Below are 559,987 nucleotides of genomic sequence, written 5' to 3'. Positions count from 1 at the left end.
AGACTCTACATATTCCAAAGTCAGAAAATCCAAAGCTAAAGTTCCACTATCACTTTTAACTTGATCTTCTCTAGCCTATGCAGTAATTTCTGTCAGTCTGTTTGGTGATACATTTACTGCCTTAGTATATGCATTAACTGTGGCCAAATTATGCTTATAGTAGTATGAAATATTAGCAACAGTGTCATACAAACTTCTCCTACTTTCATGTTTTATTATAAATTTAAAACTTATTAAAAAAATCACTGAAATTCACGAACCTTCTAAGCAAACCTAAGTCCAGTTATGGGTGAATGTGGCTGACATGTGGTTTTGTGTGCAAACTAAGTGAAATGAGAAATTTCATATGGTTTTGATGTGATCGAAAGTTAAACTTTCTTGTCTTGATTAATTTTTGCTTTGAGATTTTGTGTGTGTTCAATTCTGACTTTCAAAGCAACAGTCGGGGGTGCAAGCTGAGATGCATCAAAACCAAAACAAATCTTGTCACAAACTCCTGTGAAGTGAAACCAATGAGTTTTACAAGCTCCAGGGCTTTTATGTATGTAAAATCTCAGCCATAATGTGGCATTGATGTCTTTTTTCTTTTTTGCATTTACTTTTTTTGGTTTCTTAAAAGAGAGTGATTGTACTTTGAAATAAATGTTCTATATGCACAAAAGTGTACAGATAATGGTAACACTGAAGATAAAATGCCATAATGTTACCTATAATTCCCACGCACCCAAACAGTGACCCAGCGCATCCCCTCACATGGTAAATTCCACAACAGGGGTACTGAGAGAAGAAAGCACTGCAAGGTACTTACCCAGTTGTGTTGATCCCTCACCATGAGAGGGCTTTTCTCCCTTATGGAGAAGTCTGTGCATCCTCCCCATAAACTGGGTACATCCTTAGTAATCTGTGGGCGGTAGGGCCACCCACTAGGAGCCCTGTATCCCTTTACCTCTGCATTGACTGTACTCCCCTCAACATAGCTCCATTGGAACATGGTATTAGGCTGCCCTCAGGAAGGAAGGCTCCCCAGAAAATGATACACACCTTAGAACTTTATCATCTTTTCTTCATCATTTTCACAGGTCTAAAGGGAGTGGTGGGCGATGTGCATCTCCCAAAGGCTCTCCTTGGACCTGTCCGTAGCTTGCCCAACCTCTACCCTTTCCCCCAGTGCAGATCTCTGGACTTTGGGAGGCTCGCCTTCAGGCGGTCCAAAGCAGTGGCTTTCAACCTACGGTCCGCGGATCCCTGGGTGTTTGCAGACTATGTCTAAGGGCTCCACAAAAGATTGTTGTTACCATAGAACAGCAGTTTTCAACCTGTGGTCCGTGGACCCCTGAGGGTCTGCAGACTATATCTAAGATTTCCAAAAGGGTCCACACTGCCATTTGAAATTTTTTAGGGGTCCTCAAATGAAAAAAGGTTGACAACAACTGGTCTAAAGGGTAAGCTAAGGGGTCAGAATTTGGTCAAACTTTCCCACTTTTAAAATAAAATTCTTTGGAGGGATATCAAATAACGTTAATCTCAGGTCTTTGATAAATTTTCTGGTAAATTCACAATTCCTGAGCATAGGAGCTTAGAATGAAGGATTCTCCTCACCACTAACTTCCATGTCACAAATGCAAAGCTATAAACCTTCCTCTGCTTTTAAGAGACAAACTATGGATCCTGCCACTTTATACAGTGGCCAGTTTAAAGGGTCATGCCCCTAGCTCGTGTAAGTCAGCTTTCAGTATTTGCCAACAATTATTGCACTTTGGTATTTAACATGCAGTGGACATCCTTCAAAAACTGACTTCTAATATTTTACCATTAAGTATGGTGAAATGCCTGAAAATAACAGTACTACCTTACTCACAAGGAAAATATAAAAGGACATTTTTTTAAAGAGTGCTCAATCCTTCCACAGTATTTCCCTGTATTTAAAACAAGAAATGATTGTGTCATTTCATATGCCTTTGTGTGGTAGTCATTGGTAACTGTTCGCTTTTTAATAGCAACTAGTGGATCTAAGTATGTGAAGCAAGATGTTAAAAATAAAAATGTATGGCTGACATGTTGAAATCCTATTCTCTCTCCCAACAGCTTTTATGGTTTTGTGCAGTCTGACAATCTCTTTATTATCTACCATATACATTTTAGCTGTGGTTGATGAAAAGGCAGCTGAAGGGGTAGTTTAATTGAAAAGTTCTTGATTAACCACTGCAGTGGTAATGAAGGAAAATTTCAGTGCTGTCTGAAAATTACATCCGACGGGTGGACTGTGTGTTTCTGTACTATGCAATCAACAGGAAGTGAAGTGCTGATTTGTTAAAAGTTATCATTTCATTGTTAATTTAATCTAACGTCAATCCCCTACTTTCCAAAAGATCGTTTTTACAAATGTAAAATGTTTGTTACATATAAGACCCTGTGCTTTTCTTATACTGAACTGAAAAGAAGATAGATTGAGCTACAATTAACAAATGGCACATCAGTACAATGTTTAACACTTGCAAGAGAAACAAAAGGACAGAATAAGAAATACAAGAATACAAAGCTTGATTCTGCAATCCTTACTCTCACTGAGTAGCACTTATTCATGTGAGTAGTCCCAATATCTTTGCTGAAAGTCATGTAAGTGCTATGGGTTTCAGAATGATCACCCTTGCAAATCTCCCCTCCCTGCCCCAGAATTAGAAAGAGATTGCAAAGTCTGGTTATATATGAACTCAATATAAATGTAATTTGTTGACAAACCTTGGGTAGTTTTAAGTGACACATGTCATCTGACTGGAGTGTTTATGTGACTGCCAGTGTGAATGCAAAGGGTTTAGTGAGACTGGGGAGCAGTAAAAGCTAGACCTGAGTAAATGATGCCAAAATTGCTTGTGGGTATTTGTTCAAATGTGTAAATAATTTAACTCTGGCTATACTTGCATTCCTTTTGTTTTTGCTTCCAATGATCCAGTGGTCAAGTCTTGCTTTGAAAATATTCACAGAAAGCATATTTCAAAGTTGCATGCCTAGGTAGTCACAGAAACTGGATTTTAAATTTTCATGCCTGAGAATTTATTCTGGAAGTATATATAAGCCTATGCAGTAAGTGGTCAGAAACAATACCATGTGACTTTTCTACCTAACCACAAGTAAGCTGCATAGCTTGAATTTCAAAGAGTGATGATCAGTCTAATGAGTAAACTATTAAGAGGAAATTTGATCAATACTTTCATAGATTCACAAATTATAAGGCCAGAGGGATCATTATGATTATCTAGTCTGGCCTCCTGCATAACACAAGCCAGAGAACATCACCCAGAAATTCCTGCGTAGGCCCTGGTCTAGCAACCTAACCCAGACAGGCAGATTCTTGGAGGCCCTCATGGTCTTCAGTAGGGCAAAACGATCCACCCACAGGATCAAGTTGCAGAATCCATGACATAGTGAATAACTGGAGCAAACTGCAATCTCCTCACAGACATTCTGAGCAGCAAAGGGGGCTAATTTCTCTGAATAAATAATTATGAATTATTCAGACAGCTGTAGTAAAAACACAGAGCAAGACTCTGGATGCAGAGTCTTGGGAGAAGCAGCTGTCTCAGGAACAAAATGTGTCTGGGATCCTGAGCACAAACTTTCTGCCAGAGTTATGAAAGTGGTGCTTTGTGTGAGTTATAACCATAATGCAATTCACTTTTGCCATCAGATGTACCTGCCTCAGGTGAACATGGTTGTCAATAAATTCTCGGAATGAATTCCAAATTCTAAAAATACAGGATACAGTGTCTCTTCCATGTTATTAATCTCCATCAAGGAAATAAATCACACACTCCTGGAGTCTAGTTTAGAATTGTGACTGTTCAGATGCTAAGCTAATAGACACATATTTCACACATATTAATAGTCAAAACTATTACAAAATAGGGGATTGTAAACGGATTCTAATTACAACATTCTCCCTCCATGAATATTTGGGAAATAATACACTACTGGAGACATCTTTTTTTATAAACATATGCAAAAATTAGGGGAAAGGGAAAACTGAATTCTCAATAAGTTAAGATATGAGAATCCTCATTTTCATGATATGAATTAGGGAAACAAGGATGCCAATGTTTTTGCCCTATTTGGGAGTAAGTACAAAACCTCAAGAGATACTAGAAACAGCAGTGAGCTGCTGCTTGCAGATTCAGTCTCTTTTGGCCTTTTTTCTTCATTCACATTCACATTTTGTTTTGTGACCTGACTTCCTTGCAAGAGAGACTACCACTCCCAGCATCCTTTTAAGTAGTGGCTCTCAACCTTTCAAAACTACTGTACCCTTTTCAGGTGTCTGCTTTGTCTTTCATACCCCCCAAGTTTCACCTCATGTAAAAACTACTAGATTACAAAAATCAGACATAAAAATACAAAAAAGTGTCACGGCACACTGTTACTGAAAAATTGCTTACTTTCTCATTTTTACCATATAATTATAAAATAAACCAATTGGAATGTAAATATTGTACTTACATTTCAGTGTATAGTATATAGAGCAGTATAAACAAGTCATTGTCTGAATGAAATTTTAGTTTGTACTGACTTTGCTAGGGCTTTTTAGATAGCCTGTTGTAAAACTTGGCAAACCTCTAGATGAGTTGATGTACTTACTCCCTGGGAGACCTCTGTGTACCCCCAGGAGTACACATATCCCTGGTTGAGAACCACTGCTTTAAAGTTTTGCCTTTCTTAGTCCCACAAGAACAAGCAATATATTGCATAATATCTGGCAAATCAAACTACCTCAAATCAGCCTAACTGATTTTGTAGCTTGTTTCTGTCCAGGTCAATTTGCACCTTCAAAAGATAAAAGGAAAAGAAAAAAACAAATAAACCCTGACTGGCTGGAGACATGTTTAGAAGCCAGAGTTTTGATAGATCAGAATTAAGATAACATTTTTCAAAAGCTCCTAAGTGACTTGGGAGCCTAAGCACCATTTTAAAAAAAACCTGAGGAAATTCAGAGCTAATGTCTCAGTGGAAGCCAATAGGACTTAATTCTTCATGTGTGAAAATGAGACTTAGGTGTTTTTGAAAATGTTACACTTTGTGAATAGATGGAAAGTATTATAGCACAGATAAGAACAATTTTCTATCCAGACTGTTTTTGTATATTAATGGTATTTTTTCACACTTACAAAGGAATCTAATATACAACATGTACCCAATACTGTCGTGTTTCTAGCTCAGGCATGTCTGGATACAGACACACAAAAACACAGAGATGCTTGTTTCCAGCGTGACTAATTGGGTTTCCAGAGCTGAGGTCAGACTAACACTGCACCTGCTCCATACTCAAACTGAAAACAATTAGAGTTAAACACTCAGAGCAGTTGCAGGATCAAATCTAATACACTGGACCCTGCCATACAGTAAATCAATGTCAATTTATTGCACAAATAAGCCCAGATAACTGCATATATAAGGATGCTGGATATATATAAATAGATTTATACATTTTTTCATATTCATAACTCTAACATTTTCTCTGTGAACACATTGAGATTATACTAAAGTTTCATTTTTCTCCTTTACTATTTTGAAACAGATTCAATATTTATGACACCTTTTTCTGCATTTCTAATTACTTTAATGGCAATCTAAAGCACTGGGTTTTGCACACACTTTCTTGCATTTTGTAATGCGGATGCATATGCAATTCACTGAATACATGAAAATCCCCATGTAGCCATGCAATTATGAGCCTGTGCAAATAGCTGTCTAATTCTGTCTTTTGCAAAGCTGCTATAAAGTGTCAAACCAGGGGCTTGACACTTGGTAGAGGGAGAAAAGGCAGACAGCTGGGAGAGGCTTTTGAAAAAAGGCACTTGCCCTCTGGAGACTTGCAGAACAGACTCCTTTCTCTAGCAGAGTTTAGGAGGCCTGAAGGACAGATTTCTTCTCCAGCTGCAGAGCTGCTGAGGTTTGCAGGAAAGCGGCTTTCTCCTGAGCCCAATAGGAACGCCACTGGGGTGGAGCCAGGGCAGGCTGGACGGGCACAGGATTCCAGTGCACCTCAGGAGCTCCAACTGAATTAAGGACCTATATGTCTGCCCTATGAAGATCCTAAATTCCACTAGAATTAAGGACCTCCTCTTGAAAACTGCCTCCTCTCCCTATACTTTAAATGTAACAGTTCCTTGACAGCAGCTCCATGCTCTGGCTTCTAGGCCTGCTATAATCTCAGAGGATTCTCCCTATTTACTCCACCTTCAGATATTACCACCAGAGAAGAAGGCATTTTAGAGCCCAAGTATGTCCGCAGCTTGAGGGAAGAGAAGTCCCAAGCTGTTCTGAAACGAAAGGGAGGCTTGTGGTAGAAGCATGCTGTCAAGGATTCTCTGCTGTGCTGTGCTTGACTGCATTAACCCATAGGTCTTGCTGCCTAATTCAGGTATGTTACACCACAAGCTTGAAGGGCCTTTGAATAGAGTCTATGTGAATGTATTGAATTTCACAACACTTTGACTGCCCTATCCAGATACACAAATTTATACTTTTCCCACCTGCATCAAGGATTAAATTTTAAGGATGTTTTCTGGTTTGCTCTTTATAATGGGTGTAATGGGCACATTGAAACTTGTAAGCCTACCAGGCAAATAACAGAAAACTCTCTAGCTTTGGAAGGCATGTTTGCTGGAATTTGACATTGGAGCAAACAGTGTTCTGAAATTCTAGTATTCAGATGCATTTATTGAAACTGAAAATAATCTGCTTACCTGGGAATACTCTGAGTCTGACCTGGAGTTTCAAGGTTTTACATTAAACTGCAATTTCTTCAGGACATCTCAGACCCTTTAGGATGCTGAAGAGTGTAACTATAATTCTCCATGCAAGGAGGTTTCTACATACACGCATACGCGTACAGACACACACACACAGAGGCATTTATTTTAATTCAGAAGCCAAGCTTTTGGAAAGGAGGTTTCCTTGTCCTGTGTCTTTCATGCTCCCATTTAACTGAAGGGACTAATGCTAATTTGCTTCATTCTCACTCTTTTTTTTTTTAAGAGTAGTGCATTTGAACTCCTGGGTTTCAGTTAATAGAGGGATAAGAGTTAATACAGGGATAAGATCATATGATCTCTAAAATTCCCACCCAGCTGGCTGACTACCTGTCAGGCAGGGAAGTAGCCAAGCATCATTAAGATATTCAGGTTAATCTTCAAATATCATTCACTGGAGTCTTTTCCTTACCAGAGTCTCTCCCCCTTCTCTTTAGGAATGGGGAAATCTTGGACAGCCGCATTTGGCTGAAACTCCCAGGGAGAAGTATTCTTCAGAAAATGGCACAGCTTTCACAGCTCTATAGCTCATGGAACCCCAGGAGACTCAGGGAGAATCTGTAAGATAGCAGCTGTGGGCCAACTTAGGTCTGGTAAAGCTGACAGAGATTATTTTATTCTCCATCTACTCTTTTCCACAGATAAAAAGCAACCCCTCAATACTTTAAATTTACTTATACAATGAAACACAAATCCCAGACCTTGTATTAACTAATTCTCCAGTTACCACATGATGCCATATGTAAGTGCAATGACTTCCCCTGTAGGCCATCACTGGGGATAAAATCTAGGACCACCAGCATGAAGAACAGAAGTTATCACTTGAGTTAAAGCAGTGGCAACTCTAGTAGACTCATCCTCTGAGGACCAACCACCACAGGGAGATCTATAACACACAATGAATGCTAGATAACATACAGTGAGTTCTCAGCACCAGCAGTATGGTTTTGCTACTTTGTTCACAGATTACTTGCAAAGCATGGCAAGGTTCCAGCCAAACTCTGCAGCACGATGGACAGTAGTAGGTCTAAAAAAAGTTTTATACTGCAGTACCCTGAAAATAACTCATAAATATGTACATCTGATTATAAATCACTTCTAATGGTCATAATTCGTAAACATGAAATTGTATATACTTTTATTAAGGATGAAGGGAACTGAGTCAAATAGGGATAAAAGACTGGGGGCAGATCGTGGAAATAAATGCTGAATCATCCACTGATAAGACTTAAGGAAGCTAATGTAAAAATATTGAACACACAAAGGAGTAAAACACTAACACAGTAAGTGAAACTATGTTGTACAGGATTTTCCATGTGTCTATGCATTTCATTCCAAATCCTTTAATGAATACGCTGTGATAGTTCATATCCACTATAAAGCACAAATAATTAATGAAACCTATAAAATATCCTCAAGATGTTTATTTTAGCTAATGAATAAATCATGAAAGAAAGTTTTGCATCACTTAGCTCTTAGGCATTTCATCTCCTAAAAATTTATTTCCCACAGCTCATTGTCCACTATGTAGTAGTGCATTTATTTTATGAAGACTATATATTGTCCCAAAATTCAAAAAGAGGAAAGTAGCCACACACAGAATTAAGCACTAAGCTATCTTGTCTTCAAAAGGTTACATCAAGTAATGATTTTTTTTTTTAAGAACGCCTCTTCTCTTTGCAAGCGGTGGTGGATTTCTTTTTCCCTTTTTTTTTTTTTTTAAAGAAAGCATTAACCTCACCAGAGGAACTCACAACTGATTTTTCTTTATTGAAATATGAAGAATTACTGCTAGCAAGAAGGAGAAAGAATATGTCTCTTCCATCAAATTAAAGGAGACTGGATTTAACTCTTTAAATTGATTGTATGCTTTAGTGATTTTTATTCCAGTAAAAGTATTGATCAGTAGATTTGAGCACTCTTTCTTCATTTTACAGGGCATTTCTGCTGCCAACTGTTATTTTAATGTAGATTAAGTTACATGAGGGGAAAAGGTTAAAGTGGACATTTCAGCCTTGATATTTTTTTTTCAAGCTATTGAAAAAAATGGAATAAACTTTAACTGGAGTATTAATTAGGGATGTTTAAGCTCTGCTTTATTTTTTCTGTAGCCAAAAGGTCTTTTGGCTTTGATTTAATATCGTCCTGTTATCTGTTTGTAGTTTGCCTTCATATTGAAAAGTAGGAAAATAGTGAGGTAGCTTCAGTCTGATTTTCAGATTTTTCTTAATATATCTTATAGGAATCAGAATAAAAATGCTACTTTATTACCAGAGCAGCATTTTATGGGCCTCCTAAATCACAGTCCACTTTTTTGGGGAGGTTTATTATGTGACAGTGAAAAATTGCTCCAGAGTCAATATTTATAAATTTCAGATGCTTTTTATTTTTTCATGCTAGTAGTATAAAACTTACCTCATCTTGGAAATGATTTATTCCAGGTTTTTAGTATATAAAATTTGCTTCGCCCCTTTAAAAAAACTAAACAAGCAGAATCATGTATGGAAATTCTAATTGTATGTACACAGTACCTTGAAAGATGCATATTTCAGTGGGGCACCACTTATGGTCAGTGCAGAAAACATGTGGGCTGAATGACACAATGCAGAATGGGCCAGGTTCATCCATGCAAATCCACAATGGGGAGATTTGGCCCACTGTTCCACATAGTTTTTATCTTTGTCTTATTCTGGCACATAAAAATATAAAATATTTTACACTGATTCTATAATGGAACTTAAAACAAGCCAGACTTAGCCTCACATGATGCTTCCTATATTTGGAAGATTAACCACATATGTGTCTATCATGTAACCGGATATACCCAAGTGTAGGGAGCCTAATCCTGCTAACCTTCACTCACAAGAGTATTCCTTACACAAACTAATAGTCTCCTTGATACCTCACAGTGGAACTGCCTCAGTAGTTGCCTGTAAATGGAAAGATAGACAAACATGCAAACTGGGAGCTGGAAAATAAGATGACACCATGTAAATGTTAATGGGACTACTGACATGAATAAGGGACAGCAGGACTGGGGATTATGGTTAAGCATAAATTCTAGATGATGATGATAATGCATTAGTCATAAGGAAAATTTCTGATTGCATGCCATCCCCTTTTATGTATTGTAATAACTGAGAATAGGGCAGATACCTGGTCCGTTAAATATCAACATTGCTTAAAGCAGAGGTGCGCTTTATGTGTGTTTCAGCCTTGTCTAGTCTGGATGGAAATGTTTGCACAACATTGTGAGGACCTGACCTAGGAAGCCTCACAGAACTTCAGGCCCCAACTACATTGTGTCAGAAACAAAACAGTATTGGGTTAGGGAAGAACTACTAGAGCCAAAAGTATCAGTGCAAGATAAAAACAGTTAATTGGTAGAAATGCAGCACAGAGACAGATAAAAGGGCACTGTTTGAAATGACTTCTTTTTATGTTTTCCTAACAGGGTTGTGAGGTGGGGAGGAAAGAGAAACACTGTCTGAATAGGTTTCAGAGTAGCAGCCGTGTTAGTCTGTATTCGCAAAAAGAAAAGAAGTACTTGTGGCACCTTAGAGACTAACCAATTTATTTGAGCATAAGCTTTCGTGAGCTACAGCTCACTTCATCGGATGCATCACGAAAGCTTATGCTCAAATAAATTTGTTAGTCTCTAAGGTGCCACAAGTACTCCTTTTCTTTTCACTGTCTGAATAGAAAGCAAAGAAGCCATCAAAATCCCTCCCGGTGCACCTGGCTATTTATTACTTATGTACAAATGGCAAAGGTTTATGTAGATGGCACCTGTTGAACTCCGTGAGTATGTAAAAACAAAAAATGAGAAAAGAGCCTTGTGTGACTACTGTACTTAAAGATATGTCAAGAATTCCCTTAGTGGAGCCACATCTCTTTATGTGTATTCAAGTGTTCTCATTATTTGAGACTAGGTTTGTCCTACATGGAGAGAGAAAATAGATTTCCTCGGTCAGGATTCTGTTTAAGAAAAATTCAGCACTCTGGCTCCTAGCCTGTGGCAGCTGTACAGGTTTCCTTTTCATTCACAGCTGGGGGACCTTCCCCACCTGTTGAGCCACATAAAAGAGCCCCAGGACACAAGGGGACACATGCAGGTGTGGGTATCAAAGATCAGAATAGAGCCAAATATATCTAAATCAAGAATTCCCTTGCTAATATCAACATCAATTCACAGGCATTCTCCTGGCTTATTATTTGCATACACTTTTGTTCCTCATGCAAAACAAAAATTGATTCAGTTCTCTGCTGCAGGCTCACAAAACCACTGCATGCTTCTCTTGCTCAGTGATTGCACACCCTACTCCGGACTTGAGATGCCAAAAGATAAAATTTAGGCATCCACATAGTAGGATGCCAAGTGAGGCTTTCCACTCCCTCTCTGACAATAAAGTAACCGAGGATTCTGCCAAACATCCCCTTTCCAGAGATCAGCCAGGACAAGCATATTCACTGCTGGTGCAGAAATGAAATCCAAATAGACACTTATTCAGTGCGAACATCAAGGTAAGTAACTAGGAACTAGAATTTCTTTTTCGGGCAAGATCCATGATCAACAACTGTCTGTTTCAAATCAGACATCTGCCGCCTGGATCAGACATACAGAGGGAGAGTATTTATCCCTTTCTCCCAAAGTTGAAGTATCTCCATGTGGCAAGTACTATTCTGGGTATCTGTTCTGGGATGCTGCCCATCATCTGATTGCTTCCCATACTAAAATGGCAGGCAATGAATGGAGTTACGGTGCAGGCCGAGCTGCTCTAATAAGGAAATAAGTGTGACTTCCTCTAAAGGAGCTCAGGTGGGAAGCAGTCAGCCTGCCAGTGTAACTGGCATGAAAGGACCAAAACCAAGCAAATCCCCTCATGGCTAGAGGTCAAGTAGAAGGAGGTTCAACAATTTGCTTCTGAAGCACATATAAAATGTTTGTAGTCATAGTGCTTTTTTAGTAAAACTTGACATGGTAGATGGGATGGATACCTTTAATTCTGGAACTGGGGCACAGAGTCAAATCTTTAACACATGGGCTTCTGATGTTAACAGTCCTACAGAATTTAATAGGGATGAAACTAATGAGATTTCATAGGAACTTAATAGTCGTTTATAGAAATCAGTCTAAAAATCTCTGTTGTTTAATAGAGAGTGATCTTGCTTCTATATTTTCATTTCAATTAGCCCACAGAATTCTACATCAGGGATAATTCTCTATTGAACTCTATAGGATGGATCAAAACATACTGAAAGAGTATCCTTCTTTAGTATTAAATTCCAGAGGATTTTTCAGTAAAGGATTCCGAAGTGACGGGTACTGTGCTTTGCAGTGTCTTAGGCCAGTTTGCTTTTCCTTCCAAAACTACCCAGTCACTCTAGTTTGTGGTTCAGATACTGCAGTTGCCTTGGAATATGTTTTAAAGAAGATCCCGTTATAGCAAAATGCCTGTTATACTCCACAGACTTATCTGGCTTGAAAGGAAAGTCCAGTGCCTTAAATAACATCCTTGCTACATAGGCACCTATTTGGGAGGTGGTTGTGGCCTAGTGGATAGAACACTGGATTGGAAGTCAAAAGATTTGGGTTCTCTACTGCTGGTTGTTGTAGAGCCCTGCGCGGGACTAGTGTAGAGTCCTGCACAGGACTGGGATCCTGTGGATCCCGCAGGACCTGCTGCCATAATAGTAGTAGCAGGTGGCATTAAAAAATTGTCCCGTGCAGGGCTCTATTCCATTGTTGTGCTTCAGTTTCCGCCCCTGTAAAAGGCAGCTAATGTTTACCCACATTTGTAAAGAGCTTGTTGTGATTTACACATAAGTGCAAGGTATTATGTGGCTGCAATTTACTGGTTTAAAAGTAATTTCAAAAGTAGAATAACTGAAATCATTTTATTTAAGAGGATCTTTATAATTAAATGATGTGAGATGTAGTTATGTAGCTGTTTTTTTATAGTAAGGGTCCAAACTAATTTTCAAGGGCTAAACCAACTTCTTGATGAATAATATAGATCCTAAAAATAATGAGCCTGTGAAAATGGGCCAGATTCTCTCTTGCTAGGTGCAGCAGAGGATGGGGAGGCATCAGAAAGTTGTTTATGACTTCCTGGTGACAGCTTCCCAGCCCAGGCACAGTGTAGTGCAGCCTAGGGGCTGCTCTAATGTGTGACAGCTGGCTATGTTCCCCAAGAGAACCTCTGCCAGCTGAAAAATGCCAAAGACCCAGGGCTGCAAGGAGGCAAGTGTAGGAGCTGTCGGGAATCCCCAACTAGGGGTTTGCAGGCAGAGAAAAGTGAGTAGAGTAGAACAGAAAATCCGATCCAATAGTTTTAGGAGTCACAATTTCATGTGAACAAATGCTGATTAAATAAATAGTCTCTCAGCTCTCTCCACTGCCATTCCCCTCCCGCCCCCCAAATCATTACCTTAAACATAACAACATTCTAGTAGTGCTCTTAGCAATTTTGTAATGTTGTTATCAATCTCTCTGTGTCAGGGACAAGATGTGGTCTGCTTACGAGTCAGAAACACAGCAGAGTTTCCTCAGATTCACAGTCAGAAACACATCACAATTAACATGGCTTCAGGCGAAACTAGTTCTGGAGAGATCATGTGGTGTCTGCAGTGGCTGCTGAACCAATGGAAAGATTTTATAGGACTCTTCCTATGATAAAAATTCCTCAACTTTCAATTTAGATATTTAGTTCAAATTATCCATTGAGGCACACAGATAGTGCACTGGTGGAAACACTAGTTCTGGCCAGATTAGCTGTGTAAACAGAGCTTGTTCTGTATACAGATCTAACTGGTTATCCAGGCAGGTGACAAATATCCCTAAAGGACAAAGACAAACCGAAGTACTATCCTTGCTGTCAGAGAGAGAGGCGGGGGGGGCGGGGGGACAGCTGTTACAGCTTTATGTGTTGGTAAACTGGTAACAAGTAAAAACGCAGCTAAAGCTACAGGGCTACATTGGACTGCCTCTCAATAGGTTTCATAGCAAGTATTAAATATCTGTTTATTTCCAGTTTTCTCAAAGGTAACCTCCACAGAAGGTATCACTTTTGTTTAACATTAACGGAACTGGTTATTCTTGTTATGTACAGGGGAGAATATTGATAGGCTTGAAGAACATACGTCTGTATCTTTTGAGAGGCATTAGCAAAGTTGCACGTGGTAGGCATGCAGAGGGAGATGGGCTTTCCACTGGAGAAGTCCCAAAGAACGTTATATGGGTATGCCATTGGACCATAAAGGAGCACAATGATCTGAAGGTACAAAGCATTGTCATACAAATAATAAATATCAATGATCATCATCAACAATAGTGCTGTGCATTTCGACAGACCACTTCATCCAAGGACCTCAAGCCCTTTACACACTCTAAATGAACCCACAAAATGACCTGCAAGGAAAATCAGAGATATACGTATATCTATTCAAATACTTATGTCACTTCCTCTGCCACTCTGGCAAGCACATAATCATGTACAGCAATGAGCATTCCACAGCCCCTTGCTCAGTATTAATAGTATTCCATACCTTGATGGGGCAGTGTTGTAGACAAATATTACCCTGATTAATACATTCCCTCACTCTCTCAAAGGGAAATCTGTAGACTCTCTTGAGTACTGATCTGCCCCTCAGAGAAGACATGAGACAGGTTCCTAGACTCTGAGAGCCAGATCTAAAGCCCATCAACTTAAGACTCCCACTAACTCGATTGGGCTTGGATCCAGAACTAAGGTTAAGTGTGGGACTGGCCCCATCAAGGGAAGGCCACAAAGAGTTCCTCCCCTTATGACAGCATATACAAAGGCTAGTCATAGTCTCAGCCTCTACGCATCCCAAGTGCAGGGACTGCTCAGATCTCCTTATAATGCTAGCCCCCACAAGGGGAGTTGGGAGGAACCAAGGGCCATGGTCTAAGCCCTTGCACTAAACAATGGAAGTGGCCAGCCACAGAGATGGGAATGTACTGCATCTCTCCCAGATCTCCAACAGTGGTGCCATAAAGAACAGAAACAATATCATGTGGCTCAGGTGACTAGTTTCACTCTCCATTATTTGTGGTGTGTGAGATCTCATCAAAACGAGTAATCTGCAAACCCAGAGGCTGAAACTGGTCCACAGAAAGGGCTCAAACAGGTGTGGATAGCAGATTGATTTATAAAATCCAAAATCCCAATGCAGAAGATTTACAAACAGAAAAGGAGTAAATCTGTGAAATAATCAATTATTTGCTTTGAATAGTTTGCCCAGCTCTGTGAATGTTAATTTACTTTATTGTTTACTTTTCAGGGCACTCTTGGCTCCTGCAGTAAGGAAATGTTTGAATTTCCTAATCAATTTGATGATGCGATTGTTGTTGACTTTCTTTAGGTTAACTTGCGTATTCAGAACGCACAATGAAGATCAAACTTGTTAGTTGATTTGAGAGCTTTTAGGGGATTATTAACATTGGTGAACCGTTCACTGCATTTCTTAGGCAAAGTTACAATAGAATATACAGGCCCAAATACATGGCATTCCCCCCCTCCCACCCCCAGTTCATCTGCAATAGCTTTCACAAAGGTAACAATAACCTAGTGTCACTTTTGTCAGTTCATTTTAAGTAATAGATTATTCCAACAACTGAATACAAACAATCCATTTTCTTAAACCTTGTGCATTTTAAGAATGCCATTTACTTTTGTAAACATGTATCCCCTGCTGTCTGTGAGCACAATTACAGACATATTTCTTAACTGTCACAGCATGCAGAATATAAAACTCCATCTTAATTTTTAGAAAGCCTTATCATAATTATTCTTGTATAGTTTTGTTTTAATTAGAAATTGTCCTATGGACAGATTTAAAAGATAGGCCATTTCACATATATTTTATTATGACCTATTTATCATAAATTGGGAGTTGTATTAAGCATATTATGATTTTTTTATCATGTAACTATGGTTGGACAAAACCTATTGTGTAGCAAAGCTACAGCAAACTAACAAAACACCCATAACAGTTTTTGGTGTGAAAAACTACATTAATGCAATGCTATAGCTGCCTTTCTTGGACCATTTCCACACCATTGGTTCCAGCCTTGGTCAGAACTTGGAAATATAAAGAAAGATGAGCATATAGAAAATAAAATATAAAAACATCCCAACATTTCAGTGCCTTTGAAGAGGTTGGGTAGGAGATCAGTTCTAGAACTAGGCAAAGATTATTTTTTCCAAACCAGTTCACTCACCCATAAATATTCATATTTATGCAACGAGTCACTAAAACCCAGATGCCATTCTAGTGTTGCTTTCCCATTTCACGGAGCTTAGCTCTTTACAGGAACTCAAATCTCAGATGAGTGTTGTTCTGTCAAAAAAACTTAACATTTTCATGAACATATTCTCCTGCACGTATCAACTATGGCCATGGATGGCTCATTTTCTGTGCAGCTTTTGGAAGTTTATACTGCCCTGTGGTCCCAAATTGTAGCTATCCTTTGTGGTTATAAAAAATTCCTATTTGTTTCCAGAATGGAGATATCCTGAATGGCTACATCATCTATGAAAAGACCCAGAGTACCATGTTACCCTTTTTTTCTATTTCTGTAGGGAACATATGTGTCTAGAATATTCCAGTAAAATGCCCTTCCAGTTACTGAATATGATTGCAATTCATTTTTTATTTATTCTTAGATGCATCAAGTGTAATGAGATTCGTACAGCAAGCCCTCTTACTTTACTGAATGTGTCTGGTATGGTCAAGGACATATTACAACATTCTTGGAATTCTTCTGTCTTGTAATTCAAACACATCAAGGATCTCTCACAGAACAAGTGAGTTCTCATTCATTCAGACAACCCAGTGGTTGAAGAGAGACAATAAATATGCAATCAGCAAAATCAAAAGCAATAAGGAAGCTGCTTCAAGGTTTTATAATGTATTGCTTGATACACATAATATCTATTTTGTGGGTAAATATGCAGTGTGCCTGGAAGCTGAATGACTTTGCTGATATTGCATTTCATTTTTTGTTGCAGACATTCTGTTTCTTGGCTCTCTCTGCAGGGAGGGCTCCAACATCTGTTTGAAGACTCTGTGGACCTTTGGTACTTGGAACTACTGACATTGTTGCACTATCCTGTTTACCCAGATGCTTGAGGGCATGTAAAAATAGCCTCCTATATGTATACATTCAAACAGCAGTTTAGCCAGTGCATAAAGTTGAGTTAACTCAACTGGAAACTAACTGGAAAATAGTTTTTTCAACTCACTATATATCAGACAAGTTTTCAAATGTATTAGACAGTTTTCTATCTAAATAAATTTCTAATTAAGAAATGACAAAAACTTTCACTTGGTACTTTAAGACTTTAACATGATTTAAATTTGCTGATTGATTATAATTGATCTATACATGGGTTACATAACTTGAGATATGAAGAGCCTTACTTCTGGGCTGCCTTCATTTAACTATTTTGGTGGCAATGCGGAAAACAACTGGTGCAAAAAAATTATTACAGATCCTGACGTAAAAAGATGCTGTCATCTTGAGGCTACTGAGGCAAATTATAAATTTGTGTTTGTCTCCACTGCTTTGAGGCAATTGAACAGCTGTGGTCTGAGGACAAACTAGGAGGTTAACCCAGTCTGGATGGTCCAGATTTAGCTGAGGTTTCACACACTGGCAAGTAATTTATTTCTAGCCACATCAATGGGAGATCCGCGGCAATACTGCTTTGTGATAATGTCTGCAATGCCTGGCACCTGCATTTACTATGTCCTTCTTAGGACTTGTCCCCAGCACATCAGCTCTACTGCCAGTTCTGCAACAATGGCATGAGATGCAAAGTGGGATCTGATGAGTCTAATGTGATAACAATATGGGAGAGGTGAGGATAGCTGGCATCGGTTTAGAAGGACACGCCAAACAGTGGTAAGCTGTTTCTTTAAGGATTTAGACACCTGCAAACTCAGAGAAAGGGAAAAACTTACAATTTCAGAATAACTTCTAGAGAGTATCAAAAGGGATTTGTTTGCATAGCGCTTTATGATAGTCAGAATAAAGGAAATAAAAAGGCTAGTAATTGGCCACTTGGGATGTATGGTAATGGTAAATACTCTAATAAAAACAGATTGTACAAGGAGCAAATCACTTGTCTTACTGTTTCTGCGGTAAAAGGGCATACATCTTCAAACATTTCTCCACTTTCATGCTTAATTTATATAATTACAACATCTGAATAAATCAGATCTCCAAGAGGAGACCTTTAATTGGACTGAGTTCGAAAATGAATCTACCTGGGAAGATAATTGTGAACTATGGCACTCAGTATGTGTCATTCTTTTGCCACAGCTAATGGGAACCAGGGGGCCTACAAGCAGAGAAGTTTGAAATCCTGGGTTTTCTATGCTCTCAAAACCTATTTCTTATCCTGTGCATGTAGTGCTGATCCCACATAAATAGCAGACCTGCACAAAATTCACCACAGACCTGCACAAAATTGCATGAACTCTTCAGAGAAATAACAGAAAATAAGATACAGATTTTTATAATAGTAACTAACCAAGGGAACAGATCACTGTAACCGTGTCTCAGTGAGTCACAACTGAGGATGCCAACTTCAGGACAAACTGCTGAGAAACAGGGCAAACACAACCCAAAACTGGTGGTTATCCTTCCATTAGATATACCAAACCAGCAACAAAACTAAACTTCTGTTTCATCACACTGGCTAACAAGAAGTCATACAAACAGTTTCTTTGGGCATTCCAGTTCTTATGTCACCACCAAAACCACTGAATTTAAAGGAGAGTGGTTCTTTACAACCAGTCTCATTAAATAAAAGGTTCTTCTGATCCCAAAGGACCAGCTACACACCCAGGTCAATATATAGCTTAGATCTTACCCCAAAATCACACTGATACCAATCCTTTAGTATTTAAAATCTAAAGGTTTATTCATAAAAAGAAAGAAAGAAAGGTGAGAGTTAAATTTGGTTAAAGGAATCAAATACATACAGTAATTTCAGAGTTCTGGATGCAGGCTTGTAGTAATCGTGGAATAAACTGCTGCCTTAAGTCAGGTCTCTGGCTGCTTCCAAATCATTGGAAGGTCCTCGTCCATTGGTTAGAATACTCCCATTAGTATAGTCCAGAGGCTTGGGCAGGAAAGAGTCTGGAGCAGGATAGAGGCTAAATGGAGGGGTTTCCAGGGCCATTTATATCCTCTGCCATGTGGAGGGAAACCCATTGTTTTGAACAAAAACCTCAGCACAGCTAGTGGAGAATCACAGGTGACCAGCTACTGTTAGGATTCACATGGGCAAGTCACATGTTCATGCCCAATTTCTCTCCGGCATTGCAGGAAGCCATTACCTGTATTCCAGACAGCGCATTTACAGGACAGTCCACTCAGTGTAGATGGGCATCTCCCATGGTCCATTGTGAGTTAAATGTCCTTTTGATGGGCCACTCAATTTGAATAGTCCCTCCAAGGTGTGCTGGCTAACTACTTCATGGGCATTACCCCAGAGCAAGCATTTGAAGTCCAGGTATAGAGCCAATATTTATAACTTCAAATACAAAAGTGATACATGCACACAGATAGCATAATCACAATCAGTGAATCATAACCTTTTCATAGACATCTTACATGTCACATTTTATACAAGATTTGTTGCAAATATATAAGTGGTTGCAACAAGGATCTACATGGTCATATTTTAATCAGATAATGAATGTGCTAAATTTTCCAACACAAGGAGTCTTTAAATCAAGATTACAAAATATGTGCTGTAATTCAATCAAAGGTTGGGAGGTTTCATGCAGGAATCATTGGGTAAAATCTTACAGGCTGTGTTATGCAGAAGGTCAGACTAGATGGTCATACTCGTCCTGTCTAGCCTTAAAATGTATGAAATCTATTAATTTTCACTTCACTTTTCTTCAAGATAATTTAGTACGTGAAATGGGTGAATAATTCATAGTGAATCATATAGTCAAAGCCTTTCACCCCTTTTTTCAGTTCATATGTTGTCCAGGGACAATTTTCCTGAATGTATGCCTTCATTTCTAAATATTTTCTGCAAAAATTTTGGTCTGTAGCTCATTAGTGAGCAGTTTATCAGGAGTGTTCAAAATTCAAAAACAAAAATCGGGGCTGTTTACATTTGGATACATAGGTGACATGGCATTCTCTTCCCTGATTGGATGAGACTGGCTCTAGAACTAGGCTTCTGGGGCAAATACTTTTGATAATCTTGAAATTTGCTGCTCAAGCAACTCTATTGCTATCATTTTTGTTGACTATTCAGCACTTTTCATCTTAAAGGATCCCACTTTACGTACTTAGTAATACACTAACTCTGGACCCTATATTTTTCTCATCCATGTAAGTCAGGTATAACTCCAATGAAGCCAATAGAGTTTCAACAGGTGTAAATCCAATGTAGTGAGTGCCGTCCGTGTGTGTGTGTGTGTGTGTGTGTGTGTGTGTGTGTGTGTGTGACAAATGTGACAGCAGAGATGGAAAATGATGTCAGTTTATAATCCTGCTTTCATTGAAAATCTCAACACAACCTGACCCAATACCTCCATAATAGTATTCTCAGCCATTATGACACCTTCTGAGTCTCGTGATTGGTGTAGCGGGAATGTCAGGATACTCAACTGCCTGCAGCTATTTGCTGGATAGGTTGAGGAAGCCTTTTCTTTTTCTACCAGTGATCTGAATATTGTATGTGTACTATTTTCATAGACATCATCCTTTACGTGCTATAGAAGATAAAACAACAGTAGATTATCTTGATTATTAGTGAGTAACTATCTACAGTAGAAGCCAGTGAATAGTTTTCTACTTAAACAACCAAGCTCTTTTGCAACTGGTGCTGCCTGCCCGTCATTTTGTTACATAGACGATCGATCAGTGATGCTGCTGCACTTCACTGAAAAAGCTGTCTCACAATACATTTGTCTCTGTACATTATGGTTGGTAGTGTATCAGCAACTCAGAAATTTCCAAAGGTATTCTCTGTATGCTGCAGCGGCTATGTCACAATGTGTCCTAAAAATACACTGTACATTCACTCAATCTTCAAATCATATTTCCACAAGGTTCTGGAACCATGTTCTTTTAAGTCTGATTTCTTCTTGTCAGCATTCTCTGCTAATAGTTATTGACGTTTATTTTCCTATTTTTATCTGAATAAATGAAATGTATTGGGAACAGCTACACTATCAAATCAATAAGACATATGGTGCTAGTCTCAATAACAATGAAGCTGTGGATCTAACACTTCCTTTGGGATTTCAAGGCTTCTGAAGAAAGTGTTAAGAAGGCATAACAAGGACACTGTATCTGAGAAATATTGGTTAAAGTTTTAGAACAGAAAACTATTGCCCTTCCGGGTTAAAAAAGTAACCAACAATTGGGATGTAACACCCAAAACTGACACATTATTGCCCACTAGTTAGTTTTCTTATACCAAACCCAAGGGGTGATGATTTTTTATTAACATCCACTCTGATGTACAGGGTAAAGCCAGCATCACTTCAAAGAAGTCAGTGGGGTAGATCCTCAGTTGGTGCAAATCAGCATAGCTCCAGGGGAGTTACACTTGTTTATGCTAGCTGAGGAACTGGTCCAAATATGTGACACTGACATAATCAGTGTAATGGAATCAAGAAACAAATGTTAATTTAAGGAATATCACCATGTAGCTTAGATCCACATTCTCTTTAATATATAAAAAAAGATTTAACAATGTAATCAACAGAAATGTTTTCATAAACATTTTAATGGAATTTAAAATTCAATGAAAACATTTTGTGTTTGGATTCAAGTTTTCCCTTGCAATGTTGCAGCCCCAAAGTGCAGCTTTTAACTGGGAAATGAGAACCAGAAAGCAAAGAGTGAAAAGCAAGTAAGAAGGACAGACCAGTGATGGAGAAAAGTAAATTAAATATTTAAAATCCTTTCAATTTTAATAGAGCTAGATGATAACTTGAAAGTGTGATTTGTGGGAATTAGGGCAAATCTCAAAGCATTTTTCATTTCATTGTTTTCCCCGCCACGCTGATTTTTCATTCTCTGCAATTTTTAAAAGAAAAATCTCATTTTCATAATGGGAATTCTCAAGTCAGAAATCGCTCCTACTCTAAAACTATGTCTACTCTATCACTTACCGTGGGCTATCTCATGTCGCTCAGGGGTGTGAAAAAGCCAGTTCCTCCCGCTGACATAGCTACCGCTGCTCATGGCAAGAGCTCTCCGGTTGGCTTAGCGGCTACATTAGAGAGATTATAGTGGCACAGCTCCACCGCTGTAAACTCTCTAGTGTAGCCTAAAGCACACTCCATTAAGCCTGGATCGGGTCCAAACTCACCCCTCCACTGCACTTCAGCTCTACCAACAAACAAATCAGAAATATGGGTCTAGCCGTTATCAGACTTTGTTGTTCCTATGATGCTTAGTTCAGGGTTGCTGAGAACACTTCCTAACTTATCCCTGCCTAAGGCCCAAGATATCTGTGTCTGGACAGCCCACAATTTGAACTCAGGTTCCTCACTTATTATTTCCTGCAGTCAGTGGATCCTCTCTATCAGGCTTGATAATTTTGGCAGGTGTTGCTGGGTCAAGTTAAGTTAAGCACCTGTTTCTAGAACAAACCATTAACCCCTTCTTGCCCTGGGATTTGTCCACTTCTTCAAAATCACAATAGTTTGGGTGTAGGAAATCTTGCTTTGCTTCTGCTGTGCCCATTATGTGAATAAACAGAAGACTGCAGGGCTGTCAAGCTTAGATTTTAATTTAGGATCAGGTTGTGACACCTTCATTTGCATGGAGTAGTACCTTATTTCCCCAAGTAGTCTAATTGAAATCAGTGAGGCTACTTGAGGAGTAAATTATTACTCAAGATGTGTAAGGATATTACAGTTGAGCCCTTTGATTGTTAGCCCCTTGGCAGGGACTTGTCAGTTGCATATCCAGAATTTCCAGTCTTCTATACTGTAGAGAATGGTCGGTGGATTTATTTACAGACAGATCCACCAGCCATACTACAGTAACTCCTCACTTAAAGACAGGTTTCAGAGTAGCAGCCGTGTTAGTCTGTAGCCGCAAAAAGAACAGGAGTACTTGTGGCACCTTAGAGACTAACAAATTTATTTGAGCATAAGCTTTCGTGAGCTACAGCTCAATTCATCGGATGCATTCACTTAAAGTCATCCCGGTTAACGTTGTTTCATTGCTGATCAATTAGGGAACATGCTCGTTTAAAGTTGTGCAGCACTCTCTTATAACGTTGTTTGGCAGCTTTGTCCACTGCTTGCAGGAAGAGCAGCCCGTTGCAGCAAGCTGGTGGGGGCTTGAAACCAGGGTGGACCGGCAACCCCCCCATCAGCTCCCCACTCCCCTAAGTTCCCTGTGTGGCAGCCGCCCAGCAGGCTATCAATTGCCAGCAGTTCAGCTGTCCCTCTCCCCACTGACATGTGCTGCTCCTGCCCTCTGCATTGGAGCTGCTCCCGAGAGCCTCCTGCTTGCTGTGCAGGGGGTGGGGAAAGACAGGGGCTAATGTCAGGGTGTTCCCCACCCCCTGCTCCTGCCCGCCGCTTACCCCATCTCCCTAGAGCAAGGGGGGACACGTGACAGGCTCAGGACAGAGGGAGCTTGCTGGTAGCAGCTGCTGTCTCAACTTGCTGATCTACTTAAAAAGGCAATGTACTTAGAGTGGCATCAGCGTACTTAACGGGGCAATGCGCATCTGTCTGTCACACACATGGTTTGTGTCTCTGTCTCTCTCTGCCATGCTGTCTCCCTTCCCTCCATTCGTGCTGCCTTGTAGAGTGTGAGGCTACATTAACAACGTGTTAACCCTTGAGGGCTCAGCTGAGTGCTAATTCATCATTTAGCAGTAAGGCATTCCCTGGGAAATATCCCATCCTCTGACTTCACCACCTCACCCAAGCTTCACAATCATCACTGCTGTGTACAGTATTAAATTGTTTGTTTAAAACTTCTACTGTATATAGTCTATTGTCTGGTGAAAAAAATTTCCCTGGAACCTAACCCCCCTTATTTACATTAATTCTTATGGGGAAACTGGATTCATTTAACATCGTTTCGCTTAAAGTCGCATTTTTCAGGAACATCACTACAACGTTAAGTGAGGACTTACTGTACCATTCTTACTTTGGCCTAATCTCAATCCTCTTGCATTGGAATTCAGGAAGAACAGAGCTCCTCAGCACACAAGGAGTCAGGGCTTTTCTGCTTGAAGTCCCCATATCTTAACATCCTCCAGTATCACAGCTGCATTATACCTGCTGCATCTGGGGCATTCCAGAACGATGAAAAACAGGACAGGATTTGCCCTAGTTTTGTTTAATACAGTGCAAAAATTTTACTTCTTGTGCTTTGACCTGTGGTCTGATTTTCCAGGCAACAATACAGAATTATAACTATTTTATAACTGTTTTAGCCAAACAGAATTGAGGAAAATAGGTAGAAATAACATGCATTTAAGAATTTTAAAAGCAATTAAATCAGCCACTTTCTCTAACTGAGACATAGAAAATTAACATGGTATAAAGAGGACAAGTAATATGGTACAAATATTCATGTATTGCACCCTGAATACAGTGCCATATGTTTTCTGTCATCATAATGAAATTTGTTTATGAATTCCATTTTTAAAAAGTAGGGCTTAATTTGACAAATGGTTGAATAATTGGAGGCAGAGGCAGTATCTTGTGGTCTGACACATAACATGCAGTACATTTCATTAAAGAATGCAATTGTCAACTCAGAGGGAAAAAAGCTTATTCTTGCCAAGTCAAAATAAAACTCACAAATACCACTGAACAAGATCAAAAATAGATGAAGCAGCAACATGGTATAATTTATAAACAATGTATAATTTAATAGGATGTCTTCCACTATGACTTACCCAGGATAAAAACCGGTATAATGTTAGCAATGACCTGCTCAACTTGCCCTGCTAAAAAGACTGAACACTCAAAGTTGGTGGATGTCAGCCGGCAGTGACTATTGTATAATGTTCTTAAATGTTTCTTTGAATTCACAGGCTACAAAATAAGTCTGACCAGAACAATCTGTAGCTCACAGCTTATAAATTCTTAACTGCAGCAGACACAACGCAAGTATTCTGAGACCTTACCAATAATGACTGTTGCTAGATGAGAGAAAGCAAAAGGAAATGGCTGTCATCAGTCTCTTAGAAAGAAATGTCAACATTTTCTTTGTATTTTTAATGTTCTGATAAAGAAGAGAATAATGCTTTTCTAAGACTGCTATGATCTGGAGATGTGGCCATTTTGGTCCTCAGAGATATTGCTAAGTCCAGGAGAAATTCTCTGCAGTCTATATGACCATAATTTCTGACCTCAATCATGTAGATGCTATATAAGTTCCTCTAAATATTTAAAGGATTAATTAGCAAGAGGTGAAGGGCTAAAATTACGTCGTATACATAATTTTGTTAGGGTAACGTGCTATATATGTCATACATGTAGGACACAGTGTTAACATAAAGACACAAGCCAGCTTACAATTTAAGAGTTGGTTCAATTCCAGTTCTACTTATTTATAGTAAAACTGTTTGAAGGAAAATATACATTATTTTAAAATCTATGTAGTGTTCACTTTTCAATAGTAAAAGGCTGTGTGACAAGCATATATCTCAAAGGGGGAAAAACCTTGAGTGTTGTACTAACCTTGAGACAATAAAATCGTTGAGTGAAGTAAAAAGGAAGAGTTTGACCTTTATCTGTGTGCAAAAACAGACAAACAAAAAAGAACCCAAAACAGGCATTTGTGGAGTTGGAAAAATCTTGAATTGTTCAGTTGAAGTCAACTGTGAAGGTTAAAAAGTGTGAGTAAAATCCAGCATTACTCTAAGGTGCTTGAAGGAAATAACCAGCTAAAGCAATGGGATAGTGCCAGCTATGGAAAAGCTTGTCCATCATACAGCATGTGAGCAAACTGTCATGCTTTATAAGACTAATATTAAACACTGGGTAGGCTAGAAAGAGAATATACATGCTGAAGGCATCCATGTGACAAATTGCACTTATCACTGATCTTTAACCATTTCACCTGCACTCCGCCCCATGGTATCTCTAGTAGGCCCACAATATTCCAAACCTCTGAGAAGACTGACCTGCTAAAGAACTGTTTTTTTCCTTTTCCCCCTTGACCCCCAACATGGTCAGAGGCCCAAAACTAAGAACACTGAATTCTGGAACAAATTTAAGATCTGATATCTCATGATCCATCAGGATTAGAAACAAACTCTCTGTATCACCAGTCAGGCAGGAAACCCTCCTTTCCAAAAGTACAAATACTCTTTCTCATTTATTTCTTGCCCTGAAAGATAGGGAGATATTAATATTGTTGCTTTGAAACTGTCTAAGTATGGCAAAGCTATTTCAGGTCATTTGTAGATATTTTCAAAATGAGTTTAAATTCTTTTCTCCTTCCAAGACCCGCACATCACACACTGTTAGTATGAAAGTGGGGAGTGCTACCCCTGTTCTCCATGCCCTTCCATAACTGATCCCAGGAGAGGAGCTGCATTATTTCTACCTGGGGCCCTCCTCTGGCTGCTTTTGGACCCAGACAATGGCAGCATGAATTCTGCTGTGGAAGGAGGATCAGCAGACAACTCTTAATGCCCTGCAGAAGAGCAATACATCCCCTATGGATCACAAAAATCCATGAAGCTACAAGCTGGGCACAACTTCCAAAATAGGTGTTCTTTTCTCATCTCATCCCACCAAAGCCATTTCACCACCTTCCAGGAAACACCTCCCATATCTGGTTTGTTTCGTTAGGTTTTTCCACAGAAAGGAACAGTCTGCTAATCAAGACAACCTGGTGTTTACAGGTAGAAGGAATAAAAATAATTATTTTTAAAAATCTCTAACGTTTCCAGAATAGTTCTTCTATTAAATACATGGCAAATATGTATTCTATGATAGTGTGGTGTGTTGTAAAAGCTTTATGGGTAATCATTAGGGATGACCCACATGTAACTCAATTGTGGCTTTTCTTACCTATCACCACCACATATGTGTTACAGATAAGTATTTCAACCCTGCATAGTAGTCTGACTCCCAAGTTTCTGTATTTCATATCCCTGGGTACACATGCTAAAATTCTTGGGTTTTCTGGTTAATATAGAAAACAATGCATTTTATCCCTTTCTTTCAGTTTAGACTTTCTGGGATTTGCTGTTCCTGTCACAGCCCCAACACCAAACGGTCAGTTTCCCTTGTCTAAAGGGATTCCATAACAAGCATAGATCTGAAGTAATGATTCTTCTACTATTGTTACCTAGCAGTAGGGTGACTAGATGTCCTGATTTTATACGGCAGTCCCAATATTTGGTGCTTTGTCTTACATAGGCGCCTATCACGCCCCCGCCCTCATCCCTGTTCCAATTTTTCACACTTGCTATCAGGTCACCCTGCCTAGCAGATGTAGCAAAGCTACTGAGGTCTCCAACAGACTGCAAGAAAAGGAAATTATAAGGAAATTCAGAACAACAAGTGAAGTCAATCGAATTATTCATGTGAGTAAATGTAGGTATGTGCATAAGTGTTTGCTCATGTTTTAAATTTCTGGAAACCATAATCTGCAAAAAAGCCTAAATTGATTAGGGAAAAAGTTATTGCAAATTATTCAGTGATCTTAACCATCAGACACCATACTTTTCATTTAACTGTCTCAGTTAGTATTTATACACTTAAACCCAGCCTATATGGGAAAATTAGTTCTTTAGCTTCTTAGATAATCCTTGCATAAATACAAAATTATTAAATACATGCATTTGTTAAAGTGAAATAAAAAACAAGCCATTTACAATGGCACTTGCTGGTTTATAATATGATGTGGAAAAAGCACAGGTTTAGAAAAATATCCTGTAAGATGTTAGATTTGAGTCCTAGACCACACATGGCTTGAAAGATCTAAGGTTTATAGAATGTGTCTGTTTAGAAAGCACTGCTTTAAAACAGTTGCATGTTTTTACATGTAATGAATAAATTGTTGAAATAAGGTATTTCTGAAAGTCAGGAAATTAAAAATATAATTAAGTTTTAATGATAAGGTATTGATGGCATGCTTATCTCTCAGCACAAATCTCCTTTGAGCTTGCTTTTATAATACAAAAGAATAAACTTTTCAGAAATGGTGACAGAATACTCTAGTATGCATTTAAGTTTGTGTGAACTTGATAATTTGTGTGCTAGTGAAAATGTATCCTATAAGGAAAAATCCTACATTGGCAGGGGGACTGAACAAATGATCTAAGCGGTCTCTTGTCTCTAATTTCTATGATTCTATGTTCAGTATAATAAAGAAAAAAAGATATGTGATTCTAGAGAAAGAGTGAATCATAAAAATGGTCACCTCTGCAGTTAACTCACCCAGTAAATTTATTAGAGCCGGTTGAAATAATTATTGTAATCAATTTATTCACTGGATTTGGGACTTTCCCTTCACAAGTTCTCCACACAAAGATACTTTTTACAATAATCTATATTATTCATAATTAGATAAGCCGATGTCACAAAAAACAATTAGGACAATTGGCTGTTCATAAACTTTCTGCAGCAAATACTCCTTTGACTATATGGAATTTGCTATCTGAGCTGAGTGATTGGTCACTTAAGTCATATGATATCTAATCTGCTCCAGCCCTGAGAGATCAAATCCAGCTTCTGAGGTTAGTTTAGTTTGGCAGCTTGCTTTAGTTTTAGGAGCACAGTTTAGACTTTTTTTACTAATTGTCTAACAATTAATACTCAGTCTCATTTGTGAAAGGATGCAGTCACTTATCTCTGTTTGTTTTGTATGACTAATTGCCCTGGTTCCAAGGTCTCTGGCCAAGGGATTTTTGGGAGCTGCTGCGTACCCCATCCTATACACAGCAAATGTAATCTATCTGCCAAGTGCATGGAGGGAATCCATTTTTCGCATTTTATGTCATGCTACCACTAACCACCCCCATAGCCATTAATCATGCCTTTGATCCCAGCTGCAGTGGGCACAGTTATTTACCCTCATCCATTTCAGAGTATTACCTTTGTTAGTGCCACTGGTGTGTGTGCCTAGCTGAGGCTCTTTGATGTTGCTTTGAGGCTCAACAGCTTGGATGGTTCTTGGCCTGTGGACTGAGATTGAGATAGTACTCTTTTTTCTCCTTCCAATATGAATTCAGCGGCTGCTAATAGGTGGGTCAGTCCATAGATGTACCAGTTGGACTTTTTAAAAAATACCTAGTATCATCAGCAGTACAGCAAGGCCATGCATAAAGCACTAAGGCCCAGTGCTGGCAGAATTAATGTTCTGCATGCAGGTTTGTAACTGCCACCTCAGAGACATATGTGAAAAAGAGTGTTATATTGTGGCTATTTATAGGAAACAGAGATTTTAAAATGTTATGATTCCTTCTTCTTGCCTGAGTCAACTGAGAGGGAGAAAGAGAGAGAGAGAGGTTTAGTTCATACCACAGACACCTGTCAGGCAGCAACACCAAGATGATAACAGTGATTCTGAAGGAGAAGCATCTTCATAGGACATCCTGGAGGACTTTGGCCTAGTCAGCATGGCCCGTCCACTTCATGAGAATTCACCTAAAGCTAGGGCTTCATCCATGACCAATGGCTATCTGCAGGATATCGTTGTTGTATCTGCTAGTGCCAACCTTTCACCATATTTGTATCTAACATGGGATCTGTGGGCACCCTTTGTTCATATAGGCAGACTGTCCCCCTCCATCATATCAATCGTTTAACTAGAGCAGCTTTTTTGCAGGTCTGGATGTGAAATCAAAACTTATCCAAATAACCAATTAAGAACTCGTCCTCCACATATATTAACCTATTAAGAACTCCCCCTCAAAGTATATGATCCACCAGCACCATTCCCAAATAATATTCCTTCCCCCAAGAAGCTTCCCATAACTCAAGTAGTCTTTGTGGGGGGAAGGCTCAATAACCTGTTCCCCTTCCTCTGGGCAAGCCTTCACAGACCCACTAGCAGGCTAAGCCTCTCTTGGAAAAACAAAGCATTTGAATGATTGTTTCCCCTTTGGCAGGTCCATGGTTTGTGAATGACAATTCCTAAATTGCTTGTCAAATGCTTCCCAATAACTATTACCTGCCATTTATGGTTCACCTGTTGGATTACTTTTTAAACATCTTCTAGTATCTTCTAGCTCTTGACTGATCTGTTTTGAAATTTCCAGAGAAAATGCAATGCCCTATTCAATCTTCAAAATTTCTTGGCCTTAAACTTTTTCCCCATTTATTTCAAACTTCTCCTCTTCCCCTTCAAGAGAAACATCATATTCCTCACTCTTTTTTCCCCTTCTTTTCTCATTTCCAAATTCTGCATTAAGTATGATTTGTTGTGTCTTGTAAGCAACCTAAACCATGCAGTATATATTATACCTCAGGGTAGATCATTCATTTCATAGATCCTTGATTTAGTATCCTCAGTCAAATCCTTTTATCATTATACCTTGACTTTGGTTCTAGCTCCTTAAACACTAGAATGCTATTTCATTCTTTAATGATGAGCTCATTTTTCCCAACTGACAATATTTATCCTCTTTATCAATGCCTATCCCCTCTTCTGTCTTGACATTTGCTACTAAAAGGAACAGTTCATCATTCTAAGGCCTCCTGTCAGTCCTGTACTCAATCCCATCCTCTCCACATCTCAAAATTGTGCCCATTGCCACAGCCGTCAATCTTTGGGTTGAAAATGAATTGTTGATACAAAACATTTTACAGTAGCTATAACCAAAATTAGTAAGAAGATTTACTTCAATTTTTTCCTAAAGTGACATTTTACTAAACCTCTGTGCATCAGTAGAAAAATGCAGAAAATCGAACTTTTAGTTCCCAAAACCGAGCCTTAAGCTCACTTCTTTTCTTTTCTTTTCTTTTCTTTTCATTTCTTTACTTTTTCCCATGCAATTTTTACATCAGATTCTTCTCATTCAGATGATTCCATCAGAGCTCAAGATTTACCATTGTAATACAAGATTTTACACTTTGGTATGTCACAAGCAATATATTAAGCATCACACTTGATGGTTTGTAAGTAGGTCACAAAGAAGCATACTCATTATCAATTCACACCTTTCTCATAGCTGCATTCCTGCACAACTCAGGCTTCCCATGATTTCAATATATGTTAGTGGAATTCAGGTTTTCTTTAGTTAGATGCTTAATTCTTAACTTGTATTTTTTATTCCAGTTTGTCCAAATAAAATTACTTTCCAAAGGCTTCAATCAATTAGATTGTCCTCTTACAACCTGACTTCCCCAAACGTACCTCTTACAGACTTTCCTGCACAGATAACATCCCATGAACTCTGCCTGGTGTTATTTTCAATGGTCCTGCTGCCACATACTCTGGTGTCATCTGTGTGTGGCTGGCAGGCTTGCACTCCCCTCCTAAAATCCTCTGTCCCATACAGACTGACACCTGCCCAACCCATGCCACCCTACCCCCATGTCTCCAGAGCTAGATGGCTAACAGGGCTTCCCAGGAGAAACCACCAGTCTTGTTCTGATTAGTTGAGTGTATGCACCTTCTCCTTTGGAGTCTTGCTACTACTACTCATCTTGGCAGTCCTACTCATTCTGATCCTAATCATCTGGAGGGAAAGGCAGAACATGGGAGAACAGAAGAGGAAGAAAAAGACCAATACATATTAAAGCACCAGCATATTTTGAGATATCCAGTTCAATCTTTAGAGCAAATAAAAGCACCCATATCAAACTATTTTGTTGGGGATGCATATTTAATAAATATATTATATTTCAGTGTTTACACATTGTTTAAAAAGTTAGTTTTAATTGACATAAGAGTATCCTGGGTGTGCATTAATTCTGTCACAGCATGTAAGTCTATTGTCTGATGAATACACTCTCTGTCATGTACTATTACTTCTTACTTACTATTGCCTAACACAGCAAGGCCCTTGAGCACATGTCTAACTGCAAGCATGTGCATAGAAGACATGCCAAACCCGCAAAAAAACCATAGAAATTGGGCTTGTTTTTGGCTTAAGTGGTGTGCGAGTTGCTTGTTGGCTAGTTTTCGGCTTGTAGCTTGTTTGGCTTGTAGCTTGTTGATTGTTGTAGCTTGTTGCTTCTTTTTTTTAAATCAGCTCCCGGCAAGCAGGGCCGGGGGGGGGTGGAGGGGGGGCAAGCAGTAAGCAGGGGCCGGGGGGAGAGAGTCAGGGGTGCATAGCTGGCCCCCCACAGTCCCAGACTGCATGCTGGGGGGGGAGGGAGAGGAGGAATCTAGTCACATAGAGAGTGTTGGGGTTCTTAGGGATTGGCTTGTTTTGGCCTTGTTTTGAAATGGGATTAGTTTGATTTTTGACTTATTGTGAAACTCGGGGTGCTTATTTACCACATGAAAGTTGGCAACTATGGTGCATAGTTTCATTGCAGTATTTTGCTGAATCCGGACCTATATTCTTGTTGCTTGCCTATTACAAATTTGTGGTTAAAATTTACTCAGTAATTTCTTTTTCCCAGAATGTGCTGTCCTGGAAACCCAAACTATTAAATTATGCTGTGTACTTAACTGGAATTTCCTAGAAATAAAAATGAGAAAATAAGAATGGTATTTTCATACTTAATTAGAATAGGTCTAGTTTCAACATGCTGAGATAAATATACTTGAAAAGTACATATACATATAACCTTAAATGGTTGGAATTCTATTTAGATATTAGTTCTACAAATGCACCATAATTGTAGAAGATAAATGAGCTCATCTATGTTCAAATCTTCATTAAAATTAGCTTTGTTATTTTAGCTCTGGTGCTCAATAGCACTGCTATTAAAACTAAAGGTCTGACAGTATTTCCATTTACCAGCTCCATTTTTTAGGGTTTATTATCTTTTCAGTTCTGAATTTCATTAGGCTGCAAATTAGCTGTCAGCATAAATATGAGTTCTGGCTCAAATCACTCCCTCCTTTGGAAAAACCTGCAGAAGGGAGGTCTGGGGGAGGAGAAACACTGAGATGTTTTTCTCATCTGAGTTTTCCCCAACCTCTTTGGTTGTTGGCAGAATTTGTCCCCTTGCAAAGGGCCTGGCCTCCAAGCCCTGTGGATCCCTATTAATCTGTTGGAGGAATAGAACCACCTGTTCAGTGCCCCATGCAACCATGTCAGTGCCAGAGTCCCCTGCTGTGGTTCCGAGTTCCGTTGAGACCACATTGCCGGGAGTTCCAGCGTCTGCCCCTGCAAGCCTTCCTTTTGAAGGAAGAGCTCTGCAAAAGAATTAATACAGTTTTAGGCTGTATAGACTTTGGTGTGGATTCCCTGTAGGTTTAGCGAAAGATTTACATCCCTCTTAGCCTGCCCCACTCACAGATTCCTGAACACCACAAAGGACAATCCACAGAGTCAAGGGAAAAGGGATTGGGCTTTGTGGATACTCTACAGAAGGTAAGCATGCGCCACCCTTTGCAATGTGAGTGAGTTCTATGAACGGAGGGGTGCTCGTGCAGAAATCTACAGGCATAATCCAGTACTCTATTATGCAAATTGATATTCATTGGAGGCCAGATTATGGCCTAGTTTTACACACCACATAGGGGATGAAGTGAGAATAAAATACCTTCATTTCCTTGCGTGGCCTGGATTGCTATGCCAGACATGGAAGGCAGAGCAAATGGATGAGGAGCAGGTGAAGAAATACTGAATATATGCAGAGCCTTGACTAAGCACTGCTGAGTCAGTGTGCAGGCAGTGGGGAGTTAATCTGCTACTGGTAAGCAGCAGCACCAGATTAGTTATGCCCTGGAGTGGAGGGAAGATGGGAAGAAACTGTGACGCTGAAGTCCTGTGAGATGCTGTCCTGGTGGTGCAAACTGGTGCTGTCCCCCCCATCCCATGGAGGCTGAGCCTACAAGCACATTCCATTAGCAAAACTAAAGGTACAGAGCAGGGGCCTCTTTCTCCCCACCCACGTCTTGTGAAGTTTAAAATGTGCCCCCTGCCCCTTGCTAATCGCTTCACCAGAAATTGGGCTTACTTGTTTTCAAAACGAGCTCATACATGGAAATGGCCCCAAACATAGACTAATCATTTGATAGTTAACTTCTTTAAGAAAAGAAAAGAAAAGAAAAGAAAAGAAAAGAAAAGAAAAGAATCAGATAGCTCAGGAGAACATGGACGGTATCCTCATAAAATGCTACCCCCATTAAACTAGTGCTGAAAGCTTTACTGGTAAAGCAAAAAAACAAGGAGTGCTTCCTCTTTGATAGCTGCACGAAAAGGCAAAAGTAAATGACTGTGCTGCTGCCATTTTGTCAAATCATTAGCCAAAGTGAAAGGTATTTTTCTTCACTTTAAGGGAGACAGAAGTAGAATGTGTAGAGGGTAGAGAGAGCAAGAGCAAAGGCAGGTACAGTAGGTGCCATATTCTTTTGCTATTATACTATTATTACCACTAACACTATTTATATTGTGCCATAAATGTGCATAGTTTTCTCACCGCCAACAACCAACCACCTCAAGTTAAATTTAGGATTCAGAATCTCCTATCTTCCATAAGTCAGCACTTTGCACGAAGGGACAAGATCCAGGGCAAAGATGCACCTTCATCTCCGTCACCATTAAATAGAGTCAAGAGCACTCTTTACTCTTGCATCCTCCCAAGGGCTTTGTTTTGGCTTGTCACTTATGTAAAAATTAATAAAAGAAAAGGAGTACTAGTGGCACCTTAGAGACTAACCAATTTATTTGAGCATAAGCTTTCGTGAGCTATAGCTCACTTGCACCTTAGAGACTAACAAATTTGTTAGAGCATAAGCTTTCGTGAGCTACAGCTCACTTCGTCAGATGCATCCGATGAAGTGAGCTGTAGCTCACGAAAGCTTACGCTCAAATAAATTTGTTAGTCTCTAAGGTGCCACAAGTACTCCTTTTCTTTTTATTTCCACGGGTGCAACTTATACCATGCATTGAATTGTATTTGCGCCCCTTCACCTCCCGGCTGTGTAACTGCTCACAGAATCTTACTGTCTTCCCATTAATGCACCAGCAATGTTACTGTGTGCTATATCTTTCTGTACAGTGTATGTCACTTCATGTTCTTTCTATGAAAAAAACTTGCTGAAATCTGCAGTGCTAGTGTACCATTCAATTTCATAGGACTTTGCAAAGAAACAGTGATACATACACAAAATATGAAGTGCAGTGCAGTGACAGATGTTTTGATTGTATACAACATACTAGCAGAGACACCATGCAGTATGATGCTATGCAATATATGGTACTCAAAGAATTTTAACTATACCAAGACCCATCTATACACAGTAATGGAACTTTTTGCAGTCTAAATAATGTATAGCCCAAACTGCTTACGTATAGATGATCCTATAAGGTGAATATGCCAACCATAGTCTCCTTCTAAAATGTGTCTCTTGCAACATTCCTATTATGCAAAGTCCCTTTGACATCAGTGTTGCAAACATCCCATTCATCTCCATTGAGATCATTTCTTATTAAAAATATTTTGAATAAAAACACCCATCCATACAGCATAATTTATGCCTTCACAAGAAAGCTTTAATAGGGTGCTGATAACACAGACTTGGTTTTCAGTAGCAGTTTTAAACAGTCTTTGAAAAAAAGCAGAAAATGGAAAGTAGAGCCAGGCAGATTTGTATTGTGAATTTTAGAAGGGGATATTTTGCGTCCATGAAAAATTGTTGCCAATGTGCCAGGTATTGTTGAAAAACCTGCTGAAAGTCAGGGATTTAAAAAATACCATAACAACCCAGGAATAATGAAATTTAAAAATAAATTCAAAATGTATAGACGTGCTGCTCTTTCATGGTATTTGATTGTGAGAGGCTCCATATCTGTCCCACTTGGCATTAATTTTTACAGGTTTCAGAGTAGCAGCCGTGTTAGTCTGTATTCACAAAAAGAAAAGGAGGACTTGTGGCACCTTAGAGACTAACCAATTTATTTGAGCATAAGCTTTCATGAGCTACAGCTCACTTCATCGGATGCATCTGATGAAGTGAGCTGTAGCTCACGAAAGCTTATGCTCTAACAAATTGGTTAATCTCTAAGGTGCCACAAGTCCTCCTTTTCTTTTTGTGAATACAAACTAACGCGGCTGCTACTCTGAAACCTGTGGAAATAAAGGCACTCACAGTTAGGCCTCCCACTTTGTCCTTATGACACCCTGCTATGCCTACAGATTACAACCAGCTGTTCATATGGTTTGAAAGATTGGACGTCAATGATACAGGACTGTAAGAGTATGCATAACAGAATGAGTGAAAGGGTTGTGTGGTAGCCTGGAATTACCTTGATTTTGTGTGTTTAAATCAGTGTCTTTACATTATTTTAAGGCACTTTTGTATTTAATTATCCAAAAGTACAGCCACATATTACCATTCTGAAAGCTTTTTATTATAAATATTCATATAAGTACTGTCTGTTTTCAAATTACATTGCTCTCCTCTAATCTTGTTTTCATAATGAAATTTATTTAAGTCTAATATAGCCATAATGTAGAGTAATGTATCTTCTGCACCTTAAAATGAATGTTAGGAGTGTAAATTCATTATTTCATCTTCAACAGATCTCCTTTTTATCTCTCTTCTGTAGAGATTAGAGTAATTTTTCCCTTGAATACACAGATGGGGATCTGAAACTAATTTTCATTCAAATGAGAACTCCTTAAAAATACACTCTTATCATATTTTGCAGCCCCTTTCAGCTGTACTAGAGTTCTTTACTTTAATCTTAGCCTTAATTTATAGATGGCATTATCAATGACATAACCTGGATGGTAAATTTCTTTCATCAGAGCAGTCTGTTACTCATGAATTTTGGTCCGATTTTTTTTACTTTAGGTACAACCCAAAGAAAAGGAGTAGTGTAAATTGCACCACCCAGCCCTAGGAGGTCAATGTGACTCAGAGACCCTAGATGAAATTCTGGTCCCAATGGAGTAAGATTTAATTAAGCTAGGATTTATCCCGAATCAAAATGACTTCCCTGCTTCTAACCTTGCACCGGAGTTATGTGAGAGGAGTAATTTCCTGCTGGCCTCTGCTAATAAGAAGTTACAACAAACCCCACACCTACTCAGCTGTGCTGGCCAGTAAGTAGGAAAGGTATTGAGTCACGACTCTGTCCATTCCCTGCTCAGCTGCTCCTTCTAGTATGCCTTTACCTAAGGTATGGGCAGCCTCCATAGAGGTGTAAGGGGAGGTATTAATCCCTTGTGCAGCCATGTTGTGCAAGTCACAATCTAGCCCTATTTGTAAAATAAAAGAAAATGAACAAAGTTACATAAAGTAACATCTCCTAGTTCTTTTATGTTGGCATTAATAGAAATGTACTCCTATGCAGAGGGCCACTATTCGGATTATATTTCACTGAAATTTAATTTAAGATTATGGATTTAAATGGTGCGTGGCCCTCCTACTGGTCCTCTGCATAGGGGTGAATCTCACTTGCTCAGAAAATTTGCTAACTGTTATTCCTAAACTATGGAGTTAGTGATTTAACTTAATATTTCTTTTAAGGGAAGGCTGCTGGAAGAAACCCACTGCAATTTTACATTAGATCAATGTAATTTTATTCCTACACTTTATTCTTATCACACCCAGTTCTTTTTGTATTGCTCTGTAGACAAATAAAAAAATGAAGTCAAATAGAGTAGTTGTCCCGAAAGCTATTATCACAAGATTGATTAACTTTTATACCATTTTATTTTAACAATAGATTTTTGAGAGAGAGAAAAAAATACATTTTCCCTTACTCTTAATCCATGAAAAAAATATTAGACACTTATTACTCATATCGGCATGGTAAAATCAATACATGTTTCTCAAAGATGTATGCAATTTACTTTCAAAAATTTTACTTATGTGAACTTCAAGTACTCAGAGTTGCTTTGATAATTATTAACAAAGGACATGATTGCTAAAGCTAATCAAATGTGTACACTGAAAACTTTCCAAGGTTTCATAGGTTCATAAATCTCACTTCACTGATCTTAAACGATGATAAATTTTCCTGACTTCACTGATGTTATTCCTTATTTACAACAATGGAGGTGAAAAGAGAATATACTTGTGTCCTGACTCCCAGTCCCAACACATGGCACAAACACATATGTCTACTGGCCCAATCTGAAAAATGGGCCTGCATATTAGCAATAGGCAAAGCCTACAGGATTTATGAGGGCCACAGTCGTGGGGAAGTGCATTAGCAATAGCCCATTTTACAGATGTGGGGCAAGTATGCATCTATTTGATCTATTCAGTATGTCAGCTGGGTTTGAGAGTTAATAGGAAAACAAACTCTATCACTGCATGCATAATAATAATTCCATTTCAAATTGATATTTGGCGATGCAGTTGGCCAGCTGGATATACATATTGTGACAGGGTCGGGCCAGATGGCTATAGGAGAGTAATGTTTTTTTTGAAGCAAAAAAGATATTTTTTTATTTGTATAACACACTTACAAAACAAAACTACAGCATATACAATGTGTAACACAGCAACCAGTCACAATTGTTTTCTCATTAGCTTCAGGGGAGGGAAGTGTTCAAGCTTGCCTGGGCCCAGAGCGGGGGGCTTCCTCGACTCTCGTGGTCTTCCACCCTTCCGAGTTACCTGGTGGTCCAGAGCGAGGGGGCTTCATCGACTCTCAAAGTCTGCCACCCCCTCGAGTTACCTGGCGCCACGCCCGAGTGTCACCAACAATTCCCTCCTCTGAAAGCACCTAACAAAAGGGGCAGGCTGTGGGGTGGACAACCCGGGGAGGGGGGGACCTGCACCCATGTATGAAAGGTCCCCTCTAAGGTCGTGGTGTCTGCAGCAGCAATAGCTGGGGCTGGGGTCCCTTACTCTCTCCCCCAATCAAAGGGTCAAAACAAAGGGAGCCAGATGGGGACACCGAGCAGAGAGCTTCGGACAGCGCCCACCGCTCCTCAAAAGCATCAAGGGAGTCGGTGGACACCGCCCAGAGGAACTCCGCCCAGATACGTGAACGGACTGAGGATCGGAAAACGGCCCCACAGTCACAGGAAACTCCATCGGCCAACCTCCTCTCTCTGGTTTTATAGATGGCTGTTTTAGCCAGGGCCAGGAGGAGGTTAACTAGGAGATTCCGCGACTTTGTGAGGCCACGGATGGGGAGTGCATAAATAAAAAGGTGAGGGGAAAAATGCAACCAAAAACGTAATAAAAGATTTGTGAGGAGCCGGAACAGGGGCTGCAGCCTGGCGCACTCCAAATATATGTGCGCCAGGGTTTCCCTCACTCCACAAAAGGGACAAGTATCTGGGATGGGGTTGAACCGCGCCAAGTACGTGCCCGTGCTCACAGCTCCATGAAGGAGCCACCAACTGATGTCCCCGATGGGCCTCGGAACCAAGGTGGAATATCAGCTGGCCCACCGGGGCTGCTCACCCTCCAAAGGTGGCAGAAGGTCTTGCCACTTTGTGTCGGGGCCGGACACTAGGGTGAGGGCGTGAAGGGTGTGGAGCGCGAGCATGTATAGATGTTTCCTTGGCACGGTTTGGAAGCATACCAGCTGCAGTTCATGCAGCCGGCTCGCAGTAAAGGGGTGAGAGGGTCAATTGGGTCTGCGGGGCAGGGGTCCAATTAAAAGGTCCGGCGGGCCTGGGGTAGAGAGTGGGCGGGGCGTGCCCTCAAGCAGGACCTGATTGAGGTAAGTTCTAGCAGCGGGCGGCAAAGCGGCCTTCACCTCCTGAAGTACGCGCCGGGGGGTACGAGGTCTGGAGAGCTCCATGCGCCGAGCGAGTGTCAGGGGATCCAGCCAGTCTCCCCGGTTGTAGTCCAGGAGGTCTCCGACTCTCGTGACTTCAGGATCAAGCTTTGGCGCACCGAGAGGGACTCCGGCACCTGCACACGGAGCTGGGGGTTGTGTAGCAGGGGCTCCGCGAGGAGATCTGCCCCCTCGGTGGCCACCATGGACCTGGTCGTTAAAAACCGTTTCCAAGTCCTGAGGAGGTCCTGGTAGAAGACCAGCAGCCCTGAGAGGTCTCGCGGAAGCCCTCCCAGACAGAGATAAAAGAGCTGCCGGTCATATCGGAGCCCTCGGGTGCAGCGCAGGATGGCGTGCGCCAGTATGCTCCATGCCGAACTGCCTGCACTATAAAGGAGCCTCTGTAGAGACTGGAGGCGGAAGACGCAGACCTGAGTGTACAGACACTTCAGGCCCTGTCCTCCTTCCTTCAGGGGTAGATGAAGAACCCCTACAGGGGCCCAGTGCATTCCTGACCAAAAGAACCCCAGAATTGATGTCCGGAGGTTGGTCAGGAAACCTGGGGACGGGACCAGGGTGTTGAACCGGTACCAGAGCTTGGACAGGACTGGTTGATTAAGCACCAGTGCTTTCCCATGAAGGGAGAGACATCGGAGTAGTTCCATCCATTTCCAGAGCCGCTCTATCACCCCACCCTCTAAATTTTCGCAGTTCTCCGGCGGAGAGGGATGCATGGCAGAAAGGTAAACGCCGAGGTAGAGCAGCGGACCCGCGCTCCACCGGATGGTCTGAAGCGTGGGTGGGAGGGAGCTCGCCTGCCGCCAGTATCCTACCGTCGAGCAACTGACCCAGTTGACCCGGGCAGAGGAGGCTGCCGAATAGATGGCCTGGCAAGCCTCCACCTGTGCCAAGTCGCCTGAGTCCTTGATCATGAGGAGTACGTCATCAGCGTACGCCGACAGGACCAGCCGCAGCTCCGGCTCCCGCAGCACCAACCCTGTCAACCTCCTGCGGAGGAGGCAGAGGAAAGGCTCGATCACCAGAGCATACAGCTGACCCGAGAGGGGGCACCCCTGCCGTACTTCTCGCCCGAAGCTGACCGGTTCGGTCAGGGTCCAGTTGAGCTTAACCAGGCACTCTGCGGAGGCGTACAGCACCTGGAGAAAACCCACAAACTGGGGTCCGAAGCCAAACGCTCTCATAGTGTTCAGGAGGTACCCATGGTCCACCCTATCGAACGCCTTCTCCTGATCTAGGGACAGGAGGGCGAATGACAGACCGTCTCTATGCCCGAGTTCCAAAAGGTCCCGAACCAGAAATAGGTTATCAAAGATACTGCGGTCCGGGACGGTGTAGGTCTGTCTGGGTGGATCACGTCCGCCAGCACAGACCCTAGCCACAGCGAGATTGCTTTCACTACGATTTTGTAGTCCATGCTGAGGAGCGAGACGGGACGCCAATTTCGTAAATCGCGGAGGTCCCCCTTCTTCGGCAGTAAGGCGAGCACAGCTCGCCTGCATGAAAGAGGGAGGACCCTGCTCTGCAGAGACTCAGCCCTGACGGTGACTAGGTCTGGGCTGAGGACGTCCCAAAACACACGGTAGAACTCCACGGTCAGCCTGTCCATGCCTGGAGACTTATTAGTGGGCATACGATGGAGGGCTTCTGAGAACTCGGCCAGAGTGAGAGGCAACTCTAGCCGGTCTCGGTCGCTCACGCTGACCGTAGGGAGCTCCTCCCAGAGCACTCTGCAAGTGCCAGGGTCGGTCAGATCCGGGGAGAAAAGACTTGCGTAGAAGGCTTGGGCCCTCCCGCACATCTCCACCGGTTCTGTGAGGGGGGTGCCGTCTTCTGCCAGGAGGCAGGTGACGTGTTTCCTGGCCCCCCTCGTTTTCTCCAGGGCATAGAAGAAGCGGGAGCCGCGATCCATCTCCCGAAGGAGGCGGATGCGGGATCGAACAAAGGCGCCCCGGGCCCAATGGTCCTCGAGGGCCCGGAGCTCCTCCCACTTCTCCCGGCACGCTCCGCAGAGGAGCGGGTCCTTGGGGCTAGTGGCTAGATGCCTTTCCAGCTCTAAGACCTCCCGTTCCAACTGCTCTATCACCGCATTTCTCCGTCGGCTGGTGCCCCGGCTGTAGTCGCGGCAGAAAAGCCTGGCGCGCACCTTCCCCAGGTCCCACCATTGCCGCGCCGAGGGAAAGGCACGCCGCTGCCCTCGCCAGGCCAGCCAGAATTCCCGGAAGGACGTCACAAAGCCCTCATCCTCCAATAGGCTGTTGTTAAAATGCCAATAGGCCGGCCCCAGCCTCTCCGCACAGAGGGAGGCTGTCATGGTGGCTAGATGATGGTCAGAAAATGGGGCCAGCCGAATGCTGGAGGAGTGGGCTCATGAGAGATGGAAGTGTGATAAATAAATGCAGTCCAACTGGGAGTGGCTTGACCGATGGGCTTCCACGCGGTCAAAGGTGAACGTGGAAGTGTCATCCGGGTGGTGGTCGCGCCAGATGTCCACTAGGGAGTGGTGTTTGACTATCTCCCAGAGGGTGTCCATGGCGGCCGGGCTCTGCTTGGTCCCCGAGTGGTCCTGTTCCTCGAGGGTGGTATTAAAGTCCCCTCCCAGGACCAGGCACTCGTGAGAATCTAAGGTGCCGAGGAAGGCGGACGCCCGCTGGTAGAATTGCAGCCGCTCTGGGCCCTATGCCGGGGCATAGATGTTAACGAGGTTAACCACGAGCCCCTCCATACGGACCCAGAGATGCAGCAGATGACCCGGCACGGCCTCGGCAACCCTTAGCACCTTGGGCTGTAGGTCGGGGGAGAACAGGGTCGCCACTCCAGCCTGTCAAACCATGGCATGGCTAAAGTAGACCCTGTCCCCCCACTCCAGCCGTCAACTGTCTTCGGCAGTCGGGTCTGTATGGGTCTCCTGCAGGAAAACCACAGAGTACCCTCCCTCCCGAAGGAAGGAGAGCACCTGGGACCTGCGGAGAGCCATCCTACAACCCCGGGTGTTCAACGTTGCGATGGTGAGAGGTGTCATGGGGAGGGTCGGGGGGGGTCCTCACTGGCAGGGACGCTCGCATCTCCCAGCGGGCCGCGCAGCAGTCCGTGACCCATCCCGTAGGTGAGTAATTGTTCATGGAAGACACGGACCCGCCAGTAGGCCGCGGCATCCTGCTTCCCCGTCCCTTTACCTTCCCCCATGAGGGCCCTTGTGGCCCAGAGGATTTGAGAAAAGTCCCCGCATCGCTGGAGAGCAAGTTGTACCTTGTTGCGGGAGCCATGGACATCCTCTAAAAACTTCCACAGCTGTCCTCGCAGCTTATGGGGGGGTGGGGTTATGGTTTCCCGGTTGTTCCCCGGCGGGGCCCTGGGTGCAGCCCTGTGGTCCACTAAAACGGACAAGCAGGGTGCGGACCCCCGACGGGGTGCCTGACAGGCTGGAACTTCTAGGCCTGCCTCAAGCTCAAGGGCGATAGGGGGCAGGGGAGGGAAAATAGCAGCTCCTAATGGGTCGGGGCAGGAGAACACAAAGGCCGCTCCCTGGAGGTCATCAGTTGGGAAAGGGAAGGAGACAGCCCTGGGGGCGGCAATGACATTGCAGGAGGTAAATTGGATAGGGGTAGGGACAGGGGTAGGGGCAGAGGCGAGGTTCTGGGTTTCGGGAGGCAAGCAGCTGGATGGTGGCACCTCCCAATCAGGCTCAAGGGTTAAGGAGGTGGGGAGGGAGCTCTCAGTGACACTGGGCGCGCACTCTGTGGTGGATTTAGCGGCCACAGCATCAGGAGATGGATTATCTTCTGTAGGGCCCCTGCCCGGGAAGGAAGTCGATTGCTCCGCACCAACGGGGGGTGCCCCTGGCGACTTGTGCCCCGGCCACGTGGCGCCAGCTGTCACCTGAGCAGGCTCGGTGGTCGTCAGCGGGGTGCCATCAGCGGTTGGGTCGGTGGAGGAGTCCACCGGTGGGGGCTCCTCGGAGGTGGGAGCGGAAGCAGCAGTTAAGGGGAGGGAGCATGGGGAAAAGAAGGTCGCCCAGATCGAGATTTGCTGGCAAAAGGTCATCCTCCCCCTGGGCGACCGGGGTCAGATCTAAGGCCTCGATCTCCTTGAACATGGAGGAGAGGACACTTTCCGCCACCCCGGGGTTCTCCCCGCCAGCACCCGCCACGACGGTTGCCTCGGGGTTCAAGGGGGCTTCGGGACAGAAGGGGCTTCCTCGAGGGTCTCGGAGGGGACGGTCTCCCGTGGAGGGGAGACACTACCCTCCGGTGCTGCCACGTCTTTCCCGGCTGACACCAGTGGATGGGACGCACTCGTGGGCAAAGCGGAAGTTTTGGCATCGGTGCCCCCCTTCCTGGTCTTCCGGGGGGCCTCCACCTCGGGTAGATGAGGCAGAGCTCGAGCCTTCCTCTTGCCTCGCTTCCCCTGGACTAGGGCCCAGCCCTCCATGGCATCATCTGGGGGCTGGTTAGCAGGCGTCGTGTCGGGGGGTAAAGGCGATGGCTCAGGGACTTGCGGGGGGAACGGTGGGGCAGCATAAGGGAGGGTGGATTCTCCCTGGGGCAGGCTCTCTCCCATGCCTGGTGGTATCTCTGCCACACCCTCCTCCATAGGCCTCGCTAGATTGTCAGCAGCGGGGCTCTCCCGCTCATCTGGGCGTTGTAGGGGAGGTGCCCCTTGGGCCTGAGTGGGAGTAGCGGTGGTCCGAAGAGGAGGGGGGGCAGCTTTGGGTACCGGGCAGCCAGGGGCGTCGGCAATGATGGGGCCGATGTCCTGCCGGGTCTCGGGGATCCCAGGTGCCCCTGCTTGCCGGGCTAAGGGGCAGTGCCTCTGGACATGCCCCGACGCCCAGCAGAGGTAGCACCGGGCTTCCCCCGTGGAAAAGTACACCCGGTAACGGGCCCCCTGGTGGGGGACTAGGAAGGACCCTTCGAGTGCCACTCCGTCACACGCCGCCGATGGCAGTAAAAGTTGCACTTGTCAGCGGAAGGAAAAAATCTGACGGAGGGTGGGGTCCTTGCAGTCCAACGGGAGAGGGCTGATAACAGAAACAGGTTTCCCCCGGGGGGAAAGGGCGGGTATCAGGGCAGCATTGGGGAGAAAAGGAGGGACAGAGGTCAGGACCAGGCGGACGCGCAGGTCCTCTAGCGGCTCTAGGGGGACAAACACCCCCCGCCCCCCCCCGCCAGGCCCCTCTCCACCGCTTCCTGGGCAGCAGCCTCCGATACTAAGAAGAAAACGACCTTCCCGTACATTTTGGAGGCCGCCACAATGGCCGAGGGCCCCACCACCCTCGCCAACGCCTGCACGTAGGGTCACCCTGGTGCCCTCCATTGCCGATGCCCCAGCGGGGGCAGTGGCAGGTGATTAACAGGTGTTGGGGTCAGGTAGAAAGGGACAAGCTGTGGGGTGGACAATTCGGGGGGGGGGGCACATGAACCACCATACGCTTGTCCAGAGAGACCTGTTTGGTTGGCTGGTGCTTCTGGCCCACGCGGTGGAATCAGGGTGAGCAACTGAGTCCAGAGGCAGATGTTAGACAGCCAGCAAAGATGGTAGAGTGTGGGGGGGTGAAGATCGTAGTGTGGGGGTTGGAAGGACACAGATGGATCAGGGGGCAGCTCCGTGCCACACCCCCTGTGTCCCTACAAACACAGTTAAGACACAGTCAAGGCCTCCCCCCACACGAGAGCACAGTTCAAAAGTTACTCAGTCTTAGGCCCCCTCCATGGCAATTTGTAGATTCCCCGGGCGGTGTTCCTGCGGTGGACTGCTTTTTCTCTGTCTGTTCCGGGTTTTCTTTTTTGCATTCCAGAAATACTGGAGCAAGTGATAAGAGTCCTCTCGACCGAAGACGGGTCCGCAGACAAACAGCAAGCGGCTGGGTCTGGGGGCTAGGTCCTTCCACTCCCCCCCTCTGGGGAAGCGGGCCGGTAGGCCCCCCCTCTCTCAGGGGGGGCGGTTTCAGCTGGAGCGGCAGCAGCGTCCGAGGGAAGGCGGGGGGGGGGCTAACGGCCAGCCAGCAGCTGGCCAGCACTCTAGCAACAGCAGAGAAAGAAAAAAAAAACAACAAAAAGAAAAGAAACGGGGGAGAGCGTCTGGCCCGGTCAGGAGGGAAGCCGAAAGCAGGGGCGAAAAGCAAGGAAAGCCCAGGCCAGAGGGCAGCAGCAGGAGAGCAGGCTAAGTAGGTCCCTTTTCCCTGGGTAAGGTAACAGGGAAGGTTTGTTTTTTTTTTTGAAACAGAAAAGAATTTTATTGTGACAGTTACAAGAATTACCAAAGAAACAGATCAAAGTATGCAACAAAACAACGCAAACAGAAGGTATAACACAGCAGCTTTCAGGAGGGAGAAGTGTTCACGCTAGCCTGGGCCCAGAGCGGGGGGGCTTCCTCGAGATTCGTGGTCTTCTACCCTCGTGAGTTACCTGGTGGCCTAGAGCGGGGGGGCTTCCTCGACACTCGTGGTCTTCCACCCCCTTGAGTTACCTAGTGCCGCGCCCAGTGTCACCGATTATCCCTCTCCTGAGAGTGCCCGGCAAAATGGGCACGGCTGCGGGGTGGGCGGTTTGGGGGTGGGAGGGTAGACACCCACGTATTATAGGACCCCTCCTAGATGACAGTAACGATGGTATCCACAGTGGCAACGGCTGGGGCTGGTGTCTCTCGCTCTTCCCCTCAATCAAAGGGTCAGACAGAGGGAACCGGACGGGGTCACCAAGCAGAGAACCCCGGACAGCGCCCACCGCTCTTCGAAGGTGTCAAGGGAGTCGGTGGACGCCGCCCAGAGGAACTCCGCCCGGATACGTGAATGTACTGAGGATCGAAAAAAGGCCCTACAATCGCAGGACGTTTCATGGGACAACCTCCTCTCTCTGGTTTTAAAAATGGCTGTTTTAGCCAAGGCTAGGAGGAGGTTAACCAGGAGATCCCGCGATTTTGTGGGGCCACGGATGGGGAGTGTATAGATAAAGAGGTGAGGGGAGAAATGAAGCCAAAAGCACAATAGAATATTTGTGAGGAGCCAGAAAAGGGGCTGCAATCTGGCACACTCTAAATATACATGCGCCAGGGTTTCCCTCACATTACAAAAAGGGCAAGTATCTGGGATGGAGGTAAACCGTGTCAGAAACATGCCCGTGCTCACAGCTCCGTGAAGGAGCCGCCAACTGATGTCCCCGACGGGCTTCGGGACCAAGGTGGAATACAGGCTGGCCCACCGAGGTTGCTCGCCCTCCAAAGGTGGCAGGAGGTCCCGCCACTTTGTATCGGGGCGGGACACCAGGGTGTGGGCGTGAAGGGTGTGAAGCGTGAGTGTGTATAAATATTTCCGTGGTGCAATTTGAAAACTGACCGGCTGCAGTTCATGCAGCCGGCTTGCAGTGAAAGGGTGAGGGGTTTGTTGGGATCAGCAGGGTAGGGGCCCAATGGAAAGGTCCGGTGGGCCTGGGGTAGAGGATGGGCGGGGTGCACCCTCGCGCAAGGCTCAGTTGACATAAGCCCGAGCAGCGGGGGCCAAGGCGGCCTTCACCTCCTGAAGTACGCGCCAGGGGGTACGAGGGCTGGAGAGCCCCATGCGCCGAGCGAGCGTCAGGGGATCCAGCCAGTCTCTCCGGTCGTAGTCCAGGAGGTCTCCGACCCTCGTGACTTCCGCCAGGACCAACCTCTGGTGCACCGAGCGGGACTCCGCCACCTGCACACGGAGTTGGGGATTGTGTAGCAGGGGCTCCGTGAGGAGATCTGCTCCCACGGTGGCCGCCACAGACCTGGTCGTTAGAAACAGTTTCCAGGTCCAGAGGAGGTCCTGGTAGAAGACCGGCAGCCCGGAGAGGTCTCGCGGAAAACCTCTCGGACAAAGATAAAAGAGCTGCCGGTCGTATCGGAGCCCTTGGAAGCGGCGCAGGAAGGCGTGCGCCAATATGCTCCACGTCGAACTACCTGCACATTAAAGGAGCCTCTGCAGGGCCTGGAGGCGGAAAACGCGGACCTGAGTGTACAGACACTTCAGGCCCTGCCCTCCTTCCTTCAGGGGTAAATGAAGAACTCCGACAGGGGCCCAGTGCATTCCTGACCAAAAGAACTCTAGAATCAATCTCCGGAGGTGGGTCAGGAAACCCGGGGCCGGGGCCAGGGTGTTGAGCCGGTACCAGAGCGTGGACAGGACTAGTTGGTTAAGCACCAGTGCTCTCCCTCGGAGGGAGAGACAGCGGAGTAGCCTCGTCCATTTCCGGATCCGCTCTATCACCCCGCCCTCTAAATTTTGCCAGTTCTCCGGTGGGGAAGGGTGCGTGGCGGAAAGGTAAACGCCGAGATAGAGCAGAGGACCCGCGCTCCACCGGATGGTCTGAAGCGCGGGAGGGAGGAGCTTGCCTGCCGCCAGTCCCCCACCGCCAAGCCAGAGCTCTTGACCCAGTTGACTCGGGCGGAGGAGGCTGCCGAATAGAGGGCCTGGCATGCCTCCACTTGCGCCAGGTCGCCCGGGTCCTGGACCACGAGAAGTACGTCATCGGCGTACGCCGACAGGACCAGCCGCAGCTCCGGCTCCCGCAGCACCAACCCCGTCAACCTCCTGCGGAGGAGACAGAGGAAAGGCTCGATCGCAAGAGCATACAGCTGGCCTGAGAGGGGGCACCCCTGTCGCACTCCTCGCCCGAAGCTGACCGGTTCGGTCAGGGTCCAGTTGAGCCTAACCAAACACTCCGCGGAGGCATACAGTACCCGGAGAAAACTCACAAACTGAGGTCCGAATCCAAACGCCTGCAGAGTGCTCAGGAGGTACCCATGGTCTACTCTATCGAATGCCTTCTCCTGATCAAGAGACAGGACGGCGAACGACAGACTGTCTCTCCGCCCGAGTTCCAAAAGGTCTCGGACTAGAAATAGGTTGTCAAAAATGCAGCGACCTGGGACAGTATAGGTCTGGTCTGGGTGGATCATGTCCGCCATCACGGACCCTAGCCGCAGCGAAATTGCTTTCGCTATGATTTTGTAATCCGTGCTAAGGAGTGAGACGGGACGCCAGTTTCGTAAATCGCGGAGGTCCCCCTTCTTCGGCAGCAAGGCGAGCACCCCTCACCTGCACGACAGAGGGAGGACCCCGCCCCGCAAAGACTCAGCCCAGACAGTGACTAGGTCTGGGCCGAGGATGTCCCAGAACGTGCGGTAAAACTCCACAGTCAGCCCGTCCATGCCCGGAGATTTATTGGTGGGCATGCGGCGGAGGGCTTCCGAGAACTCGGCCAGGGTGAGAGGCAGCTCTAGCCGGTCTCGGTCGCCCACGCTGACTGTGGGGAGTTCCTCCCAGAGCACCCCGCAAGCGCCAGGATCGGTCGGATCCGGGGAGAAAAGGCTTGTGTAGAAGTCGCAGGCCCTCCCATACATCTCCTCCGGATCCGTGAGGGGGGTGCCGTCTTCCGCTAGAAGGCAGGTGACGTGTTTCTTGGCCCCCCTCGTTTTCTCCAGGGCATAGAAGAAGCGGGAGCCGCGGTCCATCTCCCGAAGGAGGCGGATGCGGGACCGGACGAAGGCACCTCGGGCCCGGTGGTCCTCGAGGGCCCGAAACTCCTCCCGCTTCTCCCGGCACGCTCCGCAGAGGGACGGGTCCTCGGGGTTGGCGGCCAGGCGCCTCTCCATCTCTAAGACCTCCCGTTCCAACTGCTCTATCGCCGCATTTCTCCGTCGGCTGGTGCCCCGAGTGTAGTCACGGCAGAAGAGCTTGGCGCGTACCTTCCCTAGATCCCACCATCGCCGCATCGAGGGAAAGACATGCCACTGCTCTCGCCAGGCCAGCCAAAACTCCCGAAAGGACGTCACGAAGCTCTCGTCCTCCAACAGGCTATTATTAAAGTGCCAATAGGCCGGCCCCGGTCTCTCTGCATGGAGGGAGACCGTTATGGTGACTAAATGATGGTCGGAGAAAGGGGCCGGCCGAACGGTGGAGGAGTGGGCCTGTGAAAGATGGAAACGGGATAAGTAAATACGGTCCAACCGAGAGTCGTGTGACTGATGGGCCTCCACCCGGACAAAAGTGAACGTGGAAGTGTCATCTGGGTGATGGTGACGCCAGACGTCCACTAGGGAGTGATGTTCGACTATTCCTCGGAGAATGTTCGCGGCGGCTGGGCTAGGCTCGGCCCCTGAGCGGTCCTGTTCCTCGAGGCTGGTGTTAAAGTCCCCTCCCAGGACCAGGCACTCGTGCGAATCTAGGGTGCCGAGAAAGTCGGACACCCGCTGGTAAAATTGTGGCCGCTTTGGGCTCATTTGCGGGGCATAGATATTAACAAGGTTGACCAGGAGCCCCTCCATACGGACTCGAAGGTGCAGCAGGTGGCTCGGCACGACCTCAGTGACCCCTAGCACCTCGGGCCGTAGGGTGGGGGAGAACAGAGTCGCCACTCCAGCTTGCCAAGTCGTGAAGTGGCTTAAGTATACCCCGTCCCCCCACTCCAGCCGCCACCTGTCCTCAAAGGTCGGGTCCGTATGGGTCTCCTGCAGGAAAGCTACAGAGTACCCCCCTTCCCAAAGGTAAGAGAGTACCTGGATCCTGTGGAGAGCCATCCTGCAGCCCCTGGTGTTCAAGGTTGCAATAATAAGAGGCGTCATGCGGAGGGCTGGGGGGGTGGGGGTTTCTCACTGGTGGGCGTGTTCGTGGCCCCCGGCGGGTTGCGCAGCAACCCGTGACCCATCCCGTAGATGAGTAGATCTCTTCGGAAGCCGCGGGCCTGCTCGTAGGCCGCAGCGCCGCGCCTGCCTTGCCCTCTGCCCTCCTTTATAAGGGACCTTGTGGCCTGAAAAATTTGATCAAAGTCCCCCCAGAGCTGAAGAGCTAGCTGTACCCTATTGCGGGCACCACGGGTGTGTTCTAAGAACTTCCGTAGTGCATGCCGCAGCTCATGGGGGGATGGGGTTACGGTTCCCAGGGTACTCCCCGGTGGGATTCTTAATACAGCCTCGAGGTCCGCTAAGGCGGGTAGGCAGGGTGCGGACCACCGACGGGGCGTCTGACAGGCTGGGGTTTTTAAATCCATTTCATGCCTTGGGGTGGAAGGGGATGGCGGGGGAAAAATTGCAACTCCTAATGGGTCGCAACTAAAAAGTGCAGAGACTGCTCCCTGGGGGGAATCTGCAACCCCAGGGGCGGCAGGAGCATTGCAGGAGCGGGTAAACTGGGTGGGGGCAGGGGAGGGGGCAGGGGCAGAGGTAAGGCTCTGAGATTCAGGAGGCAAGCAGCTAAAGGAAGGTGCCTCCTGAGCAGAGTCGAGGGTTAAGGGGTAAGGGAGGGGGCTCCCAGTAATGCTAGGCGTTGACTCCGCGGTGGTCTTGGCGGCCGTGGCATCAGGTGGTGGACCACCTTCTGCATGGTGCTCGCCCGGGAAGGCAAGCAGTGGGAGGGAACATGGGGAAAAAGGGGCTGGGGTGAAATTGCCCATCCCGAGGCCAGCTGGGAGTAGATCATCCTCTCCCTGGGTGACCGGGGTCAAATCTAGGGCCTCAATCTCTGCATACACGGAGGAGAGGCCAACACCTGCCACCCCGGGTGCCTCTCCTCTAGGGCCCGCCTCAGCGGTCGCCTCGGGATTCGCGGGGGGTTCGGATGGTATCCGGGCAGAAGGGGCATCCTCAGGGGCCTCGGAGGGGAGGGTCTCCCGTGGAGGGGGGTCATTTGTGAGCTGAAGAAGAGCTCTGTGTAGCTTGAAACCTTGTTTTTTTCATCAGCAGGAATTGGTCCTTTAAAAGATACTACTTCTCCCAGCTTATATAGCCATTAGAAGAAAGGTTGAGAACACAAATATCTGAGCACATTTTGCAAAAGAAGTCAATCTTAATTTGAGCTGCTTACCAGATGGGGTTTGCCCAGTAAACTGTCTTTTCTTCTTATCTCATGCAATTAAGCAGACTCAGGAGGGACCCTACAGAACTGGCCACCTTCCACTAAACTGCAGAATTATGGCACCACTATTCTCCACTTTGGAGTCAATCTTCTCTCTCTTTTTTTTTTCTTGACAAACAGCTGAACAAAAGGCTGCACCATGTGCTAACTATCTCCCACAGCTTACTTGCAGCTTGCTCTAGCATTAGATTTCTGAAATCTGGAGGCAGATGTCAAGCTGCTTCATTCCCTGGCTGGCCCTCTTTTACCAACGGAAACCACTTTTTCTGTTTTGAGGGTCCCCTTCAGAAAGGAACACTAACTACTTGAGGCACTTGGCTGATTACTTAGCTCTAGTACTGGAAATTTTGATGGGTATGAAATATGTCCATCTTTATCAGCCATCTCATAGCAGGATTTCTGGTAGACAAGGTGTACAAGGTTTTCTGCAAGTGCCTTAGATGTGATGGTCTGAGCCAGTGGAAACGTCTACGGCTTTTATATCATCCATCCATATTTTCTTCATATCACATCCATCATCATGGTATATCAGCACCTAGTACCACTGATGAGGAAAATACTCCTAGGAAGGAAGTGGACAGCTAAAGGAGCTCACAGTTTTGCAGTGTCCTCTGTCCAGGCGCAGTGTAGTCTTTCTGCTTTAGCCTAATGCTGGAAGATAGCATCTGAGGGACATCTGAGTAGAGGCAAGCCCAGTGATCCTGAAGCAGTCTCCGATCCCAACACTTTTCTAACATCTTATACACCTACCTTGTATAGAAAGTCCCCGAAAGCAAGTTCCTCCTGTCTGTCCTGAAAAAGGCCCTCAGATAGGCAGAGTTCCCTGCTTTAACCATAGTGCAGTGGGGAGGAAGGAGACTTCCTTTCAGGCAGATGTTCAGGTGTCAGATCATGTTAAAACTCAAATTCAGGGGAAGAGAAGTCACGTTTCTCTGTCTCGTGCCCAGCATTATCATAAAAGTGTCATTGATTATCCACTTAACAAATAATAGGCATTATTTCCTGATGCCTGAGTCCTGAAACCCCTTATTACTCATGGCAGTACTCTCACTGATTCAAGGGAACTATTAGTGTGAGTAAGGACTACTCTGATGAGAGATGGGTTTATAAGATTGGCCCCATATTTTGCATTCCATTGATTCTGTGTTAGTCCTTTGTTTCCATGGCAACCTTGCTCTTGTTCAGTATTTTGATGCTAAGACAATGCAAGGGGACCCAGTCATACCTTTGTGTATGCATGTATTGTGGGAAGAAGATAAAATCCTTGGCTTCTTTCAGTTTCTTGTAAAGCATTTTAATTTAGTTAGTAACGTGGTCTTTTGAATTGTTTCATATTTTTTTCTGCTAGTGTTCAGCAAACCTCTTAGTAACACCTAACTATGGAGGTGGCTGAATCTTTCTATTAATTCTAAAACCTCCATTTCTTATTAAGCCACAAGAGATAGCTCTCACTTTGTTTCCAACAGAAGGTAATTTAGACTTTTTTTTTTTTATTTAGAATGTCGCCCGCCATCCCAGATAGGCAGGCTTTCTTAATTGCTTTGTTGCAAAAACAATGTATGAGTTTTTTAATGAGTTTAATTTTCTTTTAAGTTTTCTTATAAAATGTGGCAGCATTTTGAAACAAAATAAATTAACTATGTAGTTGAGTAAGTGCTCCGTTCCGCCATCAGTAAACTAAAGACATTGCCTCTGCAAGACTTACTGTATAGAAAATATGTATACAAAAAGGGAGCCTGAGTTGGCGTGAAGAAAAGGAGAAATAAGGAAAGAGATTATTACCTGTATTCTAAAAAACATCCTCCTACCACCATATTGAGAGCTGAACCCCAAGCTAGATATTCCCAGCCAAAATATTAGGGCTTGAGCCACGGGTAAAGAAAGCTGAGATTATGTTGTAATCACAATGTGCTTTTTACCACTCTCTTTAAAGAAACCATAATGTTTGGTATTGGATTTGAATGTTTTTTTTTTAAAGACAAGAATCTTTCAGAAATGTACAGCAGTGTCTGTATTTCCTTTTTCTTTAGTTTTCCTGAACCAGCGCATTGGCAATCAGTAAGAATAATTCAGGTAATGACTGTAAGAAAACAAAGAAATGCTGCACAATATACAGAGCAAGTTTGGACACTTAGATAAAGCACACAAAATCAGTATGTCAGAATCAAAAATAGTTAATGAAGATGATTTGTCATTGGAGGCAATGGACATAAATAGCAGCTTTGCTAGATAAGTAAATATTTCTGGTCTACAGCTTGAAAGATCATGACTCATTCATGTTATTCATTTTCATCTGCACTGTGTTCTTGTCATAATATCTTCAATTAATATGGTGCCATGCACCAAGAGCTCTACTGTGTTTTTATTTCTTTCTATAATCACATCACCAGTCATTAAAATGTGGATATGCCTGATAGGAAAAATGGCCACCTCTGAAGAGAACACAGTAACAGGGCAGGAAGCGAAGAGGCAGATCATATCCAAATGAAACTGTAGGGGAAACTTCAGGAAGACTGAATGACCCAAACTGGAATTTAGCAAGGACACTGGAGTAATAGTCCTGCTCTTGTCAAAAAAATCATGAAAATTTTGATGGCTACAAGTGGTTGGAAACCTTTTTTACATCTCATTAGAAGCTGGCACATCCAACAGCATAGCATTTACCAGTGGGCATTCTGAATCAGAAAGAAGTGTATGCCATCACTTCTAAGGGAATCCACTTCCTGCAACAGCCTATGCTTTCCTTGGAGATCTCTCATTCAGGTACTACCCACTTTGAACCTGCTTAACTCGTGAGATATGAGAAGTTCACAGTTGAAGATGGTACATTATGACTGACATTTAACTCTGACAGGTTTCAGAGTAGCAGCCGTGTTAGTCTGTATCCGCAAAAAGAACAGTAATACTTGTGGCACCTTAGAGACTAACAAATTTAGAAATTAAAGCTGATGCTCTAATAAATTTATTAGTCTCTAAGGTGCCACAAGTACTCCTGTTCTATTTAACTCTGACTTGCTTCACATTTTGCTATATTTTTGGCATAGTGTTCTGTGTACAAGATATTACATAGAGCTGTATTATAAATATTGTTTCAGTTGAAATATAGGGTGCCTGGATCTGAGAAGAAATGTGGGCAAACTGGAAGGATTATTTGAGAAAGGAATCACCACAAGAAAAGTAGAATGAATATTCTGAACTAACTATAAAAGTCAAGATAAAAGGATAATAGGTACTGTCCCATAAACTAAAGCACTTTGAGGAAGAAAAAAATCACGGCGGAGTGTAGTCACTCCATACTGGCACTCTACTTCCAATGCAGTGGAACATTCAAATGGTTCAATAACTGAGACAGACTGGTGTAATGTTCACTTGAGCTGATTCCTCTTGAGCCGGCTTCTGAACAGAGGTGACAATCCACAGTTCCTCAACACACAGGCATTATGACCAGTGAAATTTGATATTGTTCCTAAAAAATGACACCTCTAGGAAGTGACACTTCTAGGAATAATATGACAGTGACAGCTAATTAGTGTTTTATGATACTGTAACAATGTCATTCCTGAAAGTATCACTGTCCAAAATGATGAATTAACATGGTTGCTCTTATGGAGAGAATCCAAACAATGACAGCTCGGTAGTCAAGCAGGTATCAACTGTTACACAGACCTGTGGTTATTGCATTTGGAATTACCTGACATTTTCAAAACAATCTAGTTCATTTTTTTCATTGACAATAAACAAAGTTTGAAAAACTATGGAATTCATCTTCCTGCTCAGGAAGGCTATTGGGTAGTGTCAGTTTTTGCACGAATGAAATGGAGCTTCAGAAATGCTGATCATTTCATTCCCTAAGAGTTATCTTCCAAACGAGATGCTATTATTATTATTACTATTATTTTGAAACCTTGCATGTGTGTGTGCTTGGCACTTTAGAGACATGCCTGATGACAAGATCTCAGCCCAAAAAGCTGACACACTCAGCACACAATCCTGCAAACTCTTCCTATTGGGCATTGTGATGACTACCATGTGTAGTCAATGGGACTTTGATTCCTTTCTCACATGTAGCATTGTAGTTTGCCTGGATTCCTTGTCAGCCCCGATCTCCCTATCACTCCTATTGTAACAATAGTTATATTACTTCTGTGAGCCATCAGTAGGGACTCTGCCCAATACAAAGGGCTTGTCTACACAGAGAAGTTACACTGGCTTAACTAAAGATATGATATTCAGCTGATTTAGCTAAAGTCATAACAACTTTGGGTGTGAAAACGCTTATATCAGTATAAAACCGGTTTCTATAAGTTTAGCTTGCACTAGATAGACTGATACAAACTTGCTTCAAATTGATATAACAGATTTCCCACAAAAAATTGCACTGGTTTAATAAATTAGTTTAACTTCACACCTTTAATGAAACCGGTGCAATATTTTGTATACTAAGTATTTACAAGATAAGACCCTATATAACCAAAGTAGATAAAGACAGGATGGAGGAGGCATACAACATAAAAGCAAAGTGACTGGACTGACATATATCTTGTTGGAGAAAATCCCTCCACTATTGCTCCATCTCCTATACTCCCTTTCTAGGTAAAATAGCAGAGAAAGTGATGATAACCATACGCTATATCTGCTGACGTCTTAGACTGTTCGCCACAAGGCTTTAGTCTTGGACAAATCTCAATGACAGTTCTAGTAACACTAATGGATGGATGACCTCATCATAAGTGCATAGAGTCCAACTCTCCCAGCCTATACCCAACTTCTATTTCAGACAAAAACCAACCTAGTAGAGTTTTCTTAATTTCAAGTTTAAGAAAATGATCAAAATGATGATTCCACACACCCTTGTCTTATACCAAACTTTGACTTGAACCATTGCTTAATTTCCCACCAATTTTTACAGCACTGCAGAGAGTTCTTCAAAAGGTGGCAAGTGTCAAGTGGAATGATTTTAGAACAAAGAAGAAGTTAGGAGGACCAGAAGGATGTGAAATAAGGGTATAGGATTGGTATATAAAGATTATGATAGTGTGTGGGGGGGGAGGGACACTGCAGAAGAAACATCTGACAGGATGTCAAAGAAAATAAGGCAGACACAACCAAGGTCAGCCCGACCTCGCGACCAACCATTGACTTGATGGTGGGAAATTGTACACAGGGACATGACCAGGCTGGCTTCCTGGAGGAACATGTCACGGACAGGAATGAATGGTGACACTGTACTACTCCCCATGTCTGGAAAGATGCTCTGAGTGGAAATAATTAAGTAGAGTTTTCTAGAACGGGGGAAAAGCAAATACTTAATCCTCTTTTGAGTCAAAAGGGTCTGCCAGCACAGAGCCAGTTTCAGGACAGTGCCTTAGATACTACAGTAATTGAGAGTATAGAAAAATCTAAAATAGTCCGCTAGATAAGGATATTAATAGTTCCATTAACATATTTTAAACAAGCTCGCATTCTTTTGCTTTATTAAAATTAATTGTGTGAAACAGCAGCAGTACAATTGGGTGGCCTGTGAATGAAGATTTTGGGTGACCCGTGTGTATCACAAAGTTGGGGAATTGAGATTCCACCTCAGCTCTACAGAAGGAAAAAGCAGCAAAAGTAAAATGCATCCCAAATAAATCAGGGAGTATGATAAATTTAATATTTTTCAATTTGCACAACTTATATTGCCCCAGATCATTTATTTGTTACTTTACAGTGAAAAGGTGAGCCATTACGCTTATCAACGGTCTCTTCTCTCAGCAACAAGACATACTGTGTATAATACTGATGTTTCTTTTGAAGATGATACTGCATCACTGTCTAGAAGAGTAAAACCTCTTTTCATTGCCTCCTTTGTGGGCTAATAATGTTTTTTTAATTGAAACGTGTTTGGTTTCTTTCTTGTTTTCTTGTTTCAAATAAGTCCAGCCTGTCAGAAAAATAAGAGCCTGTGTTGCTTTTTTTCTGAAAGTGCAAAACTTTTTCCTCTTCTTGCAAGATTTCAACTCTTTTGGCTTTGGAAAAGAAATCATTGTGGGAAAAGTACTTTCTTGAAATGATGACAGAAGCAAAATTTTATTTCTTTGTAGAACACAGGGACATTTGGAGACAGATTTAACTACTTTGTTCTTTGTTCAAGGAATTTTGAATTCTCAGGTTCTTAGACCATTAATCCATCCCTATTTTTATTTTTTGAAGATGAGGTATTGTACTTGCAAGTTCTGTTAGAAAATACCTTTTCATCCCATCGTATGTTCCAGCTTTGTGATAATTTGCATGATAACTTGACAGTTTATGGCTTTTCCTCATTAATATTTATTTAATTCCAATATAAATAAACTCCCAAAATTATGGCTCAGAATGGTATTGTGAAGCAAACTCTACTTGGAGTGGATTCATATTCATCACAAATGATATGTAATGGGACAAATTTAACTGCATTAGTATAAATCTGGATTAACTATTTATTTCCACTCCGAGCTTTCCAGTGTCCAGAGAAACAATGCACCCTGTTCCCCCGTGCAGAGAGGTGAGGGCAATGACCCATCCTCCTGCCTGCTCTTCTATGCCAAATGAAGAGCATCATATGCCCCAGGGGACATACCTGTAGGGCTCAGCCCCTGTGCTCAGCATGGGCTATGCAAAGTGAAAGGCTCCTTATGCTTCCCCTGCACCTGATACATGGTGGGTGGGTGTGTGTTTTCTAGCCAAGAAAATCTGAATACATTTGGAGAGTAATGTTTGATGAGAAACTGTAATGCTAGACAAAGCCCAAACCCTTTGGTTTCCTTTCATTATAAATATTAAAAAATTAGAACCGTCAGCCAACATTTGTCCTTTATAAATCATTAAAATGACAGTTACCCTCAAGGGTCAGGTTTGTGCCTCTCTCCCCTGTGTAGTCATGCAGTGAAGGGGGAGGGAGTAAGGAGACTCCCCTTCTTTGTGTGGCTCACATAAAGGGAGTCCAAAATTGCAATCCTTGTGCTCAGGGAAAACTGGAGTTATTATCAAGTTGTTGTCTACCCTGGGAGTAACACTTCATAAACTGCATTGTGCTGTAATGAGCAGAGTCATGGTTATGTCCACCGTGCACAACCATGCTGGGGAGAGTATGCTGCACTCTTTACAGGATTTAGTAACTTGCACAAGACAGCTGGGATCTCTGGAGAGCAGAATGCCTCTTAATGAGCCCCCCTTGAGCACTGCACCTCTACGCTACCCCTTTACCACATGCTGTATCTCAAAGGCACACTCTAACCCTAAACAATTAGTGAATTTTCTCTCCCAATATTTGTCCATTAATTGAGCAGGGATACAAATCAGAGTTATGGGAGATATTTGCTGGGAGCATTCCTCTTTGAATATCTTACTTTTCCTCCAAACCTCTGGTACCAACCCTGATTTCTACAGCTGATAAAAACAATGGTGAATTATTTGTGAATATTTTTGGGAAAAATTTAACTTAATTTTTTCAACCAGCTTTAGTTAATAGGGTTTGCACCTAAAAGACACTTTAGGAGTAAGGAGTGAGGAGCAGGAGCCCTGCCTCTGTCGGGGGCCAGATGCATTATCTCTGCACAAGGAGCAGCTGTTGCTAAATTAGTTCTACCATATAGGTTCTTCCCAAGTTCACCAGGAAATGGGCTGGGAGTAAAGCTTTACATATAACTGCTTTTATTTTATTGTTCTTTGACAATTCTGAAAAACAACAAGCAACATTAATTTCGTGTCAGCTTGAAACTAGAATATTGAGAAATTTTTAGCAAACCAAAAAGTTAAAAAAAAATAGTTTTGTGTTGAATGAAATATTTTGTTTTTATTTCCATTTTTAAGGTCTTTCTAAAAAATAAAATTGAAGGACATTTCTCAATGAAAAGTTGTTTCAAAGTATCAAAACATTTCATTTAAAAAATATTGATATCGAATATTTTGATTTTTTTAAATTGTTTCAGTGTGAACAATTCGGCAAACACAACACCAATTTGCATAACATTTTGGTGTTGCCAAATCTGAATTTTTTCGCTGAGAAAAAGCTTCTGCCAAAATTTTTGGCCCAGCTCTAGTTCAGAGTGATATACTCACTCCTGGCACACCTTGAAGTCAATGTGGCTACTCACATGCTTCAAGTTAAGCATGTACTTAAGTGCTTTGTTGGATCAGGGACTGAATGTTCAGTCAGCACCCTGAGGAATCAAGCCCATATTACCTAGTATAATTACCTCTGAGGTCAAGTGCATTTGGCAAATGATTTGATCAATATATTTGTTTCAGCGGTTCTAAATTTAAGAAAACTATACACATTCAGGAGGGCAGAATGGTAGTGATGGGCATCGGGATTGCAAAGGATTCATCTGTAATATTGAACATATATTACATCCTGGGTACATGAATTAATCTTTTCTGGAGGTAATTTTTTTAATGCAGGAAGCATTGTGGTATCTTACTCACCACAGTATATTTTACTAAATAATTTGAGTTACATTGAAAATATTTCTGAAGCTCCAAAGAAATGTACTGCTGTTGCCATTGTATCTTGCACAGCTCAGTCTGCCTGGAAGGTGACAATCCTCTGCCATCAACTTTGAAGGGCTGGTTTGCAGACATGAGTGAAAATTGCTTCTTTTGTGAAACTTACTCATACACTGAATGGAAGTGTAGGATGATTTCAAACAACTTCAAACGCTTACTAGAATGAAATTATCTTTCTACTTATCTTTTCGCTTTCATTTCCGCTTATGTCTCATGTTCTCTTTCATAGAATCTCTCTCTCTCTCTCTTCTATATTGTATATGTTTTCAGATGGCAGCCATATATTCTTGCAGTGACTATTTGCCACTACACTCCTTATTATCTTTCCTATTTTAATTATTATTAGGATATCATATTTACACATTCAGCATAGGAATTTTGTTTTTCCCCCCAGAACTGGAAACATTTTTATATATATTTCAAGTGGAGGACAAGTTACATGAAATGCTGTGTATATTGCTATCTAATGATATCCATCTATTTTCTATTTTTTTTTTTTTTTTGCATATGTATTCCTTTTTCATGAAAAGGTTTAGGAGATATATTTTACAGTTTGGGGAATTTTAATATATTTTATTGTGCATGATAACATATTCTAATAGTTGCTACTCTTGCCTGCCTGTGTTATAAAAGTGTCAAATATTTGCTATAGTTAAAATGAACATGCAAGTTCCCATATGAAGTTTATCTAAAGTTATCCAAATCAAATTAGGATGGAAATCTGAACCGAAAGAGTCTCTCTTGTAATATGTTCATATTCCAGCTGAGTAAGAAATAGTCTCTTCTCTCATGAGATTTCTTCTTCCTGTCTCAGTTTACCTCAGGAAGTAATTGAAATTTGAAACAAACCATAACATTAAATGTAAACAGGGGTTGGTTCAGTTATCTACTTAAAAAGGTTCTTATCATACAGTGGGCACAGCACTTGATTCAAGAGAACACCAGGTGTTACAACTCAAATTGTCAACTTTCTCCTTTTATAAAATAGTTTATCATCCCTAAGGGAATAAATCCCCTAGAAAAAAAGTAGACACAGCATTGGGGGGGGGGGGGGGGGGGGGGGCGGAAGAAGGGGGAAGAGGGAAGAAACTTCACAGGTTTTCCTGCCCAGCCAATATTCTTACAGTGTTTTGTGTTATGGCCCAAAGTGTATTAACACCGGACCATGACACATGAGGAAGTGTGAATTTGAGGACCATTCAATGTTGTGAATTTTCCCAGTTTATCAGTTACACAAACATCTCCTCGCTAACTTTGTGCTGTGAAAATTCAGGGTTCAATAGCCTTAAAATTTCTCAGCTCTAAAAAAATGTGGAGTAGTCTAACTGATTGCATATTGAGCTTCAGATACACACTGGTTCCGGACTCCTCAGTTTTGTGTGTGTGTGTGTGTGTGTGTGTGTGTGTGTGTGTGTGTAAGAGAGAGAGGTAGTCTTGTGCTTCCTTATATTTTAATTGTTTTTCCATTAATATGAAAGTCGGTTTAATTCAATGATTCTGATACTGTAGGTTCTAAAGATGCCACTTGTACTACTATAGAGCAAACAGAAGCCAAATGTAGAATGAGAGAACAGATTAAAAAAACCTTATATGAGAGCACTAAGATGTAGGGCCAGATCCTCAGATAGTGTAAACTACCCTCACTCCATTGGCCAATATACACCAGTAGAAGATCTGGCTTTCCCCACTTTCAAGTACTCAAAAGCTGCAAACATATACTAACAAATATCGTTGCATGGAATATAGTGACATCTCCATGATCATAATATAATCCTCCCATGGATCACTGATTGTATTTATAAAACATGATAAGCCACATTGCCAGTAGGAGTAAAATGGCATATACCCATTTATGAGGATTTGATTACAAAATATACCTTATGCTGGTAAAGAGATTCAAGCAGGTGAATTGATCTAGGCCACAAGAGGTGGGAAAGGTAATCTAAGGATCCGAGGCATCACAGCAATAGTGATGAGGTACACTCAAATGAAAGTGGTGAAAAGTGAAGGAGATCATGGGCACTGGAAGGCAGGGTTTCAGACATGACACAGTAAGGCACCAGGAGACATTTATTAAAGAGTAGTGGCCAAATTCCTTGCATTGTAACTCCATTCACTTCAGAGTTGCATAAGAATTTAGTCGCAAGTATCAGGGTGAAAATGAGAAGACAGGATTTCCTTTTTGATGTGTAATTCCTGGAAAGAACAAGTTGTGTCTGGTTTAAAGAGAACGGGACTTTGTCCTTACCCATAACTATTTTACATTTGGGGACAATGTATACCTTCAAATCAGCGGCACTGCTATGGGTACCCGCATGGCCCCACAGTATGCCGACATTTTTATGGCTGACTTAGAACAACACTTCCTCAGCTCTCATCCCCTAACGCCCCTACTCTACTTGCGCTATATTGATGACATCTTCATCATCTGGACCAATGGAAAAGAAGCCCTTGAGGAATTCCACCATGATTTCAACAATTTCCATCCCACCATCAACCTCAGCCTGGTCCAGTCCACACAAGAGATCCACTTCCTGGACACTACAGTGCTAATAAACGATGGTCACATAAACACCACCCTATACCGGAAACCTACTGACCGCTATTCCTACCTACATGCCTCCAGCTTTCACCCTGACCACACCACATGATCCATTGTCTACAGCCAAGCTCTGCAGTACAACCGCATTTGCTCCAACCCCTCAGACAGAGACAAACACCTACAAGATCTCTATCAAGCATTCTTACAACTACAATACTCACCCGCTGAAGTGAAGAAACAGATTGATAGAGCCAGAAGAGTTCCCAGAAGTCACCTACTACAGAACAGGCCTAACAAAGAAAATAACAGAACGCCACTAGCCGTCACCTTCAGCCCTCAACTAAAACCCCTCCAACGCATTATCAAGGATCTACAACCTATCCTGAAGGACAACCCAACGCTCTCACAAATCTTGGGAGAAAGGCCAGTCCTTGCCTACAGACAGCCCCCCAACCTGAAGCGAATACTCACCAGCAACCACATACCACACAACAGAACCACTAACCCAGGAACCTATCCTTGCAACAAAGCCCGTTGCCAACTGTGCCCACATATCTATTCAGGGGACAACATCCCAGGGCCTAATAACATCAGCCACACTATCAGAGGCTCATTCACCTACACATCTACCAATGTGATATATGCCATCATGTGCCAGCAATGCCCCTCTGCCATGTTGATTGGGCAAACTGGACAGTCTCTACGTAAAAGAATAAATGGACATAAATCAGACGTCAAGAATTATAACATTCATAAAGCAGTTGGAGAACACTTCAATCTCTCTGGTCACTCGATTTCTGATCTCAAAGTGACTATCCTTCAACAAAATCTTCGAAAACAGACTCCAACGAGAGACTGCTGAATTGGAATTAATTTGCAAATTGGATACAATTAACTTAGGCTTGAATAGAGACTGGGAATGGTTGATTCATTATAAAAAGTAACCTATTTCCCCTTGTTTATTCCTTCCCCCTCCACCCCCCACTGTTCCTCAGACGTTCTTGTTAAACCCTGGATTTGTGCTGCAAATGGCCCACCTTGATTATCATATACATTGTAAGGAGAGTGATCACTTTAGATAAGCTATTACCAACAGGAGAGTGGGGTGGGAGGAGAGAAAACCTTTTGTAGTGATAAATACCCATTTTTTCACAGTCTGTGTGTATAAAAACATCTTCCGTATTTTCCACAGTATGCATCCGATGAAGTGAGCTGTAGCTCACGAAAGCTTATGCTCAAATAAACTGGTTAGTCTCTAAGGTGCCACAAGTACTTCTTTTCTTTTTACTTAAGTAAACGTTACTGTTGACCGTCTTCTTTAGTTTGCTCTTTTCAACAAATACGGTATTTTGCAGGAACACTGGAGCCTATTCAAGGTGATGTCTCTAATTGGAGATTTAAGTAAAATCAGGAAATTTCCACTGGGAGTATATGGGTGAGTGGAGAATAAGGAAAGAAAGGAATATGTAAAGACAGACATGAAAAACTGAGGTATAAATAGGAAAAGAAAAGACAGACAAACACAATGATAGGAAGGAGAAAGAGTCAAGGTACAAGGGAGGAAAAACTGAGCATGAGCAACAGATAATGATATGACAACAACAAGGTAGGAGAGAAATCAAAGTAACAAATAATAGCAGCAGATATGTACTCTTTTCCCCTTACCTCACTGAGACCTCTGAATTGCGAACTCTGCCTACTCCTCCTCCCCATTCACCTCCAGGGAAGGTGAACTTCAAAGCCTACATGAGCCATTTAGGTGGAGTTTTTCAAAAGTGCCTTAGGAAATTACACACCCAAATCTTACTGATATTCAGTGAGAGCCAGGTTCCAACTTAAGCCTCTTTAGAAGCCCAGCCTTAAATGATAACAAGTAAACAAAGTAAGTTCTTTTTCTCTTAAAAAGAAACATCAAGAAAATTAAATGCAAAAAAAGATGTAAACGTTTGACGTAAGTAAGAATTAATGTTACAAAAAGTACTAACAGGAGCAAAGGAGGAAGACACCCGCTCCCCCTCCACTGAAGCCAGCAGCGGTGGCTGCCCCAGCAGGTCCCTGTCCATGGGGGGTGGCCGTCAGCTTCAATGCATAGATAAAGTCAATGAGAGGGGCAGAAAGGGCGGAGCTGTGGGGTGGGGTGGAGACAAGGAGGCATCGCTTCAGTAAGGAAGGTGCAGTCATAGAATCATAGAATATCAGGGTTGGAAGGGACCTCAGGAGGTCATCTAGTCCAACCCCCTGCTCAAAGCAAGACCAATCCCCAGTTTTTGCCCCAGATCCTTAAATGGCCTCCTCAGGGATTGAACTCACAACCCTGGGTTTAGCAGGCCAATGCTCAAACCACTGAGCTATCCCTCCCCCCGCACTGAGCTATCCCTCCCCCCGCTCAGTCCCTGCTTCCAGATGCAGAGCCACTCTGGCTCTGCAATGCTGTGGCTGCTGCTACCTGGAAACCACTCAACACCTTTCCCCTCCCATCACAAGCAAACAGATGAAGACAGTGATTTAGCCTGCAGCAGGCTTCCCCTAGAATAGTACAGCAGGATATGCCCAGCCACCTCACAGCTCCTGCAGTGCCACAGCAAGGGAAGGAGGAGGGAGATGGCAGGGGGTATAGGAGTCAGGTTTCATTTTCTGGTTCATCTGTATAAACTTCCAAGAAAGTCCATCTCCATGGAAGACTTTGGGACATTACTGATAAAGCCTGCCTGAATTATTACAAATATGGTCACACAAACAACGTTTACAAAACCTGTAGTTATAACAGTCTGCTAATTTAGGGCCAGATCATACCGTTGGATCCATGCAGGCACCTGCAGCTCACACACTGTCCTGGAGAGGGGGAAAGAACTGGTCAGCAGGGCTCAGCGTCTTTGGGAGGGAGGGGCTATATCTGCACCTCCCCAGTTAGCATTCCTGGGAGAAGCAGTGAACAGGTGTCTGTAGGACCCTGGGACATGCCTTGCCTCTCATTGCCAGGTCAATAAGTTGTTGCTAAATGAAACACTTCTCAATCTGCTAACACACTGTAACCCACCTAGCACAGAGTCTTTCCTCCTGTCTAGCTCAGTATGCCTCTCCCCTCTAGTGACTGCTCCATGTGAGTAGAGAAGAACCTACTAAAACAACTAGCTGGAAGAATCACCTCATTAGCTCAAGCCATAGCAGCTCATGCTTTTAGTTTTGACAACCCCAGGTTCAAACTGTAATGACCATCCACATAAGAGAGGGTGGTGTTTGTAACATGGCTGTAAATATATGTAAATTGTTATGAAGATATAGGAAGTAATCATAACAAATGCTCTCAAAATAGACTATTTTTTACATTTTATCCTTCCAAAAGTCCAAGAGCTTCCAAGCCCCGCCCCCGAAAGTTGTGCTCCTCTCCCTCTGAAATCTGATATAAAGCCCTTGAAAAAGGCTCAAAGTGTTCAGAGTAATAGTAACTCATCACATTTCACAAACTGTACTGCTTATATTTAAGAATATATTTGACAATGACTAGTAATTAGAACTGGTCAGAACATTTTCAATACAATTTTTTCATCAAAATATGCCATTTTGTTGCATTTGAAACATGTTTTGGAGATGTATTTATATCCACGAAACTTTTATAGGAATGTTTCTGAAATCTAATGTGGACTCTCTGAGTCTCCCTTCCAGACGGAGGGGAGAGGGGGAGACCCATATAAAAATTTGACTTTTTAGATTTGAAAATGGATATTTTGACACAATTCATTATTGCAAAAATATCTGAAAGGTTTTCTTTTTGTACCTACATGAAACAAACACATTTTGAAATTTCAAAATTGGTCACGAAAGGTTGTTCTCTGGCTACCTCTACTACTAATCAAAAATATTACTTATGTGCAATGTAGATGAATAAATGTTAAGAGAACCTGAGTCATAACACTGCATGATTTCTTTTGTTTCAGCTTATTAAATTTAACATTAGAACAATGTAGTTTTTGTACTCATTAGTAGCATGGACATCATTTTTATGTATCTCATAGCTATTACCTGAATAATTGGGAGTCCAAAGATCAGGAGAAGATTCTCCCCTCACATGGCATCACATCCTAGTCTCTGGGTTTACAGAAAGAAGAGACTTCATGCCAGACATGAATTATTTTCTTGTACAATTTCAAATTCAGGAGATTTTAGTCTTACAGACCTTGACCTCCCTTTGAGTCATTGTATCAAATAAGTTTCCGGAAGGAGTTTTTGGTTTCTCCTTTATCTAATGCTCGAATAGTGCAGCTGAACAAAGTCTGCACATTATCTCTAAGAGGACATATGTTCAGGAACATTGAACACATCCTGTTGCATTTGCTTTAAGAAAGGCATTTGGTACCATATCCGGGGGGGTTATTTGTTTAGTTAGGATAGGCCTATTTCAGGATTCTTGTTTCATGACTTGTAATGGTTTTTGTCTGGTAGGCTCTTTCTTCCTCACAAGGCCAATATTCCCACTGGGTTTACGATAGAAGTTAAACCTGAAAAACCCACCAAAAATAATTTTGCTTTTGTGGGCACCAAAAATTCAAACTGTTCAAAGAACAAGAGCCAATGGAGTTGTTGAAATGTCTGGCAATGTTCAAAAGAACATCTCTCCATTGTGAGCTTATTCTGAATGAGAGGGGCCTTATAGTCTGAATGTACAGCAATTTCAGAAAGGAAGAGAGAAACTAAAGCACTAAAAAATCCCTTTGAACTGTTGGTGGTTTTCTTTAAAGCAGAGAGAAACTGAGGGTATTGGCTTTTAGGCCCAAAATTTTTACTGTCTGATTTCCTTCCCTGAAATTATGAACAAGGCAGAAAGGAACAGAGAGGTGGAAGAGAGCGCATAAACAGAGCAATTCCTAAAACAAGTCTCAACGCACAAGGAACTGACTGAGTATGCTATATTGGGATCTACTTATGTGTTTAAACCATATCAGGAAGGTTACATGTGCACTTTAGTCTTTTCCTCTAGCACAATTTTCTATCAACTTTTAAGCTGGAGAAGATGACACAAATATGAGTGACTCCCTGGTCATTTTTATTTTATAAATGTGTGTGAATTCAGCACTTTTGACAGATGCCAGAGTGATGGACCTGGGAAAGGATGTCCCCTTTAACTACAGAATAGGCATAGCAGAGGCCCAAACTCAGTGCCTGTTCTCCCATCCTGCCTCAGTAAATGGTCTCATCTCTGACAGAGAGGAAATGCCACTAGAGTTGAGAAGATAGGTCAGGTCTTGACTTCCCTGTCAGGAGGACAATGCCAACGAGAATGCCAAAAATGCAACGCAGGGTGATAGCTTAAGACATGTGGATACTTTTTACAACAGGAGATGGACTAAGACCACCAAACACATTTCATACAGATCACCAAACAATATCAGCTGGTGACATTTAGTCACTACCAGCCACATCTGGATTTAAAATGGCAACATAAAATTGAAATGCCCCTATGCATTATCAGAAAGCACGTGCTGAGCCATCCAGTACTCATGCTTTTATCTCGTGGGTGAAACCAGGATTTGGATTCAGCTGATATGCAGCAGTGTGGTATACCAGCACCTCTTTCATGGTGCTTTCTTGTCTTCCAAAATCTAAACATGGATTTAAAAATAAATGTAAGTCTTTTGCTGTTAGGGTGGCTGAGATAGCTTTGAAAATGTGAGCTGAATGTAACTGATGTATCTGCCTGCCTTTGCAGAACCTGAATCAATAGCTCTGAGAGGTGTGAACTGCCCTATTAATACAAGTGGGTGGTAACTCAATGCCAATGAGAATACTTTAAATGTCAACATTAATTATTAACTCACTAGTCAAAGCATGTAATGAAGGAGAGGGAGGATTACACTAGGGAGATCTGCACAATATACTATGAGTGACAGCTCATTTTGGCACCGAGTGGGCTTGGGAGAATACCATTTGTTTTTTTCCACCCACAGTAAACAAGGCTTCAAGCCCAGCATGCGTAGCAGGCCCAAAGGAGCATCTGAGCTCACTAAAGGGGGAACCATGTTCAATTACCCCACCAGGCATACAAGCCTCACTGAAGGGAAGCTAAGGCAGAGAAGCACAGCAAAGACTGTAGAATCATAGAAGATTAGGGTTAGGGTTGGAAGAGACCTCAGGAGGTCATCTAGTCCAACCCCCTGCTCAAAGCAGGACCAACCCCAACTAAATCATCCCAGCCAGGGCTTTGTCAAGCCAGGCCTTAAAAACTTCTAAGGATGGAGATTCCACCACCTCCCTAGGTAACCCATTCCAATACTTTATCACCCTCCTAGTGAACTAGTTTTTCTAATATCCAAACTGGACATCCCCCACTGTAACTTGAGACCATTGCTCCTTATTCTGTCATCTGCCACCACTGAGAATAGCCTAGCTGCATCCTCTTTGGAACCCTTCTTCAGATAATTGAAGGCTGCCATCAAATCCCTCCTCACTCTTCTCTTCTGCAGACTAAATAAGCCCAGTTCCCTCAGCCTCTCCTTATAAATCATGTGCCCCAGCCTCTTAATAATTTCCGTTGCCCTCCACTGGACTCTCTCTAATTTGTCCACATCCTTTCTGTAGCGGGGGGCCCAAAACTGGACGCAATACTCCAGATGTGGCCTCACCAGTGTTGAATAGAGGGGAATAATCACTTCCCTCGATCTGCTGGCAGTGCTCCTACTAATGCAGCCCAATATGCTGTTAGCCTTCTTGTCAACAAAGGTACACTGTTGACTCTTATCTTCTTGTCCACTGTAATCCCCAGGTCCTTTTCTGCAGAACTGCTTCTTAGCCAGTCGGTCTCCAACCTGAAGCAGTGCATGGGATTCTTCTCTCCTCAGTGCAGGACTCTGCATTTGTCTTTGTTGAACCTCATCACATTTCTTTTATCCCAATCCTCCAATTTGTCTGCATCACGCTGGACCCTATCCCTACCCTCCAGCATATCTACCTCACCCCCCCATCTTAGTGTCATCCACAAATCTGTGAGGATGCAATCCATCCCATCATCCAGATAATTAATGAAGATGTTGAACAAAACCAGCCCCAGGACAGACCCCTGGGGAACTCCGCTTGATACCAGCTGCCAACTAGACATCAAGGTGTTGATCACTACCTGTTGAGCCTGACGATCTAGCCAGCTTTCTATCCACCTTATCGTCCATTCATCCAATCCATACCTTTCTAACTTGCTGGCAAGAATACTGTGGGAATACTATACAAATATACTATCAAAAGCTTTGCTAAAGTCAAGATCTATCATGTCCATTGCTTTCCCCATATCTCGTCATAGAAATCAATCAGGTTGGTCAGGCATGACTTGTCCTTGGTGAATCCATGTTGACTGTTCCTGATCACCTTCCTCTCCTCCAAGTGCTTCAAAACGGATTCCTTGAGGACCTGCTCCATTATTGGTCCAGGGATTGAGGTGAGGGGTATTAAGACCCCACCAAGGGGGCACCAAGTCCAAGGAGCCCAGAGTCAGATTCCAAAGCCAAACCCTGGTCATTCATCCAAGGATCGGATTAGCTCTTTTGCCCACAGCATCACATTGGGAGCTCATGTTCAGCTGATTATCCACCACATCCACCAAATCTTTCTGAGAGTCACTGCTTCCCAGGATGTACATTTACATTTAGATGTATTAAATCAATAGTGTGTGCTTGCACCCGGTTTACCATGCTACCCAGATCACTCTGAATCACTGACTTGACCTCTTCACTATTTACCACTCCACACTTTTTTGTGCAGACATTATGAGGGATGATTTTATGATGTCTTCCAGGTCATGGATAAAAATGTTAAGTAACGTAGGGCCAAGAGCAGATCCCTGCAGGACTCCACTGGAAACACACCTGTTTGATGACGATTCTCCATTTACAATTACACTGAGACCTGTCAGTTAACCAATTTTTAATCCAGTTGATGTGTGCCATGTTAGTTTTATATCATTCTATAATTATGCATGATTATGTTTTGCACATAGACACAGTGTACAGCAAGCAGGCTTGGAAGAGTACCATCACATTTTTTTTCCCATCTGACCCCTGGGGAAAACATTGCTATATGTTCAGACTCACTTATTTTTGGAACATTTTAGGCTAGATACAGGGGGAGGCATCAATCAGCCTAGTTCCATCGGCTTTAGTGGAGCCACACTAATTTACACCAGCTGAGAATCTTTATTTTTTGCAGCCATTTTAGTTTTGAAAAGCAAAAGCAGGCACCTGAATGTATGTGGCTGCTTCCTCCAGCTGACAGTGTCTCTCAATACACATTTGCAAGTGTCCTCCAAATGCCAGATCAGCAACACAGCAATAGGGAACCCAATGTTCGGAGCAAAATCGACATTTTGGTGTCATCCCAGAAAAGTAATAGTCAGTTTTAATTTCCTTTAAAATGAAGAAACGGGAAAATAAAATCTGGATGCCCTTCACTATCCAATTTGTGTGTGATGAGTGAAAATGAAGCCTGAAGCCTTCTGAAGTGTTAGCCATACAGCAGTACTTATAAGCAGATGTCTCATTTATTTTATCACGCATTACATGAGTAAATAATAAAGGAGAAACACTAAAAGCCCTCTGACAGTAAGAGACCAATTACTGATTGAAACAGCATAGGACAATTTTTTTTAAAAAAGATGCCTCTGAAAGTCCAGCTCCGAAACATATGAGTTTATCTGTTTTCATTGTCAAAGACCCACTTTTCAACCCTCAATTAGCCTGGGTCCCTAGAGACCTGATGCAAAGGCTAATTACATGATTATTTGTTGTGAAGTTTTGCCATTTTTCATCAACTTGCAAATACATTTTCCCACTCTACAGCCAGGTCTATAGATGGTGCAATAATACTAATCAGATAAAGGATTTGCAAGATTTAAAAAACCCTCAATTGGCAAATAATTGATTTATGACTATTCCATTGTACTCTACCTGTGGCAAAGTATCTCTCAGTTACACCTGGGCAAATTCAAATGAAGTCATGCCCACCAGAAATCATCAACTGATGATGATGAGAGAGGGCCAGTGGAGATTGCTGATATATAGATTTTTAAAACATTGGAAATAACTCAGAACCACCACATGATGCAGACAGCTAAGCTACGTAAGTCTTTGTGCTTATTACTGTAACTCTCTGTCACGCTGTCTGGAGTGGCTCATGACCGTGAATGCCAACTTTCAGGGCAGACTCTCAAGAAGCAGGGCAGAGACTCCAAATTCGTTGTGAGTTCTATAATTAGATTTCACCAATCCAGTAACAAGCGTAAACTCCTAAAGCACTATAGCAGTATTACCATGGAGTCACAGGCAGTCTCCTTGGGCATTCCACTCCGGCTTGCCACCCACGCAAGCTGGACTTAGTGATAGCTGGTTGCTATACACCAAAGATCACAAAATATTCAGCTTGCTGCCAGTCCCAAGAAACCAGTCACTTGCCCAATTTGTACTTTATATCTCCCACCAAAGACAATGCTTGTAGCCAGTTCTATAATAAACCATCTAAGGATTTATTAACTCAAAAGAAATAAGAGGGTTATTGTAAGGTTAATACAGTCAAACATATATGCACAAATGAGTTACAGTCTATGGTTTCAAAAGGTGACAGTTGTAGTAATCTGTCAGTTTTGGATGTCTTTTAGCGCTAACCCAGATTGACCCTGGGTTTCTGATCTCTACTTCTGTTTTGTAGCTCCAGCCTGTGTCAGCTATTTTTCTTTCTTGCTTCCAGAATTGAAGCTGATGGGACAAGCCCTTTTGCACATAGCCTCTTCATGGGTGTGAGGGAGCAATTAATGAAGTCTTTGTATTGTGATGTCCCATAATGGCCCATTTAGTTTTGACAGGCCTTCTTGATGGGCAGGAGATGATCCCTCCTGACAGGGGTCACAGTTTCAGAGCAAACATTTTTTTTACAGTTACAAAGCAAAAACTTAAATATTACCTTACAGTATATGATAAAGATATTATAAGTGAGATTAATGCATGCAGGAAAGGAATTTACGGGGTGCGGATGATGGTTGGTCACCTGCGGGCAGGGCAGTAGAGTTCAAACCTATAACCAGAGAGGCAAGAACAGGCATTGTGGGACACCTCCCGGAGGCCAATCGCAGTGCTGTAATCGACCACAGTGTCTACACTGGCACCACGTGCAGAAGGCTGAACGCCTCCCATTGGGGAGGGTTTTTTAAAGTGCTACAACTGCGCCGTTTCTGCACACTAAGTGGCTTGGCAGTGTGTATACCTTGGGAGTTACAGCGCAGAAAGCTGCTTTACTGTGCAGAAACTTACCAGTGTAGACAGGGTCTTAGAAGCATTTCATAAGATCTAAACACATTGTTATGAGTGCAATACCCACCGTTACCACACTAACACACAGGGGAAACAGACTGGTTTCCAGTAATGAATTTGGCAGTGTTTGGCTGAGGCCTAAAGCCTTGGCAAGAGCTGGCACTTGGTCTGCCAGCGTCATACCCTCATTCTCCTTCCTCTCCACTCCTCTTGCTTGTTAACACTCACTTTCTGTATGTTGTCTTATATTAAGGTTATTATATCTGGCAAATGGATGTGCCTGAGCGCACTCTGCACCCACACAACAGGGGTCCAGGTGAGCCCAGTAGGCTGCCCATGTGCTACACATTGAAGAAATAGGGTCCTAGATTGTATGTTCTACAATGCAGGAATGGGTGTGCACCCCACCTGGTACAATGGAACTCCAATCCTGATTGTGATCTTTTAGCTACACAGCAGTACAAATAATAAATAACAATTAACAATGAAGTTACAATAGCATAACTGAGCTAAGAAACTGGCCTCAGAACTTTAACTAAACTAACCATCTTTTACAGCTTGGATAGCATCACAACAGACAGTTATCCAAGTAACTCACTTAAAGCATATTTATCAAAATGGTCATAGTTTCAATGAATGATACTGGCACACCAACCAACCTGTGCATGACCCAAAACAACTTGACAAGAGGCATTCCAATTGTATGAGGACAATTCAATTGTATGTGAATTTCAAAGAGATGAACTAGACCAGCAATCATTAACCCATTCATTTGTAGTAATAGAAATCAAGGGTAGATGCTAAACGTGTTTGTCTGTATCCTGTACCTGTATCCTGTTAGAAGTTTACCAATGTAACCAAATTAGCTTTTAGATGCTAAATCCTTTTCATGTCTTAATTGTCTTACATTATGTATGAGACTGTGTTCAGTTAAGTTAAGATCAAAGATATGAGATACTGCAGGAAACTAATAATATTATCTCCATTGTCTTCAGCTTATCTATCTCTATTATAATGAAGGACTGGCTAATTGCCTTATGCAAATGAGCGTAACTAGATTACCTGTTTCAGTGTAGCAGCCGTGTTAGTCTGTATCCGCAAAAAGAAAAGGAGTACTTGTGGCACCTTAGAGACTCACAAATTTATTTGAGCATAAGCTTTCGTGAGCTACAGCTCATTTCATCGGATGCATTCAGTGGTTCCACTGAATGCATCCGATGAATGCATCCGATGAAGTGAGCTGTAGCTGTAGCTCACAAAAGCTTAGGCTCAAATAAATTTGTGAGTCTCTAAGGTGCCACAAGTCCTCCTTTTCTTTTTGTAGATTACCTGTATGCATAGTGACAGGTTTCAGAGTAGCACAAGTACTCCTTTTCTGTATGCATAGGAAATTGAATGTTAACTTCAAAGTGGTGGGTCAGTGTGTGCTCAACAAAGAAGAATCCTTAGTCACATGCTGTGCTAAAAACACTTAACAGCTTGCTTCAGCTATAAAAGTGAAACCTCGGGTCCCATCCTGCATCTCTAAGCTGCTGAATTTTAAACAGGGAACTTTTAAACCATGGAACTGAGATCTTTCAATTAGTTATTTGGAATACCTGGAATATGCATGGAAAGACTAACAGACTTTACACCTGAGCTGCATTTGGAGTCTAACCTTTTGGGACAATTCCAGAAAGACTACTGCAAGCCAGTGAACTCATCCATCACTGCTACAAACCTGATACAAGGGCCTCGCAAGCATTTGTAATGTATATAATCTTTTAACCATTCAATAACTCTCTTATTTTCTTTTATTAAAAAATCTTTAGTTAGTTTACTAAGGATTGGCTGACAGTGTGATATTTGGGTAAGAGCTGAGACACATATTGACCCTGGGGTAAGTGTTTGATGCTTTGGGATAAGTAGAACTTCACATACGGTGTATGAGATTTTCAGTAACCCCTCACTCTGTCAGATCTGTTTGTCTGGATGAGAGCCAAGGACTGGAATGCCTTAAGGGGACTGTGTTTGGCTTCTTGTTAACCAGTGTGGTACTACAGAAGCTCTTTTGTTACTGGCTTGGTGAATCTAATTATGGACTAAATCACTAATTTGGGGGATTGTCTGCCCTATTTCTTGCAGTCTGTCCTGAATGTGGCATTCTTGGTATGGTCCATCCCAAGCACAGATCATAGATGCAAATTAATAATCAATCCAACCAGTTTGTTGAACTGACCAAACCGATAAAGTTAGTTGAGAGATAACTATAGTACAGGTAAGGGGGGGTTGCAGTGGAGATGGGGAAAAAAAAACATTCTGAACAGGAAGCACTGAGGTTGCAAGTGACAAGTTGGCAAATAAGACAACACATTTGCCTATGATAATCAGCTACACCCAAATGCCACATGATCATGCTGGGAGCAGACATCGGAACAGTAGAGCATGGAGAAGCAAGGGCTTTCTGATGTGGAAGACCTTGGTGGAAAGAACAGTTGGGCATGTGGGTGCTTCAGTTTATTGTAGGAAGTAGTGACAGCAGGGAAGGAAGAGAACTGGACCAAGAAGCACTTAAGAGGATGTGGTGTGTGTGTGTGTGTGTGTTGGGGGGGGGGAGTGAATCTCAACAATGTAAATATTCGCTGTTGCTGTTTTTCCTAAGCTATTCCTATGTACAGATTCTGTGACAAGATTGTAATGAAATATTTTCTGGAGAAGGTTACTCAGGATGTATTAACGGAGAGGTGGAGTGTCAAAGCGAGAGGCCACGTAGGGAATGGAAGTAGCTCTGAAAGTATTAATTAATTAATTAATTAAGGGGAGTTGGCTCCAGACGAGCAAGCAGGAAAACAGAGGAAATGGGTCCAAAAGGATGTAACATGTCTGAGCAGCCCAAGACGACATTTAAAATAAACCATCCCCTGACTGCATGGGTGTTATTGCTAATTTGTTTCATATATATTCCTATTCCTGGTCCTTCAGTAGTTTCATACATATTAAAGATCTACTGTACTTTCATATACCTTAGTACCTTCATATACCTCACCAATACCTTAGTGATGGGTGGAGGCAGGGAGGGGAAGCCCTATCTGCAAATGGAAAAGAGAACCTGCGGAAGCAACACCACCAGAAGAAAGGCACAGATAACTGTTGCTCTCTGAGGTACTAGCCAAGAAGACTCATAAAATCAATCTCCCAGTTGCCCAGTCTATTCATATGGAATACCTCATTTGTGAGCAGATGGTTCTAAGTTTGGCTGATTCCGCTAGACATTTAAAAAGAATCATGACAGAATTTCAGAATTTGTTGCCATATTTCATTTCTTTTTTTTTTTTTTTTTTTTTTTACCCTAAAAGGACACTTGTAACTGTTGATTAGCATTCGGGACATTAAGCAAACAGAAGGGCATCACATTGGCGCTTAAGACGTTATATATCTCCAGATATATTAAAATATACAAATAAATTGAAAAAACATATATGTCTATATATCTGACTATAACCATGGCACTAACATGATGTTCATCGTTCATGATTGTTTATTTATTCAGGGTGAAGACTGTCTTTTTAGGTATTTGTACTTTGCCTGCCACAACAAGGCCCCAGTACCAATTGGGTCCTTCGAAGAGTATATTATAATAAGAACAAATATCAATATAAACTTTGATGTAAATCAGTGAACAAACTGTATGCCTGAAAACTCAGTACGTTTTTCCATCCACATGTGTACTCCATCATAGCATAAACCATAAGCTGCAATGAACTGCTAAGCCTGCACAGAGCCCCGCTGAAGTCAATACTGCCCATGAGCTATCAATTACAGGATTAGGGCCAGAATCAGTAGCAGAAAATATACAGCTTTCTACACGATCTTCTAAATAAAATTTCACAGGCCGCAGGTGTTCTGGGTGGTTGGAGCAATAATTCAAAATACAGTCCCCCTTTTCCAGCTATTTCCCCGCTTTTTCGGATTAAGCAATAGTACAGTAATGAAGAGCAAGCTTTACAAATATGGTTACTACCTAATCAGTAGACTAAATTTTACTAGTTACAACTACCAATTCCTTATTGTGAACGTTATCTGTTTTGTATTAAATAACACAGTTTGTATTGTGTTAAGTAACAGTTTGTATGTGCTCTGTGCTGTACAAAATTCCATCTGTGAAAACAACAACTGAAAATATTAGTCCAAGAACAAGGAAGTTGTTTTTTGTTGCTGTAGTTTGCATTTCAACTGAATTTAGCAGTGCTTTGACAGACTAGGACACCGAGCCCTCTATCTACAGAGCAAGTACCACACAGGGAGCTTCTCCACATTGCCACACTGCTGTTCTGAAAGCCCCAGCTCTCAGGCTGAGAATGATTCAGTCTCCGTATCAACTGAAACCTTGGCCTCTATGCTAAGACTTCCCACAGTGCAGCATATTGCTACAGTATTTTTTGTAATGTGAACCCTCATCCACTCATATTACAGAACAAAAAGCAAATTAAGTTTCTGTAATTTTCTATACCCCCATGCTGCTATTTGTGTTTAAATAACAGCCTACTCTCTCTCTACCCAGCTTCTCTTTATACTTAATCCTGCAGGGAAGTCATCTTACTGTTACGTTAGTGATGCTATAGTTAATTTTGATTTGGCGCTTCCATTCTCAATTCCTGTTTACAACAGCCTATAAAAACTGCTTTGAGGACTGAAAATTTCTTATATTTGGTCTCAGCCAAGATTTGTGTGTGTGTGTATAATTTTGAAAACTTTTTAAAAAAAGTTAATAGATTTTTGATAGACCATTTGGATGGAGGTGGGGCATTTCCATTGCCAGATTCTGCAGATGATTTTTTAAAATTCTTGGATATCTCACCTCAAAAGTAGTTGTCTTTTAAACCTTCAAACTTGGCACAAGGATGACTGGCAAGAGAAAAACTTTTGGAAATTAGAAAGTTTTCCCACAAGCTCCTGTACTAATATATTTTGAGAATTTCAAGGACAGTAAAATCTCAGCTGATACAAATGTACACTTCTGCAAGATGGACACCAAATGGCAGATCCTTCCCAGGCACTATCATACAACTGAACTGTTCTTGAGTAAAATGCTCATACTTGGGTTGGGTAGTGAGTGGTTTCATAGATATCAGGTGAGGTAAAAACAAACCAACTTTTGGAAGCTATATTACAGAAACCATTGTGCAAAGGTCCAGCTAGAATTCAGAAAATGACCATGAAATTACAAGAGTACTTTTTAAAATGTGATCTGTATACCCAGAATAAAGCTTCTTACAGCAGACTCTTTTCAGTGTTATCTATAAACTTAAAGCCAGGAGCTAAACAAAAGTTTGGAGTTTGAAGTTACTACAACTCAAGTATAACCCATTTCTGAAACAAAATGTGACAAGCAAGCTCAAATGAGAAACACAAAAAAACAAACCTTACAACAATTTAAGACAGCAACTATAGATGGATGATAAACAGAAAAACTCAAGACATCTCCACACACAAAAGCTGAGTGGGACTATCAAAATGATTTTTGGCATATTATTAGATTCCATACAAGGGACATTGTGTCATAAGAATCAACATGAGGTCAGAAATACTAAGTATAGTCCACAAGGTCCATTTGAGTATTAATACTTTTAATATCAGAGCCTGTTGTGACCTGTTTAGGTCAAGTGCAAATGCTGCCATTGAAGAAAGGTTCAAGTGTAAAATTTGCAATAAAATAGGAAGGAGAATGTAAAGGAACCACTGAAACCGTGTCTGCTAATTGCCCTTAATCCAACACTGGTGAGATCTATTTGGATTAAATGTTAAAGAAAAGCTTGTATGAATGGACTACCACTAAAATGTCTTGGAAAGTGAGGTGTTGCTCAACACATTGAGTAGCTATTTGATAACACACTGTAAATTGCAGTTAGCTTATGTTATATTAATTCCAGGCAAATGAAGAACAGATTATGGCCCACAGTACAAGAGTAGCTCATTTCACCATTTGCTGGATATTTCAACTCAACCACAGTCCAAGCCTTCAATTCTACACAAAGTCCTCATTGCTGCAGCCTCTACATACCTCGTTCAATGTCAGAGGATCTTAAGTCAGCACCTGCGATCCATTGGTGCGATCCACTGGGGCTGAGCTGACCGTGAAAGATGCTCTGCAGGAGGGCTGCTACCTTCACAATATAGTGGCATCCCGAGTTTTGTCAACAACAAAAATAAGTTTACTCACATGACTGCAAGTTCAGAACTTGCTGCTTTATTTAATTGCATCACAACAGAGTGAGGAAAACTCCCATTACCAAAAGAGGAAGTAAGAGAGAGGTAGAGCGTAGTAGCAACCCATAATACTCTGAGTAACCCAGTTAACCCCTTGAGGAGCACTTTACCTCAGTTTTAGTAGAGCAGGCTGGCTGGGGGGTTGTGCACAGCTAAGGTGAGTGTGTACTGAAAGAGAGCAGATGGTGGCAATATTCCCTCTTTCCTGCAGACTAAGTGAAATCCCTTTAGGGGAGAGGGCCAGGCTGATGCAGGGAGATGTAACTTACACATTCTGGCACTAGCTTGGGTGAATCTCACCATTTAAATCCTGGCTAAAACCTTTCATTTTTAGCCTTTTGTTCTCTTCATCTTATTTTGTGGTGCTCTGACTGAAGGGTGGTGTATAAAAACAGCAAGATTGTATTGCATTTTATAGTTTCAGGGAGGAAATATGAACATCTTGTGGGTAGCAGCAATACAGAGGACGATACTTTCTCTAAAGTTGCTCCGGCTGAATGTACATTTCCTACACAATAACACCATGAAAAAATGACCAGCCACGCAAGAGCCATCTCAGACAGCAGACTCTGTTAGAGCCCATTTGTAAAGTAACATGTTGGACAGATTGCATTCACAGCAATGAAAAGAAAGCAGTGCAGAATGTGCTGGGTGCTAGTGAATAAATAAATGAAACTTTACTGATTAATTAAACTGCTGTATTAAATCTAGATAACACACAGTCAGTGCAGTCCTTCTTACAGAGCAGTCCATGGATCACCTTTTACTCACTCTGACATTTGCAATGGAAGCAACCAACTCTCTGTTTTCTCAGTCATGCATTATTTACTATCTAACAAAGCTGGAAGCTAAATTATGTAGAAGTATTTTTATCATACACTTTTCAGATCATGAGTTATTATCTTCCTAGCATTTCTATTCCTTAACAACTTATGAGGGTCCAGTACCATCAGACACTCTTCTGTCAGAAGTCTTTTGGGCTAGTTTATGTCTATATTAAGTGTCTGTGCATGTGTGCAGAAAAATATACCGTGTATTATAATAGCGTCTGCCGCTATCCTATAGTTAAGAATCTGCTGGCAATTCCATTATAATCCTGTAGTTTGAAAGGTTTATAGCTTGGCTTTTATAATTTGCCAGGATGAGTCTTGACAGAATTCTCAGCCTGGAATTGATTTTTTACCCCCTCCACACAGATAAATGATATAGGATATATGCATAGTAACATGGCACCTGTGCAAAGTATTCTTATTATGCAAAAATGAACAGGTGCATAATACAATATGCTGACACGAAACATCGTAATGGCTTCTTGGAGCTGGTATGATATATTGTGCAAATGCTTAGTATTCTTATTACTCATCAACAAATAGACCTTGGCAAATGAAATTGCATGTCAGTCAGTAGTAAGAGTATGGAGCATTAGTGTTATTGACATAAAGTATGTGTACTACCATGACTGAGGTGGTGTTGACAGCTGGGAGTTTTTCTGTAAAGACAAAACATGTTAATATTTAAAAGGAAGAAAAGCAGGGCTAGGGTGGAATATCTAATCGCTCTATTTTATTTCCAGTTTCTTCATATGTCTATGTTTACTCTATTTTGAATGTCAGTTCTATTGTGAATTCATGGGGATCTAAAGGAGAAACAGTGCATATTTACTCTCAATGGGATGAAAATACTTGAACATCTTTCTCTCGTATCATGGGTCCCAGTTCTGTTATCAGATGTGCAAGCTCATATCATCATATTGCTCATAAAGTCACTTTAGAAATGACTTTAAAACTATATTGTAGTTAATAATACTGGCAGTGTAAAAGAATAAAGTATCTTAAATGCTGTAGATTATTTAAATGCATTACTTTATGAGAGGGGTTTTGAGAAGCTAAACTGCCATATACTTGCTGGAGTTTTTGTAAGATCCCATACTTTTTAGTTTTATTTTGTTTTGTTTTTACAAAATCTGAAAAAGGAATATAATATTTAGAAAGAGAGAGTGCCTTTAAACAAAAACTATTTGCTTTGCCTGTATTTTTTCTTCTTTTTCTATTACTAATTTTTAATTCTTGCTACTTGTGGAATGGTATTTGAAACAAAGCTCCCTTCAACACACAACACAGTTCTGTGGCTTCTTCATCCTGCTGGGTAGACTGTTATTTAGGTACAGCCCTGCAGTTTACAGCATGCCTCCCAGGCCATTTGGGTGTGCCTGGGGAGAGCACACAGTGTTCTTATTAAGTCATGGAGAGCTAGCATTTATCACGTGCATTACATTTATTTAAACAGTACATAACAGTGCAGAGAGCATGCTGGTAGATTTAGCCAGCCACAACATATTCTGCCTCCTGCAGTTGCAGAACTCACTTTCCAAAATGGAGGGTGATGTTTGGTCTCTTCAGTCAGACCCATCCTTATATAACAATGACAGATACTCCATATATACATTGCTACATCCCTTCCTGACATACACCTTACTTCTCCATGGCTCTGCCTATTCTCCACCCCTTTATGTCCCCTTTGGGCTGCCATATTCCTTGCTTTCACTCCCCAGAGACACAGCAAAGTATTGCTTCCCTCACTCCACGCTCCTCTCCGCAACTTCAGATTAGCTGCGTCTCCATCCATTCTCCCTCCTCTTCAGTTAAGGGACAGGGATCTCCCTCCATGAGAGTGGTCTTTCACTGGTCCCCTCTCCTCACCCGTGCATTATCATTAGGAAGAGATAGAGTCATTGTTAATACCTCTCTGAGGCCTTTCCCGCGGGCAGGATATCTGTTTGCTCCACATGATCTGTGGTCTGTGCCCTGAGTTCACAGATGATGTCATAAATATAAAGGGAAGGGTAACCACCTTTCTGTATACAGTGCTATAAAATCCCTCCTGGCCAGAGGCAAAACCCTTTCACCTGTAAAGGGTTAAGAAGCTAAGATAACCTTAATGGCACCTGATCCAAAATGACCAATGAGGGGACAAGATACTTTCAAATCAGGACTGGGGGGAACAAAGGGTTTGTCTGTCTGTGTGATGCTTTTGCCGGGAACAGATCAGGAATGCAACCTTACAACTCCTGTTAAGTTAGTAAGTAATCTAGCTAGAAATGCGTTAGATTTCCTTTTGCTTAACGGCTGGTAAAAGAAGCTGTGCTGGATGGAATGTATATTCCTGTTTTTGTGTCTTTTTGTAACTTAAGGTTTTGCCGGAGGGATTCTCTATGTTCTGAATCTGATTACCCTGTAAGGTATTTACCATCCTGATTTTACAGAGGTGATTCTTTTACCTTTTCTTTCATTAAAATTCTTCTTTTAAGAACCTGATTGATTTTTCATTGTTCTTAAGATCCAAGGGTTTGGGTCTGTGTTCACCTGTACCAATTGGTGAGGATTCTTATCAAGCCTTCCCCAGAAAAGGGGGTGTAGGGCTTGGGGGGATATTTTGGGGGGAAGATGTCTCCAAGTGGGCTCTTTCCCTGTTCTTTATTTAAACGCTTGGTGGTGGCAGCATACAGTTCAAGAACAAGGCAAAGTTTGGACCTTGGGGAAGTTTTTAACCTAAGCTGGTAAGAATAAGCTTAGGGGTCTTTCATGCAGGTCCCCACGTCTGTACCCCAGAGTTCAGAGTGGGGAAGGAACCCTGACAGATGACTACCCAGTACCTACACTCAAGGCAAAAGGAGCAGTGGGCTGAGCAGTTTGTGAGGCCTCTAGACACATTCCCTGAATGAACTGCTGCTGCTGCATCCAGGATTCCACGTTCCTAAAGTCAGAGGCTTGGATAATGGTGCTCCAGGGATCCAGCTTTAATCTGCCAACAAATTGAAAGTTTCTCTATAAAATAAATTGTGATTAACTGTTAGACTAGTTCTTGTCTGTGTAAACTTCCTCTCAGCCAGCTATTGACACCAGCTAGGCATGGATGCAAGTTAAGGACCATGAGAGTCGTGAGATAACTCTCCCCAAGTGAAACACAACAGGAGAAAGATGACTGTACATGGGAGCCAACTATTGAAGAGAAGCACAGAATCAGCTGCTCTCTGGGCTTGGCCAGTACTACACAGCTGCAGGGAACTTAGCAGAGCAGGGGTTACAGGCACATTGCATTGTTGTGACCCATTTCTGGGCAGACTTTCCATCATCACAGAACTTGAGCTAGGTTTCCGTGGGCAGAAACCAACCTTAATGTGGTAGTGAATCAATTTCAATCTTTGTTTTTAGTCCCCAGAGCCTCTTTTCTGTGTCTAGGTTAACAAAGTATTGAATAATTTATCGTCTGTTTATTTTCAAAATACTTGTCTTTGTGTATTTTGTATGATTTGTACCGCTGGTGTTCTTACATATAATTTTCTAAGGTCTTGTTATATGTTTATATGTACATCTACAGTACAACTACTGAGAAACCCACTAAAAATAAAATTGCCCAAAAAACTCTCCTCTGAAGCAGCAGTGACCTGTAAAATTGCAAAATGGGATTATGGAAGGAGCACCAATAATTTTATCAGACCATCTGCCGTGGGACGAGGGAAATCAGCAGAATAAATCTAGAAAACAAAAACAGTGAATCACAGTTGGTGGAGGAAGCACAAATCAGTGTCTTTTTCTCACTGTCTCTTCTATAGTGAACTGTTCAAGATCTATACTGGAAAAATGAGAAATCAATGCAACCATCATAGAAAGAAAACTATCTATGGAAAGATAATGCAGTCAGACTGTGGAAGGTGCTAGGTGCAAGGACTCAATGGACAAAAGTATATGGAGTTATTAAGCATATCTAACTATGACTATCCACCTAGTAAACAAAGTTCTCTAGGCCCTCAAAAGATTGTCACTGCAACTGCTAATCTTATTCAACGATTTCCTCACATTCTTCCTGTTATGCACTAGGGGGTTCAAATGACTTATGGTCATTGGAACACCAGTTGTGTCTAAAATGAGGATTTCCTGAAAATCAACCACAGTTGATTCAGCACCAATGTCACATCTGCCGCATCAAAGATGGGAGTACTAAGGAAAAAACAACTTCAGGTGTTTTTAGCACCATGCCATCTAGAGTTACTCAGAGGAGGTCTGTGTGAGTTGGTGGTAGACATGCTAATGGTCAGTCCGTATAGTGTTGCCGTAGGTCCTGACTAATGGTGGAAGGAGTCCCTCTGATTCTCTGTACAGGCAAGACAAAGCCACCACAATTAACAAGCCATTTTTAAGCTATTCTTCAAACCCCAAGGTATGTTTATACAATGCTGGGTCACACTCAGTAACCAAATCTCGAAACAGGCTGAGTATAAATATAGTCACAAAGCAAGTGACATGTGGACACATACTTGTCTACAAAATGTCACAACGTACTGGGTACCCTTCCAAAAAACATCGGCATTAGCCACTAGCAATGACTTTCAGAATCAAACTATATTTTGCATCTCTGGCACTCACAAAAATCTCAGAGCAGTCAACATGCTATCAGAGCTACTGAAACCAATCAGTGTGTGCCTTACCTCCCAAGGTCCCTCTCTAGTTTTATTATTACTAATAACAGAGCCATGGTTGCAAGAGCATGGCCAATTCACACATGCTCTCTGTTATAGATTGCCTGAACATGCTGTAGCATGATTTTTTTCCGAAGACTCACAACAGAATTAAGAGGTTTTCTGGCAGAAGCTCTGGGAATCTGCACTCATTTGAGTCACTCAATAATTAAAATCTTTGGGAACTGTAGGAGGAAATTTATTTAACTCACGCCAAAATTAAAATAAGGGTCAGCCTGATCAAACTGGACTTCTTACAGGCTGAAAAAGCTGAGCAGCAAAAATCCATCCCTAAATCACCAAAGACCCATGAATTATGCTATTCTGACTCTGGAGAATAAGATATTTTGCATCATGTGGCGAATGCAATGAGCAAAATTATTTGTGTGTAGGTTAGCGCACCATCTCCTACTTACTCTCCATTACACTCAAACTCTACTATGCTTAGACTCAGAGTTACTTAAGGTCTACCCACTCTATCAATGTCTAAATTTGCATAATTTAAGTAGTGAGGGGGCAGAAAGAAGATATAAATTTAAGGCCAGGTCAGTTTACTTTAAATTGCATCTTCTTGGCTCTTCTGAGTTTAAGTTACAATACATTAGACATCAGGAATGAAATATAAGGAATTCTCTTTTAGTTTAAGGGGTGCCAAGTCTAAACACTCTCTGAATTTGACCCTGTGAGCATCTCCTACTTATTTATCTTCCTAAGCATTGCTGAATGAATTATTTCTTAATTTTTATTGCTGTAAAATGATACAAAGCGTCATAAATAAAACAAAGAAAACCATGTCATGGTGTTTTATCTGTCAAACTTTGAGATACAAAGGATCTAACAATGGGCTAAATTCCACCCTGATATACACCACATGCATACCCATTCTCCATACCTCAGGAACTTCATTCTTCTCACAAATGGTTTTGAAAATCACACAGCTTGGTCCTAACCCCATTGAAGTCAATGACTTCTGTGGAAGCAGAGTTCAGCCAATCTGTGCATTTTTGAAAATCCACCCAGAATAAATTATTTTGTGATGCCCTATTTTTATGCCTTTGTTTGAAATTTGACTTTAATTAAGCTTGTGTAAGCTTCCAAGCAGGGAGAGCATGAATGATTTCCAAGCAGGGAGAGCATGAAGCTCTCCTGACTCCAGTTGTCAGCATCAAAAGAGAGAAATCATTGCATTGTGAAGAGAAAAAGCACATCTGGGATCTGTCTCATGGTCATACCATTGAACCATCATAATGGTGAACATTTCTGGACTCTGGTTGTGGGCCAGGCAAATTAGTTACAGCCTGATCCAAAGCCTCATTTGAAGTAACTGGGTGTCTTTCCATTCACTTTAATAGGCTTTGGATCTACCCTTACACATGAGTAGCTAATCCATGACTCATCATATACATTCTGATGACGTAAAATATTTTGGACTATATGCCAATCAATTGGAATGAGTACAATGAAAGACAAATAATCACCCATTCATTATTTATTGCATGAAAGTGTATGACAGACACAGTTACAAGACTTTCACATTCTATGGTAAAATATTTAGTATTGAAATTGGTGTGCAGATACGGTCCATTCTTTATACCACATCTTGTGAATATCCCTAGAAATGTAACATTTTTGGAACTGGTTTACAGTGACAAGGAGCCCTGGAATGTAAAAGTATCAAGCATTCCTCACATTAAAAATTAACCCAGAGACAGTAACTGAACAACTGGATAATGTTCCCACTTGGCAATGGTATCCCATAAAAATGCCTACAGCTTTAGATGAGAAAAATACAGTTGTGGGTGGAATGCCTGGAATGACAATGCTGCCTGTTTAAGTGTTTTTCAGCCTGTCTGACAGATTTACTACATAGTACTATATCAAACTCTCCGCAGTCCAAATCTCCTATGGGAAAAGAAACATCATCAGGTGGTAGTCATTCATAAACAGACCACTGATCAAAGATTTAATTCTCCACAAGGTAGAAACATAGTGAGTGATTTCATTGCAAGTGGGATGAATAATGGGAACCAGGGGAAAAGAGGCTTCATGAAGCAATCCTTCTACCATAATATATTATTTCATTGGAATAGTCTTCTACCTATCTCCATCTCAGAATAAAGGCTGTTCTTACGCTCCCAATGCCATCTGGAAAGGAGGCTTTATGCATGAAGGGAGCCTCTGCTATCTCATTAACAGGGAAATTAGTGACACTGCACTGTCAAGACTGACTGTTATCAATCCAGGATTGAAAACACTGGAGGCTTCATTGAGTCCTTTGACCTCATCTACTATTATCCCCCAAACCCCAACATAATTAAACAAATGAAAGTTTTCTTCTTACACTGGCCTTTTCCTCAAATCCTTTTCTTCTCGTTTTGCCCGATCTTTCTCTTTTGTTGGCCCTTTGATAAGACATCACTAGCAACAGATAAATGCTACCCCAGGGGGAACTGGAGTCAAAGTTTCAGAAGAATCAAGGCTGCAGACAACCATTTATAAATATTGTATTAGAACATTTTATGAAGTGGTTCCACTGATTGCTGAGGAGGTTACTAGTGCCATCTCTCGTAAGCAATGCTGAATCAGCCACTGAACGAGCATCTGTGACTTTGTGGTGGACAGTCCCCATTTTAACTTAGCCTAATGACTAAAAATGGTGATTGTGAAATTCAGTGTGGTCTCCTGTCACCTTAGAGAGCAGTAGCTCATGACTGACAAATTTAACACTTATGCAAAGACTACATTCTACAGAGTTATTATTTTCCTATTTAGAGTGGTTTTTATGTGCTGTCTTCACATGAAAGAACCATTTGTGTTTTTACATGTCCAAATTTTCCAGTGGATATATATATATATATATGTATTGTGAGGGTGTCGGCAGGGGGATTTCCTGATCAGGGTGAATCTTTGCAGCTTCTTCCATTGGTTTGTCTTTTCTAATCCGAAGCTGAGATTCAATTTTGGGCCTATTTGGGCCCAATTTTGTTTCTTTCAACTGCTATTCCCTGTGACGGTGCCCCCATAAGGCTTTATGGAAATATGCTTATGAATATATATATATGACATAACTGGAAAATGTTTTATGCTTCTTATGCCATGTAACATATCTATGTAAAGGTTATGATCTACTGAATCTATTAATACTATTTGTATGCATGTATCATTTTTGTGTTCAAAGTTATGAATATTGGGTGTGTACTGGCTTGATTTTTCAGTAGCCTTTGTAAGCACTTGGTCAGCTTCTTGAGAAAGGAATGTGCAAGTCAAATGCCCAATCAAGACGCACATAACGGACAATGGATCTTGAAGACGCCAATCCACATCTAAGCTTTCCCAAGATTGTGGCTTGGCTGGTAAGAAACTCAGTCATACATGGACATATTACTTGTCCATGACTCCAAAACTCCATTTTATAGCTGGTTTCTACGCAGGGGGAAGGGGGGGGGGGTCCACCCACAGGAGAAAGTTTATTTAAACCCCTGGGAGACCTCTCCATTTTGTCTTCAGCTGGCTAAGGAGCTACCCTCTCCACCCCCAAGGATACCTGAAAGAAACTGGAACAAAGGACAGTAACTACAGGGGGTGTGAGTGCTTGCTGGACCCAGACTAGAAGAAGGCTAATTGTAAAAGAGGCTTATTGGAACATCTCTGAGGGTGAGATTTTATCAGTATTCAGCTTCTTACTGTATTAGCATAGATTTGAGGGTTTTATTTTGTTTTGCTTGGTAATTCACTTTGCTTTGTCTGTTACTGCTTGGAACCACTTAAATCCTACTTTCTGTATTTAATAAAATCACTTTTTACTTATTAATTAACCCAGAGTATGGGGAAGGGGGGCAAACAGCTGCACATATCTCTCTGTCAGTGTTATAGAGGGTGAACAATTCATGAGTTTATCCTGTATAAGCTTTATACAGGGTAAAACGGATTTCTTTAGGGTTTGGACCCCATTGGGAGTTGAGTGTTAAAGACAGGAACACTTCCTAATTTGCTTTCAGTTAAGTTTGCAGCTTTGGGGCATGTGGCTCAGACCCTGGGTCCGTGTTGGAGCAGACTGACATGTCTGGCTCCACAAGACAGGGTGCTGGAGTCCCAAGCTGGCAGGGAAAGCAGGGGCAGAAGTAGTCTTGGCACATCATTTGGCAGTCCCAAGGGGGTTTCTGTGACCCAACCCGTCACATTTCCCACTCTAGAAATCTTCTTTGATGACTGCAACAGTACTCACCAGCCTCTTGTGTAATAAACCTTCTGGCTTGGGCTTGCGAGATCTGGGCCACACACAGCCTGTCTTGGAAACACACAGATTTCCTCTGTTTAAGTGGCATAATGAAACTGCACTCCTCGCATACCAAATGGTGAGCAAGATTCCATTTGAAAAGGCAGTGATTTGCTTGCACACCACAATTATCTATTGGCAAGACCATTAGGGATTTACTGACACAGAGCTCATTTGAAGCTAGCCTTAAAGTAACACATTCACTGATGAGGCATTTCTTAGTGTTTCTAGGCTATATATAATCACAGCAAATGTAAATACATCAGACTCCATCCTGGTGTCCTGATGTACAACTGCTACAACAAATAAGTACTAAACATATAATGGGATGTTATCTTCACTAACTTCACACCGCTGCCCTTCCCATTGATTTCAGTGGAAGCGGGATTGGGTACTTCATTTCTTCCTGCTGAATTCTGAGCAAGACTCACCATTTTCTTTTATCCTGAGTTGAGAAGCTTTTCAGAGAATTGTTAGAAAGTGTATTTAAATCAGGGATCGGCAACCTTTGGCACGTGGCCCATCAGGGAAATTCCCTGGTGGGCTGGGACAGTTTGTTTACCTGCAACATCCGTAGGTTCGGCCGATCACAGCTCCCACTGGCCACGGTTTGCTGTTCCAGGCCAATGGGGGCTGCGGGAAGCGACGCAGGCCGAGGGATGTGCTGGCCGCCACTTCCCGCAGCCCCCATTGGCCTGGAATGGTGAGCCACAGCCAGTGGGAGATACAATCAGCCGCATCTGCAGATGTTGCAGGTAAACAAACCGTCCCAGTCCACCAGTGGATTTCCCTGACGGGTCGAATGCCAAAAGTTGCTCATCCCTGATTAAATTGTTTCTACAGAAAAGCCCTAACTGACAATCAGTGATTGATTCCTTATTGTAGAGCTATCCTGCATTCCTAATTCAGGCAAAACTTCCAGTGATGTATTCAGATTCTGGATCTGTATTCTGAAATTGTGCTGCAGGTCACAATAGTATCAAACATTAAACTCCTGGGGCTAGATTCAGATCTGTTACATCACTAAAAATCTGCAGTAAATCAATTTATTTTAGTGGCGTTACTGATGTAACGGGGATCAGAGAGTGGCCAATAATCTAATTCCATTTATCAGTATGTGTTTATAAATATAGATATCGATATCAATATTTATCTGTTTTTGCTGAAACTTTTTGAAAGTATTCAACCTGAGGCAGATACCAAGCATTGAAAATTTCAGCTCCAGCAGCTAAAGCTTGGCAAAATTATAAGCAATTGAAAAGGGAGGTTATAATGGGAAGTATTAGGCACTCTTCATTATGGGCATTGCTACATGCTCTACCTATGTAATAAATAGGTTTCGGAAGAGAACTAGTGTTTTGAGGTATTTTTGGCCTTGCTCTATGGGAAATGGAGAGCGTCATCAGCAGGTTTGGACAGGTAAAGTTAACAAGGAATGACATTTGGTGTCATCATTAGTACTAATTTGCTGTGGAACTAGCATAGTAAGATCTTAAGGTGGAATTTAATGTATTTCCATTTGCTTGGATGTGAAATCTACATATAGACACATGCAGTCTACTGAAATATTAGTCTAGATCGTTTTATTTTGATTCAGTATCTAAATAATTCATTGTTTAAAAAATTAATGTGGGTGCTTGGTCTATTTTTTTCATATGACTAGATGCTTTTCCTTATAAAAATCAGCAAATATTATTTAGTTTAAGGGAAGTGGGGTGCAGTGAGATCTTCGCCAGTGTTAAAAGAAACATTATCTTGAAGTCATTGCCTCAGGAAACAACACTAACTTAGTTTTCCATGTCTTAGTAGTAGAATAAAAAATTACTCTTATTTGTATGCATTGCCAAGGCATAAACTCTAATACTGAAATCTAGCTACAGATTTGATATGGACCATTAAGACAAAAACATATCTTACATACACACATCAAATACCCACAAATGGATCTGACTTATTTAAATCAATTTTAAAATTATGCTTATTTTTGGAATATGAGTAGAATATTTATCAGAATGAAGAAGAAAAATTGTAAGGGATAGCATATTGTGTGACGTCTTTAGTATTCCAGGGTGAGTAAGCAACAAACAGCTAATATGCTGTGTGCCCTTTAAATCCGAAAGGTCACCTGCCAACTCATTCCCATTTTTCCTTCAATGGGTTATGAGATACAGATCAATTAGAGTATTCCTGGGATAAGCAGAAATAGTCATGACATCTATAATAAATAGTGCATTTTGCAGCTGAGAATGGGTATAGTTATTGTACTTGGTCTTTCAGACTGTAACAAACTTTCACAACTGTACTCTCAAATTATATATATTCTAGACAGTATGAAAAGAATATGTAGTCCTAATTAGTATAATCCTAAAGCAAACAGTACCCACATTGATATAATACACCAGAGTACTAATTCTTTGTATTTCTATTGTGCCATCCACCTGAATTTTGCAAAGTGTTTTGAAGCATTAATGAATTTAGCCTCAAATCATGCCTTTGACATAGGCACAGTAGCTATTTCTATTCCTGTTTTTCAGACAGAGGAAATGAGTCCCAGAAAGTGTACGTGACTTAACTTCACCCAAGATCATGCAAGTCTGTTGTAGAGTCAGGGCTAGAACCCTGACCACCTAATCCTAAATCCTGGGCTTTAGTCACAAGGACAGCCTACCTTCCAAATTTTTGCAGGAACATTTGTAGCAAAACATTTGTTTCCAGTTCCACTGCAGACAGCCAACTGGCAGAAAGCTAATCATTGGCAATACAAATCTAAAATGACAACTGGTTCATATTTGTCTTTCAGAGGCACCATGGGCCTGATCCAAATCCTACTGAAATCAATGACAGCTTTTCCATTGACTTAAATGGGTTTTGGAACAGGCCTATGTCAGGCATAGTGTATGCATTTATCTTTGTCTGTCAGATCATTTTCTTTATCTTTGTACAGAGAGATGAGAGGCTCATCAGTAGTTTGTTTTTTATAGACAGTTTAAAGTTACGGCAGTTGTCTTTCCTGGGAAAATGTTCTAATTGTACCTATAATAATCTTGATTGTCAGTTTGCTTTTTCACCAAGATGAGATTTTAGGAGGCATTTGAGAAAGAGGGAATATATACACACATTTGAACTATGGCTATTGAGATTTTCTTTTACTTCAGTTAAACTTTTTTCCTCTCACTCTTCTTATTTGGCTCATCCTCGTAGGCCTTCATCCTCTCAATAGAAGGAAATCAGATAAATTGCCTTAGACAATGCTGACTTCATAGTAAATCCTATAGAAATGTTGACTGTATTAAACATGTTTTAAATGTTCCTTAGACTCATTTAGAACTGACTAGCAATATCACATGGAGCAAAGAAATAGACAATTTATAAGTGCTGATTTTAGCCATTCAGCACACAAAATGGAAGGAAAATAAGTACTGCAGGAAGCAGAAGAGTCTAAATTATTGGATTTTTTCTCACTGTACAGCAGGCTTATGTGACAACTGAGACATAAAGCTGTGGATAATTATGTAATTACCAGTTAGGAGCTATCAAACACTACTCACTTGAGTCTACAGCTTATTGGGAAGTAAAACAAATCTTATCAACTACTTCTGATCTAAGGCATATTCAGAGCTTGTATAAGTGGATGAAACTCCAGTCAGATAGCAAAAGATACTGTACTACATATGTATTACCTGAGATGATGTGTCTGTACTACCTTATATGCCAATTACTGTAAAATGACTCATCTGCTGTTATTTCCAAGTGTGAAAATTCATCCATCCTTTTAGTGGCTACTTTATCCTTTATTTCTTAGCTTATATCATCTTCTGTAATACTAAGACTACTCTGTCACCATTCACAGAACCCGACTTTGTAAAGTGATGAGCATCTCCTGGTAAGACCTGAATGCCCTCCGTTCATGCTGACTTCATTGGGATTTGAGAGCACTCAAATAATTTTTATTGTCAGTCCCCAGATGAGCATGAAATATCTTAGACGTACTATCCAGACTAAACACAATGGAAAAAATATACAAATAAAGACAAAGTCTCTAGATGCATAAGCTGTGAAAAATCATCTTTCATTCACGAGGTATTAAAATAATAGAAATATGTATTGTTAGTATAATAAAAACATCAGTGTCAGCAACCTCACAAATACTGAATTAAACGTTCACCCACAACATGAATGTGTCCATGTTATTGTTCCACATCCTTATACCTATCAGTGTCCAGTTACAGCACTAATGTATCAGACAGCTGATGTGAAACGACATTCATCAGTCAGAGGCAAATAAATTGTAAGCACCTCCATAAGTATGGCCCACCACATCTTTCTTATGCAACGTGCAGAGGAGCAGATGAAATGCTTAAAATGTGAAGATATGACTTTCATGAAGTATGTGTGTTTCATGATTATATTCACAGAGGGACTGACTCTGTTCTGCAAGATAAGTGCCAGAATTCAAATATAAGGATGGGATCTGTAGGTCTGATTTGTCTCTGCTGCTGTTGGTCAGTGAGAATTTTGCCAGTGACTTCAACAGAAGCAGAGTTAAGCCATTGTTGAGTGCTTTAGAAAAATCCCACCTTAAATGTGTACACAGTTTTCCAAAGAGGAATTCATTCACCCATATATTTCTGATCAGCACATTTTACCCAGGCCTTTGAGTGAAAATCCAGAGGAAATATAGATAATATTGGCGTGCAACACAGTAACCATTAATTAAAGTGAGTAGTAAATATTTTTATTGCAAAACATCTCAAAACACAAGTTTATTTATGGTAAAGTCTATAAGTAACTAGACAAAATAAGTCAGCATTGTTCTTTAACTCTGGGTGCAATTACAATATACCACCTGTAAAAGGAAATGTAACATTCATATAAACGCTAAATGAATTCTGATATCAGTACTATCAGAGTGATTACCAAATACATTTATAATTATGAGATCCTTAAGTATTACCAGATATAAGAGATCAAACATACATCATTATCAGGGAATATGAGATGAAATTACAGACTATATCAACTCACCATGCTGCAATGATAAAGATCATGTTACCACTGAATTTTTCATATCCTCCAAAGGTCAAAATCACTTTACCATAAAATTTTCAATGTCACAAAGTTTATAAATTGTAAATGTGTTTTTGTTCTAGTCTAGTCATGCACACAAATTATTGGAACACTTAAATTACTATAACATCAAATAGCAAAATCAGGATGTGATAGTTGTGATCTTGACATTAGTCTGAATATTTCTGAAAAATCTAATCCATTGGAGATGGTAATAATTACTGTAAAATTGCTTCTGAAACTAATTTGTTCATGCACTGATAAATGAAAGAGAATTACATTTCCCATTTCTTTTTTGTACAAAGGAGAGAAATGACACCAGCCTCTTTTAAATATTTGGGTTTTACTTAGGTTTTGATCCTTCTTTGAAATTTGCTAATCAAGGACCTTGTTAAAGAAACAGACTTCATGCTTGAAATGTTATGGAGCTTTAGTCAAGACATTAATTTTAAACAGAGGCTCAGAGTAGTCCTACTTTTCTTTGCCTATTACAGTGATGTAGTCTATAGATATGTCTGCAAACACACCTAAACATATAAAATCCACAGTGTTGTTACAATGACTTTTTTTAGCTCTCAGATGCTGGATAAGAGGTCATTGGCTTGGAACGATTAGCTGTTGAGACGATTGACTGCACCATACCTGATCAGCCTCTTGTCAATGAACAGTGTTGACGCATGCTGTTTTCTAAGAATAACCACAGGCTTTCTATGTCCTATTAGTGCCTGCTCTGGCTTTGGTGATCTGATGCTTTCATACTCAGCAGCAGACTCTTAAGATAGTTTACCTCTACAGACTCAAGAGGGTCCTTCAAGATACCAGTGAAGGATTCCAGCTTTTCTATTCCCCATTGTCCTCTGCTGCTTGGATAGCTCTGGACTTACAATTTTTTGTTTTTGTTTTGTGAATACACTGTTTTTTGCTTAGTACTGTCAAAATTATCTTTATTCAGGTTCAAACTGACAGATCAAAGACAAACCTCACAATTTATCATACAGCCAACAGAAAATGTGAATAGTTCTTCACTTGTCATCTTTTAGCACCAGCCAACTACAAGGGAGTTTGGACTTTTGGAGCCTGGCTATATTTATTCAATTTTATTTTGGGTGCGAACACTCGTGTACATGTCACCTCAGATGAAGGGTGTTGCTGTAATAAGATACTGACACTGACTTCATGGGCTAACTATATCTCAGATCACTAGGAGAGGTTCACAGAGAGCTGATCTCTGCAAAAAAGGTGAGTTCAGTATTTCCAAATAGATTCTTTGCCTTTGGTTTCATAGTTCCCTACCCATCGCTGTTTCTGCAAGGCTGATATTCAGTGAGGTAGAGATTCAGCTGTAAACACCTCATTCAGTTGAGCACTATTACTCTCCCCTTTCATGGGGTTTTCCAAATAAAATGAAGATCTAGTCCTTATTAATACACCTGGGTGATCATTGTCGCTTGTGGGGAGCATTGCCTAGTGGTCAGGGGATTTAGCCCTTCAACATGTGGGGAGTGGGGAGAGGTTGGTACCGTCAACATGCAGGGGTGTGTGGGGAGGTTGGTAGGGGAGCCTGGGCCCTGTCACTCTGGTCCAGAACCCCGTGAGGGTGACCAAAGAGTCTGACAGACAGGGGCATCTTAAGGCTGCCCTCCCTTGACCACTTCCTACCACCCCGCTAGTGCCCTAAGTTTGCAGTCTGTAACAGAAAAGGGTGAAGGGGGTCAGCCTACCACTTGATGCCTCTTCACAGCCAGATGTGTCATGGTAACTCTCTCCCCCTTGGGGTGGCAGCTGCCTCCTCTTGTGCCTTGGCCCTCTGGCCAGTCAGTTCTAAGTCTCTTCAGTTTCCAGGGTAATCCATAAAAAAAAAAAGGGAAATTAACACAAACAAACAGAGTCAGTATGTGACAGGGGGAAGTACTCCCTCTCCGGGAATAACAGAAACAAGGCCTGCCTTCCCTCAGCGAGGGACCTTCAGGCAGTTGTTGATAGGAGAGATCCTGACTTCCCTCAGCCTTTTCCTGAGGACCTGCAAGGTAAAGGTCCTTTCTCTTCTCTGGTTTGCCCCCAAGTGAGCTGTTCTACTCCCTTTTAACTCCTTTTCCAGTCTTTGTATCTATTACAGGTGTGATGGGGTGGGGCTGGCTGAGCCCAGTGTGGGGTCTGTACATTCTTTTGTAGGCCCCATTGCCTAGAAATTTTAATATAAGACATACTTGCTTTCACATAATTTCTGACTCAGCCGGATGAATTCATCAAAGCCAAATGCATCCCTTGTGCAATTCTGCTGGCTTCAGAAAGGAGGGATAAATCTTGCTCCAATATTTTAATATTATTTGCAAAATGCATTAAAATCTCTCATCACTATACATTAAAGTAGAAGTTTAAGTTGTATCTTTGGCAAGGTATTATTTTAAAATATGCTTCATGACATTAGGCACTCAGGTACCATGGCAATGAGCATGGGATGGATGGGTAGGCAGAGAGGTAGTGAAATAATAAAGGTGTATTTGTGCACAAGCCTGGACCTGACGTTTCTATGTAATGTGTACTGTACTTCTATAGCTCTTCCTCTTTTGTGATGATGGCTTTCAGAGCAATAAAACCCACAGATCCAGTTTCAAGCTACACTCTACAAGTGCTAAGAGCATAATTTTTTTTCATTGCATCCATTAACACATAAGGGTGAAGTTGTTAGGAAATGAGAGAGGGAGTATATTGGGGTTTTTTTAGAGTTAAGGTTTCTTAACTATCATCACCATCAAATGTATCTACTGAAAACAGTATCTGGAAGCAAATCAAGCTGTTTTTGAAATAAATGGATTCATAGCACCCTCTTATTTTTTCTACTGTACGATGATTTCCTACATTCTGTGTAATATAATCTTGTAAGAAAACCCAACCGGTTTTTGTAAGTCATGTTCAGTCTTGACTAAGATAGCATTTGTTTTGGGGGTTGTTTTGTATTTGAAATTTCAGAAAGAAAAGACTTAGCAAAATATGGGAGCAAAAATGTATTTATTCTTCAAGCATGAATAGCACAGTTGCTTAATTTTATTTACTACTGGAAGAATGTGCCTATAACACCATTGCAAATATCGCAAGCATTCAAATGCACATATTTGATAGATCTCTCTAAGAAAACAAGGTATGTATTGGTATCCATGACAACCAAGCCACCAAGATCCAAGGGTATGTGAGCAACACTATTTAGCATTATGTAAATTTTTAAAAACTGACATACTGTTACAAGCCAAGAATTTATGTATGCATAAGTATTAAATTCATTATTTGCCTCTGTGATTAAGTATATTTTTGAATTATGTGACCAAGAGACTGGAAGGTATTCGCCACCAGAATATTTCCACAAGAAGGGCCAAATTATGCCTGTCCAGCGAGAGATTCTGGCTGCCACCTGAATGGGGGTGCTAAAGAGGGAAAAGGAACATACCACACCTTTATCTCACAGCAAACCCATGCAAGAGGCAGCCATCATTTTGTTGCTGGTGCCAGGGAGTTTAAGGAGGAGATCCTGCTCGCTTCCCATGCAGCAGTCATTACCAAGACCCTGCACCCATTGAAGCCAGCTGCAAAGCTCCCCTTGGCTTCAGTGGTGCAGGACTGGACCCTAATGATGCAAATGGGGACCTGTCTGGCCCAGGAATGGGTGAGAGCATTTACACACACGCTCTAGCACACCAACAAAAGGCTGAAGGGAGCATGTGGCTGATATTAGGAATTGCAAAAAGTGATGCACACAGTGTTCATCCATGGTCCCAGTAGTATTATTAAGATTTTATTGGCCTAATGCCTCCTTCCACAAGGCAAAAATTACACCTTTGCCATGAGCAAGGGGCAGAGTCCCTATCTGCCTTACGGTCTTCCCCCAGAGCACGAGTGTAGCTGTGTTAGCTAGTCTACTGGGGAGCAGAACCCAAGCACTGTCTACTCCTGCCCATCTGCAAGGTTGGAGTAAGTAGCAGCCTCATGGAGACTGCTTTCTCCCCCATATTGCTACCTATAATCTGGGTAGCTGGTGCAAGGGGCTAAGAGCTGCCTAATGTCCTTTTGTTCCTTGGCTGTTGCACAAGCTGGGCCCAAACCTGGCTCATATTGTTCTGGAGGAGAGTGGTATCCCCTGTTCTTAATGTTTCACAGCAAATGGATCCAATTTAGTTCTATGTTGTTAGTTCCTAGGAACTTTTCATTCCCCAAATCCTCAGTATCTATCCATATTTTCTTTACAGATCTATGGAATGAATTTAGTCATGTAAGTATTGTGTCTTAATATAGCTCTTAAGCAAAGCAAATCTTAACATTGCAGGGTGAAATCAGAGTCTCACAGAGTTCTCATGTAAATAGCACATCCACTAAACAGCTGAGAATGTTAAAAAGACAACGTCAATATGGAGGGAAAATCCTTCGTCTTAGTTAAAATATTTGTTTGAGCTGGAATCTCCTGTCACATCAGGAAGCAGCAGTGCAGAATTACTTTGAGTAGGTATTAAAGTAAAAATAAATTTGAAAGTTTTGCCCCCTCCATCATCACACAGATTAAATACTTTTGTTATAAACTCCTGGAAACAGGTTCTTAATGGAACTATTGGCACTACCTTAATGATAATGGTGCGAATAGGCCACTGTTGTGTATTTACTAAAATGAATTAAAGAATACAAGATTCTGTTTAATACTGTAGGCAATCAGACATAGGGCAGTTAATACCAGCCAACCCTCAAAGCCACAGATAGCTCTGCTGGGTGTTCTTATCAGTCTAGCAGCCTCAGAGCTCTGAGGTAGTTCAGAGACTTCTCTCAACCTCGTAGCATCAATGACAGATGACAAGCATGGTGGACCTTAACTTTTCTTTTCTGCTTAACATGATACACACTATAGTTTGTCCTCAAATTATTATAAGTTGACAGAATTCAAGTTCACTTTTCTTTATGTTTTACTTCAAAAAAGGTATAGAGTACATGAAAAGAAATGCTTGATTCTCTCTCTCTCTCTCTCTCATATTTACTAAAGGTGAAACTTGCCATGGCGTGAAGGACATGTGAAAGGTCCTCCATCATGTCACTTAAGCCCCACTCTGTTGTATGAAGTAGGGTGAAGGAACAAACACAGAAGCTAAAGAAGAGAGCCTCCTGCATGCTGCTGAGACAGACTCCACACCAGATGGAAATACATTGGCACAGGACAGGCGATTGGAGAAGTTGAGAAGAGGGGTACAGAATCCATGCTGATGTGGAGCTAGTGTCCCATGCCCCCGGCAAAGGATGCAGCAGTCACTGTTCCAGTCCGTAGGCAGCTGTGAAGCTCTGGCAATGCAGCCCTGCAAACTGCATTCAGGCTGGGGGGGGGGTGGTCCATTCCAATCTTCCAACTCCTGTTTTTCTCCGCAAATCCTTAGTGCTCTGGCTTTGTGCAGGGAGAGGGGAATTCTACCCTAAAATCCTATGTCACTGCATAAGGCCATAAGCAGCTGCATCTCCCATTGATGTCAATTGCTGTTGGATGTGTTCAACCACACCCAGGGTTTTACCCATAAATTGATATGCTGTCTTTGTGCCTTCCCAAACAGAAAGCGAGTCAGAACTGGATGGAAAAAGATGAAACAGTGAAATATGCCTGTCAACTCGGAAAACATTTTTCTTAAGGGTTTCTAAAATTGTGTCCCAGATGTGTTCTGAGTTTTCTGCCTTCTGTCAAATTTGGTGAGAAAAGCTATGGCCGTCAACCATTGGTGTTAGACAAAGGAAGAAAGACTGTGTGAAAAAGGTAAGTATTTGCATAGGAAACTGGGGGAATAGCTGGTATTTCAAATGTCTGTCTCTTCCCTGCCATTTTATTTCTGCTATGAGAAGGTAGTAAAGTAGGACCCATTTCATCACATAGCAGAGAGACCTTAAACTCCAACTGTGAAATGGCAGTCCCTACGTGTTTGGCTGGCTAGTTCTTGCCAGCTTACGGTCTAACTGATCACCATACATGGGATCAGGAAAGAATTTTCCCCAGGTCAGATTCGCAGTGGCCTTGGGATTTTTTGCCTTATTTGCAGTGTGAGGTTTGGGTCACATGCCAAGTTCTTCTGGGTATATCTCAATCAATTTCTTGTTGTTGCAGGTACCTCAGGCATTGGTACATCTCTGTTCCACCTGCAGCACATAATTGTTTAGTCACCTGAGGGCTGTCATACCTTGGTCGAATTTCTGGTTTTGAGTTTAAGGTGCTGGGTGGTGTTTGTGGCCTGTGACATGCAGGAATCAGAATAGCTGATCTGGTGTTCCCTTCTGGGCATCAGTTCTACGACTCTATGGTGTCATTTTTGTGCTGATGCATGAATAAATGGCATGGGGAAATTCTGAGCTACATCAATTACTTACTGACTCCTGTATGTTCTGTGGTAAAACACTGAGTATCCATGTAATTCTGTTGTGATTGAAGTGATCTCTACCATAAATCAATAAATTTTGTCTCTTGTCCAATAACACAAAATACTCGAGCTACTATAGCCCTTTATCAGCTGGGTTGATTCACAGCAGCTGACATTCTGAAGAGTTTATAGTTGTATCAATATGGACATCTATCACAACTCTGCGTTATTACATTATTGTACTGTTTCCTAAGATTTAAATATTCATCACTGGAACATATTTACTAACTCTTTTGTACAATGAGTAAGGGACTGGTTCATAGGTTGCTTCACTGGTTGATATAACACACCCATTTCTTTTGTATCAAGTGGAGCTGAACATTTGCAGAAAGGCATAAATTAATTTGATATGTAATCTGCAGTAGCAAAGTGTATTATGGAGATGATTATACAATTCACACTTCCTGTACTAAAGCGTATGTGCCTTAATAAAAACCCAACTAAACTGCATATGGAAAATGCAACACTGAAGAGTTATCTATTTTTCTCTATTCTTTTATAGCCTTGGTTTTGTTCTCTTTTTTTACCCCTTTTTGCTTTTATGTTTGCAAGTGATAAATTCTTCCATGTTTTACATTTTATATTTAGTTTATCTCTTTATTTTGTATTCATTTTGCATTGAAAATGGAACGAGTCTTTAGAATAATACAGCTGATATTGAATTTTTAAATTGCTATTGGGTATATACTGCATAAGAAGGTTATCTGATCTCTAACTTAATCATGTGAGAATATTGCTACAGGGGAAACGGGCTTGGTAACAATGAGACACCTATGCTTTCATAAAATTTATTTAACTATAAACCCATTATAAAGCATTAACATAGAATTCTCTTACTTTCTGTCACAGTTAGGTCAGATTTATTGTATACAGTTACTGAATTCATAAAAAAAATAAAAGAATTTGAAAACAAAAAATGTTTCTATACTTGATGCTATTTAAGTTTCTCTATAAATATCACTGCATTGAGGATTTCCTAGTTACAAAAGTAGGTAAAATAAACAGTGTGCTTTTTTGTAGCTTAAAAAGTTAAGATTTGGGAGCCAGATAGGGCATTGTATCTTTGTTCTACCAGAAATAAAGGAAGTATAAAATGTGATGAAAAACAATAGATTAAACCTTAAATATTCCAGTATCTTGCAAAACATTTGACACAACATTGCAGAATTTACAAATGTTGCAATCACATCATTTGCATTTCTGCCTCAGCTATAAAAATAGGCACATCACTTTCTCATTGTACCCCTTATATTGGCAGTACACTATTTGTATTGTTTTAATGCTTTGTCTAAACATTCATCCTATGTACTTTAATGGAGTTACTGTAACATAAACTTATTATGGTGCTATGCTGTTACTTAGCAAAACAAGTAGCAATACTGTTGATGGAAATCCTCTGTTTCACCAACAGACCAGATAGTACAGATATTCCAGAGGGAAAAAAGAACATGATTCTATTAAACACCAGTCTGCCAATAAACTTCACTGTTACTTTTCTCTACCAAATAATTCCCAGTGCCACACTTGAAATTTAAATGCTGCCCTGTGGCTAAAATGATGAAAATCAAGAGCAACTCCACTGGCATTAATGGATTACTCTGGATTCACATCGGGGTAACTGAGCAGATTTTGACCCAAGATATTGACTCTTAACCATAATGCAAAATGAGGAAGTTTCTACTATTGGTCCAATGCACAGAAAATCAGATAGGTAAATGATAAAACATAAACCCCCTGCAGGTGCCAATGGAGCAAAACACTGGACTGGGAGTCAGGCGACCTGAGTTCCAGCATCATCTCAGCCACAGCCTTTCTCTGTGACCTTTGACAAGTCATTTAGGTCCAGTTTTTCAAAAATGGTATGGTATTGTAATGTGGGTGTCTCGGTTTTTAGGTGCCCAACTTTGAGACTCTGGAGGTCCTAATTTTCAGAGATTCTGGAAGCCCACAGCTCCTGTCAACTTCAATTACAGTTGTGAGTGCTCAGTTCCTCTAATAATCAGGTCTGATCATTGAGAACCCCAACGTAAAATAGTCTTATCTGGCACAACGAGTGAGCTCTCAGGCAGAATCCCTCCTTGAGCTCCCCCTGAGATAGTGCAGGTAGAGAAGGGAGACAAGGAAAGAAGAGGGTCAAGGAAGAAAGTAAAGCTGGTTGGAAAAGTTGTGGCAAAACATTTGCTGGAAATTGCAGATTCATCAAAATCAAAGCATTTTGCAGAGATAGTTCGATCTCAAGTCCAACTGGAATCCTGCCTGCCAGGCAGGTTTTGAAACCTTCCTGGCTTCCTGCCAGTTCACTAGCTTTGCTCTTCAAAAGCCAATGTGGCAGGCTGCTGGGGAGCCCTGGCTCCCAGGCTCATGGCCCCTTGGCAGCTTAGGGCTTCCACGATTCCAGAGTAGCCCAGCAGTTGGACTGCCCAGAGCCAGGCTCCATTCCCTGTCTTGGAGAATTTCAAAATTCTAGGGCTTTGTTCCAAATCAATATGAAACCAAATTTCAAAATATCAATATCCTCTATGAAGCAGAATTCCTTTTCTCCTCACAGCTCTAGAAGAAAGTCATTTGATTGGGTTGGATTGGAGGAGATTGAAGGGAAGAACACCTCAAAAAGTTAGAACCTGCTTCAGCTGAGCACTCAAAATCTGCAAAGTCAAAGGAGCTATGCCAATTTAAACCAGCAGAGGATCTGGTCCTTTGAAATTTACACATCATGACTGTGTCCTTAGTAGCCCCCTCTACAGTATGTGCTGTAAAAACAATAAGCACATTGACATGTGCTCGGAATGTAGTGTCAGCCTATATTTGAACTTTTCTGCTTCTTTTGGTTGCATCAAAACCTTATTACTAAACATAATTTGTGATGTGGTACAGTAGTATAGTATGATATATGTACAGCCTTCTGCATCTTTTATGTATGCAGACAATTTGCCTTTTGAAATGAGATTTCCTATTTGATGCATTTCTGTATTTCAAAGTACTGGACTTTTCTGTGTAATATTTGGCCTTTAGGACACACCAATTTCAATAACAAGATATGACAAAGTATGTCACCATGGCCACATCTGCAGATTTATGAGTTTCATGGAATTCTTGCAGGTTCCTGTTTATTAATGTTCTTGCATAACAAGTATTGCTTTTTTTAAAATGATTGAACTGTTTTTACTGATGGTTTTACATGAGGAAATCATAATTTGTTTCTGAATTTTCACTAAATGTGGTCTTTTCATATAACTAAGAATATTCACAATCTTAATGTTTTAGCCTCCAAAACAACAGTGATTACAAAGAAAACGTTAACTAATCTTTGAATAGCTAATTGTTTTGAAAGGCAAATCTTGACTGGTGCGAAGCACCTCCTACAAAGGCACAAATGTCCCCAACTCCAATTGAATTCAGTGGAAATTGAGGACAGGCAATACCTCAACCATCCCAAAAATCCATTTGGGATTTGTATCCATTTGCATCATGTCAGTTTGTTGAAGCAGAATGGGACAGTTTTGTATTTCTATGTATCATGCCGCATTTATTTTTTACTAAATTGAGCCCATAATATTTTCTGTCTTCATAGGAACATCAGAATTTCCATGGTGGATCAGTCCATTATCCTTTCTGGCCAATGGTCAATACTAATGATTCAGAGGAAGATGCCAAAACCCCTTTATGGATAGTTGTGGACTGACCTGTGCAGAGAAGAAGCGATAGTCAAGAAGTGGTTAATTATGCCCTGAAGCTTGAGGGATTAAATCCTCTCTACATATTTCTATTTAAAATAAATGTGGATATTTTTATTATAATCAATGTCTTATCTTTGTTTAATCCTGTCAAATGCTTGACTCCAGTGACAACTTTCCGCAGGGAGTTCCAAGGATTAATCATGCTTAATGCAAAAGAAACATTTCCTTTTATCAGTTTTAAATTTGTTGCCTCTTATTGCATTGGGTGTCACCTTGTGTTGCTTGACCTCCCTTGTAATGTATGTGCTTGTTACATATGTAACTATGACAGGATCCCCGGGGTACAGCCTGGAACTGTGGACCACTGTGCTTCCTTAACTCTCCAGCCTGGGTCATCTCATACAATGCTATGTCAAGGACAAGCAACAAAACCACTCCAGGCGCTGTGATCACTCAGCCAAGAGCATGTGGAGCCCACACCCAGCTAAATTGCCTGAATGCTACCTGAGCCACTGATGAATCATACAGAGAGAGGCACGGGCCAATCACCCTAGCCCCCCACCCTTGCATCCTAGAAATGTACCATCTTACACTGCTCAAGACTCCCTTGGACAGTGCAAGCTCATTAGTTAGTTTGCCACTTCTTCAAAGCTGAGATTCCCCAAGCATTTCAACCAAAACACATTGTTTTAGGTAAAATATAAAACAGATCTATTAACTACAGAAAGATAGATTCTAAGTGATTATAAGAAGCAGGCACAGAGATCAGAATTGGTTACTTAAGGGCATGTCTTCACTAGCAATGTTAAAGTGCTGCCGCGCTGTGTAGTCATGGCACCAGCACTGAGAGAGAGCTCTCACAGCGCTATAAAAAACCACCTCCATGAGGGGAGTAGCTACCAGCACTGGGAGTGTGGCTTCCAGCGCTGGTGCATTGTCTACACTGCCATTTTACAGCACTGAAACTTGCAGCGCTCAGGGGGTGTTTTTTTCACACTCCGAGCAAGAAATTTGCAGCGCTGAAAAGTGACAGTGTAGACAAGGCCTAAGAAATAAAAATAGAAACAGAATCTAAATTCTAACTTTAACAGACTAAGGAAGATTTGAATCAAACATTCTCTGACCCTAATAGATGTTACGGGCAGCTCACAATTTCTAAAACACAGACTGAACTCCCTTCCAGACTGGGACCAATCTCCCCAGTTAAAATCTTTGTTTTCCAGATGATCTTCCAGCTGTTGAGATGGGGCAGGAGAGAGACCAAGTGATGATGTCAATGTCCCTATTTTATACTTTCTTTCAGCTACTAAAAAAGGCCTTGCTCAGTCTCCACTGGCCAGGCAGTCCCCATTGTGTACATGCCTTCTCTAAGGAGCCTCTGGGAGAATGGATTCTTCTTGATGGGCCATTAACGCCTGTCTGGCCAGTGATAGCTGCTCCTTTGTTGCATCTGATAGGACAGCTGTGGGCATCTCCCAACCTCACAACATATTTCGGTAATACATATAACAGTACTTCATAACTTCACATACAATTATAGTACATACAAGCCAACATGATATTAAGGTTCAGCAAATCAAAACATCTAAAATGATACCTCACAAGGCATACTTTGTACAAAACATATACGAATCACATGACAGTAGTGAATAAAAATGAACTCTTTTAAAATCAGGGCATTACCTTAGCATGAAACCATAGCAGAAAATTAGGCTACCTATGTGTAATATTATTATATTACTATCTATGCTGATGTAGGTTTACAGAAGTTCCAGAAGAGTCTTAAAGAGTTTACAGAAGTTCCAGAGTCTTAAAGCACAGAATATAAGCAACTTCTTACAAAATGAGGACAAAATTATATGCAGAAAATGCAAATACCTTAAATATTAGCAATCTGTGGTGCTTACATGTTCCTGCATTGAAAATATGATTGATATAAAGGACATTGTCATGTTTGTTGTTGCAAAAATCTATCCGGGTGCAGGTAGAGACATAGGATTACTGACCAGCAGTATCATACAAAGCCCTATTCTGCAAATTATTGTTCATTTACATCAAGTCTTATGAGTACGTCTACTTCATGATTGGGTCCATGTGTTTGAATATATAGGGCAAGATCCTCAGCTGATGTAAACTGGTAAAATTCCATGGAAGTCAGTTGAAGTATACAAATTTACACCAGTTGAGGGTCTGCCCAATTCATCTTTGACCTCATAAAGTCTTCAGATGTGATTGATCCTCAGTTGGTGTAAATTGGCATGGCTCCATTGAAGTAAATGAAACTGCACTAATGATTTACAATAGGTCAGTATTTGGCCCATTATATTCTTAGATATAATTTTGTGCTCGTGATGGAGCTTTGACTTTGTCTCATTAAGTTGTTTTGACAGGCATGACCAAACTGGGAAACAAAAGCCCATGATCAAGAATATTTGTCTGAAAATTGAGAGAAATATGTAATACCTCACATATTTGACCTTTAAAATAGTCTGTGTTTTGACTGGCTCTCCAATTTACCTTGTCCTCACAGGTTATTGAGATTTAAATAGTGAGTAGAAGTAACCATCAAATCAAATAGAACCCTCCATACATCAAATTATTGTAGTTTTAATGTTCTTCATCAAGAAATATATCTGATTCCTTAAAATCTAGACACTTCTCTCCAAGATTGCTTTAAAAAAAAAACATGAAAACTATTCTTATGGCAAAGTCTGCAAAAAGAGAAAGGAAACATAAGAAATCCCTCTCATTGTCATTTTGGTGGGTTTCAGATACTATCGCTCAAGCATAGGAGGAATGGAGAAGGTACATTGCCATTCCTGCTATTTAGATAAGGGGTATTAACTACAAGCTGTGTCACTACGGTGTTGACAGACTATAAGCACCAAGTATTATGTACTTCATATCATCTCTACAAGGCCAAATCAATGCCCCAGTGAATGGGCTTTGTGTATGGGCTACCTGTAGGACTCTCAGAACCTGTGTTCAGCCTCTGAGGAAGTTCTGGCCAGTAGATCATGGAGCTACACTGCACAGAACTCTCTGGAACAGAATGTTAAATGACTGAGGTAAATGTGGTCTCCATCCTCTAATTCAAAGGATAATTTGAAAGCGAAAAATGTAATCCAAAAATTCTATTTACCATATGTATACATCATCTAAATTAGGTCAGCCAAGCAGACAATCAGTTGTAAAGCTCAGAACTGATACATATTTCATAGCATTTGCTATTCTTATTGTAACCATCACCCATTAGTCCATTTGTTCCTATTTCCTGCCCCTCTAGGAGTGGCCAGTGCATGATAATTCAGAGCAAGGTACTAAAATAACCAAAATACACCATTTCATAGTGTTAAAGCAATATTTTAGAGCATTACTGTAGTACTGTAGTATATTTTAAATAAGAGAAAGCAGGAGAGGGTTCCTCAGTCCTATAGGCAATCATATTTGGTCCTGAAGCATCAAATTTGATTACTGTCATTATCTTTAATATCATTACTACAACTTCTAGCTGCCCTAATCATCTGATTAGATGAGCTGCTATGACACTGAATCCAGTCAGGTGATATATGTTGCATAATTCAGCTGTGACAGGAAGGTGAACAAGGTGTAAACTTCAGCTCAGCTTTCTCCTCCCCCTTACAGATTCTCAGGGTAAAGGTTCTGAGAGTGAAGAGGTTGTATGGAAGATGGAGGGACGAGAATGCTTTTGGGAAGGTCAGGCTCTACACCTGTAATCTTAAAAGTTTGGGAAGCTTTCTGTTCACTCTCTGCTTGTGTTTGCTTGTAGTTCTTTCCTGTTATAATCACTAACCATTTAAGAAAAGGCTTGCTGATGGTAACTGTATTCTTCTATTTTCAGGACTACTATGACTTGTACTTTGCTTCCCATAGCCCCACATGAGACATGAGAAGCACAGAATAGCAGATTGCAAAGTACTGTAGCCTCTCCCCCTTCCTTCCATTAGCTTGACCTCAACATGCCCCCTGGGAGCAGGACTGTCACAGGGGAGCCCTCCTATTTTAGGGGTAATCTCTGGGGACCATTTATGCTCTGGAGTGGTGTGAAGAGCTGTGTGCAACAGAGAATCATCACCATTACATTTATTTTGCCAAATCCCTCAACATGTTTAAATACATCTGGAATCTCTCACCTATGCTCCATGGATTTTACTAAACAAAACAACTGAGCTTCATCAGAAAACTTCACCCACTCACAATCCGCTCCCTCCCCCAAATCATTAATAAATTTAGCATACAAACCATCTGCGCTCCTAATGCAGAGTTCTTAAATAGCCTCCAGGCTGTTTCTAAAGCCTTTGTGTGTGCGTGTGTGTCTATGTCTCTCAGCCTGCTGTTAACCATTTCCCCGACAGTTTTGATATCTGTCTGTTTAAAGCTCATTGTCACCATGTTACCCTTTGAGAAGACACCTCTGTTATTCCCAGGAAAAAACCTGACATCTTAAGGTTGCTACAGAGAGTGAGACAAAGAAGAAAATAAATAACAAGCAAGTGAGTTTTTAAAATGCATATATACAAAAATGTGCTACATTGGGAGGTTGGGTGCTGCAGTAGATAGGACTAGAGCTGGTTCGAGAAATTTTGACAAAACCATGTTCAGTTGGAACATGCAGTTCTGTTGGTATCAAGATGCTTTGCAAAAATGGGTTGATTTTGGTGGAATTTCATTTTGGGAGAAAAACGTTTTTGATGATGTCATAAACAGAGTTGGATGAATAACTGATTTTTCGGTTCAGTGGCTGTTCCATAAAAATTGGGGGAGGGAGACCCAAATTCAAATCCCTCTTCTAATTAATATTTCATTATTTACACACAGTGTAGCAGCTTCAACAGGAGAGACTGAGAAAGGTCTACTGCCAGAGCAGGCACTAGCCTAGTGATTAGAGCACTCACCATGGAGAAGTCCCTGGGTCTCCAACATTCCAGATGAGTGACCTAGGCTAAAAGTTATAAGGGGACCTGCACTCCCACCATCTCTTCCTCCAGCTGTTTTCTGAATGGCACCTAAATCCCCTTATCATTATCACCCTGTGAATCTAAACCAAGCACTGGTTTTGGCCAAAATTATTAGGCAAATTTGTTAATAGGTTTAGGTTGACCAAAACTGCACACTTCAGTGAATAAACTATTCATCCGCACAATTTCACCAAGCTCTAGTCATAACATTTCAACATCTTCAGAATGAAATGTACTCAGATTTTTTTGTTTTGAAATTACTAATATATTACAAAAGGGTCAAAATCAAAATGAAATGGTTTGCTCAACTGGAAACGATTTTTTCCCCCAGAATTTTCCTTCGAGGAGAATTTGGAAATTTTCAGGCTTTGTTCCAATTCACAACAAAGTCAGTGTTTGAAATCTTGCAGTGCTTCATGAATAGAACTTTCATCCTTTGCACAGCTCTAGGTAGGACACTGCCCTGGTTCTCGGAGACCTAAAGATTCTATTCCTCACTCTGCCACTAACCGGTTACATGAACTTGAGCAATTCACCCCACTTCTTTGTGCCTCTGTTTCCCCTCCTATCCATTCTCTTTGTTGTGTATATAAGAAGTTATTTGGGAGCAGAGACTGTTTATATGACTGGTCCCTGATTTTGGTTGGGGCACCTAGGCATTGCTGTAATCTAAATAATGATGATAAGGTGCGTCGTGGGGCTCAGAGTTATGGGTATTATTTGAAAGTCTAAGGTGAATTCTCACACATGCAGATTTTTGTTAGAGAATATCTGAACTGTAAGGGCCTTTGACTCTGTATTTATGTTACTCTTTAACTCTGAGACAAACAGTGGCATTGTGCTGATGGCCCAAATAAGTGGTGATAGAGAGGTGATGACTTCAGAGCAGTAGGTCAACATTGAGTGCTTTTGAAAATCCCTCCCCTTCTCCATTACTGGAGTTGACTGTAGAACACTTCTGGAAGGTTCCAATTGCATTGCTTGATTTGGTCCTCATGCCCATAAGAGCTTGCTTGCACTAATTGTATTTCTGCAGCATACCATAGGTGCTACTGCTGAGAACACAGAGTGTCCTGTGCTCATTTAGAACAGTTCTACTTAGCGTTGGAGAGACAGCTCCGCCAGAAGCCAAGCGGAGCTAATCAAGCAATTTGTGCTTTTCCTTCTGACTCCATGTTGCTGTGCAGCTCTGGGTTTGAAAGAAAGGCAAACCTGCTTTTTACCCAAGGACAAAAAGAATGGAAGAGATCACCCAGAAGCCCTCCTCCTGACATACAAGTGGAAGGGGAGAAAAAAGGTTCCTTCCTTCCTACACCACACCACTTTTTCCTGTTTTCCCCAAACCTTTAGGAACCGGCTAGTCTGGAAGTGAAACACCTCAGGGAGCAAGTGTCCTAACACTGAAGGTTTTCTGCTTTGGAAATATGAATGCCCTAATCTCAGATGCTGAGAAAAAAAGGTAAGGGCAGATTTTCCAATGTCCCAACCTTCCATTTTGCAGTTTGTGCCTTACAAAAATGAATTATGGGTGCAAACTGGCATATCTGCACCTCCAGTTATCTAATAGTGGGTGCAAATCATGCAGCGAGAAGCATAAGTTGTCTGATTTGCCCTGCAGTTGGATTGTGGGTACAAAAATGTTCCTACAATTAATTTTTGCGGGTGTAAAATGGGAGTGCAAATTGGGCATGTACAAATTGTATCTGCAAAGGGGGAAGTTTGGCCTTTTGAAAATCTTGCCCATTGTGAGAACTGCACATATGTCAAGATTACATGAATTCCAGTGATAAATAGTGTCTGACTCCATGCTTAAGGATTGTGTTTATTTAGGATCTTCCTGACTAGATAGCCTCATGATATGAGATAAACAGTTCCTCTTTATGAGGCTCCAGGGAGGACACTGGTCAGACCAATTCTTCTTCATGAGGGCTCAAGGGAAAGCACCAGTTAGACAATCTAGTATAAGGATAATTAGTACTTTGATTTAGCCAACTCCCTTAAATCATTTGCTACTCATCCACTATTTATGCTGCCTGGTGATTGATTGCCACTGGCCATTTAAACCCCTATGAGATCATTTGACCAGCTCTCTTTGACTCACACCAGCACAGAAAAAAAATGAACAGACAGCCCCAATCAGCAATAGGCAGCAATGTAGTTGCTCATAGCCTTTATTTTGGCCAGAGAATGTTAGACCTCTTATGACACCCGCATTTTTGTTTACAGCAATAATAATAGAAAATAAGGCAATTTTAGTGATCGCTATGTTGAAGATTTTAAAATTAATTTGGACTGTGGCAAACAAGGATGCTGTAGACATTTTGTGCATGAGCTGCTCTCTGATGGCACATACACCATTTTCTCCCTGTTTCAGTTCACCTGACAACTTTGAACTAGACAACATGAGATGTCTGATTCTCCATGCAAGCTGCTAAACTGAAAGAAACACTGAGTTGTGAAGGGATGGGAGGAGAACTGCTCTGAGGGCTTCCACATGATTCCTCGTTCCTAGGGAAACCACTTTTTTTCTTTTCTCTACAGATTCACAGCAGCTTCTGTAACATGAAAATCATTTGTTTAATTTTTTTAATTATTATTTGAACTCCAGGGTTAGAGTCATTAAAACAGCCAGATTTGGTCATTTTTGTTTTCTCTTCTCATTTTAAACCCATGTTATTTTATAATCATGTTTAAAGGAAATCAGGGTGAGGGACTACAATGGGATTGGGGGAGTGAGATACAAGCATGAGTTATTTTAGTTTAGTGATATATTCACCCCCATATAGTTTGGGACCTACAAGCAGTTGCTGTTTAAATCAGCATAAGCAAACAATTAATACATGGTATTATCTGACATACCAGTTTTCCCCCATATATCGGCAAACACTAGGTTTTCACTGTCAGTGACTAGAAGAGATCACCACTCTATGCTTTATCGAGACTATTTCAGTCTACAGAGATACTTGGGTTTGTAGCCTCTGTTTAAATGGGAGTAATTTAGAGGGAAAGCATGGTTGAAATTTTACTTTTTTGATGAAAAATGGCTCCTTTTGTCAAAATTTTTCCTTTTCAGTGGATTTTTCCAGTTTCTCATTAAAAAATTGGACACTACCATTTTTTTCCAAAAATGGTTTTCAAAACTAAACACTTTTGAAAACAGTTTTAAGTTTCATGTTTTCACAAACAAAGAAAGGTTCAGGAAGTTTTGACAAAAACAAACTTATGCTAAAATCATTCAAAATTTCCTGCAAAAGATCACTGACATTTTTCAATCCGTTCTGTGCACCTCCCTTGCAGTGAGAGAGTCAGAGTTCATTGGACTTCGGAGAATGCTGCAAGACCTGGGGAAGAGATTTTTATAAGAGGGGTAGGTATTCTTGTATGTGGAGGTTTAAGAGTCTCCTTTTGATGACTGTATTTTTAATGTAATCATTACATTTGTCTAGCTATTATGAAACATGCCCTATAAATAAAAATAAATTAAATCCTCAAACTGGGGAGGATAAAACAAGAGCATTATTTTTATTTTAACTACAATGTTTGTTTGCACTAGGCTTCTGCTACTCCTGCCACCTATAGCCTCCAACCCAGTGTCTCTTTTTAGAAGGTTGTATGCATCCAATGAAGTGAGCTGTAGTTCACGAAAGCTTATGCTCAAATAAATTTGTTAGTCTCTAAGGTGCCACAAGTCCTCCTGTTCTTTTTAGAAGGGATTTGTCCCACCCTTTCCTACTGTATTCTATTAATTGGATGTTGAAAAGGGAATTTACAAATGTAGCTCTTTTTTATTTTTAACTGGTATTGCCTAATTCTGTGAACTGCTGAGTGCTGTAAATAAGCGGACAGAATTATTTAGACAATAATTTGGAAAAAAACCCTCTCACCTGTCATTCTGACTCCATTGAAGTCAATGTAAATTTTACCACTGACCTCAGTATGGCCAGGAGTTTGCCCCTTATATTTATCTTTGTGTCCAACCAATAGTTTAACAGACTTTCATTGTCTAAATCTAGTCATACTGTACAATTGGGTACAACATTTGGCTACTACAAAGTCTATCTATTCTTAATCTGTTTTTATCTTATCTTTTGGGCTGTGTCAGTGTGTGTACGATGGGCTTCATAATCCTGTCGAAGTCAGACAAGGCTTTGCCTTTGACTTCAGTCAACAAACTTCTGGCAACCTTAACTCACAATGAACAACACCTTACTCTACACATATTCCCATTGAAATAAGTTTGGCTCTTTGTGGAGTAAAAGGTTACCCCTATGGTAGTAAGGATATCATAACCTGCCACACTGTGAGAAGGATCAGGTCTCATATGGCAAAAGATAAAAGTTTCAAACCTGGGTGCCTGAGATCAGGCTTCTAAATCCATATTTAGAGGTCTAATTTTCAGAGGTGCTGAACACAGGCAGCTCCCACTAACTTTGAACATTGTCTTTCTATCTAATTTCTTAAAATCAATAAGAATTTGTTTTGACAATCTATTTGTTAAGCAGTGATCTGGTAGAATTCTTCATTTGGGGGAGGAAGGCTAAGAAAATCATCATATCTGATTTTATTATAAATCAGGTCATTAATTAGGGGATAATGGACCAGATCCCCAGTTCCTGCCGTGACCCTGAGATTACAAGGGAATGGTCATTCTAAAACACCTTTCTTTACCTGTTTCTCAGCCTGACCATGGCCTGGACCCAACCCCAGCCATAATTTAGAACAGCTTTGAGTAGCTAAATTTACGTTGATTAGCACAGGTTTCAGAGTAGCAGCCGTGTTAGTCTGTAGCCGAAAAAAGAACAGGAGTACTTGTGGCACCTTAGAGACTAACAAATTTATTAGAGCATAAGCTTTCGTGGGCTACAGCCCACTTCATTGGATGCATAGAATGGAACATATATATATACATATACATACACATACAGATAAGTTGGAAATTACCATACAAACTGTGAGAGGCTAATTAGTTAAGATGAGCTATTATCAGCAGGAGAAAAAAACTTTTGTAGTGATAATCAAGATGGCCCATTTAGAAAGTTGACAAAAAGGTATGGGGATACTTAACTTAAGGAAATAGATCCAATATGTGTAATGACCCAGCCACTCCCAGTCTCTATTCAAACCCAAGTTAATGGTATCTAGTCTGCATATTAATTCAAGCTCAGCAGTTTCTCGCTGGAGTTTATTTTTGAAGCTATTCTGTTGCAAAATTGCCACCCTTAAATCTTTTATTGAGTGGCCACAGAGGTTGAAGTGTTCTCCTACCGGTTTTTGAATGTTATGATTCCTGATGTCAGATCTGTGTCCTTTTCTTCTTTTGCATAGAGACTGTCCAGTTTGACCAATGTACATGGCAGAGGGGCATTGCTGGCACATGATGGCATAGATCACATTGGTAGATGTGCAGGTGAATGAGCCCCTGATGGTGTGGCTAATGTGATTAGGCCCTATGATGGTGTCACTTGAATAAATATGTGGACAGAGCTGGTATCGGGCTTTGTTGCAAGGATAGGTTCCTGGGTTAGTGTTTTTGTTGTGTGGTGTGTGGTTGCTGGTGAGTATTTGCTTCACTGCTCCATCATCTGTGAAATTCTGATGTGCAGGTCTGTTCCCTCTGACTCTGACCCTGGCCCATTCAGGGAGATCCCTATGCTGGGACTGGAGGCAGAGGAAAGTGGGTGGTAGCTGCAGCAGCACAAAGGGATAGAGTTGGGTTCCAGGATCTGGCCCACAGTGGGACTGTGTAGCTATCAAAAATAGGAGAAACACATTTGTTTCCATGGATTCCAAAATGTTCCAGAGAATATTCATAAAGTTTAATTTTTCTATTTCAGTTGTACCATGTGCAGTTTGTTAGGACCCATTTATACATTAAGTGCTTTCTAAGGAGTCATTTCTGTTTTTAATAGAGACTGGTATATTTTTTCTGAATGTATATATGTAATTCCAACTGGCATTAATGGGGTAGTTGCATGTATGCACTAAAGGGATCCTCTGATCAGATCGCTTCTAAGTCACATAAAGTCCAGCATTTCATATTACATGTGGATGAATCAAGGGGGATGCAAACTGAAACATAAGATTTTTCTCCGTAATGTACACTAAAAATTCAGTGGCTAGCAGCTGATGCAAAATATGTTTTCAAATAAGTAAACCAGATATCAAATCAGGAATCAGTAAGTCATAAAGTAATTTTGCATGATACTGATAAACCTGTTTTTCTGGCACATATGGAATAACTAGCTCATTCTAATTCCTTATAAATAACAGCTAACAGCTTGAGAGGCATCCTTTATGTGATTTATTTTTATTACTCTGTCTCCTCCATCCTTGATGCGCTGATGACATTAGGAGAGAGTGTGTATTTTGCATTCTTTCTCGCTTTCCTCCTCTCCGTTCTCTTAGAGCATGGCTATCATTCAAAAAGTAAAGACATACATTGTGTACATAAAAAGTACTGCATAAGTTAACGTGGCTAGAGATCATCCCATTAGTAACTTTTATGTAATTTATTTCATTCATCCAGCCTCGTACATCTCTGTTGTTACTTTTTAATCATCACTCCCACTAGGCATTGTTTTCCTATGAAGACAGTAACTAAATGAGCTGAGAATTAGCTCTATATTACATCAGCAGTGGGCACTGCAGATATTATGGACACATTAAAAAAGAAATTCAAATGAAACAACCAAGAACATGTTGTCTCCTATTTCAGGAATTGATCCTGATTCTGCAATTTAGTGGCTGAACTCCGGAGGCAGATATGAGATTTGCCACAAACAAGCTATTATATGAGATCAGTAAGTGAAATAAGATTACTGTTACCCCCTAATTTCATTTTTCTTTGTTCTTTGAAGACAGAGTAAGTTGAAAGAGGATTGATCCCCCCTTGTAGTAACAATGTCAGAGTGATTTCAGACTCTCTTTCTGATACCTAGAAGCTCTAGCACTCAATATGACTTACCATAGCTTGGACCTACATCCTTTGTGCCTGGTTAAGGACAGAGGAAAGCTGCTGACTCCATTACTGATGGAAGTAGTTAATGCTTTTAATTAGAGAGCAATGGTATACCTGCCCTTCAACGTGCAGCAGTCAAATTTTCTTACTGTAAACACCATGATAACCAGCAGCCAGTCATTCATCTTCACTCTTTGGGAAAGACTACCGAGCAGTAAACATTAGAGCAGCTGCAGTCCCAGCTGCATCAGTCTGCATTCCTTTTTCCATCTCAGAGGAGCAAGCGAATGACCATGTTTTATTATATGATCATTTCAAAGGAAGCCTAATCAGGGGTACATTATAGTGGTCTAATCTGGATGTGATGAAGGCCTGGATAAGTGTGGCAAAAGCCACATCATGGAGAAGCAGTCAATGTTTTCCCATGGAGGCCTGTGTTGCACAAATAGTCAAGCAGGCCTCCATGAAAATCACAAAAGTGGGAGTGTGCTAATAAAATTTGCATATGACAAAGCTGGGAGGTACTGGCAATACAGAGGAGGACTGGAATATCATACAAGAAGATAGGGAGGCCTTTGAAAACTGGAGTAATAGAAATGGAATGAAATGTAATAGTGTAAAGTGCAAGGTCATGCATTTAGGAACTAACAAGAAAATGTGCTATAAGCTTGGAACATTTCAGTTGGAAGCAGATGAGGAGAAGAAAGACCTGGGTGTATTGGTTGATCACCAGATGACTGGTTTCAGAGTAATAGCCGTGTTAGTCTGTATTCGCAAAAAGAAAAGGAGTACTGGTGGCACCTTAGAGACTAACCAATTTATTTGAGCATGAGCTTTCGTGAGCTACAGCTCACTTCATCGGATGCATACTGTGGAAATTGCAGAAGACATTATTATATACACAGACACCATGAAACAATACCTCCTCCCACCCCACTCTCCTGCTGGTAATAGCCTATCCAAAGTGACCACTCTCCTTACAACGTGCATGAAAATCAAGGTGGGCCATTTCCAGCACAAATACAGGTTTTCTCACCCCCCCCACCCCCATACACACACAAACTCACTCTCCTGCTGGTAATAGCCTCTCCAAAGTGACCACTCTCCTTACAACGTGCATGAAAATCAAGGTGGGCCATTTCCAGCACAAATCCAGGTTTTCTCACCCCCCCCCCAAAACACACACACACAAACTCACTCTCCTGCTGGTAATAGCCTATCCAAAGTGACCACTCTCCTTACAACGTGCATGAAAATCAAGGTGGGCCACTTCCAGCATAAATCCAAGTTTAACCAGAAGGCTGGGGGGCGGGGGGTAGGAAAAAACAAGGGGAAATAGGCTACCTTGCATAATGACTTAGCCACTCCCAGTCTCTATTTAAGCCTAAATTAATAGTATCCAATTTGCAAATGAATTCCAATTCAGCAGTTTCTCGCTGCACTCTGGATTTGAAGTTTTTTTGTTGTAAGATAGCGACCTTCATGTCTCTGATTGCGTGACCAGAGAGATTGAAGTGTTCTCCGACTGGCTTATGAATGTTATAATTCTTGACATCTGATTTGTGTCCATTTATTCTTTTACGCACACAGAGACTGTCCAGTTTGACCAATGTACATGGCAGAGGGGCATTGCTGGCACATGATGGCATATATCACATTGGTGGATGTGCAGGTGAACGATGACTATGAGCCCATTGTGATGGGGAAAGCTCTGAATTACTACAGAAAATTCTCTCTCAGATGTCTGGCTGGTGGATTTTGTCAACATGCTCCAAGTCTATGTTTGTGGCGGGAAAGGAATTTTTCTGCATTAAAATTGGCAAAGACATGGGGGAGAAGGGTTCACCTTCCTCTACAGGAAGTTTAAACTAGTGTAAATAGTAGATTCTTTGTAACTGGAAGTCTTTAAATCATTATTTGAGGAGTTCAGAAACTCAGCCAGAGTTATGGGTCTCTATACAAGTGGGTGGCTGAAGTTCTGTGGCCTGCAATATGCAGGCTACATGATCACGATGGTCCCTTCTGGCCTTAAAGTCTATGCGTCTATGCAGAGATTAGTCAACAGTCACATCTCCGCAAATGATGCACCTATTTCACCAGTGGCAATGAAGCTCCCTGAATAAGATGCACAAACCACCAAGCAGCTCCCAAGGACATATCCCCTTGTCCAGGAGTACCTCCTCATTTTCACCTGGGTATATATTTCATCATGGTTATGACTTGAACAGACAATTGGGTAATTCAGAGAAAACATGGTTTCTCCAATATAGCTGGCTTTCTGTGTGTCTCTTGAGTTATTGCATGAGCCATACTGAAAGTCACTTTATGGAGGATTCCCATGTTCCCCAAGTTCTATCAAGATCCTCTTCAGCTTCCTCACCTAACAGTGCTGCTTTTTAGTGTTTCTCTCTGTAACTTCCTCTTCTATTGTTTCCCTACTCCTTCTGCATACACTCTGCCCCAATTCCCACACTGCAGATGTGAAGGAGATCTTATATTGCAAAAAGCTCTTAGTCCCTTATTATACTTCACCAGATGGGGGCTCTTGCCTTAAAAAACAAGGTCTAACCTTGGCTCTCTATGTGCTCACCCCCACACCATCTATGGAGCAGAAACATGTGGCCACCAGGGAATGAAATAAGTAGCTCATGGAATGAAAGAATAAAACATCAGTAAATGATTTTCAGCCTAATATTTCTGTGTTGAAGGCACAAACAAGAACTAATCTTACCCTTCATAAGAATATGAATATTATGTAAGTAAAAACTTAAAAACTTAAAAAACCCTCGGAGAGAAAAGAAAAAAGCAGAGAAAAGGAAAGGGTTAGACCTGTGATTGACCTGTCTGAATGCTTAAACATCTCAAGAAAGCTCCATTATGCAGTATTAGCTTGGGTTGGCTATTAACTTGTGGATCTTCAAGGACAGATTAGCAAGATACAAACTCACACAGCAATAGGACACGGGAGCATTAGTCAGAAATATTGCAGAAATATGGAAAAACACTTTCACACACTAGAGATTTTCTATTTGCCTAATAAGAGCAGACACCCTCTGAACTGGCTAGCCTACTATAAGAACAAAAGTAGTTTGATATGCCAGCAGAATTGTGGATTTTCACTTTGAAAGGATATATTCTTTTAGCAACCAAAGCTACCAGGGGAAGACATTTTTTCACAAATTTAATTGGACTAAGCTTTATATCCAAAAATAAAAAACTAAATCCTGAGGTAAAATTATATCAAATTATACTGATGGGGGGAGGGGGAGGCATGTCCTACATTTGTCATGTTTCATAGACAGATAAACACACTGTATGGTAAGAAGAGGGCTATGTTATATAAGGAAAATTTATATAAAGAAACTACATAATCTTGGTCTAAAAATTAACAGAAAAAAAGTTATCACAGCATGAACCCTGATTTTAATGTATTCATTGAATCATAGGACTGGAAGGGACTTAGGACTTCATAGGACTTAGTCCTGCCATGAGTGCAGGGGACTGGAAGGGACCACGAGTGGTCATCTAGTCCAGTCCCCTGCACTCATGGCAGGACTAAGTAATATCTAGATCATCCCTGACAGGTGTTTGCCTAACCTGCTCTTAAAAATCTGCAATGATGGAGATTCCACAACCTCCCTAGGCAATTTATTCCAGTGCTTAACCACCCTGACAGTTAGGAAGTTTTTCCTAATGTCCAACCTAAACCGCCCTTGCTGCAATTTATTGGAATTCCTTACTGAAACTGGGATATCAGCTGAAAATATAATCACTGGGTGACTGATCGAATGTCCATCAAGTCAATGGAATGAATGAGGAACTTCAGAAAGCACTGGATTGGGCCTTTGCATCACAACTCACTAAACGTCCTGTTGAAACCAACAAGCCCTAATGGAGCTTCATTTAACAAATAGGCAGGAGAAACAACAAACTAAAAGGAAATTACAACAATATGTACAATAACAAAGGTAATGAAAGTACTAAATAGAGATCTGTGTATAATAAAATCACAAAGAGAGCCACAAAAAATGGTAAATTTGTTCTGCAGCAGATCTGTGTGGCTACAGAATAGATAATTAAATATGAATAAATATGTATTAAACAATTTTGAGTGACAGTGTGTTTTCCTTTTTAAAATGTAGGTTTCTTTTCTTTTTTAAACTTGGCATTGTGAGCTCTCTGATAAAAGCAATGTAATTCAAAGATAAGACTGACACTCCATCCTTATCTTGCAAAGAAAGGCACAAATGGCATGAGCTGAAGAAAGCTTGTGCCTTAATTTCAAGTTTTCTTCTGGCTTCTGCCAGCTTCCATCACAACATTTACATTTATTTAAATTTGATTTTGCATCTGGATTTTCTGTGTACATTAGTGGGATGGCAGTGGAGAACAGGAGTAAGAAGAGAGAAAGGAAACACAGAAATACAGTGTTAGGTGTTCCCAAAATCTTAGGGAATGTTTAACCATGCATGGGTCTTTCTGTTCAATCCACATGATTTTGGTCTACCATGGGGCAAATATTTGAAGGAAAAGGTCCAAGCACTGCACCTGAAGATATGCACATTGTGCATGCAAGGACTATGTCTGCACACATAAATAACTCAACTGCAATCCTCTTAATGCAAGAGGCCGTGTAGCCATTTTTGAGCACAGTTGCCTCATTTGCACACCCCATCACAGTCATTCTAAGAGCTTTGGAGTAGATGCAATTGAAAACACGCATTGGTCAAGTAATTTCCTTCACAACTGTATCTGCTCAAGTTCTACAAACGAAAGAAAGAAAGAAAGAAAGAAAGAAAGAAAGAAAGAAAGAAAGAAAGAAAGAAAGAAAGAAAGAAAGAAAGAAAGAAAGAAAGAAAGAAAAATTGAGGCTATGGAGAAGTTAGGAGAGGTCCCGTATTCCTTAACGCTACATACCAGCCCAACTCAGGCTCTTCCCATATCATGTTTCTCATTAAATTATTAAATGTGGGGTTGCTTAGCTAAAGTACGGACTCGACACTCTTACAAATGTATATGATTTATAATCAAAACAGAATTTAAAGACAAATATGAAGTTACAGAAAATACAATCAAGATGATGGGATTTATAGAGTTTAAATGGAAGATTTGGACATATGTTAAAACTTATAAAAAACTAATAGGCAAAACTGAAGTAAATGAAAGTCTTAAAATACGGTAGTCAATTTATTCTGAGTCTATAATATTCTGGGTAGGTGATTTTGGTACCAATATGGTATTTTTCATCCTTAATACAGACTTATCTGTTTTCCAATCAAACGTTAGATCCATAAAAAGTTAGTTATTACTGTACAACCAATTGTAATTCTAAAATAAGAATTTATAGATGAAAACAACCAGTTAACTATCAAATTGTCAATTCATTCTGAAATTTCATTCCCACATAAAGATAATATATAGCCAAGCCTTTTCATTTCATGCAAATATGACACATTAACCTCTGATATGAACTTAATTCAAAACTACTTCTAATTTCTCTTGAAATTCACCAATAGGTGTAACAGTAGGTAATTTGTAACCCTATTCTTAGTTTATTATAAGCATTTATGTTATTCTGATCAAATGTTAAGGCCACAGTAAACTCTTTAGCTTATCATTTATAACTCATTAATTCAAGCTTCTTTCTCTTTGCTGAAAAGCTGTTAGTTGTGTATGAAATCTCAAATCTTGTATTATCTTGAAAAATCTCTAGGCTACAAATGCTCTCAGCATTCATGCTTTCTTTCATCTATATTTTCAATGCACATAAATAGTTTTTCATTTAAATAGGGCTACATTGAAGTATTGTAATGAATTTTCCAATCTCCACACTCTAAATTACTCTGGATCTGTGTTCAGGGTGCTTTACCGTCAATGCCCATATAGTTTCTCAAACGTAATCAGTCTTTTCCTAGATAGCACTGATTTCTAATAGAAGAATTTGATTAATTCTTCCCTCTTCTTGGCCACAGTAATAACTTGAAATCAACATTCTATCATACTTCAATGTAAACTAGACCACAGAAATGAAAAGGAGAAGTTCCTTCATCATAAACACACCAGGGCCAAGATATTCAGCAGTGACTGATGATTTTGGGTTCCTCAAGTTTTGGGCACCTAACTTGAGACATCTTAGAAAGGCTTGATTTCCAGAGACTAGGTGTTAGGCACTTTCTGAAAATCAGTCTCTTTTACGGTGTATCAAGGTTAGCACTCAGATAACGAGGCATCTTAAAGCTATTACACACTTTTGAAAATCATAGTGCAGGAGTTTGTGGTTAATAGGGAAGTAATTTCTCAATCTGGAAATTCATCTGCTGTGATGCATAGTAAAACAGCTTCCATATGCTGTACCAAGGAATTCAGACCTATTATCCACTATATATAGCATTATTAATTATTCAAAGACCTGGGTGAAATTTTGCAGATGAAAATTTCTTGATGAGAAATGCAGATCTGGGTCAACCAAAACATTTTGTAAATTTGTGTTGAACTCACTGAATTATTTCAGCCAAAAAAAAATAAAAAATCTGAAAGTCAAATTTGTTTTTGTGATTTAAAACAACTTTTCTTTAAAACATGTCCTTCATTTTTATTTTATAAAAAGATAAAACCTCAAAATCAAATCAAAACATTTAGTTTGGGGTTGAAACAAACACTTTTTTTACTTGATTTTTTTTTTTGACTATTTTTTCACTGAAAAATTCTTAAGTTCCTTTTTCTTGCAGGTCGACACAAAATGACTTTTTCTTTGTTAAAAAAATGAAGGGGGTTACTATGGATATTGTCGCAACATATTTTACACATGCACCTAGGACCTCCATCTCTAAAAATGTATTCCTGTGTGACTCATTCACGCTGTGCAAGCCCAAACATGATGTTACTTCGCCAAATTCAATAGGCCAGAATAGACAAGTGTTTTATGAGATTTCAGAGGGACTTAAGCATACACTTAAAGTTAAAAATGCATTTAAGTGCTTCACTGAGTAGGAATGGACTTGGGCGCGTGCCTAAATGATTTGTTGAACTGGGACCAAAGGAAGGACCTCAGGTTTTGGCCCAATATATAAATGAGTACAGTACATTTATAGACATTTTAGGCCACATTTTGCCTTTAGATATGTATGTACAACCCCCTTTTGACTCGCATGGCTCTAACTGAGAGCAGAATTTGACTCAAAGGTTCTTATTCAGGAAAAGGCAGCATCACCAGCTGCTGGAACATAGAAACCCCATGTGCAATGCAGTCATGGTGTTTGCTCCTTGTTTTCTTATTCCAAAGTAGTTGTTCCCCTTTATTAGCAACTGTATAATGTGTGTGTGCGTGTGTGTGTGTGTGTGTGTGTATACAATATCATGCAGCTATCTAATTCTGCTCCCCTACCCTGGCAGTCATACACAAGAGAATGACATCAAGGGGTATACTGTTCCTGAGGTGCTTGTTTCTAATGGTAGCATATGTATAAGTGATGGAGAGAGCTAAAACCTCCCAGTTGGAGCATCTTTGAAAACAGGAGTGTTACACATGTGTATCTGTTTTAATAGACTTTTTGGCAGATGGCACTATCCGAGCTGAGCATCAGTTTTCAGCAGAGGCTTCTGCTGAAATACATAAATACATTCTTCTCAATACATAAAATGATCTACATTTTGGATAATTCATATGCTATCTGAGATCAAAATAAGCCCAATGCTTGTCAATGCTAGAGATGACGGAATAATAAAAAACATTAACTAGCTAATATTTTAGTTAACAATAGTACCATGTCCATTTTGCTCAGATTCATAGATCATATTAATAGTTACTCACAAGTACTCAGTATTCCTGGAAATGTTTGCAAATTCCAAGGATTTCACAAACTGAATGTGAATTTAGAAAATTCATAATGGAATTTTACATTATTATTCACTAAGCACCACTCGCTATTTATTTTTCTTCTGTTTAAAAAGTTTCAGACATCCAATGAGGGAGCAGAAACAATACCATGTGATCAACTGCACAACAGAAATAAGGAATAGTGACTGTCTAAAGAGAAGAATTCATAAACAACATATTGTCTAAAATCTTCTCTCTCAGCTGTTTGGCCAATATTTATTTCTGAACTTTTTAGCTATTTTCAGAGCATAACTTATTGTCTTCTCTTACTCTTCAGTTCATCCCTTTCTTACCATGTGTTCAGTTTTCTCTGATCCGGGATCAAGGACAGCCAGAACCATATACCCAGCCAACTCTTCATGAACTCTTCTATAGAGCAAGTGCTCTATAGACCAGTTTGGGAAACTCTAACCTAGAAGAATCCTTACACTTTTCACCCTGGCCAGGGGGCTGAAGAACAAATATGACAGATGTTAGTCACATTGCTTAATTCACTACTGGAAGGTGCTCAGGTATTATTGTGATAAGTGTAGAATACGAACCTATACAGAACAGAATAGAATAACAGAAATAAAACAATGCTTAGTCTATGACATTTTATTGTAACTTAGCAAAAACATCATGATACTTCATGACACTTAGTTCACAGTGGTGTTGTGAAGAATAATTAATGAATGTTTGCAGAGCACTTTGAAAAATGTAAATTACTATATAAGAGCTAAATATTATTAGCATCTTCCACTACATAAAACAGGTTGCAAAGGAGAGTCTCTATCCCCCTTCAGACTGAGTTTCTCGCCTCATTTATACTTGTCATTAAGGGTCAGAGCATCTTCGCAAAATGGACTAACCCACGAGGTCACTTAATTAGATAGATAACATAGTTTGTGTCACAACTAATCAGACTTTGTTACAAAAGAATCTCTTCTGCAATAGGAAGTTAAATGCATCTGGGTTTTCTCTCTGTGTGTGTGTGAGAGTGAGTGAATATTGTAAAAATGTGCTAATCTACTAAAAGTAAAATTGTCTGAACTCTGTGTTATGCAGAATGAGTCATTTTTTATTATGCGTCTTCAGCCCAAATGGTCATTTTATTTTTCAAAACCCTGATCAACAAAAATGGACAGTTAGAAAACCTCACAGTTGCTTTTTTCCCCCTTCTGTCTTCATTCAGATTCTCCCAAACCAACTTCTTTTTAAAACATCAAAAGAATTATGGTTATCTAGCCTGAATCCTGGATCATAAAGGCAATGGGAGTTCTGCCATTTATTTCAGTGGGAGGAGGCCTGTGGGGTCTGAGTTCTTAATTGAGGACAAGTTCTTTTGGTACACTAAAGGACTCTAGATTGTAAATTTTTTAGCTTTACATTTTATGAGCCAGATTGTGATACCTGTCCTCATGTCAGATAGTACCTTATCCCACTGAAAACAGTATTTGATGTTTAAGTCAATGGGAGTACTGGTGTGCTTAAAGTGAGGTTCATGATTAACTACATTGCTGAATGGAGGATGTCTAATATTGTAATCATAAAACCTCAAAAATAACAGATGTAAAAACATAACTGTTTGATCTGAACATTTTCACTGTGGCAATACCCAATGATAATCAATGGAGTCTGAAAAGAAAATGGAACAGTCTCTCAGTGGTGTGATATTACAATCTATTTATACTTACTGTACAACTGGACAGACTGCACTGTTTCTTACAGTCTTCTGTAAGAGACTGCCTTCTGCCTTGATGTGTTTTAACTTTGATTTTCTTGGATTATGCATGACCGTTATGTTTGAGTCTTATTTTTCTTTAATACCAATGTTATTCTATTTTTAGAAGAGAGAAAGTGTGAGTGCAAATTATATCTTAAAATACACTCACTGCTGTGTATTATAAGTTAGATTTTCTTTAAAAACTTATAAAATTGATGTGTACTATAGTTTGATAAGCTTTAAAAGGCAAATTCCTGACTTTATAATATAACATGTTTGCTTTTAATAGTAGTTGAAGGTAATAGCTGTGTCCTCACTTATACCAACACAGTTTTGTGTTGAGTATATTTTATATTTGTATATTTATATTTTATCTTTTTTTTCCCTCTTTATTCAGTAAATTGTTGCATGTGAAAAAGGTTACACTGGATGGATGGAGATTGGCATCTGAACAAAGCCAGTTAGGTTAGGACTTGATGTGTTAGTGAGCTTTTCCTGAGAATGGATAAGACTGAAAACATATTGAAAAAAGGGTAAAAGGCAAAACTCTCACTTGTGAGACAGAGTTACTGAGGTTGAATAAAAATAAAAAATACAATTAGGAAGACAATGCATTACTAGATAGCTGTTTGTTGTTGGCCTCTGAGCTGATAGAATGTTGGTACTTTATTTAACCCAGAAAAAAAGCAAGCAGGAATATAGAGTGGCAGCATAAAAAAAGTAATATTCCCTTTGACTGCAAACAGCTGTCGTGTTCAATTTATATATAATAGTTTCCAGAAAGTAGCATTCTTCTTTAACTGCGTCATGAGATCAGGGAAATCTGCCTTCTAGAGATTTGTCAACCACAGACAATAGAACCATGGTTAGAGCACTGAACAAAAAGATTATACACAAAAGGCCAAAAATAATCCTGAACACAAAATGGGGCAACAAAATAATAAATTACAGAACCTGTGAATGTGCTATGTTGACCTAGGTCAAGTTCCGTGCTAAGAAGGTGAGGTGAAGGAAAGCCAAAGGTGTAAGGAAAGTCTTTGGAAGCTAGAAGGTACCATAGATAAACTGTTTAGGAAAGGAAAGGCGTACTTGTGACACCTTAGAGACTAACCAATTTATCTGAGCATAAGCTTTCGTGATGCATCCAATGAAGTGAGCTGTAGCTCACGAAAGCTTATGCTCAAATAAATTGGTTAGTCTCTAAGGTGCCACAAGTACTCCTTTTCTTTTTGCGAATACAGACTAACACGGCTGCTACTCTGAAACATGTTTAGGAAAGGATTTTTGACACTTGTATATAACTAATCATGGGAGAGCACCACATTTTCAAAAGTGGATTCAGCCTCCCCTCCCCCCCAAAAAAATAATTCCACAGAAAAATGGGTATTACAGTTAATCACGCATTATTTGATTTGTGTGTGTCAATGCCCATTTGTAAGAGCAAATGCAGGTTATGTGTATAAATTGGTATGAGTGAAAAATGTTGTGGGGAAAATTTATTTTTGGCCTCTAGAACAGAAACATGAGCACTACCCATCAAGTGGAAGTTAAAAGTTGTAAAATGAAGACTGGAAACAGAAAAATAAGCAAATGTGTAAAAGAACAAAGCAAGAATCAGAATGGAACCAACAGTTAGCATATGTGCTAGAGACCACTAGCAATTCAGAGAAGGAGATGAATTGGTAGTGAATCTACATATTTCACATTTGGCCCATAGATGCTTGGTGGCACCATGTAGGGGATTTCATTGTGCAGTATCCTGAAAGAGGCTTTGATTATGGTAAGGATTATCTTTGCTTTGCTGGTTATTCTTAATCATTCAAAGTCATGTACGGATGTATCTCTACCCTATATCATGATATGTACTTAAAGATTTTAATTTCCCCCCCCCTGCTAATAGTTCAGGATAAATAGCTGGATCTAGTTAAAACAACAGTATTAAATAGATAGTAACTGCAGGCAGCAGCAAGAACTATCAACTTCAGAATAATTACATTTTTAAAATCATATACATGTATTAGTTGGTACTCTGGGGTTGTAAAGCCACTTAGAGTTCCAGCATTCCCGCATATAGTTTTTATACCTGAAAGAGAAATTTGTCAGGATGAACTTAAATCAGACCTTCCTGCTTCCTGATACTGGCAAAATGGGAAAAAACTTATTTGACTATCATGCTCCATTTTGAAATAAATAATGCATTTGTTTTTCTTTAAAGAAGAAAAATTCCTTCAAGCTGGAAAGTCAGTTGGTTCCCTGAAGATCTCTAAAGACCCCAATAAGAAAGCAACAGAATCACAGAGAGCATTTCAATGAGTGTAAAATAATTCGGTTCCAATTTTTTAGTAAAGTTGGGGCAGCATAACCAACCAGGAACTGGGCCAACACCAAGAGAGCTCCAGGATCAGGGAATTGTAAATAAGGACCCTTCTCCTGAGCTAGACTGAGCACTCTTCTGCCACTCCACCCAGGATCTGGGTCCTAGAGAGCCCCACACGTCAAGCATCAGCCAGATCAGGCCCACAGTTTGTACTTTGCTTCTTTAAATAAACCACCTCCATTACTATTTAACAGTAACTGCAGTTTAACAAAAAAGTCATAATAGCAATGTAGTTTATCCAGATTATTACATTTTACAGATTGGCACATGCTCCACTTCATATTCCCTATTTTCCTTACAAAATGTGTCTGTCATTTTACTGCAGGTGCATGTTGCCCAATCAAGGTGGAAGTGCAATGAAGTAGCACACTGGATTTTGGAACATAATACCCTAATTGTAGAACAGAGGAACATAGCAAACCAGTGCATAAGTAAAGCTGAAAGATGTTCAGTGTCGCTTTGATTCATATTTTTCCAGTAAAGCTTATGAAGCCCACATACTAGAGTTTGCTGCAAATATTCTCTGGGAAGTTAACCATCGTGTTTTGTGGGAGAAGTCCCATTTATGCGGTAGCTTATGCTCTGATCTTGCAATGAGATGCGTGCAGGCTGACTTCTGTTCCCATATGGAATCCCACTGCATGAGTGAATAATACTGAGATCCTCTAACAAAGGCATCACTTTTGTTCAGGAGAGTTGCACTTTAGGCACCTAAAGGGCAGATTGTAAAAGGACAATTCAATATACTGAATTCTTTTGAAAACCTAGCTACTTTATCTTGGTGGCTAAATGGGAGCTGAGCTCATCTGAAAATCCTAAATGAGGCTCTGTGAGGATGCAGGGGTCTGCCTGTGTGGTACACCCTACAGAATCACGGACTTTATAAGTAACATGCATTTTTAAGTGCCATTACTTTCTAAATGATGGGCACTGCTCATAACCTTTCTGATTAAATAAACAGTAGCCAGACAAAAACTGTCATATTTCACAATCTACGTACCTTTATGCCAGAGGTGCTGGAGGGTTCCAAGAGCTCTCTGTGTATTAAAATATCCTCTTCTACACATGGCTAGTAACTACAGTCATGGAGCTTTAAAACTGTGACAGTTCTGCCCAAGGGGGAGTGTCTTTGTTACAGGTTCTACAGGTGTCTTCAGTGCAGAGTCCATAGGGTGATCAGTACCTGAATTAGCCTAGCCTGGGTGTGAGCAGCCACACTGCTAAGACAGACCCAAGGGACTCTTACGCTTTGTGTCAGTTACTATGAAATTGTAGCTTTAAAATTCTGAAAACAATGGGAGTTTTCCATATAGCTGTTAATGTCATAGGGGTATGAGGAATCTTCCATTGATCTCCATTTCATGGGTGCATTAGACATGTAGGGTGGGATTTTCAAAACAATTATGTTGGACTACTTCTGCTTCCATTGAAGTCAAGAGTTAAGCTCTCATTAACTTCAATTGCTTTTGAGAATGCTCCCCTTCTTCTGAATGCATATGTATATGCGTTTGTAGGGGGATCAGATTCCAAAATTTGGAGAGTGGCTGCTTTCTGTAGGGTATTTGAACAGCACCACCAGCTCCAAACAGCTTCTCACCATGGGAGGTCTGAAATCTGGATTTGAATGTTGTGACTTGAACTCGTCTCTAACATAATTCCAGCTTGTGTAAAGTTATTCAGATAGGTTGAACATTTATTTTAATTGCTCATCCAATAATGCAGGGCCCTATCCAGTGGGAAGAATAATCCATGTCTATTCTGCAATGGAACTGATCAAGTCAAATGACTTCCTTACTTTTATGCATATGATCAAATGAGGTTTAGTACAATTGACCATGAATATGCTACCCCCAACTCATTATTTATTATTGTTAATTTTAAAAAATATCCAGAGCATCAGCATACGGGTAATTCTGGTGCATTTGTTTTCCTTTAAAAGATGACATCATGGTAATAATTGATGGCTCTGTTATTATGACAGATGGCAGAGCTTCTTTTAATTATTATTATTTTTAATTTAAAGCGTCTCTTATTGACATTTTTAACACATCCGTGGGTGTTTTGTAAAATATTACTATGTGATCCTGACAATGTTTCTTGCTATAACTACATAGTCACATTATCTTCTCACAACTACTTTTGGTCTCACCAAGCTGCTCATCCAGCAACAATCAAATATGAACAGGGACACTGTCCAGCACTTGTACAGCCTACAAGTCCATTTACAAGCCAATGACAAGAGCAAGATTTTTTTTCTACAAGATTAAATTTGAGACAAAGACAAACTGTGATGAAACATTAGAAATAATTTATGATGGCAGATGATGATGAAGTTGTACAATATTATCTGACAGGAATATGGAATTGATCCTGGCTTTTACAGGACTGAGAAATCAAGCAGTTTGTCTTTGAGCTGCTTCAGTGAGATACTTCCCATCTGCTTTTCAAGATATGAACAAAACTGGGTAAGCTTGTCATACAAATGCTGATACAGTAAAGTCACTGTGAAAGATTTTAGTTGACAGTTATTAAAATCAGTAACCAAATTCTGGTCTCATATATGTGAATGTATATTATACACTCAATTTTTTTAATGTGTATGCAGTTAGGTACTTGCAAAATATGTATGCATGGATGTATCAAAAGCAGGTCTCCTGCCCAGGTTTATAAAAGCATGGAAACTCCCAATACAGAAGAGATCTCCATAGCTGACTTTGTGGACTGTGGAAAGGGCATGGACATGTTGGGGGATGCCATATATCCCTGCACATATATGCACATAGCAACAAATCCATGAAAGGAGAGCAACAGACACATTCTCTGCCCCTTCTCATATCCACAGTGTCTGCAGCCCAGCTACACAAGTAGAATCTGCTGGCCACTTTGCTCACCTTGTTAATTTCCTCCACAGTCTAAACCCTTTTACTGACAAGCTCAGGATCTGACTCCAATGGCCCACAAAGCTGAAATCATAAATGGACCCTACATTATACAGTAATTCAATGACAGATGACTAAGACAAGTCTAAATTGTTCCATATTTTCATTTACCACCCCCAGGGCACTGCCCTGATATTGGCCAGTGCAAGTTTGCCTTTGACTTCTATGGGTGCAGGAATAGGCAGTTGTGCATATCCATTGTCTCTTGTGGGTGAGAGAAGAGGTGGGGTTTGTATTATGCAGTAAAATATATCACACACTGAACTGAGGTTTGGGTGATTTTATGCAGCAGCACAGAAATTCCTGTTTATTGGAGAATGTATACTAGGAGCCCAGTGTAAATTTTAGTGTGAGCTGTGAACCTCCCCTCGCAATCAGTAACAATGTGGTAGCCTCTTTAAGCAGGCGCTATGATTCAAAGAAGCTGGTCAATATTTATATACGAAAAGTAACTGTTCACTTCAGCTAATACTTTTGCTGCAGCCATTTCTGATGTGGTAAATCTGCCCTGCACATTCTCAAACATCTAACATGCCAGGAAGATCAAAATAATTTGAAATGATCCAAAGAAGAAACCACTGTTACTAAACGTAATCAAACCCTAATATTTTTCTCAGTGGGTCCATAATTTTAAAGATACATTTTAAAGGGGAAAAACAGGGGTGGGTTGAATCTGGAAGGCATGAATCTGAAACAAGATCCTTACACACAGCATCACTGTGAATACTAGATATTTATGTCCTGAGTTATAGTAATTTACATTACACTGGTATTCAGTGGAGTATCCTATTAGTTTCCACCATTCCTTCATCTAAATGACATTACATTTGGATCTAACAGGTGTAGGTCCAATCAGAATAGGACCCTAGGACAATAACTAAAGGCAAAATCCATGACCAAATTAAGGATAAATGTTCAAAAATAACACACTGGAGATGTGAGTTTAAAATACCCATTGACAAACGTACCTGTTAGTGTCTGCATCTGCCTTTGCCATTTTTGGAAATGTATTACTTAGCATTGGACTGAGCTGGAATCTATTATGTGAACTGAAGTGAGAAGAATGAAGCATGGTCTCCATGCTATTCACACACTGGTCATTTCAAATTTCTCACCTCACTACCCAAATTGCTTTCTAAAGACCTGATCCAAAGTTCACTGAAGTCAATGGAAGTCTGTCAGTTAACTCAGTAGGCTTTGGATCAAGCACTAACTTTCTGGAAGGCCTGTAGATGGACGTGATCATAGTATTTGAATTAAGTAATAACTTTTTTTTATTAACTGCTTCAATAATATTCTCAAACTGAGACCTCAAAGCATTAGATCTAAAACAGTTTTTTTTTCATAACTTTAATCATAAACCCTAGTATGTATAAACAGAAAAATATATTCTCCTTCCCTTACATCTGAAAGGTCAGCTATCCATCACAGATCCCTCACTGCCTCGAAGGCAGCATGAGATCATATCAGTCTTACTTTCATCAACATGCTCTTGATTTATCAATTCTCTAGCTATCAGTGGTACAATGTTTACAGTATGCTGTTCACATAAGCTATGATATATATGCAGAAGGATAAATATTAAGGATCTCTTATAGCTGCTACAGTAAGTAGGAGTTCTAAAGCCTTAACTAATAGAATTAGGGTTGTCAAGCAATTAATCGTGCTGTTAAACAATAATAGAATACAATTTATTTAAATATTTTAGATGTTTTCTACATTTTCAAATATATTGATTTCTATTACAACACAGAATACAAAGTATACAGTGCTCACTTTATATTTATTTTGATTACAAATATTTGCACTGTAAAAAACAAAAGAAACAGTATTTTTCAATTCACCTAATACAAGTACTGTAGTGCAATCTCTTTATCATGAAAGTTGAACTTATACATGTAGAATTATGTACAACAAAATAACTGCATTCAAAAGTAAAACAATGTAAAACTTTAGAGCCTACAAGTCCACTCAGTCCTACTTCAGCCAGTCACTCAGAGAAACAAGTTTGGTTACAATTTGCAGGAGATAATGTTGTCTGTCTCTTGTTTACAGTGTCACCTGAAAGTGAGAACCGGCATTTGCATGGCACTGTTGTAGCCAGTGTTGCAAGATATTTACATGCCAGATGCACTAGAGATTCATTTGTCCTTTCATGCTTCAACCCTAATCCAGAGGATATGCGTCCATGCTGATGATGGGTTCTGCTCGATAACTATCCAAAGCAGAGCGGACCGACGCATGTTCATCATCATCTGAGTCAGATGCCACAGCAGAAGGTTGATTTTCTTTTTTGGTGGTTTGGGTTCTGTAGTTTCTGCATTAGAGTGTTGTTCTTTTAAGACTTCTGAAAGCATGCTCAACACTTTGTCCCTCTCAAATTTTGGATGGCACTTCAGATTCTTAAACCTTGGGTGGAGTGCTGTAGCTATTTTTAGAAATCTCACATTGGTACCTTCTTTGCATTCGTCAAATCTGCTGTGAAAGTGTTCTTAAAATGAACATGTGCTGGGTCATCATCCAAGACTGCTATAACATGAAATATATGGCAGAATGCAGGTAAAACAAAAGAAGAGACATACAATTCTCCCCCAAGGAGTTCAGTCACAAATTTAATTAACACATTATTTTTTTTACAAGCATCATTAGCATAGAAGCCTGTCCTCTGGAATGGTGGCTGAAGCATGAAGGGGCATATGAATGTTTAGCATATCTGGCACCTAAATACCTTGCAATGCCGGCTACAAAAGTGCCATGCAAATGCTTGTTCTCACTTTCAGATAACATTGTAAATAAGAAGCAGGCAGCATTATTTCCTGTAAATGTAAACAAACTTGTTTGTCTTAGTGATTGGCTGAATAAGAAGTAGGACTGAGTGGACTTGTAGGGTCTAAAGTTTTACATTGTTTTGGTTTTGAGTGCAATTATGTAACCAAAAAAAATCTACATTTGTAAGTTACACTTTCACGATAAAGAGATTGCACTAGAGTACTTTTATGAGGTTAATTGAATATTAATTTGAATAATATTTAATACATTTCAATTGGTATTCTATTGTTTAACTGTGTGTTTAAAGGAGATTACTTTTTTTAACCATGATTACATTTTTTGAGTTAATTGCATGAGTTAACTGTGATTAATCGACAGCCCTAAATAGAATCATAGAAATGTAAGGCTGAAAGGGACCTCAAGAAGTCATCATGTCCTGCCCTCTGCACTGCGTTAGGACCAAGTAAACCTAGACCATCTCTGATAAGTATTTGACCAACCTGAGGGTAAAAACCTCCAATGATGGGGATTCTACAACCTCCCTTAGAAGCGTATTCAAGAGCTTAACTACCATTATAGTTAGAAAGTGTTTCCTAATATCTAACCTAAATCTCCCTTGCTGCAGAGTTAGCCCATGACTTCTTGTCCTACCTTCAGTGGACATAGAGAACAATTGATCACTGTCCTTTTTATAACAGCCCTTAGCATATTGGAAGACTTACCAGGTCTCCCCTCAATCTTCTTTTCTCAAGGTCATGCCCAGTTTTTTTAACCTTTCCTCATAGGTCAGGTTTCCTAAATCTTACCATTTTTGTTGCTCTTCTCTGGGATCTTTCCCATTTGTTCACATCTTTCCGAGAGCATGGCACCTAGGATTGGACTCAGTATTCCAGCTGAGGCCTCATCAGTGTGGAGTCAGGTGGGACAATTACCTCCCGTGTCTTACATACAACACTTCTGTTAATACACTCCAGAATGATATTACCTTTTTTTTGCTGTTGCATCACATTGTTGACTCATATTCAATTTGTAATCCACTATAACCCCCAGATCCTCTTCAACAGTACTACCACCCAGCCAGTTATTCCCCATTTTCTAGTTGTGCATTTGCTTTTTCCTTCCTAAGTGAAGAACTTTGTCTTTATTGAATTTAATCTTGTTGAATTCAGATCATTTCTCCAGTTTGTTAAGATTGGAGGACAGGATTTGAATTCAAAACAAAGTGCTTACTACCCCTCCCAGCTTGGTATCATCTGCAAATTTTATAAGCGTACTCTCCACTCAATTATCCAATATTTAATAAAAATATTGAATACAACTGGACCCAGGACTGATCACTATAGGACCTGACTAGATACGCCCTCCCACTTCGACAGTGAACCATTAATAACCACTCTTTGAGTAGAATCTTTCAACCAACTGGGCACCAAACTTACAGTAATTTCATCCAAACCACATTTACCTAGTTTGCTTATGAGAATGTCATGTGGAAATGTGACAAAAATCAAGATGTATCACATTTTACTGCCTTCCCTCCACCGTCCATCCACCAGGCCACTAACCCAGTCAAAGAAATGTTTTCATCATTTCAGAATGTTCCGTTCTTCTGAATCACGTTAGTCCATTGTATAGCACAAAGACACAAAAGCACAGCACATTGTAGCAACGCGCTCCATCAGGGAAGACACAGCATACACAGCCATTCTCTTGTTGTCTGCAGAAAATGGATGATTTATCCAGTTTCTACACCAGAATTTTCTTTAACCTGATTTTCAAAGCACAATCCTGCTTCTAGTCCACAAGCAGCTGCCACACATCAAAAAGAGTCAAACCATTTTCAAGTACAGCTCAGTAATTAAATAAGAGAGTGTAAAAAGAGAACCAAAGTGAATCTGGGCCTAGATTCAGTATCAGAAGCACAAGGCCAAAAACTGTACCCTGCAAGGTCTTACAACTAGCAAGATGTTTCTCAGAATTCATGCAGAGGGGATCAACTTTCGACTTAAACTTTATCACATCCTCATGGCAGGGGATTCTTTTTAACCTGGAGATATCTCTGACTTCTAGTGTAAATTACTGTAACTGTATAGTGCAGGAATGGTAATTTTAACTGTCAGATTGCTACAGTTTAAGAGAACTACATAAACTGTGTAACAAATAGTTGGCCATTTTTTCAGTATAAATGACTGCTAATTAATTAATTACTCAAAATATATGGTACAAAGAGAGAGAAAGGCAGTAAAAAAATGTTACCGCCCAGGAATATACTCAGTTTGTACATGAATTTATATGGCTGTTACTCCAAGAAGTTATAGTGGTGAGTTTTCATGTAGAAGCAGCTCTGGAAAAAGACCCGGTTTTCTAAACAGTGGAGAAAATATGGCAGTGCTCTGATTAGTATTATTGATGATAATAAGGCTGAGCAATTGTTTGCACTTATATAGCACCTCTCCTCCGAGGAATTCAGAGTACTTCACAGGCTGGACAAAAGGCCTGTTGAAGTTAATGTGAGTCCTTCCATTATCTTCAGTGGGATTTGGATCAGGCCCCGTACAAAGTATTATTTTACTTATTTTGCAGCTGAATAAAATAATGCACCAAGAAGCTATACGATATGCTCAGGGTAATACTGTTATACAGCCAATGCGGGAGCTGAGAATAGAACCAAGGCATCAACAGAACCCACTGTTGCTTTCTAGTAATCTATGAGAAACATTTATATTTAGATGGTACAATTAGGTCTTACACCCTGTGAGCATTGCAGCCACTGGAGGATGGCATGAACATACACGCTTGACATTCATAGATTTCGTAGCTTTTAGGCCAGAAGGGATCCATTCTGATGATCTGCCTAACACAGGCCACAGAATTTCACCCAGTAATTCCTGTAACAAGTGCATAATTTCTGACTGAGCTGAGCTTTTCTTTTAGAAGAAGAAATCCAATCTTGATTTTAAAAGACATTATGTGATGGAAAATTGACCACATTCGTAGGTAAATTGCTCCAATGGCTGATTACACTCACTGTTGAAAAATTGGGGCCTACTCTGAATTTGTCCACCTTCAGCTTTCAACCATTGGTGCTTGTCATGCTGTTAAAGAGCTGTCTGCTTTCATCTCACTGTTCCTTCTCATCGAGGGAAGTGTACGAACATCCGTGATAGAGTGAGAGGAGGACAGTGTACTAATATCACTGTTGTTGGGGCAAATGTCATTGCAGCTGGTGTGTGTACCTGCCACCCTTCATTTGTAAGAAACAGCTAAGCTCCTTTTTGAAGCAATACCACCTTCCACCCCAAACATGGCACATAGCACTGCCGCAAACAAAGGTTCGTTGTGTATTGTTTCTGTGGGGCCGGGGAGTGAGAGTGAGAAGTAACACCATAGAAACAGAACAGACATAGAGAAGAAGCAGAAAGCCAAACACAGCCTGGTGAGCACTAGGAGTGTGGCCCTGAGAAAAGCCTAGATAGAGAACTTTTTGGGCTGGCTGAAAGGAGCTTGGAGCGGTGGGCAAAAAAACCTGTCTCCTGTTGTTTGATTCCTATGTGGGTTAGGAAAACTGGATTTTGTACATTCTTTGTAAATAAACAGGATGTTAAAGATACCTGGCTGCATCATTAATCTCTCCTCCTAATGGAAACAACACGTAGGGTCCTTTGCCAAACTGCACAGGTCAAAAGGAGTAGCAATACAAATAGGTTTTCTATGCATGAGCAGGTAATTCCTTTTATTATGTGATGCTACCAGTAGACAGAGTCATAAACTAGCAAGGTGATTGTCCAGTTATATAGAAAAGAAGGTCAACATTTCCTGCCTGAATGCATACTTTACCTGAAGAAATATACTCTTAGCACTTTCAAGTGCTTTAACCTGAACCCCTCTATAAAATAAAGTAAGCACGGTTAAATGTATTAGCTTCTCAGGGATGATATTAAAAAGGATTGATTTGAGTACGCAAAGTTGGACAGTGTAAAATAAAATTATTTTACACTGTAAATATTTATTATGTTCATTAAAGAGCATAAAGTTACCCTGGACAATGGTCTCCACAGTTCCAACTAGTACAAATTAATGGTAAAATGCTTTCTGCAAGTTAAATCTCCCAGCTTGTGTGGTGCAGACTTGATAGGTGAATATAATGCGCTTGTAAAATTTATTTGTCAGAAAATTGGTTCCTGAGAAGGAAACATCCATATTTACTACTTCCATTTGTTGTTGTTGTTGGGTTTCTTTAGCTTCTGCCTATAGTGAAGACAGGTGAAAAGTGTAGATTCACAGCAGGACCACCAAGGAGGGAGAATCAAACCTTGAAGAATTCCACAGGGAATCAATGAAATCCACATTGCAATTAGAGATAGGCTTGAATTTAGTCCTTCAGACCCAACCCACCACTCCATTGTTAGGAAGATTTGTATCTGGATCTGAACTTTGCAGCACATGTAAATATCTAATCACAATACATTGTCTTCCCTAGGGATGCTTTGGATCTTCAGATAATTTGTAAACTATGTGCTTCACGAAGTGGCTGATAGTGCCTGCTTTTCAACAGGAGACATTTTCAGAGCTATTCATCCCAGTATTTCTGCCCTTGTAGTATTATTTTGTCTGTCAGTCCTTTCCTCCTGCTTTTATTTTGCTCATCCGAGTCTATCCTGACTCTAAAAAGATTTGGGGATCATGATGGATAATCAGCTGAATGTGACCTTCCAGTGCAATGCTGTGACCAAAAGGGCTAGTGTGATCACTGGATGTATAAAACGGGGGATCTTGAGTAGGAGTACAGAGATTATTTGACCTCTGTATTTAACACTGGTGTGACCTCTGCTAGAATACTGCATCCAGTTTTGGTGTCCACAATTCAAGAAGGATGTTGAAAAATTGGGAAAGGTTTATAAAAGAGCTATGAAAATGATTAAAGGATTACAAAACCGATTTTATACTGATAGACTCAAGGAACAAAATCTATTTAGCTTAACAAAGAGAAGGTTAAGAATGTCTTGACTAGAGTCTATAAGTACCTACATGGGGAACATATATTTAATAATGGGCTCTTCAATCTAGCAGAGAAAGGCATAATATGATCCAACGGCAGGAAGTGGAAGCTAGACAAATTCAGACTGAAAATAAGGTGTAAATTTTTTAACAGAGAGAGTAATTAACCATTGGAACAATTTACCAAAGGTTGTCATAGATCCTCCATCATTGACCATTTTAACATGAAAATTGGATTTTTTTTCCTAAAAGACATTTTGGGGACTTTCTATCGCCTGAGTTATATAGGAGGGTCCGATCTGATGATCCTGGCCTTGGAACCTATGAATCATTCCCCTCTTTCCTCAGAATGAAGCATGTTTCTTGAACTAATACTGCAATTGCCTTCACCAGTAACTAATTCCATTTGTTTAATAAACTTTGAATAAAATACATCACATTAAATTCCCTGTTTCCTAACTTTTAGATTTCCCCTTTACCCAATAAGGTCAAATTCTAGACTGTAAACTCTTGGGTAAAAGGATTTCTGTTTACTGTGTGTATGTTCCATGCCTACCACAATAGGAGATTTTCCTGGTCTTCCTAGGTGTTGGAAAGATAATATATTTGCACACGAGTGCCATTATCTTCAGTGGGAGTTATAAGAAAATGTCTCAGAACAGAATTTGCCTCATACTTGCCAAACCCCTTACAAGTGTGTAATATGCATCACTATCAGCTTTTCTAATCCTTTACCTAATTTTAATTTCTTATTTTCAAGTGATAAATACAGTTTCTTTAAACTTTCCTCATATCTTCTTCAGACCTGGTTTCCTTTTTGTTGCCCATCAAAGAGGCCCCAGCAGAAGCACTAACTGTCTGTGGCATGGTGTTTGTAATACATGTATTTTGTTAATAACTGTTTTGTTTCATGCAGCACAAGCTGTCTTGTTCCAAGTCATTCAGAAAACCACCCCAGGCACTTGGACAGTGACAGTGTCACAAAATCTCCCCTACTATTGCTACTTCTTCTGGTAGAGAGTGCAGTCAAAACCCATTGCACAAATTCTTGCTGGGTCTGCTTCGAAGCGCTTGGCTTCCTGCTCTCCCATGGAAATATTTTTACACTTTGAAACCTCGCTCCTTTCCCAACAAGAATGTTCCACTTCTGTGGAAATGGCAAACTCACGTGAAAAAAATCAGACTTAAAAACATATCATCTTACAATGAATGAGGGCTTTGAAAAAGGATCCATCAAATCCATTCCATCAAAAGAAAAAACATCTCAATCCTGCACTTTATAGCCTTTTTGAGATTATAAATCAGCTTGTTTAAAGAAAACAATAATCTCATTGGTGTCTGTTCCTTATAAAACAGTTAAGAAAGCCAGGCAAGTTTTCAAGAGAAACCAGAAAGACTATTTCTTAACTTGTCTTTTTAGGCATCATGTTTTCAAGACCATCATTTGGTCAACTGGCTGAATACAAAATTTGCAGGCTATCATGTCAAGTGTGTACAGGTAATATCAAATGACATCTATAGACCATTTTAACATTAGTGGTGCATTAATAACATACATTGACTAATGGCAATGAAATGTTAGTGTTTCCTAACTATTTATCCAAGTTGCCTTAATGGTGCTGATTTGATGAATCACGTGTATCAACAGATAGGCTATAGCAAGCACTATCAAGGAGCACTACAAAGTAACTCCATAGAAAAGTATATACATGCAAAAGGGCATGGGCAAAATGTAATGGTGGTGGGTGTAATTATGATTGTAATCTGTATCAATGAGGCATATTCTTGCATTTCTGTTGCTAACTTGGGTATGTGGTGTTTCCCACGGTTTGCTTATCTTCCTCTTAAAAAGCAAAAGTTGAGAGAAGATCGCAAATAAGACTGTGTAAAGTGATAAGATAGACATAAGGGTGGGGAGGCTTATGAAAGCAGTATGTGCTTTAGAAGTATATTAAAGTAGACATGGGCCAGAGCTGCATAATTTGATTACAGAGATGGATCTTGAACTTCCTAAATTTTTCAGGTCTCAAGGATTTGATTTGGCCCATTAGGCAGGGGCCACCAGTAGAGTTGAAGTCTGGATCTGAATCCAGAGCTGAACTTCAAGAAAGTTTGTAGATGTTTGGAACTGGCTTTGGGTTCAGAACTACCCCTATATAAACAGTGGGAGTCTTATTAAATTGAGTTAATATTGATAATAGCAAATCTTCTAGGATATTATTCTGAATTATGGACATCAATTGGAACATTGCCATTGACTTCAGTGAACACAGTTTTTGGTACTCAGCATCCATAGACCCCAAAGCACGTTTTAAAGGATCAGTATTATCCCCCCCATTTTATAGATAGGAAAAGTGAGTCACAGAGCAATGGAGCAACTCACACAAGTTTATATCATGTCTCTCTTTCTCACACATTCACCCTCCCCCAAAATGCTGACTTAGCGATGGGATGTTGATTTCAATTGAAATTCTGTGTGGAAGATTTAAAGGATCAGATTCCATTTGCATAGTAATAAATAGAAGGATGAATTACATGTTTCAAAAATGAAAACTTTCCTTGTATTATAATAACATGTCTATGTCTAACAATTTGATAGAGAGAATTTGTCTCATTCAGTATTCTGTAGGTTATTTGAAACCTATTATCACACACACACATACATGAACCACAACATCCACTTTATAAGACATTGTCTTTAAACTTTACATCATGGTTTGCTGAACATCACATGCATAAAATATATAGGTTCAAAATGTTACTTTTATATTAAGTAGTATCTATCACATCCAAGATACAATCTATTAACCAGATTTCAGGTAAAGTCCAATATGGTAATAAAGGACAGGAATTACAGACGTTGAAAAAAATGACTTTAAGAAACATTTATAGCTTTTCCAGAGAAAATGGGTGTCTTTTAACAACAGTGCATCCTTTATTCTTTCCCAGATTAGCTGCATAATACAAGAGTGAATTTCCATGCCTAGTTAGAGCTCATTATTCAGTGAAGTCACAGGGTATCAGGATTTCTTTTGTGATTTTTTTTTAATTTGCCCTTTAACTGTATGTTGGGTAAAATATTTTCAATGAACTGTGTGTTGTTCTCACATATCTATACTTGTCTGGAAAAATGTAGCCAATCTCGTATGGATGCTCAGAGTATTTTTTATCATAAAACCGACTTTCTAGTATGTTTTCAGTTTTAATAATACTGATTTAGTGTCATAAAACCATACATAGGTGTAATATTCCATTTACAAACTTTAATAAATAAAAGAAATAGACAAAGATTGTAACCATGAAAGGTTAAAAACTATATTGAGAAAATTACAAGATAGGGAAAGATATAAGCTCATCTAAAATCAATTATAAAATCTCTTTCTTAAAGATTTTCTTTTTCTGCTTTGATCACTATTAAGCCTTTTTCTTTAAATGTTTGCCAGCATTGTTTGTTGCTTCAGTTTGGGCCCAGCTTGTGACCTCAATCTGAGTAGAAGTCAAATCATAATATGGTACTTCTGAATGCATAAATAAAAGCCTTTTTCTGTTTCTCATTCATATGGCCAGGATTTGCAAATGCTGTCTTGGTATAAAGAAAGTCTGATGGGAGATGTCTGTTTAATCTGAATCCTGGTAACTGCAGATGACCTGATATTTCCTTTTTGCTTTCAAGCTGATGTGAAATCAAACAGCTGATGTTACAAGAATGTTCAACCAAAAACGAAGGACCAGGTCCTCAACTGGTGTAAATCAGTGTCACTTCATAGAGGTACATTGGTTTGCACTAGCTAGGAACCTGGCCCTAATTCTTTTAACTGAGCCCAGTGTAACCTGGACCTTTCTTGTAACTATAGGTAAACTAGGAAGGACTTCGAAACCCACAGGAAATGAGAAACTGAATTTCAGCATTTACAGTTTTATAGGATCTTAGGTAAACTGTGGTATCCCAGAGAGCTTAGTACCAAAGCCACACCATCTCTTTTCAATAGCGCTGTCAATTAATCAGTTAATGCATGTGAGTAATGCAAAACAAACTAACTAGATTAAAAATGATTGTGATTAACTGCAGTTTTAATTGCATTATTAAACAATAACAGAATACCAATTTAAATATATTATAAATATTTTGGATTTTTTTTACATTTTCAAATATATTGATTTCAATTACAATACAGTATACAAAGTGTACAGTCCTCACTCTGTATTATTATTTTTCATTACAAATATTTGCACTGTAAAATAAGAAAAACTAAAGAAATAGTACTTTTTCAATTCACCTCATACAAGTCCATTCAGTCCTTCTTCTTGTTCAGCCAATCATTAAGACAAACAAGTTTGTTTACATTTATAGGCGATAATGCTTCCTGCTTCTTAGTTACAATGTTGCCTGAAAGTGAGAGCAGGCGTTCGCATGATAGCCAGTGTTGCAAAGTATTTACAAGCCAGATGCGCTAAACATTCATATGCCCCTTCATGCTTCAACGTGTAGGCTCTAAAGTTTTACATTGTTTTGTTTTTGAGTGCAGTTATATAAAAAATAATAATTTGTAGGTTGCACTTTCACAATAAAAAGATTGCACTACAGTACTTGTATGAGGTGAATTTAAAAATATTATTTCTTTTGTTTATCTTTTTTACAGTGCAAATATTTGTAATCAATAATATAAAGTGAGCACTGTACACTTTGTGTTCTATGTTGTAATTGAAATCAATATTTGAAAATGTAAAAAACATCCAAAATATTTATAATAAATTTAAATTGGTATACTCTAATATTCTTTAACAGTGTGATTAAAACTGAGATTAATTGCGACTAATTTTTATCATCTCGCGATTAATTGTGATTTTTTAAAAATCATTTGACTGCCATCGTTTTCAAGAAATAATGTGCATACAGTGCCTGGCACAATGGGGTCCTAGTCCCTGACTGGAGCTACAAATAAAATAAAATAATAATAATAATAATAATAATAAAATAATAATAAAATAATAATATCCTCAGGGAAAAAAGAGCAGTCAGAAAATGGATCTATTTCAAAGTCATATCTGAGATGAGATCCTTAAGGCGGATTTCTCAGATTACAAATCTTGGTCACATTTTGCAACAGATAAAAGATCTGAAGATGTGTTGCTCAGAAGATAGCACCAACTGCCCAAAGACTGATTTATTCATAATTATTTGTATTATGATAGCCCTTAGAGCAGAGGTGGGCAAACTATGGCCTGTGGGACAGTCCTGCCCTGCCCCTGAGCTCCTGGCCAGGGCGGCTAGCCCCCGGCCCCTCCCCCGCTGTGCCTGCTCCCCCGCAGCCTCAGCGCACTGTGCCACCAGCTCTCTGGCCCGCCGCTCCTGCCGGGCAGCACGGGTGGCGTGGCTGGCTCTGGCCAGGTGGCGTGGCTGTGAGCTCCTGCTGCTCTGAGCAGCATGATAAGGGGACAGGGAATAGGAGGTGGTTGGATGGAGAGGAGGTTCGGGGAGGGGTCAGGGGATGAGGGATAGGCGTGGGAGTCCCGGGGGGCCTGCCTGGGGCGGGGTGTGGATAGGGGTTGGGGCAGTCAGGGGACAGGGAGAAGGGTGGGGTTGGATAGGGGGTGGGGTCCTGGGGCGGCGGTTAGGGGTGAGGGTCCTGGGAGGGGCGGTCAGGGGACAAGGAGCAGAGTGGGTTGGAGGGGTTGGGGGTTCTGAGGGGGGCAGTCGGGGGTGGGAAGTGGGAGAGGGCAGATAGCGGGCGGGGGCCAGGCCATTTGGGGAGGCACAGCCTTCCCTATCCTGCTCTCCATAGAGTTTTGCAACACCGATGTGGCCCTCGGGCCAAAAAGTTTGCCCACCCCTGCCTTAGAGGCCCAAAGAAGTCAGGGTCCTAGGCAAGCCAGGGCATCATCCCGTAATCAAGCAAGATCATGGTTCCCTTGTGCTAGGTGCTATACAAACACCTGGTCGGACAAACTCCCTGTTCTTAAAAGATTACAATCTAAATAGACAAAACGGAAAAGGAGTGGGCGAAAGAAAGTGTTGTTATCATTGTTTTACACATGGGAAAAAATGAGGACCAAAGAGACTAAGTGACTTGCCCAAAGTCTGTGGCAGAGCAAAAAACTGAACCCAGATTTCTTGAGTCCTAGGCCAGTGCCTGAACAAGAAGACCTCCTTTCCTTTCAAAAGCCCAGTTCACTCATCAGTATATAAATAATTGTTATTGTCACACCCATTTCAAGAACATCCATCACCATAGCAACTAGGCACTCTGATATATGTAGACTGACACATTTGGGCTAAATTCTGTGGGATGCAAAGTGTTTAAGTAAATGTAAAATTAGGCCCATTCAGTATTAACCAACGTAATCCAGAGTTTGAAAATGTCTGTTTGAAGAGTTTTCCATCAGAGATAAGCTAGAAGATTTGTTTCCATTAAGGAAATTGTAATATTTTGTGTTCACAAATAATCAAAGAGGAAAAGAAAAAGAAAAATACCTTAGCCTGAAGACATGTCTGTGGTCTAATCCTTTCCCATGAGACCTTCTTGCTGTTCCAATTCAGACACAGCATAAGTGCCGATTTCAAAAAAGCACAGCATTGTGTTGTGCATAGTCCTTAGCTTTCACCAGCGCTTCTATAATTGTTTGTTTCTCATCGATTCATAAATTGTTCATGACTCTGAATATCAAAAACGCTCTGATGACTTCTGTAGATGAAAGATTTATCACCATGTTCAGTCCATAGGGAGATAACCATTTTAGACCAAGAGAACAGAATGACCTCTTGCTGGTCAACTGGGATGTTTCTGCCAGATACAGTCTATGAAGAATATAACTATTTGCCATTAGCAGATTCAATAGCATTACAAAGCACATCAGCTGGAAAACTTCTGTCTTTTTTAAGTAAGGAAATCTATGGCTGCTAAGATCAGGAGCTCTTGGTCTAAAAATATTGTATTAGACAGACAGATAAAAAGACAGACAGACTTTATAGCCTAACCTTTGAAGTAGGTCAGAAGGCTAGTTACGAGTATGGCTACCCTTATAGAGACACTACAATATTCTACTGTAAAATCTCAAAATACTGTAGTTATTGTTTTACTATAGTGTTTTGAAGAATTATAATATTATATTGTAGTATGTATTTCTAAGGGTAGGCATTTATCTTCATTCTTTCTCCACCACTACACCCTGGAAGGCTAAGCTTATGTACTTTTTTCACTAGTACAAGGTCCCCATTAAAAAGCCCACTTAAAAAACCACGTGGTGGGATCTGAAAATGTTCCACAGTATTTTGAATAAGAAATAACTATGGTAACTCGGATACTGTGATGTGATAACAGGACAAATACTCATGATGAAATGCAAATCTTGAGTAAACTGATACTTTTTAAAATACAGCACAATCCTTTTAAAATACAGCACAATCCTATAAGGGGGTGAGCATTTCCTGAGTAGTGCTGAGTGCCTTCAATGCTCTTTAAAGTGAATGAGTTTGAGGATGCCCTGAGCCACATTAGAGGTGCTCGGCACTTCACAGAATCAGCCCACCGAGAAAGGAACTCCCAGTGTGAAACATTATGCAAATATACAATAGCGGTATAGTATAGGGCACTGTGCCAAATATATTGTAGCAATATGATTTATTTTAAACTCCCATTTTCATAAATCATTCAAGTTTGGGATTTCCTGATCTGTATCCTATACCCAGAAACTATAGGAATTGGGGCCTTTCAGGTACCTACAATTCAGGTTTTTGATCAATTTGACATAATTGCATCAGTCATCACTTGTTTCAAAATTGCAAGGGAAAGTCAGTAGTGTTAAAATGCTCATACTGTAGAGTAAAGAATAAGAGGTGCCCCTCTACTGCTGAATGGAAATGGGCAACAGGTTTTCAGTATTCTTTACATGTGCAGTGTCTCTAATTCTGCAGTGCCCTGGCAGAGATATTAAAATGACTAAAATTCATTACAAACCCTTAATTGCCAGTTTCTCCAGAAAATAGATGTTTGTATGCATGCATCATAATAGCTGCCATTCATTATGATGGAGCCCTTGTGCTGCATAACTTTAAATAAGCAGCTATGTTTTTATAAAGTTTGCAAAAGCATAATTAGTCCTGCAGGCACAATATTTTCAGACTTCAAATGCTTGTTCTCCAGCTGTACTGTTTGGGTTTGTAATTTCAGGAGGCAACTGATTGCAGTCTCCATTGAAGTCCAGGGCTTTGTTTTTTCACTGGGTGTGTGGGGGCGGGGTTGTGTAATGGTTCACTCTCACTCACAATATATGCACACTCAGAGGTGTAGTACAACACATTCCTCAGTTTTCTTTGTTACATGCATCTATCACTGTCGCAAAAAAGAAAAGAAAAGAAAGCCATGTGAATCAGTTCTTTCCAATTAATTCTATTGGGGTTTGATATATGATTTTTCCATGTAATTTTTATATTTCTTTGAAAGATTGAGGAGCATTAAAAAGAGACAGTCACATACATTAAAAAACCGAAAAAGAAATATTATATTAAAAAACGAAAGATAAGAAAAGAAAACCATGACAGATGTGACCTATTAATAAGTCCCTGGCTAACAAAAAGGAAGGAATAAGATTTTATTCACTATTTGCCTAGAGTACCCTTGGCAACAAAAAGTTCACTTTGGGTTGAATCATCCAAAGAGATCGATCTCTTTGAACACACTGATAGTGTTAGCACAGTAGTAAGCACATTGTTAGGGTGATAATGGAATCGAGCCTGGATAGTCCATTCTTGCCCTGGTGGAGTGGGGAGATTTAGACATGTAGTGTCAGCCTTAGGAGCGCAGCTTAATTTAATCTATGATCAGTTCCACCCTTTCTCAGAGAAGCTGGGTTTTCTGAACATCCTTCTCCCCCATCCCTGAGAGTATCTGAGCCCAGTCACCATACTGATCAGTTGTCATTGTAACAGGGCTAAGGTATGAAGTCTTCCTTCTGCCTGGTACTAGTTTTTCCCATGCCATCTAGACAGCACAGCCTCAATATAATCTCCAGATGCTAATATATGCACCAGAAAAGAACACATTTAATGCTTAAAGAATTGTTGCCTGCATCTAAACTGTGGCCGGTACTGCTAAACTACTTCAGGATAAATCCAAGTCCATTCTAGCCTCACCTGAGAATTACTTTCTATTGTGTCATTCTAGTAACTGAGGGGAGAAATTGGGCAACAGGATTTTTGCATGCCCAGATGATTAAAAAAAAAATGAATTCCCATCCCATTTCATCTACAAATAGTCATTAAACACAGCTACAGTCAGTGCTCTTGGGATTCTATAATGATCTCTCACCAGCTAATCACCCGGCCCCTTGAAGAACAAGATCCTGCATTCCAGGCCAGGAACACCCTGGTATACATTTAACAGAGGAATAACGCTGGGGAACTCAACCATTAGTTCAACTTTCCTTGCATCTGTTCATGCTCTGTGTGACCTCTGAATACACAGGAAGGATTCAGATTCTCCAAAATGTATGAAGTCACATTTGTGACCAAAATTTTTCAGAGCCTGGTGTGTTTATAAATTAATATTCTTTTTCCATTTGTTTAGATCCCTTTCTTTTTGCTCAGCCCTGTTTAAACTTCCATGCTGTCTCCATGGCACTGCAGATATTCTTGTTGATTTATCATATCAAATCACACGGTGTTTTGAAAACGGTATAATTTTTGTGTGAGTTACAAAATACTAGCCTAATGAGGATTATAAACTGTTTGAAAACTTTTATATCCAAAGTGCAGTGTCTAAGATTCCAGTATATCAGGTTATAATTAGCCTATGTTTACAGATGTAGGATGATACACTATGCTTATTTTCAAACAAATGAATTATTTTCCCATTGGCATTGATTTGTAATTTATTTCTTTATTGACCAACTTGTAAGAGATCTCTTTTTAATATGGGTTACTGTCACACTTAGACTTTAAGAGAGGTGCATGTACTGCTTAGACTATAGTAAAAGAGTGACTTTTAAAAAATTTATTTTACCCTTTAAAGTGTCATAATTTAATACTGCTTCAACCTTAGTTCAATTGTTTCAGTGGAGGAACTTCATAGCTGGTTACTGAAGTCATAGAGTATTTTGACAGCTAATGCGTAAATTCAGAGCCGCCAAGACATTGTCTTTTCGAAGCTATGGAAGCCATGGAAAATTCCTATAGCATTGATAAGCTTATTTGTCTTCAGAGATTCTGAATAAACACAATATTTTAAACTGAAAAAAGTGTGATTTTTTTAACTTTGTGACACTGCAGACCCTTTTAACAGGTGTAATTATGATTTATTGTCACTTAGTTGAATTCATTTTTAGAATAATGCAAAAACTTTACATTCTAAATGATAAAACAGCATTGTAAACAAACAATCTGAGAGTTAATATGAAAAAACATTATCTCCAAATTTAAATGGCCTGAATTTTTGAAAGCAGCCCCCATTATTTCAGTTGCAGTTTTTCCTTCCATTTGTCAGATTGCACCTGGAAATCAGGTGAGTAGGTGTTTGAATGTGTGCATTTAACTGTGCCCATGATTTTGTACCTACAGTATTGCAGAGCAGGTTGAGTTGATGTGCAACAGAAACACAAGGCTGTTGTGTAAGCAATGCAAGTTTTGTGCTACAACATGGATACTCCATAAAATGTTGTGGCTGAATTCATGGAAATCCTCTGATGTTTTGGTCCTTAATGTGTTAAAAGTCAGTGACATCTTTTGCAAAGGCAGTTTTCCTGCTGACCATTAGTGTTCAGATATTGATGATGGGAGCTAGACAGACAGATTAAAGAAGTTGTTATATGATTATTATATCACAAGGAATCCCAAGCATTCTTAGTCTATAAACTCTCTGGGGCAGAGACCATCGTTTTGTTCTGAATTTGTACAGTGCCTAGTACAATGGGATCCTGGTCCATGATTAGACCTACTAGAAGCTGTGGGATAATACAATTAATAAAGTAATAATGATATTAGGAACCGTGTTGATTAGAAATTTGTTGTCTGGAATAGTGTCTTGCGTCAGAGACTAGAATCTAAAAGGGTTTCACAAAAGACATAGTGCATGACTCGACAGAAATTAAAATGGCAAGCAAATGGAAAAATCAAAACAAAAATCGGAATTAGTGTTTTCCTGCCTGAGAGAGCTTTCTTGAAAGGGTAGTATGTCCGGTATACAGTGTAGTCAGGCAGTTGGTTAAGCATAAAACAGTCACAGATTTAGTATTTAATTGTTTACATTTCATAATTAAAGATGCTGCCAAAAATCTGAATGTGCATCTGAATGACACTATGGATAAAATTAAATGCTGGCATTACAAAGGAATTATTCCAGGAATTAATCAAGCCCTCTTTTCCAGGAGCAGCCTTCTCTAATATGGTAATAATTTGTGGGCTGCACAAGTCTCTTCTTTCATGGAGACTGTCCACTCTGTCTTCTAAGAAACATTAATGACCATGATTACAGCCTCTGTTTTTGTGCTTGCAATGCTGTTCTAAGCTCTAAGAATACACAGCATCTGTTCATTAAGTGACAGAACATAGTGACTTAGATGAACCTGCATAGAAGTCTACTTAGAACCTACGATTGGCTGTGGATGCAAAACTAGAAAAATGGTTTGTTGCCTTTTTGAATAACTAGGCTTAAATTAATTGTGGGTTGTATGATTAGCCCAATTAACACTCTCTCTCTCTCTCTCTCTCTGCTTCTTTACCTTGAGGGCTAATGAAGAGAATTAACAATGATTTTCTCACAACCCTATTCGTATATTTTACTCATTTTTTTCCCCTAAGCCAGTGCAGTAAAACCATATACTTATAGAGTATGACCATTACACCGGTGATATGGTCCATTACACCGGTTTTGACCTCCTGAGGTCCCTTCTAACCCTGATATTCTATGATTCTATGATTCTATGACATAGTGGCAATATATGTAATTTTATTATCTGCCAAGAACATTCTATTACAGGTATACAGGAAAATTCGCCATCTCTACTGGAGGTATATACAGCTGTAATCACATTCACTTGAGCTTGAAGCCTGTACTTAATTCAGAGCATTATAGTGACCTCTGCTTTTTAATTAATTAATTCCTGTATTTTCCATATATTTAAATAGTTGCATCTTACATGATCTCTGATAAACTGGCTGGCACCATATACTCGGTTGGATAGGCTAGGTAGAAAATGAATTGGATTTTACTTGCTAAAATTCAGTGGTGTCAAATCCCTTAATTTTAATTTCATATGCTTTTTCTGTTTCATTATCTTTTAGCTGCCTTATCTGCAGTAGCTTCCCACTTGTTTCCACTACATGTGATCCATCTTTAGCCTCAAAATAATTTAATCAGTCTCCTTAACAAATACACAGCTGATTCTAGTGTATTAGCAAATACCATACAGGTGATTGGCTATTTTAATATTATTAAATTTATTTTTAATTTCACAGAATGTTCAAGACTGCCCATTTCTAAAGTAAATTCTAATCTTTTGCAAGCATTTCGCAATCTGTAGGAGAAATGAATGCATCAGAACAAAAGAGTCTTAACAAGCTGCAACAGATTTTCAAAAGCAGGCTGTGTTAGAGGTTAGTTATGCTCCTTCATTTGCTATAGCAACGGATACTTTAGCTGAAATGTGTACCAAGTCACACCATTTTTCAGATCAGTTTTTTCTTTAACCTCTCAGAGAGCCTGGCAGTCTGTAAGCATCTCTTAATAGTGTCTTTTTATGAAAATTCCTTTCTGGGCAGCATCCAGAGATAAAAATCTTTCACTCAGTAAAAAGTAAATGGGCTTTCACTGATGCATTTGTAAAGCAATTTAGTATGTAATTAGTCAGGCAGAAAGAAAGAACATTTTTAGTTCTTGTTTGCTTTATAAACTAACAAAAGGGAATTTGGTACATGAATTTTGAAATGTAGGCATTTCAAAATGCAGCTGGGAAAGACAAGCAGATATCTTAGCAGAGAGAGCATCATGAATGAGGGTTACAAAATGGATATTTTTTCCCCATAACATAAGAGATTGTCCTTAGAAAGTCTGGCGTTTTTTGAGTATTGCAATGTGGAGAGGTCATTTATTGGGCAGGTATCAATCTGTGCCTGCAGTCAAGCAGGATGGCTTTGCAGCCAAGCTTTGTGCAGGGAGTTCTTCTAGAGTCTAGACTCAGTTCTTGACTTGCTGTGTCTCTTCAGGCAAGCCCCTTAGTACCTCTGTGCCTGAGTTCCTTATCTCTAAAACGAGGATAACTTCCTTTCTCTCACCCTTTTTCCTTGTTGTTTATTTAGATTGTAAGAACTTCCGGGCAGGGACTATCCTTTAGTATGAGTTTACACAATGCCTAGCAAAATGGGGTACACCAGGCACTACTGAAATAATAATTAAGTATATCTGTGACATGATCTGCATCCATATGCAATCTGTGATTACAACTCCCTACAAGAAAAGACAGAAGCCAGCTTTATAAACCTGGCGCCGCATGATTTGCTGTGGGAGTTCTGACTATGAGTGGCCATTGTTAAATCAGGCCCCCTCCAGAGTAAAGTCAGGAAAAAGAAACAGCTTAGAGCCATCCAGATATTAATAGCAGTGGAGCTGTAGGGTCAGCTTGCTTCAGTCAAGCCCAAACTGGGTCTATTTACTGTCTGAGAACATCTCCCTGGAAAGGTAGAAGATGCTACAAAGAGCCTGCTAACTACTCTGATCAGACTCTCCCCCCCCCCCCCCCCCCATCTTTCAACCAGCCCTCTGCTTTCTGAGAAGGCAGCCTTTATGGGAGCTGTAATCAGGTCCAGCTGGGATGCTGCCCATTTCCTGATGTTGGCATTAACCCTTTCCTTACTACCTGGAAGCCTGTGTGTATAAACCCTCATCAGAGTTAACCAAGGGAAGAGCCCTGTGGCCTAGGCATAGGCCTAGAAGTCAATAGACCTGTGTTCTGAGTTTGACCCTGCTTCTTCTGACAGTGATGTGCTGTTTGATTATTACCCCCATCTCCCTGCTAGAAAAAAAAAGATGGTATTTCTAGTCTTCCCTTATCCACATCTTACCTCTTTGGCAGATCTTCTGAAAAAGCAGAGTTTAGGTGTGTGTGTGTGGTTGGTTGCACAAAACTGTCCAGCCCCGAATTGTGTATAAAAACAATCCCCAGAGTCACTCCTGCCTTTTCCCTCTGTTATTTACTTGAAGACCCATATTAGCTTGCCCAGTTTCAATAAAGACCCAAAGCGGGAAAAGGAAACTGTATAGATAACTTGTGTCAATGATGTGCCACTAATTTTGTGGATATTTTCTCTGCCACAGGGAGGCTAAAACACACACTTCTGGCCTGGGGGAATTTTTCACATGTCAAATGTTTTGGATACATTTATTCTTTACAGTAACAACTCTCCTAATGTTGATCTATGATGTTGCCCATAGTATTTATGTAAAAGCTTTGTCACTGGCCTATACTCCTGAGATACATCCACATCTGAAAAAGCAGCAAACATGGGAAAACAAGGGCTAATGAATCCTTGGATTCATAAACTGGGGAATCAAAAGTAGGAATAGAGAGGTTATTTTACCTCTACATTCGGCACTGTATTCCACAATGCAAGAAGGAGGGGTCGTTTTCCTGATTCATGTCCCAACCAAGCCATGTCCTATCCCTGGAGACCTTCTGTATCATAGTGATATTCTGGACTACTTTATAACCTAGATCTTTGTTACTTTATGTGGCCCCTACTGTCTTGGGACTTGGAGAAGAGCCATGAGAAATGCTATAGTTCAAAAAGGAATTATTTGGAGGAAGTTCTATGACCTTTATTATACAGAAGGTCAGACTGTGAGTCTCTGACTTGTTCATTCTGCCCAGACCTACCTGACCAAGAAGCAGCGGCACACCTTTGCTGTCAGAAGAGCACTAAAGACTTATATTAAGAATATAGAATCCACAAGGAGATTGGGATCCCTCTTCATTTCCTTTCATCCTCAGGTGCCAATGGCTTAGAGTATTCCAAGCTATCCCTTACTAGATGGATCGGTCTCTGCATTGTTGAGGCCTACAAGCCATCCGGCACACCTGTTCCTGAAGGAATCAAGACACATTCTGCAAGATCTACGGCAATCTCATGGGCCAAAAGATTGTGCATTTCCACCACAGAGATCTGCAGAGCAGCGATATGGCTATTGGCTAACACCTGTATCAGACACCCTAAAATGGACTTTCTGTCTCCACAGAGGCCTCCTTTGGCAGGAAGGTGCTCTAGGCAGTGGTCCAGACATAATCTGAGCAGTTCAAAAAGGGAGGAAGTTTCCTATTTCTTATACTCACTTTTCTATCCCTCCGTACACCTTTTCACGGCTCGCTACATCCCATATGTATTAGAATTATGGGAGATGCTTGGCTACAGAAAGGAAAATTTCTTACCCGATAATTTATTTTCTGCTAGTAGCATCTCCCACAATTCTACCCACCCTGGATGGCTTCATGGCCATGGGTTGGCATTTTAGTTGGATCATTACCATGTAGGCAGTGGCCTACTGTACATAATTAATTAGTTGGCACTGAAGATATTGTTCCTAATCATTTTCTAAGAGTTTTTTCACAGTTTTTGAATGAATCATCTGGCAACAGGCAGGAGAAGGGGGCATGGCTAGCACCGGCTGTGCTGCAGCTTTGAACCACCTCTGGAAACTACAGGCAGGAGGGAAATAGCACATTCGTATCAGAACTGTGGGGGATGCTGCTAGCAGAAAGGAAATCGTCAGGTAAGAAATTTTCCAGCAGAGGGTTCTTTAATCTATCCGACAAAGGCATAACACCACCAGTGACTGAAAGCTGAACCTAGACAAATTCAAACTAGAGATAAAATGCAAATTTTTAACAGTGAAACCACTGGAACCATTTGCCATGTGGTAGATTGTCGTATCAGTTAATGTCTTTAAATCAAGACTGGATGTCTCTTTCTAAAAACCATCCAGTAGCTCAAGCAGAATTTATGGGTTTGATGCAGGAATTACTGGGTACATTGCTATGGCTATGCTGGAGGTCAGATTAGGGGCTCATAATAGGCCCATCTACCCTTTAAAAAATCTATGAATTTATCAATATAGAGAAATTTAGTTTAATACCTGCCCTTTAGATAAAAAAGCATTATTTATTATTAAAATCAGTATTGTAACTGGACAACATTTATGGTACTATTACTTTTGAAGCTGGCAATACACACCAAAACTGCTATATTTAATAATTCAATCCCAAAAAGGGTGACATTTATCTGCCATTACTGGGTATGGATGAACAATCAGCCACCTCGGTTATTACCAGTAAAGAAGAATCAATTTGAACAATGTTTGTAATTGTTTTCCAATGCTAAATGTCATACTACTTCAGTTCTTTGGTGTATAGTGCCAGTTACTACACACAAAAAAGAGGCAAATATGTCATGAAGCTGTTGGGCATGACTCTGATTTCATTTACACTGGTATAAATCCAAATTGATTTCATTTAAATCAATCCATATTTTTCCAGCACAGTTGAGAACAGAATCTGGCCCCCTTTATGTCATTTCACAGTTTGATGCTTGTGCAACTATGCTATATACTGCAATAGGCACATCAGCTATAATTTATTGAGATACAACATTTTCCTGAACTGGATATTCATAGCTAGGGTTGCACAGTCTGTACATTGTGCCCCTATGTTGTTACAGCAATCAGTGTTTGTGTGTTTTGGGATACTGATATCTTTTCACTGTAGTAGGAACTGCCATATATGTGACACCATTCATGAAAACAACTAGAACACTGATTGGCATAGCTATGTCTTTTCGCAGGGAACACATCCAGAGATGGTACAACTGACAATTACATCACTGATGAAATTTCTCTGTGTCAAGTCCATCTAAGTGGGCTCAAGATGCTGACTTTGTGTCATATTCTTGGCATTGAACATCTTTGTTTTTGGCAATAATTGGAAGACAATGGTGTTGAAGGTACCCTTGCTCCTGCTTGTTGTAGAGATAGGTAATGAGGGACTGCACAAAGACTTGGTCTTCCTCCAGCAGGTCTGGTCATGGAAATCAGACATCATCCTCTGCTAGTGCTCCCTCTGTCAATGGGAGGGGTAAGGAACTGGTTTTGTTCCCAACTCCATTGATACTTTGGCCTCTACTAAAAGGATCCTTTCCCCATTTAACCTGCTCTAAACTTCAGCACATGTGCCTTCATAGGAGAAGCTAGGCTTTGTCACCCAGGTACACTGAAGCTGGTCTCACTGCCATTAGGGATGAACACAACTAGGTCTTTTTATTCCCCTAATGCTGGCAGTTCAGATTTCAGGAGGGGTTGTTTTCCTAATCCATGTCCCAACCAAGCCATGTCCTATCCCTGGAGTCCTTCTGTATCATAGTGATATTCTGGACTACTTTATGTACCTAGATCTATAGGTCTCTGACTTTGTTACCTTATGTGGCCCCTACAGTCTTGGGACTCAGTCTTGCAATCAGTCTCCAAAAAGGAGAACATGTCTTCTTCATGCAGATCTCCATTCAGTAAGATGAGATCTAACTATCCTCCTCTGCTACCAACTTGGATTTCCCACAGTTGTCAACAATAGTAGAGAAAAAATTTGATGTGCTTCAGCCAGAAACCTGATGACATGAAGACCTTTCAGGAACTGCTAGACCATTTTGCTGAGACCTAAGATCTGGAACCTACGTGTTTCAGGAGAAAGCTCACAGAATCTTGAATATTCTGTAGCCCAGGCAGCTGGAACTTGTTTCCAACTTACCAAACGAGAATACCCTGGATCTGGCAAAGGGCCTCTCGCTAGCCCATGCTTCAGTTCCTCCTAACCTGAAGCAGGCTGGCCATTTGTATCAGAACTCAGAACTGCTGTGAACATTTTTTGTTCTCAACTGACTCCATGCTTTTGTGGTGGTAACTATCAATAGAGCCCCTATATCTATGGTAAAAAATCAAGAATACTAAGTAGCTGAACCTCTGGAACAAAGAAATCCAATGGCCCATATTGTGCAGGAATTCAGACTAGATGATCATACAGGTCCCTTCTGGCCTTAAAATCTATAGATTTATATATTCATAAAGCATATAGTTTTCTGCACACTGCAGATGACAATCTCCAATTTAGTCTTGCTCTGCAGCACATTCACAATATAAACAGTGTTAGTTAGTAATGAAGTCAGGAGCCATTATGTTATTCCTGATTGGATGACTTATGTAACTAACCAACACAATAAAAAAGAAAACTATTTGTGAATTTTACCATCAAATAGGCAGTTTGATATTTGCATTCACCAATTATTCAGGCATCCAGCCCAAAAATTCTCCTTGTGTATATTTGTGCCTGAGCCCTCAGATATGTGCAGAAAGCAAACATGAAAGGTTTGTGCATGTAGTCAAATCAAAATTAAATTTCTGAATTTGAAAGAATGCTTAGGGACAATTATTTCCCACTATTCGCTCAGCTCTGATTAAAACACATAGTTTCCTGCAGCAAGCAATCTCATAGAACCAAGAGCACCTCATGGAAAACACTGAACTTTTCATTTGTCACCACTGTTTTAGTGCCTTGTCATGCTGATGCCAGGGCACCTCAAGGAGCTTTATAAAAGATGTACAGTAGTATTACGGACTGCGGTGCTAACCAGGTGATTAAAAACAAGTGAGTCTTCAGTATTCATTTCAAAAGTGAAAGTGAGACAGCACTTTGACTTGCCTGAGAGGACAATTCAATGTTCTATTAACAACAGCTATTAGCCATACGGAATTTGTTAGTCTCTAAGGTGCCACAAGTACTCCTCGTTCTTTCCACTCAGTTTTGGTACATTTTAATACTCCTCAAGTACACAAGTAATATCAACTGACTACGGTTGGTACTTAGGAGTGCCCCCCATTGGAGAGAGCTCTCCCTAAGGTTTTGAAAAAGTTTTGTAGGTTAAATGGAAAAGTCAGATGCTAACATGGATTCTAACTAACAACTGCTGAAAGAAACCTGGAGTTTCAGCATGTGCTAGCTCACTTGGTGCCAAAGAGAATGCTATCAAAAACATTTTGTTAACTACACATGTTGTGAGAACATCAAGTTTCGACTGTTTATGTAGCAGCTTGATGAACAGATCACAGTCAGAATATTCTGTTTGGGCTATGAGATAATATAAGCCAATGGGCAGATAAACTAGCTGGTTAAAGTGAAATAAAGCCCAAACTACAATTCCAACCAAGGCCTTTCCTCGGGGCCGGCTTTATTGACTTAAAGGAGACTCCAGAACAAGTTACACAAAACACTTGCAAGCTTTTTCCAGATTTCTGAAAGCTGGGTGGGGAGACGACTTGTGCTTTCAGCAGGTAGGCATTCCTGCATATTTTTTAAGCACCCTACCAGGCCCTCAAGAAGGGACTTCCCTCTTGTCTCCACCCTCACCTGCACAAAACCAAACCCAGAACTTTCCTTTATATAGTTTCCAGCAGGCAGTTACATAGACAGCTGGGACCTTTCCATCATGTTCCCTATTTGAAGATTACAACTCCCAGTGACCCCCAGGCTTAATGAGCATATGTCTCCATAAAAGGTGTGTGGGCTGCATTTGTGCTTACAGACCAGAGCTCTGTTAAAGATGTCCCCCCCCACACACATTGTTTTATAACATACTCTACTGTCTTACTATTGATCACAGAATAGATGTTGTGATTTAAAAAAGAAAACAAGTTACACACGTATTACCTCTCCCAGAAACCTTATCATCCATCAGTAGAACACTGTCTGGCACACAGCTCTAAGTTACTGTGTTAATACTAATAGGTAGACCCACTGAAAAACTCTTGGCCAGCATCATCTATGAACAAGGATGTAAAAGAAGGATGGCATATTTCCCAATCACTATCTTAGAAGGTGCTATACAAATTTCACATGCTGACAGAGATCAGAGGCCCACCATTCATAGCCAGAAGAAACCAAGATAATATCTCAATCAGGGGCTTGTTAGACCTTAGTCTAAGGGTTACATGGTGCCTGTGATTTGGAAACAGTATTGGCAAGTAAATGGTCACTCTGATGCCTGGAATTATTGCAGCCTGCATCTACTAAAAACAAATATTATACCAGGATACATTAGGGGACAATAGTGAAAGAAAGACAATATTAAAACTAGAGAGAAATGTTAACATGTAGATTATAACTTCCCTTCCTCCATGAAAATATATTTAAAATCATTGGAAGATATTAAGTTCTGAATTTGGTTTAGCACATTTAAGCATTATTTACAATGATTTCATATCTCATTTATCAGTGGGTCTTAGAAGAACTTCTAATCAAAGGAAAGTAGGGCTGTCAAGCGATTAAAAAAGTAATTGTGATTAATTGCACCATTAATTGCACTGTTAATATTAGAATACCATTTATTTAAATATTTTTGGATGTTTTCTACATTTTCAAATACATTGATTTCAATTACAACACAGAATACAAAGTGTAAAGTGCTCACTATATATTTATTTTTGATTACAAATGTTTGCACTGTAAAAATGATAAAAGAAATAGTATTTTTCAATTCTCCCATTACAAGTACTGTAGTGCAATCTCTTTATCATGCAAGTTGAACTTACGGGAGATAATGCTGCCCACTTCTTGTTTACAATGCCACCTGAAAGTCAGAAAAGGCATTTGCATAGCACTGTTGTAGCCAGTGTTGCAAGATATTTATGTGCCAGATGTGCTGAAGATTCATAAGTCCTTTCATGCTTCAACCACCATTCCAGAGGACATGCGTTCATGCTGATGACGGGTTCTGCTCAATAACAATCCAAAGCAGAGTGGACCGACACATGTTCATTTTCAGCATCTCAGTCAGATGCCACCAGCAGACGGTTGATTTTCTTTTTTAGTGGTTTGGGTTCTGTAGTTTCTGCATCAGAGTGTTGCTCTTTTAAGACTTCTGAAAGCATGCTCCACACCTCATCCCTCTCAGATTTTGGAAGGCACTTCAGATTCTTAAACTTTGGGCTGAGTGCTGTATCTATCTTTAGAATTTTCACATCGGTACCTTCTTTACATTTTGTCAAAGCTGCAGTAAATGTGTTCTTAAAACGAATAACATGCTGAGTCATCCAAGACTGGTATAACATGAACTATATGGCAGTGCAAATATTTGTAATAAAAATAATAATATAAAGTGAGCACTGTACACTTTGCATTCTGTGTTGTAATTGACATCAATATATTTTAAAATGTAGAAAAACATCCAAAAAAATATAATAAGTTTTAGTTGGTATTTTATTATTGTTTAACACTACGATTAAAGGTGTGGTTAATCGTGATTAATTTTTTTGAATTAATCACGTGAGTTAACTGCAATTAATTGACAGCCCTAAAGGAAAGTAAGGCTGAGGAAATTCTTAGCTCTATCTGAATATGCTTCTGTTTGATTTAATACATGTATATTTGTGATGTATAAATTAATATTATTACATATTTGTAATTCACTTCAATACCGGGGTCAGTCTATCAAAGGATATATTTTTCTTAGGCTTAGCATGATCATAATATATTGATGAGTAATATATCAGGCAAGTAAACTGTGGACCTGATCTAAAGCACTTTGAAGTCAATAGAAAGATTGCCATTAACTTAAGTGGGCTTTGGAACAGACCCTAAGGTCTGATACCTGCAAACACTTATTGACTGCAGTGGGATTATTCACTTACATAATGTTAAGTACCTGCATAAGTGTTTACAGGATTCATTCAGGGCTATTCATTAAAAAAAAAAGTTCATATTTGTAACAAGGGGTTTTCTCCACCTGATTTGTATGGTACTCAGAACAAAAGTGCAAACTGAAAAGGCTTTGTTTTCACTTTTTCCATTTAATTAGATCTCTTATTTTCCACACATTAAAGGCGATCTCTGAATTATGCACACAGGAGAAATGTGATACTTAAAGAAATAGCATTGAAGAGGGTCAGCTGAAACAAGGAAATTCTTGAATCTAGTATATGAAATATAAATATTCTATTAAAATATATTAAATCTTTTTCAAAAAAGACCAGTAAATTACCACAGCCTCCAGGCAGTAATTTTCAGAGGAACAAATTACAGGTGGTTTATGTTTCTGCTGCATCGTCTTCTTCTTTTGTGTTAATGTTTGAAAATTAAGTGGATTTAGCATTGTAAAAATTGTCAGATTGGCAGGCATAGAATTATTCTATCAACTGAAGACCTCTGTCCACAGAACAAACTTCCCTGCAACATGCTGCAAACTTGATCTGGAGGGACTATCTCTAAGGCTGAACCAGTAGGTCAGTTAACATGCCACTTCAGTGCTTGGCCGCTGCTAATTAAATGCCAATTAATTTTATTTGTAAGGGCGATTCGTGATGTGACTAGATTGCTAGGAATTGAGCTGAGACCATCCAAATCATTTCATTTACGCTATGGAACAGCCATCAGATAGTTATAATTCTTGGCCTCTTGTGGGCTGAGCTGAATTCTGACTGGTGCTCTCGAGATGATATGAAAGGTGTTAGATAATTCTCAATACCTTTATCCACACAGCCCCACAACGTATTATTCTACCATTGTATGGATAATACTGTGATTAAAAAACCCATTTCACCAAGTCTCAGAGCTCAGGTCAGCTGCGTTAGGTTTGTGGGGCTTTGGCTGTTGGGCTATAAAATTGCACGGTACATGTTTGGGCTTGGGCTGGAACCTGGGCTCTGAGACCCTGCAAGGTGGGAGGGTCTCAGAGCTCAGCACCAGCCGGAGTCTGGAACATCTACACTGTAATTTTATAGCCCTGCATCCCAAATCAGCTGACCCCGGCCAGCTGTGGCTATGCTGCATGTCTGTTATTGAAGTAGACATACCCCTAGCATCCTGGAACCATTCATTCCCATCTTTTCTCTAGGAATGGAGAGAACTCAGAGTTATTCAATCAAATTCAACATAAAGGACAGGAAATACATGTGATCCATGAAATTTTAAGTATCAGGACTGTACCATGTAATGAACATTGTATAGGCACTGAGGCTGCAGGAACTGGAATAAAGCCACATATCTCATTATTGTTGTGTTTATGTTTTGTATTGCATCATGGAGTCATTTATCAAGCCAAAATAACAATTAAGCCAGTCTGAAAATAACAGTTAAGATGGGATTTGAAATATCGTGGAAAGCCCTCTTTCATGTTATTTCATCCACATAAATAATTCCTTGAAGCTTGGAAAACATTGCATAAATATAATTACAAATGAAAACAAAGGTCCAGATTCTGCTCTAGTTATGTCAGTGTAAATCCAGATTGACTCCATGAAGTCAGTGTCAATCTGAGCAGAATCTGGTTATGTCCCATACATATCACAAAACAAGTGTATGTCACAATCAGATTACATGTTTAAAGGGCATAAATATGGATTAATGTGACTTATTTTAGGCAACCATGATTCCTAATTTTGGACCTGACCATGAAAAATTACTCATTCATTTGTTTGTCCTATATGGCTGGGATGCCAAGGTTTCAAATTGTATAAACCATTTGTTTCTAGCCCTGGCAGGTCACAAGGACCTTAAAATTACATGCATCTTTCAGACTGTCTGCTTACCTTAATACCTCATTCCAATTCAGACATGATTTTAATATCTAGTATCTCAATCACTAAGTAATGGTGAAAACAAGTGCTTCATCTAATCTGACTGACCCACCTTTCAACCAGTATTAGTGGTCGTAGTAATCATAGGTGACGACTCTGTGAGTGCTCCGGGGTTGGAGCGCCCACCGGCAGCCCCACCAGTCAGCTCCTTCCCCGCCCCACCGTGTCTCTAACCCACCGGCAGGCCCCGCCAAGCAGCTCCTCTCCCTCCCTCCCAGTGCCTCCCGCCCTCTGCAATCAGCTGTTCAATGGAGTGCAGGAGGTAGTGGGGGGAGAAGAGGAGTGGAATTGGGGCATGTTCAGGGGAGGGGGCTGATTAGGGTCGGGTGGGGCAGGGTGGGGGCTTGGTGGAAGGGGTGGAGTGGGGGCAGGGCCTGGGGCGGAGCGGGGGTTGAGCACCCCCCAGTAAATCACAAAGTCAGTGCCTCTGGTAGTAATAGTAAATATAAAGCATTAACCTCTCTTTCTCTCTTGCTCTATCACATGACAAGAGGTTGACAACAAAATGTCAGCAGTTAAATGTGTGTAGGGAAAAGAAAGATTGCAATAGGTCTTGGATTTCATGACTCTCAGGGCTAGGTACATCAGTAAAGCTTTTCAAGCACTGATCCAGAAACAATGAACAGAAAAAAAAATATTGCTCCTTGTTTTCCTTGGTAGTTGATAAAGAAGACCATTTTTTTACTACTTGCTTATCTGCTAATATGAATACAAAGCCAAAGTGGAATGAACATACTTAGGCACTTCAGAAATGTATGTGGGGTTTTGTGGTCTATATAATCTTTCAGATATAATTGAAAGTATTGTAAATAAGACTATATCTAGTAATAACAATGGGCTATATCCGAAAATGCCAGTGGGAGATTTCCTCTGTAAAGGGCAGTAAAAAATGAGAGAGGACTTCACAATTTCGCCCCGTTAATATATCATAATCTAGTACGCCTAATAGTGAAAATGAATTGTATATTGCCTCAAAAACATTTATGAAAAAAACCAATGAATTCTTAAATGGCACAATTATTCCTTAGACACTCAGACTGAAATTAAAACTAGTATTCTATCTGCAAGTTTCAGTTTTATTTCATTTTCAATTATAAGGTTTCATTCTTGCTCTTAATTTCCATTGTCCTTTTGAATCTAATAATTTTATCACAGTAAGACTCAGTGGTGGAGGAGAACAGAGGCTTTCCAATTTTAGGTATGTATCATTTTCAGAAATAAAAAAGCAATTGAAACGTTAATAAAATGCATCCACAAATTGCTTATAAATTGTAAAAATACAGTTATATAGAGATAATCAAGTGAGCCTAGTTTAGATGAACTTCTGCTCACCTACAATGATTATTTTCTATGATTTTCAATGATTTTCAATGATTCTTTAATTTTTCTAGAAAAAAAGAGAGACTCTGTGGTGGGAGCTGACCTCAATGCTCGTCCTGCTCGACTCAAAAAAAATAAATGTACATCCTGAAAAATCCAAGTCAAGGACTGCAAGCTCTGCTCTTCAGATTTTTCACCTAATGATAAAGTTTCTTGGCTTCTTGTGTTCCCTTCCTTCACAAACTGCAAATGGTCTGACCTGCTAAGGCGGTGCTTGCCAGCACTAGCCTACCTGACCAATCAGAGTAGGAACTAAAAAGATCAAAAGAAGTTTGAACAGAGCCATTTAATGATTTACCTTCATTTTTTGTCTCCCTCTCCTGGCCCCTCAAGTGATTGCCAATGCATATCTGAAGAAGACCAAATTCTTCAGAGCCAAGAAATAAGAGGATAAACCAAAAAGTGGAGCTCTTTTCAAAACAAAATGACATCCCCAGCTTCAGCTTTCTGCAGGAAGCTTTCTCTCCTGTCCTTCCAGAAAAAAAAGTGTTCTTTTTCAAGTCATCTTCAACAGATGTACAAGATCAGTTGTTGGGTAATGCTCATACAAAAATACCTTCTCACAGTCTGAGCATAAGAGAGATGAGCCAGGTTTCAATGTTTTTATCTGGATTGAAACACAATATGTGGGCATATTGATGTAATACACTGGTTTAGCGCATGTGATCTTGTCTGCCTCAGAGGCTTTACTAAATGATTTTTACAGCCTGCTACTTATTCACTGTTTAACTAAGCTTTGAGTATGTAGTAGGCTCTTATAGTCAGGGGGAAAAGCTGACAGATGGGGGACATGATCACATGCACTAAACCCCACTTTAGACTCCAGTCCAGCAAAGCTTCTAAGCATGTAAGTAGTTCATCGGCTTCAATGGAATTATTCACATGCGTACAATTACACGCATGCTTAGCTGCGGGGGACTCTTATATACTCTCTCTATTAGGCAAGTTTATCCCAAGCATCTCAGAGCCAAAAGAGTTCAAGTCCCATCCAGGCTGTCAGTGTCTAATGAATCTTGACCACATATGCACAGGGAGATGGTCATTAGTAGAGATCAAACTAAGGACCTCCTGCACCAAACCCCCAAGCTTCTAGCACTTGAGCAAAAGAATTACCTCTTAATGAGAGAAAAAGTAGCCCCTTGTTCCAAACATGGAGCCAGCCACTCGAGGGAAACATGATCATACCCTCTAAACCACTGTATCCGGAACATGGGCACACTTACCATGCTATTTTTAGCTGGGATTTGGGGTCAGCCAGTTGTGCATATAGGATATTTGCAACATTTAGATCTGGGATTGGATTGCAAACCTCCTTGTCATTTCCCATAAAGTTCAGAGGTACTTGGATATGAGGCTTTGGTTTGGGATCATCTCTGCAATACATACAATAAAGATGGGTAGTAGAAAACCCCAAAATAATAACGTAAGTAAAATAAACAAAGAATTTGTCATGGCTTCAAAGTATGCTATCGCTGCTTTATTGGGACATAAGTATACTTCATTCCCTCCTGAGCTGCGCTGGCTGCTCCAGCTGCAGCAAAGGAGCTGGGCCAAAGGCCAAAGGCCAAAGGAGAAGTGGATAGGTCAGGGAGCATCTGAGAACTGGTCTGGTGGAAGATAAAATAGCAATGTATAATAAATGCTTAGGTCCAATATATCTTTAATATCACGAGACACGTAAAGGCAACACTTCCAGGGACTGTGAAATGGTGCTGTAATTTATGCAACAGTCATTGCTTCTACTGATATTTACAACAGGAAACAAAGCTGTAGCCTACCACTCACTCATGAGATGCTTCCCAGCTCAAGGCTGTTACCAGCTAGTACCTGTTGAGTCAGACATCAGTACAATACAAAGAAAACCACTCTTAAAGCCAAACATATGCAGATACATAGTTTCTCATCCACCACACAGCAAGAATTTATTTACACTGTAGCCCAGCTTTCCCCTATGTTCTGTCTTCCTCTTATTTTTTTCCTCTATTTTTTCTCCTTCTTCTTCCCCTTCTCTTTGGGCTATGGTTCCTCTTTGCCTACTTTCTTACATATTTTTCTTTATTTTAATAGATTTTCTTTCTCTCACTTTGTATTCCTTCTCTGGTCTGTTCTTCCCATTCCTTCATGTCTCCTTCTTTTCTCCACCATTGTCTATCTGTTCTTTTCCTTTCCTTTCCTGTCTGTTCTTCCTTCTCTTTTGTTCTCTCTTTTCCTACCTTTAGCTCTCCTTTCTCTTCTTCCTACCAACATCAAACTCATATCCACCTCTACCACCCAGATGCAGGCTTCAGTGCTGCTGTAACCTGTGTCAGTGCATTAGCCCCTTGAGGATTATTGGGCTGGCGAGGATTTGCTGACCACACCTCTCCCACTCCCTACGCCTACAGGATAGAAGCTTAGTGCTGAGCCAGCTATTCTGGATCTACATCAACTGGGGATGTTCCTGTGCAAAAGAAATCCTCATCTGTTCTGTTAGTGTAGATTTCTGGAGACTGAGGGTCTATCCCCTAAATGTATGCTGCAAGTATTTAATTGGTCCTGCACATTTGGAGCAGTTTTCAGGCCCCTAAAATGTTTGCTTGCATGTGAGGGTTGGGAATAAAATTCAGCTGTTAGAGGAAGAAATCACTCTATTGACAGAAGAAGATAATGAATTGGAGAACAAAGTAACTTTTCCACCAGCTGAAAAATCTAGTATTTATTAGAGGAAATATTTTTTGAAGAAGGCAGATGGAAAATTATGAATATGCAATTCAGCATTTTGTCAGTTTTCCCATTATGCCACCATCTGATATTAGAACAATTCTTCTCTGATTATCTTTAAAATCCCTCTTAAAGGAGGCTTTGAAAATGAATTAAGAATCTGCCCCACCAGTAGTTCAGGTGTTTGATCCTTTTTAGTGATCTCCTTTGGCAACACAGGAGTTGACACCTATAGATATAGGGGGAAGTTTGTGGGCCATCTCTCTTCCAGGAGATGATAGATCTTTTATTATAACTTTCCTCTTTTTGTCTGCCCCTGAGTGGATGTTAAGGTTGAAGCAGCAATGGACAAATATTTTATTTTATGGAGCTCTTATTAAAGTTTTAGCTTTTCTAGATGTAACACCAGTTAGAGTCAATCACATGAAGGGGATTTTAGCTTTGATTTGGAGGTTAAACACCTTAAGAAAGCGTGTATAGTTTTCTATCTTTGCCATTGACAAGTAAAATTTGTGAACCAGGCTTTTCCACATTTTATCTGATTTTTGCAAAGTGAAATAGAGAAACCCTGAGGCCTTTTCCCTTCTCTTGAAGCTACAATTCCAGAATTAGCTGATGAATCTAAAGCTGTAAATATGTAAACTCCTGGGGTGAAATTCTGCCCCTGTTAAAGTCAGTGGGAGTTTTGTGATTCAATGGGGCCAGAATTGTATCCCTGTTCAACATATTAACCTGAGAGATTATTGATTATTATTAATAATATTCCTTTGCATTTTGTGCACCTAGAAATCCATCATGTACCAGGACCCCAAATGTACAGACAGATGAAAAAGTTGGTCCCTGCCAAAGAGCTGACAATCTTAATAAATTAGAGTACTATGTCTAATGGTTAAGACTCAATGGCATCTCTTGTGAGGCTGATCTGTGCCTGAGATGGGACTCATTACCTGAATCGCACTATGAGGAGGTGTTATGTCTTTACAAAGGACAATACCTGATGTGCATGGAGGGGAGTGTGGTACAAAGTGCCAGTGACTACATCTGTGTAATCAGCATTTACCATAGCAACGTCATCCCTCACCAGGATACACCCTTGCAGGGTGCAATTAGGAGTAATGCTACCTCCTCCCTATTGGAGAAGGGCAGGAGGGAACAGTCTGGACTGACATTACTTTTGTAGCAAGGGAAGGGGAGCTACTTTTTCTGTGTCAGACCATCTCACTTACTGCATCCTGCTCATCCAAAGTCTACTACTGTCCATCTCCTCCCAGTGCATCACTATTAGCTGCTCCCTTTCCCAGAACACTGCCTGTGAACAGGTCAGCCAGGCAGAATGAGAATGTGTTTGAGTTTTTTCTTTCCTAATACACCCATCAGCAGTATAGCTTTAATGGTTGCTAAGGCCTTCATCCTGCAAACATTTACATGCATGCTGAATTTCAAGCATATGAGCAGCCCCGCTGAAGCCAAGGTTATTGGGGCCTAAGGCATTTGAAAAAATAAATAATGGTCACTCTCACTTTAAACAACTCCCTTGGCTGATTGCTAGCATAGTTACTGAAGCCAGCCAAGGAATGAGATCTGCATATTCTGGACATATGTGCCCACATTCCTAGACTATTGGAAAAGCTAGGGTAAAATCTCCAGTATATATAAGATGTTCTTGGCTGGAATCGATCTGTTCACACAGTCTGCCTTAAACACTTGGACCTAAAGGGAATTCACTCACTAGTAAAATTCTTCCAGTGACACTGGCACTCTTTGTGATGGGTTCCCTTGGGGTGCTACCTGGAACTGGGGTACCACAGAGCCCTCTGACCCACCAGCCGGGGCTCCCTCTCTCACTGTGCTGCTATGACAAGCTGCAGACCTGCTCCTGGTCTTAAACTTCCACCAGTATACACACACGTAGGCACACACCCAGCTGCAGTTACATGAAAGCTCTCGGACCAGCCACTGCATGAAGCAACAGTAGAAAGGCTAAAGTCAAGGTAACGCTCAGCTCCCCGGGCATGCACCCCCCCTTGAGCATAAACCCAAAATTATACTGTCTTGCACTGCACAGGCATTTGTACAGTGTAAGCTCATAGATTCCCCCCCTCCCCATCCCCCTGACAATGTGGAGAGGAATATGCAACAGCCTTTGCCCCTTGAGCTACGATTTCCCATGCATTTCACTCAAACTCACTGATTTAGATAAAGCAAAAACAAGTTTATTAACTACAAAGATAGATTTAAGTGATTATAAGAGATAGCAAACAGATCAAAGCAGATTACCTAGTAAATAAACAAAATTGCAAACTAAGCCTAAGATACTAGAAAGATAGGATATGAATTAACAAATTATCATCCTGGCTGATGATACAAGCAGGCTACAGATTCTTAAGGCACAAGGTATACTTGCTTTGCAGCTTGGAATCCCCAGATTTTCATACACAGGCTAGAAATCCTTTTATCCTGAGTCCAGCAGTTCCCCAAGTTCATTCTTTGTTCCTCAGGTGTTTCCAGGAGTCTTCTTATGTAGAGAGTGAAAAACAACAGATGATGTCACTCCTTGCCTTATATAGCTTTAGCATATGGTGGGAACCCTTTTGTCCCAAACCTCAGTTTGTGGAAAAACACTGCCATCCCAAGAGTCCAGAGTCATGTGGCCCGGTCACATGCCCTTACATACCTTGCTGAGTCATAACAGCCATTACTTACAGGCTGTCTGGAACGTTCACAGGAAGGTTAAGTTCTTCCAGGGTCCATTGTCTTTCCTGATGGGGCATCAGCGCTGTCTGGCTTATTCATTGTTGCACCTAAAAGGCTGGCTGTGGGTGTTTTCCAGAGTAAGCCCATTTGAAATATCTAGTCAATATCCATATATTCCGAAAGGAATATATGGATTCCTTCCGGAACAAAAATGATACATGCATACAAATAGGATCATCATATCCAGAAAATCAAAAAACTTTTTCAATGACACTTCACATGACTTATCTTGTACAAAATGCATCATAATTATGCCATAATCATATCATAACAATACTACTATTATGAATATGGGGTGCACTGTCATTCTTAATTTATGCCTAGCCTATGTGATTGCAAAGGCCAAAACAATGAAAAAGCATCCTGGTGTCTGTTTTATTTTAAAACTGGAAAGAACTCTGGATTATTTTATATTTTACTTAACAAATTTATTAGAAATCATGAATAATATGAGTCTTATTATTACAAGGACAAATGGGCTTAAAAGATACATGCAAAGAAAACAGATGTTAAGTTGGTCATGGGAACATATTAAAATTAATGAATGCTGGATAAACTTGAAAGGTTTCAAGGTTCTGTTCAAAGTAAGATCTCTCCACTCTCCCATTAAAACCTTGATCCTCCCCTGCATCTGGTTGACCTGTCTATGTTGCAGATACAAAAATAGCTTAAACCGATTGTAGCTTCATAGTAAAAGGATCAAACTGTATTGTCTCCTTCATAAAGAAAAACTGAGTTCTGCTGTCTTTGCATTAAATAAACGTGACTTAATCAAAACAAGTTCAAATAGAGGAAAACTAACTGCCCAGTTTGCAAATTGGTTCTCACACACAGAGAACAATGATTTCCCACCACCCACTGCTCTTAATTTAAAGTGATAGAAACACAACAAAGTGAGAAAGGAAAATGCAGAAGAAGAGAAAGAAAGACTAGTCCTGAAAGATTGGAATTGGAGGGGTGGGAAGTGTCGTTACTGTGCCTGCTGTCTCCTTCCAGTGGTAATGGTTGCAGTGCTAATACCATCCTCAGAAGTAGTGCTAGTAATAATAACCTCCTCAAAGCTATTCAGGTGTGCTGTAACTGAAAGGCTATTTGTCCGCTTGCCCATAAGTTGGTGGCAAAATATGACCTCTTTGCCCTTACGGCTGTCTGACTTATTTTGATGACTCAGATATCATCGATATGAGGTATGATCTAGGTAGAAAATGTTCTGCCTGGAATGTAATGTCTAGTTTCTTTAGATTCTAAAAGCATTTGGAGCTGCTAGCCAGTCTCCTCTGTAATGGAGTAAAGTTTCAGACCAAAGGAAATTATTTCTGCCACTTTCCAGTGTAAGGATAGTGGGCCAGATTCTGCACACAGTTACACCAGTGTAAATCCAGAGTAACTCTAGTAACTTCAGAGGAAAGAATATCCTGATTTCTCATTATTATTTAGTTGTATTATGGTGGTACCTAGGAGTCCCAGTCGCGGGCCAAGGCCCCATTGTGCTAGATGCTGCACAAATGCATTAAAAAAAGAAGGTCCCTGCCCCATAAAGTTTACAATCTAAGGCTTCAGGATACTCAGTTTCTTAGTCTTTACATTGCATTAATACACATTCTTGTATTTAATTTCCCTGGTCTGTATTTGTTTTAAGAAGAAAGGGAGGAAGGTGGGGAGGGAGGAGGGTGATCTACAGCTATCTGTCTTTAAAAAATTACAAACTCTACTGCCTTTGGAGGAAAATTTGTAACTTGCTTGACTCAGAGCTATTCTGCTTGTGTCTGTGCTGAAGTACCTTATCTGGATTAGGTGCTTTAATGCTGAACCTGTGTTTAATGTTCCTAATAGCTCTAACAAAGTTGACTTGAATGGAGCCATCCTGACTGAGCTTTGTTCTTTGATGTGAAGACATTTGACCTGTGGATTTTATAGTCTTGTAGATTCCTTGAACCAAAGATATCTGGCTTGTGGAGCTCGCAAGCTGAAAAACTTTGCCAGCAGAGCAGGACATCCTTAAATGGATATCATTAACTGGATCTTTAACATGCTTTTATAAAGTCACAATAGGAAAATTCTAATCATATGCACAAAAATGAACTTTGATCATATATAACTTTAAAAGCACTAAACCATTTTCTCACAAACTTAGCTTGCTGTTCAGTGCACAATAAAATATATCAAATAAGTTAATTTTGAACTTCCCAGCTTCTGGCATTTTAAAAAATTGTTTGAGTACAATTTCCAAGGTGAGACTTAATAGCAAAATATGTTTCTCACTCATACAATTAAAAAAATCACTACCAATATTGTTCAAACTTTGAATAAAAAAATACCCTTGGGATGAGACCAAGTCTGGCATATTTTAGCCCTAAATGAATTTGTTTCAGAAAGTTATAGGCAACTAAAAAAGGTAAGTGAGAATGAAATTTGGAACTTAATTTTAGCTGTAGCAGGCACAACTCCAGTTGTTCTTATTCCCATTTTATTGTAGTGATAACTGCTGTGATTAAGGTTGAAATGAAGCTATGAGTTAATATTGGTTCTTATTATAGTCAGTCTTTCCCCATTAAGGCTTCAATTCAAGAAGATATCTTTGTTCAGGACAGTACTTAAGCATTGCTTATGCTATCCTGAAAAAGGATGTACTTAAGTGCTTTACTGAATCAGAATTGAAAACAGGTGCACTGGTGACTGGTTGGCCCGAAGGATTGGTAGTGGATTGGTAATGGGACATATACATAGTCTTTCACATCCAGGTTACATGTGCAAATACAGTCCAAACTGGTACTCCGTGAAAGTTATTGTCATTCGCTGACTGCTTTATGGCCAATGTCAAATGAGTTTCTTGGCATCCATCCAGTTCCTAACATATACTACCAAAATTGGCACTTTAGGTGGCAATTTCAGGAGAGAGGTCAGTGATTGAGGCTTACAGAACTGCTAGATATGATGCCTTCAGGGCCAGGGATGAACTAGTATGGGGAAACTTGTGTTGTCACTGCTTCTGATTCTTCTGTTCTATAATTACAGGACTTTGTTTTCCAAATTTCCCAATCCAGTACCCTTCAAAACCAGTGAAATTACATACAAAATTATACATTTACCCCTGACTGCTGAGTGAAAAATCTATTTCCTTTTATTATTATTTGTATCATAGAAGCACCCAGGAACCTCAGTCATGGAGGCGGGCCTCATTGTGCCAGGCACTATACAAATATGAAACAGAAAAGACTGTGCCTGCCTCATAGGTCTTAGTACTCTAATAATTGGTGTCCTAAATTTTATTTTTATAAGTGTTTAATATGAAATAATGTTCATTTGTGAATTGTACTTTGATCTGACATTTATAAGGCTGTTTTTGTACTTTTTTTTAAACATTGTAGCTACGATTCTATTTGATTGGTATGACATAGTTAACCACCCAAGCTCACACATTGTACATCCTGGGGGAAAAATAAAATCTCTCTTTTAAGTCTCTACTACAGTGTTCTCTTTAAAAAGATGCAATTTCAGGGTTTAAGAAGCCTGCTAATTTGTTTTATGTAATCTTACTCCTGCCCAATTCAGTCATATTTCCCTTTGATCAACTCCAACATTTACTTGAGCAACACTACAATAAAAGTTAAACTGTTAAGTGTTGCTACCCTTACTACGACTCAGTGAATTAGTTTCCTTGATAAGCTGAAAGATTTAAATAGCAATGATTGTTCCAAAGCTGGAACATTTATCTACACAAACCATTTTTCACTTGTACAATTCAAGATGAATGAATCATATTTACTGTGATCTTGGTAATTATTTGTTATACTCTTGAACTGAGTGTGAATGGAATAGTTCTATTTCATTTTTGTGTTGCTGTTCCCAGGACACACTTATAAATGCAACGGCATACCTCAAGGGTCTGGTCCAACTGAGAAAAAATACAAAAAATTGGGGTGAAAAAGCTTAAAGCAGAAACTGTGGCTAATGGGACTTTTAACAAAGTTATCCATTTTGCATTTAAGCCACTAACGACATGGTGCTGAGAACGGCACACATAAATTGAAAGGCTGTTACACAAACACTCTTGAAAATGTTATATTTACATGGCAACCAGCTTATTATATTTACATGAACATCTGCTGCAGGTTCACTAAAACCCTAAAAACAGATGGACATGAAGAAAGAGCTAGTAATTAACAAAGCTATATGTTGATTAAATCAGCATGTGGTTAATTTTAATGATTGCTGATCATTATTGGGATCTGTAAGACTTTTCAAAATCAAATCTACTTTAGCTGACATGTTGATTGGCCACAGAGCCAAAGACAAGAGTGCTGCTTGTTAGTATGCAATTATGGTAGTCTTGCAGAGTGAACAAATCATAATTTTCCTTCTTACAGTGTAAGGGCCTGCTTCTGCTCCCATTGAAGCCAATGTGAGAAAGTAATTAATTAATGATTGTAAGGCTATCAACAAGGGTCAGATTCTCCATTGCCTTAAACTTGCAAATTTGGTGTAAAATTTTGCTGCATCAGAGTGGTAAGATTTACCCACACTTTGTGCTGGTGTAAATGACTACACAGGGGAAGGGCAATGGCATTTTTATGATGAGGAAGTATATATTCTGAGTGCTGCATCTGTGGTGGATAATTGAGCAGAGGAGATATTGCAGCTCTAAGAAGAAATATCCTGGTGGAATACTTGTAACCACTTTCATTTTCATACAGCTGGTATGAGCCAATACAGTGGAACTGTGCCTTCTCTTATCTTACCCCCATTTGAAAGAGTCACTTTGTACTCTCGTTTGGGCTCCTTTGGTCTTCAACTTGTTACCCACCAGTTGCAAGTCAATGCAGATTTGCCACAAGCACATACATTATGCACTTGGACTATGGTTGCTCTTTTTTCCCTTTAGCTTTCTAAAAAAAGTAGAAGACAAAATATTCCTGACAAAGAAAGCCCTCTACTTGCTGAGGGACCTAAGAATTGTTAGGATATGGGATAGTGAGGGGGTATGTTGCCACCCGAAAATGCGATTTACTTTTATGAGTTAAACTGACCATCTCTCACCATTGATGAGGCACTGTGACAATTTCAGCCTAATGAGCAGAGCCAGCTGGAAAGTGTTGATAAAAAAATGATATTTTGACATTAAAAAGAGGTGGGTGGGGAAAACTGTTTTAAACATTTTCATTGTCCCCCTCTGTTTTCTCGCTTTATTGAATATAATTACTCAGGTTGAAATATAGCCAAGACAGACGAGCTGACACACCTACTCTTACAGAAAATGTGATCTTTAATGACCACAGATAATAGAGGCCTTGATTTAGAACTCAGCCAACAGATGGTACCTTACCAACACAGGTTTCCCAGCATTGCTCTGGGGTATTTGTTCAATACTGATTCAGAAGTGAGCATGCCCCCTATTCAATCACCAGCACCATGTAGGTGTTCCTTGGATGTCTCCCTCTTCAGTGCAACATGCTTAGTTTGTAGGATCTAATAGACTCATAATATAAGGTGTAGGCTTCCAACAAATAATGTATTTTAGCTGGTGATTATGAAAATGTCTCTGTCCTTAAGTCAGAATTTTAAAATGTATGCCTAAAGTTAGGCACATAAATCCAAAGTAGATGTCTAAATAAGTGGCCTGATTTTCAGAAGTATTGAAAATCCACAATTGAAAAACAGGCCTAAAATATTTAGGTACCTAAGCTTGGAGCAATGTTTGAACTTGTTGGCCATGTTCTTTCGAAATGTTACTGATTTGTGGTTTGTAAATATTAGAACTAGGTTTAAAACATTTGAAAAAAATGTGGAAAATATTAAAAATTTGAAGTTTTTCAATTTTTCACTATATTCTACTAAAAATATATATTTTTATCAAAAATATTATAGAAGTTATCAAAATACTTATTGACATTTTGTTTACCAAAAGGTTTTTGGCAACTGGAAAATTTAATTAACAATTTTGACAATTCTTTCAATAAAATCAGTTCATTATTTTTTAGAAAGGCCTTTTTTTTTTTAAACACAAAATCTTTAACGAGATTTTGACATGTAAATTTTCTGACAGTTGGGCACACCCTACCATACATTGCATTAATTTCAGTTCAAGTTAAAATCCTTTTGAATTCAAAGAGATTTCTACTTGTAATTATGGCAGAATAGGTCCTAAAGATAGTTACACTAACAAAATGATGGATGGGGTTTGGTTGTAGGAATCCTATTAATGTCAAAGGGATTAGTGCATCTAAATCCCAGTGTTTAATTTTGAAAATCAACAAAAACAAATTTTCTGTTGGTTTTTAAATAAACTCCATTGAGTTTATTTCATTTTCACTCATTTACACAACCAGAGAATTCCCATCCCAAACTAAGTCAGATCAAACAAGGTGCAGAATTTGAATGATGGTAGAGGAGTGTTCATCCATCTTTCTAGTTACCATTGTGGGTAACACAGGCTACGAAACGACTTAAAGTATTTCTGGAAAAGAGAAACGCGACAAGTGACCTTTACTCAGTGAGTGAAAAAAGGCTATATAATTATATATAATTTAAACAACAAGCTGCACAAAGGGAAGGTCAGTTCAACAGGGTTAACTGAGATCTAGATAATTCTAAGTTTTCTATGGAAAACAAAACAAAAAACCTACACCCACTCTTCCTGGAGTTTCTGCAGGGTAATAATTTCTCCATCCTAGTAGTGTCCATCAAATTACATTCAAAGGACACAATATGTACAAAAGCTTCTTTTCAAAATGACAGAAAAGCACTGCAGAGCTCTCTGAACATGATAAAGGAAGCTGCTCTTGAGGCTGTTTCTACCACATGATGTCAGGATGCAGTATTGTGGGGTTCCTCATACAGTTCAAAAGAAGATCTGTAGAGAAACTGTCCCAATCCAGTAAATAATTATATTAAAATTAGTGGGCCTGATTCTCCCATGCCTTGCGTGTTCATGGTTGTAAAATGCCATAATTTTAATCTCACAGAATTTTACATCACTTTGGACAAATGTAAATGACTCCCCAAGGAGCAAGGCAGTGGGAAGTCAGTCCCACTGATCTATAACTACGGTATTACTGTACTACAGGAAGCATAGTAACTATAACATTTTTACCTGAAAACTATAGTATGAAAAGAATATGCTACAGCAAACCTTTGGGAGGGGGGGTGGTGGGGGGTTCCTTTTATGATAAAGTGTTTCTAATGCACAGTAAAATACCAATGATTACATTAAAAATATATGGCTAAATCCTCAAGTCTTTGACTCAGACAACATTCCTAGTGACTGGAAGGCAATGGGAGTTGAGAATGAACACCACGACGCAGGATCAGGCTGTATCTGCTGATTGTACTCCAGTGTTGACCATAGTTGAATGAAATATGTACTCTACTGCATACCAATTATTTCATTAGTGTCTGTAAAGTGCTCTGAGATTATTCTGTGGAAGTAGCAATATAACTGGCTAAGTATGATTATTATCCTCCTTTTATAATAGCTGATGTGATAGCATATCGTGTTGAAGTGTTCCAGTCCACAGACCAGATGTTCCAGAGCTCTTGTCTCATGAATGTTGCCAGTCCATGTTTTGGGTACTGTTGGCCTGCCGCTGAGTGATAATGTGACATTTCGATGCTTTTTAGTTATTCTATAAGAGATACTCTTTTAGCACAAGGACATCAATTTTCTGTTTGCGTAACAGTTTGGTCAAATCATCATATTTTGCAGGAGGGCAACCTGTGCTTTGAGCTGACATACAAGAATGTATGAGCCTATGTTTTGATTTCTTTCCTGGAAAGTCATTTCACTTGAGATCATTTCTTGAGTTGCTTTTTAGACTGCAAGGCCATTGATTGGCGTTCAGTCACCAGATTGATGGTACTGGCAATGCAGAAGGTTGCCATCTTCCTCCCATTATAATAGCTTATGTTGCAATATTTACTCTGGGTAAGATTTCAAAAGTGCCTGAGGGAGTCAAGTACCCAGTTTTCATTGACCTTCAATGGGAGTTCAGCACCTAACCCACTTAAGTGCTTTTAAAAAATCCCACACTATCGTTTTTTATAGCTACACATAGTTATGTCCATGGACCACTTCCAGTTGGTCCACAGAATAGGTCATGGTGGTGAAGCACCTGTCCACCTCTGATTTTGCTTGATAGTTTTGCTGAATCCAGGACTTTCAGGGATTCCAGAAGCTTTGTTGAAAAAACAAAGAAAAAAACCCAAACCTCCGTTGCACAGTTGTTTCATGCCAGTATTTGTCAAGTGTTTCTTTGGTGTAAAATTCCCCAGTCAGTAGATAAGAAGAAGTCAGAAGTGCAGCTGGTTGGGACATTTTGACAAAAATATTTTGTTGTTGAAAAATGCTGATTTATTGAAACTGAATTTTTTTGTGGAAAAAGGATCAGTTTCAACAAATTTCTCAAATTGAAAAAAGTTTCACAATTGTCAAAATGATTTGTTTCAACATTTTTAGTTGAAAAATTCTTACTTCCAGTTCAAAATGACTTTTTGCTTTGAAATTTAAGCTAATAAAACTAAAAATCAATTTAAAAATACATAGTCAAAATTTTTAAAAATGGAGTTAGCAAAACAAAATGTTTGCTTGTGACCCAAATCAAAACAGTTTTCAGATTTTTGGTTCACAGAAATAAAAAGAGTTTGACTTTTTGTCACAATTTAAGACAGGAAAATCTCAACATTTTTCACAGGATGGGAAATCTATTTCCCTTTCAGCTCTACTCAGAACATCTCTGGGGCCTGCCCATAGTGAAAGTGGACACTCTTAAGACTTGCTAGTTATTTACATATGTGCAATATTCCTTATACTTAAGATAGGGCATGCAGGGACTGAAGGCCATCTTAATAAAGATGGCTTAAAATTGAATTTGCTAAGGGAATTCTGTAAGTGAAATCAGATTTGTATGATAACATCTGTTATTGTTTATGAAACAAAGTAAAGGTATACATGTTTTTATATTTTAAAATACTATAAATACAAATGCTTAAAACAAAGTTGTGAAAGTTCATTTGTAGCTGAAATATTCATTTACCAGTCACCCTGGGCCAGTGACACTCAACTTTTTCCATAGTGGAATCCCCTGGTGCCCCTCTTTCACATAGCCAGAACCCCTTTGCCACTTAGCAACAGGGAAAAACACAGGGTAAGTAAGATCCCTGACTCCTGTTTGTGACCGCCATGGGGGTTGTGATCCGTAGATTGAGAACCCCTGCCCAAGACACAAGTGAAATGTAATTGTAAATTGTATTATATTTAAATACTGTCTGATGTTTCAAAAATTTAATTAAAGCTAATGTTAAAATGACACAGTATACCGACTAAGGAAAGAGTGTCTGTACATCTGGGTAGAGTGCTTAAATTATCCAAAAGTACAAAGTTTGGTTTAAAAGTCATACAATACATATAGTACATAATCAGCAATAACCTAAATTTAGATTAATAAATTTAATGATACAGTTTAGCTATTCACATCCAAATATTCGGGTATACTCATGAAAAGTTATACAGAAAGTTGATTGCAGAAAGCAAATATAGCAATGAGTGTAGATTGTGCCTAAGTAGTTGAACATGTAGGATAGTCCCTCAGTAGATACAATCCATCAGAGAAGTATTCTAGTTACTTTCAAGACTTCGCTTCTTACTAAACACAATCTAAACCAATTACCAAACTATGCAAGTTGCAGTCTGTTATACAAAATCCCAGTGTAAATACTACACAGTGAAATTCAAAGTGTTTCAGCTCATGCCTTGGAAGAGGGTCCTGTCATAACTAAGCCAATTCTAAGCAACCCCTGACTGAGGTGGATGGGTAGTTTATAAATGAAAGTGTTTTAACATTGCAGCATGCCTGGTGTAGTCATTTAGGGCCTAATTCTCCACCACCGAAATCAATGGGAGCAGCACTGGGTAATATAGACAGAGGTAGATGTTCAATTACATTTTTGTTTCTGCAAATACTGGAGTAATGGCGTTTTGTTCTCTAAACTACTTTGCAAGTTTTAATACTATGAGCAATCAACATCTGCATCACCACTATAGTAAGTTTTACTGTAGCAATCCACTATAATTTTTCGATAGTACATTTTCTCGTGGAATAATCTACAGTAACAAAGTATGATTTTATGAAGCATTTAAAACATAGCCTTGTCAAAGAGGAAATGTGCAGAAGTGACCTTATCACTAAGCAGAAATATAGCTCCAATTAAAAGGAAAATAAAATTCTAAAACGCTAAATGTAAGACTCACAGATAAGAAATGCTGCCATATGCTACATCATATCTTTATTCTCATTCAGCAATTACAGGGATCAACAAAATATTGTTAGAAATCATTTCAGTTAGCATGGATGCTACTGCAAAGATTAGATTAATTAAACTGATAAATCCTAAATACAGATCAAAAACATCCAACAATGGGAAAGAAAACTGAATAAGAGACAGGAAGTGCTGCCAATAACATTTTCAAAGCTCCCACCAGTCCAGCATAATTGGCAAGCCTACCATGTTTAAATAAATAAATAAATAAAAGGAAACAGAAAAAGTGCCAGGCGAGTACAGAGGGTAAATCTAATTTTCTTGTGAAATGAACATTGAAAACAAAAAGGACATGTGAGTGCAAAAGCAGAACTCCCAAAATTTATCTGGGCGAGGCACTGTTTCCTCTCTCTACCATGAACACGGTCTTCAAGCTGCACTAATTTTGTGTGGATAATGGGGCAGAGGAAGTCAGAGACAGAAAAGACCTTTCAGATCTTATTTGCAAATGAACAGTATAGAGTCTGTATCCTGCCATCTATGTTTATGGAAAACTTCCATTGACTTCAATGGGACTTTTGACTAAGGACTGACAGTAGGATGCTACCACACATTTTCCAGATAATATGAGGCTGTTACCACACTAGATAACACAAGACTTTTATATTTTGAAATTAAATAATACGGATTTCCTCGAGTTCCTAATTTATAGTAATGTCAGATTTAGAATTTTGGTGTAATCTGTAACATATCTTTTTTTCTCTAATATAGGATTATAAATAGTAGCTATACTAAATGTTCACTATGTGGTTCTCTTATATTATGAAGACATAAAGGAAGAGACCCAGGTTCTGATCATCAGGAAAGAGGTGTAAAAGAAAGCATCAAGAAAGATCAGCATCAAGAAAGTTTAGAAACCTTCATAATAAAATTATGGAACTCACTGTCATTGGCTATTATTGAGGCTGAGTGCTTAATAGAATTTAAAAAAAGAATTAGACATGCATATGAATAATGAGAAGATGGGGCATAAGCAAGCTAGGGAGTCTGGCTAGGAAAAAAAAAACTCTATTGATAGGGGTTTAATAATTGTCCATTAAAGTTTCTCTTACACATGTCAGAGCAAGTATAGCAGACTTCTTGGACCACTGGGGCTGACATAGTACAATTCCTGTGTTTCTGAGTAATCATAAGAAACTCAACTGGAAAAATGAAAACTATTATACTGTGGCAGTTAAGGAGGAGGGACACAAAACCCCCACAAATATTGAGTAGGAGACAGAAACCTGGAAAGGTAGTGAAGGATGAAAGAGACCTAAGGGCTGGAGTGGACAGAGAATTAGACATGAAAATGCAATGCACTTTGGCAGCAAAAAAGGTCAATGTAATTTGGGACTTCATATGCCAAGACTTCCCATCACAGAGCAGGAAGGTAATAGCCTAGTACTGATTTTGTAGAGTTAAGAGCTTTGAATAAGTTTCAAATACACATCCACACATTTGGATATTTAACCAAACCAAACCACAGAACATTTTTTTGATTTTCCTTTGATTCCTAACATCTTTATTTTGGGTATTTTATGTACTCATTCGTATCTCAATCTATTATAAAAATGAATCTTTCAAGAGAAGCAGCTATGATTTCCAAGAGACTATTATGTTAAGCTTGGAAATCACCAGAATCCTAGAGCTGGAACTGGCTTTAATGAAGAAAAATTACTTTGGTTTTAGGAGCAGAAACATTTCAGGAGGTTAAGAATATCTGGTCCTCATTTCTGGAAATTTACACTTAGCTCCTTCTCTAAAACCATATTGTAGTAGGCCCATGTACGTTAATTTAGTTAGCGTTTCTGCTAGTGTCCATCACCCAGGCTGCTGGGCAATTTACATCAATAACAACCACGTCCAAAAAGACACAAAATAACATTTTCAACTTAAAATGCCCAATAGCAAGATTCCCTTCTTCATAATCCCATTCTCTGCCATTAACTAAACTATGGCTCAACAAAAAGTATGACCAAATAAATAAGACTTACTACACATTTTGCTTTGAAACTTGTGTTATGGAAGATTGTTGAAGTGATTAGAGACATATCTACGTGGAAACATCCAGGAAAATTAATCCAAATTAATTAAAGTTGTGAATTTGAAGTGAATTAGTTAAATTGCATTAAAACCTTGTCTGAACACCCTCATTCAGAATTAAAATGGCTTTTTATTTGGTTTAGCTTAATTCACTTACACAGTGAACTAAGATAAACCAAAGACCACTTTAATTCTGAACAACAGTGGCCATGTAGAGATTTAATGAATTTTAACTAATCAACTTCAAATTCACACTTTTATTTTATTTAGAATTACTTTCTGGAATGTCGTTATGTAGACAAACCCGACATTTCAGAGGCATTGAGCTCCATTGAGAGCACTCTGGTTTAATCCCAAGGATTCAGTTGACAATCTGAGGAAACCAGTGGATCACTACTCCCACAGCAGGACACAACAAGAGATTTCTCAGATACTTAGGTCATTTGAGAGTTTACAGAGAATAGCCAACACTTTGAATTGCTGTTGGAACTGAACAGGTTTCCAGTGCAGAGTGCAAATCACTATTATATGCTTATTCAGTAGCAGTCTTCTTCACTTAAGATAAGAGTTGATGCATTCTGCACAGGCTGAAGCTTCTGGTTGCTTTCTGAAATGTTCTAAGAGCTACAATACAGGGAATATTGATGGAGAGAATGAATTCAGTGTGTTTTTTTTTCTTTTTAAATAGCTGACTGTGTCAATTGTAACAAATCTACGTGAAAGCAGCATTTGAATCCATTGCAAGTCTTTCTGGTATTTAATGCCTTAAGTATATGATTTTTATGGGGCAATATATTGTAAGAGTTATTCATTTTTGAAATGTGTAGATGCTGCACTCTCTTTACATCTAAAATTATATCTTTCAGCTGTTCATTATTGTCTCACGTAACTAAATCTTCAGTGTCAAGAAAGTTAAAATCACTTCAGCCTAGACATTCACTAGCAATTTTCTTTGAAGAAGGCAGAAATTTATTTGGCTTGACCCAATGATTGAATAAATTGATTTTCTTCAAGCTGTCTGGTAAAATAGATGTATTTACTTCCATTGTACTCTAAAATTATATTAGAAATGCTCCTTGTAAGTACAAATAATTAAGGAAGCTTTTTAATGACCTTAAATTATTGGAATAAAATCAGTGGTAAAAGCATACTTGTTCTTTGAGAGTCATCTTATTGTTGGGATGTGAGGGATTCCCAGTATTTCGTTTCAAGGGATTAGAAACAAAATTCCCCTAGGCATTTCACTTTAGTGGATAAAAAACACACACATTCATTTGGAAAATTTAACCAACTAGAATGGCATAATACTTCTTAATAACTGTAGAGCAAAACCATGATTAAAATAAAAATCATTCAAGTGGCTTTTTTTAAAGACTCAAATAAGGCAGCTGCCGATTATTGTAATATGCATGTTCTGTGTTATACAGATTTCAGAGGAAATAATGACGGGTAAATTATGGAAGAGTCAAAGGTGGTCATGGTTCCTATTTTGTACCCAAACAGATAAGATTGTGTAGATTGTGGGTGAAAGTTTCAGCCCCATTCTGATCCCTGATCTCTGATCAAAGGACTGAGTGTCATAAAAGGGCTCTAAAACCCCCCAGATCCCGCTGCAGGAGAATTCCCTCAGTGCTAGAAGTGAGGAAGACAGTCACATGGTCTCTCCTGGGGAAGTCTTCAGAAACCACAGTGTAAAGAGAATTCTAGGAGCAGGGCTGGGAGTAAGAGGGGCATTCTGGGTAGTCAGTGACAGGCTGCCTTAATTCTGGCAGTCCTTCAGGGTCCACTCTAGCTTATGATTGCACCCTCAATCTGGAGGGCACAAAGGTGGCTTTGAGCTGCCTTAGTCCCTCATCCCCCTGTGAGTTCTGTGGCATGTATCCACTCCTGGCGCAGAGCTGTGTGTGCGTGACCTAGGCCTTGTGACAGAAAGAGTCAATTTCTTCAACATTGAACAGAGAGCTATATTTTAATAATATGTGTCCTAAAGCTTTGTCAGTTTCATTGTTGAGCTTCAGCCTTATCCTGCCAGCCTTCCTGCTACAGAACAAGTACACATATTCTCAAAATTCATGTATCCTGCCACAGATGGGGCATAGTGCAGTTCAGGTTGATGCACTAGATCAGTGGTTCTCAAACTGTGGGTCGGCACCCCAAAGTGGGTCCCAACCCCGTTTTAATGGGGTTGCCAGGGCTGGCTTTGGCTTTAGCCCTGGGCCCCAGCAAGGCTAAGCCCAAGCACCACCGCATAGGACTGAAACCCAAGCCAGTGGGACTCAGGTTACAGACCCTCTGCCTGGGGCTGAATTCTTTTGGCTTCAGCTTTGCCTCCTCCCCCCACCAGGGGAGGTGGGGCTCGGGCTTTGGCTTTGGACCACACCCCCGCCCGGGGCGGTGGAGTTTGAGTGGGCTTAGGCTTCGGTCCCCCCTCCTGGGGTCCTGTAGTAATTTTTGTTGTCAGAAGGGGGTCATGGTGCAATGAAGTTTGAGAACCCCTGCACTAGATGCAACTGTAGATGCAGTTGGCACTTTGTTTTACACACATACAAATGGTTATTTCAAAACACGTACACTCTATTTTTTGCTCTATCACTGCATCATCATTTGATTGGCAGCTATAGATTCCTAATACTCTCTGTCAATATTACTCAGCTGCAAGTTCTGTTTGAGCATATTTTTCACATCTTTTCTATGCTGATGTTGTTTCTATTTTCCATAGCCTCGACTGTATTAATAATTAGTATTTTTCATCCTTCCATCTCAAGGCCTTTCATCTATTTGAAATGCAGCTCATTCATCAATGAACTTCAGATCCATCCAGTTCGCTAGACTGTCAATAAATTACATCTTCATCAGTATTATATGTGTAGCAGCAAATTTAGCACACTCCAACACTGTGCTGGATATTTCATCAGGCCACTTTGTACTCAGGATGTGTCTTTTATAGAAGTTTGCTAGCACATTCACATGACTTCAGTAACAAGTTCTTGTCTTAGTGCCATATGTCTGAATGGGAAATACAGCTGCACTGTCCAACTTGATCTTTTCACAAAGGCAAGTGTTATAGGGGATATGATCAAAGGGCTTAACGAACTTCATGGATATTTGGTTTAGTTAACTCCATAATCTTTGAAGTGTGACACGAACTGGAGGGGAAAAAAAGCTGGAAAAAGTATTAAGGGTTTTTTGACTTGATAGTGTGAGACAGGAGGAGGAGGACTGAGACTAAAATTAAAAGGCAAGGGTAGAAGAGAGACTTGGGGCAGAAGATTCAGGTATCATATCACCTGGGTGAGAGGGAGTAGATGGCTCATAAGCTAAACAGGGTTGGGCTGGGATAGGAGACCTCTGTTTGCCATTGACTTCTGGGGAGCCGGGATTTCACCTGCTGGTTTTTTGGATCTAATGTACCACTGACAACATGACCACTTGTGGATATCAAAGATCCCATGGCACTTTCTCAAAGAGTATGAATGTTGACCTGTTGTCCTGGACAAACTCTAGTGTGGGTACATTTGACTGATTGGAGAACATGTTCTTCGTGTGCTCTCCTAAACTGCTGTTAAACAATCACCACAATTCACTCAAAGTGGTGGATGAAGTGAACCCTATGTAAAGACTTTTTTTTATTAATTGTAAAGTATTTGGGTACCCTTCAGGATGTAAATGTCATTTTATTATAAGGAACAAAGCCTTTCTCCACTAGGTCAACAATTCAAATACAAATGTCCATTTTACAAAATCACTCTCACAATTATCACCCTGCCTGTCATTTTCAGGAGAGTAGCCAAGAGATGCCAATTGGGCATGAAGAGTGAATTACCCTCTTGCTAGAGATTAAGGGATGAAACCATCACTAAGGCAGTATGGGGAAGCTTGCACACCTACTATCTGTCCTGTGTTTCTACCATGGATAATTGGAGGATTTCATTTTTCCTGAACTATTAATTTGGCATCTTTTATAAGCACTAAATTAGCTAAATTTAAAAGTAACAATATTTCCTCGGTGTTTGGCTGCATAGTACCCTAATCTGTTTTATACCAATATTTGATCAATTTCACTATACTGTACATTATAGATTATTTCCAGTCTGTCCTATGTGTGTGCACACGCATGTGTATGTGTGTGTGTAAAGAAAGAGAGACAGTTAAAAAACAAAAACCAGGGCTAGCTGAGCCCAGTGTGTGCACAGTTCTCAAGGAAAGGAGATGTCTGTTCCTCCCGGGCACTGCAAGAAAGGATTAAAGGTAGAGAAGCACTGTATATCATACTGTTGCATGGGACTGTATTGGTATTAGTACTGGTGATGAATGTAAATAAAAAACACACGAAGTTGCCACTCAATGGACAGAGTCTGAGAGGTCCCTGGGGCATCTGAAGATGGGGACAGAGCAGTAAGACAGTGAGAAAACTCATCTGCTGTTAGTGCCGACAGCAAATTTTCTGAGAACTGTTTTCTCTATGATATTAGAAATGGGAATAAGACTACTTTAAAGGTTATAATGGTAGTTCTAATGTGGTTAAAGAAAATCCTCAGGAAGAAGATCCTCCAGCACTACGGGTTTCTGTTCCAGGTTGAGACATTTGGTGTTACCATAATATAACTATCTACTACTTACTCCATAATAGAAACATCAGATTAAGGGGGAAAGTACTCATAACACAAATACTTCCCTCTTATATAGACAGAACTTCCATGGATCAGGGGCTCTCAAGCACTTAAAAAATAATAAACTAATCCTCAAGCCACTCCGTGAGTTAGCTATTATTCAAATTAATTTAACAAATAGGGCAGAAAGGAAAAATGCACAGTCAAAGTTCACACAGGAGTTATTGGTAGATAGAGGAATATAATCCTATAGCCCTAGCTCCCCGTTCTATGCTACAATCACCAGACAACACTCTCTGTAAACTGAGCCATGTCCATTGCCAAATTGGCTGTTTATATAAAATACGGACTGAATGGGAACTCTAGATGCTGGCACAGATGCCAAAAGGCAACATAACATCCTCTCTACACTAAACCAGAATGTTTTTTAGGAAACTGGACATGAGTCCAGTCACTAGCCTTAAGTGTATACTTCCATGACTAGTACCAGTATCATTGTCAAATTCTCATATGTCTGCTCCTAAGCCAAGCAGTATTACACCAATGCTAAATCAGATGGCATTGTTCAAATAAAGAGAGATATTTCTCAAAGAAGATTTTGAATGGGATGCAGAACTAGGATTGCCCTAAGCAATGGACATGATGGGCATTAGCCTTCTAACTTGCTTGACAAAGTTTGTCAAGTTCCTGAAGGGAACAGGATTGATATCCAGATCATCACTAATGTCCAGGCTTTGAGTCTGGGTGGTTCATGATTTTAAAACTTTAAAGTCCTATGAAATTTGACTCTGAGCCCAAACAGTTCTCTGCTTTCCCTGCCCTAGATTGTTATTCTTTAGTTCTTGCTCTCTTTTATTCACATAATAAGAAAATCTGTTCGCCTTTACACCAGAATAACTATTGATTTCAGTGGAGTTTCTCTTGATTTACACCCAGGGTAATGGAGCAGAATTAGGTCAATTGGATGCAGCAATACACCTGACAAGTAATTTTTAAAAAATAAAGTGGCAAGATTAAAAACGTGGATCAAAACACCCTGTTTTGCCAGTTTCTCCAAATACCTGAGTAAACGGTCATCAATTATTAGTCCTTTCCCAGTAAGCAACAGCATGAAATAAATTTGTTTCTTTCTGCCTGCCTGAAAGAAGATGAAAAATCTGAAAAATGCATCTAATTATCATGTATGGTACAACAACAAATGAACATTAGTATTTGGCATTAACTAATGGAACAGCAAATAACGCTAAAAGAATCTTACTTGAAATTGCTGTTAAGTATTCTTCTAGTCTATACAAATAGCAGCATCCACTAACGATAGTGCTAAAATGGTGTGCTGGTTATTACAGCATGGTTTGAAGCCCTTAAAGTGTCCCAAATGACAACAGTTGCAGCTGGATGTGAAGAAAAAGGTCAGAAAATAATGGACCTTTGCCTTTAAGCGTTTTAGAATAATGCAGAGCAAACTCAAGGGAGTCCCTTCTATTTGGCTGGGGAAACAAAGCTTTCCTTCATTTCCTGACTGTGCACCTTTGATTCCTGCAGTGGTTCCTGCTCCCCACATTGCACTCCGGTGAGTCTAATTACTGGTAGCTGCCAAATTTATATCTGAAGCCTGGCCATTAAAAATTCTATTTAAGTCGTAGTGCTCAGCGTTTAGCAGTAATAGAAGTAGCAAATGAAGATGCATTACAAAGAGGACACTAATCTGAAGGCCAAAAAAAACAAACAAACAAACGTCATCATTTGATATGGTTGGGTTCTTTGAATTACATTTATTACAATTCAGTTTTAAAGCAACTACAGTGACATATGCCAAGGTTGCTACACAGATCAAACTGATGAAAGGCAGGAAATTAGAAGTTCAGAAAACTTACCCTCTGACCTTAACTCACACACACAAAATACTAATCTTAAAAGTGAGGTTAAAAGGCAGAACAGGGGCAGATCGTCAGCTGGTGTAAATTAAGTGTAAATCAATTGAGGGACACCAATTTACACCAATTGAGGACCTGTCCCAATGTGGAATCATCTGGCTTTTGACAGCTTGTGTCCAAAATGTATTGTGATATAAAAGTGTTCTTTTGATATTTTATCAAGCTGAACTCAGGGGCTAATATGTCTGAACCTGATTCTGACCTTGGTTACACTGGTGCAAATCCAGAGTGACTCCACTGACAGTGCTAATATTATTCTTGATTTACATCAGGGTAGCTGAGATTAGATTTGATGACATCCTATTTGTATTTTTTTCACATTTGGGAGCCAAAATTCATATACAAATAGAGGGTCAGTTCTGACACAATCACCTGGCACTGGATCCTCAACTGGTATAACTCATCATAGGTCCATTGAAAATCAGTGGATCTATGTCAGTTTCCGACAGTTGGGGCTGTGGCCCCCTAAGCAGTACTCCACAGATATCAAACCCCCAGTTGTCATCATGTAAAAGACAACATTTACCCACAGTTACCTCACAACAGTATAGAAGTATCACAGTGTTTTCATATAGTTAGAATAAAAAATAACTGCAGTGTTGTCTAACAGATGTGGCCAAACAAAACTACAGAAGGCCCTGGTATATCATGCATATCTTTTTAAACCGAACGAAAAATATATACACTGACTAGTCCATAAGCCCATTGTGGCACAAGCATGACAGTCACACTTCAGCAGCTCCAGAGAACTCAAGAAAATACTATGGAAGTCAGTGACGCTATGACAATTTACACCAGTGGAAGTTCTGGCTCCCTGCCTATCGCTACTTCTCTAAAGAATGTTCCATTGTACTCAGAGTTTTGTTGTATGTCGCAAATACATAAACCTCAGAAGATATATAATCAAGCGTATGCCTTTTAGATACAATTGAATCAGACCTTGTAAAATACTACAATATGTGTATGCAGTGATGAGCTGCCAAAAGCTGAAGAACTGGTCCCTTCAGTCGCTCCGGGTCTTCAGCGGCACTTCGGTGGCGGGTCCCTCACTCGCTCCGGGTCTTTGGTGGCCCTGAAGGACCTGCCGCCGAAGTGCCACCGAAGACCCGGAGCGCTGCCAGGTGAGTAAAAATTAAAAAAGGTGGACAGGACGGTCCCGCGGGCAGGATGTGGCTAGTGGGCCGGAGTTTGCCACCCCTTTAACAACAGTTCTATACCGGCTTCAAAATTTAACAACCGGTTCGCTCGAACCGGTGCAAACCGGCTCCAGCTCACCACTGCATGTATGACACAGGGAGCCTGATTTTATACCAATTTTACCACATATAACTCCGTTTACTTCAATGGAATTACTGCTGATATACACCAGTGCAAGTGAGAGGAAAATCAAGCTCGCTGAATGGAAGATTGTTTCAAGCAGGTCCATTTAGGTGATTTAGTTGGTGTTGGTCCTGCTTTGAGCAGGGGGTAGGACTAGATGACCTCCTGAGGTCCCTTCCAACCCTGATATTCATTGATTCTATGATTCATTCCCAAATGTTATTCTGCTATGTCTTTTTAAAAATAAAATGTAAATGGTTCATTATTACCAGAAATTTCTTAGAATTAGATAGAAATGGGAAGTGAATGTTTGTAGTAAGCAAATGTTATACAATTTGGTAGCGAGCAGTGGGCAATTAAGTCCAGTATCTTCTCTAACTACTGCATCAAGAAAAACGGCACAAGAAATAAAAAGTAAAAATAACAAGAATGAAAATAAAAATTCAAGATATTCAATCAGCAGTCAAAAGGCTTCCAAGAGCCAAGTGTGTCATTATGAAAACCTTCCTCTCAGTCCTGCATGGCCAGTCTCCCTTGCATCCACAGAGCTCCCTTGGATGTCAAGCACTGATGTCAATGGGACCTCCACGCATATACGGAGAGCAGAGAACTGGCTCTGAGAGCAGAAGTTACCATTCAATGTGAATTCAATGTGCTGTTTGGAAAAGCAAGGAAATAACTGACCCCACACAATCTGGTAATCCTTGGCCCTTGTTCCGACTCCTTTGCAGTGGATACCTTAAGCAGTGTAGAGCCCAGGACTGGCGAAATGGAAAGGTCACCTTTAAGGCCATCTTTCTCCACCTCTCCCACCCAGTTCTGACAAAACACCTGAAAGCGAAGGGCCTTGTTCATTGTGCTCCACAGAGAGATCAAATTCTTCTATACTGGCGCATGCCCGTCTACTTTGGTAGAGGTTGTCTTTGAGGCACATATTGTGGGAAACAGTACATATGGTTACTGTCAATCACAAAGGCCAGCAGCACTGTAAAGTGAACAGGAATCTCATCCCTAAAACCTAACATATTCAGAGATAAGCCTATCCTGCTCACAGTGCCCTAACATTCAGTTGTACCTGGATTCAAAAAGACGTGCATCCCAGTGCACATTCATTTCAAGATATGCATAATGTCAGTAGGCAATCATATCCATGTCCAAATGACAAATGAGCCATGCATCCATTTGTCAATGAGTAATGCTGCAGTTAGTCAAAGGCTCTGAAGAAGCAATGGTCCCCACAACACCATCAATATCTGCCTTTGTCCCCTGTGCACAATGGAAGAAGTAAAAAGAAAAGGAGGACTTGTGGCACCTTAGAGACTAACAAATTTATTTGAGCATAAGCTTTCGTGATGCATCTGATGAAGTGAGCTGTAGCTCACAAAAGCTTGTGCTCAAGTAAATTGGTTAGTCTCTAAGGTGCCACAAGTCCCCCTTTTCTTTTTGCGAATACAGACTAACACGGCTGCTACTCTGAAACCTGTCATAATGGAAGAAGTGGAAGTTAAAGCTTCCTTAGGTCCCAATTCAGCAAACCAGTTAAGAACCTGCTTTACTTCAGGTATGTGCCTAAGTCCCAATGGTCTTCAGTATGAGTTTAAAGTTAAGCAGGTATTTAAATGCTTTGCTGAATAAGGATGAACTGGTGAACTGGCACATTAGCCAACTTTTGGACCCTTTTTTCTGCCTTCATTAGTCTGCAAGGGGAGCAGCAGCACAACGAGCAAGGAATTTAGCCTTAACAATACGTTCTTTTGAGAAAGCCTCAGTCCATTCTTCTGTAGAGCACTTACCGGATGAACTGCATCTCTGATCCTTCTTGGTCTCATCAAGTGCACCTCCTCCCAGGTCTCAGGGCTGAAGCCATCACCTGGCTCCAGCTGGATCACACTATTCTCCCCTCTCTGCCCAGCCCCAGCTATTAACCACAGTTACCTCAGCAGGCCTGACTTAGACTCGGACCCTGCATTTCTGTTTCTCAGAGACCAATGACAGTGGTTAATACAATGATCAGAAAGCCTTCTTAGAGCAAAGTATCATTTATTTAGAACCAAAACATTTAAAAGAAAACAGATCTTAACAACAACAACGCAGACTGTATGCATAGCAAGTTTTCCCCTAAGGATCTGGGAAGAGCCAAGTTATTTAGACTGCCTCCCCAGAGCATCTCTCTCTGTGTCAGCCGGTCTCCCTAAACAGCCTCTGACAAATGACCGCTTTCTTCCCCTGAGAAGGGCATTTTGCAGTGTTCTTTTGACTTCCAGGCTCCTGGCTTTGGCCAAAGCGAGGCTTACAACTTGCTGGAGATAGGATTCAGGGTCTTTAAAGCTAACAGCTTGCCCAATTGTCTTCCAAGTATGTGACTGAGGCTGCTTATCAAGATCTGTTGGGTGGTTTTCCTGTTTGCTCTTCCAACAGCCCCATATTTAGATCAATACATTCATACAGAAAATTCGAATAACCCACCAACCACAGTTAGACAGTAACTTTACCTCACTGACCAGGTCACTTACAATATTCATACCATTATTACACATCAGTTTTCATAGATTAACACATAGCAGCTCTGCAGCCAACACAGGCACTACCAAACCCCTTACACTCAATGTCACATGTGAAGGGAGCATAGAGTAGCATTGTCTGTATTTGTGCATGAAACTTACACCTGTATAGAGACAGTTAGGAGTAACTCACATGCTTGCTTGTCAAATAGGCACCATGCACCAGATGGTATGGCAGGCTCACAGTATAAAATCCTGGCCCCATTTACATCAATGGCAAAACTTCCACTGACTTCAAGAGGGTCAATGTCACCCACAGCGAACTGCAGGATTTCATTCACAGTATACAATCTCAACATGTAGAATATATAAAATGGTAAATATCCCTACCCACACACACATCATAAGGAGAGAAATACTCACACCGAACCATTTTGAAAGGCCAGATCCTCAGCTAGTGTAAATTAGGAATGCTTTCTTGACTTCAGTGAAGCTATGCTGATTTACACCAGCTGAGGGTCTGGCCCACCTACGATTACAAAGGGAAGTACCACAATTTAGTTTTCCACAGATATATTGGGTGTCATTCTTTCTTTTCTAAGTATCAAGTCTATTGCACTACACTACTGACTGCTACTCTTTTCTTTAAAAAAAAAAAAAATATATATATATATATGTTTTGGTTCTTAAACCATGCTGTAGGGAGCCAGGGTGGCTCCCCTCCGAACCAGAGGGTAAAGAGCCACCCTCTCAGCCTGAGTGGGCGGGGCCAGACCAAGCTTCCGCCAATCCCCGGAAGGGGAGGGGTGGGACAGGAAGTACAAAGGGCGGGGCCCTTTGCCCAGTAGGGAGAGCACCAGGGAGGGACACAGGCTGCTCCCTTGCGATCCTGCTGCTGACCCAGAGGAGGCCCTGGGCCAGGAGGAACCTGACCGGGAGGAAGGCCTGTGGTAACCAGGACTGCCAGCCGCTGACTACCTGGAGGGGCCCGGCTGTAGTCCGGGCCAGCGTGAGTCCGACACAGAGGGGGAGCTGGAGCTGCCAGCAGCGGAATACCCGGACGAGTTGGAGGGACCGGAGAGACCCGCTTGAGAGACCGGGTAGGAAGTAGCCCAGGGGCTGAACTGCACCATGTGGTGGGTGGATTTGGTCAGCAGGGCGTGGATGGGCCCCGCTGCCTTGGGTAGCAGAACTGTGTGCTACAAACCCGTGCCGGTGCTCCCCTCCCGGAGGGGTGTGCTGCCGACTCTGGCCGGCACACCTTCCCCGCTAATTCCCCAGTGCCCGAAAGGTGTGACTGAGGCCTGACAGTGGGACCACAGCTCTCCATCTCCCCTAGGGGTTCGGGGGACCAACTGAAACCTGTCACACACGCCCTTCATCAAGGTATCTCGGCACTTCTTGTGGTGTACCATATATGTTGTTCTCTCTGCAAGAGTGCTAATAGCTTAGTAAGTTAATTAAAATAAAATGTGAAAGGCTTTTATAATAAATGACAGCAGCACAGCCTTTGGCCTCATGACATCTGCTAAAATATATCACTAAGTAATGTTGATTTTGATGTAAAATGTAGTCTTTTACCTTTAGCCACTTTTAAACTCATTTATAAGAGACATGCAAAGAAAGGCAATCATTAATCATACCTTTGTCAAAAAGCTACTGCCCAAGCTATTACTAAATAAAATCTACAGAACCTGGACTAACTGTTCAAATGCAAATGTTCTGAGATCAGTGATAAAAGCTTGAAATTATCTGCCTTATTTGCATGTTGTTTTCTTCAAAACAGCCTTCCTGTAGTTCAGTATGGCCACCCGCTGCAGTGGACTGGGGAATATATTGCTAAAATGATATAAATGAGGGAGAGAAAACTAATATTGTCCAAGCCTTTGTATTATCTATATATTTTTAAATGTCTAATTTCAGAATGTTGATTATTAACATAATCCCCATTCAGATAAAAATAATCCCAAAGCTATTTAAATCAGTGAGATCCAGATCTCCAGTGTATATCTTTCATTTCAAATCAAATGAAAAAGTACTTGTGTAAAAGAAATGAATCCCACATATATTACTTGGGCCATATCACACCCGCAATTTTTAAGTAAAAGTCCTTCTTAATTTTTTTCAATAATTGACATCAGCCATACAGCAGCAGCAGAAATGCATGTTCAGGACTCTTATTCTATATTTCTGCTATTCCTATTTCATTAGACATGTTGCTTCATACGTTTGCCCATATTTGTTACATGCTGCTTTCCCTCAGCAGTCGGTAAACCATTTAGGGCACATGCATGCCCAGTGTAAAATGAGACTAAGTGTGGGACAATGGCTCTAACTCTCAGCTGAATCAACAAACCACCACTGCAAAATCCAGTAGCATCACCCAGTGACAATGCAGACTTTTTTCATAGGAGCCCCACACCAGCTTCTCTCCATACTTTGTCTGACAGTCTAGCTGTTCATCATAGCTTTCACTTTTGATCATGTTTCCTTATGATTGGCCAAATCCCGAGCTGACCTAAATGGAGCTATGCAGACTTATAGATGAGGATCTTGCCCTGCACCTGCTGTAGTTTGTTTACCTTTCAGTCATTTGGGGGCTTATAGTTTAAAAATATTCTACAAAAATGGTTACATTGGGCTTTAAGTTTTTGACCTTGCTCTGATTGAAGTCAATAGCAAAAGTTCCATTGACTTTAATGGTCCAGGAGTAGACATTAAATACTTAAATGTTTCTATGGGAAATAGGTAGGGGGTAGGTACCTATTTAGAGGCTCTGGACCAGATCCTCCGTCCCAATAAGGTTGACTTGGATTGTTGTAACTGCACAAAGCAAATTTAAAACTATGCGGAAGTGGACAGGCATAGAGCTAGATGAAAATTTGCAGAAAAATGGAGTTTCAGGTTAACCAAAACTATTCACAAAATCAAGTTGAATTCGGTGAATTATTTCATCCAGGGGGGAAAAAAACTGAAAAAAACTGAAAGTGTCAAAATGAAATGTTTCAGCGTTTCTTTTCAAAATGACTTTTAGCTAGGTTTATTTTAAAAAAAACACGTTGACTCCATTTCTTCTTGGCTGTCTATAATACTCCTGCAGAAGTAGATACTCAAATCCTGGAGCTTTGGGAAAGCTCAGATTTTATGATCCATGTCCACATTTAACAAACTATTGAGAATATGAAATTCCTCTCTCATGAATGCTATGCTATGTTTGATATTTGATGCACCTAACAAGCTTTATTCTCATCTCACTTACAATGGTGTATTGCTTTCAATGGAGTTACTCTAATTTCCTCGGTATTAGAGGACAAACAGGCTCAGGGAAACAAAAAGTTGACTTGAACTGATCATTTTCTTATTGCTGTTTGTCTTGCTTTTTGAAGAGTCTTTATAGTGTGTTATTGAGCTACTTCATGGTATTGTACGTAACTCCTGCTGAAGAAACAGTCTCACTTGTTTTATTCTGAAAACAGTTTTTTAAACTGTTGATACATTAATTTAAAATGCACATTTCTGTTCATTTGATTTCCAATTTGCCTAGAGGAGCGGGCTTAGCTAGTAAAGGGGTCTCAGGACATGAAACAGTCATATGCAAATCAGTTGTGAATAATCTGTGTAGCTATAATTTCAATATGTCAAAATATTAGATTTGCATCCCTCTGTGGATATCATCATTTAAAGCAAAAACAACATCCCTTATTTCATTCTGATAATGACTTTCAGCTATGTACTCCCAAAGTGTACTTGTTGAATCATTCAGTGAAGAGTTATCACTTCTTAAAGGAGGCTGGACTGTACACAGATTGGAACCCAGTGTTTCATATTATTGAATGACAGTGCAAAGAAGAAAATTTGTAGAGCCATACCTCAGATGCCATGGCTTGCCAGATTGAGGAATTTGTTAGTTCCTTATATATCTCACTGATCTGTACGTCCAACCACACCTCCACAGCTGTTTATTTCTGGCAACACCCTCTATCAATGGCTGGCTGTTTGCACACTATGCCTATTCTTCATGGAACTCTGTTCCTCCCACAATCAGATTTATGGAGTTTTTTCTGGACTAAAAATTAATCTGTTTTGGTGTTGCCATTCGGGCTGTCATTGCTGACCCCTCAGATATAAGCATGAAGGTCATTATTATACAGGCAAGTGATTAATGGAAAAATCATTTGCTGACTTATTCTGTATGCTGTAATGAATATACTACGTTATAAGCATGAATTTGAAAGGGAACAATATTTGTAAGGGAAATCTGTGTCCTGTTTGTTTGAAATAAGGTTTTATATGACAAATAATTTAGAGCTAGATTCAATCCTCGTGAAAAGATTGGTGCCTGCTAACAAAAGGGTTAGATTTGGCCATCATCTCTATAGTATTTTGTAACAATGTAACACTAGCAGTTGATAAGAGAAAAAGATTTTATCCAACTGTGTTATGGGCATAAAATCTTAATAATGAATAAATTAAATGACCATTTAAATGATGATTCTTTCCTGTGTTTTATTTAGAAATATTTTGCATGAAGTGTGTAATCAGTCAAATTTCTCTGTTTACATTTGGAAAGTTGCATACATGCATTCACACTGTCTTTTCAAAATCTCTCATGAACATTTCCCTGGGCATTGGGTCTATCATATACAATCAATGCACCATGTGCTCTGAACTGAGCTGGCCCTAAATTCTTTTGGTAATGTCAGTGCATTTTTTCCAAAATTGATGTTTTTATTGAATGAAATATGAAAATAGATAATACACCAGGACAGTAACATCTCTATTTTATTTTGATATTGTATTTGTGTTCTCCTTGAATTTCATGTTTTCACTGTACTCTGATTTTGCACAAAACACAACTCCCTCACAGAAGTGGTTACAGGAAGGTAGAAGTTCTGGCAGCAGAATCAAGGGCAGCTGGGAGTTTGCCACCAGTCGAGCATGGGAAAGCTGTTCAGGATTATTAGATGTTTCTGCTAAAATAATTGGTAGCAAAAGGGTTAACCATGCTGACATTTAAACCATCCTCTTCATGTTTCCAAGTTAACATCCTCCTGTGGAAATAAGTGGGGCTGAAGAAAATTTATGTGGTGGAGCACAATTCTGCAACAAGGAGGCAAATTCTGTAGCCATGGAATTGCAGCATTGTATTGAACCATAATTGTTTTCTGGATATAATGTTGAAAAATTTAACTTGTGTTGCAGGTGACTCTCTGATAAGTAGTTGAGATATGCCCTAAATATGCCATTTCAAAAGGCTCTTTTCAACTTGACACCTTTTGGGTTCTCAAAAAGAAAAGGAGTACTTCTGGCACCTTAGAGACTAACAAATTTATTTGAGCTTAAGCTTTTGTGAGCTACAGCTCACTTCATCAGATGCATGATGCTTATGCTCAAATAAATTTGATAGTCTCTAAGGTGCCACAAGTACTCCTTTTCTTTTTGCGGATACAGACTAACACGGCTGCTACTCAAACCTTTTGGGTTCTGGTGCATACAATTATAGAGCACAAAGGCGCAAACAACTACAATAGACTATCCCATTGATTTTCACAGTACATACACAGAAACCAGCAGGTTGCCATTCAATGCATACACCAGCTACACAGCAAAATTCAGCTGGACTGAAACTAGCCAGGTCTTATTGAAAACTAATATGGGAGCTTTATTTTATTTTTTCTTAAACTAAATGGAATATTCACAGACTAACATGTGTTGCATTCATTATAGATAAGGGCTTTTTGCACTATGGCTTGGGATGATTTGAGATATAACTTTCCTTAACAGTATCTGTCCATGCGCTGCAAATACAAGATATGCCTGTAGCCCATAGCTCTGGTATTTTTTTATTTGGAACCTCTCTTGTATACCACTGTGACATCTTTTGAAATAAAACCCTTCTTGCAGGAATAAAGAAAACTGAAAAGAAGGGTAAGGGTGTTCCATTATTTTTAGCATGGCACAGTGTTCTATTTTAGAAAATGGCAGTCAGCAAACCCCTTGTGATCGCTTTACACTTCAGAGGCAGAAATCCAACAACATCCTACATGCTTATATCGCTTTTTTAAAATCCTCTCACAAGTTGCATAGTGTAGATATCTAGGTACCATCAAGACAGTTGAGGAAAAAAAAATACCCCAAAAGATCTGGAAATTTGTTGGGAATCAATTAGCCTGGGGCTATAGAATGTGAAGGAGAGTGGTTGTTGATCTACAACATTAATAATGGCCTTGATTCAGCCAGGTATATGTAAGCCCATGTGTGACTTCAAGCGCATGAGTAGTCCCGATTATCCATTGACTTCAATTATAATTAATACCATGGTGGTGAAAAGAGAACAAGGGTTTCTCTCTTTCTAATAAAAATCACCACCAGTGATCGTTTCCACTTGAGACATCACATATAAATACCAGAGCCTTGGTCAGGACCATCCCTGAATCACTCCACCAACACTGACGTGCTTTAATCCCATGATGTATTGTACTTAGAGTTATAAACCTGGCGTATCGGACTTTGTTCCAGTCATCCTGTGAGACCCATTTGTTGTTTGTAACCAGAGTAAGGAATTATATTCAGTACTTAGAGTACGTTCCTTTTTACAATGGTACAATTGCAACTTTTGGGATCTCATGCTATTCAAACTGCTAGACTAACAGAGGTCAGAACCTGCAGGTTTCAGTACAGTATCTTGCTTGTTACCATTTCCAGAAGTAATACCATACTTTGGCAAAAAGAAAAGGAGTACTTGTGGCACCTTAGACTCCTTTTCTTTTTGCGAATACAGACTAACACGGCTGTTACTCTGAAACCATACTTTTGGAATCCTGATGAGCTCATGTTGTAATTCATGGAAGGCAGACAGAGCCTGTGAAGTAGTGCTCTGGAAATGATATGACATGACCTCCACTGCTCCCCACACACAGGACAAATATTCAGGAATAGCCATGAGTTTGGGTCTCTCCAGTTTAGTCTATTTTTATTTAAAAACTTCAGGCCTAATGGACTCCTGCTGAGGTAAAATTTGTTTAAGTGAGTGTAGAATCTAGCTCATTTGCCTGTATTCAGACTTATTAGTGTGTGGTTTTATCATTCCTATGGGAAAAGTTCATACATTCAAAAATATGAAAGAAAGTATGCAATTATGTTTTCACCTGCCTTAGTGAAAAGTCAGATCTGAAATGAAGGTATTTCAGCCCTATTGCCCTATTGAACCACAGACACAACTGTAAATATTGCCAGTGAATTGTTACCTACACCTCCTTGTTTCATTAAAATATCTTGGGGTGGGGGGCTGGATAATATATTTCATTTGTGTCATCATGTTTTGCTGAATCAAATCAGCACTTCTGCAATGTGGAACAAAATGGAATCTGAATCAAAGGGCATCTCTGGCAATAGTATTAAATATGACAAGGCAAGTACAAACCAGGTCTAATAGCTAAAGACTTTTTGACTTTTTAAGATGTTCAATTGAACATTTAAAAGGTTTAGTCTCATATCAAAACTAGAAAGCACCCCTGGGGCAGGCTGAAGTAACTATGCCATTAGGCACTGAGTTGCAAATTGCCTATTAAGTCTGACTGAAACTGTAAAATTGCTTTTCACAATGCAAATTAATGTAAATAAGAACAATTGGTTACACATATCACAGAGTATCAAACTGTCGACAGATGATGAGTACTGGGGTTTTTTTTCCTCCTGAATTAGCATTACTTTAAAGTTATATTTAGTGCATAGTTAAGAGGTCTGGATGTTTTTATGATACATTCCACAAATATGAACAACACACATCCTGATGTATGTCTTCTATTATGTGAAATAGAGACTTTTTGTGCAAGTCAATGATATTTTCTTTCAGATCTAACAGAAATATCACAAAACAATCCATTTACCTTCAGACATTCAGTTATATATGATCCTCCTTCAGAAGAGGAGGAGAGACCATGAAACACTTATCAGTTACAAAAGTATTAGGTGGAGGAAAAAAAGTTGTAAGACTCAAAAGCATTAAATGATCAAAGCCCTTTTGCAAGTCCTCTAGGCTGCAGTAGCTCTATATAGCAAGAGCTTACATTGTCACTTCTGAGAGCTTTTGCTGTGTCATTTTTTAAAGTTTTGTTCTACAAAGGGTAAAAATCAAAAATGCCCCCTTCCTTTGTTTCATCTTAGGTTAAATTGATTTACAGTATGCAAGCACTACCAACTTCTCCGCTTTACAAGAGAGAACAAGGTCATCATCAAGTGATATACACATGGTTTCAGTTTTTGTAGTCTACTTCTGTTTGGCAAATCTATCTTCCACGAAGGTTTCATGTTCTGACACTAGGGCAGATGTACTGCCGTAGTCAGAGCAGATCCTACCTATTACATTTTGTGCTTGCTTCTTAGAAAAATCTCTGATCAATAATTCTGGTTAATTTTGTAACGATAACTTTAACATCTGGCAGATATTTCTTGAGTTAATTACTTTTTGCAATACAAAGTAAATGACCTGGTACTGACAGTATGATTATTGCTTAACTTCGTTGAGGAATACAAAAACTGTAAATTAGATATATTAATAGAACATTTTACCTCAGTCATATTAGTAACTGCAAAAAAAAAAACACACTTCTTCTCAACACTGTTTTGGCAATAAGAGGGCTTCCTGCAATATGTTTAGTATTCTAACTCTGGCCCAGCAAAGTATTTAAGTATGTGATTAGCTTTATGTTCTCAAATCATGAGAGTGGCTTAAAAATCATGAGATTTGTTTAAAAAAAATATTAAATTTGGGGTTCTTATTATTTGCCTTTTGGGTTTTGTGCCTTTAAGATATGCGTGTTCATGCTTTAATCCACAATGAGGGTTAAACTTTTTTCTAAAATGAAAACAGATTCTCACTTAATCTCAGGAATTCAGGAGCGAGGGTTTAAGAAAAACACCAAATAGAGTGACCAGATGTCCCAATTTTATAGGGACAGTCCCAATATTTGGGGCTTTTTCTTACACAGGCACCTATTACGAACCTGTCCTGATTTTTCACATTTGCTCTCTGGTCACCCTAACACCAAGTGTCAAAGAGATTTATGATAAAAATCAAAGAGTTAGCAACACGGCTGGCAGGATCAAGACCAGAATGAAACTGATGCAGATCCTGATACAGTTGCTTTGTATCATCTGTCCCAGCCTCCTTCCTCCATTACTAGTGATGCTGTGTTTGAAGTATCTCTCCTTCTCTTGCAACACTGTCTTGAAATAAAAACTTTTTGCAGGAAACTTATTGACTTATTTACACACACACACACACACCCCTTAAACCTGAAACAAAATTAATTTCCCTTTCCATTCAAATGTGAAAAAATAAAATAGCCACTGGCAGGGACTGATTTTCCATCTTTCAGGAATTTTCTACAGTATTTTGCTCACTCGCTCTCTCTCTGATGAGCATATTGGTAAATAGTGATTCATTGCCCACAAAGAATATTAACTTACCAAACTTTTGAAAACACTGATCTATGTTTTAGGTTAGTTGCTTTGGCATACTTTGAGTTTTGTTCAGGTCTTGCTGTCTTCAGTTTTGTTAGATGAATTAGAATTCATTTTTAATCTTATTACTCCCTCTCTGGGACCCAGTGCTAAGGGATTTCTGAATTCATTCATCAATTAAGCTAAGTTTTTGTCTTACAACAGTATGGAACTTACTGATACTTTATAGGTAACAGCATAATTTAAACAAATTACAGCCGCTGAATGTGCAATGTGAAGATAAAACTGCATTAGCCTCTTATTACACAGTGGGCCATACTGGCCCCCATAAGGGTTAATCTCATAGAAAAGACTGGATATTTAGTACCTGTACACTCCAAGGGGCAGATCCTCAGCTGGTGTAAGTCAGTATAGCTCATCAATATAGTATAGTATTGATGTTGATTATGTTAATTTACACCAGCTGGAGATCTATTTCTTTAAAGAATTTCTGTGCATCATTCAAGGGGAGCTAGGGATTCCCCTACCCTGGAACTGCCATTTATTTTCAGCCTTACAGAAACCACATTTTTGAGGGATCCCCAAATGCTAGCACCATTCCCACAATGACCATGTGCGTCTACACTGCCTTCCAGCAGCTATCAAGCCTTGCTCCTCTCCCCCCAACTTCCTTGACAGACTGATTGCAATGGAGCAGTAGACTGTGCTTGGATAAGGCATCTTCACTGTACCGTGTTTGAGAATGCCTGCCTTCCTGACAGTCTCCATCCCCATATTCCCCTCTGCCAAAATATGTGGGGGAAAAGGTCTAGGCCTCCATGTATTTGAGTTACTTCCTTTAAGCATATGTAGAGGAAGCCAGTATCCTACACCAAATCTGATCCCTCATTTCTGCCTCTCAGGCTTGTTGCCCCAAACTCCCAGATTAGGGCTGATAAAAAATTTTCCCCTCTAAACTTTTTACCCCAGTGGAAAATTAGGTTTTCAGCTAAACAGCAATTTTCATAAACAAGTGTCTGCTTGCCTCAAACTTTTTCCAATTTTTCCATCAGAAAACCAAAAAAACCCAAACTGCTTTTTTGCTTCTTTTGTTGTTTTCAGCTGAAATTTTCAACAAAATGTCTGAAACAAACTTTAACCAGTGCTATAAATTGTCTTCTTTAATAACAGGTGATATTTAAATAGAAGGTTGTTAGATACTGTCTCAATTTATTTCTGCATTGACTGGCGGTCAGATACTGTTATACCCAGGCACTCTGAGGATTTTCTCATGACTCCTCATATCAGGGTAACATGTCAACAAATAATAAAATTATTACCTAAAAGTACAGACTCTGAATCCTGAGATAGTGTATTTTGAGTGACGTACCATTCTGTGAATAGTTGGTGAGAGTCAGCTAAAGATAAAATTAAAAACAGAATAATTTCTAAAGGGATATTAATTATTATGAATTATTTCAGAAATCTGGGAACCAAGACCTCCTCTCCCCCTCCTCACACACACACTAAAAATGATTTATTTAATGCATTTTGTAAGTAAATTCTTAACAGATGGACAGAGCACCAGAAGGGTAGCACTAGGGAGTCAGCAGGTGGACAGAGAAGCCAGGAATGGACTGGCACTGATCAGATTAACAAACCCAAATATCTTGAGACGAGCACAAGCTGCCCAGAGTATAGACAGGCACTGACCAAATAAACAAGCTAAAATAACTTGGAAATGCGGAGATTTCATGGTCCTATTTCCCAAACCCAGGGACCTGCCTGATGGTCAATGCTGTGCCACAAAGCCTTTAGAATGTCTACTCTTCTGCTTGCTTTCTCTGTCAGGTCAAGGAAGAGGAGATTGGGCAATGGGAGGCAAAGGCTGAGAATGATTCCTAGGACCTGCGACAGTCAGGGCCCCCACCCTCCAACACACACACACACACACACACAGACCCCTCTCTCTCTGCCTTGACCTGACAGGGAAAGCAGGCAGAAAAGTAAACATTCTAAAGGCTGGATATGTAGAACAACTTTTTGCTACTCCAAATGTAACGGATTCCCATCCACCATTATCAAATTTCCATACATAGGGCCAGCCTAAGGAGGTCTGAGTGAGATGATTGTTTAAGTTATTTGCTATAAATGATTTATTTACAGTGTGTGTGTACGTACGTACGTACGTACGTACAAGTAAGTAAAAGTTTTTACTGCATGGAGGTGTATCTCTAGGTTCCCTTCATCCCCGCTTCCTTTTGAGGAAATGGATTCCATCTCCTTGCTCATTTCTGATGGACCTATCCGTTTCAAGGCTGTCTTTGTAAGGGGAAAGGCAAGCAATTTAGGTTTAAAAAATAAAAAGCTGAGATTCTCTTACACATTTCTAGTTGCTCCATTGGAGGATGCTCATGTCTGAGGTCTTCACATGGAAGAGTATTTTGACCTCTCAGACTACACCAACCTAGTTTAAGTTTTACCCCTTTAGTTTGTCTGCTTGTTTACATTTTGGTGCCAATCAATCATCGAATACCAAGCCATAAAGTTGAGTTCTTGCTCATTTACAAGCTTACTACATGTGGTGCCCAGCAATTAAATGTGCCGTTGGCTTTTTGCAGCTGTGCTAACTATAAGGTTGTGCTTTAGTTTGTCAGGAAGGCTTACACATCTTCCATTATATAAAGCATTTGCTGTTTTGGAAGAATACTACAACAGGTTTTCTCTGGTCACTGACTGAAGAGAATTTAACCAGCTTTCTGGCCAAAATGTAGTTATAATTGTGATTGACAATTCACATTAGCAGTCAATTTTTAAAGGAAAATACTAGCATATTAAAGATGCCATCAACTTTAAATTTAGTCAATTACAAAAAAAGGTTTAAAAGTAGTTTCAAATACTACAGCTGCTGCTTGGTCCTCCTGCTGATTTTCATGCTGTATAGGCACAATTTTACTATTTTTTTAAAAAAATTTTCTATCCCTGTCACAGGGCAACAACTCACAGCTGTGGCACCTCCTGCTGGTTGTCCAGGGAATTAGCTCTTTTCAGCAAGGAGCGCCCTCTGCTAGTCGGTGTCTCGCCTGCCGCTGGCCCTGTGGCCCTCCCAGACCCCGGTGCCCTTCTAGTTCAGGGTTCTGCCCCCTGGCAGTACACCCTCAGTCTGGGTCTCCCCTCCCTGGGGGAACCCCCAACCCCATAGCCCTCCATTGCCTCAGTAGCTACTATCAGTTATTGTCCAGCCCCTGCTCCCTGGGGCAGCCTGTACCACTCATCATCGGCAAGTGGGGGGGGGGGGGTGTTGGACCAGTTGCCCCTGTCTAAGTCTGGGCTTCTCCTCTGCAGCCTTAGTACCCTTTCATGGGCTTTTACCTCAGCCTGCAGCTCTGCTAGGCTGGAGCTCCCCAGCTCCCTCTGCCCTTCCCCAGCACTGTTCAGCTCTAGGTACCCTCCTCAGCTTCCCAGGCACCCAGGTCCCCCTCTCTTCATGTAGCTAGAGAGAATGTCTCTCTCCTTCTGGCCCACTGCCCTCTTATAAGGGCCAGCTGGGCCCTAATTACACAGGCTACAGCTGTGGCTGTTTTCCCAAACAGCCCAGCTTGTTCCCTCTCAGCCCTCTCCTGGGCTGTTCTAAGGGCAGGAGCGGGTGTCTACCCCGCGACAGGAAGGAGAGGTCAGTGTGCTGGAGGCTGCCCTGCTGGCTGGAGCTCTCTCCCCTTCCTGGGCTGCTGCTGCTGTTTGGAGCTCCCTCCCTGGGCTGTTGCTGTTGGCTGGAGCTCTCTCTCTCCCTCCGTCTCTCTCTCCCTGGAGGGCCACTGCTGGCTGGGACCCCTTCTGGGAGCCACTACTGTTGCTGCTGTGGGGAGGGGGGGCCTTGCTGGCCTGCCCCCCTATCCCCTCCCCTCTGGAGGGAGGAGAAGCGAGGACCTCACCACCGTTGTCACCTCTTCTGCCTGGGTCCTCACCTGGCTGGCCGCTGCCCTCTTGCTGCTGCTGCTCCTAAGCTTGCTGCCTCGTCGAGGAGGAGGAAGACCGCTGTGAGGAATTGTGGAGGAAATGTTTCATGGAGACGTCAATTTGTTAGAATTTGTGTATGTTTCAATGAAAAGTTTTGAATTTTTTCTAATATTATTTACTCCCAGCTCACATTTTTTTGGTAAATTTTTTGCCAACTTTTTTTCCAGCATGTGAGGGGATAGAGGGAGCAGAAAAGTGAAAGAAAGTGAGATTTTTCTCCAGGAAATTGAAATTAAGTTTTGTGTATTCTTTTGAAAAAAATCTTTTAGAAAATTATCAAAAACCCCCAAAAATTCATAAAAAAGTGAACGAAACAAGAAAAGTATTAGAGTATAATTAACTCCTATACTTAGTTCATTATAGTCTAAGTACCCAGGCAGAGATGCACCAGTCCTGTGAGGAAGAGTAATCATTTCAGTAATCTGAACAGAATAAATCATTGGGAATTGTTATTTTGGGTTATGGCTAACTGTAGAACTCTACTGGCAAGAGAAAGAGGTCTACAAATGTGGAGGGGGTCGGTTATTGGACTGAGTGACTTTAACAGCTGTGCTCTTGGGGTGGTGGTAGCCTTCTTGCTGCTGTGGGAGGCTCGGGGAGAGGCGTGGAGCCCTCCCCCAGTCCTGCTGCCACCCATCATCACCACCACCACCACCCCTTTTTGCCACTGCCCCCTCCACCAACCCAGCTGACCCTCAACACCTGCTGCTCGCCCCTCAACGGGGCTGCTTGTTTCTTTGCCCACCACCATCTGGGATTGTTTCCAGCCGCGAGCAAGGACTGGAGTGAGCCCCACAAGCGCTCATGGGTGTACTCCTCCCCTCTTTTTTTTTTTTTGGACTTGGCCCCCCTCACTCAGTTGCATTTGGTTGGGGGGCCTCCCCATTGCCCCCCAGCCCAGTTTTTTCCTCCCAAAGCTCCCCGGAAGAATTTTCCCTGGTTGTTTACCTGTCCCACCCTGGCCCCATCCTAGGTTCCTGGGTTTGTTAGTGTGCCTGCCCCACCCCAACCCTTGCAAGTCTGTTACTTTGCCTGCCCCGCCCTTCCCCAGGAGTTTGGTCCCCCCCCCCCCACTTGTGCTCTACTCACCCCACCCTCAGTTGTTTGTTGTTCCCCCTGACTCCCGCTGACCCCTGCGCCGCCCAACCTGCAGTTTGGTGTGCCCATGTCCCCTTTCAGAGCGCTTGTGCCCTCCCCCCCCCGCCCCCTTTTACGTTGTTTATCCTGATCACTCCACCACCCTTGATGCAACTGTAGTCCTTCCCCGTCCGAGTGCAGCTGGAGGAGCCGGCGCCCCGCCCTGCGCCCGTGATTGTCCGCCTCTCCTTTGTTGTCCCCGTGTCCTCCTGTTAGGCCCCTCCTCCCCTGTCTGCAGCCTAGCAGGGAGGAGTGGTTGCTTCTTCCCTTCCCCCGGTGCCCCTCTACAGCTCCCCCCGCCCACACTGGTACCCTCCTTCCTGCATACAGTCTAGCAGGGAGGAGTGGTTAGCCCTGTCCCACCTTCCCTATTTCCAATACCCTGTTTGCTGGACCCTCCTCCCCTGCCTGTCGTCTAGTGGGGAGGAACAGTTGTCCATTGTTCCACCCCCGATTTAGGGCCTCCTCCTGCCTCTTTCCACTATGGAGGAGGACCCTTCCCCTGGCCCCACCCCGCCCCTGCTCCTGTCCCTACTGTTCCCATAGTTCCTCCCTTGCCACCGCCCTTGCCCACCCCAGCAGCTACCCTCTAGGCCACCACTAGCCTAGATTCCACCGCTGCCATGGCTGCCCCTTCCACCGGCGAAAAGGGCCAGGGCAATAAGAAGGGCAAAGGCCCCGCCCGGAAAACTAAACCTCCCGTTGGCGGGGCTGCCCTCCCTGCCGCGGCCCTGACATCTGCCGTGGCCCCTTCCTGCCCAGCCGTTCCCTCCACCAGCTCTGGGGGCGCTCCATCTCCAGCCCCCAGAGCGTACACCCAGGTGGCCACCGCTCCTCTGTATGCCGCCGCGCCATCTGCCCCGACTGCCGCCTCTGGTACCATTCCTGGAGGCTGGGGCCCGTTCCCCTCGCTGACCAGGAGGCACGGTGTCCACTGCCTCCTAGTGTCTGCCTCGCCCCACGTTGAAACGTACATGCGGGCGTTGGTGAGGGTGATAGGGCCCCCGGCCATCGTGGTGGTCCCCAAGATGTATGGTAACATTGTGTTCTTCCTAGCAGCGGAGGCTGCCGCTCAGGAGGCGGTAGAGAAGAGCATGGTCATGGGGGGCATGTTTGTTCCTCTAGAACCCCTGGAGGACTTGGGCGTACGGGTGGTATTGACCTCCGTCCCACCCTTCCTGTCCAATGTTGCCCTGTTGCCTGCCCTCTCCACCCTGGGGAAACCCATCTCCGTCATCAGCCCTCTCCTGCTGGGCTGCAAGGACCCCGCCCTAGGCCACGTTCTGTCCTTCCACCAGCAGGTGCAGATTCAAGTGCCGCCGGTGACACGTGGTGCTCGAGGGGTCCTTCTTGGTGCCCTATCAGGGGGCCCATTACTGGGTCCATTATTCAATGGAGGCCTGGTGCTTTCTCTGCCGGGCGACACAGCACGTCCGGAGGGACTGCCCCCTGGCCTGACCCGGCCCGGAGGAGCATCCGGGACCCCCGAGACCCGGGAGGGTGCCGGCCCTGTCATCGCTGGCGACCCTGGCAGCCCTGCTGCCGCTGCCCCTCCTCCCGTGGAGGAGAGGGCGGCAAGACCTCTGCCGGCTGAGGGAGAGAGCCCACTCCAGGGGGAGGTTTCTCTTCCTCCCGTTGTCCCGCCCTGAGCCCCAAAACGATCGCCCTTGCCCCCTGGCCCTGCCCCTGCTGACCGGCCCTCCACCTCCACTTCGGAGGGCTGGGTGCTCGTCTGGACGAAGCGCAGTGCCTGTAAATCGCGGGCTCGATCCCTCCCCTCCGACGAAGAGGGAGAGGAGGCCCCCCCGAAAGATGATGCGGGGGGTTGACACTGTTACATCTTCTGCCGCGCCCCTGGATGGATCCCAGCAGGAGACGCCAGCCATGGCAGCAGACGGAGATGCCACCGCCTCCCTTGTTGATTCCCCTCCCGAGGAGGCCTCTGTAGGAGTTCCCCCGGCCCCTTTGCCATCTGTGCCCCGCACCGCTGTCGATACCGGGGCTATTACTGCCCCGGTTTCTGGCGGGGAGGACTCTGGGGCCGCGGGGACTGAATTTACTTCCATATTCAAGGAGATCGAGGCCCTGGGTCTGACCCTGGTCACCCAGGGGGAGGACGACCCCCGCCAGTGGGCCTCGATCTGGGCAGCGGCTCAGTTGCACCGCCCCCTTCTCCTTCTCCCTGCCCCTCACTCCTAGCTGTAGCCCCCTCTCTGGTCCTGGGGGCACCCCTGGCTCTCCCTATTTGCCTGGCCGAGGATGGCACCTCACCTGAGGCCGCCAAGCCCCCAGAGGCGATGTCCGATGCCGAGCGGTCGGGCCCCGGGCCTGTGGGCATGCCCTCTACCACCCGGACGGAGAAGTTGGCTTCCCCTCCGGAGGGGGACCCCACTGAAGCTTCCATAGTGCCTGACGCCATGGCTGTGGGAGACGTTTCTCACTGCTCCCATGCCCGACGTCAGTGAAGGCCCCTCTCTAACCTCTGTCCCTTTGTCCCCCAATCCCGGCCTAGAGGAGCCGCACACTGATAGCCCGGCTGCCGGGGACCGTGAATCCATCACTGTCCCCGCTCCTGCTCCTACTCCTGCTCCCGGCCCCTCTCCTGCCCTGGTCCCAATATTGGCCCTTGTGCCTGATCCCGCCCCTTCTTCTGTCCTCGTCCCTGGCCCCATCCCCGCCCCGATCCTATTTCCATTCCCAATGACTTGTTCGCTCCCTTCCCCACCACCGCCCATGTTATTGCCACCCCCGAGGTTGTCTCGTTTCCTCTGTCTACGGACAATTCTCAGGGGGCGGTTTTCATGTACCCTCTTCCCAACATCATGGGGGCTGCATTATTCCCTCCACCGCCCCCTCCTGTGCCGGGGATGGGGATGGGCTGCCCGGTGCAACTGCGCCAGGGTTCCGCTCCATGCTTGCCCGTCTCTGCAGCCCGCAAAGATCTTTTAAGGGCCTCACCGGAGGATGACAGCGGGTTGGCTGGCATGTCCCCCTCTGCGCTGAGGGAAGAGCTGCACCGTTTCCTGCTGGACACCCGTGGCTCAAAGGGCAAGGTGCAGCTCGCCCTCCAGCGCTGGGGGGACTTCCACCACGTCCTCTGGGCCATGAAGGACCTTTTGGGGGAGGGGAGAGGGACCAGGAGGCAGGGCCTCGCGGCCTACCAGCGGGCCCATAAATTCCGTGACTCCCTGATGACCCTTGGGGTCGAACATGGGTTCTTGCAGGGCCTGCTGGAGGCCGTTGATCACCCTGCCCATGAGGATTCGCCCCAGCCCTTTCTATGAAGGACACCATCTTTGCTACACTGAACACTAGGGGCTGTAGCCTGGGTCTCCACAGGAGCCAGGTGCTCTCCTTCCTTCGGGAAGGGGGGTACTCTGTGATCTTCCTGAGGAGACCCACAGGGCTCCAGCCATCGAGGCTAGCTGGCGGCTGGAGTGGGGGGACGAGGTTTACTTTAGCCACCTCGGCGTCCGTTCGGCTGGGGTGGCCACACTGTTCTCCCGCGAGCTACGGCCCGAGGTGCTGGGGGTAGCCGAGATCCTGCTGGGTCACCTGTTGCACATCCGGGCCTGCATGGAGGGGCTGAGATTAAACCTGGTCAATGTTTATGCCCCGAATGCAGGCCCAGAACGAGTGCGTTTCTATTGGCAGGTGTCGGCCTTCCTCGGCATTCCGGATCCTCACAAGTGCCTGGTCCTGGGCGGGAACTTCAACACCACCCTCGAGGACCAGGAACGCTCAGGAGTCGAGACATCCCAGGCAGCCGTGGGCGTCCTCAGGGAGATCATGAATCATCAATCCCTGGTGGACGTCTGGCGTGACCACCACCCGGACGACAATGTTACTTTTACTTATGTCCGGGTGGAGGAGGATCAGTTGCGCCGCTCCCGGTTGGACCACATCTATATTTCGCGTTTCCATCTGGCACGAGCCCACACCTCTGGAGTCCGGCCGGCCCTGTTCTCGGATCACCACTTGGTGACTGTGACAGCCTCTCTCAGTTCGGAGAGGCCGGGGTCGGCCTATTGGCATTTCAATAACAGCTTGCTGGAGGACGTGGGCTTCATGGCGTCCTTCCGGGAGTTCTGGCTGGCCTGGCGGGGGCAGCAGCATGCCTTTCCCTCAGCAAGGTGGTGGTGGGATGTGGGGAGGGTGAGCGCACGGCTCTTCTGCCACTACTACATCCGGGGCGCCACCCGGCGGAGGGACGCGGTGATAGGGCAGTTGGATCGGGAGGTCTTAGAGCTAGAGAGGTGTCTCGCCTCCGGCCCCAAGGGTCCACCCCTCCATGCAGTGTACCGGGAGGAGCTCCAGGCCCTGGAGGACCATCGAGCCCGGGGCGCTTTTGTTCAATCCCACATCCGCCTCCTTCGGGAGATGGATCGCGGCTCCCGCTTCTTCTATGCCCTGGAGAAAAGGAGGGGGGCCAAAAAGCACATCACCTGCTTCCTGGCAGAGGACGGGACCCCCCTCATGGATCAGGAGGAGATGCATGGAAGGGCCAGGTACTTCTATGCTAGCCTTTTCTCCCCGGATCCGACCGACGCCGATGCCCGCAGGGTGCTCTGGACCCAACTCCCGATGGTTAGCGCGGGCGACCGAGACTGGCTGGAGCTGCCACTCTCTCTGGCCGAGCTCTCGGAAGCCCTCCGTCACATGCCCACTAATAAATCTCCGAGCATGGACGGGCTGACCGTGGAGTTCAACTGCGTGTTCTGGGACGCCCTCGGCCCGGACCTTGCCATCGTATGGGCCGAGTCCTTGCAAAGCGGGGTCCTCGCTCTCTTGTGCAGGTGAGCTGTGCTTGCCTTATTGCCGAAGAAGGGGGACCTCCGCGACCTACAGAATTGGCATCCCGTCTCACTCCTCAGCACAGACTACAAGGTCATAGTGAAGGCCATCTTGCTGCGGCTGGGGTCCGTGCTGGCAGACGTGGTCCATCCCGACCAGACCTACACCATCCTGGGCCGGACCATCTTTGTATTTGGTCCGGGACCTCTTGGAGCTGGGGTGTAGGGACGGTCAGTCGTTTGCCCTCCTGTCCCTGGACCAGGAGAAGGTGTTCGACAGGGTGGACCACGGGTATCTCCTGGGCACCCTGCGGGTGTTTGGCTTCAGGCCCCAGTTTGTGGGCTTTCTCCAGGTGCTGTACACCGACGCGGAGTGTCTAGTCAGGCTCAACTAGACCCTGACCGAGCCAGTCAGCTTCGGGCGGGGAGTACGGCAGGGGTGCCAGCTGTATGCTCTGGCGATTGAGCCCTTCCTCCGTCTCCTCCGCTGGAGGTTGACGGGGTTGGCGCTTCAGGAGCCGGAGCTGTGGCTGGTCCTGTCGGAGTATGCCGATGACATGCTCCTCATGGTCCAGGACCCGGATGACCTGGTGCGGGTGGAGGCCTGCCCGGCCGTTTACCCGGCGGCCTCCTCTGCCCGGGTCAACTGGGTCAAGAGCTCTGGCCTGGTAGTCTGGGACGGGTGGCAGGCGAGCTCCCTCCCACCCGCACTTCAAGCCATCCGGTGGAGCGTGGGTATGCTGCTCTATCTTGGCGTTTATCTATCCGTCATGCATCCTTCTCCACCGGAGAACTGGCAGGATTTGGAGGCCAGGATGGGTGAGCGGCTGCAGAGTTGGACAGGATTACTCCGGTGTCTCTCCCTGCGAGGGAGGGCGCTGGTGCTGAACCAACTCATCCTGTCCATGGTCTGGCACTGACTCAACACCCTGAGCCTGGCCCCAAGGATCCTGGCCAGGATCCAGAGGATGGTTCTGGAGTTCTTCTGGCCGGGGCTGCACTGGGTCTCTGTAGGGGTTCTGAGTCTTCCTCTGGAGGAGGGAGGTCAGGGCCTGGTTTGCTTGCGCAGCCAGGTCCATGTCTTCCGCCTCCAGGCCCTGCAGAGGCTTCTTTACGGTGCAGGTAGTCTGGCGTGGAGCACGTTGTCGCGTGCCTTCCTCTGCCGCCTCCAAGGGCTCCGATATGACCAGCAGTTCCTTTTTCTCTATCCGAGAGGTTTTCCGCGAGACCTCTCCGAGCTGCTGGCCTTCTACCAGGAACTCCTCCAGACCTGGAAACTTTTTTCGGTGACCAGGTCATTTGTGGCCACCAAAGGAGCAGTCCTCCTCGCGGAGCCCCTGTTACACATCCTTGATCTATGTGTGCAAGTGGCAGAGTCTCCCTCGGTGTGTCGGAGGTTGGTCCTGGCATGAACCACCAGAATCGGAGATCTCCTGGACTACGACGGGGGATTGGGTGGAGTCCCATGTGCTCGGACGACGTATGGGGCTTTCCACCCTTCCGACCCCTAGGCACGTATTGCAGGAGGTGAAGACTGCCCTGTCACCTGATTCTGTCGCTTTCCTGCTGTGAGCCCTGCGAGAGGGTGTTCTCCACGCACCCCTCACCCCTGGCCGTCTGGACATTTTTCTTGGGCCCCTGTTCCACAAGCCCCCCCCGACCTCCCCACTCCCACACCCTGAGCCGGCTGCATACTGCTGTTTCGAACCGCACCCAGAAACCATCTGTACATGCTCGTGCTCCATACATTGCATTTCCTCACCCTCATGTCTCGCCCTGACACCAAATGGCGGGACTATCTTCCACCTAAAGAGGGTGAGGAGCCCCAGTGGGCCAGCCTTTATTCCACCTTGGTCCCACAGCCCGCTGGGGACATTAGTTGGTGGCTCCTTCATGGAGCCATGAGCACAGGCGTGCACCTGGTGCGGTTCACCCCTATACCTGAGGCCTGCCCCTTTTGCGGCATGAGGGAGAACCTGGCACACGCCTATCTTGAATGCGCCAGGTTGCAGCCCCTATTCTGGCTCCTCCAGAACCTCTTGTTGAGGTTCTGGCTGCACTTTTCCCCACACTTGTTCCTCTTTGCACACCCTATCCGTGGCCCCATGAAGTCGCGAGACCTCCTCATCAACCTCCTCCTGGCTCTGGCCAAAGTCTCCATCTATAATACCAGGAGGAGGATGTTGGATGAGGAGGTGCTCTGCGACTGTGGGGCCTATTTCCGTTCCTCTCTAGTTTCATGCATCCGGGCAGAGTTCCACTGGGCAGCGTCCACTGGCTCCCTTGACAGCTTTGAGGAGCAGTGGGTGCTGTCCGGGGTTCTCTGCTCTGTGTCCCCATCTGGTATCCTCGTTTTGAACCTCTGACCTTCACTCCGATCCCTGTTTTTCATTAGTTGTCCCCCCGTAATCAGTTGGTCCCTGGGTCCAGTGGTCCCTCCCACTAGGCTGGGGGAGGGGCCTTTAGCAGTGGGCGAGCTTGTGCCCGCCCACTTCCCGGGTTTTCCAATACGACCCCGCCACAATCCCCCACTGCTGTGTGATATGCAGAAACAACAGGTGATACTGACTAAAGCACCAATCCAGTGAAGCATTTACACACTGCTTAGCTTGTATCACCTAAATAGTCCTATTCCGCTTCATGGGACTACTCCACGTGTGCAAAGTGAACCAAGTGCATAAGTGGTTGCAGTCTCAAAGTCTAAGTGAGAATCAGGAGAAACTGTGAAACTGGCAATGTACAATGATTTGTCTAAAGAAACATTGTTTCTCTATTCTCTTTCTGTTATAATGATCCTAGATGTTACTTATAGCAAGTGTGAGTAAAACATTTACAGACAGAAGTATAATTTTTAATTTGAGGGTATCACTTTAACTGTGTCACCTCTAAGAACATTACACACAGTTTCTTCACATCTTTCTTTTGTATCTCTCCTTTGTCAGGTCATTATGTTTAGTTGTTTCAAGCAGAAGGAATTCTGATAGGTTAGAATTATATTCTAAGTAGAATTGAGGATTTTTCTGTTTATCCTTGAAAGTAATAATTAGTTACTTAAAACACTGTTTCACAGATGATCTATTATTCCCATAATATACATCTGTGAAAAATCAGGGAGCTATGCTTGTCAAAAGAGATCTGAAAGGCTAACATATGAAAATGCTATTGAAATAGCTTTTTACTATTTTACACACATTGCTTGGATTAAATCTTGCTGGGCCCCTTGCTGATCTGAAAACAGTTGTACATGATTTAATAACATTTACACTGGATTATCATAATTCGTTGCTTGTAGTTCTGCCAGCATCATCATTACAGAAAATGCATTTGGTTCAGAATGCAGCAGCATGAGTGAGCTCTGGCACCTTTAGAAATGAACACATATTACATCAGTCATGCAGCCCTTCACTGGCTCCCTGTTTCATCATGAAACAATTGCAAAGCTCTCCTTTCAATCTTTCAAACCCATGACAGTTTGAGGATTTGATTATGGCAATGATTTTTTTAAAACACAGGTCTATCTGCTTAGGTCTTTTAGGGCCCCATCCTGAAGTGTGCTGAGCATCATTATCTGCAGATGAAGCCATCTGGAGATTAGGCTATGCAGTGTTGGATTATTGGCTGTCTATATGTATCAATCAGGTCTTTGGGGCAGTATGTTTTGTTTGGAGTGTCTCTTTTTTTTCCTTTTCAAATTTACTACTTTATTGTGGTACTGTCTGCCAGAGTTTCTCTGCCAACTCCTTCTTTATTTTCAGTATTTTACATCAATGTAACTGAGATCACAGTCTGGCCCATAGGATCTGGGTGAGTGTGGATGCAGTGAGGTAGTCTGTAAAGCAATTGTAGTTAATTCTGATCTCTGTGAACAGCAGCCAGTACAATACCTTGAATTTCACCTAGCAACTGATCAGCAAGCAGTGCAGAGCACAGTGTAATTCTACAGGTATCAAATATTTAAAGCCACCTTAAGCAACATTTTACTTTTCAAAATGAGTTCGGATTTCTTCCAAAGGAGTCAGATTTCCTGGCAGCAATTGTCACCGAGTTGTACAGTATGTGAACCTCCAGTGCCTGGAAGAGCAGTCTTGTAATAAGCTTTTGATGAGTGAAGGTCAGTTAATACAACATCTGTTTTGCATATACGTTGCTAGCCTCTTATGCTCAGTTTCAGTAGTATCACCAACACATTGGAACTGGTGTCATATGATGCCTGGAAAAGTTGTTTTTCTTTTGCAGTTCAATCAGGGTCAAGTTAGCCTTAGGAAATGGATGAAGCAATTACAGAGAAAACGATGACTGAGCTTGCATTTTAAAATATCTTAAGTGTCCAGGTGTTGCAAATAGTCATCATTTAGGTTTCACAGTAGCAGCCGTGTTAGTCTGTATTCGCAAAAAAAAAAAGGAGTACTAGTGGCACCTTCGAGACTAACCAATTTATTTGAGCATAAGCTTTCGTGAGCTACAGCTCACTTCATCAGATGCATTCCTTTTTGAGTCATCATTTACTTATTGTGTGTATTCGAAAACATAATTTTCAATAAAATTAGCCAAGAAACTGCATATTTGCATCCAGATATGCAATAAGTAAACTTAATTGGTCAGCTGCATATTTTCAAAGTGATGGGGCCAACTACTGTACCTAACCACGCAGGCACCAAATGCAATGTTCTTGTTTTAAGTGTCATGAAGACAGTAGAAACAAGATGAATATACCCAAATCCATAATGGAGAGCCCAGTGAAATAAAAGTTATAATCAAATGAAGTAGAGAGACAAAGTGAACTTTCAAATCTGATCAAACCAAAACTTTGTCCCTGTGATTGGTTCCAAGATTGTGAGGGGGAAGTGGGGCCCTCATCCAGCAAAATATTTAGTCCTGTTAGCTTCAGTGCAGCTACTCAAATGGTTAAAGTTAAGCACATGCTTATGTGATCTGCAGGATGAGGAACTTACAGCATGAACTCAATGAGACCTTATGCAAATGGATCAGGAAATATGCAACTATAATATACCCTTCATTTCAGAGCTCAAGAATGGGCTGTAGGAAATAGCGTTCAGATTGTACAACCCAATGAAGCTGAATGATGGAGTGACCAATTAATCACTTGTGCTGGATAAGCTGCCAAGAGAAAAGTTCATACTAGCACAGATGCTGGTTTTGCACCAAAGTATAGAATGCCTGCAGAATGCTTGGAACATACATTTTTGAAATCATAAGGTTGTCATTGTACGTAACCCAGATCTGCTGGGAATTTCGCAAGAGATGCCATTAATGGATTACAGTGAAACATGTTAATAATGGACACCGTAGGGACTCCAGGTTTTTTTGGCCATTGTAACAGGTGGTGACATACTACAAATACACCATGCAGACTTTCTGCATGTGTATTGCTAATGCACTTCTGTAAGTTTTATAACAAAATATTTAAAAGGTCAAATAAAATGACTTTGTTTGCAATTTAAAAGTCAAAGAATTTAAAATGTGTTACAAAATAATTCACAATCTCAAAGTGGCTTCCCTTTCCAGCTGCCTTAGCAGGTTGATTGCAATGCAATTTACACAGCTGGACAAGTCTACAGGTGGCCAGAAGTGTGTTAGGCAGGTGGCTGCCTATTAGAGAGTGAAGTGTTATGTAAAACATAGGAAATTTCATGGGGACTGAGATTTCACCAGTTACTGGTGACTGCAGATAGCAGGTGGCCATAAGTACAGGTTTCGCTATAATGCAGAGCACTCATGATTAACCATCTAATCATGTCAAACAACTACTTAATAGCTGTCTTCTGACAAAAGAAACTGAATCCTCTCCCTTTAGTCCTAGAGCCTTAAAATTCCTACAATCCTATAAGAAGCAAGTGTCTTTAGACAGGTCCTCGGTGTTACTTGTGCAATACACCCTGCAGAGCAGAAAGCAGCCTGCAGGAACAGAGGGAATTTTACTGGTACTAAACCAGTGCCCCAGTGTGGTGCTATGGAGCACTCTTGGGGCTGGCTGTATAGTCTTTCAAATGAGAGGAAAAATGCAGCTTTTAAGTGCTGGGGGTCATGTGCACATCCCTTTTTCACTCATCTCTGTGTACCTACCTATCTAGCTGTTACATGAGCCACTAGAGCCAACAGCTAGTATCCAAATGTCTTTGCTTTTGCTTCCTGTCTTGCCCCAAATTTAACTGAGGTCATTAATATAGATGGGTGAATCTCAGAAGTCTCAGCATTTGGATAAATGACAAGTTCTGATGCTTACAATGATTATTCAATAATATGTTTCTAGAGCATCTCTCAGCAGTGGATCACAACGCACGTCAGGAATAACTGTAAGCCTCACATCATCCCTGTAGCTTAGGTACAGTAAGAATTCCTGGACCTGTTTTTACAGATGCTTACACTGAGAAACAAAGAAGTTAAGTGACTTGTTCAAATTTACACAGACTGCCACTGTTCTAGCCACTCAATTGTTCTCCCTCCTCACACCTTGTTACAGTGCTCATTCACCACCACAGCACCCCATCATGACACAGCATTGCAGCGACTCTCCCTCTCTAGTACACCCTTCTTGAGTGCTGGTTCCACAATGATCTGCTCCCTCCATTGCCTAATCCTCCAGCTCTCAGCCCAGTCCCCCTTCCAAGCTTAACAGAAAATTAGATCTCAACTCAAAATGGCCACCTGGGCGTTAAGGTCCATAATACAAATGCTAGTCCCTTCATGGAGATCCAAGGCAAATATTGTCAAGGTAGAAGCTGGGGACAGGGCAGGGAAAGCCTTCTTCACTGTCTTCAGACAGGACTGGCCCTTAGAAAAAGCAGCCAGCCCTTTTTATCAAGCTTGCTGGGCCCTGATTTGCCTCCATCTGCTCCTGACCTTTCTAGATGCCAGAGGAACAACTCTGCCCTGTTCTGCCTGCAGCTGATGATAGTAGGTCTCTTTTGGCAAACCCTGGAGGTTAGAACTTGTTGCTCTTCCCTTCCAGTTGCGCAACCTTCTTAGGTCAGTGTGTGCCAAGATTGTGAGGCCTCCCGCAGGGGCAAAGAATTTCTGGTACACCCTGTCACATGCTTCTACATCCATTTGTGATACAGAACATTTAAGGACTGTACTGAACTCCCAATCAGACAAGTGTACCTGCGTTCTCAATTACTCTCTCCAGAGGTACTTCCGGCTCCAAGGATGGCAACATCATATAACATCTTTGCATAATTCACAAACTTATGACAAAGATATAATATTATTTGTGTATGAATGTGTCTACTAAAATAAAAACTAACAAGCCATTTGCTTCATGACACATACTTCTATAAATGTCATGAAGTTTTACGTTGTCATAAAATAGTACAATGGAAAAACAACTTCTGTTATTTCACGGCAAGGGGCAAAAATTCTTTTGTTGCTTGATAGGGATTGTTCACTGAAACTCAAAAATAAACACAGACATATACCAAGAAGGAGGGCAAGGCTGTAAAAGTCTCTGGAAAGCAACCTGATAATTGAGGTTTACTGGCACGGCTTTGTGTAATGATACACTCAAATAACAGGTTTAGATTATAAAAACCTTGGGACATGGACTACGACACCTTCTCTCACAATAACAATTTGCATTTCTATCACAGCTTTCATCTTGGCTTGATGGACATTAATTCATTCAGCCTGTGAGGAAGATGTAAATATTATCATGATAATTTTGCAGGTAAGGAAACTGAGGCATATTTAGTGACAGAGTTAAGAATGGAACCCAGTGGTGTATTTCTCTTCCCACAAGATATAAATAACTCCCATAGCTTCATTATATCTAAATACTATTAATTTTAATGGGGGTTAATGATATACTGAAGAGGATGATCTGGGCTTTAGGGGTCCTGACTACCCTGCACACTGTCAGCACTCTGAAAAATAATGAAGAATAATATTTCAAGATCTTGAAAGATTAGTGCATGGAACTATATCTGAGCAGTGTTTATCTACATGCCCTATACCCTAAGGAGGTTCTGTGTATGTGGTCAGAAAATTTTGCTGAAATAGTTTTTTGATGAAAAATGTCATTTTTATCAAAGTCTAAATGGGTTGGAAAATGTGTCAATTGACAAAATTTTGGTTAAGAAAATGAAATGAAGTATTTCTATAATGTCAAAGTGTCCTGTTTTAACATTGGAATGGAATGTTTCAATTTTCATTTTGAAAAGTTATTTTGAAAGTAATTTCATTGTTTTTAATATAAGAACTGTTTTCAAAGGTCAAAATAGGAACAAAATGTTTCAGTTTTATTGAAACAAAAGGTTTTTAAACTTCTAACTTGTGTTTTCATTCCATTCTGGAATAGAAAAAAAAATAAAAATCACAGAATTTCCCCATGAAATGAAAAATCCATTTCTCATCCATGTCTAACGTTATGTACAAAGTCCTCCAAGTCTCACAATAAATGTCAAGAAAATAAAACTATAAAGGAGTGGAGGGGTATGTGTGTTTGAGACACAGACAGAGTTTATACTATACATAATTTGGTGTCATAGTGCCTGACCATCTCAAACTTTTGCCAATATAGGGCATTTTGCTTTGACTAATAGCCACCATAACTCTATTAAAGTCAGCTAGACTAAAAGTCACTGGGTATAAATTTGACCAGAATGTGGCCTGGTATGTTTACAGCACAATACACCATTTTTAAAATTCTAGAGCTTTGAAACATTTCATCAGTACTAAATTTTTGTATCCCTCTGCCTATAAAGCTGAGCTGCCTTAGTACCTGAACCATGAACCCAATGGAACAGACCTATGAAAGGAGAAACATTAGGACTGGTTCATTTTAAAAATCTCTTTTAATAATAGAGAAAAAAAAGTTTTGCCTTCCTGAGAGTCAAGAGTCATGAGGGTAAGGTCTGATGTCTCACTGCAGGATAGGATGGTTCACTTATAATAGGGTGAGGATGGATTCACAGCTGCCACATATTATAAAGCAAGAGTTTCTGGCCAGTATGCTTCATGAAATATCAGGCTGTGACGTGTCACTTGTCCAGGAAAAAGGTATTCTTAACCCTGAACTTTGGATCCGTACAATCTAGGGAGGGAAATTCCACCACTGATGTAAAAGCAGGACTCATTTTTGTGACAAGTTGTTTTTTAAAAAGTAACTAAGTCAGTCAAATAAATAAATAAATAAATAAAGTAGTGCCTGTTTGAAAGTTGATCAGATGTTTGGAATGCTAGAAATAGTCAGAGTTCGAATGAATGTATAGGTATATTTCAGGCAAAAAGGTTACAGTTGCAAAATACATGCAATATACCACATTATTCTACAACTGATCCCAAAAATATCATGTAGTGTGTATTACCTACGTATGGTACTATACCATATATCAACTACACCTACCATAAAAAAGAAAGGTTATACACATACTCTACATATGATGAGTTGCACCTATTATAGCTCTTGTTTTGTGCATCATACTTGTTACATGATAAGCTTTTGTTGTTTATCAGCATTTACAATAAAACAAATAAATTAAAAAGACACAAGGTGACCCTAAATTAACACATTGCTTTAATTAACATTCAGGGATCTGTTGCCATTTATTTCCTGGGCTTCAGTGTCAGCAGAGCCCTGTAAGTGAATTACAACAGCAGAGTGACTAAAGGGCCATTCAGTATCCTTTATGTCCTATTTAGAAGGTGTCATTATACGATTCACACACAAAAAAAAATTTAAAAAAAACCGCAAACCAATAAAATAGCTTCTGTGCATTTCTTAATTTAATGTCATGTGCAGCTATTATTTTGCATCTTTCCATGTACACACAGGAGGGAAGAAGTAGACAACTAGCAGAAACCGTGCAGTTGTTCAGGTTTTATGTACTCATAATGTTCAAATTCCAGCTCCCAGCGTTCAGTGTACTGTATCAGCAATAATGACTAGAACTATTGAAACTCATTAAAGAGCTTAGCCTCAATTAACAGACTGATCAGTATCCGCTTCCCATTATACAGAGACAAATTAAGCAAGTTAAAATGGTTCCCAGAAAACATTTGCTGAAGCAAGTCAAAATTAACAATAAATAAAATGGAATTCTCTTTTTGCTTGATTTTTCATCCATTTGCACCCATACAAATGCAATGAAAGAGTGCTATTCATTATTTGTCAAGCCCAAAACCACTTCAACTCTCCAACAATTTTTAAAGCTGAAATACTCACTCCCCATTTGTATAGTACTTTGTGAATAGCAAAATAATATCCATTTCTACTAAACAAAATTGTAAATCATGCCTAAGTTATTCATCAGAAAATTACTGCCTGGGTATAACCTATAGAATATTTATTGCATCAAGATTCATCCTTCCCTTCCCTGACAGGAAGAAGGAATATATGAAATGGAACTTAAAAATTGCAGAGGTGAAAAAAAGAAAAAGAAAAAAGCTCTCTTAATTGCACTGTTGCTCTGGACCTTTTTTCAAATGGATCCTTTCCCACTCCATCCCATGTGACAGACTGCAGATGGCTCGCCAGTCAGAGAGGCACACATGCTGCTTGCTGTTCAGACAGGATCTAGCAGCACAGGTGTTGGGTTTTGCACTTGCCAGCTAACCAGTAGCAGCCAGATTTCCGCTCAATCGCCCAAGAGAAAGGCATAAAATCCCTATATCAGACTACGGAGGAAATAGTAGTATCCCACCTCACTGCCTCTTCTCAACCAGCTCAAACTCTGATGGGTAAATTAAAGGAATAGATGTGCTGCATCATATAGGAAGATTTCCTGACTTGTTTTAAGCAAGTGAGGAGCTCAACACTGCACGTGCTGTGCAAGGGTCTCCTGCTGGTAATAAGGCCACTAGCATCACCCAATATAGTGCATAGCACACTCTGCTCAGTGGATGGGGCTCTCGGGAACAATGATTTTTTTTCCCCAGAGACAGCTATCAGCTCACTTGTCATTAGCTTAGGGAGTCTCCTTGAAATTGATAAACATGTTGTCATGGAGCTATTGTTTCCTTTAGCACAGCTGCAGAGAATTTTGACTGTGTATCTGGTTGATGACAAATGGCCCAAGGTATTCATTTGCTCTGTTGCTTATTACATTGTCAATTAATATCTCGTCTCCAACTAACTGCATTGTTCTTGCTGTTGTGGTTTCTGGTTTCCACTCTTCCCATGAATAGCAACTACTTTGACAGTGGGACATTTAAAAGGGCACCAAACACCAAAGTCTCCTGCAGCAACTCCACAGTCTAGTATAGTAGAGTTAGGCAGTGAGGTGCTTTTGAAAAGCCCACGTGGCACCTATCTGCATCTTTGGGTCCCTTAATACCTTTGAAAATCTGGCCCTACGTTACTACTGGTCATCATTGAGAATACACAACTGACAACCTAAGCACAATTCTGCAGAGAAAGGGATTTAGAGAACACATTTGCCTGTAGAATTTCATTATTTGTGTTAATAAGAGCTCTGTGGCAAATGAACTTAGAGACCCAATTCAGGGCTCAGTGAAGAGAACTAGAGAGGCATGCAGGAGCCAGGGAGGCAGGAGGAGCAGAGCCATTGCAGCTTAAGGCCATGTCTATGCTGCACTTTCGTCGTTAAAACTTGTGCAGACAGCACTTCGTCGGCGGGAGACACTCTCCCACCAATGAAGCTACCACCCCTTGTTGGGGGTGGTTTTATTTTGGCAGGTGGAGCACTCTCTCCTGGTGACAAAGAGAAGTTACACTGCGTGCCCTGCAACGGCAAGGCTTTAGTGGCACAGCTGTACCACTGAAAGCTGCACAGTGTAGACAAAGCCTAAGATGCAGGCTAGTGTGGGTACGAAGATGCAACCTACATCCCAGCCTGGGCTCTGGCTGGAAGTGCAAACAATCCCTTCTTGACTCATCTGTAGAGAGACTCACAAAGGTCTCTCCTGTTCTAGTGACACCCACAAGGGTAGGTCTGGACTGATGGGCACTAATAGTCCAAGCAATATGTTTTGAGAAGCCCACAAAAAGCCACCCATAGCTCCTCTTAACTGACCAGGATCACGGAGGGATTTATTATAGAGATTGACTGGTAAAATGAGGGGAGTTACGGTTATATTTTGTGGCTTGCTCAAAGGAGATAGTTTAAAGAATACCAGTCTCCATGTGTTTCCCTTTGTTATAACATGTTGGTATTTATTTTTCAGTAAGAAAGTTTTTATATTTTACATGTGCAGATGGATCTGACACACGTTACTGAATTCCCTTCCCAGAGAAGCCATTCTGTTGCTGTTTGAAGTGCAGCGCACAAGAGTAGTCTGTCCTCCAGTTTCAGCAGTGCCAAGGAAACGTGTAGTCATGAATATTACAAGCAGAGATTTACTGTCTACTCCAAAGGAAAAAGAATCCCACCAGTTAAGCCACACTGTTGTTAACAGCAGTAGGAGCCTCAGTGGGAATGGCTCCCCAGCTCTGGGACTCATTCTGAGCACCTTGCTGATTAACCTTGCACTAGAACCCTACCAGCAAGATGAAAAGAAGGAGCAGGGAGAAGGATAAGCCAAACATGCATATCAGGAACAAGGTAGGCTATGAGGTCATTAGGGCATAGTGCACATTCGGCACTATCTTTAATTGTGTGGCACTTAGAGAACTCAGTAATAGGCACTTAGTAAAACACAAGATAGACAGACAGTTAGCTTGACTCTGTTGGTGGATCTCAGAGAATAAATTCCAGTGTTAAAAGGTCCTCTACTAGCAACCCCTTGACATTTGAATCTAGGGATTGTTACCCTGAATACCCTAGCTGACCTCAATATCCATGGCAGATTTCAGGGAGAGGGAGAGTCAAAAACCGTTTCGAGTTTTATAATCCAAGGTTAACAGTCAAGTATACAAAAATTCAACTGTGTACAAATATCATCTCTGTGTGGAAATCCATATGTAAATGAACTGGAAAGAGAGAGAGCGATGAGTGGCTGATTCTCTCTGACATCAGGCAGAAGCAGGGGGCAGCAAATGGGCACTATATGAGGGGGAAAAAACAGATGAAACAAAACAAAAAATCCCAACCTTCGGGATTTTCCAGTGTTCCGGTTTCCCAAATTTCCTAAGAAACCCACAACATACAAACACAAAATACACCCTGGAGATCATTCCACACACACTAAGTAGTGGTTGAAATTTGGTCCCAATTCCCCTTGGCATGTTTACAAAAAAGCATTCATAAAATGGTCAGACACTGAGGTACACACCCCACAAAACTGAAAATTCTGACACAACCTTAACGATGGTCTAGCTACTGCAATTGCATTAAGCAGGTCACCCCAAATTATTATGTGATTGTGCTTGGGAGGGGAGGTTGTCTCATGGGCCATCTATTAAGATGTGGTCAACACTCCAAAAAGTTTGAAACCTCCTGTTCCAAACAATGCTATTGCACAGACTAGGCATATGCAGCCACAGGCTACACTAGTTCTCCTTCTCCATGGCTTTGGCACTTTGTGCAGTCATTTACACTTGTACGATAGCTCTTTGAGGTAAGGACCATATCATCTTATATTTTTGTATAGTGCCAGTGTAATACCAACAGACCCTGGTCGGCAGGCAGGATCAAACCAGTGACTTCTGAAGCTTAGTGCATGAGCCTCTACCGCATGAGCTAAAAGCCAATTGCCTCTTAGTTCAGGCTGTAGAGCAGACTCATTTTTGGTATATATCTCTCTAAGTGGTCTCAGTGCCACTAGATGGGACAGACAATCATACCCAGAAGGTGTGTGGCTTACAGCAGATTCACTGTTGGCAAATAGTAAACAACTCCCCAGGCTGGGATTTTCAAGGGAGCCTAAGGAGCATTTTCAAAGGGACCACTGGATTTCAGCACCTAAGGGCTGGGTTCACACAAGGATTCAGGCACCTAACACACACATTAGGTGCTTAACTGCCAGAATCAGGCCCCACTGGGAGTCACAAAATCCCTGCTCAGCTGCCTCTGAACGCTATAGGCACCTAAAATTGCTTGCTGTCTACATTTTTGCAGTGGTGGGGCAGGGATGTGTGTCTTTTTGGTAAACAAAACCAGTGCTGATTTCTGAGACCTTGAGCTCCCTTGCCGTCTAACTACAAAATAGAAACTAAGATGCCTATTTTACTGCTTCTGAGCATGTGCACTCCAGCCCCATGCCAGGCACCCAGACTCCTAAGCCCCAGAGATATGCACAAAGTGGGAGAAGATAGGCATTCTTCCACCAGACTCACCTCCAAGCCTGATCTGGTATGCATGTTCAGACCTTGCCTGCTGGGTCAGGCACCTATAGATGAGCTTACACAAAGGTTTCTAGAGGACCTAGCCATAGGCTCACTTGAAAAATTACACCCTAAATTGCAAATCCCTTCGGTAAACTTATTTGAAAAGCTTCTGCAGGAGCACCATTACTGGTACTGTGGTCAATTCTGGACCAGGGGCTTGAGTCACCCATTAGTTTCCTGTCTAAAAAGAAGTTTAGTAAAAGCTTTAGACAGATCCTCAGTTGATGTAAATCATCACAGGAAGTCAAGGGAGCTATGATAATTTACACCAGTTTAGGATCTGCCTCCTTGAGTTTAGCAGGCTTAATTCTGCACTAGAAAATAGTGCTCACCCACATCTTTTGCCCTTCACTGCTATATTTATACAAGAAGAGAATCAGCTGCAAATGTAATTTTTGTAAGCTCTGCCCAGGCTTAGCTCTGGGTCTAGTTTGTCTCCTGCTAGTCATGGTCTCAAATATTATGTTATACTACCACAGAACAGGAAGAGGGACTTCCTGGTTTCCTGTGGCCATACTGCTGAAATGAACAGGATGTCCACAATGTATCTATTTCCACTACCTTTGATGGCTGCAAAAGTTAATTAGAACTTCTGAAACAATGAGAGATCCAATTTTTCAACTGTGAATCATGCTGTGTCTGGACTGGTCCCCTGAGGGTCATTTTCACCATAAATTAATCTTTCTAATGTCAGACTTAAATTATCAAAAGTGACACACATGACCACTGTGTTACTCAGCAGTAGTAGCAGCCCTGCTGTGGAAAGGTGTGATGGTGTTCTGATGATATTGAGTCTGACATTGTAAAAAATTAGTTTAAAATTAAAATAACTCTGATGACATTAAACAAAATGGAGGCTCACTCATGTCCAGAACATGACTGTCATTAGCTGTAATCTTTGTTGCCTACTTCTAGGTAATGACATGGGGGAGGAGTATAATGAATATTGCCAATAACTGTTTGGAGGTGGGAGGAAATGGATCTATAGTTGACCAGCTGCTGTATATTTGTAACCCTGCTCTCTACTGGAGATGCATTGACCATGTTGTCTTCTGACTAGTCACTCTACCACAGAGGAGAGAAACTTTCGTACTATTATAGATAAAGGAGAGTTTCTCTTAGCTCAAATGATAAAGGAATGTATATTAGGAGCAGAACAGCTTGAGCTGTGTTCACTATGGAAGTTTTAAGAGGTCATGGTGTGCAATGGAGCTAGGTGAATAATTTATAACAAATAATGTATGACTATGAATTTTGCGGTGTTCTGTCTGCACATATGATTGTCTCAAATGTATTCTTACTATGAAACTATTCACTGAATGAATTCAGTGAATGATTGAATGAGGGTGGCCCTTACAGTCAGGTTTCTAGTGAGCATATTCCTAAATTCTAATTTCATTTTCGATGAACATTCAGCATCATTTACTTAACATTTCCTTTTTGGCAACATTCTTGCCAGTAAATTCATTTCCTATTATTTGTACAAAGCGAACACAAAAGGAGCTTTGTCAAAGCAAAATAATTTAAAAAATTATATTAATATTAGTGAAAATTGCTTTTACACTATTCTCCCAGCTCTAGTGTGGAGTACAAAGTAGCTGATAATTATTAGCTTATGGAATCTTTCTCCAGGTAAGGTAACTTGTAAACCTGTTTGAAATTGTTTCTTGGTTCCAAATTTGATTTAACTAGATAAAGTAATCAATCCCTTGAATAATCAGATAATAATTTCACTAAATAATATGGAATGTATAAACACTGATAAAGCTGAGTAACATTTCACAATGAAAATTTATTCAGTGAAGTTTCTGAAGTATTTCACTTGTGACTAGCAGTTGGAGCTCATTCATTCACTTTTCTTCTCCTCTCGTATTTTCTGTGTGGCATGCCCTTTTCACTTGGATAGCTCAGTTTGTCAATATGACATTATAAAATCAGGTAATTCACATAGTTAAAGAGGACTTTGGTAAATTGGGAGAATGTAATCAATTCTTGTGTGTTGTACATATGTTTAATAGGAAATCCTATATGCAATAAATTATATAACATATGTTTTGGAAACAGGATCCATAGAGAATTACACAGTTTAGGTAGAACCATAAAGAGAAAGTAATATTTGCATATTAATCACTCATAGATAACTATTAATGTGAGCCACATTAAGCAGTGGTAATTTCTTCACGGTAGCAAATACTCAACTAACAAAACAAGAAAGAGATCCAGATTTCCATATCTCAGCCCTGATAGATTGGCTGACATTGGCTAAGGAACAGACTGGCCAGTAGCTAAATATTTCAACAGTGCAGACCACAAACTTTGAAGGCAAATGTAGCAAAACTCTGACCTCTAAATTTTGTTATCAAAAGACTTATGGATGCACAGTTTAACTTCCTGATTCTTAAATCTTTTGTGTAATTAATATCTACACTTTGTAAACCCTTTGTAGATTAAAAGTCAATAAATAAATTATCGCACTGATAAAATTACTCTGCCTAATGTCCAAAATAGCATATACAGTAGGAAAACCAAACACAGTCTAGGCTGCTATAATTGCCACTCTTTCACTGACATTTTGAAAAACAATTTCAGTTCTTGAAGTTAAATGAGTCATGGAATACAAAGGATACTGGATGATCATATAGAGGTAAAATAGGATATTAACCCCACTCATGAGAATTAACTTTCATAATTCACTTGTGCCAAGAGCTCATGAATACATAACCTGAGCAAATATTACGCAGACTCAGAGAGAGGAACAGACTTAAATCATTCACAGAGAAACTGGGGTTGCTCAAATAAAGCTATTTTTAGTATACATTAATTTTAGTTGTGCTATGATGCATGTAGTTATGTAACTAGTACAATCTTTTTTTCTCTGTATCTCTAAATGTCAAGGAGATTGCTGTGTGAAGAAGGCAGCTGCCATTTGGGTTCAGATGAGAGGCAATACATTATAGAAGAGAGGTTTCAGAGTAGCAGCCGTATTAGTCTGTATCCGCAAAAAGAACAGGAGTACTTGTGACACCTTAGAGACTAACAAATTTATTAGAGCATAAGCTTTTGTGGGCTACAGCCCACTTCATCGGAGCCCACAAAAGCTTATGCTCTAATAAACTTGTTAGTCTCTAAGGTGCCACAAGTACTCCTGCTCTTCTTATAGAAGAGACTCACTCTGTTCTCTCTTGGATGCTTTATGTTTGTCCTTTCTTGTGCTGCTATTTTCCCGCAGTCATTAAGATTAATGTACATGGTTGCTCAGCACCTCACAGAATTAGGCCCTAAATAAGTGTACATTAATGAATAGCTTTGGTAGCCTAATCCTGCAGATATTAAAGCAACATGACTATTGGTGCTGATGAGTGCTGGATTAGGCCTTTTCTGCATGAATGCATATGCAGTTAGAAAGACACTAGGTGTAGTTAATGTGTGATCACTTTACTGTTGTGAAATGATTATGATCCACTTTGTCAGTGATTTCACAGTCCCATGTCTGTGGTGTGACCGGACAGCTTCGTCTCTCATGTACAATGTGTGTAGCCAGATCTAATGGCTGGTATTCACAAGCAAGTTTCAACACTTTGGCACATCATTTTTAGACAAGTTCCAGGGAGCAAGCTTGCTCTCCTGCAATTAGATGCCACTGTAATTTAATACAGGTTATTCCATGTGCACTAGAAAAAACTCCTTTTCTATAAAGACAAGTTATGCCAGTGTAGAACTGGCACCATTGAGACTGATGATTCAGGATAAAAAAAAAAAGAAAATTAGTACAGAGTAACTGCTGGACAAGTTTAGTTGACATGACAGGTGACCTGAACTGTAATTGACCTTGGTAGCATCTAGGTCATTGTTCCACAAGGATGAACTCTTCTTGAATGGCATTTTTAATAGACCATGTTCATTCCGTTTTGACAGCATCTTTTGTGTGAGGATCTCAATGTGCTTTAGAAACAGTAAGTCTCACAAAACACCTATTAGAAAACAGATAAGGGATGTTGTATTGGTCTGATTTTTAGATGTCCTGAGCACCCACAGTTCTGCCAGGGGTGTTTGTATGTAAGAAAATAGACAAAAAATAACTCATTCTTTTGAAGTAATTCCCCTTTAATGCTGCCAGAGATACTACCTGTCATGATTATCTGTACATAACTGCCAATTGGATATGCTAACACCGCTTGAGCAACTCACATTGATGATTACAAATTTGAGATTCAGCTGTGGCATTGATCAATAGCAATAGCCTATGGTAAGGACCCATGCCCAGCGCCTCCCAGAACCTCTGGGGAAGTTGGTATTGGTAGCAGAATAACACTGGAGCAGTCCTTGTGGTCAGGAAAGAACAAGGGCTATGTTTGCATGCATTTATTACACTGGCAAAAGCTTTTGGGTCCTCCCACCACCACCACACTCGAGAAGTCATGAAGGGTTAGGCTCAGTTTAGTCATGCATGTAACTTATTAAATTTTACCTGTCTTGCACTATCACTGAGTCCTGCTGCTCTATGGCAGAAGATTCATTCAGTATCATGTGAAAGCTGTTCAAAAAGGTAGCTGCTCAAACCACCTTTCAGGCCTCTCAACTGCATTGTTACCACATCAAATTCAAGGCCTTGTTCTCTCTCTCAGGAACCTTCAGCGCTCTGCACTTCCCTGCTTATCTGCCCATACTGTCCCCCACCACTCCCTCCACTCTGCCAATTAAACCAGCCTCGAACACTCATTTGTTTGCTTCACCCAGATAGGTCTTTGCGTTTTTTCCACTTGTTGCGTCATCTTTCAAATTAAACTGTAAACTCTTCAGGGCAGTGTGTTTTCCTATGTGTTAGGAAAGGCCCTGATTCTAACTGGGGACATTGGGTACTAATGTAAAGTAATAAAATAAACAAACTACAACAACGTTACTTAAAAGCTCATATCAACAACTAAGGATGGACAAACGGCTTCAGGTAAATCAGCAACCCACTCAAATTCCCTTCCCCAGAAGAAAACAAAACACAAGAAAACAAACAGAACCTTTGCTGAACTTCATGGGAATTTGTTTGCCTCGTGCCCATAGCTTTGCTACACCTTTGCACATCTTGGCTTCAGATGGAACTAGAGTCAGAAAAGCCCAAATAAACTGGAAATATTCTTATGTAATACTTTTAGCCATAGATTTCTAAGCACTTCACAAAGAAGGTCAGTATTACTGTCATCCACATTTTACATGTAGGGAAACTGAGGCACAGAGCAGCACAATGACTTGCCCAACATCACATAGCAAACCAGTGGCAACACTGAGAGGAGAATGCAGGTCTCCTGAGTCCCAGTCCTGTGCTCAGTCCACTAGGCCACTGCCTCCCCACTAGAACACTTGAAACTGTATCTCTGCAATGCCCAATTTGAAATTAGCAGACTCATTGACCAGTTTTAGGTTTAGCTGTTGCTAGCCTGTATTCAAGCAGTCTGGGACACAGGAGCTTTGCAGGGTGTGAGCTAAGGATCCACTGACCCATCCCCTCATGGCCTGCACTGCTATCTCCCCACAAAACATTGGCACTTGCCTTTTCAAATGATTGGAATGCCATTGGCTAATTCCCGACTCCCCATGGGCATGGAGGAAGCTGCACAATATGAAGTAGAACAGTTAATACATATTAGCATCAACAGTCTGTTAGCTGAGGAAAGAAATGGGGAACGGATTTAGTAAAGAGAAAAGGCCTTCAGGGAGAATACTGTTGCTTCCTGTGCTTTTGACAGCTACCAAAACCTCCTGCCTTTGGGACTGTTTTGATAATAAAGTTGTGGCTTTATAGAATCATAGAATCATAGAATATCAGGGTTGGAAGGGACCCCAGAAGGTCATCTAGTCCAACCCCCTGCGCAAAGCAGGACCAAGTCCCAGTTAAATCATCCCAGCCAGGGCTTTGTCAAGCCTGACCTTAAAAACCTCTAAGGAAGGAGATTCTACCACCTCCCTAGGTAACGCATTCCAGTGTTTCACCACCCTCTTAGTGAAAAAGTTTTTCCTAATATCCAATCTAAACCTCCCCCATTGCAACTTGAGACCATTACTCCTCGTTCTGTCATCTGCTACCATTGAGAACAGTCTAGAGCCATCCTCTTTGGAACCCCCTTTCAGGTAGTTGAAAGCAGCTATCAAATCCCCCCTCATTCTTCTCTTCTGCAGACTAAACAATCCCAGCTCCCTCAGCCTCTCCTCATAAGTCATGTGCTCTAGACCCCTAATCATTTTTGTTGCCCTTCGCTGGACTCTTTCCAATTTATCCACATCCTTCTTGTAGTGTGGGGCCCAAAACTGGACACAGTACTCCAGATGAGGCCTCACCAGTGTCGAATAGAGGGGAACGATCACGTCCCTCGATCTGCTCGCTATGCCCCTACTTATACATCCCAAAATGCCATTGGCCTTCTTGGCAACAAGGGCACACTGCTGACTCATATCCAGCTTCTCGTCCACTGTCACCCCTAGGTCCTTTTCCGCAGAACTGCTGCCTAGCCATTCGGTCCCTAGTCTGTAGCGGTGCATTGGGTTCTTCCGTCCTAAGTGCAGGACCCTGCACTTATCCTTATTGAACCTCATCAGATTTCTTTTGGCCCAATCCTCCAATTTGTCTAGGTCCTTCTGTATCCTATCCCTCCCCTCCAGCGTATCTACCACTCCTCCCAGTTTAGTATCATCCGCAAATTTGCTGAGAGTGCAATCCACACCATCCTCCAGATCATTTATGAAGATATTGAACAAAACCGGCCCCAGGACCGACCCCTGGGGCACTCCACTTGACACCGGCTGCCAACTAGACATGGAGCCATTGATCACTACCCGTTGAGCCCGACAATCTAGCCAGCTTTCTACCCACCTTATAGTGCATTCATCCAGCCCATACTTCCTTAACTTGCTGACAAGAATGCTGTGGGAGACCGTGTCAAAAGCTTTGCTAAAGTCAAGAAACAAAACATCCACTGCTTTCCCTTCATCCACAGAACCAGTAATCTCATCATAAAAGGCGATTAGATTAGTCAGGCATGACCTTCCCTTGGTGAATCCATGCTGACTGTTCCTGATCACTTTCCTCTCCTCTGAGTGCTTCAGGATTGATTCTTTGAGGACCTGCTCCATGATTTTTCCAGGGACTGAGGTGAGGCTGACTGGCCTGTAGTTCCCAGGATCCTCCTTCTTCCCTTTTTTAAAGATGGGCACTACATTAGCCTTTTTCCAGTCATCCGGGACTTCCCCCGTTCGCCACGAGTTTTCAAAGATAATGGCCAAGGGCTCTGCAATCACAGCCGCCAATTCCTTCAGCACTCTCGGATGCAATTCGTCCGGCCCCATGGACTTGTGCACGTCCAGCTTTTCTAAATAGTCCCTAACCACCTCTATCTCTACAGAGGGCTGGCCATCTCTTCCCCATTTTGTGATGCCCAGCGCAGCAGTCTGGGAGCTGACCTTGTTAGTGAAAACAGAGGCAAAAAAAGCATTGAGTACATTAGCTTTTTCCACATCCTCTGTCACTAGGTTGCCTCCCTCATTCAGTAAGGGGCCCACACTTTCCTTGGCTTTCTTCTTGTTGCCAACATACCTGAAGAAACCCTTCTTGTTACTCTTGACATCTCTTGCTAGCTGCAGCTCCAGGTGCGATTTGGCCCTCCTGATATCTTTCCTACATGCCCGAGCAATATTTTTATACTCTTCCCTGGTCATACGTCCAACCTTCCACTTCTTGTAAGCTTCTTTTTTATGTTTAAGATCCGCTAGGATTTCACCATTAAGCCAAGCCGGTCGCCTGCCATATTTACTATTCTTTCGACTCATCGGGATGGTTTGTCCCTGTAACCTCAACAGGGATTCCTTGAAATACAGCCAGCTCTCCTGGACTCCCTTCCCCTTCATGTTAGTCCCCCAGGGGATCCTGGCCATCTGTTCCCTGAGGGAGTCGAAGTCTGCTTTCCTGAAGTCCAGGGTCCGTATCCTGCTGCTTACCTTCCTTCCCTGCGTCAGGATCCTGAACTCAACCAACTCATGGTCACTGCCTCCCAGATTCCCATCCACTTTTGCTTCCCCCACTTTTGCTTCCCCCACTAATATGGCAGGCGACCGGCTTGGCTTAATGGTGAAATCCTAGCGGATCTTAAACATAAAAAAGAAGCTTACAAGAAGTGGAAGGTTGGACGTATGACCAGGGAAGAGTATAAAAATATTGCTCGGGCATGTAGGAAAGATATCAGGAGGGCCAAATCGCACCTGGAGCTGCAGCTAGCAAGAGATGTCAAGAGTAACAAGAAGGGTTTCTTCAGGTATGTTGGCAACAAGAAGAAAGCCAAGGAAAGTGTGGGCCCCTTACTGAATGAGGGAGGCAACCTAGTGACAGAGGATGTGGAAAAAGCTAATGTACTCAATGCTTTTTTTGCCTCTGTTTTCACTAACAAGGTCAGCTCCCAGACTGCTGCGCTGGGCATCACAAAATGGGGAAGAGATGGCCAGCCCTCTGTAGAGATAGAGGTGGTTAGGGACTATTTAGAAAAGCTGGACGTGCACAAGTCCATGGGGCCGGACGAATTGCATCCGAGAGTGCTGAAGGAATTGGCGGCTGTGATTGCAGAGCCCTTGGCCATTATCTTTGAAAACTCGTGGCGAACGGGGGAAGTCCCGGATGACTGGAAAAAGGCTAATGTAGTGCCCATCTTTAAAAAAGGGAAGAAGGAGGATCCTGGGAACTACAGGCCAGTCAGCCTCACCTCAGTCCCTGGAAAAATCATGGAGCAGGTCCTCAAAGAATCAATCCTGAAGCACTCAGAGGAGAGGAAAGTGATCAGGAACAGTCAGCATGGATTCACCAAGGGAAGGTCATGCCTGACTAATCTAATCGCCTTTTATGATGAGATTACTGGTTCTGTGGATGAAGGGAAAGCAGTGGATGTTTTGTTTCTTGACTTTAGCAAAGCTTTTGACACGGTCTCCCACAGCATTCTTGTCAGCAAGTTAAGGAAGTATGGGCTGGATGAATGCACTATAAGGTGGGTAGAAAGCTGGCTAGATTGTCGGGCTCAACGGGTAGTGATCAATGGCTCCATGTCTAGTTGGCAGCCGGTGTCAAGTGGAGTGCCCCAGGGGTCGGTCCTGGGGCCGGTTTTGTTCAATATCTTCATAAATGATCTGGAGGATGGTGTGGATTGCACTCTCAGCAAATTTGCGGATGATACTAAACTGGGAGGAGTGGTAGATACGCTGGAGGGGAGGGATAGGATACAGAAGGACCTAGACAAATTGGAGGATTGGGCCAAAAGAAATCTGATGAGGTTCAATAAGGATAAGTGCAGGGTCCTGCACTTAGGACGGAAGAACCCAATGCACCGCTACAGACTAGGGACCGAATGGCTAGGCAGCAGTTCTGCGGAAAAGGACCTAGGGGTGACAGTGGACGAGAAGCTGGATATGAGTCAGCAGTGTGCCCTTGTTGCCAAGAAGGCCAATGGCATTTTGGGATGTATAAGTAGGGGCATAGCGAGCAGATCGAGGGACGTGATCGTTCCCCTCTATTCGACACTGGTGAGGCCTCATCTGGAGTACTGTGTCCAGTTTTGGGCCCCACACTACAAGAAGGATGTGGATAAATTGGAAAGAGTCCAGCGAAGGGCAACAAAAATGATTAGGGGTCTAGAGCACATGACTTATGAGGAGAGGCTGAGGGAGCTGGGATTGTTTAGTCTGCAGAAGAGAAGAATGAGGGGGGATTTGATAGCTGCTTTCAACTACCTGAAAGGGGGTTCCAAAGAGGATGGCTCTAGACTGTTCTCAATGGTAGCAGATGACAGAACGAGGAGTAATGGTCTCAAGTTGCAATGGGGGAGGTTTAGATTGGATATTAGGAAAAACTTTTTCACTAAGAGGGTGGTGAAACACTGGAATGCGTTACCTAGGGAGGTGGTAGAATCTCCTTCCTTAGAGGTTTTTAAGGTCAGGCTTGACAAAGCCCTGGCTGGGATGATTTAACTGGGACTTGGTCCTGCTTTGCGCAGGGGGTTGGACTAGATGACCTTCTGGGGTCCCTTCCAACCCTGATATTCTATGATTCTATGATTCTATGATTCTTACTCTTTGAGGTACGTGAGAATTCAAAAATGCTTTTCTTGAAATCATTATTTTCATTAAGAGGGACTCCCAACATACATATAAGGCAGACAGAGTGGCCTCCTGTGTTTATTTAGACATCACTTACTGAGTCAACATTTCCTTATGTATACTAGATTTTTTAAATGTCTACAATGCTTTAAAGACTTTGTTCAGTAAGAAGATATAGACATTATTTTGATTTCCTGGAATGATCACACCACTATGGTTGCACAAGTCTCTTATGAAAGCTCTCAGCCTACACTGCATACAACCAATCGTAACTTAAATTAGCCACTTGAATTAACAGAGTAACTAATAGCAACAGTAGGTTGTACTGGGGAGCAATTAAATACAATAAAATATCATCAATTATATTAAAATAAGAAGCACCTCAAAATGCAAAGTACTGACAACGTCCTTTAAATAATTTACAAACTTGACATTAGACTTTGAGTAAAAAAGTCCCCTGAAAACCCATGTTTGAGGAAGATAAAAATTGTTGATGTTATAGGGCACCATATTCTCCATAATTTCACCATTCAAATAAAAATTAAAGGTTATGATATTAAGAGAGACAAGGAAGCTGAGGTAATATCTTTTATTGGACCAACTTACATTGGTGAGAGAGACAAGCTTTGAAGCTACACAGAGCTCTTGTTAAGGTCTGGGAAAGGCACAATGGCTATGTCTACTAGCAACTGAACGACAAAATGTTTGTCTTTCAGAGGTGTTAAAAAACACCTCCCCCGCACCAGAAGACACAAGTTTTGCGGATGACAAGCACTGGTGGGAACAGCGCTTTGTGGGCAAGAGTGCTCTCCTGCTGACACAGCTAGTGCCACTCTTTGGGGGTAGAAGTTTTTGTCAGCAGGCGAGCCAACAAACAGCAGCTACACTGTGTGCCTTTTAGCGGCACAGAGGTAATGACACAGCTATGTTGCTAGAAGTTGCGTAGTGTAGACATAGCCTAAGTGTGTCACAGCTAAACACAAGATCAAACAGATAGTTTAGTGTAAGTAGTTAGCACATATTTTAAGGGACCATTCAAGCTGAAGTAGCCCATTAGCACCTCTGCAGACATAGGACAAAAAGGGGAGTTAGTTGGTTTCAGGTTGTTGAAATAACCCATAAATCCCATGTCTTTATCAAGACCATGATTTTTAGTGTCTAGCAAAGCTTGAATTTAAGCTCCCAAGCTTGTCTTTTGAAAGTGTTGTGTAGGTTTCCTTTCAGGATGAGGACTGATAGGTCAGATATAGAGTGATCGCTTTGTGGAAAGTGTTCACTCACTTTCCTAGACACCATGATCAGCTTCAACAATGGAACCATATGGACAAGTGTATACAAGAAACCCACGGATCACTGCACCTACCTTCATAGATCTAGTAACCACCCCAAACACACCAAGAAATCTGTTATCTACAGCCAGGCTCTCAAATTCCACAGAATATGCACCAAACAGAAAATCTGGGATATACACCTTAACACACCCAAAACCACCTTCACCAAACAAGAACACCAGAGAAGTAGGTCACATCATGGAATGGGCAACTCAAATACTCCAAGAGAACCTGATTCATATGGAGATAAACACCCCTCTGAGAATGAATACCTTTAGTTGTCACCTACCACCCCACACTGAAACCCATTCAGGGTATCATCGAACAACTACAATCCATGCTTGATGTGGACCCCATCTTGAAAGAAATCTTTCCTGAACCCCTTCTAGCTTTCAAATAACCCCTCAACCTCTCCAAGCTCATCATCAGAAGCAAGCTCCTCACAGACAAGGACACACAAACGTAAAGTCGCACCAGACCGCTCTGATAGACCAGCACTAGTAGGTGATGAGAGACACACTTTGCCAGTGGGTTTCACAGATATTTGCTGACAGCAGAGCAATAGTGAAACTCAGGAATTTTCAGTTCTATTTAAAGCTCTCGATGGGAGTGTGCTCTAGTGGGCACAGATTCTTTGGCCTGTTCCCCCTAAGCTTGATCCCTCCTGCCCTTTTCCCCTCCAACCTGTCTCTGTCTCTGCCCCGGCTCCCTTTTCCAGTTTCATTTTCCTTGCCTAACCAATCTCCATCCCTCAGGATTCTCATCCCAATACCAGTATCATTGACCACCTAGTCTAGTTTCCCAACGTTGCCTCACTATCCAAGTACCAATTCCCCCCGCCAACCCCACCCCACCCCCCACACACTCTCAGTTTCTCCCTTTCCCTACACCCAGTCTCAGTTCCTACCTCCTGGCTCTGCAACCAGTCTGTCTCTTTTCCCACACTGGCTTTCAATCCTTGTCTTCCCTCCTCAGGCTCCTCATCCAGTCTCAGTCTCCCCACCTACCTCATCCTCAGTTTGTTGCCCTGATCTCTCTTTTCCCTGGCTTCTTCTCCCAGTTTCTTTGCCTAGCCATTCCCCAGTCTTCTCCTGCACCCTAACTCCTTATCAGATCTGTTTCCCCTTCCTCCTACCCTCATTCTCATTCCCTCACACACTGGTTTCTGGTCCCAGGATCCTTGTCCAGACATTCTCAGTCTCCCCTTCCCTCCAATTCATTGTACAATTTCCATGTTCCCAAGAGCAAAATTGAATTCCAGTCCCAGTCTCCTTGCCCAACCAGTCCCAGCCTCTCCAGGTCTAATTCCAGTCTCTCCTCCCAGCTCCCAGCCAGTTTCTTTCCTTTCACCTCCAGTCCCAGTCTCACCAGACAACTTCTTCTTCCATACTGCCAGAGTGCGAGTAAAAGAGTCATTGAGAGCACAGGAGAAATAGACTACTGCTCTCACTCCCAGTGTGCAGCCCCAGTCTGACCAAGAGCAGCAATTACCGGGAAAGTTAGGTTCCCAGACCAGTCTCCCTCCCTGGGCTTCTCATCTAGGCTCATTGTCCGTGCCTCCCCTTGCTCCTTGTCCCAAACTCTTTGCTGAGCCAGTGCCAGTTCTTCCCCCACACTCTAGCCTCTTTCCAGATCTGTCCCCCAGTTCTCCACTGGTTCCCAGGCTCAGCCTTCTTGCCCAGCCAATCCTCCTAATTCCCAGACCCAGTCTCTACCACCCCCACCAGCCTCCAGGCCTGGTCCACACCACCAAGGCTCCTTGTCCAACTCTACTCCCCCAGCCTTCTCCTGCAACACCCTAGGTCTGTTGTCTCCTTTTCATTTGAATTAAATGTCTCCTTTTCATTTGAATTAAATCGCCTCCTCCTCCACACTGTCTGGGAGAAATCATTGAAAACACAGGAGAGGCAGGCTCTGTGCTCCCAGTTCCACTGTTTGGCCCATCCTCAGCTCAGAGCAGTCATTACTGGGACAGGCCTGTTTTGCTCCAATAGCCCTAGGCTGGAGAGAATGTGCTCAGTCATTCATCGGAGCTGTGAGGGGATGGAGAATGCTCCGTTGCTCTGCAGGGATCATCCATGCATAGTACGCTCAATGAGGATGGAATCTTCAGAGATTTTAGCTGTTAAACTCTAGCAAGTCTCCACAGGGCATGTGTGAAGTACAATTTCTTAAAATATTCCAAAGGCTTATAAATTGGCCAAATGTTGGTGGATTTTTGATGGAGCAACAAAAGACACATTCCTGACACAAAGGTCACCCCCCCCTGCCAAATTTCAAGTCCTTGTTCCAAAGAATGGGGGCAGTAGAGCTGTTCAAAGAAAGGGTTACCAGAATTTTTTAACATAGGCAAGACAATGTATTGCTCCCTAGACTCATTCTTGCAAATGGCTGAACTGTTTTGATTGAAAATTTAAAAAAAATTACAGCTTGAGTCAGACATACAGATAGAAAAAGTTAGCCTGAATAATTAAAGTTTGGCAAAGTTATAAGCAACTGAAAATAGGGTCTGATAATGTGAAGTATCAAGCAACTTTAATTAGAAGTGACACTACCAGCCCCACCTATAATAAATAACTAATATGGTTGCTAAAATCTTTCCAAGTAGCTTTTTCTCATTTACGGTTAGTTAGATTTTTTATTTTATAAAGTATTACAAAAGGATCACATTACTAACCCTTCCTCCATGGAATTCTATGTTCCCCTAGTTTATTCTTTTTTTTTTTCCTCAATGTGGGTGAAATGGAGAAAACTGGTTGTTTTTTTCTTCTCAGACATAAAACAGGAAGCTTTTTAAAATTATTCATATAGGAGACCTGTTAACAAAACAAATTTTATTTTAATTAAACATGTCATTATAATCAAGAAAATGAAGACTTGTGGCAATAATACAGCATATATTACTTTTTCCTATAAATAATTAGATATCTATATACTTTTTTACCGATTTGACAAAAAAAACCCTCCTTTTTTTTTGTGGGCTGATACTCCTTTTTTGCAAGACTATTTGTTACTAGGCAGAGTCTCTCTTTGCTTGGCTAGGTGCATACTTGTTCCAACCCCACACCTCTAATCCTGAAAAAAATTCCAGCTTTTAGTCTAAACAACTCTTCACTCATCATATGTTATACCAAGATGCATTCCTTTGCAGTTTTTCAGTGACAAGGGCACTTTATCTTTAGCAGTGTGAGCAAACAAGGAGCCCTGAAGAACAGTTTATGATATTCTCAGCTTTTTAAGTGAATACAGTGCTTGCTTGTAAAACACATTTGAAGCTCACACCCTTATTTATCCACAGAACTGGTACATGATACACAGTAGCAATTCATGACACGGTGTCATGCAAATGTGTGTAATTCTTGACCTACTATTTCCAACTCTTGGGTGAGAGGTGGTTTTTGTTTCTGTGCCCACTGGTATTCTGGCTTTTTTGCTGAGACTGTCATACAAGGATGCCAATTGATACTAACTGAGGTGATGCATTTTATGATGTAGATACCAGCCAACTGGAAATTGGACTGAAACTCATTTCATGTACACTGCCAAACAGCTATCAGATAACATTTTTCTCTCACTTCTCAAGTGAGCCAGATCCAAACTAGTGACCCACAGTTAGTTGAAAAGGATTGGTAATGAGAAACATAACCTAAATTATCCAGTGCACCAGGCTTATCATAGAATCATAGACTCAAAGAATATCAGGATTGGAAGGGACCTCAGGAGGTCATCTAGTCCAACCCCCTGCTCAAAGCAGGACCAATCCCCAACTAAATCATCCCAGACAGGGCTTTGTCAAGCCTGACCTTAAAAATATCTAAGGAAGGAGATTCCACCACCTCCCTAGGTAACGCATTCCAGTGTTTCACCACCCTCCTAGTGAAAAAGTTTTTCCTAATATCCAACCTAAACCTCCCCCACTGCAACTTGAGACCATTACTCCTTGTTCTGTCATCAGCTACCACTGAGAACAGTCTAGAGCTATCCTCTCTGGAACCCCCTTTCAGGTAGTTGAAAGCAGCTATCAAATCCCCCTTCATTCTTCTCTTCCGCAGACTAAACAATCCCAATTCCCTCAGCCTCTCCTCATAAGTCATGTGTTCCAGTCCCCTAATCATTTGTGTTGCCCTCCGCTGGACTCTTTCCAATTTTTCCACATCCTTCTTGTAGTGTGGGGCCCAAAACTGGACACAGTACTCCAGATGAGGCCTCACCAATGTCAAATAGAGGGGAACGATCATGTCCCTCGATCTGCTGGCAATGCCCCTACATATACATCCCAAAATGCCATTGGCCTTCTTGGCAACAAGGGCACACAGTTGACTCATATCCCGCTTCTCATCCACTGTAACCCCTAGGTCCTTTTCTGCAGAACTGCTGCCGAGCCATTCGGTCCCTAGTCTGTAGCGGTGCATGGGATTCTTCTGTCCTAAGTGCAGGACTCTGCACTTGTCCTTGTTGAACCTCATCAGATTTCTTTTGGCCCAATCCTCTAATTTGTCGAGGGCCTTCTGTATCCTATCCCTACCCTCCAGCGTATCTACCTCTCCTCCCAGTTTAGTGTCATCTGCAAACTTGCTGAGGGTGCAATCCACGCCATCCTCCAGATCATTAATGAAGATATTGAACAAAACCGGCCCGAGGACCTACCCTTGGGGCACTCCACTTGATACCGGCTGCCAACTAGACATGGAGCCATTGATCACTACCCGTTGAGCCCGACAATCTAGCCAACTTTCTATCCACCTTATAGTCCATTCATCCAGCCCATACTTATTTAACTTGCTGGCAAGAATACTGTGGGAGACCGTGTCAAAAGCTTTGCTAAAGTCAAGGAACAACACATCCACTGCTTTCCCTTCATCCACAGAGCCAGTTATCTCGTCATAGAAGGCAATTAGATTAATCAGGCACGACTTTCCCTTGGTGAATCCATGCTGACTGTTCCTGATCACTTTCCTCTCCTCTAAGTGCTTCAGAATTGATTCCTTTGGGACCTGCTCCATGATTTTCCCAGGGACTGAGGTGAGGCTGACTGGCCTGTAGTTCCCAGGATCCTCCTTCTTCCCTTTTTTAAAGATGGGCACTACATTAGCCTTTTTCCAGTTGTCTGGGACTTCCCCCGATCGCCATGAGTTTTCAAAGATAATGGCCATGATATTCTGTAGGTCAGTCAATAAGATATTTGAAAGCTTGAACACATGATTTAATGCACATATTGTACCTTGGGCTTTGCAGAAATGGTGCAGATGGGTTCAGAGGCAGAAGATCCATCCTCGTTGCCAAAATGTTGTAGCAACCAGGCAAGGTACTAACAAACTTCAACAGGACTTTATTTTTAAAGTGGAAACCTGTTTACCAAGCTGCTGCTGCACCCTCGGTAGCTCTCACTCTGCCTCCTCAACTCCCCCCCCCCCCCCGTTTCCTGTCCTTTCAGACTCCCAACAGCCAGTGCTCCCAGTTCTAATAATTACAAGCAGCATCTAAACACCACATATGTTTCAACAGTAAGATTGTAAACAATGTCTCTTTAGACAAAACATGATTTCAAGTCTTTAGATAAGAATTTTTTTAACAAATATTATTGCCTATATGTTTCATTTAAATTTATTCTTACTTATGTCGTTTCCCATGTAATTTAGTTATGTCAACAGTGATATGCATTCCACTATCTTCTGTAAATTAATTGCTGGATTTTCTTTCCATTCTACGCACAAAAAAACTAAACTATACCAAAGGTAAAACAAAACAAAACAAAACAACAATTCAGACTTATGACAATGATGTAAGAAAACATATGACTGTGTTTATTTTACACAATTCATTTAAAAGATCATAGTTACTAATTCCTGGTAATGCCAAATTTACACTGTTTCTTTTTTTTTTCTCCCAGTATACCCTATGTCTTATTACTTGTGAAAGGTGCCAATTTACTGCCAAACTCAAACTCCCAATAATGTTGCCACTTGTGATGTGTTATAGGACACTTATCCAAAAGGAACTGGACTGAGATCACCAACTTGTTTCATAAAAAAGCCTAGCATGATGGACTGTTGGTCACTACCAAACTGGATTAGTTTAGAAGTGATAGTATAAGGTTCTATGTCTTATAACCAAACTTCTAAGCCGTCCATTTCCCTCAGAGAAGCATTAAAAAGTAGAAACATACATAGGTTTGACACATAGGATAAACAGGACAGAATACAATCTCTTTCAAGTAAACTAAAGTACAACAATTCAATAAGACACTCCCGTCCAGTAAAAGAAATTCTACAGATTTATTTAAGTAGAGTATCATTAATCAATGGATTATTTTTTCTATTTGGAACTCAGAGAACACGTTGTTCAGCAACATCTGTAGGTCATCATAAATTTGGGTTTAAGGTTGTGTGTAAAGTTAAATTATAAAAGTCAAAATACACCAAAACTTAGACTCAGTAGTACCTTACTCATGGAAAGAGCCCCATTGATATGAGTCAGGGCTGCAGAATCAGGCCCTTAGTGAGGAAGCAGTTACAACTATATTTTTAGGCATTCTTGGCACAAAAATGTGGTTTAGTCATCACAGCCAAAAAGAACAATGAAAAACTGTATTTTTACAGTTCAAATACCTCAAGTATAGAATATAACCTGTTTTTCACTAAATAAATACTTTTGTTAATACTGTTAAGATTACAGAAATACTACTTACTCTGAAGACATCAAGCAACAATTTTCCCTACTGTATCATTATACCCAAATAATTTCTAATGGAGAGTTAGGCGGTAAACATACAATCTATATATACTCTTAGAGTCATGATTCCTTTCTTGTAGGGGTTAGGCCCAGATGCAGCTAGAAAATCACAGGAACAACACTACAATCCACAAAGCCTGAGTTAGGTGCCTAGGCTCCCTAAACACTAACGCGGAGACATAGGCAATCCACAAAAGCCAACACACTAGGCAGACAGCCTCCTAAGCTAGCCAATGGGAGATGCAAACAAGAGAAGTGTGTCCTAAGTCATGCCCCTCTCTCAGAGATTGGAACCTAAATCCGAGCTGCAAGGAGGTGCCTATGCCTTTAAAACACTTTCAGTAACAGAACACTTTCAGTATCAGTAGCATTGCATTTATTTCACTGGTTTTGTAAAATCAGACAAAATGCTTGCATATTTCTACATTATATCAACAGACTGATGGCAAGTACATACTTGAGTTTGATTCTTTCTCCTGGAGTTTCATCAGTTCTTAATGTGATTCAGTTAGCTTCCTATATGACTTCTGAAATACTCACAAATTTTCACCATTATCACTAATATTTCCTTTGAATACCACAGGATGCTCTTCTCAATTTAAACCATTTGTTCAGAATTCTGGCACTACTGCTTCACTGCTTTATTAGATTGATAAGTTTGCCGTCATCATGTTCATATTCTTATAATATTTTTTCTCTTTCAAGAAATTATAATTTATGTCTATGATTATTCTGGAGCAGTCTTAACATTATCAGATTAGTATTTTACTTCACAGTTCTAATCTTCCACAGTACTAAGAAAATACAATTTCCTGAACAATTTAATAGGTGCCATAACTTAAATTAATAAAGGATGTTTTTATTTAGGAATACATTTTAACTAGTTAAAAACAAAAGTTAAACACAACTTGATAAGAAACAGTACATACTTTTTCAATTAAAAATCATCATAAATTTGAAGTAAGACATTTTAAAAGTTCAATAAAAGATTCGGCAATAAGGAAGAAAATATGGAATAGCATTACAAATTGCTCACTGTAAAACTTGTGGGGCATCAACACTATGCCGAATAACAAGGTATAAAAGTAAAGAAAGCATGTCCTGCTGATAGGCATTGAATTTGAAGATGTGTGCACAGTGTCTCTACAACAACTAAGTGATGCATGGTATAAAGCATCTTTTGTGTTTGAGTCCAACTGATGCAGAAGTATTCAGAGGCTGAAAAGCAAACTTGAACACTACAAGGTCAATGGTTGTTACATTCTTTTACAACAAACCAAGCCTAAATTTGACTTCGAGTGTTAACCCTGGCTTGGGAAGCAAGTGCTGGCAGTTTATGTTGGTGGTTTGGATTCTCTGATTAAGTTGTACAAGAAAGAGAGCAGAGACTTCTCAATAGCCTAATCAAGGTTGGAATCTTATTATGACATTCTGAGTTTCCCAGAGCAACTAAATTGTTAGTAAGACCCTTTCAGGAGGCTGGTGGTAAGATTTTTTAATATCAGGATAACTAACAAATAGTAATTTTTCTGGTTAATAATTTGTTTTTGTAATATTTTCTTTTACTGTATGTTTGCAACACATACGGAGGTGATAGCCACATAAAGTGCACAGCAGGGCGATAATTAGTTTATCCTGCTCCCCCAAATGTCAGAAGATTGAACAGTTTCAAACAGCCATTAGCTTTTATAATCCATCTTACTGGAGAAACATTTCCTCCTTCCTCTTAAAGGAAAATTCCCCTCCCCCACCCCAGAGTATGCAAATTCACAGGGTAAGAATCAATTCTCACTGAATAAACTGAAATACATATTTTGTAAATAATCAGTATTTCTGAAACTAGTGGTGGAGGCAGCCATTTTATTGAAAAGTAGTGTCATCTGCAATAATGATGACTGTGATCTGCAGTAATAATGGCTTAACAATCACAAGAACTATTTCAATATGTATAAACATTAAATATATATGTTCTAAGGGAACTGAAAAAAAATGTACAACCTTACACCAGGCTCCAACAGTAGTAATGTCAAAAATGACATGTTCTCAACAAAATGTCCACCTCTAGCATTATTCTATAAAATGTCAATCTTAATTAACTGTGAAAAAAGAATATTTTATAGTTCATTTGCGATTAAAAGTGTTTTTACCTCTTAAAATGTAAATGTTAGGCTAAGGAAAATTAGTGCAGTTCTCCTTTCCTTCTCTCTAATTCTTAAAATCACTTTTTATTAACAGCTCATCTACATTTGTTGTAAACTAAATGTTTAATTTTGTTACACTTTTTAAAGAGAAACAAAATGCTAATTGTGTGTACCGACACTAACCTAACTATGTCCATTTATTAAACCATTCAACTCAAGATTCTTAGGGCAGTGCTTTTAGAAGACTTCTGTAAATCAACATAAGCAGAACTAAGATTGTAACAGAAGCAAAAACTCCAGTGGCTAATTTCAGAGGAAGTTCTGTTAGCATCAGTGGAATTCCACTTGCTGGAAGGGACCTCGGGAGGTCATCTAGTCCAACCCCCCGCTCAAACAAAGCAGGACCAATCCCCAATTTTTACCTCAGATCCCTCAATGGACCCCTCAGGGACTGAACTCACAATCCTGGGTTTAACAGGTCAATGCTCAAACCACTGAGCTATCCCTCTGTACAGCTGTATTTGGCCTCAAGAGTCTGACTCATCAACACTTGTGGAAGAATCATCAGCTCAAGTTGTTTGAAATTCACTGCACTTTGTCATCACATTCTCACTGTTTTATGGAGCTTTCCATTCTGACCTGTGCTGAGGATGATTAATATTGAAAAAAAAAAACATGCCATGTAACAGAAAAAATATGTAAAAATTTAAAATACTATACATTTAGAAAAAAGAAAAGGAGTACTTGTGGCACCTTAGAGACTAACCAATTGGTTAGTCTCTAAGATGCCACAAGTACTCCTTTTCTTTTTGCGAATACAGACTAACACGGCTGTTACTCTGAAACCTATACATTTAGAATAGTACTTTTCATAGACTTATGAAATGACAAAATGCCTTAGATTCTGGGCCTGAGCCTCATTTACACTAAGGCCCTGACATGTTAAAAGAGTTTTAGCGTGGTATAAAGAACTTTACTACAAATGAGAATCAGGTCCTCTATGTGATCATATCATCCACCACTAAAATGTATCTATCTCTGGAGTGCAAACCAAGCAACCACTCTGCTGAAAGACACAACCTTCAGCCGCAGTTTCCTCTGTGAAAATTTCCTTTTCCAAAGTTCAGAACTTTATTTATTTATGGGCATTTCTATGGAGATTTGCTATATTCATTCTAGACCAGTGCAAAAAGCACTGCTAGATTAAGGGATCAGTGACAGTTTTAAAGTTCAATAACTCACATACGATCAGAGCTAGAAATTAATGCTGTATATCATAGGCAAGTTTTTTCCACTGTTACATATCATGTGTATCTAGCGCCGGCAAGTCATAGAATCCTGGAACTTGAAATCATATTATTCTGGCTACTTGTTTGCTTTTCCTTTCACTTCCACTCCCTTATTTCAACACGTTATTAAGCTAAAATTAGAGTTGTATACATCTGAAACCTTTGAACCTATCATTCAAATGTTATAACCCATTGACTGAAAGGCCAAACTCCCACAGATCTTGAAGAAAGAAGGATCACACCAATAAAGCATTAACCGTATTACATGTTCACCAGATATTACCTCTTAAAATCATCTTAAAATCTAACTGCAGAAAACAGTAAAACGGTAATAAGAATGATCTGATTTTAAGGTTGGATATCTCAAACTACCAGGGATGGAAATACAGTGTGAACTTCTCTAATTACTGCTCCTAGACCAGTGACCAGAAAGGAAAGGGCTAGATCTATGGCTTTCACTGGAAAACTGATGACAAGGAAAGATTGTTTAAGGCTATAAAACTGGTTATTAAAGGAGCTCTGTGTCAGGTCCAGGATAAAAGAAACACAAAAAGCTAGAATCAGATAAGGAACTTTACAGGCAGTATCAGATTGTTGGCAATTGACAAGTACTTTTCCTGACTCTTGGGGTGCCTGCAGCTATAATTGGAACCACCTCTGGTAATGTATGATTTTTTTTTTTAGTTCAAATTAACAAGATAGATGGTTTAAAAATAATCAAAATAACATTAAGAAATTGTTCCACATGAAATTCATTCAGCAATTATATTTAAAGTTGTAATATACAACCATATTTACTGTATAAAGAGAAGCTATTTTGGTTTTAACTCCAAAAAGAAAAGACTCCTGATTCTCTTCTATGAGGAGGAAAACTACAGTTACGTGCAAAAGTGGGACAGTGGCATTCTATGTAGTATCTGACAAAAGTAAGAAAGCACAGAGAAAGCAGGAAAACAGAGAAAATTCTATTTGTTAAAAGGAAACAAATATGTTCTTCTATTTGTACAAGTGGGTTTTCTAATGCTCTTTTGTATCACAGAATAGCAGCATTATACCTTTAAACTGTGTGAAAAGATATGAAAAAGATATTTAAATAATGGAAGTGCAATGAATGGCATGTAGTTTTTACAAAATTGCACAGCACTAACAATTAACATAGTATAATATTTAGAGCTATAGTATGTACATTAAACATTAGCATTCCTGTCTTTATCATCCATTTGTATCACACATCAGCATTTTACATTATTTGTTCTGGACATGCAGAAAGAAAGACAAGATGTGAGGGGTGTGGTTTAATTAGGCCATAACTTTATCAGCTTATTTCACCTGGGAACTATCCAGCAATATACTGTGCAATGCAGGTAATGATTCCTTCCTTAATCATTTCTACCTGGTAGAGGACTGCCATCATCCTTCCACAGCTGTTCCCCAGCCATCTGCTGGGACCTCACCACCCTTTCCTTACTTCTTTCCCCCCTCTAAGTCTAAACAAAGACCATTCTGTCTTTGAGGTTGTAGGGATTGCAATATAGCTTGTAAAACAGAACCTTAAATGTCAAGAACAAAGTTTTTCAATAGATGCTCTTTATTCTTAACAGATTTTCCTGGAATATTTAGAATGATCCTTGGTGCTATATGCAGAGTTCAGATTTTTCTGAAAATAGTTATTAAATTAATATTTAATAGTACACTTACTTGTTTCCCAGATGTAAGCTTTTTGTCGTCAGTATTCTGTTCTGGTTTAATGATGTGATATATAAAGCTTTTACTATCACATACTGGAAGTGTGCTTTGACTGTAAATTTGTTTTGCTCCATCTCTGATATAATGTCTCTGCAGAAGAACTTCATCCAAAGGAATTTTGCTGTAAAAACAGAACTTCTGATACTTTAGTTCACAGTAAATAAAAATGTAGGTACTTCTGAATGACTGAATAATCCAGACAGTTGATTCTTTTATTGTTACTAAAGAACAAAGTGAACCACAATACTTATAATTTCCTCCTGTACATCATTATTACTTAAGAAGAAAGAAAAAGAAAGGGAATTATATGCCGAAAACAATGTTAATTAAATATTTAGATTGAAACCTTATTGACATAAATGACAGAAAATGCACAGTTAAGATTGCCACTTCTAACTTAACTTGGTTCCCTAGCTGATATATGCAGTAAAATAAGATATTTTACAACATACAAAATAAGAAAAGCTGGAAAGGCCCTGGAGTTAAATGCAAGTCTCGCAGTTGTATTAAGAACAGGAGTACTTGTGGCACCTTAGAGACTAACAAATTTATTAGAGCATAAGCTTTCGTGGCCTACAGCCCACTTCATCGGATGCATAGTATTAAGAGGGTCTTCAGAAGGGAAAAAAGCAAGGAAAGGTGTATTGTGCTGATTGGCTGAGGTGAAAGAGAAGTAAGAAAAAGGCCTATAAAAAAAGGCTGCAGGGCCTAACAAATTAATCCATGTTAAATTCCATTCAGGTCAAGATTTTGGAAAAAGCTTTGTAAAACTGGGTCTTTAGAAGTGGTGTCTAGCTGTATAGATATTACCTAAAATTTTTATTAGCTAAACTTGTAAATCAAATACATTAATTTATGTTTTTGCTAGTTAAAATATAAATTTTGATATACACAATGGATTTCTGACTTTTGGTGCCACAAGTACTCCTTTTGATTTTTAAATGACTCTACAACTCACAATTCCATGCTATATATAATTAATTACATTTAGGTTTGGCACAATTAGTTTTTTTGATCATTTTGACTTCTAAAATTTATTTTTAAACTTTTTTTAGATTTTTAGCTATTTCAGTTTTCATAGCTATAGAAAGTTAGGGGGGTATCAGAAAATAATTTAGTGACAGACACTGAGATTCAAAAAGTTAACATTTTACAACCACTAAAATGTTAACACAAATTGTCAAAATCACATCAAAATATACAAATAAATATCCTTAAATCTAATTCTAATAAATTCTCAAGCAGCATTTTTATAACTTTGCCTGTCTGTAAATTTTGATTATTATCAATGGAAATATTTTTGTCTATGTATGTATAATGAAAATCAATGTTTACAGATAGTTACCAAAAAAAATCTAATCCTTCCAAGCTTAATTATATTTACATTCACTTTAAGGATACTTTACACTGTCAAAAAGAAAAGGAGTACTTGTGGCACCTTAGAGACTAACCAATTTATTTGAGCATAAGCTTTCGTGAGCTACAGCTCACTTCATCGGTGTGAAGGGGCTGTAATGTAAATGAAACTCAGACTCACTGTGTATTGTAAACATGAGCTCCTTTTCCCAAAGCTGATCCAACTCCCACTGAGATCAACTGAGAGGTTCCCCTTTGATTTAAATGGATTTGGGCCCTAAATATAGGGTTCTCTTCTCTTTGTTTCAGGCCCTATATTGTATTTCTACCTGTCATGTGGAAAAGTCAGCCTGTTGTCCAACCATGACACTGTACAACTCAGAAGATAGTAGACAATTTCAAATGCATATGTAAGGCTACAATTCTGTCAGGGAGGTCACAGATTCCATGACTTTCTGGGATCTCCAGGACTTCTTCTGGGACAGGGCTGGAGCAGCTGTCAGCCCCAGGCAGCCTGAACAGCTGACCAATAGTCAGCAACAGGCCACCAGAACAGCGATCCCCAGCCCGCCAGAGCAGCAGCTGAAGTGGGGTCTGACCTTGATGCAGGAGCTGCCATGGGGCTGAAGCAGCTGCAAGCCCTGGCAGCGTTTTGTTTGTCCCTCCTCCCGTCACAGGCTTCCATTAATTTTTGTTTATTGCCCACGACCTGTCCATGGCTATTACTAAAAATACCTGTGACAAAATCAAAGTCTTATGCATAAAGCCCAAAGTGTTGTTAAATTTTATTAATAAATATTTTGATAACAACTCACACTCTGAAAGCAAGTCCCTGATCCAAATTCAGTGTCAATTTACATCCCCGATCTAACTAACTAGGAAAAAGATCTCCAAATAACTGTACAAATTCCAGTGATATGATATGTTGTGAGTTTTCTATTTAATGCATTGAACAAATCAAGAAAAAATATATTTACCTCTTGTAACAGGGTGCAGGGTTACAGTTTTGAACTCATTCAAAAAGGACATTTTCAGAGGAACAGGCTTGAGACAAATTAATTTACATCTGTGGGGAATGAAGAGGGGATTTGGAAGGGAAAACGTAATATTTATGTTGAATCATAGGATCAGCAAAAACAAGCTTTTGCTTGCCACTGGTTTTCTTTTTATAACAGAGGGCAAATGGGGGCACCATCCACTATCACTGACTTCAATGGGATTTTGTATCAGCACTTAAGGTTATGTCTTCACTACAAAACAAAATAATTTGTATTTTTACATCAAGAAAACCCTAGTGGAGACAAGGGATAAGAAGTCTTAATGTCAATGTAGCTAGTCAAAATCAACTCCCAAAACCCTCCCACACCTGTGCAGTTTTAGCTTCTTCTGATCTTCCCTCTTACTTATTTTGCTTCCTTTTCTGTCGCTACTTCCTTTACCCAAAATAAGCAAACAGAAAATAACAAACCAGTAACCACTTTGTCTGTTCTCTAGCCACCACACTTAAAACTCACTTAAAATCACTACCAGTATCTCAAAGCAATCAGCTGTGCACAGAACCTGCTTGACTACACCACTGTGACTGGTTGGATCACAGAAACCCCCTGGGAGTTGCCTTCTGATGTGCCAAGACTACTTCTGCCCCTGCTTTCCTGCCCAGTCAGCTTAGGACTTCAGTGCCCTGCCTGGTTTGAGCCAGACCCACTAGCCTGCTGCAAACCCAGACCCAGGTCTGAACCACATCCCCTAACAGCTGTAGGCTCAACGGAAAGCAGCTTAAAGAAGTGTTCCTGTCTTTAACACTCAGATACCCAACTCCCAATGGGATCCAAACCCCAAATAAATCCGTTTTACCCTGTATAAAGTTTATACAGGGTAAACTCATAAATTGGTCGCCTTCTATAATACTGATAGAGAGATATGCACAGCTGTTTGCCGCCCCCCCCAAGTATTAATACATACTCTGGGTTAATTAATAAGTAAAAAGTGATTTTATTAAGTACAGAAAGTAGGATATAAGTGGTTCCAAGTAGTTACAGACAAAACAAAATGAATTACCAAGCAAAATAAAATAAAACACACCAGTCTAAGTCTAGTATAGTAATACAAACTGAATACAGATAAAAGAAAAGGAGTACTTGTGGCACCTTAGAGACTAACCAATTTATTTGACCATAAGCTTTTATGAGCTACAGCTCACTTCATCGGATGCATGGTAGTGGAAAATACAGTGGGGAGATTTTATGTACACAGAGAACATGAAACAATGGGTGTTACCATAAACGCTGTAACAAGAGTGATCAGGTAAGGTGAGCTATTACCAGCAGGAGAGCGGAGGGGTGGGGGTGGGGAAGAATTGCCACTATTAGATCTGCCATGTACATTGGCCAAACTGGACAGTCTCTACATAAAAGAATAAATGGACACAAATCAGACGTCAAGAATTATAACATTCAAAAACCAGTCGGAGAACACTTCAATCTCTTTGGTCACTCGATTACAGACCTAAAAGTGCCAATTCTTCCCTAAAAACCTTCAAAAACAGACTCCAAAGAGAGACTGCTGAATTGGAATTAATTTGCAAACTGGATAAAATTAACTTAGGCTTGTATAAAGACTGGGAGTGGATGTGTCATTACACAAAGTAAAACTATTTCTCCCCCCCCCTCCCCCCACCACCACTGTTCCTCACATATTCTTGTCAACTGCTGGAAATGGCCCACCTTGATTATCACTACCCCCTCCCCCCCTTCCCCCCGCTCTCCTGCTGGTAATAGCTCACCTTACCCGATCACTCTTGTTACAGCGTGTATGGTAACACCCATTGTTTCATGTTCTCTGTGTATATAAAATCTCCCCACTGTATTTTCCACTATATGCATCCGATGAAGTGAGCTGTAGCTCACGAAAGCTTATGCTCAAATAAATTGGTTAGTCTCTAAGGTGCCACAAGTACTCCTTTTCTTTTTTCGGATACAGACTAACATGGCTGCTACTCTGAAACCTGAATACAGATAAAATCGCACCCTTAGAGATGTTTCAATAAGTTTCTTTCACAGACTGAAGCTGGACATCTTGCTAGTCTGGGCACAATCCTTTCCCCTGGTACAGCCCTTGTTCCAGCTCAGGTGGTAGCTAGGGGATTTCTCATGATGGCTCCTTCTCCTTGTTCTGTTCCACCCACTTATACATCTTTTGCATAAGGCAGGAATCCTTTGTCTCTCTGGGTTCCCACCCCTCCTTCTCCGTGGAAAAACACCAGGTTAAAGATGGATTCCAGTTCAGGTGACATGATCACATGTCCTGTGAGACCCCCAAGCCTTCATTCCTCCCAGCCTGACTCACAGGAAGGCCTGCCTGCAAACAGAGCCATCCACAGTCAATTGTCCTGGTTGATGGGAGCCATCAAGATTCCAAACCACCATTAATGGCCCGCACTTTGCATAACTACAGTAGGCCCTCAAGAGTTATATTTCATATTTCTAGTTTCCGATACAAGAGTGATGCATTTATACAAATAGGATGACTATATTCAGTAGATTATAAGCTTTGTAATGATACCTTACAAGAGACCTTTTGCATGAAGCATATTTTAGTTTCATTATATTCACACTCATACTTTTATAAAATACTTTTATAAAATCATATAGAGAGCGTCACACCTCTGGACATAGTTTTTCAGGTAATAAAGGTGAGGTAGTATCTGACTGAAATATCCAAAGAAGGACTAGAACAAATTGATAAATTAAGGAAGAACAAGTTACAATGCTCAGATAGTTTTTAGCCAAGATTATTGAAAGAACTTAAGAAGGAAGTGGCTGAGTTGCTAACAAAAATAAACAATCTCTTATTAAAATCATCTGCTATACCGGAGGGCTGGAAGATAGCAAATGTTCTACCTATTCTTAAGGCACAAGTGGTGATCCTGGGAATTACAGACAAGTGGGACTTACTTCAGTACCAGGTAAACTGGTTGAAACAATCATTAAAAGCAGAATTATAATATACCTAGATGATCATGATATGCTAGAGACAAAAAAACCAGCTTCTGATAAGGAAAAAAAAAAAAGCCTCACTACTTACTATTAGAATTTTCTAAACGCATTAACAAAATAGTCTGTAAAGGAGAACTGGTTTATATAATTTACTCGGATATACACAAAACTTTTGTCAAAGACTTATTAATGATCTGTAACAGGCAGGAAGTAGCGAGGTGGCAAAACTTGCAGATGACAAAAAATTATTTGGGTTAGTAAAATCGACAGAAAACTGTGAGTAACTTCAGGGGGACCTATCGAAGATGTATAAATGGACAGCAGATGAATTTCAGTGTTGATAAATGCAAACTGATGCATATTTGAAGAAAAAATCTGAACTATTCATAAACTTTACCAGTTTCTAAATTAACTCTAACAGTTTAGGAAAGAGCTAGGTGTAACTGTGTCAATGAACACCTCGGCTCAATGTAAAGTGGATGAATTTAAACCGAAATAATTTAAATCACTAAATTTAATCATGATTTAAAACAACAAAACAACCTTGATTTAAATAATTTATTTTAATCTTTTCTTGCATTTGTACTTTTTAGTTACTTTCCTAACCTAAAAATGTTGATTCTCATTGGTTGGTAACAGTTAAAACATGTTGATTTGCAACTAAATATAGTCTTTACACTCATTTTGGTACTTCTTTTTGCTAACCAACAGGACACGCTATATCAATACATCTTTATTTAAGCAATTACATAGCTTAATTTACATTTATTCAGATTCTTAATTTTTAGATTTTATAAATTATGTTAGGAAATGGAGAATGATGCATTTCTTATTTATGAGATGATATTTACTTTTTTTACTCATAATTTGTGTCAAGCATTTGGATGGAAATAGAAATTCAATTAAAAATGAACAAAAACAGCATTTTCAAAAAAAATTATTAGTTAAATAAAATTACCTTAAATGTGTGGGGTATGTAAGGGGGAAAAAAACATATATCAAAACATGTTTTGCATTTGAAAACTACCTGATTTAGTAAACAAAGGAAGTGCTACAGGATGCATGCCCCACGCCCTGCATGTTACTATGCAAGCAGTCCTCACACACACCTGTGTAGTTTCACCACAGTGTGCTTTATTTACAATGTCTTGTATAGTTTTGTGTCCCCACAGCATAGGACTTGTCCCAAGCTTCACCCTACTTCCTATACAAAGGGCTGGGGGGTTCCCACCTGTCTAAGATCCTGGGCTTTGTTGCCCTTCCTTTTCCTTCTGCCTTCCTGTCTCCCTTTTAACTGACCCCAGCTGATGAGCTGGATTCCCTCGTTAACTGGTTAATCAACCAGTCTTTAAGCAATTATCTCCCAATTTAGCCCATGGGGAGAAGTTTACAGAGTGATGAGTCAACCTTAGGCTATTCCTACTCTGTCATAGGAAGTATTAGGCTTATTTTGTTGCTCTTTTGACCAGAAGGTTGACAGTTGACATTTGGTCACCGGTTGGATGTTAGTCATGGTTTCTTACTTAACAGGGTGGATCACATGAAAGTCATCTTTCAGAGTAACAGCCGTGTTAGTCTGTATTCGCAAAAAGAAAAGGAGTACTTGTGGCACCTTAGAGACTAACCAATTTATTTGAGCATGAGCTTTCGTGAGCTACAGCTCACTTCTGAAGTGAGCTGTAGCTCACGAAAGCTCATGCTCAAATAAATTGGTTAGTCTCTAAGGTGCCACAAGTACTCCTTTTCTTTTTATGAAAGTCATCATTTTCCACCCAAAATATGGACTGGCAACTTACATAAAGCAGATCAACAAATATGTGATTCTACTTCCTACAGCACACAAAGAACCAATTGCAATCTCTGTGTGCATAAGCAAACTAACCATCATTAATGCATATAAACCAGCTGGTACATAGTGGCTTCAACCAGCTCCGCAGAATGCATAGGAACCCTGCTATATTTGTGGGCAACTATAATAGTCACCACATGCAATGGGGCTATGCCGGAAACAACACTGGAGGGGAAGAACTGACACACCAAGTGTTGGCAAATGATATGTTCCTCCTTTTTGATGCAAAACAGTGCATCACTTTCTATTCTACAAGATAGGGCAGAGGATACTGCCCTGACCTGACTTTCATCTCTAACGATGATACAGGCACACCAATACCTGCATCGTGAATTGTCCTCAATGACTTCTAAACAGCCAGCCCAGACCAGTACTGACTCGTATTGGCATTCAAATCCCAGTTCTCTTTTAAAAACTGGTGGTGCTCTGGAATTTCAAACAAGCATACGGGACCACTTTCACTATGACTGTGAACAATACAATCTCCCACGTTCCCCCAATGCCGAAGACTTTGGATGTTTTACTGTGCTCCCAATCTCCACCACAAAGAACAACATCCCCCGGAGACAGATTTCATTGCAAGCTCCTTGCTGGACTGCAGAGAACCAAAAGCTCCTCCACAAATATGACAAGTGTAGAGACCCAGATATTCAAAAAGCCCTCCAGGCATCACTGGATGCAGCAAGGCAGAAACAGAGCTTGAATGTGTAGAAAGTCTAAACTTCACACACTTGATCAGATGCACCTAGAACCTTCTGAGACACCTGGGGGCTGCAAATCCCACACATACCACTAGGCTGCAGGTGAAAGCCAACACCATCACTGCTAAACTTTTGTGGACATCAAAATAGCCAGTGGACAAACAGTATCACAGACAAATCCAGCATCAACTTTGGCAGGTGAGATGTCCACATGTGCTCCAGCGTCCCAATAATCTGAACCATTCACAAGTAAGGAGATCAATGCAGCCATGAAATTGGGAAAAGCAACAGGAAGAAATGGTATCTATCCTGAGTTTCTATATAATCTGGGTCCACTGGCATGGAAATGGATAATGATGGCATAATGAGTGGGGTCCCACAGGGATCAGTTCTGGGTCCAGTTCTGTTCAATATCTTTATCAATGATTTAGATAATGGCATAGAGAGTACACTTATAAAGTTTGTGGATGATACCAAGATGGGAGGGGTTGCCAGTGCTTTGTAGGATAGGATTATAATTCAAAATTATCCGGACAAACTAAAGAAATGGTCTGAAGTAAATAGGATGAAATTCAATAAGGATGAATGCAAAGTATTCCATTTAAGAAGGAACATCAGTTGCACCCATACAAAATGGTAAATGATTGCCTAGGAAGGAGTACCACAGAAAGGGATCTGGGAGTCATAGTGGACCACAAGCTAAATATGAGTCAACAATGTAACACTGTTGCAAAAAAAGCGAACATCGTTCTGGGATGTATTAGCCGGAATATTATAAGCACGACACAAGAAGTAATTATTCCATTCTACTCCGCACTGATTAGGACTCAACTGGAGAATTGTGTCCAGTTCTGGGTGCCACATTTCAGGAAAGATGTAGACAAATTGGAGAAAGTCCAGACAAGAGCAACAAAAATGATTAAAAGTCTAGAAAACATGACCTATCAGGGAAGATTGAAAAAATTGGGTTTGTTTAGTCTGGAGAAGGGAAGACTGAGAGGGGATATGATAACAGTTTTCAAGTACATAAAAGGTTGTTACAATGAGATGAGAGAAAAATTGTTCTTCTTAACCTCTGACGATAGGACAAGAAGCAATGGGCTTAAATTGCAGCAAGGGAGATTTAGGATGGACATTTGGAAAAACTTCCTAAATGTCAGGGTGGTTAAGCTCTGGAATAAATTGCCTAAGGAGGTTGTGGAATCTGCATCACTGGAGATTTTTAAGAGCAGGTTAGACAAACCCCTGTCATGGAAGATCTAGATAATACTTAGTCCTGCCATGAGTGCAAGGGACTGGACTAGATGACCTCTCAAGGTCCCTTTCAGTCATACGATTCTGTGATGCAGCTTTTCACCAACATCCTGGAGAGCACTGAAATCCCCACGGCTGTTACTCTGAAACATGTGTGGAGAGATGCTAAGGTCATACACTCCTAAAGCCTGCAAAACTGCAGATCACCCTTCTAATGATAGGCCATTGTCCCTCTTAAGCACCATGAACAAGTTGATGGAGTACATGATTCTGAACCAAGTCAGGCCCACTGTAGATGCCAGCCTACCCAAGGAGCAAGCTGCTTTTCAAGCACACACAGAAGTTGCTGCAACCGGGTCCTGGTTCTCACTACAAACATTGAGGCTGGGTTCTAACAAAACTCAAGACTCAAAACCCAAGATCTGTCAGATATGACACAGTCTGGAAGGATGGTCTGCTACTGAACTGGCCAAAGTGATCCACTGTGTGTGGCTTTTCAGGCTGCTGAACACTATGCTTAGCGGCCGAAGGATATGTGTTTACCTTGGAGGTCAAACCAGCAAACTGTGCACTTTGAATAATGGGATAGCACAAGGCTCTGTACTTACTCCGACACTCTAGATACATGAGTGATATGCCTGAAATGATAGCACAGAAGTTTGCATACGCTTATGATTTGTCACCTGCAATTAAGGCCTGTAGTTTTAAAGAACTTGAAGTGATCCTTATATCTGACCTTAAGATCATGGAGGAGTACTTTCAAAAATGGCAGCTGAGACCAAATCTGAGCAAATCAGTAGTCTCTTCTTTCCACCTTGACAACAGAATTGCACAAAAACTCTGTCAAGTTTTGTGGTGAAACTGTGTGTTATGACCCAAAGCCAACATATCTTGGTGTCATTCTTGACCACACACTGACCTTTCATGACCACCTCAAGAAAGTAGCCTCTAAAGTGAAGACTTGTATCAACATTATTCAAAAATTAGCAGGAAAAAGCTGGGGATCAACTGCCCCAATGCTACAAACGTCAGCCTTGGCCCTGGTGTACTCAGTTGCAGAGTACTGTGCGCAGGTGTGGACAAGAAGCTGCCATACCCAAGTTGTGGATAGGCATCTGAATCTGACCATGCGAATCATCACGGGAACTTTAAAATCAACACCTCTACAATGGCTTTCTGTGAGAGCTAATAACAAACCTCCACCTATCCACTGAAATATAGCCACAGTAAAGAACTTAAACACACCGAAGACTACCCAGAACTTCCCATCGGCAGGTTATGGATAACATATCTCAACAACGCCTGAAATCATGAAAACCACTATGGACCACACGTGAACACCTCATGTCTCTGGATCCGGCCAGGGAATGACAAAGTGTCTGGATCTCATCTACCATTTCAAACAAGCACATTATTACTGACCAACAAGTTGTCCTCCCGGTTTCCACCTGCCATGGATAAACTTTCAAATGAAGAGAAACTGAAAAGATTGGAACTGTTTAGAGAAGAGATAAATAAGAGGGAACATAACAGAAGAATTCACATAATGAATGCTATAGATAAGGTAGACTGAGCACTCATACTCATTTTCATAATACAAGAAAAAGGAAACATATGATGTAATTTAAATACTACACATTCAAAACTGATAAAAGGAAATGCTTTTATTTTAAAACAATGTATAATTTAGCCTGTGGAACTCATTGTCATAAAATGTTATTGATGTCAAGTGCATAGTAGGATTCAAAAAAGGTTTGGACGTTTATATGAAAAATGAAAATATCCAATTATATTAGATAGGATTTTTAAAAAAGAAAAAGGCAGAAAGGGATATACATCCTTGTGCTTCAGGGAATAACCCAACTCTAACTGATGGGGTGGTTGGGAAGAAACTTCTCCTGTGGGTGAGTATTCCATAATTGAGCATTTCAGTGTTTCTTGAATCTTCTTCTGAAGCACCTGGTACAGGCCACCATAAAAGACAGATGGACCACAGGTCCAATACAGCATAGCAAATCCTATGTTCCAACAAAACACTGGGTTTGTTATTGTAAGGTCATCCACCATTCTAATTTAATTTTTTACTTGTGTTTCTTATCTAATTGAGAAAATTTTAAGCCTGACAACTTTGACACTAGCCCTTTAAAAAAGAAGTTGGGGGTGGAATTTAACTATAAGAAACACTGTTTGAAAGTGATCCTCAAATCTTAAGGAAACCCTTGTTGGTCACAGTAATTACTTAGTACAAAGAATAAGTGTATAATTTTTAGAATGTAACATACAGTCCTTTAAAAAGATTGACAACACATTATCTGCAAAGGGCTTCATATTAACATATTAATGAAAGAGTTTTCAAGCCATTATGGAGACACTGAAGTTTTTATGGTAATATGTAATGTGCCATTAATAACCTGTAAAATGCATAAGCATGAAGGACAAAATTTTGAAAGGTTTATACTTTGAACAGCTATTAGTTTAAGAGCGTACAGCTTTGCTATTATGTGTTTAGGCATTAGGGTTACTTGTCTCTATCTGAAAATGATTAGGACATTGCAGCCTCTTCACAGCATTTCTTTTCCAGAATAACAATAAGAAACCCATGCAGAAAATGCTGAAAAGCAAGTAAAAGCAGTGTCCTTTTGTAATAGAGAGTGAAATTACTTTAAAAAAATACAAAACTGTAATAAATAATAAAATCGCACATTTTGAGGCAAAGACTTGAAAAAATGTACAGGTTTTGAGAGCAGAGGAATGAAAATATACAGCCCTGGTATGTTCTTTAAGCTCCCAGTGTAGCTCATTAGTGATGTGCAGTGCTACTGTAATCTGTGTTGGGTATTTACTAGCAGAGATGGATTACACTGCAAAAGAGTATTAAATTGTATGGCCTTTCTCAGGGGCATAATGACATGTGAATGATCTCTCAAGCACAACTTTAAAGTGGGCTGCCTTCCTACCCTGCCTCTTCTCTCTTTCCACCTCTTATAAAAGATGACAATTTACTAACTCAAAATGTGTTACATCCAACACAGGGGAATTCTGTATTTGACCTTGTCTTGACAGATAAAGAGGAACTGATGACAGAACTAAGAATTAGCTGCAGCAGCACAGGAGCGAGCAAACAGAGCTGTAAACAGGGGAGTTTGAGTGGGGGTTCTATTGGAGGAGAAGATTAACAGGATTTAGGTGGGAAGGCTGTGACAGATACAGAGGCAGCAGTGGGAGTGATCCAGGTAGTGCAAGACACAATGAAGATGACTGGATGTGGAAGCTGCAGTATGTACAAGATCCTGGAGGGGGTACCTGGAAAGAGTTTTGTCTGCATGAAGTGCCGTCTGATAGAGCTGATGGAAGAAAAGATACGAGGATTGGAGATGCAGGTGGAAAGTCTGGTTGAGTTTAGAAGGGGGTTCGAGTGGATTATGGAGCAAAGACATGAGGTAGCTGAAGGGAAAAGCTCAGACTTGCAGTTGGAAGCAGGACTGAAGAATTCTGAGGGGAGACTGCTGGGTGAAGAAAATAGACAGTGGAAGCATTTGACTAAGAGAACCAGGCAGAGGAAAAGATGGGCTAGTGAAGGAGAAATAGAGCTCAAGAACAGGTTTGCAGAGTTGGAAAATGAAGAAGGGGCTCAGCAGGTGGTCACTGAAGGTGGAAGGGCAAGGAAGAAGAGAAGAGCAGCTAGTCCTAAAGGAAAAGGGGAAGAGTCAATGGAGATTACACCAAATATGAGCCCCAGGAGGATACAGGATGGGTTGAAGAGAATTACAAGGGAGAATAGGAATGGAAAGAACTTGCAGCCAGAGGGAAAAGGGGATAGACCGGAGAATGGCACCGTCACCAGGAAAAGGCAGGTCTACGTGATCGGGGACTCCTTACTAAGAAGAATAGACAGGCCTGTAACCAGAGCTGATCCAGAGAATAGAAGGGTGTGCTGTCTTCCAGGTACTAAGATACGGGATGTGGACCTGAGGTTGAAAAGGATCCTAAAGGGAGCGGTAAAGAATCCCCTGATTGTCCTTCATGTGGGAACAAATGATACCGGTAGATTCTCGCTGGAACGTATCAAGGGAGACTATGCCAGGCTGGGGAAGACACTTAAGGAAATCGAGGCTCAGGTGATCTTCAGTGGGATTCTGCCTGTTCCTAGAGAAGGGCAACAAAGGTGTGACAAGATTATGACTATCAACAGATGGCTCAGGCAGTGGTGCTTTTAGGAGGGCTTTGGGATGTATGGCCACTGGGAGGCGTTCATGGACAGAGGTTCTCTTGGGATGGACTTCATCTGAGTAGGGAAGGAAATAGACTTCTAGGATGGAGGCTGGCACAACTGATTAAGAGAGCTTTAAACTAGGAATTTGGGGGAGATGGTTGGGAGATGTCCAGATAATCTCCACGCCAGATTTTAGCATTGAGAGGGAAGAAAACAAAGTAAGAAAGGATACAACCATGGGTAGGAGAATGAACTTAAGGAGGAAGGGCAGTGTGGATACCAGTCTAATAGGTCATACCGGCTGTAGAATGTCCGTGCCTAATTGGGTAAAGAATTTGAGCGAGGCCAAACAGCAAAAGTTAAGATGTTTGTACACCAATGCGAGGAGCCTAGGTAACAAAATGGAGGAACTAGAGCTACTGGTGCAGGAAGTAAAACCAGATATTATAGGGTAACAGAAACATGGTGGAATAGTAGTCATGACTGGACTACAGGTATTGAAGGGTATGTGCTGTTTAGGAAAGACAGAAATAAAGGTAAAAGTCATGGAGTAGCATTGTATATCAATGATGAGGTAGAATGTAAAGAAATAAGAAGTGATTGAATGGATAAGACCAAGTCCGTCTGGGCAAAAATCACATTGGGGAAGAAAACTACTAGAGCCTCCCCGGTGATAGGTTTCAGAGTAGCAGCCGTGTTAGTCTGTATTCACAAAAAGAAAAGGAGTACTTGTGGCACCTTAGAGACTAACCAATTTATTTGAGCATAAGCTTTCGTGAGCTACAGCTCACTTCATCGGATGCATTCGATGAAGTGAGCTGTAGCTCACGAAAGCTTATGCTCAAATAAATTGGTTAGTCTCTAAGGTGCCACAAGTACTCCTTTTCTTTTTCCCCTGTGACAGTACTTGGGGTGTGCTATAGACCGTCGGGATCTAATTTGGATATGGATAGAGCCCTCTTTAATGTTTTTAATGAAGTAAACACTAATGGGAACTGCGTGACCATGGGAGACTTTAACTTCCCAAATACAGACTGGAGGACAAGTGCTAGTAATAATAATAGGACTCAGAATTTCCTAGATGTGATAGCTGATGGATTCCTTCAACAAGTAGTTGCTGAACCGACTAGAGGGGATGCCATTTTTTATTTGGTTTTGGTAAGTAGTGAGGACCTCATAGAAGAAATGGTTGTAGGGGACAACCTTGGTTCAAGTGATCATGATCTAATTCAGTTCAAACTGAATGGAAGGATAAACAAAAATAAATCTGCGACTAGGGTTTTTGATTTCAAAAGGACTGACTTTCAAAAATTAAGAAAATTAGTTAGGGAAGTGGATTGGACTGAAGAATTTATGGATCTAAAGGCAGAGGAGGCCTGGGATTACTTCAAGTCAAAGCTGCAGAAGCTATCGGAAGGGGGGAAATCCCGAGAAAGGGGAAAAAATTCATAGGCAGGAGTTGTAGACCAAGCTGGATGAGCAAGCACCTCAGAGAGGTGATTAAGAAAAAGCAGAAAGTATACAAGGAGTGGAAGATGGGAGGGATCAGCAAGGAAAGCTACCTTATTGAGGTCAGAACATGTAGGTATAAAGTGAGAAAGGCTAAAAGTCAAGTAGAGTTGGACCTTGCAAAGGGAATTAAAACCAGTAGCAAAAGGTTCTATAGCCATATAAATAAGAAGAAAACAAAGAAAGAAGAAGTGGGACCACTAAACACTGAGGATGGAGTAGAGGTTAAGGATAATATAGGCACGGCCCAATACCTAAACAAATACTTTGCCTCAGTCTTTAATAAGGCTAATGAGGATCTTAGGGATAATGGTAGCATGACAAATGGGAATGAGGATATGGATATGGAGGTAGATATTACCATATCTGAGGTAGAAGCGAAACTCAAACAGCTTAATGGGACTAAATCGGGGGGCCCAGATAATCTTCATCCAAGAAAATTAAAGGAATTGGCACATGAAATTGCAAGCCCATTAGCAAGAATTTTTAATGAATCTGTAAACTCAGGGGTTGTACCGTATGACTGAAGAATTGCTAACATACTTCCTATTTTTAAGAAAGGGGGGGGGGAAAGTGTTCCGGGTAACTACAGGCCTGTTAGTTTGACATCTGTAGTATGCAAGGTCTTGGAAAAAATTTTGAAGGAGAAAGTAGTTAAGGACATTGAGGTCAATGGTAAATGGGACAAAATACAACATGGTTTTACAAAAGGTAGATCGTGCCAAACCAACCTGATCTCCTTCTTTGAGAAAGTAACCGATTTTTTAGACAAAGGAAACACAGTGAAATCTTACCTAGATTTCAGTAAGCCATTTGATACGGTGCCACATGGGGAATTGTTACTTAAATTGGAAAAGATGGGGATCAATATGAAAATTGAAAGGTGGATAAGGAATTGGTTAAAAGGGAGATTACAGCGGGTCATAGTGAAAGGTGAACTGTCAGACTGGAGGGAGGTTACCAGTGGAGATCCTCAGGGATCGGTTTTGGGACCAATCTTATTTATTACTGACCTCGGCACAAAAAGTGGGAGTGTGCTAATAAAGTTTGCGGATGATACAAAGCTAGGAGGTATTGCCAATTTAGAGAAGGACCGGGATATCATACAGGAGGATCTGGATGATCTTGTAAACTGGAGTAATAGTAATAGGATGAAATTTAATAGTGAGAAGTGCAAGGTCATGCATTTAGGGATTAATAACAAGAATTTTAGTAATAAGCTGGGGACACATCAATTAGAATTAACAGAGGAGGAGAAGGACTTTGGAGTATTGGTTGACCACAGGATGACTACGAGCTGCCAATGTAATATGGCCGTGAAAAAAGCAAATGCGGTCTTGGGATGCATCAGGCGAGGTATTTCCAGGTAGAGATAAGGAGGTATTAGTACCGTTATACATGGCACTGGTGAGACCTCATCTGGAATACTGTGTGCAATTCTGGTTTCCCGTGTTTAAGAAGGATGAATTCAAACTGGAACAGGTACAGAGAAGCGCTACTAGGATGATCCGAGGAATGGAAAATCTGTCTTATGAAAGGAGACTCAAGGAGCTTGGCTTGTTTACCCTAACCAAAAGAAGGTTGAGGGGAGATATGATTGTTCTCTATAAATATATCAGAGGGATAAATACCGGAGAGGGAGAGAAATTATTTAAGCTCAGTACCAATGTGGACACAAGAACAAATGGATATAAACTGGCCATCGGGATGTTTAGACTTGAAATTAGATGAAGGTTTCTAACCATCAGAGGAGTGAAGTTCTCAAAAAGCCTTCTAAGGGAAGCAGTGGGGGCAAAAGACCTATCTGATTTCAAGATTAAACTCAATAAATTTATGGAGGAGATGGTATGATGGGATAACACGATTTTGGCAATTAATTGATCTTTAACTATTCATGGTAAATAGGCCCAATGGCCTGTGATGGGATGTTAGATGGGGTGGGATCTGAGTTACTACAGAGAATTCTTTCCTGGGTATCTGGCTGGTGAATCTTGCCCACATGCTCATGGTTCAGCTGATCGCCATATTTGGGGTCGGGAAGGAATTTTCCTCCAGGGCAGATTGGCAGAGGCCCTGGGGGTTTTTCGCCTTCCTCTGCAGCATGGGGCACGGGTCACTTGCTGGAGGATTCTCTGCACCTTGACGTCTTTAAACCATGATTTGAGGACTTCAATAGCTCAGACATAGGTGAGAGGTTTATTGCAGGAGTGGATGGGTGAGATTCTGTGGCCTGCACTGTGAGAAGGTCAGACTAGATGATCATAATGATCCCTTCTGACCTTAATATTTATGAATCTATAAGTGATCATGACTCAATCACATTTATAATGTGCAAACAGAAGTCCAGACCAGTAATCTATGTTCTTGGTGTTTTAAAAGGGCCAATTTCACAAAGCTGAAAACAATTATGAGCCAAATCAGTTGGGAGGAAGAATTAGAAAAATATGAATGATAATTAGAAACTGTTTAAGAGGTCTTTACTAGAAACCTCAAAAAATCACAATTCCACAATTGAGGAAACCAACCTGATCTAGAGGGAAAGTAAAGGCAGCTATATTATATAATAAATGGAATAAAGGAGAAGTTGATAGTAATGAAAATAATTCAGAAGCTAGGAATTGTAGAAAGTTGGTAAGGAAAGACAAGGGACATAAAGAAAAATTTGTGGCCAGCAGAGTTAAGGACAATAAAGAGGTTTTTAAGGATATTAGGAACAAAAAGAAACCTAACAATAGCATTGTCCCTTACCAGATGGAAATGGTAGATTTATCAGTAATAATCCAGAAAAGGCAGAAATGTTCAATAAATATTTCTGTTCTGTATTTGGGAACATAAACAGAAGATGTAATGATATCATATGATAACACTCATTCCATTCTACCAGAATCTCAGGACGATGTTAAACAACAGCTACTAAAGTCAGACATTTTTAAATCAGAAGTTCCAGATAACTTGCATTCAGGACTTTTAAAAGTGCTGGCTGAGGAACTTGCTGGACCATTACTGTTGATTTTGATAAATCTTGGAACACTAGGGCATTTCCAGAAGACTGGAAGAAAGCTAATGTTGTGCCAATATCTAAAAAGGACAAAAGAGATGACCTGGGTATTTATAGGCCTGTCAGTCTGACATCAATCCCAAGCAAGATAATGGAGCACTGATCCAGGACTTAATTAATGAAGAATTAAATGAGGATAATATAATTAATGCCAATCAATGGGTTTATGAAAAATAGATCCTGTCAAACTAACTTGATATCATGTTCTGATGAGATTACAAGCTTGGTTTATAAAGGTCTGTCACAGGGTAGCTAGTCCTGTGGACAGACTAAACCCAGCTGCCCTGGGCCAGAGAGCAGATAAATCCAATCCAACCAATTAAAGGGGGCTGGCCTAGATCTGAGCCTATAAAGGGTTGCTAACACGTAAGACGAAAGAGGGATTGATTGAGACAGCCTGTGCTTTGAGGAGGAAAAGCCTCAGTGAAGCAGAGCTAACTTTGTGGTAGGTCTCCTGGAAAAAGGGGCCAGGTGCTCATAGAGACAGCTCTGAGGTTGCTGCTCCAGAGAGGGAGTAGAGCTGGTTGAAATGGGAAAGCTACTAGAGGCCTTAATGGGGAGGAGCTGAAACCTGAAAGTAAGGAGTTAGTTAAAAGACTGTTTTTCTGTTTGTTTCTATTAAGAAGACAAACCTCCTTGCAAGAGACTGGGTGTGGCAGCATATATATTGGAGCTAGGAGAAGCCCTGCACAGTGACAAGCTCATAGTGTTTATGTAATATACTTCTGTAATGTGTTTGACTTTGTACCACCTGATGTTTTGATTAAAATAACTGGAACAAAATAAAGTTAACATGGCATACATTAAATGGATTAAAGTTGGCTAACTGATGGGTCTCAAAATGTAATTACAAATAGGGAATGATCATCCAGTGGGTTTGTTTCTAGTGGAGTCCCCACAGATATTCACTTCTTGTTCCTACACTATTTAATATTTTTATCAGTGACATGGAAGAAAACCTAAAACCATCACCGATAAAGTTTGCGGATGACCCAAAAATGAGGGGTGTAGTAAATAATGAAGAGGACATGTCACTGACACTGAGTGATCAGGGTCGCTTGGTAAACTGGGCACAAGCACACATGTGCTTTAAAATAGCTGAGTGTAAATGTATACATCTAGGATAGTGGTTCTCAAACTTCATTGCACCGTGACCCCCTTCTGACAACAAAAATTATTACATGACACCAGGAGTGGGGACCGAAGCCCAAGCCTGTTGCCCTGGGGCTTCCGCCCTCGGTGGGGGGCATTTAACCTTAGTCCCCCTGTCCAGGACTGAAGGCTTTGGCTTTGGTCCTGGGTGGTGGAGCTCAGGCTTTGGTTTCAGCCCCAGTTGATGGGGCTTTGGCTTCAGCTTTGACCTTGGACCCCTGCAAATCTAATGTCAGCCTTGGTGACCCCATTAAAATGGGGTCATGACACACTTTAGGGTCCCAAAACACAGTTTGAGAACTCCTAATCTAGGAACAAAGAACGTGGGTCATATTTACAGGATGAGGGACTCTATCTTGGGAAACAGTGACTGAAAAAGATTTGGCAGTCACGGTGGATAATCAACTGAACATGTGTGATGATGCGGCCAAAAGGGCTAATGCAGTCCTTGGATGCGTAAACAGTGGAATCTTGAATAGAAGTAGGGAGGTTATTTTACCTCTGTATTTGAAACTGGTACAACTGCTGCTGGAATACTGGTTCTGGTGTCCACAATTCAATAAGGACATTGATAAATTGGAGACAGTTCAGAGAAGACCCATGAGAATAATCAAGGGATTAGACAATACGTCTTATAGTGATAGGCTCAAGAAGCTCAATCTATTAATCTTAACGAAGATAAAGTTAAGGGATGACTTGGTTACAGACTATAATGCTACAGGGGGGTTGATAATGGATTCTTCAAACTAGCAGACAAAGGTATAACATGATCCAATGGCTGGAAGCTGAAGCTAGACAGATTCAGACTGAAAATAAGGCATACATTTTTAACAGTGAGGATAATTAAGAATTGGAAAAATGTACTAAGGGTTGTAGAGGTTTCTATATCATTGGCAATTTTTTAATCAAGATCAGACTTTCTGAAAAAGATATGCTCCAGGAATTTTTTTAGGGGGGAGATCTATGGCCTGCATTATAGAGGAGGTCAGACTGGATTATCGCAATGGTCTCTTTGTAGATATCTTGGATTGATTAATAGACTCTGTCATAAACTATTACCCTATTGTGGGCTGATTCTAGCCTAACACACTACCTATTGCGGTTGGTTCCAGGGCTGACTTCTGAACTCTTGTCTTCTAACATTGGTCCCCCTAGTTTTATTTCACAAGTCTTGGCTCCATCACTCTTTCTTCTGGTTTCCCTAAGTCTCCTGGCTCTTCCTCTAATTTTCTCATTATCTCCTCTGACTTGCCTCTTCTTTTTCCAGTATCTCCACTGCTTTCTCCCCATTCCAGGGCAAGCCCTTGATGGGCTGAAGAAGTTTTGCACTGTGCTATCCCCCACACTGCTGGCTAATTCAGGAACCCTGGTCACACATGGCTGCTCTGATATTCAGCTGGGAATGGACAGTCAACAACAGCTCATTGTAGCAGGAAGGAGAAGCAGCAGTCTTCAGGATGGAGACTGTAACTTATATATGTTTGTATGGCTCCTAAAAGCCTCAGTCAGGATGAGGTGCTATCAAAATAATTAATAATACCTTCGAGATTCCTGAAAAGATTGTGGTACAGACTTTCTGAAGTACTGTAACTGGGATGGCAGTTTCCCTGAATTCCCCTACAGGTAAATCCTAATATACTGCCAAAAGTCTTTATTCCTCCAACACCATAATGACTGCAGGGTCATTTGCTGAACCATTCACTTTTCTCTTTGTGGATTAATATCTGAAGGGCAGTTGGGAATTCCACTTGAACAGGGGCCATCAGAAGCCAGAATAAGTTATATCAGCCTTAAGGCTGCTCTAACTTGCATCAAGGCACGCCAAGTATTCTGGGCACTGGGGGAACACGAAGATAGCTTTAAGCTACCTTTCCCGCCAACCCACCTGGTAAAATAGGGCCTGGAACACCTAAGGATCTGAGCCTGAGTGTGTTTTTTCTGAGTCTTCAATTAACACACAGCTTGTGCATTCCTGCTGACTGGGAACATCAGTTCAGTTACGGAGCACTTATTATCTTTTGTGTTTCATTAGTTTCCAAAGGTCCCAGTTAGGCTCAGGGCCCCAATCCACTATAAAGACACATAGAAAGTCCCTCGTCCAGAAGAATTTACAATCTAAGAAGACAAAAAGAAACCTACTGCCCACAAATGAATGCCGAGATGAAAAGATAGAGCATACTGTGCAAGTACAAGCAAAATTATCAGGGAGATGGCAGATATATATCAGTCCTGCCACTCTTTTCAAGGTTGGATAAATGATGCTGTCAGGGGGCCAGAGTTGCGATTGTTCCTCAAGTGTGGGGTGCAGCTTGGCACTACACTTTGTACCTTGTCTGAGTTTCTCTGAGTCCAATAAGAGTATTAGATTAGCCTGATTTAACCCCTGAATCCTTGGCTATTAATGATGCTTAGATTAAAAATGAACCCGGGTAAGAGGGATGGAAGTTCCTATTTTAAGGTAAAAAGAACAGGAGTACTTGTGGCACCTTAGAGACAAACAAATTTATTTGAGCATAAGCTTTCGTGAGCTACAGCTCACTTCATCAGATGCATGCAGTGGAAAATACAGTAAGAGGATTTTTTATACACAAAGAACATGAAATAATGGGTGTTACCATACACACTGTAACGACTGATCAGGTAAGGTGAGCTAATTTAATGGTGTCCAGTTTGCAAATTAATTCCAATTCAGCAGTCTCTCATTGGACTCTGTTTTTGAAGTTTTTTTTGGCATATATCACATTGGTAGATGTGCAGGCCAATGTGATATGTGCCAGCAATGCCCCTCTGCCATGTACACTGGCCAAACCAGACAGTCTCTACGTAAAAGAATAAATGGACACAAATCAGACGTCAAGAATTATAACATTCAAAAACAAGTCAGAGAACACTTCAATCTCTCTAGTCACTCGATTACAGACCTAAAAGTGGCAATATTACAACAACAAAAACTTCAAAAACAGACTCCAACGAGAGACTGCTGAACTGGAATTAATTTGCAAACTGGACACCATTAAATTAGGCTTGAATAAAGACTGGGAGTGGATGTGTCATTACACAAAGTAAAACTATTTCCCCATGTTTATTTCCCCCACACACATACACTGTTCCTCACACATTCTTGTCAACTGCTGGAAATGGCCCTCCTTGATTATCACTACAAAAGGTTTTTTTTCTCTCCTGCTGGCAATAGCTCACCTTACCTGATCACTCATTACAGTGTGTATGGTAACACCCACTGTTTCATGTTCTCTGTGTATACAGAATCCCCCTACTGTATTTTCCACTGCATGCATCCGATGAAGTGAGCTGTAGCTAACGAAAGCTTATGCTCAAACAGATTTGTTAGTGTCTAAGGTGCCACAAGTACTCCTTTTTCTTTTTGCGGATACAGACTAACACGGCTGCTACTCTGAAACCTATTTTAAGGTAATGAACTTTATGACAGAAGGCCACATGGTGACAGTTTTACTCAAAAAGAATCGTTCTTTACACCTCAAGCAGTCCCACTGGTTTCAGTAGGACTACTTGGGGAGTATTTTATTTTATCTGAGCAAAAGTATCACCCTCTGACCCCCGAATCTGTTAAAACAGGCTTTATTTAGCACGCTACTAAGTTTTGGCTCAGTTACAGATGGCACCAAGGGGAGAAAGGAAAGGTTAAAAGTGGCCTGCTGGAGTATAAATGAGCAAAATTACAGTTGAAGAAACTAAGACAAGGTTCAGTGAGTTGTTTAGGGCATGAAAGAATAATTGCAGAAGCAAGTATGAGAGGAGAGCATGCTAGCTGACAGCATTAGGAAGAACAAGTTATGTTTGAATCTATTAAATGGTAAAAGAGGGAAAGATTATTACAGGACTACTCAAATCTAAACGGACTTCAATTTGACAGATGTGAGAATGGATCTAAGGATGGCCAAGGAGCTAAAAAAGTTCTGGGCTGATGAACATGTCCAAATAAACAAACACACTGCAAGCACCAGTAAGAGAATCAGCTCTCCTGCCTTTTTTTGTTCATGCTTCACTAATCATTATAAGGTCATCAGTGACATGCATTCATTCTTCTACCATAAAGACACCTTGGTGTTGTATCAGATCCTTCTTGCTAAACTTACTTTCTAGCATATTGCAATGGGGAGGAAATTATCCAAAGTTTGGTTTAAAATAATGTTCTAAGAGCCCTCATGTAATAAAAATCTCACTAAAAGTCACGACTCATCTTGTGTGGTTATTATTTTTCAGCCTTATAGTGGTGGTATGCTTTATCTTCCATATTACCAATAATGAGCTAATAAATACTGTTACTTTGGGTTACTCTGGATATAATGTTTACCAACAACTACAGGATGATACAAAATAGGAAGCAAAATCATGAGGCCTGTTACAGCACAGGAGGCATTATTTCTCCCTAGTGAAACAATTTTTTCCCAAACTATCAAAATGCCATGTTTACAGATGTGTTGGGTCAAACAGATTACATTTGTTAAATTTACACACAATTCACCTACTAAAAAGTAGTAAGTCCAACAGGGCATGAGAATGAGAACTTGTTTCCTTCATTTTAACTTCAGCTTCTGAGGAACATGGAAGACCACACTTGTGTCTTTCGGAGACTCTCAGTAGAGCAGAGGTTGACGCTGAAGCACACCTAACCACACCAGCCCCACCAACTCCATCATTTTAATGTTTTGGCAATGCTTAGTCCACAGACTTTTTCTTGAAATGTGGGAAATTGTCACCTTCCCAGAGAAAAACTTTATCTATGTCCGAAATAACACAGAACCTGTCACTCTTCATAAGGATAGATGATCAACAAAATTATCCTTGGAACACAGAATATGGGGCGGGATTTTCAATCTCCAAGTAAAACTGGATTAAAATATCACTGAAACAAATTGAAATAAGTGTTTGAAATGAGGCTCAATACCCAGAGAAATGTCATAATCCTATATCAGTTCTAGTTATATCCCTGATGGATAGAATACAAAGAAAGAATTGATTCTCAAGAAAGAAATGTGAAGCTGCAAAAAACCCTAAAACCTAAAAATATTTCTCAACAGATATAATCTAGGAGATATTTGTGTTTATTGTATGTTCTGCAAAAGGAAATTTTAAAATTGACTCCAGTTGAGGATACGGTGTGATGGACTCAGCCCAGCTAGTTAATGTTCATAATCACCCTCTTCCTTGGGAAATTGGTAAGTCAGTAAAAGGACAGTCTAAGCTTCTAACCCAAGGCTGGTTGTTCTTAGGTTTCCTTCTGTGACCTAGCTCTTAAGGTCCTTTAGCCAAAAGAGACATTCCCAAACCTTCTATTTCCTGATTGGAACTAACTGGACCCAGATAGCAGCAGTAGTTACCCTGAATCTTAATGCAGGATTTTATTAACACCTGGGCCTAGGACAAATTCAGTGCCTTACTCAGAGAATCCATAAACTTCATTGGTGAAATCCTGGCCCCAATGAAGTCAATAGCAAAACTCCCAATGACTGCCATGAGACCTGGATTTCAACAGGTATGCCTTCATGTCTCTATACTACTTCCTCTGCCTCTGCAGTTCCTTATAGATAAATTCAGTTTCCATAAGATGGCACTATGCCATGCAGGTGCGGTATGATCATCTTAGTCATCCAGAATGCAATAAAGAGCTCAGGATTCCTAACAAAGATCTTAGAGCATGCAATGTTATTACTACACATTTTTCTCTAGACAGTTGTGTAGTGGACAGCAGTAACCAACAGATGAAAAACTGATTGCAAGGAATTGTGGAAGGGACTGTCTTTTTGTTCTGTGTTTGTAAACTAGTTCATGACTATGGCTCCTAACTGCTATGGTAATACAAATAATACATAAACAATTGTGGGAAACTCCTATTCTTATAAAACATGCCATGGGCTCTTTTATGGCCATACACAGCAAACAGGATCATGGTTTTTAATGTGTCATCTTAAAATCACACAGAGTACACTGCTCACCTTGTCTACTACAGAAATATGAAGAACAAAGTTTACCCCACTGTAATTTGAAACTGGAGTTCTACAGTCTTGATATTCAAAGCTAAGGCTTAGGGAACTCAGCCATTCAGGGTGATGTGCAGGATTTTTTTGTTTTCTGTCTAGTCTCAAAACTAACCTATCTTTGTCTGTGTTTCACTATTTTAAAATTGTATCTACTGTATAGGAGACTGCCTTTGGTCTTTCTCTATGAAATCATGACCTGGATAAGAACTGCCTACCTATGGTTTATTGTACTTGACATTGCATTCATTCAAACATCTCGGGAGAACACTTTTTCATTCCAGAGATAAGCAGGCTGGGGAGAGTACATAAATATGTAAGAGCAATCCAAAGTTTATGAGAACTACAGGTAGTAAATTTGATATGATGCACCTAGTCCCTTTGAAGCTCCTTGTGTTTCTTGCTGGATAAATGTATTTTCTTCAGAAATATAATCTAAACATTCAAGGAGAAGAGTTTTTCTCCCTTTTGATGTAATATTGCTTTGATGATCCATGAATACATTCTTATTCTAGACATCACGGATGATAAATAAAAACTTTAAAGGTATAACCCTGTTCTAGAAGACTATGAGAATATAACCTACATCATGACAATGATAGAAGAACAACTGTATGTTAAAATGCCAACTATGCAAAAGTTCAAGGCTCAATAAAATGATTGCTCCAAAAACACAAGGAGGAAGAGAATGAATACAAATTGTCACAAGCCTTGTAAAAACACAAATAAAACACACAAACAACAAAGTAAAACCAAAATATGTAGTATTACCTAGAGAACAAGTTGCATCATACTGTATTTTCATAACAGACTTGAGTGAAGAAGTGGTTAAGCCAAAAAAAAAAGTATCTACTAATTGAAACAACAATTATTTTGCCAGAGTAGGGAAGGATAGAAGTCCAATGGCGTAGAACCAAATTCTGCCTTCAATTACCCATATGCCCCATCACCAAAGTCTGTTGGGATCTCATGGATGTAACTGAGGGCAGAATTTTCCTTTAATAATAATACTCTGCACTTTCATACATAGATCTCATAGTGCTTTAAAAGGGTAGGTATTGTCCCCATTTTACAAATGGAGAAAAAAACTGGAGCACAGTATGATTAAGTAACCTACCCAAAGTCACACAGCAAATCAGTGGCAAAGTTTGGAGTAGAATCCCAGTCTCCTAACTTCCAGCTTGACACTCAGTCCATTTCTAGACCACAGCTTCCCTAACCCTTCAACAATAATCCAAATTTTGGTAAGGAACAGGGAAATCTGTCAACTTTTCCTCTGAGAGCAGAGCTTACATCAACTAACTCATACTTCTTCACTACAATGGCCACTGAATAGTTCTGATAAATCAAGTGAGATGGCTGTTATATTTCAGAGAGCACTCACACTTATCAATTGCTCTATGTAGGGAAAAAGTTACTGGATATTGCCTCACATTATCAGGAACCATAAGAACAACTGTGCATAACCTTTATCAATATTGCTGAGTGAAGTGAAAGTACAAGTATTTTTCCATAAAATCTTGTATAGAGGCCCTAGAAAGAGGGAGGTGGATTGATTAGATGGACCCAACTGGGATTTCAGTAAAACTCCTATCAAAACTGTCTCAGTGAATATTACTGGACTTAAAAGTAAATCCTAGGATTTGGAATTTAGGAAGTATTTATCTCAATTTGATTTAGTTTTCTCCAGGAAATTTGGCTTTCAAAGAATAAGCCATTCTACTTACTGGGCTTTGACTCCTTTTAAAGGGGTATTAAGAGTGCAAAAGGGGTAGACCTGTAAGTGGTCTGGCATTCTGATTTCTATTAAATTAAATGTTATAACTAGCAAGTTAACACCTGACAATCCATGTTTTCAGGCCTACAATAATATTTTCCCAGATTAATCTATTGTATTAGTCCTGCATGTTTATTTGGTCTCTTTGGTTTCCCTTTTTTATAATGAGTCTGTCAGCAGAGCTTGAATCTCTCATTAACCTGCTTCTGGAAAAGTTTCCATCAGCAATCTTTGTGCTTTGGGGAAATTTAATGCCTAGGCACTGGAGATAAGGATTTTTTTTATTTTTTCCTCCAACTTGGTAAATGGGATGTTGCCTTTATTTTTCCCTTGTCATTCTATGGACAGTGTGAGATATATTCCCACAATGTACATTCTTTTAATTTTAAATAGATTTTGGCTGGAGGTTTTGAATAATAGAAGAGGTGATGATCTGAAAGGTTATTTCACGTGCACTTCTTCTAGAACGAGCAGTGTGATTGATGATATCACAGTTCTATTTTAAAATGGTCTTGTTTCTCAAACTTTATAGTAGCTTTTAAACCAGACAGTGATCATCAACTGCAATGCGGGTGCATTTCTGCTCTTTCACTACTTTATCCTGAGATAAATTGCACCTCACTCATGATTTTGAAGCTGTAAGCTCAAGCCAAATTAAGTGGAATCCAAGTCTAAAATCAGAGAGAAACTCACATCCAATTATTTGTTAGCTTTGGAGAACCGGCTTTTGGACCTTAATGACCCAGCACAAGCTCACACCATATTACTGAGATTATTAAAAAAATTACAAGATGACTTGACCAGCAAAAATGGGATATTTTCATTATTCAAAAGTTAAAAGAATGTGCCATGATTTGAATTGCTTCTGTTATGAGACACCGCTTCCGAATATAAGGGTAGTAACAAAGGTTCCACTGAGTCTATTAAGAAAAAATAAGGAAAAATTGGATTAGAGGGCCCTTTGGAAGGAATTTGAACTTGCTGCCACAGAGGAAAAATCATCTCTATTTTGGAATTGGTGGGAATGGGATTCAATCTTAACACCAAACATGCTTGGGAGACCCACATTTTTCTGCCTTTTCTAATGACATTCCATCTATCAGTCGTTTGTTATGGTCTATCTCAGTGGACCTCACCATCTCTAGAATGGACTCAGTCTCCACCAGGGAAGCTAGAATATTGATCAACCAAAAATGCCATAGCAAAGATCCTGGGGAGGATTTTATCCTAGCAGTAGCTTACAAGGACAATATTGATTGGTGGTACCTGTCGTAGTAAAATTATTTACTAATATAAATAGTATAGGGATTTTTTCCTCCATCTTTTGAGAACCCTTCACAGCCACTGTCCAGAGTTAGGATAGAGTGGAAAGATAAGCTAACTGATCCCATCACAAGGAGTTCCACCAGGTAAACTTACTGGCCCCTTTCCTTTCTAATTTGTTAAAGAGGCTGTGGTTATTTTAGAAGGGTTGCAGTATTTTACCCTCAAAATTTTGGACTGATTTGTGTCAAGTCCTTCCTTATGCAGATGACAGGATTTTGCTGTCTCAGACTCCACTGGACTTGAAACATTTGTTAAGGGATTGTAGCTTTTTGCCTGACCATAAATTATAAGAAAATGAAAGTAATTTCCTTTGGCCACAGTCTACATACCAAAACAGCATAAATAGAAGACTGATGGCCATTATATTGAACAGGTCAGGTTTTTCCCACCTTTTGCGTATTTGTTTTACATATAATGACCAACGAGACAAACATACAGAGGAGAGCCTTCAGTTATGTGCAAGCAGTGCTTCGTTTCATCCATGTCCATGAGGGCAATTTAATTGCAGTGGCTGGCTGAAGTCAGTGCCCAAATATTATATGGTTAGGAAATCTGGGGCTGAAGAGATTTTAATTGCTAAAAGTTTGTGCACAACAAATTTTTAAGAAGAATGCTTGGCCTCCCAACTTACAGCTCAGCTGCTTTACTTAGAGCATAGGTAAGAGAATTCACTACTTTGATCAAAGCTCAATACCATTATAGGACTTACAGGCTGGGTATTCTGCATATAAATTTAGAGCACCTAACAAGGTAAAATCTGGAGGAACAGCTTAACAAGACACAAACTTTAGACTTCCTCTAGTTTTTGCAAGCCCATTTCTTGGAATTCTCAGAACTTGACCTGACTAGGACTGTGTGCAAGAGTGTGAAATCTGTAATTAAGCTTAGAATAGAAGATATTTACACACATGTGGATATGTCAGTCATCCATCAAATAAATAAGTCCCCTTGGCTTCCTCCTCTAAAGAACATTCATAATTATGAGAAATATTTGGCTATTTTGAACAACACTATGTTACGGAGGGCCTTTTCAGCTCTCCATTTTCTCCCTATGCAGTTGGCCTATTTAGAAAGGAGGTATGCTGGAACTGAGAGACAAAATCATTTTTGCCCATGTAGGTCTGACCAAGCTGAAGATTTACCAAACTATCTACTTTCTTTTAATCTCCATAACTTGTCTTAGAAGCCTTTTGCTGCACCAACTCAAAAACTAGCATACTCACTATGTAATGAAAATGTTTTGGTTATATGGGCTGTCACTATATTTGCTTCACTGGCAGCAAAACCAAGAAAATATATGTGAAGGAAAAGTTCCTTATAATCTAAATGAACCAATGAATTTCTAACCTTTGTTATCTTATTTTCATATGTTGATGAAGGGGGGAGGAAATTCTTAAAACATGTAACTGATTCTTGGAGAAGGGCCGATCTTATGTTTTTGTTTATTTTACTAAGTTGTATTGATTTTAAATTTTTTATTTTGCTAAAGCTAAGGTTCTAAATTAATAAACTTGACTTTGCCTAAATAAGTAACATTCAAAAATAACAAATAGTGTTAAAGAAATACTTGTGGAAATGTCAACGTTTCTACGTCAAAAATGGCTGTTATTTACTTCAGCATGGCTGACATGTCCTTGTGTCAGAAAGCTCCAGTGAGACAGAGAATTTTTTCTCATTGGAGAATACAGTCAACTTTGCATACCATTTTAAAAGAAGGTATATATACTTTAAATTGGAAGGGTTGGGAGAAAGGGGTTATTTAGTGTACCAAGAGTTTTGTTTTAAAATTAACTTATTTTTATTTAGATTACAGACAGAAACTTCCATCCCCACAGCACATACACACACTTCTATTGATATAGTTCTCCTAAATTCCTTCCCCATTATCTACAGACAAAAAGACTGGGCTATTGGTATTTAAATTAAGCATGCCAAATTTTTGTATGAATATTTTGATTTCTTTTGTATAGTACTACTCCATACTACAGACAACTCTTTAATTAATTATTATGGAGTTAGAATAAAAGCTGTGGGAATTAAAACATTTCTGTTAGCAACTTGTTTTCCTTTCTTCTGCCACAAGACATGAAACTTGAAGAACATATCAATATTCAGAATTTACAACATATACAGTGCTCCCAAAACATAAACTCTGCCATGCTGCACATGCTGTAATTATAGTACACATTAACACACAAAAATACATTAAATTACATTTAACAAATGAAATGGGAATAGAAAACACTGCCTATGTGCAATGCGGCTGAGTTAACGTTACAGAAGCTAGCTTAGTTTTTGGAAATTCCTAACTTGATATATCTAACTTCAACAATGCACAATTACTAGTTTTTGCATTTTATTTCACTTTTTTTAAAGGAAACAATGAAAAAGACAACATCTGCAGTTCTTTAACTCAGGAACTTAAAAATACCATTGCAAACACCAATGGATATTGTAAATTCACTGATTCAGGACTAAAGACTCCCTGGTCATCTTATAAACTCTGCATGCTCCCAGTCATTCTAATGAAAGCATTTTAACTAGGGAATCTTTAAAAACCTTTAACTATTCACCCAAATTTATGAATACATGTTGAAATTTCCATAAAAAGAACCTTGTCAATTTCTTCTGAAATTGAAATTAGTGGGGGGAAAGTTTTCTATATCTCAATTACATGAACTTTTTGACTATTTGGAAACTTAGGTTCATGATGAATACTGATGCCCATTTATTAAGAAATGCCTCGCATAGAGAATACACGCGTGAGCTGTACTGGCTTCCAATTAATTTCTTGGTAGAATTTCAGGTGTTGGCTTTTACATGTAAAGTCATAATTGATTTGGATCCAGGCAGCCCAAGGGCCCCCTCTGTGATATTACTAAAGATGTGATCACTGGGATGCTCTAATAGCTCTAATGTGATTTAAAAGAGACAGACAGATAGCAGGGTATTTTCTGTAAATACTTCTTGATTCTCAAAGTCAATCCTACACTTGGCCTGACAGAGCCCAAGTTGTTAACCATTAGGGAACACTGCAAGGTTCATGTAACTGTTCAGGATTTTTCATTGGTTTGATGAGGATTTTTTTTAAATGTCATGTTGCTTTATATTATTGAACTGAGACCTGGTTTGGAGTGGGTGAGCCATTAATCCTTTAAGCTGTACATACTTTGTTTTCTTTGTTTGCATAGCATTTACACCTTTAGGCACTTTTGGGGGAAAAATCCACTTGATTTTTAAAAAATTAAAATATTATATGGTCAATTCTTTCCCTTATACCATAACTTCATTTTTTGTCTCTCTCAAATACTTCTTCCTCTCTCCTTATGGACAATATGTACAGATTAGTCATACTGATTGCCAGTTGATGGTTGATCTGTGTGCTTTTCCTTTACTTTAAATTTGGTTTTAACATATTTCCATAAATATTTAATGACAAAATGGTATAAGAGGTGGCAGTGGAGGAGAGTTCTCTTCACAGGCCAAATCTCTAATTTCAAATCAAGGCCAATGACTGGAATCTGCACTATGCCTGTTTCTGGTCTGCAATATTCCCTAAACTGATGTGCTACTGGTCTTCAGCGGAGGATGCTGTGGAGCCACATTATCAAGTTTCAACTAGTCCAGCCCATACCATCGCCTGCCAAATGCTACATGCTTGCATCCAGAAAACGCCCTGGAAAAGTGCTCTGTGGTAGAGCCCTGCAGCAGGACTGGGATGCTGTGGGTCCTGCATGACCCGCTGCCATAATAGCAGGATGGGGTAAAATGTACTTTGTTGCAGGTGGGAGTGGGTGGGGGGGAAAAAAGAGTGCAGTAATTTGTAGGAAAATACTAAATCTCTCATCAGTTTGTCATAAATAGAATTTCAGAAATGTACAGGAAATTTTTCCCTTTTTTAAAATAAAGGTTTTAATACTTAAATTTAAGTGGGGAATAAAAAGAGATTTGATGTCTATTACAACAAGAGTTAAAGCATTTTTTACGTGGTTTAAGGAACATTTCTTTTATTCTTTCAGTGGTAAAAATTGTGTGTGAATTCTGTTTATATATATACACACAGTAAAAATTGTGTTATCCAGCACTTTACCAACCGGAAAGCTCTAGAAACCGGCATTTCTGATATCTCTGATTTCTGATCCTGACGGTGTTCCCCTCAGGCGGCTCCCTGCAAGCAGAAACATGTCCCTGCTGCTCCTAGGTGAAGGAACAGCTATGGGGCCTCCACCCACCCCAAACACTGGGAACCATGGCTAATGGGAGCTGCAGGGACAGTGCCTGTGAGCGGAGGCAGCCTGTAGAGCCTCCTGGCTGCGCCTCCATCTAGGAGCAGCAGACATATCGCCGCTTGCAGAGAGCCGCCTGAGGTGAACACCACCCAGATCCGGCACTCCAAAACCCCTCCTGTGCCCCGAGCCCCTGTCCCGAGCCCCCTCCCACACCCAAACTCACTCCCTCCACTGGTAAGTATAACTCTTAGTTAACTGGAATTTTTGATTAACCGGCACCCCTCATCCCCTGAACATGCCAGATAAAGCTTTTCCTAGCTTTGCCTGCATAATACATTAACCACATTAACATTGTGGGATTTGGGGTTTTTTGTAGCATGAGGGAATCTGGCTCTCTTGCATGATTTGCATGATCTAAGGTTTTTGCAAGTGGGAGTGTGATAAAATGCAAGAAACAATGGAGGAGCGGGAGTGGGTATTGAGGGGCAGGACAGAAGCGGGATTAAAAATAATAGTCCCACACAGGACTCTACTCTGTGGTAGGCCAGAGGTATACACCATTATTGGATTCCCAAATCCTGCTCGTCCTTTTATGGTCAAAACCTTCCATAACCTCTGGAAGACTGAGGAGGAGTTGGCTTGCCAGCAGACCCATATCAAGGAGATATGTCCTCCAATATGTGGGACACTGGATTCATTAAATTTTTAAAAACCATGTGGTTAAATCAAAATAATTTGTTCTCTCATAATACAGATATTGATATGATTCACTTCTCAGATAATACCCACATTTTACAATCAAATTTAAAATAAAAAGACTTCTGCCACCTTAGTGCTTCATGTTTTACAGTTTCTTTCTTTGACCATTTTCCAAAAAGACATGCATGGTGGGCATTATTTGCTCTATAAACTCTTTCCACATTAGGCTGCAAGTTCCAACCATTATAGATACAGAGCAGGTGTAGAATCAGACTGTGAGAGTATGATTTGAGAGCAGATTATTGCAGCAGATAGTAAAAATGAACAATTGTGAATAAATGCTGTGAATACTTTCAGTATTAGCCTAGCTCACTTGCATAATGACAAAACCCCTGATATACTTTTTTTTGGTGCAATCATCCAAGGGAACATTCTACAATATAAGTACCAAACATCTTGTCCTTATTACCATTATTATTGATTGGCTGGGTTGTATAGCTGTGATGTATAGACAACTCTTTATGAAAATGAATTTGTTTTACATCTTTACAGGAAAATTCAATCAACTTGTAAGATATATAGAGATTAAAATAAAATGAAAATAGAATAGAAATAAATAATGCACTAAAAATTTTATTTGCAGTGCAAAAACACTATTCATGGCAGCTCTGCTTTTTGCCATTTAGTTGATTGCTATACAGTAAACTAAAGACACATTCAGAGACTCTGCACTTTAGCCATCAAGCAACACAGTAGAATTTTGTTGTACAATTTCTTCAAATACTGTATATTGTAAGCACACAGAACCTTTTTTATTTCTGGAATAGCCATAGGTATATCATTCCTGAATATTTACCTGCTATATAAAGTGATTACAACTGTGCTGAAGTATTTTATACATTTTCTAAATATGTACTTATTCTTATGTACTTATTCTTTAAAAAAAAAGTCTACATTTCCATCCTGAAAAAATTAAATAAAAAAAAATGTACATACCCAAATCTTTTTCTAGTTAAATATCCCCTTATCCATCTTTGAACAATCACAACTGGTGAGTGATGAGCTAGAATGTGATTGATTTTTGAAATGATATCTTTTACCACATTTATATCCTCCTCAACGGTTGCTTCCTGTATGAATTCAAATGAAAATACGCTGAATATTGTGCCTTAAAATCTGTACTTCTCTAATAAATAATTTTGAAACAATGTATTTTAAAAGGATTATTATTTTGATTTTCATCCCATAGCTAACGATTGAAGGGGAAGAGCAAGGTCTTTTGCTTGAAGAAAACTTAAAACACGCAGAATAAAAAACTGTCAATTTTATTGAAACAGAGGTGAGAAATAATTTATAACCAGAAGCTGAGTCAGTACCCTCCTTCCCATATAAAATAAACACCTGTCGATGAGACTACTCTGCCTAGTGTAGAAATGTCATTCATTTTAAGTTACAGAAAAGCCATTTAGTGCTCTGAACATAAAGATAACCCTAGATTATTACAATATTATTGTTACTGTAGGACAATTAAAATACTGTTTTCTTTCTTCAGTAAAATATCTGAATAACTGAACAGGTTATGAATTATTAGGAATTATGAAAATGAGAATATAGTTTGATTATAAATACAATAAAAAGTAATGTAAAACAAGATACAGCTCAATTTTCTATAGAACTTCATCAAGCCTAAAATGAAAAAAATACATACTTCTCATTTTTCACAACATTTTATGTCTCTTCTCAGCTACAGGCTCCACCTACTGAACTGTTTAATGGCTAAACCCACACGGAGTTGGCCTAAAATATAGGTTGCTACTTTATACAGCCTGCCGCAGTTACAAACATTCAAATTCAGACAATGTTACTTCCGTCAGACATATCTTCAGCAGTTACTCAAACGGACTGATAAAACTGGTTGTTTAATGGAGGTGGTTTTCTATCATAAGTGGAGTAGAATTATACATAGTACATTTGGATATGCCTAGAGGAGGTCTCTTAAATCAGAAAGATGCCTTATAAGGGTGGGTTTCAAACAGATTTCAATATAAAAGCACATTAAAATTTTCAAGCGTGGCTTTATCATCATATCCTAGATATAATTTAGAAAAATGACAGAAGGTAATATTTTCAGTGTCTATCCCTCCCCAAAATAGAACTGGTTCCTATTTCAGGGCCCAATACTCTAGCTATTACTAATGTGGGTAATGCCAATGAAATCAAGTGATGTCACCCCATTCAGTAACTTGGTGTTTGAAAGGTTACGTTTTCTACTGTTTTTAATTTTTCTATTGTAAACCATCCCAAGAAGCTGGGAAGTTAACTGCACAAATGTTTTGTCATTATAACCTTTTGCTACCACCTTCATTAAGACATAGTCCCATCTCCACTAAAATACTCCCATAAGAAGGAGGGGAAAATAGCATTCTTGAGAGGAGTTTTCCTATTGTCTGCATTTACTGAATGCTTTTTCTCAAGACATGTTAATACTTTAAGTTTCCCAGACTGTTTTCATCCAAATATATTTTGTCACCTTTGGGATTCTTTCTATGCTTTTGGAACTTCAGAAATGCAGGATTTACGAGCAGCAAAACCACCTCTGAAAGTTATTCCTCTTAGGGCAAAGATTGTGTTTTCAAAAACTACTTTAATAGCATTTATCAATTTCTTTAAAGTTATAAATTTTATTTTAGGCAAAAAATATCATAGGAAGACAGAATCCATTTTTATTTTAGTACATATGAGTTATGCACATCTCTTATCAGCACAGCTCCAAGTTGCACCTCATTTCTAATGCATTGTAATGAAAATATTCATGTTTCTAGTTAGGTTTAACATGTTTGTCTTCCACTGCAAAAATCCACCTCTAATTGATGGAGGCTAGGAAGAAACATCCATGCATGATCTCGTACTGACTGTTGTCAGAGAGAAAGAATAGTAAACTACATGTTCTAATGGTCTGATCCACTGTCTCAATACCCATTTTCACAAAATGAGAGGTGTGTACATGCTCCATAGCAACAGTGCCAGAGAACAAACTATAATATTTGGATTCAGATAAGAATCTTAAATCTACCCCAGTTCAACGTTGTTCAGATCTAGGGTTTTGGCTCCGCATCATTGCTGATTAATATGTTACGATATTTTCAATTTTTGTTGTGATACAGCAGCTAATTGTCCCATTGAAATAGTAAATGATATTGAAGTTTTTGTGTCATATAATATAATATAGGATTATTACACTTCTGCACCACAGATTTATTTTATGACATCAGTGTTGTGCTATTCTAGTACAAAAGTATGGCATTTCTTATAACACAATTTTTAACTACCAGTATGATGCATATTGAGGAGAGAAAAATGAGTGATTGATTATAAATAGACTCTGGAAATTATCTGCATAAGCAACAGATTTCTTTCAATGGTATATGGTATAAAAAATTAAATAAAACATAGTCATTTACAAAACATTAGTCATCAACCTTAGAAGACGTTAGCTTGGATGAATGAGTTTCTGACATGGTGCAGTTATTATCCATAGCCACTGTACATTTAGAAGTATTATATGGCAAATCAATGCTTATTGTCCTATTTGCTAGTACTAAGATACGTTTTCTTATATATGACAGGTTTCAGAGTAGCAGCCGTGTTAGTCTGTATCCGCAAAAAAAAAAAGGAGGACTTGTGGCACTTAGAGACTAACAAATTTATTTGAGCATAAGCTTTCATGAGCTACAGCTCACTTCATCGGATGCATTCAGTGGAAAACTTATGCTCAAATAAATTTGTTAGTCTCTAAGGTGCCACAAGTCCTCCTTTTCTTTTTTCTTATATATGTGTGTCAAGTTTTAACCTGTGTGACCCAAGAAACTCTTAATGCCAACTGACAAGGGCAGACGGGTTGCTGGAATCTCCTGATTCTAGCACATACATTCTTGTTCACCAAATAATGTCATATGAGGTCTCAAATGAAAGCTGGTGTCATACTGGTCAATAGTATCATTGTGAAATGTATTACAGGTACTACTGTGAGGACTAATGCATATATACTGAAAATATATTCTTAAAGTTTGTATCAAGATATTAGTCACCAGCAAAGGTGAAAAACATGTTGCTTTCTGTCAGACAGAGCATATCTCTCCACGTATCTGTTTATGTGTAAATTAAGTATTGTCTCATTCACAACGGGTCCCCTATCACCAGTCTTGATTAAGAAGGGTAAGAAAGAACTTCAGAAAGGATCTAATAGTAAGTGAAATACAGTAGGGCAAGAGAACCTTATTATCGTAAGCTGTACATTAGAGGTTTCCTTGACTATATTTGAGAGACAAAATAGACACCCTGGCACCCTTTACTTAGGAAGAAAAAGAACAGTGTTTTTGCATCATGCAAAAGGGGTCTCAATCAGTGTTTGAAATGCTAAAGAGAATTTTCGGTGAGTTAAGCCTCTTTAGACAGATGAGTGACTTGTTAGTTTAGTTTAGTCTCTAGAAAGCATGTTATTATTTTGACTTACATATAATCATTTGTTTCCAGTATTCTTACTCACTATTACTTGAATCTCTATTCTTTCACAATAAACTTGTTCTTGTTTTCACTATAGATATATGTAAATGCTGTGGTGCAAAGCAAAGTGTTGAATCTTATGAGCTGGTGTGTAGTGCTCCTTTGGAAATAGCAGGCCTGGTAATTCTGTGAGTGTTCAGTGGATAAGGGGCTGGACACTAGAGGTAACACACCGAATATTCGGGGGTTAGTGTGGAACGTAGTACTTGTGCTGCCAAAGACTGGTGGTTTCAGGGAGCTGATCTACAGCTGGCACAGACAAGACTATGCTAAGGGCAGGTAGTTATGAGATGCCTCACAACCCTAGTACTCGTGGGGAGCGACACAACCTGTTTGAAATGTTCATATACTGTATGACAGACTACTGAATTTTGTTTTTGATCAAAGCATAGGAATACAATGCCAAACCAATGAGAGTGTACTATATAGACAGATTAAGCATTTTTATTACATACAACTGTTTTAATATATAAATGCTTTATTCTAACCAAAAAATATGGAACACCGTTTTAACACAGCTATCATAAAATGTATAAAGATCAGTGCAACACAGTCAAATAAAACATTAACATTTTATTAACGAATATCTAGTATAATTTGATGTAACATAATTGCTTACCTTTCTAGGAGCATGGCAAAAATCAAGGAAAAAGCTAGGGCTAAATGGTTTATATTTGGGGGGAAGCTTCCAGTTCTCAACAATTTCCTCGTCAGAAATTACATAGTAATCCAGTGCTTTGAGTGAGAAAATGCTGTTAACAACAATATGCCTATATTCTATTCTTAGGCTCAGTGGAGTATCAAACAAGGTGAGGCCTATCAGATTAGGACAGAAAGATAACGAATGCACATTATCCAGTTTTCCAATTCCATTGTCATGAAGATAGAGTAAATTTAATTCCTTCATGCCTTCCCAAAACGTTGGGCCAGGAAGATGCTGTACCTGAAATAATGATGAAAATAAAATTTTGAATTGTGTAGTTTATTGGATCCTACACTATAAAATGCCACAGTGACCAATACAGTCTCTATGTTAGTAGCTGCAACTCCACTGACTACACCAGGGCTGTATCTGGACCCTAATTATTATTTACAGCTACTGCATGATGTGACCAGGATGTTACCAAATACGTAACCCTCCCTGGGCATCATGGCTATGAGCTATATCAATGTAAAAAGGTTAAACATTTTGGAGCTAATTATTATTTACAGTGTCATAAGTTCACATATCTATCAAACCCCACAAATCCCCACAAACCACATTAGGCAGCAATTTTGGATTTGCTTCTTCTGAACTTTGTTTTTCAGCATCTTTCTGTTTGTGGCTTGTCTTAACAGATCTCCAGCACACAAAAAAGATCAGAAGGCCAAATCTAGTTGAAAACTTTTGCTCCATGAATTGAAAAGACATTTCCAATGCCACATGCCAAAGGATTTATTCCCAGTAGAATTTCAACCCAAGGAGAATAGATTTTTCTATTTCCCAGAAAAACAACAAAAAAACCCAGTTCCAATCTATTATATTTTAAGAGTATTAATGGAATAGAACCATGCAAAAGAAGATATGTACCAAAGATAAACAAAAAAATCTTAAGAGTAAATTCAATAATAATGTGAACATAAGAACGGCCATACTGGGTCAGACCAAAGGTCCATCTAACCCAGTATCCTGTCTTCCGACAGTGGTCAATACCAGGTGCCACCGAGAGAATGAACAGAACAGGTAATCATCAAGTGATCCATTCCCTGTCGCTCATTCCCAGCTTCTGGCAAACAGAGGCTAAGGACACCATTCCTGCCCATCCTGACTAATAGCCATTGATGGACCTATCCTCCATGAATTTATCTAGTACTTTTTTGAACCCTGTTATAGTCTTGGCCTTCACAACATCCTCTGGCTAGAAGTTCCACAGGTTGACTGTGCATTGTGTGAAAAATTTTGTTTGTTTTACACTGCTGCCTATTAATTTCATTTGGTGGCCCCGAGTTCTTGTGTTATGAGAAGGAGTAAATAACACTTCCTTATTTAACTGTTAACTATTCCCCAACAATTTATGTTCATCTATGTGTTTGACAATTTTGTTCTTTACTACAGTTTCAACAGTTTCCCCGATACTGAAGTCAGGCTTACTGGCCTGTAATTGCCGGGGTCACCTCTGGAGCCCTTTTTAAAAATTGGCATCACATTAGCTATCCTCCAGCCATTTGGTACAGAAGCTAATTTAAAGGATAGGTTACAGACTAGTTAGTAGTCCTGCAATTTCACATTTGAGTTCCTTCAGAACTCTTGGGTGAATACCATCTGGCCCTGGTGACTTATTACTGTTTAATCAATTTGTTCCCAAACCTCCTCTAATGACACCTCAATCTGGGACATTTCCTCAGATTCATCACCTAAAAAAATGGCTCAGGTTTGGGAACCTCCCTCACATCCTCAACCGTGAAGACCGATGCAAAGAATTCATTTAGTTTCTCCGCAACTGCTTTATCACCCTTGAGTGCTCTTGCAGCAGGTTGATTGTCCAGTGGCCCCATTAGTTGTTTAGCAAGCTTCCTGCTTCTGATGTACTTAAAAAAAAAATTGCTTTTACTTTTTGAGTCTTTGGCTAGCTTTACTTCAAATTCTTTTTTGGCCTTCCTAATTATATTTTTACACTTTATTTGCCAGAGTTTATGCTCCTTTCTATTTTCCTCACTGGGGTTTAACTTTCACTTTTTAAAGAACAGCCTCCCAAAGGAAGCAGTGGAAGCCCTACTGTTTTAATCATTTAAAACTAGACTGGACAAAGCATGTTAACGTACAACAGGGAACAATCCTTTAATAATGGGAGAAAACCAAGGATACGTCTACACTGCAATTAAAAACCCACAGCTGGCCCATGCCACCTGATTCGGGTTCGCAGGGCTCAGTTAATTTCCGGGTAGAAGTCCGGGCTCGGTCTGAAGCCCAAACTCTAGGACCCTGCAAGGTGGGAGGGTCCCAGAACTTGGGCTGCACTCTGAACCGGAACAGCTACACCACAATAAAACAGCTCCGCTTCAAGAGTCAGCTGACAAGGGCCAGCTGTGGGTGTCTAATTCCAGTGTAGATATACCCTAAATGGCCTATCTTAAGCGGGTCTTTTCCACTGCTAACACCTATGCATTAGACCAGTGATTCCCAAACTTGTTCCGCCGCTTGTGCAGGGAAAGCCCCTGACGGGACGGGACGGTTTGTTTACCTGCCGCGTCTGCAGGTTCGGCCGATCGCGGCTCCCATGGTTCGCTGCTCCAGGCCAATGGGAGCTGCTGGAAGCAGCAGCCAGTATGTCCTTCGGCCCGTGTCGCTTCCAGCAGCTCCCACTGGCATGGAGCAGCGAACCGTGGCCACTGGGAGCCGCGATCGGCTGAACCTGCAGACGCGGTAGGTAAACAAACCGGCCCAGCCCGTCAGGGGCTTTCCCTACACAAGTGGCGGAACAAGTTTGGGAACCACTGCATTAGACAATGCATGGAAAAATTTTATTGGGAAAAACTCCATTTCATGCTATCACTCTTCAGTCAACCAAATTCTATATTTATATAATTTTGACAGATCTTTATGAATTCATATGCAGATGTGTTGAGCTATTATTATTATCATCACTTAAGACTTAAGTTACAGTAATGCATAGAGGCCCCAATAAGAATCAGAACCCCCTTGTGGTAGGTGTTGTTCTAGAAAAAGGTAGACATTGGGTGAAATCCTGGTCCTATTCAAGTCAATGGCAAAAATCCAATTGTCTTCAGTGCAGCCAAGATTATACCAACTGTTCCTGAACAGATATTTTTAGAGTAAAAATCTAAAATATTAAATCAGAAGAGCAACTGCTATGTACAAATAATACTGTTAAAGTCTGCATTTAAAATCTAAATTGCTTCTAAGAAATACTGGGGAAACACACAAGTTTATGGATAAATTTACTTCATTGAACTATTCTGTTTTGCATATCTCCAAAACAACTGTTTACCTGATTTCCATGGAGATCCAGCTTAACCAAATGAGTACAACATTCGAGTGCATCAATATTTGTAATATAATTATTAGACAGGATGCATACTTTCAGCAAAACACAGTATTGCAAATGTCTCACATTCTTTAAATATAGCCCATTTAACTGAACTATAGCAAGATCTTTCAGCTTCTTTATGTGGGCTTGACTGGTAGTTTGTCCATATTTGAATAATAAATTTTCAGAAGTAGAAACAAGGTGTTCAGTTAATTCCTCCATGGCTGGTTATCTGCTTTGTGGTTCATCCACAAGAGATCTAAGAAAAGAAGAAGGACTACACAGTAGGTTGCATTTATTCAACTTTCAGAAGAAAAACTTCAAATACCCCAAATACATATCCAACTGTCTGTTACAACACTGCTTGCTCTGTAAAACACTACACATCCACGGGGGGGAAAACCTCTTATGGGATTAATTTTAAAACATAAAAGTGAATGAAAAAGTGTAAGTGCATGTTATTAGTATATAGCACATTTTATTCCAAAGGAACCCAAAAAGTGCTTTGCAAACTGTAGGCTTGATTATGCAACCCTTTATATTTTGTATTCACTCAATCAAGCAGTCAATGAACGGTACATACATACATGTATTGAGCTATTTATTAGTTGATCCTCCCTGTTAACATGAGTATGGGTTGTAGGGATGAATTCATACAGCTGCTAAAATGCAGCCACCTTGGAAGTGAGGCAATGTTTAAGAATGCACAGCAACACAACACAATAAATTAGACAGGAAAAAGCAAAGAATAACATTAGCCATTGAAACTGCATGGAGAAATTTGTTGGCAGAATGCAACTTCCTGAGTTACAATCTAGTTAGGACACTAGTGCTAACAGTCCTGCTCTTACAAAAAAACTGCTTTGAATTCTTTAATAACCACAAATGGTGAACAACTCTGGTTTACATCTTATCCAAAAGAGCACACCTAGAGCAGCACAAATGTCCCTGTTTCTTAATGAATCATCAATATCACAGCTAAGACGGTTTTCTTTTCAAATACTGAGACAATCCAACACTTTACTGTATCACATTTGCTGGAATCTGGCACAATTTGATGTGGTTTTATTGATAAAGGTAGAAATGTCCCTTTAGTTGAAATTATCTCTTTTTTTTTCAAAAAATGTAACTGCAAAGAACAACTGGATTCAGCAATATTTTTGGACTTTGATTATTGTAACATAAGGAATGCACACAAAGGTATGAATTATCAAATTAAATTAATGCCACAATATTACAAATAAAAAAATAAGTATAGCTATATTTTACTCCAATATTAGGGATCTAATTATACATTCGAAGATTTCAGTTGAACAGAAATCATATTATTGTCAGTAAACCTTTCATGTTTATATCTTCAGCAGTTTCCTAAAATCCTTGTAAATTATCATATATTTTTAAGCACACTGTGAAAACTGCTTCTATAGAGTATAGTGCATACTAGTTACAACAGACACCACTCTACTCTCAACCTTTATTCATTATACACAATTAGGTGAACTACGTGTGGCAGAGGTGTATGTGAAGGACACAAGGTTTGAATAAATGAGAGTCTATGACAGGGATCGGCAACCTTTGTCATGCGGCCTGTCAGGGAAATCCGCTGGCAGGCCGGGATGGTTTGTTTACCTGCAGCATCCACAGGCTTGGCCGATCGCAGCTCCCACTGGCTGCGGTTCACTGTTCCAAGCCAATGGGGGCTGCGGGAAGTGGTGGCCAGCACATCCCTCTGCCCTCGCCGCTTCCCACAGCCCCCATTGACCTGGAACAGCGAACCACGGCCAGTGGGAGCTGCGATCAGCCGAACCTGCGGACGCTGAAGTTAAATAAACCGTCCCGTCCCGGCAGCAAATTTCCCTGACGGGCCGCGTGCCAAAGGTCTCCGATCCCTGGTCTATGATAAAGTATTAAACAAGATTGCAAATCATTCTCCAGTTCAGAAGGATGGGAATTTTCTCCTAAAGGAACTATTCCATCTGGAGAGAATATAATACATGAACATTTGCTGGCTATCTGTTGAGGGTCCTACACTGTTACAAGAGGCATTTATTACTTAAAATGTTTATCTATTACCTGGAACATGTTTTAATCCATTTTGTACAATGTACTTTTGAACAAGTATATAGTATTCATGAAACATGGCAAATTAATGGGATCCATTAATAATGTTACATTTCTGCCAACTAGCAGAACAGAATGAAAATGGTACTAAGAACCTAAAACTCCAGGAACATTCACCTTAATTATAAACAAATCGTATAATTATATCTGCAACAGTGAATGAAGGGTCCAAACTCTCTCTCACCGACGTAAATGGAAGTTTTGCCATGGCTTCAGTGGGAGTCTGAGTCTGGAAAAATAACTAAGTATGCATTCTATAAAAGCACTTCATGCTTTTACCTACATTTACTCAGTAATGTGGGAAGACTAAGACGGGTCAAAATGATTACTTATACTGAGCAAAGAAAGTAATTTTTAAAATTATTTTTTAAAAAGCTTTTTCAATCTATATTGCCATGGTGATGATAAACTCTATTTAATGAATCACTGAAAAAGTTTCATAATTCCAGGTCAGTAGCACTTTGATATTTCAGGGTCCATCAGCATTTACTCTCTAAGCCACCACTTTTAGCGCTAACTAGGTGATAGGTGATAAGTAGGCGATAAAAGTAATACAAAAACTGTTGTAAAGAATTTAGGAAACAAAGTATGTCATCATGAGAAAAGTATCCTAATTCTACTAAAAAGCCAAATTTTTTTAGTAGAATTAGGATACTTTTCTCATGATGACATACTTTGTTTCCTAAATTCTTTACAACAGTTTTTGTATTACTTTTAAGGCTTCCTTTATTGCAAGATTTGTGTATGGTGAGACTTTATCAAAAGATACCACCATTTCATTTTCCTCTGTTTATATTCTGCACCTGTAGAATCTAAATTCAGAAAAGCAAATGAAGACTGCAGATCAGGAGCCATAACATCCAAAAGAAAAAGAAAAACTCCCAGCAACATGGCTTATACCAATACTGAACAACTGTTTGTAGTTAGGGGACAGCTGTGTGTGTAAAATTAAGCGTGCGTATTAAGTCTTTGAAGGATCAGGACCCCATTCTTTACCTGCAGTATCTCTATGATGTTAACGAAGTGTAAATTACTAGGGCTGTCAATTAATCGCAATTAACACACGTGATTAACTAAAAAAAATGAATTGCAATTAAAATATTTAATCACGACTAATCACACGTTTAATTGCACTGTAAAACAGTAGAATTCCAACTGAAATTTAATAAATACAGTAAAAGCTGTTTTATCCGGCACGTTGGGGAAATGGAGAGTGCCGGTAAGTGAAAAATGCCAGTTAACTAAGAGGGAGGGAGTTTGGGTGAGGGACGGGATGTGGGGCGTGGGCTCTGGGCAGGAGCTTTGAGTGCGGGAGGGGGCTTGGGGCAGCGGGTTGGGACGAGGAGTGGGTGCAGGATGCTGGATCCAGGGGGTGCTCACCTCGGGCGGCTCCCCACAAGCGGTGACCAGTCCTGGATGCTCTTAGGCAGAGGCGCAGCAGGCGGCTCCGTGTGCTGCCCCCACCCCGCCCTGAGCACTATCTCTGCAGTTCCCATTGGCTGGGAATCACGGCCGATGAGAGCTGCGGCGGTGGTGCCTGCGGGTGGAGACAGCGTGCAGAGCCACCTGCCATGCCCCCGCCTAGGAGCAGCTGGGACAGGTCACCGCTTCTGGGGAGCCGCCTGATGTGAGCACCTCCCAGATCTGGCCCCCTGCACCTCCTCCTGTGCCCCAACCCACTGCCCCGAGCCCACTCCTGCACCCAAACTCCCTCTCAGAGCCCGTGCTCCACACCCCCTCCTACGCCCCAACCCCCTGCCAGCCCCACGCCAACCAGACAATAAACCGGAATTTCAATGAATATCAGAAATGCCAGTTTATAGAGCTTTCCAGTTGATGAAGTGCCAGGTAAAATAGCTTTTACTGTATTTGTGGGTGTTTTTCTACATTTTCGAATATACTGATTTTAATTACAACACAGATTACAAAGTGTATAGTGCTCACTTTATATTATTATTTTTATTACAAATATTTGCACTGTAAAAAGATAAAAAGAAATAGTATTTTTCAATTCACCTCAGACAATTACTGTAGTGTAATTTCTTTGTTGTGAAAGTGAAACTTACAAATGTAGTTTTTGTTTGTTTGTTACGTATCTGCACTCAAAACAAAACAATTTGTTTACCTTTACAGGAGATAATGCTGCCCACTTATTATTTACGTCACCTGAAAGTGAGAAGAGGCGTTCGCATGGCATTTTTTTATTGCAAGGTATTTATGTGCCACATATGCCAAACATTTGTACGCCCCTTCCTGCTTTGACCACCATTCCAGAGGACATGCTTCCATGCTGATGATGCTCATTGTAAAAATGTGTTAATTAAATTTGTGACTGAACTCCTTGGGGGAGAATTGCATGTCTCCTGCTCTGTTTTACCCACATTCTGCCATATATTTCATGTTAAAGCAGTCCTGGATGATGACCCACCACATGTTGTTCATTTTAAGAACACTTTCACTGCAGATTTGACAAAACACAAAGAAGATACCAATGTGAGATTACTAAAGATAGATATAGCACTCGACCCAAGGTTTAAGAATCTGAAGTGCCTTCCAAAATCTGAGAGGGAGAAGGTGTGGAACATGCTTTCAGAGTGTTAAAAGAGAAATACTTTGATGTGGAAACTACAGAACGCGAACCACCAAAAAAGAAAATCAACCTTCTGCTGGTGACATCTGACTCAGATGATGAAAATGAACATGCGTCGGTCCACACTGTTTTGGATCGTTATCGAGCAGAACCTGTCATCAGCATGGACGCATGTCCTCTGGAATGGTGGTTGAATCATGAAGGGACATATGAATCTTTAGTGCATCTGGCACATAAATATCTTGCGACACCAGCTACAATTGGCATGCAAACGCCTGTTCTTACTTTCAGGTGACATTGTAAACATGAAGCGGGCAGCATTATCTCCTGCAAATGTAAACACACTTGTTCGAGCGATTGGCTGAACAAGAAGTAGGACTGAGTGGACTTGTAGGCTCTAAAGTTCTACATTGTTTTATTTTTGAATGCAGTTATTTTTTGTACATAATTCTACATTTGTAAGTTCAACTTTCACGATAAAGAGATTGCACTACGGTACATGTATTAGGTGAACTTAAAAATACTATTTATTTTGTTTTTTACAGTGCAAATATTTGTACTAAAAATAATAATATAAAGTGAGCACTGTACACTTCGTATTCTGTGTTGTAATTTAAATCAGTATATTTGAAAATGTAGAAAATATCCCAAACTATTTAAATAAATGGTATTCTATTATTGTTTAACAGTGCGTTTAATCACTTGACAGCCCTATAAGTCGTCTTAGCTATGTCTCTCAGCAATATGAAAAATCCAAACCCATGAGCAGCATAGTTAAACCGACATAATCCCTGGTGTAGGCAGTGCTACATCAATGGAAGAATTCTTCCATCAACCTCGCTACCACCCCTCGGGGATTCCCTACACAAACGGGAGAACCCTTCCAATCAGTGTAAGTAGTGTCTACACTGAAGCGCTACAGCGAAGCAGTTGTGATGCTGTATCATTTTAAGTGCAGACATCCCCTTAGGCTTGTGAGTAAGTTTACAACTATTGTGAATAAAGTTATTTATGTGCCCAAGGCCTGGTCTACACTAGGAATTTACTTCAGCATAGCTGCTTCTCTCAGGAATGTGAAAAATCTATACCACTGACAGGGCAAGTCTACACTACAGCCGGGATCAATGCTCTGACATCAATCCACCGGCAGTCAATTTAGCGGATCCAGTAAAGATCACTCTCCAGTCAACCCCTTCACTCTACCCCCGACGAGAAAAGTAAGGTAAATTGATGGGAGATTTTCTCCCTGTGGTAACTCGACCTAAGGTATGTTGACTCCAGCTACGTTATTCACGTAGCTGGAGTTGCATAGCGTAGGTTGACTTACCGCAGTAGTGTAGACATAGCCAGAGATGTAGCTATCCCAACCTAACTCCCAGGGTCACAGCACTGCCCTTGAAGAATTCTTCCATTGACCTAGCTACTGCCTCTCAAGGAGGTGGATTATCTACATAAACAGCTGCACCACTGTAACAGTTTAAGTTTCGACATACCCCAAGCCCTTGTAGGTTTGAGCCTATGCACAGAAGATACATTCATAGGTTCCTACAAAGTCCACCCATTAATAGAACTGGAAGGAAAGCTATTTTTCTCTTTAATTGATAATCCTTGTTTGCATTGAATAACCAAAATACCACTAAAAAGTGCATTTATATACAAATTATTGAACAGTATTATTCAAAAGTTTGTTATGAGCAGTCACTGAAGAATGTTTATGATTTAAATGCATAGTCTTTTTTTTCTTGTAGATGTTTTTAATCAAACTGAATAAACATTGTAATTCTTTATCATTTGTGACATCTTTAGACATTAGAACATAGCAAAAGAAACAACCCTTTCTTTTTCAGTAAATAACAAAGAGCAAGTACAAAGGGAAAATAAATGATACAACACAGCATGAACACATTTTAGTAAATTCCAAGTTTCCTATCAGTGTGCGTCAGAAAGAGAACCATATAATCTACTCATGTTGTTCTGGAAATTAAAACTAGTAAAAACAGGAAACTAGGGCCCTGAACCACTTAACCAGACTTTTATGTGTCCATGTGCACACAAATGCACCCACATGAATTCAGTTGTAAGACTGGGCCAAAATACTGAGATGCATGTATTATAAATGGTAGGTTTCAGAGTAACAGCCGCGTTAGTCTGTATGCATCCGATGAAGTGAGCTGTAGCTCACGAAAGCTCATGCTCAAATAAATTGGTTAGTCTCTAAGGTGCCACAAGTACTCCTTTTCTTTTTGCGAATACAGACTAACACGGCTGTTACTCTGAAATGTGCCACTTTAACACATTTATTACTATACTTCTCAGTATAGTACACAGACCATCAGGTTCCAAGACACATGGATCATTTTGTGCACTACTGACCTACAGCCACTTCTGGGCCAGAACACTGCTGCTTGAGCCAGGAGGTGAAGAAGAACACCGCAGCTATTGGAAGGTGAAAACTGCAGATTTAGGGAGCTATGCCAAAGACACTCAGGTGGGAATCCAGCCAGGGAATGGAGTCTGACAACCTGACTCTTCCAAAAAATGCCAAGGAATCTTTGGGGTGTGTTGTCAGTGTCAGCGCCAGACTTCGACATTAAGGGTGAAATGTTCAGCTACAGACTCTTATTTGCCCCCCAACTCTGTAGTGAGAACTTACCAACCGGGAGTGCACTACAGTTAGCCCTTAGCGACCCGGGGGGCCCTGCTTTAAATCTTCACTCATCCCTGCCTGTCGGGCACCCCGGGGTTCAGCCCCCCCTGCCCGGGCCAGACCCCGGAGTTCAGCGTCCCCCTGGGCCTCCGGGCCCGTTAAGAGACTCTCGGGTTCAGCCCCGCGCCGAGGTGAAACCCTGGGGCTGGGCTCCCTCGGTTCCCACGACCAGTTAGAGACCCCGGGGTTCAGCCCCCCACTCGGGAGCAGCTCCCCCGCCTCCGACTCCACTCTCACCCGCGTCCCGCCCGCTCCCAGCCCGGCCGGCGGCGGAGCTGGTCGGCGTACGGCGGTGGCCGAGCGGCAGGTAGCGGCGGCCTTGTTTGTCCGGCGGCTACCATGGGAACCGGCCCGAGAGCCGCCCCCTGCTCCCCGCCCCTGAGCTGGGCCGAGCCGCGCGGGGAGGCGGGGCCGGTAACCGAACCCGGAAGGCCCTTGCTCGGCCTGGGCTTGAGCCGGCGAGATGCCGGCGGAGGCCGAGCTCGAGGTGTTGCTCCAAGAGGCCACTCGGCGGAGACTGGCGAAGTTTGACCGGCTGAGAGGTAGGGGCCGGGGTGATGGGGTGGGGCCGCTGCTTCAGGGGAGTCACCCCGGAACCGCGGCGTCGAGCTCCCCGTCCTGAGAGTAACTGCCCTAAGCGTAGGCCCTGACCCGGCAAAGAGAGAGCCGGGCCGCCCCCCCCAGCCCCGCCCACCGAAACACCTGTCTCTCAGCTGCAAGCATCAGACGTGAAGCTAAGCCCGCCTGGGAGCGTTTGCAGGATTCGGGGCTTGTTCGTGTCGCGCAGCGGTTCTTAAACTAGGGCCGCCGCTTGCCCGGGAAAAGCCCCTTTGGCGGCCGGGCCGGTTTGTTAAGGTGCCGCGTCGGCGGTTCGCTCCAGGCCCCTGGGGGCTGCGGGGAGCGGCGTGGGCCCAGGGACGTGCCGGCCGCCCTTCCCGCAGCCCCCACTGGCCTGTAGCGGCGAACCGCAGCCAGTGGGAGCCGCGATCGGCCGAACCTGCCCACGTCGCAGGGAAACAAACCGGCCCCGCCCGCCAGGGGCTTTCCCCGGGCGAGCGGCTGCCCTAGTTTTGGAACCACTGGTGTAGCGTTTTCCACCTGTAAATCTGAAAGACAAGCGCTTTTCTTGGAAGGTAAGTAATATCCCCAGCACTGGCTCTAGCTTTTAGTAACTGATGGGAAAATTAAGAGGCGGAGAGTTGTGTCCCAGTGAGCACCCCACAGAGTCCCTCAGCAAGGCCACAATCATGCAGGGTTAACTCTAAGGATGGGAGTATTCCCACTGACTTCATTGGAACTGCTCACATATTTAAAGTTAAACACATGCATCAATGTTTGCAGGATCAAGGCCCAAGTCATTTGTAAAGATGAGGATAGAACCCTGGTCTCTGACTCCTAGTTCCATTTCTGTATTCACTGTTTTAGTCCACAGTCCTTCAAAAGAATCCTCTTGGTCGATTTTTACATCAGTGTGACTCAGCCTATGTAGATCCTTGGCTGGTTCACAACTTTATGGAGTGTGATGTTAAAAGTGGGGGGGGGGGGGGGTTCAAATCTGTTCTGAAATAATGAGTTCTGAGGGGAAAACTTCTGTAGATTCTACATAGAGTTTTAGGGGACAAGGGGAAGAGTAAGTAGGGAGAGTACTCTTAACTAGACCCTAACTAATAAGACAATGCAGATTCCTTGATGCACCCATAAAGAGCGAGGTCAACGCTGTACACCACAGAGTGTTAAAGTGGCTAGAATTGTTACATGAATAAGGCTATAAGGCCAAGTCTAGACTAAGGGCTTGTCCATACCAACAACGCTTAGTTTGCAGCAGGCTGGGGCATAAATCTACTTTGGGCTAGCCTGCTGTGCACCAAGTGTTCTTGTGGACTCTGCTGACACACACTAATGGTTTGTTAAGCACACTAAGGTTTTTATAACAAGATAGATACATAAAATCCTAAAGTGAAATCCTGACTCCACTCATCTTCATGGTAAAACTCCCATTCTCTTCAATGAGGTCCTTATTTCATCCCAAGTGTAAACAGGGAAAATTGTTGTTTTATCTTAATGTAGCCAGTTGAGGGGAATCGTAGTAGGAAGTTTAGGATTTCTGGATTTCCTAAGCATTTTTGGGCAAGTCTGTCATAACGAATATTCATGAGGCAACCAAATTAAGGTTGTATGTGGCCACTTTTATTTGGGCATTTAATAACATTTGAGTGCTTGATTTTAATGTAAGTTCCTTTAATGTAGTTTTTATATGTCATACTACTGAGAAAGTCATTAATCTCTCGCTATTGTACTCTACTGATGGTCTCTCTTGTTAACTCACTTTTCAAATAGGTAAAGTCACACAAACTGGAGAATTCTGGGATGTTGTTGTAATTACAGCAGCTGACAAAAAACAGGAATTGGCTTATCAGCAACAGCTATCAGAAAAGTTGAAAAGAAAGGAACTCCCTCTTGGAGTTCATTACCATGTTTTTGTGGATCCCCCTGGACCAAAAATTGGTGGGTATTTTATTGCCAATTTTTCTGTTTTCGCTTACATGATATAGTAGTTGATACATACCTTTTTCTGACAATCAGTCAAAGAAATTAACTTTGCCGGTCTCTGACTACATTCAGTATAAAGCCAGAAGGCACCATTGTCACCATCTGGTCTGTCCTCCTGTATAATACAGGCCTTAGAACTTCCCTCAATTAATTTATATTTGAACTAGTACATTTATTTTAGAAAAATAGCCAATCTTGATTAAAAATTTCCAGTGATGCAGAAGCCACCTCACCACTGGTAAGGTTCATAGTTTAAGATTTCATTATATATTGACTAATTTTCAGACAGACAAAAAGTGCTCATTGTAGTAAGTGTTATGACAGTTGTCTCTTACAGCAAGCGAGTTCCAGAAAGCTGTTAGAAGCAGAATTATATTAATTAAATCACATAAAGTGTTCTAATGGCATTAAGCAGTGTATTTTGATTCAAATGTGTAATTATTAGCATTAATGAGTCTGGTGCTCCTTTGGACTTCATATCAGTTCAGCGGATGTATTAAAATTTACCTAGTAACATTTATATATTGCCCTTAAGGTGCATGCACAGTATATAGATCATGGTAGTTTAGACTTTGATTGTATGTTAATAATATATACATACTCTGTATTATAAGTGCATAACACAGAATGTCACTGATTCATGTTGTTCTTATATGTTCATATTGTACATCATAACGGATCCATTATGGTCTACAGTGGAATACGTTTACACCTATTCGATTCATAACACTGAATACATGGCAAGAGTCTTAATGAAAAGTAGTCACTGAGCATGCAGTGTCATCTTGTAAACTTCAGTAGCTCAGCCATTTGTTTGTTTAGAAAGTAACAAATATGATTAGAATATAGTATAATCTGCAAAGATTAATTTTCTGAAATGAAATTGTTTTATGTTATAGGAGAACAATAAATACCAAAATACTGGTAAACCTCTATTTTTTTCCTTTTTTGTACTGTACATGTCAAAAAGGTCATTTGAAAACTTGCTTAAAATCATTAGTGAGATTTTGTATGACAGGTTACATGTCAGAGCCAATTTTTACAGCTTCTGGAATTGATGACAGATCCTTGATGATGATGTCACTCAGAGGATGAATTGGAGGGGGGGGGAAGTGTTCTTTTTTCCCCAAGACCTGCCCACGTGAGATGAGGTTTATAGTGGATTGTGCAGAGCATCATAAGGTGACTGCCCAACCTCTTTCCTGCAAGGTTTGATCAACAGTATTGAGATGGAGCTGAATAGTATCATCCTTTCAGAGTTGTTTTATGCAGTCTCAGGAAGATATCATTGCATCCATAGACACTCCGTCCACAATTTAAAAATGATCTTTGCAGCCATGAAGCTAGAGACTTCGTTTAAAAATAATTGACAATTTATGCTCTGGAGCAAGAGGTCAGCATCTTAAAAAGCACTTAAGTGCCCAGATTCCTCACGCCAGCCCCGTTCAACCCCTGGTACTGCTAGCACATGATTTTAGTATGCTTGGCATATTTATGTAACTAATGTTGATGTTTTTAATTTATGTACTCAATATTTTGTAGGAAATGGTGGATCAACTCTTCATGTCCTTCAGTGCTTGGAAGAGATGTATGGTGATAAATGGACTTCTGTTAATATCATAATAATTCATTCTGGTAAATCCTTTTCCTGATTTAAATTTTCTGTGACACTATGCTGTTTTTTCTTTTGCCCCCGAATGAAAATATGGTGGTGGTGATGGGGAGAAGTTGTTGTCAAATGTGACGTCTCTTAAGTGAGCTCAGATTTGGCTGGCTGATTTGGCAGTTGAATGGCATCTGAATGTGGGTTTGCAGTTCATATCCAACTATCTCAGCTAAAGGAGCCTGGAAGTGCTGTGAAACAGCAACCTTAGCTTTTTGAGAGAAAGAAGCCTTATGTCACCATACAGCAACATCCTCTGGGGGAGATGAGTTGTTTGGCTCGTTTATGGTTTGAAATTGCAAAAGGGACTGCTTACATGTAGAAAGAAGAGAGACATTAATGCCAGTCGCTTTCGGACAGAGTTTGGCTCTGTGCCAAATATTTGCTCGTTTTAAGGGAGTGGGAGAAGTAAATATAAAAAATAGTGCCAGGGGAGTAAAGGACAGGAGAGTGGGAAGGTTTATCTACTAAATCAAAAATGAAATGGAAGTAATTCAGTTTTGTTGTTTTCATTGTATGCAAAAAGTCCTTTTCCTACTTTACTTTGAGCACAAACTGAAGAGGATGAAGTCAATAAATTAGGAAATGCGCTCTTTAATGCATACTGTCTTTTGGACACTTGAGGATCGAGATCAGGATCCATTATTAGTTCTGTCTGAAAGAGTTTGACTGAGATTAGAATGTCAGTTCTTTAAATCTTCATTTTTTTTAAAGGCATGCTTAGAATACAGCCGTGTCCATATGTAAAATAGCCACTTCGATATTGTAACTCATAACTAGTTCTTGATAATTGTATATACCAGTAAGAGAGATCTTTAAAGAGGAATGTGAATGTTTGTGTGTGAAACTTGTATATAATAAAACTTTTTTTTTTAAGGTGGTTATAGTCAACGTTTACCAAATACAAGTGCACTGGGAAAAATTTTCACAGCTTTGCCTTTTGGTGACCCTATTTACCAGATGTTGGAGCTGAAGTTGGCAATGTACATTGATTTTCCAACCCATATGAATCCAGGAATTCTCATTACTTGTGCAGATGATATTGAACTTTATAGTATTGGAGCAACAGAAGTCATCAAGTTTGATAAACCTGGGTTCACTGCATTAGCTCACCCTTCAGATTTGACTATTGGTACCACTCATGGAGTATTTGTGTTAGATTCATCTGCTTTATCAGAAAAAGAGCTTGAATACAGATCTTGTCATCATTTCCTACATAAACCTAATATTGAAAAGATGCATCAGTCTGGTGCAGTATGCATAAGGAGGAATTGCTCTCAACCAAACCCCTCCGGAGAACACAGTGACTTAAAAATGGACTGCGAGTATGTGTATACAGACAGTTTATTTTACATTGATCATAATGTTGCAAAACAATTACTAACATTTTTTAAGCAGCTGGACACTCTTTGCTGTGAAATAGATGCATATGGTGATTTTCTCCAGGCTCTGGGACCTGGAGCAACTCATGATTACACAAAAATCACAGATAATGTCACAAAAGAAGGATCACAGTTAACAGAAATAAGGCAGAAGCTATTTTCTCTTCTTAAAGGAACATCACTTAATGTTATAGTCTTAAATAATTCCAGGTTCTATCATATTGGGACAACACAAGAGTATTTGTTTCATTTTACTTCTGATAGTAAATTGAAATTGGAGCTTGGCTTACTATCTAAAGCTTTTAGCATCTTTCCAGATAAAGCAGAAAACTCAGATATATCGGCATGTATCATTCAAAGCATACTGGATTCAAGTTGTGTTATAGCACCTGCCTCTGTTATTGAATACTCTAGGCTGGGACCTGATGTTTCAGTAGGGACAAACAGCATTATCAGTGGTTGTTGCATAAGTGCTAACACAGATGTACCACCAAATTCTTTTGTGAGTTCACTGAGCATCAGAGTTAATGGAAAAGTAATGTATGTGAGTATGGTGCTTGGTGTAGAAGACAACTTGAAAAAGAATGTGAAATTGTTGTCAGATGTACATTCCCTTCAGATTTTTGGAATCAGTTTACTGCAGTGCTTGGAACTCTGGGACCTAAGAGTTTCAGACCAACTCTTCTCTGGTGACCAGACAAGTTTGGGTTTGTGGACTGCTCGGATTTTCCCTGTTTGTTCTACATTAAGTGGTTCAGTTAGAATGTCATTAAAGATGTTAAATGCTGTGCAAAACAAATCAGCTTTTAAACTGAATGGCTGGAAGCTCCTGTCTATTGAAGAAATGCTCTTCTACAAAGATGTAGAAGACATGTTGAAGTTCAGGCAGCAAATTTATGAAGAAATCACTCTACAAAGACACAAAGAGAAGTCTGATTTGTAGATGTACAGTATTTTTACACTTTGCCTTTCTTTAATGTGAAGATGATTGATTGTTTTCAAGCTTGTAAAACCCAGAAGCAAAAAGTATACATCAATGAAATCAGGAAAAAAAAGAAGTAGAAATAATGAAATTGCATTAACAGTGTTATTGTAGCATAACATTAATAATGCAAAAAACACAGATAAACTATTCTTTTGATGAAAGAATTAATGAAATATTTCAAATCTATGAAAACACTAAGCGGTGAATTTTCTTGGGGTATCCAGTATGTATGGGTTTTTTTGTTTTGTTTTTTAGTTTTTGTTAATATGGAATGAACATTAATTAGGAGTTTGATTGAAAATTACTTAAAACTTCTTCAGAGTACAATGTTGGCTCTTGCAACATGGTGTGGCATAGCAATGAGTTACATTTCTCTCTTTTCACAGTATCCTTTTAAAATGGGTATTTTAAGAGGCTAAGGTAATTTTCCATTATTTTAAGCAAAACAAAAGATTTTTTTTTATATTTGTTTAAACTTTAGCTCGTCATCACTTTTACAAACAATGGGAAATTTTGTGTATTTGTGCTATATATATCTTCTTGCAGAATGCTGAATAATTTGTGGAAAGAATATATCTAAAAAGCTGTGATCTGAAATATTGTATCATAAGTAAATTGAAGTAAATGCACTTTCCATATCTCTGCATTATGGTCCTTTCTGAATCAACGATTTCCAGAATCTAATGGCTCATTAACTTACGATTCCAATTCTTTGAATCCCCTTATGGTGTACAAGTATCTCTCAAGACTCTTACATCTTGTGGTCATTTCATAACTTCAGTTCTCAAAGGAGACCAGGGCCAATAGAATGTTCTAGTTCAGTATCACCTTTGAGTATCAAGCTGTGGTAATGCCTCCTTCATTGTCCCATGTTCAGCTGTGTACGCTTGCTACCTGCAGTCTCTCCTGCAAAATAATATCCGTTTTCATTCTAGAATACCGACATTCACAATATTCAGTGGCACTGCAATAAACAGTTATTTTGTCCAGAATTTAGAATGTTGTAACTATACACAGTCTCCTCTCTGACAGTTGTTCCTCGCACACTTTCCAGAAGCTTCTTCGTTGATGAATATACCTGCTCGCTCTTTTTCATCATCTGGGAACGTGCAGTCACATTCCCAACCCACATCACCCCTTCCATCATGCATTTTTATTCTTGTGTTGACTGTGGATGATCCTGTGCCCTGGCTGTCCATTTTGTGTCTTTGTGCTGAGCTAATTAACTCTGCACACTCCACAAAGTAATTTTAACTATATTTTTCCTCAGACTGTTTTACTACATTGTTACAATTTAAAATATTTTACCTTTTTTCCACTTAGAATGTGCCCATTATGTTGTCACAATGCTAGGGCAGATGAGTTAACACAACATATGACTCCACTATGCATAAGTGAAAGGTATTTGTTCAGTAGCTGGAAACGTGAGCAAAAAATTGAACTACATTTTTCATGAAAAATATATTTGAAGTCAAACATGAATTTTATGTTTGTCAGTCCCCAGGCCCCTAAAATTAGTTATTTTTATATTATAAGCACAGAACCGGATTCTGATCTCTGGCACTAGTCTAAATCTGGAGGAACTCCTTGGATTTACTCTAGTAAAACGGAAATCAGAATTGAACCCAATATCTTTAATGTTTAACAATAGTTTTAATGACTAAACAAGGCAGTGTATACTGATGTGCAAAATAATGTTGAGTACATGTAGCATTGATCATATCATGGAATTATCAGTAATAAAACTATCCCTTGTTGAGCTCTCCAGAGGTTTTAGAGGAAGGGGAAGCCTAAGGTTATAATGTGGAATTTGAGGTTCGGCTTGTTAGGGTAGGGAGCCTAATGAATGAGTGTGCCATGGTTCACAAAAGATCCTGTGCTTGCGAGTGGTGTTGTAATCAAAGATAAGTATTATCAGATTAAATTTGTACCAACCTTTTTGATATATATATATATATATATATAACCAAGTGCTTGTGGGCTGCTTTCTTAACTCCTATTGATATTTCTTGATGCCAGCTACAAGGCAATGGAACGTCTCACCAATAATATTTAATACCAAAGTTTTCTTTAACCTTCATCATGTGTCACTGGTAAGACACTACTTCTTTTGGAAGGTTTATCTACTTGAGTTAAAATCTTCTGCATGTGAATCGGTACAGAAGAACTAGACCCCCCCAGGCTTGCAGCGGGGTGAAAGTGTGGATTTAATTTGCAATGGGGATAAGGATGGATGCCAAGAAAAAAAGGTCTTAGGCAACAGGATAAAGTGTTTTGTGTTTGTTTTTTTTTAATGGTTGCAGAGGGGTACGTTCATGAAGACAGATTAAGAATTGCAATCAAACACCATACAAATCAAGAAGTAAAAATAGTCATTGAATATGGTGCATGAAGTCATGAGAATGCTTAATCTATCTTCATAAAATCATAAAATATCAGGGTTGGAAGGGACCTCAGGAGGTCATCTAGTCCAACCCCCTGCTCAAAGCAGGACCAATCCCCAACTAAATCATCCCAGCCAGGCCTTTGTCAAGCCTGACCTTAAAAACCTCTAAGGAAGGAGATTCCAGCACCTCCCTAGGTAATGCATTCCAGTACTTCACCATCTTCCTTGTGAAAAAGTGTTTCCTAATATCCAACCTAAACTTCCCCCACTGCAACTTGAGACCAGTACCCCTTGTTCTGTCATCTGCTACCACTGAGAACAGTCTAGATCCATCCTCTTTGGAAGCCCCTTTCAGGTAGTTGAAAGCAGCTATCAAATCCCTCCTCATTCTTCTCTTCTGCAGACTAAACAATCCCAGTTCCCTCAGCCTCTCCTCATCAGTCATGTGTTCCAGTCCCCTAATCATTTTTGTTGCCCTCCGCTGGACACTTTCCAATTTTTCCACATCCTTCTTGTAGTGTAGGGCCCAAACCTGGACACAGTACTCCAGATGAGGCCTCACCAATGTCGAATAGAGGGGAATGATCACGTCCCTCGATCTGCTGGCAATGCCCCTACTTATACAGCCCAAAATGCCATTAGCCTTCTTGCCAACAAGGGTACACTGTTGACTCATATCCAGCTTCTCGTCCACTGTAAATCCTAGGTTTCGAAGTAGCAGCCGTGTTAGAATGTATCCACAAAAGAAAAGGAGTACTTGTGGCACCTTAGAGACTAACAAACTTATTTGAGCATAAGCTTTCGTGAGCTAGCTCACTTCATCGGTTGCATGCTCACGAAAGCTTATGCTCAAATAAGTTTGTTAGTCTCTAAGGTGCCACAAGTACTCCTTTTCTTTTTGTAAACCCTGGGTCTTTTTCTGCACAACTGCTGCCTAGCCATTCGGTCCCTAGTCTGCAGCAGTGCATGGGATTCTTCCATCCTAAGTGCAGGACTCTGCAGTTGTCTTTGTTGAACCTCATCAAATTTCTTTTGGCCCAATCCTCTAATTTGTCTAGGTCCCTCTGTATCTTATCCCTACCCTCCAGTGTATCTACCACTCCTCCCAGTTTCGTGTCATCTGCAAACTTGCTGAGGGTGCAATCCACGCCATCCTCCAGCTCATTAATGAAGATATTGAACAAAACCAGCCCCAGGACTGACCCTTGGGGCACTCTGCTTGATACAGACTGCCAACTAGACATGGAACCATTGATCACTACCCATTGAGCCCGACAAGCTAGCCAGCTTTCTATCCACCTTGTAGTCCATTCATCCAGCCCATACTTCTTTAACTTGCTGGCAAGAATACTGTGGGAGACCATATCAAAAGCTTTGCTAAAGTCAAGGAATAACATATCCACTGCTTTCCCCTCATCCACAGAGCCAGTTATCTCGTCATAGAAGGCAATTAGATTAGTCAGGCATGACTTGCCCTGGGTGAATCACTTTCCTCTAAGTGCTTCAGAATTGATTCCTTGAGGACCTGCTCCATGATTTTCCAGGGACTGGGATGAGGCTGACTGGCCTGTAGTTTCCCTGATCCTCCTCCTTCCCTTTCTTAAAGATGGGCACTACTGTAGCCTTTTTCCAGTCATCCAGGACCTCCCCCAATCGCCATGGGTTTTTAAAGATAATGGCCAATGGCTCTGTAATCACATCCGCCAACTCCTTTAGCACCCTCGGATGCAGCACATCCAGCCCCATGGACTTGTGCTCGTCCAGCTTTTCTAAATAATCCCGAACCACTTCTTTCTCCACAGAGGGCTCCCCATGCTGTGCTGCCCTCCCCATGCTGTGCTGCCCAGTGCAGTAGTCTGGGAGCTGACCTTGTTCGTGAAGACAGGGGCAAAAAAGGCCTAATGTGCATAATCTTTGTGTCATTAACTAGCGTGATGTTATACAAAACATTGTGGAAAACACAAATGTTTGACACACAAACTTTGTGTCTTCCATTAGAGACCAGACTTTGCTCCTTGATAGTTTTCATGCTGAATTGCCTCATCAGTATAAAGACTTAAATACATGGTAACCAGTAATTGTATTCTTTTAATATGCTCATTCATTCTTAACTATTATAAGAAGATTTATTTTAAGACGGTCCCCAAACATAATGCATTAATAACCACGTTGTTCACTGAAATTAGTTTTAGTATAAAGACAGAGATTTTGGTTTTTGTATCCAGAGCTGTTGTATCATATTAAAGAAGTTCTGTATTAAAATCACAAGTAAGTTTGATTCCCCTCCCCATAGTTTAAATTGCAGGGCATTGCTAATTAAGAGGTCTCTTGTCTCTTGGTCTGGGTTTTTTTGTTGTTGTAGTTACTGTTTCTCTCCCTCTGTGTGTGAAACTTGCAAGCTGCTAATTGTGTTAGAACATCCTAAAACAGAGAGAGAGATTCAAAGCGATACTTTGTAACAACAAGAAAAGGAGTACTTGTGGCACCTTATAGACTAACCAATTTATATGAGCATACGCTTCGGACCCCCAGGACACTCAGTTAAGGTTGTGATCAAGCTGGTGGTCCGCCGCGAGGTGAGCTACCGCCTGTCCCAGCCCCTGCCTCTCGGCGCTCCCTTGATGCTCTTAACTGAGTGTCCTGGGGGTCCGAAGTGTATGCTCAAATAAATTTGTTAGTCTCTAAGGTGCCACAAGTACTCCTTTTCTTTTTGCGAATACAGACTAACACGGCTGCTACTCTGAAATTTGTAACAACAGAAACAGCACACAGAGACTCTCCACCCTTTTGTTGTATTTATCTCGCTTTGTTAACAATTGTGATTAAAATAGAGATAGAGAATGTATGTGGATGGATGCTTGGTATAGATAATAGATAATAAATGAATGATCAGGGAGGTGCCAGCCTAGGAGTTCAGTATCGATCGGCCAAAGAATGCGCAGAGTAGAGACAACCAGATGACCTCCGGAGCCTCCCGAAGGGCAGACTGGAATCCGCCCAACAGCCTCAAGGATGGGAGAACCAAAGAACAAGATAACATCTGGCAGCACGGAGCCATCAGGAATGTGCCATCTGCTGATTGATTCAGCAACAGCATGATGAAGCAATTCCCATAGACTGGCATAGGAATAAATTCCTATAAAAATGGACTTTAGAAACTGAGAACTTTGAGTCTGGTTCTGCTACCACCCTCCAGGAGCATCGGATGCACATCTGACAAAGACTCAGCTCCACCCTCATGCCCAAGTTACCTGGCCAGTAACTTGGCATGAGCAACCTCTAGGCTGGTAACTATAACAAATTTGCAGAACCTGTGTGTGTGTATGAATGAACCTGTGAATGAATGTGAAACTGAACGAAATGTTATAGCTATAACTGCCTGTCTGCTATGATTCTTTTTGTATTTACAATAAATGCGACATTTTGTCTTATCCCCTTTAATAAGATCCTGCTGGTTTTTATTTTATTGGTATACCACAGCTGGTGTTTGGGGATGAGGAGGTGAGAGAGAGGCACAATGACCAAATAGTCTCGGAAAAGTTCTTAATTCCTGAAAAGACTGCAGTCTGTATTCCTCCCAACTGGAAGGACAGAAGGAGTAGAATCCTGGTCAGACCCCACCTCACCCAGCCATGCCTCTGTGGTTTGTGGAGTGCCTTGGAGTACTCCACAACATTTGGGCTTGGGCTGGAGTCCAAATGTCTGCACCACAATTTTACAGCCCCATAACATGAGCCCCACAAGCCCAAGTCAGCTGACACAGGCCAGCCATGGGGGTTTAATTGCAGTGTACACATATCCCAAGTCTGTAGTAGCCCCCTTTCACTCCTCACACAGGTGCATGAGGAAACAAAAAATCTCCCTGAGGGCTCCTCTTCCACTTCAGAAGAGGAAGCACAATCTGTCCCAGAATGTGGAAGCACAGATGTGCTGCTTACTTGCTGTGTTCAGTAGTATTTCTGTTCCCGTCATTTACGTATGCTTCCCGGCATGAGCCATGTTTCAAGAACCCAGCAGTTTTACAAAGCCAGAGGGTGTCTGTTAAAACACACTGTGTGGTTAAAGGTTGATCCTATCTCTGTTTTTCCTTTGTATTGTTATAATCCACACAGCTTTCTTTGCTTCTGCTTGTTAGTTTTACAAGCAGAACTGTCGATAACGACAAAGAAAATAATTGTCCCCAACAAGGTTTCTTATTATGTAGAGCTGTTCAGTCAGAATCCTATTAGCAGTACTAGCTATGAAATAGTGCATTCATGGTGTAAGAGCTGGGGGGATGCCAGGCTCAATGTAACTCATCACAGCACTGATATAATCTATCCAGGCCAAGTTACATTGAAATCTGTTGTTGCCAAAAATATGCTCACAAATCTGTGCCTAAAGTTTTTTCCTACCATGGAAATATGTATATTTTAATTATGGTGTCACGGTAGGACAGTAATTGCATAGTTTGTAAAACAGTGTCTATTTTAAATCTGATTTTGAAGCCCACACACATCCTTTCCTCTTTTTGTTTTGTTTGTTTTTTGTTTTGTCAGAGGAATACCAGGTGCCACAGAGGGAATGAACAGAACAGGTAATCATCAAATGATCCATCCCCTGTCGTCCATTCCCAGCTTCTGGCAAACAGAGGCTAGGAGCACCATCCCTGTCCATCCTGGCTAATAGCAATTTATGGACCTATCCTCCAGGAACCTATCTGGTTCTTTTTTGAACCCTGTTATAGTCTTGGCCTTCACAACATCCTCTGGCAAGGAGTTCCACAGGTTGACTATGGCTTCAGAATACTGAGGAATCTCTCCTATGCAAGATCTATTCTTTACTTTTTTTTTGGTAGTACTACTATTCCCAAAGTAGACATTGCTTAAACAATTGTCTGTATTAAATATACTGTATGTTGCATTCATTGCTCAAATGTTAACTTGTCTACCTCTCTTAAAATATGCGATAGCCTTGAACAGTTTGTGACTAAGTAATTTCCTATTTTCCTATCACTTTTGAATAGATTCATTAAATGTCTACTCTTTTTCCTTTGCAAGCCAGTGAGGTGTTTCATGTCCAGTCTCATTTAACATGTAGTTTGACAATGCATTGCCTTGAGAGGAAATAAAACATTTAAATGTTGAAGCAGAGAGCTTAATAAAAGCAGATCTTTTGTAACAGAATAAGTGTAGATTTCTTTTACTGGGTGAGAAAGATTAGATTTTTTTATGGGCTTGTGCCAGTCCAGGATTGCTTTCTGCACTATATATTTTGGCCTTGAGTTTTCAGAAAGCAAACTGGGATCGATAGAGCTGTGGTTAATAAAATTGGGGTTCCTCATGCATTTATTTAATGTTTCTAGTGTTTAAGATATAATTAGGTTTAGTGTAATACCTCTGAAAAACAATCATTTACAGAGCTATGTTTTAAATAAACTATAGTTTTCCATATATTATTTCAAATAAAATATTATAAATATTTTATCACATGCAGTGTTTTGCTTTATGCGTACACATATAAGTATATATGGCTGATGCACATATTTTGCATGATCAGTTGCAGATCCATCATTAAGGCCATGATTTAGTCACGGGTATTTTCAGTAAAAGTCATGGACAGGTCACAGGCAATAAACAAAAATTCACTGCCGGTGACCTGTCCATGACTCATACTAAAAATACCTATGATTAAATCAGGAGGGGGGACACTGCTGGAGGGGCCGCCTGGGGCCAGTAGCACCAGCTGCCAGGGGCCGCAGACGATGGCCGCTCTGACCAGTAGGCTGGGGACCGCTGCCCAGAGCCTCCGGAGCAACAGATGATGTGGCTGTCCTGCGGGCCACCTGAGCAGCCACCCTGGCCCCTACAGAAGTCATGGAGGTCACAGAAGTCACAGAATCCGTGACTTTTGCCACCTCCATGACCGATACAGAGCCCTATCCATCATGAATAAGCACTTACGTATGTATCCATTGATTTCAACCGAGTCATAATAGAAAACAAATTTTTGCCCAGTAACCCTTTAAGGAACCCATAATTTTATGTGGACTTCCTTACATTGAAATTATTGTAATATACAATAATACACACTGTAAGGAGAGTGATCACTTAAGATGAGTTGTATGATAACACCCATTTTTTCATGTTCTGTGTGTATATAAATCTTCTCACTGTATTTTCCACTGAAAGCATCGGATGAAATGAGCTGTAGCTCACGAAAGCTTATGCTCAAATAAATTGGTTAGTCTCTAAGGTGCCACTAGTACTCCTTTTCTTTATATTACTGCATTATTCAAAAAAAGGGAGAAAAGGAATTATGAAAGAACATTTCTGGATGAAAAATTATGATTAGTGACAATAAAAAGCACACACGTGACTATGCCCAAAGGGATCTCAATTAGTCCATTAAAAAAAATTAAAGCATCTATTAGGTTGCCAGCTTCTGGATTCTCTTAAATATTTTTGGTTGTTTAAAGCCATATCCTTTCATTGACTTCAGTGGGAGTTCCACGTATTCAGCCATAGCAAGATATGGCAAAGTCATACAAAAAATAGCTACTATCATTAACATCTTGGGTGAAACCCTGGTTTCCACTGAAGTCGCTGGGAGTTTTGCCATTGATTTCAGTAAAGCCAGGATTTTATCTCTGGTATTTTGTTGATGTACCAAAGGTTTCTTCACTCCATTAGGAATATGGTTTCTTTAAACAAAGTGTAATCAGGGTTCATGGTGCTTCTGTTGACCACCTTGTTAGCAAATGATATAAAGCTGCTAAAGCTCTTGATTTATTGGAGTTAGTGCAGCTCCTTAATTCCTGTGGAGCATTAAGGAAGCTGGAGTGGCTCACTAGAGTAAGGAGCGAGGACACAGGAGCCTTGGAGGAAAATATCAGAGAAAAAGTTTAGTCTCAGGCTGATGTGATCCCATTTTTGAGTTCACAAACAAAGCCATGCCCCAGTGGGGGGTGAATTTGAACACCAACCCAGTGTCTGTGTGCTCTGTTGATAGTGTAGGGATTAAGCATCTTCAAGTGGGGATGAGATTATTTTTTGCTCGTATAATGATATAGTGCCATGGTGGGGGGAAGGCGTTGTATTGCTTTGTAGGCATAATATAACACATGGTTCCAGCCCTTTTGGCCTTTACAGTCCTCTCTGGATAGAAATTTACAGAAGTAAAAGCATCACCATGTTTTACAATCTGAAGAATTAGTAGAATGAACAAAAAGAAGGAGAGGAGGCAAATGCTGAGTGTGTGTGCTGTGGGCCAGCTTGTGAGTCCTTTCTCACATGGAGGAGTAATTACTTACATGAGTACTACCACTGAATCCAATGGGACTCATGGGACTAAATGTTCACCTGTGCAAAAGAAGCTCACAAGCTGGTCCTGTGTTTGTGTTTGGTGTCAGGACCAGTTGAGCTATATTATGCTAACTTGTTGGGGTTTAAAAATAATGAATTCTATGATTTTAATGTGACCAGGCACATGGATTGCAGTGGGATCAAGTGAGCTGAGATTAGTAGCAGAAGACTGGCTAAAAGAAGTGAAGTTTAAAAAGAGTATTCAAAGGAAAGGAGGTTGTTAGGCCACACTGGGGGATGATCTGGGGCAAAACTTGGAGTCCATGCAGAAGCAGGAGATGAAGAGATCATTAGAATGCCTGCAAGGCAATGTGGTCCTGTGACTGGTATTCAGGAGACCTGAATTCTATTCCTAGCTCTGCTTCTTCACATCTCTGTGCTTGTTTCCCCTCTCATCCACTGCCTGTTTAGATTAGGATCCTTGGGGCAGTAACCATCTCTCTGCATGTTTGTAAAGTGCCTGGTATAATAGAGCCCTGATATCAATTGAACCTTATTGCAATACAAATAATTGATAATATTTATAATCTGAGCAGAGTTATTGGTGAAAGGTGTTTAGGGAAAGAGGGGTGCAAAGAAATACAAGAAACACTTCTGCTTCTCCAGCAGAAATTCTCAGCACCTAAGGATGTATAATGGAAATGCATACACATCCGACTTCCTGGGCTAATAGGAGGGCCAGTTTACAGGCACTCAGTGGAGCTAGCATTGGGCCCCTAGTGAATAACTGTGCTCCAAACTTGATTTACCCATTGCCTTTTTTCTTTTTTTAACTTACATGGCACTTTACAAAAGTGAACTATTTTTTCCTCAGCCCACCTTTGAGGTAGATGACTACAACTGTCTCCATTTCACAGATGGGAAAAGCAAGGCCTGGCTCAATCAAAGGACTTGCACAAGACCACAAAGTAATAAGAGTTCCCAACACCTAGTCCTATGCCCAGACCACTGGATCATGATGCTGCTCCAAGTATATTTACTAGCTTTTTAGGGTAGAAAGGATCCATTGATGAACTCTTCATTTAGGCAGGACAAATTAACCCTTCACATTTCTTGCAGCAGGAGTTTTCCATTAAATAAGGACTCTTCCTGAAGAAATGCAGGATTTGACCTAAATGAGCATGTGCTGGATTTGCTAGACAAATATAGAATTTATTAACCTGTATAGCGCTGCCAGCTTTCCATCCATCCTGAAATTTTACTGTGCTACTGTGCAGGACGGTACAGTCTCAAATAAAGCCAAGATGAGTGTTTAATGATTTTATTCATGTCAGTTTTCTTTATTTAATTAGTTTTCCTGTGTAGTGCAATAATGGGGCTCATAATGAACATCATCCTAATGATTTCCCTGAATGCTTTGAGAGCATGGTATAATGAAGAGATTTGACCATACTGTGTATATTATATTATGAAATTTGAGAGGGGAGTATTATTTCAGTAACCTTTTAGGCAGGAAATTGAAATCGGAGAAATTGGGCACTTAAAGAAGAACATCAGGAGTGGCAGATGAAAAAACAAATGAAAGCTTAGGAGTACTTGTGGCACCTTAGAGACTAACAAATTTATTAGAGCATAAGCTTTCGTGGGCTACAGCCCACTTCATGGGATGCATAGAATGGAACATATAGTAAGAAGATATATATATATATACATACAGAGAAGATGGACGTTTCCATACAAACTGTAAGAGGCTAATTAGTTAAGATGCACTATTATCAGCAGGAGAAAAAAACTTTTGTAGTGATAATCAAGATGGCCCATTTAGACAGTTGACAAGAACGTGTGAGGATACTTAACTTAGGGAAATAGATTCAATATGTGTAATGACCCAGCCACTCCCAGTCTCTATTTAAACCCATGTTACTGGTATCTAGTTTGCATATTAATTCAAGCTCAGCAGTTTCTCCTTAGAGTCTGCTTTTGAAGCTTTTCTGTTGCAAAATTGCCACCCTTAAATCTTTTACTGAATGGCCAAAGAGGTTGAAGTGTTCTCCTTTCGGTTTTTGAATGTTATGATTCCTGATGTCAGATTTGTGTCCATTTATTCTTCTGCGTAGAGACTGTCCGGTTTGGCCAATATACATGGCAGAGGGGCATTGCTAGCACATGATGGCATATATCGCATTGGTAGATGTGCAGGTGAACGAGCCCCTGATGGCGTGGCTAATGTAATTAGATCCTACGATGGTGTCACTTGAATAAATATGTGGACAGAGTTGGGATCGGGCTTTGTTGCAAGGATAGGTTCCTGGGTTAGTATTTTTGTTGTGTGGTGTGTGGTTGCTGGTGAGTATTTGTTTCAGGTTCGGGGACTGTCCGTAAGCAAGGACTGGTCTGTCTCCCAAGATCTGTGAGAGTGAGGGATCATTTTTCAGGATAGGCTGTAAATCTTTGATGATGCGCTGGAGAGGTTTTAGCTGGGGGCTGAAGGTGATGGCTAGTGGCGTTCTGTTATTTTCTTTGTTGGGCCTGTCCTGTAGTAGGTGACTTCTGGGTACTCTTCTGGCTCTGTCAATCTGTTTTTTCACTTCAGCAGCAGCTTGAAAGACATACGTTCCAGAAAGATAGGGGAGATTGAGAATAGCAATACAGAGAAGGGTGAAAATGATTTGGATCTCAATAGAAACTACTATTGCCTTGGAAAGAGAATTTATCTGTAATACAAGAGCTCACTGGTTCCATCCTCTTCTTGTTCCTAAATCTCTAATGCACACACTTCACTTTCTCTCTCCTTTCTACTGGCAGCTCAATAGATCGCATGTGGAAGATTAATCCCTTTGCAAATGCCAGTGTTACACTGTGGTAACAAAAATAGCAGTACTTTTAATCCACTGTCACTGAGGAGCCATTGTAAACACCTGTTTCATTTTATGGGCTATTGAGTCCCTTGTCTTTTATTTTCATAATAATGTTCCTTATTTTAAAGTTCTTGTCATTATCAGTGATATATCTGGATGTCACTGGAACAATATTGAAATAGATAATAGTGACTTACCGCCCTTCCACATAGATATTCTTAGAATGGGAAGAAATTAATCTGAAATAAGGATAATTTCAAAGGGTCTAATCCTGTAAAGACTTCATGAAAAGAACTTTTATCAACTGAAATGGGAAGTGAATTTGGCATGCAGGACTCTTGCAAGGTTGAGTTTGACAGTTGTACATTTTCAAATATAAGTTTTTTTAACAAAACTTTAAAAATTAACCCAAGAGCTGTACAGCTGAATGTTCTGTAGATATTGCTTCTGAGGATTATGTTCACTGAAAAATATTGCTTTTGGCTTTTTAATGCTAACTGTATGGATGTTAATTAGAACTGGTCTAACAGTTCAATCAGTGCATGTATAACTTTTTTAATTTGCAAATTGCCTATGCACCAACTGTGATTTTTCTTTTTTACCATTTTGTTAGTTGTTTTCCGTTATTCAACAAACTCTTCATGCAACCACAATTCATCTTATTGGGTAGGTGGAGAAGGAGCACTCCCGATCACACTGGATAGGGGAGCAGGACCACTGGGACTTCCCCCAAAGGGGATGACAACAAGAATTGTGGCTCCAGGGCTACTCAGAGAAGGGGGTCGCCCAGCCCTAGGGTGAACCGGTATATGGTCAGATAAGAATGCAAGTTTAAGGGCCTGAGCCCTTGGGGTTCCCCCATTGTTGGTTTTATTTTTGCTATTTTGCCAGCAGTGGCTTCTTTCATAGATCTCAAAGAACTCTACAAAGATCAGTGAGCATTAATATTCTGATTTTACTAGGGTAGAAACTGAGGGTGCCTTGATCAAGGTCATAAAGCAAACGAATGACAGAGCCAGGAATAAAACCTGTCTTCTTACTCTTCGTACAATACCCTACCATGCTGTTTTCCTAGATTTCTCTCACTGATCCCAAACAGAACACTTGGATGTTTGCAGCCTGACTCTGCTGTCTATGTCAGTGAGCTGGAAATTTCTGGTAGTTTACAGTTTGGGGCCCCTTTTATCAGACAATTCCTCTGACAGGGATAGTTTACGCAGTAAGTCAGGCCAGATCCTGCCTTCACTGATGGCCATAACAAAACTCACAACAATACAGACCCCTTAATATATAGATAGCTTGCTGAATAATCTTCAGAAGTTACATTAATACAAACATTGATCTGTTTAATCTCTTTTTCTCCGTCAAGGCTTATAAGGAGGTGGGGCAGAAGTGAATATGTTTATGGGTAATCCTTTGTTTATGTTGTGTTTCTAAATTATGGGCTAAGTATTCACAGAACCTACATTTGGATGGGTGCCCATAACTGCATTTTAGGAATCTGAAGAAAAATAAATAAATATGAAGCTAATACAAGCTGGGAAATATAGACACCCATTATGGCCATAAGTCTGTAGCTTTGATAGTTGCTTGGATGTGGAGTGTCAGTTATGAGACCTGTGTCTTCTTAAATATTTGGGTGCATATCACAGGGTGTATTGTCAACGCAACTCAAATTATTTAAAAATACATGCTTGGTTTTGGGTGCAAATCAGGGCAAATAAACTGGTGCGGTCATGCTGTGATAGAAATTACAACAGGAATACTGGTTTGTTTACAATTGGATGTAGCACATTAAAAGTTTTAGGTGCGTATGTGTGTGTATGCACATATTATCTTGACTGGAATCCTTAAGGTAAGACGTTATATACAGAAAAACTGTCAAGGTCAATTGCTGTGCTTTCTAACCTTGATACTATCACTTTAAATATTTGTTTTAAACTACCAGTATAAAACATAAATAAAAGATTCACAAGTGCAGAGAACAGAATGAATAAAATATTGGAGTGAGAAAAAGAATGTGAGAGACTTTGGGGGAAGGTGGGAGGGACAGGTTGAGAGAGAAAGACAGACAGACAAGGGAGCAGATCATTGGTAAGTTGAATCCAAAGCACTAAACTGCTTATTTTACTTTTTTTAGAGCCTCAAAGATAACCAAACTACTCTCCTTCCTTCCTTCCTTCCTCCTTAAAGACACTGACCAATGTCAAGCTGTAGTCCCCTGCTGGTGGAAAGTCCACCTACAGCAGGGATGCAAGCCACATAAGTGGCCTGCATCTCGCACTCCTCTTGGGGGTAACAGAGCTGGCCAGTACAGCATTCTCCAGGGCAACCTCTTCCTTTAGCACTCCAATAGAACCCCAAGCTGGACTGCCCTAGCAGAAATGATGACAGTACAGCTGCTTTTCGTGTCCCCAGGGCTGAACTCCTGTGAGATAGATCAGGAAACAAGGACACAAAATGCATGTGTACACCATAACCTTGAGCTAATGGGTGAATCAATTTTTCCACTCAATTCTATGATACTTCATTGGCATAACAAGCTGGACAAGCGTTGCCAAAGTGTAAGAAAGAGATGTACTCAGACGAAAACACAACCTATCCACAATAGGATTACACGCTGTGATTGGGGATCGATTCCATGTCTATTCCTCACCACTGATCTGGTGGCAGTTTGCTCACCCTCCCCTATGTATGGGTAGTCAACAGATGGAAGCAAATATTGCCGCTGAAACGTTTGCAATTTATTCTTGACACTGTATTTTAAACAAACTGATTAGTTACCTTTATTATTTTATACTTGATAGCACACATTGTTTTGCTCTGTGTCATTGTTGCATGACATTCCATTTGGCACACAGTTTATTTTTAGCCAGAGACTATCAAAGTATTTTTCGGTAGGGCTGTCACTGCACTTGAACAAGGAATCATTACTGCAAGAACTTTACTGAAACAAAGAAGAAATATTGAACAAATGGGGAATTATAAATCTAGACCAACCCAAACTTGCACTGGTAATTAATGTTGCTTCTTTAAATGCAATATGATATAAATCCATCAACCAGCAGCAAAGGTAGCATTAGCAAATTTACTCATTTGCTAATTTCCTCTTGAGTTCAAGGATAAGGTATTGTATTACTCCTAATCTATATGAAGACTGGCTTGACTCAAATCACATACAGTATCTATGAAAGAAAAAGAGGAAGAAAAGCCAGCAAATTTCTTCAAACCATTAGATCATACTAAATTAGATTATTTTGTTGATTTAATTAATATTTAATTAGAACATTACAAAACTTAGAACTATTTTTATTCTGTACTTCTATACTGTTAACACTTAGATATTTAGAACTAACAAATACAACCTTATGAATTTAGCTTTTCACTATTAAAATGAAATGAATTTTCCAGAAAGATTGAAATATCTAATATTGTGTATAGCATAGGTATGTGTGTGTGTATATTGTTTTACACAAGGAAAAAACTCCTAACTCTTTTTGCATAATACATATAATATCATTTAAACTGCAAATATCCATAATTTAAACTGAAAGTTTTTGTAGCAAAATAATCTATAATTTGGTAAATTTGATAGTGAAGTTGTTTTGATTACTGGGAGATTGTGACTTGTGTGCTCGTGTTGTACAGGGCATGAAGTATATTGTGAATCGTATTTGCTTTTTCTTGTTAGATGAATGGAAGAAGAAAGTTAGTGAATCATACGCTATAATCTTAGAAAGATTAGAAGATGACCTGCAGATCAAAGAAAAGGAGTTCACAGAACTGAAACACGTATTTAGGTAAATGATTCTGGAAACTTGTTTATTATATTTAGAAACAATAATTAGTTTTTTAATGTTGGTGTAGTTGCAAATGTTTTCATATATGTGTCAATGAGTGTTGCACATATGGATAGTCTATATCTGCTTTCTATTTATATCTGCTATCTGTTTTCAGGAGTAAGTCCTTATAACTCTGGGCCAGTGTCCCACATCCTAGTACCAAGATTAATGGCTGCTTATTACTAGAGCTGGGTGAATACTGCCAAAATTTTACTGCAAATGTATGTTTGAATTTTGTAATGAATTTGCTTTAGCAGTGTACATACCTCCTTTTGTTCATTCTCCAAAAATAGTTTGGCAAACAAGTCTACTGGCAGGCGTATTTGCAGATTTTTACACAAAGATGCAGGCAGAATAGTTGCTGAAAGTAATTTCAAATTCCTAATTGTAGTCACTTTATCAGGAAACCTGATTCTAAAACTCCTACTCATCCAATAAGATAACATACTGTTATGGGTCAGGCATGATCACCGCCTACGACTCAGAATAAATGCAAAGAAACCATTTTAATCAGGCCCGAAACAATAGAATCATAGAATCGTAGAACGGGAAGAGACCTTGAGAGGCCTTCTAGTCCAGTCAAGGCAGGACTAATTACTATCTAAACCAGTGGTGGGCAACCTGCGGCCCACGGGCCACACATGGCCCGTCAGGGTAATCCACTGGTGGGCTGCCAGACAGTTTGTTTACATTTACATGGCCCGCAGCTCCCAGTGGCCGCAGTTCACTGTTCCTGGACAATGGGAGCTGTGGGAAGCGGCGCGGGCCGCAGGGATGTGCTGGTCGCCACTCCCCACAGCTCCCATTGGTGGGGAACGGTGAACCGTTGCCACTGGGAGCTGCGGGAGGCCGTGCAAATGTAAACAAGCTGTCTGGCAGCCTACCAATGGATTACCCTGATGGGCAGCATGCGGCCGCAGGTTGCCTACCACTGATCTAAACCATCCCTGACAGGTGGTTGTCTAGGCTGCTCTTAAAAATCTCCAACAATGAAGATTCCACAACCTCCTGAGGCAATTTATTCCAGTGCTTAACTAACCTGATGGGAAGTTTTTCCTAATGTCCAACCTAAACCACCCTTGTTGCAATTTAAGTCCATTGCTTCTTGTCCTATCCTCAGAAGTTAATGAGAACAATTTTTCTCCCTCCTCCTTGTAACAGCCTTTTATGTACTTGAAATAACAGTAGCCCACAAAATACAAACACATGGAAAAGCGGAGTAAAAGCTGAATCATGTGCGGGTTTTCAAATGCAGGGGCTGAGGCTTTGATTGATAGAACTGTTTTGGGCGGGGGAGGAGGGTAATTGAGCACAAGCTGAAGTGCCACAGGACAAGCTGAAGCAGCTAGAGAAAGCCAAGAAGATGGTAACAGAAGGCTGGTAACATAATCCAGAGAAAAAGCTTTTTGGGAAGAGAGTACCTATGGGAAGGCAGGCTTGGATCAGCGAACAAAGGAACTGTCTCCTGCCGTTTGTTTCCTTCTGTGTTCAGGGAAATAGGACTTTGAAAATAAAACTTACATTAAATAAATACCTATTGCCAATTTGTCCTAACTGAAACAACCTACCAGACCCTGAATTTTCTGCTAGCCATAAGTTAAAAGGGATAACAAATACCAACAAATTTGTTATCCCTGTGAGCTCAACAAATTGTGAGCTCAACAAATGGCTTGTGAATGAGTTAATTTGCAGAAGCTATCTAGTAAATAATTTCAAACATCAAATGCACTTGAGGAAAATATTGTGTTCTGTTGCCAGACCATTAACAAATAAAAAAGGCAAAATTGGTCAGCTAACCTATTCATTCTGATTATTCACTCAGTTATGTTAATTACCATTGTTTGAAACCCCAATTTGAAATGCAGATTGTTGATTATATTGGGCTGGATCCTGAAAAGTGCTGAGCATTCTGGGTCTGAGCCAATAAAGCACTTAAGCACATGCTTAATTTTAAGTATGTGAGTAACCCCATTGACTTAACTGTAAAGTGTTTATTTAAATGTTTTGCTACAATGCTCAACATTTAGGCTTTGTAACCACAAACTTCAAAATCTAAGACCAATGGAAATGGTTTTATGAATTTTAAAAAAAAATTACTGTGGAAGCCTTTTCAACACATAAACATTGCCTTGCAGTGTTTGCAACTAAACCATTGCTGTCAGAATATGAGAAACACAAAGTGTAACTGAGTACAAATTGACTATAAACCAGAGAAACTGAAAATCTATTTTCCTCTTCCATGTTGAGAGAAAAGGAAAATATAAACAAATGGCCTAAGTGGTGAAAAATTAGATTTTTAGTAATATATGAGGTCTTTTTAACAGGGAAGGGAATTTGATCTTTAGAAATATGTGAGTTTTGAAATTGACAGCATCCCCTTCAATGCTACCATTTCTTTTATGTCACTGAACTCTAGAAGGGAGAGTGGGAGACGTGATGTTCCAATAGAATCATATTTGGGTATTTTGAAACTCTTAAAATTCATTCATCAAATGAATCAATCTATCTCTTGATTCATGCACCAAAATGTATTAAAACACAAATTCCAAGCATGGGGGTGGGGGGGAGATATGTTAACAAAAAGGAGTTTTGCCCAGATCTCTGGAGTTTCTTTCCCACAATCACCCCTCAAGGAAAATCTGAAAGAATAGATGGGCCTTACATCAGTATCATTAATCATGCTATGCCTGAGAGGACACGTATGGAGCTATAATATATTTGAAGAATGAGATTTTCTTTATAGTGAGCAAAACATTTTGTTTTCCTTAGTAAAAAGTAAGTGGTAAATGAAGAACAGTCATTAAAGAAAAAAATGTGACTGTAGTGTGTGGAAGAATTATTCCATATCAGAACAGTTTACATTAAGAAAATAGAAACAAGACCAGCAAGCTTCCTGAATGCCTAATACCTGCCATCTAGGTGACAGATGTGGAAACTTAGCCTTGCTAGAAGCTAGTCAAACTAATACATGCAACTTTTCAGAAAGGAGTCTAGCTCTTGGTTTTATCAATAGGCTTTACATATTCATATGTATCAGTTCCACACCCCTTTTTTACTAGAATATCATTCCTAATGGAATGGACCTAAAGACCTGGGTTTGTATAACCTATTCTAAGTTAGTTGCTGGAATTTCTGTTGGGATGATTTTGTGACAGGAAATGCGGTTTCCACAAAATTGAAATTGGAAAAATCTTCCTTATGATGACATTTTCTGTTGGAAAACTTGAAATGAAATTTTGGGTTGTTTTTACCTGTTCGGAATATTTTGTTTTGTTGCACTGACCCAAAATGTTTCATTTCAAATCAGTTTAATAAAACACCAACTTGTATTTATTTCCCTATTAACAATTGCATTGGAATTCTAGTTTGGGCCCCCATTTTCTCCTATGGGCTGAGCTCCTCGGAGGACTATATCTCCCATAATACAATGCGGATTTCCCTTTGGCCAAGCAAGATGCATCACAGGAGTAACATGAATCTAGGTTTGTCATGGGAGGTATAATCCAGCCAGGGAGCCTGGCTCAGAAGGGACAAGTGGGAGGCATGAGGTTTCTGAACTATAGCTCCCATGAGGCAATGCACCACAATGGGAAAATGCAGTTTAATGCTGAACTGACTTGAAACAAAGCATTTCAAATCACTTTGACAAACCAAACAAGAAACATTTTGATCTGGGGTATGTTGAAATATTTTATTTTGAGCAAAATGTTTTGTTTTTGTTGAAAATGTTTAAACAAAATGTTTCAACATTTCCAGATAGAAATCTTTTGGAAATAAATTTTTGAAAATGTCAACTTCTCAACCCAATTTGGTATGGAACTGACTGTGGAAATGTTGGAATTCAGCTCTGCTGATGCCAAGCCCACTGTCCTTCCCCCACCCACTCCCCCCCAAAAACTTTGTAAAGATGGAATAATTCATTGCAAAAAGCCACCAGCCATGATGGTGCAAGTTAATGCTTAGCACATCTCTGGTTTAAAGGCTTTTGTCTATACTTAAAATGAATAACTTATTAAAACAGGCCCTGGTTCTGATCTCGTTTAACAGTGGTTTTACATTTGTAGGGGGAATTGTATTACATTTAATAGACATCTATACGACTTATGCACATATTTAAAGTTAAACATGCTCAAGTGGTTTGCTGAATCAGGATGGATTTAAGCACGTCCAAATTAAGCTTGTATTTTGTGTTCTGCTGAACTAAATCCATAGTGACTGATCTTAATCCCACTGAACTCACTGGCAAAAAAATCCTGTTGATATCAATGGGGCATGAATTGTCCACACAGCAGGTTTCAAAGAGATTTAACTACATAGAATATTTAAAGGAGTAGTAATGAGATGATTTGCCCTATGAGGAGACAAATGTTAGACAAAAGCCAAAATTTCCAATCAGGGTTATTATTTAATTACCTGTAACTCAAAATCAGACTGTTTCTGCGAAGTTGGAGGAAATTGATCATTCTCCCTTGCTTCAGAAATAAAGGTAGCACTTTCCAGGCCTTCAGGAATTATCCAAGCCAAGTTACAGTGGCTGTTTATTGAGGGCTTTATAAGGGGAGATGGGTGTAACTGTAACTATGCAGAGGTTACTGCCTTTCCATAAGATGTCATTAATCATGAGGGGGCAGGAATACCCAGTGTAATTGTCTATTATATTATAAAATATATTGTACATCTTTATTTGCAATACATGAGGCAGCTTTAATTTACTCATTCATTTTATTGTCAATTTTTCTAGTTTTATTTTTATTAATGAATTCCCTTTTGGGGCTTTGACGTGCTGTTCTGGAAAAGAGGTCACTTGAGTTGTACACATGGAGAACAGAGCTTAATGAATCATAAAAATACAAAGACTAACATTTTTAACAAGTATGTTCTGTATTTTTTGCAGAAAAAAGATGCAAGCATCCAGTGTGAATGATGCATTCTACTTTTAATGAGTCAGAATGGCTATTCATCCTTTTTGAGAGATATATTATTAGAAATCTATTCATAATAATTACTTCATTTTAATTAGTCACCTCACCAAGTTGCAAGAACCATAAAATCATTAGGCTATATTAAAACATAGCATGATATTCCAAAAATGTAGAGGAAAATTAAAAACGAAACTGAACTTCGAATTTCACAATAGATGGTCAGTTACCTGAGAACTTTATGTACCATTACTATAGAGAGGGCAAAAAGGAAATTGCATTTCTTTCTTAGGATGGATGTGGCTTATAACTATATTTTAATTGATCACATCAAAACCAGAAACATTTTACTAGCAGTTAATGGAAAGTCTGAATGAGGGTCTAGAAATAGTTCTAAAATGTGTCATTCCAATGCAATAAACTAAACAGAAAAACAGGGCTATTAAATCACACTTTTCACTGCTGAACATTGTGGGGTCCATATCCTTGTTGATGCACAAGAGTGAGTAACTCTGATTGACATTAATGGTAGTTTTGGGGAAAGAATTTCTGTGAGAACTCTGTTTTCACAGTACTTCTGCCCTGCCTGGACTCAGGCCATATCCTGGCTCCTCTCACTCCTGCTTTTTCTTACCCTCTCAAGTCCTAGACACCTGCAATATAGAGTCCCACATCTACATATTTCCTTGAGCTATGAATCCAGAACTAAAAGCGGGGATGTTTTTATTTTTTTGACATTGGAAAGGCAAAACATGACTACTGAGGTTAAGAGAATGTTCAAGTTGCTTTCAAAAATCACGAAATGCCAGAGTTCAGATTGCACATATCTCCTGAATGCTGACCTCTTCTGCACATGCATTACAATGCAGGCTTAATGAAATGGACATATATTACACACAATTTCTTCCACACCCTCAGATACCCATGTATAGCATCTTCTATGAATAAGCAATGTTTATATAAAATGTACCCAGCAGCCCATCCTCACACAACTTCCTACATGTTAATGTATAACATAAAGTAATAGCGAAAATTAGCCGACATATAGACAGTAGGCCACCTGAGTTTGACGCTGAATTAGCTTCCTGGTTAACTGTCTCACATTCCCAATTCACCCTAAGGAAGACCATTGATTGAAAAGAATATATTCAGTACATGGGTGCTAGCAATGTTATTAAAAACTAACCTAAGGGTATGTCTACACTACGAAATTAGATCGATTTCATGGAAGTCGATCTTTAGAAAGCGATTTTATACAGTCAATTTTGTATATCCCCACTAAGTGCATTAAGTTGGCAGAGTGCGTCCTCAATACCATGGCTAACATCGACTTACAGAGCGGTGCACTGTGGGTAGCTATCCCACAGTCCCCGCAGTCTCCACTGCCCTTTGGAATTCTGAGTTAAGCTCCCAATGCCTGATAGGGCAAAAACATTGTCGCGGGTGGTTTTGGGTACATGTCATCAGTCTCCCCTCCCTTCCTCCATGAAAGCAATGGCGGACAATCATTTCGCACCTTTTTTCCTGGGTGACCCCTGTAGACGACATAGCACAGCAAGCATGGAGCCCGCTTAGCTCACTGCTGCTGTTGTGAGCATTGTAAACACCTCATGCGTTATCCTGCAGTATGTGCAGAACCTGGCTAGGAGCCGCCAGCATAAGGATGATTGTGAGGAGGGCGTGGACACAGATGTTCCTGAAAGCACAGGATGTGGCAATTAGGACATCATGGTGGCAGTGGGGCAGGTTGATACAGTGGAACGCTGATTCTGGGCCCGGCAAACAAGCACAGACTGGTGGGACCGTATAGTGTTGCAGGTATGGGATGAAACTTTCGCATGTGTAAGGCCACTTTCCTGGAACTTTGTGAGTTGCTTTCCCCTGCCCTGAAGCACAGGAATACCAAGATGAGAGCTGCCCTGACAGTTGAGAAGCGAGTGGCGATAGCCCTGTAGAAGCTTGCAACGCCTGACTGCTACCGGTCAGTCAGGAATCAATCTGGAGAGGAAAAATCTATTCTGGGGGCAGCTGTGATCCAAGTAGCCAATGCAATCATGGACCTTCTGCTAACAAGGATAGTGACTCTGGGAAATGTGCAGGTCATAGTGGATGGCTTTGCTGCAATGGGATTCCCTAACTGTGGTGGGGCCATAGACGGAACCCATATCCCTATCTTGGCACCGGACCACCTTGCCAACCAGTATGTAAACTGCAACGGGTACTTCTCAATGGTGCTGCAAGCACTGGTGGATCACAAGGGACATTTCACCAACATCAACGTGGGATGACCGGGAAAGGTGCATGACGCTTGCATCTTTAGGAACTCCAGGCTGTTCGAGCAGTTGCAAGAAGGAACTTACTTCCCAGACCAGAAAATTACCATTGGGGATGTTGAAATGCCAATAGTTATCCTTGGGGACCCAGCCTACCCCTTGCTTTCCTGGCTCATGAAGCCGTACACAGGCAGCCTGGACAGTAGTAAGGAGCAGTTCAACTATAGGCTGAGCAAGAGCAGAATGGTGGTAGAATGTGCCTTTGGACACTTGAAAGCTCGCTGGCACTGTTTGCTGACTAGGTTAGACCTCAGTGCAACCAATATTCCCATTGTTATTGCTGCTTGCTCTGTGCTCCATAATATCTGTGAGAGTAAGGGGGAGACGTTTATGGCAGGGTGGGAGTTTGAGGCAAATCACCTGGAGGCTGATTTTGAGCAGCCAGACACCAGTGCGATTAGAAGAGCACAGCTAGGTACGCTGTGCATCAGAGAGGCTTTGAAAACCAGTTTCATGACTGGCCAGGCTATGGTGTGACAGTTGTGTTTCTCCTTGATGCAAACCTGTTAGCCAATGGCCAGGGATGTTTGGTGAGGTGCCAGCTATGCCCGTTTATACCATCCGTGACTTTAACCGCTAGGACGCACTGTCCCTTCGCGGCGGACAGCCCGGGCTAGGCTGATGGATGCCCCAAGGTCCTAAACACCAGTGACTTTAACTGCTAGAGCTCAGAGCTCCTTCGCAGCGGGCAGTCAACACTGACTGACAGGTGCCCCAATGGCAGCACTAAGAGCCTCTCCACACCCGTGACTTTAACTGCTAGAGCTCAGAGCTCCTTCGCAGTGGGCAGTCAGGATTGACTGACAGGCGCCCCAAGAGTTTGCCCCGTGGAGGCGGCACAACTCAACGCTAGGCTCTTAGTACTCTCACCTAATGGCCAGGCTTTATAGCCAAAACGGCTGAGGTTCTTTAATTGTGTTGGCTGCTTTACAGTAAACCAGAGAAACAAGTCAGGCTTATGCACAAATGGTTACCAAAATTTATTAAACTAGATTCTAATCATGTGGTTACAAAATTGCTAGTGCCTACTTATTTAAATGTAGAGATGTTACACACACAAACAAGTTACAAAACTGAAGCCACAATCCCAAAGAAAGAAAACAAAGTATAGAGCTCTATTTCAAAATATGTGTACACTAAAGATAGGAGATCAGGTGTGGGTGCTTCTTACCCTCCTTGCATCTCTCGATTCCAGCGGTGCCAAGCCAGGATCGGTCACTCAATTCCGCGGAAAGACGAATAAGGGACAAGGCTTAGGGACCCTCTTAGCTGCAGAAGCCTTGGGAGGCTGTCACTTATCTGACCAGCAGATAGATAGTGAAAGCACTCAAAAATCATGGTGCTGTAGGTCCCCTACTTATACCTCTGTACTCCTTTATTCTCTTTCTCCTTTCTTATGCCAAATTGGGGCTGGTCTGTCTGGGCGACGCCAGCTCTCGCAAGAGTAGTTTACACTTGCAAGGGAGAGAAACAATAAGTTTCAACTACTGGACATTCCTTTTATTAGGGTAAATATTTTCCCACCTAGGATGTTGGTGTGTGTGCATCATGCTATTTAGTAGGGTCTAAGAGCCATGTCTGTCACAGCGCCTCTGCCTGCTGTGAGCCTAATCGTTGTATGTGTTCCCAGAGGCACATTGTAGCAGCACACCTGTGCTTTTCACAGCTTCAAAGGCTGTGCTGGAATTTATGTTAAGTGCCCTGTTTTGGCTCCCGTGTGTTCCCAGCAATGCTGGTCTGAGGGAGGGGGCTGGCTGTCTGGCTACAAAACCCGCCCCCTTTGTTGATTTTAATTCCCTGTAAGCCAACCACCCTCCCCACTTCGATCACCGCTGGCAAAGAAAATAAAGTCACTATTGTTTTGAAACCATGCATTCTTTCTTTATTAATTAAAAAAAAAGTGAGATAACTGACAAGATAGCCCAGGTGGGGTAGAGGAGGAGGGAAGGACAAGGCCACATTGCTTATTGTAGCCACACTACAAATCAAACTGTTTGAATAACAGCCTTCTGTTGCTTGGGCCGTCCTTTGGAGTGGAGTGGCTGGGTGCCCGGAGCCTTCCCCGCTGCATTCTTGGGGGTCTGAGTGAGGAGGCTATGGAACTTGGGGAGGAGGGCAGGCGGTTATACAGTGGATGCAGTGCAGTCTGTGCTCTTGTTGCCTTTCCTGCAGCTCCACCAGATGCCTGATCATGTCCGTTTGCTCCCCCATTAGCCTCAGCATAGCCTCCTGCCTCTTCTCATTGTGCTCACTTAATGCTTTCTTGGCCTCCCTCACTGAATGCCTCCATGTATTCAGCTGTGCCCTATCAGTGCGGGAGGACTGCATGAGCTCAGACAACATGTCATTGTGAGTGCGTTTTTTTTTTTCGCCTTCTAATGTGCGATAACCTCAGGGATGGAGATGATAGGGGGAGCATAGAAACATTTGCACCTGGGGGGAGATAAAAAGGGAGAGTAAAATTTAAGACGATAGATTTCTGAGAACTAAAGGGAGACTCTTTCACAGTGAATCAAGCCATTCACAGCAGACAGCACATGTGCTTTAGGTACAAGGTCGCATTTTGCCTTTTATATTGAGCGCCTGCCGGTATGATGACACATCACACACGGCTGGGCAACAGAATTCAGTTTCCAGGCAGCCATGGTAAGCCAAAGGGTATGCTTCTTCCGCCTTCATAACATGTGGGAATGGTTTCAAATGTCAGCGCCCTCCTTTCCCATAGCAAGCAATGATGATTGGGTTTGCCATTTAAAAGGAGAGCCTGCGGTTTTTGGGTGAATGTGCAGCACACACCTCCCCCCACCACACCACGTGGCTATTCTCAGGGATGATCCTTTTTAGCCAAGCACAAACAGCCCAGCATGAATGGGGTCCTTTTACTGTTCCCTTACAAAAATTCCCCTATTTCAACCAGGTGATCATGAATGCTAGCACTCTCCTGAGGCTAACACAGAGGGATATAGACCGAATGTTACTTGAATGCAACCAAACCCCAGGACCATTCACTGCCATGCTTTGTGCTGCAATGATTCCAGACTACTTGCTACTGGCTTGACGTGGTAAAGTGTCCTACCGTGGAGGTCGGAATAAGGCAGCCCTCCCCAGAAACCTTCTGCAAAGGCTTTCAGAGTACCTCCAGGAGAGCTTCATGGAGATGTCCCTGGAGGATTCCTGCTCCATCCCCAGACACATTAACAGACTTTTCCAGTAGCTGTACTGGCCACGAATGCATCCCAATTCTTCAGGGCAAATCAAACATTAAACACAATTACTTTTAAACCCTGTACTGTAATTACAAATGTGCACTCACCAGAGGTGCCTTCTCCGGCTTCAGGGTCCGGGAACCCACCTTGGTAGGGTATGGGCTCCAGGGTGATGCAAAGATCCTGGCTGCTGGGGAGAACGGATTCTCTACTTGCCTGCTGCGCATTCTCCTCCTCCTCTTCCTCATCCACAAAATCCTCCTCCCTGTTGTGTGAGACTCCCCGCTTGTAGGTGTCCACGGACAGTGGTGGGATAGTGGTAGGGTCCCCCCCTATAATGCCATGCAGCTGATCATAGAAGGGACACGTATGGGGCTCTGACCTGGAGCAACCGTTTGCCTTCTTTGTCTTTTGGTAGGTTTGCCTGAGCTCCTTAACTTTCACGCGGCACTGCTGTGTCCCCCTGGTATAGCCTCTCTCCACCATGCGCCGTGCGATTTTGGCATATATATTAGAATTTCTTCTTTTTGATCGGAGTTCGGCCTGCACAGATTCTTCTCCCCATACAGCAATCAGATCCAGTATCTCCTGTTCGCTCCATGCTGGAGCTCGTTTGCAGTTCTGGGACTGCATGGTCGCCTGTGTTGCTGAGCTTGCCACGCTGACCAAACAGGAAATGAAATTCACATTTTCCCAGGGCTTTTCCTGTGTACCTGGCTAGTGCATCGGAGTTGAAAGTGCTGTCCAGAGCAGTCACATTGGAGCACTCTGGGATAGCTCCCAGAGGCCAATACTGTCAAATTACATCTGCACTATCCCAAATTCGACCCAGCAAGGTCGATCTTAGCACTACTCCTCTCACTGGGGAGGACTACAGCAGTCGATTTTAAGATACAACAAAAGCCACTTTGTGGTACACTCTCTCTCCTTTTCCAGAATCATTAGCGGTGATATGCCTCACAAACCATATGATGCCTTGAGATACTACAATGTGGGCAATGCAATTCCACTCCTTCCTTGTCCCCTGCACACCACTGCCTGCTGTGGGTGCTACTTTTGCCAAGAGTATTCACGTTTATCATTAGTATGTGTTATATTTTAAACTCCTTATAGTCAGTAAAAAGGAAAATGCGCCAATGCATTTTGCTTTTCCTGCCAAGAAATGTGTTTCAGCAACTACTGGACATACTATAAAACAGGTGTAAGATTTGTAATATGTTTCAGTGTAGTTAGGAGCTAGCGTAAAGCTTATTATCAGATTTAACCTTGTAACACTAAGCTTTGCAGGAAGGACATTTGGCAGGTATGGTAGAGACAAGTCAAACACCTAACTGCATGCCTCAAAATTGTATTATCCCTTGTATTCTATTTCTTTTGTCTTATGAACTGTAATTTGGCACCCTCAAAAGCCATTGTTGTCATATATATTTACTCCTTTAATAGATCGATTTCCATTGCATTTTAAAATTCAGTGCTCTTCATTCAAAAGTAGAAAGCACTTGTCTGGGTTTTGTGGAATATTATAAATTTTTGTCAGTTTTCAGTGGGAAACTCGTTAGAGTTGGAAAATTTTTTTGCTCATATGTTCTACAAGTTTCCACCACTCTTACGGGGAAGGCATTGTATCCCCTAGTAGACAGGGAGTTTGTTCCTTTTACTAGGGTCCTAACAGGTATTCATTTGAAAGTGCTTCACTGCCCATCTATATGTGTGTCATATGGGGAACAGAAACTATTTTCTGCAAGATCTATACTTGAGTATTCTTTGAAATTAGATTCACTGTCTCTTTCATTCCCCCAGATACCATGTTGTTGGACTCATTAGAAATCAATACATAGTTTTTCTAATTTTTTCTATCACTTTTATCACCTTGAAAGATGGGGTGGAGGGGAAAGAAGGAACCTTTCTACTTATAGCAGATTATTTTTTTTCTTAAAAGAAGCTTTCTTCTCCCTTTATTCTTATAATGTAGCTATTTGTATATGTATGTATAGAAATAATGTCAAAATAGAAATATAGCTCAGGAAAAAGTAAGGATTGGATTCAGGTTTCACTTGCAACAATAGAAATGTAGATTAATCCATTGACATCAGTGAAGTACCTCTGGATTTACAGTGTTGGGAATAAGTGAATCGACAATGAGATTTCTCTTTTCGAATGTTTCAAATAAAAGAAAATATGCTAAAAGTTGAAAACTGTGATCATCTGTGAAATCTCTTTTTTCAGCTCTGATGAAGCCTTTAGCAAAGTCAATTTAAATTACCGCACGGAAAATGGGCTATCTCTTCTCCATTTATGTTGTATTTGCGGTGGTAAGTATTTGTACTTTCATACTCTTTTAGCATGTTATTTACATGGTTTGTGATTTGGTATATTTAATAGCCCACAGGAACATTATATTTTTTTAACTATTTGCCTTCTTCGCATTGTCCTTGTTGATGCTCTGGTAAGCATTAGCTACAACACTCTAAACTGTAGTGACAAGGTGGAGTGGCTCCAAGTAAACTTTGAGCTCCTTTCTAAATAATTCTTCAATCTAGCAAAAATTCCAGTCAACTCTGATGCACAGTTAAGTACAGATGTGCAAATAACTTGAAATGAGTTGTTATATTTATTTTGTCATTAAGGGATAGTATTATTCTATATGAAATATTCACATTATAGACTGGTATGAAGGTTGAATTTTTGATACTCTTTTTCCCACAGAGAGAACATTTACTTTTTTTAATATTGTGAAAATGTTTTACAACATGGTGAATTAAGATAATAATAATTATGATAAAATAAATATCAGATCTTTTAGCCCAGAATGTTCTTTGATGGGATTCTTGCAGATAGCAAACCAGGAGAATAAGAAAAGTCATGTGAGAGATCATCTGGGTACTCATACTGACAGCAGAATTTTCTACTCTGATCCATATTGTAGATCTCTTGTCCACATTGTGCTCATGTGTTTTGCACTTGTTCCACAATATGCAACAGAGATCAGCATTCAGAATCAAAGAGGATTTTACCCTAAGGCTTCAGTTCCACATGGCACTTAAGCATGTATTTAAATGCTTTGCTGAATCCGGGCCCAGATGTATAATCAGTGAGAACCTGACTATTCACCATTGAAATCAGTGGGAGCTTGCCATTAGCTTCAGTGTGTGCAAGACCTAAGAGACCATTAGGATTGTTTTAGGCAGTTGTAGAACAGTCTGTTCCCGTTAACGGCTAGATTGTGCCTGATGCTGACTGGTACCATAAGGGGGTGGTGCCCTGCCACATATTGAGAGTTCATTAAGAAATGGGTTATTGTGTAGTCACAATGTGAGCTAAATTGTGGCAACTCTGAGGGAGAGAGCATCTTCTTCTAGCATAGCTTTGCAGGAGGCAGCCATAATGTGGATCACAGCACTTACGTGAATAAGACAGAGGTGGCAGGAGATGAGAGTGTTTTCATGCTATGGTTCACTAGTATTCCTATAAACTACTATCCCAGTAATAATAAAATGTAAAGGCGCCAGATGGAGCATCACTTTTGGAAGGATCAATTGACAAGGTATGTGTCCAGGAAACCCAACTTGTAAGGCAGGGAGGGAGGGAGCGAGTCTCATGCTGAAACAGGAGTTTTTAGCACCTCAAATATCTCTAAAAAGTCCTCCCTCAAAGATGTGAATGAGATTAGCAAGTGAATAGATGCCAGTGCCACAAATGTTCCCATTATAGCTAGATTGTGCCTGATGGTGACTGGTACCATAAGGGGATGGTGCCTGCCACGTGTTGAAGACGTCATCATTTCCCTGTCCACTTTGGAGTCACTAGCAAAGTCAGGGGACGCTAGAACAGAGAGCAATCCATTCCCTTCCCATCGTACACCCATGCAAAGGCCGCCACAATCTGCCATTTAATTCTAAATCCAAGTAACACTGTCCATTTCAAGGACCATTCCTTGCATTTTGAATACTGCAAATGTGAATAAAAGTGTTGAGATCTGATTTGAGCCACATACTAAGTGTGGAAGCTCTTAGCTGATTGCCTTCATTTGCATGTTCTTTTCTGTAAATGACTTATCTTTCCAATTTTTATTATAAAGGTAACAAATCCCATATTAGAACTCTTATGCTAAAAGGGTTGCGTCCATCCAGGTTAACAAGAAATGGATTTACAGCTCTGCATTTGGCAGCTTACAAGGTAAATTAGAAATGAGAAGTCCGTATGTTTGGTCGTCTGCTCTCTCTAAATTACTGATCCCAATGACAATCTTTACACCTTGCATACCATATATAGGAAAATTACTTATAAACGCTTGCGCACATTCAAAGACTATGGATTTAGCATCTTTCATGGACACTATTTAATTAAACCTCACAACATGTCTGTGAGTTAGAGAAGTATTGTTATGATTATGTTTACAGAAAGAAAAACATTTTCACAAAAGCTTTGCTGCTTCCCCGCCTTGTTTTTTGTCACAACTTTGTTTCAGCTAAAGTTTCCCAGTCAGCTGTAATGTTTGTTTATTTTATTTTACTTTTTATTTTATCTATTGTTAAGAACTGACATTGTGATTGGTGATGAATGAAGCAGAAAAATAAAGACAACACCTGCCCTGAAGCACTATTGTTATCCCCATTTTACAAACAGAGAAACTTAATGCACAGAGAGAGTAAGTGACTTGCCTGAAGATATACAGTAAATCTATTGGCAGAACTGGAACTGAAAGTTCCTGGCTTAACTTTCTATTTGCTCAACACAAGACAGTCTTTTCTTTTCTAATTATTGTAATATGATCAGAGCCATCCCTTGGGTGTGGCGAATCGGGGCAACTGCTCCGGGCCCCATGCAAATTATTTGCAAACAGATTCCAATATTCTTGAAAGTATTCATTAGATGGGACTAATTTCTGAGTTTCTTTAGTCAATGATGCTTTGTCTGCTCACAAATTTTCAATGCATACAGTCAAGTCAATGAAATGTAGGATTATACTGAAAGTTAAGCATATGCTTAAGTGATTTCTTGACTCAGGATCTTAGTTAGTCACCCAAGTCACACGATACTTTTTCTGTGCTCTGACTGGATTCCATGAAGCTAAGCAAATCATTGCAAATTGTGAATTTTGGAATCAAATATACAGTCTGAAATTTCTTTTGCAGGACGTTTGAAATTTTAAGGCTGCAGGATTTACCAACAGTTAACACACCATAGCACCTATTGTATTAAAATAATTGTATATGGAAAGCACAGGGAAATATAGGGATCCCAGATACCTTGGTATTTATATGAGGTGTAAAGGATGGTAAAGGATGACGTTTTAATGGCACTCCCTGTGTCTGGGCTGTGGCCAGACGACCTTGTGAGTTTTGATGGGATCATGGCGGAGCTAAGTAGGCTGGACCAAGTTATCACTTGAGGAAGGAATTCTCCAAGGACTTCCTAGCGGAAGCCATTTATTTTCAGGGTTTTTTTCTTCATTAAATTCAGGTTAAAATATCACATCCAGTAATCCAGAACGTTCTTCCATAGAATTACAATTTGGCAGGGAGGGTGGTGTTAGGAAATACTGTAGTTCATGATCTCACGTGGAAGCTGATAATAGCTCCAGTAAGCTGAACACACAGATTTTCAACGTTAACAAAATGGCATGGGTCAGCAGTTCCATCTCCACTGCATGTTCTGTACGGCTGATTCATTCATGGTCTACACTCATTTTTGTGTACAATACAGGGAGAGCGAGCTGTGGTGGCGGCAGGAGCTTGAGCATCTCTTGCTGTTGTGGTCTTATTATTTATGATTTTTTTACTGTAACACCTAGGAGCCCTAGGTATAGACCAAGACCCCATTATGCTAAGCAGATCAACACAGAACAACAACAACAAAGAGTTGGTTCCTGCCCCAAAGAGAGTACAATCTAAGTCTAAGACATGAGACAATGGATGGATACAGACAGACAGTGAAATACAAGTAACCCACGGGACAATACTAGTCAGCATGGCAGGCAGTGTTGTGTGTGCTCCTATTGGATGCTGAATAGTCATTTGAAGATGTTTGATTTCCAAGCTGACTGATGGCCAGTTACTCAGCTGATGTAAATTACCATAGCTCCATTGGAGTCAGCTGAGGATCTGACTCAATACAGGAACAAGTCTAGTTTTGCAGTTAGAACAGGGGATTGGGAGTTGTCCTGGCTTCTGTTCATGGTTCTGCCATTGACTCACTGAGTGATCCCAAGCAAGTTACTTCATTTCTCTGTGCATAAGTGTACCCCTTCGTAAATGAGTTCAATAATATCCACCTCAATTGGCTATTGTCCCTCGTAACACACGGTTTGTGAACTGATCTTACAGTCTCAACAAATTATTATTATTATTACTATGATTTCCATTGCCATTGTTATATCTGGCAGGAATATCAGCCATGCTTTAGCCCATTATGTTGTCAACAAGGAGACTCATCCAAAATACCAAGCTCATAGATCTGGTATTCAGCACACTGACCTGTGTATTTGTGGGATTTCCTTCTTAGATCCTGAGAAGTCCTAATGTGCCCTTCTTCTGGGTTTGACACTCTAATGGTTCTGATATTTAAAATAGTCCATACGAGCATTTAAAAATGGTTCTGAGGCTAAGTGATATTTAAATATCTCATAAAATCAGGGAGAGACACAGCTTTAGAGATGTCTATTGCCCTAACAAAAACATTTGAAATGTGTGCGTTGTAGGACAGTGCAGAGCTTGTGACAGCGCTGCTGCATGGTGGAGCTGACATTCAGCAAGTCGGATACGGAGCTCTTACGGCGCTTCATATTGCTACAATAGCTGGTCATCATGAGGTACGTTTTTGCTCTTCTGCACAGGAAATGATGAGAGTGAATGGCCTGATTAATTGGCTCATTTATCTTTTAGCGTGTTACTGCTTAAAACACAGACAAAACAGCACATCAATAACTCAGTAAATCCGAGCTTCATTTACTGGCACTTCATAACCCCTTGGAGAGGCTTGGTTTGGGTGTACATAGAATACACATGAGTAAATGTACCAGGCATGTTCATACATCTCCTGCTCTTTGTATAAAATGTTTTTAAAGTCTTGTTGGGAACCAGTGCTATTCCTTTATTAATATCAAAGAATTTAACAAAAGATTTGTGGTGACATGAATGCATATGAGTACCCTTGATGGGATCATTGCTTCCTCCCCAGATCTGTGTATGGAAGGGAAGCTCTGCTCCAGTGTGGAAGTGAGGGCTCTGTTGCACTGTCTCATCTCCTTCTCCAGATCTTGTAGATTATGCTTCACAAGCTAAATGCACGTTCTGCACTCAGGGAGGGGGCACAGATTTCTGTATTACCTTCTCTGTGAGTTCCGTCTGGGGATCCCAGGAGCAGCTGCAGTCACGGGAAGTCCCTAGTATATGGATTCAACAGAGCCATCCAGCTGTTGAGGTACAGCATCGGCCATTGCTTTCTATGGACTCCTGGGGTTCCACCAAGCTTGGGCGCAAGCCCTATGGCTCTCCCTCCCTGACAGAATGATCTGGAGGAATTCAGTGAGGGGATCCTTGAAAGGATTTCTTCTTCCAGAACCTGCTATTGAGGTGTGGCGGAGGGGGGAGGGAGGGTGAGAGGAGTTCCATTGGAGACTGCAGTCCGGCCCCTCCTTATCTAAACATGCTTTTAGTCATGAACCTGTTAGCCTATCACTTTCCAGCCTCAATTCAATCGCTTGTCATATCATCTCCTTTGCGTTGCCCTGGAAACAATTAACTCAATCTAATTTATTTATTTTTAAAATATATTTCTTGAAGTGTTTAATATTATGTGTGCAGAATTACTTTTGTAATGAAAGATTCACAATTGCAAACATAATCATAAATGCACAATTATTTGTATTCTCAGTTCTGCTGCTTAAGTTGAAATTACTGACTTTTACAAAACAACACAGCTAGGCTAACTTATGGAAACACACACTTCAGATTTCCTAAAATAGGGCTGGTGGGCAAGGAATGCAGGATAACAAGAAGAAGTTACAAAGAAGGTAATATAGAGCACATTGATGACTATATTCACAGTTGTGTAATCAGTTGTGCAGTCACAGTCACCTCATTTGCATTCAAAAATATCCACTTGTTGGTGTCAATACAGGAATTATGTGTGTAACTGGAGGCTTCTGCAAACAACTGTGTGGTGCAGTTAAGAAAGCATGTTGAAACTTTGACCCATATTATATTAGGGTGGTATTTCTCAACCTTCTTACGTACCAGAGTTCCTCCCTGATCTAGCTGGGACCCACTCACAGTTTATGGGAAGGACCAGGGGTTGAGACTGCCCTGGGGAAAACACTTGCTTTAGGGAATGGAATTTCTTTCTAAACCTGATATTTTTAAAAAACTTTTATTAGAAAGCAACTCAGACTTCAGTTCAGCTCCTAGTAGAGAAGTGTCAACATCTCCAGAACTATCACCCTGGTTTGTACTAATTGGCACCTTTGTTGGCATGCTCAGCAGAGAGGATGAAGACTGAATGAGCACAGGGTCCATCTAGGTTCACGCTGAAGCACACTGGGGCGATGGGAGTAGGGGAGGAGGGAAATGTAGGCGTTCTGCAGATAATGAGAGATTTTTTACTTCGATCCAGTCCTTTTTAAACTATTAAATTCAGAAAAAAACATAGACCTAAATAACTAACACTCCTCTAATGGAGGGGGAAAATAGTTCTGTGAAAGTACTTATTGTAAAGCAACATTCATGATCTAACTGAAACCACAGAAAACAAGGGGGTTCAGAGGTAAGATTCAAACTCTGTCATTCATCCTGCACTGCAAACATCACCAAAATTGACAGTGCTGCCACTTGGAGAGTGTAACAGACCTGCTAGTCCCACAGGCTTTGAAATTGCAGAAGCAGCAAAGCTGTGATGATGCTTTCATGTGGCTGCCATCTTGGGATCACTCCACTTGTGAACCTTTGAAACATTCCTGTTTACACTGGAGGCACAGTCAGCTTCAATATGTCTTACCTATCAAACCAAAGGTAGACTCCTATCTCCTTTTGAAATCAAGGGAAGCTTAACGCTTAATGCTACTTACGAGCATTTTCAAAGGTTTTAAGTACCTAGCTGCATCTTTAGGCCCCTAAACGCCTTTGAATATTTGGCACCATGTCTAACTCTGTGTATATGCACTGCTTAGCACAATGGGGCCTTGATTCTATCTTGGATCTCTGGGCACTAACATAATATAAATAATAACTACAGCACTCTTGTCCCAGGGAGGTTCAAGCCAGCCTGAGCAATCTGCACTTCCACAGCATTCCCACTGTGAGTGGAAATTCTGTGCTCTGTTAAGCTCTGTACAGATTCACACTCTGACCGTACTCCATAGTAACCCTACTGGCAAAGGATGCCAAGTGGAGGGGCTGAATCACCATATCCCAGCCACTTCCCTCCATCGCCAGCATCACTCACATTTTAAACTGTGCTGGCTGCCTAATCCCCCACTCCTCACATCTTGGTGTGGGCAGAGGAGGATGAGGGTGCAGAGTGCTGTTTCATCCCTCCACCTGGCCAAACTTTCTGCCATTGGGGATCCTCCCCCAGGGTCTGGGCCAGGAGAAGCCAGTGCAGTCTTTGGCTGATTCTCACCTCATGTTTGTATCTTCTAAATACTTAGAAGCGGTGAATACAAAAGACACCAAAATGAGAATAACTCCAAATATTACTTTTGCATTGATTGATTGGGAGCTAGAGATAGAAGCCATAAAGACAAGTCACACGAAAGCCTGGCATTACCTCTGAAATCTATGCAGATGTGACAAAGTGAGAAAAGGATAAAGCACTGTACAGTTAGTCACACACAAAAACTCAATTAAAAAGCTGTTATTCTTCAATGTTTCGGTCAGCAACTCCAACTGTTATCAAGGGACAAATCAATTTGCAGCATCTGTAGGCAACTGTTTAAGTCTGTGGATGGAGAAGCATGCTAATAGAGCAGACTGACAATAAATACTTTATTTTGAAGGTTGGCTTTTCAAGGAGTAGGTTTTGCTGGTGGTTTTGGTGTTTGTTTTTTAGCATTACATTCTTAAACTCTTGAGACATCATGTCATTCCCTTCATTAGTCAAGTATATTCCTGGGTCTTGTTGTTTACTCATTAGAAATGCTTCCTAGCATATCCTGTCTCAAAAAAGAAGTTGCTGTTTACAATGTAAAAAATATACTGTTTACAATGTAAAAAATATATATCCAGTCATTCTGTGCAAGAATTATAATAGGCAAGTTAGCAACACTCTTATTAGGTTTATGATCCTTTCATCTTCTCTGAAATGTACTTTGTGTTTTGTGTGTGGACTGTGTGTTACCTGGTAATGATCTTATGTACAGAGAGATATTTTGCCTGCCTGGGGGCATGGCATTAAGGAAATTGTCTGTATTCTTTAACAGAGCCCCAAGTATCTAAGGTACAATCTGTAGTATATATTCTTTATAAAACAGTATCTGTCTTTTCAAAAGTACCATGTATATAAAGTAAGGCCTTCTGATCATATTATCTTATTGATTGTGTTGTCTTCCTCATTATGCTGGACGCTCATTAGATTGGGTTATTTACTAGAGTCATTTTAATAGCTCATTATTTCTCATTATAGCTCATCCTGACCTTGGTAACAATTTAAACTGTTTTTGGTGGTCATGCCCTTGTCATTATTTGACAATATTGGGAAACTAGTCACAGTTTGGCAGTGTTCATATTGACTGGGAGCAGAGACTGAGATCCATAGATAGAGCTGTCTGTGGAATCTTGCACAGCATTTACCTGCACTATGCCTGGTTCTATCCAAAATTTTAATCTACACTAAATTCACTGATGATAATAATAAGCAGAAAATGAATACTATGCAATAATTATGGCAAAGTTTGAAAAAAAACCTCTATTTTAATAAGCATTGTGAAATCTTGAGAAATATTCCACACATCTATGCAGATGTCTCATCCCAGAACTCTTACTTTCTCAAGAAGAGGCATAATTAAGGGAGATATCCACAGTGAAATTTTGAATAAAATTACTCATGATGGACATGACCCCACATTTGCGCACTAATGAAGGTAGTATTATCCTGGTGGGCTAAGTGGGTAGATTACATTCACTGAAAATTCAAAAGGTTGTTCTGATCATCTGGTCATCTGTTTAGAAGTTCTAAGAAGCTGTGGAGTGTTTCCCTAGAAAACATATATATTACACCTCAAACACTTATGTGAACTCTGACACCACCAGCGTAAAGAATGAATGTTTCTTCCAAACTCAGGTTTCCTAGTCTATGTCTACACTAGCAAGCTTACAGCCGCACAGCTGTACTAATGCAGCTGTGCCACTGTAAGATCTCTCTATGCCGATGGGAAGGAACTCTACGACTGACATAATTAAACCACCCCCAATAAGTAGTGGTAGCTATGTTGGTGGGAGAAGCTTATCTGCCAACATAGCATTGTGCACACTACCGCTCATGCTGGTGAAACTTATATCACCAAGGGGTGTTTTATCTATTTTGTTACAAAGTAAATATCAGCACCTGTCAATCTTTTGGGTGCAATAAGTAAGAAAGAAGTGGCAGATTCATCTCTGATCCACCTTTAATAAAAATCTTTTAGCTATACAAAAAGTGGTGTGACAGTTGCAAAAGATTATCTGATGTTACAGTTGTGACATGGTCAGGCCAGATGGCTACAGGAGAGTGATTCTATTAAGATCCGGCTTCGCCCACCCACTACTAAAGGATCCCCCACAGCCTAAGGGGGGATCCACAGGACCTGGAAACCAAATGAGTATGGGGGACAACTAATGAAATAACAAGGACAAGAGTGTGGTCAAAAGGTCAAACGAAGGAAACCAGATGGGGACACTGAGCAGAGAACACCAGACAATGCCCACTGCTCCTCAAAGGCATCAAGGGAGTCAGTGGACGCCGCCCAGAGGAACTCTGCCTGGATATGTGAATGGACGGAGGATCAGAAATAGGCCCCACAGTCACAGGAAACTCCATCGGCCAACCTCCTCACTCTGGTTATATAGATGGCCATTTTAACCAGGGCCAGGAGGAGGTTGACCAGGAGGTCCTGTGACTTTGTGGGGCCATGGATAAGGAGTGCATAAATAAGAAGGTGAGGGAAAAAGTGCAACCTAAAATATAACAAAATATAACAAACATTCTTGAGGAGCCAGAATAGGGGCTGCAGCCTGGCACACTCCAAGTATATGTGTGCCAGGGTTGCCCTCATGTCGCAAAAGGGGCAGGTGTCTGGGATAGGGGTAAACCGTGCCAAGTACACGCCCATGCTCATGGCTCCATGAAGGAGCTGCCAACTGATATCCCTGGCAGGCCTCGGGACCAAGGTGGAGTATAGGCTGGCCCACCGGGGCTCCTCACCCTCCAGAGGTGGCAGGAGGTCCCACCATTTTGTATCGGGGCGGGATGAGAGGGTGAGGACGTGAAGGGGTGGAGCACGAGCGTGTATAGATGTTTCCTTGGCGCGGCCTGGAAGCAGACCGGCTGCAGCTCGTGCAGCGCTACAGGAGAGTGATAGAAGGCAGATATATTAGCCCCAGGTTAAGTAGGTCCCTTTTCCCTGGGTAAGGTAACAGGGAAGGTTCCAGAACAATCAGGAACTTTTTGGAAAAAATTAAGGCAGACAGGCTGATTAGAACACCTGCAGCCAATCAAGAAGCTGCTAGAATCAATTAAGACAGGCAAGCTAATCAGGACACCTGGGTTTAAAAAGGAGCTCACTTCAGTTTGTGGTGTGCATGCAAGGAGCTGGGAGCAAGAGGCTCAAGAAGCTGAGAGTGAGAAGGTGTACTACTGGAAGACTGAGAAGTACAAGCATTATCAGACATCAGGAGGAAGGTCCTGTGGTGAGAATAAAGAAAGTGTTGGGAGGAGGCCATGGGGAAGTAGCTCAGGGAGTTGTAGCTGTCATGCAGCTGTTACAGGAGCTACTGTAGACAGCTGCAATCCACAGGGCCCTGGGCTAGAACCTGGAGTAGAGAGCGGGCCCGGGTTCCCCCCATCCCTCCATCCCCCCAACTCACTACTTGATACCGAAGGAATTGACCTGGACTGTGGGTTCCATCAGAGGGGAGGTCTCTGGCCTGTTCCGCAATCTGCTAGTTGGATCAGCAGAGACTGCGGGGATTGTTCTTCTTTCTTTTCCCCATGCTGGCCAGTGATGAGGCTAACTGAGTGAACAGCAGATTTGAGCCATGAAAGTGGCCAAACTGAGGGCTGCCGTGAACCTCTGAGGCGAGCAAATCCGCCAATAAGCGCAGGACCCACCAAGGCAGAGGAGGAACTTTGTTACACAGTGTACTACTCAGTTTGATATAAAATATGACCTAACTATACTTTCTGAGAGACATAGGAGGTAGGAAAAGAAATACTGACAGACATGTCAAAAGAAATGTGAAGTAAAGTGAAGGAGGCCCTGAAATCTTGTGTGCTGGCTTCTAGTCATGTACCAAATTGCTAGAGAAGAGCCTGAACAACAAGCCAAGATTTGAACACTCAAATTTGGATCCAAACTTGTGGCTGGCATCTGTCGTAATAGGCTGAATCATCTCCTCACCTCAAATCTGGAAACCTGGGAAAATCAGATCCAGCCATGAATTCTGTGGCTTTTGCCCATTTCTGTAAATGACCTGCTTCTAGGTAGAAGTGAGGACGATTTATTCACAGACTGGAGACTATGAAAAGTACTTTGCCATTCCAGATAATTTCTAAATAAAACTAGAAAAGTCATTGTTTCCCTGTATACTTTTAAAGGTTTTGCTTCAGTTCAATGTGTTTCAACATGCTGATCATCTCCCTGGCATGTAGACTGAATGCACTGATGTTTGGAAATTCCAGTCCAGGTATCCCTAATTTTGGAGTAAGTGCAGTCGTTCATTACCAGCATCATATATACAAGTGCTGAGCAGCCAGTTTAAGCTCAAGGAAAATAATAAGTATGATGGAACCTATATGAAGAATCTGCATTTGTCAAACAGAAACAAGAGCTGGTTTGAACCAACCAGACCTTGTAATTCTTTAGGGTTTTTTTGCTTTACAAAAGTACAGGACATGAAGAGAGAACAATTTGTCAATGTGTTTTAAAAGACAGAGTGAGAGCAGATCAGAAGTTACAGAAAGGCAATATAAAAATTAGATTTCAGAGTAGCAGCCGTGTTAGTCTGTATTCGCAAAAAGAATAGGAATACTTGTGGCACCTTAGAGACTAACCAATTTATTTGAGCATATGCTTTCGTGAGCTACAGCCACAAGTACTCCTTTTCTTTTTATAAAAGTTAGAATCACTCATTAGTGAAGAAATATTTATATATTAAATATAAATGATGGGAGCCTGATTGTCATTTATACTAAAACCGTTTATACCACTCTGGCATTGTAAAGATGGCTTAAAACTAGTATACATGTAATTTATGCAAACTTTCAGAGTGGTGTAAAGGAGTCCTAATATTAACGAGATACACAGAGGGTGATATCTTGACCCCATTGAAATCAATGGTAAAATGTCCAATTACTTCAAAGTGGCTAGGATTTCTCCCTTCATATTTTACAACATGAAAAGCCATGTTTTCAGTCTGGCCTATGAATATGGGCAGAAAAGTATTGCATTCACAAATCCCACATTTGCACAAATCAGATAATTTAATACTTAACAACATGTGTGGATGTTGTTGCATAAAATCTTTATGAACAAATATTGAAGCTGGGCTATAGATTTAAGCACATAATGTTGATTGGTTTCTTTATATTGCTTGCAGAAAAATACTGTGCATTGAGTTCAAAATCATTCTTCCTGCAAATACAAATTTTGTCATTATTTCCCCTTTACTAAAGCAGAATTATTTGCAGAGAGAAATGAATCAGATACACTAATACATTTTGATTTCTGGATAACGAGACAGATTAATTTACATCTTTCAGGTTCTTAGCTTTCCAGAATAGATCTTTCACATACAACTTTGAGTTCTTTATTATTTAATTATTGTTAGTTGACTAAAGGAAACAAAAAATCATTGATCCAATTATACATGATTTTTCAATATATCTGTATGAGGATGAGATCTAACTTACTTTTTCTCTATTTTTTTAAGCAGATAAATTGCAGTATGTGCTAGCAGAAAAGAATTTTTAAATTAGAGTCCATATTTTGAAATTCTGGCCCTCCACACCTCCATTCTTCTCCCCATTTCTATCGTTTCCGAAGTTTACTTCTGCCAGTGCTTTTTTCCCCTAGAAAAGTATATGAATAAGGCACCAATCCTGCAATATACTCCTCATGACAGAGTTCATTACAGGATCAATGGGTTAAGAATAAGCCTGTGGGGGTGATTTTGCATAATGCTGTATTTTCTGTAGCTCAACAGAAAAATGCTCAAATGTAAATAATACATATGAGATGCACAAGAGCATAAAGTAAATATGTGCTTCAGATCAGATCATTAAAATGAAGAACGATGAGCAGAAAATACAAAATACCTTGTTTTATTTTACTTTTTCAAGTTGCTTTTTTAAAACTTTTGGGCCTGATCCTGTGAGTGACAGAGCACCTCCTACAATGTGCAGGGTGCCCCCAGCGGAAACTGAAGTCAATGAAAACTGAGGATGCTCAGCTCCTTGCAAGGATAAAGCCCCTAATTTGATGAGGAATCATTTTTTGTGAGCAATTTAGAAAAGACCCATTGTTTTCTCTGTTAGTAATGATCAGATCTTTGCCAGAAACGTCCCCTACGGAGAGTTGTACTCCATATACCTCATTTGGTTCTGCTGCTGGTTTGGAACCTGAAGATTTATAGTTCAGATTCTGCTTTTTTCTTTCCCTTTTTTACAGAACTTTGAAATTGTCATTCTGCTGAGAATCTCTTCTGCTAGGTTAAATAGCTTACTTTGCACAGAAGTTCATTAATATTCATGGAAATTGGAACTGTAAAAAAAACTGTAAAAAGTGCAGTGAAATGTAAGTCAGAGAGGGAAAATATATTTTTGACATTTCCTCCATTTCAATAAAATAAGGGGAAATTATTTATTCAGTTAAATAAATAAAAGAAACATACACACCAGCCTATTATATATATCATTTGACTTTTCCATTTCTTGAGGAAAGATGCTCATTATATTTCAGAGCCAGACAAAGAGCAACTGGAGCTTCTAGCTTTGATTCTCAGTTCTGCTGCAGGGCCAGTTTGTGACCTTGGCACAATCTCCACACCTCCTGAAACCACGATAGTAATCACCTCTATAAAACTGGGAGATTGAAGGACACTGCTGTAAATGAGATGTTCCAACTCAGCTGAGCCAGCTTGGTACATAAATATTTCATCTTCTCTGTGATTTTGTGTCATATTTGTTTACTTTAGCAAAACTAGTTTGTTGGTTTGTTTTATCGTTTAGTGGATGTTTTCAGAGCATGATCCCTGGACTGGAGACCTCAGTGAGAAGTGTACAAAATTAGAGAAAAATAAGAGATGCTGGAAACCAAATTAGATACCCAGATGAGTTTAAAAAAACGGTTCCTAAGCCTGGTGTTTTAAAAACATTAAATGTTTCCAGCCCAGAGAGGTCACTGCTGAATTAATAATACATTTTTAATATGCTCTGATGTGCTATCCAATATTTCCACACTGAAAAACTAATATTGTTGCCGATTTCATTTTATAAATTAACATTGGCATTTGCAGATGGAGAGGTTTGTGAACTGAGCTGAGATTCCAGTTGGGATAGAGGAATGTTATTTCATTTTGCCACAGGTACCCCTGACACTCTAAAGAGTGAATGCATTTGTTTTCTTGCAACGATGACTTGTTGGTAAACAAGGAGTTTGTCTTATAAGGACAGCTTTCAAAGAATAAAATATAGATTTTCACATGTAAATCCTATTTTACAATGGAATATTTTTCATCTCTAGTTTTCACTTGAATGAGCTTTATTACTAGTTATGGGTGAACCTCAAACAACTTGAGAAACCTTGGAAAGTTTACGTATTTATTTGAAACTTATCTGAATATTTCAAAGTCCTCATTTTCCTTTATCTTTCTCACCATTCCACACTAATGCTTCTAACTTCTACAGTTACATATTTTTCCCTTCCTCCTAACTCTATTTCTCTCCCGACTTCCAATCTCAAGTATCTCCAGTTTCCTCTACCTGACATCCAGTATACCCCCTTCCTTTCATATGTCATGAATGGAGAGGTCTAGTCTGAAGTTTTATTGTATTTATCTGTTACAGTCTGGCTGGCTAGAAAAATCTAATCTCATGAATTCAAGGAGACTGAATCTTCACAGCCCTGCAATTTGTCCGAAGCTTTTTTGTAGTCATTTATGCTGGTGCAAAGTCAATGTAAAATGCTACTAAATCAGGATAGTAGGGCTACCCACACTTAGCATAGATATAGATGACTACACAAATTGTAGGCAATGGTGAATCAGGCCCAGATCTTCTCCAGAATTTGCCTTTGTCCAAACCCTGAGGAGTGGGAGGAGAGATACCGGAATTAATGAAACTTTATACAGTAGCCATTTTAGCAGAAATTGTTCAGTCCCCAAGATGGATTTGAATAAAGGAGGCCTGTCTCAGACTAGGAGATGGAGAGTTTCCATCAGTTCTTATCTTTAAAAGAGTTCAGTTATGATTTAGATTAAGACCCTTCTTTTCTGCAGAACCAGTTCACCTGTTTCTAATCATTACACTCTTGAACCTAATTATGAAAGCATGTTAGCTACAAAACAAGATGGAAACTATGCATTTCCAGTTCTGAAGTGTCCAAAATAGCACAAAGATGAAATCATAAGGTAGCCAGATCCTGCCCAATGGTGTGGGTGCCTTGCATCTCCCTTACAGTTTCACATAAGCAAACCTCTTTTACTTGGACTTATCTTGCTTTCTTCAGAGTTGATCAAACATCAGCTACAAGAGATAATGTGATCAGTTTTTAAGGTGGTACACTGATGAAGGGTCTGTCTATTTGGGGGGGAAGAGTGTTTTTTCAACTGAGTTAGCTCAGTTGAAGGAGTTTAACATGATTGGAAAGCCCCCTTAACACCCCTGCAGACAGTTTAACATCTTCAAAGCTGTGCGAGCTGGTTGTGTGGTAGTCTAGCTGGAAGCCTAGTTTTTTCAAAATTGCCTACAGTTGCACTGCTGCAGCGTTTTAAGTGTTGACATACCCCTAGAATTTGAAGTCGTTGTGTCTCTTTTGAAAATGAGACTTGGGCTCGTAAGTCACTTAGGCATTTTTGAAAATGTTACCCCCCATGTCTGCATGGGTGTTAAGGGAGCTTCTACCTTGGCTACAACACAACCAGCTAACACAACTGAAAAGGTGTTAAACTGTGTCTACATAGGTGATAACGGAGTTTCAACTAACTTGACTGAGCCCCCAACCCATCTACTCAATCCAAGAGTCTGCCTTTTGAAGCAAATTGACTCTTGTAATGTAATGTCTTTAAACCAACAGGTTAAAGCAATTGAGATGTTTCAAAAATATAGTGTTATTAATTAAATGATGAGGGCAAGACAATTGTCTTCCCATAATGTATCACAAAGTCACTTAAACCATTCTATGTATAATATATTCAGATAAGAAAACAAAACACCTCAGTTCCTTGGCTACCTGCTTTGGACGGAGAAACTATTCTTGTGGTACGAATGGTATATTTCAGGAAATCAGTACCTGCATTTTTCATTACTGATTTTATCTGTGACCCAACTGTATTTATCTTATCTATTCCAATGAGGCTAGGAGAACATACAGATAGTGTGTCTCAATTCTGTCTTCTGTCCCCAAGTCTATCAAAAAAGAATATGTTGAAACATTTCAGTAGACTTCTTCCTTAGTTAGACAACTCCTTTAATTGTAATTAGTGTTTCACAACCATTTGGAAGCTTCTTTAGGCATTTACTGCTTCATTCTGATCAAGGTTAATTGTAGAATTCTTACAGACCAGCAAAGAGTTAAGAGACTTGCCAGTTTTGTGCAAAGGATCTTTACAGGACATGACTGATTATATCTATATCTGCTAAATTGGAAAGAATTAGGCCAGTGCTTGATGCTCCTCTTATTTAGGTTTTAATGGCTTAATTAATAAAGAACTCTGAAAAGCATTGCAGATACTTTAGATGTGTTAACACAGGGATATACATAGGCTAATGCTGATGCATATGGCTTAATTGTTGAAGTTGTCTTTCTCATTTTAATTTTACCTACTAGAAAGTCAATATCCATTGATTTAATTTTGTTAGAAGAATTCTTATCTCCTGCCCTTCTCCAAGAGACAAAATCTTTATGTAGTCTATCTTATATTCCATTTGTTGATTCTCTCTAACCCTCAAAGTTACTTTAATTAACAGTCTCTGTTTGAAGTGGACATAATTTACTTTAATTTTCAAAAAGCTTTGGATAATGCCTTTCATAAAAGACTATTAAGGTAAATAACAAGAGGGTAAAGGGAAAAGTCATGTTGTGAATTAAAAACTGGTTAAGCAAGAAGAAATAGAAGTAGAATTGTACTGAATGATTACTCTTCAGAGTGGAAAGCAAGTTAATAGTGGGGCACCACAAGGGTCAGTATTATTTAATAAACTAAAGCTTTTGTGGAGAAAGCGGAAAATAAGCTGCTGAAGATTGCTGATTGCACTAAGTATTTTCAATTAGTTAAGAAAAATTGTGAGACATTGCAGACATTTTTAAGCTAGAGATGGATCCATTGCAGTTCAGGGCAATGATGGGTGACCTCTGTAGGCCAAAGTCCTTCCATCCTATTCCAGGAAGAATTGGGTCCTCCCTTGAACAGAAGGTCCTGTCCGTTTTCTTGATCAGAAAGAAGGACATGAGTCAGTCTAAATTGAGGTTATTTATCCAGAAGTTTTTTCTTTGTTGATCTCTGGAGAATCTAGTTTGAACTAGTATTTGCAAGCCTCTCCAGATGGTACTTCTCTGGAGGTGTTACAATGCAAGTGAATTTACCTATGCACTCCTATTCCCCCACTGTTCTTAATTCCTGGAGAAGCTGCGGTCACTCTTCCCCCTAGAATTATGTATAATCCCAAGCCCACAATGATCCATAACCTTAATACAGTAAAATCTCCAACAATATTTCAGGAAATTGGCATATGCATCATAGGATCAAAACTGAAATCTCAGATCTAACTCCCTTTGAATATTGGGTTGTAAGGATGCAAATCTCCGCTCTTACGATTTTCCTTCTGGTTCAAATTTAAAACCAGAAAGGACCTAACTTCTGATTTGGTTCTTATACCAGGCAAAATCTCATAGGAATGTGATTCTTGTATGATTTTTTTTTGTCAGTAATGATGATTTAGCTAACACTTGTGTAGTGCTTTTAATCCAGAGATTTCATGGTGCTTTACAATTCCCCCATGGTGATAGATGATGAAACTGGTAGCTATTACACAAGTGCTGGCCTCCTAATTGAGCATTTTGCATTCCCATACACATCTCCCCACCAGGGTCAGCCTTTTGAAGCCATCCCTCACCCATGTCATGAGGTTTTTTGTTAATTAAAACACAACAATGCTAGCAACAAGACAAACACCACAGACAAACAACACAAAACATAGATCCATGGTATTGTGGGTTATTCTTCCGCTGGCGCCAGCTTGCTTGTAGAGAGTCTGAAAAACAAAAGAAACAATTTCCACCACCCCCTAGTGGGGACAGATTATTGCTTAATAATAATAATAGTAATAATTAATTAATAATACCACCACTTCCTTTTACAAATTTCCTTGCTAATTGCAGGAAAAACAGAAGAATTACCTCCAGGCTGTCCTTATTTTGTTCTATAGTCAGGCTAGTGAATTACCCCACTCACGGGTCATTTATGAAATTTATGAGGAGGTGTACCTCAGTTTCCTCTCTTGTACAATAGACCAAGTTTGCAATAGTTTCTCTGCTGTACCAAGCATTAAGTTTATTCTCAGGTAATAGCTGAGACCCAGCTTCAGATTTTAGCACTGTACACACACACACACACACCTTAAGGTTAACCTGTTCCCCTTATTTTCAGGCTTGACTTGTTTTTTCACCTCCCTTTCCTGGAGGGCCATAATCTGAGTCTTCTAGTAACTTGACAGGTTTCAGAGTAATAGCCATGTTAGTCTGTATTCGCAAAAAGAAAAGGAGTACTTGTGGCACCTTAGAGACTAACCAATTTATTTGAGCATAAGCTTTCATGAGCTACAGCTCACTTCATCGGATGCATGAAGTGAGCTGTAGCTCACGAAAGCTTATGCTCAAATAAATTGGTTAGTGTCTAAGGTGCCACAAGTACTCCTTTTCTTTTTTCTAGTAACTTGTTTGCTGACCAGATGTATTCATTATTTGCAGCTCCTTTGTGCCCATCAGCTTGATAATTTGCATTTACACAGAGGCTTACTAGCTTGCTTTTGGATCCAAAGCTAGTAGCAGCTCAGAGACTGTCTTAAAAGGGAAACATTCCACTTCCAGTAGAGTTCTGATTACTTTCCACTTTCATCTCCTGCTCCAAAACACAGAGATCTGAAAAAGAAAGCACAACCTATTGTGGCTCCTTTTGGAGCCCTAATAGGATTTTAATGAAGTACCATGTTTTATTTGCATTTCTTTTACCCCTTCTCCAATACACACTGCACACGTCCTGGGAAAATGCAAATTCCTTCCATATAGTTTAACCTCCATAACATTATATTAGCCATATTAATTTTACACAAGGTGTAACTGCCTCCCCCATGCCCACAGAGTTTTCATGCGCACCCACCAAAGCAACAATCTGATCCCCCAGAGCCACCCCAAGGCTCAGTGTTCCCATCATTCCTCCCCTTTTCCTTTTCTTTTTCCTGTGCACACACACAAAATTCTCTTTTGCCGAACATCCCTTGCACTGTGATTACTCTTTTTTACACAACTGTACCCGATTACACTCCCATCTTGTACAACTAGACACAACCAGGGGCAGCCAAGTTAAGTTCCAATAGAAACCCCTTACATTCCTTTAGTGATTTTGATTACATTACCCAATAGACAAACAATTTTGATCAGATTCTCTCTCCACCTGCTGCCTGCAGCAGTCCCTTATAGACCATTTCTGTGGGAAAAGGGCCCATTTTCCTTCAGAATAGCTGTAAAGGCTTCTGGGTCAGAAGCATAGTGGTGATAGTAGCCACTCTACCTGACCCCCTTGGATAATTTAATTACCAAGCTTCCATCCAATGTCACTGCACAGAGTTGCACATATAGTTACATTTATATAACTGGGTTTTATCATTAAACAAAAACTTCCTTCTTGTAACACCACAACTGTTACTGTTTTAACATCTTCACAACAGTTACCTTTTACCATTTCCACAACTCCCAAATGTTTACTTTCCTTCAAACTCTGTATTATCAATTTTTGCAAAAGCTATTTGTAATTTTTCCCTCACTTCTTTAAATCACTTACTCCTACATTTAGTTCTTTAAGGTAGTGCAATTTGTCTGTAACAGCTTAGCCACCAAGTACAATTATTGCCACACAGCTGCCTTAACCTATGCTGTCTTTACCTTGAGTCTGTTCAAAGAGGCAGTAAAACATTTGTCTCCATGGATGCCCATGGATCTTTTACTCCAAAAATTCCAATGGAATACAGCAGACCTCCCTCATACTTTGTCCAAAAAAACCAAAAACATCTCACATAAGTATCCAAAGTACCCTTCATTAAAACTTCAGAAAAACAAAAGTGTGGAAAGGCAGGGGAAGAGGTGGAAAGAAACCAATTAAGCCTGTCAGGTCAGTTTAAAGTATAGGCTACCAGCAGCAAATTAAGTAAACCGAGAAAAAGAAGAAGGAAAAGAAGAAAAGGATATAGTTAGCTTGAGCCAAGAGTAGGCTCCCTGAGTTGAAACAGTTGGGAACCCTTATCCCCAGGTTCTCATTCTGGCTCTGGGAGAAGAGTGTGGGTTGTTACCCGCTCCTGCAAACCCTGCCATTTTGCACTTTGAAACTTTTTTTTCCCCTTCCCCTTCTTTCTCTCCACTCCCCCAGGACCAAGTCCCAGCTCCAGTCTCTAAAGGTAGTCTGTTAACCCTGCTTTTGACTTTAAACCCTGTTGTGCCAAATCATCTTTAACTACCCCTAACTAATTTACAACCCTTCAGCAGCCCTTGTTGAAGCAGCACCAAACTTGAAAGATTACTGGCAGCTTCCCATAATGCTGCCCTTACTTCAAACCTCTCACAAGCGGACTGAAGTGCTTCCTTTCCTTGGAAGGCATTCAGTCCCCATGGGCAGGGACCTTCTTCCACTACCCATTTTCCAAGGAGGGTGGGCTCCTCAGCCACCCCCCATCCCTCTGGGTCCCCTAACACTTCCTCCATTTCCTTTTTAATCTCATCCCAGGTTGACCTCTGCACCTGGTATGGGCCCTGGTTCTTCCTTATCCATTTATCCAAAAAATCTTTTACCCTGGCTTGCCAGAACCCACAACTACCATCACGAGAGTTCACGATACCCCCTCCAAGCAGCTGTGCGGACTGTTGGGGAGGGGGACTTACAGGCTGCCACTCACCTATCCGATGCGATGTATCCAAGTCACGGCACCAAGATGTTCGGCGGCTTATTCCTTCACCCACTTACTTCCCTGGTCCTTCTCGCATGAACAGAGAGCAACAATACCTGAAGTCCAAAGGTGCAAACAATTCGATGTTTTTGGGGGTGAACTTCCAGCAAGCATGATTCCAGTTTCCTTCCTTTGTGTCCCCCTTCCCAGCTCTGACACCACAGAGCCTTACCTGTGTCCCTGTTCCCATTCCTGCCCTTAGCTAAACATGATTCCAATTTCCCCACCCCCATTCCCATTTCCCACTCACCCACCCACCCATCCATCCACTTCCTGATTGACTGCAGACTATATAGTAAAACTTGAGTTCTGCTTAGCTATACCTTAACCAATCATTTTACTGAAATTTAACTAACCAATCCTAACATATTGTAACATGATTATTTAACCAATTATATCCCACCACCTTAATTAGTTTGCACCAAGCAAAATTAATTATACAGCAGACAGGAACAATCACAGAACCAGACAGAGATTATACAGACAAACAATGGGGAAATGGGGACTACAGTGATAGAACAACAAAGAAATGAGGATTTCACATCCCAGCTATTGATAAGTGAGTTCTTGCCAGACAGGATGCTATCAAACTAAGTTTCCTTTTACATCTTCTAGGCACTTCCCTTTCTCTGGAGGCGATAGGCATTATCAGGACAGGATTGTATTCCTAACAGCCCAATAACACCTTATTTCAATGTGACTAGGTTGGAATGTGAGGATGTGACCACCGGTCGCTTCGCAGCTTATGGCTGCCTCTGTTGCTTAGCCAAAGGCCTTAGCCTAAAAACAGGGCCTCAGACTGTCACAGTAAGAGAAGTCCCTGACACCGGCAGATGCTGATTTTGATTCTTTCTTTTATACCTCTATAACTAGCTAAGTGATAAGAATACACCTAAATTCTTAGAGTATAGGCCTTTACAGACAGGCCTGAATATCTATATCCTAACAATACCCTTCCATGCATCCTGTTCTCAGACCTGCAGATTCAGGTTCTCTTCTGCTCAAGTGGGCCTTCCAGTGTTTGGGACATTTTTAGAAGGTGATAAATGCCTTCAGAACCTATTGAAGTCAATGGGATTTGAGGAGGCTCTGTATGTGGCAGGAGTAGTCCCTAAAACACTAGTCTTAGGGAGGCTTACAGCCAATGTTAGTGTGAAATAATTAAACATAAGGGGAAATGCATTAAGTATGGTATGGAAAGGGCTTTGCACAGAAAATTCACTCAGTGAAGCATATCGACAAAATATTTTTCCATTTAAATAGTCTAAAGAAATAATCCCTGAACACTAATGTTGCTTAGTAACAGATCTTACTTGTTCCGTCAGTACTTGTGAGTGACAGATTCAAATGACCGGCCTCTTTGTAGCCCGTGTGAAATGAATTGGTGGTCTCAGTCCAGTTACTAGTTGACAGGCACCCACATCACAAATGATTCATCATGTCTCGCACTAATTGGGACCATCGCTGGCAGTGTCAGCAGAGAGGAGGAGTGAATAGCAGTGGAATCTACACTATCCACTCATCCTTTCACTAGAGGTGGTCCCTTTATGTCACCACTGAGGCACATGAATAGGTTGAGCTGGAATGTTTTTTCCCTGCTGCTCCCCATGCTGTGGATAATTTCTAGGGTTCTCACTCCAGCACCTTTCACAATCATGAGACTCACATGGAGGCTATAAGAAAAAGCAATAGCATTCCATAAAACTGTGTGTAGAATTATGCAAATGATCTGTAGCACAAGACCCTTAGTGGGTATAAAGACTCCGTTGGGCTTCAAAAAAATAACAGTGCTTAGGCTTCAATAAATAATCCAAAATGGTTTAATTCAAATTTCCATTTTGACAGTTATTCAGAAGGCCAATGCTTCAAAATTAATAGCTGCTCGACCAAACCATTGGCCTTCAGAATGACTAAGAGAGTGAAAATTTGAAAGAAACCACTTTGGTTATTTATTGAAGTCTAAGGGCTATTATCTTCTAAAGTACACTGAAGTCTTTACACATTGAGTGAATTATACTTGTGAATTTACCTGCATGCATTTAAATTTAAAGGGGTCTTTTATTTTCTTTTAAGAACTGTGATATGTTTATTGGTGTTTGTTCATGAAGCCTCAAAGAAAATTAAAGGCTATTCTGAGCTTTCTGAGTCAGTCATTTCTGGGCCTCTCCCTTCACAAATCAGGCTTTTTATTGGCAAATACATTTTCAGGTTTATTTATAAGGCATCAGTGACATTCAGTGTTCAGTTATAGTACTGTAAGTTAATCACTTTTATATGCTGTATGGAGTTCTTCGCCTTTATAAGTTGGTGTTTGTTCTTTCTTGGCATAATGTTAGAGAATTTTATTAGAAGGTAACCACATACAGAGCTTCTAATTGGAATCTTTTATTTCTTTTTCTTCTAGGCTGTGGATATACTTTTGCAGCATGGAGCTTATGTCAATGTTCAAGATGCAGTGTTTTTCACCCCATTACACATTGCAGCATACTATGGCCATGAACAGGTAATTAATGGGCAGAATCTGACAAAGATGAAGGAGTGCACTCACAACAAGCCACATGTAGGTTTACTGTCAGCCAACCTGTCTTTATATTTGGAAGGGTCCTACTAGAGAGAGGCTGCACAGATTGCACATCCTTAAGTTATGCCTTTAACTATATCCGATATTTTCATGTGTTTGAAAGTTCATAGGAATGTGGCTATTCATGTTTTAACTACCCACTGCTAGGATCACCAGCCAAATTTACTACCCCGCAAAAGAGTTCTTGAAATTAGATGCCATTCATGAGAGAGAGTTTTTCTAACCTATAACAGGGCTTCACATCCAGAGATATAATTCATACAATGCTGAACCTTGAAGCTGCCTTGTATCCATTAGGTGTATCAGTTTAAATACCTCTACAGAAATGTGTATAAATGACCCATGGTACTCAATAACAAAAGGATTGGTGCACCTTTGTTTTAATGGGTGAAATCCAGGCCCCATGAAAGTTAATGGGAAAACTCCTAGTGGATCCAATGAAGCCAGGATTTCACCCAGTGTGTTGTGGATGGAAAGGGCCAAATCTTGCTTGTCTTATTCTCACCAGCAGTGAAATTTTAAAAAAGCACTGAAGCCTTGGCCCTAAATTATCATCAGACCCTCCTAATCCCATTTTTCTTTGCTAATATAGAAGTGTCTGTGGCTTAGTGGGCAATATACTCGTTTGCACCGCAGGAGATCCTTGGGTTCAGAAGTAGCCTTGTGTCTGTGTTGGCTTATGTGAGTCAGTCCCTGTGTCTTTCTTTTCCTGGAAACATGCATATGCTGGGACATTTTCAGAGTTTCAAAGCATGACCTCTCGGTAGAGTATATTTTTCATTTCACTGAAGTTTACTTAGAGTGCGTTGGAGAGTCATTCCCAGGAAAATGCTTTTGAAAGGACAGACTCCAAGAGAACAGATGATTGAAAACTCTGTACTTCTATGGTTCAATAACAGCCAGGATGTGCACAAAGCATGCATTCCTGCACCCTCCTTTTTTTATATATTCACCTCATCATCCAATAACATTAAGAAACTCTTTACATGTTGGGCTGAGAGATTAGTTTGCTTATTTCCCGTGAACCACTTTTGAACAAATAGTCACAGTCTCATGAAATTATGCTAAAATGCATATGGTGCTTTTGTGATAAGGGACTCTACTTTCTGAAGGAAGCTACAGCTCGACATAGCTAATTTATGGATGTTAAGGACATTTACTTTATTATGCTGACTAGGTCAGTTAAACAAATAAGTGTGTCTTTTTCCCAACCCCTTGCTATCCATATCATTTTTTAAAATGAACTGATATTTGCTAGTGAACAATGTAATATTTTATAGATATATAACTTACAAATGGAATTTATAATGAGTTTCATGAAAATAAATTATATATACATACATAACCCAGTTTTAATTTAAAAAAATAAAGCTTTCTCACTCAAGATGTTATGAAATCCAATACAGAGTAAACTTTAACACAAGAACTAGGGATTACCAAATGAAATTAATTAGTAGCAGGTTTAAAACAAATAAAAGGAAGTATTTCTTCACACAATGCAGAGTCAAGTTGTGGAACTGCTTGTCAGAGGATGTTGTGAAGGCCAAGACTATAACAGGGTTCAAAAAAGAACTGGATAAATTCCTGGAGGATACGTCCATCAATGGCTATTAGCCAGGATGAGTAGGGATGGTGTCCTCAGCCTTTGTTTGCCAGAAGCTGGGAATGGGCGACAGGGAATGAATCACCTGATGATTACCTGTTCTTTCCCTCTGGGGCACCTGGCATCGGCCACTGTCTCAAGACAGGATACTGGGCTAGATGGACCTTTGGTGTATGCAGTATGGCCATTCTTATGTTCTGGTTTCATTGAAATGTTTGTTTTCGCTTGATGTTCTAATTTACATTGATGAAATATTTAGGTTAACCGCCTCTTGCTGAAGTTTGGTGCTGATGTGAATGTGAGCGGGGAAGTTGGAGACAGACCCCTCCACTTAGCTTCTGCCAAAGGGTTTCTTAATATTGCAAAACTCTTGATGGAAGAGGGCAGCAAGGCAGATGGTAAGGGAAGATTTTAAAAGCACATTAAAATTATATTTTGTATATAGTGTCAAGTCCTGACACATACTTTGCACCAACCTTGGATTTTGCTTTCTGATACTGTGTGTGCATGTGTGTTTGTGTAATGAAGTTGGTGAAAAGTGCAAAAAAAATTCTGGGAATATTTATTCACATTCTAAATATGCTTTGTCTATGATTCTGCCCCCTTTGTGTTGGCGTCTCACGAATAAGCTAGAGAATTAGTTTATTGGCAAAAGTGCTCATAGAAATAGTGAGTTGCAAGTGAATGCTGGAGCATATTAGGGGGAAACAAATTTGAAATCATAGTCAAAAGTACTCACAGTGGAAATTTGTTTCTAAGAGTTATGCTGGTCTGACCGGAGAAGAAGAAAGAAACCATGTGATATATGTGTCCAATCTAACCAACTCAGATTTTGAATATCAAATACCCACAATAAACTGTTAGTGAATGAGCTACAGATGAAGGATATTAAGTAGAAATTATGTGGTAAATATTTTCAAGTAATAATGAGGAAACCATAATCTGTTCATGCACAATTTGAGAACAGAAAAAGAAATGGAATGTTTGTAATACATTATTCATTATAAAATTTAAGTTTGTGTGTCTGTGTGTGTTTAATACATGATCGGGTGGAATGGTGTGAAGGTTTGTTGGCATAAATATTTGCATTATTCCCAAACTAAACATTCTGAGTGAGTGTTACAGATTATACCAAGCTAATGCCAATAAAACTGCTACACAATTCTACACCATTATATATTCTGTATATGCCATAGATTAAGCAAAAGAAAAAAATTGTGTTGTGGAAATATATGTCAGGGTTTCTTTCATCCCACTAGTTGTAAAACCATGTGCTTTAGTTACCATGGACTAGATTTGCTGTTCTCTTTCAGCTCCTTTATATAGCTTCAATAATATAAAGGGCACAAAACTTACCAGAAAAGGCTCCCGGTAAAACTCCCTGGGTAAGGAGGTTCCCTGTACAGTGCAGAGACAGGAAAATGAGTCTATATCAATCCCACTCCAAACCTTTCTTGGGGTGGGACATTCTTGGGGTGGGAGGGATTGCATGGGCAGAGTGCTGCTGTGCTCCAACTGTTCTCCATTGTGGAACACCTGCTAGGGGGCTGTTGCAGCTAAGCATAAATTAGAACAGCACTAAAGCTGAAAACTCAGCAGACACAAAAGTGGCTTAATGACATCTTTGCTACCCCACTCCCACCTCCCTCATTTCTTGAGTTTAGTGTCAAGTGGGAGGAAAGGAGAGGCTTGTCCCATGAGTCTGTTAGTAAAGGGCCTGTGGGGAGAGGAGTACCATAAATAATACATTTGTAAAACCTCTTCTAAAATAACCTAAGCTAGCTTATCTACACACAAAATTGTTGTGGCATCCTCGCCATCCTAGGATCTTCCACTGCTAGAAGCAAGTGCTGTGTCTCTTTAAGGGGGACTCTGCTCTTGCCAGGAGCATAAAGCTCCCATGTCTAGCTCTGCAGAATCATGAGATGTTGGGTCTTAATCCTGGTATCTGTGCAGGACCGACTACTGCCTCTTCTGGACATGAGGTCTGTATAATTTTGGGAGGGAGAGAGAGACGTGAGCTTTTTTCTGGTAGGCTGATTTTTGTCTTATTAAATGGTGACTCTTTGAAGCTACTCAGAGATTTGGGATGACAGAGGAAGTCAGACTGTTTAAGTGATGAGCAGAGTGTGTGTGAGACAGTTAAAGGTACGTGATAACTACAATATATTGAATACTTTTGCAATTCATCACAACTCTGCAATTTATCTTGAGGATGCCTCTACTACATATCTGTCTTTGTGATACTCATGTGATAGATACACACACAAGTATCTGTAGCCACCTTGAAAACTATTATAAATACTAAAACTTGTAATTAACTAGCTAAAAAATGTATGTGAAATGTATTAGTTCAGATGTTCTTGTAGGCAAATTGGACACAGCCCTATATTCAAGTGATTGAAAGGATATTTCTCGTCTTTAGATATAGGACAAAAAAAAGAGCTTTGAAAAAGTGACAGCATATGGTCCGAAAAAAGTACTTATTTTTAATAAAGCTATTGACTTTAATATTACTACCATTAACACACTTATATCCCAAATACATTGCATAAATTCCTGGCCCCTTAGAGTCAGTGGGAAAACTTCCACTGATTTCTGTTGAGTCAGGATTTAGCCCAGGGAGACACTCTCCATGTGATCCCGAGAGAGCTAATTAAAAGCAAAATGGAAGGGGACGGGGCAATTGGCATTTGCTACAAGAATCCTACATATTATAGTAAGAACAAAGTTATCAAAATTATTCAAGTTCAATCTCACAATCTAGAACCCCATTCGATGTCTTCTGCCAATCAATATTCATAGCTAATCATTAATTAACACAATGAAGCACAGCAGACAAAGCATAAAAAGGATTTCATCTATCCATATTTGAAAATCATATAAAATTCCCAGTCTCGTAATCCTTAGTCAGTTCCTGATCCAATGCCCATTGAAGTCAATGGGAATCTTTCAGTTAATTTCAGTAGGAGGTGGTCATTGTGGGAGTTTTGTGTATGTGAGTACTGCATTCTCAAGCCTGCAGTAAATGGCCTAAATTCTAAATCCTAAATTCAGGAAAGCACTTGAGCATGTGCCGAAATCCATCCCTATTCATGACAGCACTTAAGCATATACATAACTTCCATAAACTTCAGTGGATTATGAGCACACGCTTAGAGTTAAGCACATGATTCAGTGCTGTTCTGAATAAAAATGTTGTCCTGAATTGGGGTCTCTCTCTATATATGTGTGGGTATATCTATATCTATTCTAATCTCGCTCTCGCTCTCATATCTATCGATATACTATCCTTTGCTAGATAACCACACAGTACAAAAGGCAATCGTCCATATGTCTTTTTCCTTTGATCATTTCACACAGGACTCAGGTTTTCTGTGCACAGCTCCAAAATCAGTGGTGCCAAAAGCAGCATCATTCATATACATGATTTCCACAATATCATAGACCTGTTCTGCAAGTGACACTGTTACTGTGTTTGCACCCACACTCCTCCTACTTACTGGTATCTGGGAGTATAAATTTAACATGTTCTCTGAGAGTCATGAATGTATTACATCCCTCCTACTCACTCATTAGAAAAAAATGGGGAAACAGCATGACTCAGATTTGTAAATATGTTTTTGAACAGTGAGCCCTTGATATTTAAGTCTTGATATGTGCGCACTGAACCAGTATAATTATAATAAAGGGGGAGAGGGAGAGGAGAAGAGATGTGCATTCACTATACAAGGCTGTAAAAGGCTTATTATCACTTAGTTAATATATTCCAAAAGAAGAGGAAATTAGGGCCCCATTCAAGATTATTTATTTTAAAATTTGTACATTCCTCAATTGAAAAAGCAAAGAAAACTGAAAATGTCTTACCCCCAAAGTACTACATTTTGAAACTTGAAATCACCATGGTAACAGAGGAAGAACTCATAAACACTTAAGAATAAAAATAATTCATGATATAAAATTAGCCAAAGGAATCTGAAAACATGCTCAGAAATTCAGCAATATGTTTCATGAGTTTGACCTCTTCGTTTTAATGTATACTGACTTGGTTGGACATTTAATTCATATCTCTCAGGACTCTGAAATAGAGAAAGAAAAGCAGTGACCACTGCAACATAATGAAAAGGTCAAAGTATGGCCAAATTTTACTAACATCTACAAAATCCAGGGCATGCCAATGTTCTACTTCATCTCCATCATAGAGATATATAAAAGGAAATACACAAATGCATTATTCATGTATTTTATATTGTAACCAATAGGCTGCAAGCAGAGTGCACTCTCTCTCCAAATGCTAGTCCTATAGTTTGTTTACATGGAATTCCCTGACATGCAATATGAAAACTATTGGAAGCGAACTCTTAGTAAAATAACCAGATAAATAAAACATTTTTCTTAAATATTGTGGCCCTACCAAGACAGTGGCAGTGCATTTTGATCAGATTCTTATAAACTCTCAATTTATTTAAGGCCACTAATACATTTTAAAAGTCTAATTTACCTTTATGAACTATTATCACTTGAAATTCCCTTAATATTGAAAATATCTAATTGCTGACCTTGATTTGTTTAGCATGAAAAATCTCATTTTTGTATGTTTTTTCATGTTTTTATCTTTCTCTCCTCTTTTCACTCACTCTGTGCTCCCATTATTTTAATATACTGTTTATATTATGTATGTATTCATTATTTTTACGTATTTGCATTATGTTGTATCTCGGTAAGTTCAATATCTATTTTAAAAAATCCAAATAAAACTGTATAATAGTAGGAAATGCTTTATTATTAGGTTAAATACAAAACATGCAGATTTTGGATCAGATCCCGCAAAGATTCCTTCATGTCAGAAATCCTTACACATGTGAGTAGTTTCATAGTCAATGCTACTATTCATGTAACTTGATCCTTCTGTCATGTGACAATGGTAAAGAATCACTTTCTTCTAACACTGAACAAGGAACTTTCTTAGAATAAGAAGAGAGAATTATCCCTAAAGTAACACACACACACATCATATTTCACTGTAGAACTTCTTTCCTCATCTCCCTGCTGCCTCTCTTTCTGCTACAGATTGAAAGAAACACAACACATCCCTTCAAGAGAGTTTTGTCCAGCTGATTCATTTAGCTGATAAAATCCTAGGACTGTAGACTCTAGTTTAATAGTCTTCAGGTTCTTCTCAACAGCTTTATCTCCATTCACTAAAGGAACATTTCAAGTAGAGTCATATAGCAATTCTGCTGGGTTTGGAACCATCTGAAGATGCCACCTGTTTCTTCCATGCTGCTGAGTATCTTGATCAGTCTCCCTCTTGGATGCAGAATGAAGACTCTTGGAATATTGGTGCAACTATGCCCTATAACAACAGCTGGTGCTGTCCTATTTTATTGTGTCTCCAGGATTATCAAGACTGGATAAACTTTGATATTCATTCTGATGGCTGAAGAAGAAAGACTGAGACCTTTTATATTTATTGTTTCTCAGTTTCACATCCTTTAAACAGGGCCACTTAGGTGGAAGATTTGCCTCTGAGTTTGACAATATCATTCTTAACTGTGGACTCATAAGCAGCTGAACTGTCTTACTTTGGTGCCTGATATGGGGGTTTCCCTATTAACTCAGCAGAACATGGAGGCAAGGTTCAGGTTTATATTTTTAGAATGCTCTCTTTTAGATTCTGTTCCCTCAAGAGAGGTCGGAGTTGGAAGTAATATTCTTGAAATCATTGTTTCTCAAAAGCGTGGAATTCTAAATTGGCAGATTGTGGTCTGTTATGGGTGACTATTCCTTCAAAATGAGAAAAGATGCCTTTTATCTGTTTTGCAACCTAGTGGGTATAGTAAGAAGTAGAATCTCTACAAGTCTAGAAAAGTAGTCAATAGCTAGTAGACAAGATGTCCTTTGTCTTTACACAGGTATAATGCATTTTTTTTCTTCTGCCTTTTATGAAGCCCATATCAGTGACCATGGTTCAGTCTAGTAGATTGCTGCAGTGGTTGTCAAACATGTATTCATTGCCTGTGTAGGTCCTATGAGTTTTTAATTAACCTAGGAAACTTATCTGCCCCTTCAGACTACTGAACCTTACCCTGGGTTGTGGCTCATCTTGTTAAAAGTCTCTCTGCAATCACAATCACCTCTGCCAATTAAAGTCAAATTGAAATTAGATAGATTTTAAGATTAACAGGACAAGCCCCTTTGTTTTTGAATACAGATCCCTGTAAACAGGTATCACTCACCCTCACTTGGGCTATTTCCTTGGCTCCTTTTTTTTTGATTCTGCTAGTTGTCAGTTGCCATACCTGTCATATTTCTGCCCACGTTATTTGATGGTCTGAAAGGTAATTTTTATTGTGCTTCTCTTTTTTCCCAATTGGAATTTATTCTTTTCTTCTTTATTTACCATGCATCTACTATTTTCTTGCTGACTGACTTACATTTTGCTGTCTCAGACTGCCACGCCAGCAGCACCCGCTGTCCCAGGATTAGCTCAGACATTACTGGTGATTTTTCTAAAAGTTCCTTTTTTAAAATCCAACTATTAGAAGATCTCTATACATTCTTCCTTACTGATGCCAAAATCACAATGCATTCCCTGTTCCTGTCATTACCTTATGAAAGCTTTCATGCTTTCTCTGGGCCTCTGCTCCCTTGGGGAATATATCCCTGTTTGTCTACTACATTCCTTTTGGGAATGAAAATGATCATGGCATTTTTTTAAAAACAATGTCAATGTTATTCTTATCTCCCACCTCAGCAAAAGGAAATGCTTTATAAATAGTTTCAGCTTCACTCTCCAGGGCATAAATGAACGTGCCAAGCTGTGCTTCACCACGCTCTCCGTGCTTGCTCTTTGTTGTGGTTTGGAATGTGGGGAAGCACTCCTGCCTCTCAGGCCACTTGGTGGGCTTATCAAACTGAAAGTCTTCCAGGAGAGTTGAACTTTGACATTTTATTTCCTTCTCATTTATACTAGTTCCAAATGAGTTAGCCTCTGGCACCATGACAGATGACAATAGTAAGACATCAAAGGTGACACAATAGAGCTATACAGAATAATGAATGGTCTAGAGAGAAATGAAACTGTAGGCTATTTACCCCTTCTCAGAATATAAAAACAAAAGGACAGTTGATGGAACTGAAAAGCAAAAAACTGAATACTGATTTTGCACAATGCATAACTAACCCATGAAACTTATTGCCACAATAGATCATTGAAGCCAAGAGCTTGTTGGCTCCAAAAGGGTGGTGAACAATTTATAGGGGTACTGTGAACATCCACAGTTACTTTAGATCAGTGATACTCAGACCTCAGATACTCAGTGGTTAAGGAGCCAAATTAGTGATCAGCATTACCCAAAAGAACCAAAGTAATGTGAATTCATGGTTTCATTTACTATATATATAAATTGTAAATGAAACAATTTGTGTGTGTACACACACACACACACACACACACACACACACACACACACACACACACACACACACACACACACACACACACACAGCAAAATGACTGACCAAGTATTCTACAATTGGTTAATAACATAGTAAAAGCATTCTGATTGGTTAATAACTTAGATTGATTAATAATTAAATCACAGTGTTTTAATATCATGTGTTGCGAAGAGCCATAGGAGACACATTAAAAGTATTTTGTGGCTCCCAAGCTTCAGCTGCTAATTGAGAGGATTAGGAAGAAACTTCCCCAGTAGAAGTTACTACTTACAGGAGGAAGATTTTGTGTGATATTGTATTTCAATGAAAATAGCATTTCTGCTAATCTTTTGAGTGCTAACTGAAACAAAGCCCTAATTCAGCAAAGCATTTAGGAATATTTGACTCAAAGCTTCAAGAGAGAAATCCTGACCCTATTGAAATCAATGGGAGATTTGCCATTGACTTCAGTGGGACCAGGATTTCACCCCAACTCTGCTAAAGTTCACCCATTGCTAATTAGTATAATCTGTCCCCCAAGATTTTTTTTAGAAAACTATATTAACTAAACTGGGAAATAATAATCCTACAGAAGTTTAGAGCATTGGTTTCACAACAGGACCCTTGGTGGATTTGAGTTATTTTTAGAAGAATTTAAAATTAATTCATTTTAATTTTGCTTTCCTTCTCAGGCTTATACAGTTACATGGTAACTAAGGCAACTGGCTTTACAGGTGGAGGAAGACAAGAAATTGTCTCAATACATTTTAAAAAATTCTTTCTAAAACATTTGTAGATTATATCTTTTGTAAAATATATGCCACCACATACAAAATCCATGACACTGCTATAAAATGTTACTGCCTTTCAAGAATAATGCAACCATCCCAAACTCTCATACAGTGGTATGTCTTCCATGTATAATTATGTACAAGAGACAGAGATAGAGACTGTCACTGCCTCAAAATTTCTTATTCCAATCCTGCGAAGATTTATGTACCTGCTTAACATCACTCAAAAGAGTAGTTCCATATCTTGGACCATTCCTGGGTGTAAAGTAAAATGTGTGTACCTTTCTTTTTTTTTTTAATCTCTCCTCTGAAGCATCAGGAATGGCCATGGCTAGAGATGGGACATTGGAGGTGGGAGGCTCAGGGCTCTGAAGTGGCCAAGTTTCCTCTCTTGCAAGTGCTTGGCTGGCTGGTTCTTGCCCACATGCTCAGGGTCTAACTGATCACCATATGTGGGGTTGGGAAGGAATTTTCTCCTCAGTCAGATTGCCAGTGTCCTTATGAGGTTTTCACCCTCCTCTTCAGTGAGTGGGTGCAGGTCACTTGGCAGGATTATCTGGGTATATCTCACATGATCATTTCCCTGCCATTGTGGGGGCCTAGGGCACTGGTGCACCTTGGTCCCTCCTGTTCTCTGTGTGTGGCTCATAATAGTCTAGTCTCCTGTGGGATTTAGTCTAATTTTGAGGATTTGGGTTTAGCACGCCAATGGAGCCTGTATAATAAAGGAAGTCAGACTAGATTCTCTGGTGGTCCATTCTGGCCTTAAACTCTATGACTCTAAGACTTTGCAGGATTGAGATCTAGAACGTTGCCATATGGGAAAGGGGAAAACTTGGGAAATCCAGAAGAGGGAAATACCTTTTTTCTTTGTTTGCTTTTTATAAATGATTTTTATTAATGCCATAAAACACTATATCCTTATTTGTGTCTTCTGTACTTCTGTTTTCATTTTTTTTCCTGTCACTCTGTAATTGCTACTGGTTCCATGGTTCTAATACTGATACTTAAGGAGCATAATATAGTCTTTAAAAATAACTCTGGATTTCCACTCCAGAGAACAGCAATGAAAGATTTTCTTCCTGATTTTTTTTAGTGAATGAATTTTGTTCCTCTCATTTGAAATAATTCAGGTGATTGTTTTCTTATGCCTAACACCTTTGAATCATAGTTTTGTTTCACAACGTTAATACACTGGCAGTAATCCACTTTCTAAGGGTCACTAAGGGTATGTCTACACTACGGAATTAGGTCGAATTTATAGAAGTCGGTTTTTTAGAAATCGGTTTTATATATTCGAGTGTATGTGTCCCCACAGAAAATGCTCTAAGTGCATTAAGTGCATTAACTCAGCAGAGTGCTTCCACAGTACTGAGGCTAGAGTCGACTTCCGGAGCGTTGCACTGGGGGTGGCTATCCCACAGTTCCCGCAGTCTCCGCTGCCCATTGGAATTCTGGGTTGAGATCCCAATGCCTGATGGGGCTAAAACATTGTCGCGGGTGGTTCTGGGTACATATCGTCAGGCCCCTGTTCCCTCCCTCCCTCCGTGAAAGCAAGGGCAGACAATCGTTTCGCGCCTTTTTTCCTGAGTTACCTGTGCAGACGCCATACCACAGCAAACATGGAACCTGCTCAGGTAACCGTCACCCTATGTCTCCTGGGTGCTGGCAGACGTGGTACTGCATTGCTACACAGTAGCAGCAACCCATTGCCTTGTGGCAGCAGACGGTGCAATACGACTGGTAGCCGTCATCGTCATGTCCGAGGTGCTCCTGGCCACGTCGGCCGGGAGCGCCTGGACAGATATGGGCGCAGGGACTAAATTTGGAGTGACTTGACCAGGTCATTCTCTTTAGTCCTGCAGTCAGTCCTATTGAACCGTCTTATGGTGAGCAGGCAGGCGATACGGATTGCTAGCAGTCATACTGTACCATCTTCTGCCGGGCAGGCAAGAGATGAGGATGGCTAGCAGTCGTATTGTACCATCTTCTGCCGAGCAGCCATGAGATGTGGATGGCATGCAGTCCTTCTGCACCATCTGCTGCCAGCCAAAGATGTAAAAGATAGATGGAGTGGATCAAAACAGGAAATAGACCAGATTTGTTTTGTACTCATTTGCTTCCCCCCCTCCCCTGTCTAGGGGACTCATTCCTCTAGGTTACACTGTAGTCACTCACAGGGAAGGTGCAGCGAGGTAAATCTAGCCATGTATCAATCAGAGGCCAGACTAACCTCCTTGTTCCAATAAGAACAATAACTTAGGTGCACCATTTCTTATTGGAACCCTCCGTGAAGTCCTGCCTGAAATACTCCTTGATGTAAAGCCACCCCCTTTGTTGATTTTAGCTCCCTGAAGCCAACCCTGTAAGCCGTGTCGTCAGTCGCCCCTCCCTCCGTCAGAGCAACGGCACACAATCGTTCCGCTCCTTTTTTCTGTGCGGATGCCATACCAAGGCAAGCATGGAGGCCGCTCAGCTCACTTTGGCAATTAGGAGCACATTAAACACCACACGCATTATCCAGCAATATATGCAGCACCAGAACCTGGCAGAGCGATACCGGGCGAGGAGGCGACGTCAGCGCGGTCACGTGAGTGATCAGGACATGGACACAGATTTCTCTGAAAGCATGGGCCCTGCCAATGCATGCATCATGGTACTAATGGGGCAGGTTCATGCTGTGGAACGCCTATTCTGGGCTCGGGAAACAAGCACAGACTGGTGGGACCGCATAGTGTTGCAGGTCTGGGATGATTCCTAGTGGCTGCGAAACTTTCGCATGCGTAAGGGCACTTTCATGGAACTTTGTGACTTGCTTTTCCCTGCCCTGAAGCGCATGAATACGAAGATGAGAGCAGCCCTCACAGTTGAGAAGCGAGTGGCAATAGCCCTGTGGAAGCTTGCAACGCCAGACAGCTACCGGTCAGTTGGGAATCAATTTGGAGTGGGCAAATCTACTGTGGGGGCTGCTGTGATGCAAGTAGTCCATGCAATCAAAGATCTGCTGATATCAAGAGTAGTGACCCTGGGAAATGTGCAGGTCATAGTGGATGGCTTTGCTGCAATGGAATTCCCTAACTGTGGTGGGGCCATAGACGGAACCCATATCCCTATCTTGGCACTGGAGCACCAAGCCGGCGAGTACATAAACCACAAGGGGTACTTTTCAATAGTGCTGCAAGCTCTGGTGGATCACAAGGGACATTTCACCAACATCAACGTGGGACGGCCGGGAAAGGTACATGACGCTCGCATCTTCAGCAACTCTGGTCTGTTTCAAAAGCTGCAGGAAGGGACTTTATTCCCAGACCAGAAAATAACTGTTGGGGACGTTGAAATGCCTATATGTATCCTTGGGGACCCAGCCTACCCCTTAATGCCATGGCTCATGAAGCCGTACACAGGCAGCCTGGACAGTAGTCAGGAGCTGTTCAACTACAGGCTAAGCAAGTGCAGAATGGTGGTAGAATGTGCATTTGGACGTTTAAAGGTGCGCTGGCGCAGTTTACTGACTCGCTTAGACCTCAGTGAAACCAATATTCCCACTGTTATTACTGCTTGCTGTGTGCTCCACAATATCTGTGAGAGTAAGGGGGAGACGTTTATGGCGGGGTGGGAGGTTGAGGCAAATCGCCTGGCTGCTGGTTACGCGCAGCCAGACACCAGGGTGGTTAGAAGAGCACAGGAGGGCGCGGCACGCATCAGAGAAGCTTTGAAAACCAGTTTCATGACTGGCCAGGCTACGGTGTGAAAGTTCTCTTTGTTTCTCCTTGATGAAACCCCCCGCCCCTTGGTTCACTCTACTTCCCTGTAAGCTAACCACCCTCCCCTCCTCCCTTCGATCATTGCTTGCAGAGGCAATAAAGTCATTGTTGCTTCACATTCAGGCATTCTTTATTCATTCATCACACCAATAGCGGGATGACTACCAAGGTAGCCCAGGAGGGGTGGTGGAGGAGGGAAGGAAAATGCCACACAGCACTTTAAAAGTTTACAACTTTAAAATTTATTGAATGCCAGCCTTCTTTTTTTGGGGCAATCCTCTGTGGCGGAGTGGCTGGTGTTCTTGGGCGTTCTTGGGCATCTGGGTGTGGAGGCTATGGAACTTGGGGAGGAGGGCGGCTGGTTACACAGGGGCTGTAGTGGCAGTCTGTGCTCCAGCTGCCTTTGCTGCAGCTCAACCATACACTGGAGCATACTGGTTTGGTCCTCCAGCAGCCTCAGCATTGAATCCTGCCTCCTCTCATCACGCTGCCGGCACATTTGAGCTTCAGCCCTGTCTTCAGCCCGCCACTTACTCTCTTCAGCCCGCCACTTACTCTCTTCAGCCCGCCACCTCTCCTCCCGGTCATTTTGTGCTTTCCTGCACTCTGACATTATTTGCCTCCACGCATTCGTCTGTGCTCTGTCAGTGTGGGAGGACAGCATGAGCTCAGAGAACATTTCATCATGAGTGCGTTTTTTTTCTTTCTAATCTTCACTAGCCTCTGGGAAGGAGAAGATCCTGTGATCATTGAAACACATGCAGCTGGTGGAGAAAAAAAAGGGACAGCGGTATTTAAAAAGACACATTTTATAAAACAGTGGCTACACTCTTTCAGGGTAAACCTTGCTGTTAACATCACATACATAGCACATGTGCTTTCATTACAAGGTCGCATTTTGCCTCCCCCCACCGCGTGGCTACCCCCTCAACCCTCCCCCCTCCCCGTGGCTAACAGCGGGGAACATTTCTGTTCAGCCACAGGCAAACAGCCCAGCAGGAATGGGCTCCTCTGAGTGTCCCCTGAAGAAAAGCACCCTATTTCAACCAGGTGACCATGAATGATATCTCACTCTCCTGAGGATAACACAGAGAGATAAAGAACGGATATTGTTTGAACGCCAGCAAACATACACTGCAATGCTTTGTTGTACAATGATTCCCGAGTACGTGTTACCAGCCTGGAGTGGTAAAGTGTCCTACCATGAAGGACGCAATAAGGCTGCCCTCCCCAGAAACCTTTTGCAAAGGCTTTGGGAGTACATCCAGGAGAGCCGCGAATGCCAGGGCAAAGTAATCCTTTCACATGCTTGCTTTTAAACCATGTATAGTATTTTAAAAGGTACACTCACCGGAGGTCTCTTCTCCGCCTGCCAGGTCCAGGAGGCAGCCTTGGGTGGGTTCGGGGGGTACTGGCTCCAGGTCCAGGGTGAGAAACAGTTCCTGGCTGTCGGGAAAAGCGGTTTCTCCGCTTGCTTGCTGTGCGCTATCTACAACCTCATCATCATCATCATCTTCTTTGTCCCCAAAACCTGCTTCCGTGTTGCCTCCATCTCCATTGAAGGAGTCAAACAACACGGCTGGGGTAGTGGTGGCTGAACCCCCTAAAATGGCATGCAGCTCATCATAGAAGCGGCATGTTTGAGGCTCTGACCCGGAGCGGCCATTCGCCTCTCTCGTTTTCTGGTAAGCTTGCCTCAGCTCCTTAAGTTTCACACGGCACTGGTTCGGGTCCCTGTTATGGCCTCTGTCCTTCATGCCCTGGGAGATTTTGACAAAGGTTTTGGCATTTCGAAAACTGGAACAGAGTTCTGATAGCACGGATTCCTCTCCCCATACAGCGATCAGATCCCGTACCTCCCGTTCAGTCCATGCTGGAGCTCTTTTGCGATTCTGGGACTCCATCATGGTCACCTCTGCTGATGAGCTCTGCATGGTCACCTGCAGCTTGCCACGCTGGCCAAACAGGAAATGAGATTCCAAAGTTCGCAGTTCTTTTCCTGTCTACCTGGCCAGTGCATCTGAGTTGAGAGTGCTGTCCAGAGCGGTCACAATGGAGCACTCTGGGATAGCTCCCGGAGGCCAATACCGTCGAATTGTGTCCACAGTACCCCAAATTCGACCCGGCAAGGCCGATTTAAGCGCTAATCCACTTGTCAGGGGTGGAGTAAGGAAATCGATTTTAAGAGCCCTTTAAGTCGAAATAAAGGGCTTCATCGTGTGGACGGGTGCAGGTTTACATCGATTTAACGCTGCTAAATTCGACCAAAAGTCCTAGTGTAGACCAGGGCTAATTCATTAATACCTCCCTCTTTTGTTCCCTGAAAACTTTATTGAAAGATTCAGTAATTCTGATGTTGCAATAACTAATTATGTCCTGAATAATTACAAAATAATGGGCTTGGTGATTTATTATGAACAGTGTTGATTACATGGTCTGATCCTGCATCCAGTGAAGTCAATGGAAAAGCTCCCATTAACTTCAGTGGAGCGGGAGCAGGCCCATAAATATGTAATCAATTAACTGTTTTGGGATTTCATAGTGTGCATGCGCAAACTCTCTCTCTCTGAAAAAGTGAGTATAAACAGTTCACTTTCCTCTGTCTGATTCAAATGACAGTGAATGCTCAGGACAATGAAGACCATGTTCCTCTACACTTCTGTTCTCGATTTGGACATCATGAAATAGTGAAGTTCCTACTCCAAAGCAATTTTGAAGTTCAGCCCCATGTGGCCAATATTTATGGAGACACACCTTTACACCTGTGAGTAATGCACAGAAGCATTGCTTTGCATTGCATTGGCGTAATTCATAGCATTATCAATAACACTCTGCTAACTTTGTCTTCAGTGCTTGTTACAATGGAAAGTTTGAAGTTGTCAAGGAAATAATCCAGCTGTCAGGAACAGAAAGTCTGACTAAGGAAAATATATTCAGTGAAACAGCTTTTCACAGGTAGGACAATTTAAACACCATTGTCAATAGAATTCTGCTCACAGATGCATGCAAAATTGGCAGTAACAACCACTTCAACCTAAGCGGGAGCAGGACTGCAGGAAGGTGTGGATGCTAGACTCATGTCTGAGAGAGAGGCAAGGCTAGAGGTAGGTGCCACAAAGGAGACATTGGAGAAAGAGAAAAGAGGTAGAACCAGATGGTAATAGCAGGCGTGAGAGAGATGTTCAAAGTGTAACAACAGCTGTACAAAGCATTGCTTCTTTTCCTTTTTCTGACCAAAAGGAATCTAAGCTTGGACCACATTATACCCAGAATCCACCTGTCCTCCAGACTTTTCATCTAACAACAAGGTGGCACACCAAAATTTGTGTGAAATTTTGTTCTAAATATTTTTGGCCACAATTTTATGAAAATGTAAATGGTTCTTTAAAAACACTTGCAGACCAGACCCAATTAATTTTGCACATATTGGCACCAGGATATTCAGGATACTTCCAAGGTAACAGAATAGCACATATTTGTTTTAGTAGATAAACCCTGCATTTGCACATTTAGATTCTCCATTCTCTTACACGGATTTTATGCCAATGTAACTCCCTTGAAATCTTTAGGTAACCAAAGTTAATTTTGCTATTTCTGGGGTCTGGGGAGTTCTTTTTTATTTTGTTGTTTATTTGTTGCAGTGCCTGTACCTATGGCAAGAACATAGAACTTGTAAAATTTCTTCTTGACCAGAATGTTTTAAGCATCAATCATCAAGGAAGAGATGGGCATACAGGTACGCTCGTGAGGACTGTGATTTATTATTTGTATATATAGAGAACACCAAACTTTTTAACCGGTAAAGTATACTAAGCAGAGGACGTTTCCGAGCCTGAAGTGGTTAGGCTGCCTGTGGGAGTCAGGTCCTCAGTCTCCCACTGAATTTCAAAGAGATCTTCACACTCTTAGGCTCCTTTGGAAATTCCAGCCTTACAGACTAAGTACCCAATTCTTCAAGGGACTGAGCATTTTCAACTCCAACTGAAGCCAATAGGCATTGAGAGCATAGAGCACCTGACAGTATTGTGCCTTAAAGGCATGAGCAGGTACAGTACAGGGACCAAAAACAAAGCAGCATGTGGTCTTTATAGCTAGCACACTTCGTATAACAAGTGGTTTTTCAGAAAATTTTGGTGTGTGGGGGAGTAGTACATTAATTGGGTAGCTGTTCCAATTAAGCATGGGGACATGGAAGAGGGTTCAAAGTGGGGAGTGGCCTAAGGAGATGAAAGCATCAGTCCTGAGAGAAAGTTGGGTGGATAAGGACTGGGGACAGAGATGGAGGTAGAGGGGCTGTGAAGTCCTTTGAAAGTGCGGAGGAGAACACCGAATAGATGTTCTCGATGGGGAACCAGTGCAGAGATACAAGAAGGGAGGAGACCTGCTCAAACTGGATGGGGGAAGCCCTTTCTCTTTCTGTTTGTTCTTACATCCTTATCAGGTTGCTAACCTATGTTTGTGGTAGTGAATTGCACATGGTAAAATAAGTACTGACATTTACTATAGGGCATGCAAGAGATTGGCTCTTGTAGAATAATATTCTCTGTTCTTACAGTGCCCAGTCTTTTGTCTGGTAATATATTCCTTTATCCAGGAAATCAATTCCAGTTTTATAGCTATTACTACAAGTCCAATTATGTTGTAACAATTGTGCCTACCACAGTTACTGTTCTTTCTTCTCTAATGTTCTAGGATTACACTGTGCTTGCTACCATGGTCACATTCGTCTAGTACAGTTTTTACTGGATAATGGAGCTGATATGAATCTGGTAGCCTGTGATCCCAGCAGGTCTAGTGGAGAAAAAGATGAGCAGACCTGTTTGATGTGGGCTTATGAAAAAGGTATTTCAGTTCTCCACTTTCTGCTGCAAATACGTAGGAACACCATGGGTAGAAGATAATAGTACAAAATAACCTGCAGCATCTGTAGGTTGGGAGCTCCCACCATCTCATGCTGGCTCCTGGCATCAAGGGTTATGAAAACCAAAGCTGGACTGTATCTTCTCAGATATTCTAGGCTGCTAAACATCACTTTGGTTCCACACAAACTCAGCTGCAAAAATGTGCTGCTAAAGTAAAAGAAATCCATTGTTCAGAAAGACAGTTCAGAAAATGCAATTTTTGAACTATTTTATATGGATGAGGGTTTGTTTTTTATGGCTGGAAGAGGCATTATAAGAAGCAATGCATTAGAATATAGCAGTCCTTGATTTCCTGCAAAAATCCCTCAGAGCAGAAAATCCCTCAGTGTTTCCTACTATACTTTTCTGTATGTGTCTCATAGAATTATTTCCCTAACATGTCAGATTTGTGGTCTGCTTTTCTTTCATTTTCCTATTCAACCCCAAAGCTTTGTTTCTTGCTGAAAATTTTTGCACATGTGCACAACCATTGTTGGGCTGGGGGGGCTGCAGGTGTAAGAATGTGGGAGCCCCCTTCCCCCACCCCTGCATATAGCACCACTCCATAGCTCAGGACATAGAGGGCTAGTAGAGTAGTCTCTCTGTGGGTTTGGTGAGGAATCAGAATTCAAGTGGAAAAATTCCTCAGGGCTTGTCCACACGTGGGAAAAGCCCACAGTAGTTAGTGCACACCAGCTACTCAGCCCTGATTCCCCAAGTGGACACTCGGACTGCTCACTAAGACTGCCAAAGTGCTGTGTACATGCTACATCAGTGCACACCAGCTGGGGTGTAAATTCTAGTGTGTACCAGCATGTCACATACTAACCGTCTATGTGGACCCTGCTAGGGTCCACTAAAAGGTCCTTAGTGCACGTTGATACAGTACTCTTTGAAATGGGACTACATCAGTGTGCACTAGGGAGGTTTTAGTGCATGCCAGCAGGGCCCACATAGACAGTTAGTGCATGACACACTGGTGACCATTAAAATTTACACCTTTGCTAGTGCTCAGTAATTCACAGTGTAGACAAGTTTTTAGTGCTCAGTAGTTTGCTGCACTTTGGAAGTAAATTAAGCTAATCTGCCCAACAGCACATTCAGTGCTCAGTAGGGCCTGGTCTAGACTAGGGGGGGATCGATCTAAGATACGCAACTTCAGCTACGAGAATAGCGTAGCTGAAGTTGACGTATCTTAGATCGACTTAGAAACACTTACTTCGCGTCCTCGCAGGGCGGGATTGATGGCCGCCACTCCCCCGTCGATCCCGCTTCCACCTCTTGCAGTGGTGGAGTTCCGGAGTCGACGGCAGAGCGATCTACACTAGACGAGCTAAATCGATCCCCGATAGATCGATCACCACCCGCCGATCCGGTGATCCACCATATCATCAATCAGTAGGTTGTAGGTTGTCTTGATTAATCAGTTGCCAATAGCTCTACTTAAGATTTGCTCCAAGCAGAAATTTTTGCCTCCTCAACAACTATATTAAAATATCAGCCAGTTTTACACAAAAGTAGTGTTATGTTTGTTCTCAAATGAAATCCCCAGGATCATCTCAGGAGATGGAAAAATTTCATAGTGGACTCTGCTAGAGCTGCACTGAACTATCTTTGGGACTCTAGAACTCTACTGAGGAAGCCTTTCAGCACTTGTGAGCTTACTGGCATTTCCTTGGCAGGTTTGGGCTCGTTATGAGCCAAAATGCTTGCACTCATTAGGCTGTTGATGAAGAATATCCCTAAGAAAATGCCAACAAATTGTGCCACTGAGTTGGCAGGGAATTAAAACATTTCCAAGCAAACAGAGCCAAGAGAGCTGTTCAAATGAAAGGTAGCATTTGGTATGTGAGCACTGCATCACAATCTTATTCTGAATGTATCTGTTTTTTTCTGCTCTCCTCTTTGTGAGAGGCAAACAGAAAACCTGGAGCAAGAACCCATGATAAAATTGCTATTTTTCCCAATAATTTTCCATTGGACTAGGAAAAGTGGAAATAATGGAGTGGGGATTCTGAGATTCCAAAAAAGCATTAAAAACACGATGTTGAAAATGCATCCAATTAACCAAGAGCAAAGCCCCAAAAGAATAAGGAATTCCTCCTTTTAAAAGAGTATTCAAAAATCTGAGATAGGTAAAGAGGAGAGAACGGGAGGGAGAGCTCAAACTACAGTTCTGAGTGTGCAGAATGGAACCCCAAACATCACTTTGAAGTGCTGAGGAGTTTTTTAAATCACCAAAGCATGTGAGAGACTCGGAATATAATATAGTGACTAATCTGTGCATGTACCATTCCCCTCTGCTTCCTTGCTGAAACAGAGTGACAAATATTCACCAAAAAAATGGAGAATATTTTTGTCTACTGAGACTTTAGTAGCTGAAATATTTTCAGTCTTAGTTCTTTCCCCATTGACTTTAATTAAGATTTTTCTCAGCTTTTACTTTGGGATTTTATACTGCCATCTATCACTGTAGTATTTGTGGATATGTCTACACTGCAAAAAGAAAGAAAGAAATAAACCCACGACAGTAAATCTCACAGCCTGGGTCAACTGACTTGGGCCCACAGGGCTCAAGCTACGGGGCTAAAAATAGCAGTGTAGATGTGCAGTCTTGGGCTAGAACCCAGGCTGTGAGACTCTGCCCCCGTCTCTGGGTTTCAGAGCATGGGCTCCAGCTTTAGTCCAATATGACTTTTCCCCCCGAAATATGGAATGGAAGCAGTTACTCAGTATTGAAAACTCTCATGACTTCATAGCAAATCTCATAGTTCATGGTGTGTTTCTTGAAGTCCCAACTCTTGGAGTCGTTGATTATGTGAAAATCTGAACATCTACACTGCTATTTTTAGCCCCATAGTGTGACCCCTGGGAGCCTGTCAGTTGACCTAGGCTCTGAGACTTGCTGCCATGGTTTGTTTTTTGTTTGTTTTTTTTAGTGTAGTCATACCCAGCATGCCATTCCAACCTGAGGTGAAAATTACGTTTGTTTCTTTTCAGCCAGATTTTCCCCATGTTCACCTAGCTCAAAATCATATCACATTTCTGATCACAGTCACTGAATACCTTCTTTATATGTTTTCATAAACAGCACTGTTCATTTTAAAACTCTCCTAATTTCGTATAAAGAAATAATAAGTAATGAATATTGACATTTAATATACAAATCCATCATTCCTCCTTTTAGGACACGATGCCATTGTTACCCTTCTGAAACATTATAAAAGACCCCAGGATGACTCACCCTGTAATGAATACTCCCAACCTGGAGGAGGTACAGTTTGATAAGCTGGTCACTGAAGGGCCTTTGAAAGCCCATTGAAATCTCTGATAATTTTTCCCCTGCCATCAGTGAGCTTTGGATCAGGCCCTATCTGGTACAGTAAGTTTATATTTGAAGATAATTTAATGGCATGAGTGTCCCTGTTTTTCAGGTACTGTGGGTCTCTGATTTGTGTCCAAACTTCTCCTTTATCTTAGAATAGTGTTGTCACTTTGATACTGGTTAGAGATTAAAAACTGAGCTTTGAAATAAAAATCATTCCTTAATAATCATTATGCATACCTTTCTACATATTTAACACCTTGTTTAGGTATTCTCTTTGTTTTGTCGTCCTTTGATGTCTGTTTGATTATTGGTATGCAGTAAGTTTCTGTATTCAACCCAATCCTTCATATTTTTGAATGTCTTAAACCACCTAAGTGCCCCGTATCAAGGATTAATTACTCTTTTTGTTACAAAAATATCCCTCTCTATTGCTGATTAACTGACAAGTGGCAAGAAGTAAATTTGCTAATCTCAGCTGTGGAATGGGCTCACAAAAGTTTTGTATTTTGTTAAGAAAAGTATCCACAGAGAAAATGAGACTTGAAGCATCCTTGCTTAGATTCTATGGATTTACAGTTCACCTAGGGCACGAATTTGCTCCCAGTGACTGAATAGAAAAATTTCCAGTGATATTCATAGGACTAATATTGGGCCCTGAAAACCCAGATCGCCTAAGTGCAGTATGCTTCTGTTCGGGTACACTGCATTTCCGAAGCATGTGTATCTCCGGAGAGCTGAGTTTGCACAAATCGTTGAATTTCAACTCCAGCAAGCTACTAACACATGCTAGAGTGACCAGACAGCAAGTGTGAAAAATCAGGACAGGGGGTGGGGGGTAATAAGTGCCTATATAAGACAAAGCCCCAAATATAGGTACTGTCCCTATAAAATAGGGACCTCTGGTCACCCTAACACATGCAGACACAGAAATTAAATCTGCTTGGAACAGCTAAATCCCAGATTTTTTCACCAGTTCATTCTTTCGATACTTACATGTATACTGGATGGTGTGGGTCACGTTTTTAAAAGTTGAGCATCCGCAATCAAGGCCAAATCTTAAAAAAGAGCTCAGCTCTGATTTAGGCATCTAAACAAGTGGCCAGAGTTTCAGTGCAGATCTTTTCGGAATCTGGCCAATAAGTGTCACAAGAGTGATCTTTTGGGTGGTGAGTGTTTTGGAAATTTTGTCTCCAGTGGTTGATGCTGAGCACTTGCAAATATGACCCATAGCTCTTTAGAAAATTCAGTCCATATATATGACCGTATTAGGCCAGACCTTCTGGGAGTGTAAATCACTGTCGCTCTAATGGACACCAATGGAACTAGGCCAATACACCTGCTGAGGATCTGGCCCAGCATGTACAGCATGTGTGTTTAAAAATACAAGCTCACAGTCCCATCAGGTTTTTTAAAGTGATATTTTTGCCCACATTTTCTCTACTTTTTAAGTAAAAATTGCCTCACTTCTTTTATCAGCAAAGGCATATATACTGTCCTCAGAAAAGTCCATAAACTTCATTCTCTTCTTTGGTTTCAGATGGTTCTTACGTCTCTGTTCCATCCCCTCTAGGGAAGATTAAAAGCATGACAAAAGGTATTTTAATGGCAGAGGGGGACTTAGTTTTATATTCTGTTGCTAAAGGTGTTAATCATCCGGAATATACTGCGCATGATCAATTGTACCTGCTTTTTTAAAATTTAGAACTGTAAAGAAAATGTAACTAAACAGGAGCTGTCTTCCTATGGGAGTATTTTGGAAAGCAATTTACTTACCTTGCGTTTTTGACTTTAGTGGAAACAGAGGTGCTCAGTTTCTGGCAGAAACAAAGCCATACTATTTAGGTCTTAATTTATTTTCTTTGTATGCACTGTTGTTGTAGCTGTGTTGGTCCCAGGATATTAAGGAGGCAAGATGGGTGAGGTAATATCTTTGATTGGACCAACTTCTGTTGGTGAGAGAGAGACATTTTCGAGCTTACACAGAGCTGAAGAAGTTGGTCCAATAAAAAATATTACCTCACCCACCATGTCTCTTTATTTTCTTTAAACTTTTAAATTTCCAGAGAAATTGACTTTTTGTTTAAGACTCAAACCAAAGTCTCTTGTTCTGAGAAGAAATATGTGACAGTGAATTGATACTAAAGATATAAACATGAATATATGAATGCAGAGTTAACAAACATTAGACTGAAATCTGCTGTGAAATGTTTGGGGATACTTCTGTAAGAAAGATGCTATCCAAAAACAAATGGTGTTGTACTGAAGCAGACATAGTCAAAAAATTCAGCTGCATATTTATATTGAAAGGTATTTCATTTTTTGAGATCCTTTTGATTTTCCATTTCAAATGTTAGCTCTGGGTGTACTCAAGTGCTTATATTCTTTACATATAATCACCATGCATATTAAAATGTTCTATTTAGAAATATTCTTATAAGCACATTGTGGTAGACCACATGGATCAACAATTTAGGGATGTTTGGTGTGTGAATTCAATTGCACATCAGAGTTCAGATTCCAAGTGCCATTGAACAGTAGATCAGACCACAAATAAGAACCACAGCATTGGTAGCGAGTACTGGATACACTGAATAGGGAACTAATTCCTTATATAAAGGATTTTTATGCAACAATCACATGATCCAGACAGAATATGCTTATGGGACTGTGTTTATCAGTGATAAGACTTTAGAGCCAAGAAACCCTGAGGCAGCTGTAATCTTGCAAATCCTTGTTTATTATTGGGGTTTGTCATGGGTACTGAAACAAAAAGAAATGGGATTACCAGTCACCCAATTTATGGTAGGAAAATCAGCTGCTACTGTGTATGTTTTTGTCAATTTAAGTGCTTTTATTTCCCCCCACTCACACACACATTTTATAAAAAAGGATAACAATTTTCTTTTGCAGAAAAGGCAGATGTTCTCCTCCTCCGTGCTGGTTTGCCATCACATTTCCATCTTCAGCTCTCTGAAATAGAGTTCCATGAGATTATTGGCTCAGGTACCAGAAAGCAGAATGCCTCCATCTTAAAAGCTTGATGCACACAGAAAATATCTTTGTGCTTATTTATTTTTAATCATTTTAGGGTCTTTTGGAAAAGTCTATAAGGGAAAATGCAGAAATAAAATAGTAGCAATCAAACGGTAAGTTTGCAAAGACTTTTCCATTTCGCTTTGTTAGTACCTTAATTTAGAGTACAAAAAAATCATACCACATAATTTTCATGCTATTTTTGCTTACTTTTGATTTCTCTTCATGTCAATTATTAGCTACAGAGCCAATACCTACTGTTCCAAATCAGATGTGGACATGTTTTGCCGTGAAGTTTCTATCCTCTGTCGACTCAATCATCCTTGCGTCATCCAGTTTGTTGGTGCTTGCTTAGATGATCCAAGTCAGTTTTCTATAGTCACTCAATATATTTCTGGAGGATCACTCTTTTCTCTGCTGCATGAACAGAAGAGGTATCTGATTAACTCTTCGTATGACCCTATTATAAATAATTCTGGAGATAAGAACTCCACTGGTGCAAATATTTATTATCCATTTCAGCTAGAGGAATGTACCAAATCATTGTTTTTAATCCAGACTATTTGGTATGTGAAGGAAACAAGCAATTAATCACAAAACTATTAGCTAGTTTATTATTGTTTTACTTGGTGAGATTTTGAATTCAAATTACATTAAACCAACTAAAAAGACAGTTCTGATTTGCAGATGACACAACTGTCAGGTTATTATGAGCACTTCAGAATGTCGCAAGTAAATTTGTCTTATATCTGTCCGTTTTGACCAGTACTGTATGTTTTAAATCTAGGAATCTTGACTTGCAGTCTAAATTAATCATTGCTGTAGATGTTGCCAAAGGTATGGAGTATCTTCATAATCTTACACAACCAATCATACATCGGGACTTGAACAGGTAAGTTTCTCTCCTTGTCCCTCAAATTCAGTGGAAGATGTAGCCCTAAAATAAATACAGTATTCTGCAGTCTGATCTGCACAGCCAGACTCTTGTACCTGTGCAGAATTTTATTTAAATCCGTGGGGCTCTGAACAGGCGCATGGGTCCACCTGTATGGATCAGATTGAATCATGAGGCGTAAGGGTGTCAGTGTTATTGAATGCTTTAACACATTTATTTTGAATTATTTATTTGATACATTTTATTTATCCTTCAGACTAATACCTATTTCCCAGCAATGTGTCATATTCTGAAATGATTTATGATTTATATGCATTCAGTAAGAATAAAATTGACATGGGAAATACACATCTGTTGTGTAATTTACACTAAGTTGCACCCTTTAATATAGTGACTTGACATTCAGTGGAGTAGTCATCTGGTGTATACCTACAAAGTGACAGGAGAGGCTCAAGTATGAAAGACCTGGTTATACAAATTCATGTATGTAAATGTTGAAACAGATTTGAAAACTGTCAACTGCCCATCACACTCCTAGCATATGTTCCATATATATCCACTGCTCATGGTGATGTCTGTTGAATTCTGAAGGTAATCTTTCCAAAAGGATGCAGCTGTTCAACAACTATATTCTCTCCAATGTACAGTCCTGGTCTTTTAAAGTTCATCCTCTCTTGAAGGAAGGAAATGATTTTTATACAGGAACTTACTGTTAAGTTAATGTCTCACCCTGTAAGACAATAAATCCCCTACATGAAAAATTGTAAAGGGCTAGGACCTTATTAGGCACGGAAAAGATTTTCTTCCATATCAGGCATATATACCTTCTTTTCTCTTCTCTTGTTACTAAACAAGCATTTTTGGGAAATAAAATTACAGTACTCATTTTTGTTTGTGTTCCCCAGTGACCCACTTCCAGTATTCCAGCCTAGGGCCAATGTAATACAGAACTGTATTCCACACACATCCCATTTTTTGTATGATCTTTTGATCCTTGCTCAAAGCTTTCATGTCCTACTGTAACTGGTAGCTGCACTAAAAGCTTCCTCTGCTTAGTAGTTCTTTCTCTGGGGGATGGAACTGGACTTTTCTCCTCTTGCTTTGTGAAGAAATAGAAGCGTTCATTGTATTGTCTCCCAAGTCAGTGCTCTAGTGCTCCAACAACAGAGGAGACTGAGGCAGCAGTGGCTTGTCTGGATGTTGCCAGGGCTAGCATCAACAGAATTAACTGTATGGCTTTAACATTTGAAAATATCTGTAATATTTTCTTGTGTCCAGCAGTACTTAAACTGAGGACATTCAAATGTAATATTTAACTCTTTGGGCTTTTTTAAGTTCTGACTTTAGTGGTACATCTATTTTGGATGGCAACACATGAAGCCCAACAAAGAAACAGACCAAAATCCTCAGGAGCACCACTTGCCTCTCATGGGGTTCTGCCACTTTTCCACCCCTCAGAGCTGTTCGAACTTGTTCTGGCAGATAATAGCTCCTAACAAGTCATTCCATCAACTGGCACAGCTAGAGTGCATTGCATTGGACTCAGGCCCTACTCTGGTTCACCTTCCCTGACATTTCTCCATCCCACCCTAGAATACTTGCTAGGCCCTGGCAGGGGTGGAGAGATGGAGTAGCTATGGCGGACATACTCCAGCTGATGACTCCCCTGCCCTAGGGAAATCTTCAGGTGCTGCCTTGCTGTAAGTCTACTTTGTGCCACCAGGGTGGTGCGAAGGAGACTTAGGAGGAACCAAACATTTAGAATATAGATAATAATTTCCACAAAGTATATGCACAGTACCTACAAATAATTACAAGTCAATGCAACACATTCCATCATTGAAAGCAGGGCTTTGGAGCAGAGCTCGCAGAGCAACTCCAGAGCAGTGGAGCTGCAGGTTTTTGCCTGGAGTTGGAGCAGAGCCGGAGCACAGCTCCAAAGCTCTGATTGAAAGATTATAGGAGATGTAAGCCAGATGATCTCAGTCAGGGAAATGGCGGGGGGGAGGAATATTCAAAGGCATAAATGGGAGTTAGGTGCGCTTTCAAGGGAAGTCGGGAGTCTAACTACCCTTTGTGCCTATGACAATCCCCGCCCCCCATCCCCATCTCTCAAGTTTGGTCCTTTTAAAAGTAAGCATAGGCAGTGTTGCCAACTCTCATTATTTTATCACAAGTCTCACAAATACATTACCTGGGATTTTGTTTAAAGCCCCAGCTCCCAGAATCATGTTAGTATGTGAGAATCTCACCTTTCATTTAAAAAAATGTAATTCTAACCCTCATAGTGGTAGGTAAAAGCTTGATATAATGAACCCTAAAGTCTCAAAAACCAGAAAACAAATGAAAAGACCCAAACTATTTTTAAAATCTCACAATATTTAAGCCAATCACATGGGGCCTGACTCATGATTTTTAAATGCTTCAGGATGGCAGTCCTGGCACAAATTCTGCCTTATACTTTGTCTCAAATGATCAGCATGCTTTGATTACTCTCCACCTACCAAATGTCTGAATGTGTCTATCTTTACATGCAAATACCTGTATTAAGATGCAGAAATGGATAGCTATGTACCAGCTGCCTGGTTGCATGCACAATCACTTGATTTGAATGTGCAGATTTTGGGATTTCCAAATACAAATAGACCAATCAACAATGTTTATAGGCATATCAGTGGAGGTGAGCTGAAAATTTGAGCCTTATTGAGCAACTTTATTACTTAAGTAGCAAAGCAGGAATGTTGGTATCATGAGAACCAAACTCTGAGCATAAGTCGAACGCCTGTCTATTGCATTCTGTACTAATTGCAGCTCATTTATCAAACAAGTTGGAATGCTTGACAGTAAAGCTTTGCAATAACCAGTTCTGTACAATGCAAAGGCACTGATCTCTGCACCTCAAAGGGAAAGAAAAAAATTAACTGTGGAAATGTTTATCACAATGCAAAAAGCCATATGTTTCCATATGAACTGTTAGAGGAAGTTCCTATGGCATACTGCATGTTTGTTTGTTTTCTCTCCCACTTTTTCATTTGTAAACTCTAAATTCTTACATTTTTAAATCCTTATTGTGTCAAGTACAAGCTGTAGATGCAACCCTGACCCCTGTGGCATCCCCATTCCATTTCTCCAGCTTGAAAAAGTCACATGGTTAGCCATCCTGTAATGCAGTCAGGCAGATTTCCTACTAATCAATGACTTCTCACCTTACACATTACCCTTCAGTGTGGAAATTGGTAGAAGGCATTCTTTAAAAAAAATAAGGTGATGTCCACTTCACTGCACTTTCATTTACCCTGCCAGAAGTAGCCGCAGAGAATTGCAGCAAGTCACTGAGGCATGATATTCCTTTCTTGCAACTGTGTTGGCTACTCTTAGCCAGGCAGCACTTTTAGTACAGTAAATGTTACACCTCTTGATCTTCTAAAACATTTCCAAATGTTTTCTCTACAACTGGCAGTGAACTACCTGGCCTCTAATTTGCTGGTGTGTTACTGCTCCTTTACATTGCTATTTTCCAGTCTTCAGGGATATGTCCTGAATTAACTTAGCGTTTGAAAATGTCAGCTACTGCTTCTTCAGTTTCTGCCCTACACTCTCACTACTTCTCTTGTGTACACTTTGCTCACTAGTCCTGACACCTTGACAAGTTTAAGAGTTTTAATAATACATCTGAATGATATTCTGGAAACCTAAGTCATCCGTTTCTGTCCTTGTTGATCTGATTTCTGATTTAGGGAAATACCCTCTTCCCTTGTTCTGGAAAGACAGATACCAACAACTGTTAAACAATTAACCAATTGTTTAGTCCTGTACATGTACACAAAATGCATTGCCACCCCCTCAGAGAGAATGGTTATTCCTTTGTCTCACATCCCTCCACTGCTCACAGTCCTCCTCCTGCGCCCGTATTCCCTTACACCTCCCTAGTCTCTCTCCCACAGTCCACATTCCTCTGTCATCCTTTGTTCTCCCTCCTGCACTCCATATTTCCATCTCCCCCTCCATCTGCTCTTACACCTTACAGTCCCCTCCACTTCCTCAGTCTCTCTCCTTCCCAGCCCCCATATTCTCTTGTCCCTCCTGTGAGTCTCCCTCATGTACCCCACATACTTTTGTCCCCTCATGCTTCCCTGTCCAGTTTCCCAACCAGAGAGCACAGAGGAGCGGCCATGTTCTGTGAGGGAAGCACAACTGTTGCCTTCTTAAGTTCCTGTTTACAATGACACAAACCAAAATCCCAAATATATTTGACCATGGAGGCAGTTGAGATCCAGATCCAAACTTTATAGTTAAGGCTCATCTCTAGTCACAAGAGATAGCTTCAAAGACTGTTCCACTTTAGATTATCCTAAATAACATTGTCCAAAAATGTCATCTTGCAAAAAGGCCATAGATCGTATAATTGCCATGCTGGGATCTCTGTCAAGTCACTTGCCAAAAGGTGACATTTTGCTTTCATGTCAATAATGTGAAAGGCATGTTTGCAGCTTTTTGGTGCTGCCTGCCACTGCTAGAGTAGTTTGAACTTTGAAACTTTTACTTTTAAAATCATGCATCCCATTCCCCAGCAAGAATCCCATTCAGCCCAGGGTGAAAGTCTAGGGAATTACTCCCTGGCCATAGATGAAGCAAATCACCAAGAGTGTAATCTTGACTACAGTTAAGTCAGTGGAAATTTGTTCACCTCAAATTTGTTCATCTGTTATAAACATCTTTGTAAAGTTCAGAAATCACCAGGGGTGAAAGTAACTTAAGGGATTTATCGGTACACAAGGCCGGGGGCCTCAGGCGGAAGGTGTGGGGCCTTGCGTGGAAGGGGTGGGGCATGTAACTCCCCAGGCCCTTTAAATTGCCACCAGAACCTGAGGGCTCCCAGCTGCTGCTGCTACCCCGGGGCTCCAGCAGCGATTTAAAGGGCCCGGGGCTCAGTAGTGGCAGCCGGAAGCCCTAAGCTCTTTAAATCACCACCGGAGCCCCATGGTAGCGGTGGCGGTGGCCGGGAGCCCTGGGGCTTTAGTAGTGATTTAAAGGGCCAAAGGCTCCGGCCGCTGCCAGGAGCCCAGGGTCCTTTTAAATTGTCGGCCTGGGGAAACTTCCCCCTGCCAGTACGGTTGGCTGTGTACCGGATCTTGCCGGTACACCATACCGGACCAGCTTACTTTCGTCTCTGGAAATCACGTAATGCCTCACATAATAAATTAAATGAAACCGCAACATGAGGTGAGGGAAACTAAGGATAAAATGAATCTCTCATATTCAATATCCTGGATTAGAGGTTGTCTCCTCTGTACCATTAATAGAATAATTTGAATTTTTGGTTTTGCTTTTCCAACTAACCTTCAAGGTTTTGATGGTTACCAGCATTGGGGATGAACTCCACTTTAGTACCAGATTGACCAAATATTACTTTCATGAGCGAGCTCAACCAGCATGATTAAAGCACTTAAATGAAAACCTAGACACTTTCAGTATCGGTATAATTTAAACCGTAACAGCTGACCATGTTAGAAACTGTCTTTTTAGCGACTGAGCTTCATTTGATGGCTTTAACTATCTATAAAAAGTTTCTTAAGATCTGGCTTGGTGATACAGATGAAAGAGTGGATGGCAGTATGGCAGTAATGAGGATGGTGTCTGTAACTCTTCTTTGTTATAAAAATCCCTTTACGAAATCTTAAAATAGCATTGCCTTTCATGAAATCTTCAGTGTATTAAAGGTAGAAAGATCTTTTAGTGACCCCTTGCTTTGGAAAAGGAACACACATTTAATAGGCTTTGCCTGTCTTTTGCTCTGAAAGATGCTCTTGAATCTGGCAGTCAAGCTCAACTACTGGATTTTGTGAAGGACAGGATTGATTACATGTTCTTCTAATTCTTTTTCTAATTTTTTTTTTCAATCCACGAGTGAAAGAATGAAAAAGGTATTCTTGGTCTTGCCATCTCGAGCTGTGTGTGACCTTAACATCAGACAATTTAGTCCTGATTCCTCTGAACCCTTTATTAACCTTTCCTTGGCTCTACTGAAGTTTCTTCTATTGTATTTCCTGAGTCTGAGACTTAAGGGTTCCTTTCTCTCTGTCTGTCTTTTCAAAGTTCTCAGTGCCATTGAGGTGACAATAGCATTTGTGTGCTCTCTGGTCTGAGTTCTGTTTCTATGGGCTATTTCTTTGTTTCTTTAAAGTAGAAAAATTAGTGAATGTAGTACTGATGGTAGGTGCCAGACTGACACCTCTAGAGCAAACTCTTCTGTTTTTCCAGATAATGGGTTCAGCACAGGGGGCAAGACAGGTTATCCAATATTGTCTTGTCAAGATGCCTTAATTTAAGTCGAGGAGGATGACAGCATTGTACTGTCTCTCTGTCTATTGAACCTCTCTGCATAAACTGTTATATGGGTTCCAGACAGCACCAATTCCTGGGCTGCTTTCATTCAGTGCATATCTGTCCGCTGTGTTCTTACAGCTCTCAGATCCTGTGTTCTTACACTCAAAGGAGAATCTTCAAACAGCCCTTAATTGCTTCTCTGAAGCTTACAAAAGCCTGGGGCTAACTCTGAACATCGGCAAAACCAAAGTTCTCCACCAGCCAGTCCCTGGACAATCATCAGACCCAGCAAGGAAGATCTACATTGACAAAGAAGAACTGGAAAACGTAGACTACTTAGTCTATCTTGACAGCCATCTCTCACAGAGGACAGACATAGACGTTGAGATTCAGCACGGAATTCGTGGTGCCAGCCTTGTCTTTCGCAGACTGTCTCGCCATGTGTTCAACAATCACAACATCAGAGAACATACTAAACTGTTAGTTTACAAAGCGGTGGTAATCCCAACTCTCCTCTAAGGCTGTGAGACTTGGGTGACCTACAGAAAACACCTGAAAAACCTGGAACGTCAGCGCCAGCACTTTCTTCAGAAGATCCTCAACATAAAGTGGAAGGATCATTGCACTAATGTCAGTGTCCTCACAGAGGCCAACTTCTTCAGTGTTGAGGCCCTGATTATCCAGCACCAGCTGAGGTGGAGTGGGCACTGTGAGCGCATGCCTGATGTACGCTTACCAAAACAACTGCTGTATGCCCAACTCACCGAAGGAGAAAGGAAATGAGGAGGCCAAAATAAATGCTTTAAAGACACCCTCAAGATAAACATCAAGAGATGTGGCATCGACACCATATGCTGGGAGACAGCTGCCCAGGACAGGGATAATTGGCAAAGACTTATCAGAGAGGGAACGTACACTTTTGAGGAAAATTGCCTTGCCCTGGTCGCAGAAAAATGCCAGAAAAGAAAGGAAAGACAACTGTTACGCAGCAATCGCAGCCCAACCCTGTCTTCCAACACCACCTGCAATGTCTGCCAATGAGCCTGTGGCTCAAGAATTGGACTCTTCAGTCACCAAAGGACCCATCAAAAATAAAACCTGTGAAAGAGATCATCCTCGACCTCAAGGGATCGCCGCTCCAGACAATCTGTCCACTATGATCTACTGACCAAGGCTAGATTTGAACCAAGAACTTAGAGGAGTCTGTAATTCTATATTGATTTTTGTTGTTGTTGTTGTTTTGCTTACCTTACTACCAGCATACACCATTCTTCAGTGTGTCTGGCTTAGTTTTGCATTTGATTAATATTTTCATTTGACATCTCATGGGGTCTCAAAACAATTCTACTTCTCATATTCAAATCACTTACATATTCTGATGGAAAGTATGGGAGCTGAAATCAGATTCACTAGAAACTCAAAGAATCATGGGAACATTGTATGAACCCATTACATTTTTATGATTAAATTTATCATCCTGTGGTTTTGGTTTATGTGATGCTAGAAATCTTGAAGACAGTGATTTGTGGGAGTCCTGGTTGGGGGAGTTTAAATTTTATCTGTCTTGAAAACTATTATCTGGCAAGAATTTGTGTTCCTCACTTGACTGTTCTCTTATCAAAAGCTCAAATATGGGCATGTTATGCTTTTTTGTGGAGACCATCAATATTACTTTCATTTTCCCTTTATCATGTGTACTGGTGCCAGCTAGTTCATTTCTTTCTTTTCAAATACTTTCACTCCCCTAAATCTACTTGGATCAGTCACCACTTTGATAAATATCATAAGAGCATTGCTCTGTCCACATTCATACCTCTTTATGTTATAATTTGCTCTGCCTTTCACAAGCCCTGTGCTATGAACATACAGTACAGTAGCTGGCTCATGAAAACTTTCTGAACACTTGGATCTTCACAGTTTCTTGACATTTTTGATACATTCAATATCATTTTCTACATCCTTAGCCATATTCACAGCTTCACTTTCCAAATCCTCGTAGCAATTATAGTTCTAATTTCCAGAAGCCTTGCCATTTGTGTATTTGTTGCACGCAACCTGTGTTTTTGTGCTTCCTCTTGCGTGTTCTTTGCTTCAAATTAAATCAACTGTAATAGCTTTCCCAAGTCAGTACATCAATTTTCATTAGTTTCTGTAGACGCTTTTATTCCTAAATGACATTTTGCAAAAGGCAAAATCCATTTTAGCTGTATGGCCATGATCTACAATTTTTCAATGCATCTTAGATACAGTACATTGCTTTAACCAGTAAGTTTTTAAGGTGCATTTTCTCTATATATGTGATTTCAGTTTGATCCAAATTTTCCAGAGGTCTTAAATGTATGCAACCCTGACAACATTCCATTTTTCCCTTTATTTTAAAGGTTTCATCTCTCAATAACTTTCCTCAATAGATGCAGACATTTCCACATTTCATTACAGAGTATTAAAATATTTGAACATGTTGTTTGTATCCTTGTTTAACTGAATCTAGCACTGGATGCACAATCCTGGATATGTTCTTCCTCTCTCTTCCTATCACTTTTCAGCTTTTGTGGATGCTAACATTTATGGCAGATTGCTTGTCCTTGCAGCAATACACATTTGCATTCTGTGACAGTATCAAAGTAAACCTTCTTTTTCCAATTCACTAATGTCAACTCCTTTCATTTTATATGAATTGCTTTTGATATCTTAGATGAGATTTCTTTGCAAGTGGTTATTGCATTGCTTTTATGACTTAAAAATGGCAAACTTTCCTTTCATAATTAGAGAGGTTCCATTTCACACTTTCTTTGCATATCTCTTGAGTATTTTTTTTCGTCTTCTCATTCAGCCTCTGAATTAGACAAGTTACTTGATCCTGTTTTGAAGGTACTGAGACATGCTGGAGTACATATCTAACATACCACAAAAGTGCAGATTTACATTCTGTATACTTCATTTTATTTCATCCCTAAAATAGTTTTGTTATTCATATGGCTGTGTGAACTTGTGGTCACGACACTGCAGCCAAGACCATTGCCAGTTAGCCAACAGTACCAGATGATAAATGTTTTATTCAATATTTAAAATAATCACTTGAGCTTCTGTATTAGCCAGGTGTACCCATGATTAAGGGAAATATTGACAAGGGGAGCTGGAGATAGTGTGAAAAGGTTAGTGAACAGCCTAACTATGCGTTCAGTAGTGGTAACAAGTTATTCAGTACATCCTTACAGTGACGCAGGAACAATGCTGTAGTCATAGTTTAGAATTCACTTCTGTTGTAAATCCCTACTTCCAGCCACTTATAACTTTCTCAAGAAATTACTGTTTGGGCTGAAATTTTTCATGCCTATTCTTATCCCAGAAGAACATTTTTATGTGAAAGTTTTATAAAACTCCATTGAGCTTTAGAGCTCCATTTGTATTACCCAAATGTGAGGAAAAAAGTATTATTCAGATGCTTTTTCTTCTTTTTTGTTTTTAACCCTCTTTAGAAACCCAAAGATGGTTTTGTTTTAAAGTGTGGTTCTACTTTGAAGAGGAACTCTGTAAAAAATATTGCATAGTGGAATTCAAAATTTATTGTCTCAATGACTTACAGGTCAAATGGCCTCTGTGTACAAGTAAAAAAAAAAAAAGCATTTAGGGTTTTTTTAAACCGCCAACCATCTAAACTCAATCTTAACAAGCTAGGTTCTTTTCTTGTTGCACATTATTGCCAGAAGTAGAACATCTGCAGTACAGGTTATTCTGTAAGTGATTCCTGTGCAGTTTTAGTGTTTTACTTGAGGTGACGTGGGGGTAAGCAATTGGAAGTTATAAACAAATATGTTTATGATGCGCAAGAAAGGATTCAGCCCAGCTCCCCTTCTCCCATAGCTGTGGTAGCTCTTCAGAGTTATCCCAAGTAAAAAAAAACAAGTCAAAACTTATTTTTATCAATAAAGTGAGCAGGTATGAAAGCAAGAGGATCTGATGAGTAAGAAGGAGATGTTTTCACATAGTCACTTTTTAAAGTAGAGTTCAACTTTAAATATTGAAGCTTTGCATGTCGTATATATAGTCCCCTTGAAAAGAGAGGGTGTACTTTGCCTTGTTTGAAAGAATTTAGTTTGGTAATAACAAAGTTATAGCCATTAGTAGGAGGATACGGATCTCTGCTTTATAACCATGTATTGAAACATATTGCTGTGAGTGTCTGAAAATGTAGTTATCGCTGAGGGCCTGATGCTGACTTTAGTTAAGAAACCATGTTGACTTCAGGGAGAGCTGTTAGTGCTCAGCAACTTTTAGGATCAGGTTCTGAGAGGGAAAAGGTAAAGAGCTCTTGTGTTGTATTTTAAGTATCATCTGGCAGGTTGATTTACTTATGGAACTTTTATCCAGAGTGGGCATTGCCCAACATCCTCTTATGGCCATTACAATCCTCTTTCACCTCTCTCCTTGTCACCTGCAGAGTGGTTCAAAGCATTCCCAAACTAATGGTCTACAGATGTATGAGTGTATTCTGGGATGAGAAATCTGTAGGAGTCCCAAAATGTTTCAGCTGAAGTCATGGGAGCTGCAAGCTTGGGGAAAGTACATCTGTACTAGTCCAAATATGCTTGATAATACCTGGTTTTAAAACTAAATATGGTTCTAATGTTCAGGGCACCATTCTCACGCACCCATCACAGCTATGAGTAACTATTGGGCTTTAATGGGAGTTACACGGAACATGTAGGAGAGGAGGGACTGGGTGGGCCCCAGAGATGCTGGGATCTAGAGTGAAATCCTGGCCCCATTTAATTTCAGTTCATTGTAAAGAAAGGGAACCTTATTCTCTTCTCACTCATTGTGCTGTAAATCAGGAGTTTCACTATGGCAAAAAGAAGAATCTGGAAGACATGCATGTTTGTTCCCCCAGACTATTCTGGAACTACTACTGACAGAAAAAGCAGATTCACCGTTAGCTCAGTAGGTAGCCTTTCTGTTTTCAGACACAAAGGTCCTCACAAATAAGGATAATCCTTTATTTGATACATACTCATTTGGTTAGTTTTCTGCATCAGGCTTTGAAGTGTTTTATTTTCTCCTACATTTCTGAGAATCAGACAGTCAAGTGAATATGTCTGGGGTTTTTGACAAAACAGAGGGCTTATTGAAATACATGGGGGATGGGTTCTAATTTTCCCCCTCTTAATTTTTAAAGAAACAAAGTTATGGTAACTGCAGCACATTATGGGTGAGATCCTGACCCCACTCTGGCCCCTTCATGCCAGAAAAAGGCTGGAGCACTATGAAGAGGCTCTAAAAGCCCCACTTCCAGCTCAGGAAGTGAGCAAGACAGCCATAAGGCTGCCTTCTCTGGAGCCCCTTAAAGCATTGATGTAGGAAGCATGCCAGGGCGGGGCTGACCTGGGAATGACAGGAGTATGTCGGGGCAGGGCTGCAGTATGCAGTATTGCAGAGATTCTGGACAGTGCTGCAGTTTATAGGGCAGTCTCAGAGAAGGTGCCATAATTTAGACAGGCCTTCCAGACTGTCCAGATTACCCTTGAGGTCTTGCCTACCCCCAAAAGAGCCCAGGATCAGGAGGATGCAAAAAGGCTCCCAAACCAATACATTTAGGCAAAAATGAATTTTTTTTCATGGAAAAAATGTAATTTCAACTAAACTTCATTTTTGACATAATTTTTTTGTTGGAAACATTTGAAGCAACCCATATATAATATAAGTGTGTGTATATGAGAGAGAGAGAAAGATGTAGGCACATTCAAGTGATTCGTACATTGGGAATCCAAGGGGACAGAGGAATGCCTGGTAACAGGACTACTGTGATTACGCTGTGCAGGATTTGGGAGACCATGCTATGGGTGCAGAGCCCTTCTATGGCACAGAGCACTCTGCAGAGGCAGGTGGGGTTGAAGGCCCAAAGCTAAAGACTTTGCTACTGTGTGGATCCTGCCTTCTTCCCCCAACATTTAACTGTAAGGGTGACGCTTGTCTGTGTGGGACACAGAACCTCTTGAGTCAACTAGCACACACCTCACCACTTTGTGCTCCAAGTGCAAGGCACCTTTCTTGGACCTTGCCTTCTCTAGCATAAACACATAGCAACAGGTATATCTAACAAATAAAAAATAAAATAATATTGAAAAGCCCTACGAAAACAAGGCACTCTACTCCGCATGCTTCTTCCTCTAAGGATGAGAGAAAAAACAATACTTGACATTGCTTATTGCTCTGTTGGAAGGTGCTCAGATACTGTAGTGATGAGTGTAGTATAAACATCTCAATAGAATAGTATTCTAACTCCATCTATGCATGCAGATTCTTTTCCTAATCATTAGTGTGTCATAAATGCCTTTTTAAAATTATCCTAATTTGTGCTACTTATAAAATAATGATTGCAGTGTTAACCTGACTTCACAAATTTTTGACAAAAAGCTTGAACAGATCTTTTCAAAATATATATAATGTTTTGTTTTGAACATGCACTGAGTTTCCTTTTCATTTGGCTGTTGGCAATGCTTTATCTTGATCAAACATAGAGCCAAAACGAAACAAAGAAAAACAATCAAAGCTTTAGTTCTATTAATCCCCAATATCTGCTCTTCACAAGTTTGCCTTCCATTTTTTATTTTATGTGCTTCTACAAAATCTCTCCTAGGAAGTTAGAATTTCTAAAGCTTGTTTAAAGTTTACTGGGAGAAAAACTTAATTGTCCAGACTTTCTACTAGTATAATAGGGAGTAAATATGATCTATAAAGTCTTTCAGTCTACCCAGTATTCTTAGCTTTAGTAGTGTTTTCCTAAGCTACCACCAGTCTTTTATTAGCTAGCCTATGCTATCTGCTTTAGCAGCAAGACTTTGAGCTATAATGTACTTTGAGTATAATGAAGTACTATTAACCTCCAACTGCAGATTTGTAATTTCAATTTTAATATTGCAAATCCTGAGAAGTTAGTGGAAGTTGCATGTATTTTGTACCTCTCAGGATTTCTCCCATGGCTGGTAAATCATTTGAGTGAATGAGTTAGTTCTCAGATCACCTTCGGGATAATTTTGGTAGCAATGCCTGCATCCTTCTATTCCATCCTACCAACCCTGGGGAATTGTTCCAAATGGATGATCTAAGTGTAAATTGTAAGCCTTCCTTTGGAATATTTCCCCATGTGTCTCCCTCACCCCAATCCAATCCCCTGTGACTTGATATAAAGCACTGGGTGGAACACAGTCGCTTACTTGGACAGCCATCTTTTTGCTGTTTCTTCCTACCTATAGTAATATGTGACTGTCCATTAAATTGTCATCTTCAAGTTATGCTGATGCCAACATGTATTCACAGAATACAGTAAAGCAGTGCTACTCAGGAAAAAAAGATGAAGTGGTAGATCAATCCCATTTTCTCATGGTGCACACAGGAGAAATAAACATCCCCCCTGCTGATTAGTGATTGATCCCTCAGGAGGCAGAAGAACAGAAAGGGGAGAAAGAAAAGGTCAAGATGAAACATCCCTAAGCTCATTGAGGGTGGGGGGGGTGGACCTGACATGATCATGGCTCTCCGAACAGAAAATGATACCCCAGCAAACACTACTGTATTGAACTGGAACAAACTGGCAGAAATGGTAGCTTTGTGTCTTTCTTCACCTGCCCTCTTGAACCTTCCCCTGCTGGAATATTAATAATTCTATAGCATTCTCCCTCTAAGAATCTGGAGGTGCATTACAAACAGTCATTAAGCTTCCTGCCCTAGGTATGATATATGTATTTTTAAACCCATGTCACACATGAACAATAAAGAGACACAGGAAGGTAAAAGTTACCAAGTTACCAAGTTACCAAGGATCGCACAGAATTAGTGTGAGGGCCAGAAATAGGAACTTAGAGTTGTAACTATGCTCTGATTTCTAGTCTGTTCCCTCCCTTAAACAGACTAGCACTCAGGTTGATACCAGAAACCTTAACACTGAATTTTCTGAGTTTTGAGAAATTATATTCATATTAACGGTGCATTAACCTAGTTTCTTTGCATGAAACTAAGAATTATAACCAAATGTCAAACCTGGGTGCCTCGCGTTAGACAATTAAATGACTATTTATACATGTGAACAAGCAGCGTGATTTTCAGAGGTGCTGAAAACCCATAACTCCCACTGAAGTCAATGCGGGCCCTGTGTAGAAATCCAATGTCAGAGAGTGGCTCACGCGATTTATTTAGCCTACCTTTTTAGCTACCTGCAGTCCTGAGATTTGTAATTCAGGAACATTGCCTGGGAGTCAAAAGGACAGCACAGAAATGATTTTTAACTGTTTTGAAAGCTGGACTTTTTAATGTGAAGACTCTTCTGCCCACGCTTGTACAGGTTTGCAGAAAAGTCAATATTACCAGAAAAGTAATTCAAACATTGATGAAGTCAGTACGTACTATGACTCACATCAGAAGTCTGTATAGAATAATATCCTATTAAATGACAAGCTCCTTGCAGGATGTGACCATTTATCACCTTGTATTGCAGTTGTAATGATCCACTACACAGTTAAGAATAAGGGATCTTTAAATGGAGTCAAGATATGAATACACTAAAATGAAACAGATTACCTTTTATCCTAACAAGTAATTTTCTTTTATTTGAAAGGAATTGCACATTATTTTTCACAATTGGGTGTTTTCCTGTCCCTTAAGGTAAAGACATCAGGAGAGGCTCATGCCTAAACATTCAACTTTTACTTCCCCTTAAAAAGAGCGCACTTCAGAGCTTCACTGTTTTTGAGCCAGATGTGAAGCCAGACTAACCCTAAAAAAGCCTGTAAAACAAAGTGAGGCCATGTCAACCTAATTTACGTCAGCATACAATCCCTGCCATTATTATATCACTTGTGTGTGCACACGCTTAGCTCCTTGTCTTGACGGTGCATGTCCTCATTAGGAGCTGTCAAGGTTCCTTCCCCACTCTGAACTCTAGGGTACAGATGTGGGGACCTGCATGAAAACCTCCTAAGCTTACTTTTACCAGCTTAGGTTAAAACTTCCCCAAGGTACAAACTATTTTACCCTTTGCCCTTGCACTTCCACTGCCACCTCCAAACGTTTATCTGGGTTTATTTATTAGGAAAGCGTTGTTTGGAAATGTCTTTCCCCCCAAAATCCTCCCAACACTTGCACCCCACTTCCTGGGGAAGGTTTGGTAAAAATCCTCACCAATTTGCATAGGTGACCACAGACCCAAACCCTTGGATCTTAAGAACAATGAAAAAGCATTCAGTTTCTGAAAAGAAGGATTTTAATAGAAGTAAAAAGTAAAAAAGAATCACCTCTGTAAAATCAGGATGGTAAATACCTTACAGCGTAATTAGATTCAAAACATAGAGAATCCCTCTAGGCAAAACCTTAAGTTACAAAAAGACACACAGACAGGAATATCCATTCTATTCAGCACAGCTTAATTTCTCAGCCATTTAAAGAAATCATAATCTAACGCATATCTAGCTAGATTACTTCCTAAATTCTAAGACTCCATTCCTGTTCTGTCCCTGGCAAAAGCATCACACAGACAGACACAGACCCTTTGTTTTTCTCCCTCCTCCCAGCTTTTGAAAGTATCTTGTCTCCTCATTGGTCATTTTGGTCAGGTGCCAGCGAGGTTATCCTAGCTTCTTAACCCTTTTCCTCTGGCTAGGAGGGATTTTAAAGGTGTTTACCCTTCCCTTTATATTTATGACAGGAGCACTTGTATCAATTGTATCGTCAATGGGGGGAGTTGTGGGACACCTCCTGAAAGCCAGTAACAGTTGATGTAAGCAATGCAGTGTCTACACTGACCCTGTCTCCATTACATCGACTGTGACTCTACACTGCTCAGGGAGGTGGTATTACCACATCGGCCTAGAGAGACGCTTATGTCAGCAGGAGCCCAATTTAAGTGAAAACACTTCCACAGCTAGGTCAACAAAAGGCAGTTTTCGTCGACGTAACCATGGAGTGTAAACCAGGCGTAAGATCCAAGGTAATCGGTTTCTATACAGCAGAGAATGGAACCGCAAATTGTTTTTCACATTTGGGAGGTACCACTTTCCAGTACTTCGGACTTGCAACAGCTAAATTGTACTTGTTCAGGTAGATTCCTAGGCCAGAAAGGATCATTATAATCATCTAGTCTGACCTCTTGTATAATGCTGCCATAACTTCTGGTTGATCTAAATATAGATCTTTTAGAAAGACATCCAATCTTGATTTAAAGACTTCAAGTGATAGATAATTCCCTTCTTTTCGTGTGTCAGTATATTTATGCCTGCATCAGTAATTTTCATTCCATGCATCTGAAGAAATGGGGTTTTTTTTACCCATGAAAGCTTATGCCCAAATAAGTCTGTTAGTCTTTAAGGTGCCACCAGACTCCTTGTGCTTTTTGCAGATAATTCATTAAATCTCTAGCTAAGTTGTTCCAATGGTTGATTACCCTCTCTGTTAAAAATTTGCACTTTAATTTGAATTTGTCTACTTTCAGCTTCCAGACACTGGCTCATGTTATGCATCTGTCTGCTAGGTTAAAGGGCTCTCTACTATCAGAAATTTTCTCCCCATTTTAGATACCTATTGGTTATGACTAAGTTGTGTTTTAACCTTCCCTTGGATAAGCCAAAAGATTGAGATTCTTACAATTCTTACACTGTAAGGCAAATTGTCAGGACCTCAGAATCATTCTTGTTGCTCTTTTCTGAACCCTCTCCAGTTTTTCAACATCTGTTTTTTTTACATTCTTTTTTTAAAAACAGGGCATGGTATTCCAATAATGGTCTCTGTGTGGTCTTTGCCTTAACAACTCAAGCTTGATGGGATGAGGTCACAACACAGACCTTTTTGAGATCATTGGCTCAGTACGTCTAGCCTGTTGAACTGATGTTAAGGAACTGGTCAGTGGTTCAGCATCCCTAATTTGTTGCACTGCTGTGAAAGCAGCAACCTTTCGATGAGGCTAGTGACTCGGTACCAATGATTAAAGTATGAAAATAGAAGACTGAGCTCTTCAATTCGGGTGACTGTATGCCATCATGGGCATTGATGTCATGTGCTCAGGACATGTGTTTGATCTTGGAGACAAGGGAATAAATGTACCTGAAAGGTTTCAGAGTAGCAGCCGTGTTAGTTTGTATTCGCAAAAAGAAAAGGAGTACTTGTGGCGCCTTAGAGACTAACCAATTTATTTGAGCATAAGCTTTCATGAGCTACAGCTCACTTCATCGGATGCATTCAGTGGAAAATACAGTGAGGAGATTTATATACACACAGAACATGAAAAAATGGGTGTTATCATACACACTGTAAGGAGAGTGATCACTTAAGATGAGTTATTACCAGCAGGAGAGCGGGCGAGGGTGGGGGGGTGGGAAAGAAAACCTTTAGTAGTGATAATCAAGGTGGGCCATTTCCAATGCATCCTTAGGGCTTAACCTCTTCTTGCCCGTGCTGTAGCTGGAGGCAGCTGGGTTATGTCGGTGATTAGAAGCAGCCTGGAGGTGTTAGCTGCCTTTCAACACTGTGTGGGCAGGAAGGAACAAGCTGCTTCTAGCCAGATAAGGGAGGGGGAGGGGGAGAAGGGAGAAGAGATGAGCTCTGCAAAGACATGGGCCAGGTCATCCCTTTCCCCACTCCCACCCCCACCCCCGTGGCTGGAAGCAGCTCCTATCCCTTCCCTCCTGCACAGTGCTGAAAGGCTGCTGCTGGCCACATTCTGGTGCGAACCCTGGCAGAGATCTGGGGAGGGGGGCATGTGACTCTGTGTCCACACTCACCATGCGTTGCCTCGGGAAGACATGGTGCCAGGTCCCAGAAGAGGCGGGTCCATCCCAGGGGCCAAGCCAGGCCTGGAGGGTGGAGAGCTCTGAGCAGGGAGGGTCGGGTAGGGTGGTCACACCGTCCTGCCCCCCGTGTTAGAGAGGTGTATGGGACTGTGTGGGGAGGCAGGAGGTGTCACCCTTCCCCGTGTGAACCATAAAGCCTTAAAGATAAGAAGGTAAATAAAAAGAATCCAGCTATGCAGTATTTCTTTTTAACAGGGGCTCAGTCAAATTGATGTTAATTTGAATGTTTGTACTGCATAGTTCTGATTGATTGCTGTTGAACTTGCCTGAATATGAGTAATTTTACCAGGTGTCCCATATTCAGCATGGGAAATATGGTCACCCTCATCCTATAAAGTATAGGCACCATGGAATGGATCACCTCAGCTCTGAGGCCACTGCCCTTTTCTATATTCCCTACCCTCTGTGGGAAAGCACCACAGAAGAGGAAGGAATACAGCTAACAGTGCTGGTTTAAGTACCCTGAAACATTTAAAAGTCAGGACACGAGCACTGAGGTTGTGGGGGAAAGACAAATCTTCAAATGAGATTAATTTTTTGAAGATTTGCTAAATCCTACCTACAGTATCATGGTTCTCTTTAAAAAAGTAGTGTCTTGTAAGTGTAAGTGATCACAGGATGTGTCTGTCTTTGATGGATGTAGCCAAGAGTGTCAAACAGACTGATTTCATTCACAGCTCGCTGTCATCCTGTGGGGATTAAGAGATTGTGAGAAGGAGAAGATCATTCTTTTTTTTCCTTTTGACAATTAAAGGGTAGTGTGCATGTGTTTTGGAAGGAGGAGGGGTTGAGGGTTTGGTGGTCTTTTATGTTTTTTTTAAAAGCAGTTACACCACAGAACACCCACTGTGTGTTAAGCTTTTGGTTAAAAGCACTGACAAGTATTAGTGATGTGCAAAACTATCAGAAAATTACAATACTGTATATGATAAAGTAGTTGGCAAAAACATGGTTTTATCTACTCTGACAGTTCCCAGTCTTGTTAACTGTTTACTTTGCTTCTTTACACAGCACTACTTATTATCGGTAAAGTAAATATAATTTGAAGTATCTCTCTAAAATGAACATGTTCAATTAAATTAAAAAAGTGTAACTGAAGTGTATAACTAATCTATATCTTTAAAAGCACAGCAACCCATAGATGAAGAAAAATTCAGAGATAAAGTGACATGCTTGTAAAGTGTGCATTGCATCCCCCTCTAGTGGCTAGTCCACATATAAACCCTGCTCACCGCTGGTTTTTCATCCGAAAATGCTGATTAGATTAAACACATTTTGAAGGAATGTATTTCATCAACATTTTCAACGGAAAATTATCAAAATGATTTATTCTGATAAGGTCAAATGTTTAGTTTTGACTATCATTTTAAAATTTATGTAATTTATGAGTATTTTTATGTTTATGAAATTGCAGAACTACTAACTCTGGTATATAACATGTCATTTACATCAGCCTCTGTATCAGGTGACTGGAGGATAGCTAATGTAATGCTGATTTTAAAAAAAAAGACTTCAGAGGTGATCTTGGCAATTACAGGCCAATAAGTCTAACTTCAGTACCAGGCAAATTGGTTGAAACTATAAAGAACAGAATTATCAAACATGCAGATAAACATGATACATAGGGGAAGATTCAACACAGCTTTTGTAAAAGGACCAATTTATTGCCTGACCAATTTATTACAATTCTTTGGTGGTGCCAACAAACATGAAGAAGGGAGATCCAGTCAATATAGTCTATTTGGACTTTCAGAAAGCCTTTGACAAGGTCCCATACCAAAGGCTCTTAAATAAAGTAGGCACTCATGGGATAAGAGAGAAAGTTTTCTCATAGATCAATAACTGATTAAAAAATCAGAAACAAAGGACAGAAATAAGTGGTCAGTTTTCAGAATGGAGAGAGGTAAATAATGGGGGTCCCTCCCAAGGATCTGTACTGGGATCAGTGCTGTTCAACATATTCATAAACAGTCTGGAAAAAGGAGTAAATAATGATGTGGCAAAGCTTGCAGACCATACAAAATTACTTAAGATAGTTAAGTCCAGAGCTGACTGTGAAGAGTTGTGAAGGGATCTCACAAAACTGGGTGACTGGGCAACAAAATGGCAGATCAAATTAAATGTTGATAAGTGCAAAGTAATGTACCCTGGAAAAAAAATCCCAACTATACATACAAAATGATGGGGTCTAAATTAGCTGTTACCACTCAAGAAGATCTTGGAGTCATTGTGGATAGTTCTCTGAAAACATCTGCTCTACGTGCACAAGAGGTCAAAAAAAGCTAACAGAACATTAAGGGCCAATAGGAAAGGGATAGATAATAAAATAGAAAATATCATATGCCACTATATAAATCAATGGTGTGCCCACACCTTGAACACTGTGTTCAGTTCTGGGCAATTCATCTCAAAAAAGATATATTAGAATTGGGAAAAGTACAGAGAAGGGTAACAAAAATAATTAGGGGTATGGAACAACTTCCATACGAGGAGAGATTAAAAAGAGTAGAACTGTTCATCTTAGAAAAGAGCCAACTAAGGGGCTCTATAAAATCATGAATGGTGTGGAGAAGGTGAATAAGGAAGTGTTTTTTACCCTTTCACATAACACAAGCACCAGGGGGTCACCCAATGAAATTAATAGGCAGCAGGTTAAAACAAACATAAGTACTTCTTCACAGAGCACACAATCAACATGTGGAACTCCTTGTTGGGGGATATTGTGAAGGCCAAAAGTATAACTGAGTTCAAAAAAGAATTAGATAAGTTCCTGGAGGATAGGTCCATCAATAGCTATTAGCCAAGATGGTCACCCCATGCACTGGGTGTCCCTAAGCCTCTGAATGTCAGAAGCTGGGACTGGATCACTTGATAATTGCCATGTTCGGTTCATTCCCTCTGAAGCTTCTGGCACTGGCCACTGTCAGAAGACAGAATCTTGGGCTAGATGGACCATTGTTCTGACCCTGTCTGGCTATTCTTTTGTTTAATGCTTCTGAAACAAAATATTTGGGATTTTTGTTTTCCAGTAAATTTAGAAAAGTTTACTTTTTTTTCTGATTCAGGATGAAAATTCCATTTTCTGACCAGCTATACTCATGACATAAAGTGAAGCTTATTACAATAACTCTTAAGGTCTGATTTTCTTTGGGGCCTCACCCTGGCTTCCACTTGTGAATTCATTATTTTCTGCACAGGCACACATGCCTGTGCACTTTTCATCAGCATGCACATAGACACACACACACACACCTCTGAAACTTGAGCATTCTAACACCTATGAACGTATATGATATAGCTGTATATAAGCGGAGGCTAAATGTCACAGAGATCCCTTAAAGCAGTGGTGGGCAACCTGCGGCCCGTCAGGGTAATCTGCTGGCAGGCTGTGAGAGAGTTTGTTTATATTGACTGTCCACGGGCATGGCCTCCCACAGCTCCCAATGGCCGTGGTTTGCCATTCCCAGCCAATGAGAGCTGCAGGAAGTGGTGGCCAGCACATCCCTGCGGCCCGCGCCGCTTCCCGCAGCTCCCATTGGCCGGAAACGGTGAACTGCGGCCACTGGGAGCTGCGGGCAGCCGTGCCTGCGGACGGTCATTGTAAACAAACTGTCTTGGAGCCCGCCAGCAGATTACCCTGATGGGCTGCAGGTTTCCCACCACTGCCTTAAAGCCTCGACTTCCATCTAGGTGAAAAACCAAAAGCAAACAATCCCAGAATCCAATGACATTACATTTCATTGCATTCATCCAAAGCAACCCAGGATTAGACACTGACAAATCTCTGACCCCAATCCTGCGTTGATGAGTACGTTGTCTCCTGTGTACACATTTGGCCGACGGCATAGCCATCATCACCCTGCAGATCAGAATGCAGGACTGAGGCCTAACTGAAGGCCGACTTTGGCCCATAATGTGTCTCTTAGCGTTGGTAATTTACTCCTGAAATACTTTGGGTTTTATTATAAAGTCAATGTTATATGAAAGTCCAAAAATAAATAAATAAAAAGTCAGGGGGGAATAAAGCCTCCCCAATATTTATCACATCCGCGGAAGAACCTGAATACAGAACACTGTGATATAGCCAGTGTTGTGAGAATATAAGATTAGATAGGTTTCAGAGTAGCAGCCATGTTAGTCTGTATTCGCAAAAAGAAAAGGAGTACTTGTGGCACCTTAGAGACTAACCAATTTATTTGAGCATAAGCTTTCGTGAGCTACTGTAGCTCACGAAAGCTTATGCTCAAATAAATTGGTTAGTCTCTAAGGTGCCACAAGTACTCCTTTTTTTTTTTATAAGATTAGAGGTGTTTTAAAATTTTTGTTACTGGCATGATTATAGATTTTGAGAAGATGCATACTAACTTTTTTTGCAGTACTTACAAACTACCATCCCTTTTTAAATAGGTACTAGGTTTGTGAGAGTCTATCAGTGCTCTAAAAGGGCCTTCATTCTCTCTGATCAACGTCTACAGCTGGATTTTTTATTTCATGGATCATTGAGTCGATAGACAGTAACAGATCTGTTATGGTTTATTAGCTCAATGCCTGTGCTGGGCATGTGTGATAGGAGTGCATGCTAAAAATCCTTAAGAAATTTTTATTGCAAAAAAGGTACAGCATCAGGATTTGCATGGTGGTGAGTATTGTGTTTTCAGATCGTGCACAGCTAAGGTAGGAAGTATGGAGCCATCCTTTGCCCCCACTCATCTGCAATAGCAGAGCAACTGGCCACAATGTGACCCTTACATTACCCTGATCACAAAGGCTATGGAAAGTTACAGCAGGCACCAGCATTAATCTCTCTCCACCACCATCCCCCTATGCACTCGCCAGCAGAGCTGACCAGACACTGCACCTTCTTCAAGGGTGGCAGAGCAGCTGTGCTTCCTGGCACTCTGGGAAGTGTTGCTCAGCCCCATCACGGGTCAGGGGCTCTACTTTAAAGGCACAATAGAGCCCTTTGTCATTTTAGGCAACTTCTCTTCATTTTGCACACATGTAGCTCCTTTCCTCTGAGGAGATGATGACACTTTATACACATGGATTGAATCTCCCAAGCATTCTTTCATGTCTGCAATGGAATAATTATTATCCCCATTTTATAAAGAGGTAAATTGAGGCATGGGCAGGTTATGTGACTTGCTCACATTTTCACAGTAAGCCACTGAGTAGAAGAGTGCGAGTCAGCCATAAAGAGTCAGCTAGATTCCCAGCTCCTGTTTTAACCAGTAGGTACACTGCAGGCCCGGGATCTGGAGTCTGGTCTCTGGTGTAAATTAGAGCAGTCTGGCTGCCCACAGTACCAAAGGGCCATTCCAGCTGAGAATAGCCAGAGCTCAGAGGCACCCACACCATGCTTCTTTTCTCCTTGGAAATGGTCCCTGTGCTAGAGACCTGATGTACAGGTGCCATAGAGTTACTAGTTCATAGATGATCACAGTGGTTCCCTCAAGTCCTTAAAAATCGATGAATTTATGTCCCAACTAATGCAGTATTGTTTCCTGTTGTCCATTTACAAAGGTCTCCTCCGGTCTTATTTTGAATGTCCCAGATGATGTTGTGTGACAGGGTACTAAGCCAAAAACCGCTTAGCCAATCCTCTGTCACTCCAGCTCCAATTAAGGGAGGTGAATTGGAGCTGGGTAGACCACTTGGCCCTGATTGGGCAAGCTTGAACAGCTGCTGCATCAGCATCAGCTGCTGCATCAGGATTAGAGCCCCAGAGGAAGGAAGCCAGGGAGGGAGCTGGAAAGAGGAAAGCTGCAGTAGAGGAAAGGGGAAGCAGAGAGCGATAGCTTGCCCCCTTTTGCCTGTGAACTGCAAGAAGGGACTACTTGTATGGTGGAAAGGTGGTGGGAGCACAGCCTGTAAATAAAAGCACCAGGTGAGCACTGCACCTAAAAGTCTCTGTGTGACTTTCTCAGCCCAGCGGGGGCAGGAGCCGGGAGGGCCCTGCAGGGACCCTGCTACACGTGACTGCCATAATTTCCCTTGGGAGAAATTGCTTCTTAGAACAAAACTATCTCAGAGTAATGTAAGCCCCCCAAAAGTGCTAATAATATTGTTGTTCTGGAGTTATATGTAGTCCTTGATACACATATGGAAGCTGCCATTGCTATCTGAGTACACATCCAGGCCACAATAGAGGTAGAAAATACAAGGGCATAGAATTTTTTAATTTAAGCCCTTATACCTGGTTGTCTGTGAACCAAGTTCCAGTACAGATTTAATGTTTTTGACTGTGCTATAAACCACTGAAATGGGGATGTTTATAAGGGAAATGTTGGTCGACTTGCATACAGTGGAAAGAAGATATCTAAAGCTTTCAAATAAAGTTATGTGTTACTTATTAAATGCAGCATCAAGCTGTTTGCCAGAGATTCAAACTCTGGCAAACAAGCTACTCTAGGGTCATAGCTGTGAACTGACTGCTGTTTGCCCATTATGTTTGAGCTCAAAACCAAGCAGAAAGGCTGCCAAGAATGATCCTGACCTACCGGTGACCTTCAGAATTCATACTGCTCCACCAGCTAATAACCATGCTGCCAAAACAAGATGAGACAGGGCTCAACGTGAGACCCTGGCTGTGTAATCTCATTCTCAGTCTGATTTTTTGTTTGGTGTGAGATTGTTTGGGAAAGGTGAGGTAACATGGGACTTTAGCAACATTGCTAGTTTAAATCACAACTACACAGTGCAAAGATACAGCCACAGATACTTACTCAGCTGAAAACATGAACTCGTTTCTGACCTGTCCAGGGCCCTTTTGTGTTCACTTTCTGCAAATGTTCAAGCAGTCAAACTATAGTAGCACAAAGTGAGTTACTCACGTACTTGTAGCTAGTCATTAATGCATGTGTTACAGATCCCCCTCTGTACCTGATCCACAGGAGATATGAGCTTGTTACACCCCCAACTAGCGTGTTTTGGCTCTTAAGCTCACGCTGTCACAGCCTATTATTTTTAACCCCAGGCGTCCCCAGTTGTATCAGTCAAGATAGAGTCCACCGCTCACATGCACATGTATTCACACTGGGGAGTGGGTAGACAGGATGGTAATATGATGGGCTACGGGACTTAATGGGCAGAGCACTGGACTGGGACTCAGCAGATCTGGATTCTACTTCAAGCTCTGCTACTAACATGCTGGCTGATCTTGGGCAAGTCATTTTAGCTTTCTGTGCCTCCATTTCCCCATCTGTAAAATGGAGATGATAGTACTTACCTCCTTTGTAACCCACTTTGAGATCTACTAATGGAAAGTGCTATAAAAGCTATATATTGTTGTTTACTGAATGGCACCATCGTTAAGAGTACCTTCAAGTCTCTCCGTTGAGAGACTATAGAAACCTCCCTATTAAACACACCTTACTGCTATTAAGGAAATCAAAAAGTGGGAAGTAATATTTGTATTGTGTATGAATTTTTTAAAGTACATTTGTACTATCCAGGACTTACCCAGCAAGGGGAGTGTTGCCTGGAATTAGTGAAGGGGTGAGAGAAAGAGTGTTTCTGGAATTTCAGAATATTATATCTGTGATGAGTTTTCTGAACCTGATGAGTCATCCTGGAGCCTGAGCCTGAGTGTTCTGAGCTTGATGAGTCATTTGAGATAGTTACCTGAGAGGCCTAAGGGCCTAGCCAATCCACAAGCAGGCAAGAGTCTAACCAGTGACCTTACTGCAGGAATATAGGCTCCTAATGAAAGCAGTCACTCTAGTCTCCTCAACCCTTGTTGGGGTTGCTCCTTGGTAGTTCTGACACACCACTTCTGCTCCAGCCACAGCTGGTTGCTTAGATGTCCTGACAGTGTCTCACCCTTTTTTTGGTGGAAGTCTTCCATAGAAAAATGAAAACTCCCAGCAAGCTCAGATTTCACACCAAAGTTCATAAAGGCCACTTGTAGGGCAGAATGCTTGGAGAATGTACAGGGAATAAACACTGAAGTGGCACCGTTATTGTTCACCAGTATGACAGCCAGCACCTCCAAAACCAGCCAGCCATGTTCTAGGCTTCCATGACCGTATCTCCAGCTCTGTGGAACAGGAGCTAGAGGTCAGAGTAGCACACACTGAAAACAGTGAATCATTAGCTGGTGGATGATGGTTATTTCTGTCCTCAGAAATCCATGCTCCAGTTTGGTCCTCCACTGAAAGGGATGACCCTGGCCCCAGACATTGCTTTAAGCTTTAAGCCCACCCAGCTTGGTTTGCCAAGCTGCTTCTGGCTCTCCTAATAAAGTCTATAAGACAGAAAACCATAGTTGTGTCACTGGCTGGGATTGCTTGAGAAAAAATGGAGCTGATAGCTGCTCTCCCTACATTTCCACAGGTAACAATTCCCCTCCTCTGCTTGCCTATCTCTTATGTTTCAAGGGAGGTTGTGGGGAGAACTATTAGCTGAAGAGCTATGACTTCATGGAATTACCCCTTATTTAACCACTGTGAAATCAGAATCATGCCTTGAGTGTTTTACCTGAAAGTCAGACCAGTCACAGAGAGTATCATACTTGTAAGCCCTATAAGTGCTTAGCTTTCTTTTCTTGAAGTTTTAGAGTCACACAGTATGTCTACACTGCAATAGCTGACCCAGGCTCGTAGGGCTTGGGCTGTGGGGCTATAAAATTGCAGGGATAGACATTCGTGCTCTGAGGCCCTGTGAGGGGGGAGGGTCTCAAAGCCAGAATGGCTAAATAGGCCCAATGGTCTGTGATGGGATGTTAGATGGGGTGGGATCTGAGTTACTACAGAGAATTCTTTCCTGGGTATCTGGCTGGTGAATCTTGCCCATATGCTCAGGGTTTAGCTGATCGCCATATTTGAGGTCGGGAAGGAATTTTCCTCCAGGGCAGATTGGAAGAGGCCCTGGAGGTGTTTCACCTTCCTCTGTAGCATGGGGCACGGGTCACTTGCTGGAGGATTCTCTGCTCCTTGAAGACTTTAAACCACGATTTGAGGACTTCGATAGCTCAGACATAGGTGAGAGGTTTTTCGCAGGAGTGGGTGGGTGAGATTCTGTGGCCTGCGTTGTGCAGGAGGTCAGACTAGATGATGATAATGGTCCCTTCTGACCTTAATATCTATGAATCTATGGACCAGAGAGTATCTAGACTGATCTCCTGTATATCATAGGACACCACACAGCACCCACACACTAAACCCAGCAACCAAAATTAGACTAAAGAATTACAGTCCACATTTTCTTCATCAACGTTGCATGCCTATAGACATGGGGCTGTGCTGACCTAGCAGAGCTTTGTAAACAGAGCTTGCTAGCCAGCCAGGTGTGTGTAAACACTCAGAACTTTAAAAAATACAAATACAAAATTATGGGGCAGATTCCGCTCCCTGTTGTGGGTCCCTTGCTCTGAGACCGCACAGGGGCCATCAAGTAGGCAGAAAGGCCCCCTGGGAAATTCCCGCAGCGTCAGGCCAGAGTTGGCCATCCTATGCTATCCCACTGCAGAGGAAGTGGAGCAGTGTTCCAAGGTGGCGACAGACAGAGCACACAGATCACTGTACCCTCAGCCAATCTCTGGGAAGCAGAGCAGTTCATTGGGGGTTCTGGAGAAAACCACTGTAAATAGAGTGAGTCTAATGTATGCTAGATGCTGTGCCTCCATAATCTAGTCCTGTATTTTACTGTGACACTCTGTTGGGGTTCCCCAAATTGTGGACCCTCTGTCACCACACTCAGCCTCAGCAAGTGAGAGTTTTGCTACTGCTAAAGTATGTGTCAGCTCCTTGACACCCCAGGTTGTCTGCCTTGCCAGCAGACTCTGCCCATCCAAACCCTGCCAAGCAGGTAACAATCAGTAAGCCCCAATTCCCAAGTTCCTCAGAGAAGTCTTTTTGCAGTGCACCACTCCTCCTTACTGAAACACTCACAAAACCTTATCAAATGTGCTGATCCTTTAAAGAGACAGTACTGGGAGCAGCTTGCTACCTTACCTGGAGTTAACAAACACTCTGTTTCAATCAAAGCACTGAACTGGATTGTAGTAAAAGTAAAGTAATTTTATTAATAAAAGGACACAGGTTTAAGTGATATCAAGTATCAGGAGTAAGGATAGAAATGGTTACAAACAAAGAAACATAAAAATATGCTTCTATGAATAAAACCTGGATTAACAGACTAGAGTCTCTTGTTCAAAGCACTGTTTCTCACCAAGTTTCTTTTTCAGCATGGCTTACCAGACTCTTTGGCTAGGGCCCTTCACAGAGCTCAAAGTGTTTGGTTCCTTTGTCTCTTCAGGTGAAGGACAGTATAGAGGTACTGTCCCCCTCTCTTTATAGTCCAACACATATTTTTCTGATGGGTATCCCCAGAAAAAAGTTCCTTTTTCCTGCTGGGTCTATACGGCCACCGTGCTGTCAGGTGTGGACTCCATGCTGGTTCCTCCCCCACTGGTGATTTTTACAGTGCAAATGGTCTCTTCCCACAACATCCAATATAAATGAATTTGGCTACACCTGATGTGAGGCGTTGGCCTCTTTCTTTGGTCTGGAGAAAGACTGTTTATCAACTTCCCTAACATGCCCGGTTTAAACACATTTTAGTCACATATTTTCGCCTCTCTTAAGTCCTTTGTGGGATGACAGTAGATACATCATGCAGGAATATTAATGATCAGTGAGTCATTAGTTTTCCCAATGATATATTTCATGTCATCTTTTGGGTAAATATCATGACAACAGTGTGCCAGCTGGTATTGGGGTGCTCTTAGGGTCAGACTTTCCCACAATTGTGTCAAGAAAAAACCCAGCAAACAAGCATTGCAGTGGTCTGCATGCCTTGTCACGTCATAAATAAGCTATGTTCTAATAAAAATGTCTGAGGTCAAGCTATAATAAAATAGGTTCCGTAGTAATCTCTAATTTACCTAGGGTGACCAGACATCCCGATTTTACCGGGACAGTCCCAATTTTAGGGGACTTGTCCCGCGTCCTGACCTTACATCGATCGGGATGCCCTTTGTCCCAATATCGGGACCATCCAGACCACAGCCGCGGCGCTGCCACTCACTGCTTCCTGGGGCAGCTCCCAGTGCCACCCACTGGCAGGAGTGCCGTGTGCTGCAGGGGCGGGACTTGCAAGCATCGGGAGTGGACAGAGAGCCCCCCACCCGACATGAGCCGACCCGCGACCCTAGAAGCCAGAGGGACCTTCCAGCCGGATGCTTCCCGGGAAGGGAGCCGTCCCGTGTAAGCACTGCCGGGACTCCCCACCTTGCCCCCTGGCAGGTCCCTCTGGCTCTTAGGGTTGGGGGGGCTCTGCGTGCTGCTGGCGTCTGCAAGCCCCACTCCACAGCTCTAGCAGCTCCCATTGGCGCTTTTCCTGGCCAATGGAAGCCATGGAGCTCGTGCTTGTGGTGGACGCAGCACATGGAGAGTCTGGAGACTCCCTTCGCCGTTCTCACCCTAGGAGCCAGAGACCGCCCAGCAGGGCTGGTGAGGGGGGCCAGGGAAGGGGACAGGGTGTGATGGTGAGTGTCTGGGAGGTGTGGAGGGTGCTGGGCAGTGGGGGAGGTTTGTGTGTTTTGGGGTGGTAGACAGTGGGGGCCTCTTGGGGGGTGCTGGGAAGTGGGGAAAATCTGGGTGTGTCAGGGCACTGGGCAGTGGGGGTCTGTTTGGGGCATTGTGTAGTTGTGGTGGTGGGGCTGTGGGGAAAGGCACCTGTGTCTGTCTCTTCCCCGCCCCCGCCCCTCCCACTCGCCCAGTGTGTCCTGATATTTCACTCTTGCGATCTGGTCACCCTAAATTTACCAAAAGGTGGTTTTAGAAATGGAAAAATCTGCAAAAGAGGTATAATATACTCCACTGAATTTTCAAATATGGGACATTTTGACAGTAATTAGAAATCTTCTGTAAATAACTGTTCATTTTTAAATTGCTTAAACTGAAACCCTCCATTTTACTTTGTCAGTGATCTTGCAATTGGGTAACTGAGAGTGGGAGTTGGCCTGAAAACAGGAAGTTTAATACATTATAAATTGACTTTGTCTGACATTTTAATTAGTTTGACTATACATTTTCATATTCAATCTTGTGAAAAATAATCATTTCAATTGCATGCTTTGTACAATGTCTTTCTGTGATGAGTAAGAACTGAAATGACTCTCCCACACCCTCTGCAGCATTGCTTTGGGGATGAACTATACCACCGCTGCCCTATAGTTTTTGGTTGTATTCAAAAACTTCATTTTTAGATAATCAGTGGCCAGACCCACTCAGAAATCAGTTTCTGAAGTATGTGTGATGCATTGATAGCTTCAGCAGGATTATTGTGTCTGCTGTTTTAAGGTTAAATATCATAGTTATCAAATAAGAAAAAAGAAATTCTTGGAGAACAGAGTTCTTCTGCACTGCTGGGTAAGTGCAGAATACAAAGTATCCACAACGTACAATGTAGTCTGAAGACATGGACATCTTTAGAATACTAACTATTTGCCACTTGAATACGGTCTGCAAAGTCTCAGGAGCTCTGTGCAAAAAGCTAGATCTAGCTGGAGAAAATGATATTGTGCTCAACTGCCATTTCCCTTCTTTGATGTAAGATTAATGCACATCCTGCTTATATAGAGAGCTAAATCATCACCTACATGGATACTTCCCAGGAAGGAGAATGGAAACTCCACAAGTTTTGACTCACTGACTTTCCACTTGGTTGTTCTATCAGGGGCTTCACTCCCTAGAACTGAAAGGCAGCTCAGCTCCTGTAAACCTGCAGATCTTAGGCGATCTGCTGCGAGTCAGGGCCATGCCCACAGAGGCGCTTTTGCATCTGCACTGGATGCCAAGTACAGGCCATGTTGATGTTGGGAAGTGAGGCCATCCAGCCATGTGTTACAATCATACTATAATACTAAATTGAACACTCAGTACAATAATCATTTGAAATGTTTATTACACTGCGAGTGAAATTCTCCCTCGCGGCATAACAGTGGAGTATCTAGGAGTGGAAATTTGGATGGGCCCCAACTTGTAGGTGGACAGGCAATGACAGACTATGTCCCCTATGCATGCTAAGAATTTGCAGGAAATATCATGTTTTGCTGTGATAGTCTTCCAACAAATATCAGGGAAGTTTAAATCCCCCATTAATACTAGCTCATATGTGTTAACTAATCTTGTTACCTGCTTATAGAATGACTCATCCACTTCTTCCTTATTTGATGGTCAGTAATAAACCCCCACAACACCACATCCTCTTTTCCACATATGTATCCCTTCGGAAAAAGCTGTATCCCTCAATCATGGGAGTTGTCCCACCAAGTCTCTGTAATGCCAATTAAGTCATAATTTTCTTCATATACCATGACTTCCAGTTCATCCTGCTTGTTCCCCATACTCCTTGCATTTGTGTACAGGCATCAAAAATATTTTGCAGACTGCCTGTTGCTTTTCTTGCCTTTTTAATGCAGTTGTGGTTTCTAGTTCCTTCTCCAGAAATTAGCCTCTTCCCCTTGTCTTCATTATTTGAACCTACATGCACATTGGCCGGATTTTTGTCACCATCCCCCATAGGATCTAGTTTAAAGCTCTCCTTATCAGGTTAGCCAGACAATGTCCAGAGATGCTTGTGATATGGTGGGACTCACCATGCTAGCGCCGCCCGCTGGCTGTCTTGGGAATTAGCTGTACTAGACAGTGCACCTTCTTCTGGTGATTTATCGCTGCTGTCACTCCTGCTCCAGGACCCATGTCACTCCCAGGATTGTGGCATGCTCTTCATGACACAGCCCTCTGACCGTGGCCCACTCTGTTCTTCCCCCTTCCAGGGGAACTACAGTCTGCTGTCCAGCTACTTCCCTCCGTGGCAACTGCAGCCAACTGTCTGGCCATTTCCTCAGTGGTGAGCGGGGGATGCAACCTACCCACTACTCTGGGTCCCAGCCCAGGAACCCCTGGCAGCCACATGCTGCATCCCCTCCAACCTTTCAGTACCTTTCCCTGGGCCACTTCCCTGTGGCCCCCAGCACTCTCTTTGCCCTTGGCTCTGGGCCTCAGATTGTGAATTCCTGCAGCCAACCCAGAGCCGTCTTTAGCTCCCTGCCCACAGACCCCTCCACCTCCCTGTCATTGCTAGCAGCACTGCTCTGTCCAGGGTGTTGCGCTCCTGCTAGGAGCCTGATCTTCCCACCTTGAGCTCCAGGGAGCTACTGAATTTACTCTGCCCTGCAGCTCTTCTTATATGGGCCTGCCCAGCCCTGACTGGCTGCTCCTCACAGCCCCTTTCCTATTGGCTGCTTTTCACGCAACCACCATAGAGCTCTATTAACTTCTAACAGGCCAGTGTGGGGCAGGCGCCCCATCACAATGCTCTTCCCAGTATTTGATAGATGGAGCCCATCCCAGCACAGTAATCCTCTTTCCTGGAACACCAGCTTGTTGTAGAAGCCAGAGGTCTCTCGCCAACATCACCTGCATGGCCAAGCATTTACTTCCATGATTCGATGGTCCCTGCCTAGGCCTGTTCCTTCAACAGGGAGGATGGACAAGAACACCAGTTGAGCCCCAAACACTTTTATCCTTCTTCCCAGAGCCACATAGTCAATCATCTCCTTGTCATTTCTGAACATCCTAAGGCACTCCAGTCTTCCTGTGAGCTGCCTCTTAGGAACTCAGAATTGCACAACAAATCTAGGCCCCTCTGCCATGGACCAGTTCAGTTCCAATGATAAACCTGCACTGCATAGAACTCAGTTGCACATGAATTCTGTGTGTGGCAATGTATAGGTATAGGGATAGGCAAGATATGGGATGAACCATAGTGTTCATTGCTATGCAGAATCACCCATTTTCCAATCTGCTTAAAGGGCTACTGGAGTCAACCATGTCCATCGGGTTGGAGTAGCCTCCACAAAACAGCTATGCAGCAACTCCATGACTTTTGGGAGCACTCCTACCCATCCTGCATATATCCTCAGTGCACAGTGTGGCTACTCAGGGTTTGTGCTGGACTCTGGATTTCGGTCTAAGTAACTTAGAAACTGAGAGCCATAAGATATGCATTGTATCATCTCTGATATGTGGAATTGCCCAGCATTTAATTTTAAATAAAAGTTTAATTCTCTTATTGTTTAGTAAAAACTTCGTCCGTTATTGATAGTATTTTGCTAAACAACAATAAACCACCACCCCCATCACTGCATAACCTCACTAAATCCTCTTTTAGGCACAAGGCCTTGATTTTGCTGTCATTGAAGTTAATGGGAGCTTTCCAATTACTTCAGTGAGAACGGGATCTAGCCCTCAGAGCCCAATTCTAAAATCTTGATTCAGTCCAAACTTTGGGAGAAACCTACTCAGAGAACAGTAGGAACAGACATAGCTGTGAGTTAGTAACATCAGCTCCTTTTGCTGGGTTATCTCTGTATATGTATTTTTGAAGATGTTACACATCTCAGCTTCATGTGGATGGGTGAGACAAATATCCTTAAGCCAATATTTTTGGTAGTAATTTACAGCACATACTCAGATGTTAGCAGTTTCAAATCCTTGGAGGCTGAGGCACTGCATGAGTGAAGTTTATGTTTCTGAAAGATAGAGTTAAGCCGGCCCAGTGTCATGGAGTTGTCAAAGTCTGATCTATTTTGATAAACAACATAAAGCCTTGTTCTTGATCAATCACAGCTCTTCTCAGCTGCTTCTCTAGGGGAGCACTCTTTCATTTGACTCTAAAACTTACAAATGCTTTCCCCCCACCCCGCCCCCATGTTTCTTAATGAGAAAAAGACTATGTAAGAATGTCCAGATTTCTAGCATTTTAACCTGATTTCCTTACTTTCCTTTCCCATTTGGCCATTGAACTGTCTCTTCTCTTTGTAACTTTAACTGGGATGAGTGATTGTTCCAGCAATCATTATGTTGGCCTAGGAAGTTTAAGTGACAAACTAACAAACAGATAAAGGAGGTAAGTAACATACTGGAAATACCGCTAACTTTATTTTTATTTTCTTACATTTTATGGGTGAGTTTGGTGCTCTTAAAAGTGAGGGCCTGATGGAACTGGTTATGATTAGGTATAGTGAGAGCTGGCGACAAACTTCCCCTATGAAGCTCTAGATACAAATCTCAATCTTGACCTGTGGCATCCTGCATCAGAATCGCACGCTGCAGCATTTCTGATCAGTTCTTGTCCTGGGTTTCTCCTAAGCAGAAAATTCAGACATACTAAATTGAGTTGTATTTTTATTGTTTATGTGAGTAAGTGTCTACCAGGAATTAGGCTGAATTAGGCATTTACTGTAAATATAAATATATAAATCACATGCACAAACACAGGAGGCTAGGGCCTAGAATCCCAGTTCTTCACATCCAAAAATACAGGCCTCTCCTACTTGAGCTAAAGAATGATGCCTTTAGCTAACCCTGTTAGTAGGACTCATAGATTCTCTGTGGGTCAGCGACAATATAGCACAATATCACTCATAAACACAAAAACAGCCTATTACATAGGATTTGAGCCGAAATCTCCAGACATAAAAGGCTAACATGCTCACCCATAGTGCCACATAGTCCCTTTTCTGTTCAGCAGTGAGTTGCCCCCTAAATCAAAATTCATTCCTTTCCAAGAGGGAAGTTCCATTTTTTCTCATTTGAAGCTATGGAAGTGAAAATATATAATGAAAGCCCATTTGGTTCTTATCTAATCAGAACATCATCTCACTCACAGTTTCAGTGTCAGCCCTGCTTTCCTTTGCTTTGCTTTGTGGCTCTGTTACCTAACTGCTCATGAGATCACACTCCTATAAAATAGATATTTATTACCATACATAGAAATTTACTTTGTAGCTGATTTGTTCATTCTTGGGAGCTTATTTGTAGGAATCCCTTTATCAATAGGATACATGTGTATAGTTAGATTTATTCATAGACATTATCACTATCCCCCATTGCATTCCCTGGTGTTGAACAAATAGTAAAGAGGGCAGTGTTTTTTTCACATTACCCTCAATAAATGGGTTTAACTATGATACAAATCTCATAATTCACCTCTTGAATCCCAGTGGTTATTGGACAAATCCAAGGCTTAGCTGTAAGCCTTCAAATATACCTCCACTGACAGTCTAAGGTGATGTCATAGTTCTGCAATCCTTCACATTTATTGGAGTTTTCAGTTGCTATGGTTTCAAAGATTTCCCTGAAATTAAACTTTTTACATATGTCAGTACAGCTAATGAGCTTTTACAAATAACTCCGCAGTTGCCTTGCTCTGAGCAGGGATTATCCCATGCCACTAGCTGACCAAATGCCAGTTATTCAGGAGTTTCCACCCCTGCCTTCTGAACAGCATTATTTCCCTCCCATGAACCCTCTTTTGTAAGCAGCTGCAGCATGCTGAGGGGACTCCAGTGCTGTTGGAAAGATGAACTTGCCTGGGGTGCTGATGCAGCAGACCATGTAAACAGCTCCAGCATTCCCTACCCCCAAACCGTAGCACAGAATTTCTTTGGAGCCTCTGATCTGCTAGTGTACGCATCAAGAAATCCTGTGTCACCCCCAGACCTAAGTCTCCTGCACTTTATCAAGCTACTAACAGACAGCTTCCATGTATTATCTTGCTTTTAATTATATGAGTGATTTCACATCAGGAAGATGTGTTTGTAAACTAATGGCTTTAATGATGTGATGAGATTAAAAATGAAGCCTAATTAGCTCAGTATATTTAACCCTTGGAATGCTTCCAGGCATGTCTTTATGTCTATGCCTCTCTCATCACGCAGGTTAAACACTTTCACTGCTGTATCACAAAGTGCTCCTATTTCATTGGAGACATCATTTTCTCAGTATGGTGGGCAAGTAGTAAGTGCCTTTTAGAAGTAGTACTTCTGGGAATAATGAAATTTCAAGATGGGTGATGGTGCCTATAAGTACTGTGAGTATTTGGTAGTAACCCTGAGCAGTGGCAGAGAAGGTATTTTTAAAATGGAATTTCCCCATTTCATTTAGATCCAGATCAGTGTACTCAATATTCTTAGGTGAACAGAACCAGACTTGAGTTCTGTTGCCAGAGTCCCCTGAACTCTGAGACTGGCTTTAGAAAAAGGAGAAGATAAAATGGCAGTCATCTGTCTGTCATCACTGTGGTATGTAAGTATTGCATATAGTCCATCTCCTTCAATTGGCATTGGTTTGAACTTCCAGTGGCCTGTCACATAGATTTGTCACGTTTGAGTTCAATATATTCAGAACATATATAAATAATTGAGATCCACTGACTGATACGTTGTTCCAAAAATCAGCCAGTGCTGGTGCTTTCTGCTAGAACTGTGAGAGAAGCTTAGTATGTCAAGTGAAACCCAGAAGTTTGGCTTTTCACTCACAAAATAATGGAAAAGTAATTTTTCTTCCATGGTTTGATTTATACTTTTTGATGATTCAGTGTAAGTGCTATGATGAAGGGGAGAGTTCCAGGCAATAGTCTCAATACTGATTCCTGCAGTGCAAGCCAATGATGTGATCCTACTCCCACTGACGTTCAGGGGAGTTTTGTCACTAACTTCACTGGAAGCAGATCTAATGCTACTTTGAACTCTTAAATTTCATTACATTACTCCTAATTGTACCCCCTCCTACCTCCCCATCTTTCTCCCCATCCCATGATTACCCTCTAGTCGTAGTGTCTACACCTTAAAAAAATGTATAGACATCATGCTCCACTTTTACCTTTTGTTTAACCAAGCTATGTCTTTATAATCCTTGCAATCTTTCCTTTTAAGTCTGCCCCCAAACCATTTTCATGCTCTTATCTAATAATAATACTCAGATACCCTGGTGTTTGGCTTAATACAAGGAACTACATAGGTATTTTTTCGTATTTTTTCATGCTTTGTGTGTATATAAAAAGATCTTCTACACTTTCCACAGTATGCATTCGATGAAGTGAGCTGTAGCTCACGAAAGCTTATGCTCAAATAAATTGGTTAGTCTCTAAGGTGCCACAAGTACTCCTTTTCTTTTTGCGAATACAGACTAACACGGCTGTTACTCTGAAACCTGTCATAGGTACTTGAATATCTCTTTTTATCTGTAGATCTCAAAGCACTTTTCAAAGCAGAGTAAGCATTATCTCCATTTTACAGATGAGGAAACTGAGGCATAGAGAGGTCATATGCTTGCCCAAGTCCATAGAGCAAGTTAGTGTAAAGATGGGAGTGGAACTCTGGTGTGCTAACTCCCTACTTTGGGTGCTGACCAGTAAGCTATTGTACCTCCCAATTTTTAAAGCTCTACTCAGAAGACAAAGCAGTAATACATTAAGTCAGTGGTTTTCAACTTGTGGTCCACAAACCACTAGGGGGTCTGCAGACTATGTCTAAGATTTCCAAAGGGGTCAGCACCCCCATTATAAATTTTTGAGGCGTCTGCAAATGAAAAAAGCTTTAAAACCATTGCACTCAGTGATACTAACACCATTTAAGTCAATGGAGCGGTGCCAATTTACACCAATCGGATGAGGTTTAACAATGACAAGGTTCAACAAGGACAAGTGCAGACTCCTGCACTTAGGATGGAAGAATCCCATGCACTGCTACAGACTAGGGATCAAGTGGCTAGGCAGCAGTTCTGCAGAAAAGGACCTAGGGGTTACAGTGGACGAGAAACTGGATATGAGTCAACAGTGTGCCCTTGTTGCCAAGAAGGCTAACAGCATTTTGGGCTGTATAAGTAGGAGCATTGCCAGCAGATTGAGGGACGTGATCATTCCCCTCTGTTCAGCATTGGTAAGGCCTCATCTGGAGTACTGTGTCCAGTTTTGGGCCCCACACTACAAGAAGGATGTGGAAAAATTGGAAAGAGTCCAGTGGAGGGCAACAAAAATGATTAGGGGACTGGAACACATGAGTTATGAGGAGAGGCTGAGGGAACTGGGGATTTTTAGTCTACGGAAGAGAAGAATGAGGGGGGATTTGATAGCCGCTTTCAACTCCCTGAAAGGGGGTTCCAAAGAGGATGGCTCTAGACTGTTCTCAGTGGTAGCAGATGACAGAACGAGGAGTAATGGTCTCAAGTTGCAGTGGGGGAGGTTTAGGTTGGATATTAGGAAAAACTTTTTCACTAGGAGGATGGTGAAGCACTGGAATGGGTTACCTAGGGAGGTTGTGGAATCTCCTTCCTTAGAAGTTTTTAAGGTCAGGCTTGACAAAGGCCTGGCTGGGATGATTTAGTTGGGGATTTGTCCTGCTTTGAGCAGGGGGTTGGATTAGGTCCCTTCCAACCCTGATATTCTATGATTCAGATGTGGATCTAGCCCTTTCTGTCAAAAGAATTTTGACAACAGTCATGAGTTCTCCCATACTTAATTCCCTGAGATACTATGAACAGGGACATCATGGAACTCAAACAGGAATAGAGTGTAGGGGTGAAATCCTGGACTCATTAAAATTAATGGCAAAACTCCTGTTAACTTCATTGAGAGCGGGATTTCACCTTGGAGTTTGTTTGCGTAAGTTATAGTATGGATGTTCAGTCTGTCACATTGTCTGGAGTGGTTGATGATTGTGAATGCCTACCCCAAGGCAGACTGTCAAACACCAGGCAGACACCCCAAACTGGTGGATCACTATATGAGTCGTACCACAGAGTCACAGACAGTCCCCTTAGCTTCTCCAGTCTGTCTTGCCACCCAGGCAAGCTGGAGTTAGTGAAAAATGGTCACTTACACCAAAAATCACAAAATATTTAGGTTGCTTCCAGTTCCAAGAGAACAGTCACTTACCCCAGATCAATTGTGCAGGAGGTCAGACTAGATGATCATAATGGTCCCTTCTGACCTTAGTATCTATGAATTGGTACCCTAAGTCTTACACCAAAGACAAAGCCTGTATCCAGTCCTATAATAAACTATATAAAGTTAGGAAAAGGAAATGAGAGTAATTTCAGTTAAAGCAAGCAGGCATATAACACAAATAAGTTACAATCTATATCCTAAGTGTGACAGAGTTGTAGTGATCTGTCAATTCAAAATGTCTTTCAGGGCAAACTCAGGGATAACTGTGGGGGATCTCTCACTTCAGTTTAGAGTCTCTGGCTCCATGTGAATCCAAACAGCAAAGAGATGAAGAATTTTTCTGGGCGTCCATATTTATAGCTTCTTCTCACAGAAACCAAGCTGACATCAACAGTTCCCACGAAGATCTCTTCTTCGTGGTAGTGGGGGGGCGGGGTGAGGATGCACTTAACAAAGTCTTTGATCCTTGACATCACACAATAGCTTATTTGCGTTCAATGAACAGGATTTAACATCTTGTTAGAGACTGTCATTTGTATTACACAAGGCTTTTCCCCTGTTTGATGAGTTACATAGTCACAGAGGTTTACAATGCAAATGCTTGCTATCACTTTATAACATGGGGTATGGTTGGATGAGAAGAATACATGCAGCATACTACAAGCATTTTATAAAACACTAAACACATTCTTATCAACTTAACATTTAATATTTATTTTGATAATGCTAACACACAGGTAAGCAAGACTGGTTACCAGTTATGCATTTATAAGTGTTCAGTGAGGTCTGGGGCCTTGGCATGAGCTGGCATCTTGTCTGCGAGCGTCACACAGTCAAAATAAACTGGGCATAAATAGGGGGCGTACAGTATATCTGCTGTTGAAGGCAAGACTGTGTCTAAACCTAAGGGCCTAAAATAGTAGAGAAACTATACACGAATAATGTCTTCACAGAGACATTTTTTTTTAAATCTAAGGTAAAAGGTAAGGTAGCTTGTGTCTCATGACAGTGAAGTTTGTACCATATTTTTTCTCATCGTCATGAGACTCCAGTGCCTCCTAGCAGTTATCCCCTAATATTTAGCCTCTACGGGCCTGCTTCTGCTCTTCTATCCATGTAAATTCGGATTAATTTAATGCACTTACAATGGTGTAAAACCAGTGTGAGAGGAGAATCAGGCCTTATAATTTTATTTAAAGGCTATCATTGGGTTCATCTTCAAATGTCATCTTTTTCACTTTGTTTGATAATGCTGTGTACATAATTAATAAATCTGTTATATTTGATCTACTACTAATGAGAAAATGTATTTGTTCTACAACTAATTAGAAAATGACTCTGACATTTTGATTTATAAAATTCTCAAGTTTGCCTTTTTTTAGTCCTCTGAGTAAGGGTAGGTATACTCTGTTGTACAGACAAGCCTCTGCTTAAAAAGGGGTTGAGATACTAGAGAGCACAATAAAGCGGCAGAACCTTAAAATGCACTATTGCTTCAGAGCAATATCATACAGTTACCTGTGCTAACAATTGTCTTTCTTTACAGCCACAATATTCTTCTCTATGAAGATGGCCATGCTGTTGTTGCTGATTTTGGAGGTGAGGTGTTGGTGATTAATCTGAAAAATGTCAGCAAGTTCTCAAAAACTAGGACTCAGTTTTCTCTGATGAATCAGAAAGTTAATGAGGCTGTACTTTGCTTCATTATTTCTCTGAAAAATATCCCAGAGAGTAGATCTGGGCAATTGCAGTTGTGTCCTACTGAGTTCTGCAGGGTTCCATCTTGTACTTGCTCTTATTAAAGGTGCGTATACGGTTGTGTGGAGGGTGAGAGAGGAGGCAAGGCTACAGTCCATGTACAAGCTACAGTACTTTCAGAATGCCAATAAGCCCCTGCTCCACGTTTCTCATTTAACTCAATCAGTGCAACTGAACACCTTACCCGCAGTCTAGCTGAGACTGGAGCATGGATGAGGTTCGAATGGCCAGGCCTCAATCCAGATCAGAATGCAGTTGTGGTGGTAGGGTGGAGGAAGCAACTGGGGAAAATGGCCAGGGTAATGTCTGTCCCTTTAACTGAGGATGTGTTCCTATCTTTTGTTACTAGAGTTCACAGTCCAGGGACAGTGTTGGAGCCCCGCTGTTATCACACAATCCTAGAGCAGCAGGGATCAGGATAGCTTTCTTTCATCTTTGTCTGGAGAGGAGATTGTGGCTATTCCATTCAGATATGGAACTTTGGGTATGTCTACACTGCAAAAAAAAACCACCCGTGAGAGCTAGTCTCAGAGCCCAGGTCAACCGACGTAGGCTATCAGGGCTCGTGCTATGGGGCTAAAAATTGCAGTGCAGATGTTCCTGCTTGGGCTGCATCCCAGGCTCTGTGACCCACCACCTTTGATCCACACTGCTATTTTCAGCCCCATAGCATGAGCCCACAAGCCCAAGTCAGTTGACCAGGCTCTGAGACTCGCTGCCCCAGGTTTGTGGGGTTTTTTGCAGTCATACCCTTTGTAGACATATCCTTTGTCACCACAGATTTTGGCCAGGCTTCCCCATAATGATCTGAGGCTGATGCAAAATGCAATGGCTCACTAATTAAGTAGATTTTCTGGCTGAGGCACATGTGGCTGCCTGTTGGTGTCTGGGTGGAAGTTAAGGCGTTGGTTTCCACCTATAAAGCCCTAAATGCCCTGGGACATGCCTGTTTGAGACACTGACTCTGTCACGGTGCCACATCAGCGCAGTTGTAATCAGCAGAGGTACCTGAGCGTGATTTTAAAGAGAGGGAGGAGGGGGATGCTGGCAGGACAGCATCTGCGAGGGGCCCTTAACTTGGAAATAGTCCAAATTAGAGACAGCTACTTTGCAAATCCCACCTACTTTCTTAGGCTATTGGAGAAGGAGCGATGCACTGGGGTCTGGTGGTTGTAGGGGTAGCTGAGCAGATAAATATTTTTCTTTTCTGCTGGTTATACTCCGGTTGGGGATGCTACTGGGTGTGTTCTTGTTTGTACAGGTAGGAATGTATTTTTAACATGTCTCAAAGGTACCCAGAATTCTAGGTAGGCACTTATGTATCGTTTACATCTAAATAAATCAATCAATATTTCATATATTGCCTTTGCTATAGTCATACAAGATCTTATGAAACTGAAGTCTACTAGAGCAGCCTTTTATATCACCAGCTTTTATATCACCAGCCAGCTGAAAGGAAGTAGGACATTAAATCAGAGTGCCAGTCTTCTGTGCCTTTGAATTTTAGTATAGGTTTTTGGTGTTGTTTGTTTTAAATCTAAATGAAGTTAGACACACCAGTACAGTTAACCCTGAGTTTAAAAACTCTGAGACAGATCCTCAGCTGGTATAAATCACCATGAAAGCCAATGGAGATATGCCAATTTATAGCAGTTGAAGATCTGGCTCACTGATGTAAGAAGCTCCATTTTATTGGGAATAACTTCCTGTATCCTGGTGTAACAGTGGGATATTGTATTTCCTCTTGATTTTACAAAACCCAAATTTTATGGAAGTCCTGGGTTTCCACCAAAACTTCTGTAAAATGAGGTTTATCTGTAGTGTTGTTTATTTAAAAAGCTTTCCTTTTTTTTGTCTCAGAATCTAGATTTCTGCAGTCCTTGGATGAAGACAACATGACAAAACAACCTGGGGTTTCCTTCTTGTTCTTTTCCATTTAATTAGTATACTATTTATGTGCAAACTCAGCCTAGGAGAAAATGATGAGATTAGATATGTTTTTGCTGGAATTGATGATGTTGTACAGTGACACTATAATGCTTTGTTTCTTTTGTATGCTAATTTTTTCTTAGTGTTTAAGATCAGCCTTGATAATAGCAGAAATTATTGGATACAAAATATGCACACTATGCAGTCACAAATGGGCTCCCTACTGTGTACCCAAAAACCAATATTATTATATGGTTCTCATTTTAGCACGATCACCCCTGAATTCTTAGGCATAACATGTAAATCATCCCATATATATACATATTGCTTTCTGATAGTCTGAATTTCTCACAGGGAATCAGTTATCCAACATGGATTTTCTTTCTGAGTTCTTTTCTCAATATAGTTATTTCAAATAAATTGCTCATACGGGCCCAACTTTTTAAAAGACAATACCCAAAAGCTCACAGGCACTTTTGAACACGCACTTTACAAAATTTAGCCAAAGCCTTTCCTCCTGTGACAAAAAGGTAACAATACATTCATGATACATTGCAGCATCAGAATCTGTTACTCTGGAATAGAGTAGACTACAGTGTTAGAAATAGTGTCATCCTATTAAGAAGCAGTAATCCGAACTAACCATGCAAGAGGGAGAAGTGATGGCTGTCGGAGCAGACTTGGTGGCTATTTAGTCCAAGATGATGTTTCACTAAGAAACATCTTTTAACATCTTGGTCTTTTAAGAACTGTGGATGAAATTCACTCTGGACCAGAGGACCAGAGTAAGACCCACCACTCCTCATGAGCCCAGTGGGTGGCAGGTTGTTTGTGAAGCAGCCACATAGATGGGTGCCTGCAGCATACAATGATAGCCCCAGGAGAGAAGCCAAAGGATTAATGTATACACAGATCCAACAGTTTTAATACCCTGCATAGTTGTCATTATCATTATTCCAGCTCCTAATTTGGAGTAGTAGTTAAAGAGAGTTAGACATGCTAACTGGAAGTGTGGATTTCAACTCCTGCACCACTCTCAACCTACTCTTCTCTTACTTAAAGCCTGATTATGCTAGCTTTATGCGGGTGAAATAAATTCCATGCTAATGCTGAAGACACAATATGATGTATGGTGATTTACTGCATGAATTATGTATGCTACCATGACTATTTGTTGTTAAAAGATTTATTTGTTAGCTTGTTGTGAGAAAGAAAGGAAGAAAGAAAGAAAGAAAGAAAGAAAGAAAGAAAGAAAGAAAGAAAGAAAGAAAGAAATGTTCCTATGTAAAGGAAGAAAACACTCCATTAACATATTATTGATGGTTTTTTGATCCACAGAACCTACGCTGGATGGCCCCTGAGGTATTCACTCAGTGCACTCGATACACTATAAAAGCTGATGTTTTCAGCTATGCTTTGTGTCTCTGGGAACTGTTAACAGGTGAAATTCCATTTGCTCACCTCAAACCAGGTAAGATGCTCACTGAACTAACACGAATACTACCTACATCTCTGAACTGTAATAAAGTAGCTGCATTTCATAGCATTAATCAGTATTTTACTAGAATTCATATTATGTGGTGTTCACCTAAAAATTCAGCTTTGTTAAGGTACCAGGAAACATAGGAAATTGAGTGTGCTTCTGGATTTGGGTGGAACCTTGGGGAATGTAGGAAGGTCACTCCAGAAACTGTAAAGCCATGGAAGTTTAGGGGATTTTTTCTTGGAGTTGGGAGTGGAGGAAGAGTTTGGTAGTTAGAACAACAGCTGTGATATCTGCAAGATTGATCAGACAGGGACTTCAAATAGCTTTCTTACCAGTTGGAAGAAGACAGGTCTATGCATGAAATTTTGTTGTGGGAAAATGTAGTTTTCACTTGTATTGTATTGAATTCTTTACCCAATACAATATAACCATCAACAATTGTGTACAACCCTATCATCTATCTATCTATCCATCTATCTATCTATCAATCTAATCCTGCTTGTTTCAAAGGTGCCTATCACTGTTGTATCAGGATCTCCTGATTAGGTCAATTACTTTACAAAATAATAATTCAAATGCTAAATGAAATCTCATACAAGACTTATTAAATCAATTTAATCCCCAAATTATTAAAATTAATATTAAATTAAATGTATTGTGTGGTATGTAGCATTATGTAAGCAACTTGTTAACAATGATATACCAGACAGTAACTGAAACAACAGTGTTGGAAACAGTTTACTGGGAGCTCTCTTATCTGTGAAATGGCTATAAAGCCATTGCTAACATAGAAACGTTTAGGCATGGATCCTCAAGTGCCTCCAATTTTCTGATATTCTTTAAGTTTGAAGTGAATTAATTAATTTATTTATGAAATCCTGTAGAAGTAACCTATCCCTTATTCCTCTCGACCACATTTTTTTAAGTGGAATTTCACTAATCACTTCTTTTTGAAAACAATTGAGGTAATTATTTTTCTTTTATATATATATTGCTGCTTCACTATTTGATTTAGGCCAGGCCTGGAATTGGAAGTACCAAACATCACAGTTTGTCTTGGAGCCAAAAGCAGGAATTTCAGAAGCTCTTGTAAGAATATCTAGACTCATGTGACTTCTAGTCTGATTTTCAGAAAAAAGAGTTTGAGATAAGTTAAGATCAGCATCTCAAGGTTCACCCATCAGTAGTTTTCATCAGTCTCTCTTTCCATTGCCTGACTTTAGCTTGGCCATATTAAGCAGCACAGAGTAATACCCATCAATTCAGTTTCTTAGCAGCATCGTAGCAACTGTAGCATCTCGGAAGTCCTGCTTCCAAGCCTGCTAAGGAATGGATGTCCACTCTATTGCTGTCCACCCTTACTGAGTTTCAGTAGCTGTGCAAAATCATCCTCGGTTCTGTTACTTCATCGTCTGCTCTGTCTCTTTCTTTCCCTGTACCACTTTTCTGGTTTTTCCCACTCCTTTACCTCCTCCTCCACCAAACACCTTTTCTAGCACAGGCTCTGTACACAGTAGCCACACATTGCTCCCTATCTTGGCTTATGCACTGAGGCATGGTACCATGGTACTTTTTTGGGTAATGCACCTGTTTTTCCTGAATTGCAAAGTGCAGTTTATTCATTTCCCCTTACTGCGCAGTATGTTCCAGGCAGGAAGATAACATCTTGGTGTTTCATACTATTCTGCATCCTGGCGATGGTGGCAATAAATCCTACATTACTATGTGCTGATATAGTATTAACTTTTAATTGGAAATTCACTAGAATCCATCAATGCTAAAAACATCACCTGGGTTGAGATATCTGTGTATTTCTTGTAAGTCTTCATTCTTGATGTTCCATGGTATTAACCACTTTTGGGTAACTCTACACATTGCTATTTAACCCTGCTTCCTCTGTGTGAAATTCACCCCTACACAGAGCATTCATGAAAAGTTTTCCACACCAGTTAAATCCTGTTTCGACTCTGAGGGGTTGTCTACGCTACCCGCCGGATCCAGCGGGGGTCAATTTATCGTGTCTAGTATAGACACGATAAATTGACCGCTGAGCACTCTCCCGTCGACTCCGGTACTCCACCAGAACGAGAAGCGCAAGCGGAGTCAACGGGAGAACATTAGCTGTCGACTTACCGCAGTGAAGACACCGCAGTAAGTAGTTCTCAGTACCTCGACTTCAGCTACGCTATTCACATAACTGAAGTTGCATATCTTAGTTCGACCCCGCGCGGTACTGAGGATGAAAATCCCTAATGGGCATAGGGCCAGCACAAGTGCAGTGTACCACTTAAACCCATAAATGAGATTAAGGCTATAGCTACACTACAAAGTTAAATCGATTTAAATTACGTTGACATACAGCCACCTCTGTAATTAAACCACTGTTGCATATCCACACTATCTTTCTTGTATTGGCAGAATGCATCCAAAGTAGCAGCTCTGGCATCGACACAGAGAGCAGTGCATGATGGGTAGCTCTAATACCCAGCTTAAGAAGTGAGGAGAGCTAAGGCGAAGAATTATCGAACGAAAGTGGAATTTATTGGAGATGTGGGGGAGGACTCCTTGCTAAGTGAATTAACCCAAACAGTAACAGCTCCTTTTCTTTTTCTTGTATCTGTTTCTTCTCTAGCAGTCATGCTGTGGTAGCCACACATAAACACTCCACATTTCCCTATTCTAAGTGTAAATCCTTTGATTCCTGTTTGATTAGGCTTTCTTGTCCTGTCTTTCTCTCCTTAACAGAGGGTGCTTAACTTTTCAGGGCTTTATTTCTGATACATTTAAAGTTACATTTATTGATCTCAGAGTCTGGCACTATTTTTGGTGTTTGTTGGAGGAAGTTTCCCTGTTCCCTTTCCTCTGAGATCTTATTAAATCCAGATTCATTTCTCTTCTGCTCTTTGTACAATTATGCTACTTTTATGCTACTTTTACAAACCTTTGGAGGTCTTCACACTGTTCAGAAAGTCAGTTTCTATTATACAGACGGTGTAGCTGTCATTAGCATCAATAACAAGGGGCATTCCCATTCAGTATATAGTGTGGAATTTCTAAACGGCATTAGCTATTTATAGCTTCCCAGTCATTCATTTCTATCTCTGCTGACATTTGAATATAGTCGTCAGATATCTGACTCAATCCTACTTCAGTTTCTAGTAATATACACCATTAATTGTCAATCCAGATTCCAAACCTGAATCTCATTCCTCCATTTTATCTCTCCGCCCATTGCAGTAACTTGTTTTCTAACCAAGTAATTGAAGATCCAGAGTGCGCCATCTAGGACATAGCTCCAGTGCCCTGTAGCCCAAATCTTCATCTCCTTCTGCATGACATGACCATTCCTGCCATTTATCCTATTTCATTCTGAGTTAACCATTTGTCTACTGTATAAGATACCAGATGTGTGAGGAAAACACTCCTGCTATACTAGGTATATCATCAGTATTCCACTGTACATAAGCTAGAGCACAATACAGCAACAAAATGGTATAGAGATGAATACCTTGCTGATCAGCAGCTACCAGGGTGATGGCAGCATTATAAGTAGATAGATGAATAGAAGGAAGAACAAAAGAAAGGGGAACATGAATCCCATGTGTGATGGGGTGCCCAGGGTGCAGCCTGGGACTGTGGAACTGCTGTGCCCACTTGAACTCTCTCCAGCTTAGGCTGTCTCTCACAGTGCCTTGCTACTCACCAGTAGCAAACCTCTCCAGGTACTGTTATCACTCAGCACAACCACATGTGGAGCCCCACACCCAGCTTTATTGCATGACTGCTCCCAGAGCCACTCATGAATCACACAGGGAAAGGCATCAGCCAAATCCTCCCAGCTCCTAGCACTGTACCTCAGATTTATACAAAATTTGCACACATACAAAATGGGAAATGACTGCCTAGGAAGGAGTACTACGGAAAGGGATCTTGGCATCATAGTGGACCATAAGTTAAATATGAGTCAACAGTGTAACCCTGTTGCAAAAAAAGCGAACATCATTCTGGGATGTATTAGCAGGAGCGTTGTAAGTAAGACACGAGAAGTAGTTCTTCCACTCTACTCTGTGCTGATTAGGCCTCAACTGGAGTATTGGCACTACAAAAGATGTAGAGAAATTGGAGAAAGTCCAGAGAAGAACAACAAAAATGATTAAAGGTCTAGAAAACATGACCTATAAGGGAAGATTGAAAAAATTAGGTTTGTTTAGTCTGGAAAAAAAGAGACTGGGAGGGTTCATTATAACAGTTTTCAAGTACATAAAAGGTAGTTACAAGGAGGAGGGAGAAAAATTGTTCTTCTTAACCTCTGAGGATAGGACAAGAAGCAATGGGCTTAAATTGCAGCAAGGGAGATTTAGGTTGGACATTAGGGAAAAAATTTCTAACTGTCATTGTGGTTAAGCACTGGAATAAATTGCCTTGGGAGGTTGTGGAATCTCCATCATTGGAGATTTTTAAGAGCAGTTTAGACAAACACCTGTCAGGAATAGCCTAGGTTGGGGTGGCCAACCTGTGCTCCAGAGCCACTTCAGAAGTTAATATGCAACTCCATGGATAGGCACCGACTCCAGGGCTGGAGCTATAGGCACCAGCTTTCCAATGTGCCAGGGGGTGCTCACTGCTCAACCCCTGGCTCTGTCACAGGCCCTACCCCCAGTCCACCCCTTCCCACCCCCTCCTCTGATCCTGCAGTGCCCTCGCTCCTCCCTCTCCCTCCCAGAGCCTTCTGCATGCCACGACACAGCTGATTGGGAGGTGCAGCGAGGGAGGGGGAGGCGCTGATCGGTGGAGCTGCTGGTGGGTGGGAGATGCTGGGAGCAGGGTCGGAGAGCTTATGAGGGGCTGCTGACATATTACTGTGGCTCTTTGGCAACGTACACTGGTAAATTCTGGCTCCTTCTCAGGCTCAGGTTGGCGAACCCTGGTCTAGGTAATACCTAGTCCTGTCATCAGTGCAGGGGACTGGACTAGATGACCTCGTAAGGTCCCTTCCAGTCCTATGATTCTATGATTCTATGAATATACCGTCTTGCACTGCTCAAGACAAGCAGTGCAAATTTATTCATTCACCACTTCATCAATGGAAAGTGGACAGACCCCTCTACAACAGATAGATTTTAAGTGATTATAAGTGATAGGCAAAAAGTCAGAGTTAGTTACCAAAAGAAAAGTAAATATAAGCATGCAGTCTAAACTCTCACCCCTATTAGACTGGGCAACATCTAGATTAAGCAGTTTTTCTCACCCCACTGGATATTGCAGTTCATAGTACACAGATTTCACCTTTGAATTCTTGGCCTCCTCGCTTGGAGTCTCAAGTCTTCAGTGTCCTTGTTGCTTGCAGCATAGGTGGGGCAGGAGAAAAGGCCAAGCATGGGGCCCCCGTGTTCTGTTTTATATCCTCAGTCCCATGTGCTTGTAGAACACAAGCCCAGACATGTCTCGGCATTGCTGAGTCCCAAGCAAGACTGAGCAGTTCCCCTGGTGTGGCCTCATGCAGGTGAGTCATTGAATTGTAGCTCCCTTACTGGACAATGGCTGTTGATGGGTTGTTTGACACTCCACCTGGGCATTGGTTACTCTCCTTGCTGTTGTCTCTGGGGGGCTAATATCTGGCTGATACCCCAACTTATAGCATGTTTTAGTGAAAACCATACAACACAATTCTCATAACTTCATATGCATTAATGATATACATATATGGATAGAAAAATGACTTTCAGCAGATCATAACCTTTCCCCGATACCTCACACTGCCTGCTATATATGCAAGATCACACTCATATATAAATGAGGAACATGGGGGTTACAGGGCTCTCACCCAGGATACAGAATGTCACACCATGTTTCCGAAAGGTGTCATGATTTAATTTTTCTTCCCTGTCTGGTATTCTTTTTTTTGGTACTTTTTATTCCTGTTTATCTTCACCTGCTGAACCACATGCCCCTTCAGCTAGATGAGCATGGTTCATTGGTTTCTGCTTCTGTTCTTGCAGCTCCTCAGAAGTCCATTTTCAGTCCCGTTTATTTTGACTCCTTCTAAATCAGTGCCCTTTCTATAGTCTCTTTTTGATGACTCCCTGCTTACCGACTAAAAGATCTCCCTCTCTTTGTTTGAACCCCATCTTAAAATGTACTTCCACAAGGCCTTTCAGTAGTAAGTGTTGGCCTAATTCTACTCCCATTAAAGTCAATGAGCACTTTTGAAAATCTCATCCATCACCATCATTGTTACCCTTACATAACGCTTAGATTTTTCAAAACATCAACTAATTAACCCTCCCAACTGCTCTGTAAGGTAGGGGAATTGTATTGTCCCCAGTTTACAGTTGGGGAAACTAAGACAGAAAATGAAAGGATTTGCACAAGGCCACAAATCAGGTCAGTGTCAGATTGAGGATTAGAACTCAGTAGTTCCTGGCTTATAGCCTCTGCTCCTGGACTCCACTGCCTCTCAAACCATACTGCCTAAGAAATGTATAGTATATTTAAATATGAAAACTATGTTTGAACTTCATTTTGTACATCTGATTTAGGGCCATATCTTGCAAACACCTATTGTGGGGATCAGGCATCTTTCATAGCCTATATACAAATTCCACCCTCATTATTCCATAAATTCATATGAGTGTTTAAAACATAAATCCCATATTTTTCACCAACTATACACTTTAAGATGTTGAGAGGTACATTTTCTTTTTAAACATTTTTGTATGCTGTCTGTGAAGTTCTGTAGCTTTACTTACATACTCTTAACCTTCCCTCTGTCTAATATTGACCTTTGTACATGCACAGAAGTATGGGAAGCCATTCAGGTCAAGTACATTGGAATACTTAGATGTTGGAAAGAATACCTAACTATAAAACTTAGCACTTGTAAAATCTATACATCACGCTTTGAAATGGATGTTGTCTTTGCAGTAATAGCACCTCTATAGCCTCTAGTGTATCAAGTGTATTATCCAATTCAGTAAGGGTATGCTCTATACAGAATTAGATATCCATTTTTCAGATTGTATAAAGAGTCTCACGGCTACTGAATCAAAATCACTCCTTATTTTATCAAATGGAGCATCTATTGAATCAAATGGAATCCCCAGTGAAATCATTTCAGTATTAAGTCAAATATAATATTTGTTGAATACCATATCATGTAATTCTGTAGTACCAAAGACTGCAGCACGTCCCATGGTCAGTAATGAAAAACTACTGTATGTGCTCAACAATGCCAACTCCCAAAAATGGTGAGATAACAGTATACAATATAGAACTGAAATAATTATACTGAGGAGTTATCAGAAAATGCACTCATTGCTAGTATATAATGAGCACAGAAGTGATCTCTGCTCTAAGGACCTTATAATCTAAGGCCCAGTCTATACTACAGTTACACTAGAGCTAGGGAACCTGGTTACAACTCATTGTCCCTTTACCAATATGATTAAAGTCCAGTCTACCCTACCTATTAAAGCCATGTTTGTAACCAGTTTAGGGGACAACTGAATTATACAATCAAACATGGCTGAATTTGTAGTGAAGACAAGCCATAAAGGCCGTATTTTGCAAACACCTATTAGTGCATGTCCAGGAGTAATAAACAGGAGTTTTGGCTGCAGATCCAGTGCTTAACCTAGAGGGTCTTGATGAGTGGCGTATTTGGTCTGTCATTATCTGGACAGATGCAAAGATGGAAAACTGCTATATTAAAAAGAAGAAAACAGTGTCTAGAAAGGATTTAGATTTTATGCCCATCAGAACAATGTGGTAGTGTTTATCAGTCATATAAGGAGTTTGTTGGATAGTTAAAGATCAGTTGTGAAGGCGAATTGCACTTAACAAATGATATAAATCAAAGATTAAACAATTGAGAGCACCGGAGTAGCTTCTCTTTGAAATCTTGAGTGCTCTGTTGCCATAAAGAAGTCAGTTTGTTCTTTGAGGCAGGACTGTGGGGGCACAGAGTGTTGCTATCTATCTAAACATCTATTGTTCTTTCTATCTTAATTATTTAATCAGTGTTATCCATATAGCACTGTCATAAAAATGAAGGGAAGGGTAACCACCTTTCTGTATACAATGCTATAAAATCCCTCCTGGCCAGAGGCAAAACCCTTTCACCTGTAAAGGGTTAAGAAGCTAAGGTAACCTCGCTGGCACCTGACCAAAATGACCAATGAGGAGACAAGATACTTTCAAATTGGGAGGGGGGGAAAACGAAGGGTCTGTCTGTCTGTGTGATGTTTTTGCCGGGAACAGATCAGGAATGCAGACTGAGAACTTCTGTAAAGTTAGTAAGTAATCTAGCTAGAAATGCGTTAGATTTCCTTTTGTTTAATGGCTGGTAAAATATGCTGTGCTGAATGGAATGTATATTCCTGTTTTTGTGTCTTTTTGTAACTTAAGGTTTTGCCTAGAGGGATTCTCTATGTTTTGAATCTGATTACCCTGTAAGGTATTTACCATCCTGATTTTACAGAGGTGATTCTTTTACCTTTTCTGTAATTAAAATTCTTCTTTTAAGAATCTGATTGATTTTTCATTGGTCTTAACATCCAAGGGTTTGGGTCTGTGTTCATCTGTACAAATTGGTGAGGATTCTTATCAAGCCTTCCCCAGGAAAGGGGGTGTAGAGCTTGGAGGGATATTTGGGGGGGAAGACGTCTCCAAGTGGGCTCTTTCCTGTTCTTTGTTTAACACGCTTGGTGGCGGCAGCATAGGGTCCAAGGACAAGGCAAAGTTTGTACCTTGGGGAAGTTTTTAACCTCAGCTGGTAAGAATAAGCTTAGGGGGTCTTTCATGCAGGTCCCCAAATCTGTACCCTAGAGTTCAGAGTGGGGAAGGAACCTTGACAAGCACCAACCACTGTTCATCTCTGTGATGATCTGGAGTAGGAAACACCAGCAGTAGAAATAGATGACAACTAATACACTAAGGTGAAATCTTGACCCCATTGAAGTGAATGGGAGTTTTGTCATTGGCTTTATTGGAATCAGAATTTCACCCCACAGTTGGGTAAGTCTAGGTCCAGATCCACATCTGAACTCTGCAGCTGCCCTGTATTTCTATAACAGACTGAGCCTAAACCCTAAATCCAGACACTTGCTGCATTTTGAGGAGATTGGCTATAGAGCTGCACTCTGAGGCTCAGGCCCATCTTTAAACAGAAGATAGGATAGAATTTTGAAAATTGTAAGGAGAAAACAAATTGTCTTGAGGACCACATCCCCTTCTCCCCTTGCTTCATTTCCCCCATCTTCTGGTGTGAGTCAAGCAGAGTATGAAGCTGGTGCCCTCTGGGAGCTTTTACCCTCTGAAGAGTATTCTGTCCTTTTTTGTGTCCTAACAAGTTGTTGCTTCCCATTGCCATCCCACACCACTTTTCTGAAGACCAGTGGCTTAGTTCTCTACCCAAGTCTGTTGTCCTTGTCATGATTCTTCATTTTAAAAATACCCTGTTGCATTTTTAGGTGCTATTCAAAGTCAGCAGTAGATGTGGGCAAATGGCTGATGGGCAACATCCCTAGCTTCAGAGAGTTCATGTAAGGCCTTGGAGGAAGGAAAGCATCCTAATGTGGTACAAGGCCCTCTTGAATAGTTTTCTCATATACAAATTTATTCTGGCCCAGGCCTGTGAACCAGCTTTCAGTATATTTACGGGAAGAATTTAAAAGCACAGTGTCACAAATATTTTAAAACTATGGATGTGAAACTGGAAGCAGAAACTGAACACATATGTCCTGCCTGGCCCATAAGAGCCCCACTATTATGGGAGCATGAGTGCACAGGAAAACTGGCTGTGTCATAGAATCATAGAAATGTAGGGCTGGAAGGGACCTTGAGAGGTCATCTAATCCAGTCCCCTGCACTCAAGGCAGGACTAGCTAATAACTAGACCATTCCTGACAGGTGTTTGTCTAATCTGTTTTTTAAAACATCCAGTGACAGAGATTCCACAACCTTTCTCGGCAATGTGTTCCAGTGCTTAACCACCTGGACAGTTGAGAAGTTTTTCCTAATGTCCAACCTAAACCTCCCTTACTACAATTTAAGCCCATTGCTTCTTGTCCTATCTTCAGAGGTTAACGAGAACATTTTTTCACCCTCCTCCTTGTAACAACCTTTTATGTACTTGAAGACTGTTATCATGTCCCCTCCTCAAGCTTCTCTTCTCCAGACTAAACAAACCCAATTTTTTCAATCTTTTTTCATATTTTCTACGCCTTTAATCATTTTTGTTGCTCTCCACTCTCTAATTTTTCCACATCTTTCCTGAAATGTGGTAACCAGAATTATATGCAATACTCCAGATGAGGCCTTATCAGTGCAGAGTGGAGCGGAAAAATTACTTCTTGCATCTTGCTTACAAAACTCCTGCTAATACATCCCATAATGATACTTTTTTTTTACAACAGTGTTACATTGTTGACTCATCTTTAGCTACAACCTACAGAACCCTTTCCGCAGTTCTCCTTCCTAGGCAGTCATTTCCCATTTTGTATATGTGCAACTGATTATTCCATCCTAACTGGAGGACTTTGCATTTTTCTGTGTTAAATTTCATCCTGTTTAATCTTGTTTTGTGTCTTGGCCTTTCTAACTTTGTCCCTACATACCTGTGTTGTTTGTTTGTATTCATCCTTTATAATTTGACCTAGTTTCCACTTTTTGTAGGACTCTTTTTTGAGTTTCAGATTATTGAAGATCTCCTGGTGAAAGCCACAGTGGTCTCGTGCCATATTTCCTGTCTTTCCTATGAGGTGGGATAGTTGCTCTTGTGCCCTTAAGAACATCTCTTTGAAAAACTGCCAACTCTCTCAAACTGTTTTTCCTCTTACAGTTGCTTCCCATGGGATCTTATCTACCAACTCCCTGAGTTTGCTAAAGTTTGCCTTCTTGAAATCTATTGTCTTTATTCTGCTGTTCTCCGTCCTACTATTCCTTGGAATCATGAACTCTATCATTTCATGATCACTTTCACCCAAGCTGCCTTCCACTTTCAAATTCTCAACTAGTTTCTCTTCCCTATTTGTCAGAATCAAATCTAGAACAGCCTCCCCCCTAGTTGTTTTCTCCACCTTCTGAAATAAAAAATTGTCTCCAATACATTCCAGGAACTTGTTGGATAATCTGTGCCCTGCTGTATTTATTTTCCAACAGGTGTCTGGGTAGCTGATGTCCCCGATCAACACCAAGTCCTGTGCTTTGGGTGATTTTGTTAGTTGTTTAAAAAAAGCTACAGCCACCTCTTCTTCCTGGTTAGGTGGTCTATAGTAGACCCCCTACCCTGACATCACCATTGTTTGTTATCCCTTTTAGCCTTACGCAGAGACTTTCAACACATCTATTTCCTATTTCCATCTCTGTCTCAGTCCAAGTGTATACATCTTTGATATGTCATCAGTTTTTAATAATGTGAACAGCGTTCCCCAGTCAGAAGGCTGACTTTTCAATACAACTGTTCCCTCGGTTTTAGTAAAAAAAAATGTATTCCTTAGTATCTCCAATTGTTTATCATTTCAATAGAAAGGTTCGTGTAACATATGGAAAAGAGACTATTCCCGATTAAAATCTATTGTATTTCACATAACTTATATATAAACCTGTTTTTTCATGGTTATAAAATTCTATAGGACTCTTTCAAAGTATCTGCATGACAGTTCATGCAAGTATTTCTATGAATGTCCATGGCAGTTTCTCTTTCTATGAACACCCTTGAGAACAAAAAATCCTATTACTAATGACTATGGGAAATGAATAAAAGAGGTGAAATAAGATCCAAAAATTTGCAATTTTTATTAAAATTGATGTTTATCGATGCTTTTTTTGCATCGTGCATGTAGTTCTGTTTACACATACACACATACTGTCCTCTGTGTGTGTGTGCATGGTATGATAAGAGTGTGTATGTGTGTGTGTATGATACACACATAGAGGGAGAGAGAGATCACAGTACTCCATGTGTGTATGTATATATCATACCATGAGTAGCCCACTTGTGTCAACCTAAATTTTGGGGTGTTCTTTTATCCCTAATAGATAGCACAGTCTTCCTGTAGTATATTGTGGGAAAAGCAAAGGAGAGTGTGGATAGATAGATAGTAGGTTATATTTATTTTTCATTAACATCTTTTTTTCCCCATCTGCTCTGATTCACTGTCTCTCCTAAGCAGAACATGAACCCAGTAATGTTTGAATCACACTTTCAAACCCACGTTAGAATGGGATCAAAATTAGGCAAAATGTGTTTGCCCATCCCTACTGCTACATTTCACAGAATATATCTGATATTAACATTCTGAAACTTCATTACAGTGACAAAGATTCCAATGAGAACAGACAATGGCACAAATTAATCTATTCTTGTGACAAAGACTGTAATGAGAATGGGACATGGTTAAAAAAAATTAAACCATTCTTGTTACAATCTCAAGATTGCAATCTCCTGGTCCCCCTCAGATGCTATATACTCCAGTGATGTATCACTTAATCATGTCAGTTTAACAAAGAATTTTACTTAGCTCTTGCTATGAGGCTGGCATACATTTGCTTTGACTTTCCACAGCTAAACTGTTTTAAAAGAATGCAGTGGGATTAATTATGTTTTTTAAATCACTGTATATATAAACAAAATTAGAAAAAGATTCTGGCAGTTTTTTCTTAGTCAGCTGCAACTAGCACATATAAAAAGGCACTCAGATTTTTTTGTTGTTGCTGTTGTTTTTTGTTAAATGAATGCTTGGAATTACTTTTAGTCTTCAGCCATACCAGAGCTAACTATAGGTTATTTTAGGAAGTCAGACTCTGGCACCAATTTATCTGTAAGTCAAATGCATCTAATGCATGTTATTGAAAGCTGCTCAGACATTCTCTCTTTATTATTATGTCATGTGTGAGATGAGGGTCAACTGATATTTTTTTCAGAGGTTATTGTTTAAGGGTTTACACCTGAATCAGATCATTTTCAGCCAGGCTAAACATCGGCAGAAATGTGTTAACATCAGTGCAGGGCAGTTGGTTGTTTTAATCCAGTGCATTAAAAATAGTGCTTTCATGGTTTTGAAAGCTTCTTTGACCCACTCCGTTTGCAAGTTTAATACTTAAGCATTTCCATCTGTTCAGATCTGTTTTTCATTCAAATACTAAAGTAAAATGTGTTGGCATATGAATATTTTTTATATCTGAATCGTAATTAAGCTTTATTATACTGTTTAATTTGTAGCTGCAGCAGCAGCAGATATGGCCTATCATCACATCCGGCCTCCAATAGGGTATTCAATTCCCAAGCCCATATCATCACTGTTAATGAGGGGCTGGAATGCGTGTCCTGAGGTAAGTGCTCCCACTTCTTTAACCTATGAAGTGGTGATTACTAATGTTTGTCATGTGTAAATGGCTATTTTGCCAAGAGCCTCAGAGAGAAGATGAGCAGGTGCGTATTTTTATTTTTGCCACCTTCCATTTTTCTGGCTTTAGAAGGCTCCTAGTTGTTATGGTGACCTGGCAATATAGAAAGCGCTACGACAGAAAGGCTCACACTTGTTTTGAGGAGTCTCTTACAAATGAATTCCTGAGGACAAATCTCTATCCCAGCATAAACCTCTGAGGAGAATACTGATTCAGGCTTGGAATTTATGTCAGTATAACTACATCGCTTGGGGTGTGCTGAATGACCCTAGCCCCCGGTGTAGGCAGAGCTACATCAAATAGAGGGCTTCTTCCATCGGCATAGCTACCACCTCTCAGGGAGGGAGAGTACCTAGACTGGTGGGAGAAGTTATCCTGTCAGCATAGGAGTGTCTTCACTAAGCCCTACAGCAGCAGCATTGTATATGTAGACAAGCCCCCAGTGTCATGAAACAATGCAGGCTGGGACTCCCTTCACAAAGAAACCTAACTGGTATCATAATTAACATCTTCTGTTTTGATTCCTAAGTATAAGCTGGGTATCTATATTGGTAAATGACTTTAAATCTTCAAGGCCAAGCTCTGGGACTCTAGCTCCCCATTCCTGCAAGCTATTCTGCACTGGCAGACACCGAGCCTTACTGACTTCAGTAGGGCTCTAAGAGGGCACAGGGGATCACCACTGCAGAACAGATTGAAAGAAATGGGTCTCAGGATTTGACCAGGTATGTAAGTGCCCACATACTATATGCTAGATATCTATCTAAGGTATCTAGATGGTGTGTAGTATCTGAGCACCTTGCCATATTAATCCTCCCAGCATTCCTGTTAGGTAGGAAAGTGCAATTATCCCCATTTTATAGATGGAGAACTGAGGCCCAGAGAGGCCAAGCGACTTGCTCAAGGTCACACAGGAAGTCTGTGACAGAGCAGGGACTTGAACCCAGATCTCCCAAGTTCTAGGCTTGTGCTCCTAATCACTGGACCATCCTTCCTCCTCAGGGACTATGCCCCTGACTCATAACCTAGATGCCTTTCTGAGACACCATTTACAGAACACTTGCAGACAGGCAGACAGCTTCTAAAGCAGTCTCTCAGTGGTTTTAGAGAAGACAGAAGGAAGGACGGACACTTTGCTCTCTCGATCCCCTCTCTGAGCTTGGCTTCTGCATAGCCCATAAGCACGATTTTGCTCTTACAACTTCTCATTTGGAGCTAAATTGTTACTTGGCCTGTGTGGGCATATCAGGGAGTAAGGACTCCCATTATACCTCTGTGTAGGCTGCCTGAACCGGCAGTGTGGGCACATATGAGTAAGAGAGCACTGTTTACTCCACCCTCCATTGCAGGTGGTTGGAGAGTGGGCTGGGAGGGGTGAGGAGTGGGCAGGACCTTGGCTCTAGAAGTCCCTCCTCCATGCACTAGCAAACACAGCTGATCCTGTTTAACAGGTTTAGTATTTACTGCTGACATAAGCCATCAGCCAACTGCTATACCTCTGCCCCGGAGCAAGGTGGTAGTAAGGAAGGATTTGAGACTCAACAGCATGTCTCTGAGTCACAAAGCCTCCTACGGCTAATAGGAGGGTAATGTTGCTCATGCACCACCCTTGCTCAGGGCAGTGCCTAAAGTCTCAATCAAGTCCTTAATTTGTTTAATATTTGAACTTCACATATAAAAGTTATGGACAGTAAAGATGTGAAGGCAATCTGGGTAGATATACCATACATCTGCTACACACGGACTACTTGTGGGGGATGCTAAACACACCTTTCCTTTTGCTCATTGTGCTTACTTTATGGTTAGGGTTTTTCTGCTCTGTTTTGTTTTCCAGTCCCAAATGAATCATATGCTTTGGCTTTCTACTGGGTGGGAGAAGGAATATTTTATTTAATCTTGCAAACAGTCACAAAAGGAAGAATAGGAGAAGGAAAGGAAAAGAAAGAAACCAAAGGGCTGAAAAAATAGATTGATTGAAATGCAAGAGAAAGGGGTGGCAAAAAGAGGTAGGCAGAGAGAGGGGAAGTGGGAATACAAGAGTCTGCAAATAAAGGAGGGAAAAGGAAAAGTATAGATGGATTATGGGGAGAAGAAAATAATTATTTAGGCATGCAACAAAAAGCTTTGATGTTTCCATTATGTGGCCAGTATTATAATTTATACCGAAGAATTGGGAGGTTGTAACCTGTTCTGATGGCCCATTTCTAAATCCTCTTTTAAATTGGTGGGTTTCTCTTCTCTGGACAAAATGAAATCCATATATTCAAAGAGAGGGTCCAGGTTACTCCACAGGTGCTCAGTTATATTTTTACAGGGCGCTGAGGCTACTGTCCAATCTCCCCTGCCTCTGTATTAGTACAGTACTAAAAAAAATGAGACATGTAGAGGTCAGAACAAGAGGAAGAAAGCTAGATGTTAAATTTCCAGTTAATTTCTAGGGAAATTAATACTTTAAAGAGCCTCTACTGTACACAGTCGTATGGGACATACTGCGGGTTGGTTGAAACAGGGTAAATGGCCAGCAATCATGAGTTATGAGTTTTCATAACTCTTGTGTCTGAAGGAAATGGGAAACAGTATCCCAATTATTTGGGACATATTTTTATGCAAGTGATTTGTGGACTTGGCCCCTAGTGTTCTATGCGTCTTGGTGCTTTCTACTTTTCTTAACTTGGTACATCTCTTAAGTAGGATCTTTTCTTTCTGTACATTCCATGAAATGTCATTGTCATAAATATACATATTCTTTTTTATTTTATTTCCTGCTCTCCAAGGCCCATTCTTCTCTCATAAGAAGGATTGCTAAAACCAAATGATAATGTGTTGCCTAGCCCAAGAGATCCATCCTAGGAAGCTGATATGTTAATGAGATATTTATTTTTCAAAACCTTCAGTTTATAACAATGAGGAGATGCAAGTCTCTTGGAGCTGCTTAACCCCCTTTCTGTACAGAAACCGTTGTGTTCTTGTAGCTATTATAGCTAATTGTTTGGAGGGTCTGAAAAGATTGAATCAGAGATCTCCACCGAGTGATTAAACATAATTTACCAGGCTTTATACAGACTGTTGCCCCAAATTTTATTTAGTTCCTTTCCCCAAAAAAGAACTTAATGGGCATAAAATGTTTTACTGCTCCAAGAGACCAGAAATCTTAGAGATCTAGGTGAATTTAAAATAGAATGTAATAGTTACAGATAAAAAGAAGATTTTACATTATCTTCAGCAAAGACTGTAATAAATGTAGCACAGAAATGTTTTAAATGGTGTAACCTGTACATAGTAGGAGTAGCAGGGTTTATAGTAGTTGTAAATGTAATTTTGTACATTGCCTGAAATACATGCTATATATTACAGTTCATAAATGTCAATTGCTGTTCTGGTCAGTTAACAGTTCCCTGTTTTATCTTTCTCTTGTTTGTTGTTCTGAGTCTCTTGTTCTGAATTCTACTGTTTGGCTACTCTGACAATACCAGACATGTGTCTCTCTTCTGACTTCTCCTTTCCCCAGAAATGGTATTCAGTTAATCAAGTAAAATGTCTCTGGTTGGTTGGTCTTGCATTTTTTCATCACATTCAATCAAATATTGTTTAATGTTCATTGACTTGTTGAAATTTTCTGCCACGATAATGAATTTTGAATTTTCAGAAAGGCTGGGGTTGTTTGTCTGTAGTTTTGAAGAAAGCAAAAGAGGAATGTGATTGTTATTTGAGTTATTTTTCTCACTTTGTTCTGACTCTAAAGGTGATGTATTAGCATATTCAGCAGATGGTGGGTACAGTGTAGCTTTTGGAGCAGAGTTTTCAACATCGTTTATTCTGCTAGGAATTAAAGGCACCTCATTTTCTACCTCAGAACTAATGTCTTTTAACTCTGGTAATACAGAAGGCTCTTTGTGCTCTTCCAGTGGCATTTCACCTTCTTCGTGAATATTGTTATCTTCATCAGGTTGATTGTTTTGAATGTGTTGCAAATTCTGCACATTCTCCATGTACATATTATTGTTTATTTGAAAATTGATGTCGCTACATGGTAGTATATTTCTAGTTTTAGGAGAACTGGGGATACTGGATGTGTTAGACATAATAGACACTTTCACAGTGCTTGTACAAAATAGTTTACATTTTTCACTCTCCACATCATTCTGAGTTTGTGGTATATCTTCGGCTATACCATCCATGTTCATTTGTGTGTCCGGGATTAGCACTTCAGACAATTCCTCATTGTCATTAGGTGGCTGTTTATTTTCTCTCTGTTCTATTTTTACCCCATCATCTTCAGTGTTAACTGTTCCATGCTGGTTATCAGTATTGTCAGTTCCTTCTTTGCTACTACAAATTAAATGCTCATTGGCTTCAGTATACAGAAGCAAACTACTGATGTGATTTGGATGCTCTGTCGGAACAAAATATGTTTCTGTTGACATTGGGTTGATATCTGGTGGAATCTGTGGTATAACAGTGAAACTATAAGATTCCACAGCAAGCAGATTTCCTTCTAATGATTCATGTTCTTTAACCTTTTCACAACTCTCCAATCTTTCTATCCTGTTTAAGTTTTCACTCTGGCTTTCTAATACTCGGTTGTCCATTTGGCCTTGATTGACATTTTTTACTGTATCCTCTATAACTGATTTTAGTTCCAAATCACATTCACTGTTGGGATTTTTTGTCTGCAAGTTGCCTGTGACTTGTGTTTGGATAATAAGAGCTGAAGAAGAATCCCAACCTTCTTCCTTTCTTGTAGTCATCTGTGAATTTTCATATACATATGACTCTGTAGCCCCTGTGTCTTCTTCATTTACTTCTCTAGAATACAGGGATATGGAAATATCATTTGCCCCATCTTGTGAAGTATTTTCTAAATTCTGAGTTGCAAGAGATACAGTTGGAGCAATACTTCTCACAATCTCCTTTGCTGAGGGTGGAGGTAAGTTACTGTTGTACGTTACAGCTTCTGCAAGAACAGATGTGAGAGCTCTAGAATTTCTTGCATCAGAAATATTCTTAAAAGAATGAGGGACACTCACTATTGGATTATTGTACTTTTCTTCAGACAATTCTGCTGCATCAGCACTTGTTATAATAGTTGCACTTTCGGACTTTTTGCTCTTAGCCGAGGTCTGTTTGTCAGAGAATTGCGAAGCAACGTTTTTGGAATAAATCTCCATCTCTTCTCTGGTATCTGGCTGCTCTTGGGGAACTACAGAAGACCCTTGTTTTGATTTTCTTTTTTTTCTTGTCAGCTCTTTGTTGGAAGCCTGTGACAGTTTCTTCTTGGATTCAAATGGTGGTTCTTTGTGTTGATGGTTGGATTTTTCTTGTGGTTTTTCACTGCAAGGTAATTTCTCTGGGTGGATTCTCACTTTTCTGAAGGGATGTAAATTTACTTTTACAGTTAAAAAGGCTTGTCCTTTAATTTTCATTTTGCTCTTCCAGTTGGCTTCATCTTTCCTCACGCAGGTTTTCCTTCCAATATCTCCCTTAGCAGAAGACAATTTACCTTCTTCACTTCTTGCTTCTGAACTGTTGTGCTCTCTGCTTTCCAAAGTGATAGCCTGGATTCTTTGAACATTAGATCCTACCTTACTTGAGTCCATCATCATCACATCCAACCTGTTTACTGTTGCCAGGTCAGGTACATAAAAGCTAACACTTTTTGGTATATATCTTTTCTTAACTCCTAGTGATAATGGCATCTCTTCATCACTCATAAAGCAATCTTCTACTACTCTTCTATGAGCTTTGGTTTGCTTTTTCTCCAACTTTAAATTTTCTCTGTGATTTTCTTTCTTTTCTTTTGTATAGCCCTGGAATTTATCACAGTTCACATATTTACAGATAAGGGAGTTGTGTAGCTGCAAAGAAATATTTTTGCTCCTTTCCAGCGATCCACATTGATCATCATGTTGTGATCTATGACTTTGTAAAATCTTTTGCACACAATGTTCCTTTGATTCCACTGGTGTGTTAGGTGCTGATGATGAGCTGGTAATAAAATATCTTTGCCTATGATGTTTTAAACTCTTGTCTTCCGCTTCTGATGGAGACTGCCACGATTCATTTGTCAAATGCTTTTCAAGTCTCTCTTTTGCTAAGGCAGGCGCAGGAATTGCACATCTTCCAGTAAATGTGTCATGCCTTATATCTGCTGAATAATAAATGTTAGAATTTAGCACATGGAAGAGTTTTATTACACTGATTAAGCACATGTTTGGAACACCTATGTATATAGTGCCAAAAAAGCTCTCTCTGCTTGTGGCATAACACCAACATTTAGCTAACATCTCAGTCCAATCTGGGTAAAACATTTTAACTCTATAGCGCTGTGGCAATTACACTCACACACTGTGGTCACATTTTAATCAGTTGAATTAAAATTAACTGATAGAAGTTCAGAAAACTTCAATCTTAATCAGAACTATCCATATAATAATGTGTGTGTTTATAATTTTGTTAAAGCAGTATAGCAATATCTTCTGCTGGTATTCCATACTGTCTGGCATGTAGAATACTGCATAAAGATGCAACAGTATTTTTCTGACTCATGCCAACAGGTAGATTTTGTTAATGCCACTCAAAATATCAGCAAGTTAGGTGTCTGTCTGCACAGGGAACTAGGGACGTGGTGCAAGGTGATCTGCAGGGAAAACCCTAGGAATAGTCAAGCTCAGGAAAAAGCTTTGATTAAGTCTGTTTTCTTGTTGTTGTTTAAGTGAAATAATAAAGGCCAACCAAAAGAATGGGTAGGAACCCCACTTCCTTCCTCCCAATTTATCTTCACATTCAGTTTACCTTTGTATAACTGTATTTGTTTTTTCTTCAATGACATTTCCCTGCTCTTACCAACCTAGTGTCTTGGGACAGCAAGGTGCATTGTCATATGGGAATTTTGAGTTTGGAAGGAAATGAAAGAATCTTTATGGCAAAATTTTCAGAAGTCCTTAAGTCCCATTTTCAAAAAGGATTTAAGAGCTTATGTCTCATTGAAAGATCAGTGGAACTTAGGTTCCTGACTGCCTACATTACTTTTGAAAATGAGACTTAGGCTTTTAAGTCACTTCAGTGCTTCTGAAAATGTTATCTCTAGTGCCTAGACTGATAGAACTTGGCTGCATCATGCAGGTGATGTACTCAGAGTCCATGCAGAAAGTACCATAGGAACCATTTCCCCATTCTCTTCAGTGAGCCAATTCACACAAGATTGATGTTTTGTCCTGTCCCCGCCCCTGGTATAAGACAGAGGTGGAGCAGGTGACCCCTCAGACAATAGAATGAGAGCAAGCAGTACTGTCCTTGTAGATCATCCTTTAGGTTAGTAAAGAGCCCACAGTGATGGTGATGGGGGGGAGAGGGGAATCAGAATTACCTGCAGCCAGCAAACCAAGGGCCAGATTGTGAAATCTTTATTCCAATAACGAGCAGTTACTCATGGGAGCAGTAGCCCAATTAAAGTCAATGGGACTATTTGTGAAACTTGCTCACCAATGTGAATAAAGGCTTCAGAATCTAACCCTTAATTTCCTTCTCATGAAGCCCTGAGGGTACTTCTAGGTGACATTTTTTTCAGCAAAAACTTTTTTTGGTGAAAAATGTGAATTTGGCAACACTGATGCTTTTTTCCAATTTGTGTTGGTTTTGCAAAATTGTTTGTGTCAAAAATCCAAAAAACCAAACCCACCACAAAACACTGCATTGCAACACATTTTGACATGAAACATTGATCTTTTGGTTTGAAACAACTTTTCTTTTAAAAAATCCAAAACCTTTAAAATGGTCAAAATTGAAATTAAACATTTTGTTTTGGGTCAAACAAAACATTTCTACCTGAAATGATTTTGTTTTACTTTTTGATTTGCTGAAAATTCTGAAACATTTCATTTTTGGTTCTACCCAAACCTGCTTTTTCCTGTTTTTTTGGAATTGCTAACAAACTGGAAAATCCATTATTCACACAACTCGATTGAGAAGTGCTGAGAACCTGCATCTGCCATTAACTCCATTTTGCTCAGCACCTCTTGTGATGTAGCTTGAAGTCTCCATCACTTTAACCTTTTGGAATATCTCTCCCAAAGCTCTGCCTTGAGCCCTGAATATTTCATAAAAAGGAATTAGTTAGTGACACTTCTGAAAGCAAATGAATAAATCCAGGTTCGTTTCCTATCATAAAAGAGCTTAAAACTCCTATTTTAAAATAAGTAGCAACTTTAGAAAATAAATTAATAAACATGTGGCATCTGGAGAATAACATGGAAGCCCGGGGGAATAAATCTCTACATTAAAAAAGGAAAACAGATAACATGTATGAAATAAATATATTACAATAACATTCCTGGTTATGAACTAAACCCATAAATTGCTGGATACGAGCTGTTGTCATAGGAGCTCTCAAAGCAGCTAATGTACTTCATGTTGTCCTGCAAAATTCACCAAAATTGAGAGAGATCACAAAATGAGGTGAGAGAACCAGAGGAATAGCCTGCATATGTTTAATGTAGTGGCAGATTGGCAGGATTTTATTGTGTTTGAGTGTTCGTGAGGCTTCCTGAAAGCAGTGAATTTGCAAGACCATGAGTGTTTCCTCAGTGAGCTAAGGAGGGAAGTCCACACCTAGGGAACAGTATAGAAGCAGAGGAGAGGGAGCAAAGGACATGAAGAGAGATATCTAGAAGGACTTCATTTACTGAGAGAAAGCTCTGCCTCCAGAAAGGAGATTCACGTAGGGACAAGACTCCCTGGTTGTGAGAGCGCATGAAGACCTGGTCAATAGCATGAACACATTATTTTAGGATTTCCCCAAATATCAGAAGTTTGTTGCGTTTTCTTTTTAAAAACTTGTTAATGAAAGAAAATCTATATCCCTGGCAGGGATTGTGGCAGAGGCAGGTATTTTCCAACACCAGCCACAAAATCAGTGTGCCTTTCTTGTCATCGTGGAAGGGCAATGCAAGGTCACTTTATTGACTTGTCACCTTCCATAAGGAGTATTAGCTGCGATATCATTACAAGATGGACAGCCACTCTAGAGTTAGAGCCAGTCAAATGTCAATATCAAATGCCAGTATCCTCCCATTATTGTAATTTGGGTATGTGGGGCAGGGGTGTTTCTTCTTAAAGACAAGCTTGCTATTGAGAAAAAGCTTTGAGAGTGTGAAGGGGTACTAGGGAAACATGATAGCCTGCTTTTTGTAGGACTGCCCTGCTTTTCAACAAACCAGTCTACTTTTTCAGTGTCCCAAAGGACAGTCAAATGTCCTTCTCTTTAACACGGATCTCACACTTGTCCTACTTTAGCGAAAGCAAGGCATGAGCTTACACCAATTTCAGACACAGGAAACTTTCACCATCTTGTGTCTGGGCCTGATTCTTCACCACATTGCACTTGTTACAGTCATTTATACCCATGCAGAGTGGGTGTATAATGTTACCAAATCACCCACTTTGCTCAAGTATCAATTGCTGCCCAAGGTACATGGCAGTGGAGAATCAGGCCCAGAACATTTACTTTTGTATCTCAAATTTCATATTGCTGCCTGCCATTGGATCCTGTTAGTACTGTCTTTAAAAAGAAAACTCACCTTTATCACTCTGTGAAAGTTCCTGCAGCACTGTAGTCTGTAAATCTTCCCACTGCTCAAAGGTGCTTGGTTTTGTAACTCTTCTGTGGAAATCTTTTGTTAGGGCACCTGCTTCATTTGTTATAGGCATATTCTCATAAGGCTCTTGAGAACATGATTCTACCATTCTGCATTTAAGGCATAAAAATGAGCCACTCTTTTTGTGTTCATTCTCTCTTTGAATGCTTCTGAGTGGTGTGCTAAGCCCTATGGACATAGCATCTGCCTTTACTGTTGCTTGATGCCTGTTTTCCTGTAGAAGTGGCATTTCCCTTCCAGACCCCACAACAGACGTGACCTTTATTTCATTTTCTTGAGTTAAGTGGAGGTTACAGGATCCCTCAATGAGGTAATTTCTTGGCTCATGACCACACTGGGATTCATCTAGAATTCTGCAACAGCAGTTTTCTGATGTGTGTTCATTTGCTTTGCCTTGTTGAAGTTTCCAGTTAAGGAGGGCTAAAACTAGGCAAGTGAGACCAACAGCTCCTGTGACAGATACAAGGTTCGTCAAAGACACAATCATGTACCTAAAGGTATAAATCATCCAATGTTAAACGTACATGTAGGAATGTAATTAATTATAATTGCTATGGTAGGTTTCCTGCCTCACAGGGTTTTTAAAATATAGAAAAAATATCCAATTAAGCAGTGAATATTTTATCTGTATTATTCCATCTTTCCATAGAAGTATCTCGTGCAACATTTTCTATAGCAATTATTCAAGAAGCAAATATATTTGTAATGACTAGGGATTTCTTTAGCAGAAGGGAGAAGCTGAGACTCCATTCCTTCTGTGGTACAATTACTGAACTAATGGGGTGCTGTCAAGTCTGATAGGCTCAAATTCCCTCGCCTCTTTCTAGAAAGGTCATTTTACCATTTTGAAATGCCACCCACTGACTCCCAAATGAAGGAAGCTTTATATAAACTCTTCAAAGTGAAGTTAAAAACAGCTCAAAAAAACCCAACCTCCTAGAATGAGCAACTCTACAACAAACGCGACACATAGACAAGAAAAGGATAAGCCATATATAAAATTCTGTACTGAAAACCGCCATTCAGAAAGTATTAAGGTGGCATCTTTAAGCACTCAAAATCAGGAAATGCCAAAATTAAGCCACAACCTTAACTCTGCCTGCTTCTGTGAATGTATTACCGTACTATGTTTAATTACATCATCACTGTCTCCAACAGGACAGTAAAAAGTCATATGATTTTTTTACAGCCTTAGATAACTCTGTCTTCTTGTATTAATATGCGAGGTGTGGGGGAGCTGCATATAGGGGGTGGGTTGGTAGCTCTCTAGGGCCTCAGTCTCTAGCAGTGCACAGGTGATGGTTGGTCGAGGGGCCAGGTCACAGGATGCACTACTGTGCAGATGCTCTGGGACATTTCCTCCAGGCTGTGGATGGGGGTTGCTAGCATTGCAGAAGCTACACCATTAAGTTGGGGTTGTCTCTGTGGTGATAGAGAAAGGATTACTCCACTCTGCTGATCCCCCCCCCCCGCCCTGCCAAGATAGGGCTGAATGTTTGCAGGTAGCTCAGCAGTATTCCAGGGCATTGGTTCTCTCTGTACTCAGCGGGAGAAGTACCACCTACCAAATCACCAATCTCATTGCACGCAGCCCCCTTGTGATTGGTTTTGTTGGTTTTCCTTGGCAGTCTCCTATCAAAGCACTGACTAGGTCTAACCTTTCTTAGCTTGTGAAATCAAACGAGATCACAGCCTGAGGTGGTATGACTTCAGGCAATGGTATGGCTGCAGGCTAGACTTTAGATTGTAAGGTAAAACTGTACCTATGTATGTACAAGGACAGCAGTTCCCAGCTGCACAGGAATCTGTGTAACATACCAGGCACAATTGTTCCTTCATTCCGCAGGGAGGATGGCAACACTCTTTATGTATTTGATGGAATTTGACGGAGACGAGAAAAACACTGTGACCAACCCATTCCACTAAAATGATTTGTGACAGTGGCTGCTACTAATGTTGCCTGGCATGTCCCATTCTGAATCAATACCGAATATTAGGCTAAGTGATGAAATGTTTGTCGAAAGTTCTACTGAATATACAAATGAAATTCAATGTTGATAAGTGCAAAGTAATGCACACTTGAAAAATAATCCCAAATATGCATATAAAATGATGGCATGTAAATTAGCTGTTAGCGCTCAAGAAAGAGATCTTGAAGTCATGGATAGTTCTCTGGAAACATCTGCTTAGTGTGTAGCCGCAGTAAAAAAAAAGCCAACAGAATGTTAGGAACCATTAGGAAAGGGATAGATAATAAAACAGAAAATATCATAATGCGGCAATATAAATCATGATACCTCCACACCTTGAATACTGCATTCAGTTCTGGTTGTCCCATCTCAAAAAAGATATATTAAAATTAGGAAAGTTGCAGAGAAGAGCAGCAAAAATGATTATGGGTATGAAACAGCTTCCATACAAGGAGCAATTAAAAAGACTGGGACTGTTCAGTTTAGAAATGAGATGGCTAAGGAGGGATATGAGAGAGGTCTATACAATCATGAAGGTACGGAGAAAGTGACTCGGGAAATGTTATCTGCCTCTTCACAAACACAAGAGCTTAGGGTCACCCAATGAAGTTAATAGGCAGCAGGTTTAAAACAAACAAAAGGAAGTATTTCTTCACACAATGCACAATCAGCTCATTGGCATAGGATGTTGTGAAGGGCAAAAGTATAACTGGGTTCAAAAAAATTAGATAAGTTGATGGAGGATAGATCTATCAATGGCTGTTAGCCAAGATGATCAGGGACGCAACCCCATGCCGCAGACATCCTTAAACCTCCAGCTGCTAGAAGCATTTGGCCCTGGTCACTGTCAGAGAGAGGATGCTGAGTTAGATGAACTATTGGTCTGATCCCGTACAGCCATTCTTATGTTTTTATAACATGAAGGTTTGTAAAAGTCTGGCCAATTAATAAGTACTGTGGCCATAATTTTCAAAATTGGGTGCCTAAAGTTAGGCAACTAACCCCACAGTTGACAAGTTGGATCAGAGTGTATTCAGCACTCCTGAAAATCAGACCACTTATTTGAGAGCCTAACTATAAATGTAGGTCTTTAACATTAGGCACCCAAGTTTGAAAATTTTGGCCTGTATTTTTTTGATATTAAGATAATTTATATTCAAAAAAAAGTAGAGGGCCAGAGTATACATTACCTACAAAGCAAAGCACAGCTACCAGAGTAACATCCCGCCAATAGGAATTCATCTTTTTGTTTTTTAGAATAGCAGTAAAGTTTTGAGGATCTGAGTTACAGTTGGCCTCAGTTAGCTCAAGCACATTGTGAACTGTGGGGTTTTTGGAAGCTCTGCAGTTTATATCATTGGCATTTTTGAGCAACCTGATTGAAGAATTTACAAAGCTCCTTAAGAAGAAAGCTAGATCACAAAGTTTGCATGTGCAATTCCATTGATTTTGATCTAAGCTTAGAAGAATTAGCTGAGGGAGTGGAGAAAATATGTCTGGAATGAGCGCCAGCCTATTTCGGGAAAGGTCCATTTCTTTCAGCTGAGGTAGGTGTTGGAAGGCATTTTTCTCAATGTAACTAATGAAATTGTTAGACAAATCCAGACTCCTAAGACTATCAAGACAGGCGGTTCCAAAGCTGCTCTCCGTAAGATTAGTGATCTGATTTCCATTTAGCTGCAGTCTCATAAGGCCCTTCATATTTTTGAACCAGGTCCCATAGATGCTGCTCAAAGCATTGTTGCTTAGCACCAGGACTTGCAGCTTTTGAAGCTCACTGAAGGTATTATCACTGATAGAAGAGCTTGATATTTGGTTTTGGTCTAACAGTAGAGTCTTCAGATCTTGAAGTCCATTAAAAGCATTTTCTTTAATGTCTGTAATTCTGTTGCTACTTAGCCTTAGTAGAGTTATATTGACCAGGAGGGACAAGTCGAAGCTTTCTAATGAAGTGATATTTCCATCAGTGACAATTAAAGCTTTTGTGGTTCCAGGAGCAGCTGTAAAAAAGGAATAGAGGCATTATCTACGGGATGTAGGCATGGGCTGGGTCTCAATCCATATCTTAACACTAACAAGGGCTGTTACAGATGGGAAAATAATTTTTTCGCTTCTTCTGATTTTAAGGAAATGCTTCATATTTTATTTATTTAGATGTCTGAAATCCTTTATAGGCACCCCTTCAATAAATGAATAATGTGAGATAAAAGACGGGTCATCCCAGTTTCACAGGTACATGAATATTCACCGACAAATGTATTGAGGGAATTAAAATAGACCCAAACCCCTCAGCCCACTCCCCTCCCCAAAAACCTGAAGGAAAGACAGGCTTTGCAGTGCATTTGAATGGTTAACTGATCCAGCTTCTGGTGGACCAAGAGGCTGAGCCCCTCCCGGAGAACAGCCTGATGCCAGCTGTCTCCCAGTTACAGCAATGGAGCTCCAGCTCTAGCATCCCCACTGGTCTCAGCTATGGCACCAGTGCATGGGGAATTTCCCAGGTGTCTACACTAGATGACTAGCTTCCGAGGTTAATACCAACCCTTTGCATCCCACCCAGAAATGTTTTGGTCCCCAGAGCATTGGTGTAACACGCTTGCCACATGAAACTCGACTTAATAAGCAGGCTGCAGCATTCTGTATTAGCATCAGTTTCCAAGCGGTCTCAAGGTTCAGCCTTGTATAGAGGACATTGCAGCAATCAATCTCAACATGAAAAAGGGGGATAATTGTGGCAAGGTCCCTGCATCCGGGAGAAAAGGTCACATTCTTCTTGCCAGGCATAGATGGGGACGGAGAAGCTATTGGCCATTGGCCCTGCTTTGGCATCCAGGAGCAGCCCAGGATTTAGCAACCCACCAGGTTGCACCCTTGTGTTACAAACTGGGTAACAAAACTCCCTCAGTCTGGGGCACCAATAGAAATTCTGCCAGCCCTTTCAGCTGCTTCCTCCAACCCACCAGCATAATCTCTGTTTTGTCTAGGTTACATTGCAGCCAGCTAGCCCTCATGCGAGCTCATCTAAGTGCTGGGTTATTTATCATAACCTGCATGTAATTTCACATGCATCAGAATATTAGATTTTTTATTTTATTTTTTTAGCTGTGCACTGACATGACATATTTGTTCAAGAAACAGAAAACGATCTGTTCCACTAGAAGTCAAAGTTAATGCATTGCTTTCTACTGTCACTGTTGTTATTTTGGGATGAATTTTTCATTGCTTATGGATGTGCGAAACTAACATTTTGTGCCAGACATAGTGCAGGCAAAGCACTGTGCTTGCTTCTCACACACAGCTCTGTCAGCAGGCCTCATTCCTGTCCTGCAGCACCCCTGTTGTTTGTAAAGAGCGCCCCTTCTGAACAGGCACTGGCATTTGAGCTACCTAACCAATTCACGGGCATTAATGTTTATCTGTACTAGAAACTCAACTGTTTTTTTTTCCCTTTACAATATGTTGTTCTTTCCCCTGAGACTAAAACTAATAAACATGAAGGGGGTCTTTTCTGTTATGGATGCCCTGAGGATTTTCACATGGCAGTCCCATATGAGCCAGTGAGCAAAGACCCCTATCAGATACGGTGTTGCATTAAATAAACGCCTCTGCATGATCAAAGGAAAACATCCTCTTAACTTCAAACTATGGTCCATCCAATTGGAATAATCGCTTGAGGGTGACTTGGAATGTTGTCTTCAGGAGTCCAGCAGTGTTTGCATGATAAAAGTGATAGAACAATAAGTTATTGCAGCATCTCTATAACACACTTAAGTTATTGGACTCTTATGACAGTTTTTAAAATGACAATCAATAGACTGTATAGCAACATTCAAGCTAATAAAGTAAATGAAAAATTTGCTTCTGATAGCGTAAAATGGTGTTGAAAGAAGGCTCATTTTACTTTTGTTTGTGTGGCTTGTTTCTGTTTCTGCATTAAGGAAAATCTGTTGCTTTAACAGAAAACATTTATTGACTCACTGACTTACTAATTATGTGGTAGTGTCTAAGCACCCAGTCATGGAGCAGGGCCCCACTGTTCGAGGTGCTGTACAAACACTTAAAAAGAGTAGAGTGAATCTTTTTCAAGTAACCTTTTTTGGTTGGCTACATTATATGAATGACTAAATCTTCAGCCGTGCATGTACTCACATTCTTCTGACTCAGGTGTGCACACAGCCCAATGCATAGGCCTAATGCATTCACAGGCTGGGGTAGGCAGGTGGGCTGAACAAAGAGCTACCTGTTTGCACACCCAAACTCTAGCTTGAGTGTACATAACAGGGTTTGTGTGCACCTAACCTGGCACTTACCATTATGCACATGCTGTCAAAGATTGGTTTGCCCTAAAGATTTGTTGCTTAGTAAAAACAAATCATTTGCTCATAGCTTTTTAGAGACTTTGCCAATCTCCCCAGGCAATGGGTAATATGAAGTGGCCAGACTAATGTAGCTTCTATCAGTTTTTTCTCACACTGGATAATGTAGAGACTGGCAGTCCATTTATCTGATTCTGGGGACTTATCTAGACTTGGAATTGTACCGCAGCACAGCTGCATTGCTGCAACTGTGCCACTTCAGTGTACACAGAACCTACGCTGGCGGGAGGGGTTCTCCCATTGGCACAGCTAGAGCAATGGAAGAATTTTTCTGTTGACCTAGAGCTGTCTACACTGGGAATTAGGTCAATTTAACTACGTCAGAAGGTGTGTGGACTTTTTGCACTCCCAAGTGACATAGTTAAACCAATTTAATTTTCTAGTGTAGACCAGGCCTGTGTCTCAACAACTAAGCAGCCCTTTGTGCACAAAATACTGTCTTTGCATATACATTTTGGCAATTGCACATGGCATCAGGTGATGTCATCTTTAGACAGTCAGATCTGTCATAAATATAAAGGGAAGGGTAACCACCTTTCTGTATACGGTGCTATAAAATCCCTCCTGGCAAGAGGCAAAACCCTTTCACCTGTAAAGGGTTAAGAAGCTAAGGTAACCTCGTTGGCACCTGACCCAAAATGACCAATGAGAGGACAAGATACTTTCAAATCTGGAGTGGGGGGAGAAACAAAGGGTTTGTCTGTCTATGTGATGCTTTTGCCAGGAACAGATCAGGAATGCAGACTTACAACTCCTGTAAAGTTAGTAAGTAATCTAGCTAGAAATGCATTAGATTTCCTTTTGTTTAATGGCTGGTAAAATAAGCTGTGCTGGATGGAATGTATATTCCTGTTTTTGTGTCTTTTTGTAACTTAAGGTTTTGCCTAGAGGGATTCTCTATGTTTTGAATCTGTAAGGTATTTACCATCCTGATTTTACAGAGGTGATTCTTTTAACTTTTTTTCCCCCCTTGATAGCTGTTCTCAGCCTACAGAAAAATCCTTTTGTTATGCCTGCTGCTCTGTCCCCCAGGCAGAGAGACAGAATCTATAGCTGCAATTACCTTTTACAAAACCTTTTAAAATCCTGCTGTGCTTCTGGTTCAAAATGATCTCAAAATGATCCCACCGCTCTGCCATCATGTCAAGGTTCCTTCCCCACTCTGAACTCTAGGGTACAGATGTAGGGACCTGCATGAAAGACCCCTAAGCTTATTCTTACCAGCTGATGTTAAAAACTTCCCCCAAGGTACAAACTTTGCCTTGTCCTTCAACCGTATGCTGCCATCACCAAGTGTTTAAACAAAGAACAGGGAAGAGCCCACTTGGAGACGTCTTCCCCCAAAATATCCCCCCAAGCTCTACACCCCCTTTCTTGGGGAAGGCTTGATAAGAATCCTCACCAATTTGTACAGGTGAACACAGACCTAAACCCTTGGATCTTAAGAACAAGGAAAAAGCAATCATGTTCTTAAAAGAAGAATTTTAATTAAAGAAAAGGTAAAAGAATCCCTCTGTAAAATCAGGATGGTAAACACCTTACAGCATAATCAGATTCAAAACATAGAGAATCCCTCTAGGCAAAACCTTAAATTACAAAAAGACACAAAAACAGGAATATTCATTCCATTCAGCACAGCTTATTTTACCAGCCATTAAACAAAAGGAAATCTAACGCATTTCTAGCTAGATTACTTACTAACTTTACAGGAGTTGTAAGTCTGCATTCCTGATCTGTTCCCGGCAAAAGCATCACACAGACAGACAAAACCCTTCCCCCCCCCTCCAGATTTGAAAGTATCTTGTCCTCTCATTGGTCACTTTGGGTCAGGTGCCAGCTAGGTTACCTTAGCTTCTTAACCCTTTACAGGTGAAAGGGTTTTGCCTCTGGCCAGGAGGGATTTTATAGCACTGTATACAGAAAGGTGGTTACCCTTCCCTTTATATTTATGACAAGCTCCTACAAATGTTACATTCTGGGAATTCAAAATACAATCTGTGTAACATGTTCAGTAATATTGAATAGCAATATTAATAGCATTAGTCTTCTCTGGCCTGGGCTACACAAGAAAATTAGGTTGGCTTGAATACATCATATAGGGATGCGAAAAATCCGCACACCTGAGCGATTTAGGTAAGCTGACCTAACACCCAAAGTAGACAGCGCTAAGTTAACAGAAGAATTCTTCCATCAACCTAGCTGCTGCATCTTGGGGAGACAGATTGCCTACACCAATGAAAGAACGCCTCCCGTTGGCGGAGGCAGTTCTACACTGAAGCGCTGCAGCTGTGCGGCTGAAACATTTTCAAGTGTAGGCAAGCCCTCAGTCAGGACATTCTGGGAGTCGGTGAATTCATAACAAAGTGGGACCTTAATTTCTAATGATTTGGAGTTTGGAATTATTGTACCCTCACTAGTCTCATAGCAGGCTTAACATTCTGTTGGGAAATGTTTGAACCGAGGTATTCTGACCCCAAGACCTACAGCAGTCTTGGAGTCCTGGATTTTTTTGGTTCTGGAATCCATTTCTGGCTCTGTCAGTAGCTCACTGTCAGGGAAGTAGTTTAGTATGTGCTTAAGTCTATCCTTATTCAGGTCACCTCTTAAGAACATGTTTAACTGATTCAATGAGACTTAAGCATGTGTAATACTTTTCTGAATCAAGGCCTATATGACTTTAGACAAGTCATTGGCAGCCTGTTGACTTCACTGGGCTTTACATCTGGACCTTAACCTCTCTTTGATTTAGCATCCCCCTGTGTAAACTGGACTTAATAACACTTACCCACCTTAGTGAAGCACTTTCAGAACTATGGATGAAAGATGGTCTAAGTGCCAAGCGTGCGTTAGTTTTATGGCTATTAGTACTTCTGGTTTCTTAAGTTGATAATGCCTTTCTGTTTCTGAGCTAGTGTTAGAAATTTGCTGCTTTTTGCAATAAACAAAGTATGTTACTTAGCATCAGTATGAAAGTCACATTCGGTTTAAATTTGTTAATAAGGTGTCTTATTAAATTGTTGACTTAAGCAAGCAATATGTAATGAATACAGTCAACATATCTTGGTAGCATTTCCACAGCTCATTTAGCCCCAATAAAAAGAAACCATTGTTTCAGAATTATAATGTCATAATGCACTTTGATTCTAATCCGTATCGCTGGTATATCACTTAATCTTACTAATGCTGTAGAATTGCCTGGCAGGGTTATGAGGCAATTCATAGTTCGTTCAGCCAATGTAAGACTTGAACTTTGCACAATATGTGAACAATAACTTATTAAAACAATCTTTTTTTTTAAGTGTCTTGCTGCATGAAATGACTCCTTTCTCAGTAACAAAGGTTTTCAATTACCTCTGAAGGCCTTAGAATAGTTTTGGTAAGGCCTCTAGGCAAAGAGAAATAAAACAATGTTATCACTCTTTAGACAGCAATTGCAGAGATTTGCTTTCAGATGCAGAGTCCAGAAACAGTCAATACAATTAGAGTATTGCAGTGAGCTCACTGTATATAATAAATATCAGTTCTCTTGAAGTGTCTTACTTGGTTACCTGGTATATATGTTAATCCTTGACACAGAGTAACATTTTCTGTGCATACCAGGCATGAGGAGGGACATGATGGTATTAACTGAATCACCATAGCAAGTAGAATGAGCAATGTACCTAAAAGAAAAAGAGCATACATTTCATGTTATTGACATTTATTATTCAGGGTTTAATTGCAAGTGGGTAATTAAGTAAATTAGTGGCCTCTGCATTTTTTAAGGAGATTTTAATTTGTCATGAGAGAATGGTGAATTTTATGGCCCAGAAAGATGTCCAGCACTTATGACTGCAATTTTCCATTCCCCCTGGTTTGTTAAAAGATACAGTACAAGTGAGACAACAGTGTATGTTTATGTGATATTTTAGTCCAGTTCTTAAAAGGGACTCAAATTTAGAGGGCAAAGCTTAGCATTTGCAACTAATTTAAGGCAAACTCATGGCTCATCTCACCTAACCACCAGACTGTACCCAGGTATCAGGTGCTTAGACAACTACATGCTGCAAACGATAATTGCGGTTGTTTCCAAGGGCACATTTGTACCCAGCAAATCAAAGACAGCAACTCATAATCAGTTCCTTTTATATTTAGCTAGTTCTTGTGTTTTAATCAAAATAAAACTACTTGCTTTGACAGGACTCATGTCCTGATTCAGCAAAGTACATAAACACATGCTTAACGTTAATAATTATGGGCTTAATCCATGTTCATTGAAATCAGTGGGAGTCCTTCCATCGACTCCAATAGGCTTTGGTTCGTTAAAGTCAATGGGACTTAATCACTCTGTAGGATAAACATGTGCTTACGTGCTTTGCAGAACTACAGCCACAGAGATAATGTTGTCAGGCCCAGTATAAGAAGAGAGACAGACAGATATCTCCATAATTAATTACATTTAATATAATGAATAGATTGAGATATCAAGCAAACCCCATGAAATAACTTCATCTCCAGGCCTTCTGTAATGTCCAGAGACAATCCTCTCCATGCTCCTGACCAAAGCCGTAGAACAACTGAAGAAGAGACAGTCTTCAAGAACCCATATTTGGTTTTGCAAAAGACTCTGTGCATTGGGGTCAGGATATGTTGGACAAATTTAATCCATTCAGTGTTAAGATAGAAGACAAAAGCTATTCAATAAAGTGAATAGGTTTTTACAGCTGAGTCTAGTTGCATTAATCCAAGGCACTCAGAATATGAGACACAACAGCTTTCAAAAGTGTCCCCACTACTTCTCAGCTTGGAGCACATAACAGAAGCTCTTAGCATCACTCAAGTTGGCCCTCCGTTGTGGACACATTGCACAATGTGTCACAAAGCACTTAGATTAGCAATAAGAACCTATTAGCGTAGTATGGCTACAACCCTACTAAATCTAAAATTGAGATTGAAAGCCAAATTCTGAAGTCCTGCTCATGTGTGTTGTCTGGCTGCTGTCAGTTTGACTACGCGTGTGAGTAAGAGCTGCAGGGACAGACTCTCAGACTTTTAAAGTGGGAGGTGGGAGGGGAGGGGTTGCCACCAGTCCAAGTATTGATCCCTGTCTTGGCATTAAAGAAGTCTCCTTAAGGGCACATCTGATAAATTACATGCTTGCAGGCCCTATGAAAACCAGAAATGCTGCACTTGTGACTTCTAGAAAATGCTCATGTTGTAAGATCTGAACATGCAGTTCGTATAGGACATGCAAGTATACTCATGGTGGCACCAAGGAATGCAGAGAGAGAAGGGGAGAGGCTCCACAATCACCCCCTTTTTTAATCTGTATAGAGTCTAGAAGGGAAGTTAGAACAGGCTGCATGCAAGCAGGCTTATCTGTAAATGGTATCATCTTTCCTGGTCAGGGTCTCCTACAAATGCAGATAGCCACATTTTAAAAATCAAAACTGCAGCTACCAGCCCCTCTTCTATTTGCAATACAAAATGTGCCTGCTTTCTCTCTCTCTCTCTCTCTCTCTCTCTCTCTCTCTCTTGTATTCACAGGGAAGACCAGAATTTTCTGAAGTAGTCACAAAATTAGAAGAATGCCTATGCAATATTGAGGTAAAGATATAAGCTCCTGCAGTTAAGTAATAGGAATGCACCAAACCAAATGAGCAAATGTGAATGCAAGTTGGAGAGCAACACAAGTGTGAAAGAGACCACAGAATTTGTTGACCCGATTCACCCAGTTGTAACCTCCCTCATTAAATTTTAAGGTGATACAGTAAACTATAGCCCCATGAGTGCCCTAAGAAGAAGAAGGCCAAAGGCCAGCCTGACAGAACACACTGCCGTGAGTGTGATATGAGATCAGGTCTCTCACTTGCTCTTGGCTCCCTGCATTTCCAGAGATGGTAATGCTGCAGAGGGAGACTGGTCAGCATTGCAGGGATGTACCTTGCAGTAGTCTTAGGCAGACCCACTTCTCCCCACCTAGCAATCCCAGGTCTGCTTGGCTAGAAAGACGAGTCTTGACATGGATTTTAGGGAGGGGGATTAAAAGAGCAAACATAAAAAGAGAAATACAAAGCTACATTTCTGCTTTTCTCTGTGGCTAATAAGCAACTGGATCTATCAGCATTCAGCCTAATGAAGATAACTGATCAAACAGGAAGTGAGCTTGATTAAGGACTCCAGTCCCTGAATTTACATTTGCTCTGTGTGTGTGTGTGTGCATGATAAAAATTGATAAAATGATAATGATAAATGATAATGACAATGATAAAAATTCCCCCTTTTCTTTAAAACGTATCACTGCTCTTGAACTAAAGGGTCAGAGCAGACTCCCGTAATCTATTACATTTCTTCATGCTCTGACTGCAGCAGGTTGCTTTGTGTGTAGGTGGAAGCTTTTAAGTTTTTAAAACAAGTGAAGTACTATATCACAAGTAACCGTGCTGTCTCATGGGAGAACTGGCTTCTGTGATACATAGGCAGCAGTGCATGTAGGATGAAATCTGGGCTATGAACCAAAAAAAGAAACTTTATTTATCTAAGGAGTTAGTCTTAAGCTCCATTGTCTCCATGGCAAAACGCTGTTTAGGAGAGTCTTAAGGAACAAAATCTGTGGAGAGTTGTTAAGTGCTACAGGCAACAAAGGATGAAATGTGGGGTGATAAGATTCTTTGTCCCTTTTGTTTCCTCTCCCCTCACTCAGAAAATTGATTTTGTTCCTTTTTAAACTTTTAAATGCCTCCTAACACTACACGCCTGCCCTGCCATTCTGGGTTTGTACTTAGAGATTCGTGAATTATAAGGCCAGAAGAGACTGCTATGCTCATCTAGCATAACTTCCTATAGAACACAGGCCATAGAATTTCACCCAGTAATTCCTGAAGTGGAAGGAATTACTCTTCCCTGCTATGTAAGTGAACACTATCAAGCCCAATAACTCATGGCTGAACTGGAGCATATCTTTTAGAAACACATCCAATCTCGATTTAAAGACTCCAAGAGATGATGAATTTACCACTTCCCTCGGTGAGCTGCATGCAGCTCTCATGTGCTGCTGATCAAAGTCAGGAGGCACTGCTTTTTTCAGCCAATGCAGCAGAAGAAAGAAGCGACACAAATATTAATGAGAAAGAGGAGAATAAAAATAATCCAGGACTGCAGCAAAATTCTTGTGTTCTGTTGCACATGCTCAGTGTGTTGAAGCCTCTTTGACACTGTTAAGGCTCCTGAGCAAATGTTGACAATTCTCTTTTTTAATCCAGTTGATGTCTCCAGCCTCCAGTAACAGCAGTGGCTCTTTGTCTCCTTCCTCTTCTTCTGACTGTCTCGTTGCACGAGGAGGTCCTGGCCGTAGCCATGTTGCAGCTTTACGTAACCGGTTTGAGTTGGAATACGCCTTGAATGCAAGAGCTTATGCTGTTTGGTCACAAAGGTAAGTGGCAAACCCTTGAGGTTGGACTAGCTCTTACTATGGGACAGTGTGCTGGGCAGCATCAAGAAAGTGCATCCAAGGAGACATCCGTCATCTTCCATAAACTGTGAGATTCCCAAATCAGGGACCGTCCTTCTCGGTTGTTTGTTAAGCACCTTGTACGTAGTGGGCAATGCCATAACTAAATAATCATATGATATGTAGTTGCTGCTGTATGAAGGTTTGAAAAGTGTTTCAGAATCCTAGCTTCTCAGATAGTCCTACAACAGTATGATGAGCCCAAGGTATTTAAAATGTTATGGACTCTATCTGGTTGGCTAGGCCACAAGTGGATGCTTCATTCTAAAGGGTTCACAAAATCTAATATTAATATAGATTTTGTTCATGATTTTAAAAAATTAGAACAGTGATGGGGATATTTAGACAACTGCTTGGACTGCACACATGGCAACACTGCTCTACCGTAGGACAGCAAAGACTGATGACTGCCCATCCAGGGGTGTCATTAAAAGTGCTCAGTAGGTAGACACACACATTTCCATTACCTGCCAGTGAACCTGCAGGAGCCGGTTTTTACATTATGGTTTGTTGTTTGCATTTGAAATTCTGAGCGAAGAAAAGTTAAGCAATCAAAATGCTTATCTTACAAAAACAATAGTGAATAATTAATAGAGTGTATGTAAACTACAACCATAGGGGCTTTTGGCTTCAAGATGGAAAAGCCAGGTTAGATAGTTGACAAGCATTTCCATATGTGGGAGTCTCCAGTTGGTGCTGTTACATATAGTCCGTCAAGTTTTTTTCTTAGCATGGGAGCATTGTTCAGTCTTTGAAAATAAGCTTTATCATCAGTTATCTGATGCAATTTTTTATTAGGGGAACTGTGGCAAGTTTGAGCTTGTTTGAGCTAGAGGACCAGGTCTGTACCTTGGAGACAATAGCAGATTCATAAATGTCTATACATTATCTAGCCACCAGAGGGAGCTGTGTTCATGTGAGACGCTAATAAAAAACAGCTAGTAGAAGTCTGGGCTCCTGTGGCTCACCCAGTTAACAGGCAGCAAAACCCATCATAGAGCTGCCACGTAGATTCCACTGACTCCCTATGACAAACATAGCTTGTTAACTCTGCTGAGATATAAATGGCAGTTCTGTACAGGGATCAGTTGCATGATAAGGATATATGTTTGGGTGTGGCCTTCTGGCCAGTGGGAACTAGAGGCAAAGACAGTCATTCCTTCAGGGGACATTACAAACAGCCAGGCTTGGGAAGAAAGTTATATTATTATTTGTGTTACCAGGAAACCTTCCTCTGCCCTCGCTTAACGTTAAGTTTACTTTAATATGAAGCGTGTAGCCATTATCTGGAGTGGTGTGTGAACACTATCTCCTCACAGCAGCATTTTGCAAAGGCAATAAAATGCCATCATCTCCAGTAGATTAGTAGTAGTAGTATGTATGTATGTATGTATGTATGTACGTATGTATTTACTAAATTTCACAGACATAAAAAATGCCCAGCTCCCTGCCCTGAACAGCTTACATGCCCCAGTAGACGAAGGTTTAAGGTGTGGGAGAAGGCTGCAATACAAAAGCAAAGTGAGCCACTGACATTTTGCACTATGCTTCTTAGTGCCAGGTCTCTCTTTTTTTTGTTTGTTCGTTCGTCTGTTTGTTTTAATTTAAATTGTGATCTGAGTGGAATGAAAGGACTGAAGTGAGGCCTGTGGACAGAAGTTATGGCTACTGGGCTAAAGATGGTACACTGGTATTACATGGTAACAGCAGGGCTAGACTGTGACTTGAACTACACTGCAGGGGAACCTGTGTGGGCCACCTGTCCTAGGGTATTCTGTGGCTGGACACATCCCTGGAGTGGGAGGTGTCTTGGCCCTGCCAATGGGCAGCCAGCATGGAGGCTGTTGCAATTCGCTGCCCCATAAGCCAGGAGCAAATTACTCTTTCCTGAAGCAGGGAAGGAATTGTGCCTCCAGCTGTGTATCCAAGTCACAGGGCTTCCTGGGGCTGCTCCTGAGTTGCCCATGGTTCTGTCTAGAGTGAGCATTTAGTCCTTAGTGTTCAAGAGACATAGGATGAAATCCTAACCCCATAGCAGTAATAGTAAAACTCCCAATGACTTCAGTAGGGTCAGGACTTCACCTCTAATATATGCTACAATTACATCAAAGCAGTGGAATAGTAAACGCTATAAGGACTGATACTAATATATGTATTACATTTCTTTACAGAAGAGAAGCCATTACGGAATTTTCTGTGGCTGTCTGAGATCTATGTTCTCTGTGTTATTGTAGCATTAAGGTTCATATCTGAAGCAGTCTGTGCTATCACTTGGGAGTCCTGGGTTTGAGGGCAAATTTAACAATCTCCCTTCTCAGTCTCATGGGGACTGAGAGCACTGCTGAAATGAAATGACACTCTTAATTTCTGCTTGAAGACACAGATTTATGCTTTACTCTTTAGCACCACCAAGCAGTCAAAAACTGTAACAGCAGAGAAACCACTTGGCCATGCTGCCCTCCTGGCTCTTATGGGGAGTGAAAGGCCTGAGCTGGAAAGGATTAAAAGTAGTGGCCCCAGATGGGGAGAGAGGGAATACGCACCTGCACTTAGATGCAAAGGCTTTCCATATTAAAAAAGAAATCCTCTTCTGGTGAAATAAAAGATCTGCTTTAAATGTGAGAGGGAAGTGAAGGTGGGGACTGGGGTCAGGAGAAGGGAAGAGAGATCCTGGGTTAATCCTTCTTCTGTAAAGGGCTAAATATTGCTGTGGAATTTAATAGTTTTGCATGAAAAGAATGAGGGAGTGACATATTTAGATTACAGTGCAGACACCTGAGAGAGAGAGAGAGAGAGAGAGAGAGAATGAAGAACCTATCGCTACACCCTGCCTGCTCCTATAATTTAGTATTCTCAATATGACAGCCACGCTCAGTAGTTCACTGAATGAGTTCCTCTATAACCCAAAGGGTTATTGAAAGTCCCCCCACCCTCAAATTCTCTGCAACAAAAATTAACTAAATGCTACCCTATAAATAGAACTTAGATAGATTCACCTAGAGGCAAAATGTAAAATAAAATGGGAATGATTTCTGCAGTTTTTCAATTATACAACATACTGAGATGATTAATAACTTGACTTCCTAATGACAATAGTTTCTGAAGGTTTTAATTTTGGAGAATGTATACATTTGGAACAGAGAGGGGCTCTGTATTTCTGGCTGTATTCCACTGGAATATTCCTCCATCTCTTCTACTTTCTCAGTTCTAACCACTTCATAGACTCTGAAATACTGTGCAGTGTGCAGCTTGGTAACACAGCTGAGACAATTCATCTAATGAAATCTCCCTGTCCCACACATGGAGTTAAACAGGCATGACAATGAAGTTATTTGCTTGCTTCTTGCCTTGTAACTTTAGTGTTTGTGTTTAGTGAGTCTCTCTCCTGTGTGGCAGTGGTTACCATGTGTGAAGTAATAAGAGGTGGGTCACAGTGCCCTCGTAATGAATTGGGTGAAATAGCAATGCATTCTGATTGCCTGTCTAATCAGGCTGCTTAATGTATCAACCCATCACACATTAGAAGCTTTAATAGTTGATTTTCTACTTCTTTGCACCTTTAGCACTTCTCATATAAGGGAAAATTTGCAGAAGAATAACATTCCTCTTATTCTAAGTAGACCCCAGACCCAAGAGAGTTAGCATAAATCAGAATGATTTTGTGCCCCGTTTTCTTTGAAGTGTGAAATTAACACATTTTTAGGCATTAATTACAAACTATGGTGTAGATGCGTTTGAAACTATGCTATAGGCCAGCTCAGGTGACCAAAGATTTCTATGTAGAGCATGGTGTGACCTACCATGGTACTAAATGAATTCCCTATCCATTCTGGACAGGGGAGTCATGCCAGAAACATGCTACAAAAACTTGCTATGAACAGTTCCCTGGCAGCATTCACACAGAACCTTGTTTGATAACTGCTTTTGAATAAGGTTGCTACCAAAACAGTTCAATCTGTAGTGTGGGCAGGACCTACATATTTGTGTGATGTATGAAAGACTAGCTTCCTCCTATGCAGAATTTGACACACCTTGTATTGTATTGTGTTGCGTTGGCTTGGCCTGACTACAGACACATTTAATATTACGTCCATGCTACTATTTATTTCTATATATTATTGATTGTACAGAAGTGTCAGAGACCCCAGTCAGAATCTTCACCCCATTGCACTTGGTGCTAATACATGCATATATAGGAAAGATGCAGTCCTTGCCTGAGATAGCTTCCATCCTGCAAAGATATGCATGCAGTCAGAGCCATGTGCCCATCCGTAGCCTCATAATTAATACCATGTGAGCTCTATAGACATTCCTCTCAAGTCAAGCCAGTGAAAGGGCTTGTAGTTACAGGAGTCTGATTGTGGACATCTTTCAATGATTGAAGCCTAAGAAGGGAATGGTGCCACTAGCAAACCACAGAGCTTCTATTTTGAATCTGGTCAGTGTGTATGTGCTACACACACACGTGTTGAGATTCCAGCCACAGGATGGGGATTCTACTTGCAGTGCCTCAGCACAGGTCTGAAAAAGAAACATGATACATCCAGGAAGCAGCTGTGCAAGACCAACGCATTTTGAGTGATCGATTTCCTCCAGCAAGAAGACTCTTCTCTATTTTGTTAAAAAGCTCTTTCCCTCTAGAGCAAGCAATGGTCCAGCATAGACTAAAACACCAGCACTATATCCCCCACCCAGCTTCTTTCCATCCCTGGCACTATTGAACTTCTCCCTAGGTAGCTGTCTACCTGGAGTAAGGATCAGAGCTCTGTCCTTTACTAACCGCTAAAAAAAGGAGGGAGCAGGAGAGAAAAGCCAAGTTGACATTCTTCCCCACACAATCCCTTACATTTTTATCAAGGGAAAGGTAATTTTTCCAAGCTTTATCTCTGCTTCTGCTTTCCCCCTCTCCAAACTTGACTTCTGGAGAGGCTGCGTTAAGTGATTTATTAAAGTTTCTAGTTGTTTCTTATAATCTTTTATCCAATTGACAACAAATGGTCGATTCAGCCTTTCAGTGAAGTGTCTGTGTGTATGGGGCTAAGAAAGATGTTCTAACCATGAGCAGCTTTAGAGATTTAGCTTTTCTGCCTCCTGTGAAATCAGAGCCATGGTACAGGGCTGTAGCTTTTCATGCAAGCGTGTATTTGTACTGTAGTCCTCCTCTCAACAGCTGAATTCTCAGCAGTTCTGGGGTTTTTTTGATATTTAAAATTCATGAGCTTCTCGGTCCCCTCTTCCTGCTTTGGGCTGAAAGTAGAAAGCAGTCCTTCAGTCAGTTTGAGGATTTCCGCTGCTAATGCTACACTGACTTTTGCCTGGAGTCTGGCCCGGCAGAGATCAGGTCATGGACCAGTCCTTAAAGCGAGCTTTGCTACCCCTGCTCCCAACTGATTCTGTATAAAACACAGTTGGCCACACCTGAGGATCTTGGCCTGTTTCTCTAGGCTAGTGCTTCGGTATTAATTTTGTGAGGTGCTGTACTAAGAGATTCAAGCCAAGTTTCCCCCAAGAGTTGTTCGACCTGCACCCTGATAGCATGCAGATGCACGGAGGGGTTGCTATGTTCCTTTCAGATACATATTTATCTTTCTATGATTTTATGTTTTGCATTAGTCTTTGCCCCAGTGCGCTTGTCCACAAGCAGGAAGGTTTGCTATAAATTATGAATTAATATTAATAATGTATCTAGGACCACAAATGTACATGACTTTACACTGAGGTAGGTCAGCCCCACAGATCTTCTAAGCTAAAGGCAGGCACAGGAGCAAGATAGAGCAGAACATAAGTGCGGGGGTGGGGAAGCATGGTCATTATCAGATGCTTCAAAGAAAAATTGTAGTCGTTCCATGGAGGAGATGAAGAGAGCTTTGTGTGCAGAGCAGAGAGCTTATCCCAGGAATATAGGCTGGCATGAAAAGACACAACATGGGTATTGAGTAAAAGACAAATATTCCAGTGAGAAGGGAAGCTGGGGCACAGAGAAGGGACAGGAGGAGCCTGTGAGGAGAGTAAGGCAGACAAAAGGAAGAAGAAGAATACTGAGGATATTAGGCTTAGACAGAGTGAGCTTTCCTCACTTCTTTGCAGGAATCTCTCTCTGTCCCTGTTCTCTTTCTGCTTCCTACCTGTACTGGATGCTGGTGCTTAGCTTCCTCCACAGCCTTGAGAAGTGCCACTCCATGCATCAGCAAGCGGTGGCACTCTAAGAAAACTGCATCTGTCAGTCCCCGGAGCAAAGTACTTTGTCTTTTTAATACACGTCTCATAGCAGCTCGCAAAGCAAGAGCCCCAGGAACATGCCTGAGCCTCACAACACTCACCTCAGCCCTAGAATAATATTTGCACTGAGGCTGGAAATACAGACAAACTCTAAGCAAACCTAAAAGAAGCAGCCTGTATCCTGCCATTGGTGGCTAACGTTAAACATTTCGTGTTCTGTCACTTGGACAACTGATTGAGTCACCCTTTTTGTTTCATGGCTTCGTGTTTTTAGAGATTGAAAAGCTGGATTGATGAGCTTTGCCAGAGAAAAATATTTGAAGAGTAAGTGAAGCCGATGACACGTTACTTTACAGTTTAGTGGAATTCAGCAAATCTCATTCTATTATCCTGTCAAAGTTTCACAAAAGGAAGACCTGAAAGCATATTTTTAGAAGATCCTTAATAGAAGCCAGGAGCCATGAATACATCTGCTAAGTTCAGATATGTCTAGTGGTGACAGACCTTTGTTTTTCTATACGCTGTGAAGTAAATACTATCCCCAGTGACTAATTAAGTTTAAATAAAGTTCTGTTTAGTAATGCGGCTTCTGCCTGCACTTTGAAAAGTGTCAGAGTCCTAGAGCCATGGCTAATGATATTTTCAATTCAAAGGCTTCTCAAGGTTTACGTAAGCATATTCACTGAAGGCAGACCAAATGAAAAAGCTTCTTTTTAAAGTACAGAAGTGAAATGCAGTTTTTATGGCGCATTTAAAACCAACAGCCCTTGTTTATTCTCCCAACTGAGTATCAGATATGGTCTGATAGAGGTAGGCTCACTTTCATACCTAGAACAGTTCAAAAGCATTTCAGTAAATTCTCTGTTTGCCAGCCATACTCACACTGAAGAGTATTGTTTGAAAATATAAAAGAGGATGATAATCTGCTAGGTTGTCACCATAGCTGGCTTATATAATATGCATATACGTATCAAAACAGTAGAACCCTCGGACGGTCCTTTTTAAAATTTTCACAGAACAATTTCTCATTGGGTGAAATTTTGCTGTCACTGGAATTGCAATTTCCGTATTGCTGTGCATTGCAACACTTAGTTACTCTCATTCTAGTCCCGTGTAAACAGAGTGCCTCTAGATCTGAGGCTAAGTCTACACAACAGCTTATGTCGGCGTAACTTAAGTTGCTCAGGAGGTGAATAAACCATCCCCCCCCCCCCCCCCCCGAGTGACACAAGTTACACTGACATAAGCGCCGGTGTGGACAGCGCCATGTCGGCAGGAGAGTTTCTCCCGCCAGCAGAGCTACCACCCCTTGCGGATGTGGTTTTATTATGCCAACAAGAGAGCTCTCTCTCTCTATCTCTCTCTCTCCCATCAGCATAGAGCACCTTCATCAGACACGCAGCACCAGTGCAGCTGAACTGTATGTGTAGACATGCCCTGAGCTCATACTCATGTAGGTAACAGGCAGAAGACATGAATAAAGTGTATTTGTTCTCCAGATTGTAACATATATCCTTATCATGCAACTGATCCCTGTACAGAACTGCCATTGGCATCAGGGACTAATATGTCCAACTGTGCATGAATATTAATTAGTGCAGCAACTAATTGGTTTGCTTGGTACAGGGTCAGATTTTCAGCTGGGCCTCCACCTATGCAGTCACAAAATTGCAATGCACATACTTGCACCTCCAACTGCAGACAGATCAAAAATTCTACCATCGTCATATACGTACCTCTTAGAATTTGCACTGAAAAACACATTTGCCCAATGGATTTCATGAGTGTAAATGATGACTCTTGCACACACATGCACACAGTTTATGTATATTTCCAAGTAAAAATACCACAGCGTTTCAGACCTTTGCCATTGACTTTAATGGGACCGGGATTTCAGCCCTTGAGTACTGGGTGAATTGAAGGCAGTGTGTAGTATGTAAGACCCTATGGGTGTAGCTGCTGTTTGAAATGGCACGTGTGAGCAAAACTCAGCTGAAATTTATGAGGGTTCCAACCATCTGACAATGGCTCAGTAATAATGATAGTAAATTTCACACGATCACTGTTTCATTCATTCATTTCATTCATTCAGTTCTGTTTCTGAGATGAAGCACAGTGGACACAGGGAGGCCAATCACACACTTGAAAACACACTACCTATCGAGGATTTGTATCCTGATCCCTGTGCTCTGCAGCTGTACAAAGAGGGGGGGCAGAGGAAGGAGTGGCTCAGATGATATTCTTCTGCTTGGCTTTTCCTTTCACACCAAGATTCTTTGGCCAGCTTTTTGCCGGACTGTCATGAGTCTAAAATTGCTGCTCTCAGACCCACAATGTACAGTGAGGTACAAGACACAAATGACAGGCAGTAGGCTCAAGAGCTTCTAAGAGTTTGTTTGCCTGCAGGGAGACTAGTTTACTGCAGCTCTACTCTAGGGGCATCTGTCTACACTTTCCAAGAGCCAGACTCCAAATGAGGCAGCTGTTCCAAACATGTATAAATAAAAGAAGTGTGTTCCTATGGGAACCTTTGCAATATTAGATTACCTATTCCTCAGCTAGGGTTTCCTTTCAGTGTAGTTTCTCATAGAGAATCGTAGACTTCAGGGTACATTTGTAGAGCAGTGCATGTGGAATTATGCTTCTTAGCTCACTAAAAAACATATTTAAAATTTACCCCATAGACAGTGCATTTGTAAAGTGACCTTAAATCCTGAACTATAGGCTGACTGTCCTTCTTACAAACCAAATTGTTTAAAACTGATTTGCAAAAAGGTCATGGAGAAATATCAGTCCAGACACAGGCTCACCCACATTAGATGATGATGATGATGAAGGAAAAACGAATGACATACCCACCCACCAATAAATATTATTTTATCACAGCTGAGTGGGTAAATAGAATTTTGCAAGTGTAATTTAAAGACTTTCTATTTTGTGTTTATCCCCTAAAATTTCAGTGTGGGGAAAGCACCATAAAATCATTATAGGAATCCATCTACTCCTTATTCTGCACAAAATAAACAGATTTAAAGTCAAACTTTATTACTCCCTATTCCTAACAGCTCTTTGGGGCAGGGACTGATCCTTACTATGTGTTCGAACAAATTACTAGCACAATCAGGGCCGGCTCCAGGCACTAGCTTTCCAAGCATTCAGAATGGGGCGGCAGTCCGTGTCCCATGGCGGCAATTCGGCGGCAGCTCCACCACTGTTGCGGCGGTGGCAATTCACCGGCGACTGCTTGGGGCGGCAAAATTGGTAGAGCCGTCCCTGAGCACAATGGAGTCCAAATCCTGGTTAGCGCCTCTCGGTGCTACTGTAATAGCAATAAAAATATCAATACTTAATAATGTATGGGCCTTCAGGAAGTCAAAAATCTGTCCTCTGTTCTGAAGGGTTTTTAAAAAATAGTCTTCAAGTTCAGGGAAGTTTTCCACTTCCTGAGCGAGAAGCCCTCTCTGTGAATAGTTTATATCCAATATTGAGGTGGGTGCTACCCTAACAGTATCTTATATCCAGGGAGCTAAAGAATTTCTACAGAAAGGCTGTATCATCAAAGGCTGCACAGTGGAATAACTCGCTGCAGTATGAACCGTGTGCTCAGTCAGCATCACAGATATGTACTTTGCTCTTGATTTGTGTATTCAAGGTGGACAGGTTTACACAGTTAAGATATTGTTTCTATAGCAAGTTAATATTTTTGGAAATAACGTTTTGTTTGTTAGTACCAAACCTATTTTGATTTGTATTTAAAATGGAATATTAATTATACAAAGCATTAGTTTAGATAGTGGCATGGTAGATGCAATGAGATTAGAGCCAGGACAGCTATTTGCAATTAGTTTGATTAATTTAGCTTCTTTTTCTATTTGTATTATCCATGAACAGACGTAAAGTACACAGATTTGCTAGTGGTCCAAAATTGTTTAACAAATGGCTTATGTGAACATATTTCATTCTGTGGATTGCTCAGAAATGGTTCACTTCAACTAAGCCCTCATCCAAGTCCCTTGAAGTCAATGGAAGGACTCCCATTTATTTTAATGGGCGTTGGATCAGGTTGCTTCAGATAATTGCTATTCATGGTAACATTTGTATGCCTACTGGTAAATGGCATGGTATTGTTTCTGCCTCTGGACTGGAGGATTCTCAGCTCCACAAAGAAATTTCGCAAGGATCACCAAATGCTTCCTCTTTACAGAAAAGTCCTACAGGATATAATAGAAAACGATAGACTTTCTATGTGTTTTTTAAACCATCCTATAGAATTAAATAGAAATTTATATCATCGTGTGATAGAATTCTGGAGAATGGTCCAAGTAACCTATGGAAAGGAGCTTATTCGTGATTAAAGTTTGTATTTCACATAACTTCTATCAAAACCTGTTTTTTCATTGTTATACAGTTCTGTAGGACTGCAGGACTGCAGTCTGTTCATGCAAGCATTTCTATGCTTTTTCATGACATCTTCTCTTTCTATGGACACCCTAGCAACCAAAAAATTCTAAGTGCTAATGTCTATGGGAAATGAATGAAAAGGTTCAAAATACAATATAATTTTTTTTATTAAAATTGATGTTCATTAATCCTTTTTTGCAGCATCCAGCTAGTTCTGTTTTACACACACACACACACACTGAAAGCCATCATAAGCAACCTCTCAAAGGACCGATAAAAAGGACTGGTGCTCAACGGAAGTATTCTTTTCTTAAGACAGGGGGGTATATTAAGAGTGATCTTGTGTACAGTTTTTTGTGCAGAGTAAATACGGTAACATATATATTGTTTTCTTTTTTATATACCCACAATACATGTGCACAAAGAGAGTGAGAGAGAGAGTCTGGCTTTATAAAGTCATGTATCAATGCAAACATCCCTGAAGATTCAATATGCTTTTTTACTCAAAACCAAAACATTAGTTGTAAGTTTGTAGCCTCTGTGAAATATTTCAAATACATGGCAGTGATCCATGTTTTGCATGTTGAAGGAATTCACTAGTTTTAAGTCATTGCATTCATACCAGCCTGTCTCAACAACAGAGCAGCATGAGATTCCTTCGAAGAATTCTTGTGACCCAGTACAGGACACTGAGGTAAATAAAGATGACCTTTGAGTTCTCTGCACTCAGAAGGAAAAGGAACAATATTCTGAACAGGAAGCTCAAACCAATGTGCTTCACAGAAATGGACTTGTGCTTTACAGAGTTACTGTGTTTCTCTAAGCCATTGTATCAATGTAGGCTGGAATTTTCAAAGGAACCTAAGGGAATTTGGTGCCCCACTCCAATTGAAATTCAACTAACTCCCTTGCATTCCTTTGAAAAACCCCAGCCACAGGCTTAATGCATAATATCTGTATACCACTCACTGGACATAACATGTCATGTATGTTCAGGGTCCAACACATGGAAGCAAGGTGATCAGAGACAAACTTTTAGTTCTCTCTATGAACATATATGTATACACTTATAATGCTTGAGTGAAGAGAAATAGAAGGTCAAAATGTTGGATCCCAGCACATATTATATCTGGTGAACTGTACAAATGCACCTTCCCTGCTATGGTGAGACTGTATGTGATTAATAGGGCAGCTGAGGAGTTGCGATGTCTTACTTTGGCTGCATTCCGTGGAATAGTGGGCACACACTTTGAACAGCTTGCCAACTAGTATCTATGAAGGTATTGAGTAAAATACTCAAAAGCATCCTGGTCACTTATTAGCCTAACTGCTATTGACTTTCAGTGGGATTTAGGCTATGTTTGAATGGCCCTGCAGTTCATACTACAGGGCTATGACTGCCGTGTGCACTAGAGTGGTGCTTGGTAACTGCTCTGTGGGGCTACTGCCGGTACAAACTAAAAGGTACGTAATTTGGGTTAGCGTAGTCCTCTTTGAACAGGACTAAGTGAACATGAACTAGCTACCTTTTAGTTTGTGCCCGCAGCATCCACATTGGGGAGTTACAGCACATCGGGCTCGTGTGCACTGCCATTCACACCCCGTAGTCCACACTGCAGGGCTCTGAAGTGACCAAGGCCTGGGCTACACACCATTTTTGTAGTGATATAACAATGTTGGTAAGGGGTATGATTTTTTTAACCAACATAGTTATATTGGTACAAACCCTAGGGTGGATGCACTGGTATAAAGGTGCCTTCCACCAACCAGTGTAACTTATTCCTCTTCCTATATGAGACTAAACTATACTGGTCTAAGCACATTTATAGCATTCACACAGTGGGGTGTTATACTGCTATAACTGACAAGGCCTTAGGCATTTCTGAAAATTGTACTCATTGACTTTATCGGGAACACAAAATGGTCTCTAAGCATTTATTCTTTTTTGTGACTTATGTTTCCCCATTGCTGTGCCTTCTGAGCTCATCGGTCAAATGATTGCACTTTATTAGCAGGCTGATGCTCCTCTGAAGCAATGGCCTGCTATATAAGTTGCTTGTGTAAATGTAGCTTTGAGACATTGTTTCTTTTATGAAAACTGCTGGGACCTATTTGGGTGCTATTGAAATTGTATATTTTGCATTTAGACCATGACACAAATTAGCTATCATTGCCCAGGGGATATAAATTAGTATTAATTTAAGATACTGTGGAGCTGGAGCAGTGACAGAGACAAAGTATTGCTTCTGTAAATAGCCAGAATGAAGCCATGAGTTGAGGTTAGTGGATAAATTAGTAAATATTTCTATTCAGCTAAGAATAGGAATGTTGGGGAAAAGGTTTTCTCTTTCCGCTGTCCCACAGAACTACACCTTTGCTGCTGGGGCCAAGGAGGAGACATGCTGTAGGGAAATATAGTGCCTGGCTTGGAAATGTATTCCCTTTTTTAAAATATAAATCTTGCATATACTGAGTGCTGAGTGGATTTCTTGATGATTGTAGCTGGAGTCAGGCCTGAATCAGAATCCCAGACCTTTGGGAAAATTCAGATCTGGATCTGAAGTTAATGACTGGACAAACCAAAATCTTGGATCAGACATCCCCAATCTTTGGGAGAGTTAGATCTGGTTCAGGCTCCTTTCTGATTAAAGAACACTAGTTGGTGTAAGGCACAAAGTTAAAAGCCAATTGAAGTTAGCCATCTAACAGTTCTCAAACTTTAACAAGTCGAGGACCCCAAAGCCAGCTTCTAATTTTCCCCAGGGGTGCTCAACCCCCGCTCAGCCCCAAGCTCCACCCCCACTCCACCCCTTCCCCCAAGGCCCCACACCTTCCCCTCCTCTTCCCCACCTCTTTCCACCCCCTCCTCCGAGCGTGCCCTATTCCCACTCCTCCCACTCCCTTCCAGCACCTCCTGCACACTGCTGAACAGCTGTTCCATGGTGTGCAGGAGGCACAGGGAGGGAGGGGGAAGAGTTGATCAGCAGGACCAGCAACCCAGGACATGACTCGCAGACCCCCTGGAGTACCCTCGCAGACCTCAGGGGTCCACGGACCCCAGTTTGAGAACCGCTGGCCTAAGATATGCAATGGTTCCACTGTTCAATTGCAGAATATTTACTAGGACATTTTATCAATGACAACAAAGCTCTGTTTATGTTCAGAGTTCTAAAAAGACAGAGTATGCTCTAGTGTTTAGTACAGGTGCTGGGAGTCATGTGTCCTGGGTTCTATTCTTAGTTTTGCTGCTTACATGCTATGCAAACTTTCGCAAGCCACTTAACTTTTCTGTGCTGCAGTTTGCCCATCTGTAAAATGTGTATAATAATGTAGCTCATAGTTATCACAGTGAGCTGATCAATAGTTGTCAGGCATTATGGATTTGAGTGGCTACAGAGGGGCAACAAATTAATAAAGCCTTTCAGGATAATGCTTACACTATTATTTAAACTCCCTCACCCCTGCAAAAGTATTCCCCCCAAAAGTTTTTTCTCCAAAGAAACAATAGATGAGCTGCTCCAAAACCAAATTTTTGTCTCCTTCCCTATAAAAGCTCATCCAACGCAGAACAAAAATGTCAAGTATCATTATACATACAAAAAATAAGTTGATATCTCAGGGAGGAAAGGAACATCTTTTATGTTTTTATTAGTCAGTGTCCTTTTGAAGGAGAAAACGTCATTTTATTCATGTAATAAAGGTTATAACAGAAAAGCAGAGAGATTTTTAAAATGAAAAAGGTCTGATTTAAAATCAGCTTTGATACAATGGAGACTAAAGGATAAAATATTATCAGTGTCTAACCATTCTTGAAAGCCATCTAACTTTTTCAGGGGTAAAATCAGCCCGCTTGTGAGAACCTTACCTGCCATTAGTTAGCAGCTTGCCTCACTGAAATCACCAAGGAAACTGCATTGTTGCAAATAATCTCAAGTGTCCTTTCCAGCGACGTCTCCAACTAGTGTGCCTGGAGATGCTATGTCACAGTAACCACCACGAATCACTATATATCTTGCCTTTATTCTTTTACATTTCCCTGGAAATACAGCTCTCTTGGGGCTTCTTGTTTTCTTTTCTCTGGGCATGCTCAATTTCTGTTTGCCTGTTATCTGAGATGAGCCGGTAAAGGACAGTCTTTACCTGATAGCTTTTGACAATCGAGGATAACTAAACCCACTGGCAGCGTGGTGGTGGTGGTGGTCAGTACCACTGAAAGACAGCTTGGGGATGTTCTTTGTCAGATAAACTAATTTGCAGGAACCTGATAGCAGTGATGCATAAAATATTGATGCCTAGAATTGCTACTAAAATAGCAATTTACAAGCAAGTGTGAAGCCAAAACAACATATTTGGAGAGAGTTACTCTGGGAATGTGTGGTGTGTGCACATGTGTTTGACTCATGATCCTGAATAAGAGCCCTTCATTCCGAAGGCTTTATTGTGAATGCTGGTAGCAGGACATCCAAGCAAGTATATTTCATGCTACTGTCTTTTGCCTCAAAGTTTATTAATGGAAAAGCCAATGCAACTCATTTCGGTCACTGTAATTGAGGTGTCATGTCAATTTTACAGCACTGGTCAACACCCTTCTCAAGGCCTGTCCTTGGACGACATGAGGAGGAACTTCCAGTACCCGCCTATTGACAGAAACGGTGAGTCCAAGCAGAATTCTCGTCTTCAGCAAATGCTGAGCTTAATTGTACTTGTTTTCCTTGGAGCTGATGTACTTGCCTCTGAATTTAAGCGGCATGAGTGTTGAGAGGCATTTTTCACCCCAAGCTGAAAATGATCAGCCCTTGCGGGGGCCAAAGCATGTCGGCAAAGAAGACCAAAGCTCCAGTGGCTCTTGGGGAAGGCTCTTAGTAGAGGGGAATGCCACCTCTGCAGCATTGTCGCTCCCTTCTCATGGAGGTCCCCCGGCAGATATTCATTGGGGGTTAAAATCTAGAGCTGAAGGAGACACAAGCAGGAGGACTTGTTCCCTAATGGCCTCCTAGATGCATTTAAGCATACAGTGCTATCGTCACCTAAGGCATCAACAAATTCTTTGAAAAGGCATTTGCTGTGACAGCTGCTTAGTACAACTAATCACCATTGTCACACCGTTACCTTGTAGCTGTTTGTCGTAGCTACCTGTTTTCTTTGGTCATATACTGAGACCATATGGGCCAGATTTTTAAAGGTATTTTATTAAAGGTATCAAGTGAAATCAATGGCAGTTAGAGGCCTAAATACCTTTAAAAATCTAGCCCTGAGCTCTTTGGGGCCAGTGCTGTCTGTTCATTATAAGTGTGTAGAGTACCTCGCCCAGTGTGCACTGAGCCCTGACTGGGGCCTCTGGGCACTACTGTAGTGCAAATACAAAATAATGATTTTTGTAAAAACAGGTTTATGGTGCTAGAGTAAATGGAAACATTTAAGGAAAAGAAGTTTACGTGCCTCCGACTTGTTGCCGCTTCTTGTGGTACAGCAGTTTGTCAGAAGCATCCTGGTATGTCACAGGCTGGCTTGAGAACAGATTCTTCTGAGAAGAAATTAGGGCTCCACGTGTGACATTCTCACTGTTTATTTTAAATGTGACACTTACTCATAGTGGTGGGAGGGGGTTCACGGGACAACTGTAAAACCTGGAACGCTGTCACAATAAAGTGTGCTGCCCAGAAACAGCCTTAGCCCAGTGGCAGTAGAGAATGGTTGTGTCGATAACACAGAGGTGCTCTCAAGAACCAGCGCTATCAATGGCAGTAGCATTGAGAAGTTCCACGGGAAATAACGCGAATAATAAATAACGTACTGAGCACTCAGCAGCTCCCACTGAGGTCCCTTAATGACAGGTGCTGGCTGCTCAGCACGTTGGAAAATGTGCACACTTATTTAAGTGCCAAAATATGGAGTTCGGAGCCAGGTTTTAGGCTCCCATTTTTTGAAAGTCTAGGTGTAATGTAAGTGGAGGGTTCATAGTATTGTCATCCTTCTGGCCTGAGCCCATAACCAATAATTGGGTTTATTTGTTTTCATTAGGTGCAGAAATTGATTATAGGAGTCTGGTATATTTGTTGGTGCAATCCAGTTTATTTACAGAGAATGTACAAAGTCCCTGTTTTCCTGAACACAGTAGAAACAAACAACAGCAGGCAGTTTCCTTGTTCGCAATTTACAAGCTGCTTCTCCAGTTAGTTCTGTGCCCAGGGAGGACTGTCTCTCTGCTCCATCTCAGGGCCACACTCATGACTGCTTCTCTCACTGCCTCCTTGCTTGCTTGACTTCCTGCCTCTCCAGCCACACATATCTTGCTAGGGGACACAGTCTTGTCCCCTAGCCCACACATTTGCAACCAGTTCCAGGGAAACCCGTCATTCTCTCTGGATTGGTTCTTGCTTAGGCCTTGCCATGCGGCCCAGTGTTTTGGGCAGTGGCTTCTGTTGTTTCCAGCTATCGCTATGTAAAATTGGCTAAATTGCTCCTTCCATTTATCCTGAATGAAGGGTGCTGAGCACACCCATTGGTTTAACCAGGTCTGTGATTGTCTAGTGATCAAAGACCTTTTTGGTGACAAGCATTAACACTTTGCACCATAACCATACAATATATAGGTAGGTACATAAAATCCACAGTTATATTAAAATACAATGAGCAATTTAGAATTTTTTAAAGACCTGTGGTTGCAGCTCCGCAGCCACACATATCACCAGCCAGAATTCAAGTATCTTGGGACTTTTCAATTCTGGGTGGAATCTGCAGGCCACATGTCTTCTTAGAGTACATCTCTGTACTGTGATGTCTCCACAGGTAAATTTCCACATCACAGGTAAATTATTACACACGTGTATAGAAGCCCCGCATGCCTTTGGCTTCAGTAGTGGAAATTTCAGCAGTTACACTGATTCTGCACTAATCTCTTAAGCATTCAATGGACATTTTGTACTCACCGGTGTAGTAGCAGCCATAAGTCCAGATGGACAGGAATTTTGGATCCCAGTGATGTTTGCACAGTAGGCAGCTCTGTTGCCCCTAACTGCATATAGAAGAGTGTGTCACGCTCAAGGGGTTAAATGATAGGCACTAAGGGTGGGTGATGACTTTTCTTCCTGGGTATGAAGCAGTGGTTTGGGGGCAAAATAGAGGTGTTGCTCTCACTCCAAGTGTCCTTATTTTGTATACCTGCCTTTGAGGATATTTTTCCTTTTGTCAGTAGGATTAAGGTGTCCAAGAGCCTTAGAAATGCTCTCACCCATCCATGTTTCTCCTTTTATGTGGCTAGATAGCTCAGTGGAGTGCAGTGATAGAATCTGTCTATACCAATGATCCCCAAACTGTGGGGCACTCCCCCTACAGGGATGCAGAGGAACATTCTGGGGGGGGGAATGCGGAGGGACCCAGGCCAGCCCCCACAGGGGGCAGGGTGGGAGCGCCACCCAGCCCCACTTCGCCACCCAGCCCCGCTCCGCCCCCAACTCTGCTCCCTCCTCAGTCCCAGCTCCCAGCCCCGCCCCGCAGCCTCAGCCTGCCCCACAGCCTCCACTTCTGGCCCCAGCCCCACTCCCAGCCCTGGACACAACTCCTCTCCCAGCCCCAGCCCTGCCCCCATCTGCAGCCCCAGCCTTGGGCTGCTTTCCCCTGTCCTGACCCCCCACCCCCCGCCCCAAGAGCCATGGCCACATTCCCGGCCCTGGGAAGGAGGGAGGCACAGACAAGGATAAGGGAGGGCGTGACCGTGAAAAGTTTGGGGCCCACTGGTCTATACTGCACTCAAGGGTTGTGATGGCAGCAATGTAGATGTACTCAAGCTAGCTTTAATCTAGCTAGCTTGGGTCTTGGAGCAGTGAAACCACAGCAGCATGGGTTTCAGCAGTGGCTGTACTCACCAACCCAGAACCATGGTAATAACTTGGGTGGCTAGCACACACTCTGTGTGGCTTCACTGCTCTGGCACCTGAGCTACCTAGATAAAGGATAGCTTGGCTAGGTCTACAAAACTGATTCCAACCCCGCCGTGCCCACAGATAGGGCTGGGCTGGAAATCATTTCCTTTTTAAGTATATGAAGACGTACCATGACTCCACACAAGTATTCCTTTTTTAGTCCAAAGGCCACGTGGTGCTAATTACATCCAAAATGCCAATACAAGCACATACCCACACAGATTTTATATCCTCGCAGCAATACAGTTATAAGCATTGGCCAAAATACTCACAACAAAACCAGGCCCGAGAGATTCCTTCCCGTCAAGGTGTGACTCAAAGGGGGAAGACAATAAAACTTCTCAAATCCTTGCTTTTTATACACTAAACAAAAAGTAATGTTATCGCTGGTTATTGGGCTTTAGGCAAAGATACAAAAGAAAGTTTTAGGGCTAAACCCTTTGCCTGGTACCCAGAGAACCAGGTTTCCTATATTTCCGTTACATCAGCACACAACTTCAGTAAGATAACACGGCTATTTCCAAGGCCATTACACATTTAACGCAAACTACTTTTCTTTCTTGTGGTCTTATTCTTTTGGTCACTCGCCTAGTGCTCATTCAAATTCTCGAAATCAATTTAAAGCCAAAGTTGGCTTAGGCCCCTGTAGGCCCGTTCTCCTCCAGGCTGCTAAAGTGCAGTGGTGTTGAGCTTAGCTGTTCAGGTTTTTGTTTGATTATTTTTTCTCCTTCTTTACTATATGTTTTATCTTTTGCCAAAAAATATTTGGGGTATTAACTTTTTTCTGGTACGTGACTAGAGCTGTATAAATCCTCAGGAGCCAGAAATTTGAGATGATTGGGTCAGATTTAGACAAGTTACAGCAGAGCCGTAAGAACAGCAATAACTGTTGGCCAGTGAACCAGTTCACCTTAATTGGAAATATAGTGCAATGGCAGTAGATCCCCTCTTGATAACCTCCAAGAATTAAAGCAAAAGAATTATTCATAACAGGCTGCTTACTCTGGCCCTTTTGGACTCCAATTTGAAAGGTCAGAAAAGATATTTTACTATAAAACATACACTGTATTATTAAAATACTTGGACTCAAGTTTTGTGTCAATCATTGATGTTTTACTGTGCCTGATTGCTGTTAATTCCTTGCATGAATGATAGGGTCTGCAGGCTTTGTGTTTTATTTCTGAAATTTTCCTCAGAAGATTATATTGACTTGGGGTTCGTAGGCAGCAAAAAGACATCAGCATGTGCATTGCTTATTTATCTCAAAAAGACGTTCGTATTATCTTTATGACACGGTCACTGGCTGGAAAGGAGAAAAGTGTTGCTATGTTGAGAGGTGATTGTGAATAACACGTGAACTTCTCTCGGCTTTATGCAGGTTACGTGTCTGATCCCATGAGTTCTATGCGATTTCATTCCTGCAGTAATAGTGGCAGCTTTGAAGACAGCAGCTGACAGCATGAACCATCTACCTGGAGAGAGATTCCCCATAAACTGACAGCAGCAATTCTTACTGTGTCAGCATAGCTCCCACTCATCATACATTACACCAAAGATGCCTAAATTGGCTTATTTACTGACGGTGACTATTTCTATCATAAATTATGCTGTAACTTATTTTTCCTGCCAGCATGCTTAGGGTTTTCTGGTGGTGCACATCTGCCTTTCCTTAATAAAAGCAAATGCCCACAAGGAATGGTGCACCTTAAACTTGAACATTAATAATTTGAAAAAAGAGATTAAAGCAAAAATAAATCTGTTAAAAGTTACAGAATTCTAGGGCAAGTTGTTTTACTTTGGACTGCAGTAAGGCTTGTGCAGATATCATAAACTTCCCGACTGATACAAACAAAGTAGCAACAAAGCCAGCCGGAATCACAGGAAAGAATCAGCTCATAATTCCTGAAGCCACAACAGGACACAGCACAGCCAATATTGTTCCAGCTTCCAAACAGTTTCCTTATTTTCTTTTAGGGTTTGTCTTTGTTTAGAAACTTCCAGTTTTCCAATTCCGTATGTTGCACAGCTGTAGTTCTCCAGGCCCTCAGTCCTGTAGTTCTTCTCAATCCCAGGTCCTGGATGCTTTAAACCCTCTGTATGAGAATGAAGAAATCCTTAGCTGACTGTCCTAATTGGCTTCTGAACAGACTTTTTCTCATATCTGCTTTTTACTTCAGGTTGTGTGCCTTACATCCTCAAATTACATAGAAAATGCTCTCTAGTTCCCTTATGCTTATGTTAAAAAAAAATGTAACCAGCTAGAGAGAGATAAGAAACTAAACCCCAACCCATATAAGTTTAATGTAGCCATATAAAATTTTTGTGTCACAAATGTAATAACCTTGCAGCAAGACAAAAGGTTACGTTTTCACCCATCCAAAGCAAGACTACTCTACAGTGCCATCTAGTGACTCTACACACATTAGTATTGGGTTCCAGCGTTTTCATAGCAAGTGGTTAAGTCAATTGGTTCTATGACAAAATTTTAATTACCAGGAACCCCCTTTTATTACTTACACACACACACAGAAAGAAAGAAAAAGAACTTGAACTATTATTCTGGAAGCTAATGCAAAGTTAAATCCTTTAGTAACTATTTTGTATTGTTTGGAAAATAAAATTTAGCAGAGAGATTGTGTTGCTATAATATTTTTTCTTAGCAGCATTAGAGTATATAACTGTCAGGCTGAGTAGAAACTCATGTTCAAGATTTGTGGTTTTCTGAGAATATTCTGTAGGTTTGTTTCTCATGACTGGTGTTTCTGATTTTGAGCTCTGTGATTAGGCATTGTAAGTGCTATAGCATTTGGTCTATAAATGTGTAATAAATTTTATTAACTCGAGTCTTCTCTGCATGTTGTTAGTTTCAGGATCCTGTAGCAATAAAAATGTGGATGGTTTAGCTTGGAGAGCTTTGTAGGGGGCGCAGTGTTTTATTATTTGTTTTACTTCAGAGTTATCTGATGCATTCTGGGGAAAAACTAAACTGAAATATTAACATCTTCAGAATGCGGCTTCCCTCCCTCACTCTCAGCCCCAAGGCATCCCCTGAGCAACTCCTTTGGCTTGTGAAAGGCTGAGGCTTCATTTACAGGAAACAAACCAATTAGGTAAATATAAATGTTACGGCTAGTCATATAGAGAATTGTTGAGAATCCAGCTCCTCATCAAGAGGATTAATTGTCAGAATAGCATTTCCCTCCACAGAAATGAAAGCCCTTCTCCACCAGGAACAGATAGCTGATTAGCCCCCTCTAGACTTCTAAACCTGGCACACCTACTCCTGGGTATCTCTATCAAGACAGCAGCTTCTCTGCCTAGGACCCACACACACACACACACCCCATCACAAGGAAAGAGGTGGAGTGGCGTCACTCCCCGTCATAATTCTCATGGGGCATGAAGGTTCACAGCTAACCAATGCAGTTTGTGTTCATAAGAGGTCATGACCTCCTGCTCGTATTGTAGCTACTAGCTGGTTTTACATTGATTTCCCCATGGGAGCAGGAGCAGGCCCACAAAGCATTGCTCTCACTTTTAACCACCTCTTTGAGACATTTTTCTAAGCCGAAATCAGAAAGCTTCTGCTCCTCTTACTCATTAATCCTCCTGCCTGCCAACCTGCATTGCGTCTGCCATATCTCGGCTGAGTCAGAGCTAGTTCATTTCTATCCAGATCACTGTCCCAATCTGACGCTGGGAAAGCCATGAGACTGTGGACTCTGGATCCAATGACAGGCAGAGCTGAGCATCGTCAGCACAGTATTGCCACGGTGCAGCCCTGAATATCTCACAGCTGAACAGGAGCAGTGACATGTATGTGACCCCACAGAAGGTGAGTAAGTGCACTGAACCATCCTCTGGACTAGTCAGGAAAGAAAGGACTGACCCCCACTGACGACCGGCCCACAGCTGTCGCTGGTAGGCCCTAGTAGTGAGTCAAGGCCCTCATGTGGTCAGTGCTACATAAAGTCACTGATAAAAACTAATAAAAAGAGCACGAAGTCTTCGGCCTTGTCTATTGCTAGAAAGAGACTGTTAACCGTCCCAGCAAAAGACTGTGAAATCAATACGTCATTGGCTTTGTATTGCTCACAGGCCTTGTCTATATTGAACATTTCTAGAGATGCTCTCGCCACTGCTACAGAGCCGGTGCAGCTCCCTGCTTGGAGGAGGGCTAGACAACACGCTGGTAACACCTGTGCATGGTCTATCCTAACCTCTTGTAGGGAGGGCTACAGCACAGGTGGGAGAAAGGCAGTGTCTGCACTAAACATTTCCAGACAGAGTCATTCAAGCATATATAGTGTAGAGATAGAGCTGGGCGAAATTTTGCCAAAAAAATGCATGTTTAGGTAGATTGAAACATTTTCAAATTTGTGTCAGATTCACTGAATTTTGCGGAAGGTCAGGGGGTGGGGGGGGATCCAAAAGCTGAAAAATGTTGTTTTGCCATTTTCAAAATTAAACGTTTTGAATTTTCAGTTCAAAATGACATTTCATTTTGACGTGTACGTCCATTTTATTAAAAAACCAAAAAGTGAAAAACAAACCCTTGAAAATGAAATGAAAGGGTTTCTCAAGGGATGGGCGGCAATGCCTTTGTCCAGACACAAAAGTGGTACTGGGGATGAGTGAGGGCATTAGGGAAGGGGATGCTGAAAGCAGTACTGGGGATGAGTGAGGGCATTAGGGAAGGGGATGCTGAAAGCAGGAAGGTGCTGTTTCTCTTAGGGAAACTGGAAGGGCACTGCTTAATTATAAAACTGCCCAGGAGTACTATGGAGGTGGGCTGATATTGAGGGTAGGGAGTAAATACAGCGATATCACATTCCGTTAAGGCAGTGGTTCTCAGCCAGGGACCTGGGGCCCCCCAGGGTGCCGCAAGCAGGACCAGTGTTAGATTTGCTGGGGCCCAGGGCAGAAAGCCAAAGTCCCACTGCACGGGGATGAAACCTGGGGCTCTGAACCCCACCACCTGGGGCTGAAGCAGAAGGCTGAGCAACTTAGCTTCACAGTGCCCCCTGTGGCGTGGGGGCCCTGGGCAATTGCCCTGCTTGCTACCCCCTAACACTGGCCCTGGCTTTTATATGCAGAAAACCAGTTATTGTGGCACAGGTGGGCCATGGAGTTTCTATAGCATATTTGGGGGGCCTCAGAAAGAAAAAGATTGAGAACCCTGCTTTAAGGTATCAAATAATTGCACTGGCCAGTGCAGTAGGCAGGATACTGTGGTAAATGAACCCACAGTCCCATCTGAAAATTCTGTTCTTGCATCCAATAGTTTTCCAATAGATGTGAAAGTTGTCAGTGTTGTATGTTCCACTAACTTGCAGCAAATGCTTGATGACCCTCCATTAATATAATAGCTCCATGTCAAATCTGGAAATGAATCTGGATTAGAAAAAAAACAAAGTCCATTTGCCTTGATGAGTCCTTTTTTCTAATAGCCCTACGTGACTGCTGCTAGCTGATCTGTAGAACTTTCATCAGTTTGCCCCAATGTGTTATTTGGGGATATTGGCTAGTATCAGGAAAGTAATTTTGAAAGTCTACAAAAGCAAACTTTAATATTTTGAAATGTAACACATTAGACAAGTCCAACTGATCAAATCTATGCAAAGCAAACAGTTTTTACCAGTAATTAAAATAACTGGGACTTGAAGAAAACAATCTCCCTGTTAATTGATCTCTATAGACAAAACATCAGGCCGTAGGGGAGAAAACATAGTGATCAGTTATTAATACAAATGGCAATTCTGCAAAATTGAAATACTGATTAGAACATGCTCCAGAAGCCAAATTAGTATGTACCTTTCCTGGAAAAACCCAGAGAACTCAGTTGTTTGAAATATTTATAAAGGATGAGACCCTACTGAGATAAATTAGCTTATTTTCAAGACCATCCAGTCCATAGTAGCTACAGCAATATTATAAATTGTTATATGAATGATAATCAAATAGTTATCAGAGGATCCACATTAAAAACTGATAAAGGAACAAGCAGACATAGCACAAATCGGAAATAAAAACTTTCCTTTCATCATGTGCACTTTAGATATTCCATATAAGATAAATGTTTCCATTAACGTCAATGGACTGTTCCCTGTTCAGGAAATAGAAACAACACCCCAAAAAATCAAGCCCACCACATTATGCTCCCACGCGTGACGACACAGGCTTGTGTAATCATGCTCGCCGGTTGTTGGAATTCAAACAGGCTTTTTGCATACAAAACATGAAATTCACAGCTGGGGTTTAACACTGGCAAATTACACAGATTCAATTTCAGAGGTGCAAGCCAGCAACGGTAAGTATGAAGTACACAGCCATTGTCCACTGACATTTTTGCGAACGCTGAAGATGTCTTTGCTGAGCCAGGGATGAGTTATGCCAGTGGCAACACAGTTAAATATTTTGATGGTCTCATGTTTCATCTAATCATTAGTCTTTTTTATACCTAATTTGTTTCCTCCTAAATGTGTCCTTCAGGTTTCCTTTGTGACCCAACTACAAGTAAGCAAGGGAGCGTATAGATAACATTTTACAAAATTCTGTACTTTCACCTGTTTGCTTTTCTTATAAAAATTCTATCTGCCTGGATTCCTGATATATCCACATTTTGAATTTATCTGAACCAGCCATCTTTACAGCCAGTGGAGCAGGCTTAAAAAAATGTCAAATGATGATCTGAATTGGAAAGGATCAATTTCATCAAGAGCCATAATGATTAGCCAAAATTTGGCTCAGCGCCTTTGATTTAGAAACAATGTATTTAGATACCAAAGTAGTGACCACTGTCAGACAGAAAAATAGGATGATGATTTCATTGGTATGCTCAGAGCTTAGAAACTGACTAGTCTGCTTTAGGATTTTATTTTAATGTAACGGTTTGATATTTACATCTCGATTTGTGAATTACAGTATTTGGGTAAATATATAGCCTTAAAATGGATAAAGGAACTTACGTCACCACCCTGGTGTACAGCAGTTTAATACATAGTTCACCATTCATTTCCTTAATGGCAAAAATAAGGTTTAGAAGAGAGCTTTATAAATAATTCAAGTATTTTTAATAATGCAATGTTTGGTTCTCAACTTCCTACAATCACTAAAATATTATTCTAGTTCACAGGAATTCCCATCTGCCCCACACCTTTCACCAGCATGGGAACTACTGTCAGGGCCGTCCCTAGGGGAGTCCGGGGCCTGGGGCAGAAGTGACAGATTCATCTCTTCCGGGACTGACCGGGCTGCCCAATCGCACCGGCCCGTGGAGCCCCCCCAAAGCACGGGGCCTGGAGTGGTTGCCCTGGTTCACCCTACCCAAGGGATGGCTCTGACTTCTATGGGTTTTGCCAGCATTTCATGGCACCTTTTCTTTCAACTTTTACTCATGATGTAATTGGATCTCGTTACGAATTTTGCTGTAACAGAAACTCTTGCTCCGCATGCTCAGCTTCAGCATGCACCTGAAACACCATGTTTTCTGCCATGTCACCCATTATGGTTGGTATAATGCCAGATATGCCATTGAGCAGTGCAGCAGTTACTGCAGGACTCTGGGATCAAGGGCGAAGGAGCTGGGGGGCACAGGTGGTATTCTCATCCATCCTCCCTGTTGTGGGTCAGGGCCCAGGCAGGGACACGTGAATCCTGGAGATGAATGCATGGCTGTGCAGATGGTGTTGACAGGAGGGCTTCAGCTTCCGTGACCACAGAATGCTGTTCTGTGAATGAGGACTGTTGATAAGAGATGGGGACCACCTGATTAAAATGGGGAAGAGACACCAACTCGTCGACCTATCAAGGAGGGTTTTACATGAGGTTCAAAGGGGAAAGGTGACAAAAGTCCACAGGTAAGCATTTAAAAAAGGGGGAGGCTAGAGGTTGTGCGGGGAGAATATGGAAATTTACACTAGGGTCATAGACGCAACAAGTGGGGGAATCTGCTCCACATCTTAGATGTGTATACACAAATGCAAGGGGTAGAGGGGATAAACAAGAAGAACTGGAAATATTAGTGCATAAGCTAAATTATGACTTAATTGCTATCACAGAGACTTTGATAATTGGAGGATTTTAAGAACAGGTTGGACAAAGGTTGCTAAAGGAATTGGCCGATGTTGCTAAAGGAATTGGCGGATGTGATTGCAGAGCCATTGGCCACTATCTTTGAAAACTCGTGGCGAACGGGGGAAGTCCCAGGTGACTGGAAAAAGGCTAATGTAGCGCCAATCTTTAAAAAAGGGAAGAAGGAGGATCCTGGGAACTACAGGCCAGTCAGCCTCACCTCAGTCCCCGGAAAAATCATGGAGCAGGTCCTCAAGGAATCAATCCTGAAGCACTTACACGAGAGGAAAGTGATCAGGAACAGTCAGCATGGATTCACCAAGGGTAGGTCATGCCTGACTAATCTAATAGCCTTCTATGATGAGATTACTGATTCTGTGGATGAAGGGAAAGCAGTGGATGTATTGTTTCTTGACTTTAGCAAAGCTTTTGACACAGTCTCCCACAGTATTCTTGTCAGCAAGTTAAAGAAGTATTGGCTGGATGAATGCACTATAAGGTGGGTAGAAAGTTGGCTAGATTGTCGGGCTCAACAGGTAGTGATCAATGGCTCCATGTCTAGTTGGCAGCCGGTGTCAAGTGGAGTGCCCCAGGGGTCGGTCCTGGGGCCGGTTTTGTTCAATATCTTCATAAATGATCTGGAGGATGGTGTGGATTGCACTCTCAGCAAATTTGCAGATGATACTAAACTGGGAGGAGTGGTAGATACGCTGGAGGGCAGGGATAGGATACAGAGGGACCTAGACAAATTGGAGGATTGGGCCAAAAGAAACCTGATGCGGTTCAATAAGGATAAGTGCAGGGTCCTGCACTTAGGACGGAAGAACCCAATGCACAGCTACAGACTAGGGACCGAATGACTAGGCAGCAGTTCTGCGGAAAAGGACCTAGGGGTTACAGTGGACGAGAAGTTGGATATGAGTCAGCAGTGTGCCCTTGTTGCCAAGAAGGCCAATGGCATTTTGGGATGTATAAGTAGGGGCATAGCGAGCAGATCGAGGGACGTGATCGTTCCCCTCTATTCGACATTGGTGAGGCCTCATCTGGAGTACTGTGTCCAGTTTTGGGCCCCACACTACAAGAAGGACGTGGATAAATTGGAGAGAGTCCAGCGAAGGGCAACAAAAATGATTAGGGGTCTGGAACACATGACTTATGAGGAGAGGCTGAGGGAACTGGGATTGTTTAGTCTGCAGAAGAGAAGAATGAGGGGGGATTTGATAGCTGCTTTCAACTACCTGAGAGGTGGTTCCAGAGAGGATGGTTCTAGACTATTCTCAGTGGTAGAAGAGGACAGGACAAGGAGTAATGGTCTCAAGTTGTAGTGGGGGAGGTTTAGGTTGGATATTAGGAAAAACTTTTTCACTAGGAGGGTGGTGAAACACTGGAATGCGTTACCTAGGGAGGTGGTAGAATCTCCTTCCTTGGAAGTTTTTAAGGTCAGGCTTGACAAAGCCTTGGCTGGGATGATTTGATTGGGGATTGGTCCTGCTTTGAGCAGGGGGTTGGACTAGATGACCTCCTGAGGTCCCTTCCAACCCTGATATTCTATGATTCTATGACAAACACCTGTCAGGGATGGTCTAGAGTGACCTTGTGCTACCTCAGCACAGGGGCCTGGCCTTGACATCTCAAGGTACCATCCAGCCCTACATTTTCTATGATTCGACAGTAAATTGAGAACTTACCTGGGTGAGATTCTGTGCTGAGGTAGAATTAGAGAATTTGCAGTCTGGGGAAAAAGTGGGGAGGGTGGCAAGGTGGCTTTAAGCCAGTTTTGTGCCCTCCTGATTGTTGGCTGTGCCAGGGGCTAGAGAGACCCACAATGTAACAACACTAGGAGCCTTCTAAGGTACAGCAGCCACCCCAACCTGCCCAGAAATTTACCTACCATAAAAGGACCAGAGCAGGGAAGAGGATGACACCTCTAGCTGTTTTCATTTTGCACAGCAAGAGTGTTCTTTAATGGTACGTTGGTGTGGTTTGCAGATCACTCTAGCACTCACCGAATGAGCCCAAACTACTATTGCCTTATAAGCGTTCACTCTCTGGGCTAGCGTCACAAAGGGACATATGTGTTAGGACATGCAGCATCTCAATCCTTAACTTACAGGTGCCTAGCAAATCACTTGGATTCACAAAGCCTGACTTAGGGCTCAGGCTTCCTCTACAGTGAATGGAGGGAGACAGGCTAGGTGGCTCCCCAACCTAAGCTAGCCAATGGGAGATGTTGAGGAACAGGGTCCTGCGTTTCAGAGAGTTCAACACCTGAATCCAGGCTGGCGGGAGGTGCTCTCTTTCTCTAGGGGAGTACCCTAACCACTGGGCTAAAGGTTGAGAGGGAGGTCCTCCTGCTCCTCTTCTGTGTGGCGTGAGGTGCACTCAGAGTGCACCTGCTGGAGTGGGCCCTGCAGGTGAATTAGGTGGCTGAGCACCTCTCTTTCCCTGGTTTGTAAATGGTTCTGGGGCTTCGGCAGGAGACCGGCATCCAGATGCCCAGAGTGAGGCAGCAGCGCACATGCTCAGAGACAGAAACACAGGTGCCTAGGGAGCTTTTACTACACAACATAGGGACTCATTGAGCTTTGATGTCTACAGGGTAGGCAGCAGTTGAGTGGGGATTGTGTGAATAGCAGAGGCACCTAATCCCAGTTTTGGGCTCCTAAACTGGCAATTAGGCACCTATATCCCTTTGTGAATCTAGCCCATTGTGTTCAGTAAAACAACTATTGACAAAGAGACAGGGCGGCCTTGGGAACTCAGCACAGACTTAGTTCTAGTCCTGACACTTGCTGTGCAAGCAAATCATTTACTCCTGCGTGCTTTAGTTGGTCTGTCCATTAAATTTGGATAATGGCACATACTAGAGCTGAGAAACACTGGAACAAGTTTTCCATGAACACATAAATGGATTTGTGTGTGCCGTGCTCGCGTCCCTATGGTCCTTGCTTGCCACAAACAGGCCTAGGATAAAAATGTTCCCGGCCCACATATTCACCCCCACCACATTTTTAATACAGGTGTAGTACTCGGGCACTCATTCGATCGGAGAACAGTGACAAGTATCATGTGACTTATTTGACCAATCACAAGTCCTCGACCCCGTTCAACTATTGAACGCTTACAAAGAACTGTTCACCAAAAAGAGTTTTAAAAACCTGCCAACGAAAAAATACTCATCATCATTTCAAAAAAGTAATACGTTTTCATCCCGTTTGTGGATAACCGAGGGGGCAGGAACTGGGGCTAAGCTCAGCAGTCCGGCGTACTTGTATCACAGGTTAGTATGAAGATGACTTAGTTACTGTATGAGCCATGCTTTGAAGATATATCAGACTTGGTCCAAAGCCAGTTACAGGCCATGGAAAGATCACCACCTCAAGGGGCTTTGGATCAGACCCTTGTATGAATGCTAACTATTAGTAATCTTACATTGAAGATATTTCCAAAAATCCAAACAGCTACACAGGCTGAAATATGGCATCACTTAGGTGGACTAAAGCAAATATGTGAGTCTATGCACCTACACGAGTGTGCAGACATGCCCCCACACACACACACACCCCCAAAAAAATCTTTAATGGAAGGCCATGAAGAAAAGTTTTAATTCAGAACAATTAACATACCAGATTTATTCACCTGCAGAAGGTGTAAACATATATTATCCATTTACTGTGCTGTTAATATTGAACAAATCTGAAAACATATTGGTCTATGGAAGAGACTGTTTCAAATTTTATGGACATTCCTTGGATTAAAACTAGACCAAGAGGGTCGCAACTCAAGTACATGCTTTCAAAGCAAAGTACTACACAAATTGCACAAGAATAAGGATTTAAATTGTACAGTACAGGTTCACTTGACACAGTGCTTCAATTTAAATTACTGACAAATACAAAGCTAATCCATCATTATTCTTTGTTTAATCACATTAAATTCCTTTTTTACTAAAATAAATGCATTTAGATTATTTATCTTGGATATTTTTCTTTCTCAGAGTGCATATTAGGGACTCTGGCCCAGAAACACAAATCCAACTAGCTATTAAAACAAACATAAGGTATTTGACCATGTTTACGTTTATTACCCCATGTGGAAACTCAAAATAATTCAGTGTAATGAAGCACTGCAAATCCATTTGATTTTATTCCATTGCCTAAGATGGAAAATAAACCTTGTAGCATGCCCAGCGTGTGGGAGGCCATAGGGAGGGGAGAGCATTTCTCAGCACTCACTAGCAATGCCTAATTGTGAATGCATGCCCTACATGGGCTCTTAAAGATTCTGCATGTAGCCTGGCTCACTGGTGCAGATGCCACCAATGTGAGAAGCCTTCAAAGGTGAGGCTTTGAAAAGGGAGTGGCCCGATTAATAGTGTGTAAACCAAAAAAATCAGTTGTTGCCAAGTGTTCTGCTCTCACTTCCACCAATTTTATGCCAGTATAACACCAGTCACGCCCATCACGTTACTACTGGATGACAGCAAGGTAAGTGAAAGGAGGATCGGGCCCGCGGTTTATACCTACACCTGTGCTGTTTTGAATCCAAAGTTTGTATTTGCATACTTGTTTAATGGATGTGGAAACTACGGTGCTTTTTTTCAATTTTCACTATGAAGGAATCCGCTGGCTGTGGGGTTTACTGTTGGGGTTTGATCGCTTTTTTTTTTTTTTTTTTGCCCCAGTCGACCAAGGATATTTCGGTTATTTTGTTCAGGTCCCTGATTGCAATTTATGTATCGTTCTACATTGGAGTGAAGCTTCTGGAAATGCCAGCCCACTGGACAAACCATCATAGAACTTAGCATCAGATTCTGCCAGGCCCGCATTGGGGGATGGCACACGGAGCTGACCCTTTCATGGCTTGTGTAAAGACCAGGCAGAATTCCAGTGGCCTTGTGCTTGAATGTCCATACACTTGAGCATTCGCGTAGGGACTGCTCTTTCCCTGTATCCATGAGAATGTAAAGCACTCTCAAGGGGGCTAGCCTGGGCAGGGTCATGATTCCACCTTCACCGCCACCTCACTCCATAGAGCTGGCCAGCCACACAGAGGTAGGCAAGCCACAGGCTAGAAAGGGAATATGAGCAGGAGTACACCCTTAGCCTACCTGGTAGGTCCCAGAGCTCCCTCGAGCCAGGGCAGCTCTGCACTGTTCCTCAGAGCCAGGCCATGCTGACAAGACAAAATCAAGGTCTTCCTGTTACTAAATGGCATCCAAGAGCAGACTTCCGGGGGCAATGGCCTTCAGGTGACTGAAAAAAATATTAGGAGCTACATTTCAGACAGGTTGGTGCCATTTAGTAAGCCTCATAAAGACAATACTTGGCATTCACTCCACACAAACACTGCTACATGCTGGGGGAAAAAACTTGGCCTTACTCTTTGGAGCCCCAGCAAGGGCAAAGCAGAGTGGTGCCAGGGGTGTGGAGTAGAGCTGAGCAACATACTCCCAGCCATTCATCTCTTCAATGACAATGACTCCTTTGCTGTATCTGACTTACCTGCTGGTCCTCATTTCTCTGACATTCAGCCAGTGGGTGAATGGTTTGGGAGAACATTTCAGCCCTTGATTTGCTTGCGGGCTATTTACCATCCCTATTGCATCATGTTATTTGCTATTCATGCTAAGTGACTGGTCATGTAGGTCACGTGGTGCAGATCTTGCTTCCTGACCACTTCCAAGCCCACTGATAGCCAAACCACCCCTCCCAGAGTGAATGCTCAAGTGTATGGACATTCAAGCACGCACAACTCTCTTTGCAGGAACTTTATTCCAAATCAAAATCTGCTTGTGTGAATGGTCATAGGAAGCAAATCAAACTTGGCTGGAAATGCCAGCAGAACACAGTCAGATTTATGTGACCACTTCAGCAGTAGTCAAACACAGATGGGACCCAGATGCAGAGGCTGGCTCAGCGTGGGCATGGAGCAGCAGGAGCCTGCCTGGTGGGCCATTCTTTACACCTTTAAGCACTAGCAGCAAGGCAGTATGCACGCCTACCTACTGTCTGCTCTATACCCCAGCGTGTGCACAGGTGAAGATCTGGGGCCTGACGAGATTTCATTAGAGCCACAGCCAACGTGCAAACACCTGTTGGCTCCTCCCCCTGTCTAATGCTCTCTGAAGTCCAATCCTGAGCTGCTGCTCTGGACGTTGAAGGGAAAAAAATTTCCTCTCTATTGCCCATTTTCTCCACTAATGGATGCATGCAACAGAGGGAAGGAATTGCCCTTACAGCCCCTAATTCTGTCCTCCATTAGATAGCACAGTTCCCATTGGCTTCAATGCGAGTGGCACCATCAATGTGTGAGATCAGAATTGGGCTTCTTATTGTTATTACTGTCATTTACTATTTACATTACAATGCCACCTTGATGCTCCAGTCAGAATCCAGGCCTTATTGTGCTTGGGAACCACATATACATCCATGATGACATAGCCATTGTCTTGAAGAGTTTACAATCTACAAATGCAATTGACATGCAAAAAATGTGGGGGGGGAGATACAATCACATATATACAATTTTATATACATACGTACATTTGCACTTTCTATTATTATACATAAAGTGCCAGCAAGCCTCCTCCTCCCTTCAAGCTAGTCATCACAAACCCACTGTGTTCTTTGGGGGCAGGGGAATTTCAGTTCAACCAATATAAGAATTCTCTGTAGCTTGAAAATAAATACATGACAGCTGTGGAAAGATCCTTATTATTATTGTCGTCATAATTATAAAGGAGTATGATTTCCTACACGAGCTCTATGAGCTTAGTTCAGTTATCTGTTGCACATTCCGGAGCTGGTCTACTAAACAAACAGATGGTTATGCTACTCATCAAGTAAAATGAGACGGGGAGGGAATGTCCCAACCCACACAAATCTACAGTGATTTGTAAAAAATGTTACTAAAATAAGATCATTGAAGGAACTGCAGAGGATGCTCAGATGTGTCTTTCTCCCCCATCCACGGATTGTATTGAAGGCAAGATAATTATGTCCAGCTTTAGAGCATTCTGGGAAACATCAAGCAAGTGTTAGTTGTATGGTAAACAGGTACATTAGAGATTGTGAGGTTGGCTACTAGTATAATATGGGCCATACAAGTCCATAGAGAGCTAGGTAGCAAGCAGAAACATACGGGCTGATTACTGCTATAGCTCCATAATACCAAAATCAGTTGAAGTGTTATGGCCAGAGGCTACCACTCTTGCTCATTTACTCACTTCCTCCATCGTCACCCCCTCAACCACCACCACTCGGCCTTGGCCACCCCCTCAGTCACTGCCACACCCTCCACTGCTGCTCCCTCAGCCATCTCCTCTACATTCATTGTGACCTTATCTATTGCCTCTTCAGCCATAAGTACATTTTTTCCTATACATAGTCCCAGTGTAACCAATGGCACTACTCATGGAGGACAGTACCACTCAGCGTGAATGAAGGTATGAGACACAGACATTAAACTGAGCTGAGAATGTTCATAATGCAACTCAGAGTCACTTTTGATTTTGCAATGAAAACCCTTAGAAAACCTTTGAAGTGAAAGTGAAGAATATAATAAATGGTGGAAGAAAATCATGGCTACCTATCTCCTCCAAATGAATCCCAGTATTTCACCATTCAGTAGAGCTGGTGCTTTGATAGCACTAGCCTAGGTACTGCAGCCTTGGACACCTTACAAAGGAATGTAATAAAAATAAAATCAATTCCTCTTTTAGGTAGCAATCTGGCTCATACTGATACTCACCATGTGCCATGGAGCTCCTTAGTTTCTCTCTTCTGTAATGGATGTTTCTGTGGTATCTGTCTTTATATGTGCAGGAGTTTCTTCCTTGTGCTGGACTTCAAGCAGATCTGTACGCCCATGAAGCCCTTGTGGATATTCAGCCAATGTCTCTGTCTTTCCTATTTTTATTTTTTCGCTTGTGTCTAATTGTTTCAGTGTGATTTTCTCCTCCACTGTCTCCATCTCTCGCTCCTCTGTTCTGTCATTCCCACCACTACGTCTCACTTTTGCCATTAACTCTTCCACAAGGACTGCTTCCTTCTCCACTACATCTGGGTGATATGCCATTTCCTGTGTCATGCCTTCTACCTCAGGTGCTGCTTCCACAGCTTCCACTTCATCCCTCAGAGATGACGGCGTCATCAGCTTCTCCACCTCAGGCAATGTTCTCTCTGATCTCATATCTTCTTCGGGTATTATCCCCTCTGTCATCACCTTCTGGTCTTCCGATCCTGCCTCTTCCTCTTCCATGCCCTCCTCATGTCCTGCATCCTCTGTCTGCACCTCCCAGTCTGATAATACCTCTGCATTTTCTTTCTCACCAGGTTCTAGTTTCTCTACTATCTCCTCCCCTTGTGGTGGTGTTTCATTGCCCGTTACTTTCCCATTGCCTGCTGCCTCCACTGACATTGCCTCCTCAGATTCTATTTCTGACATTTCTTCTCCCTCTCTCTCTGCCGATTCCTCGGCCACCTCCTCAGCCACTTCCACTTCCTCCATTGCCATCGCCTCAGTTACCACCACACCCTCCACTGCTGCTCCCTCAGCCAACTCCTCTACCTTTATTGTGGCTTTATCTATTGCCTCTTCAGCAATAGGTACCTTTTTTTCTATTACCAACTTCTTTTCAGGAACTACTGCTTGGGACACCACCTTCTCTTCCACTTCCTCTGTCACTTCCTCCTCACCAGCCTTCACCAGTTCTTCTCCCATATATGCTGTTTCCTCAGGCACTGACTCCCCTATATATGTTCCTTCTTCTACTACCTCCTCTTCAGATTCTGGATCTTCTGCTGCTTCTTCCTCTTCAGATGCTTCCATTATGCTCTCCCCATCTTTGTGTGCGTCTTCCTCTATTGCCGTGTCCCTTTTTATTTCCTTGTCCAGTGAGGTTTCTTCCCTCAGAGATGGTGATTCCTCTCCGTCTAACTCCTCTTCTGTGGCCTCATTTCTTGTCTCTCCCTCCTCTGGGGTTGTTTGCATTACATCCTCCTCCTCCTCAGATGTTTCTGTTGCTGCTGCCTCCTCCACTTCAGACACTGCTTCACCGATGGGAACCTTTCTTGATTCTACTGATTCCTCTGTTTCACTTGCTGCTCCCAGTATGGGAACCTTCACTGATTCTACTGACTCCTCCCGTACAAATTCTCTCTCTCCCATAGTCTCCCATCCCTCAGAAGCTGCCTCCTGCACAACCTCCTCTCCTTCCAATTCTCCTTCTGCAACTTCCTTTCCCGCAGAGTCTGCTTTCTCCATAGCCTTCTCTGCCTCCGCAACTGAATCCTCCACAACCTCCTTTCCCTCAGATTCTGCCTCTGCCACAGCCTCCTCTGCCTCAGATTTTGCTTCCTCCACAGCCTCCTCTCCCTCAGGCACCTCCTCAACAACCTCTTTTCCTTCAGATGATACTTCCTCCACCACCTTTCCCTCAGAGGCGGTCTTTTCCACTGCCTCCTCTCCTTCCTTTATGTCTTCCTCCACAGCTACATTTCCCTCAGGTGCCTCCTCTCCCTGAAATGCCATTTCCTTACCTACCCTACTCTCTTCCAGATCTTCTTCCAGTCTAGCCTTCTCCTTAGATGCTTCTTCTTTTACTGTAAGTACATTCTCCACTGTCTGTCCCATCACAGCTGCTTCTTCTTTCTTAGCCAGCAAATCTATCTCCAGAGCTGTTTCGCTGCCTGCCTCTTCAGTGTCAGTGGCTCCTTCCTCAGCTACAAACTCCTCCTGCTCCTCAAGTGCTTTTTCCTCATCCACCATCTGCCCCTCTTGTGCCACTTGCTCTCCTGCCTTCTGCTTTTCACATGCTGTTGCTGCTTCTGCCAAGAAAGCTCCATCTGAGGAAGTAATCAAAACATTAGTTTTATTGTAATAAATACGTTAATTTTAAGGCTTTTTATGAGGTGTTTATTAGAGATGCCATTGTTCCAAATCAGTGCAAGGATTTTAGGCTGGGTAATGTGTGAGGAAACTTGGCCTGCTGTTTCCAGTGCTGTCATTCTGGCATCAGGCACAAATAATTGAAACAAAAATGATGTTGCACGGCCCAGAAGTGACCTCAGGGTACATGGCGGAAGTAGCCATAGGCTTGGCACTGAGATTTAAATATTCACAAATAGGTCATGCAAAATAAGTATGTACAGGAGGAGATAGAATATACATCTGTGCCTGCAAAATGGGTAATGACTTGTGCACATTTGGGGCCTGATCCTATCCTCTTTGAAGTCAAGGGCCGAAGCTCTCACTGAATTCAGGGGTGCAGGATCAAGCCTTTGGCAAGCACAATTACCTATTTGTGCCAGTGCACCTGTGCCTGTACACATAATTCAGGATCTGGTCTATTTTTGGAAAAACTGGCCCTAAATGTCATTGAAGAGAATAAAAGAATCATGCTTTCCAGACACTGTGCTCTGGTGGGACATATGAAAAATCAAAAGTGGGGGAAAGGCCATCCTGCCTTTATTTGATTTATTCTACTCTCACCTTCTTATATTTCCACAACCCTCAGTCACTGTCTTCTTTAGCCTGGCTGGGCCTAAACATATGTTCATGCTGCATCAGCCCATCTCTACAATGTCTACCTAGAGATGGTTCAGATCCTTGGCCTGAAGCACATTGCTCTGTGGGCCACAGCCTTGGCACAGGAAGATGAACAGGCTCTCATCTTCCCCATTTGGCTCCCCCAGGACCTTCCATTGGCCTGGCCAACTTCCTAAGGTCACTTTCCTCGCTCTATATCAGCACTGACATGAGAGAGGAATCGGTGAATGCGGCCACATGCTGCAGTGTTTTGTCCTGTCCTGCAGGTGGCATTGAGTTCAGGAGGCTAGAGTTTACTGCCGTAAGCAGGTCCATTTGAGTGGAAACCAGGGGAAGCATTGTGCAGTTGGAGAGGCTGAAAGCAGAGCGGGAACAGGATGGCAGTGACAGAACAGGTGAGAAAGGGAGTGCCATGGAGCGGACAGAGAAGAGAGCAAGTGTGAAAAATCAGGACACATTTTTTGTTTGTTTGTTTTTTCCGGATGAGGGGATATAGTCGCGTCTGTAAGACAAAGCCCCTAATGTCGAGATGGTCCCGATGATATTGGGACCTCTGGTCACCCTAGACAGAGATCAGGGATGGGTGGAGGAAGAGAGAGAGAGAACAGAGGGGTTGAGTTGGAGGGCGGGCAAGAGAGAAATCTAAATAAAAATCAATTGAAGCAGCCGCACTTTTTCCCCTCTCACCTGACCACACGTAATATGATCTCTGGTCATGTGACCAATACAGCTTAAAAAACCCCGACTTTGCACTTTGCTACCTAACAGAAATCGTGCCTTCCATCCTCTGCCAATACCCTCTAAGAGAGATGTGCTTTGCAGTGAGTTGATTATTTATATTTACTGCCAGCTTCCTCATTTTTATAGGTCCCTCAGGTTTTAGACTTTTAGCAGTGTTACAAAAAAAACAAACAAACAAAAAAATCCTCTCTCTCCATTCATTTATCAATCCCCATCAGAATTTTTAGAAAAGGGGCTCAGACCAAAAATACCACATCCAGGCACTCCTGAATTTGGGTCACGTCAAATCTTCATCCAAACTCAGTCCTATTGCCAATAATTCTTAAAATGTCTAATAAATCATCTTTAAGTTTCATTTGCAGTATGAATAAGGTAAAACCTCCCAACCCATCATCCTACCTTATGTCATATGCTGCATCCTCTTCGAGGCAATAATCTCCTTCCTATTTTACTAAATGGTAGCTGACACTGGACAACGTATTCTAGGTCAGATTTAGCAAGTAGCTAATACAATAACCCTTTCTCTTTTCCTCTGCTAATGGAACCTGAACCCTTATGTGAAAAAATACTGTAAGCTACCATCATTCATTGTGGTCACAGCATAGTGTCATCATCACCCAGTTCTAACAGATTGGTGATGCATTCAGTTTTGTTCATTGCAGTCAGCATATTCCACCTCCTTTCTCCTCTGCTAAAAGAGCGTGTGGAGAGCTGCTTTCCTTGTCCCCTGCGTCGGGCTAATTTGGTATTTTGCTCTTAATATGTAATTGATCCATGGGACAGAGGCTGCTAATATTTGACTTTCAATGCAGAAAAAATAAACTGTATGTATTTATTAAAAATAGCATTTTTAAAAAGTCAGTCAAGTGGGTTGTTCCATGAGAGGGGGTCCCTCTCTTGCGTTCTGCATGTATCTCATTCAAAAGACCAACTGGCATCACACAGCTGGGCAGAGCAGGCTAGGGGAGGGAAGAGCTCTGCCACCTGCAACACACACATATAGGCACACACATATACGCTTCAGCTATCGTCTTAGCACTAGCCACAGAAGAAGCTCTGAAGTGCACTGTAGGCAAAGTCAGGTCTAGAAACTGTCTCTAGTTCTGATCCTATTCCAGTCTGGTCACCTGTTTGACAGCAACTGTCTCATATTGAAACATGGCTCCTTTGAACAACTGGGATGAAACCCTGAGGGTCTGATTCTGAGCTCATGCTGGTCTACATCAGTGTCACTCCATTGACTTCAAAGGAGTTCTCTATGATGTGAGAACAGAGTCAGGCCCAGAGAATGTTTTATTTCCTGGCTGAGGCTGCAAAACACAACTGGAGTGTCTGAATGCAGCAATGCAGCTCTTTGAAGCCACTTTGGTTCCCGGTGGCAACACAACTAACCAGCAACTAATATTAAATTGAGTTAGGAAATGGACAAAATCCAGGTATGAACATATGCTCTTTCAATAGACTGATGTGTTACAAACAGTTTTTGTTCTTTAATTGGAGCTATTCTGGCTGTCGTTTGTAAGAAAACAAGCTCCATGGCAATTTTGCCAGACACTCATTGTTCATTAGTAATTGTTTTTAACAACTTGGCCCTATATTTATAGGTTAATTTAAAAAAACATAGTAGAATCCACAAAAAGATAGTGACTTTTGGTCCCTATGCTTGTATAATTTAACAGTCTGCAGCAAAAATTCTGGGAGCTGAAGTGCTGATGGCATCCATCTGTGCCATTATATTTAAAGTTCACAGAACAACACAATCAAACCTGACAAATTTTGGAATCTGAAAGCTTCTGTAATTCACGAAGGAGGAGAACAGGAGTAAAGAAAGAACTTCACCATTTACTTTATGGAAAAATTGTCTATATTTATTTGAGTAGCCAAGTGTGTATGTTACTGTAAATGTGAAAAATAAGTTGTCTACGCCTATGTGCTTTACTCACAAATCAGCCACATTTTGCTAATGCCTAAAAGCAATGTCTTGTGTAATAAAGTTAGATAAACATCTAGGCCAAGATTTCAAATAGTCCTTAGTGCCTTTGGGTATCTCAATCTCTCAGTGCCCAACCAAAGCCTCCTGAAAATTAAGCTCCCTTTAAGTTGTCCGAAAGTTGGCACCCAAAATGACCCATTATTTTTGAAAATTTTGGCCCTAGTGAATGATAAGGAAAATTAAACCCACCAGAAATGGTGGGTTCCTAACTCCCAGTCCAGGCATTCATCCGACGTAAAGCACTCTGCTCTTCCAGCAGCATCACTACTCTACCAGTGAACTCTTTCTTTCTCTGGGGACAGAATACTCCAGGCATTTGAGAGGCCACCATGATATATTCTGTGATAATCAGGTACAATCAGGGAAGTTAAAGTCAAATAATTTATGGCCTTATTCTTTTTCCCATTATGTGTCTCTGAACCTGACTTCTGTTTGAAGAAGAACCTGAACATTTACGTTCGTTAGGGTTTGTTACTAACGTAACTTGGCTGACTCTAAAACCCAGTGTAAAAATGCAGGGCTCTTCTGTTCAGCAATCCTTGGTTCTAATGTTAAAATCCTGGATTAAGATTCCAGGCAGGAACTGGTGAGTCCAGAGAAAATCCTAGATGGAAACCCTTGGAACAGCCGAGCTCCAGTTGAGGTGTTTGTTGTGTTACTGTCAATAATGCCAAGCTCTAGGAAGGAGGTGAGTTGGGGACACAACATAGTCTGTTGAACTCTAGGCTGGAACTCAGACCATGGGCACTCGCATGCATATTGATGATCATTCCAGTAAAAGGTGATACCTTTTTCATTCATATAAATAGAAGCATCCTGTCTTAAGACTGCATTTCCCTATTAGGCCTCATATTAATATATGGATTAGGCTGGAAGCAAAGTGAAACTTAACAGATACCTATTTTTTGAAGCAGTCTCCACTAGAAATCACTTTTTCATGGCCTCAACTCTTTATCCAGAATTACTGTCAGCTCCTAAATGGTATCCGTTTTGCAAGCTTTACAGTTTTAGAGGCTAACTAATCAGTGCAACAATTTTATTCAGGGGAGGAAAGAAAAGGAAAGCAGAGGCAGAGATGCCAGTATGAAAAGGAAGGTGAAAGAGGGAAGTAACTGTTCTATAAATGGCTTTTCAGTGCAGAGTGAAATTTAATCCAGTCCGCTGATCAGATTAGTTGACCTCACCTTCTTTTAAATCATGAGCTGTACTTGTGAAGTTCTCCTCTTCTTCATCTGTACTGGAATCACTGGGCTCAGGTTCAGAACTCAAACGATGATCTATTTCAATTGCCTCTGCTATTTTCTCTTGGACTGATTTGCAATCTTCAAAAAATATCACAGAATTATTAAACAAGGAGCAAGGAAGAGAAATTATCGAAAGCCTAAGGGAAAAGGGAATCATTCAGTTGTCTGAAATTGGCTTAATGAGAGCCATATTATCAGTGCAGGGTTAATTAAAATCTAGTAAGCCTTCACCAGTGATAATGCTTTGAAGTATATTCAAATCAAAGGGCAACCCATTATAAAAATGCATGCAGGAGGATCTACAAACATACATGCAGAAATCAGCCATAAAAACATTGCAAAGACACAAAACTACCTTTGTTAAAATGCTTTGCATGCACAAGCAACAAAATTGTTTGATGAACAGAAAGCTTTTATTGTCCTGTGTCTACTTAAAACAAAAACAAAAAAACTTACACCATATTTTTACATACTAAAGTTTCCATATACAGTTCTGATGATTCTTTAAATTCCTCACAGTAGTAGAATTGGCTGAAGACATAGTCTTACCTTGATGCATGATCATATATGAATGTAAATCCCTATATATAGGCAGAGAAATATTTGCTTCTCCTAAAAGCAACATCTATGATGTTTAAGATTTTGTTTCATAGTCAAGATATACATGTTACATTTGTAGCATTATAGTTAAGGTTGTGCTATCCCTTCCATTAGTGTTGCATTACCACGTGCTAAGGCATAAAATTAGAGGATCATATACTTGTAAAATTATACTGGTTCTTTGTTGAAAGAACTGTTTACAGAGATGCTGTAATGGCAGCTAGCATTGGTTCTAGCCATGCATACAATTAACTTCCTGGTGCCTCCTCCGAACTGTTCCCTCCTGCAAACTGGGCTTTTCCCTCCAAATACCATGCAGGTAATGCTACAACTATGGCTTCAATTTCAAAAGTTATATAATATGGTTATATTGCATTTATTTTTATTAAGGGAGATGTATTATCAACACTGCATTTCTGCCAATCTAGCCCCATTTCCAAACCAAAGCAGTGAACTTTCCTGCTTTCAGATAATGCTACTGCGTTATGGCAAACACAAAGAAAATCACTCTGTGAGAAAAATAAAACTCATTGGAAGGAGGGAGTGTATAGAGGGGAGAGGTTCCTCCGAGCTATGCATGGAAAACAACAGCTATTAATGCTTTTGAGACTGGAGAATAAACACCAACATTGTTTAACCTTCTAGCTGTGCATATAATGGGGTTTAAGCTGCCTGGTATTTCAGAATTACTCATGGCAATGAGGGACTCTATTGGAAGGACTAAAGGTGACACATTTATGTCCAACTGGTTTTCAGGGTAGATTAGGGACCAGATGGTCGCTAGTCAAACTCCTCTCCCCTCCCTCCCCTTTTTTCCCCCATTCTTATATTCTTCATTTCCCCCTATTCTCTCTCCACATCTTGCCATTCTACTTTCTTTCCTTTCCTCTTCCTCTCTCACCATTTCCCACAGGCTTGTTTTTTTCTCTTCTGCTGCCCTTTCTCCCCACAACTTCTCCACTTCCTTTTCTGCTTTTATATTATTCTTTTCCTTTTGTTTTTACCTACAATATTTCCTGCTTCTCTTCCCCACCACAATCTTCTCAGTGTCATCTTTCCTTTCCTCCCACCACACTGTTTCCTTCTCTCCTTCTCCTCCAGTTCCCTGCCTCCTTAGCTCCCAAGGAGCAATAGGACAAAATCAAGGAACAGCAAATTTAGTCTGAATGGCAGGGAAAGCTTCCTAAGCAGGATCGGTGTGTGGCTGCACAATAGCCTCCCAGGGGAAGTGAGAGACACCTTCACTTAAGGCTTTTAAATGGAGCCTGAACAAACCATACTGCAGGGAACAATCCCATGCAGGGATGGAGGTGGACTGGATGGCACTCACTAGGTCCTTCCTAGGTGACTAGATGATTATTTTTTCTTCCTCATCCTTGTTTTTTTCTCATCTCTTCCTCACACCTCAGCCTTCCTGCTATGCTTCTCCCCATCTTCTCTGTTCTCTCTCCTCAGGCCTTACCTCCACCCACTCTTGTTCTGGTTAAATAATGTACTAGCCCCAGCGTGAAGCCACTGCACTCCCCTGGAGTTATTTGGACACTATACAGATGCCCTTCGCCCCCAGGAGACTCCTTTGCTGCATCAGGCTAAAGAAGCATAGATAGCATTTTCTTCAGGTTCACTGAAGTCCCGAAAGCTTTGTTAAATATGAACCATACCTTATTACTTTGACCTGCTTATAGTCCTGCCATTTGATTAGCTGGCAGTTCCCATTCTTCCCAGTTTACATATATGACAAGAGGGAGTATTGACAGTCAAAACACAGAGCCCCGAGCAGGATGACAAATACAGCACACAGTAATTCTGTCTCTTGGGATGAGTGATGTCTCCTTCTTGTCACAAAGTCCACAATAAGATCAGAGAATGCACAGCAGGTATTTACATACCTTCTAAAATTCTAACTTCCATGTTTATGGTGCCTCCCCCAGCCTCAGCTGGCAACTGAATAAGCCCAGACAAGCTTTTCATCTTACGGTCTCCTTTACATGTAAATTAATATCTGGTTAATATTTCTGCAACATCTAAAACCAGACTGGTCAGCAGGAGCACAGTCAATAACTGGATCTGCTACCAGCCAACAGGGCAGGGCATAAAATCACTCTGTGAGAAAAATAAAACTCATTGGAAGGAGGAAGGATATAGGAGGAAGGGCAGTCGCGACAGAAAGCTTAACAAGGAAATAAAGGAGCCCAGGTGCAGAATAGAGCTAAGAGCCTGATTTTGCAACTCCTGCAAGATGCTGAACTGCTCACCTCTCATTGGCTCTCTCTGGAAGTGGATGCCACTCTGCAATTTTCAGGACTGGCCCAGCATTTCCTAGATTAGTGAGTAGGGGGTGATTGTGGGATCAGGCCCTAAAGAAAGTTTGATTCCCAACGTGGCATGTGCTACCCATCAAATCCTTTTTTCACAATGTTCGTTTCCTTTCAAAGAGGTCCTGGCCCGTATTCTCTCATTACTTGCGTCATTCCTTGACAAATTCTTTATTTTCTCCCAAATTCACCAAGACAATCCTGTACCAGCAGGGAGCTGGATTGGATGGGATCTACTAGGTCTTTCATATCTCTAACTTCTATGAATAAATGATTATTTTTGTCCACTTAGCCCTTGTTTTGTCCTCATTTTCCCTTGTCTGCCCCTGAGTTTTAGACATTCTCCAGGCAGTAAAGATGCTGTGAGATTTGATGGAGAAGTACATGTTCTTTTATCTGCACTATGCTTATCCAGTGGTGAGCTGGAGCCAGTTCGCACCGGTTCGCTAGAACCGGTTGTTAAATTTAAAAGCCCTTTTAGAACCAGTTGTTCCGCGAGGGACAACAAGTTCTAAAAGGGCTTCTAAATTTAACAACTGGCCAAAAGTGGTGCCTTAGGCACTGACTCCACGGGTGCTCCAGCCCTGGAGCACCCACAGGGAAAATTTGGTGGGTGCAGAGCACCCACCGGCAGCTCCCCGCCCCACCCCCGGCCCCACCTCACCTCACCTCCGCTCCGCCTCCTACCCTGAATGCGCCGCCCCACTCTGCTTCTCCGGCCCCCTCCAGCTTCCTGCAAATCAGCTGTTCTCGCTGGAAGCCGGAGCAGGCTGAGAAGCAAGCGGCAGCTTCCCACTCAGGCCCAGGGAGGTGGAGGTGAGCTGGGGCGGGGGTGAGCAGGGGAACTGCTCCCCGCCCCAGCTTACCTCCACCACCCTCGCCCTGAGCGGGAAGCCGCGGCCTGCTTCTCAGTCCTCCCTGGCTTCCCACCAAACAGCTGATTTGCAGGAAGCCGGGGGGGGCGGCACGGAGAAGCAAAGCGGGGCGGTGCATTCAGGGGAGGAGGCGGAGGTGAGCTGGGGCCGGGCGCGGGGCGGGGAGCTGCCGATGGGTGCTCTGCACCCACCAAATTTTCCCCTTGGGTGCTCCAGCCCCAGAGCACCCAGGGAGTCAGCGCCTAAGGCACCACTTTTGATGTGATCAGTGGGGGGAGCATCCACTCCTCCTGCTCCCCCCCAGCTACGCTACCCCGCCCCTAGGAGCCAGAGGGACCTGCCGGATGTTTCCTGGGAGCTGCCCCAGGTAAGCACCACCGGGACTCCCCACCTCACCCCCCGGCAGGTGCCTCTGGCTCTTAGGGGTGGGGTGGGCACCCACTACAGTGGCCCACGAGACCCTCCTGCCCGGTTCTGGGGGCAGTCAGGGAACAGGGGAGGGGGGTGGATGGGGCAAGGGTCCTGGGGGGGGCGTCAAGGAATGCGGGGGGTTTGGATGGAGAGGAGTCCCGGGGGTCGGGGGTGGGCAACGACCCCCTCGTGGGATGAGGAGGGAACCCGTTGTTAAGATTTTGGCAGCTCATCACTGCGCTTATCCCATCTGTCACTTACTCATCCTGACAACTGAAATAGGGCCTCTTAAAGAGAGAAGTCATTCCAAATGCAATGTTCATTCAAATCTATAAATACAGTATAAAATGGTTTAATTTCAACACCCAGGAATTTGATCAAATAAGAACAATGGTCTTATTTTGTGCCAAACCCATGGCAGGTCATTAGCTCAGTACATATGATTAGCCCTTTCTTCCTTTTTTATTACAGCACTTTATCCTACCTGTATGATTGCTAATTATTTCAATCTTCAACCACACTTAATACTTATCTAACAGTCTAATGGTGAAGTTGCTTAAGCTGAGATGCCTCATGCAAGTAAAAGGAAAGTTTCAAGAAACACACATCTATAAATAATTCAATAGAATTCCTGAATAGTAAATTATTCCCTCTTCTTCAATTTTGAATGCATAACATAGCAAAACCAAAGCACACAGTGCAATCCAAAGCAATCCAACACCAAGAGACTTGCAAATAATATAGCATAGCATTCAACAGTGTTTGCTTTGCACACATGGTGCTATTTGATACATGACGCACTCGAGCAGAAAGCAATAGAAACAAACCACAAACATCTATTAAAACTACATGAGAGCATTATATAATCCACTGCAAAATCGACATCCATAGAAATACAGTCAGAAATATTGTCTAGTGTGGCTTATGACTCCCTTTCTTCACATCTGCATCACTACAGAAGGCCACTTCATTACTTTACATTGACATTCCCAGTATTATTATCAGGATACTCTCCCCGCTATCCAGATGAAATTCCACACCGAGTACTTATATTCTTCCCACCCAAGTATGCAATCCTGCACTGCCTTACTCATGTGGGTATAGCTATACTCCTTCCCCAGCCCCCAAAACATCCCTCAATAGCTGTGAGATTGGAGCACTAATATCCCCATTTTACAAACAGTCAAACTGAGGCATGGGGAGGTTACGTGATTTGCTCATGGTGAGACAGTGTGTCAGTGACAGAGCTTGAGACAGAAACCATGTCTGATGATTCCCAGTCTGGTTGCCTATGCATGGCACCATGATATAAAAGAGATTTTTCGGAGTCCTTATGGAAACTGGAATTATAAGAATTACAAACCAGTTCATCTGAGCTGGCATAAGAATTCTCTAGGACTTCCTATGCTTGAGATCTAAACGGGCACTAAGCTTTATAAAATTACATGAGATGTCAAACTTAAGGGTATTGCAGTCCATGAAAATATATATATAAATCTATTATCACATACTACGCCAACGAGTGAGAGAGATGAAAAAAGAACAGCCAAACCTTACATTGGAAAACCCATAAAATCAAACTATGAACTTACAACACACCACCGGTGGTTATTTGGCACATACAGCAAAATGACATTCTGACAGTTTTACATTGTACACTAAGAATAGTCCAATAACTGAATTTCTCATGCTGTATCAAAATGCCATCTCGATCACTAATGGTAAGATGACACAACACTTACATGCACTGGACATATCACATCTCCTCCAAGAGACTATACTTACCACCCCCTTCATCAACCTCAGGAGGATCCTTGTTTGTAGCCTCAGCTTCCACAGTGCTGCCTTCCAAATGCACTAGAACAACCTCCTCCCCATCTTCCCTTGTGTTGCTTCCATCCTCCTCCCCCTCTTCCCTTGCAGTATTTTCTATTGACCCTACATGCCTGAGTTCCCCGTTGAGTTCATCTATGCCTTGATGATGTATTTCCATGATACTTCCATGAAGAACCTCAACTTCTTCCCTCATCACAGCCTCTGCTTTTGTCTCTTCTGCTTCATCCATTTCTTCCTCCACTGCATCAATTTCCTGATTTTCCTGAGGCTTGCTTTCCCAAGTATCATTTCCATACTTCGCACATGTCGCTGTCCTGTCAATGTCTTCCTTTTCATTGCCCTTAACACGGTCTTTCGTCTTTTCAGCTTCAGAGTCGTCTTCACTGCTATACAGAGTACTGCTGGATGAGAGAGAGGATGCAGACTTCCTATCTACAAACAGTAAACATAATTTCATTTTAATATTTTTCTATAAAGCATCTGTCCTCACTGTGCACCAGTTCATTTAGCTGTGCCCGAAAAGCCAGGTCCTCATCTGGGGTAAAGTGCCATTGTTTTGCTTTAGACCAGCTGAAGATCTGGCACAAAATGCCTCATAATTATATAGATAGGCCCATTACCCGAAACGAACAACAAGCAGTTAACCAAAGCCACTTAACATATTTTATTTCGAATAATGTAACCATACCATAGGAAATCTCTACCAATGATACATGAGATCTGCTTCCAAGACCACCTCTGAAACCAGTTGGAAAGGGGTTACAACAAACTCCTCCTGCTGTATTCGACAAGAAGTTTCAACAGACAGAGTTCTTCAGCGCATTCATAACATCTCGATGGATCTATTAGAAATCTCTTGTGAACCACACAGGAATCAACACCATACAGTATTAATCCTTGCTGTTTACAATGTAGTTCTGGTTTTCTAGCACCCCTCACATCCAGACACACCAAACCCATGAAAAAATGCAGAAATTGGGCTTGGTTTTGGCTTAATTGGCTTGCGAGTTGCTTTTTGGCTAGATTTTGGCTTGTAACTTATTTGGCTTGTTGCTTGTTGCTTCTTTTTTCTGATCGGCTCCCGGCTAGCAGGGGCAAGTGAGGGTGGGGAAGAGAGTCGGGGTGCCCAGCAGACCCACCACAGTCCCAGACTACACGCTGGGGGGATCTAGTCACGTAGAGTGTTGGGGTTCTTACGGATTGGCTTGTTTTGGCCTTGTTTTGAAATGGGATTGGCTTGATTTTATTGTGAAAGTCGGGGTGCTTATTCACCACGTGAAAGTTGGCAACTGTGCTCACATCTTTAATTATTCTTTCCAAATGCACTGTTATGAATATTCTGTAGTTTTGTTTTTTTAACTTAAATACAATATTTTTACAGGAGCTAAAAATTTCTTTCAGATATGCATATACACAATGCCCATTAACTTCAGTAGGAATAGTGAGGGCATGTTTGTATGGGGGACGTGGCCCTAAATTAATATAATGCTTGTTAAAGGTGACAGATTATCAGCCTGGGAGGCTAAAGTCTTCTATTTATCATAGAGAAGATACAGGAGATGCAAGACAGTGCAAACATCCCCACAGAGCAATTCCAGGGTGCCACAACTCTGTTCTAGACAGGCCATCACTGTATTAGCTCAGATCACCTGCCCATTCAAGCCTTGTCATCTCCACTGAGACCGACAGCAAAAATGACAATTAGTGTCAGTTGTGATGTGGAATCTGCCTGTACCTTGTACCTTGACTAAAAGACTTTTCATACACAGACTATTGAGCACCAATCCCATAGTAGTGACTTCCAATGCAGACAGGTAGCAACTGGATCTGAACCTACAACCTAGAGGTAAAAAGTTCTGAATCCCCATGGCCACCCAGCTCCCTAAGAAATTATAATTATTAAAGACACTAACAAGAACATAAACAGGCCAGTTGAGAAAAAAAATCTCATACGCTCAGATAAGCAGTGTACGTTTCTTTTCAGGAGAACTGGCCAATAATTCTTTACAATGTATTCATTGGCTTATGGGCCATAAGGATTTGAGTGCCGAAGTCTTTCTTACTTGCTCTTTATTTATGCCTAACCCATAATCTTAGCTGAGAAAATAAGGACTTAGGCTCCTCAGTTATCTGGATATGTTTTTAAATCTCTCACACAGGGTGAAATTCTGCCTTCAGATATACCTATGCAATCTTGTTGAACTCAGACTCTGTGGTGATGAGTGCAATATAAATGCAGATGTAAGACGAAATGAGATAAGATTTGATCCCCCTGTATTATTCTTTGTTCCATTATCATCATCATACATTACTTGGGGTCCCAAAAGGAGTTGGGCAGATTACAAATATATAGTCCCTGCCCCGAAATAGCTTGCAGTCTAAGGTCTTGATCATGCTAACAGTCACAAATGTGCATAACTTTAAGTAAGTGAGACATCCCATTGAGTACAAAATGAGACTAAGGGTTTGCAGGACCATGGCATAGATAAATTCAAGACATAAATGAATTTTGCACACAGTAGTTAGGATGTAGGGGAAAGGAAGATGATGATAAAATAAAATAAGTAATAAAAGAATTTGGTTATGTAAACTAGCCAGGTGGGTAATTTGCAGATCTCTGTGGTTTTGTTATGGTAACGAGAGTTTTGCCATTAGGATTTTACCAAAAAAGAAACTTGTGAAAATGACAAGTGAGTCACGGTAATAGTTTAGGCCAAAGTCCATTCCATGCAACAAGCACACTGTACACATACCTCAGTCATACGAAGTCTGCATTCAAATTAACAAAATAGCAAAAATTCACTTAGTGACAACAGTAGCATGAAAGAGAAAACCTACAAGACTTCATTTGACAAACTTCTTTCCCCTGCACATGTAGCTTTTCAAGATCTTTTAGGATAACCATTTCAAAGTTGGGTGCCTAAAGTTAGGCACCTAACTCCGTATTTGGAGACCTAAATCAGGAGCCTGATTTCAAAGGTTCTGAGCACCCATTGAAATTAATGGGATCTATAGGTGTTCAGCACCTGTGAAAAGAAGGTCACTTATTTATGAATTCAGCAGACTACTATAGGCTACTGGTTTAAGAACACTGGCAATTGTTTCCAAAACAAAACCCACATCCCTGTTATGTTCCACATTTATCTGAAAGCAAAGAGGAAGTAAACCACTTACCAGAACTAGGAGTTCTCCAGTAGTGTGCCCCAGAAAATATCCACATTTCTGGGGTTAGTGAACAGTATGCTGTGCTGTGTGATTCCAGGAGACGTTTGAACAATAGTGTCAACATTTTAACCATGACAGCTTGTACTATATATGCCAAGCCAGAGGGTGAAAGTAGAAATGTGGAGGCTTGATAGCTCCCCCTCAGTTGCAATGCCCTGGCTGTTCAAGTGTTAACAGGACTTTTAAACACGAGAGGAAGATGGAGGGCGGGGGTGACTATGTGGCTGAAAGATAATGTAGCTGAAGAACTCATGTTACTGTGCAATAACTTAGTTTTCTCCATCATTACCTCTCCCACACACACCCCTCTCCACTCCTGGAGACTGGCTAGCAGTACCAAGTTTCATTAATGATGACAGTGGTTATTAATAATGTACATAGCACCATACCTGCAAACATGCAGAATTTTTCAAGGTGGGGCATTAGCAGAGCGAACTCAGCACTTAGTGCTGTTTTGAAGGCGCTCTCTGTGTGCCCCCCCTCCCCGTCACCTACTCCTGCAGTCTGCAAGGGGAGGCCCCAAAGCAGTGGTGGGCAACATGCGGCCACTCAGGGTAAGCTGATTGCGAGCCACAAGACATTTTGCGGCCACAGCTTCCCCCAGCTCCCATTGGCCAGGAACAGCGAATCGCGGCCACTGGGAGCTGCAGGGGGCCGTGCCTACCGACTGTCAACGTCCACAAAATGTCTCATGGCTCGCAATCAGCTTACCCTGATGGACCGCATGCAGCCCGCGGGCTGCCCACCACACACCACTGCTCTAAAACCTATGCCCCACTGGAGCTGACGTCATACCAGCCCCCCATCTTCAGTGCTCCAGGAGTACCAGTGGCAGCATTCTGCACAGATCATGTATTAATGCACAAAGAGAATGAGGGAGAAGCTCCCTGCAAGAAAACTTGGCTTCCACCCACGTCACCAGCATGACAGAATTTAGCCCATACAGAGAGACATGTTCCCCTACACTGAAAATCTTCTAATGTCAGAGCAGAGAATAGCACTTGTTCTAGCCATGGGCCCTGATTCTCAGGTCTCGAGAGTTCAGCAGAACATGAGGAGGGAACACAAGAACAAAGGCAGCTGAAAGCCAGAGAGGGATTGCTGGAATGATACTGTGCTTTGTCCATGCCGCCTACGCTGGATGGGGCTGGGAGATGGTGAAATCTCTACAACAGCCAAGGAGCCCCTCCGAGCAAGGACACCTTTAGCTGCCCATTTTGAGAAGCTTTCCCATCCCCTTTCCAGCACTCTGGTGGCATGAAATGACCACAGCATGGGGCAGGATGTGATCCTAGGTATCCTGCCCCTAGGGGGTGGGAAGCCTGGAAGCAGAGGGCATTTGGGTGCTGCCTCCATGGGGTGGGTGCCACATGGGGGTTAGGTCCTGCCCCAAGGAGACGGGTGCCGGGGGGGGGGAGGAGTTCAGGTCCTGCCTTCGGTGGGATGGGGGTAGAAGAGCGAGCCTGCCCTGCACACACCCTACAGCAGCTCAGGCTCCCGTGGCTGTCCTGGCTGCCTGCTCCAGTCCACTGACTCTCACTACAGCATGCAGGTGGGTCAAAACCTCAGTGTCGTCCCCCCCAGAACACCACTCAATTTGGCCCAGCTGTCCCTCCATCATAATGGAAGGGCGGCCAGGCCATACCTGGTTAGGGAAGGGGCTCCCCTGTGACTGGAGGCCCAATGCCAACTTAGTGCATGTTGGTTAATCCAGGCCTGTGGGAGACAACAGGTTCAAGTGCCTCCTCTGCCTGATTCTACTCACACGCTATTGGCTATTTTGGTCTCTTCCTCTCTCTTTCATTCTCGCTGATTTTTGTCCCAGTCTGGAACAGGCAAATGTTTGCAATCTCAACCATTTTCACAGGATAGGGAAACCATTCCCTGCACACCTTTAATTGTACCCTGCATTAACTCATTGTGGATCTCTGTCCTCCTACAGTGGTGGGACTACATAAAGGAGCTTATGCGTCTACTACTGTTCACAAATTAACTGACTTGGCCCCTTAACTAAAGAAGTAGATGCTCGTGCTTTTAGATCAAAAGGTACTTCATTCAATCCCTGCCAATGAGAGCATTGCTACAGTGCTGCAGGAAACAAATCCTGCATTAATATTAGAAGGGAATAGGATATAAAATAGATCCTTTTCTTCTCTGCTTTATATGAGAGTCCATGATTGCCAAGATGGCAAATATAAAATAAAAACCTCACTGAGAACTTGAATAGAATTGTATGGATGTACTTGAGAGCAGAATTTGACCCAATATGTCTTATATCTAACTACAAAAAAGTGTGTTTTCTTCCATTAGCTTACAAAGCCTCTTTTTTAAATGTATTTTTAGAAGAATGTGGATTTTTTTGGTTTTCATTTCTCAGCTCTCGCTCCGATCATTTTTAGCAGTGCTCATCTACGCTGATCACAAGCAGTATCCTAGTGAATTATCTGTTGACAGTCTGCTTTCTTGCCCATCATTCATTGCTGACAATCACAATAAACTCTCAACAGGTGAGTCAGTGCCTGGGATAGTTAACAAAAACACAATAAGAAAAGTTGTCATTCTTTTTCGATGATTAAAAACAAATCTCACCCATCATTCCTAAGCTAGATTCTTCTTTTCTTACCAGTCTCACAGCACTGTATCTTACCCATGCTGGGTCACACAAGTGTATTTATCAAATGCATCAGCTTCAATTGTTAGCCAGCAGTTCAAATTTTCCATACTTTTCACAATTTTGTAACATAATTTGTAACTTCTTGCCCTCAAGGAGCATGTGTCATCTAGGCAAAACTAAGCCTACCCAAAGAATGAAAGCCAGATAGTTAATCATGTGCAATGGGATTTACTGATGACATTGTGGCAGTGGAATTCAAGCCATCTTCTATTTCATGTTGTTGAAGCAGAATCTTGTCCATTGAAAAGCTGCCTCTTTTTCAGCATTCACTTTCAATAAACACAGCCTTTCACTTCAATAGCAAAAGAGCCCTGCTTGAATGAGTTATTGCTAGCCGGCTCTCTAAGAACAAAACCCTGTGCTCAGCACACTGGAGGTAGATAAAAATGGCTAAGGATTATGATGCCAACAAAGTAAACGGATGTTAGGAGAAGATAAATCTTTCCTGTGGCAGGCTTTTAGTTCTAAGTAGAAAGAAATGTTTGAAAGCACACTGAGTTTGGGTTCCACGGTGGTGAAATCTCACAAGCTGTTTTTGTGAGATTCTAGCCCACAATGATGAAAATCTCATAAGACAAACTCATTTCTGGAGATTTCTGCCATCTTGAATGGGAGAAATCTCTTTAAGGAGACCAGTCGTTCTCCAGAGACTTTGGGTGCATTGCAGCCAGAACCCAAAAGACCTTTCTGTCTTTAGATCAAGGAATTCAAATCCAGACCCGCTGGAAATCCAAGAGCTTTTGGATTCATTGTTCCAATTTGGGTCCATCTCTAGCTGTAACCAAGTGCAGTGCTTCAGCCCTCTATTCACTGCTGCTAAATAAAAACTACAGGACTCTTTCAGACTTCCCACCCTCAGTATATAAATGCCAGTGTAACTGTAAATCTTGTCGACAAGCACATCCATGTTGACAGGGAGCGGCGAGCTAGAGCTTGAAGAGCATTTACAGCACCAACTGCCAGAAAATAAGGCTCTCTCACAAATATTTCTAACCCCTCCGTTATGATGGTGCTAAACATGCACCTTTCTTGATCATCTTCATGTTTCTAATGGCATCCTACTATCCTTTTCTCTTTATTTTTTAACCACAGAGAAAGAAATATTGACTCTGAGCTGTGGTTCATACAGTGTGAGTACTATCCACAAAGAACAAAAGCAAACCCACTAGCTGTACTTCAGTAAAGAGTCTCGTAGCTATCTGATTAGTGTGATCACTCTGCCTAAAATAATTTCTCATTGGGGTTGCGTGAGGAAGAGATCAATTTCTAGCCCGCAAAATCAGTAAGGAGCTACATTTAAAAAGCAACTGATTTCAAAATTGATCTTGGGGAAAATTCAGAGTGCATATTTATTTACATGATGCTGGAAGCTTTCCAGGAAATACACTTTCTGCTACTAAATGGTACAATTTACCCAGTTTAATTAAAAACTGCAATTAAAGCAAAGCAAATTAAAATAGTTTAAGGGATGGAATGTGAGAATTACAGAGCACATACTTTTGAAAGCATTTTGTCAATGAGAAAAGAATTTCAGGCATTTCTGAATGGCCATGCCCTTATCCATTTGCACAACTCACAGTGAGTATTAATATACAGTAGAACCTCAGAGTTATGAACATCTCGGGAATGGAGGTCGTCCGTAACTCTGAAATGTTCATAACTCTGAACAAAGCGCAGTTCGGGCTCCAGATCCAGTAGCTTTGACACTCCAGGCCAGCTTCAGCAGCAGCTGAGCTCCCTGCTCAGCCTGGCATGAGTTTGCAAGCTTGTCCACTCCTGACAGGCAGGGGTGTGTATGTGTGAAAACAGTGTGTCCCTCTCCCATGATGGGTGGGAAGGGGTGAAGACAGCGCAGACCCCAGCTCTGCTCCCGCTCTGCTGGCTCTGGCTGCCTTGGGCTGGCAGTCCCAGTGTCTTGCTATAAGATGGCTGCCCTTGGGGTGGGGTGGGGACAGACAGCCTAGACGTGCCTACCTTTAAGGTGCAATACAGGCACAGTACAGTATTTGAAAAAAAAATTTTTTTTTTTTTTTTGGTCTCTGCTGCTGCCTGATTGGTTACTTCCGGTTCCACATGGTGTCCAGTTGACCGGTCAGTCCCTAACACTGGCGTTTCTATCTTTGAGGTTCTACTGTATTTCAAATGGTGGCATGAAACAAAGTTAATGGAAACACCGCACTACACCTTAACTACACTGTGTTATCAGTGTTGCAGTATTTAATAGTCAAATAAGAAATATGTTAATTTAGGAAGAACCAAGGACCCTCACTGTTATGTTATCTATCTCTACACACACACACACTCCCTCTCTTCTGACCATAACAAAATTGATACAGCTCAAGAAGCAACTAATTTGGTCACAAGAAAGCTGATTATGCAAGACACTGATAAGCAGAAAACAATTTTTAAAAGTGTACTGATTGTCCAGGAATCAGTAAATAAATTATTCCTGATAATCATTAGAGAAATGAAAAATTAAGATTTTTTCTGATCATTGTGGTGATTTTTATATGCAAACATGTTTCAAACCTGGTTTGAGTTTCTGAAGACTTTTAGTCTTTCTATAGAAAGCTGCAATTTTTTCCCCAAGAGCTGCTTTACCTTTGCCTATTTCACATAGAAATACAAACATGAAAGTAATGTGTACATTTAACTTGAGCAAATAGCTCACATATAAGGACTGTCAGATGGAAAGCACCTGATGTGTTAAAGACTACACATCTCATTAGAGCGGGGGTCTTAATCAAGGTCTGCTGGCCAAATTACAGCTAAAAGAACAGATCCTGAGTTGATGTAAATCGCCACAGCTCCACTGAAATCAATGGAGATCTGAACATTTACACAAGCTGAAAATCTTCCCCCAAAGTATTTAGTTTGCCTCTAAATTCCCCTAGTAGCTACATCTTCATTTCTGATCCTGAACTATTCTGCAACATTGCTATGAGCTGTTAAATAGCTGTTGCATTGCACTCCAGAGTTGACTGTATTTCTACATGGGGTGTGAAGTGATTCGTCTGTGTCCCTTACCCGTTACATACATCAGAGGAATATTGCTGGGTATAATTAATATTTGAGATTCTCAGATGAAAGGCACTATGGCAGTGTAAAGTGTTACAGTGCTGTGGCATGGCTAATAATATGCCCTTCTTTCTTTCTCCTTGCCCATGTTGTGCAGTAATGTTAATGTGGAGACCAGAGCTGGATTAACTGAATGGATGGAGCGGGGAGGGACGAAGGGTCTTGAGAATCAGGAATATTGCAGCTAAGATGGAAGAGAGTTGGCCTGTGTTCTTCACTTCTGGTTAGCTCCACAGCATGCTGTTGCAGAGCTAGATTATCTGTGGGACAGCCCGGCAAACCTGCAGGGGAGACTGGATCCATAGCTTTCTAGGGGGTTGTGCTACGGATTGTGTCAAGGATATTTTGTGATGGATGATGCCCTAAGTGTCACTTTCATGACATAGTGTAATATGTAGCTCAACATAAATGCAGGCTAGATGTACACAACAGGGCATACATAAAATGTAAAACACAGATCAGGTCAAGTACCCTGCACCATGGTAAGAAAAAACAACTAACCTTGTTTATCTTCCTCTGAGTCACTGTTTGAGTATCCATCACTTTCTTCTTTCTCGCTGTCAGAGGCCTGTAGTGCCTTCTGTGATGAGCTTTTACTCTCCTTTTCATGGTCTAAATTATCTTTTTCATCATCTGAGGGTGACTTTGACATTCCATTCATCTGATCATCGGCCTGTCCTTCTTCATTAACTTTCTCATCTGATTTCTCTTCATCTGCTTCAAAATCTTCATCATACTCTGAAATAAAAGAAGACCTCTAGCGTGAGACAGAAAATGGAATTCATAACTACTTAAAGTTCTTATTAACCAGAGAAAGGTTAACTCCATTAACCCTCTTTTACCTTTGCATTTCCTCACCTCTTTTTACAATAAGTGAATATATGAGGCCACAGGAGGGATTGTAAAAGTATATTACCTCAAAAAACAAATCATTTTCTTTATACCTAGAGTAACAGAAATGGAACAAAGCTACTCAGTGATCTAGCAGGTGTCATTCAAGTGTAAAGAATAAAATAAACGAAGATAGGTCAGATAGACAAATGCAGGAATAACATATAAAGGGAAGAGATCCCCATTATAGAAAAAACTTGCTGCAAGGAAAATTAATTTAAGTAACAGATAAAGCATCAGTAGGACAATATGTTCGGAGGGAAGTAAGCAAAAAGTGGACTGACAAGGCTAATTAACAGATTGGTATCCTACAAAATTAATTATTCAGACTCAGCCAAAGGACGCTGCAGAGGAATGCTCTGATTATTGCACAGTTCTAATATATTCATTTGGTTACAGGGTGAATTCCTAGCTCCATTGACTCTAATGGCAAAACTCCTATTTTGACTTCAGTGGGAACAGGATTTCAACCCAAGTCTCTTACTGAGAATCTGATTAGGAACATTTGACAACATCAGGGCTTTGTATGTAATTCAAAATTGAAATCATGTGTGTATTAGAAAATGTTCTCCACTCCACCCAGAAATAGACTAATTATATTCCCACAAACCAGAACATACCTAAATCCCTTTCACAATAAAATATTTACATTGCAACCATTAATTTGCAGCACAGTCTGCAGAGAGGCAACAAAACTGTATCACGAAAGAGAATTGTCACATCAGACACGCTCCAGCTGTCCCTCGGGGCGATAATTTCTTACCTTTCAAATTTAATTGTTCACCTCTTTTTCTTGTTGAAGTGACAAAATGCCAAAGAGAGAAAGGAAGAGTACCTGATGTGGAACCAATTAGGCAAATAAACAATTTCTCCACAATGAGAATTAAGAAAATGATTAGATTTATTTTCTACATTCAAAGCAATTGAGATTCCAGCTGCCTCTGAGGTGGCAAGCCTTCTCAGTAATTGTCAGAGAGGTGTCCACCCCCTGCAGGGAAAAAGGCATGGCTAATCACAAAAACATATCCCTAGTGCCGAATGAGAAAGTTTTGTGTGGGTGCAGAAAACTCATGAAAATGAGGACAGGAGTAGAAAGTGGGAAAATATTTATGGAGAAATGATATATTATGAAAAAGGCTTCTCTTAAATAAGTAAATGAATAAACAGGAGATGCTAACAATTTCTGTATCAACAGATAGATGGAAAAGGCATTGGTGGTTATATGGTACAAGAAAACTGCAAGCTTAAAAACAAGAAAGGACTATAACCAAGAGGTGAACAGATTTATTTCACTCCATATAGGCAGCTTTTAGTGCTATAGCCCCAGTAGGAAAGACAGAAGGAGGATATACTGTATTCAAGACATGAACTTCTGTGTTAGATTTGACCTTAGAAAGGAGATACTATAAATCTAAGCAGAACAAGAATGACCCTGAAAGTCAGTGCTGATCACAAATGCAAAGAATGAATGAACTATACAACTAAAAATTATAATCTACTGCAGATAGATCCTCCACTCCTGCCCCATCGCCATCCTTCTATAAACCCTCAACCCCTCCATCCCCCTCCCCATCCTTCTATAAACCCCCAGCCCCACTGCTCCTGCCCCTCCTTCTATAAATCCCCACCGCTCCTGCCCCCTCCCCAGCCTTCTATAAATCCCCAGCCCCACCGTTTCTGCCCATTCCCCATCCTTCTATAAACTCCCAACCCCTCCGCTTCTTCCCCTTCCTTCTATAGCCCCTCCACTCCTGCCCCATCCTTCTATACACCCCCTAAACCCTCCACTCCTGCCATGTCCCCATTCTGTTCCTCTGCACCCACCTCAAGCCTCAGCTCCTGACCACCACCCCCTGTTCTGCTCCTATCCTCCACCATCTCCCACCCCCGGGCTGCTACCCCTCCTCCTCCTCTGTGTCTGCTCCCTCTCTCTTCCCTTCCCATCACCAGCTCCTGTTCCCCTCTCCCTTTGTTGCATCTCCACTGTCTTCGGTCTCCCTCCTCATCCCCCACATCTCCTGTCCCCCTCTCCCACTCAGCTGCTATATATCCCATGGCTCCTGCAACCTTAACTATAGGCATTGTTACCTCTGCACTGCCTATGCTCTCGCTCTCTCCTCCCTCCCCCTGCCCCTCTCACACAAACACAAATACACACACACACTTCTTAAATCTCTGTCCTTCATTACCAGAGTAATCTGGAGTGGGGCAATTCCTACTGTGCCAGAGTAAACTGTCTCTACACAAAGAGTTTGTATCAATGCACTTACACTGGTTGCTAAAGTCACAGTGTAAACAAGACCTTAAACTTAGATTATGAAAGATTTTGAAATCATATTTGCTCTTGTTACTTTCTGTAGCCCAGTACCACACTGAGTGCATTCAGACCCTGTGGTGCAAGGCACAAACACACTGCAAGAGTCAGCCCTTGCCCTAAAAGCATCCAGTCCAAACAGACAAAATAGACATAGGCTGAGAAGTGGAAAAGAGGCAAAGGGACTTGCTCGAGGTCAGCGGCTGAGCTGGGAATAGAGCCCAGGTCTCCTGATTAGCAGTGCTATGCCCTCTCCATTAGACAATTCTGCCTCCCCGTTTGTGTTCCTTAACTGGGATTTTTGATACTGTACCATCTTTACTAGCATTTTCCTGGTCATCTTCAGACTCATTCTCTGGTCCTTCTTGTGTTTCTTCTTCTCTTTCCTCCCTTCCAATTTCCACTGCAGGCTCCTGACCCTCTCCATGAGCTGATGAAATTTCAACAGTTGAGTGTTTGGTCGCCTCTTGCTCGACGCTGCCCTCACTTGGCTCATTGTGCTCTTCATCCTTCATCGAATCCTCTTGCTTTTCTCCATAGTCTTCTTTCATCTTTTTCTTTGGAGGAGAGGGTTTTTTGTCCAGGCCCATTGCAATAATACACCTAACAAAAACAACACGGGAGACTTGGAAACTACACATTTTTCCTTTGGCGAAGAATGGAAGGATATGAAGCATAACCTGCCACATGCCTAGTGAGTTAAAAATAAAATTAAATACATTGTCCTATGCCTCAGGTTCACCACCTATAAATGTGGGACAATACCATTTACCCACCTCTGTAAAGCACTTTGGAGCAAATCCTGGTCCTGCTGTGCCATACAGTACTGCATCTGTACTGCCACTGCACGAAGCTACTCTCCAGGACATTCACTGCACTGCGGCAGTGTCCGCACAGGATGTTACTGTCATGCTGCTGTAGATTCACACCCTGGCTTGCCGTGCAGCTACTTGCTGTGTAGACAAGCCCCCAAATTGCATATTTAAAGCTGCACTTTGGCCAACAGGCAATGGGCTGAACAGAGATCCAGGACCACGTCGCTAAGAGACAGAACGCTCCCTACTTGCTTCCCTCCTTAACACCCCTGACCATTGCAGCTGCCAATATAACTTTTAAGTGTAGACCAAGCCCAATTCCTCCTCTTCTCCCTCTCTCTAGTTTTTTTAAAAAACAATTCTTAATGCTGCTTTAACCTTCACCAACAAACCCTGCTTCCTCACCTGCCTCCCCCCATTGAAAGATTTCTTAGTTCATAGGAGGTGGTGTTTGCTTTCAGAATTCTGGTACAACCCAGGAACTTTTGCACACGTACTATGGATCCTGGGGATGTTTTGGGGCCTGATCTACACATAAAACATAGATCAAACTAGTTACATCACTTAGCGGTGTGAAAAATTCACACCCCTGAGAGATGTAGTTAAGATGACCTAAGGCCCAGTACAGACACTGCAAGCAATTCTTCAGTCAACTTAGCTACCATGTCTCAAGCAGGTGGATTAACTACAGCAATGGGAAAAAAAACCCTTCGGTCATTGTAGCAAGTGCCTACATTACCTCACCACAATGGCACAGTGCCGTAGTGCCAACGTAGCGTCTGTAGTGTAGACGTTACCCAGAGACTCTGCCAAGGCCTAGTGAAGAATGAAAACCCCACTCTGCTTATTCCTTTTTCTTTCCTCGAGACAACTGTTCTAGGGATGATCCCTCTCCCTTACTCTCAGCTGTTCTCCCCATAACCATGAACCCCTTCCTATACCTTTCATTTCCTTCCTAGAACACTATGACCTATCCAACTGCTCTTCTTACATAAAGCTTTAATATAGCAATCCCTCATGCTAACCCTTTCTACTGCTGCTTCTAACCTGCTGTGATGTATCCTAGAGACTTCCAAAGCTAGATTTTCAGACACTGACTTCCAATTTTGTGGGCACAAAATATAGGTGTGAATAATTGTGTTAGGCATTCTGTCCTCTCAGTTATTAGCACCCATAATTTCCTAAAGGTCATTGAGATATTGGAGTTCCTATGTGCAGGTGCATAGCTATCTAGAGCTTCAAACCTACAATGAGCTCTGCATAGACTAACCCCAGCACCCAGGCAGAACCTATTGTGGAATCAGGGGCAAAGTCACTAAGGGCTTGACCGAAAACCCATGGAAATCAATGGGAACCCTCACTGAGCATGGGGTCAGGCCCTGAATCTGTGGACGCAAAATTATTTGTGCTCACAATTTTGCCCCTCCAAACATACAGGGGTAAAGCAGGACTTTATGGGATGTGACTTGTTGGGGACATGAAAATAGAGTGGTCACTGCTGGGAAAGGAACCTTATAAAAGGGGATCTTTAGGTCAATAGCTAGATTTGGGTGGGCTGGTGGAAGAGAAAAGAATTTCATTAATCATTGGGTTTTTCCAATATGAAATAATCTGAACCATTTCTCCAGGCTCATATCATTTTAGATAAAGGTAATTCACTTTCTTCTCCACACACGTGCATACAGAAAGGCTGAAATTTAAGCTACTTTGAATATTTACTGAAACAGTACCTCCATCCCTAATTCAGCTGCTTTTCACTCCTCAGAAAACCTTATCACAGCAACTATAACATAACATTTACATAAATCATGTAAATATTAGTGTGAAGTGGAAAGACATGGAATTTTTCCTCAGAATTTAGTGCTTATCTAAAAAGTTAGTTGGGCTGTATGGGGGGTTCCCCTTTCTCCGCCTCCCCCACCTCATCCAACTCTTTATTGTTGTTTTAAAAATATTTTATGAAAAGAATAAAAATTATACATGGCAGCAGCGGTTCTACTGTGTGACACTGCCTTGAAAATCCAGCAGACAGATTTTATTTTTTTTATTAAAACTGAAGTTTCTTGGCATACGCTCCAGCTATTGATCATGGCATTGTCTTTGGCCATGAACAAAATGAATGCTTTGTTGTGCTCCTATTTGTTTTCTGCATCCTGGGCAATGTCCTATATTGGCCTACTCAGCAGCCAGGGAAATTACTGTGGACTTCAAATGTTGAGGCAGAGTTGTGCTCCTGAATCTAAGATTTTGTTCTTGTTGTTTTAATTATGTATCTAGCTTGAATGGTGGCCTACAAAACCTTAAGAATACAACTGAGCGTAAACTGATGTAGTGATGTCTGCCTGAGTCAACAATAGGTCTGAGAGATGGGAATGACTCACTGAGATGAATGGATTGTTAACTCTGGAACATACAGCTTGTTTAAATGGCACCATTGTTACTTATTTCACTGCTGATCATTTTTAGCATAAACATCCAGCTGATTTAGTTGGGGATTGGTCCTGCTTTGAGCAGGGGGTTAAACTAGATGACCTCCTGAGGTCCCTTCCAACCCTGATATTCTATGATTCTATAACATACTTATCCAACAATGCCAAACCATCTTCTATGCCTGTGTGGTTGACAAAAGGCCCTTTTTGCCTCTTCCCATGCTGACAGATATTCCATCTTCGCCCTGACAAATGCTCTGATGTAGCATACAACTTCAGTTCAACACTCTCTGGCATACTGAAAACAGAAAACATGGTTGTAACCCAAAAACCCCTCAGTGTCAATTAGCAAGGGGGTTACAAGAATATCGTGATTCTGGTCTGTACATTCTGGTTCAACAAAGAATGTCGTGTGAGGTCTTAAATGAAAGTCAGGGTCACACACATTGTTAATATCGTTGTGAAATGTGTGGACAGTTACTATGTAAGGAGCTATGTGGGAATACTGAAAATATATTTAGCTTCTGTATCACAGCAGAGGTGGAGAAACAGGTTTCCTGTCAGTCAAAAGATGGTTATTCACCTGTCTCTCTGTTGGCACGTAAATTAAGCCTGGTAAGCTAGCACATTGGAGGTATTTACATACAAAGTCAACAAGGAAGCACATGGCAGAGGAAAAGAACCTTATCTTGAGATACACTTCAAAGGTTTGCTGAACTATATTTGGGAAACAAAGAAGATCCTCCAAACGGGCAGTGTGTTGACATTCACGAAAACAGGAGCCCCACCAGCTTGGATTGAACGTGCTGCAAAAGGCTTTGGGTGAGATGAACTTCATTAAACAGGAAGTTAATCTACTAGTTAAGTTTAACCTTTAGAAAGTGTGTTATGGTTTTATTTTATAATTAAACCCTTGTTTCCAGTATCCTTACTCGCAATCTTTTGAATTTTTAAAATAAACTTCTTGTTGTTTTCACTATCAGTGCTGTGGTATTGAGCAAGAAGCTGATCCTGAATTGAATCCTGCGAGCTTGTGTGTACACTGTTCCCTTGGAGACAACTGACCCTGGTATTTCTGTGAGTGGTCAGTGGCAAGGGGGCTGGATACAACAGAGGAATGCTGCAAAGGGGTTCAGGGACTGGGATACACTAACTGTTAACCTGAATGGCAAAGTGAGGGCTGGTGTAGCCCAGAAGGGAAGGCTCAGGTGGCTCACAGGCTTGTGATGTCAAGGAACAGATACCCAGTTAAGCACAAGCAAGTCTCCCTCACGCTGGAGGCAGGGAACGTAACGCAGTGACTCAGTCTTGGGTACCCTGAGAACTATCACAATGGGGACAATGTAAAAATCAACTGACATCAATAGGAGATCGCCTATGGGAAGATTGCAAGAGCAGATCCAATATGCAGATGATATAACTGGTTTCAATACAAGGGAGGCAATAGATCCCCATTCGTCTGAGATGTGGCCTGGGCTCTGGAGAGATCAATGGGTGAAACGTTTGATAGATGCTTTGAAAAAAGTGGGGAAAGTTTTGTGGTCTAAACACTTGTGAGCATACCTATAGCAAGGAGACGCTCGGTCCACATTCACAAAGCCAAAGTATCCATGCTTGCCTCCCAATCTCGCACTCTTCCGATGCTTGTATTCACAGCAGGAGCTCAGCCTGTCCATCTGTATCCCATTGAGGAAAAAGGTGAGACTGAAGGGGAAACCATGGTGGCGCTTTGAGGTAAAGTGAAAGGTCTCTGCAATTAGTGAGAGAACGGGGTTAATGCTTTATTGACAGCCTGTGCCCAGTGACCTCCATTTTGTCTGTATATGTGCCAAAACTATGGATCCTGTGAGATCAGGCTCTTTGCCTCTCATCTGCATTAAGGATCATTATGTTGTGAAATTCCACCTGCTGATATTCACAAAAATCATGCTTGTCCCCACCCCCACAGCATGTCCTGCAGGTGCTGTAACATATCTGTAGCCAGCTAGGACATTGTCACAGCATCCATTCAAAACTTCACAGCTGAAGGAAGGATAGAACCCTGAGCCTCCCACCTCAGAAACACAGGCCCCTACCACTTGATTTGCAGAAAGGTATCCATTAGCTGTTAAGCCCTATACTGCTGGCTATGATACACGGCTGAGCAGCGCTGATTCTCTCCAGCAAAGGGAAGTCGGATGCAGACATAGCGCTTTATCATATTCAGTGAAAAGTCAGAAGCAAACACAATCAGTTACATATAACTCACTTCAGAGTAACAGCCGTGTTAGTCTGTATTCGCAAAAAGAAAAGGAGTGCTTGTGGCACCTTAGAGACTAACCAATTTATCTGAGCATAAGCTTTCGTGAGCTACAGCTCACTTCATCGGATGCATACTGTGGAAAGTATAGAAGATCTTTTTATATATACAAAGCATGAAAAAATGGGTGTTTACCACTACAAAAGGTTTTCTCTCCCCCCACCCTACTCTCCTGCTGGTAATAGCTTTTACCAGCTATTACCAACTATTACCAGCAGGAGAGTGGGGTGGGAGGAGAGAAAACCTTTTGTAGTGGTAAACACCCATTTTTTCATGCTTTGTGTGTATAAAAAGATCTTCTATACTTTCCACAGTATGCATCCGATGAAGTGAGCTGTAGCTCACGAAAGCTTATGCTCAAATAAATTGGTTAGTCTCTAAGGTGCCACAAGTACTCCTTTTCTTTTTGCGATATAACTCATTGAGTGAAACAGAACTGCTGGTTCAAATGCTTCTCTCAATTGGAAGACTAAAATCACCCCTTCAGCAATAGCAGTCATCACTTCAGGTTACAGAAACTCATTAGCATGGCACCATGGGGGCGGGGGGATTGTGCTGCTCCTGGGTATAGGCTTTATGCCAACGTTATGGAGTTCCTCTGCAGTGATGGGAAGAAGTCTTCCTCCAATCCCTGGGCTGGAATAAGGATTGTGATCTGTGGTAACCCTCCCCTCCTTAATTGTAGATGCCCCTCCTTCCTCCATAATCAGCTAGGCAGAGCCGAAACAGCGCACAATTGTGTGATGTACAGTGTTTATGGAGAACTCCCTTGGGCCTGCACCACAACCACCCATCCCCTATGCAGCAGAACAACTGTGATTTCATTGTATCTGAGGACTTCTGATCTTAACCTTGAGGTGATTTTCAGCTCTCATGAATAGTAGATTCCCAGGTCTGATTCTCCTCTCACTCTTGATATACACCAGAGTAACTCTAGTGAAGTCTATGGAGTCACACTAGTGTAAAACAGATCAGAATCAGGCCCCCAGAATATAGTTTTCCTTCTGGAACAATAAACAGTATACATTGATGTATTACTGCTACTCAGAAACAGAATTTAGTATTCAAGAACAGTTTACTTCTGCAAATATTTTATTAACCATACGTCTCTATCCACAAATTAATCTAACCCACAGTATTTTGTTAAATCACTCCTCTAAATTCCTTCTTTCATAATTTGCAAAAGTAATTGCAGCCTCATTTTCAATCATGGAACAGTAAATCTCGATTTAGGTTGGAGGCAGCTGGTTTATAAGTCCCTGGATGCGCATATCTTGAGTGAGCTCAGCTGAAATCATTTTGATATCACATCAACAGTTTATCCAGAAAATAAGATGTTGCCAGAATTAAAATGAACTCCTCAACTTTTAATCCTTACCTCCTTCCAATAGCTTGCCTTTGTAGACACAAAGGTTTTCTCCTCCACAATGCTGCTGATAGACTTTGATTTCATCTCTGTAATCAGTGTCATCATGAGACAAGTGCACACTTTTTCCAAAGTAGATCATTGTAACAGATGCATTGCTGTGTAATGAGGGCTTCTGGAATTTTCCTGAGTCCTACAACAGGAGCACAAAAAATGCGTTCAATAACCAGACTCCTAACTAGAGGTGAACAAAGGGGCAGCTCTGGTGAGACCTTTTTAAAGTATTCATTCACCTCTTTCTCTCTCACTGAATTTAACCTTCCTGAACTGCAAATAGATCAAAGTGTGCAAAATCGGTGGCCCTGATTCAGACCCTGTGTAACAAAGGGGCCTTACAGCTGCTCTACTGAGTCAGCTGAGGATTCCCTGGCATAGGGACACTGGTCACATCAGGAACGTACATGGGAAAAGGGGGCATGACCAGAGTGCTGCTGGACTCCAGCAGTCCCCAGATGATGTAATAGACCATCAGGTCAATCTAGCTGGAATTCATTAAAAAAGTACTATGGCTGCCTCTTACACACACTTGGGCAACCCTGCAGATCAGGGACATGCAAAGGTAGCATACAGCTAGGTTTGCCCATCACCTAGGGTCCTGCATTCAGCCCAGCTCCACCAGACCCAAGGATCAGGTCCTGTGTGACTTTACCAGACATACACTGTCCAGATAGATGAATTATATTTTCTTCTTTTAGCTGGCAAATGCTTATCCAAATCTGAAACTACCAAACCTGTATTTGGTTTCCAAAACCCAAACCAGCTTTCTTCCCAGCTATAGAATCCGACGTCTAAATAATTCCTGTATGTCAGTTTACTTTTCGAATAGAATCCATTTAGAATTCCTCCATTCTGTTTGCAAAGCCATTCTAGTTAGAGCAGAGTGAACTTTACATAGCAAATCATGTATTTAACTTAATGTTTCCATTTGTGAATGCTCTGCAAGCAGCCTTGGATTGTTATTAATTTGTACACTATTAAAAATTCTTTGATTAGGGTTTTATGTGGAAAAAAAGTTTTTCTGAGTTCTTCATGATTCACTATGGTCTTGATTCAGCAAGACACACAAGTATGTGGCTAACTTTAAGCACGTAAGTAGTCCTCAAATTTAATCTGTTTCTGCTCTCTCTTATAACATCAAAGAAAGGAATGGGGCATTTTGCAGCACAGCTGCTGACTATGGGCTTTTAAGAACAATCTTGCCCTGGCAGGGAGATGGACCGGATGATCCAATCAGTCTTTTCCACATCTGCCTTGTATGATTTGGACTATAATGTGGGTTTAAGCATACAGCCCCCATACTGGCAAGCTCTTATGGAAGTTAATGGTAATTCTGCCTGAGAAAGGATTGAGTCCTTTATGCTGGGGGCCTGCACCATAAAAGCCACTTTTTCAGTTCTTCTGTGGCACGGAAGCCGAATAAATTGTTTATTTGAATGGCTCTATCAATGGGTGCAGTGGGGTGCAAGGACAAATCATGAGCAGATTATTCTCCCAACATTCTGATCTTGATTCTGCGAACACACCTGCTTGTCGAACGGTTTGATATACTTGAGTCTCTTTAACAAATTATTTTAGGTTCATGTTTGTGCGCACATGTGTAAAACCACTCTCTTCATTGGAAATGTTTTATAGATGGATCCTTGGAAGGAGTTCACAAAACAAGATAATCAAAAGTTGGGTTTTCAGGAGTACACAGTGCTTTAACGGAGGCGGGGGGAGGAGAAGGAGGACAAAAACAGGTAGGGTTTAGCTTCTTCTTCTAGTTTTTGAGTTGGTTCATTTCCAAGTGATGATTTCAGTCCTGCTCAGTTAAATTAGTGCCTGTCTGGTTATTAATATATTCGATTAAATTAATTTGGCTGCGGAAAACAATCCCAGGCTGCTGCATTGACTAGAAGACAATACAGTATCTCAGCACAGCATTAAAGCAAACGTGTAGGACCAGATTGTGCCATCAAAGCACTCTCCAAAGTAGAGATCCAACTCAGACTTGCACTGTAACTCTAGCACTGACAAAACACTGAGGGTGCACAGCCTTGGGTGTGTGCCCCCAGCACTGGTCCTGGGCTGCTGATCTTGCTCCTCGCTAGCCCCTTGAGGAGGCTGGCACTACTTCCACTGCTAGCCAGATTCAGCATGTCTTGAACCACTTCACGCTCCCTTCCCGTTCTCAAGACAGCATATCTTGTATAAGCACCTCTGGAGCAAGAAATATAGATATCGGGGGTAGGGGGTGAAAAAGAGATCACATACCTTTGTTAACAGCTGCTCTAAGCCATTGGGTGCGGTGGTTGGGCGAAAGCGTCTCCCCCTGGAAGTCCCATGCCTAACTCCCTTTATGTTCTTATCTCCTTTTTGGGGTGGAGGTGGCACCGGTATCATGTAATTGTTAATGATGGGAAGTTGATATGGGGATAATCCAGCTGAATAATCCCCTGAGTTCATAAGCCTCATCATGCTTTTATCTCCCTGCAATCACATTTAACCAGGTCAAAACCAAACTTCATGCCAACACTGAGCCTGCACTGCACAACTCGAGAGCATACTGGATCATAGAATATCAGGGTAGGAAGGGACCTCAGGAGGTCATCTAGTCCAAGCCCCTGCTCAAAGCAGGATCAATCCCCAATTTTTGCCCCAGATCCCTAAATGGCCCCCTCAAGGATTGAACTCACACCACTGGGTTTAGCAGGGCAATGCTCAAACCACTGAGCTATCCCTCCCCCTAATGTACATGGTCTGGCTGTTCCTTCCATTTTACGTTCACATTTTCAAAAAGGGGCCTCTAAATTCGTGCCCACATCTTTGCTTGTGAAATGATTTGTGCGAGCAAAACCCTGAATCTGAATCTGGAAGAAAAGCTAGAGGACCTGGGTCCAGGCCCCTTGAAAATTTGACCCAAGAATCTAGTAAACTGATTATAATTTTTTTTTAAATTGCATATTACTTATGATCCTGGCAGACTCTTGACCACAGACAGCAAGAATAGTGAACAAATTAACAGTGCTTTTGCAGTACTAATTTCCTTTCATTTGTGGGGCAGAAACTAAGGTAGCCAGAGTTTATCCATCATGAAATTATTGGGCACAAAATTACCTCAGTACCTTTCAAATGACTTTATTCCCATTGGTAGTGGAGCTTTACTTCTCCTCCAGGATGAAATTCATCCAAGGGCACAGGAGCCAAAGGCCCTGAAGCAGGAGGCAGGTGTACAGAAGAAACTCAAACCTGGGCAGCTGTTGGAACTGGGCTGTGTAGAAGGTCCACATAAACCATCCCATTTGAGAGCTGGCAGCTATGGGAGCTGGCTGGGAGAAGGGCTGATGGTTCATGATTACTTACTGCAGTACCTTGCAGTGGCTGCACAAGGGTCACAGCCCCTATTCCAGCCCCCAAACCACTCATACCTTTACCAACATAAGCCCTATTTGCTTAATTTTTTTCAAAGCTGTGGGAGAAGGGGCTGAATTTCCCCTTTTGGTAATTACATACACATGTGAGCAGGTTCCACTAGCCTGAGCAGCTCCCGCTCCCTATTCCTACTACTTTGGCTGAGTAGGAGGAGTTGAGGTGAGGAAAAGTTGCTGCCCCTTTACAGCTGTGGATGGTGAAAGGGAGGCTTTGCTGGGATCATACAATTGTAGGACTGGATGGGACCTTGAAAGGTCATCTAGTCCAGTCCCCTCCACTCATGGCAGGACTAAGTATTATCTAGACCACCTGTGGTAGGTGTTTGTCTAACGTGCTCTTAAAAATCTCCAATAATGGAGATTCCACAACCTCCCTAAGCAATTTATCCCAGTGCTTAACTACCCTGACAGTTAGGAAGTTTTTCCTCAACCCAACCTAAACTTCCCTTGCTGTAATGTAAGCCCATTGCTTCTTGTCCTATCCTCAGAGGTTAAGGAGAACAATTTCTCTCCCTCCTCCTTGTAACAACCTTTTATGTGCTTAAATACTGTTATCATGTCCGTTCTCCCCTTCTCATCTTCTCTTCTCCAGACTAAACAAACCCAATATTTTCAATCTTCCCTCATAGGTCATGTTTTCTAGACTATTAAAAATTTGTGTTGCTCTTCTCTGGACTTTCTCCAATGTGTCCACATCTTTCCTGAAATGTGGCACCCAGAATTGGACACAATACTCCAGCTGAGGCCTAATCGGTGTGGGGTAGAGAGGAAGAATTACTTCTTGCATCTTTCTTACAGCACGCCTGCTAATAAATCCTAGGAATGATGTTTGGGGTTTTTTGCAACAGTGTTACACTGTTGACTCATATTTAGCTTGTGATCCACTAGGACCCCCAGATCCTTTTCCACAGCCTAGGCAGTCATTTCCCATTTTGTATGTGTGCAACTGATTGTTCCATCCTAAATGGAGTACTTTGCATTTGTCCTTACTGAATTTCCTCTTATTTACTTCAGACCATTTGTCCAGTTTGTCCAGATTATTTTGAATTTTAATCCTATCCTCCAAAGCACTTGCAAGCCCTTCCAGCAGGGCATCATCTGCAAACTTTATCAGTGTACTCTCTCTACCATTATTGAAATCATTGATGAAGCTATTGAATAGAACCGGACCCAGATCCGATTCCTGTGGGACCCCACTTGATATGTGCCTTCCAGCTTGACTATGAATGACTGATAACTACTCTCTGGGAATGGTTTTCCAACCAATTATGCACCCACCTTATAGTAGTGCCATCTAGATCCTCTACAAATACCCCCAGCTGTCCCTGTTAAGAGGTAGGCACTCCCCCTATAGAGAATCTCCACAGAGAGTGAAAATTTTATATGCAAAGAAAGACTACTCTATAAAAAAAAGCATCCACTGTGTTTTTCAGTACTGTGATACAGGTCTGAATATGAAGTCAGTAGGACAATGTCTTTTGCAAAACAAAAGGAAGGGAAAGAAGGGAAAAAAGTGATGATAAATAATTGTGCATTAAACACAATCTGTGGTTCACAATTCTGAGATGTACAGTATTAGTCTACTTTTAAGTCATTTTTTTCTGATGGGTTCCTAAAACTATGTAATTCTCATAAAAAAAAACAAGGGCTAACCCCATTGGGAAACTGATGATCATGTTCAAGTTCCAAGAGCTTTTGTTTGGATCTTGAAGAAGTCTTGGGTGTGGATCCTGCTGTGGGATATCCAGGAAGTGGTTGTAATCGGACTGGGCGTTGCATATTTCCTGGTGCAGTGTTTGGCCGAGGAGAGGAAGACTGGACAAGTGAAATAAGAGAACAGCCTTTTAAAATGAACATTCAAGCACATTCCAGAACCTAGGAGTAATCCAATAAGGCAGTGGTTCTCAACCTTTCCAGACTACTGTACCCCTGTCAGGAGTCTGATTTCAGCCCCAGGCCATGGGGCTTTGGCTTCAGCTTCAGCATGTATCTTAGCTTTGTGGGGCCCCTGCTTGCCCCGTAATGCCGGCCCTGCACTTGTGGCCCCACATAAACCCATCCTGTGACCCCCCACGGGTCACCTCCCCCAGGTTAAGAAACACTGATATAGTACATAGAGCGGTATAAACAAGTTATTGTCTGTATTAAACTTTAGCTTGCACTGACTTTGCTAGTGCTTTTTACGTAGCCTGCTGTAAACTAGGCAAATATCTAGATGAGTGGTTGATGTACCCCCAGAAGACCTCTGTGTACCCCCAAGGGTGCATGTACCCCTGGTGGAGAACCACTGCAATAAGGGATTCAATACAATTATAGATGAACCTTTAACCGGTTATTTAATCAAGCTCTTGCAATTTGACATGTAGATTTCTTGTAAAATAAAGGTGAGTAGAAACATGTATTTAAGAAAACAGGGCTTACAACAGGGTACAAGGTGCATAATCCCAACATACAAATCTCTTGAGGACGCAAAAAAGTTATTGATCAAGATTTTCAAAACTGACGAGAGAATATGGGTGCCTACGTTGAGAGAGATTTAAAAAGCTTGATTTTCAGAAAGAGCTGAAAACCTTCCCTCTGAAGATCACGTCCCCTTAAGGTGTCTCAAATTGGGCACCCAAAACCTGGAGCACCGAAAATCACTATTCACTTCTGTATGTAGTGTAGTTATAGCTGTGTCTGTCCCAGGGTATTAAAGAGTCATGGTGGGTGAGGTAATATCTTCTAATGGACCGACGTCTGTTGGTCTAATAGAACAGGGGTGCCTGATTTATGAACAGCGGCCTGCTTCAACACAATATACTAATGGCTGGTTCAGTCGCATTTGGTCATCTTGTTTACATCGTTTTAGTTTACACAAGTGTGTAAATAGACAATACTGTACATAGAAACAACCTATCTAAATACATACGAAACACGCTGAACTTAAAAATATAAATCAGTACAGGGACTTTAAATCTTAGGGCTAGTCTACACTAGAAGCACGGATGCAGCTATGCTGCTGTAACGCATCTGGTGCAGCCACTCTACGCCAACGGGAGAGAGCTTTCCCATCTGTATAATAAAACCACCTCCAAGAGAGGGAGTAGCTACATGGGCGGGAGAAGCTGTCCACACCGGCTTTTAGGTCAGTGTAACTTACGTCACTCAGGGGAATGGTTTATTCAGAGCCCTCAGTGACATAACTTATGCCAACATAACAAGCCCTTATTAAAATATGTAGAATCTGTTTGGCCCACACAAAATTGTTCTTAGGTTTATGTGGCCCTCCTGTGCAATAAGGTTGGGCACCACTGCAATAGAAGATATTACCTCACTCACCATGTGTCTCTATTCACTTCTGAAAAGTCTTGGCTATAATCTAGCTTTTTCTATTGTCAGTTAACAATGCAGCCCACTTGTGATTATAACGAGCTTATAGCCATTCTCCCAACTTTGGTATTGATGATAAAGATGTCCATAATTTAGACAACTTAGGCTATGTATACACTACAGCTTAGGTTGGTATAAGTTATGTCGCTCAGGGGTGTGAATAAACCATATCTGGGGATCTTTCAACCCAAAGCTCTTGGTAACTTTTACTCTGTGCGAGGTGGTGTCAGGAAATAAATCAGGGGAGACACAGCCGTCCAACCAATAGATGGCTGGCACAAACAGGACAACACAAGAGTGCTTTCACTTAAAGCTAAACTTTACTTAGTCTCAAGCACTTATACTCACATCCGCAACAGGTTAGTAAAATATCCCCAACCCTTGATAATTACCAAAGCTGAGTGTAGCTCTCGAATGGCACAGCAGCAGCCCATCTGCCAGTGGGGAACACAAGATGAATCCAGAAAGAGAGTCCAGTCCTGAAGAGTCCCCCCACCTCAAACTTTTCCCCCTTATTTATATATTAGTAATGGAATGACATGTCCCTTAACGCAAACTTGTTAAGTAAGCAGTTTCAATGGTCAAGCAAGAGGTTCCTTCTGATTATCGATTAACCAGGTGTGGGTTTTTCCAGAGTTTGCAGCCTTGAGGCCCCAATAGACATTCCTGGGGCACATCCTGCTCTTCTAAAATGCATGTGTCAAGGTTCCTTCCCCTCTCTGAACTCTAGGGTACAGATGTGGGGACCTCCATGAAAAAAAAAAAAACCCTAAATTTATTTTTACCAGCTTAGGTTAAAACTTCCCCAAGGTACAAACTATTTTACCTTTTGTCTCTGCACCTTATTGCTGCCACCACCAAGAGTCTAACAAATCTAACCAGGAAAGAGCCCACTTGGAGACGTCGTCCCCCAAAAAATCCCCCCAAGCCCTACACCCCCTTTCCTGGGAAGGCTTGATAAAAATCCTCACCAATTTGCATAGGTGAACACAGACCCAAACCCTTGGATCTTAAGAACAAGGAAAAAGCAATCAGGTTCTTAAAAGGAGAATTTTAATTAAAGAAAAAGTAAAAGAATCACCTCTGTAAGATCAGGATGGTAAATACCTCACAGGGTAATCAGATTCAAAACATAGAGAATCCCTCTAGGCAAAACCTTAAGTTACAAATAGACACAAAAACAGGAATATACATTCCATTCAGCACAACTTATTTTATCAGCCATTTAAACAAAACAGAATCTAACGCATATCTAACTAGATTGCTTATTAACTCTTTACAGGAGTTCTGACCTGCATTCCTGCTCTGGTCCCAGCCAAAAGCATCACACAGACAGAGAGAATCCTTTGTCCCCCCCATTTCAGCTTTGAAAGTATCTTGTCTCCTCATTGGTCCTTTTGGTCAAGTGCCAGCGAGGTTGCCTTAGCTTCTTAACCCTTTACAGGTGAAAGGGTTTTTCCTCTGGCTAGGAGGGATTTAAAGGTGTTTACCCTTCCCTTTATATTTATGACAGCATGTATCAGCAACTTCAACACAATTCTTATCAGGAAGTATGAGGGGTCAAGCTGCCCTCTCTGTGGCACCCAAAACACCCCCTCCCCTCCTTCCTTGGTTAAACTGAGACTGCTGAATGGCCAATTTACAGCCTGCTGACTGGGCTGCTTTTAGCAATACGCTATAGTGGTTTCAGGCACTTTACTGGTTTGCCAAAGTCTCCCCATACAACCCCCCCGAGTGTCGTAAGTTACACCGACCTAAGAGCCGGTGTGGACAGTGCTGTGTCGGCGAGAGAGCTTCTCCCACCAACATAGCTACCACCACTCACGGAGATGGTTTTATTTTGCTGACAGGAGAGCACTCTGCCATCAGCATGGAGCATCTTCAGCAGATGTGCAGTGGTGGCAGTGCCGTGCGAGTAGACATGCCCACTGTCTCTCTAGTACTTATTGTAGTGATCTTGGAGGGTGGGTGCAAATAAAAAGAGAGAATTAAGGTACGAAAACAGGTTTATCATGAAACACTATCTCTAAGATCTGACATCCCACTTCCCTCAATAAGGGCCTGATCCTACTCCCTTTGGAGCAGTCTGGCCAGTCAATGCTACAAAGTAGAGATGTAATAGGTGTCTACAGAATGGTGCAGGATTCGGGGTGTTGGATAAGACTCACTGATTGAGAAGGACTGGATTGCTCTCCATCAACTAAAGCATGGCGTCCATAGTGATTCCTTGGAGCAGCAGGCGGGTGTGGAGAGAGCAGAGGATTAATATCTTCCACTGATCTTCTTGATCGTTCCACCTAGAGGAAGAGAAAGTTATACATATGAGCTCTTGGTGGGAGAGGAGGCTATATATCCTGTCATGGAACATTGAACCAGCCTTCTGCGTCTGTGAATAACTATCAGCTTTGGCAGGAGCTTAGGTCATTATCCATTAAATGGAAGAAGAGATCCAGGTCTGACACCAGAGTAGGAGGAAGGGGCAGACAGATAGAATGGGAGAGAAGCAAGGAGAAGACACAATGAGAATCGCCCATTCCTTTTGAGTCCTGGGCCTGTTGCTTCTCTCCCATCTTTCTGTCCCTTTCCCTTCTCCCTCCCTTTCTGGTCTTGTCCAAACACCTGATGAACCCCATCAGTTCTACTCCTCCTCCCCTTGTTTCTGTGTATATTTTGAATCTCTGCCCTCTCCCTCTGTATTTCAGTCTCTTACAGCTTGTTTTGTTTGAAGCCCCGTTTCTTTTCTGAAGTTAGAGGAGCCTCTGCAATCCCCTACTTCCTTCCTTTGACATCTGTTCCTTCTCAAAGTCTCCATATTGTGGTGATTCTCCCTCTGGCAGTGAAGGGCTAGATGTGCCTTTATCCCCTATCCCTTTTAATGTGTAATCCTAGATCAGATACTGTCCAGATTAGTGGAAGATGGTGGAGAAAGATGTAAATTACACCTCCCTGCATCAGCCTGTCTCTTGAGTCCCTAAGGGGATTAACCCCAAGGGACAGAAGACAACCAGCACCAACCATAGGGTTCCCACTGAGGGGAGCAGTGTTAGTTTCTGGTCAGGAGTTCAAAATTATCCAGCACTGAGGCAGGCATTGTACCATAAAGGTCCTGAATACAAACTTGGGCAGACTCTAAACCACAGCTTCTCTCCAGTACTTCCTGTACTGGGGCTGAGGCTGTAAATATTACAGGATTGGTATTTTCATTTATTTTTCCTTCTTCTGGTTGCAGCTGGAATGCAGAGAAAAGTGAAATTCAAATGCCTGAAAGGTTTGCATTTCTTTCTGCACATAATCAAAGAACCAGATAGCTTCTTAACATACCCAGTGTTGCCAACTCTCATGATTTTGTCATGAGTCTCACAATAATTATTGCTTTCCTTAAAGCCCCAGCTCCTGGAGTCAAGTGGATATGTGATGATTTCAGCCTTCATTCTTAAAGAAAAAGTCAGCTTCCAGCCCTTGTGGCTGTGGAGACAGCTTCAAAATGTGACCCCTGAGGGCTCAAAAAGAGGAAGACAAATAAAAAGACCACCACATCTATTATTTTTATATAATCTCATGATTTTTGAACATGTGGGATTGGCAATACTGCATGCCCTCTGCTGTGTATGCATTCTTTTACTGATAAAGAATAAGAGACTGATTGAGAAGATGGGATCCCCAGTACGGTTTTTTAAGTGCTTCAGCCACGAGTTGAAGAAATTCAGCTAGAGAGATATTCTTGCCATGGGAGGTCTATGGCTTCCTGGCTAGAACAGCCACTGACTTCTGTGGGATTTCCACAAGTCCAGTGGCTGCACAGTCGAGCCCAAACACAGTGGTTCCAGGATAAAGACCCCTGAAAGGACTCTATACCATCGTGGGGTTGGTTCTGATAAAAATCTTGCCGAGGCGAGTAACACAGAGCAAGTTTGCCAAGTGCTCAGTACACTCACGCGACACAGCCTTACCTTGATTCTCTGAACCCGGTCCTTCCTCACAACATTTTCCAGTTTTCTTTTAATTTCTAGCTGATGATGACGCTGCCAGTGCAAGAAATCCTATTAATTACCATAATGAGGTGTCAGTGAACAAAACAAGGCTGAGCTCCAGCTTTGGGTACTTCTCATCTGCCCTCCTGGTTATTACACCCATTGATCACTGCCCTGTAATGATCATTGACTTGCCTTACACTTCAGCATGTGAAAATCCTTCCCTTCCCAACATTAACATTTTGAATGCTATAGGGGCCCAGTCAGCTTTTACTTCTACAGAGGCTATTCCCCCTGCCAGGGTAGAATACAGAGGGCAGAACTGTATGGGCGGAGGGAACATTGGTAGGTTTTTTTTCCCTTTCTTTTGCTTATAAAAGTTGCATGACGATCTGCTTAGTGAATACCACAGCCATAAACAATGTGTTTAATTATTTATATTAACCTGAACTGCTCTCCTATAGGAGATGGTATGTGCCTACAGAAATGACACTGCAATCTGCCTTCATGGGGGCGGGGGCAGCAGGGCAAGGGGTGGGGGGGGGCAGATAGGGAGCAAAGCTGTTGCACAGTGCCATCTTGTAAACCCTGCAAACCCTGCACTTACCTAGCGGGAAGCAGGCTGGAGATAGGCCCGGAGACAGAGATTTAGGGGGCTGCTGAGTAAGATACTGGGTCCGGTTTCATCCATCACGTTGCTTAGGTACCAGTTGAACAAATGCTTTGTGGGGAAAACTGAGAGTCTCAGCTTCCTGGAGAATGCTGCGTGGGAAAGGAGGAGTGGCTGCACTCCAAGGGGGCGGAAGGGGGACCAGTCTTATTCCTCAGCGTGGAAGCAGAGGGCAAGAGAGAATCTTGCCCCTAATTGATATTTATTAGAAAGCAAGCACCTGGACCAAGACCCCATTGTGCTAGCCACCGTGCAAACAGAACATAATGACAGTCCCTGCCCCAAAAACTGTGTGTGCGGGGGAGGGGGGGAGAGGGGGTGTTACTGACAGTTTTAGAGTCTGTTAATTCCATCTAGTTATGGCAAATGTTCTACTCCAATGTTGTGTTCTTTGGTGGAGACAATAAGATTTGTGGTCTCAAAAACAGGACTGAAGCAGATGATTCAACGCTTGAAACTACAACTGCAGGCTTGAACAATGAATCGGATTATTTGAATATTCAGATTTAAGAACTGTGTTAATCAGAAAACCATTAATTGAATATTTGTTTAAGAAGCCAAGCTGGGCAACACAAATAAGAGTGATGAGGGCAGCTATTTAAATGCCAGGCTCTGCAACCCGTTGGAATTTGCAGCTGAAGCTTGGGATCAGTTTAAGCTCAGAATCTTTAAGGGGATAGTGAACTGGAGCTAAATGCAACATGGTTCTGGAGATAATTGTGTTTAAACAAATGTTAGTCATCTTTTTTTCATTTTAGGAAATGGAAATTGAGCTACAGATGGTGAGGGCTGGAGAGTTTCAAAGGGCTGTGCTGTTCACAGACCCACCGTTCAGAAAAACACAGAAGAGTGTATAACATTATTCAAATTCTCAGCTCTAACAAAAGCTGATAAGTAGCAATACACTGAGGTGACTAGATCTTTTGGCACACAAGAGGCGTTGTGATTTATCTGACCCTCGTGACCATGGGACTGAGTCTGAGTTCTGAGGTAGCTTCCTCTCCTCTTCACGTGGCTGGCAGACTGTTGAGATTGGGGATGTTCCAAAAACATTCTCCTGGTTGGAGTCATCAAGAGTGGAGACTCCATGCCCTCCTCTCCACCAAATACCCCTCTTCTCAGGGGCAGCCCCATGGCATACCAGCACTAGTAAACAGCCCCTAGACATGACTAAGGAACTATTCTAAAAGGCTTATACGTGGATAATGTGTTCATACCTCCATTTCAAGGACCTTGTGAAATATGGCCTGAGCTAGGCATTCCCGTACATATCTTTGGTGATCCTTCCTCATAGCATTTAGCCGATACTCCTTCTCAGATATTATTCTCCCACTTCTTGAGATCTGCCATAAGCAAATAAAATATAAATATAGAGAAAAAGAGAAGAGAGAACAAGGTGTATTCTAAACAAAGCCACGTACAAAAGGAGAGCAAAACTATTTGAATGCATACACCATTTCTGCACCTTTATTATGTGTGCCACTTCCATTAGATACCATAGAGAGACCAGGTGAGTGAGATAGTATCTTCTACTGGACCAACTTCTGTTGGTGAGAGAAACAAGCTTTTGAGCTTACACAGAGCTTTTCTTCAGGTCTGAAGGCAGCACAGAGAGGCATGGAGGTCTGAAGAAGAGCTCTGTGTAAGCTCGAAAGCTTGTCTTTCTCACCAACAGAAGTTGGTCCAATAAAAGATATTACCTCACTCGCCTTGTCTCTCAATATCCTGGGACCAATCCAGCTACAACAACACTGCATGAAACAATTAGAGACAATAGAGATTGCTGAAAAATAAAATTGAAGGTATTAACCCAATTTTTAATTGGAATTTTATGAATTTAATAACCGACTTTATAGGCAATAGGTTAACTTTGACACTGTTTTTTAAAAACAAGTCAATCATCTAATAGGGTTTAACTATGACTTACAGATTCTGGGAGGAATAACCAGAAATATGTAACAAAGCCATACTGTAATCACTCAAAGAAAAGTTCTCCTCACAACAGATTTGAAATACAAGTACAGTGACATGTCTTAATAGCAGCCTTACTGTGTGGTAATGCACTGCCATTCATGTGTGGTAATGACTTACTGCAACTCTGCCACAAGCTCAGGGATATGCTAAGATTACCCAATGTTTATGTACAGAATTGTTCCATGCCAATAATGGTCTCCAACACCATGAAGACAGATGACTGATAGGCAATCATGTTTATTATTAAGGGACAATGCCTCGGTTTCAGTTAATAGTTCATCCTGAGCCAGTCAAAGTTCAGGATCCTCAGCATTCAGAAGCAGTTTTATTCTGCTGCTAATGTCACTTGAGGAATTTTCATAACACTAGAAAATCCGAATTGGGTCATTAGGAGGTATGTTTTTTTTAATTGCTGTTGGAATTTTTCCTGCTGGAATTCTACCACAGTGTCCTCTCCTCCAGTCTCCACAAATTGTTAATTTAATCCAATAATATTAAATTGGGAGAAAATAAATGATTTGTATTAAGTTAATACCTATCTTAAGTGTGAGAATTGTCTCTCACCCGTGGTATGAACAGAACCAGTTAACGTTGCCTTGTCGCGCACACACCCCCTACCAATAATGAGTTAACACATTTACAGCCCAATCACATATGGTGGTGCTGTGCATCTTAAATAAGATGAGCATCCCTCAGCCTCCAATGCTGCAATGTGCTAAGTACCTCCAGTAGTGTGCTAACTGCAAATTCGTCAACTCCCAGTGAAGTCTTTGATGCCACTTAGCACACTGCAGTATCAGGCCCAGGATTAGCACCTGCCCTCGATGCTCTAGGATTGTCCAGATTTTAGCACCACAGCTCTGTGTTCCACAACCCTGCTATATTTACAGGACCCCAAATCCCATAGGGTCCTGCCATATGTGATCGCACTATGATGTTGGATGGTAATGCAATGAACTTACATAGCATCAAAATGTGATCACATTACATCATGCTGGCATGGGATGACACCATGATATGTTTTTGTCTATATGGGCAAATTTTTAAAAGTGGCTACCCTACCTCTGTACTGAAAAGCAAAAATACCCAGCAGTGTGAGGTAAAAGTAACAAAAAGGGAGCCTTTGAAGCCTACCAGCCCTGATCGCTGAAGATGCCTTCTTATCCTTGTATTGCTGAAGTATCCAGCCAAGTGTTTGTCTGTAAGGCTGTTGTAGGTTGCGAGTGACCTGAAACCAATAAATGAAGTCACCATGGAGACATTATGAAAACCCAGAGTTTAGTGTTGAAGTTATAAATTATCTACCTAAAATTTAGATGCACAAAGTGCTGTCTTGAAGAAACAATTCAGGCATTTTGTCAGATAAATAACCTTCAAATGTGCCATAGAGGTAACATCCCCCTGTTCCATGAGAGATTTATATCTTCTCCAGAAATCACTCATTCTGTGATACACAGGCCCTTTGTTTGCTCAACATTAAATAAAATATCAACCAGTAAAGACTGTTTTCACTGTGGACCCCAGGCCACAGTTCTTGCTCAGACAAAAATTCCAATGAGAGGTCTGCCAGAGTAAGAAATTATTGGATTTATGGTAGCTTAATATCATACCCATAGCACCAATGAACATTCACACATAAGTAATTTGGGGCCAGATTTGGCTGCTTGGAGTTTGAGTACAGCGAGATCGGGCGGGAAGGTATCAATGAGCCAGTTGCAGCTCTCTAATCCCAACATGTCTGGCCTCGGTGCAAGCTAGAGTTACAGAGGTACAGTTCTAATTTGCATGAATGGAAGATCAAGCATACTAGAAATCTGCTTCCTTACACCCCTCTCCTTGTCCCCAGCACACCTCCTACATGCACCCTCCATCCTTTTAGACTGGCACTGGAAGGGGATGGTGCATAAGGCAGCTATGCAGTCTCTGCCCACTTTATGCAACCAGAGTTCACATACACAGGGGGAAAACTCCACTGGCCTTCTCTGGCTGATTTAAGTCCTCTTTGTGCTACTTACGTAGCCCAAAACAGAGTTAGCAGACCAGAGAATCTGCCTCTTTCAATATATACAATTGAAACAGCAACTTCTAGCCCCACTAAATATAAAGAACATGAATCTCTTTCTTTCTTTTTCCTCCCACAACATCAGGCCCATAGAGCATCCGCCAATTTCGACCATTTATTTCAGATACGTTCAGGCTTCTGTGTATCTTGATAAGGGATTTGCCTTCTTTCTCTATTGCTCAGCATAACGTTTCTCTAGGTCACCCTCTTTTTCCTCTTTCTAGGTAGTGTCCATATTATCACTACCTAGGAGAGTCATGTCGTTGGCATCCATAAATACTGTTTCTATAACAAACCTTGGACCATTTTTATTTGTGCTGGTTTGAAAATTAACATGCAAGTTGTCAGTCCAGGATGCAAATTTATTTTCTAAAAATGGTTGATTAGCTTATGTCTCTACCTTAGCATTCTTCTTGAGTGTTTCTTCTGTAGTTATGAATCCATCTGTCTTTCTACAGCATCTCTAGTTCTAATTCTCCACTACTGCAATGTCTATAGACATAACTTGGGACATTTAGTTTTCTAAACTAAAGGTCACAGTTGCGTGTGTCCAAAAGAAGAGCCCAGCTTTTCTCTTTATTTTAAAACACTTTCTCCACAAGGATTCAGCTAAGTGGTTGTTTCCCAGGAGGAAATGTTGCCAAGCCAGCAGGCTACTTCGTTAATGAGGAAAGGCCTGTTTAAAAGAAATGTGTCCTGCATTTGGCCTTAAAAGTGGCAGAACTCAAGCTCTGTATGGGATGAGATGACTAACTCATGGCAATAGGATTAGTATCTGTCCCACCTATTTTAGGAGCTGTTTTAAAAAAATTCAAATGTACATCAATGCTTCTTTCTAGAATATATTATTTAAACAAGTCACACAGTCCTACATGCCCCATATAAATATGCCTGAATCCATCTGCAAAGAATTTGCACTGCATCATATTCACACATTTCATGATATTACTAGCTCATGATGCTATGGTACTATGCTTTAGTCTGCACTCACTATATGGCAGCTGTTTGTACTGTTTAAAGTGCAGCTGGTAATAGTGAGATTGCTCCTTCTGTCTTCCCCCACTGTAGCTACAGTCCATTACAGAAAATCATTAGATCCACTCTGCAAGGCTGAGACTCTCCAGCTAAATAAGGAAGTCAATTTATTCCACAAGCCACTGAAGAGCTGGTACAAAAGGCCAACATGCATTCTGTGCACACTCATCTCTTATGATTGTTCTATCTGCATGAATCAGAATCTGGACCTGACACTGTACAGACATCCTGAGAACTGCAGACACATATTTTAAACCAGAACCAGATAATATGAAAGGGAATACTGGGCCTTCCCACTGTCCCCTCCAAAAACTGATATCAAATTTTATTATCATATTTGGAAGATCAGCTTTGTACTCTCCTTGGTCTAGGAATATGTTGCGTGCCCAAGAGATTGGGCAAGGACCCTCATCTAAGGCCAACACTAATACAGAAGAAGACATGGTGAAAGACTGTCACTAGACTTTCAAGAATGTAAGTGCTACTAGCCTAGAAAGCTCAAGATACAGAACAGCCCACCCTGAAGTACAATATGAACCTTGCAAGGAAAAAGCAGTTAGATATCCCATCTCTCCTGTGCTGCACTGTGGCCTTGAGATTTTAAGGAGACCAGCTACCTAAACTGTAAGCTCTTCAGGGCAGAAACTGTGTTTTTGTTCTGTGTTTGTACAGCATCTAGCACAATGGGGCCCTGGTCCATGACTGGAGCTCCTAAATACTGCTGCAATATAAGTAATAACTACATAAGAACATAAGAGCAGCCATATTGGGTCAGACAAATGGTCCAAGCCCGTATCTTGTCTTCAGACAGTGGCCAATGCCAGGTGCTTCAGAGGGAATGAACAGAACAGGAAATCATTGAGTGATCCATCCCCTGCTGTCCACTCCCAGTTTCTGGCAATCAGAGGCTAAGGACAACCAAAGCATGGCGTTGCACCCCTGACCATCTTGGCTAATAGCTATAGATGGACCTATCCTCCATAAACATACCTAATTCTTTATTGAACACTGCTATAATTTTGGCCTTCACAACATCCCCTGGCAATGAGTTCCACCGGTTGACTGTGTTCTGTGAAGTAGTACTTCCTTTTGTTTGTTTTAACTAGTAATAATTACAATAGATGATTACAGAAGCTAACACTGGGATATTTAAAAGACCAAAGGAAGCTGGATAGCCATATCCCATTGAATTTAAATGGGAATTGGGCTCCTAACTCACTTAGACGCCAATGAAAAGCTCAATCTAAATACATATAGTGAGCGGTAAGGGTGTACATAATAAACCTCTACACATATTTTAGTGTGTGAGCACTAAGGAATGGAGAATTATTTAGGGTGTAACCAAGCTTAGTGGCATTAGGATAGTAATAATACAGAGCACTTATAAGCATACATGATAGTTCTAATATACTAAACTAACATTAATTATAGCATCCCTAGGAAGAATGGATATGAGAATCATTTTATAGATGGGGAAACTGAGGCAAAGAGATTTGTATAGAGCCACACAATGAGTCAGCAGCAGAGCCATTATTATAATTCAAGACCTCCTGACTCCGAACCTGCACTTACTCATTGATTCCTTATGGGATTAAATATGACAGAAGGAATATGTAGGCTGAATATCAGGAAAATTATTTTCCTTCCAGAGTGTGGAATAGTAAATGAAGTCCAAGCAGATTTTAGCACACTCTCCCAAGAGAAAAAGGTGGAAAATCCATTAGTTGGGACATTTAAAACTAGAACAGCCCAACAAAGAGCTTAAAAATGTACTACAGGGAACAAGACTCCACTAGCAGAACAGGGGAGAGCTCAAGCGTCAGGTGCACTGAGCTACACTTGATACACATGAGGAAAAGATGCAAGATGGCTTTGCATCACCTGTTCTTCCTCCTGTACTGGGAATGGTTCAGCCCCAGTGCAATGCGAGCAGCTTCATGACTGCTGCTCTAAACTGCACTTGCTTCTAACAGCCCCTTACAGGCCATTGTGCTGGCTCATGATTGATGGAGTGCAAAGTGCTTGGGCTACACCAACTTCTGCCCCAACTCATTCCCTACATAAGTGGTTTGGGGGCAGTGTGTCACAGCCCCATTTGGGGCAACTTCAAGTCCCCTTCTTGTCCCTAGAGAAGCACAATGGGGGCCCAGTCTGGTCCAGAATCTGTCCAAGATAATTTAACCTAGTGGTTCTCTTCCATCTCTATTTTCTATGTATTAAACATCCTTTTGAATGCACATGACCATCCAGAATAAACAAATGCATGTGTCTCTTGTTTAATAATCAATGAAAAACTGAAAGAATGACAAGTCAAGAAGGATGGTCAGGGAGCCAAGAAATGGGACTTCTGTGCCTGCCTCTATCCCAGACATGTTGGCTGACCTTGGGAAAGTCTCCACTAAATGTAGGCACCTCCATTTTTGGGTGCCCAGTCTGAGATAACTAGGGGCTGATTGTCAAAGGTACTGAGCGCTCACAGCTCCATTGGAACTCAACAGGAGTTGCAGGTGCTCGGAAGTTCTGAAAATCTAACCCAAGGTGTCCCAACTGGGCACCAAAAACTGAGGCATCTATTAGTACATATTTATGAAAATTTAGCACCCTTGTTTCTCAATTCCCCCTTCTGTAAAATGGGACTAGCAATATTTACCTCAACAGAGGCGAAAGGTGAGACTAATTAGTTCATTAATATTTGTGTAGTACGTTGGCAGTCTGATGGAAGACACAGAAGATGTGCAAGGTATTTTATTATATGATGAATGAGTAATCTGTTGAATAGTTGGGTTTGTTTCAGTCTGAGCTGGTCTGTACATTTTTGCCTGTAACTTTCAATTGGTTTACACAGGCTTCATTTCTATTACACAGTGGTGAAGTACTGTATACAAAAGAGCTCTCAAGGAGATAGGGGAATAAAAATTATCCTAAGAAAAAATGAGGAAGGTAACAGATTTATGTGCAATATATTTTTTGGTTTCACAATAATCTCACAGGTAGCCTACACCACACAAATTAAACTTTAAACAAACAATTTAGTTTACCATGTTATGCATGGAGATTAAACACCGGTACTATAGCAACTGTTTATGTTACTTTCTTTATCCCTTGTTTGCCTTTGCATTTGAAACTGCCGGATTATAGCCAAGTATTGATTTACACAATCAGTTGGCAATGCTGGCAATGCTGTACCATATTAGTAAAGACAGAAGAGAAACTTAACCCAATATCCTTCCATTAAGTATTTCACGGGTCATATAACAAGTTAGATTACAACTGATCTCTGGGCATGCACCAAACCTAGCTCTTGGTAGAGTTATGTTCTTGAGTCTTCTTTTAATTATGAACAGACAGCGCCTCAGAAATAATGAATTCAAATTCAAAGTTCAATTGGATACTGGAGAGGGGCGGGGGGCAGAGATGTTCTTTTGGGGCCTGATCCAAAGCCCATTGAAATCAAGGGAGAGAGTCCTGCTGACTTTAAGAGGCTTGGGATCAGGCCCATAGTGCCCACCCAAAGCCTGTGCTTTCTACCCTAATTGGGGTCTGATTTGTAAAAACAAATTAGCACATAACTGACCCATACAGTGTGGTGAGATATCAACTTTAATTCAGATTTTAGTCACATGTATGGAGTATGGGCCTGATTCTACAAAGCCTTGCTCATGAGAGTCATCCAACCTCTGGTAAATAATGAGCTGGTTACATGGCCAGGGGTGGTTTCTATAGCTTACGACTATGCAGAAGTGGGCCATACTAACACTGTGTAGGGGCTGGCCCCAAAGCCCACTGAAATAAATGGGACATCAGTAGGCCTTGGATCAGGTCCTGTTAGCACTCCAAAAGGACTGTGTGCATGCATATCGTTCTAATGTAATGTATTCCATGTAAGACCTTAGCCTCTAAATGAAAAGGCACACCATTTATTGAAAGACCTGAACTTCAGACTAGGCTTGTGTTCTCAGGTGCTGAAAGCTACCTATGGCACAGACAGAATGTATTCATTGTTGTGACAAGGGCACCAGCAGCAGTCTTCTCACGTTACCTCTCCCAGACACTCCATGGAGTGCTATTTATCTCCAGCTCATTCACTAATCATATCCAGATATGATTCAGAAAAACGTTTATCGGTTGTGGTGGAAAAAAGCAGGGAAACAGTTAAGAAAGATAAAGTAACAATATCACACCACTGTAGACTTAGGTTTAGATACCAACAAATATTTTATGGCGAGTTATTAATTAGCTTCAGGGCATAAGGCAACCTCTAACTTTGCGGAGTTAGGCTCAAACTTTCCCTGGAAGCAGGTTCTCCCAAGACAAATTACAGTAGGATTTCCTCCTGTGAAGCACTTTGTATTGGCCACTGTCAGAGACAGAATACTGAATGAGATGGCCCAGTGATCTGATCTAGTATAGCAATTCCTGAGTCCCTGTACTCCTAAATATTGTGGGGAAGCAGACGGTAGTGTGTTTGCTGTTGTTATGTTTTAAAGGCCACATCCCAAAGACCAAGCTATTTAAGAAGCTACATACAAATGTCCTTCCTAAAGGAGCTTCGGGTGACAAAGTGCATAGGTTAGATGCAGAAAATCGAGCAGAAGTGAACAAACAATCTGTGACAGAGACACAACAAACAAGACAGTATCACTCGTCTTCTGCTACAAGTATATTCACCTAGCTTGTTATTACTATGACTTAAAAAGCTCAAAAGCCCATCTCCTCTGGCAATTTTATGAATAGTTCCCTTTTCTTTGCTATTTCATATGTGCTATGTTACTTGCTATATCTATTTTTTTCTCCAGTTCATTGGTCTCACCGTTTCATTCTGTATTTATTTTTGATTTGTAATCTCTCTATTGGCCAAATTAGAATGCCCAAATCCCACATGTCAACATTCAGGTCAGTAGTTAGGCACTTAATGTGTAAATGCCTATTTGGGTGCTGAAAGACAGGAGATGAATATCCTATTAAGGCATCCATGCTAGGAAATTAGACCACCATATATCTGCATTCATTTTTCAGGTATTTACTATAGAAGGCTTAGCTTTGCCATTCCAGAAGGATCCACATAGGTTTTTATCCTGTGTCCAAGAGTAGCCACAATTCAGACCTCATGCAACCAACACACCCAGGGAAGGAAGCAGCAGAGGATCAGGGCAGGGAAGGTCTTGTGGCCATGCTCCTAATCACTTGGGGCTCCCTGCAAAGCAACATGCCCCAACGAGTAGGACTTCATATCACAGAGGCCATGCGCTATCCCTGCAATTTCCAAGTTCCATTTCCTCCCATTTTGTGTGGCAGCACCTCAGTGGCTCCACTGAGAAAAGAACCTTCACAGCTATGAATTTGTCCCTGTCTGCCTGCAGAACCACTGAAGTACAGTGGCAAATAGCAGCCAGGGAAATAACTGACAGAGGATGCTGCCTAACAGAAAGGAAATTATGGGTAAATGCACTACAGCCAGCACCTCCTATTTGAAGTACCATGGGAGAGATCTGCACATATTCAGAGTCATCTCTGCTCACTTTGCTGAGCAAGGGTTTTTTTTCTTTTCTTTTCTTTTATTTGTGATTCTTGTTAGCACTGCAAAATATAAACAGGAGATTGAGCTGGATTCTTTTCTGGCTCATGCATCATGAGTTAACTTGTTAACTAACTTCCAGTCATGGAATAATACTCAGGACAAAGAATTTTTTGCTGTGGAGTCACTGAGAGACAGTAAACATGGAAAACCCCTGGCCTACTTTACTGTATTTTCTCAATGTACAAATACAATTTAATGTAAATAGTGTTTTATTTTGCTTATTATAAGGAATTAGAGCTTGTAGAATTTGAAAAAAAAATTAAAAATGTTTAGACAAAAATTTCAAAAAATTCCCAGTGATTCTGGCAATCAATAAATAAGGCATTGATGCTCTCTTAATCTGTTTATTTGATGCAATGTCACTAACTTTATTACACCGTGAAAAATTAACCATGAAGATTTGATGTATCAAAATAATGTTAGAGGTCTACACAGACCTTGTTCACATATACTTTCCAATTAATAAAAATGGTCATAAAAATCATATACCCTCTCCACACTTTTGTATACCTGCGCAGGGACCATACACAATCTGGCCTAGAGTAAACTCAAGAAATTTGCTAAAATGCTCCATTTCCAGCAAAGTTGTTTGAAGGCAGGGGGAAATGCCTATAACAGACAGCTTGGCCTTACATCATCCAGGATATGCATCATTTCATTTGCTCACCACTCACACTTTGGTATCATTTACACTGCTACGATAATATCTTAACAGCCTGTTAAAGCAAATGAATTACTGTCACTGGAGCCTCTCTCCTTCTTTCCATTAAGTAATAAATTAATAAAGTACAAATACTCAGACTGGACAAAAGCCTAGAAACCAACACCCACCTTGTCTCTCTAATATCCTGGAACCGACACAGCTACAACTACATTGTATAAAAACCAACACACAGAATTTTGCCTTTTTTTAAAAACTATTTATCAGGCTAACAAAGTTTGCAGCTCTCCAAAATACCCTGCAATAATTCTCTCAGTGGCAGTGGGGACTTAAATTATTCAAATACCAGAGTACGTGCTGCTCATTCATATTGCACATGACTTCAGATAAGTTTCTTTTACTGCCTTGCCAATAGAACCTTGTCATTTTCACCCAGCACAGCCTGGTTAAACCACCACACCACTGAGCATTTAGCGAATTAAGGGATTGTTCACTTGGAATATTCTACTCTACAAGGTTTTCATTTGCAACATCAGTGCCAGATATTTTTCAGCAATATCTGGTGTTTACCAGTTTACAATGTATTATGTACTGTAGCTCAGAGACAAACAAACAATGTTGTCTCTGTAGTAATGATTTTATGACCATATGTATTGATTCATAAGTGTATCTGAACAAAGTCTGTGTAGGCCTCTAATGTTATTTTTATACATCAAATCTCCACGGTTAATTGTTCATGGTGTAATTAAGTTAGTGATATTCCACCAAAGAAATAGACTAAGAGAGCATCAATGCCTTATTTATTGATTGGTAGAGTCACTGGGCATTACAATTCCTGCTTTATATTGTACAATTGCAGTTTATTGCCACTTTTCCACTTAAACCATAATGAGAACAAACAGTTCTAGCCATGATGGAGATGCATTCTCAGCTTTAATAAAATTTTAATAAGCTATGAAATCTTGCATTATTTCCAGCTGGTGATATACAGGGACTCTCCCCATTCTTATTTATCTTGCAAACAGAAGAAATCTAAGAGAAGTATGTTATCTTTATGCATTAATTATCAGCCACCAACAGCTTACTCAACACTCTGCAACACAAGAGAGCCAAATCCTCCTACAGCCCTGACTCCTACAAGAAGTCCCACTGAAGTGATTTGTGAGCAACTTCTTGGGGAGGTCAGGACTTCTCAAGTGAGTAAGGTTTTATAGAATCAGGCCTGAAATGGAATCTTGTCATCCCCCTAAGGAAGCTCTGCAGCCATCATGTGCCTAGTCGCAATGTCCCTTGGCACAGGAGGCCCTGCCAAACCAGAGGTACGCTTTTGGGGGCTGCTTTTTTGCTAAAGGAAAAGCTGATGTTAAATCCCAGCAGCAGAGAATTTCAGAGTCCCAGCTGGGAGGGTCTGCCTGAACTGAGATAATCATGTGCAGCTGAGCCTTATTACCCAACACAGAGCTGGGCTACTCTCATCCTACACAGAGAAATAGATTTTGCTGTCTATGAGCCAGGACAGGGCACTCCAGAGTCAGAACAGCTGCCTTGATCATATTGTTGTATATTTAAAGATGGTTATATCATTTGGTGTTTATGAACTTAAGCTACATGAAGGAAATGTGACCAGTGATTGAGATGGGTTTGGGGTTGGTTTCTATTTTTGGGGTGGGGAAGGGATCATCTGTTGAAAAAGAATCTTGTGAAATAACTCTGAAACCCCATAGATGAATTGTTATTTTGCTTTGCTGGGGAGATTCTCTCTTCACCTGTCCCTAGCCAAATGCCCTAAGGCAGTATCTCTGAAAACAGCAGCAGCCTGCTTGAGCGGACCAGGGTCATAAATGATCTGGAAAAGGGGGAAACAGTGAGATGGCCACATTTGCAAACGATACAAAATTACACCAGATAGTTAAGTCCAAAGCTGATTGTGAAGAGTTACAAAGGGATCTCACTACACTGGGCAACAAAGTTGCAGATTAAATTCAATATTGGTAAGTGTGAAGTAATGCACAGTGGAAAAAAATAATGCCAACTATACACACACAAAATGATGGGGTCCAAATTAGCTGTTACCACTCAAGACAAAGATCGTAGAGTCATTGTGGATAGTTCTCCGAAAATATCCGCTCAATGTGCAGCAGCAGTCAAAAAAGCTACCAATGTTAAGAATGATTAGGAAAGGGATAGATAATAAGACAGAAAAAATCATAACACTGCTATATAAATCCATGGTACACCCACACCTTGACTACTGTGTGCAGCTCTGATCACCCCATCTCAAAAGAGATAGTAGAATTGGAAAAGGTGCAGAAAAGGGCAACAAAAATGCAAAAGGGGATGGAACAGCTTCCACACAAGGCAAGATTAAAAAGACTGGGGCTGTTCGTCTTAGAAAAAAGAAATGATGGGGGTGGGGGGGATATGATAGAAATCTATAAAATCATGAACAATGTTGCTGAGGGGTACACATTTCACCCTGCCTGGGGAGTAAAACCCTTGTGACTTGCTTCTTTCCCCATTGTCCTATCTCGTGGGGAAGAGCAGCCAATCAGTGCTGTTGCAGATAATGCTGTCTCCTGCTCCCCTCAGTAGGCAAAGCTGTTCTCACAGGTGGGGGAGTTGGAGGAGACAGCAGAAAGAGTCCAGCCGCTTCTCCCTTCCTGTAAGCCAGGGGTGGCCAACCTGAACCTGAGAAGGAGCCAGAATTTACCAAGGTACATTGCCAAAGAGCCACAGTAATAGGTCAGCAGACCTCACATCAGCTCCCCCACACCGCTTCCAGTGCCTCCCACCCAACAGCAGCCCCCCTGATCAGCACTTCCCCCTCCCTTCCTGCACCTCCTGATCAGCTGTTTCATGGGGGGGGGGGAGGAGTGAGGGCACTGTAGGCTCAGCAGAGGGGGCAGAAAGGGGTGAAGTGGGGGTGGGGCCTATGGCAGAGCCAGGGGTTGAACAGTGAGCACCCCCCGGCACATTGGAAAGGTAGCGCCTGTAGCTCCAGCCCCGGAGTCAGCACCTATCCAAGGAACCACATATTAACTTCTGAAGAGCCGCATGTGGCTCCAGAGCTATAGGCTGGCCACCCCTGTTATAAGCAATAGGTTTGCTCCTCCCACTCTGCTACACCAGGCCTGGGCAGAGGGAGAGGAGACCCTGCTACACCCCACTCACACCAAGAGAGGAGAGTAAAGAACATCAGGAGCTGCGGGAGGAGCAGAGGGGAGGCTAGAACGAGGGGCTTAGAATTGATGTGGGGGCTGGAGAAGCAGAACAGATGCGATGTTGCTTTTTACTTTTGCAGGAAATGATAGACATCCCACCCCACACACACACTTTTTAAAGACCACTTTAAAACACTGGCTGTAACATGGTTGGTTTGCTGATCCAAAACCCACTGAAGTCAACAGGCAGGTGGTTAATCTCTTTGCCCCAATCCTGCAAACACTTAAATACATGCATACCTTTATTCACATGATAACTCCATGGAGTCAATGGGAAAGCAATGTGACTACTCACATGAGTAAATTTACGTACCCTACTTAAATGTTTGCAAGCGCAAGGCAAGGTCTTCAGATCTGATACAAAGCCCACTGATATCCATTGGAGCCTTTCCACTGACTTCAGCTGGCTGTGGATCAGACCCTTACTTACTAAATAAGCTTTACATATAAATATTTGAATACTAGCTTTTGAAATTTCATAATGCATCCCTGTTTCTTTAAGGAGTGGTGGTTTTGATAATGACAGAATACTTTAAAGATTTTTCCATTCATATTGTTCTTGTTGAAAATGCCTTCATTTATTAAGTATATTTTCCCTAAATTATAGTCACTAATCTTAATTATTCACAGTGCTGTAATTTTCACTGTTTTCACCAAACAGATGAATAGCCAGTCTAATCAGACTACTTCACAAGTATTTTGAGAAATATATTAAGACAGCCATGACTGAGTCATTCATTTGTCTGTAGCCCTAATTACAATAGACACCAGTTGTAATACAAGGATCCTTTGTGCAATAACTCATGCCACACAACCCTCCAAAAACAAGGGGGTTTCAGACATTTTTGGTTATACCCTATCAACTGTACAAACCACAGATTCACAAATACAGGATACAAATGTTTCCAAAGAGTTTGGTAGTAATTTAAAAACATGTTCTAGTTACACCTTTTACAGCAGGTCCAGTGGACAGGTACAGGAATGGGAATTCAGCAATCTGGGTTCTAATCCCAGCTCTGCTATTAATTTGCACTGAGATCTTGAGCAAGTCACTTCAACAAATAGGGCCTGATTTGCAGAGGTCCAGAATACCTGCAGCTCCCATTGATTTCAACAGGAGCTGTGTGTATCTTCAAAATCAGGCCTAGGTGTCTCAAGTTGCACACCCAAAAACGGAGGGACCCAAAATAGGGGATGCTTTTGACAACATTGGCATTAACCCTCTCTGTGTATCTTTTTCCCCATACATAAAATAGGAATACTTACCCACCTTTGCAAAGAGCTTTGAAACCTATGCATGAGCTCTAGATAGAAATGCCAGGTAAGGGCTCAGTTCTACAAAGGTTCATAGAGCAGAGTAATTTTAATTCATATGAGCAGTCTCCTTGACTTCAATGATGCCTGCATTCCTGAGTTAACTTATTCAATTGCATAGATTATTGCAGGATAAAGTGCTGTGTATATATTATTAACCACTAAAGTTATTGGGAGTTGTGTGTAAATCTGAATGCAAGATCAGGCCCCAAATTCTTTCAGGTTGTTTGCTTCACTGAATTTTATTCCATTATTCCCATAAAATTAATTAGAAAGCCAAATAACCATAAACAAAGATTAGAGTCTTATTTCAAATATGAGGAACATCAACTGATTTTAACTAGGCTGTTCAACTCTTTAAAATGTATAATAGATACTATTAGAAGGAAAGAGCATATTTAAATTATTTGTAAAATAAGTTATGATGTAGCTGCCTACTATTTGTATTTCTGATGTTAGGTGGGGTGGGGTGGGGGGGAACTAGTCTAAGGTACATTCCACTGTGTAACACGGAAGGGAATTTGAGAATACTGGATTCCTATTATTGGTTTGGGTCTTTTTTTTTTTTTCTCCTTTTCTATTCAGGACTGCAGTTGTTCTTTAGTAAGAGGTAGCAATGGTTAAGCAACAATAAGAGACCCCAAGAGATTCAAAATCTCTGTTCAAACAAGTAAATCTAAAGAACGAAGATACAGAAGCCCTAGTGTCAATACAGCTTTTTAATATTAAATTATCCCACTCCCCGTCTCACTGCAGCACTCCAGGAGAACGTGCAAGAGGTTAGCCCTGGCTCTCCCAACTAGCACTTTTTTCTAATTCTAATTTTCCATGCAGACATTATCCTGCGGCCACCAACTCCTGTGACTGAGGGTCTGATGCCTGTGACGGCCACTGCTTGTGAGAATTCTTTATTTAAAAGCAAATTACATCTTAAAACATAAAGGGCTTCAGAATCTTCAGCAAAGAATAATCGGAAAGGTATATTGGTGTGCTTGAAAATAGTTTTCCTTCCATTGAGCATCGGCCCACAACCCTGATTCGTTAATTAACCTGCCACCTTCGGCTTCCCCAGCCAGAGGAGGCACAGCTGGCCCAACCCCCTGGGTTCATAGCTGGAAACTTCAGTTCTCACTTACCCAGCGTGAGGGTGACTCATTTTTGCAGGATGCCTTTTGGACCGTGCAGGAAATGGAAAGTGAGCTGCAGATCGCTGTGCTAATGGCCGGGTGCTTAGGAGGAGGCAGCTGTCACCGCTCACGCTAGAGAGTGCAGTCAGCTGCGCCTCACACCTCCCTAACACAAACCCCCCAACCCAGCCAACACCCCTCCGGCCTCAGCTTGCCGAGCCTTCTCCCTGCCCCTCGCCGCCTGTACCAAGACATCCCCTCCGGTTGCTAGGGGAGGACCACGTGGTGATGCTTTGGAGGGGGCGGGCAGAAAGGCGAGCTTAGCCCAATGGCTCTCCTCTCTCCCAGGGCCCCGCTGGGTGGGGAGCTGGGCTGCCACTCGTGCTGCGTTGCAGGCGGGTTCCCCAGGCTCCCGTGACCGGACCCGGGCACGCACAGACCCAGGGCTCTCTCTCCTCTTTGAGCGGCCGCCAGGGACCACTGGGGGAAGCGTTGAGATACTGCGGGTGGCAAAAAGGGCTCCAGCGCTCTGGCTTTCATAGCACGGTGCCCGGCAGAGCTCAATCACTGTGCGGGCAATAAATGCAGAGGAGTAACATGGGCTCTGTCCTAAGTGTGACTCCTTGATCATTTTGACTTTCACCGGGGCGGCACCTCCTCTTGATCCAAGCAGTCAGCTGGGCTGTTAGTGCTGATTTGTACTGCCCGCCCTTGGTATAAAGCTTTCCCGTCATATAAGATGAGGCAGTCCTGGCCCTCAGGCGTCCACACGTCACGGGCATCATTGGGAGTTCTCGGTATCCTACAGATCACGCGAGTCATAATGCTCAGCAAGGGTCAGACCGTCGGGAAGGGGAGGCAGACAGACAACAGTAAATGAGGATGGGGAGGCAGCTCTCAGGTTTTAAGGAAAGCGGTTGGAGGTGCCTGGTTCTG

At 41.2% G+C, this 559,987-nt stretch overlaps 4 protein-coding genes and 2 long non-coding RNA genes across 16 annotated transcripts; 3 read left to right on the top strand and 3 right to left on the bottom strand.

The window, feature by feature from the left end:
- Window positions 1-239,573: 239,573 nt before the first annotated feature.
- Window positions 239,574-307,739, bottom strand: LRRIQ3 (leucine rich repeats and IQ motif containing 3). Of its 5 annotated transcripts, none has more exons than XM_043552829.1 (7): window positions 298,280-298,397; window positions 298,229-298,242; window positions 290,535-290,832; window positions 287,165-287,488; window positions 282,979-283,112; window positions 248,800-248,968; window positions 239,574-239,755 (listed from the first exon to the last, which is right to left on the bottom strand). In XM_043552829.1, exons 3-7 carry the CDS (start codon window positions 290,793-290,795, stop codon window positions 239,612-239,614), a joined length of 1,032 nt encoding a protein of 343 aa, XP_043408764.1. In that variant the 5' UTR covers window positions 290,796-290,832; window positions 298,229-298,242; window positions 298,280-298,397; the 3' UTR covers window positions 239,574-239,611. The 5 variants fall into 5 exon arrangements, with proteins under 5 accessions (XP_043408764.1, XP_043408762.1, XP_043408763.1 ...); XM_043552827.1 differs by adding an exon at window positions 297,658-297,920 and having other exon boundaries at window positions 298,229-298,346; XM_043552828.1 differs by adding an exon at window positions 297,658-297,720 and having other exon boundaries at window positions 298,229-298,336.
- On the top strand, window positions 298,397-305,209 carry FPGT (fucose-1-phosphate guanylyltransferase). 2 transcript variants are annotated; one of them, XM_037906086.2, is made up of 4 exons: window positions 298,397-298,533; window positions 300,329-300,496; window positions 302,084-302,176; window positions 303,082-305,209. In XM_037906086.2, the coding sequence occupies exons 1-4, from the start codon at window positions 298,455-298,457 to the stop codon at window positions 304,527-304,529; spliced, it is 1,788 nt and encodes a 595-aa protein (XP_037762014.1). In that variant the 5' UTR covers window positions 298,397-298,454; the 3' UTR covers window positions 304,530-305,209. The 2 variants fall into 2 exon arrangements, with proteins under 2 accessions (XP_037762014.1, XP_043408760.1); XM_043552825.1 differs by lacking the exon at window positions 302,084-302,176.
- Window positions 307,740-309,348: 1,609 nt separating the features above from the next.
- On the top strand, window positions 309,349-317,151 carry LOC122466818. Its single transcript, XR_006292670.1, has 3 exons — window positions 309,349-309,610; window positions 314,027-314,031; window positions 317,119-317,151. It is a non-coding gene; the product is annotated as an uncharacterized LOC122466818 (long non-coding RNA).
- A 2,860-nt stretch (window positions 317,152-320,011) lies between these two features.
- LOC102939068 (serine/threonine-protein kinase TNNI3K) lies at window positions 320,012-485,709 on the top strand. Of its 2 annotated transcripts, XM_007062560.2 has the most exons (25): window positions 320,012-320,112; window positions 320,790-320,898; window positions 333,625-333,710; window positions 335,477-335,574; window positions 338,099-338,209; window positions 357,425-357,523; window positions 359,464-359,602; window positions 373,819-373,963; window positions 374,050-374,154; window positions 374,841-374,935; window positions 375,892-376,041; window positions 379,288-379,374; window positions 380,966-381,022; window positions 382,339-382,431; window positions 382,517-382,574; window positions 382,701-382,895; window positions 383,249-383,353; window positions 423,803-423,855; window positions 425,875-425,927; window positions 427,282-427,414; window positions 440,652-440,761; window positions 462,362-462,421; window positions 464,077-464,246; window positions 479,517-479,596; window positions 484,245-485,709. In XM_007062560.2, the coding sequence occupies exons 1-25, from the start codon at window positions 320,073-320,075 to the stop codon at window positions 484,319-484,321; spliced, it is 2,508 nt and encodes an 835-aa protein (XP_007062622.1). In that variant the 5' UTR covers window positions 320,012-320,072; the 3' UTR covers window positions 484,322-485,709. The 2 variants fall into 2 exon arrangements, with proteins under 2 accessions (XP_007062622.1, XP_037762013.1); XM_037906085.1 differs by lacking the exon at window positions 375,892-376,041.
- Window positions 361,679-377,376, bottom strand: LOC122466817. Its single transcript, XR_006292669.1, has 3 exons — window positions 377,320-377,376; window positions 375,858-376,064; window positions 361,679-363,283 (listed from the first exon to the last, which is right to left on the bottom strand). It is a non-coding gene; the product is annotated as an uncharacterized LOC122466817 (long non-coding RNA).
- Window positions 485,710-494,520: 8,811 nt separating the features above from the next.
- On the bottom strand, window positions 494,521-559,330 carry ERICH3 (glutamate rich 3). Of its 5 annotated transcripts, none has more exons than XM_037907726.2 (15): window positions 559,061-559,330; window positions 545,188-545,281; window positions 543,297-543,422; window positions 541,389-541,460; window positions 539,607-539,735; window positions 535,720-535,881; window positions 532,910-533,125; window positions 530,609-530,789; window positions 528,495-528,681; window positions 524,001-524,290; window positions 520,984-521,220; window positions 511,455-511,937; window positions 505,409-505,546; window positions 498,692-500,787; window positions 494,521-497,957 (listed from the first exon to the last, which is right to left on the bottom strand). In XM_037907726.2, the coding sequence occupies exons 1-14, from the start codon at window positions 559,078-559,080 to the stop codon at window positions 498,710-498,712; spliced, it is 4,413 nt and encodes a 1,470-aa protein (XP_037763654.1). In that variant the 5' UTR covers window positions 559,081-559,330; the 3' UTR covers window positions 494,521-497,957; window positions 498,692-498,709. The 5 variants fall into 5 exon arrangements, with proteins under 5 accessions (XP_037763654.1, XP_043408634.1, XP_043408633.1 ...); XM_043552699.1 differs by lacking the exon at window positions 511,455-511,937 and adding an exon at window positions 519,934-520,011 and having other exon boundaries at window positions 541,389-541,478; window positions 559,061-559,316; XM_043552698.1 differs by having other exon boundaries at window positions 541,389-541,478; window positions 559,061-559,316.
- Between the last annotated feature and the right edge of the window lie 657 nt (window positions 559,331-559,987).

This window comes from Chelonia mydas, chromosome 8, assembly GCF_015237465.2.
Source record: "Chelonia mydas isolate rCheMyd1 chromosome 8, rCheMyd1.pri.v2, whole genome shotgun sequence".
Lineage (NCBI taxonomy): Eukaryota > Metazoa > Chordata > Testudines > Cheloniidae > Chelonia > Chelonia mydas.
This window is presented reverse-complemented; position numbering and strand designations above follow the sequence as displayed.

Bases quoted from the DNA above. Each gene is read 5' to 3' on its own strand.
- LRRIQ3 (XM_037907943.2), bottom strand. From the start codon at position 290,795: ATGGAGGAATTAACTGAACACCTTGTTTCTACTTCTGAAAATTTATTA. The intron at 287,489-290,534 runs GTAAACAGTTGT...TCATTATTTCAG, and splicing joins TGGATCTCCATGGAAATCAG to GTACAGCATCTTCCTGGCCC. The intron at 248,969-282,978 runs GTATGTACATTT...CTGTTTTTACAG, and splicing joins TTAACTAGAAAAAGATTTGG to CAAAATTCCTTTGGATGAAG.
- LOC102939068 (XM_007062560.2), top strand. From the start codon at position 320,073: ATGGGGAATTATAAATCTAGACCAACCCAAACTTGCACTG. The intron at 359,603-373,818 runs GTAAGGGAAGAT...TTCAAATGACAG, and splicing joins AGAGGGCAGCAAGGCAGATG to TGAATGCTCAGGACAATGAA. The intron at 382,432-382,516 runs GTACCAGAAAGC...TAATCATTTTAG, and splicing joins CCATGAGATTATTGGCTCAG to GGTCTTTTGGAAAAGTCTAT.
- FPGT (XM_037906086.2), top strand. From the start codon at position 298,455: ATGCCGGCGGAGGCCGAGCTCGAGGTGTTGCTCCAAGAGGCCACTCGG. The intron at 298,534-300,328 runs GTAGGGGCCGGG...CTTTTCAAATAG, and splicing joins GAAGTTTGACCGGCTGAGAG to GTAAAGTCACACAAACTGGA. The intron at 300,497-302,083 runs GTGGGTATTTTA...AATATTTTGTAG, and splicing joins TCCCCCTGGACCAAAAATTG to GAAATGGTGGATCAACTCTT.
- ERICH3 (XM_043552698.1), bottom strand. From the start codon at position 559,080: ATGAGTCACCCTCACGCTGG. The intron at 543,423-545,187 runs GTAGGCTTCAAA...TGCTTATGGCAG, and splicing joins ATCTTCAGCGATCAGGGCTG to ATCTCAAGAAGTGGGAGAAT. The intron at 521,221-524,000 runs GTACAGTATCAA...CTTTTATTTCAG, and splicing joins GGAAAATGCTAGTAAAGATG to AGTATGATGAAGATTTTGAA.